Raw genomic sequence first — 555,000 nt, 5'->3', positions numbered from 1 at the left:
TAGATTAAAATTTTTGTTTTTTACTGGCAACATTTTGTTCAAAGTTCAATGAACATTAAACATTTACAAGTCTTTGTCTTTACAGAGTAAAACTAAAATAACAGCATCAGGCAAGGCATTTTGGGAAACAAAATTTGAAGCAAAAAAAACAGTAAAAGGTTGATGATGATTTCTGGTTCCCGGAATGCTTTGCGTGAGGCTGTTGTTGTATGGCTTTGTTCTGTAAAGATAAAGACTTGTTAATATTTAAAATTTATTTAACTTTGAACAAATTCTTGCCAGTAAATAACATAAATTTAAATATACGGTAAATTACCGGCAACCCAGCTGCAATAACATTGTAATTTCTACAGAATTTCTTTGTAGGATAAAGCGTAAAAACATTTTGCAAAGTATAAAGGCACTATAAAATATGTGACCTTGGACCACAAAACCAGTTATAAGGGTTAATTTCTTACATTTAGATTTATACATAATTTGAAAGCTAAATAAATAGGCATATACAATATTTGATAAACAGTATTTGGCAAAGATGCATCTCTTTGAAAATCTGGAATCTGAGTGTGCAAAAAATATAAATTATGAGAAGATCACGTTAAACTTGTCTTAATGAAGTTCTTAGTCAATGCATCTACTCACAAAGTTTTTGATAAATTTACAGTAGTATATGAAGAGTTTGGTTCCAAAACGCAATAAATCCATTTTGACAAATTTCGGTAAAAACGTATTTTCTATACCAAGAAAGTGACAAGATGAAAACCACTATTTTCTGTTACAAACTTTCACATGGCATCTTTGGGTTATAATAACATAATATCAAATAATCAAATCCATAACTTGATATTCAAAGATTTATTGTAAAAAAGTTTTTTTTTTCAAAATTCTATAAATCTATTGAATCAGTATAAATGTGCATTCATCTTTGCCTTTTAATAATCATTTAGTTGACTAGTGGTATACACTGATTAAAAAAACATTAATGGCATTAATCAAAACACTTACTTTGTCATATTAAGAACCCTGTTATTGCTGCGGTTATACTTGAGGTTGTCGCATTTTTCACAACGATCAGCTGTAAAATGTTTTGGTCCTGCTTGATTTTCGTTGACTTTGAGTAAAATAATGTAAAGTTTTTCATAAGATCTCCTGGGGTCAATGCGTTAGCATGACAGAGACTTGATGCTGTCGGCCCGGGCAAACAAGCACCTGTCTCCCGAGTGTCTCTTGCGTAAATTATTAGATGTTGATGGCTTACGTTTCTTTCCCGTCACAGAAAAACACAGGTTGTTTTTGTTTGTTTGTTGATGAGAAAAACTAGGACTCTGTGTACTCAAAGCGCCGCCATTGTTTGTTTACATTGCGTGGAATGGTGCGCTTTGATTTTATTAAGCGGATTTATTGCATTCTGTAGAAAAGGAGGAGTGGCATTTAATGCGTTTTGGGAAAAAAGGGAGAAAAGATGACAGAATATCATGGCGGATATTGGATTTTGCGTAAAATTAAGAATTTACTTTTAAATACCGACCTGATAATACTGATTTTGGCAGTAACTCATTTATTTTAAAAAATGGCGTTTATTGCGTTTTGGAACAAAACTCTTCATATGTTCAAGAAATCTTCACAGGATTTTTACACAATATCTTAGTGATTTTTGGCATAAAATTCAATAAATTTGACCCACACAATGTAATGTTGGGTATTGCTACAAATATACCCATGCGACTTAAAGGTCCCATTGCATGAAAGTTTGACTTTATTCCATCTTTAAGTGCAATAATTGGGTCCCCAGTGCTCCTATCAACCTAGAAAATTTGATAAAGAACAACCCAGTAACTTAGTTTCTCTGCAAGCATGTAAAAAATAGGTCATTGAAATTTGACTCATCTTATGATTTCATAAGGGGATCTTATTATAATAATACCGCCCCTTAATCTGCACTATCCAACCACGGCACTGCCATTTAGTGCAGAGAGAGAAAATAATTGACAGCAAAATTGTGTTTCAATTTCAACAAACCACCATCATTGTGACCAGTGTTTGCATTTTTATCAGCTCAATTGCATTTAACTCTTTCCCCGCCATTGATGAGTTATTTATAATTTATAAACGTATAAAACCCAGAAGTTAGGGCAATCAGCTGTATGTCCGTCTAAGTTTTGAGGATCGTTCTGCATCTGATCTCTATCAAAAGGCATTTACAAAAATGGAATTATCTTAGCTTTTTGCTCAAAATTTGGTGTTTTTGAAGAAACCTACCAATATTTTATATAATTATATTTTAATTTTTTTAGGTAAATGCCAGCATGTCCCTGGTGCTGTTGACAGATCTTATCGTAGATTGAACCTGGGACATTCCATTCAAGTAATAGAATGAGAGTATTAGGAAGTTTCAGGTAACCTCACCTGTGTGACTACATCCAGCCCCAGTCCTCTGCTATCCACCACCACTGAGGTGAGGATGGTCTGAAACACCAGAGCGCAGAATGTATTTGCTCCGAACACCAGAGCATAACGCTCCATGTTTAATCCAGCTGCTACCTGAAACCTTTAAAAAAAAACAAAATTAAGGTTACACATTGACTACTGTTTTATGCATTTGGCAGGCAGACATTTTTTTCCAAAGCGGCTTTCAGTGTGTACAATTTCATACATTTATCAGTATGTGTGTTTCTTAGAAGCAAACTCATGACCTTTGCATTGCTAACGCAACACTCTACCAAGTGAGTCTGAGCAACAGGATATCAAATATGATGAATTTAAATGCTTGTATATATGTCCTTTATATAATACCTTATGTCATCTACATTCACTCTTAAAAATATAGGTGCTACACGATGCCATAGAATAACCATTTTGACTGAACTATCATAAAATCTGACTTTTTCCATGTTTAAGTGCTATAATTGGGTCCCCAGTGCTTCTATCAACCTAGAAAATGTGAAAAAGACCAACCCAATAACTTAGTTTTGGTAAACCATTATTTGCAAGCATGTGAAAAAATAGGTCATTGAAATTTGGCTCCCCTTGTGATGTCAGAAGGGGATAATACCGCCCCTTAATCTGCACTATCCAACCACGACACTGCCATTAAGTGTAGACATCCGCTCATTTGCATTTATAAGGACACCTAAAACGGCACATTTTTGTTCACACCTACAAAGTGGCAATTTTAACATGCTATAATAAATTATCTATATGGTATTTTAAGCTAAAACTTCACATACGTACTCTGGAGACACCAAAGATTTATTTGACAACTTAAAAAAGTCTTGTAAAATCTCACCTGTAAGAGTGTCTGAGGTTTCGATATGATTTTTTTTGCTTTGTCAACTTGCAACTTTTAACTTAGTGAACCAGGAATTAAACTGTCAGCATGACACAGGTTTAAACTTTATCATTCCACCAATTAAGTTAAAACAAGTGATTAGATTAGATAATGTACACTTTTGTGAGGTATTATCATGTAGTGGGTACATTTGCAGCAGCCGGCAGGCTATAACAAAATAAACTTATAGAGATTAAGGCATTGGAATAGGTTAAAGGCTTACATGGCTATTGTGATGAGTAGCATGTAGAGGCTCTTAAAGATGACATAACCACAATAACACACCCAGATGTTGGCACTGAAGACCATAGCGAAGAGAGCACCGCTTTCCAGGGCTGAGAGAGCACCCAAAGACATCTCTCCCCAGCGAGACCAGTCCGCTGATGAGAAACCTATACCGTATGCAGCCGCGGCCCCTATGGTGTGCATCAGCATTTAAACAAAAATTACAGCATTTCAGCATTTTCAAATGGTTAAGAAATCCAGGAAGTCATGTTCTGTTTACACACAAAAGTATACACTGTTATATTTTTTACACTGTATGTCAAAATATATACCCCAGCCTTCACTAGGGCAGTTCCCTTTAAAAAGGCCTTATAATGTACCATTAGGTACAGATACGTATACATTTAGGACCAGGTACTAACTCTTTAGACTCAAAGCTGTACTTTTTGAAAGGGTACAGCCCCAGTGACAGTAGGGTACATATTTTGCCCTTTATTTTCGGGCAGTGTAGTCACAAACGTATTAACTTACCAAATAGGTTTGAGATTGCTTCCACTCCTCCATTGTACACAGTGAAGTTATTAGATGGCTCCACATGCTCCCACAGGGCTTGGACGTAGTTCACAGTCTGGTTGTATCCGCAGGTGGACAGCGCCCACCACGCCGACCAGTAAAGCAATGTACGAGACGAGTAGCACTGCCGAAAATCCCTCCATAACCGGAGCAGAACATCACCACAGCCCCCTTATCAGAGTTATCAGACCAAAAATAATTACAATGCACTTACATTTAATTTGTATGAAATAGTTTGTTGTATTTATATATCGAGAGTTTGGTTCCAAAACACAATACATTTAAAAAAAAAAATTAAAACCCAAATCAGTATTGTTTCTGGTCAGTAGTATTAAAAAGTAAATTCTTCATTTTACGCAAAATCCAAATCCGCCGTGATATTCTGTCATCTTTTTTCCCAAAACGCAATAAACGCCAGTCTTTCTTGTATGCAGAATGCATTAAATCCGTTTAACCAATCACAGCTCACCATTCCACGCATTTTAAACAATAACGCTGGCGCTTTAAATACACATAGAATCCTAGTTTTCCTCATCTACTTTGTACGTCGTCATCAACAAACAAACAAAAACAAAATAATACTTTTGATGGCATTGATAAGCCTGTGGTGGTTTTCTGTGGCGGAGAAGAAACGTAAGCCATCAAAATCTAATAATTTACGCGAGAGGCAGATCGTCAAAAAAGCGACGACGTCCTAAGGATGACAGCAACAATGGCAGTGTTCTTAATATGACAAAGTAAGTGTTTTGATTAATGCCATTAATGTTTCTTTTTTTAATCAATGGATACCACTAGTCAACTAAATTAATATAACAAGATCAGAAGGAGTGCGTGATGTGCTGTTCTGTCATAATAGTAAATTATCTCAGCTTCATCGTGGATAGTGATGAGTTCCCTGATTTTTACTTTCTCTTCATGAATGTTTATCTCCATTTTAATCCCTGTGTCAAAGAGCAGAACCATAACTTCTTGTTGCAATGACACGCACGTCCTCACAACAGCACGCCCCTTACGGCATTGTTTCTGCCTCTTGTTCACACAGAATGCTTTCCATCAATGTTAAAGCAATGTTACTAGGTCCTCTTTATGGGAGCGATCTCAGAACATTTACGGGACGTGTTTGTGTTCACACAAAAGCCTCCCCACCAATTTTACGAAAATTTTAAGAAGGAGAGATATCTTCCCCAGAAGTCCTACCTGTCTTTGCACTTTTTGTACTGTTGCTATCACTGGAACCTTCCACTTCTTTCTGACGTTTCTCAGATTCATTCATCTCTACATCATCTAGATGATTTTCAGAACTGGACTCGCCACTGCTTTGAGAAACGTCCTTTGTCAAAGACCCTTCTTCTATGACCGCATCTGCATCCTCGTCCCCAACATTGCCCTCGTGTACATCTTCATCCTCTCCACTAGATCTCCTCCTTTGATGGAAGAACATACTTGTCTTGGGCATTGGGAGGAGAACCGAGGTGATCCATCCGATGCCGGTTAGCACCAGTGTGAACACGAGGATGTTTTTGTAGGAGAGTAGTTCTAAAGATACCAGCACCTGACCCAGCACCGAGCCCACGGTGTAGCCCAGAAGTTGGGCTGTCCGGCTGTATGAGGTGGCTTTAAGATAGTGCTTCAACTCCACCATACTGTAGATGTATGAGAAGTAAGCCACGTCGCACGCCGTCACCACACTATACATGAACTGCATAGCCTGCATTTCTAGCACGCCATTTACCCACAGTAACATCGCAGTGGTGACAAAGAGGGCCGAGCACTGGAAGACCACCACAGGCTTGTAACTAAGCCAATCGGTGAGGAGAAAAACAGGAACCAGCACTCCCAGGTAAGAATACGTCCACACTGGGAAAATCTGATTGGCCACCTTGGGAAAGGAAAAGTATGGATTGACAATTTCTACTACTTTAACTACGGCAGCAAACACAATTTACTGCACAAATCCAAACCACAAATCAGCACATTTGCATTTAACAGACTTTTATCCAAAAAAAAAATTTTTTAAATGCAAGGTTACTTTCAACTCAGCGTTGGGTCAAAAAGTGAGAAATCTATGGCGAGCATTTATTCAGGTTATAGCTGTATTTGAACAAAAATTAAGAGAGATAGCAGCTTTTTGGTGAGTGGGCGTGGTTTCACCTCCAACTGCAGACACACCCCCACCACTTGAGAGCAAAGAATCCTGCCTAATTTTCCAAAATTTTAATAACTTATTTTAAATTTGTTTTGGTGGTTAATGAGTCAATATCACTGTCAATATAAATTGACTTTTGCTGTCCTCATCAGAATCACTCAGTCATCATGAATATTTATTCCAAAATAATACAATTCTGAGGTTTTATTATAAATGGCCAAACATTTACACACAAGTTTAATGATCAGTCTCTTGAAATATGTTTTTCCCATTTTATACCATTTTCTTTGATTGGATATATGCGATTTTGGCACGTCCTAGACACTGCTCAGCTAACTTTAGTGAGTATAAAAAGTGAATAAATGACATAAAATTCAAAAACTTAGATTTTTCTTAATGTCCTCAACAAGTTATTTGAAAAAAAAACCAAGTCATTTTTATAATTTATATTCAATTTTCATAATAATGTTAAGCATTTTGCACGTGTCCCTGAAATTGCTGTCCACCCTGTCATTTTGGGGTAAATGCCCCTTTAAGAAACCAACTGATGTAGTCAGTGACATCCCGTCCCCCATTTGGTCTTTATTCAGTGGAGGTTAAAATATGTAATGCACACACAGTAAGTATCTACACTTATTTTTCCTTATTTTCATCATATTGTGTTTATAGTTGCATGTTGTCGAGCTTAAAATGTCCACCCTGTCATTGTAAAATATTAATTAACATAAAACTTTGCCAAAAAATCTAAATATGCACAGTGCACAGTCAGCTTCAACAGTGAACCACTTAGCTAACTGCAGCTATGTCATCTGTTCATTCAATTCTAAATTTAGCTTAAAATGTCCACCCTGTCATGAAAATTTACATTGAATTTGCATGACAGGGTGGACATATTTTATAGGTTTGTTTGTATGTCTGCTTGCAAGGTGTTTAAAGATTCATGTAATTGCACAATTTCACTGTACCTGCTCCATAGTTAAGTTCTTGTCTGGTCCAGTTAAATACGGGATGAGGAACGGTTCTAAGGGCTTTACTGTGCTGAAGAACCCATAGATGCAGAGCAGAGAGGTAGGATACCTCCAATCCTTCATTAACTGCTTCAAAGTCTTCATCTTGAACGGGATGAGCTGACGCGTGTGTCCTTGAAATGTAGGAAACAATAATTCAACCATACACTTAACATTTAATGAAGAAGCATTGGACATGTTTGCAACAGAAAAATAACAATAAAAATAATTTTAATTGCACAATTTTTACCTGTTCTGGTGTGTGGTGTTTATATGGAGGTAGTGCACCTTTCTTTGAGTTAACCAACTTTGTTACTGTGGGTGAGAATGGTTATTTGTGTATCTGTATGTACTGTCAATGAGCAACTAGTTCAAAGTTCTGTTTCTGATTTCCTCTTTATCCTAAGCATTATCAAACATCTCTATGCCAAGCCCATAATGGCTTTTTACGATATAAACAGTAATTTAAAAATATCTCTACATTAATGTATTAAATGATTTATTGTTTAGCTATATTGGCTTTTGTTTACAATTATCAGTGTTCATCAACTTTCACCTGAATTTCAATAAAGGGTATGCAACGACGTCACTTTTCCACGTGACGACGCCGGACGTAGCTCGCCTTGTTGAGTGGCAAAACATTCAACAAAATGGCTGGTTTTCATAGTGGCTGCTGCAAAAACGTAAAACTGACTATTATTAGCTTAAATTATATTTAGTTGGCCTTAATAGTGAACCTAACAACTTGCCAAACAACCAGTAGTCTGTGGACATTGGCATATGGTCAGACATTGCTTTTCCTGACACGTTTGTCTTGCCTAACTATTAAACCATCCCATCTTTGTAGAACACAACGCTCATCATAATGGATGTTTTAATGTAGGCTCACTGACAAAACTTTGCAATTACAGAGAATAAGAGTATTCATTGGTGTATTTTTATATGATTTTTATCCCAAAATCTTACATACCTGACATATGGATACTGCTACTGATTACTTCGCATTTCAGTGTTTTTTTGCAGTCTGGAAAAAGACCGCTCCAAATTGTGTTGAATGTGTTAGCACAGTCGATCACACAACTACTTTTCCCATTTTAGACGCGTTTTCCCCTCTATGCTAATGCTGTCGCTCAGACTTTTTGCCACTCAGTGGGCGTAACCGGAGTCACGTTCGCCGACGGTGACGTCACGTGCACCGCAAAAAAAGGAGAAGTAAATCAGTAGCAGTAGCCATATGTCAGGTATGTACATTTTTGTGATAAAAATCCTATAAAAATACACCAATGAATACTCTTATGCGTGATTGCAAAGTTTCGTCAGTGAGCATTTCGCTTACGTCTCTGCAAGTCGGGCTTTTATTTTGAATTTTCAAGTACTTCATGCGCTTAGGGACTTTTATTTTGAATGCCAGTTCTTTCTTATAGTTCCTGTTTCGAACGAGCTTCTCGTGACGGGATATAGACGGTGGGCCGAGGGGAGATTTCGTGTTATCAGACGATCTCTTGTGATGGATAACCCAGTTTTTTTTATGTAACCGCTACGCTTTTCAACAAAGCAAATAAAAATTGTTGCCACTTACACACCTTGCACATTACTATAATATCGGTAACTTTCTCCAGGTTATTTTCCCGGCGAATAGAGTAAGCAGCTACGTTTGGGGTCCGAAGTTCATGACGTATTTGTTGCCTTCATCCAATAGCATGCGTGGAAAAGTGATGACGCGTGTCAACAAACTGGCGAGTTTCGCTGGAAAGATTTAACTTGATAACTAATTTTAGCCACTAATGCAGTTTTAATATTCAGTTTGACACAAAATGTGAATGTAGAGGTAACGTTGCCCATTCTTACTGTTTTTATTTTATGTAACCATCTTTGTCATGTCCTGTCATTTTTTTGTTATCTTTAATAAATACACCGTTCTGATATCTGTTATCGCTTGGAAACACAACGTCATAAAGCAAGACAGACAATTATTTTCCCTGCTTTATCATGTTTACTGGAAAGAAATGTCAAAAAATGAAGTGCTGCATGCACGTATTTGAGGATAGTGGACCCACCATTCCCTTCACAGGCACAAGCTGGCAGAAATTGATTTAATCAGTGTTGCTGTGGAAAAACCTTGAATGCAGAGAAAGCAGTACACAAGAATAATACAGGCATATAAGTTACAAAGCCAGGAACCGACAAACAAGTTAGTCACACTAGCTAACACTAGCTACCACAGGCAGTGCTACAGCCATTTCACAAATATCACAAAGATAAAAAGTGCACAAAGGAGAAGAGAGGAAGTTTTTATTGAAGAAACTCCAAAGGAAGGTTGGTAGTATATTGTATAGACATGCAGTGAAGAAAGTAGCATGGTTTACAGCAGTATAAATTAAATATGCAATGTTTAAGCAGTAGCCTTTAAATAGCAGAGCAAAAATGCATCAAAGACAAATGGTTTAAGATTATTATAACAGTTACATGTACAGTGTATATACATACACATGTGCAGTGTAGTAAAAGTATAAGAGTAGTACAAATGTAGATGCAGTGTATTAACAGTAATATAATAAAAACAACCTACAAAATTTTCCTTTTCAATTATGGCATGATTGGCATCGTTATTATCAACAAAACCAGACACCTGGGGTCTCATTTATAAATCCTTACTAAAAGTCTACGTATGCACAAAAGCCAAAAATGGCATATGGCAAAAAATATTAAGACAAAACAAAGCACTGTTCCCTTTATAAATCACAGATCACCTGCAATTGTTCATACATTAATCATTCTCAGGTCCCACCCTGCAAGCCCATTCTCCCATTAAGTTCGGTTTTGTATAGATCACAACCTTTGTGTGGGAACTGGCGTATGCACAAAACGGGGCTGGAAATGTGCGTACACCAGTTCCCACACAAAGGTTGTGTTCTATAAAAGAAAAAACTTAATGAGAGATGGGCTTGCAGGGTGGGACCTGAGGATGATTCATGTATGAACACTTGCAGGTGATCTGTGATTTATAAAGGGAACAGTGCTTTGTTTTATAGGTCTTAATATTTTTTTGGTGTATGCCATTTTTGGCTTTTGTGTGTACGTAGACTTTTAGTAAGGATCCTACGCACAGTTTTATAAATGAGACCCCTAAACGATGTGAAATTGGTTTATTACCCATCTTAAGGGAACAGGTGGAAACAATATATGTAGCATGAGTTTTTTCACTGCTGAAAGTTACAAATAATTTTTCTTCAATCAGTGATGTGCAGAACCTAAACCTATTGTTTTGCACATTTTTAGTGGTAGAGGCAGAGGATGGCGATGCAACACCAGTAAAAACACAGGCTCTGAGGTCTTAAGCCCATGGTCTTTACACATCCAAGCAGGCCCCACACCTTGCATTATCTGCAAACATAAGAAGTATAAGGTTCAGAAAAACAGCAGTAAAGGGGTTAAAATAAAATTAACAGTATAAAACAAGGTATCACTTCACCTGCCCTTACAAAAATTAACCATTGTTTTTCTACAGTTAAAAAAAATGGTTACTGTAGTAAAACCATGGTAATCACAAAATAACTATTGTTTTGACAACTATGGTTTTATAGTTAAATCGTGGTTAGTGTAGTAAAACCATAGTTTTGCTGATAGTAATCAATACAACAAAATACATTGGTTACTTCACTTTTACCACAATAAAACCCTGGTTAATTTTCGTAAGGGTGCTATCGAGATTATACCCGGTACCTCACCACACAAAAACACAAGAACATTAACACACATATGCAAATGGGTAACGTTACAAGCACTTCGGCAAAACAGTCATTGAGGAGAGGCTGTTAACAACGTGAACTTTGACTGTCAAAGCTAAATGTACTTTTAAAAAAAACTGTGGAAGAAACAGAGGGAGTAAACATTGCAGCTTATAAAAACTATAATACTGTGAAAAGCATAAAATATATCGTAATGTACATTTTCGCTGCTCTAACGTTAGTTGTCTACACACCCCAGCAGCTGTCGAAGTGTGGCTTGCCCACCGGTCATTTTCAAGCGCAGTGGGCGCAAACTTTATGAAATATTACTAGAACATTCGACTGGGGTGTGTCTCTCTTAAACGGAGATGTAAGAGAAATGAAGACGACACATATACATATTTTGTGTATGATCGATCGGCGGTAAAAGTGAATCTGCACGGAACATCGTTGTTGTACGGAACGGTTAACGTTAGTCTACGCCTACGTAAAACAACACTAACGAGACGCATACATACGTTTGAACAAACCAATGTACACAACAAACATTTTAAATAGATATCAATTAAATCAAATGAATACTTACAATCACACAAAGAATGTCCTTGGCGATGGTCAATTCCGCTGCAGCTCGTGTCTGAATCCGTGTAACAGCTGTTCTACTAACCCACGTCTGATTGGTTAATAATAATCCTTTGTCAGTATCTTGCCGCTCTATTGGTTCGACTGATATAGTAGGCAACCGCGTTTGCCTGCATATTTACGGGGACATTTTATCATTTCGGGGGAAAATGTGCAATAAATGCGAGTGGCAACACTTTTCATATCGTTGAGAATAAAACAACCGTCCAAACTTTACAAATTCAGGTTGTCCCTCCATGGGGATCATCCATTTCGAAAAGTAAAGCAGATACGGAGCCTCGGCCCACCGTCTAATAGGAGTGCAGAGTTGATTGGCGGTGGCAACACTGGACTGTGACTGGAGAACTGATGGCAGGAAATGACGGTAGCTCAGGTAGTGATCCGGAAATGGAAGATGAATCGTGTGGCGGGAGTGTAGGGAGTGAATGGTGGAAAATTGTGAATCGGAAAAGGAAGAAAACAAATAGTCGAGGATCAATGACGGATAGTGGAAAGGAGGATAACGGGAGTAAGGAAAACATAGAAGAATATAAAGTGATGATGAAATTTGCAGAATCAGGTATGACAATTAACCCAATTAAACTAACAAAATCTCTTAATAAAGCGTTAGGAGTGATTAATGGTGCAAAAACATTAAGAGATGGTAATTTGATTATTATGTGTAAGGATGGAAACCAACAAAAGAAGGCTCTAAGTATAACCTCGATGCTTGGACACTTGGTGTCTTGCACATTGATGAAGACCAAAACTTGGGTTAGGGGAGTGATTACTGGAATTCCTACTGATGTAAATGCTGATCAAATTAAAAGTTGCATCAAAGAGGGAAAGGTAGTTGGAGCCAAACGGCTTCAATTCGTGAAAAATAAAGAAAGGATGGATAGTTTATCAGTAATGCTTCAGTTTGATGAGGAAAAAATGCCAGAAAGGGTAAAAATAGGATATGTAAGTTATCCGGTAAGACCATACGTGCCCCCTCCGCTTAGATGCTTCAAGTGCCAGAAGTATGGACATGTAAGTGCAGTTTGTAGAGGAAATCAACGTTGTGCGAGATGTGGGGGTGACCATGAATATGGTAAATGTGGCGAAGGTGTTAAGGCAAAATGCTGCAATTGCGGAGGTGAGCATAGTGCTGGATTTGGGGGATGTGTTGTTCACAAACAGGCTGTGAAAATTCAGAATGTGCGAATATCTGAGGGGTTAACATACGCTGAAGCAGCACAAAAAACAAAGCAAAAGGAGCAGTCACCGAGAGAGGTAAAAGCACAAGAACGGACTGGAAATTCTCTCGCGCAAAGTAAGGCAAATGAGGATAGGTTGGTGTTTGGGAAATTGGAATTTGTCTCATTTATGGCTGAAGTGATAAATTGTTCTGCTCAAACAGAAAGCAGAACGGAGAGAATTAAAATCATAATAAGGGCAGCAGAGAGATACTTGGAAGTAGCAGGAGTTACATTGGAAATAATAAATGAGATGCTTAAGACTCAAATAAGTTCTCAAACAGCATGTGGAAGTACATAACAATTGTTATGGTTTTAACGATTCTTCAATGGAATGCCAGAAGTATTATTGCTAATGGACCAGAATTTAAAAAATTTATAGATCAATTGGATGAGAAACCAAATATAATTTGTTTACAAGAAACATGGTTAAAACCTCATCTTAATTTTGTTCTGCAAGGCTATAATATTGTAAGGAAAGACAGGAAGGCAGGTAATGGAGGTGGAGTGGCAACTTTTATAAAAAATGAATTGGAATTTAGAGTTATTAATGAAACAGTAGATTTTGAATTGGTAGTCATAGAAATATTTGCTGAGAAACATAACATTAGAATAATAAATTATTATAATCCTTGTGATAAATTAAGTAAAGATTTAGAAAAGGTTGTAGGGTCAGGGAATCATAAAATAATTTGGTGTGGAGATTTTAATGCACACAGCACTTTATGGGGAAATAGTAAAGATAATCATAATGGGGAGGTTCTTGAAGAAATAATAGATAGTAATGGGTTAGTATGTCTTAATGATGGGAGGAATACAAGAATAGATTTGGTACATGGTAGTGGGTCAGCTATAGATTTGACATTGGTTTCAGAAGGAATAGCTAGTAAATGTGTATGGGATGTTTGGGAAGATAATAGTATGGGTAGTGATCATTATTTTATTGTATGTAAGGTAGGGATGAGTGTAATAGAGCATAGTGTGAGTTTTGTTCCTAGATGGAGATTCAGTAAAGCAAATTGGGAAGCATATAAATATTTAAGTGAAGTAGAATTATCAACATTAGAAATAGATAAGATGGAAGACATAGATGAATGTAATGAAGAAGTGTGTAGAGTATTGTTTGATGTAACTTATAATATTATAGGGAAAAAGGGAAAATGTAAGAAAAGGAAGGCTGTCCCTTGGTGGACAGATCAGTGTAGTAATGCTATTCATAATAGGAATAAAGCTTTTAGGAAAATTAAAAAGTCTAAATTATTTGAAGATTTTATTAAATATAAGAAAGCACAAGCTGAAGTAAGGAGAATAGTACGTGGAGCTAAAAAGAAGTATTGGAGAGATTGGTGTACAACTATAGGAGAGGATATTGATGTAAGTGAAGTATGGGGATCAATTAGGAAAATGGGAGGAATTTATAGAAGTCTAAAGTTACCTGTTTTAAAAAATGAGGAAGGGAAAATAGCTGTGACAGATGATGAAAAAGCTGAAATGTTGGCTGAAGTTTTTGTTAAAGTCCATAGTGATGATAATGTATCAGAGGATATCAAAAAGTGTAGAAATCAAAAAATAAATAAATATCCTGATTTAATGATTAAGAGATGTCCTTCTGATGAAGCGTTGGATGTAGATTTTACTATGTATGAACTAAAGATGGCACTAGGGGGAGTTAAACATTCATCGCCTGGAAAAGATGATATATGTTATGTTATGATTCAACATCTATCAGATAGATCTTTAAAGACTATTCTTAATCTTTTTAATAAGATATGGAATGCAGGAAAGATTCCTTCCTCTTGGAAGCATGGAATAGTTGTACCTGTTGGCAAACCTGGAAAGGATAAATCTAATCCTATTAATTATAGGCCAATTGCTTTAACCTCTAATTTATGCAAGTTGAGGAAAAAATGATTATACGTAGGCTAAATTATATATTGGAAACAAGAGGTCTGTTATCACCATATCAGAGTGGATTTAGGGCAGGACGGAATACTATGGACGCTGTTTTGAGTTTAGAAGCAGATGTTAGGAAAGCTCAGGCAAATAAAGAAGTTTTGATAGGGGTTTTATTTGATATTGAGAAAGCATATGATATGCTTTGGAAAGAAGGACTTTTAATTAAACTTAAATGCATGGGAATTGGAGGAAAGATGTACAATTGGATTATGGATTTCCTTCTAGAAAGAACTATACAAGTTAGGATAGGGGTAGAGTATTCAGCGACTTATAGGATTGAAGTAGTATATATGGGGGACATATATTCACATAAAAATGATTGATGGTGCCCTTTGACCTTAGGGGAGGGGCTGACCTTTTGACCTTAGGGGAGGGGCTAACCTTTTGACCTGTGAGGGAGGGGTGACCTTTTGACCTGTGAGGGAGGGGGTGACCTTTTGACCTGCGAGGGAGGGGTGACCTTTGACCGGACCACCCACGTCGTGAACCTTTGACCTCCGGGGAGGGGCTAACCTTTGACCGGACCTCCCACGTCGTGAACCTTTGACCGGGACAACCCACGTCGTGAACTTTTGAACCGACCGCCCACGCTGCGCTGAACTTTTGAACCGACCGCCCACGCTGCGCTGAACTTTTAACCGGACCGCCCACGTAGCATTGAACTTTTAACCGGACCGCCCACGTAGCGTTGAACTTTTAACCGGACCGCCCACGTCGCGTTGACATGTTTACGTCCGGGGTTATCTCCGGGCGTGTTAAATCATGTCCTCCTACGATAAAACAATAAAAACAGTGTTTGCACGGGTGGTCTTCATTGGAGCGCATTCCATGCTCCCATCATATTTTATATAAGGTGGGGCATAATATGTATAATAAAAGCCAGGGAAATCAGAGTTACGACAATCACAAACATGTATAGGCCATGCAGCTCGCACGGTACTCCAGTGAGTGAATGGTGAAATAGCATGGAGCATCTGGCTATGGCGACGAAAAAATTTAACTTTTAACATGCATTGAAATTTTAACATGCACTTTAGAATGCGTGACATCGTTATAATCTGCCATGCTGGCATTGAAATATTGTGAAATCCTCTCATTGATTAGTTTCATTAAACACAATTTTTTATATGAAATGATCAAAGAAATTAAATGTTCTTTCTTTTCTTTAAAAAGCCATACCAGTTTCTTATGCTATATTCATGGTGAGAATAAGCTGTAATTATATAAAGTAAGATTAGAAAAGATGTTTAAAATGAACTTTCTCTAATAATCTTAGCACTATGTATGGATACGTCTGATTAAAAAACATGTTCAAAAGTATCAACATAATAAAAAAGGTTTCTCACAGCGGCAGATGAAATACAATCTAAAAGAATAAAGAACTATGAATTCTGTCAAGATGAACATTTTGTAGGATTTTCTCTAGAGAGTAAAAATGGATGTGTAATTTTTAAATGTCCTATTCTGCATTTTGTATAAATGACCTGATTTTCAAAACAGAAGTTATGTTTTTTCAAATAAACTGTTCAATACAAAGATATGGTCTTCTGCCACTTACACAGATCGTAGTCCTTGAAGTTGCATTCCTGAGAGATGCTTCCACTCCGAAGCGTAAATCGTTTTGGCAGTGCCGGTGTGAGGACCGAGATATTTTGTTTTTTAACTCGTAAAGCATGTCCAGTCCTCCTGTGATAGCAGGACAGTGTTTATACAAGGGGGCCTGCATTGGTGCAGCTTGCGTTGCTTTCATCATACTAATAAGTACAGCATAAGTAAAGACAAAAAGACACATATTACAAAACATTACCTGTCTAAAAACTGAGACTTTTAACTTTAGGTTATCAGTATACTAGGTTTAGTACAGTTTTCAGACTCCCAGAAAGAACCCATCAACCCAAAGAACAAAGCACCTATCAATTACATTTATTTTAATCTCAAAAACTCAAGTTTTCGTCTAGTATTTATTATTGCACCTGAAATACAAGTACCTGAGACATGCTCGCACTCCCCAGCCAAAACACCAAAACCTCCAGTGCCTTTGTATTCAATACAATATTCAACAATACTTGACAAACCACTCCATACAAGACAATCAAACTATATACATTCAATGAACACAACACACAAAGTCCAACTTCATCACATGCTTTGGTGCACTCGTTTCTCTGTCTCTGTTGTTCTCGGTTGTCGGTTGTCGGCTATGTGGACTGTGTTTTTTTATAAAGTGTATTAAACTCACACTACTCTTTACCCAGAATAACACGTACTTCTTCCGTGGTGACAAAGCGAGGTCCATGGTTTCTTCGATTTCTTCAGTTTTGAGTAAACTTTTTATTGTAAAATTACCGATTAGTGTTCGAACATCATCCGCTGACTTTCAAACCTCCTACAGAGTAACAACTTTCGACTCCCAAGTACCCTAATAGAAATATATTGACATGAAAAGTGAGATATTTGTCAAATGTGAATGAGTTTAAGACTTTTTCAATCCTGTAACTTTTATAGTTTTAAATAAAGATGCCTTTATTAATGACCTTGTTTTTGTTTAATTTCTATAGGGTCTGTATCATTCATCAAGCTCGTTATTCCAAAGATACTACAAACTATTCAGTGTATTCAGTAGGTTGCTTCAGAGGCATAATGTATTGAGAGAACTACGTACAAAAATCCTACAACCATTAACCAACACCGTTGTTAAAGGATTTTTTTCTCTAGAAACTAATAAAGTAAAGTACAGATACCAAAACCCGGTACTCACAGTAAGTACAGTACTCAAGTTAATGTGCAGCTTACCTCTAAAAATGGCACTAAAACAACTCCACAACATAGTGAAGTATATTTTAGATATACTTACTAAATCTGTTATCGTGAAACAGTGGAGATGTCAAAAAGTAGCTTATAAATTCTTATGACAATGTAAAATGTGTAAAATCAGTACCAAGTGAAAAAACATTACAACGTGTACCGAGTAATCTTTCAACATTAAGTGCAGTGCATGCTAAGTGTAATGGTATCAATGCGCTTAAAAATAAGACTAAACCAGACAGTGTTTGTTAAGTTGGCTAAAAAATTGTGATGCAAACATAGTGAAATGTAATTTTGAATTTGTTTGAAAATGTATCATGTGACATCAGTACCATGTGCTTAAACACTTTACAGCATCTTCAGTATATTGTGGTGAGGATGGTTTTGTATGAATTTTTTGGGCATTTGCAGTGCGGTGCTGTGGATTGGATGCTTGGTGTCGCTTCAGACAGAAGGGGGGCTTTTGTCATGTATGGGTGTTTGGGGATTGGAGTGAACAGTTGTGCCAAAATACTTCGACAACCACCGGACAGATAAAACATCATATCATTATCATATGACAAAACTATAAGTGACGATTGTGCTGGTTGAACATTGTTAGTTTTCTTGCTGCTGTTTTTGCCATTTGGGCTTGTCTGTGCATCATTTTTCAGTTAAACGACATCAGTATGGTGTGAGGTGTTGAAGGACTCTTGTTTGGCTTATAAACCTTCAGGATTGTGGCATGATAACAGTTTACCCCTGTTAAACCACCACTCACTCCTGTAGATCATTAAAAGTAAAATGTATCATAATTCCATGTAAATGTGAGTTTCTGAAACTTTCTGTAAAAATGAATGGTGTAAACTAAAAAAGATGGCATACAGTATAGCAAATAACGGATAAGTAATAAATACATTGATGGCATTAAGACAAAGAAGGTTTCAAAGGTTTATAAAATCTGAGAAAACCCAAGGACAATGACCTTATTTATCTTTAGAAGATATACAGAAGAAATTTAACATGAACAGATCAAAACTATGAAAACAAAAGATTGTCTAAATAAAAACAACAAAGACATAGGTTTGTTGAAAGTGTTCAGATGAATAATGTTCCTGGTTTGTTTGCAAGTAAAAATGTAAACTTTCGGAAACTAAAAAACTAGCAACGTTTTGATGATTCACTGTTGCTTTCTGTGAATCATGTCAAAAATCAAAGTGCTTAACCACACTTGTTTGCAAACGTTGGTATTCCTGTTTGCCATTGTTAAGATACACTTAGGTGTAGTGTGTTGTCTGTAAATATAAGCAACCTTTGAGAAAAACACAGTCTAGAAATGTAAAGTCTAACTGAATGGTAGTGTTGCAACTACGCATGTTTTACGAATGGTAAATAAATGATGGTATATTGTAATGTGCTTAAAATGGTCCTGATAAGTATTGAAATTCTTGAGTAAAAATGTTGGCATGATTCAGTTATTAAAGGACACGTTTCATAGAGTTATACAGGTTATGCAAAGTAACTGACGTGTCTATGTAAAAATCACTAAGTTACAAAATCACCAAATTTGTATCAGGTCATGCATACGGATTTAGCTTTTCATACTGATGCAAGTCACTTTTATTTTTACATAACATAATAAGTGTCACACTTTGTATGAACAAGATGTTTACAAGTCCAAATGACCGAATGTAGTGGTAACATTTCACACAAACGTTTATCACGAACTTTCTAAGAGCTGAAACCAGAACTTATCAAATAAGCAGGCTATAGATGGAAAGAAGGTGAAGAAAAATAAAAAGACCATGTTCAAATGTTTAAAGGTAGGTCGTGAAAAAAAAGTGAATGTGTTTTCAGGTGTACGAGGTGTCCCAGGAACTCGCATTGTTTTCAATCATCACCAAAGGTTATGATGTTGTCTAGATACAATAGAAAGTGTATGCATGTGCCAGGACCCTTGTCGATCATAAAGTCAGCAGCAACTTCAACAATTTCACGCACATTGGTTTGGTCCTTCTTTGTCGCTACGGCAACACATACATCTATTACATATGCAGACATGTGGAGGATGTTAGCAATTTCAAACTCCTCATCACCAAATTCGTACAAAGCATCTGGAGCTTTTTTGATGAACACATTGATCGGTTCATCGGCGTTGGCAGACACTTGAACCTTCTTGTCGGGGGACTTGTCCAGACTTTTCACGACATCTGTTTTTTTCTTGAGGTTGGTTGCACGCTCAACATCAGTTTCGCAGTAATTTTGCGGCAAGCACACATCAGCATTTGTCGATATTACCGCATAAAAAAGATTAACAAGCTCACTCCTGCAGTGTTCTGAAAGCATTTCTTTAAAAACTGGAGGACCGCACACGTACGGCATCTTGCGTTTGTGCTCACGCTCAAGTGACATTTGTTCTCTCCTTTCAAGAATCCGCAGCGTCGTAGACAACTTTACACAATGTACGTCCACAAGTCTCTCCCTGATTTTGTTAAGCTTCCGGTCGTGCTTGCACCGTCCTCAAAAATAGCGTCTGCAACTCCTTGAATCCTGCACAGTTGAGCTATGCCGTGTTAAAAGCTTTGCTTTAAACAATTTACTGGAAAATTCCTGAAAGTAGCCTTCAAATTTGCCGCTAAATGAACATGCCAGAGCGTCGTATCTGAGGTGTGAGAGCTCTAAGTTTCAGGCTCTGATTTGAAACCTAAAAATCCTGATCCGTCCCCTCTAAACACAGCAATTCACACGCCCCTCATCACATAGTCATTGGTGTGAGTTATGAAGCTATAGAATATTAAAGTGTCAGTGGGAAAGGTCTTTCCCGGTATTTTCTATATCATCCTCTCTGCTCTATGCACCCGTAGGAAAAGGAATTCTTGCTTCTTATGTGGAGCGCTTAAATTTTTCTTAACTTGTAAAACAGGTGAAATAAAATCAGTTTCATAATGTACACAGCTAATATGAGGGTTTTTAGTTTCAGTCCTAATAGTTATCTTTAAGCTGTTATTTTTTTATAAATGAATAAGATCTTACACTTTACATTAAATTGTGTCAACAACAACAAATAAAATGGTAAATAATATGTTTCACTATGTACTCTCTCTCCCAGTGCGATGGCTTAGATCGTAATGCATCTTGGAAACAGTAGCCAGTTAAAGGTGGTGTGTGTAGAATTTAGCGGTATCTAGTGGTGAGATTGTGAATTGCTACAGACAACTCACTCTTCAATTTTAAAACTCATATGGTAGCTGTCGCACGACAAACATGTCATCGTCTGAGACAACGTAGGGAAGAAACGTGCTGTTTAGACCAGTTTGTACGTTTAGGGCTACTGTAGAGATATGACGGTGACTTCCGTATAAGGGGACCCGCGGTGTATGGAGATGAAAATGGGTCAATCTTAGGTAATAGAAACAATTCAGTTCATTATGTTAGGTCCTTATACACCACTGATAATATAGTTATGTATATTATTTAGCATTTTTGTCTTTTTTAAAAGTAGCACAATGCACCTTTAACATACACAGCGTTCGATTCGCCTTGTGAAGATGACTACATTACCCATAATGCCCCTAGTGCACTAAAGGACACGATTGTCACAATAATCAAACTGCCGGTGTAACATGATGGACTACGTGAGATCTTTGTTTTGCCTTGTGGAGCTGTATATAAAAAAAACGAGGTATTTTTAATCTGAACTAACACGTAGATTTCACTCGTTGTTCTACAACACTCGATTTACCAGATGGTTTGTTACTGTTTTCTGTGATGACATTTTTGTTTTTATGGGGTAAGTGCTATTATATTCTCTGTCATTTAAAGGTAAACATAATGGTAAGCATGCCGGGTTTACAGTGAGCCAAGCAACATGTATAGGTAAGGGTTAAAAATCAACTAGATGTTGGAATCTTTAAAAAGTAAATTAATGCTCAGCCCCCCAAAAAGCTGACTGAAGTTCAGATGTTTTGAGTACAACACAATAAATCAACATTATTTGGAAATGATAGCAAAGTGAATCTTTATAGTATATACTGATTTATTATTCTTGTATTGTGGTGTAATGGAGCCAACGTCACTTTGGGAGTATGCCTGGATGGTTTTGTGCGGGTGTTTCGTATGTGGGGATCGTCAGTTGACCTGTGTCTTTGGTCTTGCTATTTTGTTTGACTATTTTACAATAAAAAGTTTACTTAAAATTGAAGAAATTGAAGAAATCATGGACCTCGCTTTGTCACCACGGAAGAAGTACGTGTTATTCTGGGTAAAGAGTAGTGTGAGTTTAATACACTTTATAAAAAAACACAGTATACATAGCCGACAACTGATAACTGAGAACAACAGAGACAGAGAAATGAGTGCATCGGAGCATGTGATGAAGTTGGACTTTGTGTGTTGTGTTCATTGAATGTATGTGGTTTGATTGTCTTGTATGGAGTGATTTGTCAAATATTATTAGATATTGTGTTGAATACAGGAGCACTGGAGGTTTTGGTGTTTTGGCTGGGGAGTGCGAGCGTGTCTCGGGTGCTTGTATTTCGGGTGCAGTGATGGATACTGGACGAAAACTTGAGTTTTTGAGATTGGGATAGGTGTAGTTGATGGGTGCTTTATTCTTTGGGTTGATGGGTTCTTTCTGAAAGTCTGAAAACTATACTAAACCTAATATACTAATAACCTAAAGTTAAAAGTCTCAGTTTTTAGACAGGTAATGTTTTGTAATATGTGTCTTTTTGTCTTTACTTATGCTGTACTTATTAGTATGATGAAAGCAACGCAAGCTGCATTAATGCAGGCCCCCTTGTATAAACACTGTCCTGCTATCACAGGAGGACTGGACATGCTTTACGAGTTAAAAAACAAAATATCTCGGTCCTCACACCGGCACTGCCAAAACGATTTACGCTTCGGAGTGGAAGCATCTCTCAGGAATGCAACTTCAAGGACTACGATCTGTGTAAGTGGCAGAAGACCATATCTTTGTATTGAACAGTTTATTTGAAAAAACATAACTTCTGTTTTGAAAATCAGGTCATTTATACAAAATGCAGAATAGGACATTTAAAAATTACACATCCATTTTTACTCTCTAGAGAAAATCCTACAAAATGTTCATCTTGACAGAATTCATAGTTCTTTATTCTTTTAGATTGTATTTCATCTGCCGCTGTGAGAAACCTTTTTTATTATGTTGATACTTTTGAACATGTTTTTTAATCAGACGTATCCATACATAGTGCTAAGATTATTAGAGAAAGTTCATTTTAAACATCTTTTCTAATCTTACTTTATATAATTACAGCTTATTCTCACCATGAATATAGCATAAGAAACTGGTATGGCTTTTTAAAGAAAAGAAAGAACATTTAATTTCTTTGATCATTTCATATAAAAAATTGTGTTTAATGAAACTAATCAATGAGAGGATTTCACAATATTTCAATGCCAGCATGGCAGATTATAACGATGTCACGCATTCTAAAGTGCATGTTAAAATTTCAATGCATGTTAAAAGTTAAATTTTTTCGTCGCCATAGCTAGATGCTCCATGCTATTTCACCATTCACTCACTGGAGTACCGTGCGAGCTGCATGGCCTATACATGTTTGTGATTGTCGTAACTGTGATTTCCCTGGCTTTTATTAGACATATCGGGCCCCACCTTATATAAATTATGATGGGAGCATGGAATGTGTTTTAATGAAGACCACTTGTGTAAACACTGTTTTTATTGTTTTATCGTAGGAGGACATGATTTAACATCCCGCAGAGATAACCCCGGTCGTAAACATGTCAACGTGACATGGGCGTACCGGTTAAAAGTTCAACGCTACGTGGGCGGTCCGGTTAAAAGTTCAATGCTACGTGGGCGGTCCGGTTAAAAGTTCAGCGCAGCGTGGGCGGTCGGTTCAAAAGTTCAGCGCAGCGTGGGCGGTCGGTTCAAAAGTTCACGACGTGGGAGGTTCGGTTCAAAAGTTCACGACGTGGGAGGTCGGTTCAAAAGTTCACGACGTGGGAGGTCCGGTCAAAGGTTAGACCCTCCCCGGAGGTCAAAGGTTCACGACGTGGGAGGTCCGGTCAAAGGTCACCCCTCCCTCGCAGGTCAAAAGGTCAGCCCCTCCCTCGCAGGTCAAAAGGTCACCCCTCCCTCACAGGTCAAAAGGTTAGCCCCTCCCCTAAGGTCAAAAGGTCAGCCCCTCCCCTAAGGTCAAAGGGCACCATCAATCATTTTTATGTGAATATATGTCCCCCATATATACTACTGATTGATAATGGAACTCCGCAAGGGAGTGTATGTAGCCCAGTATTTTTTAATATAATGATTAATGATATTTTTAGTAACATTGGGAATGACATTGGAAGGGCATTATTTGCAGATGATGGGGCAATATGGAAAAGAGGGCGTAATATTGCATGTGTGTCCCAAAAGTTACAAAAATCTGTAGATAAAGTGGAGATATGGGCAAATAATTGGAGTTTTCGATTGTCTGTGGCTAAAACTCAGGTTATATGTTTTACTAAAGGGAAGAAAGTACCTGAAGTTAGATTAAAGTTGTATAATCAGGAGCTGGAGCAAGTCCCGGTGGTTAAATATCTTGGTGTATGGATGGATTCTAGATTGACATTTGCAACTCATGCTAAAAAGGTGATTAATAAATGTAAAACAGGAGTAAATATTTTAAGATGTTTATCTGGAATAGAATGGGGAGCTTGTAGGTTGTCTTTGAAAAGAATATATTGTACTTTGATAAGACCTAGGTTAGATTACGGAAGTATTGTATTTGGATTTGCATCTGAAACTACTATGAAAAAGATTGAAACAATACAAAATCAAGCTTTAAGAATATGTTGTGGGGCGTTTAAAACATCTCCCATTTCAGCTTTACAGGTAGAGGTAGGGGAAGCTCCTTTACACCTTCGTAGGTATAAATTGAGAATGAACTATTGGGTTAATTTAAGAGGACATAAAGGGGGTAAATGTAGAGTGTTGGGAGCATGGAAATAAAAACATTAAAAGTTTTGGATGGACTGCTAATGGGGAAGCAGAAGTAGTGGGTATTGCTGACTGTAATGTTACTCCAACTGTGATCGTATCTAGAATCCCACCTTGGTTTTTTCCTATGCCAATTGTAGATTTTCAAATTCATACAAAAATGAAAAAGGAGGAAGATACCCCTAAGAACATAATTGCACAACAATATGTAGAGCAGAATTATTCTTCATGGCTACATATATACACTGATGGTTCGAAAGACCCTATCTCTGGTAGAACTGCTGCTGCAGTATATATCCCGGAGTTTAAAACTAGTATTAAAAAAAGAATATCAGATCATGTATCTGTGTACGCAACAGAATTAATTGCTATGGTGCTAGCCCTTCAGTGGGTAGAGGATGTAAAACCAAGCCTAGTAACAATTTGTTCTGATTCTTATGCAGCATTAATGAGTCTTACTAGTGGACTAAAATCATCAAGGCAAGACATTATATTTGAGATACTTGCTAGTTTGTTAAGAGTTAGTAATGTAAGTTTGATAACATTTTTGTGGGTTCCTGCTCATGTGGGAGTGGAGGGGAATGAAGTGGTTGATAAACTAGCTAAGGAAGCTCTGAAACATTCAGAAATAGATGTCCAAATTACTCTGAGCAAAAATGAAGTTAAAGGGAAAATTAAAGAATTCATAAAAAACAAATGGCAAGAGGCATGGAATTGTGACAGCAAGGGTAGGTTTATGTATAACATTCAACAGAAAGTAGGAAATGGAAGATATGTTGTCAGGAACAGAAAAGAAGATACAGCAATTTCTCGAATCCGGATGGGTCATACTAGATTGAATCATTCTTTGTTTAAAATAGGAAAACATGAATCAGGGCAATGCCGGGTACGGCACGGGACCCAGGTTTTTTGGTAGCCCGTGAAAGGAACAGTGGCACGCTCCTTCCCTCCGTAGTGCTAGGGTCTTCTCCTTGGGCAAGAGAGAACAACCCTTTAGCCCCCCTTACTAGGGTTACAGTTATTTTTAATTACAATTATATTCTTGTGTGCAATTACATCATCACGCTGAAAGAATTTGGAAATAAACACATCATAAATATCCCAAATGGGACAACTCGTTTGCCGTGAGTTGCGACCCGTGTCGGGGGAGGAAGAGATCCTGGTCCCTGAGAAATGTGGTTTACTGAGGTTTCCATTATTTCAACACGGTACTTTGGCTCCTACTTCACCTAGACGGGAGGTTGGAATGGCTCGATCCAATCAATCGGCTGGTCAAGACATGCCCTGGGAAATATATATATATATATATTTATTTTTTTTCCATATATCCCCAGAAGGCGTTGGCTTAGGGTCAATCAAGCGATTTGAGCAAATGATAGCTTACTTTGCTTGAGTATACCATTTTTATATCCCTGATGCATAATCTGCTGGAGATCCGCGGCAATGTGCATCCCTTTTTTTTGGGCTCCAAGGTGGGTGGGGAGTAGAGATGATGAAAGTTAAACATTTAAATATGGCTACAAAACACAACTCAAAAAAACGTTTTTTGGAACCTGATATGGATACCAGTGTAGCAAACAGAGGTTTTACTTTGTCGAGTAATGATGATTGGCCAAAGTTTATTACTATTGAATCTGTCTCTTCAGATCTCCCAATCACCAAGCTATCCCCTTTTGCCATACAAAAGGGTATTGCAGGAATAGCAGGAACCGTTAAAGAAGTGAAAAAATTACGTTCGGGACAAATTCTTGTTGAATGCTGTAAAAAGGCAAATGCTGAAAACCTGTTACATGCTAATATGCTGGCAGGAGTTCAGATAAAGGCATCACCTCACCCAACTTTGAACTATAGTAAAGGGATAATTCGTACTAGAGAACTGGATGATGTAGATGAAGAAGAAATAACAGATGAACTTAAAACTCAAGGAGTAACAAATGTGAAACGAATAATAATCAAAAGAGAAGAAAGAATAATTAAAACTAATACATACATCATCACTTTTATTAAACCACTCCTTCCAGAAAGAATTCAGATTGGGTATCTGAGTGTTCCGGTAGACCTATATATACCTAATCCTCTGAGATGTTTCAATTGTCAAAAGTATGGACATGGATTTAATAGTTGCAAAAACAGACATATCTGTTGTAACTGTGGAGAAGAAGGCCATGACAAGGGGAGTTGTGAGAAACCAACAAAATGTTGTAACTGCTCAGGTGATCATTCGGCTGCATCAAAACAGTGTCCCATGTGGATCAAAGAAAAGGAAATACAAAAAATCAAATGTACAAAGAAGATCAGTTATATTGAAGCAAAGAAACAAGTGACTACGATACCTATTTTTTCTCTGAATAAAACCTTTGCTTCTGCTGCAAGTAAATCTGTGAGGTCAGTAGATTGCCAGACAGACATCACATGGATGTACAAAGATAAACCTCATGACACGAACCTCAATCAAATTTCAGAAACTGGAAATCAGAGGACAAGTAAAAGCAACAAGAAATCAAACTCTCAATCTAAAGCATCTCAAGAAGAAACATCAAAGACAAGACAAATAAAAGATGTGGAAATGAAAGAGAGTGAACATTATAGTAGAAGCCCATCTCCAAAAGGAAGAGTTAAGACAAATGTTCCTGTTCTTCCTAACAGGTAATGAAAGAATCTGTCATCCAATGGAATTGTCGTGGTATCAGAGCAAATTTCACAGAATTACAGCGTTTAACTACAACTTTTGACCCCCTTGCAATATGCCTTCAGGAAATACAACTCTCAACTGATTGTAAATTTTCTTTTAAAAATTTTACAATATTTGCCACCTTTGGTCCCAGTGACAAACGAGCTTCTGGTGGTACAGCAATATTAGTAAGAAATAATGTAATCCATAGTCCCATCAGTATTAATAGTAGATTACAAGTGACAGCAGTACGACTAACTCTGCATAAAACCATTACAATATGCTCCATTTATATTCCTCCAGACTTAAATTTGACACACACAGACCTAGATGATCTTGTAAATCAACTTCCATCTCCTTTTATTCTCATGGGAGATTTTAATAGTCATAACATACTGTGGGGCAGTGATCATTGTAATACAAAAGGAAAGAAGATTGAAGACTTTATTAATAATAATACCTTATGTCTTTTAAATAATGGGTCAAATACTTATTTACATCCTGGGCATGGAACTTACTCTGCAATCGATCTTACAATATGCCAACCAGAAGTTTTTTTAGATTTATCATGGAAAGTATTGGATGACCTTTGCGGAAGTGACCATTTTCCAATAATAGTTACTATTAAAGGAAAAGAAGAAGCAGCAAAAACACAAAGATGGAAAATCAAAAAAGCTAACTGGTATCAATTTCAAACTCTATGTTATGGGAGATTTGCAAATTTTGTGGAGGACAGCCCAGACGCCTTGGAAAATTTTACAGAAACGCTCATGTCTATTGCAAATGATACAGTCCCAAAAACATCATTAAACAAAAAATCTAAACAACTTCCATGGTTTAATGATAAATGTAAAGAGGTTATCAAAGAAAGGAAAAAGGTTGAAAGATTTTTCTATAAACATCCATCAACTGAAAATCTTATTGAACTCAAGATTGCTAGAGCAAAAGCAAGAAGAACCATCAATGAAGTTAAGAAGGAAAGCTGGAGAAGTTTTGTTGCCAGTATATCACCTAGTACTCCATCAACCAAAATCTGGAATCTGATACGGAAAATGAAGGGTGAAACCATTGGTTCGCAAATACAACACATCAGGCAACATGACTTACTCTTGACTTCAAAACAAGATATTGCAAACATTCTAGCAAGAACTTTTGAAAAGAATTCATCTTTTGACAACTGTTCTCCTGCTTTTAGAACATTTCAAATTCAAGAAGAGAAAGAGAAAATACATTTTTGTTCAAATAATTTAGAGCCATACAATCAGGTTTTTTCCATGGAAGAACTACAACGAGCAATTAGGAAATCCCATGATACAGCGGTTGGACCAGATAAAGTTCATTACCAATTTATAAAGAACTTGCCTCACCTCTTTATGAAGAAGCTTCTGGGAGCTTTTAACTCTATTTGGATATCAGGAAATATCCCATCTTCTTGGCTTGAAGCGGAAATTATTCCTATCCCAAAACCAGGAAAAGATCATAGTGATCCTATAAATTATAGACCTATAGCTTTAACCAGTTGTTTATGTAAAACTATGGAGAGGATGGTAAATGATCGTCTAGTCTGGTTTCTGGAATCTAAACAACTTATAAGTAAGGCTCAATGTGGTTTTAGAAAAGGTCGAAGCACAACTGATCACCTTGTCAGTCTTGAAAGCTACATCCGTGATGCTTTTATTAAAAAAGAACATGCTGTAGCTGTTTTTTTTGACTTGGAAAAAGCCTATGATACCACCTGGAAGCATGGAATCTTAAAGGATTTGTATCGACTAAATTTTAGAGGACGTCTGCCAATCTTTATTGGAAGATTTCTTTCGAATAGAATTTTTAGAGTTAAGGTAGACAATACTGTGTCCGACCCGCATAAACAAGAGCTTGGAGTACCTCAAGGAAGTATTCTATCAGTAACTCTTTTTAGTATTAAAATTGACAGTATTGCTCAAGTTATTGGTTCTGATGTTCTGTGTAGTTTATATGTAGATGATATCTGCATTTGTTATAAGAGCAAGCATATTAACATTATTGAACGAAAAATCCAACTAAAAATAAATAAAATGCTCTCATGGTCAGTACGAAATGGTTTTAAATTCTCACAAACAAAAACTGTCTGTATGCATTTTTGTCAACTTCGTTCATTACACAATGAACCAGAATTATTTTTGGATGGAACCCCCATTAAAGTCGAAAAGGAGACTAAATTCCTCGGCATAATTTTTGACAATAAGCTGTCCTTTATTCCACATATTAAAATGCTTAAAAAGAAGTGTTCTAAAGACATGAACATTTTAAAGGTTTTGTCCACAACTAAATGGGGAGCAGAGATGACATCACTTATGAACTTGTATAGAACACTGATCCGATCAAAGTTGGACTATGGAAGTATTGTTTATGGTTCTGCCAGGAAATCCTACATACAATCCTTGGATACTATACATCATCAAGGCATACGACTAGCTTTGGGAGCTTATAGAACATCACCAATTCAAAGTCTGTATGTAGAAGCTAATGAACCTTCCTTGGAAAACAGACGATTAAAGTTGGCCTTACAATATGCAATTAAATTAAAAACAAATAAAGGAAACCCAGCACATCCAGCAGTTTTTTCAACCCAGTATTCAATAATGTATGAAAGAAAACCAAATCATATTCGTCCATTTGGTCTACGAATAAAACCTCATCTGGAAAATCTCAAATTAGATTTAAACATCCTGGAACAAACCCATTTTTGCAAAATTCCTCCTTGGGATATCAGAAAACCCTTTATTCTGTGGGATTTATCAAAGAATCAAAAATCTGAAACACACCCAAATGATTATCAGCTAAAATTTTTAGAAATAAGAGCTATTTATCCCCAGTATACTCCAATATACACAGATGGATCCAAATCTGGAAACCAGGTAGCGGCAGCTTTTGCTACGAATGAAGTACATCAAGGAATACGTATTCCAGATCAAAGTTCAATCTTCACAGCAGAAGCAAATGCTTTATTGTTGGCATTAAAATTTATTGAAACATCTTCACAGAAGAAATTCTTAATAGTGACTGACTCAAAATCATGCCTGGATTCACTGGAAAATATGAAAACTGATCATCCAACAATAGTCAAGATCTTTATTAAATTATCAATGCTGAAATCAAAGGCTTTTAACATCTACTTTTGCTAGGTACCTGGACACTCAGGAATTGCTGGAAATGAGAAAGCGGACAATGCAGCAAAAGAAGCACTATCCACAGAATCAATAAAGTGTTCTATACCTTTTACAGATTTAAAACAAATGATAAATGAATACATCAGAAATAAATGGCAATCAGAATGGGATCAATGTCTAAATAATAAGTTGCATGAAATAAATCCTGATGTGAGGAAAAAACATAATTCCTGTTTTGAAGAACGATGGAATCAAGTTATATATACAAGATGTAGAATAGGACATTCAAGAATCACACACCAATTTTTACTCTCAGGAGAAAACCATCCAAAATGTTCATCTTGTCAAAATCCATTGTCCATTAAACACATCCTTTTAGACTGTATTACTTTTACCCCTGTGAGAAATCGTTTTTACTCTGTTGATAGTTTTGAAAAGGTTTTTAATCAAGTGAGCCCAAGCATGGTTTTAAGATTTTTAGAGGAAATAAATTTGAAACATCTTTTTTAATCTAACTTTGATTTAATTATACTGTATTCTCGCCATGAATATAGCCTTTGAAGCTGGTATGGCGTTAAAAAAGAAAGAAAGAAAGAAAAGAATCAGGGCAATGTAATTATTGTATTCAGCCAGAAACCATAGAACATGTATTAATAAAGTGTAAGAAATATGAGAATGAAAGGTTAAAACTCATCAATGAAGTTAAAAATATGGGTGTTGAAGCATTCAGTTTGATAAATATATTGAAAGAACAAGAAAAGCAAAGTATTATATATGGTTCTATAATAAAATATATTAAAGAAATAGGAGTATTTGATAGAATTTAATTTTTTTTTTTTTTTTTTTCTTATACTTTTATGCGAATGTCATATGCTTACCAGTGTTTCACACTCCAGTCCAGTTGGTGGCGGTAAATGCACCATAAGTTGGTTGGCCATCCGCCATAAAAAGTCAATAGAAGAAGAAGCTTCTCGTGACAAATCTTATGACATTTGCGCTGTGGATACAAACACCAGCAGGTAAGAAAAATGACATATTATTAAATGTAACGTTATGTGTGTACTGTTTAAGGCCATTTTTTACTATGTAAGTTACATTACAAAGTACTACGGGATACCATATTTATACCATGGTGCATAAATATATGGTATCTTTCGTTTTACCATGGTACCCTGATGAAAATACAATACAAATAGCATATAGCAATAAAAATTCTGATGGTTTCTAATGCAACTACCATTAAAATCATTACAAAATTACAAACGCAGTGTGTGTTATGGCCATGGGTCTTCTTATTCCAGTAGGATTTCCCATTTTATGGTGTTTTATTTGTTCCCATACAGTAGAGAACCACAGAGACTATTAAAGTTTTCATTAAAACCAAAATGGGATAATCAATTCCAATTATTACCAGTGCTGAGCAAAGATTAATCGCGAATAATCGCATACAAAATAAAAGTTCATTTTTGCATAATATATGTTTGTGTGTAATTATTATGTATATTTTAACACACACACATACATGTATACATTTACAGAATTTATATATATAGATGGGTGATTCTCACGAAAACTTGGTTTTGAAAATGTCAAGCATGAAAATGTAAAAATTGCTTAAATTTACTTTTTTTCCCACCAGACATTGAAAAACAAAGTCTGGAGTAAATGGGAACATTAATTTAAAAACTTTTACTTATCATTTAACACTTTTTGTAACATAATTTAAAAAAATAGTCCTAAAAAAATCTCATTACCGCAACAGTCAGAAAATATCAACACTGACATATTTTCAAAATGACATGACAAACCTGAAAGAACATAATTTGGAGATTCTGCACATGCATTTAAAATCAAAGTATTATGCTTCTATTAATTAAATTAACATTTAATAAGCATCTGTTGCGGTAATGATAATCAAAATGTCGTGTAAGCATTCTGACAAGACAATATTTCAAATTAACTGTAAAAAATGATCTTACCTGGTAGCCATCTTGAAGTAACTGGTCCATGTGCTTGGTCACTCAAAATCAAACTTTATTAAAATTCTGTATGTGTGCTTAAACTGTTCTCAAAAAGTGTTGCGGAGGATGAGAACATCAGGAATGGACACATCATTTTCCTAATTTTTCTTCATTATTATTATACATGAATATTCAGTAAATATTCTTTCTGTCATCTAAAGTAGTCTAGCAAAACATCCATTTATTTTTTTTCTTAATATTTTTGTGTTCATTTGATTAAATTACAACATAACGCATGTTCCAACACAGCCGGACACATTGCGATAATGAGAATTTCAGCAGAAAATGAGATAAAATTTACAATTATAAATTCTTATGTTGAAATCATATATTGTGCAAGGTAGAACACAGTATTGTGTTAATTCTGATGCTTTTTAATCTTACTATATTACACATTTTAAAGCTAAAATCATTAGTGCCGTGGTGTTTCAATGGTTTCGTGAGAATCACCCATATATATATATATATATATATATATATACACATAATAATTACACACAGAGCACATTTGTATATTATGTTACAAATCACTTTTATTTTGTATGCGATTAATCTTTGCCCAGCACTAAAATGTATCTAATGCTTGCTATTGTTTTTTCAGCAGGGTATTACCACAGCACTCTTTCAAATGGTTTTAAAAGAATCATCTCATCTTCTTTCAGGTGTCCAATCATGGCAAGCAACAAATTCCAGATCGTAGTACAAGGCGAAGCGTCCGAAACGGATTCGGAGGATGAACTCAACATCACATCCGCTCCTCCATCATCGCTATCCTCCGGGATAAAGGTGGCTGGAGAAGCTTCAGAAACCGACAGCGAGGATGAAGAGGAGAAATCTCATCATCTGGCCTCTGAAACCCAACAGCAGATGCTCCGCAAAGATCTTCCACCCCTCATAGTGATCAGAAACACACCTGCACCTGCCTCCGGACAGGACGATAGATTATCCTTATATAAACCAGACTCAGATCGGTTTAACACGCTGCTGCAGCAGAAGCTACAGGAGAGCAATGCTCGACTGTGTACGGATGTCAGTCAAAGTCTGAGGCAGGTGTATCAGAGCGCTGCCAGAGACATACGACAGGCCACGACTCATCTGAACAGTTCACAGACAGGCATCATTAACGCCTCCCACAGCATTAGACTCATATTAGAAGATCTGAAGTCAGTATCTGAGAAGATGGACATCATTACGAGCTATCATTTGCTGCCGGACATCACCATGCCAGACGCCATATCTGGACAAACTTAAAGCACTTAATATTACAAATATTAGGTTTGTTTGTATAATGCATTTAATATAAGTGACCAAATAGCATTTTTAGGACTAAATAAAGTGTGAAATTACTTGTTAAAGGTCCCGTTCGTATTCCTGTGGGCGGAGTTTAGTCAAAAAACGTCATTAAAGCAGGAAGTAGAGTGCTGTAGTCCAAACCGGACGTTTGATGTAGGCTTTAAAAGGCGAATTCTGTTAAAGAAAATATATCGCCTGGCAGTGAACTTTGACCTTTATCATTTTACAGGTATTATTTATGCTATTATAACAACATTACACACTAACTAGGGTTTAAATAATGGGATCAGAAAGAATGTGACTTTTAATCAAAGATCACCCACATTAGTTTGTTTAAAAACTTTATTGAAATACAGTTCTGTGTAGGGACACTGGAGATGCAATGCCAGATGAATCCAAAGAAAATAAATGCATCATAGTCACCTGCACAACTTTCACAAGCATCAAATGCATCAGACACCAATATATGGCAACTTGTTTTGAAATGTCAATTTCATTTTAGAGGCACTTCAATGACACTAAACATGTATAAGGCAACACTTTGTATCTTCTATAGAGCTTATCTTTACACCATTTATTTATTGTCAGACAACCTTAACAGATTTTAAAAGGAAACCAATGCTGCACCTTGATTACATATGTGCAAATATGTATGATTCCTAAAGTGACATAAACAAACAGAAAAATGTTTTGATGGAACGCAATGATCGCATCAAAAGTAGTTAGTAGTACAATGAACTCTGACATGCCTGCGTATGCCGTTTTCTTTCACGGAGGCACACGCGCATGGAGATATGGGTAACGGATGTGCAAATACTTTGTCCTATACATACAGAAGTAAGATATGCTACATGTTGAACCTCACGCGCACACACTCGAACAAAGAAAATTAAAGTCGCAAGGTGCACTGCAAAAAAATGAGTAGTATTTTTATTGTATTTTTGTCTTGTTTTCAGTAAAAATATCAAAAAATTCTTAAATTAAGATGCTTTTTCTTGATGAGCAAATCGACACAAAATAAATTTAAGAATTTTTAGATATTTTTACTGAGAATTTTACTTAGAATTTTTTTCTTGAAAATCATTTTTTGAAAATCATTTTTTGCAGTGTGTAATTAGTATTGAAAGTCCTAAAAACAAAATTCTTAAAAGTTTGCAACGTATAAAGTAAAACAAATGTTGCTATCTAAAGTATAACACTGAGAATGATAGAAACTATTAAAGGACTGATAGTGCACTGTTAATGCTACAAAAGCTTTAGGTTTAAGGTAAACAACTAAACAAACTAAATTGATCTGAAAAAAACCAATACATTCAATAAAAACAAGTGAACAAAGTACATTAAAGAATGTAAAAAGGCACCAAGCTTAAAAAAAAGAAAAGTCTTATCATCTAAAGCAGTTTACTCCACACCGGAGTCTCACATTCAGTTGTTAACATTTCTGGTGATTTACTAAAAAGAAAACAGTATATCGAAAACTTATTTTCTCAGATGTGCAAAAAAAAGGTTTCTTTAAGAAGGATGTACACACAATCCTCCAGGTTTTTAGCTTACAGTATAAATGAGTTTTCAATGAGAAAATATTGCACGTTAAAATGTGATTTGTCAAGTCATGATGTCATACGCTGTTCAGGGGTCAAGTCTTAATCAGCCGAGTCTATTTTTATGTTGGGATTTGTATGACTCATCCCATTTAAATCCTCCCACAATCTTGTTTTATGTGAATCGTCGCCATCGTCTTAGGTGGCTTTCCGAATCAAAATTATTCAGTCTGATTGGTTGAGTCACAAGGACGATTTATCCTACAATAATCTGAAAGCCCCTATTGGGTGAATTTGGATTAAATGAGTCATGGGTATAACGTCAGATTTGTCAAGTCATATAATGGGTTATAGCTCTCAAAGCATACAGCAATTCTGCTTGCATTCGGGCCTCCATCAGAAGCAAATTCACGTGAACCTGGATGAGTAGAAGAAAAAGATCATATTTAGATATGTTAATATAAAAATATTTTATGCACCTCTACGTATGAATAAGTAAAATACGATCTGACTAATATATATAATACTGTTATATAACACGACTAACCTTCTCTGAATGTCTAAACTGGTGCCAGTAGCTTTCGTACATGCGACGTGTGGTTCTCTCTGGGTAACAAGTCACTGTTTTAATGTAAACCTTCAGACTTCGTTCCAACAGCTGATTTACTTCCCCGTAGTCATAGTCATCATACCTGCAAACACACAATAAGAAACATGGTAAAGCTGTTAAAAGCTGGACTTGGTACTCAGAAGAAAATTACTACTGGATGTCAAAGCATGCATTTGTACACTAGGGTGTGCTATAGGCATGCAGAGTCTATGTTTAACTAAGTGCCGTATTTCTTTTGCTAGCAATACTGTGCGCAGTATGCAGTTTATAAATGCATAGAAATGGCCTATTATTGTAAATGAGAAGGTCAGATGCAAAAGCCACTAAACACCAATGATGATATCAATACTTTCGCTTCAAATCAGCTTAATCATAATGATCAGTGATACAAATTATGCAGTGTTTGAATATATCAAAGATTATGGGGGTCCCCTAGCTAAGCCCCCCCTTGGCCATGGCCCCATGTCATTATAGGGTCACCATGACTTCACAAACTAGGATGCTGTAATCATAGAAATCTCAAATTACTCCTAACTCAAAACCTTCTCATTTTTTAACCATCAAATTAATGTGTAATGATAGTTTAAAATGACATTTTTTAAAGCCCCTAACCCAATCCTAAATCTAACAATCTGTCAATTCCTCCAGAAATCAGCTTGTGGGCACTTAAGAGTTCACATTTTTTTTTTAGACAGAAATCTTTTGAATTAGTTTATTGCGAAATTGGGACAAATAATGTCCAATATCTCTGTGTGGCAGTGCAGCACGAGAATATTAAATTCATGTAGTATTTTAATTTTTAATTAAAACAAGGGGACCTCCTAATTTATATTTTTGTGCTTTATAGGGGGTCCCTTAATACTTAGAAATGGTTTGCCCCCCTCAATTAGAAATTATGTCAGATAAACTACAACCGATCACCTTTCACAAAAAAATTTAAGTTTTGCAAGTAGCGCTTGGCGTACCCACACACGTACCTAATTCCATACATACAGTGGACGTAGTTGAACAGCGCCCTACGCAGCATACTAGTGTCCACCCCTTCGTGACTGGCCATGTTGTAGTAGGTCAGGTCACACGCGGTTCTGAACTTATCGTCCAACAGGTGACCAATGTCAGAGTACAACCTGTTCACCAGAGAGAAACCATGATCCTCCCATGAGTAGTCCTATTGATAAGAAAACAAAGACCAGGGATGTTCTGTCAATCATTTCTTCTTTATCCATTCCTGATGGGGTCATTTAAAGGTTGGTGTATAGATGATAATACGGCGTGTGTACTACAAAAAATAACTTTCTTGCTCAGTATTTTTGTCTTGTTTTCAGTACAAATATCTAAAGATTCTTAAATCAAGATGTATTTTCTTGATGAGCAATATGACCTAAGAAAATAAGTCTAGTTTTTAGACCAAAAATATACAATTTAAGTAAATTTGTGCTTAAAACAAGCACACAAAAAAATCTAATGGGGTGAGAAAAAAAATCTACAATTTTTCTTGAATTAAGTGATTAAGAAAAAAGTTGAAGATTTTTAAAGATTTTTTTGTTTTAAGCACAAATTTACTTAAATGTTATGTTTTTTGTCTAAAAAACTAGATTTATTTTCTTAGGTCATTTTGCTCATTAAGAAAATGCATCTTAATTTAGGATTTTTTAGATAGTTGTACTGAAAACAAGACAAAAATAATAAGTAAGAAAGTCATTTTTGTTGCAGTGTGTACTTTTAAGGGAGTGTCAATCGTAGTCCTGTGCTTTAAAGGTGGGTGGGTTGTCTTCTGCATGTCGTGCAAAGTCCTGGTATCCAAACGACGAGTCGTCCACAAACCGAGCCACTGGAGAGGGAGGCACAACCTCCTCGTCGAACTCTGAATATGCAAATTGTAAAGTTGTAATGCATGGATTTTCAAGTGTTTTAAAGTAACAGTTTACCCCCCAAAAAATAACATTTTTACACCATTAACATACCCACATGCCATTTAAAAATTTTTGTAACAAATTGTTTCTATAGAATACAGGTTTTCTTAGGTTATAAACTGAACTTAAACTATACTATTTTTTTTGCAATATTCTATTTTCACTTTATATATCTCGTAAGGAAAAACTAAATGAGAATTTTATTGTTCCAAGGTACATATAAAAATCTTACATCTTCAAATATGAATGTAAATGTTTTTATTTTGTACTTAACAGAATAAAATAATTATATAGGTTTAAAGGGATAGTCTACCCTTTTGCCATATTAAACTATGTTATTACCTCAACTTAGACGAATCAATACATATCCATCCTTCTTCAATGCGTGCACTGTGCAGCGCGTCGTGAGTGTGTTGGCATTTGGCCTGGACCCATTCATTCCTATGATACCAAACAGGGAAGCCACCAAACACTTCTGTGTTTTCCCTATTTAAAGACTGTTACATGAGGAGTTATACCAGTAAGTATGGTGCCACGAAATAAAACTTTTTTTGGTACCATAGGAATGAATGGGGCTAGGCTAAATGCTACACTGAACAAAATGATTCATTGAATTTAATTAATTTTTTTAAGGTAAGTGGTTGCAATCAATTCATTTAAGCTACATTTAAACAAAAAAGATTAGTAACGTAAAATAAAATATAAAATTTTTGTTTAAATGTAGCTTAGATATCAAACATTGAAATTGATTGCAACCACTTACCTTAAAAAAATTGATTAAATTCAATGAATCCTTTTTTTCAGTGTAACACATTCACAACGCGCTGTACAGTGCACGCATTGAAAAAAGATAGGTATGTATTAATTCGTCTAGGTTGAGGTAATAACATTTGTTTAATATGGCAAAAGGGTAGACTATTCCTTTAAAACAACATGAGGGTACGTAAATGACATAAATAGCATAGTAAAATAATAGAATTGAACATTTTGGGTGAAATTTCCCTTTAATTTTTCTTTATTACCAAATTACACAATCAAAGGGGAAGTGAAAGAGGAAAATAGGGCAAAAACAGAAACAAATAGAGGAAAGAGAAATAAAAACAAATAGAAACAGACCGATATTACATTCTTAGTGAAGTGTCTAAAACTGTTTTAGTGTTAATATATGAATTAGGGCTGTCAATAGATTAAAAAAATTAATCTAGATTAATCGCATGATTTCATGAGTTAACTGCGATTAATCGCAAATTAATCGCACATTTTTATCCATTCTAAATTTACCCTAATTTAACACTTTTCAGGTTTTTAATATTCTAATCATATATACATATATAGATGCTTTATGCAAATGTATGTTAACAACAGCCTGTTTACATTTTAACAGAATCACCAGCCATTATTTTGTATATGAATTTTCCTTTCAGAAGATTTTTCTTTCTCCATTTTTGTTTGCTGCTGCATCATTTGTGACCTGTGCTGGCAAGTTGAGTCGGAATTAGCAAATTTTAAAAAAATAGTGGTTCATATTTTGACATTCTCTATTTAAACATAGAACAATGCATGATTTGTTGAAATATAACAAAATATGACAGAACTACACCTGTTTAAAGTTGAAAGAGTCAAATTACCACAAACATTTCCACATCCATACATTATATTACCACATCAATACCTTAAAATCACTGGTAAAACTAATAGATTTAGCACACACAAAGCAAAAACATCATCAATGTATGTTCAACTTTTTTTCCTTTTGTTTGATTGACATTGACTGCTTAAAATCTAAGTGATCTAATATAATGTTACACATCAGATAGTTTTACCCAACAGTTAACCAAACATTTACTTAAAACATAACAGATTATAGAGCCTACCTGCGTGAATTCTTATCAAAACAGATATTTGTAAAACTGTAATTTTGTGTAGATGTCTATATATCCGGGTCGCGCACTCGCGCGTCTGTGTGCACGCGCTTCAGATATCAGTCAGTCAGCGTGAGGGGATCGCTTTTGAGTCTTGTCGCTCTTATTAACTCTTTAACATTAATCAGGTACCGAACTTTATCTCTCTTAATGACTCTTTTAACATCAAGCAAGTCCTGCAGTCTATTTTCTAAGTCATGCATAAAAGCGAAACCAAAATGAATTGAGACGCATCTTTGTATTAGATTAAGCATTAGGAGGACGGTAACGTTACACCTCTCAGACGTATAAATAAAGATCATATCAGATGTCCAACGAGCATTTAGAGCATTGGATTTGGTAGACAATTTGCTTAATGTTCTTATTTCTATGAAAACCTTTTACTCATTTAGAGAGAGTCACATTTGTCTGCGTCTCTGTTCATTCAACTATGGGCTGGACCAAGGGTCACACAGAAATTGCGCGTTGCGTTAATCTCCGTTAATAAAATTAGTGGCGTTAAAATGAATTTGCGTTAACGCGTTATTAACGCGTTAATTTTGACAGCCCTAATATGAATACATGATTCAATTATGCATATATACTCTACCTATATAGACTCATAAAACTCCTAGATAATATAAAATACGTGTCCCTGCCTGTGAAATCCAGTCTTGAATTTCAATCTTTGAGATGACCATACTCAGTCAGTATTAAATATATCAAGGTTATAGTTTTCACAGAATGTTCATTACATCATATAGGATGATTTTATGTAGAAAATATTAAATGACAAAAAAAATTACATTAGCTGGGTTTTTTACAGACTGGGTGACATAAACTCTTTAAGTTTACTTTTAATTTGTGCACAGAAACAAACAAAATTATTAACAAAACTATTCACTTAAAAATAATATATAAATAATAAATTAAATATAGTTGTTATTTTCATTTCTAATTATGAATAGCTGTATATCAACATAACAGAAGTCTATCATATGTTTAGACAGTGTGTTGTAATACCTGCAGACACAACCAGAAGACTCTCCTTCTTTTCTTTTTCGAAGCGTGTGAACATCTCCTCTTCTGACGCATCATCATCTTCTCTCTCCTCCTGCAGTCGCTTCATTCTCTCCATCAGAGCTTCTAATTCACTCTGAGACACACAACAACAGCACATGTGTCGTATGCAAGCGCAGCTCATAAAAACGACAAACTATTGAAACTTCGTGAGCTCATCTTACCCCAGCGTTACGCTGAGAGTTTTTGTTGGCCTGGTTGCTGTTTGATAGGTGGCAGGTGCACAGACTCGCCATAGCCGGGGGGCAAAGGTCATTCGAAACCCCGCTGACCTCTGTGACCTCAGGGTCAGGGTTGACACCGCTACCAAATACAAAACTGGACAAGGCATGAAAGTGAGCCAGGAGGACGACCGCATGAACCAGCTCGGCCAAAGACCAGCTGTGTTCCCCCGTCTTCACCAGAGCCTGCGAGAAGAGAAAATTGTAATTTACAACGTTAAATATAATTTGATCCATTATAATAAACACAAATTGAAATATTTTGAAAAATGTTAATAATCAAACAAATCTGGGGCACCATTCACTTCCATACATAGTATTATTTTGTCCCACTATGGAAGTCAATGGTGCCCCAGATCTGCTTGGTTACAAACATTCAGAGCAAAGAAATGTATACATAATATAGATTTGGAACAACTTGAGGTCAAATTAGGTCATTCGGTGAACTATCCCTTCAAGTGTACACCACACTAAACAGCCTGTACATGTCACCTGTATATGTTGCTTGGTAATAAGCCACGGTCTGTGCGCAAGGATTTTGTTGATCTCATTGAGGTTGCGAAGTCGCTGCGGGCAGAACTCTAAACCTCTCAGCCAATCAGAACACCCGCCTATCTGCTCGAACTCTTGCACGTGCTGACACACCAGTGCCGAACATTGATGTCGTGCCGCGGCCTGGAAACAGAACAAAGTTGCTCATAAAACTATTCAAGTTGAACTAAAAAGTAGTTTGCGTGTCTATGTACCATTATAGCGATGTAATGTCTGTAGTGTAGTGGTAGGGGGCCGTCCATCCTCAGGAGGTAATAGTGACACCGCAGGAAGGCTTGCAGGTAATGTGGGTGGAGCCCCATCACCTGTGTCAGGTTATCGACACGCCCATTATACTCTTCATCTAAATACATCGCTGAGGGGTCACTCAGGGGCGCAGCTCCTATGATCTGAAGGGTCAGAGAAGGGCACAATTTGTCCATTTTGGTAATGCTTTGTTAACCAAACAGACAATATTGCAGTGCTCAATAGTGCTTTTACTATGGCAGTACCATGGTACACTGAAGTATCATATGATGATGCTACTTTGATATATTCATCTGAATGATTAAATAAATTAATTCATATTTACAAGATACTCTAAAGAATATAAATGGCAATTCCTTTGTATATTTTGGTACATTGGTGTAAAATTAAATAAAGTGTCTACTCTGGCCAGGGTCGAAGTTATAGAAAGAACAACTATGACACATTTTGGAAGAAGGATCAAATGTGCTTTTCTTAACAACACTGCCAAGAAAGATTTGAACTCTGATTCAGGTTCATCTTAATTCAGCAAAGTAAGGACAGATGCCGTAATTCAATTTACAATCCAAATACACTTTCTTAGATCTCTCAGCATGCTTAACACAGATTTAGTGAAATTCATCTCCTGAACTGACTGAACTTAAAACAAATTGGAAATGAACACCAGCTCACCCAAGAAAGAAAACCTGATAGTACTGGGTGAAGTGGGATTGAGTAAATGTGTGGGAAAGTATAGAAAGAGTACATTATAAAATACTTAAAGGAAAGTTTTTCAATAATTTACTATGTTCTTACCTCAACTTAGACTAATTAAGTATGGTGACACAAAATAAAACTTTTGTTTGGAGCCATAGAAATGAATGGGGCTCGGCTAAATGCTAACACATTCAAGAAGTGCTGTACAAAGATTAAAAGTGCACCCATTGAAAAAAGATAGGTATGTATTAATTAATTTAAGTTGAGGTAAAAACATAGTAAAATATTAAAAAACGGTGGTGTTTTCCTTTAAGTAATACCATGATATAACAGTCCAAAAATAAACAACCATTGCATTATTGTGCAATATTGAAAAACCAAGTTACTGCCGTTTTGTTACCTCATTTTCTGGAATAAATGAACTTGGTCCTGTTGATATACGTCTTGACATCTTCATTCCTTTTTCCTAATAAACAAACAAAACAAAAAACATTTGATAAATGATATTTAAGTTAGATTTTTAGGTTACATTAAAGCAATGTTTGAAAGTTTTGCACTTTTTAATGCATTAGCCAATGCAAACTAACAATGAACAATACATCTACAGCATTTATTCATGTTAATTTCATCATTTACTAATACATTTTTAGGCCTAGTCCACACGTACACGAGTGTTTTTGTAAACAGAGTTTTCCCCTCCTCCGTTAAAAAATAAATCTCTGCATCTACACGAACACGCAAAAACCTTGCGCTGTCAATAGCATGCCAAACCAATAGATGGCGATATATTTATAATGTTGGCAAATCAGAAGCCATTGCAGAGTTTCCCGCTCAGCACGTCACAGGCCAAAAACTCACAAAAACGCTGCAACCGGAGTTTCTAAAAATCTTCACCATGGCAGGAGTTTTCATAAAAGTTTGGTTTTGGTCACCTGATACTGTGTTTGCATGTGGACGAACGGCCAAACTGCATAGACAGAGGTATATTTTAAAAATATTTGTGTACGTGTGGACAGGGCCTTAAAATCAAAAGTTTTAACTGTTGACATTAGTTAAAGGGACACTCCAGCAAAATATCAAAATGACCCAAGATACACATGTCCATCATCTTTCAGATAAACACATTTGGAGTAATTTGAGTAACTGTCCTTGCTTTTCCAAGCTTTAAAATAGGAGAAAACAGGGAACAACTTCCGACTTCATACCCCCAAAAAAGTGCATTCATCCTTCACAGAGGTAATCCACATGGCTCCAAGGGGTTAATAAAGGTCTTCTGCTGCGGGTAATTGAAGCGATTTTATAAAAATATATCCATATTTCAAACTTTTTTTAACTGTAACAAACTAGATTCGGGTAACAATGCCATCTTGGACATGCAATTCACGAGAGAGTTTTAGCGTAGTGAGCGTTGATTCCCATAGGTACGTTGGGCAGTGACTCCCGTGAATTGCGTCGTAACTGGAAGCTAGTTCTTTTTTGGGGTTTAAAGCGACACTCCACTTTTTTTGAAAATATGCTAATTTTCCAGCTCCCCTAGAATTAAACATTTGATTTTTACCGTTTTGGAAAAATAACCAAACAGTTTCAATATTTTTCCTATTCAAAACTTGACTCTTCTGTAGTTACATCGTGTACTAAGAGCAACAGAATATGGCTAGGAACTATACTTTCATTCTGATGTAATAATCAATGACTTTGTTGCTGAAACATGGCTGCAGGAGGCGCAACGACATTACGCAGCAGATGAAAATAGTCCCCTTGGTTACTTTTAATAGCAGGGGACTATTTTCGGGCACTACTTAAAGCAACACTAAAGAGTTTTTTTTTTCTTAAAATAGCGTTTCCAAAAAAGTTTCAGTCATTCATTAAAGAAGTTTCCAACCGTCGGGTCGCGGTCCTGTAGTTCGAGTGAAAACTACAAAAACTTGCTTTATGGCAGGCCTACAATCTAATCAGAGCCAGCTTTGCTGCAGTAGGCTAAATTATTTACAACAGTGGTAATGGACAATTCCGCTTCCAACCTGTAGGGGAAGCAAAGAGCAAAAACTCTTTAGTGTTGCTTTAATATAATTGCGTCTCCTGCAGCCATGTTACGACAGCAAAGTCCTTGATAATTATGCCAGAATGAGAGTATAGTTCCTAGCCATATCTGCCTAGAAAATCACAACTTTTAATGTTCTGTCGGTCTTAGTACACAATGAAACTACAGAAGAGTCAAGTTTTAAATAGGAAAAATATTGAAACTCTTTGGTTATTTTTGAGCGCGATGCTAATGGTCTAATCAGATTCAATGGGTTATGCTAAGCTATGATAAAATTGGTAGACCTGGAGATCAGCTGAATGGATTCCAAGATGGTGAAAATCTAGAAAAGCTGGAAAGTGAGCCTATTTTCAAAAAAAGTGGAGTGTCCCTTTAAAGTCAGAAGTTGTTCACTGATACCTGTTTTCTAACACTACAAAGCTTGGACGAGCAAGGACATTCACTAAAATAACTCCAAATGTGTTTGTCTAAAAATGATGGACGTGTATCTTGGGTAGTTTGAGGGTAAGTAAATCATGGGGTCATTTTGATATTTGGCTGGAGTATGCCTTCAATGCACAAGACAGACATGAACAACTGTATTGGCATTAACAAACATTAACAAAGGTTTATAAATGCTAAAAACTATATTGCTCACTGTTAGTTCACGTTAGCTAATCCATTTACTAGTATTAACAAATACAACAGTATTGTATGTTTTTATAGGACATATATAATTGTAGTGTTGAAGCTTATTTTGAAAAACCCTCCCAGGCTTTTGTTCCAGCTACAGTGAAAGTTGAGGAGTTCCACGAAAACTATGTTTACATTTCTCTCTCTCTCTCTCTCTCTCTCTCTCTCTCTCTCTCTCTCTCTCTGTGTGTCTGCTAGATTGGCTATAATGCTGTAAGGGTGTCATTTGAAAGGGTCACTTTAGTTCAGTGCTCTGGACACACCAAATCTCTTTCCCTGTCACTTTTGACCTCACTTATTGCTTCATGTCTTTTTCCTTTCTTCTCTCCAGCGTCCTGTTTTTTTCAGGATACAACCCCCTCCCAGACCCCACTACCACAAATACACACATGGTGTTGTGTTTGCGGTCGAAAATGTTTTGCCTTAACTCTGTGTGCAAGACAGAAACCTGAAGTGTTTATAAAACATTAACCAAGAAATAAGAAAGGTCTGCACACAAAACACACAAGCATTTTAACAAAGCGAAGAATATATTTAATTGTTTTGAAAAGCTGCTCTTTATCTCTATGTTAAGTTTGTTTTGAAAATGTGATTGTGAAGTGTTGGTTATTAGTTAACTAGCTTCTAGTCTGAGAGGTATTTACCTAAAGACTTGTTAGACAGTAGGACCTACACTAGGACCAAATGTAGCTTATGAAATAAAAAAGCGAAAGGAAAGATTGTGCAACATGAAGACAAGGAGAGTTTTGTTTTTCATTATAACAGAGAGGGGCTTGTTGGAGTTTTACATACACTGGTTTCTTGAAAAAGACAAGGAGTTGCCTATAAAGTGTAAATAGACTGCATAAAGAAATGTGAACAGACAGCAGGGAAGTCAAACAAAAAAGATAAAAGAGAGTTCTCTATTAACCAGCTCCACTGAAACACATTTACAGTGTGTACACTGGCCCAAAAATGTATTTAGATAGTCAAACCTTATTGAAAAATGTCACGTTCTTGAGCCAGTTTTAACAAGCTGATTTTATGGTCATTTTTAGTGAATGTATGACATCAGGATCTCTGAAGTTCACACAGACGTCTTATAGAATAACTAATGTTGTAGTTTAAAACATTTACTATGGCCATAAGGTATTTTAATGTAGTTTACTGTGTGCACAATATGCAGTATGCATGAAATGTAATAATTAATAAACACAACATCCTCTATTTATAGACTCCTCCCATCTGTGGGTCAGGTGACCCTGAGATTGAAGCTCAGCTGGTTATTACTTGGCACGAAACAGACGTACAGAGGACAGTATTTCCAAAACTTTATACAATTGTGTATCCTCCAAATAATAAACATCCTCTCTCTGAAAACACACACACACATACTGTATCAGTCACACAATGTATACACCATATGCTTAAAGGGATAGTTCACCCAAAAATGAAAATAATGTCATTAATGACTCACCCTCATGTCGTTCCGAACTCGTATGACCTTCGTTCATCTTCAGAACACAGTTTAAGATGTTTTATATTTAGTCTGAGAGCTTGTTGACCCTTTATTAAAAATCTACATACGGTTTACTGTCTACGTCCAGAAAGGTCATAAAAACATCATTTAAGTAGTCCATGTGACATCAGTGGGTCAGTTAGAATGTGTTGAAGCATCGAAAATACATTTTGGTCCAACAATAACAAAAATTACGACTTTATTCAGCATTGTCTTCACTTCCGCGTCTGTTGTAAAGTGCACTAAAGTCACGTGACTGCAGTGACACGGATGACGTATGACGCAGCTGACGTGTTATCTGGTGCGCCCCAGCTGTTTTTTTTTTTTTTAGGAAGACGCACGCTGTATGTTAAAAAAAAACTTTCCAAACATGTCTGAGGATAACGTGTCATCCGTGTCACTGCAGTCACGTGACTTTAGTCTCACGCATGCACTTCACAACAGACGGAAGAGAAGACAATGCTTTTTTTTGTTATTTTTGGACCAAAATGTATTTTCGATGCTTTAACACATTCTAACAGACCCACTGATGTCACATGGACTACTTAAATTATGTTTTTATTACCTTTTTGGACATGGACAGTATACCGTATGTAGATTTTCAATGAAGGATAAAAAAGCTCTCGGACAAGCTCTCGGACTAAATATAAAACATCTTAAACTGTATTCTTTAGATGAACGGAGGTCTTAAGATCATTAATGACATTATTTTCATTCTTGGGTGAACTATCCCTTTAAAGGAATATTCCATTTTCTTAAAAGAAAAATCCAGATAATTTACTCACCACCATGTCATCCAAAATGTTGATGTCTTTCTTTGTTCAGTCCAGAAGAAATTATGTTTTTTGAAGAAAACATTGCAGAATTTTTCAAATTTTAATGGACTTTAATAGAACCCAACATTTAATACTTAACACTTAACAGTTTTTTTCAACGGAGTTTCAAAGGACTATAAACAATCCCAAACGAGGCATAAGGATCTTATCTAGCAAAACGATTGTCATTTTTGACAAGAAAAATAAAAAACATATACTTTTAAACCACAACTTTTCGTCAAGGTCCGGTCCAGCGCGACCTAACGTAAATGCGTAGTGACGTAGGGAGGTCACGTGTTACATATATAGAACGCACATTTGCGTAATAAACCAAATTAATTAGTATCAGTTGACATACAACAACGTAGGAACGGTCCTCTTTCAAGACGCTTGTAAACACTGGGGCGGAGTTTCGCGTTCGTCCTCTGTGACCTCTTGACGTCATGACGTATTGCGGTGACGTAGTGGGGTCAGCTGGCGCATCACGACCGGATCTACATGACGAGAAGTTGTGCTTTAAAAGTGTATATTTGTTTTTTTTATTGTCGGAAATGACGGTCGTTTCGCTGGATGGGACCCTTGTGCCTCGTTTGGGATTGTTTGTAGTCCTTTGAGACTCCGTTGAAAAAATCTGTTATGTGTTGAGTTGGGTGTTGGGTGTTGGTGTCTATTAAAGTCCATTAAAATGAGAAAAATTCTGCAATGTTTCTTCAAAAAACATAATTTCTTCTCGACTGAACAAAGAAAGACATCAACATTTTGGATGACATGATGGTGAGTAAATTATCTGGATTTTTCTTTTAAGAAAATGGACTAATCCTTTAATATAGCATATTGTCCAATATTATGTGTGTATTAGTATTAAAACTAGGGATGCACCGATAGGATTTTTTTGGGCCGATACCGATACCGATTTAAACAGACAACTTCTGGCCGATACCGATGCCGATACCGATATTAAACAGTTTACAACACTATACAGTTGTTCTATTAGCTAGTTTATTTCTGCATCAAATTATTTTTACTGAACATGGATAGTATCTAATTAACATTCAACTGACCAACATAATAAGAGGCACAAATTAAGCTAAAACAAATATAATAAGACAACATGACAACCTTCAAAGGTGGTTTTTGCTATTCAGCATTTCTTTTATTAACAACATTAACAATTTATTTTTACATACAATGGATTTCTTTAATAAACATAAAATAATGCCAGTGCTATTTCTTTAAACAGAGTATAAATATTGCTACTTCAAAAAAAGTTAGACTTCTTGCCCCACTAAAGTGCAGTCTGTTTCTTTTATTGTCCAAGACATTTGAGCCAGCTCAACAAAGGTTTTCTGTCTGTGCTTAAGTATAGTGCACACTAGGGCTGGACCAGAATGTTCGAATATTCGTTCCGTTGGTTGACATTTGATTTTCAGTTTTGAGATTCGAATATATATATATTTTACAGCGTTAATGCAGAGCTTTTGCCAAGCAGGAAGTGCGCTTCACGCTCCAGCTCTATAGGTGGCGCAGAGAGATCAACATCCATAGCCAACAGCCATCAAACGCAGCCAGTAGAAGAAGAGATCGCCTCAAACGGAAAGCGGTCTTCCTGCTTTGGCATTCACGCTAATAGTGTTGTAAATAACGTTCAGTTTCTTGCAAAAACGGATTGATTTGCTTCACAAGACGTCAATATGTCACACGGAGTTATGGGGGATTACTTTTGTATTAGATATACATGTTTAAAGTGGCGGATCGGTTGACTTGCATGACGGAGCACTGGGGTTTCTGCAAAATATCTTCTTTATTGGTTTACTGATGAAAAAACATATTGGATGGTGTAAGTGTTAGTAAATAAACTTGATTTTGAAAGTATGCTACCGTTTTATTACAGTTTGTTGAACTTCATTAATTCGTTCATTTATTTACGTTGTTTTATTTAAATGGCCTAAGTTACCCTTTACGTAATAAATAATTACTATGCTTCTAATTTCTGATACGGGAGTGTTTGTTTGTTAGAAAAATGTTAGGCTACCTTATTAAAAGTATTGCTGGTGTTTTGTTTCACTAATGCTGTTCTCGCAGCACGCGTGACAGGCACGCCGCTACATACACACACAGATTCCTGCCTTTATTAAAGAGAAAAATATGTATGTTCAGCTCCTCCTTCCGAAGCTTTGAATATTTGATTTGATTTCTACTAGAGCTTCGAAGCTCAAATGGTATTCGGAACAGTCCTAGTGCACACCCAAACATTAAATCATTTTAATTGAACAACAGACATGCAAGTCATTGCCTTTATGCGGTTAATTAATAAACAATCGGTATCGGCCTTTCTCGTGCTATTGCCGATATGCCGATGGTTTCAAATTCATCAAAAATCGGCCGATAAATATCGGCGGCCGATGCATCGGTGCATCACTAATTAAAACCATTTACCTTTGTACAAAATAACACTTTATATCCAAAGATCTGTGAATAAAGGCTCATTTATTAATGAAAAGGGTGTGCATGAACTTGCAATGTTTGTTTGTATTGGAGTTCGAGTCAGTTTCACACCAAGTCTGCATTCATTTCCAGCAAGTGCTAGAAATCAACTTTCACAATGGTTCATACTCAGTCATGTCTTTCACTCTAAAATGCAGAGTTGTTTTAACTATTGGTTGGGTAAAATTATATTTTAATCAACCATTGGTTTATTTAAACCCAACATTTGGCTTTGTCCACATTTTACTCAACCATAGGTATGAAAAACCCAACATTTGTATTACAGCATGATTTGCCATAAGAGAATCCTTAAAATAGGTGCTTGTAGAAATGTCAAGTGAGGTGGGGATTGTGGGATTTCCAGTTTGGAAACCACTGGACTAGAGAATATGTGAAACTAATTGAAATCCTTTTAGTTTGTTCTTTGTGGTTGAAGTGTGTAACATCTGTTTACATTTGCGCTGAGGCTTTACTGATTGGCTCATCCCGTCTGTTTGACACACATGGAAACATTGACACAGCACTATGACCTGCTCCTGCAAAACGCATCGCTGCCTCCAACCAATCAAAGCAGACTATAATATCAGCACTGATAATACTTAGGACTGTCATACTGTGGTACCATGGTAACGATTCTGTTGTTATGACACCAGCATGAGTGTCCATTGATAGAGGAAGGGGTCTTCCTCAAACAGCGTGGGACAGATAATATGTACACATACAAATTCACAAAACAGTATAGGCACACGGTCTTCATATGAAGCTTAAAGGGGCGATGAATCAGCTGTTTTTATGGTTTTATACTGCTGTCTTGAGGTCTACGTATGACGTTCGCTGGTTTTTACATTCGATCCGATAGTCTTGAAAATAACTTAGGGTGCTTTCACATATACACTGTTTAGGTCGGCCCAAATGATGTGTCGCTCCGAGTACGGTTCGTTTGGGTCAGTGTGAACACAACAGCCGCACTAAACGGCTGCGAACTCTGTGGCAAACCACCTGTGTTGTGAACACTGCTGGACCTCGGGCTGAACCAAATACAGGAAGTTCTCCACATGTTTGAGCCACTGGGCTTCCGTCGTGACGTGAGCCGGGTGTTATATTGTGGGTTAACAACAAACAAGTCAATCCTGGACCACGGTGCGCACCAACATATGTGAAAACACCCTTATTGTACTAAAACGATACTTAAAGGGAAACACCACCGTTTTTCTTTATTTTACTATGTTCTTACCTCAGCTTAGATGAATTAATACATCCCTATCTTTTTTCAATGCATGCATCTTGACTCTTTGTACAGCGCTTCTTGAATGTTTTAGCATTTAGCCCAGCACCACTCATTCCCATGGCTCCACACAAAAGTTTGATTTTGTGCCACCATGCTTACTCGTGTAATTACTCATGTAACAGTCTTTAAATAGGGAAACATGGAAGTGTTTGGTGGCTTCTAAATTCATCCCTGTTTGGAACCGGAATGAATGGGGCTAGGCTAAATGCTAACACATTCATAATGCACTGTACAAATATTAAAAGTGCATGTCGTTTTATGTATTGGTTTCTCAATTTTTCATTTTTTTTACCATTGTTGCTTGGTTTAAAAAAGTAGACAAAAATTGAGAAACCAACATATTAAATGACATCCTATAATCCAAATTCCAAATCTAACCCGAACCGAGAATGGTTTAAAAATAGAAAAAATATACCAATACACAAAATGACATGAAAAGATACATGGTGTTAAGTGAACGGGAAAGATTGGCATATCATATGCATGCAAAATTGGACTTTGGTTTATGTATTGCATGACTTTTCCACCTTAGTGTTACCTTAGAGCACTTAATAAAAAGTATATTAAATACCAGTAATAATTAAATCCTATTTTATGTATTTTTTTACCTGGGTTGACAAAACACACCAACTTACTATAAGTTTTAATTAGTTTAAATCTATGATATTTAACTCTACTTCCTAAATAAAGCCAATAAATGATGACAAAGAAAATACTAAAATGAAAACAATTAAAAATGTTATGCAAGAGGTGAATAAAATTAAAATATTTAAGAGTTTTGTTGTGGTACATTTTTTAAATAATGCTTATTTTCTGTAATATCAATAACTGTGGTAAATATTTGCACTATTTGGTGACAAATATTACCATGTAAACTAGTGCTGTGTTCAAAATATTGATACGACGATACATCGTCATGGACGCCTGACGATGCGCACATCGATACAGCACCTTCCGTATCGATTCGGATGCACTTTTGAAAGTAACGTGATGAATCGCTGTTGATCCGTTCCGTGATCCATATGGAAAAGAAGCATGTGTCCCGCGGAGTTTGTAGAGTTAAAGGTATATTATTACGTAGTGCACGTTACTTGTAATGCGTTATCCCCCAACACTGGATATAAAATAATTAAATGAGAGACAAATATAATGCCTAGAGTAAGAAACTATCTTTGTAAAACTGCTTTAAAAAAAAAAAAGTACTAACTCTGAGATTTTAAGTTTTTCTATGAGTTACCCCAAAAGCTAATAAATGAATGGCAAAAACACAATTGTTACAACACTGATTATTCAATGTACAATAAACGGATAATTATAATAATAATAATGTTACTAAATTCTGAACAAAAGTGTCATTCAAAATAGTCTTGCATCGTGATGCGCATTGTATCGGGGCCCTTGTATCGGGATACGTATCGTATCGGGAAATTGTTGGCGATACACAGTCCTAATGTAAACATGTTACAAGGGCAATGTATAGTCCACTTTACTATGAAAATACTATTATACCTGTATTACTGTGATTAGATATTTGCATTAAAGGGATAGTTCACCCAAAAATTAAAATTCTGTCATCATTTACTCAGCCTCATGTTGTTACAAACTTGTATAAATTTTATTGTATTGATGAACACAAAGGAAGATATTTTAAAGAAATGTTTGTAACCAAACCATTCGTGGACCCCATTTACTTCCACAGTATTCTTTTTTTCTAATATACAGTAGAAGTGAATAGGGTCCACGATCGATTTGGTTACAGACATTCCTCAAAATATCTTCCTTTGTGTTCATCAAAACAATGAAATTTAAACAGGTTTGTAACAACATGAGATTGAGTAAATGATGACAGAATTTGCATTTTTGTGTGAACTATCCCTTTAATTTTCTCATGAGAAGACAATAGGAGTTATACCACAGCAAAAAAAAAACTTCAAAAAGCCATTCCTTGATCTTTTTAAGTCTTAATCATTAAACATGATCAAACAGGCCCTGGATTAGAGTGAAAGTGTCTGAACCGAGTAATGGTACTTGACATGTGGGGTTTAAAGTATTAAAGGGTGTTATTGTTTCAGTTTTATGCTTTTACTCAGTAAAGCTTTTCATCCAAAATGGGAGTCAAGGAATCCAATCTGTTTCTTTTCCTGGCCGGCTGCCTTCAGCTGGGGAGATGAGGCATGTGCTTGTGTGTGTTTTAAAGAGAACATTTAGGGATGTCCTTTATGTTCTAGGTAAAAGTATGAAGATCCCTGTCGCTATGACAGCTTAGGTGGATGTAGAACAAATGCACAAATGCACACACACACACACACACACACACACACACACACACACACACACACACACACACACACACACACACACACACACACACACACACACACACACACACACACACAGAACTTATGTAAGCAACCTACTGTGTGCTCAGTTTATAATAAATCAGCCTGTTTCCTTTGGCCAATAAGTTTAGAAATGGAATGAGTCACAGAGAAAATAGTTCAAGCATGCAGGGGAAATAGAAAAGAAATGAGAATAAAGTAAAATTGAAGGAAGCATGACCTCTTGTTATAATGTAAAATCCTGTCACTAGACAACTATTGAGCCTTCATTCAGATTATTTTGAGGATAAGTGGTTGGTTTTGATTTCAAGTTAAGTGGGAGTGTTAATGAGAGACATTGACAAACAGGATCAATGTTTATTAAAGGCTGATTAGGCTAAAAGAATTACTGTAAAATATTTTTTGAACAGTCTTCCTATTCATGTTCGACTGATCATCAGAGCACCTGTTGCTTATCCACAAACTAGTTTTTTAACATTCTCTGTAGAAAATGTGAATGATGCTTGTCTCTGCAGTACTTGGCATTACTATTTTAAGAAGCTCTGGGTGGTTGCTAGGGCATTGCTGAGTGGTTGTTAGGGTGTTGTTCTCACATTAAAGGGGCCATGGCATGAAAATCTGACTTTTTCCATGTTTAAGTGCTATGATTGGGTCCCCAGTGCTTCTATGAACCTAGATAATGTGAAAAAGATCAACCCAGTAACTTAGTTTTGGTAAACCATTCTCTACAAGCACATGAAAAAAATAGGTTGTTGAAATTATGATGTCATAAGGAGCTCTTATTATAATAATACCACCCTTTAATCTGCACTATCCAACCACAGCACTGCCATTTAGTGCAGAGAAAAGCACAATTGAGTTTTAATTGCAACAAACCACCATCTATGTGATCAGTGTTTGAATTTCATCAGCTCATTTGCATTTTAAAGGACACACCCAAAACGGCACATTTTTGCACACACCTACAAAGTGGCAATTTTAACATGCTATAATAAATTATTTATATGATATTTTGAGCTAAAACTTTACATATGTGCTCTGGGGACACCAAAGATTTATTTGACATCTTTAAAAAGTCTTGTGGCCCCTTTAACATCAATTTCTCCTGTCATCAACTGTCCTTCAATTTATATGGGATTTGTCCTTAAAAAGTCTCTATTGTTTTAGAAAACATTTCATACATGGGTACAAACTTAAAGCCATAATATCTGTCTATTTGTGCTACTATATACAATACTAAAAGACACTTTGTTAAAATAATCTGTTGCAGTTTTTTACAGACGCTAGGACACATTTCTCAATACTTAGGTCACTTTTGCAAAACTCTTCACACAGTTCTCCTAACCAACTTTTAGCTTGGCAAAGCAGTTCATTTCACATTCAAAATGCACTACAACTACCAAAACCCTATTCAGGTCTCAAATCAACTCATTCTTTCAGAACACTAGCAAAGGTTGACAGCCGACAAACACACTTTGTCACCCACAAAACAATGACCTAAAAAACACTAACCATTCCCTCCAGAAAAACACGATTGTGCGATCACGCGATATATTGCATAATCAGCCAAAGTCTGCATATTTATGCGGGGCTGCATTTTTCCAAATACGACGCACTTTCGCCGCATTAATTACATATTTCCGCGCACAAAATATTGCTTGCATGATTTCATCATCTCCGCATTTTCGTAGCAAAAAGTCACATATATATTAGCAGAAAGTTGAAAAATGTTGCATTTACTTCCCAAAAGCGCGCCCTGTCCTCTATTGCCATGGGAACGTTATGAAGTGACGTGATTATGTGACGTGAACATCATTGCAGCTTTTGCAAGTTTCCGCAGTTTTTGCAAGTTCCGCAATTTTCGCAAATTCTCGCAATTCCATCGCATAAATTGCATAAATATCCCGCATATTCCATCGCATTTTTTAAGAAAACGTGCCGAAAAATCAAGGATTTTTGCCAGCAACAATCACAAAAAAACTGCGTTTTTCTGCAAGGACTGACTAACAACATGTAGCGCTATACAATGTTTTCTTGCATCTCTGTTTATAATTCACTGCAATATACTGGAATGAATCAGACATGATGCAGAATTCGTCAATATTTTGTCGTTTATTTATTTTTACTTTTTTGCATTGCATAATTCCAAAATACCATAATTTGTATACACACCATCCACTGATACAGATAGATACAATAGTAATATTAATCTACTCGGCTGTGGCTGGTCCAATTATCCAATAGTTTTTATAGCATTTTATTTTAAAATCTAAAATATATTTCAATAAAATATTACTGTAGAAATGTAGCAAATTGCTGTTTTATTCAGTTTTGTATTATGTTCTTGTTTTGAACATAAGTTTAACAGTTTGGAAAACAGTATGTAAGCATGTGCAAAAACAAAGAGTTTTGCCAGTTGTTGTGTCTGAGAGAGAAAATAATTTATGAAATTTGAGAGATGTAGTCATTGAATGCATTTTGTGCCAAAGCAATGATAATTGATCCTCAGTTTAGCCCACATAGACTTCTGTTGTGCTCACTGTGTGAAGTGACCTAAGTATTGAGAAATGTGTCCTAGCGTCTGTAAAATCGGTAAATCAATAAATATTACACACAAATAAAATGTGACATAATTTTTGAAGAAATCTTATTAAGTTTTAATGAAATTATAGAAATCATTGCAAATTATTGTGTGTCAAGTGGCAGGAAAAAACTAAAAGCAAACATATGTTTTATCCACAATGTACTATCATTACATATACATCTGACCCACATATCATGCTAAGTAAGTATATTTTATAGTTTAAGTATTTTACTCATCTTCTGCCATCATAGCATTTTTATATCCTATGGGATATCTTCCTATGGTGATCGCTTCGATTGTGTAAGAGTCTAAGGTCTCTGAATGACGGCATTAACACATAAAAGATTATGCAACGCTGGCACAATGCAATTCAGCTTGAACGGTTCACTATTATGGCACTATGACATTAAGTCTTTAGATTATCTGTAATTCTCATTTAGGCTTTCTGCCCGAACATGAATACCAAAAATCAAGGGAGTGATGCTGTCCCGACAGGTCACAATAAGTGTGGTAATAGGGCAGTGCGATTCATTGGTCGATTATGTCACGCCAGCACACGGAGCAGCTGGAGGAACAGGAAGTGTGTTGGTTGCTGAATCAGCAAAACTTGTCCGATTATAAAGAGCTTCTGTGTATCTCTCTCTCTCTCTGTGTGACTGTCTAACAAAAGAAACAGCAAAACACTAAAGAACTGAAGCGAGTCACAGTATTGATCCTGTAATTCCTGTTCAAATTCCACAGAAGAATTATGGTTGCTTTTTTCAGAGTTATAGATGGAAGTAAACAAGTGAAGAAGACCAATAAAGGTGGAGACAGACAATGTAACTAAAAAAATGAAAGAATGAATTAAGAATTAATTTGACAAAAATGTAGCACATTATGTTTGGCAAATAAATTGTTATTAAAAAAAATATGATTACTTTTAATAAATAGCTTGTTAAATAATAGACAGACAGACAGACGGCCATGCAAATAGACAGATATGATAAGAAACAGACAGACAGACGCAGACAGACAGATATACACAAACATACAGGTAGGTAGATAGATATAAACAGACAGACAGGTAGGTAGATAAAGATAAACAGACAGACAAATAAACAGATAAGTAGGTAGATAGATATAGACAGACAGACAGACAGGTAGATAGATAGATAGACAGACAGACAGATATAGACAGACAGACAGACAGACAGACAGACAGGAAGGTAGATAGATATAGATAGATAGCCAGACAGACAGACAGACAGACAGACAGACAGACAGACAGACAGGTAGATAAATATAGACAGACAGGAAGGTAGATAGATAGATAGATATAGACAGATAGATATAGACAGAAAGACAGACAGATAGGTAGGTAGGTAGATAGATATAAACAGACAGCCATACTGAAAGACAGGTAGGTAGATAGACATAGACACTATATATAGACAAACAGAAAGACAGGTAGGTAGACAAACATAAACACACAGACAGACAGACAAACAAACAGGTTTGTAGATAGATATAGACAGACAAACAGATAGATAGATAGATAGATAGATAAAGACAGACAGACATATAATTGAAAGACAGACAGATAGGTAGATAGATAGATATAGACAAACAAACACAAAAGACAGGTATGTAGATAAACATAGACAGACAGACAGACAAACAGGTAGGTAGGTAGATAAATATAAACAGACAGAAAGACAGGTAGGTAGATAAACATAAACAGACAGACAGACAGACAAACAGGTAGGTGGAAAGATACAGACAGACAGACAGACAGACAGACAGACAGATACAGACAGAAATACAGGTAGGTAGATAAACATAGACAGACAGACAAACAAACAGGTAGATAGATATAGACAGACAAACAGGTAGATAGATATAGACAGACAGACAGACATATAATTGAAAGACAGACAGACAGAACGACAGACAGACAGACAGACAGACATATAATAGACAGAAAGACAGACAGACAAGAAGATAGATAGATATAGACAGACAGAGAGACATATTGACAGAAAGGCAAACAATAGGTAGGTAGATAGATAGACAGACAGACAGACAGACAGAAAGACAGACAGACAGGTAGGTAGATATGGACAGACAGATAATAGACAGACAGACAGACAGGTAGGTAGACAGATATAGACATACAGACAGACAGACAGACAGACAGACAGATAATAGACAGACAGATATAGAAAGACAGACAGACAGACAGACAGACAGACAGAGACAGAGTAGATAAATGGTTTTGTAAAAAAATGAGTGACAGACAGACAGGTAGGAAGAAAGATATTAACAGATAGGCAGACAGGTAGGTAGATAAATATAGACAGACAGATATAGACAGAAAGACAGATAGACATGTATGTGTAGATAGATATAGACAGAAAAACAGAAAGAGAGTAGATAAATGGTTTTGTAAAGAACTTTGTAACAGACAGACAAGTAGGCAGATAGGTATAGACAGACAAACAGAAAGACAGATATATACAGACAGAGTAGATGATTTTGTAAAGAACTTAGTAAAAGGTTTTGGAAAGCGTTCCCTAATGGCAATAAGCTAAACAAACCCTTTGGTTCCACTTTTATATAATTATGCTCTAATTTGGCTGTACTTTTTAAAGCATGTTTCATTCTGCAGGTCAAGGCCTGAGGAAACAGAGATAGATTTGGAACCCCTCCCGGCGAGGGTAACCGCCAGTTGAAAAGAGATAGCTACATGTCACATGACAGATATCACAACCCAAGCAACAGGTCAAAAGCATGTACATAACAAGTTACCAAAAGTGTCTTTCCCACAAATTGACCAAACCTCACATAACACACTTCGCTCAAAATACACAAACACTGTCATGTATACTCAATATAGGTTTGCATACAACCACAACCCACAATATTTACCAGTGTGGTCACAGACAGGATGATGAACCAACAGCTCTCAAACATTCAACCAGCACTTCAATCTGATAAACGGCAGGTCATGTCTCTGTAGTAAAGTCCAGTTTGACTTTAGACAAGAACTTTGGCAGGGTGTATAGGAGACAAAGATGAGCAGAGCAGAAGTAGGTCACATGTGTTAAATGTGACTCATGATAGCTAAAAATAACAGTTCGCAACCAAAGAAAAGAGACAAGACAGCAAGAAAGATAAGGTGAGAATTTCAAATGAGTGGTTTAGAAAGAGATGCAATCAAATGTGATTACAGCTTGAACTTTTTAAACTCACCCTGGCCTTTATACTTTTATGATCTCATTATAACACTATTTAAACTTGCTAGATGAGCGTCTCTCCCTTACAAAAAACACCATTGTTTTACTTTAGTACCCATGTTTTTTTATTTCTTATTTTACCTGTGGTACAACCATTTCACAAGGGCTGGATCATAAGTGATATAAGAAATATGTAATACTACACTGAAAAATGAAAAACATAAAAAAACTAGCGTTTAAACATTACTTTAACCCATTAAGCAATTTAACTTCTTTTTAAGTCAGAGCAAATCATCACTATTCAAAATTAAGAATAATAAGTTAAAATCATCTGTAAGGCCAGTTTGATTTTACTTTAAAATTAGGCAGCAAAAACGTACAGTGTATAATATAAAATATATTATAAAACCAGTGCCGTATTTATTTAGTATTATCACCATCATAATCATGATTATTTATTCTTTTGAAACACATAAGCTATTGTAAATATGTAAATGCAATTATCTTTATTGATATGGGTATAATACTAATTCATCCATGGCATCATATCCATTGCAATATTCATTCATTCAGTATTTATTTATGCAAACTTTAGGCTGCTGTAAATGCATTGATACAAGCTAGTTTAAATACACAAACACATAAAGACAGAGAACCACTGTACCTTCTCCCTTATCATGTTCCGACAGTGGTTGCAGATGTCCGCTGTTCCGTTCATTTTGCGCACTTAAACCCGGTGAAGAGATGAGTCCCGGTGTCAATGATGGTATACAGGCCTGGGCATGTCCACTGCCAACTCCTCTAAACACCTGAATGAGGTCTCCTCCGTGTACCTCCGTGCCTCCCTTCTCAATCTGCAAAGCTGCCCAACTTCAGCATAAACGTGCGCAACACGCCCCCTCAGCTGGCCTCTTTCTTTTTTACTGCTGTCCGAATCGCGAACTAAAGGCTTGTTCGAACGATTCAATTGAGCCGGTTCTCTAGGCGTTTGTGAATTACTCGGCTGCAAGAAATGACTCGGTGAAATTGTAACGCGCGCGCTGCACAGCCTGCATCGTCTATTGTGAGTGACGAGTTTGAAATAACGGAAAGAAATTTTCAGCGATAACGATTGAATGAACCGTCCGAACGAACCGATTCGTTCATTTGAATCGGATTTAAGCCACTCCCCTTTAACGCTTTTCTCCCTTGTCCAGGCATGTTCCTTTCAAGATTTTAAGAAACTGTAAAAGGATTTAATTTTGCATACAGTTATTGTGTGTTAAATCCACTTAGTAGGAAGTCAAAATAACCTCAGGTCAATTCAATTATGTAAATTGTATTTATATTTGGCAGCCACTTGAAATACAGTGCATTGTAACGTTATATATTATTCTATTTTTTTCCGATTTTCCCCTCGAATCGATCCCGTGATCTTTGCGTTGCTAACGCAATTGAACTACATAAGTATTAAAACAGCATAGTGTATCAAAATAGTATTATATTTAATCGTATGTATTATTTTTATTTTGATGAAAAAGTTGTTCTTCTGCATTTACAGTATCGTCTTGGAAAAGAAAGCAAATTATGTGGGCGCTCGAACATGTCAAGACAAACATTGTCCAGAGAGCAAAAGAGAAAACAAAGCTCAACAACTGAAAAAGAGCTTGAGCTCTGAATAGAGCTGGGAATTGCTGACAGTGCAGACTGACCATCAGACATGTGGACGGGTGCCAGACCCCGCAGGATTTTCACCCATGGGATCATGGAGGCGGTCCACGGGGTACCGTGCTACTAAAAACATTCTTCTGATCTCAGACTGATGTCGAAGAGTTCAGATGAAATGAATGCCGCCCAACATAAACTTGTTCACGCTGTGACACAATGTTATTAAATTGCACAAATATCTTTGAGGTTTTTGCCTAAGGTCCTTGTAAGTTGAAGAATTTCGTCGTTTTGTGTCTTAAGCATTTTTGAAGCTTGAGAGACCGAGCATACATAGTCAGCGAATTCAGTGGTGATCCTTCAACCCTAAACCCATAAGCCAAGTAAATCCACACGGCTCGTTTTTGAAAAAAAAAAACACACTGACAAATTTTCTTTTTTCTTCCCTGTCACCGGAGTTCAATTTCACCCGGCAACAACATGATGTCATCAGAAGAGTGTAAAAGTAGCCAATGGGAGCGCTGACTGATCAGCCGCGAGGTCAAAAAATGCTGTTTCCTAGCAAATGCTAAAATGGTGCTGGTGTGAACTTCCTGAGAAAATCTTTTATGTAACACACTTAGGGAATTATGTCGGTGAATTTTACACACATTTTACAACCTCAACACACAGCTTCTTGACAGATCTCCCTTCTGTATTAATTCCCAAATCTGGGATATGCAGACCTGTTGCTTAGAACAAATGTTTGCATACAAAAAAAGTTTAATACTCTTTGTTTGACCCACACACACACACACAAGCATTTCTCATATAATTTCTTCCTTTATGCATTTCTTTGAGATAAGTAGTTAGGGCATTTGTTCAGTCATAAGTGACTTATGCAAAATTAGAAGATTATATCATTAAAATAAACATCATGATTATTATGATGATATAATGACAGATTTTAGTCACATGAAAAAATATAGGTTGATATTCTGTAAAAATAAACATCATTAAATCTTTGCACAGTAAATAAATGTTGCACTCATTTTTTGCACATTGCAATAAAATAAATTCTCATTTATTTTGTGTGCATGTATGTGGTACTTAGTTTAAACGGGATATAATCCTAAAAACAGGACTGCCACCCATTTCCTCCTATTCTGTGAAGGACTCTTTAGGAAGCCAACATTGTGTATTTTTGTGTGTTCTAGCAAAGGCTGTTTTGCTGCCAAATGACATGCAATGATTCTCACTTCGGATTAAATTCATCTTCAAGCACAGCTTCATCAAGTTATGAATGTATGTGAGAGACACTCTTTTGCTATTATATTTGCCACTGAAATTATTAGTTATTCATCAGATTCATCTGACTCAGTGTCTGTTTTATCAGTTGAAAGATCTAATGTACCTTCCTATAGTACTGTATGTAATCTATAGATCATTAGACAGTGGTTAAGCCTGTCAAACCAGCATTTCATCTTATATAGATGCAGGTTCGTATACAACCTAAAGATTGATTGATTGAAACGGTTAAATGCTAATTTAATCAAATTAAACACCTACCAAATAAAACGGTTTGTGTAACTAGTGTGCCTTTTTAGTAATCTTTGATGTATTGATGAATGTTACTGGGCATCAATCACCATTTCTGATTGCCTGTTAAGAATTAGCAAAACATTTAAAGCGTGCATTCACTTCCCTAATTTTTTGTAATGTTAAAGGTCACTTGTGATAACACTTCCAAACACATTGATCCTAGAGTCTGTCCTAAATTCCATGTATAGGGCTGCACTGTATGAGATCTTTCCAGCGTAGGATACAAGTACGCGTAATGTTTACTGTGCAGATCCTAATCCTAATGCTTAGAGTAAATAATTTACATAATTTATCATTTGAATGCTTTAAACATGTCATGGGATTAGGAATAATGTGAATGATGCAATTGGGTAAGGAATTTAAAAACAAGCAGGGAAAAACACATTTCAGACTGGAGAAAACTTCCTGGAAATCTGGTTTCCATGAACCATATAGAAATGGAGGGGGGCTGGAGGTGAGACAGAGTTTTGTGGTCACTGAATATAACCAAGGGCAGTAAATTGTTCCAGCATAAACCACTAGTACATAAACTTTGGTATGCAAATATCATAAAATAGCAAATGTATGACTATATTAAGAGAACAAGCAATAGAGAAGAGAGAAAGAGGGTTTGAATGTTCCTATCTAGGAAAACAGGCAAGAATGTTTAAGTCCCTGCATGTGATTTTAGATTAGGAAAAAGACTTTGCAAACCTCCACTTGTGTTTTTTCCCCCTCAAACTATCCTGCAATTCACTCAGATATGTGTGAGAGATAGAGGGGGGTAAATGGGCTTGTGCTGGGGTATAGAAGTAAACAGAGGAACTGAGCATGTGCATGTGGAGGTATGTATGTATGTTTGTTTGTGTGTGTGTGTGTGTGTGTGTGTGTGTGTGTGTGTGTGTGTGTGTGTGTGTGTGTGTGTGTGTGTGTGTGTGTGTGTGTGTGTGTGTGTGTGTGTGTGTGTGTACAGCAGTATAGAGGCCAACATATAGCCTCAGACTGTGTATTTTCAGTTGGTTTTCTGAAGCTGAGTTGTTTGGATAAGTGGGGGAAAGTTCACATCTTAAAGACTCCTTTCAGTGCCATCATGCACTGCCGGAAAACCAAAACATGGTGGTTATACATTTGAATATACTTTTTTGTATTAATGTTTAAATATGTTGGACATTATTATGGGCTTTATACTTTTTCCCATGATAATTAAAGACTTAAATTCAGTCATAGCTGTCTTGATATTACTGCAATCTGCCTGCTGGTGACCTCTGGTGGGGAAATTCTGCTGGAAACCAAGTCACTCAAATACAATCTAGTAACTGGGAGATACAGTGTTCAGTTTTGTATTCAATGCCCTCTGCTGGCCTACCATTGGTCCTAATGAATAATTTTAAGGGTTTTTGTGAATTCTTACATTTACATTCTTATGACATGCACTGTGTAGTCCTGTGTTTTTTATGCACAAAGTAGAAATCCCACAATAGATTTTGTTCTTTAGTGTGTGTGAGCCTCAACATATTTAATCCGACTGTCTTTAAATTGCTTTGGAAAAAATGTCATAACACTCTAAAAATGGCTGGGTTATTTTTGACCCATAATGGGTAAATATTGGACAGAACACATGCTGGGTTAAAAATTAGCCTGTGCTGGGTTAAAATGACCCAATGTTGGGTTGTTGTTATGCAATCATGGGGTATAATAACCCAGCAGTTGCTGTAGTCCAGGGTATACGCAGGTATATGGCGTATACCCTACTTAGCCCCTAAGCTCTGGAATGATTTACCAAATAATGTTCGAGTATCAGACACAGTCGATCAATTAAAATCTACACTTAAGACATTCTTCTTTAACAAAGCATTCACATAAAATGTCAAGTAAATGTACTTATTCCGCAATAGTTAGTTCATCTACATCAGTGGTTCCCAAACTGGGGTGCGTGCACCCCTAGTGGTGCGCAGACTGACCACCGGGGGTGCGCGAGAGAATGTTTGTAATGGCGGGGGGAAAGATTGGCTCTTTATTATTTTTACTTATTTAACTGTGGTAAACTTCACATGGGAAAGTTTTATTAAGAAATAAAATTTCACATTACAAGCTATAAATTACTTCTGATTTAATTTCATTTTACAAGCACATCTGTGTCACAATAGCCCCGCCCTCTTCATATTAGGCGCTAACTGATAATTAATTCATTTATTTTTTCACTTACTACATTCATCAAAATGGACACCTGGTTAAAAACGGGCACTTTACAGAAATCAAGGGACAGGAATGAGCCATCTACATCGGCCTCTTCCAACCACGGTGCTGAATATATAGAAAAACCCGATCAAAGACACTCGGATGATAATGAACGGAGTGAAGAGGCGGGAACAGAAAAACCTAACAGAGATGTACTGGTCAAGAGAACAAAGCACTCACATAAATCATCTGGGTAATATACTTATGCCGCAGTAGTTAGCCTGTCTGGAACCGAGCTGACTTAAACCACAATACTGTATGACATTTGCATTACATGTGAACAGCCCCTACGCTAATAGGATTCTGTTTCTCTCTCCCTGTCTCGTCTTCGACCCCGAGGACAACGAGACAAACAGACCCAGTTCCTGCTGCTGTGAAGGTTATCACACCACTGATCTACTGACCGTCCTTCAACGAGATGCCCAGCCGATGCCTGTGACCACCGGCGGAACCAGTTTAATTCGCTTACCCGTTAACATACCCCGATAGTATCTCTCTCAGGGGTTTTTCTCCTCCTAGGAGTTTTCCCCCTGGACTAGCGAGGAGGGTTTTTCTCCTATTTTTTTCAATCCCTGGAGAGTCTGCCACCTTTGGCTTAACTAACTACTTTACTGTATACGTTACATCATTACTACGCTCGCTTTTCTATGCTTTTCCTACATCTATGAATGTAAAGGTGCTTTGAAAAAATTACCAATTGTGAAAAGCGCTATATAAATAAAATTGAATTGAATTGAATCCCCACTTCTTTTTTCAGTCAGATTTGCGAATACGCACTTCTAAACGAGGCTGAATCTAGCTTCTTATTCGCTGCTTCTTATTGACGCTTTTCGTTCCACCTTAAAAGACGCGAAGCTTCCGTGTTAGCCTTTCTTTTTCACGCACAGCTTAGGGACCGTACGCGCATTATCTCTTATTCGTGCTGTTTTTGAGTGATTATGTTTATTTTGTTACTGTGAGAGTAATATACATTTGAAAATAAAACATTGATTTAGTGCAGGGTATATGCAGGTATACGGCATATTTCCACTTCTCTTGTAGCTTATCCAATCACATGATGTGAATAAACGCAAATATACCCTAAAACACTCAGTAAAATAAGTTACTTATGTGAAAAGGAGGACCGAGGAACCGGATTCCTTTGAAATATGATTCGCCTAAACGCCATTGGGCTAGCTGCGGTCAACCTGACAATGCCAAACGCAATTGGATTGGAGAACTGTCAATCACTACTTACCTGGTTCACTGCCTGCCATCATTAAAGGACAAGTTCAGTATTTTACACTTAAAGCCCTGTTTTCAGATTGTTTATGAAATAGAATGGTTTTGACTGAAATTTCGACATATGCGGCTGCCCCGAGAATTTTCGTGTGTTTGTGTTTCACCTCCCACCTCCGGGTGTACAGGTGCACTGGAACAACTCTTCCTAAAATGCATTAAACTTTCATTTACAAAGACGTGAAACTCACCGAGTGGTCAGGGGTGTTCATTGATATGCGTTATTCTCGGGGCAGCCGTATATGTCGAAATTTCAATCAAAACCGTTCTATTTCACCATAAATAATCTGAAAACAGGGCTTTAAGTGTATATAGCGAACTTGTCCTTTAATAGGAAACATGAAGCTAACAACATTTTTTTCAGATTTACAAACAGCATCGCAATGCTACATTCACGTTTTAGCTAGCAGTTCAATCTAATGATAGTAATCAACATCAGTGTTGTTAGCCAGCAGCTCAGCTAACGATCGCCAAGCGCCCTCGTCCGCTCCATCCGCCTCCCACACCCCAAGTCAGAGAGGATGCCTACAGAAATGCAGCCTGTCCCGCTACAGTTTCCAATGAAGACGTCAACCAAAGTGAGCAATTTTAAAAACAGGAACTTGTAAATTATGTTAATAACTTATCGCAGGGCTCGAAATTACAATTTGCCCGGCCATCGCTGTATGTCAAAACTGCACTGACAATGAATCTGTTTAAAATCATTAAATCAGTTATTTGTTATGTCATATTTAGATAAGTGTTGCACTACCCAACTAGAGTCCTTGACATTAGGTGGAAGGTTCCTTGACAAAAATATATAAGCATCAATTTAGAAACCCTGCATTGGGTTAATCGTGTCATGTTGTAAAGTGTACAGATTAAATACTGTTATTTTTATGAAAATATTGAGGCTTTAAGCTACTTACAGTGCATAGCTATACAGTATTGTAAAGTTTGCTTCCCTCATCTTTCATGTTTTAGGGATATAGTATTAATATATATATTTTATGAATGTATTAGGCCTACCTGTAATATTTGCAAAATGTCCCCCTAAATAATGTTGGCATACTCTGGCCTACACTAACTGTTGCAAAACAGGTGTTCCAAAAGATAGTTTACAAGGGAAACTACTAGACCAGATATGTGCAAGGTGAGAGAATAGTTGTCTAATTTTGATGTGTGAACAAACTAAAAAAGTATACTCACAATTCATAATAAGTTGTCTATTCCTATAGTCTGTGAGCCAGTAGACCCATTTTCTGTAAAATCTGCACCTCTTTGTGGCTTTTATTTCATAATGATCCTTATCCTAAGAAGTCAAGCATCAAAAATTAAGTGACAATGTGAAAATACTACTAGCCCATTTTATGGTGATCTACTTGCAAGCCTCTTTACATGCTGTTTATAACAAAAGGTGTTTATCTATTGCTGGAACGCATTAGAAAAATTGAGGGCAAAATTAAGAGTATACCCCCTTCTCCAGGCACCACTACACCACTGGTTAAAATAATTTTTAACCCAACACGTGTTCTGTCCAATATTTATGGGTCAAAAATAACCCAGACATTTTTAGAGTGAAGGGTGGTTTCCCGGACAAGGATTAGCTTAAAGGGACATTCCTCTTTTTTAAAAATTACTAATTTTCCAGCTCCCCTCGAGTTAAACATTTGATTTACCGTTTTGGAATCCATTCAGCTGATCTCCGGGTCTGCTATCACTTTTAGCATAGCTTAGCACAATCCATTGAATCTGATTAGACCATTAGCATTGCGCAAAAAATAATCAAAGAATTTGGATATTTTTCCTATTTAAAACGTGACTCTTCTGTAGTTACATCGTGTGCTAAGACCGACAGAAAATGAAAGGTTGTGATTTTCTAGGCAGATATATGGCTAGGAACTATACTCTCGCTCTGGTGTAATAATCAAGGAACTTTGCAGCTGTAACATGGCTGCAGGAGGCGCAATGATATTACGCAGCAGCCGAAAATAATCCCCTTAACTTTCAATGGCAGGGGACTATTTTCGGGCAGTGCGTAATATCCCTTTGCCTGCTGCACCCAGTTGTTTTCAGTTTGGACAGCTCTTACATTTATTTTAGTCTAGGACTAGTCTAATCCCTGTAAACCGCCCCAGAATGTTTTTCTTTTTGCTCACTGTATGTTGTAGTTACTTTCACAGAGAGTTTCACCACCAGTTCATTTTGAGGCCTTTAAAGCCAGAACAGTTACTTAAACCTGCAGCTCAGCACATCAAAAAAAAAAAACTGTGACAAACAGATTTCCTTATACACAGTCACAGAGCATTGGTGTACCTGATCTTAAAGTATTTTATTTGTTACATACATATAGTAAACTGCCTATCTGCATATATCCATTACAACAGTATGATAAAAGACAATACAAGTAAATAGTTTGAGTTAACCAAGTAATATATTGTTATTTGTATGTATACAATTAGTAAACACATTTTTAATGTATCATTAAATAGTAAAATAGGAAGGTAGTGAAAGGTTTTATGAACAGAGAACACCACCAGTATAACAGTATAATTTTCATAATTTTTTTAGAAAAATTTGATTTTTTGCAAAACCAAAACTCTTGCTCTTGGAATTCAGACCAGTCACCAGTGTGTCTTTATTTCTGAAAAACATTAAAGCCACGTACAGCTTAACTGCTTTGTCTGAAAGCTGTACATTTGAAACTTTGTAAATTTTTAAAGCCCTTCTCATATTATTGCCTCATTTTTGTAAGTTGCTTTGAACAAATTTAAAGCACTGTTTGCCGTTTTCTTACTAAAAGACTTACCAATCCATAATCTAAAACCTAAAAGAATGAATAAAAGTACTACTAAGCTATAAATATATTGATGTGACATATAAATTAAGAATATTGACGTTACATATACATATCATAAACAATAATTAAAACTTGATTTAATTTTCCATAAGTCTCTTAATTCCATTTTATAAACATGTGTAAATTACTGCAATTTAGCCATTAGTTAAAAAAATCATGTTGATGTTGAGTGTGGTGAAAATTCCCTCTAAATTCCCCTTTAATATATTTTGGTGGACCAACATATCAAGTTGGACAGCATCACACCCACTAATATTAATAATGATGTGCGATTAATTTGATTAAAGTGTTTAAATTTAAAGCATAAATAAAATAAGTTAATTAAAATGTAATAAAATACAGAGTATAACATAATTCAAACTGAGCATTTACATTGGGGGGGGGGGCTTTAGCTGCTTCATTGGCTTATTTATATTTAAAAGTATTTATCCAAACTTTCAAGAGCATCTTGTTTTGTGATTTGTCTCCATTGATATGGAATCCTACCAGAACCCCGGAATGTTTTTCTGTAGTGTCTTTCCAGACATTTCTGGAATCTGCACACAAACCACTTCCAGTAGGGCAGCTCAGAGAAGTCAGGGGTGATGCTCCACTCTGCATACTTGCCTCCCGCTGTTCTGTATTCTCTACAGAGAACTTCGTCATCTGAGTCATCTGAGTCGTATAAGTTGTATGAGTTGTATGAGTTATTTGGAACAAAACTTCTATCACTTGCTACTGAAGATGTGCAGATATCGATAGATAGGTTTCGTGTTCCTCTGTAAAACCAATCAATCAGTCCATTAACACGATGGAAAGGAACACTGTGGTCTCCATCATGGTTTTCTATAGTGTTAGTGCAGATGGCTCCACAGAATGGACACTGAACCCAACAGCACTGACAGAAGTGATCAATCAGAATCTCATCTGGTCTGTCCTTACAGTCCAGATATACTGGAAATGTTGTTGTGTTGCATTTACTGCTAATGTCAAACATTATAGAGGGTAGTTCTTCTCTTATTACATCTTCTAGTAGTTCGAAATCATCAACATCATCATGACTCACTCCACTGAAGTCCTTCACAGAGAATATCAAATCATCTGACAGCTTCTGTGTGAAGAACGTCAACCACAAATCAACATCTCCATTGTTCACTTGAACATGCTCAGTAGATTCATGTGCTGCTGCCATGATCTTCTTCTGCAGGGATTCAATGTTCTCTTTCATCTTGGGCTGAACACTGAAACTGAAGTAATCACTGATGTACTGACTGACTTCACCTCTAATAAAACACTTGAAGTGATTTCTGGGATCATTCATATATTTTAGGTATTTACGAAATGTTTCCTCTAGTGCCAATTCCTTTAGGATGTGCTTCTCCAGATTTGTTCTGTTTCCATTAAGTGATGGACAGTTTGATCGCATTTCATCAGCTAAATCTCTAGCAGTGTGTTTGTAGACATTCTGTTTCATCGGTTCTCTTAGCTTCTGACAGATGATCTCTCCAAAAATAGCGGCTGATGTTGCTCCTTGACAGTATTTTTGGAAAATACTGTAATATTCTTCTCTCTTCTTCTCAACGTACAATACAGGATCATTGGCTTCTCTGAACATCTTGTGTTGTTCAGTTAATTTCTTGTTTGCATACTCAAATAAATAAAATACCAAATCCACAAAGAATTTATCGTTGAACACATACTTCACTAGGCCTTCCTCGTATTGTGTTATTCTTGCTTTGATGTAATCTATAACTTGTTGAATGTAGCTGATGTTGTAGCCCAGCTTTGACACATTAAATGACATGATCATCTTATCTGTTTGCTCAGAAATATCGTTTATTAGGTTTGTTATTTGGGTTTCATCCTCCTCAGACAAAGTGAGACCAATTGTCTCTTGGACTGCTCTGACGGCATTTTTTAGACGTCCTGTAATTCCACTGGATTTTTTAAACCGAACATAAGGTGCAGAACTCGGCTCCAAGAAAATATCTGTGATGTCCTTCCAGGTGTTTATATGAGCAATTTTATAGGTGCCACTGAGGAGCTTTTTCACATCTCTCAGTATGTTAATGTCTTTAATTGGAGGACTGTCTGTGGTAATCTTTTTAACAGATTTTCCCCAGAACAGATCAAACTCTTTCTTAAGAGTTTCTTCATCATTCGTTTTGTCTTTGTGTTTTAAAGCCAGTTCTTTGCTCTTTTCTAAAAGTGTATTTTCATAATGTGTCCTTTGAGCGTCAATCCTTTTCTTCAGGTCACGTTGCTGAATAATCTCATTTAATTTCCTTTTTGTTTTTCTCGTAATGCCCTCCCGAAGCTCTTTGACTTTTATTTCAAAAGACTCCTTCCACTGAATCAGTATGAGTTTATCCGTGTCGTTCTCAAAGAAATCCGACATAGATTTTTTCACCTCTTCACTTTTTCCTTTTAGTTCTCTTTTGAAATCGTCTTCCTTAATCTCATCAGTTGCTCCATTTTCTATTTGGTTATGCAGTTTGTTTTCAATTTCCAGCACAGCATTGCGAAGAGTCCAGGTCCACTTGCTGTATTCTGTCTCCAGTCTCCTGTATGCTGCAATTTCTAAAGAATTTCTGAAGCTAAATACAAATTGCTCACTGAGTAAAGCCTCCCACAGATCTTGAATACGATCTTTCAGTTGACTCAACATTATGCCACCTGATTTTGAGGCTTGTGTAAGTATGGCTTCCTTTAGTTCTTGAACATTCTCACAGTAGTTTGGGTTTGGTGGTGCCATGGGTGGGCTGCCCTCCCAGAGCTGAGCAAAATACTTCACATCAGTACGTACATCAAATGCAATGACATCACTGAAACATTCTGCATCACAGGCTTCATCTTTAGCAGCGAGTTTCGCCATCTCATCCAGTGTCTCCTGCAGGCGTCTCCTTCCCTCCATGTTTTTCTCTCCAGCTATGACGTCTGAAACGTTCTGATGCACAAACATACAGCTGGGATTCAATCTGACCTTCTTCATCCTCAGAAAGGCTTGAACAACAATCTGAAGAATGTCCTGCATTTCAGAGGGGTTTTCCCCAAAGATGTTAATCAAAGTCAGATTACCAAGACCCACAACAAATGTGGCCAATTCATTGTCATGATGTCTTGTAGACCTTCCAGTGAGTTCTAAAGCCCGAAGACCCTCAGTATCAACAACCAGAATATAATCAATCTTCAGCTGTTCCTTCATCTCCTCTGATACTCTGACCAGCTGCATAAAAGCTCCTCTGGTGCACCTGCCAGCACTGACTGCAAACTGAAGTCCAAACATGGCATTGAGCATGGTGGATTTCCCAGAGCTCTGAATCCCTAAAACGGACATCACAAAGACTCTCTGGTCTTCCAGTTTGTGGATGAGTTCACCTAGAACAGCAGTAACCCAGATCAGAGGAACATGAGCAGCATCTCCATCCATCAGCTCCAGTGGAAATCCAGAAATCATCATCTCAGCTGCAAAACTCGGGAGAGAAGACAAATCAAACTCCAGACCTGCTTTGACTGTCTTCACAGATGAACATGATTCATAGATCTGACCGATCTCTCTGAAGATGTGCTCCAAGCCAAATGTTGCAGCTTGAAGTTCTTCAGAAATTTTCTCAAGCTCAGTTTGTACTTCATTGACATTATCAGGTTTTTCGTTGGTCTCTTTGAGCTTTAAGACCATTGACCACTTTTCATCATATTTGTGATGTAGTTTAGAAAGATCTTCTGAGGTATACTGATCCAGGAGGATTCTGAGCCATTTGAGAAAAAACATCCTAAATGCAGAATCGGAGTTCATTTGTTTTATAAAGAACTTTATAAACTCACTCATATTAGATTCATGTTGCTCTTCACGAATCTTCATCATTTCTGTCTTTTTAGTGCTTATGTCTATTTCTAGTTCCTCCCCTTGAGGTTGATGAAGTTCTTTGTTCTTCTGACACCACAGATGCCACAGTTTTCCCTGACAGGGCAGAAATGATTCTTTGATTTCTGTCAGATCTTTATTCTCCAGTAAACTTATCATCTGCTGTGCTGCTTCTTTTCCTATCCTGCAGTCTTCGTCATCTTCCTCATCTACTCTGATGTCTGAGCATTTGGAGAAATCTTCAAGTCTGAACAAGGAAGCTGATTCTGAAGATGACAGACAACTGCTTATTGCTCTTCTGAGTTCTACGGATACATCCGACTGGTTTCTGTTTTTCAAACCAATTTTATATATTCCTTTCTTCTGCTTTGCAGCAGATTCATCATCAGTTAGAAGACAAATAAGTGGCTTTTTGTCTTTGTACAGCTCTTGTATCTTTATTGCGTTTTTGTCATTCTTGTAAAGTTGTGGTAAAATAACAACATTGACTGAAGACATTTTAGTCAGGATCTGCAGCTGTTTCTCATTGGTTCCTGCATCACCATGCAGATTACAGAAGTCTGTGGTTCCTGCCTTTAGGGTAAAGTTTGTCAAATAGCTGCTTTATTTTTTTAGTCTTTTCCTGTTGTTGTTGATCTGGTTGAGATGTTGTTCCTTTAAAATCCATGTTTGCTCCCTGTTAAGTAAACAATACAATTGTGAGATCCTACACAGGATTTTTAAAGAGTCACAACAGGATTATGTTAAAACAACAACAGGATTATGTTAAAACACTTTCGGGCGGTTTCCTGGACAGGGATTATACTAGTCCTAGACTAAAATAAAGTAATGTTTTTAGTAAGGCATGTTTGTTAAAACTAGTTATATTTCCTAATTAAACCAAGGCCTAGTCCTGGCTTAAGCTAATCCCTGTCCGGGAAACCACCCCATTAAATATTATAACAGATAAAGGTAAAGCATTCAATTCACTTGGTCACTGCTTTACACTTGACACACTGGTCCCACATTAAAGATATACCTAAAAGAAAAAGACAGCAGCTCTTTGTATACATGCACAGTTCTTGTCTCTTTTCAAAGCAATTAAAAATGCATTATTAAAAAGCCAGAAAAACTCTTATTAGTACAGAAACAGACTTAAATAGTATTTAAATAGTAAAAAGTGATTTTATTTGCTATTTAACACATTATGTGTCATTTTTATTGTCATTTTGTGGTAATGTTGTGTTCAAACAAACAAAAGAGACAACACAAGTTGTGTTAAAAGTGACACAAAATGTGTTGTCGTCTTTTAACGATAGGGTATATCGCAGCCACCACACTTGGCAGAAGTTACGTCCTGCTCTTTATGTTGATGTCACTCCCCTCAGATGCCTTCATCCGAGGGCAAAGCTGCATGATTCAGACCTGTTAACTTCACTGCATTTTTAAGTGGGCACCACACCTCACCGGTGTTTCGTCAACTAGCCCACGACACCTCCATGGGGCTTGACAGCAGAACCAGCGTCCTGGAACTGCTACCTCGGGCATTAAGGACTTCACCACTCAGCTTTGCCCCTCATCTCCTCTGCCAGCCTGGTTTAGCCACTGCTTGCTTCTCTTTAACCACAATCATCTGGATGCTGTCTCTGCCTGCTTTGATAAATTATTCATCAGATTCTTGCGGGTTGCTCCCTAACCCCTAGCATCCCCAATGTTCTCCAAAGTGACTGTCCTGGGAACCCCCTGCAACCCACCTCCACTGGTAGTTTGCAGGCTCTCCAACCCTTCTGAAGCTCTCAGAGATGAGGGACTGGTACTTCCCTAGCTTGCGTTCATGTGCCTTCTCGATCCTCCCCTCCCAGGGTACCGTCAGCTCTATTAGGGCCACCTGCTTTGTTGCTTGAGCCCCTTCACAAGATGGCTGCCACACCCGAGCCCCTTCACATGATGGCTGCCATACTCAAGCCCCTTCACAAGATGGCTGCCATACCTGAGCCCCTTCACAAGACGGCTAACACACCAGAGCCACTTCACAAGAAAACTGCCACACCCAAGCAACTTCACAAGATGGCTCCCACGACACCCGAGCCACTTCACAAGATGGCTGCCTCACCCACCTCACCAGTTCATGCTAGGACCCAACGGTTGATGTCTAGTGTAGCAGATATTCCATTAGTGTCAGTATGGACAGCTGGTGTTCCTACTCCTGTTCCTAGAATGGCCATTCCAGAAACAATTACACTAGCTAGACCAGGACGAGGTTCCAGGTTGCCTTCTCTAATGGCGCTTTTCCATTGCATAGTACCCCACGGTTTGGTTTAGTTTGGGTCGGGTCAGCTTACTTTTGGGAGCTTTTCCATGAGGTGCAGTACGTGGTACCCAATACTTTTTTTCGTACCACCTCGGTTGGGGTTCCAAGCGACCCGAGCTGATACCAAACGTGACGTGAAAACACTGTAGATCACTGATTGGTCTGAAAGAAACGTCACTAACAGCGTCATCTTGTAAATTAGCTTTACCTGTGCTAGGTTAGCTTGCGCTGTCTTGAGCAAACATGTAGTCATCTGTGCTCTGCTATAAGTTCCCAAACTCCCTTTTAGCAATGAAAAACATCCACATGTTGAGAATCAGGGACACCTTAACAGTTTTTTCCAGACTTGCTGTTTGTGGCGGAACATTCGTGACGAGCACGTCAGCATTATATGCTTAAATGCACCTTCAGTGAGGCTCAGCGGAGCGCCGTCGGCTGACGCCGCGGGTGTTTGAACAGAAACTGTCATGTGATACAGAGGTAGTGATAAACACGATGTGCAAACATCTATTTGTTGTGGACAATTTTAATTTTGTGGCGGACTGAGAAATAAATAAATGTATGGGAATGTACAATGACGCTCTCCTCTCACTTGTATGATGTTACAGCTGTAGGCAGCGCAACTATAACGACACACCTAAAATCCCTCCCAATGCGATGGAAAAGCTAACCACGCCAAAGTGAGGTCAGCTGACCCGACCCAAACTAAACCGTGGGGTACTATGCAATGGAAAAGCGCCGTAAGAAGTTTTCCAGGATGGCCACCGCCATGCCTGCACCTGTTTTCGAAATAGCCCCCATCATACCCGCACCTGTTCTTAGGAGGGCCATCATCATGCCTGTACTTGTTTTCAAAAGAGCCATCGTCAGGTCTACACCAGTTTTCAGGATGGCTGCTGCCATACCTGCACCTGTTCTCCAGATGGCCGTTCCCATACCTGCACCTATTCCCCATAAAGCTGTTGCCATGGCTGCACCTGTTCTCAGGATGGCATCGGAGGTATGTCCTTTGAACTCTGTGTTATCTGTATTTGCCATGCCTCTGTGGTGTGTGTGGTCTGCTCTCTGCTCTTTTGTTCCACAAGAGGTCTCTCAAACCCATGAACCTGGCTAGAGCGCTAAGATACGCTAATCTTGCCCTTTTGGATGTACTGAGAAGCAGACTAAAAACTAGAGGTGATCGAGCCTTCAGTGTAGCTGCTCCTAACTTGTGGAACAACTTGCCAGTCCATATCAGAACTTGCAAAACTCTGGAATCCTTTAAATCATTGTTTAAAACTCATTACTTTTCTTTGGCATTTTCTTCGAGTTAGGCTTGTTAATTTTCTGGTAATTTTATCCCGTTTTATGTTTATTGTGTATGTTTTATTGTTGTAAATGTATGAGTAGTAATTTGTTGTTTTTTAAACCTGTGAAGCACCTTGTCAACCATGGTTGTTTTAAGTGTGCTATATAACTAAACTAAACTAAACTAAACTAAACTAAACTAAACTAAACTAAACTAAACTAAACTAAACTAAACTAAACTAAACTAAACTAAACTAAACTTGATTCTCCTGCAATTGCTGTCACGGCAGAAAGGTCTGGACCTGAGTCTCCTGCACTTCCTGTTTTGACTGAAAGGTCAGCTAACAAAATTGCTCCTAAGCTCCATAGACTCTCTGCCCTTGCCAAAATGGCCGTTCCTGAGCCACCTAGACTCTGTGTCCCCCCCAAAATGGCTGACCCTAAGCTCCCTGAACTCTCTGCCTGGCCCAAGATGGCCAGTCCCGAACACTATGAACTTTCTGCCCTGTCCAAAATGGCCGCCCCTGAGCTCCCTGAACTCTCTGCCTGGTCCAAGATGGCCGATTTTGAACTCTCTGCCCTGTCTAACTTGGTCCAGAGGGCCTTTTCTCCTCTCTCCCTCTGCCTAGGTTTCTGTTGCCACGGGTACCACCGTGGGTCCACCCTGGCCTCCCGCTCTGCCAGCTCCACCCTGTCCTCCCGCTCTGCCGGCTCCGCCCTGGCTTCCACATCCTTGGCCACTACACGGTTCTGGCCCACCTGCCCTCCCCCAGATCCACCTCCGTTCTTCCACCCACCTGAACTCTGGTCTCATGGAGTGTCTGGAAGCCACTCCTTTGGGGGGGTACTGTCAAAGTTAGTAAACTGTGTTCTGTGTGTGGTGTTTAGTGTCTTCACCTGGGAGTAGCTAATTTACTCTGATTAGCTCTCGCAGCTGTAGACCATTTAGTAATCATCACCACCTGTATTTAACAGCCTGTCTCTCAATGTGTCTTTGTCAGATCCTGTCCACAGTGTTCCTTTTTGCTCCTTGGATCTCTACCATCCAGTTGTTCTGTTCCTGTTTGTGGATTATGTGTCTCTTTCTCTGCCTGGTCCCCATCTTTCTCTGGACTCTTCACTCATTTATACCACCCAATAAACATTGTTAACCCATTTGCTTCCTCTCAATTATTCAATAACAGATAGGTTGAGCATCTCCTTCACACTTGCTTTGTCATTTAGATCAGCTCTGTACCACTTCCCTAAGCTCTTTACCGGCTTCTCTGTGACTGCTGGGATGTTATCTTCACCAATCTTAAACCAGAAGCGGTCCTGTACACGGCTCAGCATAAGGACCAAGCTTCACGATTTCAAGGGTTTGAACTCCATCTTAGCTGCTGTGGTGAGCTTTACCAATTCTTCTAAGATCCATCTGCCCTCCGGGACTGATCTTGCTGTCATTGTCAAGTCATCCATAAATGCCCTGACTGGGACGTGTTGGACTCCACTCCACAGCACAGCTCCCCATCTGTTGCTTCACTGACTTGACGAGGAGGTTCATCGCAGCTGTGAACAAGATCCAAGAGATGGTACATCCAGCACGATTCCGACCTCCAATCTCTTCAAGTTGGTGGTGAAGTCACCAGAGGTGAAGTGCATCTTGAAGTGCCGAAGTAGTTCCAGGGGAGCAGCTGTACCTTCTGGGGGACATAATGGCTTTAAGTGTCTGTGCGTGACCAACTTGTGCAGCACTGTGCCATAAGCATTTGTTAGGTCGAGCCACAGGACTGCTAGATCTCCCTGGTTCCTCTTAGCATCCTCGATGATTTTGGAGATGACACTGTTGTGCTCGATTCAACCAGGGACTCCTGGTACTCCACCTTTCTGTATAGAGGTGTCAATATACTTGTTGTTAATCAAGAACTGAGTCAGCCTCTTCGCCAAGATTCCGAAGAACACCTTCCCCTCCACATTCAACAATAAAATTGTGTGGAAGTCTTTCAAGCTGGAAGAGTCATCCTGCTTGTGGATGAAGCAACTCTCAGCAATAAGAAAACTGTTGGGTGAATGGTTCTTCTTCCACACTAACTTAAAGCCGCTCTATGCATTTACGACGTTTTTGTCAAACAGCGACCCCTAGAGTCGCTGGAAAATACTTGCAACTGTCGTAATTTCCCACTCTAGTACTCCGAAGATAATAACTAGGTAATGTTTCACAATTTCATACAAATATTAGGCTACTGCATAGTCTACTAAACTACAGATGATGGTAATAGGATAATAAGAAGTTTATTCCAAGTGTAGAGTGCATATAATAATAAAGTACCGCATTTGCTAGCTTATAACGTTTTAACATGATTGCAGCTAAATCACAAGTAAACATTACAAAATGCCATGACAAAGTTAATTGTGTACGTTGCATTATTTCATAACGTTGTTCGTAGGGATGCTCCGATCAGGATTTTTGCAGCCGATACCGATCACCGATTTGTAATCTTCGTGATCGGCCGATATCGATGCGATACCGATTTTTTTAAAGCTGATATGCAAGCTCTTTGATGACTGTAACTGTTACAATCTTTCTAAATAAAATAATACCACGGATGTTGCCTTTGTTATATTACTTGCAGTAATTAGGTATATTATTGTTTTAATAGAGACTCAAATAAATAAGCACAACAAATATTTATTCTGCAAAGAGAAATTTAATATGGCTTTAAAAAGGCTTATGTCTCCTAAAAGTACTGAAAATAAAACACTTCATAGACTTTACTGTATTAATTAAATATTCACGCATTCGTATGAAGTATAAAAATTCTTTAGTCAAGAGCAGAGAGTGATTTTATTGAGAGATGAATTAGGTTACTGTAGCTTTAAGACGTGAGAGAGAGAGAGAGAGAGATTGAGAGATTGCTCTGTTCACGTGCACTGATGACAGGCTGCTGTGTGTGTGGGCGGCGGCTGAACGCAGACAAGCAGCTGTGAGGAAAATAAAAGTTTAAACGCTCAAAACTTTAAGACGCATGCAAAATAAAACTTTTGGCATGAGGATGCAATTGTCCGTGATAGATATGTGTTGTATACGCTGTTTGATGGGGATGTGAAGACGCCTCGCGCTGTTTACCGGAGCGCGTCCTCCGGTAAATACGCATATCTCTGTAAAGGCAAAGAGAGACATACAAATCTGCACGCTGCACATGAGCAACAGGTTGTAAAAATGCTCGCGCTACGTAAAAAATGTCTTTTATTGCCGCCGCATTTAGGATCCTTTTGATGACAAAAGTAAACAGAAAGATCGGTTTATGAGATCTGCAGATTTAGCGAGCACCGATCGAGTCATTTAATGCCATTATCGGCCGATACCGATCGGCGGCCGATCGATCGGAGCATCCCTAGTTGTTCGTTATAATGTCACTATACATGATTATTGCTATTTATCATAATAGTTTGCAAATTGTGCATGTTTACACTATTTACAACCTCTAGGCTTATTTATGTACTGATAATTATGTGAGATATTGACAACTGTTGTCATGATAATCGCATGACATACTACAAGCAAACGCAACAACATACAACATAGACCGCAAACAAGTTTACAAATGAGAGATTTACTCACTAAGTTAGTCCATCAACAAGATCGCCAGATCAGCATCCCATCCAGTGCTCTCTTTTACCTCACGCCAACGAGTAAAAGCCTGACCGAGTGGAACTCTTGTCTGGTTCCTAATGCGGTCAGATTCACTTTTCCTTTTCCTACTCTCTTCCGAACGTGCTTTCTTAACTTTTAAATCGTTTAGCCTCACGTCTCAAATTCACGCGTGCAGTTGTTGTTATAGGCTTGATCGACTTCATGCAGCGCTGCAAGATCCGACAGCCAGATGACGTCAAAGTACCGTCTCGGATCATTCTCGTGGTACTTTGACGTCATCCGGCGGTCGGTTCTTGCAGCGCCACACGAAGTCGAACAAGCCTAACGTGTGTGACCATAGATATATGATGTCTATGTGTGTGACGTTGTTGCCGTAAAGCAAGTCGTGATTCTCGCGAGATTTGTCAGGGGCGGTTCTCTCAAGATTGTGAGACGGAAGTGAGACTACATTAACCACAATGCAACGCGTTCATTGAGAAAACTCTTGCTGCGTCCGAAAACTCAAGGCAGTGACTCGTTGCCTCGCTGCCTCATGAGGAAATGACTTCGGAGGCATGAAGGTAGCTCAGAGAAAGACTTTCGGACACACTTCTAAGGCAGCGTGTTTGAAATTTAAACAGAGAGCGCCTTTGTGATAACTAATCACATATTTGAAAACTACAATACTAATTTCTCGCTAGAAATGCAATTAAAAGGTGTAAAAAGTTAAAATATACCTTTATTTACACTAAATTGGTGGTCCAGTCGCGTCCTTGGCCGCCATTTTATTTTTTCGAACTCGATCGGACTCGACCAATCACATTCTTAATGTACGTCCACGCATAGGTATCTCAGGAGACAGGAAGTAAACCAAACATTGAATTCGGACATGCCTTGATGCCTTGCTGCCTTGGAAAGCTGCCTCAGAGTTTTCGGACGCAGCCTCTGATAAGGGGAAAGGAAGCCTGTGACGACACAATCGTACTAAACCTCGACAGGTGTGTGCATAAGAGTTTGGTGAGGAGTTTATGAATGAAACAGCGTGAAGGGTGAACCAAAGAAAGTTTTTTACGACGTTACAGAAGTTACAGATATATGTAAAGGCTTCGAGGACATTCAGAACAGGATCCCGCTGGCTGCACTGCTAAGAGTTTTGGAACACGCTTGTTTATCACACAGCAGTGTTTAGCGGTGCTGAAAAAGCTGACGTGATTATTGCCGCGATGCTGCAGAAAAGAAAGCAGACCAACAGATTGCGGTGGTACTGAGATGTGCATGCACACACGCGAACACAAACACTGATGTTACTCTATGATCCCTATGAACAATTAATTGTGCAAACAGTCTAAAAAGGAACTCTTTAATATGCTTTATTTCATGAGATGTTGAGATATTGTGTGTTATTATGTGATATAGGAATTATGATATTTGTTTTGATAGTATGACTAAAATGAAAATATTTGATTTATATATATTTGGTATCTGAAAATATTTTGAATGTTTTTGTTCGTGAGATTATTATGATTTCATTTGTGGTGTATTTGGAATGAACTTATGTTTACTTTTGATTGAAGAGCAGAATTTGAAAACTGCCACTAGCACTAGAGGTCCAAGTCGAAATGACTAGTTGAATAAAAGACTCTGGACTACTGAATGACAATTCTGTGCGGTTTAATTTAAAAACACTAAGCAGTAACGTCACAATTGCATTGGTAGTTTTGCTAGCGGCGTCCTCCCCGAGCTTCAACAGGAGGATGATTCGCCCTACTATGACTTTGTTTACCACTGAAATAACTTTGAAGCTGTTATATTAAGGTAAAATAACTGTATAGTGTGTCTTTAAGTAGCCTTTCAAAGAGGTCTCCTCAGTCCCTCGCAGTTCTTGTAATCTCTGTATGGAATTCCATTTGGCCCTGGTGCAGATCTTCGCCGGGCCTTTCAGGATGAAGTCATTGACTTCCTGCCATCTGAGCTCTCTGTCATTGAAGTAGATAGTCTGCACTTTTGGGCTGCCCAGCTTTCCTTCTAGGTCAAGTTCTTACTCTCGCCTTGGGTCACTGTGCATTTTTTTGGAGGTGCTCTTTTACCTCCTCCTTCATGGCCTTTAGCACTCCTGATCTTTTAACTCCAAGGAACTCTCACAAGTACTTCAAAAGGTTTTTTGTTAACTTGACGCTCTGTTTTCCCCTTCTCCTTCTATACCTTCGGTGGCACTCCGCTTGGCGCAAGGTTTTTATGCACTTCCTCACGTTATCTCGCATCTCTTCAAGGGCAGATTTTTCCTCTTCAGAAGCCTACTGAAAAGCCACCCTCTGTCTTCTCAAGTCACCTCTGAGTTTTGTGATTTCCCTTGAGCGCCTGTTCTCTCCAGCATGCTGCGGGCATTTGGTCTGCCTCTGCTCCATCCCAAAGCACTCTACTCCCATGTTCCAGATCATAGTGGACATTGCCTTCATCTTCCTGCCAATGTCACCAGCGAGGACAGACTTCAGGATTGGTTTATTTCCCTGTCAAAAGACTCCCATTCTTTCATTGTTGCTGCTGTTGGCCACCACACTAGCTTTCTCTTTTCCTCTCCCTCAATGGCCCGAACTTGCTGACCTATTTCCTGGCTGGCTTGCTTCCCTTGATATAGCTGGTCATCTGATACATTGTTGATACTTGAGGGAATATTGACAAACCATGGTATCCACAATCTCCAGGCACACAACAAAGGAATGCCTGGAGATTATGGGTACAATGGTCAGACACCTGTCCCTGCCTCTCCTCTGACTCAGGTTGCCCTGTGTGTTGCACACTACTGTGTCATAAACAGTCCACCCTACTCCTAATCTTCAAACCCCTCTCACCTTTACAGACCTTTCCACACCTACAGACTCTAGTTATTCCGTTATTCTGAACAGTTGTCCTTTGGTCATCATCCGTGGTCATAACAGTTATCTGTCCTGTAGGTCACTCATCTTCCTCCGCTCTTGCACGACCTTGGGGCTATCTTACAATAAACTTTTCCATCAGCCAATCAGATCGCCTTATGCAAATAACCTAGGGAGAGCCAGCCAATTACGTTTATGGAAGAACGGAGCATGTGTAGCGGCCACTGTGATTGGCTGTTGGCCACACTTCAGACAAGCCTTCCGTTAAGCTTTATAACGCTTACGCCCCGTGTGAATGCGCCGTCAGGGCACTCATCTCCGCTGCCATCGGCAACAGTATGGAGAGGTGCGGGTGCAGCAGCCTGTTCACTGCGTGGCGTTGCTGGGTCTTCCTCCTCTTCAGATGTTTCATTTTGATTTTTAGTTGGAAAAAAAACATTGTACGCTTTTGCAAACTTTCAGTATTTGATTTCTTTTATTTTATTTCGTTTTTGAGCACCGCTTGGATACGAACGCTTCATGATTGATTTTTTCTATAATTAAACCATTAAATGAGATACTCACTTGTGGCCACTAGGGGGCCCCCAAAGCTTGAGAGGCCCCACGCAATTGCGTGGTTTGCGTGGTGGGTAAACACGCCACTGATTATGACTTGCTTATCCGCAATGACATTTACGTTAGATGTCGTAATAAAGGAAACACGTTGAAACGATTTTGTGAACTAGACAAAAAGATCCTGCCGTTTCTCCAAAATTCAAAGCAGCCAAAGCTCAAATATTATGCGAGACATCGTTCTCACACAAGAATGCAATTAAAACGAGTAACAGTAAGTCGCCCATGGCTCACAGCCCAGCACCTGCACCGCTGTATGCATATCATGCTGACAAACATACACTTGCTTTCACTGCTCTTGCGAAATCTAAAAACATATTCTGTCTTATTAGAAGGTAGCCTAATGTTTGCCAGTTATTAAGATGGTTGCAGTTTAAATAGGGCTACTGAAATAATTAGCTTTGACAAAAAACAGCATAAAACAATGTTATGTTCCATATTATAAACTTTTTTTTATGTGCACTGAAGTAAGTAAATGAGTTAAATTCTCAATGAGTGTGATATGGCTCTTATTTACCTAGAATAAAGCTTACTTGTGCATCTTACAATGCACTTATGTTGTTGAATGCAGTTTCAAAATACATGTTTGTAGAAAAAGCCTAATGTACAATGCACTGATTTAGTTTTTATGCAGTTTCAAAGTATAACATTAGTATGTTTAAATGTAGGAAAATTTAGTCATCATCACTGTTATATCTCCGGCCCCTCATTTGAGATGCTTTTCATAAACTGGCCCCCATGACAAACTAATTGAATAGCCCTGCACTAGACTGACTACTCCCACTCTTGTTGCCAATCACCTGCTGCCAGCAGAGCAAGGTTTTTTAGTTTTTTGTTGATAACAACCAACAGTAGCTGTGGCCTTTGTTTGTATGCTTACCAACATCTTCAGTTTGCGTAGCAATAGTAATGGCTTTTGTCACGACATCAGTCTCCAACAACAAACATTCTAGACTGGTTTTCTCCACTAATTGGTCACATACAGTATTAGATGTGAACTTGCATGTGCATTCAGCAACAACATTCCTTGATGAAATACTAATTATTTTATTATTTTATTATTAAGCCTCAATCACCCCCTCAGTTGTTTGTCCTTGATTTTTATAAAGTGTAGAATAATCTCTGACTTTCTGTCTCCAGGCAATAAAGAGTGGAACTGGACATTAGCAACAAGTAATTTTCAAACATTTACATTTTAAAACTATTTTCAATGTTGAAGAATTCTCATTCTTAAGTTTATCAATTTGTCAAGTTTTAGTCTATATAAGCATAATGAGTCAGATGTTCCTCCTGAGTATTTAACAGCAGAACAAACAAACAGTCTCACATGGTAACCCGTGCACACAATAACTAATTTTACACCACCAGTATGTTTGTCCAGTTTTCAGTAGAAATGTCTAAAAATTCAGAGCCTAAAAAAATCTGTAGTTTTTAATAAACATTAACAATTGATGTTTGTTTCTTCTTCATTAGTGATTTTGTGTATATTTGTTTACAAAGCTAGATAATGTGTAAATAGTGTCAGTGCCATTGTTTACTTGATTTATGTATTTATTTGGATTAATAATAAGTAGTGTTTAATAGAATCTGTAATCACAACTTTCAATTGACAATATAATAAATTAATAAATGCAATAGAGTCAAACCTGAGAGTGACTCTGGATTCCAAACTTAAGGTCCTTTGCTTGTTTTTTTATTTATTTTTTCAGAAGGTAAACGTAGTCGCTTCTCTGTATTCTGTATGGTCTGCTACTGCATGTGGTTTCTCTCAAATTCGTAGCTCTGTCAATAAAAAAGAATCTGTTGTTGATAGCCTTATAACAAAGGCCGTTCCCAGGAAGTCACCTGACATTTAGGAAACTGAAACTGGAGTCTGAAGTTGATTTTTGTGTTTAATTTCTGCAGAATGAAATGCACGGTCTGTGTCACGTTTCCACTTTACTTTCCAGAACTTCGAGACTTCATTCCCCATAATTCCCCAACAAACTCCCAAACTGTCTGATCAGCATCCCTCAGAAAAAAAGAACCTCTTCGCGAAATAATGTGTTGAATTCTCACTATAAAAAATCTTTATTATTTTAATTCTCCTTCTTCCTGCAAGTATGGTTTCTAGTTATTGCTGAAACTTTAAAAAAGCGTCTTGTATTAGTCCCTCAATGAATTGCTTCATTGTTTTCCTCACTTTTGTAAGTCTCTTTAGAAAAAGAGTCGGCTAATGCGTAAATGTAAATGGAATATGCAAAACGTTTTGCCTCACCTGCTGAGATTTGCTTTCTCCTTAGAGTGAATTTAAATCAAAGGACTGCTGCACCTCACCTTAAATGTCGTCAAGATTTACCACGCGCAACCCAAAGAAAATGTTGTGTTAAAACTTTTAATTAACACAGCCTATGTTTTTTTCTTTTGGGGAATCTTATTACAATCCTACATTGTATCACTCATCATTTTGTATGCTTTTTTCCCACAGTATACAGAAACAGTTTTCAGAATTTTTCCACACAAAAATGCTCTAAGGTCTGTTAATGCTGCTGCAGAAATTGATGTTGTTTCCCCCCATTTGCTTGACCGCTCAAATTTCTTTGGGTGAGTAAAAAATCTATTATTAGATACCAAACACTAAATAAAAGGGCAGTTTACTTAGGCTCGGGAAAAGGTTGGCTATAAATGCCCTGTTAGGCTACAAGTCAAATAAATTGTACAAACGTATATGGGCATGTATGAAACTGTATATTGTTCTATGACCCAACCTTTTTTTCACTAGATCCGCACTAAACAGCATAATTGCCATTTTGAATTTTGTGTTTCTTCTAGGGGTGTGATTTCAACAAACTTGGGCAACGTTTTGCTTAGAGACATTATTTTGAATGATGTTACCATAGCAAACTGTAACAATAAAGGGAAACATATGAAGTGTTTTAAATGTGTGATTTATGTGATTTATATCAATCTGTATGTTTTGTCAAGGGGCTGATTAGGCTATTTAAGTTACTTTTAAACAGTCCAATGATTTGTCTACTTACTTAAATACACCGTGTATGTTTTCTGAGAGCCACCATGGCATCATGCTTGAGCCCAGCAAAGCTTGGAGCCAGATTTAATTGTAGCGCTCCCCTTACGAAACAAAAATATATAGCAGTATATTGGAAAATATCATGTAATATATTAGGCAACATATTCCCATATATGGGATTTAACATTTATATTTTTCCAATATATTGAAATATATGCATAAAACATACATGTATAGATGATACAAAATATATTGCAATCAAGAACAAAAAGGGCACTATATTTTTTACATGTAATAGTTTGTCTTTATGCTGTGATATATTGCAATATATGCATAGACCATACATGTATAGATGATACAAAATATATTGCATTCAAGAACAAAAAGGGCACTATATTTTTTACATGTAATAGTTTGTCCTTATATGCTTAAATATATTGCAATATGCATAGACCATATATATATATATATATATATATATATATATATATATATATATATATATATATATATATATATATATATATATATATATATATATATATATATATATATATATATATATATATATATAGGAGGCTGATAGATAGGTCCTGACCTATGATCCTGACCCACACTCCTAATCAGTAGGTGGCGGTAATGCCCCTAAAAGTTGTTTGCTAACTGCCAGTAAAACTCAAGAAGAAGAAGAAGGCTGATGTCAGCAGGCTCCAAGGAAAGTTTTAAAAGGTACATAGTTTTCAGAGGTGGTGCTTTCCAGTTTTTATTGCATCTCTGAGAGATTTTTGTGAACAAGAGGGGCAGCAGGAGGAGGGAGAGAGTAATCCTTGTTGTTCTGCTCCACAGATGCCGTTTTAAAACGGCCAAGGAAGCTGATGTCAGAAAACCCATAAACAGTAGAATCTGCGAGCTAAGACACCAGGTGAAGAGCAAAAGCATGGTTATATAAGTTGTTTAAGTCAGTGAAGAACCAAGATGGACTCCTAACCAGGATAACGGACTGTTCTTTTGGCAATTTATTTATTCGCTTTTCCACGGTTCCCAAAGTTTCTTGAAAGTTTGTTTATTATTTATTTGTTCATTATTGTCTGTGCATTTTGTTTATAGATATTGTCTTTATATTGTATACAGGCACTGCTGAAAGTTTGAAATGGACATTGGTAATTTAAGTTGCGTTTTATATTTTGTATATTTTTTGTTTAATGGCACTCTTTTAAAATGTAGTTTATGTAAATGCAATGCAACACATTTATGTAATGTAATGTAAAGCCAACCACATTTCCTTTGACTGACCATATGCAAAAACCTCTTGTGGTTTTAATAGGCCTATATAACTCTGCCTGATTAAAAGAAAATAAAGGTGGCTTTTGATAAGATTACCCATCAGTGTTAATATGTGGTGTAAATGTTTGTATATTGCAGGTTGCATATTTAAGTATTGATATATTTTAGATGTTTCATGTACATATACTGTATCCCCATATATGTTCATACATTGTATGTGCATGTTCTCATATATGTACACATATTGTGCATACATTTACAATATATATGTACATATATTTCCATCTAATTTTACATATATGTAAAATGTATTCCACAACATATCGAACACATATCTACATATATTTCATGTATATTTTCCATATAGTTGTACATATATTTGAAATATATTCTACCATATAGTAAGCATACATGTGACACTATATCTGTACATATATTGTTAATACATGCTCCCATATATGCACATATATTTCACATATTTCCCATCTAATTTTACATATATGTAAAATGTATTCCACAATATATCAAACACATATCTACAAATATTCCATGTATATTTCCATCTAATTTTACATATATTTGAAATATATTCTACCATATAGTAAACATATATGTGACACTATATCTGTACATATATTGTTAATACATGTTCACATATATGCACATATATTTAACATATTTCCCATCTAATTTTACATATATTTAAAATGTATTACACAATATATCAAACACATATCCACATATATTTCATGTATATTTCCGTATAATTTACATATATTTAAAATATATTCTACCATATAGTAAACATACCTGTGACACTATATCTACACATATATTGTTAATACATTTTCACATATAAATCGAAATACAATATTGCGGATATTTTATAAATATAATATTGCATATATTTTTAAATATATAAACACATATATTATATTCATGTACAATATATTGAAAGCGGCAATAATTTGTATATTTTGCAATATATTACACATATAGAATATATGTACCATCAATATATTATTTCATGTATTGCCAATATATAATATATTGGAAAATGGAAAGTAAAATAATATATTGCAATATATTGTAATATATTTCAAGTAATATATTGGTAAATATATTTTCCTTTCGTAAGGGTCCAGCAGATGAATAAACAAGTTTATAAAAAATTTCTTTTGTACACACTTTGGTCTGTCTCATTAAAACAGTAAAGAGTTACACAGAACTCGTATTCAGTGTTAAGGCTACAGTTTACATATTCATATTCTTCTTTCCTTTCTGTATGATTCTTGTCTCTGTTTGATATCTTATTGGTCTCTCTCTCTCTCTCTCTCTCTCTCTCTCTCTCTCTCTCTCTCTCTGTATATATTAGTGTTCAGTGGCAGAGTGAGTGTAGAGGTAAATCTTTCTGGCTTTGTAGTTGACTTCCTCATTATTCAGTGATACATTTTATTTTTTATTATTATTTTAACTAATATACTTTGCTTGCCACTTGTTACTTGATTTTTTTTATTTTTACACAATGAAGCTCAGCAGAAGAGAGGTTCCTGTTTACGTGAGTAGTACTTTTCTGTATTTTTGAATTTCATATTTCAATGGCCAAATTGCAAAAAAATGTGTTTACAATTACATAATTATATTTATGTATGCACTGTATGTGTGTGTTTGGGGGGGTCACCACATGTAGGGTTTAGGTTCATCTGAATGTATTATATTTACTGTATAAAAACAAAAGTGCATAATGTGTTGTCCATTCTTTATTAAAAATCACTAAACTTTAAAAAAACAAAGTTGTCAAAACATTTCGGTGTTTAAGTGTTTTTACAACTTAAGATGGTGTTTGGAAGAACACAGAAACATTTTGACAACTTTGTTTATAGTCTAGTGATTTTTAATAAAGAGTTGAACTGGACAATACATTATGCACTTTTATTTTTATACAGTAAATATAATAAATTATTTTTAATAAATAATAAATGTAATACATTTTACTACATGGATGTTTTACACATAATAAAGCTAAATAGACATTTGGTGTCATTTATCATGTAAATTAATAGTTACCTGTGTGTGTTTTAGGGCCAAGCAAAAGTTTTTGCTCTGATCTCCTCCGTTAAAGAGGAACAGATATTTGTGGTTCTAGAAGGATCCACTTTACTACATGTTTTACAAACTAGAGTTCACTCCATGCTGTACTTCATCGCCCCAGGTAAAATTACATTAAACATAACTTAAGATACTTTAACATACTGCAAATATTTCAATGCCATGCCAGTTCATTGTTTAGTTTAAAATATCTTTTAATGTGTGGTGAAACATCAGTGCTTCATGTATATTCTGGTCTGTTCAGGTCATAACCAATCAGAGACGGTGTGTGTCCGAGCATATACATATACTAATGGTGAGGTAACGTGTGTGGGCATGACTTATCTAACATACGTTGAGGACGATGCCCAGGAGTTGGCCGAATACCTGGTAACCCATAGCAACTGCCTCAGCACCACTGAACACAGAGATTTAATTGGTCAATACGGTTTGAATGACAGCACTGCCCGGATAAAGATGGATGAAAGAGTTACTCTCGCGCTAGCCAATCTACACACCCCGCATAACCTCCTCGGCCAATCTTCACAAGGTGTGCTGATAAGCAATTTTCATTTGCTAGATTTTTTTAAAATAATTTTCAAATTTAGGGGCTATAATATTTATAATAGCTATATAAAAACATGTCTATGGTAAAACTCTATTTCGATAAGTGAAGTATCGTAGTGTACAAAAAATATATACTAAAAGGTTCTTTGTGGAACCAAAAATGATTCTTATAGCATCACTGCAAAAAAAACATTTTTACCAGCTTTATTTGTCAAAGTGTACATGAAAATGACTGTCATTTATTTGTTGTACAGTGTGTACATGTGTGCATGTTTGAAGTGGTGCACCTGTTTCCGTGTGTTGTGTGAATGTGTGTGTATAATCTGATTTCACTGCTTCTGCTTCACATCCAAATGACACAAATGTCCGGAGATGAGCAGTGGAATTATAAATACTGACTTGTAATTGGATCAGAGGTCACCGTGGTGACCACAAATGAGGATGTCCAAAAAACAGCATTCTATGGTTAATAAAGAGATTTCAAAGAGTGTCAAATAAGTTGCGAGACAAAGGAAAATAAATATTTATGTGATATGCATATATTTTTTGTGTATGTGTGCAGAATCTCTATTGCATGTGTGTGTACGGCTGGGTTTCTTGAACGTCTCCGAGTTTCTTCTCTGTCAGCCTGGTGCCCTGATGGCTATCTGTTCGACCAATGAGGATGGAGACACACCCCTACAGCTGGCCAAACAGTCCAATCAGCACGCTCTAATTAAACTTTTCCAGCAGTAATGCTTCCTTTCATTCCTTGTTAATCTATTCAATTTTATTGATCTATTCAATTTTAAATATTCGTAATGAACATAACAGGATTTAAAAATGGAATACAATAATTGTTTGTGCTATATATTTGAAGGTAATTGAATAATTTTATTTCATGAGCGACGCAGATTTCTGCATACTAGTTTTACGCATTAACAGTTCCTAGGGTGCCCTTGGTTGTTTTCTACTACTTCAATAAGAAAACCCACCACAGCTAATTATGATATTCTGATAACCTCGTTCTATCCATTACTGTAAGTCTATTGTATTTCTTATAATTTTTCATATTTTGATTAGCCCTCCAAATCCACTAGCCACACCCCTGGCCGGTGTATCTCAGGTGTGGGTGGGGAGATCCCACCTCCTCAGGTTTAGCCACGCCTTTGGGATGCTATGTCTTTCTGTGTGTGTATCGGAGGACACGGTCAAAACCCTACAGTCATCCATATTGCTCTTTCGAGGGTGTTTAAGAGACTCTGCACTTCTTAACAAGGTCAGACATCACACAGCTTTCGGCAGTCAACCTTGAAATTAAATGAACCAGCACATGGAAAAGAATGAGTGATGTATTGTGTTTGCTTTGAAGACGAAGCCATATTTGATTTTGTATGTGTTTGTATTGCACCAGATCAAAGGACTGAATGGGAAAACAGAGCGAAGACCTGAAAGAAACACAACGGTTTCATTTACAGGTTATTTTATACTTTGATTATATCAATTGCATCCAAAAAGCTGTTTGGATGTATGTTGTTCAAACATATGAAAATAAATTTATAAAAGTGCTGTCAGCTTCATACAGTTGTCTTTCTATTTTACACACACACCTTAAGAAGGAGCATCATCATACTCTCTGCCTCACAATGTAAGATAGCCGGATTTTATAGACTATAGATTATAATGCGTTTCACATATTATCTTTAAATTAAACTTCTTCACTATTTATTCTATTCACTTTTTTACAGGTGTGGATTAACAGTTTGTCTCTGGACGAAGAAGAGGAACTTTTATCTTCTGATGACTCAGGTATGGCTTTTCACGAAAACCTAGGGTATGTCATACAGTGATGTGAAAGGCGTTGGCTCCTTCCTGATTTTTTTTGCATGTTTGTCACACTTTAATGTGTGTTAATAATGTGTGTCAGAACCCAATGTTTTGATGTCAAAACACAACGCCAGGCTAACGTCAGAACCCAACGCTGGCCTGACGTCAAAACCCACCGTCAGCCTAACGTCAGAACCCAACGTCGACCTGATGTCAAAACACAACGCCAGGCTAACGTCAGAACCCAACGCTGGCCTGACGTCAAAACCCACCGTCAGCCTAACGTCAGAACCCAACGTCGACCTGATGTCAAAACCCAACGTCAGGCTAATATCAGAACCCAACGTCGGCCTAACGTCAAAACCCAACGTCAGCCCTAATGTCAGAACCCAACGTCAGCCTGACGTCAAAACCCAACATCAGGCTAACGTCAGAACCCAAAGTCGGCCTGATGTCAAAACCCAATGTCAGCCTAATGTCGAAATCCAACATCCTTCTGACGTCAGAACCCAACGCCGACCTGACTTCAAAACCCAAAGGCGGCTTGACGTCAAAACCCACCGTCAGCCTAACGTCAGAATCCAACGTCGACCTGACGTCAAAACCCAACGTCAGGCTAATATCAGAACCCAGCGTCGGCCTAACGTCAAAACCCAACGTCAGCCCTAATGTCAGAACCCAACGTCGACCTGATGTCAAAACCCAACGTCAGGCTAATATCAGAACCCAACGTTGGCCTAACGTCAAAACCCAACGTCAGCCCTAATGTCAGAACCCAACCTCAGCCTGACGTCAAAACCCAACATCAGGCTAACGTCAGAACCCAAAGTCGGCCTGTAGGCAAAACCCAATGTCGGCCTAATGTCAAAACCCAACGTCAGCCTGACGTCAGAACCTAATGTCAGGTTAACATCAGAACCCAACGTCGGCCTGAAGGGAAAACCCAATGTCGGCCTAACGTCAAAACCCAACGTCAGCCCTAACGTCAGAACCAAACGTCAGCCTGACGTCAAAACCAAACATCAGGCTAACGTCAAAACCCAACGTCAGCCTAATGTCGAAATCCAACATTCTTCTGACTTCAGAACCCAACGTCCTTCTGACGTCAGAACCCAATGCCGGCCTCAAAACCCAACGTCGGCCTAACGTCAGAACCCAACGTCGACCTGACGTCAAAACCCAACGTCAGGCTAATATCAGAACCCAACGTCGGCCTGTAGGCAAAACCCAATGTCGGCCTAATGTCAAAACCCAACGTCAGCCTGACGTCAGAACCTAATGTCAGGTTAACATCAGAACCCAACGTCGGCCTGAAGGCAAAACCCAATGTCGGCCTAACGTCAAAACCCAATGTCAGCCCTAACGTCAAAACCAAACATCAGGCTAACGTCAAAACCCAACGTCAGCCTAATGTCGAAATCCAACATTCTTCTGACGTCAGAACCCAACGTCCTTCTGACGTCAGAACCCAATGCCGGCCTCAAAACCCAACGTCGGCCTGACGTCAAAATCCAACATCCTTCTGACGTCAGAACCCAATGCTGACCTGACTTCAAAACCCAACGCCGGCCTGACTTCAAAACCCAATATCATCCTTCTGACGTCAGGCCAGCGTTGGGTTTTGAAGTCAGGTCAGCATCCTTTTGACGTCAGAACACAACGTCTGTCTGACGTTAGAACCCAACCTCAGCCGGACATTAAAACCCAACGTCGACCTAACGTCAGAACCCAATGTCCTTTTACATCAGAACCCAACATCCTTTTGACGTCAGAACCCAAGGTCGGCCTAACGTCAGAACCCAACGTCGGCCTAACGTCAGAAAATGTCCTTTTGAAGTCAGATACCAACATCCTTTTGACGTCAGAACCCAACGTCGGCCTAACGTCAGAACCCAACGTCCTTTTGATGTCAGAACCCAACATCCTTTTGACATCAGAACCCAACGTCGGCCTAACGTCAGAACCCAACAATCTTTTCACGTCAGAACCCAACGTCACCCTAACGTCAGAACCCAACATCCTTTTGGTAAAAAAGAGCAAAAACGTTGAAGAGCGGGCAAGCATGCCTACACAAAAAGCCCACATTAGAGGTGATGGCCTCACAAATATTCTTATTAGCGTATTACATATTGTATAGGATAACTCGGATTTAGGATTTTCCCACCTTAACTCGGAAATATTTGTCTGGAACCCAGCATTACTGGTTAACAACGTTGGGTAAAGTAGAGAGTTTGTAATAACGCGTTACTCACAGAAACAGATGTAGCCTAATGTCTTCCGAAGTTTTTAGGTCCCGTCTGTCAGTTGACGCTCATGTCAAATGTGTGACCTACATTTTGATTAAAACACAAAAGCCTTTTTAAGAATAGAGAGAGAGATCATGACTTTCCTTTCTGTGTCACTTTGAGCAAATTTAATAATCAGGTTTGTGTTGATTATTATCTTGATACTCCGTCATTGTATTTTTGTAGATGAACCCACAACTTGTTCCGATTCAACAAGCAGTTCCCCCATTGGCTCCAGCGTTACCATAACAACCAGCATTAACACCCTGCAGTCTGCAGATGATCAGGTGAATTACAGGTTAAATCTTGATTTAGGAAATGATTTTGTGAAAAAGCAGTATCTTGAATTGTTGTATCCTCAGAGTTCTTCAGATTCAGAAACAGATTCAGAGTCCGATGCATCTGATCCAGACTCACCAACTCCTGACAGATCACCAGCCTACAGCCCTAAAGACGGTGTGTGTTTGAATGTGGTTTATATTCTGTGCATGTCAATGTGTTTAATTTAAATTGTCAAAAAAAAATTAACATTTATTTTATACATATTGTTAAATGTTTTTAGAGCCATTTACCTCGAATGATGAAGAAACATTCGAAGAAAAGGAACGGTATTGTCCACTTCTCCTTCTCATAACTGACTGTGTATAAAGGTCCTTAAAGCTAAAGTGTGTTTGTTTCAGACTATTCAACTTTGAGTTGAGTTTGTTTCCAAAATATTGCTTTATTAGTTTAAACGTCCCAACAGAGCAACATTGACACTGTATGCTATGAGTTTTGGGGCAGGACTATCTGTTTTCCAACCAATGGCATATGAGAAGTTTTTTAAGGAAAACTGTTTGAGCTTTAAATACTGTATGCTTTCCTGTGTCAAAAATTAATAAATATAATCTCATGCCCAGAATGCAGTGCAGTAAGTCAGAGGAGGAAGAAGAGGAGGAGGAGGAGAGAGGTAAATGTATCCCTCCGACCAAGAGCGAGACAGACAAATATAAAGTGAGACGAACCCTTAGCTTTCTCAGAAGCCGTATGGTCAACACCAAAATAAAACGCAAGGTAAGACCTGCACATTAAACTTATATTACACCGTACTGGCACAGTACAATAATGCTCCTAAATCTGAAAACGTAATGAATCTGCATCTCTCTCAAAAACATAAACACAAGAAGCATCCATCCTTAATATGTGCCTGTGTTCAGGTCAGTGCTGTTGGTTCAGGTCTGCATCAGCTTTGTTCACCACAGCAGTCTGTTAATGCAGCATGTGAAATGTGTGAGCGAGATGACAATGACAAACTCCAGCAGTGCATATGTAAATATGCGTTTCTTTAATAGATAATGTCTTTAATGCAAACACATTTAATTTACTAAGATGATTAACTTCCTGACATCTTTTCCTGTTTAGATTGCTTCATGATTGTGCATAAGACCTGCAGTGATTCTTCCCCATTGTGTTTAAAGGTATGTGTGTGTACATACTTCATGTGAGCATACAAGAGTCCATGAAACTATGATATGTGATTTATTTCCATTACCCAGAATGCTGCATCACTGAAAACCACGGACTTGTCAGTGCTACAGTGTGAGTGAGCCAATCACGTTCCTTTAACCTGATAATCTAACCAATTAAGTTTTCAAATGCTAATGTTGCGTTAACTTACTCATCCAGACTCATCCAGTCACAGTTCTCCATCTCTGTTCCTGGCCAATGACAACATCATGACACGCAGGTCTGTATAATTTTATTTAGAGGTGCAATGTGGGACTTTTAGAAATGCAATATAATATACATAACTGTATTATTAGTAGTGCATACAGACCTTAAATATTAACTGTATTGTTTTTATTACCTTAGAATGAGCCATTTTTATCTACATACACAGCGGGTCTCTTTACACGGAAGTCAACATTTTGCACTGCCATGTTTCTACAGTAGCCTTAAAGGAATAGACTACTCATTTTCAATATTAAAATATGCTATTACCTTAACTAAGAATTGTTGATACATCCCTCTATCATCTGTGTGCGTGCACGTAAGCGCTGGAGCGCGCTGCGACGCTTCGATAGCATTTAGCTTAGCCCCATTCATTCAATTGTACCATTTAGAGATACAGTTAGAAGTGACGAAACACATCAACGTTTTTCCTATTTAAGACGAGTAGTTATACGAGCAAGTTTGGTGGTACAAAATAAAACGTAGCGCTTTTCTAAGCGGATTTAAAAGAGGAACTATATTGTATGGCGTAATAGCACTTTTGGGAGTACTTCGACTCGGCGCAGTAACACCCTCCCTCTCCCATTATGAGAGTGAGAAGTGGAGCGGACTTTTCAGGCGAGTCCAAGTACTCCCAAAAGTGCTATTACGCCATACAATATAGTTCCTCTTTTAAATCCGCTTAGAAAAGCGCTACGTTTTATTTTGTACCACCAAACTTGCTCGTATAACTACTCGTCTTAAATAGGAAAAACATTGATGTGTTCGGTCACTTCTAACTTTATCTCTGATTGGTACCATTGAATGAATGGGGCTAAGCTAAATGCTATCGAAGCGTCGCAGCGCGCTCTAGCGCTTACGTGCACGCACACAGATGACAGAGGGATGTATCAACAATTCTTAGTTAAGGTAATAACATATTTTAATATTGAAAATGAGTAGACTATTCCTTTAAATGTTTGTCCTGTGGCGGCTACCGTAGCTTCACTATGCGTTTCGAAAAGGAGGGGTGAGCTGTGGACTGAGCCGTTGGTTGCATTTCACACTATCACCACCAATGGCGCTAAAAGTCCCACATTGTACCTTTAAATGAATTTTATATAATGGATTTGTTTGTTTATTTGATTGTGTCACACAAGTAATGACATTGTAAGTTATTTGATCTGTTTCCTTGTAGAAGGAAGCGGAGTAACAGTGAGGGGTGTGGCCATGATGTAACTTTACGGAAAAGTTTGTCTTTGATTGATTATTCCTCTGGAAGAAGCGCCATCCCCAGTGAGTTTACTTTGACATAACTTTCTTACCTTAATGTTATCCCGAACGTATATGACTAAAGTTAATTCTGAAGAATGGCTTATTTTTAAAATTATTTAAAGGTCCCATTCTTTCTGTGTTTTTGAAGCTTTGTTTGTGTTTACAGTGTGTTATATAACGTGTTCATGTTTCACGTGTAAAAAAAAAGTGGTATTTTTCACACAATTTACTTATCTGTATAGCACTGTTTTCACTGTCCTCAAAACGGGCTGATGTCTTCCTCGTTCTATAAAGTCCCTCCTTCAGAAATAAGTAACGAGTTCTGATTGTATAGTTTGTTTAGTGTGTCGTGATTCAATAGCAGCTTAGCTTGCTGTTAGCTTAGCTTGCCGTTAGCTTAGCTGGCGACTGATGTATTCCTGTGGGCGGAGTTTAGTCAAAAAACTGTTCTACTAATGTCATTAAAGCAGGAAGTAGAGGGCTGTAGTCCAAACCGGCCGTTCCTTTTTAGGCAATGTGTGCACTTAATTTTTGTACAGCATGTCGTGAATGTGTTAGCATTTAGCCTAGCCCTATTCATTCCTTAGGATGGATCCAAACAGGGATGAATTTGGAAGCCACCAACCACTTCCATGTTTTCCCTATTTGAAGACTGTAACATGAGTAGTTACACAATAAAGTATGGTGGCACAAAAAAAAAACCGTAAAAAAAGAGAACTATATTGTATGGCGGAAGAGCACTTAGTTTGCAGCACTTCGACTTTAGGCACAGTAATATTGACAGAAGTTTGAGCGAGAGGGAGTGATGATGTTACTGTGTACCAAGGTCGAAGTGCTTAAAAATCGCCACATTTTATTTTGTGCCACCATACTTACTCGTGTATCTACTCATGTAACAGTCTTTAAATAGTGAAAACATGGAAGTGTTTGGTGGCTTCTAAATTCATTCCTGTTTGGATCCTAAGGAATGAATGGGGCTAGGCTAAATGCTAACACATTCACGACGCGCTGTACAAAGATTAAGTGTATGCATTGAAAATAGATAGGTATGTATTAATATGTCTAAGTTGAAGTAAGAACATAGTAAATTATTGGAAAACGGTGATGTTTTCCTTTAAGAGGTTGTTTCCCAGACAGGGCTTATCCTAGTCCCAAACTGAAATGCATGTTAGTGCTGCCTTAATTTCAAAACACCTTGTACTGACGTATCTTAACATATATCAGTGCTATTGTTTTTCTTTCTAGATGCACACCAGTATTGTTGTTTGTAAGGTTTGTTTGTAAAAACTACTTAAATTTCCTAATATAACCAAGGCCTAGTCCTAGATTAATTCAAGCCCTGTCCCAGAAACCGCCCATTAGAATACATTTAATCCTCTCTTTGCCAGATTCTCACATATCATTTGACTACACTGCTGAGTCTTGGAGTGCTGCGGTGGATGTTGAATTCAGTATGACACTGGACAAAGAGGTGATCAAGAGACAGGAAATCATCTATGGTGAGTAATCATGGCTGTAGGAACAGAGATTTTTGATTATAGAAACAAAAACAAATACTAAGAAGTGAACTCATTCTTTATGTATTTGATTGGTTAGTGGTGTGTCGTTGCAGAACTGATGCAGACCGAGTTTCACCACGTCCAGACTCTGTCTGTCATGGCTGATGTTTTAAGGCGGGGTTTATCAGAAGAAGTGCAGCTGGAACAGGACGTGATTGGCCAGATATTCCCCCGACTTGATGAGCTCATGGCTCATCATAGAAACTTTCTTCTTGCTATGAAGACAAGACAGTGGGCTTCCGTTCAGCCAGGAAGACAAAGGAATTACATTATCCAACGCATCGGAGACATTCTGCTGCAGCAGGCAAACAAATGATTAATCAATATTAGGGGTGTCCTCGACTAAGGATTTACATATTCGAATCAGAATTGTCGAATCTTTCCATAGTCGACCGATAGTCGAATCATTCAGTGTTTTTATTTAATTTGGAGATTAAGCGCGTCAAAGCAGTAATGACCCAAAAAAAACGACAAATGAGAAATGACAAAGAATTTGTGAATGTTACTGCAAATGATAAAAACTGAGCTTTATACACAATTCATTAAATGTTAATTTATAACAAGAAAAACACTGAAATTATTGATTTTACAGACACTACGCGTTATTATTTAACACAGAAATACCTGCTTGCTTGCTTTGACTTTGATCAACTCTGTATTCATTTTAGATACAAAAAGACCTGATGATGATGATTTATTTCAGGAATCTCTTTGCTATCATTTGAAATTGAACCCCGACCATAATATTAAATCACAAGAAAGACAGTCGTGTCAGGCATAAATATACGTCCGGACCAAAATGTAAAGAAACGGCTTACCTGTTTTGTAGTTTAATTTTTGTTAAGATAACCACTATGTTTTAAATACATTCGTTTTTTAATGTTTAGTTTGATGAACTCCTAAATATGAGACGCAGAGCACCTAGTGTGTTTGCCTAAATTGCATTCGCAAGCATGGCCAGCACGCAATAGCGTAACATTGATACAACGAAAAGCAATCCAACATGTACAGACTTAAATTAGATCAGAATTTACGTTTATAATAAATAAATTTTTTTAAATAAAATAAGGTCAGAAGTAACAAAGTGCAGAACAAATGTGCAAAATGCCTCAAGTGCACGAAAACAAAACACAAGGCAAATAGATAAATCAGATAACCCAGAGTGATTTATAAATAGAATAGAATAAAATAAAGAAATTATTAAAAGAACAAAAGTATAGCCAGAATTGCCAGCTTTGTCTTTTAAATGTAGAAACAAAGAGGCAATGGTTTATTAACATAGGAACCTCTTATGGACGTGTAGCCCGGTCACAGGGGTTGTTGGATTTATTAATGCGTTTAAAAAATATTTATTGAAAGCTGCTACTTCACATATTATTTGCAGAATTATAATAATATACTGTATATTAATATAGTGGGAGAAAGCTGTTATATGTGAAATCAGATAATGTGTGCACCCATATACGGCCAAAATTGAAGGATCCTCATTTCATAACACATCTGCGACGATTCGACTGTGAGATTGGTAGTCGAATCAGGCTTCTCCTATCGATGCATCGAATCTTCGACTATTCGGGGTCACCCCTAATCAATATTAACCTATTATCACATAGACATGCACTATATTGGGTGGTGCAAGTTAAGCGATTATAACTCTATTTAATGTAATGTGTGCGTGTGTGTGTGTGTGTGTAGTTCACAGCTCAACATGGCTCTCAGATGATAGAGTTGTATAGTGATTTCTGCAGTCAGCATCCAGAAGCACTAAAGATTTATAAACAACTGCTTCAGAGTAACAGGAAACTTCAGTTGTTCCTCAGAGTAAGTTGATTTATACATTGTTTCACAATCTTAGAGTAATATGTCTCATTTTTCAGTTCTTTTATCACTTCTCAAATATGGTTAGGTTTCTTCAAAAATATAAAATTTTAAAGGGGCAATGAACCTGTTGATTTTATTGTTTTATGCTGTCGTCTGAGATCTAATTACTTGGTTTTTACATTTAAAAATATCAAAAGCAATAAGTAATAGGCTATTTTGTAACATGGATTCGTGGCTCTCTGGAGAAATGGTTTGTATGAAGGGGTGGACCCCATTGAAGACCTGGACGTAAACGTCCACTGCTATGATTGGACAGCTTCATTCCCCGTCGTTACGGGAAATGTTTTAAAAACATTCATGTGTAAAAATAGCAGCCAAACACATATGTGTGAGCCACATAACAATCTGGGTGCTAGAGATAATACACATAAATGACAATACGTATAGTAAAGTAGAAACAAAACTTGACGTGACTAAATTACCGTATACAACACAGTAAGCGCGCATCAGAATCTAAATTGCGGCTGGTAAGTCCTTATCAATAACTTTGTATATTTCTATCGTTATATTACAGTCATATTGATACGTCTTGCACCTTTATTAATTGTTTAATGTTTTAGTAAAACTTTCAAATTTACGTGTTAAGAAACTGATGTTACAAAAGGATATATCAAGTGATCTCTTCTAACAAAGCAATAGTGAAACGCAGTAGCTTAAATAAAGTAAAATGTTTTACTTACTGTGTATACTGCTGTGTAATTTTTGTCAGATCCAATATTAGTGTTGCTTTTAATCACAGTCTCTGCAAATCCAGCATCGACTTGTGGCTTCTTTACAAATGAATCTGAGGTACACAAAGTAAACAAACACTCCCCACGCAAGCTGGAACTTCTTCTAAAACAACCTTTAACCACGCATTCCTAATGTTATGTTCTGAACCTCCGAGTTAAGGTTATACAGCGGCTGCGTTCTTCCTATAGACGGTTCTTCCACAATCGAACACTCCGTTTTCATGGGTACTCATAACAGATCACCACGTCAAAATAAAAGTCTCTTAGGAAAAATGTAATTAAAAGTCATTTTGGTTACATTTGGCCATCTTTAAAGACATGTTTACTTATTGTTGAGACACTGCATGGTTTGCTTTGCCCCTGGCCCACATGTCACGCAAAGCTGTGGGCGGGGCTACAGCACATTCCTGAATCGACTGTTTTAATGGCTTGGTGCCAAAAACTGTTATATTTCAGTAAAGAGGACGTTTTCAGTTCTCAGGCTTACAGGATGTTCATTTAAGTATGATGACCTCTTATATAACAAGAATATCAATTCATTTTTTGATTCACTGCCCCTTTAAACAAAAAGCTGAGATAATTGCATTTTTGTAAAGGACTTTTGTTAGAAATCAGATTCAGAACAATGATCAAAACATACACAGAGTTTTTACTGTTTTTGAATGTTTTATAAGTTGGGTAAGAACACCACCTAGTGGCTAAAAGCAGAAATATGGATTGCCGTAAAAACTCGTCATTGGCAGGTTAGTGAATATGAGCTAACATACTTAACAATAAATTCAAATATGGCGGCACGTCGATAACTTTGAATCTCATACACCTCTTGGATGGCATGAGGTTGAGTAAATTAGAGAATGTTCATGCTTGGGTGAACTAGCCCTTTAAACACTATAATAGACAGACATATTGACATTTTGATAATAACAAAAAACGACTGATGATGACAATAAAATTTGTAACCTCTACAGCAGCAGAGTACAAACTCTGTCATCAAACGACGTGAAATCCCGGAATTCCTATTGCTGGTCACACAGAGGATCACAAAGTACCCCGTTCTGCTGGAGAGATTACTTCAACACACAGAGGGCAAATACAAACATTACAAACAGATGACAAATTATTATCCGAAATAAAATTCAGACAGATCTTTGACTAAAACTGTAATGTACTTTCGATCCTCTAGATGGCAGCGCTGACAGGTACGATATTGCAGTGGCACTAGAGGCCCTGCGTGGGGTGATAGATGAGGTGGAGCGGCGTGTCGGTGAGCACGAGCGTTCCAAAAAACTACAGGACATCATCAGTCGCCTAGACAGTAAGAGCTGCACTCGTATGAAGAACGGAGAGCTCTTCACCAAACAAGACCTGCAGAAAATGCAACACAGTCTCACGCATTTATCATCGCTTGCATGCAGGACGACCTCTGGCAGACTGAAAGGTGTGTGGGGTCAGAGGTCATATCAAATCCTTTCTATTAGTACATCATTACATTACAGTGTCTCTTTCTCTCTTTTCCAGATGTTATTGGCCTGCTCCTCACTGATGTTCTGGCTTTCCTTCAGGAGAAAGAACAGAAGTTTGTCTTTGCCGCATTGGTATGGATCAAACACACTGTGTTTTTCTGTTTCTGGGCAGTTGATGACCTGGAATGAAAATGTGATTTATATAAAACATTAAACAGAAAATGATGTGCCTACAGGAGCAGAAACCCTCTGTGATGCCGTTACAGAGGCTGATAGTGCGAGAGATAGCCAATCAGGAGAGAGGATTGTTTTTGATCAGTAGTGAGTGCTCTGCAGGGCCAGAGATGTACGAGATACACACCCAGACCCGTGAGGAGCGAAACACCTGGATGGCTCTGCTGAGACAGGCGGCTGAGAGGTGAGTTTATCTGCTTATGCTGAGAGAGGAAGTAAGGAAAAATAAATTATTTATTATAAATGACATTATTGAAATGCAGTGGTTCATTTGTTTCAGCCTTCATGATGATCAAATCAAGAAGACTGAGATCAAGGTCAAGAAAGTACAGAAATTACAAGGTACAGGTCTATCCATTTCCATAAGTAGAATTACAGATGAGTCATACGTTGATGTCTGTCTTTGTTCAGTCGAGAAGAAATTATGTTTTTTGAAGAAAACATTGCAGAAATTTTCTAATTTTAATGGACTTTAATAGAGCCCAACATTTAATACTTAACTCAACACTTAACAGTTTTTTTCAACAGAGTTTCAAAGGACTATAAACAATCCCAAACGAGGCATAAGGGTCTTATCTAGCGAAACGATTGTCATTTTTGACAAGAAAAATAACAAATATACACTTTTAAAGCACAACTTCTCGTCGTGTAGATCCGGTTGTGATGCGCCAGCTGACCCCATTACGTCACCGCAATACGTCATGACATCAAGAGGTCACAGAGGATGAACGCGAAACTCCGCCCCAGTGTTTACAAGGGTGTTGAAAGAGGACCGTTCCTACGTTGTTGTATGTCAACTGATACTAATTAATGTCTTTGTGTCAGTTTATTGTTTAAAATGGTCCACAAAAGTGCGTTTTATATATGTAACACGTGACCTCCCTACGTCACTACGCATTTACGTTAGGTCACGCTGGACCGGACCTTGACGAAAAATTGTGCTTTAAAAGTATATATTTTTTATTTTTATTGTCAAAAATGACAATCGTTTCGCTAGATAAGACCCTTATGCCTCGTTTGGGATTGTTTATAGTCCTTTGAAACTCCGTTGAAAAAAACTGTTAAGTGTTGAGTTAAGTATTAAATGTTGGGTTCTATTAAAGTCCATTAAAATTAAAATAATTCTGCAATGTTTTCTTCAAAAAACATAATTTCTTCTGGACTGAACAAAGAAAGACATCAACATTTTGGATGACATGGTGGTGAGTAAATTATCTGGATTTTTCTTTTAAGAAAATGGAATATTCCTTTAAAAAATCTACAGAGCTATAAAAGAGCACCATCTGGGCTGGTCCATCTTCCCATCATTTATAACACCATCTGTCCATAATCAATCTATACAGCCATCCATCTATCCACAGGGTTCCCAATTTCTGGAATATCATGGAATTTTTGAAATGCCTATTCCAAAAAGTCTTTTATATTTTATATAAGTAATTAAATATCGGGGATTTTGTTTGTCACTTTAAATTTTAGTTTGTGTCTATCAAAATGTAATTTGCTTGTTAAGTTGTGACGTAAGGAATGCCATTTCCTGGTCCAAGCCTGATTCCAAGTGAGAATACAATCTAAACAGACATTTATTGACATTGTTTCTTCATTTAACGCATTTAAAGGAAAAAAACAGAGTTTTTTAATATTTTACTATGTTCTTACCTCAACAAGATAAATTAATACATACATATATTTTTTCAATGCGTGCGCTTAATCTTTGTACACTGCGTTGTGAATGTGTTAGCATTTAGCCTAGCCCCATTCATTCCTTAGGATCCAAACAGGGATGAATTTAGAAGCAACCAAACCATGTTTTCTCTATTTAAAGACTGTTACATGAAGTTACACGAGTAAGTATGGTGACACAATTTTTTTTAAGCGGATAAAAAAAGGAAAACTATATTGTATGGTGGAAAAGCACTTAGTTTGCAGCACTTCGACCTTGGCCCACATACAATATAGTTTTCATTTTTTATCCGCTTAATCGCCACGTTTTATTTTGTGCCACCATACTTACTCGTGTAACTACTCATGTAACAGTCTTTAAATAGGGAAAACATGGAAGAGGTGGCTTCTAAATTCATCTCTGTTTGGATCCTAAGGAATGAATGGGGCTAGGCTAACACACAAGTTGAGGTAAAAACATAGTAAAATATTTAAAAATGATGTTTTCCTTTAAACAAAAAATGTATAAACTCACGCTGTACACTTCATTATCAGGCTCATGGCTTATCAGACATAGGTCATGAACAGTCATAAAAAAGTCTGGGAATTTGACATTTGGAACCTTGTATCCATTATCTAGCCATATAACCGTCTATCCATGCATTTGTTTACCAGCAAGCAATGTGTGTTGGGTTGTGTGTGTTTGTGTAGACGCTCTGTTCTCTCTGGATCTGCAGCTGTGTTCTGTTATTGAGGAGAAGTTGAGGATCTGTAGAGGAACCAGTAGATGGACTTTGGATACCTGTCATCTGCTTGTTCAGCCCCACCCAGAAAACAGCCCTCAGGGTATCGCACTGCTGTCTGATGCACAAAAAGAGGGTAATATATCCGTCTCTTTCTCTAGAAATAGATAGACACAGTCACCAAATACAGAATTTTACAAAACTCTCTCCCCTGCGCATTACCAGTGGTAAAGCTGGCCATTACTTTATTGTCTTGGCTTTTCCCCTTCATCTGGTCATCAAGTAACCACGACAGCTATGGCCAGGACAAAGTGATCAGTAAGTAGTCACAATAGCAACTCAGTTTACTTTTTTGTGTTCTCAATACAAAATAAGTAAGAACCACAAAATATGTCTTACCTCACCCAGGAAACAACCCAAGTATCCCTATTAAGGCCAGCAGATGTGCTCTGGTAGGAGCAGGGGTGGGACCTCTTGCAATATCTACAATAAGCCCCGCCCACCAGACTTATGTAAAGGTAAATCAAATTCCCGAAACATTGTATGTACTGTACATTGTGCTATGTAATAACATTATTATTTACCAATCTAGGTAGCAGAGAGTGTTCAAAACTTAATCCACATACTGTATAGTCTGCAGGTGGGAATCTTTATTTTTCAGTTTGTTAATAAAAACTAAATATGTGTGTTTTCGAAATGTATAAACTATTATTATTTTTTGAAGGCTGCTATAATAATTCAAGACAGCTGCTTTGAAGTTCAAAAACTTCTCCTTTTGGAGGGAGACGCTCTACCTACAAGTCCCATTAGTGATCATGAGGTTAAAAAGGTGAGTGTGGATTTTTCTGTTAGCACTTAAAAAACTTGATATAGCCTGAAAGACACATTGGTGACTTTATATTTAGAGAAGAGACATGAATGCCACCACAATATTAAAGGGATAGTTCGCCCAAAATGGAAAATTCTGTCATCATTTACTCACCCTCATGTTGTTACAAACCTATATAAATTACTTTGTTGTGATGAACAAAAAGGAAGATATTTTGAGAAATGTTTGTGGAGAAACTAAACTGTTCGTGAACCCCATTCACTTCCACAGTGGGAACAAAGAATATTATGGAAGTAAATGGGGTCCATGAATTGTTTTATTACAAACATTTCTCAAAATATCTTCCTTTGTGTTCATCAGAAAAATGAAATTTATGCAGGTTTGTAACATCATGAGAGTGAGTATCCCTTTAAGCTCTTCCCATTAAAGTCGCCATGAAATGGGAGTAGCCATCCCGGACCCCACCCAGGTGCCATAGCTCATGACCGGAAGTAAAGAGAGATCGTTTTGAGGAGGGGGGAGATTTGCACGTTTGATTACAGATTATGAGGGCACATGAATTTTTTAAAAATAATAACGCTCACAGATAAATAGTTTGTAATAAATACCACAATTTTGCCCCCCAAAAAAGTTTTAAATTTCAATTTCATTGTGACTTTAAGCTCTGCAACTTATTGGTGTTGGTCAAAATAAATTGTAAATGAGACTGTTGATCTGAAATTTTAGGATGCATTTAGTGTATATTTTTGATGAAGAATAGCATTTTCAGAAAATATTTAAAGGGACACTCCACTTTTTTTGAAAATATGCTCATTTTCCAGCTTCCCTAGAGTTAAACATTTGATTTTTACCGTTTTGGAATCCATTCAGTTGATCTCGGGGTCTGGTGCGTAGTGATATTACGCAGTGCCCAAAAATAGTCCCCTGCTATTGAAAGTAACCAAGGACTATTTTCGGCCAGTGCGTAATATCACTACGCCTACTGCAGCCATGTTACAGCAGCAAAGTCCATGATTATTACGCCATTTTGAGATTATAGTTCCTATCCATATCTGCCAAGAAAATCGCAACTTTTAATTTTTTGTTGGTCTTAGTACACGATGTAACTACAGAAGAGTCAAGTTTTAAATAAGAAAAATATAGAAACTCTTTCGTTATTTCTTAGTGCAATGCTAATGGTCTAATCAAATTCAATGGATTGTGCTAAGCTATGCTGAAAGTGCTGGCACATGACCTGGAGATCGGCTGAATGGATTCCAAAACGGTAAGAATCAAATGTTTAACTCTAGGGGAGTTGGGAAATGAGCAAATTTTGTAGTAACACAACAATTAAATAAAGCCGTGCTTTAAAAATCTGGGTTCTTTTAGGATATGAAAGAGAAATAAATGTAAACTTTATAATAACCTCTAAGGAAGAACTTGACATAAAAACATGCACTTTTCAAAGTTAAACTATTCATATTATTTTAAAGTTACACCTCCAAGATTATACAATCTGCATCTCATATAACCCAGACAGCTGATGACTGTTGCATTTGCATTGTCTGCAGAGTTTGGATGAAGGTGGTGCAGTCATTGAAACCCTGGGCGTGCGACAGAAAGAACTGGAGCGGCGAGAGAGAGAGCACACTGAACTCACGGACAGACTATTGAAAGAGCAAGAGCGGTTCGAGGAGGAGTCTAAGGAGTTTGAGGAGATGCTCAAGCAACTGAGAAAGGAGGAGAAGATGGTGGAGGAGGAGAGGAGAAGATTAGGGGAAGAGGGGAAGAGACTGACGAAAGACAGAAAGCGTCTGGAGATGCAGCTGAGACTCATTCAACACGACTCAAATAGTCGGCAGAGAAATCGGAAGTTTGTTACGTCCCTGGAGAAATGATGTGTGATTATGGGTCTGCAGTAATGTTGTTTATTATATGTTTTCTTGTATTAAGACAAAACCCAGATCAACAACATAATATTCGTTAAGACCTAGACCCTTAAAGGGTTGGTCCATTTTCTTGGAGGAGGGGTCCAGATGGTTTGCTCACCACCATGTCATCCGGGGTGTTGATGTCTTTCTTTGTTCGGTCGAGGGGAAATTGTGTTTTTTGGGGAAAACATTGCAGGATTTTTCTCATTTTAATGTACCTCAACAGAGCCCAACATCTCATACCTAACTCAACACTTAACAGTTTTATTCAACGGAGCTTCAAATGACCATAAACAATACCAAACGAGGCATACGGGTCTTATCTAGCAAAAAGATTGTCATTTTTGACAATAAAAATAACAAATATACACTTTTAAAGCACAACTTCTTGTCATGTAGATCCGGAAGTGATGCGCCAGCTGACCCCACGCAATACGTCATGACGTCAAGAGGTCACAGAGTACGAACGCGAAACTCCACCCCAGTGTTTACAAGTGTCTTGGAAGAGGACCGTTCCAACGTTTTTTTATTTCAACTGATACTAATTAATGTCTTTGTGTCAGTTTATTGTTTAAAATGGTCCGCAAATGTGCGTTTTATATATGTAACTCGTGACCTCCCTACGTCACTACGCATTTACGTTAGGTCGCGCTGGACCGGACCTAGACGAAAAGTTGTGGTTTAAAAGTACATATTTCTTATTTTTCTTATCAAAAATGACAATCGTTTTGCTAGATGGGACCCTTGTTCCTCGTTTGGGATCGTTTGTGGTCCTTTGAAAAAAACTGTTAAGTGTTGAGTTGAGTATTGAATGTTGGGCTCTATTAAAGTCCATTAAAATAAGAAAAATCCTGCAATGTTTTCCTCAAAAAAACATAATTTCTTCTCGACTGAACAAAGAAAGACATCAACATTTTGGATGGCATAGTGGTGAGTGGGTTGTCTGGATTTTTCTTTTAGGAAAATGGACTAATCCTTTAACCCAGAAAATATTTGTTGTTTTAACCCATTATTGAGTAAAATATAAAGCATTTGGGGTTAAAACAACCCAGCATCGGATAAATACAACCCAACGGCATCCCTTTTAGACCCAACACTGGGTTGAAAATAACAAGTAGACATTGTAGAGACATTTTGCATGTCAATGGGTCCTAAAGGCCCTTTCGCACCTAAAAAAATAAATTAAAATCGAATTCTCTTTTTTGAAAACACAATATGTGCTCATAGAAAATACTTTACTAGTGTTATTCTGTTTGTTGACAAACCTTTAATGTATCACACGTCACACAGTGCATAAGTACTCACTAAAATGCAATTATCAAATGGCAATCTTCACACAATGATTTTCAAAACACCACATGGTAACTTTGTAGAGTATTCAGAAAGACCCAAATTTCCACCTTTGAGAAGCATTATGTTATCTTAATTGCTGTGGATGGAGTTTTAACTGGTTGCAGGCCGGACAGATGGAGGACGTGGAAGTCTACGACGCAGCCTGGCGATGGCAGAGTCTACACTGACTGCAGCACGCTTTCCATATCTGTCATCTTCAAGCAGCCGGTGAACAAACTGGAGCTCTGCCATCTCTTTACCTGAAGATTTCAGATGTTTCTGAAGCAAAGAACTTCCCTGAGGAAACAAAAGAAATATGCGTCAATCCTACACCTGGTGTATTTAATTGAAATTCTGTATCCTTATAATCGTTATCTAAACGCATGACGTTATTGTAATGTTTGATTAATCACAATTAAATAATTCATAGCACATCATTCACTATTTTTTAATGTTGTTTATCATTATATGATGTCAAATATGTGACCCTGGACCACAAAACCACATAAGTTTAATTTTTTGATATTGAGATTCAGTGTTGGGGGTAATGCATTGCAAGTAACTTGCATTACGTAATAACGCACCAGAGCGATGTTTGTGGTATAAGAGAAATAATTGACTCTGGTCCTTTGAATTATAAGAAAATAATTCACAACCGTGGTGTTGGGTCTGCATTTTTTTCGAATAATTCAATGGCCTGTCGTCAATTATTCTTTACATATTACCGTAGAATTATACACTCTATGCGTCGCGGCTGAGCGGGAACAGTTTAAGTCAGATACAGAGATGGCAGGGCAGAGCTTAAAATTTTTTTGTGATGGAAATATGCAGTTTCTGAATGCAGAATTTCTCTGTCATAAAAAAACCTGCAAATCCTGAAAGAAATCAAGCCTCAGCCAAGTAAGAAAAAGTAACGCAAAAGTAATGTAAGCAATTACTTTCCATGAGAAGTAAACGCAATTAGTTACTTTTTTTGGGAAGTAACTTAATATTGTAATGCATTACTTTTAAAAGTAACTTTCCCCAACACTGTTGAGATGTATACATCATTGTTTGTTAGGATAGGACAATATTTGAAAAAAAATCTGAAATCTAAGGGTGCAAATAAATTGTAATATTGAGAAAATCACCTTAAAGGAATATTCCATTTTCTTAAAAGAAAAATCCAGATAATTTACTCACCACCATGTCATCCAAAATGTTGATGTCTTTCTTTGTTCAGTCCAGAAAAAATTATGTTTTTTGAGGAAAACATTGCAGGATTTTTCTAATTTTAATGGACTTTAATAGACACCAACAATTAATACTTAACTCAACACTTAACAGTTTTTTTCAACGGAGTTTCAAAGGACTATAAACAATCCCAAATGAGGCATAAGGGTCTTGTCTGGCGAAACGATTGTCATTTTTGACAGGAAAAGTAGGGAATATGTACTTTTGGACCACAACTTTTCGTCTAGGTCCGGTCCAGCGCGACCTAACGTAAATGCGTAGTGACGTAGGGAGGTCACGTGTTACATATATAAAACGCACATTTGTGGACCATTGTAAACAATAAACTGACACAAAGACATTAATTAGTATCAGTTGACATACAACAACGTAGGAATGGTCCTCTTTCAAGACACTTGTAAACACTGGGGCGGAGTTTCGCGTTCGTCCTCTGTGACCTCTTGACGTCATGACGTATTGCGTGGGGTCAGCTGGCGCATCACGACCGGATCTACATGACGAGAGGTTGTGGTTCAAAAGTGCATACTTGTCATTTTTGTCGTCAAAAATGACAATCGTTTTGCTAGACAAGACCCTTATGCCTGGTTTGGGATTGTTTATAGTCCTTTGAAACTCCGTGGAAAAAAAAGTTAAGTATTAAATGTTGGGCTCTAAATCCTGCAATGTTTTCCTCAAAAAACATAATTTCTTCTCGACTGAACTACGCTATTGCTACAAATACAGCACTGCTTTAAGTGGGCCGGAACGCCCCGGTACTCAGTACCGCCACTTCTAAAAATAGCTCTTGAGCGTACCACCACCTCTACGTGCGCCCAGAACGTGCTTTTAGCGTACCGGAACGCTCACCTGTTTAAAAATCAGAGGTTTAATTTAATCATTTGGCTGCGCTGCCGCTTTTCAGAGCGCCCTTAATGTACGCTTCCTAATTCGTTCCACCGAGAGCAGAGACTACATTACCCATATACACCCTTGCGTTTACAAGTTAAAAGCGCATGCGTCCTTCAGTCAGTGTCAACGTGCTCTGGAGAGGTGTGTGTTTGTGTGTGAAACGCGCAACCATAGCTGCTCGGTTAAAATGAAAATACAATGAACACGTAATATGCCCTCCTTGTTTTAGACTCTGAGTAGTAAAAGAACGCCGTCAGAATCAGACACTCGCTGACATCCCACCAAGCCAGAATGATAGCTGCAGGTCAGACGCAAGTGTATGTACGTGATAATCTCCGCTGTCGCGGCTGTCAGTTTGGTTCCCCTCGACGCAACTTCGGATTTCCTGAGGGGATGTGCAGAAAACATTCTTGAAATTGTAATATACATTTAGTTTAATTGCTAAACTAAAAGTAAATGAAATTTCAATGAATTTGAACGACGTGCACAGTAGTTTTACCACCCGCAAAATGGAAAACAATGGGACAAAATAAATGACTTTAATTAGAGTTTCAAATGGCCAGTATTTTGTTATTCTTGACCCCATAGACATGGTCTTGGTGTCATTTTAAAGTTTTTTTTTCAAGCTTTTTCTATCTGAACCACTAGTTTTAGCATTTAACCATGCTGAACATTTTACTCACATATCTACCTTTTGCACATTTTATTTATGTTCAAAAACTCTTTCTACAGTAGCTCTTTCTAATGGTATTTTTTCAAAATCCTTTTGCACATTTTATTTATGTTCAGTAGCTATTTCTAGCTCAAGCAAATCCTCAAATTTATAAAAGGATTAATTATTTTTTACAAGGTCGTCTGTTGACTGCTAAATATAAAACCCCTTCAATATAGGAGTCGAGTCAGCAAAAAAAAAAAAAAAAAAAATAGAGTACCGGCACCTCTTTTGGGCCACTAAAAGCACTGAAATACAGCCATGCTTCTTATGACTGGTTTTGTGGTCTAGAGTCACATAAGAATATTGAATAAAAATAACCAGCCAAAAGTTAGGAAGTTACAGAGTATGATTGATAAATTGGATAAATATTATAAATGTCTAGGATTGAAACCCCAGATGTATAAACCTGTGTGAGCAGATCAGACTCTGGTAGTCCAGCACTTGAATGCCGCCCATAGACCCGAGTCATTGGCCTGCTCAACCTTTCACGACAAAACAGATCAGCACTGCAAACTGGGCCCTGCAAAATATGCAAGAATAATAGAGATTAAGTTCAACTTATTAGATAAAAAAGTTTCCTTATGCACTTGAGGGTAACAAATTTGCTGATGACACTATGAATTAAACATACCATTGCTTTGCCAAGACTGTAGCCAGCACACTCCATCTGTCTCTGTTTGCGGTAAATGGCTTGTCTTGTGGCAGCCGAGCTTAGTGTGAGATGTTGCTGATGATAAGACACATAGTACAAGGTCATAACCAAGCCAAATGAGCATGGATAAAAATGAATGTCACATTCAACACTTTAAATACTGTATGAATAATAATAATTATTATTTGTGTTTGCGAAACATTTCAGAATATGAGGATTTCTGGCCAATATTTATTTATACACTATATTTTCTAATTTTTATCTTTAATCACCTCCAGGTTGATAGTTTCACCAATTTTCTTCATCAGAGCATCACTGGCAGATTGGTGAAGAGCTGTTTGCTTACTACAGACACGAGTCATGAGTTGTGTAATGTTGTCTCTGAGCTGCTGAGATTCAAGCAGTATTGTTGAGGAACAATCCAACGCCTCTTTACACTCTTTGGAGAAAGAAGGAGAGGAATTACTTTTAAAGGTGCCAAAGAATGTATTGATACAATATGTTACATTGTTGTGACTTTATTACGCGCAAAAATTGTCTCCAGAGTAAAATGGTCTATTATTACCTTATTTGAATGGGTCACGAATAATAACATGGAGCTCTGCTCTAATTGCCTGTTTTTCAGAACGGCTCGTTTCAGTAGCTCTGTGTGTGTGCAAACAGACCTTATGTTTGAGCCTGTATCAGACGAAGATACAGATTTTAAGGAATAATCAATTGTTTGGAGATTGTTAATGGACGTTTCTGAGGGGTATGTTTGTTGTTTTTCAGTATGGACCTGCAAAGCATAACTGTAACGTCAATAGTAGAACTTCCGCCTAAATGCTAGCATACCATTAACTAGCATATAGCGCTAACTCTTTTGTTTTTTAGCATTGTTACAACATTGTAATCAATTTAAAGGGATACTTCAGCGATGTATCTTGGTTTGGTGTGTTTGAGTGCTTTCGATGGAAAAAGGTAGTATTTATAGTAATCTATCAACTAACTCGTCACAGAGACTCACGTTAACCGGTGTCATTTCAATTTTTTGCTAGTTGCTAGCCTAGTTGAATGTCCCTCCCTCTTGCCATCTCGAACCAGTAGACATGGCCTCGTAGAGCAGCGAAGCAGTGCATTCTGGGATTTGGTGAAAACACATTTTCTGGCTTTTCTCGGCCTAGAAGGCACCAATTTCTAAAAAACCTTTACATTTCTACTACATAGGTGACCCTATTTAATAATATATTTATATTTAAAGGAATATTCCATTTTCTTAAAAGAAAAATCCAGATAATTTACTCACCACCATGTCATCCAAAATGTTGATGTCTTTCTTTGTTCAGTCGAGAAGAAATTATGTTTTTTTGAGGAAAACATTCCAGGATTTTTCTCATTTTAATGGACTTTAATAGAGCCCAACATTTAATACTTAACTCAACACTTAACAGTTTTTTTCAACGGAGTTTCAAAGGTCTATAAACGATCCCAAACGAGGCATAAGGGTCTTGTCTGGCGAGACGATTGTCATTTTTGACAGGAAAAGTGAAAAGTATGCTATTTTTGAACCACAACGTTTCGTCTAGGTCCGGTCCAGCGCGACCTAATGTAAATGCGTAGTGACGTAGGGAGGTCACGTGTTACATATATAAAACGCACATTTGCAGGCCATTGTAAACAATAAACTGACACAAAGACATTAATTAGTATCATTTGACACACAACAACGTAGGAACGGTCCTCTTTCAACAATTTGTAAACACCAGGGCGGAGTTTCGTGTTCGTCCTCTGTGACCTCTTGACGTCATGACATATTGCGTGGGGTCACGCTGGCGCATCACGACCGGATCTAGATGAGAAGTTGTTCTTGTCAAAAAAAGACATTCGTTTCGCTCGATAAGACCCTAATGCCTCGTTTGGGATCGTTTATAGTCCTTTGAAACTCCGTTGAAAAAAACTGACAAGCGCCGAGCCAAGTATCAAATGTTGGGCTCCATCAAAGTCCATCAAAATGACAAAAATCCTGCAATGTTTTCCCCAAAAAACACAATTTCCTCTCGACTGAACAAAGAAAGACATCAACACCCCGGACGACATGGTGGTGAGTAAATTACCTGGATTTTTCTTTTAAGAAAATGGAATATTCCTTTAAATTGGATAAGAAATTATTGGGTGTACATCTCGACTGTAACGTCACAGTCGGTGTTATGTTGAGATTGGCCTGTTTTCCAGCAGTCTTTTGCATGCACAAAGTTTACATAAGAAGGAGGAAACAAACGTGTTTGAGGTTCACAAATGTCATTACCATGTACAGAACTCTTATTATTCATCTATGCCTAGGTAAATACAGTTTTACATTATACGGCACCTTTAAAAGTGGTTCATGTTTGATCACAAAATCATAGTGTTTTGCTTTAATTTGGTGACAGAAGGACCAAGGGGGAGATAGTTTAATACTGCAGGCGTACCTGGAGTAAATGGTCCGGAAGGGTTCGGTTTCTGAGAGAGGGGAGAGGTGTGGGTGATCACACCCGCTGACAGTGAGCCGTGCTGGGGGAGCAGCTCTGTTACTCTGGACCTTTCAAAGGAGCAATCCAACAGCTGCCTACTGCACTCAGCCAATGCCTCAAAGCATAAACGCAATACATTTCATGGAGTTTCATAAATAATGCATTACAGCTGAAAATCACAAGAAAAACCAACAGTATGTTGTTGTACCTGTTGTTGAGTCATAGTCTTTCTCAACATCGTCTCCAGTTCTTGTTTTAATCCATTTAATTCCCTCCGTTCACACTGCAGAAGATCATCTGCCACATCCCGTATCTTGATGATAAAATTAACCAAATTAATACAAGACGTTTCATGACATTCGTCTTACATGCAACATCTCTACCATTTTTCATTCCTTGTATATAGGTCATAAACAACTCTAAGGGGCAGTTTCCCGGACACGGCTTAAGTCTAGTCCTAGACAAAAATGCATGTTTGTGCTGCCCTAATTTGAAAACATCCTGCACTGACATAATTTAACATATATCAGTGCCATTGTTTTATATACCTGAGGCCTAGCCTGGATTAATCTAAACCCTGTCCCTTAAACTGCCCCCCTCTACACATGTACATATACATGGGCAGTCATTACAGGTCATTTATTTACATACCGTCTCTGCGGTGGCTGGTCGAAACATCCTGCCATCTGAACTTTGCTGGTTGACCAGTAAAGCTTTCCTCAGACTACGCAGTAACTTCTCCAGTCGTTCCCTTTGATGCTCCATCTTGGTGCCCTCCTGGGTCACCCTGGCCGCTTGTTTGCGCAGGCGAGCCTCCACCTCTCTCACAACCCGCATATAATCACCCGCCATGCCCATGCTGACCACTGTGCTCTGCTCACGCAAGGCCGGTGGGGGAAAGGGACCGCTGATCATCCCAGATGTGAACTATATAAAGAAAATTCAAGATTCCAGGGAAAGTTTCTCTTGGAGCAACCTGCTGGTGAAGTGAATCGTCATCTGCTTGTTTTTTTTCTATTCTGTGTATACAACTGTATGAATATAAATATGTATTTAAATAATTGCTTTCTCATTGGCCAATAAAATAAGCCGATATCTAATGCGGCAATTTTGATGGAAACAGGCACAAATAAAATTTATATAAATGCATTTGGCAGATACTTTAAATAAAGTGACTCAGTGAGTGTCTCCCATGAATCCCATTACTTTGGTAACCACTTGAACAGCACAAATAGGCTACACTACAATATTAATCTTGTTGATTGGCTTTGTTCCTGTAACTCAGTTAGTAGAGCATTGTGTTAGCAATGCAAAGGTCATGGGTTCGATACCCAGGCAACACTTATAGATAAAAACTGTATTGTATTAAATGCACTGTAAGTTACTTTGGATAAAAGAGTCTACCAAATGCATACAGTAAAGCCATTCTGGTTAACTTTTTACCATATTTCCAGTGCATTTAGGACCAAATTGATCTTTATTTTCCACTGCACTCTCATCGTCCTCCTTTCCAACGCTTTTGTATCCGTTTAACTGTGTAGGTCTATAGGATGAAGTCCCAAGACTGTGCCTGACTGTTCGTGTAGAGGTATCGAGTTGACCAACGTAAGTTTTGCGCACCAGATCCTCCGCGCGCACGATTGATCGGACCGTCGCGTCTCTCCAGCCTTTAGATCCGATCACTACAGCAGGAGGAGCGGACTGGACCGGCCGCCTCGTTACCATCATCTCCAGGTCCAAGAGCCTCGCCTTCAGTGGAGAAATGTGACGAACTGAAGTGTTTGGGTTTAAAAGTGTTTCGTTGTCACCAACGCAACTGTTCCTCGCGAGACCGGAGACGCGGACCGCGCTCTGATTGGGTAACGTGATACGCGCTAATTGATGAGCGTCAGTGGAGGCCCTTTATTCAGAAGCTTTCATACTGCAACCAGATCAGAGGATATCTAGTTACGGGACAAGAACAGATCAAATGCTTTGTGCAAGGATCCGATTCTCTCGGATTTTGCTTTGTGGGTGTAGAAAGAAAACATGAATCTGTTGTCTTTTTAAAAATAAATAAAAATTGCGATTTGATCCAAAATCCAAAGTGCCGTAAAGGAATTTGTGTTTCCTAGGAATCAAAATCACAACCTTTATTATGCTAACAAGTTAACGATCACTTTAGGTAGGCTGAATCCTTACTAGTACAGTCCTTCTGACAGGTCAAGTTAGTCCTCCACAACTTTAAACGAATATGAGACGGTCTACATAAGTGTCCATGGCAACGTAACGGTTCCCGCCCCCGTGATTTTGTCAAAAAAATTTGAAGTGAGAAGCTGAAGATAATGCAATGTAGCCTATCACCACAAAAAATATTACAACTTTCTATTAATTTAGTTTTGTTAATGAGAATCATCAACCGTTTGTGGTATCCCAGTTCAGTTTAACATTGTGATGAATTTACAAATAAATAAATAAATGAAGGAAAACATAAATGCTTTAAATTCATACTGCATTTGGGAGAACTCTGTGCCCACTAGTTTTCTACCAATGTTTAGCTTATATTTTAGAATAAAATTAGGTGACGAAAGTGCCAATTTGATTTTCGCGATGTTTTAAATGTGTGCATGGTCACTAGTAGGCACCAAGGATACGGACTACCGGCACATCCGGGAACTTGACTGTAAATTTCGTCACCGCCCCTTTTCGGGGGTTAAAAAAGCAGCGCCTCCATTGGCTTCCATTCAAAGTAGCGTAACAAAGCAACGTTTTTACACAGCCGGCGGGCGTGAATAACTTGTGAGATCACTCAGATTAAACATGTCGAGTGTTTGTCTGTCCATCCTGCCTGCCGTGGAGCGCGGGGGATGCATTGACACATTTGATTTGGTCAATATGGAAACATGTCCCTTTCATTCTCACAGCGTCAAATTTGTGTAACAACGCCATCCAGTGATTGCTGGAAATATCGCTAAGCCAGTTAGTTGTATGGCTGGACGGAAAAGTGCACTCATTACTCTAAATATAAAGACATAATAAATAAATACGAAGTAACTTTCAAATACGAAGTAAAATCATTCACTTGCTTCCCTGTTGACTTGATGAGGTACGTGTTTAATGTCCGGGTAAGACACCTCTGGCCAATAGGGAGCGTTGTTACACAAATTTGATGCTGGGAGAATGAAAGAGACATGTTTTTATATTGACCCAATTAAATGTGTTAATGTATCTTTCGCGCTCTATGGCCGGCAGGGTGGACAGATAATTATTCAACGTGTTTAATCTGAGTGATTTCATAAGTTATTTACGCCTGCCGGCTGTGTACGAACGTTGCTTTGTTCCGCCACTTTGAATGGAAGTCAATGGAACGTCTAGTGCGATTTCCCCCAAAAGTGGGCGTGAACCTGTTCAGAGACATTCTATGACGTTGCGCCGGTTGTGCGTATACAGTTTATGCATCCTTCAAAAGTGACCGCATGAAGGGCACGAAACAGAGGCTGCCTTCGAAGCATCCTTTGTTTGACGATGCGTTATGACGTGGCAGCAGAGATATGCAGCCTTCCTAGGACGCATCATCGCGTTTGAGAACACCCAATATCTTTTTTTTATTAATTAGTAAGTGTCAGCATTAAGTAATGCAGTTGAATATTTGTGTCCCTGGACCACAAAACCAGTCGTAAGGGTCATTTTTTTAATGAAAGGTGGATAAATAAGTTTCCATTGATAATTTCAAATTTCGTTGACCTTGACCGAGATCCAACTATTTGAAAATATGGAATCTGAGGGTGAAAAAAATTGTCCTTTAAAGTTGTCCAAATGAAGTCAGCAACTGCATCCACTCACTAAAATAAAGTTTTTATATTTATGGTACGAAATTTACAAAATATATTCATTAAACATAATCTTAACACAAAATCCTATGATTTATGCCATAAAAAAATCTATAATTTTGACCCATACAAAGTATTTTTGGCTTTTGCCATAAATATACTCTTTCCTAGGAAAATTTGTAATGTGTTGTAAATGTTCACTTAATATGTAGTACAATTTTAAGTATTTTCCCTTTGTGCTTGCTTTCCTTAATTCCTCCTGATTACATATAATTTTTATATATGAAGTTGTAATGAACATATATAACAACATATATGATCAAATATTAAAATGTCATACAATTATGTAAAAGCATAATACATACAATGCAACATATATCCATATATGGACATGTATTCTACATCCATAGACATGTCATATATAAATGTATTTGGAAAAATATTTGCTACATAAATGAAACTGGACATTTTTGTAATATTTTGAAATATATGTACAAGTATCTGGCATATATTTTGTATATCTGTAAAGTCCATACATAGACATATATACTGTATGTGTTTAACATATATTGCCATATATCAGATTTCCGTATGGGCTGGTTTTAAGGAATTTTTAAGGAATGTGAACAGTTTTATAGAAAGCTAAATTTGCGTCTTATCGTAGCTCGGCTGGTGGAGCATTGCACAGGAATACTAGATAAAATACTAACACACGTACTGATCAAATGTATTAGGCTACTTCACACACACACACACACACGCGCGCACGCGCACACACGCAACTATAACTCAGAACCAAATGTATAAATGTAAATTTGCTCTGCAGTAAATACCAGCAAACTTTAATAATGATCACAGCATTCATTCATTCATTTAGATATCTGAGGTTTTTATTGTCAGTTATACCCTTGAGTTCTTAAGAAAGAACCTTTTAATATTTCCAAATAAAAGAAAACCTCAAACGAAACTTTGAGAACCACAACCAGCACAATATTTGAGGCATCATTTAACAGAATACTTCCAGAACGGAAATATGATATACCAAATGTTGTGGGAAAAATTCCAACATACCCAAATAAAACAAGAGATTAAAACATACAAATAACAATCGACATACAGTAAGTAAATACCCATCTTTTCTCAAAGAAAAGGCAAATGTCCAACATCAACATTTATAAATGGAGGAAAAAATAAGATCATATAGGAAAGAATGCAATAGACAATCAATAGGTGAACAGCAGCATTTAACATGTTTAGCCACCATAACCAGTAAAACATTTAAACTATTTAAATATTTAATATTAATTCAAGGCAGTAGGGAATGTTATGAAAAAAAGATTTGTCTAGGCGTGTGCAGATGTGTACATTTTGGCATCATCCTTAAAAAGTGCAAGGGGGAATCAGAACAGATTTATGGCTACGTTCAAGTGTAATGGTCATGAACTTAAATAATATTTCATCACATACCCTAATAGCAGAAACATACATGACACTACTGGAATGACATTTGCATACAAAAAAAAACAACCTGTACTACAGACCAACATAAAACCCTGCAGAAGTGCAATGCAGTCCTTCACTTGAGCATCATTATTTTTCTTCAAAAATTGCGAGCTAGACTGGAGATTTTAATTTATTTAACAGTCTTATTATTATTATTTGTACAGTAAAGATTGCACTGCTGTTACCAATAAATTATGCAAATCAAAGCTTGACAGTCAATCAACATATTCAACGTGTATTTATTAAATGTGTCTGTGTCTTTCAAAATAGTGACACAAACACACTCACAGTGTATGTTTGACGTCCATCTTTGGTCTAAGCCTGTTTGAGATGTTTTGCTGAAGCTCTGTAAGCACACCGTCCCGCTCCTCTAACTCCAGAAGAACTTGCTTTGGAGGACAAACAGGAAAGTTCAGTATCAGTAAGACCATGCAGTGGTGATCACAGCAGATAAGTTCAGTTATTAAAGGAAAATTCCACTTTTTTTGAAAACATGCTAATATTCCAGCTCCCCTAGAGTTAAACATTTGATTCTTACCATTTTGGAATCCATTCAGTTGATATCCGGGTCTGGACGCTAGCACTTTTAGCATAGCTTAGCATAATCCATTGAATCTGATTAGACCACCAGCATCACGCTAAAAATAACCAAAGAGTTTTGACATTCTTCCTACTCAAAACTTGACTCTTCTGTAGTTACATCGTTCACCAACACTGACGGAAAATTAAAAGTTGGTATTTTTTAGGCCGATATGGCTAGTAACTATACTCTCATTCTGGCGTAATAATCAAGGACTTTGCTGATGTAACATGGCTGCAGCAGGCGTATTGATATTACGCACTGCCCGAAAATAGTCCCCTGCTATTGAAAGTTACTAAGGGGACTATTTTCAGGCAGTGCGTAATATCAATACCTGTGTAATATCTCAACTTTGAATTTTCCATCAGTCCTAGTACACAATGCAACTACATAAGAGTCAAGTTCTAAACAGGAAAAATACGAAGCTCTTTGGTTATTTTTGAGCGCGATGCCAATGGTCCAATCAGACTCAATGGATTATGCTAAGCTATGCTAAAAGTGCTAGCGCCAGACCCGGAGATCGGCTGAATGGATTCCAAAACGGTAAGAATCAAATGCTCAACTCTAGAGTAGCTGGAAAAATTAGCATATTTAAAAAAAAAAGTGGAGTGTCCCTTTAACTAGTAGTGCACAAATATAAAAAACATAATTGTCAGGTATTTGATATTGTAACACTTAAATATTAATTATAAAATTACATTGATGCCCTTTCATTTAATCAGCAATCTCTAATTACAACCAGAAGCTCTTTATGGTCTGAAAAAACTTTTTAGCTGCCTAAAGTTTGCACTACTTACCTCAATGAGTTTATCCCTCTTCTGAAGATTCTCTATTAGTTTTCCTTCTCTCTCCTTATTTTCCTTCTTCTGGATTAGTTCAGCCTCCTTCTTCTCTTTGGTTTTGTCTCTCAGTTCCTTGAGGACGTTCTTGAGTTGCTCTGACAGTTCAGTGATGGCTTGTTTGTGACTTTCTCTTTGGTCCTAAAATAAAGGTGGACAATGAAAAAAAATGAGGAGCTCAGATGCAAAAGCTGCTAAACATGAGAATAAAAATAACCAAATGCTCTCGTCACATATTATACGTTTATCAAATATTATCACATCAAATCCGCTTAATCTCGGCCACAGCCTATTCAGAAATACCGCTTTGTTGGTAAAATCTATTAAAAATCTAATAAAAAAAGCTCATTTATATTTTTAGAGGGTTTTGCATCTGAGCTCTTTGAATCTTTGGGTCTTGGATGGTTTTATGAAGCTGTGGTTGTTTAATGTTAGTTATAACAAGATTATACAATTTCTACAATTTAAGACTTTTTAATAGTAAGTAAGTGCAGTCTGAAATTACCTGTATGAATGTTTCAGAGTCCTTCAAGGCTGTCATAAGTCTTGAGATCTCCTGCCTCAAGGTGGCGCCAAGCTCTTCTCTATCTCTGAAGCTGGCTTGCAGGAGAGATTCCTTTTCTTGCAGTTGATTTACCAATCCACCATCAGCCCCGCCTCCTTCTAATCCCCGACCAATCAGGGAGTCTGAGAGTGCCTAAGGGAAAAATTCATTAATTGTTAACTACCTAAAATTACACATTAACTAAAATCTGACATGGGAAAGATAATGCCACGTCTACCTGCACATCCCTGCGTGAACTCTCCAGCGCCCCCTTAAGTTGGGAGATAAACGCTTCGTTGTCTTGCACAAGTGCAGTCAGGGCTGAATCTCTCTCTTTCCACACCTCCCACTCCTTCATCATTTCCTGTTGGGTTCGATCTCGCTCTGTCAGCTCTACACGCAGGTGCTGTGTGGAGGCAAGATTTTCACAGATGGCAGGGTGAATCATTTTTTCCATTAAGAAACGTTAAGGCTCTTTATATATATTTTTTGGAATACAACCAATTGAAACTAAACAGCACACACACACACACAAAAGATCTGTCCGCTTTTATTGTAAGCTTTTGGACCGATCAAAAATGTTTTTAAATTATAAAACAAAGCTAAAAAAAAAAACTGAATATATGCAACAAAGTCTCATTTATATTCTTAAAAACATGCAGTCACTGCATGCAGCAGTCACTAACCAAGCGTTTATGTAAACCATGTGTGGGTACTGTTGCATAAGAACACTGTTTGCTTGACTCACATTAATAACATCCTGGTTACACTGGAGCACTGTGTTAAGTGTGATCAGGTCTCGGTCTCTCTCTCTCCCAGCGTCTCGGAGAGCTTGTAGTTGTTTTTCCAGCGCTTTCTCTTTCTCCTTCGCCTCGGACAGCTGGGCCTCCAGTACAGACTTATTAACATAGTAGTACAGAAACAAACGCGCAATCATTTGCATGTGCACATGACAACAAAACATTGCCGTACAACAGCAATGTGCATTTATGGACAACCAAACAAAAATGAGAAAAAGTGAAAGTTGGATCTACTTAAAAAATTACTTCAGTTGGCTACACTTAAAACAATTACGTTTTTACAACTTATTTTTTTACTTAAAGTGAGAAAACTTAAGTTGGAACAAGTTAAATTTTTTTAGCCAATTAACCAACTGAATTAATTTAAGTTAATCCAACTTTCACTAGTGTCTAAATATAGGGGGAAAAGTCCCCCAATAGCCCCCGGTTTCACAGACAAGGCTTAAAGGAATATTCCATTTTCTTAAAAGAAAAATCCAGATAATCCACTCACCACCATGTCATCCAAAACGTTGATGTCTTTCTTTGTTCAGTCGAAAAGAAATTATGTTTTTTGAAGAAAATATTGCAGAATTTTTCTAATTTTAATGGACTTTAATAGAACCCAACATTCAATACCCAACTCAACACCCAACAGTTCCCTTCAACGGAGCTTCAAAGGACTACAAACGATCCCAAACGAGGCACAAGGGTCCCATCCAGCAAAACGACCGTCATTTTTGACAAGAAAAACAAAAAATATCCATTTCAAACCACAACTTCTCGTCCAGATGCAGTAGTGATGTGCCAGCGTGACCCCACGCAATACGTCATGACGTCAAGAGGTCACAGAGGACGAACGCGAAACTCCGCCCCAGTGTTCACAAGCGTCCCGAAAGGGGACCGTTCCTATGTTGCTGTATGTCAACTGATACCAATTAATGTCTTTGTGTCAGTTTATTGTTTACAATGGTCCGCAAATGTGCGTTTTATTATGTAACACGTGACCTCCCTACGTCACTACGCATTTACGTTAGGTTGCGCTGGACCGGACCTAGACGAAAAGTTGTGGTTCAAGAGCGTATTTCTATTTTTCTTGTCAAAAATGACAATCGTTTCACTAGACAAGACCCTTATGCCTCGCCTGGGATTGTTTACAGTCCCTTGAAACTCCGTTGAAAAAACTGTTAAGTGTTGAGTTAAGTACCAAATGTTGGGCTCCACCAAAGTCCATTAAAATGAGAAAAATCCTGCAATGCTTTCCCCAAAAAACACAACTTCCTCTCGACTGAACAAAGAAAGACATCAACACCCTGGATGACATGGTGGTGAGCAAACCATCTGGACTTCCCTCCCAAGAAAATGGAATATTCCTTTAAGGTTAATCCTATACTAAAACACGTGTTTAAGCTCTCTCAACTGAAAATAACTTGCACTGACAGATGTTAAAATATGATTTGTCTCAAGATACATACCATTAACGTTTTTTCTAAGGCATGTTTTATTGAAGATGCTTAATAATCTTAATTTAACTAAGGCCTAATCCTGGCTTTGGCTAAGCCTCGTTTTGAAACCAGGCCTTAAAGTCGTCGCAGTAAGATGTAAGATTATTGTCCATGTGCTTTGTTTAAACAGACCCTCACCTCATTCTCGTTTTGTTTATCATTGACGGTATTGGTCAGTTTTGTAATGAGTTTGCCCATCTCGTTGGACTCCACCCCATGCTCAACACACAGCCTCTGGATCAAAGTCACACATTCCTGAGGAGGGGATCCAACAGTTTATCAGCAACACATCTGTGACCTGCACACAAGCTGTTCTTCCTGTATCTGAAGAGTTTGGTTCCAAAACGCAATAAATCCATTTTGACTAATTTGGGTAATAATGTGTTTTCTATACCAAGAAAGTGACAAGATGAAAACCACTATTTTCTGCTACAAACTTTCACATTAGGTTATAATAACATTAAAAATTCAAATCCATTATTTGATTTTCAAAGATTTATTATAAAAACTGATTATTTTCCTTAAAATGCGATAAATCTATTAAATCAATATATTAATGTGCATTCATCTTTGCCATGTTATATTCATTTAGTTGTCTAGTTGTATACACTGATTAAAAAAATAAACATTAATGACATTAATGAAAATTACTTTGTCATATTAAGAACACTGTCATTGCTGCTGTCATCCTTGGGAGGTCGTGGCTGAAATTTTTGTGACAGCGATCAGCTGTAAAACGTTTTGGTCCTGCTGGATTTTCATTGACTTCGAGTAAAATAATGGAAAGCATTTCATAAGATCGCCTGGGGTCAATGTGTTAGCATGACAGAAGCTTGATGCTGTCGTGTGAGAACAAACAACAGCCGGCATCTTCCCCGCCACAGAAAACCACCACAGGTTTATCAATGCAATTAAAGTATTATTTTGTTTTTGTTTGTTTGTTGATCACAAAGTACATAGTAGTTGAATAAAACTAGTATTCCGTGTGTATTCAATGCGCCGCCATTGTTGTTTACAATGCGTGGAATGGTGCTCTGTGGTTTGTTGAGTGGATTTACTGCATTCTGCAGAAAAGGAGGACTGGCATATCGCGTTTTGGGAAAAAAAGGAGAATGAGATGACAGAATAACACGGCGGATATCGGATTTTGCGTAAAATTTTTAATACTGATCTGATACAATACTGATTTTGGTGGTAACTATTTTTTTAAAAAACACATTTATCGCGTTTTGGAACCAAACTCTTCATCTACAACCGAGCATTTCAGTGTAACCTTGAAGTTTAATGATGAATTAATAAGGAGTAATGCACTTTATCATAAACCAATTGATGTTATGACTGAACAGCTCTACTGGGGTTTATGAACACTCACCTGGATTACGTTCTCTCTGCTGTGCAGTGATTGGCTAAGATTGTCGATCAGGTCATTTTTGTTCGTGGTCTTTAGATTGGCCTGCATGCGAAAGAACAGTCACATATCAGTTTTCTTCTCACAAATGGATACCATTCACAGAATCCTATTTACGCCTGAGGGACAGTTCATTGTGTCATTGAGACTGCATTCCTCATCACAGAGTTACTTGTCAATAGCTTCATTTCATGATATACCAGTGCTGCATGTTAAACAAATGTCTATTTTTTATTACAATATTTTCCTAGAGGTCGTATTTTAGGTCCGAATTATTATTTTAGATATGTTTAAGACAAATATTGAAATCAAACTTTGATGCTCAATACTTATAAAATTTTATAAACAGGGTTACATATTATTGCCTCCTTAGGATGAATTGCTTAATTTATTAAAGTCATGTTGGATAAAAAGGAGTGCTTATTGTAAATTTGTGTGCAAAGCCTGCAATAAATGGCACAAGCTTTAAATAGTTTTTCCTCATCTTTATCTTTAGTTTATATGGTGCTCAAAAACGATAATATCTATTTCGGTAAAGATATAGTATCTGATTCTGCACCTTAGTGTGACTGGGTGCGTCAAGTATGTCAACACCAATTATGTATTGTTGACATTCACAGTAAATGTGGACGGCCATATTTTAATGCTTCAAATAAACAAAATCATCTTAATAAACGGCTTCAAATAAAGGTCTTTTTTGGACTAAGTCGTATTGTGTTTTAAAGTTTGCAATGATCTCGTATTTAAATTATTGGAATAGTACAAAACTTTCAGGTAATATAAAAAGAGAAAAACATTTGATTTCATGCAACCACTAATGTGATTCTCGCGAAGTTAGACTTACGAGGTGTTACGAAACATGTTGATAATAAAAGTAAATGCTATCAAAATAAGAAGCATACAGTTACAAACATCTCTTCATGTACTATTTTGCACATGATTTCAAATGACATCATAAAAAACTATTTTGTTGTTTTTTCCACATTTAAGGGGAAATTTTTCATTACCGCAACGTGTCCATGACTAGATTTGGGTTCTTTGACATGGAAATATTTATAATTTAAAAATCTAAAAAAAAAAAAAAAGCTTCAATGCATGTTATACTATAAACATTTATAGTAAAGAAACATGTGGTATTTGGTGATCATTGGTAAATGTAGTGATAATGATAAGGAATATAAATGTGTCCAAGACCAATTTTCTCATCCTCCGCAACAATTTTCAATCATTGTTTAAGGCCTCAACTAACTTTTTTTTTTAATTCTTGGAAGGGACATAATTAACTGTGACACTAAATATGGCTACCAGGTAAGCAGTTCTTATTTCTTCTCTCCAGATAAAAGTTAAAATTTTGTTTGTCATAGTACCTAGACAACTTTTTAGTTCTCATTACCGAAACATGAGTTTGTAAATGTATATATTTAATGTAATATCATGTTGCGGTAATGATCATTTTTGATAATGATCATTTAAAAAAATTTGAATAATTCTATAGGAAATATTTTTAAATCCTCTAAAAATAATGATTAAAGTAAGTTCATAAGAAGAAATCTTATATGTGCAAAAAATTGGCTTCAAGGGCTTTTTAAAAACTCTAATGCTGGACACCTTCTAAGTCTGGATTTCCTAAGAATCAACCTAATGAATTTGAGAGTGCAAATATATTTAAATAGATGTAAGATCAAACTACATAGGCACATTTAAATGTAAATGTTATAAGAATATAAATGACAGGTACGCCCAAAGCCCAAGGCAAACTCCTCCTGTCTGGGAAGATTCCTGGACGAGGTGTGTGAGCGTATACATGAATTTAAAGCTTTTAAAAAATTCACACACCCTCTGTAATAAGCCTTGCTTAATGTATTATTTGAGTCAACAAAAAGATTAACAAAAGGTGCGTCTTAAATACACCATGTTACTTCTAAAAACAACAACATCATCTTATTCTACACCCAATTTGTTCGCTATATTTCTATATTTACATCGACCCCATGTCACCTGTGAAAGAGTCTTGGGTTGATTGACAGGAACGCTTGTTACTGGTTTGTCCGCGTTCTTGAGCTGCGCCTCCAGAGTTCTGATGCGAGACTGAGCCTGAACCAGCTGCTCACGCAACTGCTTCACAGCCAGGTGAACCCTACCTGCAGACACCTGCAGAAAGCAAAAATAATTATGCAGGGAAGCCTATGAGGGAAAAGTATGATTTTATCAACAAATATATTAGCCTTACCTCTCTTTGCAATGGCAGAAACTCGTCTCTTAGTTCGGTCAGCACATCCTCGCTCTCATCTTCATACTCAATCTCCATCCCGTTATCCTGCTCTCCAAAATTCAGTATCCTGACTAACCCCGCTTTCTCTCCCACTTTGTCTTTCCCATTCTGCATTTCCCCTCTGTCCAACACAGGAATGCGACTTCCAGCTGGTGAGCTCACTGGCCTCCCTTCAATTCCTCTTAATTCTTTAAAAATGGAGTCCAGGATGACCGTCTGATCTGGCCAATCAAACGGATCGTTGCCATCCAAAGAGTCAGTTGAATGGACAGAGGCAGTACGGGATCGGGATTGTAAAGAATGACAGGAACCAGACCGTGAGGTGGGGCTCGAACTGTCAGACGGCACTTTCGACCAATTAAGAGGCATACTGCGGGATTTATCTCGAGAGAGACCCAACGAGGCAAAGGCTTGCTCTGGCAGATTACGGGGAATGCCGCAAACCGATTCGTAATCCGAGTCGGACACTCTCAGAGAGTCGCAACACTCGCATTGCTTGTCCTTATGGCACCGTTTTCCCGTTCTCTTATAGTGGGAACATGACTGGGCTTTCTCTGCCCACCACTCATACTCAGAGAGAGCCATATTATCCCGCAGCATTTCTCGATATCCATCCCCTGCTGAATAATCCCTGAGTTGTCTTCCCGGTTCCCCTTCCTCCTCACTGGAGCTTCCCATACCCCTGGAATTAGGAAAGTGCCAATGGAAAAACAAGCTTCGGACCCATCGCCTGATTTTATCCCTTTCCTGAGTAAGCCTCTGGAGTCTCTCATTTGACAGAGCTCGGACTCGTGCGATGACGGTGTCGAACTTAAAAACTCGCTCCAACACAGACACACACTTGCCACATATAAACTCCCCCTCTCCGTCCCCACGTGGTACAGGCTGCTCCAATATGTGAGTCAGCACACAGAGCAGGTCTATTCCTTTCGTAGGGGTGAGCACAGATTGAGATTTGGAAAGTGACCGAGAGGAACCCAGAGAAAATGTGCTGCCTAGAAAGAAAAATGCAGAAAGATTATCAGTAAGACAACAGAAATTATTTCACAGGTTTAATCTCTTTCATCTACATGATTGGCATTTTTGCACATAAATGTATTGCAGAGTTAACATCTAAATATAAGAATGTAATATTCCTTTTATAATAATCTTTTGTGTAATACTGTAAATTTTAAATGCAAATCCTTTTGTTAAAAGTTTACAGAAGTACATACATAAATAACTACAGTATATAACATTAAACAATATACAGCTGTTCTTCCACATGTGTGCTTTAAAGGATTAGTCCATTTTCTTAAAAAAAATCCAGATAATTTACTCACCACCATGTCATCCAAAAAGTTGATGCCTTTCTTTGTTCAGTCGAGAAGAAATTATGTTTTTTGAGGAAAACATTCCAGGACTTTTCTCATTTTAATGGACTTTAATGGACCCCAACACTTAACAGTTTTAATGCAGTTTAAAATTGCAGTTTTAAAGGACTCTAAATGCTTTCAAACGAGGCATAAGGGTCTAATCTAGTGAAACGATTGTCATTTCTGGCAAGAAAAATAAAAAAAAAATGCACTTTTAATCCACAACTTCTCTTCTTCATCTGGCCCTGTGACGCGCCAGCACGACCTCACGTAATTGTGTAATGACGTCGAAAGGTCACGTGTTACATATATAAAAATGCACATTTGCAGACCATTTTAGACAATAAACTGACAAAAAGACATTAATTAGTATCATTCGACATACAACAACGTCGGAACGGTCCTCTTCCTCCACACCGTAAACACTGGGGCATAGTTTCGCATATGTCATCCGTGATCTCTTGACGTGATGACGTATTACGTAAGGTCACGCTGGCATGTCACAGGACCGAAGGAAGACGAAAAGTTGTGGTTTAAAAGTGCATATTTATTATTTTTCCTGCCAAAACTGACAATCGTTTCGCTAGATAAGACCCTTATGCCTCGTTTGAGATCGTTTAGATTCCTTTGAAACTGCAATTTGAAACTGCATTAAAACTGTTAAGTGTTGGGGTCCATTAAGGTCCATTAAAATGAGAAAAATCCTGGAATGCTTTCCTAAAAAAACATAATTTCTTCTCGAACAAAGAAAGACATCAACATTTTGGATGACATGGTGGTGAGTAAATTATCTAGATTTTATTTTTAAGAAAATTGACTAATCCTTTAATGTAGGGCTGTCAAAAGACTAATCGCATATAAAACAAAAGTTTGTGTTTGCATAATATATTTGTGTGTGCATTGTAATTATTATGTGTATATTTAAATACACACCTACATGTATAAATGTAAGAAAAAATTATGTATGTATTATATGCAGTTATTTATAAATAATATAACATATATCAAAATCTAAATATACACACACACACACACACACACACACGAAAATGTTTCTTAAATACATAAATATATGCATGTGTGTGTGTTTTTATATACAAAATAATTACACACAATAGTAGTATTGAACACACACGCACACACAAACACACACATATTATACAAAATAAAAGTTTGTTTTTGTATACGATTAATCTTTTGACACCCCCACTTTAATGAATTGGAACACAGTTTAAAATGTGTTCAAATTGCAACCCAAAGACCATGGATCCCAGGGGAGCACACATACTGATAAAATGTATAGATTAAATGCACTTTTATCCAAAGTCGCTTAGATAAAAGCATCAGCCAAATGCATAGGATCAACTATTCTGTACTTGTTCATACCCCATGGGCTGCTCTGCACAGATCTGGGCAGGCTTCCCGTCTTGGAAAAGTCTGTTGGGGTTTGAGGCTGTGCCCCTTTTCGGTTCTGAGCCGCGTACAACCATCGCCGCTGGTTACCCTGCAGGTCACCTCCACAGATGCGGCAGGCATCACCTCTTTTACCTCTGGAACTCATTATACACACAGCAGATACCCTGTAATAATAATACAAAGAACAATTAAGAGATTGTTAAAAAATACATATACAAATGTTTAAAGATCCTATGCATAGATTAAACATTTTCCCAAACCATAATGGCTCATGTAAGCTGTTAATGACAGCACTACCTACTTTAGTTTTAAATGCAGTGGTCTTGCAATGAAAGCACACCCGTGTTAATCTATCAGGAGTTGTTTTGTATGGCAGTGTACTCTTGTCCACTGGCTGGGTGGATCCACTGGATGACAGCTCGATTTCCCTTACTGACAGTCTCACTGTTTACACAGCTAAACCACCCATTGGATACGTCGATCAAAACACACAAACAGACAGACACAGAGACATTTAGGAACTCGATTAAATATTTGCCCCCCAAAAAATATTATTTGCCATGTCTGCCAGCATGATTTATTCAAATACTTTTGAACGCTTCACATTAAAAAGAAAAAATAGTATGCGAGCATTATGCGTACACGACGCAAACACTCACATTTTATATTAAATGACACACACTTTAATAAAAAATAAAAGTAGACAAAGTATATTGAATAAAACCACGTGAACGTTTACAGCCAATAAGGAGACGTGTAACAAAAAATAAATTAAAGAAGCTTCGCGACGCGCTGGCAGGGATCCGCACGCGGTGAGTAATCTCTCGACAACTCTCGGTTAGGCTCTTCTTGTCCTCAAACTACTTAAACTTTGATATGAAAACACGCTGATATAAATCAACGAATCTGACTTTTGATTATCGTAGTGTCAGAATGACCCTGCAGAGGACATAAACATGACATGACAGACCAAACAAATGCCGAACACAGGCGACGATCGACCTGACAAACTTTTAAAAGCGATAAAACGCTATTATAACCACAAACATACAGATAAACGCGCTTACCGAGCCTCCGGAAGAGTATTAGAAACTCTCGAGCACGTCTCTCCCGTCCGTGCCTGAGAAGAAGCCACCTCGCGCCGGTCTACCTTGCTGACGTCATAATAAGTACCTGTTTAGCACGCAGCTGCGTGGCGCGTCCAGCTGTTTGCCGTGCGCATGCACAGTAGGCGTTCACTGCACACAAGTATGTACATTATATAAAAGACCGGGGATAGTTGTCTTGTCAAAAGGAGCTTTTCAGGTTTTTTATTATATATTTTTTTAAATAGTCAAAAACAAAAAACACGCTATTGAGCATTTCCAAATGTATGTTTTATTAATAGATTATTAAATATCCAGGCTGGTATGATCTATAATTAGTATGCTGCTTTAATTATAGTATAACGTTGGACTGGATAGTGGCAGCCTGGCAGGACAAAATAATCTGCTTGTATATAATATTAAAATAGCACAAGCTCTTACACAACAATATCTCAAATCATTCATAGCATATGTAGTTAATAAATTATTACATTATCTTTGCAAAAGTAACGTCGTCATAACACACATTGATTAATAACAGTAAACATATTCCACACAAGCAAAACTGATTTGGGCAGACTGAAAATAATGCATAGTTTGTATCTTTGTCTTTAGTTTCTTGTTCTGTCTTTGGATTAGGTGAGCCACTTGTCTATGCAGGACTGGTAGACTGTGAGGTTTGAATGCCAGGATGTATGCCGCACATTAGGGACGACACACTTGACCACGGCTCCTTTTGTGTCCAGTGTTTTCAGACCAAAAGTATCTCTTAGATAATACTAAAGAGAGAAAGGACAAATGATTAAAAGAACACTATGCCAGACAACTATCAAACTAAGTATAAAGTGCCTAAAATGTGTCTTAACTCTTTAAAATGTAAATGTAATGCATCCACTCACCTCCTGCTTTTCCATCTCAACTACAGTTTCATTACTGTCATAGAATCCAAAAATACTGTGGTGAAATAAAAATATAAACAGTTTTATTCAGGAATTTAAAAAATGACAAACATACCCTAACATAGCACCATATAATCCTCTAAGACGGCCTTTGTAGTGAAGTTCAAATGTCACACTAAATATTTCTCACATTAATTCTAGTCTGGTGCTTTCCACATAGATTAACCCTTCACACAACCCTCATCTGCAGTACAGGCTCATAAATGCAACTCTAATAAATTTGATATTTTTTTAGTATGCCTGGCCTACTTTTAGGCCAGCATATGCATGCTTTATTTAGTTGGATTACTCATTGTCCATCGAAATATGTGATAAAACATTAGCAGTAACCTTGATTGCCATGGTGTAATAACACCATCATCTTGTCCACCAATCAGGACCAGAGTACGTATGCGCAGGAAGCTGTCTCGCCACGCTGCAGAAGAGAAACAACAAGACTCGAGGCCACAGAATCGAAAGTACATGGACAAACAGATACTGTAATCTGAGTACTATATAAACAAGTACATATTGTATTATTTAGATTAACTTGTGAATAACTATGATTGTTATAATGACAACATAGTAAATGATAAGAGCTTCTATATGTAAATAATAGGACTAGAAAAAAGACAAGAATACAGATATTTTAAATTTTTTGTATGTACTGTATGTATTTTACAGGTGCAACTGTTGGCTTTAGAAAAGCTCTTCACAAACCTATGGGTGACGTCATGGACCCTACGTCCATATTGTTTTTAAGTCTCTAGGTTGTCTCAGACAATGACACATTTGTCCTGTGGTGCTACCGTATGCGTTTTAAAATTGAGGGGTGGGCTGTTGGTTGCATTTCGCAATCTCACCACTAGTATGTAAAATGTACACACCATCTTTAAAGCGTAACTAAACCCCTGGTCAGAGCCTGACTCCACCCACTGGCAATATTTGAAAAATGCAAGAAAAGTGGGCAGATCCCAACGGAGATAGAGGGGACGAACTAAGCTCGTACCAAGCATGTGGTGAGATCGTAACAAGGACGTGGTGAGCTTGAACCTGCTTACGTCACGAGTTTTAGGTAAATCCAATTCCATTTTATTGAACATTTTTTCCAAAATACAAAATTAATCCTAAATTACATGATAGGTTGGCATGCTCTATTTCACCATTCAGTGGGGCAAGATAGTTGCTCCTCTGTAGATATCTCTCTCTTTGGTGTGGGTCTACATAGAGAGAAACAAACGGTAGTGTTGAAAATAAAATAAATGCAAATCAATACAATAATTCTAATAAGAAGTGACAGATCTCCTTACCATTCCAGTAGTTGCAGACAGATATTTTTTGCCCCAATGTAGTATAACAAAAAAGGTACAGCTTTGACTTAATATAGTTAGGGAAAAAATACCTCAGATAAGACGAATCTGTAAAAACATGGAAAATATCTGTGCCACGTCCGTTTTATTTAGAGAAAAGAGATATTATGGTTTGTATTGTGGGAAGCATATTACAAACCTCCATACTGGCCAGCTAGTGGTGAAGACAGGAATATCAGAGAGTGAACATTGTGCATTGGAAGAGTTGCAAGAACTCCACGACATATCAAACCACCTGTGCATGTAGTAAAGAATGTAAATTATGTTAAAAAAAAATTATAATAAAAGAAAATACAATAACAAATTTCCCCCCTAGTCCAGTTTTAGATATGCACAGTCCAATCTTTACATTAGACATCTCTTTGATTTTCTAAACATTCAGAGTATGTACCTAATTGGTGTATAACTAAATATTTAAGTTATTTTGCAGCTGTAGGATGGGAAAACAAAGTGTAAAGTACAGGGATTGGTAAACTTGAATGACCTTGCGAGAAGCAGATGAGGTGGACACCATCCTCAGCGTTTTGCATGACGGATGTGATGGCATCTCTGAAGTCTTCCACCTGCTGCCAAAGTGGTTTAAAACTGGCAACGTAGTCATATAGGGCAAATGTGGTCACGTTGGTACCTGGATGAGACTAAGACATAAAAAGCGAGTTTCATTTCAGTTTTGTGAGTTTCATTCAAGATAGAAAAGAGAAGTAGCCTAATTGTCAAGGTATCAAATTATAAATTGAAACTGTGCCAGTATTATTTGGTTGTTCAAAACCCTAAATTCTGTTGGGTTAAAACAATAAAAATATATATTAGTTAAATATTTTGTTTTTATTTACCTATGCATGTGCACACATTACATTTACATATGCCTATATTATATGTAAAATATAAAAAAACAGTTTTGGCACTACAAACTATTCAACTGTTATAAGAAAGTACCTGATTGATAAAGTTCTCCAAAACCTCGAACTGTTTCGGTCCATCTAAAATCCCGTGAACAATAACGACCGGTCTGTATCCCACAACCGAGGACAGAAATAATGCGGTCCATATTAAAACACATGGGCAACCACTCATAGAAAACCCCATAGAGTCACATCAACTGTTACAACTTTTAAAAAAGAAGTTTAATTCAAAAAAGTTTTTTATTTAAATATATTTAGTCTAATGGCGCAACAAACAGCTATTAAAAATGCGACTATGTGAAATTGGGTTTTATAGATGTGCTTGTTCCGCATCTGTAGTTGCTCCGCATCTGTCATGGCTGTGGTGATGCTTATTTATATAGACCGCTTCCTCTATCAGAGAAAACACCACCTGATGTGGCTTTATCGGAAGAAAAAACAAGAAAACCAGAACAATGTCGTTTATTTGCAATAATTACAAAACGTTACTTTTGTTCCAGTAATAACTATATCGAACAATAGTAAATATCGATTTATTTATTAGCGTGTCTATTACAAATATAGTCAACATTTTTATTGCATCATATACATTAAACGACACTCGCCTCTATTTTAGACAAATATTACCAAGTATAGGCATGTAAGCATTATTCTAAACTAACTATAATATCAAGTGCATGCGATATAGATGTGTATATAAAGTTAAGTGTGTACATAAATACAATAAAACTCTTTTTGGTTAATTCTTATTTTATAGTTTATGAATATTCCACATTGTTTGTAATATTTTATTCATTTCTAAATTTCTACCTGAACAAAAATTCTTCAAAAGCGGAATCAGCGGATTTTCTTTATTATAAGTTTAGGGGCTTTTATTTTGACAGAGCGCTTTGAGAACGACTTGACCCCGGATGTAAAGTAATGTTTTTGTAGGTTCAAGCGCGTGGACCGTGGGGTTTGTGGACGAACTACTAACGTAAGTAAACTATTGTATTATTATTATTTTATATTATATGTTAGCACAGTTCTGCTTGTGCACTCGTGTAGTTATATTCAAGATGTTTTGTAATCTTAAATTTTACTCGTTTTTTAAGCTATACATTTTTATTTAAAAGAAGATTCGCTGGTTAGTTTTCTCACCTAACGTTACAGTTGTTTTAATTTTCTCAGAGATTTGTGTACATATGTTTGTGTTACTGTTAACTTACCTACTAAACACTCGTCTCTAGCGAGTCGTTTGTAAATGTTTTAATAAATGATGATTTATATATGCCTTTTATTATGATAAAGAGTCTGTTGATGTTGTCTTGGATAGCACTAGATTGTTGTGTTTTTGTGTGTTTCTATACAGTCACGATGGCCAATCTTGAACAGTGGGTTAGTGACCAGCTTCATGACATCCTTGGTTTGAGTGACCGGTATGTCGCCCAGTTCATGATCGGTCTGGTGAAGAAGTCCTCTGGACCTCAGGACTTCGTGACTCGGCTTCAGCAAACTGGAACCATTGACATTGATCAAAGAATCACAGCGTTTGCACATGAGTTGTACAACAAGGTATGTTTTTGTGATCTCAAGACAGTACTTTAATTTTAACAAACTACAAAAGCAGTTTGTCCTGCTTTGACTGCTGATGATGTATGTAGATGGTAAAACGTGATCTCTATTTCAGGCTCCCAAAAAACATGTGGTGGAGAACCCGTCCCGAGCCATAGAACGACATGTCATGGAAATGGAGAGAAAGAACAAAACCTACACGCTTCTGGATGACAGTGATAGTGATGGAGAGACCACTCTCAGAGAACAAGGAAAAGAGAAGAAAAGCAAAGACCGAGACAAAGGAAAAAAGAGGAAAAATATCAGACAGAAACAAGAGGAAAGTCCATCGTCCGACGAGGAGGACACAAAGAAGAGGTGAGTTGTTGAAAATTGAAAAAGTAAAAATTTCTCCTTAATAAACTAATATTTATTTTGTTTATGCGCTATAATTTAGGAGTCATAAAATCTGAATGAATTATGCATTTATCAAGTAACATTCGGTTCCTGTAGCTTAATGGTAGAGCATTGCATTAGCAGTGCAAAAGGCTGTGGGTTTGATCCCAGGAAACACACATACTGATAAAATGTATAGCTTGTAATTGGATAAAAATGCTGCCAAATGCATAAAATGCACAGGTTGGTGCATGAGAACAGATGTGTGTTCACTAATCTTCAAATAAGGTTTTATCATTTTGCTGTAGTTCTCAATAGAAGCTTGTGTTTTTGCTTGATCTGTTTCAGTTCTAAGGATGTTGATGAGCCGAAAAAAGTTGCTAAAGAAGAGGAGGAAGAATGGGAACGAGAGGAAAGAGAGAGAATCCAGGACCTGGAGGAGAGGGACGCCTTTGCTGAGCGAGTCAAACTGAAAGACAAAGACAAGACCAGACACATACTTGAAAGAAATGACAAAAAGGTAAAATGTCAAAGCTTCTGATACCAAAATATTTGTTGCTTCCTATTTCCAATTCTTTATTATGACCTTCCTCAGTATTTTCTCATAGAAAATGTAATTTATGACATTCTGTGTTGCTTTTATCTCTACATCAGGCGTATGAGGAAGCTCAGAAAAGACTAAAGTTGGATGAAGAAGATCGAAGAAAGATGGTGAGAAAGCATTTGAGTATGATTAAACACAAGTCATTCTGGATAATTTAGGTACGGACAGTTATGTGAATTTGGGTTACTGAAGACACTGCGTATCCTCTAATGTCCATAAAACTCTGTGGTTTCAGCTTCCAGAATTAAGGAAACAGTCACGTCGGCAGTACCTGACCAAAAGAGAACAGGAGAAGCTTGAAGACCTGGAAGAAGAGATTAAGGATGAGGAATATCTCTTTTCCACTGAGAACCTCACCGAAGCTGAGAAGAAAGATCTGGATTATAAAAGGAAGATCCGGGACCTGGCCCGAGATTATAAGAAAGCGGGAGTGAAAGAGAAAGAGGAAAGAAAAAATCGATACTACATGCCTGAAGAAAAACGAAGCAAGGTGGGTCTTAAAGATATGTTCCTGGTTATGCGATACATTTACTTTTACATTTAGTTTTGGAATATAAAAATCAGTGATTATGGGTGGCATGACCTAAAACTTGGAACCAAAACAACTTCTTCTATTTCTGTTCTTTTGCTTTCCCATCTTATGTCAACTCTGTTCCTTTCAGACTATTCCACAAAAAGACATGGACCTGGAGTTTGAGGAGACACCCAGAGAGGGAGGCGGGGAACAAGGCCGGTGGGAGGAGGCGAGAGTGGCCACTGCCACCCTGCAGTTCGGGGCCAGAGAAGAGAGGGAACGCCGGATAAAGGAGGAAAAAGAAAAGTACCAGCTCATTCTAGAGGAGGAGGAGATGATCAACTTTGTCAGCGCTGCTATTACCATGAAGGGAACGTTATCAGAGAAGGTTGGCATCACTGTAAAATCAAATACAGTATATGTTGGCAATGTTTTCATATCTCATTAATACAAACTTGATATTTGTGTTCCTGAACTGTAGGAAAGTGAACCTGAGTTATCACAAGCTGAAAAACAGCAGCTATCCATCCAGGAGGTCAGGCGCAGTCTGCCCATCTTTCCTTACAGAGAAGATCTTCTCGCTGCCATCAGGGACCACCAGATCTTGGTGATAGAGGGCGAGACCGGATCCGGCAAGACCACCCAGATACCTCAGTATCTTTTGGAAGACGTATGTGCCCCATTAAAAAAAAAGTAGATTAGATTAGCTTTATTTAATTAATTAGCTTTACTGAGATCCAAGAGAAGTCAGTTTTAGCCTAGTTGTGACATACTTTATATGTAAGCATCAATAACGTAAAAGAGGTGCATAATGAGGCCTGAAAAAGTTACATGTTGTGTCTTTATCAGGGTTACTCTGAAGGAGGAATGAAGATCGGTTGCACTCAGCCTCGACGAGTGGCGGCCATGTCCGTAGCAGCCAGAGTTGCACAGGAAATGGCTGTCAAACTGGGAAATGAGGTCAGAATTAATCTGCAGTTAAAGGAAAACACCACCGTTTTTCAATATTTTACTATGTTCTTACCTCAACTTAGATGAATTAATACATACCTACCTTTTTAATGCGTGCACTTTTAATCTTTGTACAGTGCTTCGTGAATGTGTTAGCATTTAGCCTAGCCCCATTCATTCCTATGGCTCCAAACAAAAGTTTTATTTTGTGCCATCATACTTACTCGTGTAACTACTCATGTAACAGTCTTTAAATAGGGAAACATGGAAGTGTTTGGTGGCTTCTAAATTCATCTCTGTTTGGATCCTAAGGAATGAATGGGGCTACGCTAAATGCTAACACATTCACAATGCGCTGTACAAAGATTAAGTGCACGCATTGAAAAAAGATGGGTATGTATTAATTCATCTAAGTTGAGGTAAGAACATAGTAAAATATTGAAAAACAGTGATGTTTTTCTTTAAATGTGTAATTCAGGTCTGTGAATGTGTGATCAACATCCACGGTCTGTTGCGTGTGATCCAGATCCAGACCTGCGGCCTGTTGCACGTATGTTGTTGATCATAATCAGCTGTTTTTATATCTTCTGTGTCTAGGTGGGCTACAGCATCCGTTTTGAGGACTGTACGTCAGAACGCACAATCCTAAAATACATGACAGATGGCATGTTGCTCAGAGAGTTTCTTACTGAGCCTGATCTTGCCAGTTACAGGTATTGCAAAAAACCTTCCCGAGCTGCATGTTTTCCATCATTGTCTGCTTCTCTCCTCTGATTGGCTGCCTCTCTATCCTTCTTTCTTTCAGTGTGGTCATCATCGATGAAGCTCACGAGCGAACGTTGCACACAGACATCCTCTTCGGTCTGATCAAAGATATTGCCCGCTTCCGTCCCAACCTGAAAGTCCTGGTAGCCAGCGCAACCCTGGACACCGAACGTTTTTCCTGCTTTTTTGATGACGCACCTGTATTCAGGATTCCAGGACGTAGATTTCCCGTGGACATCTTCTACACAAAGGTCAAGACATTTGCTGTATCTTATGGTGCTTTTCCATTGCATAGTACCCCACGGTTTGGTTTGGGTCAGGTCGGGTCACCTTGCTTTGGCTTGGTTAGCTTTTCCATTGAGTTTAGTAACACTTCGGAGTGGGAGGGATTAAATGCGCGTCGTTATATTTGTGCTGCTTACTGCTGTGACATCATAGAAGTGAGAGCGTTGATGTATATTCCAATACATTTATTTATTTCTCAGTCCGCCACAAAATTAAAATTGACCACTACAAAAATAGATGTTTGCAAATCGCGTTTATCACTACCTCTGTCTCCAATGACAGTTTCTGTACAAACACATGTGGCGTCAGTCGACGCGCTCATTTAAGTTTAATTTAAGCATATATGTGGACGTGCGTGTCGCGAATGTGCCGCCACAAACTGCAAGTCTTGAAAAAAACTGGTATGATGTTCCTGATTCTCAACCTGTGGATGTTTTTCGCTAAAAGGCAGTTTTAGGGGAACTTACAGCATAGCACAGATGACAACAGGTTTATTCGAGACAGCGCAAGCTAGCACGAAGGTAATGTTAATCTTTAACATTATACACTGTAAAAAATACTTTGCTGCCTTAAAATTTTATCGGGTACTACGTACTGCACCCAATGGAAAAGCCCAGACAATTAAGCTGACCCGACCAAAACCAAACCGTGGGGTACTATGCAATGAAAAAGCACCAATACTCTCACAGTATAGTTATCTCAGTCGCAGCTGATTAGAAGGATTTGATGTCGTTTTATTTTGTTATGTCGGTGTGAAGTAGTAGTTTTATTGTTGTATTTGCTGTTGTATTTAAACCAATTCTGAGCCTTAATATGAAACACATATATTCAAATTTTGTCTTCAGGCTCCAGAAGCGGATTACCTGGAAGCGTGTGTCGTGTCTGTACTGCAGATCCATGTCACCCAACCGCCTGGAGATGTGTTGGTGTTCCTCACAGGGCAGGTCAGTTCATAATTCATTCGGTTCTTCGTTCATATATTTACTTTGTAGACAACATGAATTGTAATCAGATTGGCTTTGTGTCTGAGGTTAAAAAAGATGGATCATTTGTCATTGTAAGTGAGATAATCAAATATTTACACGTGACTATGCAGTGTGCATGACACATAATGTAAAGGAGTATTAGTGTAGGTGAAATGTTTATATTGATAATAGCAATATCTGTTAAACTGATGCTCAAACAAGATGAAAACTGTAACGCTTGAAATCATTGAAGTTCCAGGGTTAAGATCCCAAAACAAATACAGTTTAACTGTTTGTTTTTTACTTGCTTGGCAATTATAAGTATGTAACATAAGCTTAATGAGTGGATTAAATGTTTAGTCAATTGTGTTAATTTCTGGAAAATAATGAATTGTAGACATTATATTTATACTTGTACTATTAATGTACCGTTCTCATGTGTTGTAGGAGGAGATTGAGGCGTGCTGTGAGCTTTTACAGGAGAGATGTAGGAGATTGGGTTCGAAGATATCTGAGCTTCTTGTTCTGCCCATCTATGCCAACCTCCCCTCCGACATGCAGGCCAAGATCTTCAATCCCACCCCGCCTGGAGCACGCAAAGTAAGCGCCATAACCCCTGCATGCCACTAGGGGGAACAGGTCTGTTAGAAGTTCGGGGAGGCGTTATAAAAAACTATGCTGAAATATTTAGGAGTGTGTGTTTTCTTTTGAAACATTTTTATCAGATATCCCTAAATGTAAAGTGACAGATTTCTTTTTGGTCCGCAGGTTGTGGTGGCCACAAATATCGCAGAGACTTCCCTCACCATTGATGGTATTATTTATGTGATTGATCCAGGCTTCTGCAAACAGAAAAGTTACAACGCTCGAACCGGGATGGAGTCTCTTATTGTGACTCCTTGTTCCAAAGTAAGAGAGAGAAGTGTTCAAAGAAATGTTTGTGACCCAGTCTTTGAAAATCCAACTAAAGTCATATTTTTGTGAATTTTTTTAGTCATCCTAGATAATGTAAAGAACATTGTGTGAAAATATAATTTTGATACCTTTTAATATTGACCGAGGAAGGTCATACACTGCAAAAGATGATTTTCAAGAAAACATTTTCTTAGTATATTTGTCTTGTTTTCAGTAAAAATATCAAAAAATTCTTAAATTAAGTCTAGTTTTAAGACCAAAAACATCAAATTTAAGTGATTTTGTGCATAAAACAAGCACAAAAAATCTGCCAAAGGTGTAAGCAAATTTTTCTTGAATTCAGTATTTAAGAAATATGTTCAAGATTTTTGCTTACCCCATTGGCAGACCTTGTTTTATGCACTTAAATTTGATATTTTTGGACTAAAAACTAGACTTATTTTCTTGGATCGTTTTGCTCATCAAGAAAAAGCATCTTAATTTATGAATTTTTAGATATTTTTACTGAAAAACTTCTTGAAGGTATTCTTTCTTACTTAGTGTTTTTGTTTTCAGTAGAAATATCTAAAAATTCATAAATCAAGATGCTTTTTCTTGATTAGCAAAATGTCCTAAGAAAATAAGTCTAGTTTTTAGACAAAAAATATACAATTTAAGTGAATGTGCGCTGTAAACAAGCAAAATTATCTGTCAATGGGGTGAGAAAAAAATCTAAAAATAAGTTTTCTTTTTTCTTAAACACTTAATTTAAGCAAAAATTTCTCACCCCATTGGCAGATAATTTTACTTGTATATTTTTTGTCTAAAAACTAGACTTATTTTCTTAGGTCATTTTGCTCATCAAGAAATTACATCTTAATTTAAGAATTTTTTGATATTTCTACTGAAAACATGAGAAGATTTTTTTGCACTGCATCAAAGATTTAAACTAAAGTGAAATTTATTTTTGATGCTCCAAATCTCATCATTAGATTATAAGACTTTAGCCTGGATTTCAAAGAAAGTGTCTCATTTATTTCCAAATGTCTAGTGATTAAAATTAGTTTTGTATTTTAACAACCCTACAATGTTATTTACGTTTTAACCTATATGTGAAATACTACAAGCGTACATGCAAACTCATTCAAGACTGTTAAAGGTTATATCCCAGGGTGCATCTAATAGTTGCTATTTTTTATGTAGAAAATAAAATATAAGGTCATTTTATTTGTATAACATTTTAGATCGCTTTACAATTCCCATGGTACTTTCATTTATGCTATTTCATAGTAATTGTGACTTCATTGTTAAGAAAGTAAGAATAAAAGGTACAGTAGGTGTGTCCAACTTTTGACAGGTAGTGTAAATACAGAGACAACAGAATCATGTGTACCTTGTCATTCCATTCATAGCTGTGAAAAGTTTGCACCATTTCCTTTAGAATCCAAAGAATTCAGGTTAAGGGTGAAACTATTAATGCATTAAACAATACTTATATTTTGACTCTGTAAATAATAATAATAATATATTTTAATATCACATAGGCCTCTGCCAATCAGAGAGCAGGTCGTGCAGGAAGAGTGGCTGCTGGGAAGTGTTTTCGACTGTACACAGCGTGGGCTTTTAAACACGAGATGGAGGAGACCACGGTCCCAGAGATCCAAAGGACAAATCTGGGCAATGTGGTTTTGTTGCTCAAGAGTCTTGGTGAGAATGAGAGTCAGGACTGCAATGGCCGGTTGTAAATTGGTTGAATGTGCAATGGGCACACAAAGTATGTAAACACGCACAAAATTCTCATTTATGGAAAGAGTGTAATTGCACGAGATTCAGAATGGCCACAAGTTTTTTTTTATTACAATAGCACACACTTCAAGCATGTCTTCAAAACAATATACATCCTGTATAAAATTAAAACTAAGTATACACTTATTTAAAGGGATAGTTTACCCAAAAATTATATTTTTGTCATTACAAACATGTATACATTATTGTTCTGGCGACCACAAAGAAAGATATTTTGAGGAATGTTTAAGTCCAAATTGTTCATGAGCCCCATTCACTTCCATAGTATTCTATTTTCCTACTATGGAAGTCAATGAGGTTCATGATCAGTTTGGTTTCAAACATTCCTCAAAATATCCTCCTTTGTGGTCATCAAAACAAAGAAATGTATACATGTTTGTAACAACACGAGGATGAGTAAATGATGACAGAATTTTCATTTTTGGGTGAACTATCCCTTTAAGGTATTGGTTGATGAACATAAAGTACCACAAGACACCAAATACCTTTCTTCATACATGCATTAAAATGACATTCTTGGTTAAAAGCATGTCCAAAAAATATCTGTGAAAAGTGAGTTTAAAAATGTTACAAAAAATTATTTTAATACTAAACTTTAGGTGGCTTATACATTTAAATGTACCTGAACAAATGTTTATGTTATATTTAGTTTCTTTTTGTACATTTGCAAAGTTGTTTGGCATGCATATGGTCACACAAGCATTAAGCTGTTTGTTAGATGCAAAAGTATCTGTAGTACAACAAAACTTAATTTGACAGCGGTTTTGGGGCGTGGCAGCCCTGAGAGAATGTATGAGGTCAATGCATGCGTACAAAGACCTAATGTTGTTCTGTTCCTGTAATGAGATTCATATCTAACGTGCGTTTCCCAATGTGTGCCGCAGGCATAAATGACCTTATTCACTTTGATTTCATGGATCCTCCTCCTCATGAGACTCTGGTCTTGGCTCTGGAGCAGCTTTACGCTTTGGGGGCCCTCAACCATCTTGGCGAGCTCACTAAGGTGTGAAAAACTAGAAATTTAAGCACCTTGACAATACGCAAGAAATATAATTATGTTGCACTAGTGTATATTAGTTTACTGAACCCTCAATAGTTGTTGTGTACTTAAAGAATAAAAAAAAACTCATTTTCCGGCTCCCCTAGAGTTAAACATGTGATTTTTACCGTTTTAGAATCCATTCAGCTGATCTTCGGGTCTGGCGGTATCACTTTTAGCATAGCTTAGCATGATCCATTGAACCTGATTAGACCATTAGCATCGCGCTAAAAAATAACCAAAGAGTTTCGATATTTTTCCTAATTAAAACTTGACTCTTCTGTAGTTACATCGTGTACTGAGACTGACGGAAAATTAAAAGTTGCGATTTTCTAGGCCGATATGGTTAGGAATATACTCTAATAATCAAGGACTTTGCTGCCGTAACATGACTGCAGCAGGCGTAGGAATATTACGCACTGGCCGAAAATAGTCCCCTGCCATTGAAAGTTACTACGGGGACTATTTTCGGGCAGTGCGTATTATCATTGAGCCTCCTGCAGTCCTGTTACAGCTGCAAAGTCCTTGATTTTTTTTGCCAGAATGAGAGTATAGTTCCTAGCCATATCTGCCTAAAAAAAATATCACAATGAATTTTCTGTCGGTCTTGGCACACAATGTAACTACAGAAGAGTCAAGTTTTAAATAGGAAAAATGTCCAAACTCTTTGGTTATTTTTGAGCGCGATGCTAATGGTCTAATCAGATTCAATGGATTATGCTAAGCTATGATAAAAGTAGTACCGCCAGACCCGGAGATCAGCTGAATGGATTGCAAAGCGGTAAAAATTAAATGTTTAACTCTAGGGAAGCTGGAAAATGAGTATAGTTTTTCAAAAAACTTGAACGTCCCTTTAAAATAGCTTTCACAAGCTTAAAGCAACTTTCACTTTGAAAAATGGTCTTGGACAGGTTTTATTAAGAGTTGCAAACACTAATATTTACGACTCTCAATCTTATACTTTCTTTTGCGGTGTAGCTTGGCCGAAGAATGGCTGAACTTCCTGCAGACCCTATGCTGAGTAAAATGATTCTTGCCTCTGAACAGTGAGTACCAATGCCAAAATGTAACCCTATCCTTCACATTCATCATTTCTTATTGCTAATTATTATTTCCTTATTACCTTTCACCTAGATTCATAGCTGTGATGTTTACACGTTTTGTCTTATGAAGAAATACTTAACTCCGTCATCATTTACATACCCATGTGTTGTTCCAAACCTGTACCACAAAAACAACAACATATGGTTTAAAATTTTATTTTGTAAGAGGGTGATTCTCACGAAATGTCAAGCATGAAAATTTAAAAATTGCTTAAATTTACTTTTTTTCCCACCAGACATTGAAAAACAAAGTCTGGAGTAAATGGGAACATTCATTTAAAAACTTTTACTTATCATTTAACACTTTTTGTAACATAATTTAAAAAATTAGTCCTAAAAAATCTCATTACCGCAACACTCAGAAAACATCAACACTGACATGTTTTCAAAATGACATGACAAACCTGAAAGAACATAATTTGGAGATTCTGCACATGCATTTAAAATCAAAGTATTATGCTTCTACTAATTAAATTAACATTTCATAAGCATCTGTTGCGGTAATGATAATCAAAATGTCGTGTAAGCATTCTGACAAGACAATATTTCAAATTAACTGTAAAAAAATGATCTTACCTGGTTGCCATCTTGAAGTAACTGGTCCATGTGCTTGGTCACTCAAAATCAAACTTTATTAAAATTCTGTATGTGTGCTTAAACTGTTCTCAAAAAGTGTTGCGGAGGATGAGAACATCAGGCATGGACACATCATTTTCCTAATTTTTCTTCATTATTATTATACATGATGAATATTCAGTAAATATTTTTTTCTGTCATCTAAAGTAGTCTAGCAAAACATCCATTTATTTTTTTTCTTAATATTTTTGTGTTAATTTGATTAAATTACAACATAACGCATGTTCAAACACAGTCAGACACATTGCGGTAATGAGAATTTTAGCAGAAAATGAGATAAAATTTACAATTATAAATTCTTATGTTGAAATCACACATTGTGCAAGGTAGAACACAGTATTGTGCTAATTCTGATGCTTTTTAATGTTACTATATTACACGTTTTAAAGCTAAAATCATTAGTGCCGTGGTGTTTCAATGGTTTCGTGAGAATCACCCAAGAACTGTTCCTGTCTTGCCTTCAGGTATAAATGTTCTGAGGAGGTGCTGACTATCGCGGCCATGCTGTCCGTCAACAACTCCATCTTCTACCGCCCCAAAGACAAAGTGGTTCATGCTGACAACGCCCGGATGAACTTTGTGGTACCGGGAGGGGATCACATGGTGCTGCTCAATGTATACACTCAGGTGTGTGTGTATATACAATCAAACATTGCTTGAAGGGCCAGTCAAGTCCAAATACCACTGTTACATACACAAAGGAAATTTGCAGTTAATGAGAAATTTTGTTATTGACAAAATACTTGACTTCCTTAGAGGAGAATTGTAGCAGTTTAAATGCAGGTTCCTCAGGCTTGTGCAAGTGTTCATGTTTAGATGATGTAGAGAGAAATAATAGCTTCGGAGAAAGCTCATGATTTAGGAGAGCATTGTATTATGTCAGAATTAATTGACGATGGGCCGTTGAATTATTTAAAGAGCACCTATTGTCTGATTCATGTTTTTAAATTTCCTTTGTTGTGTAGGTGTGTATTAGTACATATTAATGATATGCAGAAGTTACTCACCCCAAGTAAACGATGACGCGAGTTATCTTCTATAACGTAAATCTCTTTTCTTGGACTACAACAAACACACGGATTGTAGGCAACAGTTTACTTCCTGGGATTGGGAAGATGTAGACAAGACCGACATTATCATAATTCCTCCCGCTTCTGACTCAAAGCCTGTAAGTTAACTTCTGTTAGCAACCAAATCTTTCAAACATGGTAAGGAGCGTCACATTTCAGGCCAATCACAACGTACATATTAGCTGGCCAATCAGGGACACACATCCATGCGTTACAGCAAGAGAGTGAAATCTGGAGCTACAAAAATGTGCGGTATGTGAAAAATAATGTGTTTTTAACCATAAACCACGCAAACACATCATACCAAATACACAAAATAACAATGTTTTTAGCAATGAAATAGGTGCTCTTTAAAAATAATGCACAGCCAATGTTATTATGCACAATGCTCAAAACATTACTAAAACATGGCTCTGATGGTTATTTTAAGACATTTGACAGGTCAGGTGTGCGTTTATCGAAAAATAATGCATACCCGTGTAACATTTCTCAATCAATCAGAATAAAGCATTCAACAGCCCCGTCGTATAATGGATATTAATGTACGATTAATGAGAATGTTTGTTAAAGGTGCAATGTGTTACTTTTAGAATGATCTTTAAAAAGAATTTCAATATAATATACATAACTATATTATCAGTGGTGTATAAAGACTTTACAAAATGAACTGTTACGTGTTTATTACCTTAGAATGGGGCGTTTTTTTTCTACGTTCACTGCGGGTCCCCATACATGGAAGTTGCCATTTTATGCCGCCATGTTTCTACAGTAGCCATAAACAGACAAACTGCGCGTTTTGTCACCACTATACTTTGTCGTAGACAACAACATGTTTGTCCTGTGGTGGCTACCGTAGCTAACGGGAACGGTGGACTGAGCTGTTGGTTGCAATTCACAATCTCACTGCTAGATGCCTTTAAAGGTGCAGTGTGTAAATTCTAGCAGCATCTAGTGGTGAGGTTGCGAATTGCAACCAATGGCTCAGTCCACTGCTCACCCCTTGCTTTTGAAATGCATAGAGCAGCTACGTAGCCGCCACCGGAAAAACATGTCATCGTCGGAGACAACTTAGTAAAAAAGTTTGTCCGTTAAGGGCTTCTGTAGAAACATGGCGTCACAAAATGGCGACTTCCACGTAAGGGGACCCTCGGTGTATGTAGATAAAACGTCTCATTCTAAGGTAATAAAAACATAACGGTTCATTATAAAAAGGTCTTTATACACCCCTGATAATATAGTATTCGATATTATTTTTCATTTCTTTCAAGAGATCCTTCGAAAAATTACACACTGCACCTTTAAGGCACAATACAGCATCACCTGCTGTTGACACAGGCATATTTATTCAAAGTCACACTTCAGATTTTTAATCCTTAAAAGGTTTTTGTTTTCTTTTCCCGCCCTTGCTTAAAAACAGTCCAAACTACTGTTACTAGTTCAGACCTGTCTATAAAAAAAACAAAATGACTGTAATGCAAAAAAAACATTGGCCTACTTTTCGGTTTTAGAAACTGAATCAAGACATCGGAATGTGTGTCAACCAAAACATCAACAGTGTTATGACTATGTAATGAATTCTTGGGATTAATACAAGTCAATCTTTATCGACAGCATTTGTGGCGTAATCGTTTCTTGTTCTTGGTTCGAAAATTGCGAATGACAGTTTTCAGCAGAATTAATTTTACACATTTTTATCAAGCCACAAAAAATTATTCGTAATCTTTGTTGTTGTTTTTTTTTGCAGTGGGTGGAGAGCGGTTACTCAACTCAGTGGTGCTTCGAGAACTTCATTCAGTTTCGCTCGATGAAAAGAGCTCGGGACGTCCGTGAACAGATGGAGGGATTGATGGACAGGATTGAGGTGGAACTGTGCAGCGCCAACGGCGACAGCATGCCAATCCGCAAGGTCATACTGCATTCACCAGTTTTTGCATTTCGTATTTCAGTGGAACTTGCTTCTTTGCATCAGCTCTGTCACTAGAGCGAATGAGGTTTAGGAGCCATTTCATTGGCTGAAAGAACTTTTTGGACACACCAAAACTTTTTTGTCCCTGTGTAGTCGATAATTTTATCCCTTAAAGGTGCAGTGTGTAAATTTTAGCGGCATCTAGTGGTGAGGTTGCAAAGTGCAACCAACAGCTCAGTTCACAGCTCACCCCTCGCTTTTGAAACGCATAGAGAAGTTACGTTAGCCGACACAGGACAAACATGTCATTGTTGAAGACAACTTAATAAAAAAGTTTGTCCATTAAAGGAATAGTCTACTCATTTTTAATATTAAAATATGTTATTACTTTAACTAAGAACTGTCGATACATCCCTCTATCATCTGTGTGCGTGCACGTAAGCACTGGAGCGCGCTGTGACGCTTCGGTGGCATTTGGCTTGGCCCCGTTCATTCAGTGGTGCCATTTAGAGATAAAGTTGGAAGTGACCAAACACATCAACGTTTTTTCCTATTTAAGACGAGTAGTTATAAGGGCAAGTTTGGTGGTACAAAATAAAACGTAGCGCTTTTCTAAGCGGATTTAAAAGAGGAACTATATTTTATGGCGTAATAGCACTTTTGGGAGTGCTTCGACTCGGCGCAGTAACACCCTCCCTCTCCCATTATGAGAGGGAGAAGGGGAGCGGACTTTTCAGGCGAGTCGAAGTGCTCCCAAAAGTGCTATTACGCCATAAAATATAGTTCCTCTTTTAAATCCGCTTAGAAAAGCGCTACGTTTTATTTTGTACCACCAAACTTGCTCGTATAACTACTCGTCTTAAATAGGAAAAAACGTTGATGTGTTTGGTCACTTCTGGCTTTGTCTCTGGGTGGTGCCATTGAATGAATGGGGCTGGGATAGATGCTGTCGGGGCGTCGCGGCGCGCTCCAGTGCTTGCGTGCGCGCGCGCGGATGGTGGAGGGATGTGTCGACAGTTCTTGGTTGGGGTAGTGACATATTTTGATGTTGAAAATGAGTAGACTATTCCTTTTAAGAGCTTCTGTAGAAACATGGCAGCACAAAATGGCGTCTTCCATGTAACGGGACCCACAGTGTATGTAGATAAAAAGGTCTCATTCTAAGGTAATAAAAACATAACGGTTCATTATGAAAGATCTTTATACACCCCTGATAAAATAGTTTTATGTATTATTTTGCATTTCTGTCAAGAGATCCTTCTAAAAAAAAAGGGACACTCCACTTTTTTTAAAAATAGGATCATTTTCCAGCTCCTCTAGAGTTAAACATTTGCATATTTACTTTCAATAGCAGGGGACTATTTTTGGGCACTGTGTAATATCATTGTGCCTGCCGCAGCCATGGTTTTATATAGGAAAAATATGGAAACTCTTTGGTCTTTTTTTGAGTGCGATGCTAATGGTGTAATCAGATTCAATGAATTATGTTAAGCTATGCTAAAAAGGGCTAGTTTGTATGCTAACTGCTCATCTTAACATACTGCTTGTCTCATAGTCACTTACCCTACATGTAGTCTCAGCTCTTAAGACAACAGTGTGCCGTGCTTGTCATGCTGGTAGTTCCTGTTTTGTGAGAAAACACAGTCAGTGTGAATCATCTGATTGTTAGGTAATTCTGACCAGCAAGCATTACCATAGACAGGCCAATGCTTGAATGTTTATGTCATTTCATTTACTACATTTTACAGATGTTTTGCTAGATTGGAATCTGTTTGCATTCTGGAATTGAGGTTAAAGGAATACTCCACTTTCATAAAAATCCCAATAATTTACTCACCCCCATTATTTCTTCAGTCGAAAAGAAATTTGGATTGCCTTGTATCATTGCATTTGGTTTTGAATTTGAGTTTGACCTACGATTTCTTCTTGCAGGCAGTGACGGCTGGATATTTTTACCACACGGCCCGTTTAAGTAAAGGGGGTTACAAAACAGTCAAGCATCAGCAGACGGTGTACGTTCATCCCAACAGCTCGCTGTTTGAGGAGCAGCCACGCTGGTTGATCTACCATGAGCTGGTCTTCACCACTAAAGAGTTCATGAGACAGGTCTGGAGTTCATCTACATATTTCTCATAGTGTTTCTTTCACTTTAAATAATATACTAGATAAATGTACTAAAGCTGTCACTGTGGTGCTTTTTTTTTTAAAAAAGTAAAGAGTCGTTGTAAATACCACAAAAGGTACATAATGGTATCAAATGTACACATTATCTATACCCAAATGGTACATATTAAGAGCTTTTTAAAGGATACTGTCCCATTGACAGCTTTTGTACCTTCTTTTTGAGAGCATATGGACCAAAATATTAGATACAGTGAGGAAAATAAGTATGTGAACACCATGCTATTTTGCAAGTTCTCTCACTTAGAAATCATGGAGGGGTCTGAAATTGTCATCGTAGGTGCATGTCCATTGTGACAGACATAATTTAAAAAAAAAATAATCTAGAAATCACCTGATTTTTTAACTTTTTATTTTTAACTATGTAGTTCTGGGCTGATTTCTCAGCTTTCTTAGGATCAGTGAGACCTTTCATGGAGTCCCAGTCCGAGGTTGATTGACAGTCATGTTTAGCTTCTTCCATTTTCTAATGATTGCTCCAACAGTTGACCTTTTTTCACCAAGCTGCTTGGCAATTTCCCCGTAGCTTTTTCCAGCCTTGTGGAGGTGTACAATTTTGTCTCTAGTGTCTTTGGACAGCTCTTTGGTCTTGGCCGTGTTAGTAGTTGGATTCTTACTGATTGTATGGGGTGGACAGGTGTCTTTATGCAGCTTACGACCTCAAACAGATGCATCTAATTTAGGATAATAAATGGATTGGAGGTGGACATTTTAAAGGCAGATTAAGAGGTCTTTGAGGGTCAGAATTCTAGCTGATAGACTGGTGTTCAAATACTTATTTGCAGTTGTATCATACAAATAAATAGTTAAAAAATCATACATTGTGATTTCTGGATTTTTTTTTTTTAATTATGTCTGTCACAGTGGACATGCACCTATGATGACAATTACAGACCCCTCCATGATTTCTAAGTGGGAGAACTTGCAAAATCGCAGGGTGTTCAAATACTTATTTTCCTCACTGTATGTGGTAGGATCTTTTTACTTGGGTATGCCACCACCCAAAATTTCCTAGCAAACACCTGAAACGCTCTAGAATAAAGAGCTAACAGCAACTTTCTCTTGGTTTCAGGTGATAGAAATCGACAGCGGCTGGTTGCTCGAAGTGGCTCCTCATTATTATAAGAATAAAGAATTGGAGGACAGCAGCACTAAGAAGATGCCACGCAAGCAAGGTAAAGCCCGTGAAGAACTGGGCTGACCCCGAGATGGCAAAACTTGAGAGACTTTACCTCGCGCTATCAGGTCGAGGTCACCGATTCGATACGGAGACGGACCAGACCGCCAGTATGAGAAACTCTGACAGTGTTTCTTAGAAATATGTCACATGTTTTGGAATATTACAGCGTTTTGTTTGGAAATTTGTTGAGTTTCATGTAAATAATTTTTACAGTTTATCTGTTCTTTTCGTTTTTCGCCAATGGTTTTTATGTGGGTCGAAGGAGGAAATATATTTTTGAATACAAGCAGACACTTCTTTTTATTGTTTTTGTACACTGAAAGGATCCTAAAATTCATTTAAATATCATTAGATGATCAGTGATAAGATTAAAGGTCATAAAAGCAAAAAGACAAGCACATTTTATTAAACAGACACAGGAGATTATTTTATTGTATTCAAAAGAAAATGTATTGCATAAGAATATTGACCTTACCTGACATTTTTTACCTAAAATTGTTAAACCTAAAAGAATACTGAAAATGTTTAGGATAGATAGCCAGGAAAAATGTGCATACTCCAAAATAGGGACTTTTTTGGATAAATAACGAGATTAAAGGAATAGTCTACTCATTTTCAATATTAAAATATGTTATTACCTTAACTAAGAATTGTTGATACATCCCTCTATCATCTGTGTGCGTGCACGTAAGCGCTGGAGCGCGCTGCGACGCTTCGATAGCATTTAGCTTAGCCCCATTCATTCAATGGTACCATTTAGAGATAAAGTTAGAAGTGACCAAACACATCAACGTTTTTCCTATTTAAGACGAGTAGTTATACGAGCAAGTTTGGTGGTACAAAATAAAACGTAGCGCTTTTCTAAGCGGATTTAAAAGAGGAACTATATTTTATGGCGTAATAGCACTTTTGGGAGTACTTCGACTCGCCTGAAAAGTCCGCTCCCCTTCTCACTCTCATAATGGGAGAGGGAGAGTGTTACTGCGCCGAGTCGAAGTACTCCCAAAAGTGCTATTACGCCATACAATATAGTTCCTCTTTTAAATCCGCTTAGAAAAGCGCTACGTTTTATTTTGTACCACCAAACTTGCTCGTATAACTACTCGTCTTAAATAGGAAAAACGTTGATGTGTTTGGTCACTTCTAACTTTATCTCTAAATGGAACCATTGAATGAATGGGGCTAAGCTAAATGCTATCAAAGCGTCGCAGCGCGCTCCAGCGCTTACGTGCACGCACACAGATGATAGAGGGATGTATCAACAATTCTTAGTTAAGGTAATAACATATTTTAATATTGAAAATGAGTAGACTATTCCTTTAAAGGCAATGTTTGAGCACAGATATAAATACTACACCGGTTGCTATAAAAACGAAACTAATATGACAACCAAGCCCTGGAATTTATAAAATGTAGAGTATTTCAGAATATTTGAATACATATGGTGTATTTTATTTATGAGATTTATTTATTAAATGTTTGCAAAACTATAATTCCGAAACGTAGAAAGTTTTAGTGTCATGGTTAATATATACCTACATTTCAATAATCGTTAGTTTCCAGTGGGTTGTAATTTTCCCCTAAAGCTAATTTTGTTACGGCAGTAAAAGGAAAGAGAGCTGTTAGTTAATGAGTAGCTAAACTATTTGTTTTGAACTGCCATCCCATTCATCAGAAAACCATCTGAATCACTGCCTTTATTGTTTTATACAGTTATGATCCTTGTGTGCCTTATTTTGGTTACGAACACCATTTAAATTTCCTGTAGACTCTCCCATAAGTGTCCTTGAGCTTATCTATACTGTAAAACTGTTAAACTGAAAATGTTTGTCTGAGGCTGTGTACTTGACTTTTACCGGTTCTCAGTAATGGGTGTAACTGAAATGGCGAGCTTGTTACCTAGTATGTGATGTCCATGTGTACCTTTGACCATTATTAGGCTAAATCAAAAAGTTTTGTTTACCTAAACATCCTTCAACAAATCCACAGGTTGCAAAAGTTTTTATCTGCTATATACATGTAAACATTACACTTACTAGGAGCGGTTTCCTGGACCGGGCTTAACCTAGTCCCAGACTAAAATGCATGGTTGAGCTGCCTTAACATTTATCCGTGCTGTTGTTTTGTGTCAAGATGCACACAAGTATTGTTTTTTGTAAGGTGTGTTTGTAAAAACTACTTAAATGTTGTAATATAACTAAGTTGTAGTACTGGATTAATTTAAACCATGTACGGGAAACTGCCCCGTGGAGTGTCATGGTTGGGGAGTCATGATCTCAAGGGCACAATAGTAATGATTCTTGTATTGGGTCTGAGGAAGTTTGAACCAGAAACTTTCAGGTTACCAGTCCAGATCTTTAACCATTACAGTGTCCTTCTATGTATATCTGTACTCTATGAGGCGGTTTCCCGGACAGGGTCTATGTCAGGGGTCTCCAACTTTTTTTGTGAGCAAGGGCTACCACAATGGATAAAACAATCTGGAGGGTTTAATATAGTCTACTCAAAACTTTTTTTGTTTTACTTTTTATTTTATTTTACTTGTTGATATGTTTTATATTTGTTTATAATGTTACCTTAAGCCATGCTAATATAAAATATATGTAATAAATTAAAATTGAGACTATTAATAGAATGTGCTTTGGCGGGCACCATGTTGGAGACCACTGGACTAGATTAATCCAGGACTAGGCATCTGTTGGATCGGACCATACCGCTTTTCCATTTTTCCTGCTTCTAACACATCAACTTTGAAGACGTGTAAGAGCAACTTTGACAAGGGCCAAATTGTGATTGCTAGACCAGTGTTTCCCAATCATGGTCCTTGAGTACCCCCTTCCAGAAAGCTATAGATGCCTCCTTATCTAACACACTTGATTTTACTCAACAGCTTGTTAGGGAGACATTTTATTCATTCTGAAAGGAGACTATAGGTGCTTGAGGACCAGGATTGGGAAACACTGGGTTAGACAATTGGGTCAGAGCATTTCCCAAACTGATGTTTTTTTTTTGTTTTCCCGAACTGCAGTGGTCAGTACCTATTTAAAAGTAGTCCAAGGATGGAAAAGTGGTGAACCGGCGACAGGGTCATGAGGTGGCCAAGACTCATTGATGTAAGTGGGGAGCGAAGGCAGGCCCGTGTGGTCCAATCCAACAGAAGAGCTACTGTTGGCTAAAAAAGTGAATGCTGGTTCTGATAGAAAGGTCTAGTGAAGTCCATGCCTTAACCGTCAGGGCTGTTTTGGTGGCAAAACACAATATTAGGCAGGTGGTCATAATGTTAAGGCTGATTGGTGTATATACGTCTACGCTTCCATGTAGTCTAAAAACTAAGTAAACTGATCCCCAAAAATGTGTATAGATGCCTTTAAGCAAGAGGGTGATTCTTGCGAAATTAGACTTATGAGGTGCCATGAAACATTTTGATAAAAAAAGTAAATGCAAAGTAAGGGTATCAAAATAAGAAACATACAGTTACAAACATCTCTTCATGTACTATTTTCCACATGATTTCAAATGACATCATACAAACCAATTTTGTTGTTTTTTCCACATTTAAGGGGGGAAATTTTCATTACCGCAATGTGTCCATGACTGGATTTGGGTTCTTTGACATGGAAATATTTATAATTAAAAAATCTAAAAAAATTAAAAGCTTCAGTGCATGTTATACTATAAATATTTACAGTAAAGAAACGTGGTATTTAGTGATCATTGGTAAATGTAGAGACAATAATAAGGAATATAAATGTGTCCAAGACCAATTTTCTCATCCTCCGCAACAATTTTCAATCATTGTTTAAGCCCTCAATGAACAAACATTTTCAAAAAAAAATATTGTCGGAAGGGACATAATTGACTGTGACACTCAAGATGGCTACCAGGTAAGCAGTTCTTATTTTTTCTCTCCAGATAAAAGTTGAATTTTTGTTTGTCATAGTACCTAGACAACTTTTTAGTTCTCATTACCGAAACATGAGTTTGTAAATGCATTTATTTAATGTCATATCATGTTGCGGTAATGATAATTTTTGATAATGATAGTCTAAAAAAATTTAAATAATTCTATAGGAAATATGTTTTAAATCCTCTAAAAATAATGGTTATAGTAAGTTCAGATCTTAATCTTATGTGTGCAAAAAAAATGGCTTCAAGGGTTTTTTTAAATTTCTGATGCTGGACACGGATTTTGTGAGAATGGACACTGGATTTCGTGAGAATCACCCATCTGTACACCCATTTGTATTTGATTGACACCATTTCTTAATTAACTATTAAAGGTCTCAAAATACAGGAATGATGGGTATGCACATGATTAAGTGTAATGCTTTGTCATTATCCTGTGTTTGTGTATTTTCATCTGGACACTACATTTATCAGTGACTTCCTGGGATGTTAAAGTTCTTCCTCATGCTCTTCCATATATTTGTAATGTGTTTCCTGGTAACCCCCCCCCCCACAAATCTAGATTTGAAATGACTGATCTGCAGTCATATTTGCATATATTGTGATAAAGTATGCGACTCTGTATGGTATACAGACATGAATTGATACTGATATGATATTATTTCAAATCATAGGGCTTGTTGCAAAGAGGGGTGCTGTAACATGGTGCAATAATGGTGAATATAATTTTACAGATTTACACTGAAGGAGGTGATCTGCCAAATCCAGAACCACTTTGGTGAGTGGATTCCTTAGATTTGAATTTTTAAAGACATTTGGGGTAAGATTTTCTTTGAAGAAGCTGCCCGAGGAATAATTCTTGGTCTTTAAGAGAATAAAAGGCCAAGTAATGGATTCAAAGTCAGTTGAGACCTTGAAACAACAATATTAATAATACACATGCATGTTTTGCTGATGCAGGTTCAGTCTCTACATTGCAGCATGTTCATACTGATGCAGTTTTAAATAGCACCTGGACGAGTTCAGCAGGTATGACAAGGTAAATGGAGAGGGAGGGACGGAGAGAGACAAACACACAGAAGAGGCGGAGAAAAATTGTTCACGTCAAAAGCAACTGACAGATCTGATAAGGTATTCATGTTGACAGAAAGATCAGGCACTCACACCTGAAATGTACACCTAGTGGAATATGTGCGTCTGGAGCCAAACAAGCTTGGGGAGCACCTGAACATTGGGGTTCTTCAGCTTATAGGTAGTTACAAACTTTGACTTTTTTATTTTTAACCTTTCAAAATGTTTTTTGCTCTTTAAATGCGTAAAACATATGCAGAATAATAATTTGTGTTTTATGTTGGGCAATGTTAGGTTGCCTGAGTAATCTCATTTGTTGGTTTGTAACAGGTACCCTTAACTGACTCGATCGGGTTTAGGCTTAGACAATGCGCGTGTGGCTTCCTTAAAAAAAACTTTTATAGTGCAAAATGTAAACATAACATGAAAAAGCACACGATGAAAAACCCCAATAAATATAGTTAAAGCACTTAAAATAATTTGGTGAGGATTTTAATAAATGCAGATTGCTTAACACTCGATTTTCTAAGATTGTTTTTATTAACACGCCAAGTTAATGTTTGCTATTGTTTGCATTCCTATTTTATGCTAAATCATACAGTTCAAACTTAACTATAATCTGACAAAACAAAGGTGGAATCGCACACATACTCTTACAAGCTTGATATTCTGGTTTGCATTCCTGTGCAGTCAATCTTTTCACTTAAGGTCAAGCATTGAAGTAAAGTTAATCAAGTGTGGTAAGTTAGCTGAGTCTGATGGTGTAAATTCAGAATGCAGTCATACAACAAGAACTACATTGTAAAAAAATCTTAAAGCACTTACATTTTTAAGTTTAATCAACTTAAATAGTGTTGAATAAAGAATAGAATAGAATGAAGTTAATAAAAAATATCATATTATCAATAATAAATTAGCTTAAGTTATTTCAACTTTACTTTTATAATCTAAATTAAAATTAATTGTAAATTCAAGTTGATTAAACTTAAAAATTAAACTAATTGTGAATTTAAGTTGATTAAGCTTATAAATGAAATTAATTGTAAATTCAAGTTAATTAAACTTAGAAATGAAATTAATTGTAAATTCAAGTTGATTAAACTTAAAAATTAAATTAATTGTAAATTCAAGTTGATTAAACTTATAAATTAAATTAATTGTAAATTCAAGTTGATTACACTTAAAAATGAAATTAATTGTAAATTCATGCCGATTAAACTTAAATATTAAATTAATTGTAAATTCAAGTTGATTAAACTTAAAAATGTTAGTGTGAATTTTTATACGTTAAAAATTGTGCATACTTAATGTGACTCATAATCATAAGGGAACCACTTTAAGTGCTATAGAGCACTTATGTAGAACCATATGGTGCTACTTAGAGCCATACGTGGTGCTAACTTCATGCTATAGCACCACTTATGGTTCTACAAACACTGTAAAAAGTGAAAAGTTGGATTAACGTAACACCTTTTTAGGTGTTACAAATGTAAGTAAAGTTGATCTAACTTTTCAATTTTTACAGTTTATAAGTGCTAGACAGCACTTAAAGTGGTTCCCCTATAGTCTATAAAGGGGACATATCATGAAAATCTGACTTTTTCCATGTTTAAGTGCTACAATTAGGTCCCAAGTACTTCTATCAACCTAGAAAATGTGATAAAGATCAACCCCATAACTTAGTTTTGGTAAACCATTTTCTGCAAGCATTTCATGTGAATAAATAGATAACTGAAATGTGGCTCCCCCTGTGATGTCAGAAGGGGATAATACCACCCTTTAATCTGCACTATCCAACCACTGGACTGCCATTTAGTGCAGAGAGAAAGAAAATAATTGACAGCACAATTGAGTTTCAATTTCAACAAACCACCATCATTGTGATCAGTGTTTGCATTTCGTCAGCTCATTTGCATTTAAAAGGACACACTAAGAATGGCACATTTTTGCTCACACCTACAAATTGGCAATTTTAACATGTTATAATACATTTTCTATATGGTATTTTGAGCTAAACCTTCACATACGTACTCTGGGGACACCAAAGATTTATTTTTATCTTAAAAACCCCTTTTGAAATGTCCCCTTTAAAGTGTAAGTGACTTCCATAACATTTTTAGATGAAGTCATTTTAAAGAAGTATCTTAATGTATTTAATATGTTAATGTATTAAGTTTTTGTAAAGGCAACTATATCTGTCTTCGTCACACATGGCTGCTAATGGTTCAGCCCAGATTACAATCTTCACCACTGAGTTACAGGGTTGCACACATTGGTGACCTGGACTTATGAAAATGAGATTGATTCACTTATACAACTTCCACAACATACTACTGATGATGTCTTTGTAAAAGGTCAAACAATATGTTTTGTCAAAAAATTTCTTCATCCTCCATACCCTGTCAGATAAAATGGTCCTAAGCTGTCACTGGGACAGTATCCCTTTAAAAGGTCCAGCTATGCATACATTTGGTACCAATATGTATCTTAATATGCACTCTTTAGGTATCACTGTGTACCTCTTAGACTAGATTTAAGGTACTAGATGCAAAGGTGTACTTTTTGAAATGGCACCACCCCAGTTACATCTACAGATCATTTTTAACAATTATTTGGTCGAATTCAACATCTACTAGTTGAGTAACAGGATGACTTGTAGAAATAAACTTAACCCAATAAACCCTAAGATTATATTCATTCCACAGGCTTTGTGAAATCTTGTAAACACAGTGACTGTGAGCTTGTTGTGAATATCATTGTGTTATCTCTGCTGATAGCGTATCATTTCATCTCCCTTCACAGGCTTGCCAAATCAGCTGCCATCCACCACACTTTCCATTCCTCTGGATCAGCTCCCTTAGATCCTCAGGTCCATCATGAGTGACGATAAAGAGGGACAAGGTGAGGACAGAGGTGCCAAAAAAGAACCAAAGCTTGACAGCAAGGGCAGCTTCAACTTAAAGGACAGCTTCAACTTGAAAGCCAGCAAGTTTCTTAGAAGAAGTCGAAGTAACGACTCGGAAAACCACTACCGCGAGAGCCGCCGAGGAAGAGAACAGGACAGGAAAGAGGACATTAAGAGACCACGGGGTCGCAGCGAGGAGAGGAGAAGGCCAGAACCAAATAACCCCGAGAAGGAGCAAGCTACGGATGACCTGGAGGACCTCGAGTGCATCGTGTGCTTCTGCAGCTTCGACAATGTCTTCAAAGCCCCCAAGTTGCTTTCCTGCGGTCACACGTTCTGTCTGGAATGCCTCGCGCGTATCAACGTGAATTCGGCCGAGCTCAAGACGCTGACGTGTCCCATTTGCAGAGAGCCGACGGAAATCCGCCACGGCCGAGATCTGCCACATCTGGGTAATAATGAGGACATCTTCCGCAAGCTTCCCCCCGACATGCAGAGGGTGCTGTCCGTACGCTTCAAAAGAAGTAAGGGCAAACTAGTCCTCAAAAAAAATTCCTCAGGCCCCATCAAGACCACTTTGAATATACCAGTGTTTAAAAAGAAAGAAGAGCAGGTACCCATTGAAGCCATGGAGGAAGGGCTCGGCTCAGCGACTATGATCAATGTAGGGAGACCTCCTAGCAGGATGAGAAGTCATATGAGAAGGTTTCTCTATTCCAACCAGTGCTACTACACAACAGTGGCGGGCATTATAGCGGTCACTGTAGCTCTTATGCTAGTCGGGATCTTTACCTTTGTGATTATGCCCCATGTGAGACCAAATCCCCCTAGCAACTACACCCCAAGCCCTTGATGGATGAGAAATGACACAATGGTTGAAGATTAAAAACAAAGCAAGTTGGATTCTTGGTGGAGCCCAGTCCATTACACACAATGCTGTATGGAGTACATTGTTGCTTTTATGTTTGCGTATATGTGAAACGTTACACAATAGACATGAACTGGATAAACACAAAAATGTCTCTGTGAACAAGAGGTGACAATGACGTCTTTCCTGTCGATGACGTTTGGTGTTTATTGAACTGTGAATTCATTTAATTATTGGTTAAACAATTTTTTTTTCTGAAAGGGCTGGATCTGGTTAGAAAAAAATATGTACAATATCACATGAAGAAAATGCTATTGATCTCCATTCAAAGTATACATCGGAAAATAAATGTAAGCTTATAAATGTTTCCTATTACTAATTGTCTTTACTTATGCTGCATAACGTAAATATTATATTATTTTGCACAAATGGGGAGAGGACAAAAATAATTAAACTTGTTTGCCTTCATTCTCCAAGTGAGTAACCTTAACCTTCCCTGAGACTCAAACCTATGACCTTGAAATTGCCTAATAGCCATGTGCTGTCAGTTGAGCTGCCATATGGGTTCCTCAAAGTCATGTCATGCTCTTATGGAAAAACTTTTAAAATTGAAACATACATTGTTTTCAGTAGCGTACGTGAAGGGCTGTTTTGAGTTATGCTGGTCACGCAGGTTAATGCATCAAGGAAAAACTGACATCATGTTAGGATATATTCAATGTACACAGAAGCTCATTGTGTCAGCATTGCAAAAGGTCATTAGTTCGAACCCAGAGGACAAATGTTGACTATTTGTAATGCACTGTATGTTGGTTTGGATAAATGTGTGTGTGCCAAATGTGTAAATGTAAATGACAGTGCAATATTATTACATACACCGTAGCTTTCTAAAATACTTGATTGTAATTTGGCAATAGTTCAAAAGTTTTTGAATTAGGACAAATAAACTGTTAAATGAGAACTGATTTCATGTCACTTTTATAAATTTCTGGTCTCTGAAACCTTTTTTTTTATGTATTATTGATTTAATTTAATAGGCTGTGTGTCATGCCGCATTACCAGGTGTGCATTTTTTCTCTCTCGAATAATTCAACATTGCAATATGGAACGAGAGGTGTCAACTACCTCACATTTTACATTACATCATTTACTTACCCTCATGTATGAGATATGAGCTACGTTAATCTGTTGAACAGAACAACAGACCATTTTTTATAAATGATGGTATATGCACAAAGTTGATGGTATCCATTGGCTTAAAATAGTAGGTTGAATTGACTTGCACCAAAACATTAACTCAGGTGCCCTCCAGTGTACAATCTCTGAAAAGACATTTTGGTGATTCTCACGAAATCTTAGAAGGTGTTCAGTATCAGATTTTTTTAAAAAGTCCTTGAAGCCAATTTTTTTGCACATATAAGATTAAGGTCTGAACTTACTATAACCATTATTTTTAGAGGATTTAAAAATATTTCCCATAGAATTATTTACATTTTTAGATTATCATTATCAAAAATTATCATTACCGCAACATGATATTACATTAAATATGTGCATTTACAAACTCATGTTGCGGTAATGAGAACTAAAAAGTTGTCTAGGTACTATGACAAACAAAATTTCAACTTTTATCTGGAGATATTTTTAGAGAATTAAAAAAATATTTCCTATAGAATTATTTACATTTTTAAGATTATCATTATCAAAAATTATCATTACCGCAACATGATATTACATTAAATAAAGGCATTTACAAACGAATGTTTCGGTAATGAGAACTGAAAAGTTGTCTAGGTACTATGACAAACAAAATTTCAACTTTTATCTGGAGAGAAAAAATAAGAACTGCTTACCTGGTAGCCATCTTGAGTGTCACAGTCATTTATGTACCTTCCAACAAATATTTTTTGAAAATGTTAGTTCCTTGAGGGCTTAAACAATGATTGAAAATTGTTGCAGAGGATGAGAAAATTGGTCTTGGACACATTTATATTCCTTATTATTGTCTCTACACTTACCAATGATCACCAAATACCACATGTTTCTTTACTGTAAATGTTTATTGTATAACATGCACTGAAGCTTTTTTTTTATAAATATTTCCACGTCAAAGAACCAAAATCCAGTCATGGGCACGTTGCGGTAATGAAAATGTTCCCTTTAAATGTGGAAAAAACAACAAAATTGGTTTGTATGATGTTATTTAAAAATCATGTGCAAAATAGTACGTGAAGAGATGATTGTAACTGTATGCTTTTATTTTGATACTACTTTGCATTTACTTTTTTATCAAAATGTTTCATGACACTTCATAAGTCTAATTTCGCGAGAATCACCCATTTACAAATTATAAAAGCGCAATGCACATTTTATTGTTTTCAACACATATCAGTATGAATCATCTATTTAAACGATTAATTTTTATCTAGTGTGTTTTGGGTCTTATTCAAGTAAGATTTAATGGTGTTTTAATACCTAACATCCCACCAATAGAACCCAACATATTACTATTAAAACCCACATTACAGTTTCCATTTAAACTGATTCAATTTGCAATAAAGCTATTTAAATGTTTTGTCATGGTTTTAGTTTTTTTTTATTTCAGCAGGATTTTTATTACAACACACTATTTATACAACACAGTTATCTATTCTGTATATCTGCTAGAGTAGCCTATATTTTTAATGTGGGTGAGTGCCTTCTTTAAATGGTATGTACACGAGCCTCTCATGTGAAGTGCACGAGCGCACAACACCCCTCAAATACTCCGATCACCGTGGGTCGAATCCGAGCCTTTTGGAACTTCATGGGTCTCTTGGACCCCCCACTTAACCTGACCAATATATAGATCTCGTTAAGTCTTGGGAGCTGCAGTTGATTGAGTCCCGATGGCTTCAACACCGTCCGCCTCAGCCCTCTCCGCGGTTCTCCGGTGTCAGGGCAACATACTCGCCCGAAAGGGGGCGAACCAGAAGCGGCCTGCTGCATCGGTCTACGGGCTCGGGATGAAATCTTCAAACCGATCGTTATTTCGTGCTCTCTTGGGTTTTATATTTAACAGGGAGATTGACGAGATTCAAGGAGTCTGGTCTGTTTCGACGCAATTTAAAAGACGATCTGCTGTAAGAAACACTGAGGATCATCTGGTCAAAAACTCAACTGTCAAGAACTGTCGTAAAATGAAACCGAAGACGGATTATTACAGTTTTGCGTATAATTCTGAGCGATTTAGTATTTCATCCAAAAACAGCACGGTTCTTCGAGTGGGTAACTTGTATGTGGGGAAAGCAACGTCGGAATATCCAAGGACTTTTTGCATTTGTATAGTTTGTGCTCACGGTAAGAGCACATTAAACCAACATGAAGTGGATTCGTTATTTCCGATTGTTTTACTGTCGATATTAAAGAAGAGACTGACGTATTTAACAGCTGCAGTGTCTGGCATTATGCGGACTAAACTGGGAATAGACAGGACCAACCAGATTTATCCGGATGTAAGTTGTAACTGTTACCGTTGTTAAAGAGCTTACGTCAAGACTTTAAACATTAACATTTTAAAGTAAAAGTAAGCCATTTGCCAGTGTTTCGTGGGTTAACACGCGCTATTCAGTTTGTTAAGAAATATTTGCGTAATTTTATTTAGTAGAGATTAGTTCATTTTCCAAAATTATATATCAAAATGTAATGTTCACTTGTTCGTTTTATACACATCATTACATTTGAACAATGTTACTCATACAGAAAAAATATTGCAAAAGAGTTATTGCAAAATATGCCTAGTTATATAGCATTTATACTATTTGGTAGGGCACACGTCACTGACCCTGTTGCATAAACATTTATCTGTATTATTCTTACATTTTGTGCTTTCAGGTCAGTTTTAACTTAATCAATTTCTTTCAAGATATCCCTAATCCATACTAACAGATAGATGGGACCCTGTCTGTGAATCTCATAATCTAATTATGAGATTAGGAGCATTAAAGTTTGATTTCACTCAATCTTTGACATGACCTTACTCTGCACTCAATATTACAGATGTCAAGGTTCTTAAAGGAAAACACCACCGTTTTTCGGTATTTTACAATGTTCTTACCTCGGTTTGGACGGATTGATACATGCCTATCTTTTTTCGGTGCGTGCAGTTGATCTTTGTGCGGCGCGTTGGTGAGTGTGTTGGCATTTGGCCTGGCCCCATTCATCCCTTGGGAGCCAGGCAGGGATGAATTTGGAGGCTAACAAAAACGCCTCCATGTTTTCCCTATTTAAGGACTGTTACATGAGAAGTTACACAAGTATACGAAAATCGAGAGAGGACATGCACTATTATTATTTTTGCTTGCTTGTTTTCTCGCGATCTCGAGATAACAAAAGTTGTATTCTCATGATCATGACTTAATTTCTCGCTATCTCGAGATAACAAAAGTTGTTTTCTCGCGATCACAATTTAATTTTCTCATGATCTCGAGAGAACAAAAGTTGTTTTCTCGTTATTCTGACATGATAATCCAAATGTCATAATGTAATTTCCTGTCCATAATATTTAGTGTATTTTGAAGTGGACTGCTCATGCATAAGTTGGGGTCTTCGCTGTTACCACACGTGTAGCTAATGTGTAGCCGATAGGCTTAATAAATAAATAAAGTTGGTTCATGTTCGTGAATTTAGGGACCATCTCTAAAGTAATACTGTACACGTTTTTATCTTCAAAAGTATTTAACAGTTTATTTAAATAAATATCAAAAATCTAAAAACTGTGCATTATAGCTGATGACCACATAAACACGTTGGTTTTGTGACTGTTTGTTGACTTTCAGTCATTCCTTTTAAGTGCTGTTAAAGGCGCTCTAAGCGAATCTGTGTGACGTCACGTTTTGTTGATGTTTGAACATTTTTCAAACAAACGGAGCGTAGCTAACTCCTCCCCCTTACGTGCTTTCATGAACGTGCCCAACCCCCACCCCCAAATCCTTCTCGTCGTTTATTGGCTGGAACACTTTGTTATCATTTCTGGTGGTAGGTTTGGCCACTTTGTATTTATTGCAGTTTGTGGAGCCTAGGCCGTCTACAGAGATCGTGTTTTTTACAGTTTGATCAGCGGACAGGCAGCAAGCAGATAGTGAGGAGATGATTGCTGTATGTAACAAAAAATGTTTTATGGTCTAAAACGCGTGAATTCGCTTAGAGCACCTTTAAAAGTAGAAACGTGTAAAATTTTAAATATTGACAAATCTGATTCAAGTAAAATTTGTTCATCCATTCTAATTTAGAAAATAATATGCTTTTGCTGTTTACAAACAAAATAACACGTTCTATCAAGTACACGTGAACTTTCGACATCACGAGAAATTAAGTCGTGATCACGAGAAAACAAGCAAGCAAAAATGGTGATGGTGCATGTCCTCTCTCGACTTCCGTACGAGTAGGTATTGTGGCACAAAATAAAATGTGTTTTTTTTATGCAGATATAAAATGAGAACTATATTATGGCAGAAGAGCACGTAGTTTCATCATCAGTAACATCATCACTCCTGACTACTCACCCCTCAAACTTCGTCAATATTACTGCTTAAAAAATCACTTTTTTTTACATTTTATTTTGTGCCACCATACTTATTTGTGTAATACTCATGTAACGGTCTTTGAATGGGGAAGACATGGAAATGTTTTGTGGCTTCTAAATTCATCCCTGTTTGGATCCTAAGGAATGAATTTGGCTAGGCTAAATGCTAACACAGTCACAATGCGCTGTACAAAGATTAAGTGCACGCATTGAAAGAGGATGGGTATGTATTCATTCGTCTGGGTTGAGGTAAGAACATGGTAAAATGTTTGAAAACTGTGATGTTTTCCTTTAAAGATATCAGAAGAATATTATATTTTAAAAGACAGCACATACTGCCTATATATACAAATCACTGTTGCTGTTTTCAAAATGCGTATACCCTGTTAATAACATTGACATTAATCATTTATTATCTTTATGTAGTGCAATAAGCGGAGTGGAGGTTTCGAATATACCACTGAAGATCATACGGAGGCTGAATCTCAGACTCTGCAGGGAGAAGCGTCTGAAACTGAGAAATGAATCTTCTGCAGATTCTTTGGATGACATGCACTTCACAAATGCACCTCCAGACTTCCTAAAAACAGATAGCTAGATTTATTTTGATTGGCTTATATGTTGATGTTTGTAATGCCAGTGTAGCCGCACAATATGTCCTGGCTTGTGCTGTGTGTTGTAGCCAACTGTATGACTGAGCTCTGTGGATGTATGGTAGAGCTTTTATATGCTTAGTGTACTGTATTGTTGTATTTGCCTTAGGAATAATATTATATGTAAATATATTAAGAAATATATTATTTCAAAGTACATATGCAAAACGCTGACCTTATACTGTAATCAGGTAACCAACATGTATTTAACAGAATAAAAGGGTCATACAAGTTAAAAGTGCCTGACTTTATGCATAGTTTTCAAAAAGCTGTACATTGGCAATAAAATATCATCCTCACACACAGCATAGAGTCAGGTTATATAAATGAATTTTTCCTATTGACATTTCCAAGACTTTTAACTATAATATTAGTCAGATATTATGACTGTGGGAACCCTAGATACCATCATTCGTTACCCAAATACTGTAAGCTCACTTTTCAAATTATGTCTATAAGGATATTTTTTTGCAAGAATGTGTGTTGAAATAAGATCCCAAAAGATCCGTGATGCCAAACATCTACGTTTTTTAACTTAGTACAGTCGAAAACCTACATACAGCTACTTAAAAGTAAAGCAGATGTTCTCATGCGAGACTTGAGGGGGCGGAGCTTTCTAAACATGACGCCACGCCACCCGGAAGTCAAGCGCTGTTACATTCTTGAGCGAAGCTTGGACGGTACGCTCGAGAGTCAGGAAGTTTGTAGCTCTTAAAATTATAGGTTATTTAACGTCTAGACCATTTCAGATCCAAATAAAGGACCTGGGATATTTGAAACGGTGCAGAATTCTTAAAGCTACCGAAGTATGAGTATAAGTGAGTGAGAAGTAGAGAAATGAGTGAAGAAGACGTTCAACATGCCAGCATATGAGCGCGTGTTGACTCATGTAAGTCAGATATGTTGTCGTGTTTCATCATAGTCGTGCTGGTTTCGTGGAAATAAGTAAACTGGTTTTTCAGCTTTTGGGCTATTGGTGGTGGAGGGGAGGCTGAATGGGCTACAGGTGAGAATATCGATCGGTCGTGAGTCGTGACTAGTCATTGCATTTCCACGAGTTATAATAAAACAAGGGGCACTTTTTTGCCTGAACAACATATTCATATTGTTATGTTAAGAGTTAAGACATTTATCACATTACATCGATCTAATGACTGATGTTTAAATTCATGTGTATTTAAGATTAATTTAAACGTTGTTTGTTTTAAAGAAAAACTTTAAAGTTAATAAAGTAGTTAAGGTTAGATAAACATTATGCAAACAGCAACGTAGGAAACACACTGTGGTTAGGTAACTTACAGAGACTTCTAGTTGTAACAAATGTATACAAATGTAAATGCCAAATTAACTGAAAGCAAAATGAAATATTACAAAATAAAATTGTGAACGTGATTTCTATTTAAAAGTTGTATACCAGTATACTTTACTATACACAATATGTTTTACTAATACTTGCATTGTATAACGTTACATGATATACTTTACTAATCCTTTTCAACTCTTTTAATTGTAAAGCTTGGTTGTCAAACAAAATGGACCTTAACTTTTAAACACGAAAACTGTAGGTTAAAATTTAATTGAAAAGTGATTTCTGGATGTAATTTGTTATAAAGACTACATGTATAGTAAGTATTCAGAATGGGGATGCATATCAATTAATCGCGATTGATCTGTGGCAGAATAAAAGTTTTTGTTTACATCATATATGTGTGTGAACTGTGTATAATAATTATGTATATATACATATGCACACATGCATGTATAATTTTAATAAAAAAATATATTTATATATTAAGTATTTATATTTATATATATAATATAAATTATACATAAATATACAAATGTATATACACATGTAAACATTGCTTAAATATATACATGCATGTGTGTGCATTTAACTGTGCAGAGTTGGTGTGCACGGTGCGCGCACATGTGTGATGTGGACAGAGACTTTTGTTCTGCTGTGGATTGATCGCGATTAATTGATATGCATCCCTAATTCAGAATTTGACATTTTTTAAAAATAATTTACAATAAAGACAGTGGCAACAACATAAACAAATGGCTTTTGTGGCCCAAGAATCAATAACAACTAAGTCCCTCTAAAGTAGGTTATTTCTGATAACAAGCATAATAAATAACTAGTAAATTACCTAATTTATTATAAATAATTTACCGATCAGAAGCCCCATTGACTTCCATAGTCCTAGACTAAAATAAATGTAAGAGTTGTCCAAACTGAAAACAACTTGCACTGACTTATCTTAAAATACACCAGTGCCCTTTGTTTTGCCTCAAAATGCACACAAGTAATGTTTTTAGTAAGGCATGTTTGTTCAAACTAGTTATATTTCCTAATTAAACTATAATTAAACTAATATTCCCTGTCCGGGAAACCACCCCAAAGTCAACTAAACCAATGCATGGATTATCTTACTAACATCAGTGATTTTCAATACTTTAATAATAATAAAATGCCATAATACTCTTATAAATGTTATGTGACTTTATTCTTTGCTTAATATCCTTTGATCTTGTTTATTTTACAGGACCTGCCGATGGTCACCCTGGCACTTTGGACTACAATTCAAATATCATAAACCTAAAACCTGGAACATGTTTTATTTTCACCTACCGTCTCTTTAATGTAAAGTTTTATTTACTTATTAGATAACAATCATGCAAAGCATGTGATTTTTTTTCGATATCCACAAAACTAGTTCTTCATGTTCTCAATGCCCTGTCTGTATTATCATCCACTTCTGCTTTCCTGAATCCCCTGTATCATTGCACCTCAGGTCAATGGCCATGCTCCGCAAGAGAAGTTCCTTCATCATTTGCGGTGGTTTTATATTCGTAGCTTGGAATGTCATTCTTATCTACGTCCTTATGGGTCGTCCGCTCGGTCAGCTTGACAGCAAGGCTGAACCTGGTAAAGCAGGTGACCAAGGACAAGGCGAAATAGGAAATATTATCAATGAGGTGATGCGTGTAGCTAATGAGTTTGAGACTGAACTTAAATCGCAGAAGAAAATCTTAATGCAGATCAAGAGCCATAGGTCAGTTTGGGAAAACAACAAGGACAATGAACCTGCCGCTGAGAAAAAATCAATAGCAGAACCTGCAGCACCCGTGGTCATCCCGATTTTAGTCATTGCCTGTGATCGTGTGACAGTAAAACGCTGCCTTGATAAACTCATTGAGCAACGCCCATCCGCCGAGCTTCACCCGATCATAGTGAGCCAGGACTGCGGGCATGCGGAAACAGCCAATGTGATCGCCTCGTACGGCAGTCAACTGACCCACATTAAACAGCCCGATCTTTCAGAAATCGCCGTACCTGCGCAACATAAGAAGTTCCAGGGCTACTACAAAATCTCAAGACATTACCGTTGGGCACTGAATCAAGTTTTCAACACGTTCTCCTACACGTCTGTTGTCATCGTGGAGGATGACATAGAGGTAGCTGTAATGCAAATTTTGTTTCTTCTATTAATTTGGGAGTGCTGTTTCTTTAAAAACATACTTGCATTGCTTTTTAAAGGTGAAACTTAAAATGTGCTTGATTTTCTGTTTTATCAGGTGGCTCCTGATTTCTTTGAGTACTTCAGGGCACTTCATCCAATCTTAAAATCGGACCCAACTTTGTGGTGCGTATCTGCCTGGAATGACAATGGCAGGGATGGGTATGTTGATCCCGGTAAAGCAAGCTTGTTGTACAGGACAGATTTTTTCCCAGGCCTGGGCTGGATGCTCACAAAGGACCTCTGGATGGAGCTCGAGCCAAAATGGCCAGCCTCATTTTGGGATGACTGGATGCGTCACCCCGATCAACGCAAAGACAGGTCCTGCATTAGACCAGAAATATCCAGAACTATAACGTTCGGCCGCAAGGGTGTGAGTTTGGGTCAGTTTTTCGACAAGTACCTCCGCTTTATTAAGCTCAATACCGAATTTGTGCCTTTTACAACACTAGACCTGTCCTATTTGGATAAAGAGACATATGATAAGACCTTTGATAAGGAAGTATACAGTGCTGAAGTGGTGACTATGGAGGATCTGAAGGGTGGTAAACTGTCTGGACCTGGACCTTTCAGACTGCAGTATTCCAGTGCTGACAGTTTTAAAACATTGGCCCGTAATCTCGGCATTATGGATGACCTAAAGTCAGGAGTCCCTCGAGCAGGGTACAGAGGTGTAGTTAGTTTCCTTTCACGTGGAAAGAGGGTCTATTTGGCACCACCTGCTGGTTGGAGTCAGTATGATCCAAGCTGGAGTTGAAGTGGGGTGTGCCTTCCTCACAAAACATCTTTTTTTTTAAAGGTGCAAAGCACATTAAAGTTATATTTGGTGCACTTGTATGTTACAGCCTTTCTTTAAGAGTTACTATGGTTCATTTTACAACTGTGAAATTACTGCATACTGTTGTAAATGTCTTAAAATGTCATTGTCCAGTGCTAATATGATACCAAAGATAAAAGATTTATCTCTCAGACTTTCTATCTCAGGTTTCATTATTTCTTTATATAAAAATTCTAATAGAACTGACATCTTAAACTGAAAATATAAACAAATCTTACACTGACCAAGTACAGCCTGTCCAGGAACATTAAATGAAAGTAAATTATATGTTAAGAAAGTAACACTTATTTTTTCAAACTGTAAATACTTCTCCAAGTGCCTTTAAATGTAAGATTTTTTGTTGTCCTTATTAAATTGTGTGTATGGTGAATAGCTTTGTGATTTGAAATATTTGAATTTTTCTGAGAGGAAATAAAATCTTTGTTAAACTTAACAATACGTCTCTTTCTCTTTCTAGAAACATAAACACGGTATTTACATTTAGTATCATGTTTGCATTTTTATATCATATTTTTATTTATTTAGCAGACGTACAAATGAGGAAGGAAATCGTTTATAAAAAGCAGCCAACGATATGCTAACTAAGCATTTCTCCTACGCTCTGTACGCAAATGCGTACATATTTGCATATTACATAACGTCAAGCTACAGTAGCTCAGACGGTTCAAAAAGCTCTCGTATCGCGTTTTCTATTTACCTCACGCAAGCATTTCGAATGAGTATTGAATGGCGAATGGAGAGCGACTGGGATAAACATGGGCAAATCTATGAACTGTTTGCGACTAAATGATAAATAGTTTAACATGAAGTCTTATTTAACAATTATTTACTATTCGGTGAATTGATAAGCTCATAATTCAGTTTTATAGTCAAGTCATTTACTTAGCAAGCTAACTCTCGTGGGCACCAATGAGGCGAAACGCGCTTAAAAAGACGCAAGTGTTCCGTTATTCGGTTTAGTTTGGGAACTGTCCGTTTATCGTTTCGTTTATCTCCGGCTATTTATCTTGAATATCAAAAGAGGCCTGTGAATGGATCCAACGCGTTTGCCTGAAAGTCTTGCGGGATCTGGAGGACATTTAGCGGAGGAGAAGACAGTAGATGATCGTGTAGCGGTGACTGATAATGGCCGAGAAGCTGATGGGGAATCGGAAAAAACTGAAGAAACTGAATTGGAGAACAAAAACTTAAACTGTCACGAGGAAAGAAGGGTCAATGGAGAACTGACTGAAGAGGAATTAGATCCCAGAATTCAGGTTATCTGACAGGCATCACAGTTTATCATTTGCATATTAAATTATTAAAATAGTTAAAATATAAATCTGATCAGTTCAAAGGGTTATATTTTACTAAGCACTTTTCGTCCTAAATCAGACAACTAGTTTGTACTGTAATAAAGTTAATCAACAGTAAACTGATGTTAAATGTAAGGCAGCAATATAAATGCAAGTAAATATATAAATACTCATCTTTAGGATTTCCTTAGATTACTGCTCTGCACATTCTTACCATTCTTACAAGTTTGATATACAATATATACACATTCACAACATAGTAACCCTTAGGCAACTCCCACCCTCCTGTTTTTTGGATCTAGGAGGAACTTGAGCATCTAAATGAGGCCAGTGTTGAGATCAATAAGCTGGAACTGGAGCTGCAAGTAAGTGAAATTACAAAATGGAAAGCAATGTGATGGCAGGAGGCTATGTCATGACTGAGTTCCCTGCATGATAGAAAAAAGAAAGACATGATTTGTCATCTTTAAAGGGACACTCCACTTTTTAAAAGAAATAGGCTAATTTTCCAGCTCCACTAGAGTTAAATATTTCGATTTTTACAGTTTTGGAATCCATTCAGCTGATCTCCGGGTCTGGCGGTACCACTCTTAGCATAGCTTAGCATAATCCATTGATTCTGATTGGACCATTAGCATCACGTTAAAAAAAACAAAGAGTTTGGATATTTTTCCTATTTACAATTTGACTCTTCTATAGTTACATCGTGTACTAAGACCGACGGAAAATTAAAAGTTGCGATTTTCTAGTCAGATATGACTAGGAACTATACTTTCATTCCAGCGTAATAATCTAGGAATTTGCTAATGTACCATCACTGCAGGAGGCGCAATGATATTATGCAGTGCCCAAAAATAGTCCCCTGCTGTTGAAAGTTACCAAGGGGGCTATTTTCCGATGCTGCGTAATGATAAAAAAACTATAAAAATAAAATGTTTAACTAGAGGAGCTGGAAAATGTGCCTATTTTCCAAAAAAGTGGAGTGTCCCTTTAATGATAATTTTTGTTATTAAGCTGTCACGAAGCTACATGTGTTTGTTGTTGTTGGTTAGGAGGTCCGATCCAGCCACAGAAGGATAATGAATGAATCTGTGCTTAAAATCAAAGCGAAGAGTTCTGAACTAGGGTCCTGTATCGAGAAGGCCCGGCCTTACTATGAAGCACGGAAAAAAGCAAAAGAGGTAGGGAAGCAACCATCATCTGTCACAATGACATCTCTCTGTTGATGTCATTGTTAGTGATAATTCTTTTTGCATCTTAACCTCCAAAGACCTCATTTATAAAGCGTGCGTACGCACAAAACACGCAAAGGTTGTGATCTATAAAAAAACCTAATTTGACTGGAGAGTGGGGTTGCAGGGTGGGACCTGAGGATGATTCATGTACGCACACTTGCAGGTGACCTGTAATTTATATAAGTTTTATAAGTCTTAAAGCTCCCGTTCTGTCAGTGATTTTGAAGCTTTGATTGTGTTTATAGTGGGCAATATAACATGTGTTCATGTTTCACGTGTAAAAAAAGCGGTATTTTTCACACAATTTACTTATCTGTATAGCGCTGTTTTCACTGTCCTCAAAACAGGCTGATGTCTTCCTTGTTATGTTAGGTCCCTCCTTTAGAAATATGTTACGAGATCTGATTGTGTAGTTTGTTTAGTGTGCTGTGATTCGATAGCAGCTTAGCTTAGCAGAGCCGTTTGAGCCAAAGCTGGTGACTGACGTATTCATGTGGGAGGAGTTTAGTCAACAAACTGTTTTACTGACGTCATTAAAGCAGGAAATAGAGGGCTGTAGTCCAAACCGGCCGTTCGTTGTAGGCTTTTAAAGAGGAATTCTATTGAAGAAAATATATTGCCTGGCAGTGAACTTTGAGCTTTATCATTTTACAGGTATTATTTATGCTATTATAGCAACATTACACACTAACTAGGGTTTAAAAAATGGTATCAGGAAGAACGTGACCTTTAATGTTTTTTTGGCATGTGCCATTTTTGGCTTTTGTGCGTACATAGACTTTTAGTAAGAATCCTATGCACAGTTTTATAAATGAGACCCCTGGTGTGTCCACATACGTGGACATCACCATTTTTGTTGTTTGTATCATAAAACTTAATTCTGTCTATCTGGAACCTGTTGTACACAAACGTGGACAATTACACTGCTTCATGTTCAATGAAAAATATTTGGTTATTTTATTTATTGGTTCTTCCTAACCCCAAAATAGCTGGAAGAAATCTGAAAAAAGACAAACCAAAGCTCGGGTCTTAGGAGGTTAACTTGTATCAAGTGTAAAATCTTATTAGGTCTCATTACGTACGTTTTTCGTATTCATACACACATTTGAACTTCTTACGAAAACTTTTCACCTAATTCACAAAGGTGCGTCAAACATGAATTTGTTCCTCTGCTAGTTCTTACATTTGTGAATTTGGAGTGTTCTTGCACAAGGTTGGCAATTTGCATAATACACGCCCAGAGCAGTTTTAGAGCAGTTTGACACTGAAGCAAAATAGCTAGAAAAGAAATCCATGGTCATGTATTTATAATCAATAAAGTTCTGTTTTGCTTCGAATTTTGGATTTGAGAGGTTTGGCTGTCGGTGGAGGATGCCAGATGTCTTGTGTATTCACGGGTATTGGTTAAAAGAATTACATGAGATGCAATAACGAAGACTTAATATGACTTCACCGGAGACACGCATCGGTATAGAAAATAAAACTGACAGGAGTCATAGATTGAGTTATTGACGTTTGGACTTTTCATTACATTACGTTTAGTTTACATTACCATTACCTTTCTTTAAAAAATTCAGATAATTTACTCACCCCCATGTCATCCAAAATGTTGATATCTTTTTTTTTTGTTCAGTTGAAAATAATTTTTTTTTTTTTAAATAAAACATTCGAGAATTTTTCTCAATTTAATAGAATTTATTGAACTTTAATAGTTTACAGTTTAAAATCGCAGTTTCAATGCAGCTTCAAAGGGCTCTAAACGATCTCAAACCAGTCATAAGGGTCTTATCTAGCAAAATGATTGTAATTTTTTTGCCAATAAAAATAAAAATATGCACTTTTAAACCACAACTTCTTGTCTTGCACCAGCCGTGTGATGTGCCAGTGGGGCCTAACGTAATGCGTAAGCATGTCAAAAGGTCACGCGTGATGTATGCGAATATATTATTATTATTATTATTATTATATACATATTATAATATAAAATATTATAATATATATATAAACATTATTATATGCATTACATTATAATTAGCCTAGTATTTAATTAATAGCATATGTGATTATTGCGTACTTGTGGTATTATTTGTTCTTGAATTTTTTTCATATATTTAGAAGAAATTTGGTTCAAAAGTTTATGTTGAATCATGATTTGTTTGTAAAAGCATTGCACACAAATTTGTGAGTATGCATGCTTAGTGAATGAGATCCAGTGTCTTTACAACCTTCATCTTTTTAATTATTGTGTCTCTTAAAGGAATATTCCATTTTCTTAAAAGAAAAATCCAGATAATTTACTCACCACCATGTCATCCAAAATGTTGATTTCTTTCTTTGTTCAGTTGAGAAGAAATAGTTTTTTTGAGGAAAACATTGCAGGATTTTTCTCATTTTAATGGACTATAATAGACACCAACAATTAATACTTAACTCAACACTTAACAGTTTTTTTCAACGGAGTTTCAAAGGACTCTGAACAATCTCAAACGAGGCATAAGGGTCTTATCTAGCAAAACGATTGTCATTTTTGACAAGAAAAATAACAAATATACACTTTTAAACCACAACTTCTCGTCTAGATCCGGTCCAGCGCGACCTAACGTAAATGCGTAGTGACGTAGGGAGGTCACGTGTTACATATATAAAACGCACATTTGCGGACCATTGTAAACAATAAACTGACACAAAGACATTAATTAGTATCGGTTGACATACAACAACGTAGGAACGGCCCTTTTTCTCAAGACTTGTAAAGACTGGAGCGGAGTTTCGCGTTCGTCCTCTGTGACCTCTTGACGTCATGACGTATTGCGTCGGGTCACGCTAGCGCATCACGACCGGATCTAGACGAGAAGTTGTAGTTTAAAAGTGTATATTTGTTATTTTTATTGTCAAATAATGCCTCGTTTGGGATTGTTTATAGTCCTTATACGTGTTGAGTTAAGTGTTAATTGTTGGTGTCTATTAAAGTCCATTAAAATGAGAAAAATCCTGCAATGTTTTCCTCAAAAAACATAATTTCTTCTCGACTGAACAAAGAAAGACATCAACATTTTGGATGACATGGTGGTGAGTAAATTATCTGGATTTTTCTTTTAAGAAAATGGACTAATCCTTTAAGTAAAGCGTTTTTTGTTTCATTGATTCAAAGCAGCTTTACAAAAAGACAAAAAAAAAATGAAAATCTTGGAAATGATTAAATGTAAAGTAATGTGTATATATAATAGAATATATGGTATTATTGCCAATTTTCTTGTCCTTATAAATAGATTATAATCTAATAAAACAGATGTCATATTTTTGTCAAATTAAGTGCACCAAACACCTACTAAACTAAAACAGTATCTTGTGATTGGATGTAATCCTTTCAGGCCCAGCAGGAGACCCAAAAAGCCGCGCTCAGATTTGAGAGAGCCGTCTCTTTGCATGTGGCTGCTCGGGATATGGTCCACGTGGCTGAACAGGGCCTCACCACTGTTAAAACACTGGATCCAGCCTGGCAAGAGATGCTGAATAATGCCACATCAAAGGTATTTCACCTTCTTTGAGCTCTCTGGTACGTAATGGTACTCTACTGAGCATTGCATTACACCCCTTTCACACAGCAAAAAATGTCTCTATAACCACGAATACCTAGGTTTAGGTGTCCAAGATTAATATTCAACTTTTATGGCGTCTAGGTGAACGAGGCAGAGGACGAGCGTGTTAAAAGCGAACGCGAGCACATGCGGGTCACTCAGCTGTGTCAGGAGGCAGAGGCTCATGTGCAGGAGCTGCAGAAGTCACTCAAGAGAACCATTGCGAAGTCCAAGCCTTATTTTGAGCTCAAGAACCAGTTTGACGAAATGCTGGAGGTTGGTTTTATTTGAGATTTTGTTACAATAGTGTGGAAAAAAGATTGATGTAAAGAGGCCAACTCTAAATAAACTTTTTTTTACTCATTTGCACATTATTCCAAACCTCTGTGATGTTTTTACTTTTGTGGAAGGCAAAAGGACATTTTCAGATGCTGTCAAGTAATATTGGCAAGGTTGATTATCATTCTAGGGTTTTATTTAGGGCTTGATGGCCATAGTTACAATAAACCCTCATATAAGGCTGCATCCACAGAAATAAACATCATATTGGTTTAGAATAAAAAAAAAATGTGACAACCAAATAAGGTTTAAAGGACAACAATCAATATTTTACTATGTTCTTACCTCGGCTTGGATGTATTAATACATGCCTATCTTTATTCGATGCGTGCACTTTTGGTCTTTGTGCGGCGCGTCATGAATGTGTTGGCATTTAGCCTAGCCCCATTCATTCCTTAGGATCCAAACAGAGATGAATTTAGAAGCCACCAAACACTTCCATGTTCCATGTAGTTAAACGAGTAAGTATGGTGGCACAAAATAAAACTTTTGTTTGGAGCCATAGGAATGAATGGGGCTAGGCTAAATGCTAACACATTCATGACGCACTGTAGAAAGATTAAAAGTGCACGCATTGATAAAAGATAGGTATGTATTAATTCATCTAGGTTGGGGTGGGAACATAGTCAAATATTGAAAAAGGTGATGTTTTCCTTTTATAACCCAAAAACTGCCTTTAGTTGCTATTTAGTTGCTATTTTTGCAGGAGCACAAGTCAAAGATTTTAGAGCTAGAGGAACAGATTTCCAAAGCCAAGATAAACTATTCCAACACCTTGCGGCACCTGGAAAAAATAAGCGAGGAGATTCATGCCCAGAGGGTGCAGGACCAACCAAAGGATGAACCAATCAAAGCATGCGGTGGGCGGAGTCCTCCTGTAGGGGCAGAGACAATAAACAGCACAGGTACTGAAGGCGGAGCCTGTGGAGACCACCCCAGTCCAAATGATTTGCTGGATGGGAAAGAAGGCGTGGCTAATGCTGTGGAATGGGTGGAGACACATAATACCTCCAGGTGGGGAGACATGGGAAGAGCTGAGGTACAGAGATCTGGTTCGGACTCTCTTTCCATCGTCAGCTTGCAGACCGTCAACTCGGATCTTGAAAAGTGCGACTCGGTTGAACACGTGGGTCAACTTAGCAGTGATGTTAGTTATTCAGGTGAAGAGGGTGAAAGAGACGGGTTGGAGAGAGGTGAGGGGCGGGCGAGACACAAAAGCGTCGACATTTCAGAGGAGTTTCTCAAGCAACACAACAGAAGCGTCAGTTTGTGAGCGTACATCAGTAATGTTTTATTGTTTATGTAGATGAAGACCTTTGTTTTCTAACTTGATTTGCAAGTTGTGTTATTTATTATTTGACATTTTGTATAAATACTTGAAAAGGAGAAAGACCAAATACAATGAAAGAGTTTTTATATTATAAAATATAGTTTGTGCCTTTGAGCATCTTAAGTGGTAAATAATAAATGATGGTGTTTTTAGTTAATAAAAGCACTATTAATGCTTTTATTAGCTTTATCAAAAACGTTACACATAAGATACCATTTTAATCCTAAAAAGCACCAAGCGATTTCCTATGCAAATGTGTAAAATACTCTTATGAAGTCTTAAAGGGACACTCCACTTTTTTTGAAAGTGGGCTCGTTTTCCAGCTCCCCTGGAGTTGAACATTTGATTTTTGCAGTTTTGGAATCCATTTGGCTGATCTCTGGGTCTGGCGCTGCCACTTTTGGCATGGCTTGGCGTGGTCCATTGAATCTGATTGGACCATTGGCATCGTGCTCAAAAATAACCAAAGAGTTATTTTTCTTATTTAAAACTTGACTCTTCTGTAGTTACATCGTGTCCGACAGAAGACCGACAGAAAATTAAAAGTTGTGATTTTCTATGCAGATATGGCTAGGAACTATACTCTCATTCTGGCGTAATAATCAAGAACTTTGCTGCCATAACATGGCTGAAACAGGCGCAATGATATTACGCAGCAGCCGAAAATAGTCCCCTGCTATTGAAAGTTACCAAGGTGACTATTTACCATCGCTCTTAGTACACAATGTAACTACAGAAGAGTCACGTTTTAAATAGGAAAAATATCGAAAATCTTTTTCATTTTTGAGCACGATGCTGGTGGTCTGGTCGGATTTAGTGGATTGTGCTGAGCTGTGCTGGAAGTGGTACCGCCGGACCCGGAGATCGGCTGGATGGATTCCGGAACGGAAGGACTGGAATGTTTGGCTCTAGAGGAGCTGGAAAATGGGCATATTTAAAAAGAAAAGTGGAGTGTCCCTTTAATAACTGACATTAATATAACTGAAAACATTTTCATTTAGAAAAGATGGTACTGCCTGCACGTGAACTATTGTTAACGTACTTGTACGTTTTTATTCTAATGAACATTGCCTCATATTTTTTTTATTTCAATTTCAAATGACATTCCTATATTGGTCTTATGCTTTGGCTGCACATTTTATCCCAACTGACACACACTAACATATTTTTGTGTAGTGTACTTCGCTAAGCATGCATCAGATGTGCTTTATGTTTATAGTGTGGTCTTGACTTTTCGATCAAGAGGTTTTATGAGAACCGTTATGCTGATTTTGTGCAATCAGAAAGATGAAGTGCTGAATATTTTTTATTTTTGATGCAGGTTTTGAAATACACCTGCCATGGCTGTGTACGACAATCACTTTTCTATTTTTCAGAATTGAATGTTCGTTGTAAGTATCAAGCGATTCAAGTATGATATGAAACTTTCCCCCCATTATCTCATGTTTTTTATGTGTGCTTTATATTGTTGACTCTCTGTGGGAGCATCAGATGTGTTTTATTATTGTTCTGTATGATGATGTGCACACCAGTGACGTTTGACTGAACAATAAATTCATATCATCTTAAAAAATGTTGGCATTCTGTAATTTTACACCAATTTGGGACATGTCATTACTGAGATATTGGTCAGAATGATACATGTTCACATTGTGAAAATAAAGTTTGAAAATAAAGAAATGAAAATCTTAAAATAAATGTGATGGTCAGGGGTTTATTTTTTTTATTTCACCTTTGTATCTATACACCATAAGAAATATCTATATTTTGCCATATTAATATGAAAGCTTAAAGGGATAGTTCAGCCAAAAATGAAAATTCTGTCATCATTTACTCTCATGTTGTTACAAACCCGCATAAATGTTTTTGTTCTGATGAACACAAAGGAAGATATTTTGAGAAATGTTTCTAACCAAACTGTTCTTGATTCACTTCCATAGTAGGAATAAAGAATACTATTGAAGTAAATGGGGTCCACGAACGGTTTGGTTACAAACACTTTTCATTTTTGTGTGAACTATCCCTTTAAAGAGATAAAATTCTTAAAATTCTGTCATTATTTACTAAACCTCAAGTTGTCCCAAACTTTTATTTGTTCTGTTTAATGCAAAGGATGATATTTTAAGAATGTTGCAGATCTGGGGCATCATTGACACCAAGTGAATGGTGCCCCAGATTTGTTAGGTTGTTAACAAGGATAGTTCACTCAAAAATGAAAGTTCTGTCATCATTTCTCACTCTCATGTTGTTACAAATCCGAATACATTTATTTTTGTTCTGATGAACACAATGGAAGATATTTTGAGAAATGTTTGTAACCAAACTGTTCGTGGACCCCATTCACTTCCATAGTAGGAAAAAGAATACTATTGAAGTAAACGGGGTCCACGAACGGTTTGGTTACAAACACTTTTCATTTTTGGGTGAACTATCCCTTTAAAGAGATAAAATTCTTAAATTTCTGTCATTATTTACTAAACCTCAAGTTGTCCCAAACTTTTATTTGTTCTGTTTAATGCAAAGGATGATATTTTAAGAATGTTGCAGATCTGGGGCATCATTGACACCAAGTGAATGGTGCCCCAGATTTGTTAGGTTGTTAACAAGGATAGTTCACTCAAAAATGAAAGTTCTGTCATCATTTCTCACTCTCATGTTGTTACAAATCCGAATACATTTATTTTTGTTCTGATGAACACAATGGAAGATATTTTGAGAAATGTTTGTAACCAAACTGTTCGTGGACCCCATTCACTTCCATAGTAGGAAAAAGAATACTATTGAAGTAAACGGGGTCCACGAACGGTTTGGTTACAAACACTTTTCATTTTTGGGTGAACTATCCCTTTAAAGAGATAAAATTCTTAAATTTCTGTCATTATTTACTAAACCTCAAGTTGTCCCAAACTTTCATTTTTCCTGTTTAATGCAAAGGAAGATATTTGAAGAATGTTGCAGATCTGGGGCACCATTGACTTCCATGGTAAAAACATAACACTAAGTGAATTGTGCCCCAGATCTGTTTGGTTGTTAAAGGGATATTTCACCCAAAAATGAAAATTCTGTCATTGTTTTCTTACTCTCATGTTGTTACAAACCCGCATAATTTTTTTTTGTTCTGATGAACACAAAGGAAGATATTTTGAGAAATGTTTCTAACCAAACCGTTCGTGGACCCCATTCACTTCCATAGTAGGAAAAAAGAATACTATTGAAGTAAATGGGGTCCACGAACGGTTTGGTTACAAACCCTTTTCATTTTTGTGTGAACTATCCCTTTAAAAAGATACAATTTTTAAAATGCTGTCATTATTTAGTAAACCTCAAGTTGTCCCAAACTTTCATTTTTCCTGTTTAATGCAAAGGAAGATATTTGAAGAATGTTTCAGATCTGGGGCACCATTGACTTCCATGATTTAAAAAAAACATAACACCAAGTGAATTGTGCCCCAGATCTGTTTGGTTGTTAAAAAGGATAGTTCACCCAAAAATGAAAATTCTGTCATCGTTTTCTCACTCTCATGTTGTTACAAACTCACATACGTTTTTTTGTTCTGATAAACACAATGGAAGATATTTTGAGAAATGTTTGTAACCAAACTGTTCGTGGACCCCATTCACTTTCATAGTAGGAAAAAAGAATGTAATTTAAGTAAATGGGGTCCACGAATGGTTTGGTTACAAACACTTTTCATTTTTGGGTACTATCCCTTTAAAGAGATAAAATTCTATCATACTTCAAGAATGTTTGTATCTATGCAGATCTGAGGCACCATTGACTTCCATGGTAAAAAACATAACACTAAGTGAATGGTGCCCCAGATCTGTTTGGTTGTTAAAGGGGTAGTTCACCCAAAAATAAAAATTCTGTCATCATGTTCTCATCTTCATGTTGTTCTAATCCTGTATGCATTTCTTTTTTCTGATGAACACAAAAGAAGATATTTTGATAAATGTTGGTAAGCACACAGCTGATTGTAACCATTGACTTCCATAGTAGGAAAACAATTATTATGGAAGTATTGTGATAAATGATGAAGATATTTAGATAAATGATGGTAAGTTGATGGTACCCATATTTGTTTTTTCAAAATATTTTCATTTGTGTTCATCTAAACAAAGAAACTTGTACAGGTTTGGAACAATTTGAGAGCAAGTAAATGACAGAATTTTCATTTTCGGTCAACTATCCCTTTAAGGTGAGGCAGCATGGCCCCAGACCTGCTGTTCTTAAATGTTATCCTATCCAGACATGTAAATGTTACTTGTTTATTCCTGTAAATATACTGCCATTATAGATCTGCAAGGGCAGGTAAGGCAAGCTCTTCTCTGATAGGAAAGTTATTTATGCATATAACTGAACGGAGACACATTGACTGTAATTTATTCTCCCTGAAGTCATCTCTGCATTTTTTTTCTGACGTCTTTCACCACCCTGTCAGATTTTGTACACCGTCTGCTACCTTGCTGAGCTATTTGAGTGCCAAAATAGAAAAATAAATACAAAATGAGAAACTGATGGAAGTATTTCTCCTAGGATATTTGCAATATTATTTTCCTTGTTCTGTGTTTCCTGAGTCCATCAAAGTAAAGTTGCTTTCCAGTTTGTTCAGCCATGAGGTGGCACAAACATCACACGAACATCAGATATTTTTATTGGGAAATCAGTTAATATCTGTACGGTGGTAATACAGAATCTACGATTTTATAGCAAGTAAAAAATAACCTGGCAGAACAGACCAATAACTGAGGGTGCATGGTTTTGTCTCTTATTAATTATTAAATGTAAAGTATAAATAGACGACTGTGCCCATAAGGAATTATATATGAATTTTGAGGGCAGGACAACCCTCAGGTAAGACCTTGACATTTATTTGTATGTATGGACATACAATATGTGAATATACGTCTTGTTTGTAAACACTGTGTTTAAAATGTTACATAAAAGTGGAAACACTTTACAATAGGGTTTCATTAGCTAACATAAATCAACATTAATCCTTGTTACTAGTTAATACCACTTGTTCATATATTATATTGTAGCTTATTTAACAGATTTTAAACGTATTAGTAAATGTTCAAATTAAAGGAAATCCTGTAGTTAACTATTAATACTAATTAAAAAGTTAACAAATTAAACCTTATTGCAAAGCAACCTTTATTATTACTTAAAAAAGAAGACAAATACGACAAATTAAGAAATTTAATGTGTATTAATTTTGTTGAAAACAGTGTCTCGTGATGTAAAGATAACACGACGTATAGGCTGCTTCCCTCCGTGACGTCACAAGTAAGTGAGACTGAGGAAGGAGTGGAAAAAAGAAAAACGAGGAAGGAAGGAGAAATGATGCGCGCCGTCGAGCTCGTGCAGATCATGTATCTCTATGTAGCCTGCCTGTGATTTACACCTGCGATGATCTAACGCAAAGCAATACTAGTACATCTCTAAAAGCCATAAACTCAGGATATGTGATGCACAACCAAACCGCGAGCGAGCTTATATTTGCGGATATTGCACTTAAACAGTCATTGATCGGATCTCGTGTTTGTTTTCTTCGGCTCGGTACTGCTGGAGGTCGCACCGGGCCTTTCAGGGTTGTGAGTACATCACTTTTTAACCGATGCACGCGCTTCATTTGCATTTGCATCGTTTCGATGTTGTAGCTTAAAGCTGTTTGTGTTTGCGATGCTCGACCATGCATACTTCCTGTATATATATCACATTTAACAATATTATCGTGAAATATGTACTCCAAACTTCGTTAGCTCTGTCGCGGTAGATGTTAAACACTTCGCGTCCTGTTTGGTGACGACACACGAAGCCATATTTAAATAGAAACTTCATGAAAGCAGAGAGTTGTTGTTTTTAGCTAAATAAACGTTTTGTAATATTTAATATTGTGTAAAATTTAAACAATAAAGCATTAAATAGAAGTTTCGGGGGCCATATTAACATCTCAACATCCTTGTCCATGGTGCTGAAATGGTTCCCTAACGGGACCGTAACCTCTTAACAAACAAGTCGACCGTTAGAGCACCACACTCGCGCGCAGCTGCCACACTCTTCCAAAGTCTTAATATAATATAATTTGTGTTTTATTTAATAAAAAATAGCAGTAAAATAGTTAAGAAAATGTGTTCAGTGCAATGCAAACTAATCATTGTTAGTGCATGGTTTTCATGCGTGTTTTGGATTACTGTAATCTCTGTTTTGCAGCTGTGCTGTACAAATTTAATGAGGTGGAGCACAGTAGAGACCTGTTTAAAGTTTAACTGATCCCTCTGATCCACACCTCACTGAATCATCTCTCGATACCCAACTGTGAAGATCCCAAAGCTCTCCATCCATCTTGCCATCTCTCTCTCTCTCTCTCTCTCTATCTCTCTCTCTCTCTCTCTCTCTCTGTGTGTGTGTGTGTATAAAAGATGCATGTTTGATAGACCTTTGTGCCGTGTTTGTATTGCATGCTCTTGTTTGACCCTCCCTGGATTTGATTTTCCGCTTTGTGACTGGTTGAGGAAAAGCTCATGAAATCTTTACATACTGCCTCCATGTTCTGTGACTCCTCCACAACTGCGTGTGCTATAATTACAGTAGAAAGTAGGTTATTATTATATGTTTAACACATGAATCTCTCTCTCTTTCTCTTTCTCTCTTTCGTTCAGATGCAGTAATGGAACAGCTATTATTTCTTGTAATTTTGTACTTGCTTCCTACTCTCATCTCTTCCATACATAATTCAACGACCGGAGGTAATGTGTGTGTGTTTTTGTGTGGGCAGTTTCTGGGTTTATGTGTGTTGGGTATAACACTACAGATGGGAGTTTTATAGTGTCCTTATCTCTAATGTCTAAAGTGGTGCACTTCAATTTCTTTGTGAGGGCTAAATGTTTCAGTACTGTGAACTGAGTTTCATGGATGTCAAACTCTCCTCTGCCCTCATTCCTCGTGGGATCATGTTTCTGCCGGAAATTGGACTGTGAAGCCACTTTTTCCTTTCATTGAAATAAATCAAGATAAAGCTATTTAGTGTAATGTATTTTTATATGACTATGACTCAGATTGCTCATCTTGCGGTTTAATTAAAATCGTTATCTCATGGCATAACACGGTTAACACTATTTTGGCAAAACAAAGTGGATATTTATCAACATAACCTGTCATTTTTGCGTAGTGTGTGCATGTATAATTAAATATTTCAACTTTTCTTCTGATTTTCATTCTCTTTTTTAGGATGTGCAATAATTCGTCCCCCCAGAGATGGAGGGATTCGCTACCGAGGACTGACTCAGGAACAGGTGAAGGTTTACACTAGCACATTAAAGGGACACTCCACTTTTTTTGAAAATAGGCTCATTTTCCAGCTCCCCTAGTTTTAAACATTTGATTTTTACAGTTTTGGAATCCATTCAGTTGATCTCCGGGTCTGTCGGTACCACTTTTAGCATAATCCATTGAATCTGATTAGACCATTAGCATCTCACTCAAAAATAAATAAAAGAGTTTTAGCATTTTTCCCAATTAAAACTTGACTCTTCTGTAGTTACATCGTGTACTAAGGCCGACGAAAAATTAAAAGTTGCAATTTATGACTAGGAACTTTACTCTCATTCTTGCGTAATAATCAAGGACTTTGCTGCCGTAACATGGCTGCAGGAGGCGCAATGATATTACGCAGTACCCCGAAAATAGTCCCCTGCTTGAAAGTTACCAAGGGGGACTATTTTCAGGCGCTGGGTAATATCATTGCGCCTTACTACACGGTGTTACTACAGAAGAGTCCAGTTTTAAATAGGAAAAATATTTTGAGTGCAATGCTAATGGTCTAATCAGATTACATGGATTGTGCTAAAATATGCTAAAAGTGGTAGCGCCAGACCCGGAGATCAGCTGAATGAATTCCAAAACGGTAAAATTCAAATGTTTAACTCCAGGTGAGCTGGAAAATGAGCATATTTTCAAAAAAGTGGAGTGTCCTTTTAAATTGACAGTTGTAAACATTAGTGTCTGTTTTGATGGGATGACTGTCTCTTAATAAAAAATTTATTAAAAAGTCCTGTATTCACTCTCTCTGTAGATCCGCAATGTGCAGATTTTGCCTGTAGACTATGAAATCGAATACATCTGTCGAGGAAGCAGAATCATTGTAGGGCCCAAGGTTCGAAAATGCCTTCCCAATGGTGCTTGGACTGACATGAACCAGCTCAGCAGATGCTGTAAGTCACTTATGATAACCCAATGATATTGATTTATATTTGTGTATATTAGAAGGTTTTCTGGAATAACAAACATTTAAATGAAATGTTCATTTATGTATTTAAATGGTAGCCATGTAATGGGTGGAAAATGTGATAGATTAAATTGACTGTAGATTATCCATACATTACATATGTAATGCATATACAGGCTATAGACGACCTAATTATACATATGAAACAAAGGCAAAGAACCTATACTATATATGTGACCCTGCCTGTGAAAACCCACCTGAAGTAATTTTTTCATGATTGACTGTTTTCTCCATAAAATCATCCATTATAATGTAAAGAACATCCTGTGAAAATACAACCTTGATATCACTAAATAAGGTCAAAAGTGTGTAAGAAATGTTAGGATGTGTTAAAAGTGTGTTGTTGATATTCTCAGTGTTGGTTTGCCCTCGTTCGTGGATGTCTCTGGAGAATGGAAGGGTGACACTGCAGCCCCCTGGACCGCCAGTAGAGGGCACAGTTCTGCATTACACCTGCCATGCTGGCTTCTTTATGGAGGGTTTTAACATTTCTCACTGTACCAAACTGGGCAAATGGGACTCACCCAAACCAATGTGTGTGTGTAAGTATCTTTACAGTTTTATAGTTTGCAAACTCACAGTTGTAATTTTTCCTTATTTTTAACAAAATGTGTTCTGTCTTTTCCCATTAGATGACAGGAACTATACAGGTAAGACACATAATTATCTCAATGTGTTTATTTTAATTTCTCATATCTTACTTTGGAGATGAGATGATCTTTTCAAAATACAGAATTTATTTTGAAACCGGTTAATGAACATTTTAATGTTACACTGTAAAAAGTGAAAAGTTGGATCAAAATTACTTCAATTGGTAACACCTAAAACGTTTTTTCAACTTACATTTTTAAAAATGTTTTTAGATGTTACCAAATTGATCCAACTTCTCACTTTTTAGAGTGTATTAATGCTGGGTTGTTTTATAAGGGACGAACCCAGCTGTTGGTTAAATTAACCCAGAAAATGTTCATATTTAACCCAATAATGGGTTAAAATAACCCAGCATTTTTTGGCTACAAAAACCCAGCATAGGTTAAATCACAACCAAGTTGCTGGGTTTGTCCCTTTTTGACCCTTTTAAAAATATTTTTTTAGAATGTAGTTTGTTAGTTAATAAATGTAAAACCTTAAATAAATACATATAAACATAAATATGATAGTTAAAAAATAACGATTTTAATTTCTGGCAACTGGACGATAATATGTAAGAATTCTGGCTAAATGTCATTATTTTTTCAACCACAAGGGGGCTGTATTTTGCCATAAGTCATGTGAAAGCTATTTCTTTTTTAAAGCCATAGTTCACCCAAAAATGAAAATATCTTCATCATTTTCTCACTCTAAACCTGTTTGAGTTTCTTTAATCTGTTGAACACAGAGGAAGATATTTTGATAAATGATGATAATCACACAATAGACAGTACCCATTGATCTGAATATAGTATTTGTTTTCAGTGGTGGCCTGTGACTTTTTCGAGGGCACTCATAAAAACATGGTTTTAGCCCGTCATGTGTGTGGCTCACGTGAGCGTCTCTTTTATCATAAACCCTTTTAACTCTTGTGCAGCAGGCACATATTTTGACATGACGCATGATGCACATGGTTCACATAATGTACCGAACACATATTTTGACATGATGCATGATGCACATGGTTCACATGACGCACCAAATGCATATTTTGACATGATGCATGATTCGCATGGTTCACGTGATGCACCGAATGCATATTTTGACATGACGCATGATACGCATGGTTCACATGACGTACCGAACACATATTTTGACATAATGCATAATGCACATGGTTCACATGACGCACCAAACGCATATTTTGACATGACGCACATGGTTCACATGACGCACCAAACACATATTTTGACATGATGGGCATAGTTCACATGACGCACCAAACACATATTTTGACATGATGCATGATGCACATGGTTCACATGACGCACCAAACATATTTTGACATGACGCATCATAAGCATGTTTAACATGACACACCAAAGTCATATTTTGACATGACGCATGATATGCATGGTTCACATGACGCACCAAACATATTTTGACATGACGCATCATATGCATGGTTCACATGGCGCACCAAAGGCATATTTTGACATGACGCATGATATGCATGGTTCACATGACACACCAAACGCATATTTTGACATGACGCATGATACGCATGGTTAACATTACGCACCAAACGCATATTTTGACATGACGCATGATATGCATGGTTCACATGACACACCAAACGCATATTTTGACATGACGCATGATACGCATGGTTCACATGACGCACCAAACACATATTTTGACATGACACATTATGCACATGGTTCACATGTCTTACCAAACGCATATTTTGATATGACGCAGGATACACATGGTTCACATGACGCACCAAACGCATATTTTGACATGGCGCATGATACGCATGGTTCACATGACGCACCAAACGCATATTTTGACATGGCGCATGATACGCATGGTTCACATGACGCACCAAACATATTTTGACATGACACATAATGCGCATGGTTCACATGTCTTACCAAACGCATATTTTGACATGACGCATGATACGCATGGTTACCATGACGCACCAAACGCATATTTTGACATGACGCATGATATGCATGGCTCACATGACACACCAAACACATATTTTGACATGACACATTATGCACATGGTTCACATGGCGCACCAAAGGCATATTTTGATATGACACATGATACACATGGTTCACATGACGCACCAAACGCATATTTTGACATGACGCATGATACGCATGGTTAACATTACGCACCAAACGCATATTTTGAGATGACGCATGATATGCATAGTTCACATGACACACCAAACGCATATTTTGACATGACGCATGATACGCATGGTTACATGACGCACCAAACGCATATTTTGACATGACGCATGATATGCATGGTTCACATGTCTTACCAAAAGCATATTTTGACATGACGCATGATACGCATGGTTACATGACGCACCAAACACATATTTTGACATGACACATTATTCACATGGTTCACATGTCTTACCAAACGCATATTTTGATATGACGCAGGATACACATGGTTCACATGTCTTACCAAACGCATATTTTTACATGACGCATGATACGCATGGTTCACATGACGCACCAAACGCATATTTTGACATGATGCATGATATGCATGGTTCACATGACACACCAAACGCATATTTTGACATGACGCATGATGCACATGGTTCACATGACGCACCAAACACATATTTTGACATGACGAGCCACACACATGACACCCCGAACACATATTTTGACATGACGCGCATGGTTCACATGACGCACCGAACACATACTTTGACATGATGCATGATGCACATGGTTCACATGATGCACCAAACACATATTTTGACATGACGCGCATGGTTCACATGACGCACCGAACACATATTTTGACATGACGCGCATGGTTCACATGACGCACCGAACACATATTTTGACATGACACGCATGGTTCACATGACGCACTGAACACATATTTTGACATGATGCATGATGCGCATGGTTAACATGACGCACCAAACACATATTTTGACTTTACACATGATGGACATGGTTACATCATGCACCAAACACATATTTTGACATGACGCGCATGGTTAACATGACGCACCGAACACATATTTTGACATGACGCATGATGCACATGGTTACATGATGCACCAAACACATATATTGACATGACGAGCCACACACATGACACTCCGAACACATACTTTGAATTCGCGCCCACCAAGGAGAATAAGTCGCTGGCTGCCACTGTTTTTCCTACTATTGAAGTCAATGGGTACTGATTTGTGCTTACCAGAATAAGACTTTTCTTAATTTTTTTATAGCTGTCAATGGAATGTATTATTCCACATCTTTTCCAAACTAATTCATAGATTTTTACCAACATCACAATTTTTGGTTAAAATTTAATTGACTGTAATTTTTAGTGCTTCTACCATCTGCTTTTACATTTTAAAATATGCAATGTATAGTATCTCAATTATGAGGTTAAAAAGCTTGCATAACAGCTATTAAAGATACGTGCTTATAGTGCTCTTTAGTGGTATACCCTGTCTGACTGCGTGACATGTCAACTTCCCAACAAGTATTTCATGTCAGCTACTCCACTACAGAATCTTACAATTATTCATCAGACTGAGAGTCTCCCTAAACACTAAACATCTGCAGCCCTGACTGCATCAACCTCCAGCATCCCTCTTTCCAATTGCTCTTCTACCCTCTGTGTCTCTTTTCGTTTCCCCCCATTTCTTATTTAGACTATCAGTTTCTCTCTCTCTCTCTCTCTCTCTCTGTTAACTCTCAGTGAGAGCTCACCGCCTACTTAGTGCACTCTCAGCAGGCTGAAGATTAACACTCGGCCAAAGTGTGTAGCTGTGTCTATTTCTGCCCAATGTGTGTGTATGTGTGTGTGCATGAATGTAGTAGGTTGTGTTTGTATCTCTTCACAGTGCGTGTCCATGCATGTCTGCATATATTCACGCATGCGTATGTAACATGGTGATTGCATTCCTCTTCATATGCTTGTTTAAGGATAATTCAGCATAAAGGTCACCTTTTGGCATGCCAACGCTCTATAAAATCCTCTAATATGTTTACATACGATTCAGTTCATCTGCTAGCACTGAACCAGTATACGAAATTACTCTTTATTTGGATATATGTAATTGTCACATAAACATAGAGGTAATGATGTGGTCTCACAGGAGGAACTTCTGGCCTTTCTTTTATTAAATAACAGGTAAAGATCAGGACTGAATAATTAATGACTGACATATGGTGAGGGCAGATTCAAAGAGAGCTCCAAATGTCACAGAAGTATCTTGGGTCCTGGGTTCTGGGAGTCTCAAGTCATTAGTTTCAGCATTACTCTGCTGTTTTACTCTAATGAGAGTGAATGAGAGAAGAGAGAGATGCTGAGAGTTGTGTGTGCATGTGTTGTGTCCATAGACTTAAAAATGATCTTTGCTGCTTGTACAATTCACTTAAAATGAGCTATAATGCATCACGTTTTTTAAAATGTTTTGATAAAGGTTTATTTTTTTATTTTGTGCAATTCACTTTTGTTTATAAACGGACTTTATTCATTTGTGTTTGAACTACCTGAATAGTTTTCATTTGGATTACCTGAAACCTGGTATTGAATAGGGAAAGTATTAAAATTAAGTGACATTTTAAGTGGGTGTGATTTTTTTTTAGCAAGAAGGATACAGAGGTGTCTTGTTAGTGTTTAATAATGTGTTGGGATGTAGAGTTATTCAGAGTTTTGAGGGTTACCAAGTCAAATATATGAGAAACTCGGATGCAAAAGCTGCTAAACTCTACCGCCGTCAAAAATTAGATATTGACTGAATGCTCTCTCGACACGTATTATATGTTCCATAAATACTTTCGCTTCAAATCTGCTTAATCCAGACCTCAGGCCATCCAGAAATACCGCTTTGTTGGCAGAATTCATTAAAAGTCTGATAAAAAATGTTTAATTTACCAGAAAACATGTCAGATGCACTTTTCAGAGAGTTTTGAATCTGAGCTTTATATTTATTCGAAATATATGTTGTAGGAAATTCCCTAAAACACTGTTAAATCACCTAACCGCTGGATTTAAATATGGGATGCCCAAAATCGTTCCTAAAACAACATGACTTTACGGCAAGTCGTGTTATAGTCACGAAAAATTTTATACATTTGTTTGTGTCCATGGCACGAAATGCAGCTTTTTTTCATGCCTTGAGCACGAATGTCTTTTTCGTGTCAATAGTTTCACCTGAGGTTGGGGTTAACAATACATAAAATGACACAAAAAAGAAAGCCGTGTCACGGACACAAAAAACTATTTATAGAAATTTGTGTGAGTGACACGAAAAAGACATTCGTGCTTAAGGCACGAACCAAAGCTGAAAACAAAGTTTCTAGTATGGAAAACTGGGGTCACGCAAAGTGTTTGTCGGATGTTGCTGCCGAGGGTGGGCGGGAAGCAGCTCATCAAAATAATATTTGATTTCAACAATTTGTGCTTTTCAGTAGAGAGAAAGGTCAAGCGGTGACACTGCTTTTTGTAGTGGTCATAACACTCCACGTGATACGAATTCGCTGAAATATCGTCGTACGAGCTTACACTGAAAAAAAGAGATTTGTTCAATTTACCGATTTTTTTTTTAAGGTAAGTGGTTGCAAACAATTTATTTATTAAACAAAAGTTTTTTGTTTTGGTTTTCCAATTTTTTTGTTTAAATGTAGCTTAAATAAATTGATTGTGACCACTTACCTTAAGTAAATTGTAAATTGAATTAATAATTTTTTTATTGTACGTTTCCGGTCTGACGCATTCTCATGTGTGAGAATGGAATGAAAAGTATAGTGTAAGCGCAGGTTTTAGCACCAAAGCTTTAAACATGGCTGAAAACGGCAGACACCGTTGCCTGCGGCAACAAAGTACTTGATTATTACGCCGGAATAAGAGTATAGTTCCTAGCCACATCGGCCTAGAAAATCACAACTTTTAATTTTCTGTTGTTCTTAGTACACGATGTAACTACAGAGGAGTCAAGTTTTAAATAGGGAAAATATCGAAACTCTTCGAATATTTTTGAACGCAATGCTAATGGTCTAATCAGATTCAATGGATTGTGCTAAGCTATGCTAAAAGTGGTAGCGCCAGACCCAGAGATCTGCTGAATTGTTTCAAAAACTGAAAAAATCAAATGTTTAACTCTAGGGGAGCTGGAAAACATATGTATATATATAAATATATGTTTTCCAGCTCCCCTAGAGTTAAACATTTGATTTTTACAGTTTTTGAAACAATTCAGCAGATCTCTGGGTCTGGCGCTATATATATATATATATATATATATATATATATATATATATATATATATATATATATATATATATATATATATATATATATATATATATATATATATATATATATATATATATGTTAAAATGGAGAGTCCCTTTAACTCAGTGTTTCAGTGATTTCTTGAGTATTTAAGTCAAGTGTAAATTGTGGCACTCCGTTCCCCCTTTGACATTCCATCCCCGGACTTCGTCCCCCCGCATCCCCTGCTTATACCTTAAACCCGCCCCCTAACCCAATCATCCACCCTCCTGCTCTATATACACGCGCATCTCGCAGCATCTCTTCAGTTTACCGCTTCAGTTCTGCTGCTGTCTGCTCGGATCTCTGCGTAGGCTACTGCATTTGGTGGTCACTTTCTCCTCTCCTCCCGCCGGATTAAAGGATTATTCTTTCTCCCAATATTCTGATCAGATGCCGAAACAACATGTTAGACAGCTTTAATCATGTTTTCCTGAACGGCGCAGTATAGGCTAAATAAAGCAACGACAGAGGAGGAGATTTGTTGAGCGCGTTTTGACCGATAATGTCGAGTAACACCACCGGGTTTTCTGCGACATGGGCATAGCTGTACTACAAACCCACCGTCGGTGGTTCTGAACGAGATATTTTTCCCAACATATAAACGTAATATCTATGTAAAGCTTTTGCTCTGACATTTATGTTTTTAGGACTGTGGACTGGATTGGTGTCGTTTGGAGTCAAAACTGCTTCTGAGAGAGTCTAAAGATTGTTAAGGATTCTAAAAAGTCCAACGATTCTAAAGATTCCAAAGACTCATTAAAACGATTCCTTAAAAATATATTATTTTTAAAAACTATAAAGAAATCAAGTTAGCTTAAAAATTAATATTTAAAAAAATCAAAGGATTCTTACAAATTTAAAAAGAAAAGCATTTAAAGATAATTACGCATTTTGAAGAGTCTGATGATTTAAAATCTTACGATTCTACAAATTCTATAAGATTACTATAAATCCCTATTTTAAAACGAACAAAAAAAAAAAACACTAAAAGATTTTAAAGCAACCTTAAGAGTCTAAGGTTTCTAAAAAATCTGAAGATCTTAAAGAGTAGACGAACTTAAAAAAACGCGCATATGGAGTTCAGTGTCCTAAATGTACACAAGACGCAATGAAAGACATGGATGTATGCCGCTGTCAAAGTGTTATATTGTTAAACTATCCTCTCGTGTTTGGTAAAATAATCAAGCATATCAATCGTGCAGATCGTGATTAAACAGCATATAGTTTTATATTGCGATAAGGGAACAACACGCGCACCTATCATACGCGAAAACGGTCGCTGTTTGGCGTGCCATATTTGCTTCCTTTAGTTAAATCTGGGCTCATCGCACATGTTGACACTTTCAGCTTCGTACAAAGTCGCACAGTTTAGGGTCAAACCGTATTAAACGCAAATTTGATACTCATGTCACCCATGGGAATGATCAGGACCTTGGACAGAGTTTGGAGAGGATTGCTTGTCTTTTACGCACTGCTTACATTTCTCTCCTGGCCGTGTGCGATCGCAGGCAAGAAGAAGCTGTACATCGGAGCTCTCTTTCCCATGAGTGGAGGATGGCCGGGTGGGCAAGCGTGTCTCCCCTCAGCCCAGATGGCGTTGGAACACGTGAACAACCGGAGCGACATTCTGCCGGACTACGAGCTGGAGCTCATATATTACGACAGTATGGTGAGCACTTGGTATTGCATGTTATGCTCAGTCTTTTGTTACTTTATTTTAAAAAAAAATTAGGTCATTTTGTCAGCACTGGACAGCACCCTTAAAAATATTTTAGTAGCCTACAATGAAATAACATCCAAAGTTTTTTGCTGGAAGTCTACTACTTATTTTTATGTCATCATTAGATACATGTTATATTCCTCTGTTATTTTATATCTCATCCTAAGTAATGGCTATGCACTATGGCAGCAATAGTCTTTTTTTTTTTTACAGAAAATAAAGAAATACACTATAGCATGGGTTTTCGACAGGGGGTCCACGGACCTTTGTGGGATTTTTTTGGAAAAATAAAATTAGGCATCAAACAAAAATGCATAAATAGACATTAATTAAGCCATTGATCAATGCATGTTTTATTATCTTAAAATCATAACCACCAAGTATGGCTCCTCTATCCATTAAGGGGTCCTTGGTCTGACAAAGGTTCAAACCTCTGCACTGCAGTTTATTGGTTACTTTTTACAATAATGTTGTATTGTTAACATTAGTAAATGCATTTACCAACAATGAACAATTAAGTTTATCATAATTTATTAATCTTTGTTAATGTTAGTTAATGCCAATACAATTGCTCATCAACTGTTCATTGTGCATTAACAACCAGATTTTAAAAATGGATTAATATAACATAAAGTTATGTTATTAAATGCTGTGAAGTATTCTTCATTGTTAGTTCATTTTAGCTAATGCATTAACTAATATTAAAGGAAAACACCACCGTTTTTCAATATTTTACTTTGGTCTTACCTCAACTTAGATGAATTTATACATACATTTCTTTTTTTAATGCGTGCACTTTTAATCTTTGTACAGCGCATCGTAAATGTGTTAGCATTTAGCCTAGCCCCATTCATTCCTATGGCTCCAAACAAAAGTTTCGTTTTGTGCCACCATACTAACTCGTGTGACTACTCATGTGGCAGTCTTTAAATAGGGAAAACATGGAAGTGTTTGGTGGCTTCTAAATTTATCCCTGTTTGGATCCTATGGAATGAATGGGGCTATGCTAAATGCTAACACATTCACGACGCGCTGTACAAAGATTAAGTGCATGCATTAAAAAAAGATAGGTATATATTAATTCATCTAAGTTGAGGTAAGAACATAGAAAAAATATTGAAAAATTGTGGTGTTTTCCTTTAACAAATACAAACAACCTTACTTGAGGACATGCCATTGTCCCACTTTCCATTATTTTATTAATCTCAAGTTATTTTATGTTCAAGGACTACCAGAAGTCAATTTGAGTTTATCAGCATTTAGCGGCTGTTTCATGAATGTTGTGTAAGTGATTGTATCTCAAGCTTTAGGAGTTGGCATTAAGTTGACATTGCAGTTGTTGGTACATTAATATTTCACCATGCATTGCATTTGGCTGTTATCAACTGACTGTAAGGCTTCAGCTGCATCACGTAATTGGCTTTCTAAAAATCCAGAAATGTATGCGTATTTATGCGTTTAACATTTATGAATTTTTGTATTAGTTTTTAAAATTAGCTTTAAAAATTAAAATGAATTAACTGTAATTTGCACCTCTAAAGAGGAAATTTCTCCAAAACCTTATTTACTCCAAAAGTTGTTTGGCCCGATAACATATAATTTTCATCAGTGCTGTTACACCATTAAATATTTTATATCTTCACAAATGTCAGAGGTGGTTAAATCCCTCTATACATTTATTTGAGTATAACATAAATTGAGTATTTAGCACTTTCCAAAGTTCATAGTGTCCCGGTTCAGTTCCTTAATGTTTTGTGACAGGTGTGGGCACCTCATACAGTTGAGGAAACAGTTAAAAATTGCTCAAACTGGACAGAAATGTGTTGTATCATAGTTGGGATTGGTGAACCGCACTCTGCTTTGCAATCGCACCCGGTATAGAGGAAGAATCGGAGAGGAAGGTTGGCATGGCAACAGCCACCAGTGAAACCACAGTTCAAACAAACTTGCATCCCTGTAGATCTTTTAAAGATAAGGAGGTGCTTTTGCAGATTCTTGCATGAGAGAAAAGGAGTGGAGAGAAAATAATATAGAGGAACTGTCTGGCCACTTAGTCAGAGCAATATTTAGACATACAACCTGTATTACATGATAATAATTTGCAGTTAGATCATTAATCTGCATTTTGTGATTCCATATTTCTACTGTATATATGAAAAAAATGATTCATTGAACTTAATAATTTTTATTAAGGTAAGTGGTTGCAATCAATTTATTTAAGCTACATTTAAACAAAAGTTTTAGATTTTATTTTACGTTACTAATCTTTTTTGTTTAAATGTAGCTTAAATTAATGGATGCAACCACTTACCTTAAAAAAATTGATTAAATTCAATGAATCATTTTTCAGTGTATTGTATAGGATTTCTGACAGCTAGTATGAGCATAAATTATTAGTTTATATTGTAACTAAACATTTTTTTTTCTTTTCAAGCTTAGACCTATAAAGAAATTAAATAGCTTTTTGTTAAAAAAAATAGTAAAAAGAATTTGTGTTATTTTTTTAACCCAGTGTTGGGTCAAAAACAGACGAACCCAAGCTGTTGGGTTGTACTTTTACGTATTTTGTGTTCATTTAAGCTAACGGCTGGGTTTGTCTCTTTTTGACCCATGCAAACCTGGCTTGAAAATAACCTACTATTTTGTGCAGTGGGGTATGAAATTTATTTTATTCAGGATATGAAGAGTTACGATGCAAAACCCTCTAAGTGTGTCAGCCCTATTTTCTTGTAAATCATCATTTTTATCAGGCTCTTATGTTTAGGTTGAGTAATTTCACTTTAATGGCAATGAAGTCAGTAATTGAAATGCTTTATTTTCACAAATGCCACTTTAGTCATTTCATTGGTATCTTTCGCTGCAAAACCCTTTAAATACACGCAAGCTTTTTTTGGCAAAAATGTCCACTTCTAAAAAAGTCCTTGTCATTTCTGAATAAGGCGGCTAGCGGTGACTTTTACATTTGAGCTCTTCATATATTCGTTAAAAACAAGGCTTATTGTATTCCACAAATGCTTCTAAAATAATTCACAGTCGGATGAAAATATCTAATATCTAGAAATGTCATCCTATCACCTTTGATGTTATCTCTTAATTGTAATAATTTTAATGAAAATTTGAGCCATATTGCAAGTGCAAACCGCAATATTGTAGAGGTCCAGTGTCGACAGTGTACGTATGTCATGTGTTAGCGTATCGTGAAGACAGAAGAAGTGTGAAGTATTAAGCATCATTGACATTTAAGCTGGCAGATATTTTCAGCGTTTCTTCTCAATCGGGGAGTACTTCATACCTGGATGAGATTTTAATCAAAATGCTTCTGGTGTCAGAAATGTAATTACAGAGAGAGAAAATCAAATTGGATGTGGGTTTTGCATTTAATTACTGTTCAAAGAACCTCAGGCATGTTGGGGAATTTTATTAATCTCTCTCAAACAACCAATTATCACGCAGAGCAATGTTTTCGCAAAAATAAATATGAAAGTGACCCCCCAAATTCCCAATTTAGTTTGACTTTTAATAAATATTTATTTCATAAATGAGGGTTATTATAAACCATGCCATATTCTGTCTGCAGAGCAAATATAAATTTTTATCAAATTTTGTCAGATGCCTTGTATTTCAAAAGTTTCTCTTTTGGGAAATAAGTTTGTTTGCATGTTATTTAAAAAAAGTAATTGAGGTACTAAATTACAAACTACATTTTGTGTTGTCAGAGAAACTGGTCTATTTTAATTAAAGAAAACATATATCAACTATATTTTCCTCATTTTTATTACATTAAAAGTCATGAAACATTCAATGTTTAATTTATTTGAATTATTCTTGATATATACTTAATTAATCAAAAACTGTGTAGGGGGGCACAACAACCTGTTTGGGGGGGCACGGCCCGCGAATGCCCCCCCTTGACGCCGGCCCTGAAAGTAGCTCAAGTTTTCTTTCCATGAAAATTAACTAAGTAACGCTATTAGTTACTTTTTTAGGGAGTAACTTAATATTGTAATGCTTTACTTTTAAAAGTAACTTTCCCCAACACTTGCTTATCAAAACTTAAAGGCCACATATTATGCCCATATTTACAATATGTAATATATGTGTCTGTGAAGTCTCAGCATGTCCAAAGTGACCCTATTTGGGTGGGAGCAAAAACGCACTGTTTTGTGTGTGTATACCTTGCAATGCAAATGAGCTATTGCTCTTCTCTCCCTTACTAAAAGAGATGCTTTGGTTAAAATAGATATGATTTCGCAAAAAAGTACAGAAAAAATAGCAGACAAAGTCCAAATCACTCAAGGCAGAAACTATGGTAATACAAGACTGTCAGTATGGTAATACAAGACAAATAAGTAAATAAGTAAGTAAATAAATATATATATATATATATATATATATATATATATATATATATATATATATATATATATATATATATATATATATATATATATATATATATATATATATATTTATTTATTATTTATTTACTTATTTTTCTTTCTAACCAATATGTATCTTTAAGGTACTAATATGCATTCTTTAGATGCAAATGTGTACTTTTTTTGAAAGTGTAAAGCCCCAATGACAGCTATAGGGACCTTTTTAACTATTTTTTCTGACAGTGTACAACCACAAACTGACGCATGTGCGATATTGTGAGCGAACTATAATACAAGTGAGTTACTTTTTCTAAACTCAATTCCGATCGCTGTTTAAGCTATCACAAGCTCACCAGCAAGAACAGACAAAGCTTGCCATAACTTGTAGTCCAGCTTTTGTGTTTATGTGTGTTAGCGCAGATATTTACAAGGACCCCCTTTGCACAGATACGCTCAACCTCTCCAGACTGTTGCCATGGTTATATCAAAGCTCACCCTGCAAACTTTGATCAATTATTAACCGTGATAGAGCAGGACAGAGATAGAGAGAGAGAGGAGAGAGAGAGATTGATGTCCTGATGATACACTTGTGCTTTCCACGTTTTAATTGGCATCTGTTGTATCCAGATTGTAACGAGACGGATTTCCATATCCAAACGCATGCTTTATTCATCCTCGTCAGGGTTTTGGAGACACGCGGCTCCGAAATAACAAACCAACATTTGTAAGTTAATAAAAGGCAGAACGGCGGATAACAGCTCATTCACAGTCTGAGTCATGGGAAGGCTTGTACGTGTTTTGCTTTGCTGGAATTAGACATTTAGTATTTGAGCATCTATAGTAAACAAAGTCATTTTGAGCTACAAAGTGCTCTGGCAGGCAACACACGCAATTATTGTCATCTTGTGCTCACTTTTCATAAATCTCATTTTATGACTTTTTCACAAATGTCGCATACGGTGCAAAAAACTAAAGTTTATGTAAATTTCGTTTATTACAGATTACGGCCTGTTTATAAAACTCCATTTGCTTCCGCATTTAACATCATGCTAAAACAGACTTTGAAGTTTATGTGCATTTTTTTATTGTTAATGGCAGCAGTTTGCGTTTCGACTGTTACTGAATTTGCATAATTGCTTTTATGAATATGGTGCTAAAACTGTGCAGACAGCTCATGCAAATATTCAGTTTGTTCTTAGTGAATTCTTCCCTTCAGTATTCAACACTGTCAACATTAAGAAACACACCTCCGTCATTACCTAAGATGTATATTTCATATAGCATTTATAGCCGTTTACCCTCCGAAATAACAAGCAATTGTCATGTGAGAGAAGGCGGTTGTGTGCTTGCACTCAATATTCAAGTCCTGAAACCTGCATAACCTTCAGCCCTGGGGACTTGAAAAACACAGATGCTTTCCTCACGTCAAATATCTTCAGTTGCTTTAGATGGCGGCTGCACCGAGCTCGTGTTCAGAATAAAACATCTTAACACGGTCTCACACCCATGGCGTCAACACTTGACGACACCCGACCACGCGTCAACACGTTGACGCGGAGGGTATACCTTTCGCGTCATTTTTTGACGAACTGGGGACTTCAATACTATTAGGTACGCGAAATTAAACAGTTGTCGCCTGGCATTGGGGTTAGGGAAAGGTTTGGGTAGGGATGTCATTATGTAAATCTACATCTCGACTCCCCAGAGATGTCGAGGAAAGCTAGAAAACCCACATGTGGCTCTTTTAAAAGTTTAGAGATTGATGTGATGGGTATAATCTGACACATTTTATGTGGATTAGTTAGGGGTGTATGCTAATTCAAGCATCACTTTTATTGTTATCATATTCAAGGTTAAATATATGAACGAATTGCTAAGCCTAAGTAACACATACAACTGTGCTGTGGCTGACAAAAATCATAGATTATGTTAGAGGAGGTAGTTGAGATGTATCTAGAGCCCAAAATTTCATGGTAATTTGGGAAAAGGGATGATTCATTGCACTTCTAGAAAAAAGGTACAAAAGCTGTCACTGGAATGGTTCACTTTGAAAAGGACTATTATGTACCATTTAGGTACACAGATGTATACATTTGGTACCGATTGAGGTGCCAATATGCACTCTTTAGGTACAAAGGTGTACTGTTTGAAAGGGTACCGCCCCAGTGGCAGCGTTTGTATCTTTTTTCTGAGAGGATCCTGTTTACAAATGTGTCACATTTACCTGTGCTGTTTACACATTTGCAACGAAAATTTAACATCTAATGAAAAATACAGTTTTATGGCTGGAAAGAAAATTAATAGATCGACAATTTTCCTCAATCAGTGAATTTAATTATAAAAGTAATAGGAAGTAATAGGAAAAACAGTAAAAAGGTCCTATTTTATAATAGCAAAATATATTTGGAGTAAAATTAATGCAAACATAGTTTTATGACTGGTAAGAAATATTTGTAGATGGTCACTTTACCTCTGTCAGCATAATTGCTTATAAACGTAATAGGAAAAAATAAATAAGAAAAGCAGTAATCAATACATTTTTTTAAAGTTATATATATTTTGGCCATTTTTGCCTTTATTTGACAGTGATTAAAGGTGCAGTGTGTAATTTTTATAACAATCTCTTGACAGAAATGCAAAATAATAAACAAAACCACATTATCAGGGGTGTGTAAAGACTTTTTATAATGAACCCATATCAGGGGCGGAGTGGGACTAAAAAATCTACCGGGAAATTTCGTATACCACCGGCCCTCCGTGGTAAAAAAAAATGTCTCGTAGCCTATTTGTAGTAAAACTAGGGTAATACAAATCGTAATCAATTTGCCAAAAAAAAACAAAAATTTTCATAATATTAATAAAATCATTAAATCATGGCTAATTTTCCTAAATGAGTAACTATACAAAATGATACCTGGTTGAAAGACGGAGATGCGCACCAGCTATTACATAACAGAGCGAGACCAGAGATGAATGTGCTCATAAACGGAGTAATATGGAATAATTTGTGCATCTTTGAATAACTGTAAGAATATTTCCTTTAAATATAATTTTGTCATATAAAGTTTTGAGAGATAATAAGGTTTTTTCCACTGTTATTGCTTATTTGTTTTAACGTGTTTGGCGCATTACCTCAGAGTTTATTTCAGTAATATTGCTTTTTTCCGCTAATAATAATACAATTTACATGCTAATCCTGCTTCCTTGTCTTTTTATTCATTTCATTATGCTGTAATGTTAATTTATATGTGGATATTAAATGGCATATGAGACGTTCATTGCCGTTATATTATCTCGTCTAATATTCAAATCATATCCGGAATAATGTGTGCATCTTTGAATAACTGTAAGAATACAGTTCATTTGAAAATAATTTTTGTCAAAGTTTTGAGAAATAATAATGTTGTGAGGATATTTATATATTTCAGTTGAATACTCTCGTCTATTAATATGGAAATCTAATAGAAATCTAATAGTAGGAAATATAAATGTGATACTGCAAAGTTACCCTTCTAAATTTTATTTATGATATAGCCATATAGAGATAAACCTTTGCAAATGTGCTGATTTTATCAATTCAAGTACTGACCACCAGGCTAGAGATTTTAAACATCCTTAATCCACACTTTCTATCAAATAGTCTCCGCTTAATGGATCAATCCGACCTCAAATAAACAGGTATTCGGCGACGCGGCTTTTCACATCAAAGGCCGACAGGCTATGCAATTTGGAGAGGGGCCGTTCAATAATCCCCCTATATTTTTTTAAAATCCTAAAAATGGTTGGACCTGGCGAACAGGTTGAGCATTTTAAATAGCCTACTGTATTGAGCAAAGAGGCTGCACAGTTTGACCGCACATCAGGCCGCCAGACGAGGTTGCTAAATAACTTGCAATGTATAACTATTAACCATTATCAGACCGGCCCTCGCAGCCTCAAAACACTACCGGCCCACCGGGAAATGTCCCGACTCTCCCGATGGCCACTCCGCTACTGACCCATATGTTTTTATTACCTTAGAATGAGACATTTTTATCTACATACACCGAGGGTCCCCTTACATGGAAGTCGCCATTTTGTGCCGCCATGTTTCTACAGAATCCCTTAACGCAGGGCTCAAAATTAACTTTTTTATTTGGTAGCACTGGTGCTCCCAACTTTAAAGAGTTAGGAGCACCAGCAAAAATTTAGGCGCATCCATCCAACAATTAAAAAGTACCACAACTACAATGTAAATGTTAATAGATTTATTTTATTAAAAATAAAACACCACCACCGGGCTTTACACATCCTATGGCCAGCATTTAAAAGTTGGTCTTCTATTTTATTTTATTTTATTTTTTGCTGCATAAATTCCTAAATTAATACCCAAATGCTGTTGAAATAGTATAGCAGCAATAATAATTTAACAATTACAGGTAACATGATTAAGATTACATAGAAAATCTAGCAAACACGTAAAACACTGATTAATTGTGTGACATTACAAAAGTGACCCTAATATAGAAGGCTAATATATATTGGTATTGATAATGCATTACCAGGATGCTTTTTCTACTAAATAGGCAATGTTTAAAAAAAAAAAAAACATACCATCAGCATTGTCGTATTCCACAGCAACATGGACCACAAGGATGTTTGTCGGATGTCCATTCACCAGAGCATGCGCACATACACCATTAAACACACTGACAGACAGGTCGGTGTCTCCATCAATAATAAACACATTTGTCATCACACGTCTTGTGTTTTTGGCACTTTCGCCATGTTTAAGCAAGGTACGTCTGGCGCTTAAAATGTTTTGATTCCGCCATTAACGCCGTTTTACAGGATTTACAGTAAACACAGTAAGTTACATTTCCATAGCGGAGACACTCGAAATCTTTAAGCCACTCTCTCTGAAAGGTTTAACGTCAACTCGTATTTTCCAGTGGTGGAGTTACATTTGAATCCCGATCGTCGTCAAAAAATACAGTAATAACCTTGGCTGTACAGTAATCGGCTCGCTCTCGTCATGCTCGCGACGCGTTCGTCTTTTCACATTTCCGCGCTTCACTGAAACAAGGAATGACTGACGCTCATATTAGCCAATCTGCGGTCTTCATTAAACGCAAGAACTTAATGGTGAAATTTGATTGGTTATGTATCGTTGGAGAGAACACTGAACCTGGGACAGGGCCAGCACGCAGGATCACAATCAACTCGCGTCACAACAAAATGGGCAGTCACACAAATGCTCCCAAATATATTTAAGGTCGCACAGATTAAATTTCGGTCGCATATGCGACCAAAATGGTCGCAATTTCGAGCCCTGCCTTAACTGACAAACTTTTTTTACGAAGCTGTCTCCGAAGATGACATATTTGTCTGGTGGCGGCTAACGTAGCTTCTCTATGCGTTTTAAAAGCGAGAGGTGAGCAGTTAACTGAGCCATTGGTTGCAATTCGCAACCTCACCACTAGATGCCACTAGAATTTACACACTGCACCTTTACGGAGAGGACAGGAAAGTACAGGGTGGAGAGAAGGTTATGGGATCGACAAATGACCGAATCGAACTCGGGTCGCCAAAAGTGCAAAAGCATTACATGTCTACACCATCGGCTCCGACAAATAATACAAATAAAAAATATATTTTAAAGGAAAACACCATCGTTTTTCAATATTTTACTATGTTCTAACCTCAACTTAGACAAATTCATACATACCTATGTTTTTTAATGCATACGCTTTTTAACTCTTTCCCCGCCATTGCCGAGTTATCTCGTCAATCTGCAATACCGCTATTATCCACCAGATGGCGGTATTCCACAACTTATAAAACCCGGAAGTATTGCCCTAGGGCAAACAGCTGTATGTCCGTGTATGTTTTAAAGATCGCTCTGCATCTGATCTCCATCAAAAGTCCTTAACAAAAATGGAATTATCTCAGCTTTTTGCTCAAAATTTTGTGTTTTTGATGAAACCTACACATATTTGAGAGGTGATAAAAACAGAACACATGAAGGTAGGATGAAACTGATTTTTGAAAGCAGAGAGTCTGTTCTTTTAATTCTTATATTGTATGTTTATATTAGGGCTGTCAAAATTAACGCGTTAATAACGCGTTAACGCAAATTCATTTTAACGCCACTAATTTTATTAACGGAGATTAACGCAACGCGCAATTTCTGTTTGACCCTTGGTCCAGCCCATAGTTGAATGAACAGAGACGCAGACAAATGTGACTCTCTCTAAATGAGTAAAAGGTTTTCATAGAAATAAGAACATTAAGCAAATCGTCTACCAAATCCAATGCTCTAAATGCTCGTTGGACATCTGATATGATCTTTATTTATACGTCTGAGAGGTGTAATGTTCCCGTCCTCCTAATACTTAATCTAATACAAAAATGCGTCTCAATCACTGATCTATATAAATGACTGGATTGCGCATGACGTCACACTTGTGAAGCCACCGCGCCGCCATGTTGGTATACCCAAACGTTCTATTAAATCAATGGACGTTATCAGATTTTAATGATAAAACATCACTTTACTCGTCTTCGTTTTTATATGTGAAGTTACCCTGTACATTATTATAACACAAACGTCCAAAGCATGTAAATAGTTATTTACTGAAAGTTGTACATTTTGCGTTTTAAACAGTTATTATACATTCATCTTTATTACAGTATCAGATCAGCAGACAGACCGCAGCATATTTAGTATTAATGACAATAAACGTGCTCATTCTGAAATCTAAATAAATAATCATGCTTTGTACCGTATGTGCATGCAATAATTTGCTAGTTTTGTAATTATGTTATCTAAACTTACAAGTTACCTAAACTTATTTAGAGAAATAACGCCGACCGTCACAGTGTAGCTGGATGTCAAACAAAACTTTATTTATACCCGTGTCATTAACAAATGCAACAGACACACTCACCTTAACGGTTTTTTATAAATCCATTATCCTGCCCGATTAAAACATAAACATTGCAAATAACAGCAGAATTAACAAATAATTAACGTACACATATCCTAAAAATTAACCTTATGTAACTGATACGCTGTAAAGGGGGTAAATTTTGATCATGAGTTTGAATGGAAGTCAATGACGCTCTCTGCAGGTTGGGTATACCAAGATGGCGGCTCGAACTCTGCGCTGGCTTCACCTCACGCAGTTACGTCAAGCGTTCTATGCGCAATCCAGTCATTTATACACTCTAAAAAAACAAACGGTTCTATATAGCACCAAAACTGTTGCTTTCAATCGTAACGATAGAAGAACCATTTAGTGCCATATAGCACCGGTGAAGAACCAGTGAAGCACCAGTGAAGAACCAGTGAAGCACCAGTGAAGCACCAGTGTAGAACCATAAAGGGGCCATATAGCACCACATATGGTTCTACATAGCACTATGTGGTTCTGCACGGGTGCTTCGCTGGTGCTTCGCTGGTTCTTCGCTGGTGCTGTGTGGCACTAAGGATGGTTCTTCTGTCGTTGCGATCCGGAGCGGCAGTTTTGGTGCTATGTGGAACCTTTTTTTTTTTAGAGTGTATAGATCAGTGGTCTCAATTCATTTTGGTTTCGCTTTTATGCATGACTTAGAAAATAGACTGCAGGACTTGCTTGATGTTAAAAGAGTCATTAAGAGAGATAAAGTTCGGTACCTGATTAATGTTAAAGAGTTATTAAGAGGGACAAGACTCAAAAGCGATCCCTCACGCTGACTGACTGATATCTGAAGCGCGTGCACACAGACGCGCGAGTGCGCGACCCGGATATATAGACATCTACACAAAATTACAGTTTTACAAATATCTGTTTTGATAAGAATTCACGCAGGTAGGCTCTATAATCTGTTATGTTTTAAGTAAATGTTTGGTTAACTGTTGGGTAAAACTATCTGATGTTTAACATTATATTAGATCACTTAGATTTTAAGCAGTCTGTCTCAATGTCAATCAAACAAAAGGAAAAAAAGTTGAACATACATTGATGATGTTTTTGCTTTGTGTGTGCTAAATCTATTAGTTTTACCAGTGATTTTAAGGTATTGATGTGGTAATGTTTGTGGTAATTTGACTCTTTCAACTTCAAACACGTGTAGTTCTGTCATATTTTGTTATATTTCAACAAATCATGCATTGTTCTATGTTTTAATAGAGAATGTCAAAATATGAACAACTATTTTTTTAAAATTTGCTAATTCCGACTCAACTTGCCAGCACAGGTCACAAATGATGCAGCAGCAAACAAAAATGGAGAAAGAAAAATCTTCTGAAAGGAAAATTCATATACAAAACAATGGCTGGTGATTCTGTTAAAATGTAAACAGGCTGTTGTTAACATACATTTAAAGCATCTATATATGTATATATGATTAGAATATTAAAAACCTGAAAAGTGTTAAATTAGGGTACATTTAGAATGGATAAAAATGTGCGATTAATTTGCGATTAATCGCAGTTAACTCATGAAATCATGCGATTAATCTAGATTAATTTTTTTAATCTATTGACAGCCCTAGTTTATATATTTAAAAAGGAGCATTTTCTGAAAGGCATTAAACTTTTGTGAAAATCGTGAAAAATGCTAGCGGCGAAAAAGTTAAGTATGAATAAATAGCCAATATTTCAGTAATTTTAATGCTAATAACCAACCAGTTAATAGTGAGAATTGGAAACGAGAGTGTTACCATTATTCTAATTAACTCACCAAAGTATTTAAAAAGACAGTGAGTAAGGTATTAAGTGTTTTATTAATCAAAATCAATGTCTTTATTCATAAATACTGTATGTCCTCGTTGGTGTCAAATGACCTCTGCCAGTGATCTGACTTTTCTTTGTAAGCTTAGAATTTCTCTTTATTTACATCGAACGGGTAAGTCCAAGGAGGTGTCCATGTCATTCCGCCGTATTGATAAACTATAATAGCAGAGAGGGGACAAAAAGCGCTAGCCTACCAACGCGTTTTCATTCAGAACACGTGAACCAGCTGAAACGGACAAGGAGATCAGTGATTACATAACGGTTACTGTAGTTGCAACAAAAGCGAGGTGCTAGAGAGCACTATTCGTTTGAATGCAAAATACAATTTCACCACTAGATGGGGGTAAATCCTACTTTTAGTCTCTTTAAAGTGAGAAGGATACATTAAAACATGCATTTTAACATTAAACTTTTCATTTTGATGTTAAATCCACAACTGTATTATATATAATTGATCTACAGTCCATACACAGTAATTAGTTCAATTACATCAGAAGTAACTGTAATTAAATTACTGGAAAATAAGACTAATCTCTTACTTTACTTTTTGAAGTAATTAAAGGGACACGGGTGAAATGCTCCTTTAAATTACAGTAAATATTTACTTAATAACTAGTTACACCCAACACTGGATTTTAAGTTTATTTAAAAAAGTTTAAATGAAAAGCACAGTTTCATTCTTAATAAGAAATATGCACAGTATAAATGACCAATTTTCCTCATTCACCTCACTGATTACATTTGGATCTTGTATGTAGGGTTGCAGTTCTGCCTGTGTGCAGTTTAGGTGTCAAGCTCTTGAACACATTTTTCTTCCGTGGTGTCCAGAATAGGCTTACATAATGAATCCAGCACCATCTCATTTAATTCTAACTTCATCGAAAGTTAAAGGGTTTAAGATTTTCCCTGTAATTAAATGTTACCAAGAGCACCATTACAGTACAATACATCTGCTAACACCCACCCTCTCATTTGTGAATCACTTCCTGTTGTTTGTGCTGCAACGTTAGAAGTCTACAGCTTGTGCACCCTACGGTATTTGGAGCATTTATCTGGGGCATCAGATGACATGTTACTTTTCCATTGATCATTTAAAGATTGAGTGCCATTTGTTTATCATACATAATAGTCTGTGTTTTGTATTCTCTCTTGGTTTCAGTGTGACCCAGGGGAAGCCACTAAATTTCTGTATGACCTGCTGTACACCGAGCCGATAAAGATCGTTCTGATGCCGGGCTGCAGCTCCGTCTCCACGCTGGTGGCCGAGGCAGCACGCATGTGGAACCTCATCGTGGTGTGTGTCCCTTTAAAACTCGATAATCATAAGAGTTTACTTTTCATACAATAGGATTCAGCTCATTGTATATGTTTTTTCATGGTGGGGTTAAAACATCTCTTGACAGATGTTAGTTTATTAGATGGCCTTTCAATCTACCAATTTAGATGTTTTCATTCACATAAGCAAACATTTACAGGTTTAGGGCGTGTGCACACCAAAGCGTTTAAAGGGGACATTTCACAAGACTTTCTTAAGATGTCAAATAAATCTTTGGTGTCTCCAGAGTACACATGTAAAGTTTTAGCTCAAAATACCATATTAATAATTTATTATAACGTTAAAATTGCCACTTTGTAGGTGTGAGCAAAAATGTGCATTTTTTTTGGGTGTGTCCTTTAAAATCCAAATGAGCTGATCGCTGCACTAAATGGGAATGCCGTGGTTGGATAGTGCAGATTAAGGGGCGGTATTTTCCCCTTCTGACATCACAGAGGGAGCCAAATTTCAATGAGCTATTTTTTCACATGCTTGCAAAGAATGGATTACCAAAACTAAGTTACTCTTTTTTCCATTTTCTAGGTTGATAGAAGCACTAGGGACCCAATTAAAACACTTAAACATGGAAAAAGTCAGATCTTCATTATATGTCCCCTTTAAACATGGCTGAAAACGGCAGGTGAACACCGACTGTAGGCGCTTGCCAGCTTTTGTAGTCACTTGCCAGCTACGATACTTCTGCTTTGTTTATCAGTCGTCGGTTGATTGTTTGTCCCGCCCCTACTCCACTGTGATTGGACGGCTGAGTGAGACATTGATGAGCTGTGTGTTTTACCCAAAGTTGAACATTTTTCAAGTCTTTGCGCTCAGCATAAACAAAACCCACCAGCTGCTGGCAATTTTTATAAGCACGGCGCTTCCATTGGAAGTAATTGAAAACATACGACAGCGTAAACGCTTTGGTGTGCACACTACCTTACTGATTTAGTTTTTCGATCAAGTTACAAATAATTTAGATATTTGTTGATCTTATTTACTTTGTAAAATCAGTTAATTGAGCATGCACTGAAGAAAGAAAAAAAACAGGCAACTTAAAGAGAATGTGTAAAAAAAGAGAAGAAATACTCTCAGTAACTTGGAAAAGTAATTACTGTAAGTTTTTGCTAGTGCTCCATTTCCATCCACTGAGGTTTGAAAGAATTATAAATGTACTGTTCTCAACCCTGACTGTGTTCAGATGAGATAAATTTACTTTCTTGTCCAAAAGATAAGTCGGAGAATTCACTGCATGCAATTTAGTAAAGTTGGAAAAGTGAGTTTAGTTTTAATGAAGCACCTCTCCAAGGACATTTCTTACGATACAGTGATTTTTTTTTTTCGAGAACTGCATTACTGTTGGCAAACTTTAAACCAGAATTCATCTCACAAGAATTCATGCGTATTTTATGAGATGGCTAATTCGTATTAATTCGTACGAAGTGTATCGTACCAAAACGTACGATTATCATAAAAATACTAGTGCCGGGCAAAGATTAATCGCGATTAATCGCATACAAAATAAAAGTGATTTTTTTTTGCATAATATATGTGTGTGTGTACAGTATGTAATTATTATGTATATTTAATCACACACACATACATATATTCATTTCAGAAATTTTTTATTTATATATTATTTTTTATTTATTTATATATCATATAGAATATATAAAAATATAAATAAATATATATACACATGTAAATGTTTCTTAAATACATAGATGAATGTGTGTGTATTTATATACATAATAATTACACACAGCACACACTCATATATTATGCAAAAAATATTTTTGCTAAAATCACTTTTATTTTGTATGCGATTAATTGCGATTAATCTTTGCCCAGCACTAAAAAACACACAAACAAAACCTCACCCCTAACCCCAACATAATTGGGGCAAACAAAAATTGTAAAAAAAAAAAAATGCATGAATGTGGTCAAACAAGTTAAGTAAGGAATAATTGACAACGGGCCGTTGAATTATTTGAAAAAAATGCACACCCAAGGTGGTAATGCGGTATGACACGAAGCGGATGTGCAATATTTTCAAATAATTCAAAGGACCGGAGTCAATTATTCCCACAAACATTGCTCTGGTGCCTATTGTTAAAGGATAATTCCGGTATTTAACACTTTGAGTCTCATTTCTGGTTTGTTTTGGATGAACTACAGTGATGGACACTGAAATTTTGACAATGGGTCGTGTCTTGACCATGCACAAACATGTCATTAAAACAACACTTAACGTTCATTTTCAAAACTGTGGTACTCACCGAGTGGTTCGTGGTGTTCGTTGATGATTAAAAACAAGTTGTGTAGCGAAATACAGTTTCTGTCGTGTTTTATTTGGCATTTTGTAAAATTCCATTGACTTCTCTTGGAAGACTCATTGCTCGCTGATATATCACTCCGCAGCCGGGAAATGGAAAAGGGGTCTGTTTACATGTGGTTGTAGTTTTTTCGCTCGGTTTCTCTCAAAATAAATTTTTCCCATATTTGATGGCTCAGTGACCAGCCTTAGGTTTGAAGTTGAGCTCGATTTTGAATGTCTATACGTTAGACACCGAGTTCGGTTCAGCGTCCTTGTACGGCAAAGTGGTTGTCGCCATCAAGTGGTCGGGAGTGTGCTAACGCTTCAGACTCAAATATAGAGCGGAAGTATATACGCGGTTGTGAGGTATCTGAACAAATAGTTCCACTATAGCAAATAACACGGATTGAAATCATACATTGCGCCAATATATTTGTTTTTAATCATCAACGAACACCACGAACTACTCGGTGAGTAGCACAGTTTTGAAAATGAACGTTAAGTGTTGTTTTAATGACATGTTTGTGCATGGTCATTGACTTCCATTCTGAAGCAGTCAAGAGATGCTTCTAAACGAGTCAAAAAGTTAAGACACGACCCATTGTCAAAACCTCTGCGTCCAACACTGCAGCTCATCCAAAACAAACCAGAAATGAGACTCAAAGTGTTAAATACCGGAATTATCCTTTAAGACATTTAAAAGGTTAGGTGTGCGATTATCAAAAATAATGCATACCCATGGAACATTTCTCAACCAATCAAAATACAGCATTCAACAGACCCGTGGTATAATACGAATTATACCACGGGCCTGTTGAATGCTTTATTCTGATTGGCTGAGAAATGTTCCATGGTTGTTGATTATTTTTCTGTAAACCGCACACCTAACCTTTTAAATGTCTTGACAATAGGCACCAGAGCAATGTTTGTGGTAACCGTGCCACATTGTGCCACATTATCACTTTGGGTGTGCATTATTTTCTTATAATTCAATGGCTCGTCTTAAATTATTCCTTACCTTGTAAAATACATTTGAATTGCCATGAGAAAAGACTGTAGCATAAATTGGTTTTCATTCCCTTGCCTTCCTAAGTTTTGACAGGTCAGCGTTGGATAAAATAACAGATTGACTCATTTATTTAGGTTTGCACAAAGCTCTGTCTTCAATGGCTTGACATTTACCCCTCTTCCAGTTTATGATTCGCAATTTTGCTTTGCTTTGTGTTTTGTTCTTTTCAAAAATATCAAAAAGGTCAGCCATACAGTACAGCTGAATAAATCTTTTCAATACTCTCTTGCTCACCAGCTCTCGTACGGCTCAAGTTCTCCGGCTTTATCTAACCGTCAGCGCTTCCCCACTTTCTTCCGTACCCACCCGTCAGCAACTTTGCACAATCCCACGCGTGTTCAGCTCTTCCAGAAGTGGAAATGGACTAAGATCGCCACCATCCAGCAAACCACTGAAGTTTTTACCTCGGTCAGTCCTGCATGCACAGCTACTGTATCATTTTCATTGGGCTATATTTGTTACCAGCTCTCAAGATTGTGCATTTCTGCACTAACACCTTCTAGCCAAAACCAATAGTCATACTTTGTAAAAAGTATACTTGTATTTTGAGAATAATTCACAATGTAACAGACTTTGCAAAGAGGTTATTGATAAAATACAGTCGTTATTTAACGCCAAAATGATGATGTTAGTAAATCTGGCCCGAAGTGTGTGTGTGTGTGTGTGTGTGTGTGTGTGGCAAATGTATGCACCCTACACAAGGGGGGCCGCATGCTGAAAAGTTTAGGAACCACTGCTTTAAACGAAGTAACTGTTCAGATAAGCGGTGAAGTGTTATCAAGCGTAGTGGCCCTTTAAGAGCAAGATAAATGCCTCGGAGTAAATGGAAAAAAGATTGTGGTAGATTATACTCCCTTTAGTGATAAAGGACCTAAAGTCATTTTTCTTCACGTTGGGTGCAAGGAATATTGATCAAGTCATAAATCTCTCATGAATTGACTCAGTATTGAGCTACAAGGCTAATGATCTCCCCTTCATCTCCTCACCAGCTCATCTCTTTTTTCATTTACTCTCCCTCCAGCTCTGTTAACACATCCTGTGTTCACCGTCTTCCCATATCATCTATTGACATTGATAGTCCCCATACTGTATCTCCATCTGCACTGATATTGCCTTTATTTACAAACCTTTCCTTCTTTCGTCTATTTGGTGTGCACTGTGACCGTTCCTCTCATGACCCCCGTTTGTTCTGCTCTACTTTTCATTCGTTCTTTTATCCCCTTATGTGCCCACTTCCCATCCCTCTCCACAAACATCCCTCCTGTCTCGCCACTCCAGCCGTTTCACTGTTCTCTGTCTCTCTCCACAGACGTTGGACGATTTGGAAGAGCGAGTAAAGGAGGCCGGCATTGAGATAAGCGTCAGGCAGAGCTTCCTCACTGATCCCGCAGTGGCTGTCAAAAACTTAAAGGTGCTTTGATGAAAAATTCACCAACAGCCTCTCTGCTCGACGCGTGTCGGGTAGCTCGCTAGCTAGCAGAGCACATGAAAATCTTATGTGAAATAAATCAACACTCTGAAGTTTTGGTCCCTGTCGTCAGATCGAGTGACGGTTCGCATGCTGTCACGATTGCTACTGACAGCTATTGTTGTGTAGTTAGACAGCATTTTATATTGTTATATTATATTGAATCTTGATCTGATTAAAGGAAAACACCACCGTTTTTCAATATTTTACTATGTTCTTACCTCAACTTAGACAAATTAATACATACCTATCTTTTTTCAATGTGTGCACTTATAGGGCCCTATCTTGCACCCAGCGCAATTGACTTTGTCAGTGACGCATGTATCATTCGTATTTTGCACCGGCGCACAGCGGGAGGCGTGTTCCAGCGCAAACCATCCTGATGCTATTTTGCAGTTTCCAAAAACAATTGCGCCACTGACCAGAAAAAAACTAGTCTAAAGTCAGTGGCGCGTTGTTCATTATTTTAAGGGCGCATGCTTGACCATAATGTATAGCGTGCACAACGCGCACACACTTTGCTTATCTAATCTACACAGATGCAACAGTTATTTTTGCAAATCATAAATTGTTACAATAAAAAATATTAACACATGAGATAAGGGAAATCAAAGTGGTGAGCATTGTGGTGATAGCTTTTATTTATTGTGTGGCTGCATTAAAAAATTATCATGCAAATAACGATTAAAATATTTTCATAAGTTGTTGTGTGGCTGTATTACGTTTATTTTATGTAAATAATAATTAAAATGTTTTCATAAGAAACCTTAATGTATGTGAACTTGATTTGTAAGTGTACTTTGGGGTTGGACTGCTTGCGTTTCTTAGGTGCCGATTTCAAAGCCTCCAAACCCTTTCAGCGGTGAGGGTGGGCCCAAACCACACCTATGAATAATGAACCTACTTCAGAACAACCACTTATAGATTTGCGCCTGGCGCAAGAGTTATTTCTCCCGCCGGGAAAATCTTTCGTAAAAGTAAATCCCCCAAGATCCGCCCACAGAGTCAGATGCGCTTTGCGCTTGACACTTGCGTTTCAGATCGTTAAAATAGGGCCCATAATCTTTGTACAGCACGTTGTGAATGTGTTAGCATTTAGCGTAGCCCTATTCATTCCTATGGCTGCAAACAGGGATGAATTTAGAAGCCACCAAACAGTTTCATGTTTTCCCTATTTAAAGACAGTTACATGAGTAGTTACACGAGTTAGTATGGTGGCACAAATTAAAACTTTTGTTTGGAGCCATAAGAATGAATGGGGCTAGGCTAAATGCTAACACATTCAAGAAGCACTGTACAAAGATTAAAAGTGCACGCATTGAAAAAAGATAGGTATGTATGAATAATTCATCTAAGCTGAGGTAAGAACATAGTAAAATATTGAAAAACGGTGATGTTTTCCTTTAAGAAGCATAAACTTTGTGGCGTTATTTATTATATAACATCGAAACCAACCTAATAGCAATATTGTCTCCATTGTTGCTAACTACCATGTTTAAACAAAAAGAAGCAAAAGCTGGTTATTTAGCATAAACATACATATCACACCTTATTTTTGCACTCTGTCTAGTGTCGGCACTTTACTGTTATTTTTTTTACCAAAAAGGTTGTTCAAAATATTGCTATAAGTGTTTCTTAGCCACAAAATATAAATGCGAATTGTCATAACCAATAATAGCGTAGGTGCCTTGGTGCGAGACTGATTGTTTATGTAGTGGCAGATGTAGGATAGTTTGTTTGAAACAGGTTATTTTAGCAATTTATATATTTTTAACTATTTTCTCTTTCACATCTCCAGCGTCAAGATGCAAGAATCATAGTCGGCCTCTTTTACGAGACTGAAGCCAGAAAAGTTTTTTGCGAGGCAAGTATGACTCCTCCTCTTGTTTCTTTAACCGAGTCATCAATGTATTTTAAATAGCACCTATTGTCCGATTAATGTTTTTAAATTCCCTTTAGTGTGTAAGTGTGTATTACTACATTTTAGTGATATGCAAAATGTTAAACCCCAAAGTAAAGATGACGCAAGTTATCGTCTTTAACGTAAAAAAAAAAATCTTGGATGACAACAAACACACGGATTGTAGGCAACAGTTTACTTCCTGGGATTGGTGATGTAGTAAAGACCGACATTATCATAATTCCCCTGCTTGGACTGACAGCAATTTAACTCCTGTCAGCATTGTTTTTTGAGCGAATCTTTTAAACATGGTAAGGAGCGTCACATTTCTGGCTGACGTCAGAGGTATCAGGCCAATCACAATGGACACAGAACTTTTCAAATCCGGGCATATCAGGAAGAGAGTGAAATCTGGAGCTACAAAAATTTACTGTATGTGGAAAATAATGTGTTTTTAACCATAAACGACGCGAACACATTGTATTATACCAAACACACAAAATAACGTTGTTTTTTAGCACTGAAATAGGTGCTCTTTAAATCATTTCAGCGTGATGATATTAGTCTTTTGGTTATTTAGAAGATTTTAACTTTATAACATACCTAAAAACATGGTGTTAACTTTGGCAGGTCTTCAAAGAGAAACTGTACGGTAAGAAGTACGTGTGGTTCCTCATCGGCTGGTACGCAGACAACTGGTTTAAGATCAAAGATCCGGCCATCAACTGCACTGTGGAGAACATGACAGAAGCAGTGGAAGGACACGTCACCACTGAAATCGTGATGCTGAACCCAGAGACCGTCCGTGGTGCTTCCAACCTGGTGAGTGAGACATAATAAACCAGAGAAAACCTAATGAATACAGCCAATATGTGTGGACTGTTCTTGGACTGTCATTAAAGAACCACAGATATATGGGAATAAACATGCTTTTCTTGGAGTGAATTTTGCTTTATTGCGATTAGAAGCTGCAACAGAGGATTTGAGAGAGTGAGAAAAGAGGTGCTGTAATAATTTAAAATACAAGTCAAGCATAAAAACATATTTTAGTGGACCCCAAAAACAAAATCAAGACTTTCATGTTTACCTAGCAAAAGCTGCAAAACTTAAAGTTCCAGTATGGGTTTTTAAGCAAATTGCAACCAACCTCAATTTTGAAATGCAATGAAAAGCTACGGTGGCCGCTACAGGACGAACAGGTTGTTGTCTAAGACAACATAGGGTCGAAATGAGCTTTGTGGAACAGTTCGTTTAAGGCTACTGTAGAAACAAGATGGCGACTTCATATAAGGAGACCTGCGGTTTATGTTAATAAAAACGGTTCATTCTAACTACTTCTACACCGCCATTGGCGAAAGCGTCAAAAAACGCTCTGGCTGCTTTGCCAACGATGCTACAGAAAAAGAGTAGCGGACGCCATGACGCATGAATGCATTCTCTGGAGTTCGTTTCCACCTTCCGATTGGTTGCCACCGAACCGCGTCATAGCTCATTACCATAAAGTTGAGTTGATTTCAACTTTTCTCAATGCTCATACTGTCCAAGACATGCCATGACGCTGGCTCTCATTGAAAATAAAAGACTTCCGGCCACTTTGACGGTCTTGCCAGTGGCGCTGTGAACGCACAGTAAGGCAATAGAAACAATACAGTTAACTATGTAAGGTCTTTACACACCACTGATAATATAGTTATGTATATTAGTATTTATTTCTGTCAAGAGATGCTTCTAAAAGTTACACAATGCACCTTTAACATGTTTGGATAAAAATTACGAAAGTCAGTAAGCACAAACAATCAATGCTTTCTTTACCTCACCCCAATTCATATCTGTAGGTTTATAATATTGATTTGCTTAGGTTGAGATTTTGTGGGAAATGTCAGTTTATTCAATACACATAAATACGAGTATGTAAAGCAATATGCAAGTTTATGTTTTAAACATAGATGGCAAAAGAGAGGCAAAAGTTACGGACTACAGCTTTGAAGTAAATAATTTGAGATTTTTTTCGACCATTGTCATGAATGGAGTGTGTCATGCACTCTCAGATAAAATGGTTAAAAAAATAAAAATTATGCAAGTTAACTTAAATTAACTTGTCTGGATCAACTTGTGTATTGATTAACCGGTTTTCACCATGTATATAGCCATAGATGCTGGAATGGCGTAAAGAATAAATTAATAAAGACATCTCTAGTACTAGTAGTTCATATTAATACCTCAAAGGTACATATTGGTACCAAATGTATACATATCTGTACCTGAATGGTACATTTAAGGAGCTTTTAGAGGTTACTGCCCCATAATTTTTTTTAGATATTTTCTAACAGCGTGTCATTAAAATCATACACAGACCTCGCAGGAGTTCCTGGCACAGCTGATGTCACGTCTGGGTGGGAAAAACCCAGAAGAAACGGGCGGTTTTCAGGAAGCTCCTCTGGCTTATGATGCTGTTTGGGCCCTCGCACTGGCCCTCAATAAAACTGTGGCCCCCTTGAGGGCCAAAGGCTGGGGACTGGAAGACTTCAACTACAACAACAAAGAAATCACCGCTGAGATTTACCGAGCACTCAACACCAGCTCCTTTGAAGGAGTGTCTGTGAGTTAAATAACTTTTTAAGAAACAAAGAAAATAGCTGTCATGAGACAAAGAGCTTGAAGAGATAAATGCTTTTTTAAAATGGCTTTTTATCTTTTAACTCCTAAAGACACGCATCATTTTCAGATTTTTATTATCCAAGCAATAATTATGAAATGGTTTTTACAATTTATAAAATTTTGATTTTGAATAGATGTTTTTATCCTACATTGACGTCTTTCTTCTCTTTGTGTCTTGTAGGGTCATGTTGTGTTTGATGCTCAGGGATCTCGTATGGCCTGGACTCTAATAGAGCAACTGCAAGGTACTTCTGATGTTGAAAAGTCCTTTGCTTGTAATAAATAAACAATCAAATTAGGGATGCACCGAATCCAGATTTTTTAGGTTCGGCCGAATCCACTGTTTAAGATTCGGCCGAATCCGAAACCGATACCGAATCCTACTTGCATCCTTATTCCATTAACACAGTAAAACACATTAATGAATTATACAACGTCCACAGCAGTGTATTTTTCATTTTATTTAAATTTAACTGTACATTATGCCAGGATGACAAGTTGGAAAACTATTTTGACAATTACCATGGTAAGCCTATGCATAATGAAAGCGATGCGTTGTGACACGCTCGTTTTTCCAATAAGCAAGCATCTCCGCACTGAAAACTATATTTAACTTTGAGTGAGAAGCTCCGCTCGTCAATGTCAGTTTTCACACGGCCGTCCAATTACAATGGAGGAGGGGCGGGACATTACCACAGCAACCAACCGGCTCACAGCTGAAGCATCACAGCTACCAAGCGCTCGGCTGAAAAACAGCTGGCATTTGGCGTCCTCAAGGCGTTTTCAGCCGCGTTTAAAAGTTTTGGTGTGTCTAGCCCCTAAGGCTCACCGAAAGAAAAGCTCATCTCCACGTCAGCACCCGATGTGTGTAATCAACGGCCGCGTGACGTCGACCAGCGTAGCGCAAGCCTAGGGTTCGGTTCGGTGGAAAAAAAATCTAGGATTCGGCCGAACCCGAACCCCGTCAAAAAGCCCAGTATTCGGCCGAATCCGAATCCTGGATTCGGTGCATCCCTAAATCAAATAGAAAAAGGCAAAACTGATGTACAAGATTTAGTTTTAGCTTTGGTTTGTTTGTGTTATGAAAAACAGTGTAGCGACTACACTTATTGTTTGCTCATTGACAAAATATTAAAGCACTATTAGTTGCTTTGGATAAAAGCATCTGCTAAATAAATAAATGTACATATAAAGTACTGTGCAACAATTGTACAGTATTTGTTTTTGTTTTTTTGCAATGGTATAGTGACCACTGACCATATAAAATTATTTATATAAGCTTTCATACATTTTTACAGACTTTCTTCAAATAAATCAAGCCCACCTTGGTTTTGCCAGCGTACCAAGTTGAGCTAAGAGCAACTTTTTACATTCATTTTCAGGTGGGAGCTACAAGAAGATTGGATACTACGACAGCACAAAAGGCAACCTGTCCTGGTACTCGAACGACAAATGGATCGGTAAGAGAAACCCGCCCGTCTCCGCTCAGCCAGACACCGCTGTTAATTTTTTTGCTGCCACGCTCAGTCCATTGAGATTGAGGCTTGTATTGATTTCTGTTAGCTTGACAAAGCCTCGTCCAGCTCGCAAACAATCCCCGTCCTTTCTGCCAGCGGAGGCCATACAGGCCCAGGGGAGCAGGGCAGTGCTGTTTGTTGTTGCATTGACCTTTGTGAAATTCAAGCGAATTTCTAGATTGACAAAATGGTATTGATGAAAGCTGTGGAAGGCGCAGCCGAAATCAAATAAAAAAAGGGTAATGATGCTTTCAGAGAAATAAAGAAAGCACAACATATTAGTATGACATTGAAAGAAGTCATTGTGGAAAGGCCACAAATATCAGATTTTTGGATTTGATTTGTTTAGTCGTTTGTACCTTAAACTATAAAGAACCACAAAATCTAATCTGTGCTGCTGTATGGGAAATTGGATTTTGGACATATGCTTTGTCTTAATCCATATTTTGTCTTTGAAGCCGAAGTAACATTATCTAAGCATTCTTTAAACAAGATAAAATTATGCAAGAATATATAATGACTTAGTTAACTCATTCACCGCCATTGACGAGTTATCTTTGCATAAAAAAATGTGTTTCTGATGAGTTTTTATGGTTATCTGTAATACCATAGATGGATCTTTCCCAATTTATAATTTTTTTTAACAAAAAACCCTTAAGAGTTCCTAGGGACATTTTGTGCCATTTTGATTTTGATTTTTAAACCATCTTGACTGTGATGATTGAATATTGCCCAAACTTGCCAAAGGTTAATCATTTTTGATACATTTTAGAATTTTGGTTTCAGTTTTTTAAATTAGCTTAAAATGGCTAAGCTACGCAAAAACCGACTAATGTGTTCCTAAGGACAAAAAATGCCCCATTGAAAACCATTATAACTACAATTTTTGACCCCCCATTTATCTTAATATAAACTAATACATATCTTAATGTCAATATATAATTTTGAACTACTGGCCTTGACGTTTTAATTTTTATACTTGTCCACCAGGTGGCGCTACTTTTTACCATTTCATGCATTCATCAAAATGTCACAATTTTTGCTGTTTTCTGCGGACCGCATAGCTGCTGAAAAGATAAACCTTTAATGTTGAAAATTGGTGTGTGTGTAAAAAAAGTTTGTCTGCGTGGTAAGGGGGTGGGGGTGATGTCGGGGTGGGGTCGGTGTTGAGTGGGGCGGGAGGGCATATTCAACATATCTAAATTCTTCTCTCTTTGAAGGGCACATTCTGCGTTATAAACTAATTCAGTAAGAAAAACGATGAGAGGCCACAACCGAAACAAAATCAATGTTCATTTTGTTTCTCGCTCATGTTGTTTATGCAAGTACACTGCTATAAGTATGAAGAGTATAGCAGAAGTAGTGAAAATGGCATGGCATTACAGCACACATAAAGCTCCTGAAACAATCATGCACTTTAAGAGCGAGGATGGCTCCTCATCTTTCTCCGAGTATTCTGGGTCTGTTCTTTCATTTGATATATTTGTATGTTTATATAGTTTTAGAAGAAAATTCTCCTGGAAGGCATTTTGTGAAACTTTTGTGAAAATCACAAAAAATTCAGGCGGGCAACTTTTCAAAAAAGGCTGGCGGGGAAGGAGTTAATACAATGTGCCGAATGCACTTCGCCAGGGTTTGTACATGAACTTGAAAGATTCATACCTGACGATCTTGCTTTATATGTTTTATGGGCAATTTCAGTGCAGGAAGTACAGTGGAAGTCCTTATATGGGCACTTTAACCAGAATAGCGCACACACACATTAACCAAGAGCTGACACGAAATCAACGTCACCAGAGAAGTGTTTGTTAGGGAAATGTAAGCTTTTTTAGCTTCCCAATGAACCCAGCATTGTGGAAACAATATAGTTTGTTTATCCAGGGTAGCAGGGGATTTTGTTGACGCTGGATTTTGTTGAAATAGGGCGGTCCCAACTGGGTCATGAGTCGCAAGCGGTACGTAAAACTGCATCATATGTTTTTTTGGCAATCGGCGTGTGAGTGCATATAATGTAAACGACACGAACATGTAAAGAATCATAAGTTATCCAGAGATAGTGGGATAATGTTTTGTATGTGTTGCTTGCTCATGACTCGCTCCGCCTGCGGTACGCCTCGAGGGGGTCGAGTTTATTCTTAAAGAATCAGTATAGCTCATCTGTCTTTTATGAATCTAATAAAAATAACAGGGTTCCCACGGGTCCTTGAAATCCTTGAAAGTTAGTGAATCTGGGGGGGCCCTGGGAAGTTTTTGAAAATATACATACATAGATAAAGGTCATTGAAAGTGCTTGAATCTATTTTATGCAAGAAGTTTTCTGGGAAAAATCCATATTATTCCCTGTGTAGTGTAGGATAATATCATAAAAATTCTAGACTTTTTAAGCACACATGCTCAACTGTTCACTTTAAATGCTTATATCTTCTGTATGCGAATACCAAAATGCTTTTTTGCATAGTTGTGTTTGACACATGAAAATGTCTCAGATTACGCATGTAACTGTTGTTCCCTGAGAAGGGAATGAGACGCTGCGTCTCGTCTCCCTTGCCATACTTCCTGCGTCCCTGTAACCACGTCTTTCGCAATATTTTAGATAGCGATATACTTCCTGGCTCTCGCGTCACCCTGTCTTTGTCGTTAAGCCTTTACCATTGGTTGAATTTGATATACACATTCAGAGGCACTCACCCCTGGAGGTGTCCACAAAGTGTCACCGCAGTGATGCAGCGCGAGTTCCCTCGAAAGGGAACTGTAACAATGTATCTTAAAAGGTAACCTTGCTCTCACTTGAAATGTGTCCCCACATTTAGTCCTTGAATTTGAGGGTATTGGATTTGGAAAGTCCTTGAAAGTTTCTTGAATTTAAAGTTAACTAAGGTGTGGGAACCCTGCGACTCTGTATGAAGGATGTAATAGTACTCTATAGCTACTCAAAATTAACATGAGATAAGCAGAAACATTGTGTGTTATCTGAGCTCTAAACTTGGGTCACTTGTGAGTACATAAAACCCAAATGTATCAGCCGCGTGCATCACAGCGCCCCCTAATCTGAAATGACTTTCTGCCTGGAAATGAGAATAAATACCAAAACCTGTATTTTCTGACCCTATGCATACAGAATGGATTTTTTGCAAGGCTTGCTTTGTGCTTAGTTTTTGATTTAGGCTTTAATCAATCATTCATGCTGTGATCATATTGAGTGGATTCCAGCACCGCAACGGTTACAAAACATGACTACCCTAAATTATACGAATAATGCAGCACTACAACTTTTATTTTGAATGGCTGCAAGGTGAAGATCAATGCTGCAAACTTTCTCACAGACAAAATGTGGTAAATAACTAAAGATTGTGAATGCCAGTAACATGATTGAACAGTGTAATTTCCTGTCTTTGTCGGGGTGATAGAAGTGTCTCAAATACCTTCATATATTCATGTTTTTCAAAGTTTTTGATTACAAAGTGCTCTAAACAGATGCAAGTCTTAAATAAAATGTCCATCATATCTTTCTAGGTCCCATTTTGTGGGTTGTTTGGTTGGATACTTGGCATGCAACAGATGCTTTTTGCAAAAGTGTGTACGATAATTGCTTTGAACCGTTCACTGGAACAACCTGCTTTACTTGCATTGCTGAGGGCCATGATGGTGATGGAGCGGGATTGTAGGGTAATCTAAATTTCTGTAAAATCCAGAGCTAGTTCAGCTTGAGATGAGACGAACAGCTTTTGCAGTAGTGTGTGGTCGACTGAAATGAGGAGAAACTTTGTTCCAACTTAAATTTATGTTCCAGTTCGGTTTGATGTCTACACAGTTTTAGATCAAAGTCAAATGGTACTGTACATACAGTATGTAAACTATCAAGAGGCAAAGCATGTTATAAAATGCACTGTGGTCACTTTGGATAAAATGTAAATTAACCTACACAATATACACTCACCGGCCACTTTATTAGGTACACCTTATTACTACCGGGTTAGACCCCATTTTGCCTTCAGAACTGCCTTAATCCTTCGTGGCATTGATTCAACAAGGTACTGGAAACATTCCTCAGAGATTTTGGTCCATATTCACATGATAGCATCACACAGTTGCTATAGATATGTAGGCTGCACATCCATGAAGCGAATCTCTGGTTCCACCACATCCCAAAGGTGCTTTTTGGGTTGAGATCTGGTGACTGTGGAGGCCATTTGAGTACAGCAAACTCATTGCCATGTTAAGGAAACCAGTCTGAGATGATTACCATCTCTATCCTGCTGGAAGTAGCCATCAGAAGATGGGTACACTGTCGTCGTAAAGGGATGGACTTGGTCAGAAACAATGCTCAGGTAGGCTGTGGCGTTGACACAATGCTCAATTGATGCCCAAAGTGTGCCAAGAAAACATCCCCCACACAAAAACACCACCACCAGCAGCTTGAACCATTGATACAAGGCAGGATGGATCCATCCTTTCATGTTGTTGACACCAAATTCTGACCCTACCATCCGAATGTCGCAGCAGAAATCGAGACTCGTCAGACCAGGCAACGTTTTTCCAATCTTCTATTGTCAAATTTTGGTGAGCTTGTGCGAACTGTAGCCTTATTTTCCTATTCTTTGCTGTCAGGAATGACACCCAGTGTGGTCTTCTGCTGCTGTAGCCCATCTGCCTCAAGGTTCGACGTGTTGTGTGTTCAGAGATGCTCTTCTGCGTACCTCGGTTGTAACGAGTGGTTATTTGAGTTACTGTTGCCTTTCTATCAGCTCGAGGCAGTCTGGCCATTCTCCTCTGACCTCTGGCATCAACAAGGCATTTGTGCCCACAGAACTGCCACTGACTGGATATTTTCTCTGTTTCGGACCATTCTCTGTGAACCCTAGAGATGGTTGTGCGTGAAAATCCTACTAGATCAGCAGTTTCTGAAATACTCAGACCAGCCCGTCTGGCACCAACAACCATGCCATATTCAAAGTCACTTAATTTGATTAGTTTGAACTGCAGCAGATCGCCTTGACCATGTCTACATGCCTAAATGCGTTGAGTTGCTGCCATGTGATTGGCTGATTAGAAATTTGCGTTAACGTGCAGTTGGAATGGTGTACCTAATAAAGTGGTCGGTGAGTGTATATTAATGAATAACATTTAAATATGTGACCCTGGACCACAAAACCAGTCATGTAGCAACAGCCAACAATACATTGTATGGGTCAGAATTATTGATTTTTTTATGCCAAAAATCATTAAAATATTAAGTAAAGCTCATATATTTATCTTTAGTAATATGTGTTGCTAAGGACTTCATTTGGACAATTTAAAGGCAATTTTCTCAATATTTTAATTTTTTTACATCCAGATTCCATTTTTTCAAATAGTGGAATCTCGACCAAATACAGTGTCGTATCCTAACAAACCATACATAAATATAAAAAGCTTATTTATTCAGTGATGTATACATCTCAATTGACCCTTATGACTGGTTTTGTGCTCCAGGGTCACATATGTGTTGTTTATAAGCGTTTAATATCATAGCCACGATGCACTGTTTGTGCCTTAGACACGAGTTCAAGCCTAGACTGTCTTTTCTTATTACCTTGCAATTTACTGTTTAATAAAGTCTTATAGTCTATTAAAAAGACCCTTACGGTTTATTTACATTTCACACAGCAGTATCCAAATCCCTTTTACCCCCTGTGTGAAGCTCTCATCCCTTTTCCCAGCCAATCACGGCTATTTTCAGAACGACTGAATTTTGACCTATTTAGTCACTGCTTCCTCTCCTGCCTTCTGCGTTGGGCTGGTGACATTGCTTGCCGTTTTTTGCCCTTGATGATAATAGCAGAAGCAGATGCGCTTTTTAAATAACCCAAAAGCTCTTTGGGGACACATGGGTTCTTGGTGAAGAGACTGTATTTGAATACTGCAGAGTAAGCAGCGAGATATAGATTTAGAATAGTTTTATTAAAATGAAAACGTGGCCTTTAAAGAAAATAAGGTTATACGATCAGGTCGTAGCTCTTGTTCTTGCCCTTGGTTTTCACTCATCTCTTGGTAGCTCTTAACAACCACTTTCTCCTCCAAAAATGCAGTGGAAACTGTTGTTAAGCCAGGTCTCCATGGCAACACCCTGTCCTGATTCTTAGATCAAGGACGAAGGAAGGTTTACTATGAGAATGTATCTACTCACAGGACAGATCTCTCTCTCTCTCTCTTTCCAACATCATGTGTTATCCCTGAACTGTCAGTGTTTTGACATTCTGAAAGATATCAACAAACACATTGTGCCACTTTGACAAACCCAAGGGCCGGCTTATTCTTACCGTCAGATATCTGTCCTATATAAGGACATGTCTTTTTCTTTTAACTAGTACTTAGATTACTAACATTAGATAGCCGTCTACTTCAAAAAGCTTCATTTGCACTAAACAGCTTTCATACTTGCTGTTATTGTTTGCCCAGGAGTTTCATTTTTAGTGAAATCATACAGCAATAAACAGCCCACAATGTTCACTGAGAGGTGTTTATCCATTTCAGTCGCAGGTCTTGCAAGAGAGTACACATTACACATTGTAGAAGTACACATTAAATGAAGAATTTCCATTATTTTCTCTATAATCATGTTATTAAGGGAGAAATGGTGTTGTCTGTGTATTTATGCAATAACTTAGGCAGCAACATAATCTTTCAGTCCGTGCACGCTTCTTTCTGTAACACTTTGATCCTCTAACGTGTAAACCGAAAAACATATTTACAAGTCATTTTTTTAGCCTCTTCCAAATGTCTGTTTTTTTATTTACTTGTGTACAGGTTGTGTCTCCACCCATCCACTGTTATTGTCATCCATACATCCATTCAACAAATGACACGCCATGGATAATATACTTACTGTTATTGTCATCCATTCCTCCACTGTTATTGTCATTTATCCTTCCGTCTATGACATGACATGAATAATATACTTACCATTATTGGTCTCCACCCATCCACTGTTATTGTCATCCATCCATCCATCCATATGTCCATCCATGACATGACATGAATACTTACTGTTATTGGTCTCCACCCATCCACTGTTATTGTCATCCATCCATCCATCTGTCCATCCATGACATGACGTGAATACTTACTGTTATTGTCTCCACCCATCCACTGTTATTGTCATCCATTCACCAACAAATGACACGACATGGATAATATACTTACTGTTTATTGGTCTCCAGCCATCCACTGTTATTGTCATTTATCCTGCTATCCATGACATGACATGAATAATATACTTACCGTTATTGGTCTCCACCCATCCACTGTTATTGTCATCCATCCGTCCATCCATATGTCCATCCATGACATGACGTGAATACTTACTGTTATTGGTCTCCACCCATCCACTGTCATTTTGAACCATCCATCTATCCATCCACTGTTATTGTCATCCATCCATCCATCCATCCATCCATCTATCCATCCACTGTTATTGTCATCCATCCATCCATCCATTCATCAACCCATGACATGACATGAATAATATACTTACCGTTATTGGTCTCCACCCATTCACTGTTATTGTCATCCATCCATCTGTCCATCCATGACATGACGTGAATACTTACTGTTATTGGTCTCCACCCATCCACTGTTATTGTCATCCATCCATCTGTCCATCCATGACATGACGTGAATACTTACTGTTATTGGTCTCCACCCATCCACTGTTATTGTCAACCATCCATCTATCCATCCACTGTTATTGTTATCCATCCATCCACTGTTATTGTCATCCATCCATCCATTCATCAACCCATGACTTGACATGAATAATATACTTACCGTTATTGGTCTCCACCCATCCACTGTTATTGTCATCCATCCATCTGTCCATCCATGACATGACGTGAATACTTACTGTTATTAGTCTCCACCCATCCACTGTTATTGTCAACCATCCATCTATCCATCCACTGTTATTGTCATCCATCCATCCATCCATCCATCTATTCATCAACCCATGACATGACATGAATAATATACTTACCGTTATTGGTCTCCACCCATACACTGTTATTGTCATCCATTCAACAAATGACACGCCATGGATAATATACTTACTGTTATTGTCATCCATTCATCCACTGTTATTGTCAACCATCCATCTATCCATCCACTGTTATTGTCATCCATCCATCCATCCATCCATTCATCAACCCATGACATGACATGAATAATATACTTACTGTTATTGGTCTCCACCCTTACACTGTTATTGTCATCCATCCATCTGTCCATCCATGACATGACATGAATAATATACTTACTGTTATTGGTCTCCACCCATACACTGTTATTGTCATCCATCCATCCATTGTTATTGTCAACCATCCATCTATCCATCCACTGTTATTGTCATCCATCCATCCATCCATCCATTCATCAACCCATGACATGACATGAATAATATACTTACCGTTATTGGTCTCCACCCATACACTGTTATTGTCATCCATTCAACAAATGACACGCCATGGATAATATACTTACTGTTATTGTCATCCATTCATCCACTGTTATTGTCAACCATCCATCTATCCATCCACTGTTATTGTCATCCATCCATCCATCCATCCATCCATCCATTCATCAACCCATGACATGACATGAATAATATACTTACTGTTATTGGTCTCCACCCATACACTGTTATTGTCATCCATCCATTGTTATTGTCATCCATTCATCAACAAATGACACAGCATGGATAATATACTTACTTTTATAGTCATCCATTCATCCTGTTATTGTCATCTATCTATCCATCCATCCATCCATGACATGAATAATATACTTACTGTTTATTGGTCTCCACCCATCCACTGTTATTGTCATCCATCCATCTGTCCATCCATGACATGACGTGAATACTTACTGTTATTGTCATCCATTCATCCACTGTTATTGTCAACCATCCATCTATCCATCCACTGTTATTGTCATCCATCCATCCATCCATCCATCCATTCATCAACCCATGACATGACATGAATAATATACTTACCGTTATTGGTCTCCACCCATACACTGTTATTGTCATCCATTCAACAAATGACACGCCATGGATAATATACTTACTGTTATTGGTCTCCACCCATACACTGTTATTGTCATCCATCCATCCATCCATTGTTATTGTCATCCATTCATCAACAAATGACACGGCATGGATAATATACTTACTGTTATAGTCATCCATTCATCCTGTTATTGTCATCTATCTATCCATCCATCCATCCATGACATGAATAATATACTTACTGTTTATTGGTCTCCACCCATCCACTGTTATTGTCATCCATCCATCTGTCCATCCATGACATGACGTGAATACTTACTGTTATTGTCATCCATTCATCCACTGTTATTGTCAACCATCCATCTATCCATCCACTGTTATTGTCATCCATCCATCCATCCATCCATCCATTCATCAACCCATGACATGACATGAATAATATACTTACCGTTATTGGTCTCCACCCATACACTGTTATTGTCATCCATTCAACAAATGACACGCCATGGATAATATACTTACTGTTATTGTCATCCATTCATCCACTGTTATTGTCAACCATCCATCTATCCATCCACTGTTATTGTCATCCATCCATCCATCCATCCATCCATCCATCCATTCATCAACCCATGACATGACATGAATAATATACTTACTGTTATTGGTCTCCACCCATACACTGTTATTGTCATCCATCCATCCATCCATTGTTATTGTCATCCATTCATCAACAAATGACACGGCATGGATAATATACTTACTGTTATAGTCATCCATTCATCCTGTTATTGTCATCTATCTATCCATCCATCTATCCATGACATGAATAATATACTTACTGTTTATTGGTCTCCACCCATCCACTGTTATTGTCATCCATCCATCTGTCCATCCATGACATGACGTGAATACTTACTGTTATTAGTCTCCACCCATCCACTGTTATTGTCAACCATCCATCTATCCATCCACTGTTATTGTCATCCATCCATCCACTGTTATTGTCATCCATCCATCCATCTATTCATCAACCCATGACATGACATGAATAATATACTTACCGTTATTGGTCTCCACCCATACACTGTTATTGTCATCCATTCATCCATTTAACAAATGAAACGCCACGGATAATATACTTACTGTTATTGTCATCCATTCATCCACTGTTATTGTCAACCATCCATCTATCCATCCACTGTTATTGTCATCCATCCATCCATCCATCCATCCATCCATTCATCAACCCATGACATGACATGAATAATATACTTACTGTTATTGGTCTCCACCCTTACACTGTTATTGTCATCCATCCATCCATCCATTGTTATTGTCATCCATTCATCAACAAATGACACGGCATGGATAATATACTTACTGTTATAGTCATCCATTCATCCTGTTATTGTCATCTATCTATCCATCCATCCATCCATCCATGACATGAATAATATACTTACTGTTTATTGGTCTCCACACATCCACTGTTATTGTCATCCATCCATCCACTGTTATTGTCATCCATCTATCCATCTGTCCATCCATGACATTATGTAAATAATATACTTACTGTTATTGGTCTCCATTCATCCACTGTTATTGTCATTCATCCATCTATTCCTCAACCCATGACATGACATGAATAATATACTTACTGTTATTGTCATCTATCAATCCACTGTGATTGTCATCCATCCAGTGTTATTGTCATCCATCCATTTATCCATCCACTGTTATTGTCATCCATCCATCTATCCATGACATGAATAATATACTTACCGTTATTGTCATCCATCCATCCATCCATCTGTCCATCCATGACATGACATTAATAATATACTTACTGTTATTGTCATCCATCCATCTGTCCATCCATGACATGACATTAATAATATACTTACTGTTATTTTCATCCATTCATCCACTGTTTGTCATCCATCCATCCATCCATCCATCCATGACATGAATAATATACTTACTGTTATTGTCATCCATCCATCTGTCCATCCATGACATGACATGAATAATATACTTACTGTTATTGTCATCCATCCATCCATCTGTCCATCCATGACATGACATTAATAATATACTTACTGTTATTTTCATCCATTCATCCACTGTTTGTCATCCATCCATCCATGACATGAATAATATACTTACTGTTATTGTCATCCATCCATCTGTCCATCCATGACATGACATAAATAATATACTTACTGTGATTTTCATCCATTCATCCACTGTTTGTTATCCATCCATCCATCCATGACATGAATAATATACTTACTGTTATTGTCATCCATCCATCTGTCCATCCATGACATGACATGAATAATATACTTACTATTATTGGTCTCCACCCATCCACTGTTTGTCATCCATCCATCCATCCACTGTTATGGTCATCCATCCATCACATGACATGACATGACTAATAAACTTTCTGTCATCCATCCCACTGTAAGTGTCATCCATCCATCCATCCATCCATGACATGACATAACTAATAAACTTTCTGTTATTGTCATCCATTAATCCACAATTTATTGTCATCCATTAATCCACAATTTATTGTCATCCATTAATCCACAATTTATTGTCATCCATTAATCCACAATTTATTGTCATCCATTAATCCACAATTTATTGTCATCCATTAATCCACAATTTATTGTCATCCATTAATCCACAATTTATTGTCATCCATTAATCCACAATTTATTGTCATCCATTAATCCACAATTTATTGTCATCCATCCATCCATCCATCCATCCATGACATGACATGACATGAATAATATACTTTCTGTTATATGTCATCCATCCATCCACTGTTATTTTCATCCATTCATCCATCCATCTGTACATCAATGACATTACATAAATAATATACTTACCATTGTCATCTATCCTTTCATCCATCAGCCTCCCAAATTATGTCATCATTTTAAATCTCCCACATACTATTTTGTGATTTTCCCATCGTTGAGATAAAAACTAAACCTTTAAAGTCATGAATAATACTATACGTACTGTTATATCCCTCAATGTTCCTACACTGTTACTGCCATACTGTGGTGGTTGCACGCCTGAACCGAAGTGAACTTCCGGTCTGTATTTATTTATCGGTCTGGCTAGTGGCTAAACTGATATCTAAAACAAATACCTTGTCGAAAATTAAATGTTTTGGCTTGCTAAAGACGAGGAGAGACGACGAGCATGGATCACAGCTGTGGGGAGAGGTCTGGCAGCCAGGAAAGCATCCAAGGACCTGTAGCTTACATTGTATACATTCATTTTACACAGTAACGTTAGCTCAGTGTACTAGTTGATACGCGTTAGATATGAACAAAGGTAATTTACTCATTTCTTTCCTTTGTTATCAAAAATAAAATACTGTATAAGGACTCTGTTGTTCTTGATTCTATGTGGAAGGGCAGCAGAAGTATCTGTTTGTTTATGTTATTGCTGCTGAAACTGTCTATAATTACCGTTTTTGCCATCAATCCTTCCATCTATCATCTGCCTCCCAGATGTCATTTTAAATCCACGACATACCATTTTGTAATTTTTCAAAGTTTGAGATAAAAACTAAAGCTTTGAAGTTTCTATGACATGAATAATATACTGTTATTGTCATCAGTTGAGTTTCATCAGTGAATGTACAGGCTCACATCTGTGGCTAATCGTAAAGCTCCGTAGATCTCCATGAAATTGAAACACCTGTCAGTCACAAAGTTTTATAAATCCCCTTCCCTCTCGCATATTCTCTTATTAAACATTTTAGGCCAGTTTGATTACACTGTCAGCTACCAAAACCAGTGTAGCCGAATATAACACGATTTACAATGTTTAAATCCAATCCGATCTGATCCAATGCTGAATTACACATTTCCCCTAAAATAGCAAATGCAATTCCATCTGAGGCAGAAAATCTTACCCTGCACTTTCAGGTCATGCAACAAAATTTCCCCTAGTAGCGTTAGTTAACAAAAAATTGTCGAAACTGTCAAAAACGTCCATTAGCATTCCATCCTTTCCATGTGTTTCTGAAGTCTGACAGCACAGAAGTAGCTAATGATTCCCAAACTAAGCTGGAATGCCTCTCCTCTGCTCTTCAAAACTGTCAGCTTGACAAAGTTTTTTACAGTGAAGTCAGTTTGAGATTTTTCTCCTGCTTGCGCTCATGTGTCTGATATCACTGTTCTGTGATCTTTCTCCTCGGGTTACTGGGTCTTTACTTGGGCTGTCTTTCAGGTCTGTGGATGGTTTTGACAGATTTCTCTCTTCTCAACAGGTGACAGGCCTCCAGCAGACCAGACCAAGGTGAAAGAGGAGTTTCGTTACCTTTCCCAGAAGCTCTTTGTCTCTGTATCTGTGTTTGCCGGGCTGGGAATCCTTTTCGGGATAGTTTGCCTCTCTTTTAACATATACAACAGTAGTGTAAGGTTGGTATCCTGTGAAGTGTTGGGTAACAGTATAGAATCTTACAATGAAATTAATTTCATGATAATTTTATAATTGATAAATCAGTTTTCCAGACAGGGCTTAAAGGAATAGTCTACTCATTTTCAATATTAAAATATGTTGTTACCTTAAAGCAACACCAAAGAGTTTTTTTTACCTTAAAATAACGTTTCCAAAAAAGTTTCAGTGGTTCATCCACTCAAAACAGGGTGAACGGCACTTTCACATTCGCTTTGCAGTCCTCTATCGGCCAAAACCGCACTAAAGAAGTTTCCAACCGTCGGGTAGTGGTCCTGTAGTTCGAGTGAAAACTACAAAAACTTGCTTTACGGCAGACCTACAATCCAATCAGAGCCAGCTATGCTGCAGTATTTACGACAGTGGTAATGAACAATTACGCTTCTAACCTGTAGGGGGAGCAAAGAGCCAGAGTTCTTTAGTGTTGCTTTAACTAAGAGTCGTTGATGCATCCCTCTGTCGTCTGTGTGCGTGCACGTGGGCGCTGGAGCGCGCTGCGACGCTTCGGTGGCGTTTGGCTTGGCCCCATTCATTCGATGGTACCATTCGGAGATGGAGTTGGAGGTGACCAAACACATCAACGTTTTTCCTATTTAAGACGAGTAGTTATACGAGCAAGTTTGGTGGTACAAAATAAAAAATGGCGCTTTTCTAAGCGGATTTAAAAGAGGAACTATATTTTATGGCGTAATAGCACTTATGGGAGTACTTTGACTCGGCGCAGTAACACCCTCCCTCTCCCATTATGAGAGGGAGAAGGGGAGCGGACTTTTCAGGCGAGTCGAAGTACTCACAAAAGTGCTATTACGCCATACAATATAGTTCATCTTTTAAATCCACTTAGAAAAGCGCTACATTTTATTTTGTACCACCAAACTTGTCGTATAACTACTCGTCTTAAATAGGAAAAACGTTGATGTGTTTGGTCACTTCTAACTTTATCTCTAAATGGTACCATTGAATGAATGGGGCTAAGCTAAATGCTATCGAAGCGTCGCAGCGCGCTCCAGCGCTTACGTGCACGCACACAGATGATAGAGGGATGTAGCAACAATTCTTAGTTAAGGTAATAACATATTTTAATATTGAAAATGAGTAGACTATTCCTTTAAGTCTTTAAGTTTTAAAATGTATCAGAGCCATTGCTTTGTCTCAATATATGCACCAGTATTGTTTTTTGTAAGGTATGTTTGTAAAAACAACTTAAATGTAAAGGGACGCAGAAAGATGTTTTAGGTTGGTGCGTGCTTTGTGTATGGCTGTTATTAGGGGTGCTGCAGCACCACTACTTCTCGCACCCCTGTAAGTGTCCTAATATACCTAAAAAAAAAAATGGTCAAAACATGGTCCCAAGATGTCCCTTTGATAAAGGTCCTACTAATATATACAGGTGCTGGTCATATAATTACAATATCATCAAAAAGTTGATTTATTTCACTAATTCCATTCAAAAAGTGAAACTTGTATATTATATTCATTCATTACACGCATACTGATATATTTCAAATGTTTATTTTGTTAATTTTAATGATTATAACTGACAACTAAGGAAAATCACAAATTCAGTATCTCAGAAAATTAGAATATTGTGAAAAGGTTCAATATTAAAGACACCTGAGCCACACTCTAATCAGATAATTAACTCAAAACACCTGCAAAGGCCTTTAAGTGGTCTCTTAGTCTAACTCTGTAGGCTACACAATCATGGGGAAGATTGCTGACTTGACAGTTGTCCAAAAGACGACCATTGACACCTTACACTAGGAGGGCAAGACACAAAAGGTCATTGCAAAAGAGGCTGGCTGTTCACAGAGCTCTGTGTCCAAGCACATTAATAGAAAGGCGAAGGGAAGGAAAAGATGTGGTAGAAAAAAGTGTACAAGCAAGCGGGATAACAGCACCAATTTTGGGGGAGATTCACAAAAAGTGGACTGCAGCTGGAGCCAGTGCGTCAAGAACCACTACGCACAGATGTATGCAAGACCTGGATTTCAGCTGTCGCACAAGCCACTCTTGAACACAGACAGCGTCAGAAGACAAAAAGGACTATACCGCTGCTGAGTGGTCCAAAGTTATGTTCTCTGAGTAAAGTTAATTTTGCATTTCCTTTGGAAATCAGCATCCCAGAATCTCGAGGAAGAGAGGAGAGGCACACAATCTACGTTGCTTGAAGTCCAGTGTAAAGTTTCCAGTCAGTGATGGTTTTGGGTGCCATGTCATCTGCTGGTGTTTGTCCACTGTGTTTTCTGAGGTCCAAGGTCAACGTAGCCGTATACCAGGACGTTTTAGAGCACTTTATGCTTCCTGCTGCTGACCAACTTTATGGAGATGCAGATTTCATCTTCCAACAGGACTCGGCACCTGCACACAGTGCCAAAGCAACCAGTACCTGGTTTAAGGACCATTGTATCCCTGTTCTTAATTGGCCAGCAAACTTGCATGACCTTAAGTCTATAAAAAACTATGGGGCATTGTTAAGAGTAGATGCGATATGCCAGACCCAACAATGTAAAAGAGCTGAAGGCCACTATCAGAGCAACATATGGGCTCTTATAACACCTGAGCAGTGCCACAGACTGATCGACTCCATGCCACGCCGCATTGCTGCAGTAATTCAGGCAAAAGGAGCCCCAATTAAGTATTGAGTGTTGAACATGCTCATACTTTTCATGTTCATACATTTCAATTGGCCAAGATTTCTAAAAATCCTTTCTTTGTATCGGTCTTAAGTAAAATTCAAATTTTCTGAGATACTGAATTTGATCTGGTCAAAGATCAGGGTTCATAAAGTCTGCTTTTCATCCTTTACAAGTTCTGAAAGTTTGAATATGTTTTTGTACTACATCAAACTTTTTTATTTCAGAAAATAAAAGAAGGTTTGCTTTTTGTTCCTTTTACATGCTCCCATGCCAGTAACAAAACAATCTTTCAGCCAGCAGAACACCTTTCAGATTGCACCTTTGGAAATAAAGTAATAATCTGCACAATGAATTCAAGTCTGTCCTAACTTCACTTACAGATACATCCAGAACTCCCAACCCTATCTAAACAACATGACTGCAGTGGGCTGCGTTCTAGCGTTAGCTGCCGTTTTTCCCCTGGGCATCGATGGCTTGCACATTAATAGATCACAATTCCCTGTTGTGTGCCAGGTATGTGCATTGTTTTTCTAGCTGTTTATTGCTGTTTTCTCTCATTGGACCTTTGAGCCTTGACCATTGGGCACAGTGATGATTTGTTGTTATCCTTACAAAAGCACGCTTGCTTTGTATCAAAGCTTTTCGGTCAACTCTCTATCTCACTTATTTTCTGTCTCTCAGTTTCGCCTGTGGCTACTAGGGCTCGGCTTCAGTTTAGCCTATGGCAGCATGTTCACTAAGATCTGGTGGGTCCACACTGTCTTCACCAAGAAAGAGGAGAAAAAAGAGAAAAGGAAGGTAAGTAAAGTCAATTGCATCTTTTCGTTAACAGGGACTTTAGGTACAACTATCTGTTCCCCATCCAGTGACAGAAGGTGTGATTGTTCGAAAAACATTTGGAAAACAATCACTTTTTCATTTCTCTTTGGTGATGCCAATATTGCAGAAACTACAAAAGTGATGACAGAGCCATACTCACTACGCAGAACTTTAAAGTTTCTCAGCGATCTCTCAGATCATCTACATAACTTTGCAGAATCGGCACATCGATAAAAAGAGCAGAGCTCTCGTGCCGTGCAATCGCCTTATCTTCTGCATATTAAAGAATCCCACACCGCTGACTCTACAACATTAAATGAAGTATCCCAGCATGATATAGAGGACAATCTTATATTACGGACCCAACCTCGCCATCCCTCTCTCTCTCTCTCTCTCATATACACTTGCAGATGTTTTTCATAACTATTCATTTCACTGCTACACAACACAAACCCACACTGACACAGTACGAGTGCTCTATTAGCATCTCGACACATGTTCGGTCTGATCTCATGTCCTGAAGCTAAAAAACCCCTAAGACCTCATCAAACGACGACCAGATTAAGCCAACTATGGAAAATCTATGAATATGTATGAGCATTAAACGTCTTTCTTGAAATCCGACCTTCAGGGGGCTTTATTATTCAAGCACACTCTTCACAAGGAATCAGGGTGACTTTCAACTCTCCCAAAGTCCATAATGGGGCAATTTGCCTAAGTGGTTCGACATCACTCATCTAAAGTTTTGTGCTCAGGCAGAATGTGATAGAAACAGGGCTCTCGGGTCATTTCATGGCTTTGCGGTGAATGAGGGAGAGAAGAAAGTGTGCTGTAAAGCTCCGTTCTGCAGGGAGCCCGTGGCCACGGATTAATGGACGACTGGGAAATTAAAATAACTTAGCATTTGTAACACGCGTTTGCTGATGATTGGCATTCTGCTTTTCTATTACCCAACATGCAATGGGGTATAGACAACTGTTTCGGTGTCAGAGAAAATCAATTTTTCCTTGACAGAACTATAAACCTATTATAAAAAAGGTTTGCCTAGTCTAAAAATGGGTGGGTTATTTTTAACCCATGCTGGGTACACTGCAAAAAATAATTTCTTACTTATTTTTTTTGTCTTGTTTTCAGTACAAATATCTAAAAATTCTTCAATTATGATGCATTTCTTGATAAGCAAAATGGCCTAAGATGATAAGACAATTTAAATGAAGACTATTTAAATGAATTTGTATTTAAAACAAGCAAAAAAAAATCTGTCAATGGAATAAAAAAATCTTGATTTTTTTCTTAAACACTTAATTAGAGAAAATTTCAGTTTACCCCATTGGCAAAATTCAAATCTTTATTTGACGCATAAGCCAAACAACTGAAAGTATCTTGCACATCAAAAAATTACGTGAAAGGGGCGCTCGAGCATTTGTGAGAACAAGCAACAGCCGGCATTTTCAAAAAAGTAAAAGTACACAAAAAAACTACTCAATTACAGTAACGTGAGTAAATGTAATTCGTTACTTTCCACCTCTGGTGGAATGATGCGCTGTGACTGGTTAAGCGGAAAAGAGAAAAGATGACAGAATAGCACGGCAGATATCGGATTTTGCGCAAAATGAATAATTGACTTTTTTAATACTGACCTGATACGTACTGATTTTGGCAGTAACTAAATTTTTCAAAATGGTGTTTATCAAGTTTGGGAACCAAACTCTTCATTTAAACATAAATGGGATTTAGATCCTGCATCTGGAATGAGCGTTTTTAATTCATATGAGTTTATAAGAAAAATCTGATGCGAATTTAACAAGATTTATAAAAATCATGTGTCAGTAGTCTATTCCACTGCCTACGCGGCCCACCAGATGGTGCTCCGGAGACCATGGTGTTGACTGATGAATTACATATGTATATTAAAGTACATATTAAAAACTACTTATTTTTATATAAACAACATTAAAAACTTCATTTTCACCCAATTTTGAGATTTGGAGTATTCAAGTTTAATTTCATTCATTGATGTCAAGCTGACATGACCTTATTCTGTCAATATTAGAGATATCAAGGTTGTATTTTCATAATTGTTCTTTACATTATCAATAACTCACAAAAAAAATGATTTAAATGACTTATTTTCAAGACATGACTGTGCATCATTGACTTATGATTATCTTGCTATTCTTTGCAGCACTTGGAACCTTGGAAGCTGTATGCAACCGTTGCAGTTCTGCTCGCTATTGACGTCCTCTCTCTGCTTATCTGGCAGATCGTGGACCCGTTACACATCACTGTGGAGGTCTGGCGACCCAAGTCTATATATTTGTTGTTGGTATTACAGTGAGTTTATGATGTGGCTCCTTTGAGATGCTTTCAAAGAGCTTTTCTGCAGAGCAAGCTCATGAAAATAGGTGTTAATGGTGAAGGATTGTAGTGCTGTGCACCACTGCATTGACCTGAATCTCTGTCCTTTAAAGCTCTCCCGCTTTCTTTCTCTCTCATTCTTTCTCTCTAAGCAGAAGTTCACTAAAGAAATTCCTAAAGAAGATCGAGATGTTTTGATTCAGCCTCTTCTTGAGCATTGCAGTTCAGAAAAGATGAACACATGGCTTGGTATTTATCCAGTACTTGCTCTTCTGTCTCTTTTCTACTCCGGTTTTTCTGTACTCAGATATTTTTTAGTGGCATTCACATCACTCTTAGCATTGTTTATGGTTAAGGACTGTAATAAATGACTAAACAGTAGATATAAACAAGGCATTACAGCTCTATTAGTATGTATGGGGAAAAGTGCAATGCTCATAATGGCTCCCAGTAAAAAGAGCCATTATTAAAGGGACACTTCACTTTTTTTGAAAATATGCTCATTTTCCAGCTCCCCTAGTTGGACATTTGATTCTTGCAGTTTTGGAATCCATTCAGCTGATCTCCGGGTCTGGCGGTACCACTTTTAGCATAGCTTAGCATAACCCATTGAATCTGATTAGACCATTAGCATCGCGCTAAAAATAACCAAAGAGTTTGGATATTTTTCCTATTTAAAACTTGACTCTTCTGTAGTTACATCGTGTACTAAGAGCGACGGGAAATCTTTTTCTCACACTCTATAACCTAAAAGCTTTGTTTTGCTTGTTGTGTCGCATCTGAAAAAGTAGTAAAAACCATGAAATGGAGTTTAAATTATATGGACGCTAAATGAGGCAAGTGAAATGGATTTGAGGCAGCAGCAGCATGGAAGTCAAGGCTGTAGCTAAAACACAGAATGGAGTAATTTAGTGAAATGGATTTGACTGACAGTGTTCTGACAAGTAAACAGACATGTGCGCTAAATGAGAGAAAAAGTGAGTGGATCCAATAAAAAGTGGGTTCCGGCGCCCATGCTTTTTGCTTTGACTTTATATCAGAGCACTGCTGTGTAAAATTAAGTTTTGTGCGTCAGAGCACTCGTCTGGATCTCATAGACTGACTCTCGCAAACTGTACAGAATAATGACATTACAGAAAAAAATACTTTCCTGAATCCAATAAAGATTAAAGGCGGGGTGCATGATCTCTGAAAGCCAATGTTGATATTTGAAATCACCTACATTCTCAGAAATAAACGTACAAAAGTTGTCACTGGGACGGTACCCTTTCAAAAAGGTACACCTTTGTACTCAAAGAGTGCATATTAGTAAATTAAATGTACATATTGGCAGTTCAAAGATACATGTTTGTACATAAATGGTACATATTAGGACCTTTTTAAAGAGTAGGCTACTGCGGCTGCCCCAGTGACAGCTTTGTACCTTTATTTTTGTCGTGAACGCGATTTTCTTGGTTTTCTTTTGGTTTGTTTCAACAGTCAGACATGTATTTAGCATTTAGTCCAGGAAAAAATAAAAGTTTTGATTTTATGAAAATTTACTTTTTCTAACTGTAATGCATAGTGTTAGTAGCCCTAACCATACACAGCACAAAAGTCCGGCATCGTCCATGAATTCGAAGTACAGGCGGAGATAGCAGCTTTACCTAGATACTTCCTATGACAAGACCCCTGTTCTAACATGGCAGCGGTTTTGACGCATGCTCAGACCCCTAAGGCGACATCTAGTGTATATATCTATGGTGTAAACCATAGACTGTAAAAATGATGGAGGGTGTGAACTTCCGCCCAAATGCTCGAGCGCCCAATTCGACCACGCCAATCATAACGACACGCCCCGTGCATCAAATGACTAGCTAGAATTAAACTTATCACAAAAATGAACAATTGAACACATATCAGCGTGATAACAACTATCTTAAAAGAACAAAACCATCTTTTGGAAATTTTTATTAAAAGTGTAAATATTTTTTTATTTAGAGCAGGCCATTCGTTTGAATGGAGAGGGTGGGGTTTATGACTTGTACTGCAGCCAGCCAATAGGGGGCGATCAAAGAGCCAGAGGCTTCACTTTTCAAGTCATATGAGACACACCCGGTGTAAACAAACACGTCCTTACCCCAATAGAATCTGGACCTTCTTTTGATTGACCCGCCCGACACATACGCAACCCAGGCAACGATGTCGGATAGTAGACACGCACCTTACTGCTGATTGGCTACAAGTGTGTTTTGGTACTAGGCCCGACTCCCTTTTCCATAGCGTTTTTCAAAAACCATGCACCCCGCCTTTAAACTGTTACATTAATTATTATTTCTTCCCTTTTATTTAATTTCTCTATATAACTTTTTTAATTGCAGAGATATTTGCGAGTTAACATCTGAATTAACTGTTATGGTCAAAGTGTGAACGCCATCTATATGTTTAATTTCATATTTCACGTTTGTATTTAATTTGATGAGATTGTCAAATGTTTTTATCTGTGGTTCCTACCTCACTGATTTCTCACTTTTTAAAAGCATTGCGATTCAGTTTAAATGAGTCATTATAAAGAACTGAATCATTAAAATGAATTGTCTGATTTTACGAATCAGACATTACTTTTGACTTTAATGTGTATCTTTATAGCAGGAATTTCATTGGTCTTACACAAAATGTTATATCTTTATATAAAGGTCTAAAGATTTAAAAGTATTCTCTATAAATAATGGCTGCTCTCCTCAGGTGTGGTGTATGGATACAAAGGTCTACTATTGCTGCTGGGAATCTTTCTGGCCTATGAGACCAAGTCCATCTCAACGGAGAAGATAAATGACCACAGAGCAGTTGGCATGGCCATCTACAATGTAGCTGTAAGTCTATTTTCTGGCTCTTTCTTTATTCACTACATACAGTATGGGGCCGTTTCGTAGATGGGGCTTAAGCCTAGTCCCTAGCTTGGGAGCAGTGTTGGGGGTAACGCATAACAAGTAAGGTGCATTACGTAATAATACTACTTTTCTGAATTAATGAGTAAAGTAACGCATTACTTTTTAAACGTACACATAAATATTTGAGTTACTTTTTTAAAAAAGTAATGCAAGTTACTTTTTAAAGAAAGTAATGCAATACTTTTTTAGTTTAATTAATTAGATAAAAAAAATATGTACTGAATTAAACTAAACGTAGTCACATTATGCACTCTATGCGTACACGCCTGTGTGGAAACAGTTTGAGTCAGAAACTGAGATGGCAGGCCAGAGCTTGACAGTTTTGTTATGAAATATCCAATTTCTGAATGCAGAAATTTTCAGTCATAAAAAACACCTGAAAGGCCTGAAAGAGATCAAGCCTCAGCCAAGAAAAAGTAACTAAAAAGTAACGTAAGCATTACTTTCCATGAAAAGTAACTAACACAATTAGTTACTTTTTTGGGAGTAACTTAATATTGTAATGGATTACTTTTAAAAGTTACTTTCCCCAACACTGCTTGGAAGGTTGCGCTCCGTGATGACAAGGATAACGGAATGCGTGATCGGATTTTATTTCTTCATCTGAACCTCGCGTCAATCATGTCATTTTTACTGGTGGTAAAAATGTAAGTAAAAGGGTGCATTCACACCAACTGCAGTAGAGACGGCAAAAATACGCTATTTGTGTGTAGTTGAACATTTAAGTTTACTCGCTTCATTCACGCGAAATTCTAGTCATTTGAGACATTCAGTTGGAACTTCGCGTCATGGGAGGGGCTTCTCCGACTCTGCTGAGACTCCGCTTGCTTTCTGTAATCACGTCACTACTACAGCAAGGTCCTGAGAAATCCGCCGAAGTTCAGATTTTTCAACTTGCGCGTTTCCAGAGGCAATGCTCAAATCGCACCATTTGCACCGCGCCTACCACGCGTACCGCGCCGCAGGATGCCTAATCGCGTCTTTGCATTGACGTAACATGTAAATCACTTGCGCTTGCCACCTCTGGTGAACCCTGCATAATACTTCATAAATGTATTCTGAAATGTAATTTGTTAGTTTAGTGCAGTGTTTCCCAATCCTGTTCCTCGAGTACCCCCTTCCAGAAAGTTTTATATGTCTCCTCATTTAAAAACCTGATTCAACTAATCAGTCTCCTTCCAGAATGGATAGCATGTCTCCCTAACAAGCTGTTGAGTAAAATCAAGTGTGTAAGATAAGGAGACATCTATAACTTTCTGGAACAGGGGTACTCAAGGACCAGGATTGGGAAACACTGGTTTAGTGCAAGGCGTTAGTTATTTAAGATAAGGTTAAGAAAAAAATTACTTACTTTTTAAAATAATAAAAAAACACTGCTTATATATTTTCAAGTATTTTACATTAAATAATAGAATTTAAACAGTACATTTACAGAAATGTACTTTTTTGAACGTTAAAATAGCTCTGCGGCCCTCCGATGAAATGTCAATCTCAGAAATGGCCCCAAGCCAGGTTGAGACCCCTGATTTGGGGGACCAAAACATTCAGGGCTATACAATAGGAGGACACTTGGGCTGTTTCTGTTTTTGGGGGGGAGCATGTCCCCCCCATTGTTTATTGTGGTTACTGAAGAGTCGAGCTGTTGCATTTTGAATGGTTTGAAATATAAAAACAGCAAAAGATTGTTGTACTAGTCCAATCTAACAATCTAATGACAAGGGCCTGGACAAAGAGTAACAGGAGTACAGCAAGTTAGGTAAGACCCAAGTTTATAGATACCCTTAAAGGGTCAAGAAATACTAAACAACATTTTCTGAGATGTTAACAGGGATGGTTGTGTTGTACATCATAGAAGACAATGTTAGCATCTGATCATTTTAAAATGAAGTAGGTAAAGTTGAGGTTTTTGCTCTATTTTTGTATTCCAGGTTTACAAGTGACGTGAAGATGTACTGCAGTACATATTATTTTATACAGAAGATGTTTCGCTTAATTATTCATAATAGCAGCGCTCGTGTATGTACCGTACAGGCCAGCGGGGAGTTTGGGGCTCGGGGCAATTGCACTTGGATTCAGTTCTGTAGCAAGGCCGGGTCTACGGCGGGTGGGGGCCCCCCCAGAATTTCCCTCTGATTTTTCTTCTGCCCCCTCAAAAATGTCCAGCCAACCATCAAAACGAAGTGTCTCTTTACACAAATGGCGTGTCTATTTTTATCACAAAAAACATGTTGCCTCTGCCGTTTTTGTTTCTTTTTTGAATGTGGTGTCGATTGCGCTCGGTTTGTGAAGCTCTGAATCGCTCAGCTGCTTGCAAACGGTTTGATTCCGCCGTTGACTCCAAGTGCTTTGCTGGAGGATTTGCATAATTGCAGCCATTTGCTAAAACTCAGACAAAAACATCTTAATGAGGAAACAAGAAACACTTCAGAGAAAATGTGAACACAATTTCTGCTTTTCTTTGGCCCTGCAGCTATTTTAAATAACATTAGAGGAATCCCAGCACAGCAGCATGTGCTGTTTTGTGTCATCATAAAATCCACTGTTATTCAACAAAAACAAACACGTCGCGCTAAACCACAAATGTGATCTAATTAAATACAGTAGCTCAATAAAATTTCCACATTAATTTTTATAGCTGAATTTTTGGTTTGTTTTTCATTTCTTCTTAAGAAATTTTTTGAGAAAACAAAGTAATAAATTACTCCAGAGGGGTCTCCAGAGGGCTAATAATAAAAAATCTCTAAAAGCATAAGCATGTTTTTACTGTGTATAAAGATTATATGAGTCAGAGGTAATTCCAAGCTAACAATTTTGCTCACTGAATATTCTAGGAATGTTATTTTGTGTTCTCAAAATGTTAATTACAGATAAAACCTATAAATAACCAACAGGAAAAGTTTTCTGTATAAATTATTTTCAGGTTATTAACAAACTTCCCCGCGTATTTTATTGGTTGCAAAAAAATCCTATCCTAGAATGGTATTTGATTCCAAAAAAAAAACAAAAAAACTAAGAACTGTAAAATTAAAATCTGTATGTTCTATCGGTTAGTGTGACTAAACATTAGAGAACAGCCCAGAATCCATCAAATAGTGCTGTTAAAGGTATAGCGAAAGATTTTCTTTTTCCGGGTGGATCATCTAGATTATTGGTCATCCCAGATGTCAATCATTCTGATGATATGTTGACGTATAACCGGCGTACGTGCTTGTCCCAAGGTTCGCTTTCTGCAAATGCGCACTTTTAGGTGTGGTGGGCTAACCACACCGGTTTTAACCATTCATTGAAGGCCGCGTTCTCACTGTGTTTTTTTCTAAATGTCTGAGGGTCGCAAAAGAAAAAGTGTTTACGAATTGTATGACAAGAAGAGAAAGGACTATGAAGAAAGAAACAAGATCAGAGTGTTTATGGGACACTATTTCACACGCTGGCGTAAGCTAACCGTGCATTCACACCACCACCGGCGAGAGCGTCAATAAAAGCTCTGGCTGCCCTACTATCAATGCTAAAGAAAAGGTGTAATGGACGCTCTGACGCTCGAATGCATTCTCTGGAATCCTCTCAAGCGGAGGTTTCCGCCTTCTGATTGGTTGCCGCCGAACGTTTCCGCCTTCCGACTGGTTGCTGCCAAACCGCATCATAGCTTATTACCATAAAGTTGAGCTGATTTCAACTCTCCTCGACGCTACACCATACATGACTATAGATATGTACACTAGATGTCGCCTTGGCTACGGCAGTTCATTGGACCGAATGTGTCAAACAGAGCCGCCATCTTGAAACAGGGGAATCCCGCATCAGCGTCATTGTAGGCAATGGTGTAACGGAAATAAAATCACCATAAATCGTCAGGAATGGGATTTTCTTCGTTTTCTTTTGGTTCGTTTCAACCGTCAGACATGTATTTTGCATTGGGTCAAGAAAAAAATTTAAGTTTTAAAATTTTGAAAATCTACTTTTTCTAACCATAATGCATAGTGCTAGTAGGCCTAAAATCCATACGCAGCACAAAAGTCCGGCATCGTCCATGAATTCGAAGTACAGGCGGACATAGCGGCTTTACCTAGATACTTCCTATGACAAGACCCCTGTTCTAAGATGGCGGCGGTTTTGACGCATGCTCAGAACCCCAAGGCGACATCTAGTGTATATATCTATGGTACATGACGCGCCGCTGCTCGACGGGGCTCGCTGCCGGCTCTCATTGAAAATGAATGACTTCCGGCTACTTTTGCCACGCGAAGTTTCTACTCGAAAGGTAAAGTTTGTCATGCTATTTGGAGAAATCCATTTAAAATCACTGCTAGTAAAAGTTGATGTAAGCTATGATTAGCGATGCTAGCCCTGGCACAAGTCACGAACTGCACAGACACGGTAAACATGCTTTAAAGCAACACTATGTAGTTTTTTTACCTTTAAATAATGTCTCTAAAATTATTTCAGTGATAGAACATCTTTTAACTGGACAAATTGTATTGTTGCTGCAACCTGAGCAGCCTCCTAGCTGCTACAAGCACACTCTGAAAGTGGCGGTGGAGGGTAGAGAACACTGCCCCGCCCCTCCCCCTGCCTGCAGAAGAGTGTCTGATACCAGGCACTGTTGAGCTTTTCAACCACATGGGGGAGCTGTAAGTCATTTTTACATGGAAACTACATAGTGTTGCTTTAAGGTCAATGAGAAAATGAGTTCATCAGGACTATACACGTTGTTTTGACTCAAGGCAGTTATGACGGTACTGTTATTGCTCTCTGACATCTCTTTCTTTGTAAGATCATCTTAGGCAGTTCACCTAATGAAAGATATGACTTCTACTTTGTCTCATAAGATCTTAATCTCTGTGCTTTCCACTGGAAGTATTTAGCCAGAATGACCTCTTTAGTTTTCATCTTTCTCAATTGCTCTCTTCACTTTTCTTTCAAAAACGTCTCTATCATTTCTCATTTGTTTCTGACCTCTTATATTCATTGTTGTTTTTGCTCTGACGTGTATTTTTATAAAAGGTAATTCCTGCCCTCTAGTGGTGATGTCTGTCTAGTACACTAAACAGGGGAAGATGTGCTTTCTGAAACCAAAGGCATTCTTTGCCACCTTACTTTAATGTAACACCTCTCTCTCTCTCTCTCTCTCTCTCTCTCTCTCTCTCTCTCTCTCTCTCTCTCTCTCTCTCTCTCTCTCTCTCTCTCTCTCTCTCTCTCTCTCTCTCTCTCTCTCTCTCTCTCTCTCTCTCTCTCTCTCTCTCTCTCTCTCTCTCTCTAGGTGTTGTGTATGATTACAGCCCCAGTGACCATGATCCTCTCCTCCCAGCAAGATGCTTCCTTTGCATTTGCGTCACTGGCCATCATTTTCTCTGTTTACATCACTCTCGTAGTTCTCTTCGTGCCTAAGGTCTGTGCACCCAAAAAAGCTTTTTATCACTTCCACATTCATGCTGGTATTGGGTCTTAATGAAGTTACTAGTTTCGGTTCTTTCCCTTGAACCAGTTTTCATTTTTTGCGAGAGTACATAAGTTAAGTTTCAGTCTGGATAAGGAGTATAGGTTTTGTTTCATGAGACGAGTTCAATGACCTTAATTTCACAAACCTAAATTTATTTATTGCCATAATTAATTGATATTATCTAATTCCCATACACTGACTACATTATACATTATTTTTACATGACTTCAATCTAATTAAATACAGTAAGTAGCTCAATAAAATTTCCACATTAATTTTTATAGCTCAGAATTTTTTTTTTTTCATTTCTCCTAAAGAATTTAAAAACAAAAAACAAAGTAATAAATGACTACTAATACAGTAATAAATAATAAAAAATCTCTAAAAGCATAAGCATGTTTTTACTAAACATTACATTTATAAACTACGAAATTTTCTATGTAGTTTTGTGCTAGTTTCATGTTTCTCGATCCTGGTATTGACTTGAACTGCAGTTACAAAGAAATACATGTTGAAATGACTTTCGATGTCATAAACATTCAGTATTGAACAGTCAACAAAATCTCATATCCTTAAATAATTTTACCATAAATTCGTGTTTCATTTCCATTTCTGATGTTTTCTAAGTACAGAAAAAATGTACAAAAGATGTCACTGGGGCCCTGTCCAAAACTACACCATTGTACCTAAAGGGTGTCTATTGATACCTCAAAGGCACATATATTGGGACCTCAAAAGAACATAATAGTACCTCAGATGTCAAATTGATTTAGGGAAATAACAGAATTTTAAATGTGATCCTGTTGTATTCCACTCAGATGAAAAAAATCATCTATTGCATTTAGTAAAATTTAAATGTAGGGCAACCCTTAAAGCGTAACTAAACCCCTGGTCAGAGCCTGACTCCACCCACTGGCAATATTTGAAAAATAAAGGAAAAGTGGGCAGATCCCAACGGAGATAGAGGGGACGAACTAAGCTCGTACCAAGTGTGTGGTGATATCGTAACAAGGGCGTGGTGAGCTTGAACCTGCTTACGTCACAAGGTATTTTTTGGACCCAACATCCAATAGGAAAATTCAACTGCAGTAGCCACCGTTCAACCTGAAGAGGGCAGCACTGAGACGTTTTTACACCATATATTAACTTTATATCCAAATGTCAAAAAACGTACTGAAATCAATGTACAGCACTAATAAAGCCCCATTCTTACAGACCATTAACTAAAAAAAGTTGGTTTAGGGTTTAGTTACTCTTTAAAGGGGTAGTTCACCCAAAAATGAAAATTCTGTCATCATTTACTCACTCTCATGTTGTTACAAACCTGTATACATCTTTTCGCTCTGATAAACATGAAGGAAGAACCAAACCGTGCGTGGACCCTATTCACTTCCATAAAAAAAATAATATGGAAGTAAATGGGGTCCACGAACAGTCCGGTTACAGACATTTCTCAAAATATCTTTCCTTGTGTACATCAGAACAAAGAAATGTATACAGGTTTGTAACAACATGAGAGTGAGTAAATGATGACAGAATTTTCATTTTTGGGTGAACTATACCTTTAAATATGATGTGGAAGAAATGCCAAAAATGGCATCATACTAAATACCTTTAAGATGAGCATGTTCATTATCCAGTTCTCGCTATTTTATTAACAAACTTGGAGCTTTTAGTTCTCTCAGCTTGAAATATTAAGTTGGTCGTACTAATGATGTTAAAATGTCACTTTGATGTCTTAAATAGTTTCTTCAACAAAACGCAAGTTGGATTGTTTTACAGTGCAATACAAGAGTGATTTTGGAAATGTTTCACATGGTCTTTTCCTTCAATCAAAGATACGTCGTTTGATAACCCGTGGCGAGTGGCAGTCAGAACAGCAGGACACACTTAAAACTGGCTCATCCACCAACAACAACGAAGATGAGAAATCACGGCAACTGGAACGCGAGAACAGGGAACTCCAGAAGATCATACAAGAGGCACGTGCCACTTCTTTCTTTTTCCATATGTCACTTTCTTCCTTTGCCTGTCTGTTCACTATTTTTATATAATGAAGTAGTTCACCCATACATAAAATTGTGTTAAGCAAAACAGAACTAACAAAAAATAGATCACTTAAGCTCTATATGAAAAACCCAAAGTTTTAAAGATATGAATGACAGCACAAAATTTGATTAAAGTAAATGAATTTGTACTCATTCATTCAATTATTTTCATACAGAAGGAAGAAAGAGTGACAGAACTTCGGCATCAACTTGCGGAACGTCAAGCGTTGCGTTCCCGTAGACGGCCGTCAGTCCAGAATCAAAACCAAAATCACAGCGTTCCGCTTGCTCAGACGAATCTACCCAGCTACTCCCCTGCTATAGACAAACAGTCTCTTCCTCCATCCTTTTCCAATTCCTCAAACCTCTACCAGGGCGAAGGCAAACTGAGCCGAAACAACTGCCACAACAGTAGGTTGCCCCTGCTATACAAATGATTCATGCCTCCAGACTGGATGAATCAAAATGAAAGAAAATGGCATCTGTTAACCTTTAGACAAAGAACTCTTTATTGGTTCACCTTTTGGCTTCCTGACATTCCTGATGTTGATTTTTTTGTTAATTTTTGATTAACCTTCCTACATAAATTCTGTTACACAGTCAATAAGTTACCAAGTGTGGTGCTTATACGTGAATTAAATATAGACATTAACTTATAGGTATTTAATTAAAGTGATAGAATTTTCATTTTTGGGTGAACTGTCATCATTTGCTCATCCTCATGTTGTTCTGGACCTGTATGAATTTCTTTTTTCTGATGAACAAAAAAGAAGATAGTTTGAGAAATGATGGTAAACACACAGCATATAGTGTACCATTGCCTTCCATAGTAGGAAAATTTTTTTGGAAGTATTGTGATAAATGATGAAGAAAATATTCATTTTATTTCTCAAAATATCTTCTTTTGTGTTCATCAGAGAACGGAGATTCATGCAGGTTTGGAGCGGCATGAGGATGAGTAAAATGATGACAAAATTTTCATTTTTGGGTGAACTATCCCTTTAAAGCTGCAATCCGTAAAAGTATGCATCTCTATCGCCATCTCTGTTTGAAATATGAAACTGCAGGTTACTTTATGTAAACGAAATAAAGAAATTGCCTGCAAAATCTGACCCATCAACTCTATTTCTAAATCAGTACAAGCCTACTTTTGTAAAAACATGTACTTGCTCAATAATTGATTTTTGCTTATTAACCAAAAAAGTTACAGATTGCAGCTTTAAAGGAATAGTCTACTCATTTTCAATGTTGAAATGTGTTGTTGCCTTGACTGGGAGTTGTTGATACATCCCTCTATCATCTGTGTGTGTGCACGTAAGCGCTGGAGCGCGCTGCGACGCTTCGATAGCATTTAGCTTAGCCCCATTCATTCAATGCTACCATTTAGAGATGGGGTTGGAAGTGACCAAACACACCAACGTTTTTCCTATTTAAGACGAGTAGTTACACGAGCAAGTTTGGTGGTACAAAACAAAACGCAGCGCTTTTCTGGGCGGATTTGGGGGAGGAACTGTATTTTGTGGCGTGGTGGCACTTTTGGGAGTACTTCGACTCGGCGCAGTAACACCCTCCCTCTCCCATTATGAGAGGGAGAAGGGGAGCGGACTTTTCAGGCGAGTCGAAGTGCTCCCAAAAGTGCTGTTGCGCCATAGAATGTGGTTCCTCTTTTGGATCCGCTTGGAAAGGTGCTGTGTTTTGTTTTGTGCCGCCAGGCTTGCTCGTGTAGCTGCTCGTCTTAAATAGGTTTGGTCACTTCTGGCTTTGTCTCTGGATGGTGGCATTGAATGAATGGGGCTAAGCTAAATGCTATCGAAGCGTCGCAGCGCGCTCCAGCGCTTGCGTGCACACACACAGATGGTGGAGGGATCTGTCAACGGTTCTTGGTTGAGGTAATAACATATTTTGGTGTTGAAAATGAGTAGACTATTCCTTTAACCAATGATGTCAGAAACCAGAGTCACTTAGTTTCTTGTAGGTTGGATGGTGCTAATGTAAAGAATTCGAGCTGTTGTCTGTGAGAGGGTCTGAAGCGACTTATATCTGGTTTGTTTTCTGCAAATTAATTTGCCCTTGGGTGTAACACAGTTGGACCGTATAAATCCTTTTTTTATAAAAGTGTCACCAGAACAAGAGTGTTATAAAGGATTATCTGGGTGCTGGAACCAGATCTGGTCAAAAGTGTCTTTGAATTATTTTGGTGAGTGTCAGTGAAAGAGGGCGTTTGAAGACTCGCTTCACTTAACATTTGAAAAGATTGGCTGAGTGTCACTTTAATGAGACAGACCTGGCATTGGGCGCCAGAGGATATCAGATGCTCCCTCTCATCCAGTTCACAATAGAAAGCTTTTTGCTAAAGCTGTGATTTAAGGTTTCTGACCTGAGTCTGGTCGATAGTCTATTTTCCTGATATTCTTTTTCAACTCAAAACCTTATAGATTTAATGGATTTGCTGTTCCAGTCTTACACTTACAATTTTCTAAGTGGAATGATCTAAAATGATGTTTTTTGACCTGGACAAGTTTTGATTTGTTTTTCCTAACATTACCAATGACTTTATGTTTGTCAGCTGTGACAGTCGTGATTTGTTTGTCTATCACAGTTCACATGGAAAAGATCTTTTCCGACCAGATTTGTCGCATGCATCAGCAAACCTGAAACTGGTGCAGCTAAAGCGGTTTCATTTAAAAAAAAAATGCTATACGAGAACTCCATATAGACCTACAGTATGTTTGGTTTCATTCAATTCAAGTTTACTTGTGTAGCGCTTTTCACGGTTTACACTGTCGCTGTCACTGTTGTTGAGTTTTAAGAAATGTCTATTTGAAATCAATACTTTAAGTCCAATATATTTGTATTATTTCATATTTTTAATTTTTACCAGTTACAGATTGTTTAAAAAACATTTTGTGCCTCTAACACACAGTCATTCAGATTTATACTTCTTTTACTTTTAATAATTCATGGTTTTCGAGGATGGCATCTCAAGCAACCTGCCCGTGTTGGCATTTACCAAAAAATCCTCAATTCTGCCTAGTAACACAGATTAATTTGAGCCGTAATATTGGCTTTTATTGACATGGCCTTTAAAGTCAACAAAAAGTATAGTAAGTGCTTTCTTTTCTTCTCTCTTTGAAACGTTAAAAAGCCTGTTTGTTTTTTATTTTAAATGCATGATTATATGCTTAATTGCATTTTAGCATCGTTTTTCTTTACTTTGTCTGCCACCCCGACATTTGCGATCAGAACAGACAGCAGACGACTTTCTGCACCAAATCTGCACCAAAGTCAGCGGCTGTGGTGGAGGTCTGGTGCGGATCCGGCCCAAAGTCATATGTTGTCTGCGAGATGCACTTAGTTGTTCATATATGCATTGTATAATTACTATAAGAGGTAAACTGAAGTACTTAATGGATTATACACTCTTTTGTACATTTAACTTTAAGGCCATTTGGGGGCATTTAAACTGATTAAATCTATGCCTGTAAACTTTCCCAATAATTTTTAAAAAGGTTATCAAAAAGTTTTTACAAATCAGGACAAATCAGAAGTCACAATTGCAAAATGTATGATTCACCTAAATGTTTGACTTTCCCTTGTATTTTTGCAGTTGCAAGTTGAGTCAATGTTTAGAATTTTGTACTTGTGGACAATCTCTATGTATATTTACATTATTGCAATATTAAAACGATTAATAATATCTTCTTTATTTCATATGGTAAGACAATCACATAATATTTTAATGTTTACACAATAATACAATATTTGCAGTTTGTTGCATGTTTCATTGTTGTATATGTATCATTAAAAGTGTATAAACTATCAAATAACAAGCAATGATCTATTTGACGAGCTGGATAGCTAAGCGTAAAAGGATAAAGCACATTGTTTTCCCTCTAGTAATGTAGCTCAGGGTGTGTGATTATATATTGTAACACTTGACACACTATAAAGACACAATCTGTAATTACTGAAACAGTGCCTTTTGAATTCATCGGAGTGAATCTGTCTTTGCAGAGATCTAAGTTGGTAGGTTGTTATTATTCTAAGGTTTAAAAGGCCTACGGTTGCAGCAATTACGGATTGCCCTTTCAAATGTACTGTTTTTGTCAAGTGTGTGCACTATACCACATTAAAATTTGTAAAACTTCCAGATATCTGTAAGTCGTGTAATAAGGTCCCTTGTAATTTTTGAAAGGACACGAATTTATTATGTATGTTAAGCTTTAGAAAGTTTATCTAAATATGCAAACGTTCTGGATGTCAGCATTCAATAAACTTATTATTTTGGAGAGTATGGTCTGGATTGTTCACACACATAATCTTTGTGTTTGGAATAACCTTTTTTTTATATATTAACAGTTAAGAAAAAATGAAGAGTTTGGTGCCTAAATGAGATAACTTATTATTGGGAATTCCAATTAGTATCAATCAAACTGCAGTTGTTGTTTTTTTATTTAAGCCTTTATAACTAAAAAATACAGCTAAATGTCACAATAAAACACAATAAAAGCATGATAACATAATAATAAACAAAACTTTTTTACACAGAGTTATCTCGTTTTGGAACCAAACTCTACATTGTCATAAACGTTCCCACAGTTAGCAAATTTTTCGGTAACTTTCCCCAGAACGGCACCTTTAAATGATTTTAAACCTGAAAGTGTAGCTATTTCATTGCTAAAAACGTTATTTTGTGTATTTGGTATAATACAATGTGTTTGTTTGGTTTATGGTTAAAAAACACATTATTTTCCACATACCGTAAATTTTTGTAGCTCCAGATTTGTTCCTGAAACGCACGGATTTAAAAAGCGGTGTATCCCTGATTGGCCAGCTAATCTGTCAATTGGGATTGGCCTGAATACCTCTGACGTCAGCCAGAAATGTGAAGCTCCTTACCATGTTTGAAAGATTCGCTCACAATGCAATGCTAACAGGAGTTAACTTACAGGCTGAGTCCGGAATTATGACAATGTTGTCTTTTCTACATCACCAATCCCAGGAAGTAAACTGTTGCTTACAATCCGTGTGTTTGTTGTTGTCCAAGAAAAGAGATTTACGTTGGAGACAATATCTCGCGCATCGTTTACTTTGGGGTATGTACCTTTTGCATATTGTTAATGTACTATTACATACACACCAAAGGAAATGTAAAAAAAAAAACGTGAATTGGACTTGGTGCTCTTTAAAGAATGAGTTACAAATAAAGTTTGGGGACATCAGCCGAAAAAGAAAATGGATTCAGAGGCAAAGAAAGGTATTACGTTTTTAAATAAATAAAGATACTTTATCTCATAATAATGTGCACGAATCATCATATAATCCATGGTAGGATAGAACCACATGAACGTTTTAACATTTAACCTAAATAACGTTTCAGTGATCACAAAAGTGGGAAAAGAAACAAAAAGACAGAATATTTAAAAACGTTGCGTTTCTCTGAGGTAAAGTTAACTAACTTATATCAACAGCTTGAGTGCATTGCACGACATAAACTCTCTCATTATTAGTCGCTTATTACGTATTTAGATTCACTTTAAAGGTTTCTTAGACAAGGCTTAGCTAAAGCCATGACTAGGCCTTAGGTAACAGTTAAATTAAGGTGTTTACGCATCTTTTGTATAACGTTACGTGCCTTGAAAAAAATACATTACTGGTGTTTGTGTATCTTGAGACAATGGTACTGGTATAAGATCTGCAGGTTATTTCAGTTGAGACAGACCAGCATGTTGTAATCTAGGACTTACCTTAAGCGTTGTCTGTGAAATAGGGGTAAAAAGTCTGGTTTTGACTTCGAACGTTTCTCAAACGGAGGACTGCGTACAGTGCGTTGGTCGCATGCATGCAACTTACGTCATCAAGCCTGCTTTATTTAAGTTAACTGAGCATTACATTCGCAAGTCATAAACATGTAACAACAATTTAAGATTAACTAAATATAAAAGTAAACTTTATAATTGTATATAATATTCTGAAATACGATGCTACAAATGCGACCTCCGAAGTATGCAGATTTCCGTTTGAGAAACGGCCTTCATGTGGCGCTGCGCAGGCCGCTCGGCACATGACATCAAAGTACCGCAGCTTTCGAATCGATCTCGCGGTTTTTGTTGTCATACGCCGATCAATCTGCGCAACGTCACATGAAGCAAGTGCAACCAGAAGAGTTGTGCAATCCTGTATCTTTTGTGTTAGGATTTTTTGTTTTATGTACACTTGGGAGAAAGCAGTGGGTGTTTGTGAGGGAGTGGAGCGCACCGTGGCATTTTGATAAATTTAGGGAAGTGGACACATTAGGTGGATACAGAACTAAGGTCACATGCTGGAAGGCAAAATTCCCCATTGTGTTCATGTGACCATCACATGAAGTTCCTTCTTTTTGAGTGGACCTGAATAGTTCACAGCGGTTAGGAATTAGTAGCCTTTGTTATAATGCATGTAGTTTATTGAGGATCTTTACTGTCAGCATTTCAACACAGAGGAGTGTCAAAAACTCTTTCAGATAAAAAACAATACATTCATTTTTAAAAAATCACAGTATAAACATTTATTAATAAATAGTTAAATAAGACAATGAAAAAATTAAATACACTTAAACGATATAAATAAATCTAAACACTACAACAACATAGTTCTATGAACATTTACATTCCTTTCACTATTTCTACAACGAAATAAGATAATACATATATTAGCTTAAACTTTTAAATTAAACATTTAACCTTCATGTAGTGTCTGTTTAAAGTACTTAGTACTCAATGCACTTACTGCATCTATCGCGTTTTAGAACTAAAACTTTAAATGAAAATGCAATAAGGATACTTATAATAATAATAATAATAATAACAAATGCCCTGAGAACATGCGTTCAACATTTAAATACAAATGTCTTGTACCGTTGCCTGTTTTTAAAACAGATCATGCAACTAATATACTAATTCAGCTCACAATGCAAACACTCCAAAGAATGTTTTAGCATAATCTTGCTCAACGTCAGCTACATTGGTGGTTCTGGTTGATAGCCTATCACCTTCCAAAAGCTTAAACACTGCGCCGATATAGACCGGTCTGTACATGGTCTTCCCATCCTCTCCTGATTTGCATATAGAGTGAGCCGAATTCTGAAGGGGCATTTCTTGACCCATCGCATCTGAATAACGCATGATAGTATGGCTCAGGTACTCCTGGTTCACGCTTTCATCATCTTCATCCAGGCTACACTTTACAGCGTAGGACACCTGGCTGTACACGAAATAAAGGCCATCAGCCGGGATGTGAATCTCGTTGTTGGTTAGCTTAAGGCCGCCCTGCTCGAAGGACTGATCTACGTCGGTGACCCATTTTATTTCTTGTTTGGCACTGTCACCCCGCTCACCTGAGAAGAGAGAGGATAAATGTTTTAGATGGTGATCATATATGCACTTTAGGATTGTCTATATATGCCCAAAGCTTTCTAGCATCCCTCATATGAGGTCTGAATATGTGTGATATGCAGCCTAAAGATGTAAGATTTTGGTTTATCATCAAGTTATTTATGTTTGAAGATCTAGTTATTCTAATTGTTTGTTGGAGCTAATGCAAATAAGGACACTTTGTATTATTGGCTTTGAATTACTAATCTTGGAAAAACAAGAGAGCTAATGTTTAATGAAACATTAGTGTCTCTGTGCCGACAAACATCTATTTCTGTCTACATTTCCTTTATCAAGCTATAGGAGTTTTTACGATCTGATAAAATCTTCCACTCTAAAAACACTAAACTCAGTCTGCTGATAACCTATGACGTATTGTGAGATTGGTGCACACAAAAAAGTCCAAGACACAATTTGAGATGAACTCACCATGTAAATGAATGGCAGCCTTTGTGCGCTCTGCAATTTGCTGTAGGATGACTTCATGCTCTGTTGAAAAGAGGATGAGATCAGTTTCATATGTTGCCAGACATTCAACATCTAACATAAGAAAGTCCTTTGACGACAAATCATCATTATAGTCAACATTTTATCAGATCAGGTCATACTCCGAATCTGATCTATTAGACTATATCCTTTTACTTTTTGTGCCTTTGTATGGCAAAGTCGATTTACTGCGAAACTAAAATCATTGTATTCAATTATAAAAAACGTAATGGACAGCTAAGAACATAATTTACCTGATGGTGGTGTGCTGATGTGTTTCTCAGACAAGATCGAAATATCTCCTTTCTCCTGTTTTTGTAAAAGACAAGACAATATTATTAATAACTTGTCGAGCACCAATCTTCAATAGCCTCCAACATTGAAATTTTCGCTCTTACCACGAAATGCCAGGCGATGAAGACCGAAGCCACGGCACAGAGGCAGACGAAAACGATCGCACCCAACGTCTTCCATATCCAGCTTCGCGAAGACTTGACCGGTACGGGTACCACGGTTCTCTGATAGACACCATCCATACCTGCCTCTAGATCTACTACTGTTGTTTGATACTTCATGCTGTCACTTGTCTGAGATGTGTTCCTTTTAGTGTGAGTTTGTAAAATGAAGTACTACTTGGTTTACAGTTTTTATAGGGTCAAAAATGGGGAACTCCAGTGATGTAGCTAGTCTGAGGAACAGAGGTTGGTTTGAAAAGGGAAAGAACACCTACAAACTGCAAGTTTCCACCCACACTTGCACATACATACACACACACACACACACACACACACACACACACACACACACACACACACACACACACACACACACACACACACACACACCAACCCACTGATGTGCTATCACATAACTCTGCATACTAACTTTGAAGAGATGTACCTATTACTATTAAATTAAACATATTGAGTTATGCTTTTTATTGATTTATTGATAATGACTTTTATTGATAAAGTTAACATTATTGCATTCAATCATACTCAACAGGTTATTAGATAACGTCCCGTAAATTCTAATAATGTATATAGAAATGTCGATATGTTTATTTTCATACACATATGCATATTTAAATGTATGTACCAAGAAAACGTGTCAGTAATCTTAATATACTATTCGATTAGTAAACAAGAAATGTCATAATCGCTCAAGGTTTGGCTCTCATATGACTTCACAATACAGCCTGATAAACCGGCTAAGTGGTTAATAATGTGCCACAGATACTTTCAGTTTCGGCCTGCTACTGATGATGTAATACCAGCCCATTCCACTGCTAGTATAGACACAGCTGACATACTTCCTTTTGGGACATTCCAACCTTTGAAATTCTTTCTGGCTTTACCATTGTTTTCGTTTTCCCTCTCGTTTTCATATACTCTCTTTCATTATCTCACTCACTTTCTCCGTTAAAGAAATATTATTATGTATTTGTTCCTGTGTTAGCTCAGAAGGTCATGGGTTCGAACCCAGGGAAGACACAAACTGATCAAATTACCTTGTAATGCAGTTGCTTTGGATAAAAGCGTCTGTCAAATATGTAAATGTAGCTTATATTTTAATCTCTAATCACTGTTAGAAAAAGCGGTCACTGGGGTGCTACCCTTTCAATAAGTACACCTTTGTACCTCAATGGTGAATTTTAGTACCCTTAGATGTACATATATGTATCTACACATTAGGACCTTTTAAAGGGTGCTGTCCCAGTAAGTACTTTTGTACCTTTTTCGGATGTGACATTCGTAAATAATTAGGGAAGAAATTAGAAAAAAAAGGAAGTGAGGCTTCGATTTTAAATTGCATTTTAAATCTGTATTATAAATCATACACGATTAAAAGACACGGACTTTAAACTAAAACAAGGCAAAATTTTATATAATTGAAATAAACACTTTGTTAGCACTGTTGACTTTGCTCTCTTATCTCTCGAGTTATTTCTGCAAAAACAACATGTAATTTTAGCTAAAAGTTGGCTACTCATATCGAATCTATACTTAACCTAGATGGTGAAATGACGGCTGGTTGTTGGGTTGACACTCTTTGCGCAACTATAGCATATATGTTGTTTCCTTCCCCCTAACCATTAATAAAGGAAATGCATGACACCACAAAAGCCCTTCCGGACTCGCTTCTCACACTACTACTAAAAAAGGCCTATTATTAACTAATCCCCATCTTACTCACGGCATCCTGTTTGTTTGTCCCAAATATGAATCATGAGTTTAAGTAACGTTTGCAGCTGTGCTTTAAAAGATCTCTAGGTAGTAGAAATACAGGATATTAATGTTGTGGGAGGGCTACACTTATGATTGCACCATCTGGCTTTTTACAGTATATTACAGTATCTGTTGCTTCATTCTGTTGTTGCCTAATTAAGGAAAGGCAATGGAAACTGTTTCTTAATTATGATTTCATTTGCCAGCCTGGAGGCTGAGCTGGGCATTGTTTTTGGCATCTGACGTAATAATGCAGCCGGTGTACAAGAGGTGATATTTACAGTATCAGGTCCTGTAATTGTGGGTCTACGTGACATTTAAGTGCTTTGTGTGTAGGTGTTAAAAAGTTGTCCACCAACCAAAATACCACATTGCTATAGGATCCACATTCACTGCTTAAAAAAAATGACGACACTGCAAAACCACTATGTTTATACTTGGGTATTATAAGTCAACTATGTTCTAAGAAATCAGTTTGGGTCATTTCATTGTAAAAATATGTCATTACTAATCATTGTGCCGTTTTAAACCCATATGACTTATTTTCTTTTATGGTACACGGTCAGAAAAAAGGTCAAACAGTGGTCCCATACTGTCATTGGGGCAGTACTCTTTGGTGCCAATATGTACCTCTGGGGTACTAATATAAACCCTTAGAGGCAAAGGTGTACCTTTTGAAAGGGACCACACCTATGGCAATTGAAAGTGTAACATAAAAGGACACGTTTTAGGGAGAACTTTCAAGCTTGTTCTCAAAAAGTGGAAGTGATTGGAGACAGACTGTGTTATATATATTTTTTAAAAATGAAGGAGGCGATTTCCCGGACAAAGTGTAGTTCCTGACTAATATGCATGTTTGAGCTGTCTTAAGTGAAAACAGTTTGCACTGACATATCTTTACATATATCAGTTCCATTGTATTGTCTCAATATGCTTTTAGTATGGTTGTAAAACTACTTAAAGGGACACTCAACTTAAAAAAAAAATATATATATATATATATATTCATTTTCCAGCTCCCCTATAGTTAAACATTTGATTTTTACTGTTTTGAAATCTATTCAGTCGATCTCTGGGTCTGGCGGTACCACTTTTAGCATAGCTTAGCACAATCCATTGAATCTGATTAGACCATTAGCATCGCGCTAAAAATAACCAAAGAGTTTTGATAATTTAAAACTTAACTCTTCTGTAGTTACATCGTATACTAAGACCGACAGAAAATTAAAAGATGCGATTTTCTAGATCGATATGGCTAGGACAATACTCTCATTCTGGTGTAATAATCAAGGACTTTGCTGATGCAACATGGCTGCAGCAGGAATAGTGATATTACGCACTGCCCGAAAATAGTTGCTTTGGTAACTTTTAATGGCAGGGGACTATTTTCGGGCAGTGCGTAATATATCACTATTCCTGCTGCAGCCATGTTACATCATTAAAGTCCTTGATTATTACGCCAGAATGAGAAGTCCTATATCGGCCTAGAAAATTGCAACTTTTAATTTCCGTCGGTCTTAGTACACGATATAACTACAGAAGAGTCACGTTTTAAATAAGAAAAATATGGAAACTCTTTGGTAATTTTTTTGCGTAATGCTAATGGTCTAATCAGATTCAATAGATATGCTAAGCTACGCTAAAAGTAGTAGCGCCAGACCCGGAGATCAGCTGAATGGATTACAAAACGGTAAAAATAAAATGTTTAACTCTGGGGGAGCTGGAAAATGGGCATATTTTAGAAAAAGTGGAATGTCCCTTTAAATGTCCTAATATAACTAAGGCCTAATCCTGGATAAATCTAAACCATGTCTGGGAAACCACATTGAAATTAGCTAATTAAATAATTATTTGGATTTTTACCCCTTCTAAAAGTGTACATACACACATGAGCCATGAGATTGTTGAGCCGTGTCTTAAATGTAAGGCTTTGCAATAATTTCGGGGTTTTTAATACACCACAATTGTACGAGATCAAAATTTGTTTTGCGTTTGCTTTTGAGCAATTATGATGAAAAAACCCAACCACATTTAAAGAGTATTTTCTGGAAAAAAAGTAATATCTGCAGTGTAATCTTGGTTTTGGCAGGTGCTCTCTGTAGTAAACTTTAGAAAGCATATCAAAGTGCACCTGCAGCATAAGACCAAAGGGTACAGCTATGAGAGGGGGAATTGTGGGAAACCACCCTTCATTTTAATGTGGTTATGCTGCCATATGTCTTGGTTGGTAATTTGGTAAGGATTCCTGCCATGCTTACCATACCGTAGTTGGAACCCCTTTCTCCATTTTTACTTTCGAGCTTCCCCATAATGCTCCACGGAGGAAGGGATATGTGACGCAGAGGATGGTTTCGCAGCTTCTCTATTTCTGGTGTAGCACCTTTACCACAAGGAAGAAAAAAGTGTTTCTCTCTATTTGTCAAACTTAGGTGCTAAGAGGAGTTTCTAAACCATATAACAACCCAGTCCAGTTTGAGGGATGGCCTTGTGGTCGGCGTGGGTTGTCTAACATGATGTACTGTCAGGTTTTGGTGACATGGCTTTAAGGCCGACTGGGGTCACCCCTATGTCTATTTAAGACATAGTAAAATGTCCCAAAAAGAAATCTCCGTTGTGCCTTATGTAAACCTGACATGCCAACTTGTTTGTGCTGTCATGTGACACATATCAAAGCACATGATAGTCATGCTAATTTTACCAAAAGGAATTTTTTTAGCAAAAATAAAAAAACTCACGTGTTATCCACTCAGTGCAATTGTGTGTATGGTCATTTTTATCTCTACAGTTTCATATCTTAGGCTCTACATGTGACAAAGTATCACAACATCGTGAGCATTTTATATTGAGCAACTGCTATGCAACAATTTAATAACTGTGGTGTTTGTATGATAGAAAGCAGTTACAGGTTTTTTACACAGTGCATGCAACCCAGTATCACAAAATTACGTACCTATAGTCACGTAAATTTGTGAGTTTTTTCCGTGACACTGACACGTTTTTCCGCCTTTTTGCGTGAACATGTCACATATTTCTGTTTACGTGTCACTGTCACGTATTTGTTACTCAACTGTTTTGTCCGTTATTGCTTCAGTTTAGGGTTAGATTTACATAAAATGACATCCTTACCACAACCCAACTCTAGCCCTAATGCCAGGCGACAATGGTTTAAAAATCATAAAATATAAAAAAGAAATCATGAAATAAAGGTTGAAACCACATTCTAATGCAAACACCAAATCTAACCCTAAACCGAAGCGTCAGTGGTTTGAAAATACAGTTGAGTAACAAATACGTGACAGTGACACGTAAACAGAAACACGTGGCATGTTCATGGAAAAAAGGCGGAAAATGTGTCAGTGTCACGGAAAACACGCACAAAATTACGTGACTGTAGGTACATAATTTTGTGATACAGGGTTGGCAAAATCTCAATGGTCTGCACCAAAAAAGTGCAACTATTTTATGCAATTAATAATTATAATTAATGCACTTATAAATATGTGACCCTGCCTGTTCAAATCCAGCTAAAGTCATTTTTTGTGATTTACATAAAATCATCCTAAATAATGTAAAGAACATTCTGTAAAATAACCTTGATATCTTTGATATTGACTGAGTAAGACCAAAGATTGAAATCAATGTAAAATAATTGAAATCAAACTCCTAATATTGATAATCAGTCAAAGTAACCAAAAAGATACTTGGGTACCGTAACTAAGTACATTTACTCAAATACTTTCAGAGTTGAGTTGTTTGATCTCTATCAGGATTATATCAAATAACGCTTGAATAATGGTGAAAACCATCCTAACCAGATGGCTGGTGTAGTTGAGTGTATTTGCAAGATTAGATTAGATTCAAATGAATTTCTATTGTATGCATTTAGCAGCTAACCAGAAGAGCAAATAGCAATCTTTGTAAGTGAATATAAATATATGTATACACAGTATACAATAAAGATCTTTATGGAGTGCAATTATGTATAGGGAACAGAGACTAATGCAAATACTGTATCTGTGAGTACAAGATGCAATGACGTAGTGTACTGTAAACAGACCAACTCAATGCAGATTTCTATGGTGCGAATAAAGCAATGAGCAGGCCAGCTCAATGCAAATGTCTAAGAATGCAGTGCAAGTAACGTGCAAAATGAAAAAGTATATACACAAGAAGGCTACATACACAATATGGCCGGTGACCATATAGTGCAAACGGCAATAGAATGTGCAAAATATTAGCTAGGTGTAATTAATGTAAATGTGCAGCATGGAGAGACAGATACATTATAGGTGCATGACCTGCATGCATTAAGAGTGTTGTCTTTTTACAGATAGAGTTAATGTTGCTCTGCATATGTGCAAAAAACCACAAGCTAACAGGAAATGGCTGACTGTGCACAAACACACATTTACAAATAAAGGTTCAGTTGCTTTGCATATTGCCACAGTATTATGCTGACAAAAAGTTCTTCCATTCTTAAATGTTAAAGTAAGTTTTGATTCAGATAAAGGTACAGCTGGTTGAACTTTCTGCTTATGTACAGTTGACTTTTACATCGCCAAAGTTGAATTTTATGTCAGAATCTTGTTTTTAGTACATGCTGTTAAATGCATGCCATTACTTTTAATACAAAACACAAGAAGTAAAAGCACTTGCAGACAACATATGTTTGCATGCATACACAAATATTTTACAATCAACTTGGATTTACAAGTAATTTGAACTATATTGACTAGTGATGAGTTGTTGTACCTCATAAAATAAAGTTTACTAAAGCAAATTCAACTAGATTTTTTTAAGCAACGGCAACTCTTGTCAAGTTGAAATGAGCCTAGTTGATTAAACTTAAAAATGTAAGTGCAAAAACATTTTTTATCACTTGCCATGTTTTTAAACAAGAAGCTAATCGTGACAGCATTCAAAGGTCAATTCCGGCTTTCAAAAGATTTCATTTAAATCTAAACAGATCGCAGATATAAAAGCGTTAGATGGAAAACGTTTGCAATCTGATTTGGTGCTTTTAATGGAAAGGGCAATTGGGGAATTTTCCTACCGTTTATTAGGTTGCGTGTGGTGTGTAAAAGGCTACGGCAACGTGGAAAAGACACCAAAAAAGTGAAGTGTTATAAAACAGGGACATGAGAGAAATGCTTTGCTTGTCTGATTTCAGGGATGCCTTTTTGGGAGGTCAGTCTATAATGAAAGAAGAACAGAAAAACCTTATGTTTGCTGGAAAATGTCACCATTTGCTTCCCCTAAATAATTACACATTCGTTGTTATAAATATAAAGGTAGTACATGTAAAAGTAATTGTACTGGGCCTGGCTTTATTTTTTTTAAAGCAGTACATAGTATTTGGCAGTATATAAATTGTACCGTTTTTTTTCTTTATAATTTAACAAAGTGAAGTACCAAAAGCTTCACTTTCTTGGCTCTTTGCAAATAATTATTTAAATAATAATTAGCTCTTAGCTGAAGTTTGTCAACCATAATATGAAATAAACAGCCGAATGTGATTTTACTGTAGGCAGAGGAGTAACCTAAAAAAAGAGGATTTATAGATTTGGGGAATTCAGAATTGTGACTCATAGAACATGAAATTATCTGTCATTGCCTTATGCGGTTAACAGCTTTCAGTGGATGTAGGCTGTTGGAAATAAATCCGACTTAGCGAGGTACAGTACCCCATCAACACTGTCAAATGTCAACACTGTTTCAGGACACTAACCAAACGCAGACTGTACTAAATATTGACTCTGACATATCGTTCAGTACCTTCCTGACCTTAGATTGAATTCACGCAGAGACGGCAAAGAGAGGGAGGATGCCTCCATATGGTTTTGGTCAGCATTTTCATAACGTGTTTGTTACGCAATCCTACAAACTTGGCAAACCGTCTGTAACTGTGGTTTTAGTGGGTTTGTACTTGAGTATTTTTCTAAGGTCAGTAGAAAGGCCACATTGCCACAACTGGTATTCTCGTGTTGACTGGCTCCATCATGTGGCAACATAAAGTAAGTGGGAAAGAAGGTAATTTGTTTACCTTTATTTGTAACCCAGCTAGTTATTCTTCACATAGCAAATGTAGTTGTTACAAATAGTAGTATATTTATTTTGAGTTCACATTACAGTTAGTAATAATCAAAAATGATCAGAAAATGGTTCCTATATGTCACTGGGGTGGTACCAGTGGCGCCCAATGACTTTTTTTCTGAGGGCGCATGATGTGAAATTCGTCACAACATGTATGTAGCCCGTTTGGTTTGTAATTTCAAAATATGTGTTCTTTGCGTTGCGTGATGCTATGTGCATCACGTGTCTTGTCAAAATAAGTGCCTGCTGCAGACGCGTCTAAAGGGTTTATGATAAAAGAGACGCTCGCGTTTGCCAGATACTCGCATAATCTCATGCGTAATCAGAGTTTACTGTTAAGGGAGTGTCTTGTGTGTATTTTATGTGTTTTGACGCGTGTGCAGCAGGCACTTATTTTGAGAAAACACGTAATGCACATGGTTCAAATCAGAGTTGTATAGTACTTAAGTATTTTTCTTTCTACATAAAAGTAAATTTTCAATTATTCGTATTTTATTAGTGTTTTTCTTTGGAAAACAAACATTCCAAAACATATTATCATAATTTTTACTCCACTACATTTCATTATTTCAAGTTTTTGGTTTATATTTAATATTTAAGTACATTAAACATCTAGTAATTTTTTGTACTTTTACTTAAGTAAAATGTTTTTCGTACTTACTCAAGAAAGTAAAAGTACACATTTTTTATGTAATTAGGCATTAAATCAATTTTAATATGCAATATATAATGAATACACAGTATGATTTTATGCTTTAGAATGTAGTGAACATTTTTTAGTAAAGAAACGTAATTTTTTTCCCAAGACAAACACTCTGATAAAGCATAGATCCTTGAAAAGTGTAACTAAAATACTTAAGTATTATACACCTCTGGTTCAAATGACGCAACAAACACATATTTTGAAAACACATGCAACACACATGACACTTATTTTGAATTTGCGCCCCCTCCAATGAGCAGTCATGAGCCGCCACTGGGTGGTACCCTTTTAAAATGGTACACACTTGCAGCTAAAGGGTTTATATTATAACCCCGAGGTACATATTGATACCAGATGTACACATATCTGTACCTAAATGGTACATCTTTGGACCTTTTTAAAGGGTACTTTTTTCACATTGTTTCTGACAGTGCAGTTTGTTCAAGTTGACATAATTACAGTAATGATTTTTTTAAATTTATTTTCAACAAAAGTAATAATTCCACAAGAACATCATTTATTTCAAAGATATTTATTTCACAACACAATGAAATGGTGGACAATCTTTAATTCTACTTTAAATGCTAAATAAAACATCTTTTAAATAAAACACACAAATTACAATTTGCAATAATGTTTTTAAAGACACAATATTTTAATATAAAAATTCAAACAATATCATAGCAGTTACTCTAAATACTTTATATAAAATATATTTAAAATACACTTAACAAATTCAACATAAAAAACAAAAGTTTATTCCTTTAGAACCCGAAATGGGCTTGAGAACTTACCATACAATCAATACAAATGTTTTTACCTATTGTAGCACTAATCCCGCAAGTGTGCACAAGTGCAGAATATGAGAACAGTGCATTTACTTTTTTATTTATAAATACAGACTTTACTTCGACAGACACTTATCCTTCAAACGAATCATTTGATTTAAAAAAGGCCTTTTTAGTCTTAACCTCCCTGAGAAAAATGTTAAGGATTTCTCCCCAAATTATAATTGGTTAGAAAGTAAGGTGATTTCCCAATAGGTATGGCATTCATCTGTTGTTAGTTCCATGGAATGTGATTGTACGTCCAGACGGATGCTGTCGCCATTCGTCAGATGGACCATTCTGATCAATGAGAGAGATCCTTCTTCATAGCGTTTGACCTCACTCAGCTTTTTCTCCGTTTTTCCGTGCACTTGGTTTCGGAGCAAAATAGCACTTAGCGGTTTTCTGTTTTCTGGATTTTGTGTATAGGATTTTGTGAAGAGGAACTGGGCATTGATGAAGTAGAGGCCACTTATTGTTATTTCAACAGAGATGTTTTTCTTCAGAGCAATGGAGCTGTTCTCACATGGAAAACCGCACATCCAGTATTTGTGGTCATCAGCTGTTGAATTTGGAGAAAAGATTAAAAATATTAAGTTAAAAAACTTTATTTGTTGGCCCATTCAAAAACTTGATGACAGTAGGTGGTATGTGATAAATATATTATGCAAAACATATACTCAAAGAAAAGTCCCAACAGTGGCAGCCGGTGACTTTTTTTGTAGGGCCCACAATGCAAAATTTGTATGTAGCCTGTCATGTGTGTGGTTCGTAATTTCAAAATATGTGTCCGGCGCGTCGAGTGAACCTATGTGGATTACGTGTCTTGTCAAAATAAGTGCCTGCTGCAGACGCATCTAAAGAGTTTATGATAAAAGAGACGCTCGCGTTTGCCAAATACTCGCATAATCTCATGCGTAATCAGAGTTTACTGTTAAGGGAGTGTCTTGCATGTATTTTGTGAACATGAGCATGTCTTTTATCATAAACGGTTTTGACGCGTGTGCAGCAGGCACTTATTTAGAAAAAAACATGTGATGCACATGGTTCACACGATGCAGCAAACACATATTTTGAAAACACGATCAACACACATGACACTCCAAACACTTATTTTGAATTTTGCGTCACTAGCCGCCAAAGGGTCCCAAGCTGTCACTGGGGCATTTACCTTTAAAAAGGTGTGTACCAGGATGTGTACCAATATGCACATTTGAGGTGTTAAAATGAACTCTAGATGCAAAGGTGTGACAGGGTACTGCCCCATTGACAGCTAGGGCCCATTATTTTTTTAACAGTGTAAGATCCATGAAAGCCGTTAGCTTATGTTGTTACTGCTGAAACTGTCTATACTACAACATGAATTTTTAACCTTTTAAAATATGGCCAAGATAAAGATCATTCAGTTTAGGAAATAACGCAGTTTTAAAATCGTAAAGGAAACTGTGACCCTTCCTGTGAAAACCCAGCTAGTCTTACCATCCTACATAATGTAAAGAACAATCTGTAAAATATAGCATTGATATCTTTAACACTGACTGAGTCATAGTTTGAAATCAAACGTTGATGCCCTTAATCTAATATATAGAGACTTAATGAGACTTTAGCCTGGATTTAACAGACAGGGTCACGCATGTTCCATATTTTTACCCTCGTACTATCATTGTTCCGTTTGTGGGGGCTCGAGCTGCCTTTCATCCCACATGTATCTTGCATGAAACACAGGAGGTGAAGTGAGGTCAGGGAAGGAGAGTCTTTTAAAGGAACATTTCCACCTCCTTCCTCGCGCACAGCGCAGCGCAGACTTAAAGACACATACACACACACGTTGGTTATATTTCCACTGATTCACAACACCTCCGCAGTAAACATTTCGCACTGCGGTCACTGTATCTGGTTCATCTCAAAAGTGAGTGGAGGCGAAAAACCTCCACAGACATACGAAGTAGATGACAGCGCTACGATAAAAAATGGTACAGTTTCCTACTTTGATGGAGTAAAGGTGAGACAGCATATAAACTTAAGTAACCTGATTAAAACAACTGTAGTCATTAAAACGGGTGTCAGTTTGAACCTTTGTAGTTATAGTGTTCCATAAAATGCATACAGCTAACCTAATCGAAATTTTGAAAGTACAAATAATCATGCATGTCTGCTGCATTTTGTTGTTTTTTCCTCTGCTTATAACTGTGAAATGTATTGACATTTTTTATTTAGACTCAAGCATTGTGGGTCATTTGTTGGATGTTGTAACTAATAGATCACAAAAAGTACATTTTAATGGTGTGTTGTCCAATTAATTGCTGCCTTCTACTGGTACCCCACAGGGTTGTGTCCTGTGCCCTCTTTCGTTTTCATAATATACTAATGATTGTCAGACTGGCTTTGAGTGGAGCCGAATTATTAAATTTGCAGAGGAGTCTGTGATTGTCTGTCTTCTCACTAAGTCAGGTGAGAGTAATGGTCTAGTGGATACTTTTATTCAGTGGTGTGATGATGACTCATTTTTAAATAGGAATGCTCCTGAAACAACTCTGCAACCGTGTTGCCTGCTGCTGTCATTAAGGGACAAAATGTAGAAATAGTTAAGCAGTATAAATATTTAGAGACTGTATTTGATGATAAACTAAAATTCAAGGAAAACACTGCCATTATGGGAACTTTATTTAGCGTACTGTATGTATTTTCAGAGGAAATTTAGAAGTATTAATATGGATGTTTCTTGTATAAAAATGTTTTATAATTGCTGCCGCCTTCTGGTACCCCACAGGGTTGTGTTCTGGGCCCTCTTTTGTTTTCATAATATACTAACGATTGTCGGAATGGCTTCGAGGAAAGACAAATTATTACATTTGCATACTTTATGTATTTTTAGGGGAAACTTAGGACTTTTAATATGGATATTTCTTTAATAAGAATTGCATTTTTTTAGGTTTTTCCATTATATTTTGTATGGCAACCTCAATGTGAAGAATGGGAGCAGGCTGTGCAGTACAGTTACAATGTGCAGCAAGTTGGGACTAACTTAAGCACTATTAAAAAATCTATACATTAAAGATGACTAGGTAAGACCAGTAATCTGTTCGAATGTCACCCATCTATTGTGTACTGAATTTCAACTGCGTCCCTCAGGTCATTGTGTAAATCAAATAGATACAAAAATTATTTTATGCTAGTGCAATTATGTTTTTAAATGACTTATTATAGATGTGTGTTATTATCATGTTGCTGTTTGGGTATGTATACGGCTGTTTACACAAAGAATTGCCTTTAAGCACCATAAAGTTGAGCAATAAATACTATAAAAAATTATTTAGTCTTATAGTTACTGTATAAACAAAAGGTTCTTTCATTTCAAAGTCACTTTGGAAAAAAGCGTTTGCTGAATGAACACATGTAAATAAAGCTTTAAAAGTACAGTAAGATGTGAACCGTATACATCAGCGACACACTATATAGTAACTGTGGGAAAGGTTTTATGATATTAAAATCACCTTTAGGCCAAAATAAATTCAAAGAAACACATGTCCAACTTCCTCAATATAACAGAAAAGCAAAGACGAAATAATGAGACAACCAAAAGTCCCTTTTGTATTGTTTCTGTGAGATGCACTATGGAAAGTGAGAAAGGGAACGTTTTAGGAGGTAGGGTGCATGGATGGTTTAGGGTTTTGCTTACCCTTAATAAGACGAATATAGTCTTTGAACAACGGCGGGGAACCTAAAAGCAAAAGTGAAACCTTAATATTTTCTCTTGACACATTCAAAGTTGTTGTTTAAAGGGCACAATGACGTGCCAACTTCCCAAAATAAAGATGCTGGCTTATGTCAGTAAATAAATTAAACTTGGACATTATCCATTTAATTCAATGTATAAGTTGAAGTAGTATGGACAGAAATGATGCGTTATATTAAATTCAAAGTCAAAGATTCTCTATTAGTAGTGCATTTACTTACCCTTCAGGCTGGCGCTGTAAGACATGCTGTTTACTGTAAAAGATATGTAATTGTTAGTTTCCTTAAATTATTCGGCATAATTTTACATTAAACTGTACTACTGTTGATTGAAAGAGATGAAAGCAAACCTGATTGATTGGGTTCTTTACCTGTTGTGTTTGTATTTGGCTAATAAAAAACAATAAAGCAAGTTCATTAGTTTATACCTTTACATATCAAATCAATAATCCACAAAGACAAATCAAATAAAAGGCTAATATGCAATTAGTCCTTAAAAAAAGTATCCTCTGAATATCGTAGTTTGAAATATGCAATGCCAATTTTATGTTATAATGTCACATGACCACATGCCGATCTACCTGTTCTTTGATAGCAAGAAATACTGTCATCATCAGAAGACCTGCGGACATCAGGCAGCACCAGCCAATCAGAAGCTGGAACCTGGGGTTATTCGAGCCGGTCATCTTCGTGACTGGCACAAACCAAAAAAATGGTATAAGTGAAACGAAAGATGTATATTTACAGAACGATGTAGGACAAAGCCTCCAGATAGCCTAGTGACCTAAATGCATGGACTATATTACCATACAAGCCTTAGAAAGCAAAACATCAATGAAATGACACCACAAGATACAGTACAGTATATTCCCAAACCTGTTTCAACAACTTTACATTCCTCTAATCCAAAGCTACTTTAATGTATACATCATGCATGCGTGATTGTGGAACATCATGTATATATGGCTAAAAAAAGCACCTCCCTCTCTTCTAAGATAGGTGATTTCCCATGTTGCCCACAAAGATACCCAGGCTTTAAACACACAGGTAAGTAAAAAACAAACTATTGAGGTCTACAGTTCTTTGAAATTAGACGTTTTATGTAATACAATAAAGTAACTGTATTCCAAAAGGAGTGTAGCATTGCATTAGCAATACACACACTGTTATAAATGCATAAATGTAGGCCTATAATTTAGTGTCACATTAAGCAAAACTTATTAGTTCTTAAAAAAAAAAAAATGCATTACATCACACAGATGCCTGTTTTAAGCAGAACCTCGTGTGAATTTCCTAAAGGTGTTCCAAAAATAGCCCATTGTCACCTAACAGTCACTTCTGTACAAGATCTGTAAGCGCATGGCTTTAGATGAAACTGATTAACTCATTATATGTCGTTTCTCTTTGAAGCTTTTTGTTGACTAATGTGTTCAGTAATGTAAAAAGTTCAGGAATGGGGTGGAGAGGTGTAAAACTTAAGGAATTGTTTTTTTAGGAAGTCCCACTGAACAATGTCTATAATGGTTATGGCTTATTAAACTCATAAAGGATAAGCATCTTCCTTCCTGTGTACTCCAATTGCAGAACCATATGTTTGTAACTGCAGACCCCAATTTGCAAAATAAAAAAATAAAAAATTATATATATATATATATATATATATATATATATATATATATATATATGTGTGTGTGTGTGTGTGTGTGTGTGTGTGTGTGTATATATATGTATATATATATATATATATATATGTATATGTGTGTATATATATGTATATATATATATATATATGTATATATGTATGTATACTTTATATATTACAATATAAAGTAATCAGAACAAGAGTCAAAAAAGCCATTGGTTGAGATTGAGAAAGCTAGACTTACCTTAGTGTGTGCTGTAGTGTGAAGTGCGACTAAGTGACTGAATAAACGACAACAGTAGACATGGTCTGTCCCACAGGGTTTCCCCTTTTCTTGCTCACATTTTATAGCACTGGACATTTTCACTAACTGTGTGTTTCTCTCACTCTCACTCAGTCTCTCTCTCTCTCTCTCTCTCTCTCTCTCTCTATCTCTAACTCTGTGTGTGCTTTTCACTGCCTTCTCTGTTTCTCGCTGTGGTCGTGATCGTGGTTGGAAACATAAGAGAAGGTAAATGGTCAGAAAATCATTGAACATTAGACAGAAATGAGGTATGAAGGGGGCAAACGCGATAGGAATTTCTCAGTGGTCCTTTTCAGGGGCTTTACTATGAAAATAAATAGCACGATGAAGCATCTCTAAACCAAATTATGGAATATGCAAACTCTCGCTTTCACACATCTAAGATAGGAGATCAGTGGTATGATCTTTAATCAAAATGAAATGAGTTTTCAATTAAACAATAGGTGACACTGTCTATAAAATCCAGGCTATGCGTCTATAATCTAATGATATTAGGAGCATCGTAGCCATGAAAATTAAGAATATTTTGTATAATAATGAAATTAAATCGATTTCACTCTTTGTTATGGCGTTTCTCAGTCAATACTAAAGATATGAAGGTTACAAATAAAAGACCAGTTTTGTGTATGTGTGTGTTGATTGTGGGGTGGATATGGTTGCATGTTTACGCTGATAAGTGTCATGTTTTTTCACCTAGATCCACTGCATTTCTTCTTATGGATGTGTTTCACTTGGGACAGTCCCAATTCAATAGCATGTACTTTCCTATGAAGCCATTCACACCACATACTCCTACACAACAACCCACACAAAGACAAACATATGCATGTGCTGTCCCGTGAACCTTCTTTAGAGTGATTTTGACTGATGATCTTAACAAACCCTTCCTGCATCGACAGCCAGACTTTATTCCAAGGACATGTGCAGGTATCACCTGAGCTCACCTCTACGCTATTAAGAATAAAGGTGCTTCACGATGCCATTGAAGAACCATTTAAAACTGAATGGTTCCATAAAGAACCTTTAGCAAACGAAGAACCTTTCTGTTTCACAAATGTACTTTGGATTACTGAAAGGTATAAAACAAATGGTTCTTATAGACGGTTTCAGCGGTAACAACATAAACAAATGGCTGTCATGGAACAAATGTAACTTCCGATAAACTCTACAACGAATCAATAACATCAAAGTCCTTTTAGATTAGTTTGTTTCTGATAACAAGCTAAATAAACAACAAGTTCATATTTCATAGCTAAAGCGTTTAAAAAACGACACTAAGCTAACGTTAAATGTGTACTATAATGTATACAATGTTATCTACAGGTCAGCTGCCAAACCTTACATAGTGGTGATTTATGATCTCCCCTTGTCTTTTGGAAACCAAAACATTTGTTATATTCAACAAGGTATTTGTTCCAGATTAGCCACTGCCGCCCCATATAGGCCCTGTCCCAAATGGCACACTCCAGACTTGTGGTCCTCCTCAGAGTCCACACTTTGATGACATCACGTAGTCCAGACTTTAGGGACCCTTGATGCGAGTCCATGTGGGTGCACCGGAGTTGTATTTTGGGACAGACTTGAGCATCACGCCGGAAATAGGTAGAGAAGTTGCCCGTCAGTGTGAACTCCTCCCTTCCGTCGCCTGATTGGTCTGATTGCCCTTTCGCAAGGACTTCTGGGTTGGCAAAGTGCTTGAAACCTGCTGCAGTGCGGGCTTCGCTGAAGACCGCATCAAGGGGGCAAAGGAGGCGCTGATGAGCACACTTCAAAGCGTAAAAATGACAGATGGGACACCCTACGTACTCGTAGACTAAGCGAGAACGCGCAATTTAAGGTCACAAGACCGAAAGTCCACATGAAGTGCGCCATTTGGGACAGGGCCTTCATAGACATCCATTCTACACCTAACCCTCCCTGTATTACGAATATGGATAGATATTTTTGAAAGGGTCGCACAATTAAGACCAACTATAATTATTGCTAATTATTTTCCCTGATATTGTATTTACAGTTATCATTTTCATGGTATACTTGATGCTTAGTTAACAACTAATGCCACCGTGTAAAAAATGTTTTCAAATCTTTCAGTTACAAGGAGTTGTTGACATGTTTGAAAAAGTTTTTGTTTTAGGCAACAAATCAGTTTTTAAGATAATATAAGGTTGGATTTGGTTACTTACACACTCAACTTTATAAAACACTTTTTGTCCAATGAAAACATCAAAACTGACAGTGAGAGAAAAAAAGCACAGATTGCTCGGCCCTGTGTAATTGTGTAAAGTAGGTGTGTTACTATTAACCCCATGTTAGTTTGTGCCCTACTCACCTTTTGTGGTATACTATGTATCTTTGAGATACTAATATGTACCCTTTAGGTACAAAGGTGAAGTTTTTTAAATTGTGTGGTACCCCAGTGACAGCTTTTGCTACGAAAGGTTATTCACAGCAATGCCAGAGGAGAAAGATTTTTGGTTCCCCAAGAAACCATTTAGTGGAATTTTCTTAAAAGAACCATTACTTCCTTAGCTTTTTGTAAAGAACTTTTTTACTACAAAGAACCTTCGTATGTTAAATGGACACTCCACTATTTTTTGAAAATATGCTCATTTTCCAGCTCCCCTAGAGTGAAACATTTGATTTTTACCATTTTTGGTACCGATCTCTGGGTCTGACGGCACCACTTTTAGCATAGCTTAGCATAATCCATTCAATCTGATTAGACCATTAGCATTGCGCTCAAAAATAACCAAAGAGTTTCGATATTTTTAAATGTATTTTTTTAAAACTTGACTCTTCTGTAGTTCTGTAATGTTATTACGCAGCGCCCGAAAATAGTCCCCTTGGTTACTTTCAATAGCAGGGGACTATTTTCGGGCTCTGCGTAATATCATTGCGCCTGCTGCAGCCATGTTACGGCAGCAAAGTCCTTGAGTATTACGCCGGAATGATACACGCTAAAAAATATTGGGTTGTTTTTAACCCGGGACTGGGTAACTATAGGACAGAACACATTTCTGGGTTGGGGTGGCCCAAGTGGTGGGTTGTTTTGGCCCAACTGCTGGGTTGTTTCAACATGGTTGATTAACAATAACTCAGCAATTGGGTTAAAACAACCCATTATTTGGGTCAATTTAACCCAGAAATGTGTTCTGTCCTATAGTTACCCAGCCCTGGGTTAAATATTTTTTATTGAGTGTATAGTTCCTAGCCACATCGGCCTAGAAAATTGTATCTCGGTCTTACCCCTTCCCCTTACCTCTACCCCTTAGTTTTGCAAGTTCACTTGAGAGTAAGGGCTATCCCAATTGGGCCTTACCCTCACGTGAACATGCAAAACTAAGGTGTAGGGGTAAGACAGAGAGATGGGATTTGGCTTTAGTACACAATGTGACTACAGAAGAGTCAAGTTTTAAAGGGATAGTTCGGCCAAAAATGATATTAAACCCATGATTTACTCACGCCCAAGCTGTCCGAGATGCATATGTCCATCGTTTTTCAGACATACACATTTTCAGTTATTTTAGGAAATGTTTTACATCTTTCAGTTAATTAAATGTGAAGTTACGGGGTCCACGTTATGAAGATTACCCTCAGAAGTACTTTGTTTATCATCGTGAAGCCGTTTGGATTTATTTTGTAAAGGATGGATGCACATTTTTTGGACTTGAAGGTCGTGGACCCCATAACTTCACATTTGATTAACTGAAAGATCTAAAAAAATTTCTAAAATAACTGAAAATGTCATCGTCTGAAAAATTATGGACATGTGCATATCAGACAGCTTCGGGGTGAGAAAATCGTGGGCTTAATATCATCCTTGGCCGAACTATCCCTTTTTAAATAAAAAAATATCGAAACTATTTCCTTGTTTTTTTGAGTGTGATGCTAATGGTCTGGTCAGATTCGGTGGATTGTGCTGAACTGTGCTGGGGGTGGTGCTGCCAGACCCAGAGATCAGCTGAATGGATTCCAAGATGGTAAAAATCAAATGTTTAACCCTATAGGGCAGCTGGAAAATGATCATATTTTCAAAAAAAGCGGAGTATCCCTTTAAAGTTGCCATGAAACGGAAGTAGCAATTGCCTTATTTTCCACGTGGTGACGTATATCCGAGTGAAACCGGCTTCTGAAATTGATTTGAATTTGTCCATCGAGATCTGATTGGATCATTTGAAGTTGGGTCATGTTGTTAATTGCAGTGATATTAGACCCCGCTCACCTGCCATACCATATTCCATACCGGAAGTAAAGAGAGATCGTTTTGAGGAGGGGAGGAGATTTGCGATTTAATGAATATGTAAAAAATACCATAATATTCCAAAACAAAGTACAGTTTTTCATTTTATTTTCATGGTGACCTTAAAGGGTATTTATGAAACCATAAATGGTTCTTCTTTGGCATCATAAGTGTACTTTTGGAAAATTGTGTCTTTTGTCTTACTACTTTTAGAAAGTTTTCTAATTTTAAACAACACCCTTAGTGGTAAAACCCTGTAATGCAGAGTCTCTTTTGATGTATTATTGAAAAATTTTGAAATAAGCGTTTTGGTTTCTATAAGACAGCACACAGATTGGTTTCTATAAGACAGCACAAAGATTGCTTTCTGAGGAACTAAACTATAAAAGGGTTTTAACCAGTGTACTCTTACATTTCTTTCCCTTCCATTTTTTTTCTACCACAACCACAAAAGCAATAAAACGCTGGTATTCACTTTCTGATTATGTTTCTGATCAGCAAAATGTGAGTGTTTGGACAGAATGCGACTGTATGATGCCTAAAGCATAAAGTGTACATTAGTTCAACACATTCATTTTATTGGGAGTTAGTACTGGGAAAACAGAATATTCTCTGTCATATTCTGAGCACATATATAAATATTATTATGAATAAATGACAGATATTAAAATAACTCAGACCGTTTGGTCAGTTTGATGAAGGTGAGACCCTCATTCAGATAAGATGTAATCTCTACGAACATTCAATCAGGTGTTTGTTGGTGATGTGGTTTGGAGATAAGAATAGGTCAGTACCAGTTTGTAGGTGGAGGCTTCTCAATGGGGAAACTCTCAGATTTAGTTTTTGGTACTTTTTCAAGTCAGTTGCACTGTTGCAAGTCTCTCTGTTTTCATTTGTAGGGGAGGGGGAATAGGATTGCAGTGTACAGTATGTAAATGTGTGTGTTCAGAACAAGTTATGGAGTCTGAAAGGGAGCACGATGAAAGGATGGAGCGATTGAGTTTGGATAGGAACATCTGGGGCATATTCTGATCACCGTTCCATCTGGTAAAGGGAAACTGGTAACAGGCACATCTGGTAGAAACACATCAGATTGGAACAAAGATAAGACACCAAATCCAAATGGACCAAATTTTGGTGTTTATTATTACCTTTTACTGCTACAAATCACTTAATCACATAAATGAAGCTTTTAAAGTGTATTTAGACTAAGGGATTTTAATGGATGCAAAAAAGGCAAGCTTCATATAAAATAGGTTAAAAGCAAAGTAAAAAGTTTTTATCAGTTGAAATAAAAATCCGTTATAGGTGTATTTCCACTTCTGTATTTTAGTTTCTTCAGGTTTACAAAAAAATGAAAAGTTTTATGAGTTTTGTGCATTAGAGTAAGCCTGTATTATTCTTTAAGCTGTTCAGACAGTTTTGCAAATAATTGATTAATATTGACAGTTCTTAAGTGTCTATTTAGTGACACATTTTAACTGTACAATTCAGTATTGGATGAAATCAAAAATCTTTTTTTGATTATATTGTTCTTGCTAACACAAGACTTTGAACTTCTCCAGCACTTCATCTGGTGACTGGTGTGATGTCATTGTGAGCTGCAATTTTACCACTTTATTAAAGGCGGGGTATCTGGTTTTAAAAAATGCTAACAGTAGCCTACTAGCAATGAAATCACGATCGCACCCTCCATTCAAATCGCCATCCAAAGCCACACCTCCTCCAAAACACATGAACAGGCACAGACCATACATACGTCCACCATTTTCTCATTCACCAGTGAGAAAACTTTGCAGTACAAAGTGAATAACATTACCAAAATAACCAACATAAACAACTGTTTTAAATCAGAATTAGTTAAAGCACACTTTCAGTTGTGTAGACGTAGTAGTAAATCATGACGCTAATTCATAAAGGAACACAAACTTCATAAGTAACACAATGTTTCATCAAAGTAGAATATTTAAATCCATCTACATACAATCATATTGTGTAACACTGTAATAAATACTTTGCTGCCTTAATGTTTTTTGTTAAACAAACTCAGATTTACAAGTTATGTCAACAGAGATGAGTTGTCACAACTTATAAAATATAGTTGAGAAAAGTCAACTTAATTGTAAAAGTTATAACAACTCACCTGTAGTTATAACAACTCAACTCTAGTCAAGATTATAGTAAGTTGAAATGACTTGTAAATCCAAGTTGATTTAACAAAAAAATTTAAGGCAGCAAAGTTATTTTTACAGTGCACCTTACTAAAAGAAACACAACCCTTTCAGACACTTTGCCTCCCACAGTTGTTTGCATCTTGTGGAAAAGCAGTAAAGTTATTGATGTTGATCTGGGTTTTTGCTCTTTTCTGGTCCAGACGGTTTTTGTCGTTGTTGTTTCATAAAATGTCATTTTGTCGCTCCTGTGCAGGTTGTCAATTCAGCAGGAAAGTTTGCCAATCTCTCTCTGTTTAAAGATGGGAAGTGAGTGCACGTGAACGCGCTGATGACGTATGGTGTCTGTGTGAACAGGTTGCGCAGTGGCATGTGCAAAACACGTTCACAGATGAGGGGCAAAAATTGCACGCGTCCATTTATTGTGTTCGGTCCGATTTCAATGATTTGTTGAACATTTTTGTCCTACGCCTTTCAAAGATGACATACATACATTAAAACAACTTAACATAGTGATTGCTATCAGGATGTGAGGAGACTTTTAACCAGTATAACTAAAAATGTTTCTGGATCAAATCAGAAAATGAGCTATTTTGGATGAGGTAAAACATACAGATAAATCGAATCTCAGTAAATGCTGATGTGACCAGACAAGTTTTGATGTCCCTCAAACGAGGCCTGAGAAAGAGGAGGGCCGTGCTAACATAAATCAGTAAATATAATGTTAAAGAATCAACCTAATATTCCTTATATTATTTTTACTAATTCAAGTAAGAATCAAGTATGCAAAAAAAGGAAGTTGCATTTGCAGAGATACAAAGAGAGAGTGAGAGAGAGAGAGTGAGAGAGAGAGTGAGCGAGAGAGAATAAGTGAAAGGACTATACAGGATGAAATACAGAAAACTGACTCATAGATGAAAACATGTACAAGAACATGACTCAAACAGCTTAGTATAAAAGTTTCTAAATATAGCTACATTAAACAGAGATGCTAAAAAGTAAATGCAAAGTAGTCAAGAGGATTATTCATCTGATCATCACATTATTACCTGTAGTTGTTCTTGCTAAACACTCATAACCAAAAAAAAACCCATTAAACAAACTTATTTAAATTACAGTAGAGGGCAGTGGGCACTTCCACTGTCTCACATCACAAATAGACCTTTCTGTTCAGTGTTTGTATACGCTCATGTTTTTTAATGCATTAAGAAAATGCTTTTATTTAAGGCGACTTGCTGATCATTCAATGCATACATTTTATATGTGTGTTCACCATGCCATGGACTGGCCATCTGTCTTATGTTCTACTTCAAACCTGCAAGTTTGGAGAATGGATGGATGTAATTACAAGCATTACAACAACTAAATGTTAGCCGCCTATCCATTTTCCAGAAAATGTGAGCATACACTGAAATGTAGTTGTTTTTTCTGTTAATATGCCATTGCATTACCTTGCAAAACGTCTTGCTCAAAGCAGACACTAGCTTATTTGGGTATGCTGCTTATTAACACCCCTGCACTGTTCCATCTCTCGTTCCCAGCGTGGCCCACCTTCTTTCATCTCTTTCCGTTTTCCATTGCCCCCTCACTGTACGTGATCAATATTTAATATGCTGCATCACTGTTTTATTCTTCCTTTGTATAGCAATTTAGTATTTTATTTATCATAAGCTATAACGGGCAACAAAGTACCATGCACTATATTAGTTAATGTGAGTTAACAAATATTCAAAACTCAGCAGATATTTCTTATGGCCATACAAGTTGTCATGTGTTGTCGAATAGGTGATTAACATTGATGTTAGTGTTAAGATTGCAATGCACGCCATTTATTATCGTATATAGTATAGAAAAATAAATCAGGGTTCCCACACCTTAGTTAACTTCAAATTCAAGGAACTTTCAAGGACTTTCCAGGTCCAATACCCTCAAATTCAAGGACTAAATGTCACATTTCAAGTGAGAGCAAGGTTACATCGTTACAGTTCCCTTTTGAGGGAACTCGCGCTGCGTCACTGCAGTAAACTTTGGGGACGCCTCCAGGGGTAAGTGCATCTGAATGTGTATATCAAATTGAACCAATGGTAAAGGCTTAACGACAAAGACAGGGTCACGCGGGAGTCATGAAGTATATCGCTATCTGAAATGGTGCCAAAGATGGCGTTACAGGGACGCAGGAAGTATGGCAAGGGAGACGCAGCACCTCGTTCCCTTCTCAGGGAACAAGAGTTACATACGTAACCGAGATGTTTTCATGTGTCAAACACAACTATGCAAAAAAGCATTTTGGTATGAATCAACATTCGCATACAGAACACTGTTTAAAACGAACAGTTTAGCATGTGTGCTTAAAAAGTCTAGAATTTTTATGATATTATCCTACACTGCACAATGAATAATATGGATTTTTTTACAGAAAACTTCTTGCATAAAATAGATTCAAGCACTTTCAATGACCTGCATCTATGTATGTATATTTTCAAAAACTTCACAAGGCCTTGAATCTTCCCCCCCAGATTCATAAACTTTCAAGGATTTCAAGGACCCGTGGGAACCCTGGTTAATGTATTGACAGTGAAGCAAATGATGCATGACTCAGACGTGCCAACCTGAAATAAATAAATAACAGAAATGGAAAGTGTGGTCTTCCCTGTTCCACAATCCAGTGATGAAAAAGGAAAGCATGCCCGCCATTACGGTACATTCTATATGGCACACATGTACACAAGTTTAACTTTACTGAAAATTAAAATTTACATATGACATATACGAATGTCATTGCATTGTGTGTGCATGCATGTGTCTGCTGAATTTGCATTTGGTCATGGCTCTCTTCATGCAAAGAGGGATAAAATGTCAGCAGGCCTTAAAAAATTGGTAGTAGTGTGACCTCTCTTGGCATTAAACACGTCTTGAGCTTTTTTGAGGAGACTGAAGTCCTGAAATCTTTTGATTACATTTAGAAATTAGGATTTAATTTCATTAAGGTTTCAGAGATCCTGCAGTTGCCTGATATCGCTCAAGTGGAAGGGGAGTTTACTCTAAATACTTGACACTTCAGCTTATTATACTGTTTTTAATATCACATACAAATTTCCTGTATTTTCTGGTTGTATTATATAAAAAGATACCGAGAAATAATTATATATGATCACTATAACATTGCAAAAACAACAAATCTAATGATAGAATTGTGGCCTAAGATTCTTGCACAGTACCTACTATGTTTGTGTGAACTATATTAAGTTGTGTAAATATATATTTTTTTTTACTTTATCACTACCCATTATCACTTTCAGCGTTTGGTAAATTAACAAATTACAGGTCAAAAAAATATTTATAATTTCTAACCTTCCGTGATAATGGTGCTGTGACGTCATGGCTCACTTCCTCAAGCCTGTCGCGCGACACCGGCTAGGCTAGCATGATAGCGCGATGTGTTTAGCTTTACAACATTAATAATGTTTTAACGAAGCACTAATCGGTGCAACCAACAAACACAACGTATTACCACTCTTGAAGGGAAGCTATACAGTTCAGTGTAAATTCAAAACAACGAATTTCAAGCAAGAATAACCGTATCATAAGGCAGGAAATACAGCATCGAGACAACATGCTAAACAGTTCTCGAGTGCACTTTAGTTTGTCAAATAATTAATAATGAACGGATGAATTGTAGTCCTCACCCTGCCAGCATGTACAAGTTAGTTATATATGTTTATTGTATCACTTCACCATATTATATACGGCTGTTAACGCGTCAGTTTATGGATGGTTTAGCTGCTAAGACTGGCAGGCTATCAGTTGTGTAGCAGCAGGTGTTTTGAACATTGTTGGATTTCTCTTATTTATAGCGTATTGTCTTATAAATGTATATTTCTACTGTGTGTTTCATGTATAGTAAATAAATGTCTGGAAAGGGTGGGGTGTGCTTATAGTTTGGTATAAATTTTGGCCTGTGTACAACGTAAAAATTTTTCCTTGAGTTTGACATTGTTATTACTGTGAATGATATGTCATTATAGCCTTGTTTTTACCATAATCCAGGCAGTATGGCAGAGCAAGTAAGCAATAATATAGAGGTGACTGTGAAAACCCTGGACTCTCAGAGCAGGACTTACACAGTGCAAGCACAGGTAAGCTGGATTTTTTTTACTGCTGAGAAAACAAAGTCTAATTTTTACTTTCACTTGTCATTTATGGTGATGATTTCATTGTGTTTTCCAGTTTGAAACAAGGTGAAGCACAATTAGTCACGTGGCCGTAGATGTAGACAATAGCTGTAGTAGTAGCAATATGTTTGCCACTAGAATTTTTGCTGAATGACATCTTACTTTGTTGTTGTGTTGTGTAGATGACGGTCAAACAGTTCAAGGAGCACATATCACCCTCCGTTGGAATTCCTGTTGAGAAACAAAGACTTATTTACCAGGGCAGAGTGCTTCAAGATGAGAAAACCCTAACAGAGTACAGTGAGTTGATTTGCATAAGCTGGTCTGTTTCCATATCCGACTTGTTTTACAAGCGATTAGGAACAAGTCAACTTATGGGATCTTTTTGGGTGTAGTCTTCTTGGCACCTCTTGAATATGATTAAAAACAATTCACTTGAGAGACAACTTGAGGAAAAATAGACAAGGTAGAAGGTTCCCAAATCTGTTTATTGACTTTCCTGAGCCCAACTCGGCACATGATTTACACTCCACTTTTTTTTTTAAATAGGCTCATTTTCCAGTTCCTCTAGAGTTAAACATTTGTTTTTACCATTTTGGAATCCATTCAGCTGATCTCTGGGTCTGGCGGTACCACTTTTAGCATAGCTTAGCATAATTAATTGAATCTGATTAGACCATTAGCATCACGTAGGGCTGGACAATATGGCCATTTTTTTTTATTGACAGTATACTTCTAAATTTTGGACGATATGGTATAAATCCGATATCGGTATGAATGTTAAAAAAAGGGATGACTTCAAAGAATACCCGAAACGAATGTTTGTACATACAAACTTCTAAACAAATGAATTTACCAAGTCTATGAAGCCTCCTCCTATAAAACTATATAATATTTTCAAAAATAAAAGCTCTAGCATCACGCTCAAAATTTGACCAAAGATATTTTTCCTATTTAAAACTCGACTCTTCTGTAGTTACATCTTGTACTAAGACCAACAGAAACTGAAAAGTTGTGATTTTCTAGGCAGATATGGCTAAGAACTATACTCTCATTCTGGCATAACAATCAAGGACTTTGCTGATGTAACATGACTGCAGAGGCGCAATGATATTATGCAGTACCCGAAAATAGTCCCCTGCTATTGAAAGTTACCAAGGGGAATATTTTCAGTGCACGATGTAACTAAAAAAGTGTCAAGTTTTAAATAGGAAAAATATCGAAACTCTAGTCATTTTTAAGCGCGATGCTAATGGTCTAATCAGATTCAATGGATTATGCTAAGCTATGCTAAAAGTGGTACCGCCAGACCCAGAGATAGGCTGAAAGGATACCAAAACGGTAAAAATCAAATGTTAAACTCTAAGGGAGCTGGAACATGAGCCTATTATCAAAAAAAGTGGAGTGTCCCTTTAACTTTGGCCTCTATTTCGCCATCTCTGATTAAAATATAAAATTGCAGATATTTGCAGAGTAATGTTATGTGCTTGCAATGTGCTTCGTCTCGCTACTCTGCGTGGATGAATCTGATGTCTATGATCACCGCATCAGAGCAGATCTGTCATTATACATCCACATGACAGATGTACATCCTAGTACATCTGAAAACGACCAACCTAAACCCATATTAGTTATCTATTTTCACCCATTCACCCGGCCTATATGACTTCAAGCCTGTGGGAAATTCTAAACTGAATTAATACAGTAAATCTGCTGCGCTTGTTTGGACTAAATGATAACGCAAGTGTTTCAACAGATGCCTTACCATTTTAGAGGAAGCTGTTTCTGCTCCAGTATTTAATGTTGAAATTTAATGTGTTTTATCACAAGCTCGCTGTTTTAACAGATGATTCCCTAAATTTAATAAACGGACATATTTACATGAGGTTCCCCATGATCGTCATTTGAAATTTTACAGATTAAACACTGCCATCTAGATGACACGTTTAAATTCTAAGCAATTGTTTTCTAAACAAGCCACCCACTCCCACCCGGAGCACATGTGATGAAGCGCCTCCACTTCTTTGTTTATAAACGTGATGTCATCACGCAAAGACGAATGCCGTTTCTCAAACTTTTCCTGGGAAAACCGACAACAGCTCAAATTATAATTCGTTATTATAAGTTTACCATTGTGAATTGGGGCAAGGATTTTTTTTCTAAATATTTAATAACTATTTTTTTTATTTGTTATGAATTGCAGCATTAAAGTTTTCAATTTTGTGCTGTCCTCTCTCATTCTATCTAGATGTGGATGGAAAGGTTATTCACCTGGTGGAGCGAGCCCCACCCCAGACCAACCAGCAGGGTGGATCAAGTGGTGTACCCGGTTCCTCTGGTGGGACACAGGGAGGAAATCAAAACCCCAACTCTACCGATGGTTCTCAGGGGACCCCCCTCGGACCCACGCATGACCGCAATGCTAACAGCTATGTTATGCTGGGTACTTTTAATGTCCCGGTTAACATTATGGATCCTCAGCAAATTCAGGTTGATATTTTGATTTGGGTGTTTTTAAAACGGATAGAATTGTTGGATACATTTGGAAATTAGATTTTATATACCTGCTATGGTCTCCCTTTCCTTAGATGTCCATTCAACAGATGATGTCTGGCTTGGGGGATAATGCGAGGAACCCACGAGTCAGCACAAGCACTGGGGTGAGTTGCAGTGGGATTTAAAACTCTTGACCTTGAGTTTCGGGAGGGACAAGTTGGTTTTTAAATGATAGCAGATATAAAGAAATATGCAGATCAACTCTGGCATCCCCCGAATCACCTATTAAAGGGAACACAAAGATATTTTAAGGAACGTTTGTAACCAAACCGACCAAAATATGGAATAATACTACTATGGAAGTTAATGGTGCATCTGATCAGTTTGGCTACAAACATTCCTCCAAATATTAGGCTTTAGACAATATATGAGTAAATCATGAGAGAAAAATTATTTTTGGGTGACCTATTCCTTAAAAAACGAATCATCCACCTACCACCCACCCAAACCCATGATTTTTCCTCAAATTTAGACATCCACATGCAACCCTCACCTAATAGTAACATTAGATTTCCTGTGACTCACATTACATTTATTGTGATTCAGTGGTGTCAAGTCCAGGTTATGGTTGGTTTCCGCTTTTGTGTCTTGTGTTTGACAAAGTATCTTGTACTTGAAGCCTCTAGCATGTCACTTTGTATCAAGCCACACCGTGGGCATACATTATAATGCAATGCTTATAAAAAATATTCATTACGTCATTTATGAACATAATTTGTGAATCCTGTCAGAATGATTCCTATCGACAGTGATCGTAAAACACTTTAAAACATATTTACATTTAAGAGATTCTTTTATTGCTTAGAGATTGATGATAGTTACAGTGAGGAAAATAAGTATTTGAACACCCTGCTATTTTGCAAGTTCTCCCACTTAAAAATCATGGAGGGTCTCAAATTGTCATCATAGGTGCATGTCCACTGTGAGAGACATAATCTAAAAAAATCCAGAAATCACAATGTATGATTTTTTAACTATTTATTTGATACAGCTGCAAATAAGTATTTTGAACACCCGAGAAAGTCAATGTTAATATTTGGTACAGTAGCCTTTGTTTGCAATTGAAGAGGTCAAACGTTTCCTGTAGTTTTTCAATAGGTTTGCACACACTGCAGGAGGGATTTTGGCCCACTCCTCCTCACAGATCTTCTCTAGATCAGTCAGGTTTCTGGCCTGTCGCTGAGAAACACGGGGTTTGAGCTCCCTCCAAAGATTTTCTATTGGGTTTAGGTCTGGAGACTGGTTAGGCCACCCCAGAACGTTGATATGCTTCTTACAGAGCCACTCCTTGGTTATCCTGGCTGTGTGCTTCGGGTCATTGTCATGTTGGAAGACCCAGCCTCCACCCATCTTCAATGCTTTAACTGAGGGAAGGAGGTTGTTCCCCAAAATCTCGCAATACATGGCCCCGGTCATCCTCTCCTTAATACAGTGCAGTCGCCCTCTCCCATGTGCAGAAAAACACCCCCAAAGCATGATGCTACCACCCCCATGCTTCACAGTAGGGATGGTGTTCTTGGGATGGTACTCATCATTCTTCCTCCAAACACGTTTAGTGGAGTTATGACCAAAAAGTTCTATTTTGGTCTCATCTGACCACATGACTTTCTCCCCTGACTCCTCTGGTACATCCAAATGGTCATTGGCAAACTTAAGACGGGCCTGGACATGTGCTGGTTTAAGCAGGGGAACCTTCTGTGCCATGCATGATTTCAAACCATGACGTCTTAATCTATTACCAACAGTAACCTTGAAAACGGTGGTCCCAGCTCTTTACAGGTCATTGACCAGCTCCTTCCGTGTAGTTCTAGGGTGATTTCTCACCTTTCTTAGGATCATTGAGACCCCACGAGGTGAGATCTTGCATGGAGCCCCAGTCCGAAGGAGATTGAGAAGTCATGTTTAGCTTCTTCCATTTTCTAATGATTGCTCCAACAGTGGACCTTTTTTCACCAAGCTGCTTGGCAATTTCCCCGTAGTCATTTCCAGCCCTGTGAGGTGTACAATTTTGTGTCTTTGGACAGCTCTTTGGTCTTGGCCATGTTAGTAGTTGGATTCTTACTGATTGTATGGGCTGGACAGGTGTCTTTATGCACCTTACGACCTCAAACAGGTGCATCTAATTTAGGATAACGAATGGAGTGGAGGTGGACATTTTAAAGGCAGACTTAACAGGTCTTTGAGGGTCAGAATTCTAGCTGAAAGACAGGTGTTCAAATACTTATTTGCAGCTGTATCATACAAATAAATAGTAAAAATATCATACATTGTGATTTCTGGATTTTTTTAGATTATGTCTCTGACAGTGGACATGCACCTACAATGACAATTTCAGACTCCTCAATGATTTCTAAGTGGGAGAACTTGCAAAATAGCAGGGTGTTCAAATACTTATTTTCCTCACTGTACCTCATTAACTGTTTTCCCGTTATTGACCAGATATCTCGTAATTTAAGAGAAAACATTTGCATAAAAATGTGTTACTGATGAGGTTTTAGGGGTATCTGTAATACCGTTATTATCCACTAGATGGCTAGATTCCCTAATTTAAAAAAAACTGAAGCAAAAATAATTTATTAATTTTACAATGCGTTTATGTTTTGATAATTGTTCTGAATCTGATCTCTAACAAAATTCCTTTACAAAAATGCAATTATTTCAGCTTTTTTGTAAAAAAAAACTTTTTTGAAGAAAAATACTTATATTTAAGAGTTTATAAGCAGAGAAAAATTTTAAATAAGATGAAAAGGTTTTTCCCATTTTGTTAGATTTTTTGTTTGAATTTTTGTTTGAAAGCAGTGTCTGTTCTTTCATTTGATATTTGTATGTTTATATATTTTTATATATCTTTGTTTATATACCACGCAGTACGCGCATTTACTCGTGCTCCCTGTGAGTTCAAAAAATTTAATTTTGACGGGTGAATGTCTCGAATTACTAGAATTTCACGCGCGAATGAAGCGCGTAAACTCAAACTGTTCAAGCGTCCAACTACGCGCGAATAGCGTGTTTTTGCCGTCTCTTCCGCATGTGGTGTGAACGCAGAGTTATAAATGAAATCGCTGTTAACAGTAATCAGGCTTTAGAAGTGTTAAATGTTTGGGGGTCTTTTTGTTCATCCCCTGTTGTTTCTTTTTCCAGACGAATGGCTCTGTGAATGTTCAGATCAATATGGACCAATCAATGCAGAGTGAACCCAGACTGCGTCTGCTTCTGGCTGAAAACTTGCTGAGGGACACTAATGCTGTGATACAGACACTTGAGGTAAGAGACAGCAACTTACACATATCTTGCTATTATAAGTTTTAAAATTTAGTGACAAATATTACAGAGTTACATTTGTATGAATGTATGCTTCACGCTAGATGACCCAAAAAAATGTCAGAAGTTAAATGCCCTGCAGTAACACACTATTTCTTCTGGGAAATTATACAATTATTTAAAAAAAATTCCCTGTAAGCCGTTCTGTATTATAATTATTTGCGGTTACTGTTCTTATAAAATATTGTTTTTTGTTTTTGCAGAATAGTCACATAGCTAATTGACATGGTATTAAAAAGGAATAGATGTACGTGCGAAAGGCACATTGTTTGACTTCCTCTTCCCTTTTGATATTTTGTACTCTCTTCTTTTGTTCTCACTCACGCTGTACCTTCTGAATCTATAGGGTCACCCTGCAGATAGCTCCTCTTCCCAGGATGACTCTGCACCTCCACCCACCTCCTCTACTTCCACTCCCTCTCCTTCTTCACAGCCCATGGATACGTCTCCCCCCGCTACCAGTACCCCACCATCCTCCTCCTCCTCCACCCAGACTGATGGTGCTCCACCTCCTCAAGCAGGCCTCAGGTAGGACTCGGTTTCTGTCATAACCACAATGGTGTTTTTGGGTTAATGCGTGGTTATTTACACAATGAATCATAACTGAGGTGAGGCTTTATTAGATACTTCTGTCTAGGGATGCACCGATACCGCTTTTTCCATTAATGATCATATAGCAGAATTCTGGTTATTCGCTGATACCAAAACGATACTAATAACAGTTTGCTCAGACACATATACACACAAACAATCAACATAATTTTAAAGGGATAGTTTACTTTAAAACGAAAATTCTGTCATCATTTACTCATCGTCATGTATTTCTAAACCTGTATAAATTATTTTTTCTGATGAACACAAAAGAAGATTTTTTGAGAAATGATGGTAAACACACAGCAGATAGTGACCACTGACTTCCATAGTAGGAAAAAATAATTTGGAAGTATTGTGATAAATGATGAAGAACATATTTTGATAAATGAAATGATGGTAAGCACACAGTTGACGGTACCCATTAAATTCCATCATATTTTTTATTCCTACTATGAAAGTCAATGGTCACTATCTGCTGTGTGTTTACCATCATTTCTCAAGATATCTTCTTTGTGTTCATCAGAAAAAAGAACAACATGAGGATGAGTGGATGATAACAGAATTTTCATTTTAAAGACGCTCTATGCATTTTCGGCGTTTTTGTCAAACAGCGACCCCTAGAGTCGCTGGAGAATACTTGCAACTGTCTTAATTTCCCACTCTAGTACACCTCCGAAGATAATGACCAGGTAATGTTTCACAATTTCATACAAATATTAGGCTACTGCATAGTCTACTAAACTACAGATGATGGTAATAGGATAATAAGAAGTTTATTCCAAGTGTAGAGTGCATATAATAATAAAGTAGCCTACCGCGTTTGCTGGCTTATAACGTTTTTACATGATTGCAGCTAAATCACAAGTAAACAGTCTATATTCTATGTCTACTGTATCATTTCATTTGTGTTCTTTTATTGTAATGTAAACATTGCAAAATGCCATGACAAAGTTAATTGTGTACGTTGCATTATTTCATAACATTGTTCGTTATAATGTCACTATACATGATTATTGCTATTTATTATAATAGTTTGCAAATTGTGCATGTTTACACTATTTACAACCTCTAGGCTTATTTATGTCCTGATAATTATGTGAGAGATTGACAACTGTTGTCATGATAATCGCATGACATACTACAAGCAAGCGCAACAACATACAACATAGACCGCAAACAAGTTTACAAATAAGAGATTTACTTACTAGTCCATCAACAAGATCGCCAGATCAGCATCCCATCCAGTGCTGTCTTTTAGCTCACGCCAACGAGTAAGTGGGACTCTTGTCCGGTTCCTAACGCGGTCAGATTCTCTTTTCCTTTTCCTACTCTCTTCCGAACGCGCTTTCTTAAATTTTAAATTGTTAAGCCTCACGTCTCAAATTTGAGCGTGCAAGTTGTTGTTATAGGCTTGATCGACTTCATGCGGCGCTGCAAGAACCGACAGCAGGATGACGTCAAAGTGCCGTCTTGGATCATTCTCCCGGTACTTTGACGTCATCCGGCTGTCGGTTCTTGCAGTGCCACACGAAGTCGAACAAGCCTAACGTATGTGACGTTTTTGTCAGGGGCGGTTCTCTCAAGCTTACATTGGTGGTTTTGCTAGCGGCGTCCTCCCCGAGCTTCAACAGGAGGATGATTCGCCCTACTATGACTTTGTTTACCACTGAAATAACTGTGAAGCTGTTATATTAAGGTTAAATAACTGCATAGTGTGTCTTTAAGCTATTACGTAGGACGTTCTTGCTCGTGACCCGGTGGTTGGGGACCGCTGGTCTAAAGCAAGTAATTTATTGTCATATATAATCAGTGACATAAAATGGTCTTAAAAAGGACAAATAACCGACTTATGAAAAGTAGCTATTGTGACAGGTCTACTTGCGCACATCCCGGGCGCAGAATAATGCACTTGAAGCATCTTCTCACAGGAATCCTCGCTCCGCAATGAAACGTTCATAACTATTAAAACATTAAGGGCCCTATTTTATCGATCTAAGCGCATTGTCTAAAGCGCACAGCGCAACGTCAAAATGGGCGTGTCCGAATCCACTTTTGCTAATTTAACGACGGGAAAAATGGTTTGTTTGCCGAGCGCATGGTCGAAAAGGGTTGGTCCTATTGTAATGGGAGTATTTTGGGCGTAACGTGCAGTAAACCAATGAGAGTCACAGCTCTCATCCCCTTTAAAAGCAAGTTGCGCTGGCGCTATGTCTAATCCCTATTTAGATGACGAACTTTGTAAACTGAAAAACTAAGCGGAGGAAGAAGATCCCCAGTTTAAGATTAATGTTAAATAATTGTGTTGTTTTTCACTTGTATTGAAATTATTTTTTTATTAAAACCTTTAAAACCCGTTTTCTTTTAGTCATGGAAGTAAAAAAGCAGGCTTGTAATTGCTTTAAATGTATGGCTATCCAATATCATAAAAAAATAATTTACAAGTATGTAAGATAAGGTTTGTACTCTAAAAATACTTTTTTTGTAACAAACAGAAGATAAAGATTTACAAACGGCTCTCCTCACGTTTCAGCACTTTGGACAGCGGTTTTTTTTAGCAAAGAGTTTTTTTTAAGCATTAATTAAAAATGTTTCTCATATCCGCAGGTACAGAGTCAATACAATAAATCCGTGAGGTAGCATTAAAAAAAACATTTAAAAACAGATGCATTTGTTTAAATCAAAGCATTTATTTACTTACCAGGCTGCAGGTGAAGCAGCTCTTTGCGCCTTCTAACGTCTCATAATTAGTCCTCATTTATGTCCAAGAGACTCAATAATAATCTTTTACATTCAATCCTTTAATCTTTTATATTTAAAAGCATTTTTGTGCTGCTGCGCATTCATGTACTTTGTGATAAGCAAACCCGCGTTGTCCTCCCGTTCATAGGCGCATATTTCTAATGCGCTCTTTAAATAACATAAAACACATTGCGCCATTGACTTTAGAGCAGGTTTTTGTTGGTCAATGGCGTAGTCTATTTTAGTTGCCTCAAAATAGCAACGCGCCAACAATGCGCCTGAACACACCTCGTTTTCAGACCAGAACGCCCATGGGCGCAAAAGGGGGCGCAAATGCATTTGCTATTTAAACAACGCGGCGCTAAACGTGAAAATAAGGGTGGAAACTAGCGAAAGACACTTGCGTCGCGCATTGCGCTGCATTGCGCCGGGTGTAAGATAGAGCCCTAAGGGGTGCTTTCCCGGACAGGGATTAACTTAAGCCAGGACTAGGCCTTAGTTTAATTAGAAAATACACTAGTTTTAACAAACATGCCTTACTAAAAACATTACTTGTGTGCATTTTGAGGCAAAACAAAGGGCACTGATGTATTTTAAGATGTGCAAGTTGTTTTCAGTTTGGACAGCTCTTACATTTATTTTAGTCTAGGACTAGTCTAATCCCTGTCTGCGAAACCGCCCCAAAGAGATTATCTACTTCTCCAGTGCTTTAGCCCAGTAGCGAGTACCACATGAACTATATGCGTTTGTTCTTAACATAAAGCCATCAAGTTTATTAAGACTATATTAGGAATATATTGCATAATAATGTTTATGGTGCTTGTATAATAGCTTGACAGTAACAAAATGGGTAAAGCACAGTATCGGGTTTGGATCGGTCCCTTTAGTCTGATACCGATCCAGCAAAAAGGTCCAGATTGGCGCATCCCTACTTCTGTTTTAGCCTAATATGCAGAAGAAGCTAGAAGTACCTTATTTTTGGTATTATTTTGTACATGCACAATATGGGCCGAATTGATAACTTTTTGGAAAACTGTTCTGTTTAATGGTGCAGAATTCACCTCCGTCCCTTAAGTTATTTGTGTAAAAACAAAGGTTTTTGGACTTTTTACTTATGAATTGTTTTGTGGTCTATTCGTGTTTATGATTGTCATAGAAAATACTTTTCATTGAAATGCTGGTTTAATGTGTATTTTCTTAAATAATGACCTTGTATCATTTGGATGCCCAGTTGAATTATTGGTGGAATACCTTATGAAAGAGCGCATTTATTGGCACAAAGTTTGTGTGTATTTCTTGTAGAATGACTAAGAAATTGATACAGAAACTAAAGAAAACCGAGTTTCAGTTTTTGGGTTTCATATCACCTGATAGCTTTCTTCTTTTGTCTTTTTCTTTAGTTTTATTTAGAATTTTTATTGTAATGAAATTTGTGGGAAGGCTAAAGAGACATTAAAACAAAACGCCTACAATGGGGAGAAAATGAAATGTTTAAACTAGGATACAGAGTTTCAATAGTAATGGAGTGGGCATACAAAGACATTGTTGATATTTTCTGTCAGGTTAGGAAATGTAGGGGTTTCTCCCGTTTAACCTCGCTGTGTTAGGAAACCAACATCTTTTTGATGCTGCGGTATTAAAAGGTCTAGCCACCTGTGAAAAAGAAACATTTTCTTGTGCAAATTCATGCAAAATGCAGTAAACTGCATTGTATTGTATATTATTAACACAAATTCCTATTTTGTTCGGTTATATTTTTTGGTATCATTTTTTTTATATATTACCCTTAACCCTATGCATTTTTGTTTTCTTACTTGTTAAATAATGATTGTATTGTAGTTCAATTGATAAAGCATTGTGTTGGCGGCACCTTAAAAGGTCATGGATTCGATTCTCAGGAAACACATATACTGATAAAAATGTATAGATTGAATCCACTGTAAATTACTTTGGATAATAGCATCTGCCAAATACGTAAATGTGCGTTGATCAGGTCTTTCCTTTTATCAAAAACCTGAGAAGTTTATGTGGATGCCAAGACTCCAAATACTGTAGATGATGAGTCACATTTTTCAGTTTCATGTGCAGATAATCTGTACACACACCAACCGTAGGTGTTTAACTATAATAATGCGTTTTTTTAAAGCCACTAAAAAGTTAAGCTCCCACATCTCTTGTATACTACTCATAAGTTAAAAGTCATCTTAACCACCATTCTCACCACTAGTATTTCCTCATTCAGTTTTAAACAAGGATTTTAAGTGTAAACAGCCCTGTGTGTTTAAACTTTTTTTCCTAACCCCCATTTTTAGCTCTAACCATGAAAATAACATCCCCACACTAAATGTTTGCAGAGGGCTGTCAAATGATTCATCGCGATTAGTTGTTTACAAAATAAACTTTTGTGTGTGTATATGTGTGTGTGTACTGTGTGTAATTATTATAATGTATATATAAATACGCACACATCAATGTATATATTTAAGAAAAAATTACGTGTAAATATATATTTTAGTGCTGAGCAAAGATTATTCGCGATTAATCGCATACAAAATAAAAGTGATTTTTTGCATAATATATGAGTGTGTGCTGTGTGTAATTAATATGTATATATAAATACACACACATTCATTTATATATTTAAGAAACAATTACGTGTAAATATATATTTTAGTGCTGGGCAAAGATTATTCGCGATTAATCACATACAAAATAAAAGTGATTTTTTGCATAATATATGAGTGTGTGCTGTGTGTAATTAATATGTATATATAAATACACACACATTCATGTATATATTTAAGAAACAATTACGTGTAAATATATATTTTAGTGCTGGGCAAAGATTATTCACGATTAATCGCATACAAAAGTGATTTTTTTTGCATAATGAGTGTGTGCTGTGTGTAATTATTATGTATATATAAGTACACACACATTTATGTATGTATTTAAGAAACATTTACGTGTGTTTGTGTGTGTGTGTGTGTGTGTGTGTGTATATATTTATTTATATTTTTATATATTCTATATGATATATAATTTTTTTAAATTATATATAAACTGAAAATTTTCTTAATGTATATATTATTTATATATACATACTAATTACACACAGTCAAACACATACATTATGCAAATGCAAACTTTTATTTTGTATGCGATTAATCGCGATTAATCGTTTGACAACTGTAGCTCCTAAGCTATTTATCCTACGGGCATGATTGTGATATATTCTGAAAGATAATTCCTTAAGAATTAGAAGACAAGCTGGACCATATCGCATTCATATCGCAGGTGATACCTCCGCAATAATTAATGCGAAATTGAACAGGGAACAACAGCTTTGTGTAGTAAATGCTGCTCCATGTGAAAGCAGGTGATGGCGATTTACTACCAATCAAGGAACCGGCTTTACTGACGAATCACATGCGATTTATCGTGCAGCCCTAATCTAAACCCTTGAAACTTTGTAATGATATATGGCATGACAAGTTTAATACCCTACTTTATCAATATAGTACATTGTAAATGTAATACTTTGTAAACAAAAATGCGTCAGGACCGATCGATCACAGGCCTTGTTTGCTTTAACCTCTTAAGCGTCGTCCTATCCTTTAGAGTGGGGGGGTGAAAAGTTGAAGTGCATCTTCAAATGAATATAACTCTGGCACTTTTTGGTCTAGAAGCCTAATCTTGGTCTTGTTTTAAAGAAGACAATTGAAGGTTTTTGACTGAAGTGTAACCAGGTGAAAATATTTAACAGAAAAATTGTTATAGCAGTTTACATTTATTTTAATAAATAAAAATAATCCAATAACATATTAATTTTATTAAAAAAATTATAAAAAGGTAAATTTTTAAAAAAAGTAATAATGTAAACATGAAGCCAGATGTCTCAAGCAGTTGTGATCCAAATTTCAAGTTAAAATCACAAAAAATGAGGTTTGTGTTACAGTTTTAGTGGTTTTACCAACAACGGCCAGTAGGTGTCAACGGTTTGCTGCATACTCTTGTCATAAATGAATCAATTACTTTCACAGCATTATTATTACTGCTAAAACATTTTGAAATATGAAAACTACATTCTAAGAGCTTTCCAATGATATATAGTTTGTCAACATTTTTGAAGATTTATAATAGGATATAGGCATTATGAATAAATAATAATAATATGCATTCCTATGGGAGGGGGGGCATGTAACAAAAAACTGTCACTAAATTATTTCTATCATCAGATGACTTTGACATATGAAAACTACATTCTGAGAGCTTTCCAGTGATATATAGTTTATCAAGATTTTTGGGGTTTAGGGTGGGGGTTTAGTGTTAAAAAAATGTAAAAACATATTGGGCCTACATGTGGGCCAGTGACCTTTTTGAAACTGACTTTCACTATGTCATTTTTTTCTCAAAATGGTAAAGATATATGATAACTACACTCTTAGAGCTTTCCAATGATATATAGTTTGTCAAAATTGTTTAGGTTTGGAATAGGGTATTAGTGCTATACATATGTAAAAACAAACTGGGTCCACCTGTGGCCCGGTGACATTTTAGAATCTGACTCTTACTCTGTTATAATTTCTCCAAAATGGTGATAAAATATGAAAACTACACTCTTAGAGCTTTCCAATGATATATAGTTTGTCAAGATATTTTAGGTTTAGATAGGGTTTTTGTGTTACCAATATATAATAACAACATGGGCCCACCTGTGAACCTGTGGCATTTTAGAAAATGGCTCTCACTATGTAATGTCTTTCCCAAAATTCTGATGAGAAATGGAAACTACACCCTTAGAGCTTTCAAACGATATATAGTTTGTCAGGATTGGATAAGAATTCACATGGAAACACTGAAGTAAACGTAGGCGCCCCACTGGCGAGACAGTGACATTTATCAGGATATAAATGTTTTGAGGCGCACTCTCTTCATAAATGAATCAATTACTCTCCCTACATAATTTATTTTATAAAACGCTGCTGAAATATGTATTCTAGAGGCTTAGACCTTTCCAACAATATATAGTTTGTAGTGATAGATTAACATTTACCTCAACAATATTGAAGTAAACTTAGGTGTCCCGTATACGGGACGGTGACGCTTAACAGATTGCTTTAACAGGTTAACCTGGCAGACTTTATTGTGTTTGTTTGTCAAAAGTTGTTATAAACTGTGAGTTATCTCGAAACCAAACATTACATGCATGTGCCCACATGTTTACATGTGCGTCACAAAATGTGTTTTTAAAGAAGGTTTTTGCTATTAACATGGTTTTGTACTGTTGCTGTTTTATCTGATACTTTATTCCCATTAGTCACCCAAGCCCATCTGAGATGCTGGAGATGCTGACAGAGCTCAGGAGGGTGGAGGAGAGACTTCAGCCATTTATTCAGAGAGCTCACCTCATTCTAGAGGCCGCCACAACTGCGGATTACAACAACAACGTAAGCATCTTGCTTATCACAACAGTCGCTGGACTAATTAGGCCTCAGTTACTGTGAATTTTGTTATCACATTAGCTGCATTTCCATCGAAACTTGAAGCGCATCCTTTTAAAATTCCGAAAAAGAAAAACACAAATGCAATTTAGGTGCGTTTCCATCAAGTTGTTTCGAGTCAAAAACCTCCTTAACCGATCGCGGGCCCCATTCACTTCCATAGTATTCTTTTTTTCTTATTATCGAAGTGTTTGGGGCTCACAATGACAGAATTTTCATTTTTGGGTGAACTATCCCTTTAAGTCTGAAAAACACAAATAGTAGCATAAACTATAATTATTATATTATCTTATTTGCATTGTCTTTTTTCTAACAACACCCAGGAGAGGGATGAAGACCAGCGTATTCTCAATCTTGTTGGGGAAGCCCTTCGTCTCCTTGGAAATGCCCTTGTTGCCCTGAGCGACTTGCGTTGTAATCTGCTGAGCAGCCCTCCACGACACCTGCACGTTATTCGGCCCATGTCCCACTACACATCCTCCGTCTTGACTCCGCCGGGTGTGCATCACATTCCCATGCAGGTGAGGACGTGGTCAGAGAAACTCGTGTGACATGAAAAACTGAAAGTGAAAGATTGATGTTTTTTCTTTCCCTTCAGGTGTCATTTAGTCCACATATGAGTGTTGAGGTGTTTTTGTACCTGTGGGTTTTCCAGTGTTTTAGGAAGTGTGATAATTCGTCATTCATAAGTCATGTAAAATTTGGTTGTTTTGTGATAGCCTCTATAACCGAATAAGTTTTAACATTTAAATTGACATTTAATTGCATACAGTTGAATCTCGGAACTACAGTGACTATGTCGGCCAATGGCAGACCGGCTGAGGGCCAACCTCAATCCACCGGCCAATCAGATCAGCAAGGCCAGACACCTACCAGTCAGCCTAGTTCAGCCAATCAGCAGAGTGGGCAGCCAGGGCCCAGAGTAATCCGAATCAGTCATCAAACCATGGAGCCTGTGGTGATGATGCAAATGAACATCGATGGTGGGTTTCGTTTGTAAGTTTATAGGATGGAGTGATAAATAAATTTGTTATATCGATTTACATATATGTCTTTAATATATGTTTCAGACTCTGGAAACACTGCTCAGGCCAATGGTCAAAATCTTGCTGGCCCTGGACAACCTGGTTAGTCTTCAGATAGATCATCTTACCTTTGTCTTATAGGGAATTAGGGCTGGGGGGTATGCACCTTTTAGGGATGGGACGGTATGAAAATTTCATATTATGATTATAGTGACTAAAGTTATCACGGTTATCAATATTATCATGGTTTTGTTAAAATGAGATGGAAATCTTCAATACACACACTGAAAACATTTTGTTTGAAAAATCACAATTTAATATTTTATGTCCCTGAAATTATTTCTGTGGTAAAAAAATAAATCTGTCTAATAAGTTTACCGTGAATGAATACAATACATTATCTCTTAAATGCCTTCTTGTGCAAAAAACTGTTGCATGTGCGCACCTGCGTCAAACTGATTCTGGCTCGACAGGATTTACAGCTAGTTTTCAAAATCATGGTAATCAAACACGGTTATAATGAAATTAAATTTTAAACGATAATAGTAACCGATAGGACATTTTGTCGTGGTTAATACCGTTACTCTGAAATAAAATGTCAGTCGTAAGAGATTTTTCTGTAATGTGTATACCGCATAAATAAGTGGGCGTGGCTAACTCTGCACTAGCTTAATAAGTGGGCTTGGCTAACAGAGTGTGATGGAGAAACGTTAAATAATCCACACATGACAAATGACCGAGTATTTTCTCTAATTTCATAATAAGCGCTAGTGAATCCACCGCTGTATCTATTAAAGGAACACACCACCATTTTCAATATTTTTCTATGTTCTTACCTCAACTTAGACAAATGAATACATACCTATCTTTTTCGGTGCGTGCACTTTATCTTTGTGCAGCGCGTCATGGATGTGTTAGCATGTGGGCTGGCCCCATTCGTTCCTTGGGATCCAAACAGGGATGAATTTGGAAGCCACCAAACACTTTCATGTTTTCCCTATTTAAAGGCTGTTACATGAATAGTTACACGAGTAAGTATGGTGTTACATAATAAAACGTGCTGATTTTTTAATAAAAAATTAGAATTATATTGTATGGTGGAAGAGCAGTTTGTAGCACTTCGACATTGGCGCGCAGTAACAACATCACTCCTTCACTGCAAAAAATGACTTTCTTAGTATTTCTGTCTTGTTTTCATTAAAATATCTAAAAATATCTTAAATGAAGATGTATTTTCTTAATGAGCAAAATGACCCCAAAAAAGTATAGTTTTCAGACAAACAATTAAGTGAATTTGTGATTAAAACAAGCAAAAATAACTGCCAATGGGGTGAGAACATTTTACTTGAATTAAGTGTTTAAGAAAAAAGAAATCTTATTTCACAATTTTTTTTCTCACCCCATTGGCAGATAATTTTTCTTGTTTTGGGGACAGTTTCACTTAAATTGTATATTATTTGTCTTAAAACTAGACCTATTTACCTAGGTCATTTTGCTCATCAAGAAAAAGCATCTCAATTTAAGAATATTTAGATATTTCTACTGAAAACAACACAAAAATATTAAGTGAAAAGTCATTTTTTGCAGTGTTACTACTCCCCCTCTCGCTCAAACTGTCAATATTACTGCACCCAAGGTCGAAGTGCTGCAAACTAAGTGCTCTTCCGCCATACATTATAGTTCTCATTTTTTATCCGTTTAAAAAATGATCATGTTTTAGTTTGTATCACCATACTTACTTGTAACAGTCTTTAAATAGAGAAAACATGGAAGTGTTTGGTGGCTTCTAAATTCATCCCTGTTTGGATCCTAAGGAATGAATGGGGCTAGGCTAAATGCTAACACATTCACAACGCGCTGTACAAAGATGAAGTGCATGTATTGAATAAAACATAGGTGTTTATTAATTTGTCTAAGTTGGGGTAAGAACATAGTAAAATATTGAAAAATGGTGGTGTTTTCCTTTAAAAATACTGTATACACGCCGTATACAATATATACTATATCTTTAATAGCCTAGAAAGAAAAATCTGATTTAAAAACAAGATTCTGTCTATTAAGATTTAATGTGCTGTTATCTTCTGGGCATTTTCACTTTAACACTGACTTTAACTTGCCCATATTTTAAAACTGTGATGGGCATTTAGTTAAATGCCAAGTAGTGCATTTTGTTGGTATTTTTATTATTGTAGATACATGTGACTTTGCATGTTGCAGGTGCTCCCCCTACTGTTCAGATTCCTGGTCTACCTCCCGAGTTCATGCAAGCCATTGTGCACCAAGTCACTCAGCAAGCCATGGCCATGGCAAACGCTGCCTCTACAGGCCAGCCTGCACAACAGACCAGCACACCCTCAGCAAACATCGGCACCGGCTCCACTCCACCACCCCCCATGTCTCCGTACCCCCCTCAGGCCAGAGTGGTTTTTACCAGACCCTCTTTTACTCACAGGATGGCCAGCCCTGCTTTTACCACAAGGGGGGCCACTATTAACCTCAGAGCAGCTGTTCCACCAATGATGGGCCAACAGCCCGGACAGGTAAATTACAGCCTAATTAAACTATGAGAATATAAAAGTGTAAATTCCAGATTAACCAGTAAAGGGAATTTAACAAAGTTTTTGACACATGATAAAGCTCATAGAGAATTATCCAGTTACTCATCGAAAATGTACCATTAAAATTGATCGTATACAGAAAGCATTCAATATGTGCGAAAGACTGAAGTTAAAAACAATTTGTTGATATTGACAAGTAACTACTGAGGATTGCGTTTCAGTGTTATTAATGTTAACATTTTTATTTTCCACTCAGATGCCACAGGCTGGACAGATGCCTCCGAATGCTCTTAATCAAATGATTGGGGGACTAGTTGGGCAGCTTCTCACTGGTGCCGCTGGGCAGATGGGTACATTTCCATAATTAGTATTTGTTTATGTACAAATATATCTGATATGGAAATATGTCATAATTTTCCTTTACATCCACAGGCGGTCAAACCACCACATCATCTTCATACACTTTCGCCTCCTCCACTGTCTCCTCTTCTTCCTCTTCCTCCTCTACAAGCACTCCGACCACCACCAGCTCCAGTGGATCCGGACCCACACCGTCGAGCAATACCAGCACTCCACAGCCTGGATCTGCACCCAACCCTCCTCAGGAAACACCCCCAGGAGGAAACCTAGAGCAATTATTGGGGTCTCTTCTGGGCGGCGCTGTTGCAGCAGGCGGCCAGAACCCTTCAATAACAGTCACAATGCCCGGCATCCCTACGTTCATTCAGGGGGTCACAGACTTCATACAGGTGAACAGCCTTTTGGCTTGGTAGATATATATTTAATGCGAAAGTGAAATTAGTTAATAATTTATATCATCAGGTGTTTTGGACTTCCCGAATGTGTAAGATGGTTTTATGCATGTCAATTTTATGTGTGTCATCAGGCTTCCCAGCCACTTTTCTCTCAGCCGCCCTCGGGACAGCCTCCCGCCCCGTCCCCCACCGCTCCTCCGAATACGGGCCCTGCTCCTGGTGCCACCCCCGCCGCTGCTGCTGCAGAGGGCCTCAACCCTGAGCTCTTCACAGGGATAGTGCAGGGCGTCCTGTCCACCATGATGGGCTCTCTGGGCACCCCTCAAAACGAAACCGAGAGCATCGCTCAGTTCATCCAGAGGCTTTCCCAGACCAGTAACATCTTCACCCCTGGATCTGGAGATGCAATTGGTGAGCTTACCTATTGTAAAAAAAATATATATTTTTATTAAAAATTATTTAAAAATTATTACTATCAGCTGAATTTACGTTACGTTTATGCATTTGGATATAAGTTTTATATGCATGTGTACCTTCTGGTAATCGAATCCACAGTCTTTGCACTGTTAACCATTTGCATTAACTAATTAAGTAACATTTTAAAACATTCTTATTTAGAAGTCTCCCCCTTCCTTTGTGCTTTCCAAGTGGCCACATTTATCTGCATGTGGAAAGAGAGACAATCTCCTGTGTATCTAAAGCTAAACTGGAGTTTGTGTGTGTGTTAAGGTTTCTTTGGTGATCTTTTGGCTTTGGTGTGTCAGAACTTCTCCATGGTAGATATGGTGTTGTTGCTTCATGGGCAGCATCAGCCATTGAGTCGTATCCAACCCCAGCTCGCCCAGTTTTTCATCGAGCATTTCCTGCAAGGCCGTGAGCCTACCGAGGCCAACATCACGGTAAGTCCTACTTTTGATGTATTTGTTGGAAAAAATTGGACTAAATTAAACAGGATATTTTGTGGTAATTTTTTAGGTGTTGTCCTTTGGCCCACAATAGTTTTTTGCTGCTCACCTGTACACGTTGGCTAGATTTACACTGCAGATCTTGTTGCCCAATTCCAATTTGTTGCATATATCTGATATTTTAGACAACCCGCTTACATCATCTTTTAAAAGCCACTCGTATCTGATGTTTGTATTTACACTAAACACTTGGCAAAACAATTCAAGGTAGACATACGGACCTGGATTAGAAACCACAGAGCACATAAAATGTTGTGATTATCAATGAACATATACATGATTATAGAGCTTTATTTCTGTAACAAGACATAAAACTTCAACATTACAGCACTAAGCGGAGTCGTTGTCCTCCATTATGCTGCTAATGCTGGGTGCACATCAAAAGATAATGGGGCCGATTTGCCCCCCTTCTGACAATCCTAGCTTTGTCCCGATTATCTTGATGGTTCTACAGATTGTTTTATGAGATTTTCCCTTGGTGTGAAGTGTGTCCAAACAAATATTAAACATGTTTACGATCAGAAACCCTGATGTGTGGGGGACCCCCGAGGACAAATGCACGCACGCTCTCGAGATTATAACGTTAAACGAAACAATATCCAATCAGAAAGCGAGATGATCGAAAATGGAAGCAGTCATGGTGCAGCACAAAGTGAATTTGATGCAAAGTGAACTTGTACAGACCATATTCCCGCTGTCTCCATGACTTCACCCGAATACTTTTCTTTTTTCCCCTTGAATTTCTGTGAAAATCATTCCAAACACTATCATTGAAATTTCTTCCTGCATATCGTCCATCATGCTTATTCTGAAGTCTCGCGAGATTTTACGAGATTTCCTTTCTTCACAGTCGAGACTCTGGTTGAAAATCTGTTTGTGTGTGGTGTGCTGTCTTTGACACATCATGGCACACCACACACTATATGAGCAAAACGGTTAAATCTAGGAGTTTTTATCCTCATGTTTGTGTTTGTGATTTATCACATTTTAAAAATGTAAAAAAAATCTTTTGGTGTGTACCCAGCATAAGAAGAGTCATATGATCGTGGGTGGTGTGTACCTGAGTTGACGTAATTTGCCAGCGTCACATTTGTAATGACGCACGACACGCTTTGATCTGATTTATTTTCACATATAAATGAAGCCTGAAATCAGAATATCATTTTTTTTCCTGCTTACACGTCTATGGGTCATATCCGATCTGTGCCACTTGAGAGAAAAAAATCGGAATCGAGTCACTTCAAACCAGCGGCCTTAGTTTTTTGCTCTCCTTGGTTTGATTCTTGATTTCTCCTTATCTTTTTGTCTCTTGCTTATTTTTTAATAGGCAGCTGCTGATGAATTAATCGCCGAACTGGAGGAATACATAACAGAAAGTTTTGTAAGAACTCGTCTGTCATGTTTAAGTCGCCTTTACATACTGCTGATCGATGCAATACTGCTTCATGCACTGAAAGTTGACATTTGATGTACTTTCTCTCAAAATCTTCCAGTCGACGGTGACGGTCCGTGATGGAGTTGACATCACCCAGACAAACCGTTTCTTTCTCAGACAGCAGCTCACAGGCATCGCCACCCACATCCTGAACTCTACAGGTATGTTTAGATTAGACGCATCATAAAGATGACATCAGACCTATTGAAATTTTATGGTTACTACATATTCAGTCTACCAAACACCTTATCATCATTCAGTTTGGCTTTAAGGTCATGTTTTAATTTAAAAATCATCTAATATTGTCTAATGTTTTCTCTAGATCAGACGTTTGGTCCTCGACTCCTACAGCTGTGTAATCGTGCTCTCTTTGAATGTCTGGCACTTAACCTCTACTGCCTTAATGGAGAACAAAGTGCACTTACTGCCGTCATCAACCACCGCATCGTAAGTACCCAGAACCTGTTACACCCCTTCATCTTTGTTATTCCTGTCTGCGACCTACGACTTTATCTCTGTAATTTCCATGTTGGTGGGGGTATCAGTTTACAGTATTAAAAAAATATCTTGAATGAGCATCTACTGGTACTATTAGTAAAGTAGGCTACTAGTATTTCTTTTCATTTATACAGACACTTATCCATAGCGGCTTACAGCACATTCAAGCACATTTTATCAGTATGTGCTTTCCCTGGAAATCGAAAAAGTAATAAAGTGATAGTTGAGCTTTGTGAAAGTAAAGACTTGCATTTAGGGAATTATTCATTGGACTGTTTTAAACTAATCCCATTCATTTGTGACTACAAGCCAATAAAGCAATATAATTTATAACATGTGACACTGCCTGTTTTTTTAGTGCTGGGCCTAGATTAATCTAGATTAATCTCATACAAAATAAAAGTATTTTTTTGCATAATTAAGTTTGTGCTTTGTGTAATTCATGTATGTATGTATTTATATATTTATATTACATATAAATAAAAAAAGATATATAAATAAAACATTTCTTAAGTGTGTGTGTGTGTGTGTGTGTGTGTGTGTGTATGTATATGTGTGTGTTTAAATATACATAATATTTACACGCAGCACAAACTCATATATTATACAAAAAATTACTTTTATTTTGTATAAGATTAATCTAGATTAAAGGTGCAGTGTGTAAATTTTTGCAACATCTAGTGGTGAGGTTGGGGATTGCAACCAACGACTCAGTCCACTGCTCACCCCTCGCTTTTGAAACACATGGGTGATTCTCACGAAAACTTGGTTTTAAAAATGTCAAGCATGAAAATGTAAAAATTGCTTAAATTTTCCTTTTTTTCCCACCAGACATTGAAAAACAAAGTCTGGAGTACATGGGAACATTCATTTAAAAACTTTTACTTATCATTTAACACTTTTTGTAACATAATTAAAAACATTAGTCCTAAAAAATCTCATTACCGCAACAGTCAGAAAACATCAACACTGACATGTTTTCAAAATGACATGACAAACCTGAAAGAACATAATTTGGAGATTCTGCACATGCATTTAAAATCAAAGTATTATGCTTCTATTAATTAAAATAACATTTAATAAGCATCTGTTGCGGTAATGATAATCAAAATGTCGTGTAAGCATTCTGACAAGACAATATTTCAAATTAACTGTAAAAAAATGATCTTACCTGGTAGCCATCTTGAAGTAACTGGTCCATGTGCTTGGTCACTCAAAATCAAACTTTATTAAAATTCTGTATGTGTGCTTAAACTGTTCTCAAAAAGTGTTGCGGAGGATGAGAACATCAGGCATGGACACATCATTTTCCTAATTTTTCTTCATTATTATTATACATGAATATGCAGTAAATATTTTTTCTGTCATCTAAAGTAGTCTAGCAAAACATCCATTTTTTTTATATATTTTTGTGTTCATTTGATTAAATTACAACATAACGCATGTTCAAACACAGCCGGACACATTGCGGTAATGAGAATTTCAGCAGAAAATTTGATAAAATGTCCAATTATAAATTCTTATGTTGAAATCACACATTGTGCAAGGTAGAACACAGTATTGTGTTAATTCTGATGCTTTTTAATGTTATTATATTACACATTTTAAAGCTAAAATCATTAGTGCCGTGGTGTTTCAATGGTTTCGTGAGAATCACCCGCAAAGAGAAGCTACTTTAGCCCCCACCGGACAAACATGTTCTCGATTGAGACAACTTAGCACAAAATGATGACTTTCATTTAAGGGGACCCTCAGTATATGTAGAAACATCTCATTCTAAGGTAATAAAAACATAACGGTTTATTATGAAAGATCTTTATACACCCCTAATCATATAGTTTTGTTTAATATTTTGCATTTATGTCAAGAGATCCTTCTAAAAATTACACACTGCACCTTTAATATATGCCCAGCACTAGTTTTTTTTTTTTACATAAAAGCATCCTAAACAATGTTATGAACATTTTGTAAAAATATAACCTTGATATCTTTAATATTTACTGAATATTTTTAAAGACTTTACCCTTGTTTTCATAGGCAGGGTTTATAAATTTGTATTATAAGCAATATTTAAAGGGATAGTTCACCCAAAAATGTAATCTCTCTCATGTTGTTACAAACCTGTATACATTTCTTTTCTGTGATAAACACAAAGGAAGATATTTTGAAAAATGTTTGTTACCAAACAGTTCATGAGCCCCATTCACTGCCAAAGTATTATTTTTTACTATGGAAGTGAATGGGGCTTTTGACCGGTTTGGTTACAAACATTCCTGCAAATATCTTAATTTGTGTTCATCAGAACAAAGAAATGTATACAGGTTTAAAATAACATGAGAGGGAGTAAATTATGACATAATTTTTATTTTTGGGTGAACTATCCCTTTTCAGTTTGTAGTATAATTTCTTTTGCTATGAATCTTTAGGGTTAGACATGCATGTATGTACCAGAGTCTGTGTATGAGAAGTGCATTTTGTACTTTTTGAGTTTTTTATCCATCAAATGTTTCCCTAATGTTGGTTTACGTGCCTCACTAGCGCACAATGTCAGCAGAGGTCAACCCCAGTTTGGTAAACTGGTTAACTGGTATGATGACCATGAGGCTGCAAGTGATACTGGAGCACATTCCCATTACAGAGGAACAGATCACCCATTACATAGTCCACACACAGGTTCTGTTTATCACTTAAACATTACAATAATAAAACTATACATAAATAAATAAAATCTGACTAATATAGCAGATTGGCTAATGCTGCTGGTTTAAAATATATTATTTTAAAGGGTGAAGAGATGACGGAAAGGCCCATACAGGATTCAGAGCCTCAGAATGTGGAGGTAAATAAAGATCACAGGTTTAAGTGTGGCATACGATCTTATCTATTACTCTGTACTTCATGTAATTTATATCTGTATCATCGATGTGTGGAGATGGGGGACAGCCTTTCTCCAACACCTGCTACTACAGCAGAGGAAGTTCTGGCCACCTCTCATGAAGCAGGAGCGGTAGGAGGTCCAGCAAGGGAAGAAGGAGCCGTTGGAGGGGAGGAGCCAGGGAGGGATGCTGAAGCCTGGGCAGCTACGTTACCTCCCGTGAGTTTTTTTATTTGAGTTCTGTATTATTTAAGCAGATGAAATGTCTAACCAATGATTTCTGCCGACTCATTCTTATGACTTTTTTATATGAAAGTTTCCATTGTGGTGTGGATTTGTGTAAATGTAAACCAGCATCATTGACAAAATGAACGCATCCCTTCCGTTATCTGATTTTTAAGTGGAGCGTGTGAACGTAGATGTTGTTTTGAGCGTGGGTTGTTTTGCAAGATGTCTGACTGTGGTGTTTGCAGGAGTGGGTTCCCATTATCAGACATGATCAGATCAGTCAGAGGAAGATGAAAGCCCAACCTCCTCTCTCAGACGCATATCTGCACGGGATGCCCGCAAAACGCAGAAAGGTTAGTTACAGGTATTCATTTTTGGTTTGATAAATGGCATCAAAAGAGAAACGAGATTAAAGCAGATATAAACGTGATGGGCAATGATTAATCGCAAACAAAATAAAAGTATGTTTTTGCATAATATCTGTGTTGTTGTTATTATGTGTATTTAATAAATTTCAAAAATGTTTTATTTATATCAATTTTGTTAATTTAAATATAATATAGAATATATAAAAATATAAATAAAACATGTTATGCATACGTGTGTGTGTGTATATATATATGTTGCTAGGGCTGTGTATCATTTAAGATGTTTCAAATCGATTCGCTTTCGATTCATACGCTATCAAATTGATTCCGATTCTCGAGTCTATTTTATACTTTACTTTTAAAGGGCCATTTCATCGATAGGAACATTAATCTTTGTTGAAAGTGGGTCATATTTATAGTCGAAATGTAACATAAATTTAGAATTTTGTGCCTATTTGACCGAGAAAAGACAGAACGTGACTTTAGAGCACATTTGTATGAAAAACTACAACTCCCACTATGCACCACAATGCACAGCTCTGCAAGCCACTCCCATTAATCGGAACACGGCTCAGATATGATATTGTGTACATAAATGCCACGTTAGTAAAACAACAAAAAAATGGCCACCACTGTGTCTGACAGACACCAATCATGATTTACTTTTAAACGTGATGTTACATTGTGTTACACACAATAACACTCTGGTCTGGTGTGTAGCAAAGTCTTATTAAAACAGTAACGTGCGGTTTCAGATCCGCAGTACAAATGTCTTTTCAAGTAGTTAAAAAAGGGTATGCATATTAAATGTTTATTTAGTTTTACCAATTTTCTTGTTGTCTCTTGTTTATTGTAATTACATCTGTGTAATAGCAGCCTCATTGCTTTCACATAGACATATAAAACACCGCTCAGATATGCTATTGTGTTTATAAATGCCACCTTAGTATAACAAAGAAAATAGAAACACTCACTTTAGTCAGACGTCCGTTTATCCCTGCATCCTCCACACAAACGCGTCCCCTGCACAATATCTCCACAGACGCGCTGCCTCAGCTCTTGGAGCTTGTGCTCGTAAGCCGAGACATGTCTGTGAAATAAACATGTCCAAACACGCGCAAAGTTGCTCTTTTGCCTGGAAACATTCACCAAACAAACGTCCATATCCTTATCTGATGCAGAAATGTTATAAAGAAGGCACACAGCGAGAGTAGAGGCACTATCAGTCCAGGCTTCTCTACGCAGCAGAGGCTGATGGTTGCGGCGTCTTCCCCGGGCTCCTCTACTCAGCCGAAGCCCAGGCTCCGGCCTACTCCTCGTGCTTCTGTTCCTCCATCTGCCTGAGCGCTTTGCTGTATTGTGGCTCATAAAGGTGCAATGAACAGCAGATTAGAGCATCACGCTTGCGAAATCACCCTCTTCTATATCATATTGATTAACTTCCGCTGTTATTGTAACATGAAGTCTGGCTCGCTCCACAACTTCTGTTTAGCTTAGCTTAGCATAAAGATGGCGGCTGATCGTTTTTTTTCGTCTGTTTCGTATATTTTCGTAAGTCCCACCCACTGATCTGTACACTGGTCTGTAGCGTGAGTGGGTCCTACCCATAGCCCCCACCTTGGAAAAATGAGGAATGAGTGGCTGTAGTCTTTCAAACTCAACAGAGATACAGGAGTTCCTTCTTTCAGTGACGCAAAATGACGATTTTTACATCATTGAAAGAAGAAAGTGCCTCACTGAAATTAGTATTTCTCCTGAGGGAATGATGCACGACCATTTAAAAACATGACGGGGGTTCTAACGATACAAAGCTTAATGCAAATGGGTGAAGTTTCCCTTTAAGCACTGAATGAATAAAGGAATAACAGGCTCGCCTCTCGCTCCTTGGTAACATTGCACAAGGCAAAAAAGAGGGTGACATTTAGTGGAGAAGACTAGTAATTAGATTACTGTTAATCTTACGTTCAATGTTTGCGGAAATAAATATGAAAAAAATTAATTTGTGGCTTTTGAGAATCGATTTTGAATTGACCACGTAAGAAAAACACACGATTAATTGAAAAATAAAAATGTTTTGCCCAGCCCTAATAATTACACACAGCACCCCCTCATATATTATGCAAAAACTCACTTTAATTTTGTATACGATTAATCATTGCCCAACACCACATCACTCTTTTCAGCCGAGCAAAGTTGGTTATTAACAGATGCTAATAAACTAAAATAGCTCTTGAGCTCAAACCATCTGTTTTTCTTTTTGGTCACAAACATGTGAAGTCCAAATTTTGTAAACTTTTGTATTGCAACATTTCTCTTATCGAGCGACATTGATCAGCAACATATTTCTTGTTGTGTGTCTTGCAGATGGTAAAAAGTGATGGGCCGAGACTGTCTCTCTCTGACGCAGTAAGCCAAGCTGCCAAGTCAGCCGGTGTAACGCCCACAACAGCCCCCAATGCCCTACAAGAAGATTTAGAAAAACCAGAGCTTCAAGAAGCATATGGCGAACAGGTACTGTATGGTGAAATTTAAAGGGATAGTTCACCCAAAAATGAAAACACTCATGTTGTTACAAACCTGTAGAAATGTCTTTGTTCTGACAAACACAAAGGCAGATATTTTGAGAAATGTTTGTAACCAAACCAATCAGAGGTCCCGTTGATTTTAACAGTTTTGGTCCTACAGTGTGGTCAGGACAGCACATCATACACCATCAGTTGTTAAATGACCACAAACACGACATAACGGTTCCCAGGATTTCTGATCGGAGTGCTTCCCACATCCTTCGCTCTTAAAAACACACGTCAGAAGCACTCAGAACGCAAACTGATAAGAAATCCTGTTTTGTGGGGGAAAACACGAGGACAAACAGGCATGTTTTAGTTTAAACTAAACAATACACAATCTTTTCCCTAAAGAGGTTGTTCACTTCAAACATAATCGTGTTTGTTTACGTACATTTTTGCCGTTGCACATTTTGACATTACATGTGTATGTGACCGTTCAAGTGCAGTTAGCCTGAAAGAATAAAAAAGTTCAGTCCTCACACACTCACATGACAGGCGGCATGCGCACATGTTTGCTAACACCGAGATGATATGATAGTGGACAGTTGACTTTTGAGTCCCAACTACTTAATAAGGACTACAAGGCTTCTTGGTTAGGCTATCAATGGATATGGAGTTCATACTCTGTGCTTAGCAGTCACAGTAAATGCATATTTGTCACTTTTTTTTGTTGAGTGGCATCATTTCAACACGCTTTTAAAGGGAAACCAGGCAAGTCTGCGTAATATTTCTCTACGAGCTCCCCCTAGTGTCTGAAAGTAAATGCTTTCTGTTGTCCCTCCCCCCTCAGAACCAAGTTTATCAGCTTATTTCCAATCCAGTTAGGTTACCCTTCCGTCAAGGGTTTTCGATGCTTCTTCACCGGCTCTGCCAGTTGCAACAATCGCTAGCCGTGTTTAGCTCGCCTGCCTCTGTCTTGTTTGCTGTAAAGTGATACTGCTTCTCGCGATATCTGAGACTTTGCGAGACTGAAGGACACTGGGTCGGATACAGCGAAGTTGCAAGTGGGGTATTCTTCCTACAGACGGTAGGGGCGGGCGAGAGAGACTTCATTAGTTTGGTAATGAGTCATTAAACCATATACCGACTTACGAAGATGATTTATTAAAATAAAAGTGCTGCCTTGTGTCCCTTTAAAATGTTTGTCTTCGGTAACGCTATGAAATGATAAATACACATACTAACTGAAACAAATGGCACGCTTCATGCCTTGTAACTTTCGTATATGCTATTGTACTGTAAGTAAACAAATGTAGTGCCTTGATAAATATTTGTCTGCTTCCGGCTTGTAAGCGTCATTCTTTGAAATAGGCCTTTGGTGAAAATACTGTAGTACCTAAAATATTATAAAAATGTGTCTAGATTTTGAATTCTAATTCATAAAATTTCTCTTTTGTTCCTATTATATAGAGAAATGTATAAAAGCTTTGACTGGAATTAGTTTGTTTTTTAGGTTGTATAAATGAAGAGTTTAGTTGCAAAACGAGATAAATCCATTTTTTTAACATTTTTGTCAAAACATGTTTATTATTATGTTATCATGTTATTATTTTGTTTTATGGTGCTACTTAGCTGTATTTTGTAAGTTATGAAGGTTTAAATCAAAGCAAACCAACTGCAGTAGCATTGAAATTAATTGGAATGCACAACAAAAAAAACGAGATTTCTGAACAATTAAAAAAACGGAGTTATCTCGTTTTGCAACGAAACTCTTCAAATGTCAGTGGAATTCACAAAAAATATAACGGCAAAAATGTGAATGAGACTATCTTTTTTTTTTTATCAGCTAAAGAATGACATCAAGAAGAGAGTCAAGGAAGACCCTGACTACAGTTCTAGGCGGTTTCCCAACACACATCAAGTCTTTTCTCCGGACTCATAACTTTTCTACCTACCAGCTTTCATCACCTCAGCTCTATAGCTAATATAGGGTGTGTTTTATTTGTCGAATCTACACACAAGTCAGCAGATGGTTTCGCTTCCCCACAAAAGGTCTTTATAGAAACCTTTTAATCAAACAATTTTTTGCTTGTTGATCCCTATCTTTGTATTGATAAGCGGATTGTTTTGTGTGGATGATGCACGGCTGACGGTGGAGCATGATGCCCGTACCCACCAAACAGCTGGTCAAATTGAGGCACATGGTCATTATGTTAGCACCAGTTGCGTGCATGCTCCACCACACACTTCCTGTTTTTATTTGTTTCGATGAGAACAGTATTGTAATTGAATACAGTGAAGTGATCAGAGAGGAAATAGAAAGGGCAGAAATAATATTACAATGAAGAATGATGCTGTTATTTAAAAGTTATGTTTTGCTTTGCTTTTCATCTGTCCCATCATGCCTCTGCTATATCTTTGCTTATGGTTTATTGCAAAAAAAGATCAGTGTAATATGGAACATTGAATGTAAAATACCTGAAATTAAACAACTTGAGTTGTTTACCGCACGTGTTTTATTTGGTCTTTTGTGAGTAAAATCATAATTCTGTTTGTATAGTGGGGCTGTATGTTATTTTAAGCAAAATTTTAAAATCACTATAAATTAATCATTTTAAAGATATGTGGAAAGACTGGAATCTCATTTAATAACAATTCCATAAATTACGTCATTTCAATTGTCTTGAAGAATGAAGATTAACATCCCTGGCACGCAAGTTATGTACAGATCTTCTGGGAATCAGTGATGTTCTGGGATTAATTGTGTCACGTTTACGTAGGTTGTGTGACACTGTTGCCAGCTTCCCTTTATGTAACTCCGCTTCTGTTTTGTTGACCAAAGTGGATGTGAGACATATTTGTCATGTATTTGTCATATAACATATTCGAGAGGTATTTGTCAAGAACACACACCTCTGCATTCAACTCATCCCAGTCAGTAGGACTTTTCACACCTGAGCTTGTAATGTGAGCGGCTTAGACTTTCCTCACACTACACAAAAATTCTGGGTTGTTTTCAGCCCAACGTTGGGTCAAAAAGGGTCACAACCTAACACTTTTTGGCTTTGGCTCAGTCACTCAAAAAATATTTAAGTTAATTTAATCATTTTTTTATACAACACACATCTCTGAAATGAACACTCAACCTTTGTTTGTAGGACCTACCATTATCGTACAATTACATCGATAGTCAAAGGAGTGCAAACTTTACTACTTAACCAATTTTGTTTAAACCCAAATAATTCAATAAAACACTTTATATGCTAAAGGTGGATATTATTCATCTGCCTATAATAGATAGATTTCCACATATTCATCCATTTATGATCCTTTATCTAACCATCAATGCATATAAATAGATTTTCTTTTAAAGGGCTGCACGATTAAGACAAAAAAAATCATAATTGCCCAGATATTGTGTTTGATTTAATAGTATTTACATTGTTTTCATTTCATTATCATTGTATACTTGAGGCTAAATTGTAACACTATGTTACAACAAACCCCACTGTGTAAAAATGTTTTTAATCAAAATGGTGTTATGTTTTAGGTGTTATGTTTTAGGTAAGAAGGTTGGATTTGGTGACTTACATAAGATGAAGAAATAAAGAGTTTGCCTCCAAAATGTGATAAACGGCATTTTAACAAAAAATAGTTTTCGCCAAAATCAGTATTGTATCAGGTCAGTATTAAAAAGTCAATTCTTCTTTTTATGCAAAATCCGAAGTCCACCATGTTATTCTGTCATCTTTCTCCCTTTTTCCCAAACCGCGACAATGTCAGTCCTCCTTCTCTGCAGAATGCAATAAATCCACTCAACCAATCACAGCGCACCATTCCATGCATTGTAAATATTAATAATGGCGGCGCTTTGCACACATAATTCTAGTTTTCGTCATCTACTTTGTTTTTCGTGATCAACAAACAAACAAAAACAAAATAATACTTTTGATGGCACTGATAAACCTGTGGTGGTTTTCTGTGGCTTGGAAGAAACGTAAGCCAAAAAAATTCTAATAATTTACGTGAGAGGCACTCGGCAGATGGATAAATGCCGTCTGTTGCTTGTTCTCACACTGCTGCATTAAGCTTGTGCATTGCTAACACATTGACCCAAGAGGATCTTATGAAAAACTTTCCATTATTTTACGCGCAGTCAACGAATATCGAGCAGGACCAAAACATTTTACAGCTGATCGCTGTCAAAAAAGTTCAGCGATGACGACATCTTAAGGATGACAGCAGCAATGACAGTGTTCTTAATATGACAAAGTGCTTTGATTAATGCCATTAATGTTTATTTTTTTTTAAATCAGTGTATACCACTAGTCAACTAAATGAATATAACATGGCAAAGATGAATGCACATTTAAATATTGATTCAATAGATTTATAGCATTTTGAAAAAAAAACAATCAGTTTTTGCTTAAAAAATAATCAGTTTTTATAATACATTTTTAAAAATCAAATTATGGATATATATTTTTAATGTTGTTATTATAACCTAAAGATGCTATATAAAAGTTTGTAACACAAAATAGTGGTTTTCATCTTGTCACTTTCTTGGTATAGAAAACCCAAATTTACTCAAAATTGATTTGTTGCGATTTGAACCAAACTTTTCAGATTTACCTTCATGCCTCCAAAACACTCTTTGTTCAATATCTTAACCAAAACTTTTCACAATTTCACAGGAAATCATCTTCTGACAGTAAGAGGAAATATAGCTGCAAGCAGCTATTGCCGGGGTCAAGCCAAAAAGGACACAGGAGAAAGTAAAGTTGAGTTCAGTTGAGCAGTTTAAAGAACCTAGGAAAATCTCTTGATTTCAGACAAAATATTATAACAGTTATCAGCAAAAAAACTGTGTTCTCATTGACAACTAGAACACTGAAGAAAATCTCGTTTCGGTGTGAAGTTATAACCAATTGTGTGTAAAAAAACACAAAATTTTAAGGTAATTTTTTGTTTTTCGCAAATTAGCGCCAATAGAGGTTTTTCTTCAGAAGGTAATGCAATGTTCTTCCTATGGCGTTTTTCGAGGCGATTGGAATAACGCTCACGGAGATATTCGTTTTTTAAGCGCTATTTTGCTGCGCAGGGCTAACCGTAAGGCAAAACCTGGCATGTTTAGTATCGTTGGACTCGGCAACAGTTCAGGACATCAAAGTAACAAGTCCCACTAAAATATGTCGACCGCAGCAAAAATGATAGGCATGTAAACATTTGTCTGACCACTAGGTGGCGTTGTGATGAAACTGTGCATGCACCCTCAGGTCCTGACTGCCATCACAAGTATCAAGTCTCGTGTCAACAGGCTTAAGTTTGGCAAAGATACAGCCTCAAATCCGTTTTTTAGCGCTCTACGTAAAATTTGTTGACACGGTTTACGGAAACGGATTGACGAATCGACATGAATTCCATAACTTTTTGCCTTGAGGGTCTATAGATGGTACATACCGATTTTCTTGACAATCGGGCAAAAGCTCTAGGACGAGTTTGCAAAAATAGGTTTTACGAATAATTCAAAATGGCAGAAAAATGTTCATGACGGAAAATGACAAAAAAAAGAAAAAGATTGCTCGGCCCTGTTTAAATATGTAAAGTAGCCGTGGTTAAAAAATAGCCTAGCGTTAGTTTGTGCCCCGCTCACCACTACTTATTTTTTACTATTTAATTTTTGTTCACAAGTCACAGAAAAAATATTAAGGGGTGGTTTACCGGACAGGAATTTGACCAGTTCTAGACTAAAATAAATGTAAGAGCTGGCATACACTGAAAAAAATGATTCATTGAATTTAATCAATTTTTTTAAGGTAAGTGGTTGCAATCAATTTATTTAAGCTACATTTAAACAAAAGTTTTATATTTTATTTTACTTTACTAATCTTTTTTGTTTAAATGTAGCTTAAATAAATTGATTGCAACCACTTACCTTAAAAAAAATTATTAAATTCAATACATCAGTGTCCTTTGTTTTGCATCAAAATGCACACAAGTAATGTTTTCAGTAAGGCATGTTTTTTAAAACTAGTCATATTTCCTAATTAAACTATAAACTCCGGTCTTAAGCTAATCCCTGTCTGGGAAACCGCCCCCATGAAATGAAAACCAGTGGAAGTGTGACGAGACAGATCTCAGCACTGAGTGAGTGTTTTCCATACCCTGGCACGCAAGAAAATTTACAGTATCTCATGCTTCTTCTAAGAATCTGTGATGTGTTTAGATTATTGCGTCATACTTAAGAAAGTTGCATTCCTCTCGTGAGAGTGTCCCCAGCTTCCCTTAATGTAAAGCAGCTTCTGTTTTGTTGTCTACCAAAGTGAAAATTTTCACACACTCGAAATGTTACCTCTGCATTTAACCCATCGTCGTAAGTCGTGAACACACACACCCGGAGCAGTCGCAACCTGCTGCAGCCATGATGAGACTCGAACCGGCAACTCTCTGGTTACAAGTTGAGATTGCATTTTATATCAAATATAATATGGAGAAAATGTCTGTCGAGCTGTAAGCAAGTTTAAATAGAAGCACCTGACAAATGCATAAATGTGAATGTAAAGTATGCCATGCAAAGAAATTGAACATGACCTTTTACATTTGAATTCAACATTGTACTATGAGTTGCAAATACACTACCTAGAATATTTGTCGTATAATCTAGAAAGGTTCAATCTTTTCACTCTGGTATTCCTGCTGTGAGGCACAGACACGAGATCTTCAAGCTTCAGTGAAGTTATATAGTCAGTGCTCAGGATACATTAAGAAGAATGTCAGGTTCGCAATCCAGTCCTACGTGGCACCCCTCCCAGGATGTTTTGGATGTCTCCCTGTGTGAAGCCCCTGATTTAACTCAACAGTTTGTTAGTGTGTAAATCTTAAACATTTTGGGAGAAAGCTGATGGGCTGAATCCGGTGTTTCACATAAGGAGAGATCTAAATCATACGGGAAGGGGGGCCCAAGTAGGACTGGATTGGGAAACAAGACAATGGTTTGCCCAACATAGATGGTATATCTGGCAAAAATGTATGTCTCCGGACATACTGTAGTTAAGAAGAAAGGAGGGGTGAAGTGGAATGAACAATGCATACAACCAGGGTATGAGATCAGAGATCCACAATTGATTGGTTAACCCTATTTTAAGGAAGGAAAACGCTCTTACTAAGCAAAAAAGTGCTCTTATTACCCAGAGGGAGTCTGTTGTTTTGCTACTTACAGCACATCACATCTCCAGGTGATTGCCTTCAAAAGAATCTGTCTCACCATCACTGGTATGTAAATAAGTTTTGAAACAACTATATATATTATTATTTATCAAATGTGTTTTAGATAAAAAAAACACTTGAGTGTTGAGTCACAGGCCATTTCATGCATATTAGGTTGGAATATAAGTATTTTATTATTAATATATTATAATAATATGTTTTATATATGTTGGGTCAAACATAATCATTTTCTGGGTTAATTTAACCCAATGATTGGGCTCATCCCTTTTTGACGCAATACTGGGTTGAAAATAATTGTACTTTGTGCTAATTGTACAATGTTGCTTTGAGGCAATAAACCTTTAATTTTTAAATATAACAAAAATGTTTATGGATACTGTTTTAGTGTCAAATTCTAAGCAGGAAAACATCACAAATAACCTTTTCCTCATTGATATCATAATGCTTACCACTAAAAAAATAACTTTAACAATTTAATTGTAATCGTTGTAACAATTTGCACAAACTTATTTTAAGTAAAATTTCTTCTTTAATTTCAAGTAACTTATCTACCAAAATAAAATCTACTTTATAATACTTGAAACATTTGTTAAATAATGAAGTAAATGTCACTTAATTTTTTTTTATTTTAACCGTTTAGGTAAATTCTACTACCTTTTTTAATACTGAAGCATTGCTGTCCTAAAAATGTTAATTAAATCTTATTTCCTGTTGTGTCTTTAACATGGTTGTATGGACTTACTTTTAAATTTTTAAATGGCACAAAATTCATGACTGAATTAAATAAACTTGATTTAATTTTTATAATTATAATTTACAACAAAACAACATTAATAATATAAGAGCTTAAACCTTTATGACATTTTATTATTATTTTTAAGTACGTTAAGTTTTATCAGTTCTTATTTAGTGAAAAAGCTTAAGTAATCATAATATTTACACAAGTGATTATCGGTATTCCTTACAACATGTCTTGAAGTTAAAGTTTTTTGATTAAAATTTACTTAGTTTTTTAGGACTATGTGCATTTAAACAGTTAAATAATCCAAGAAAATATTTAATAAGACTTACTATTCCCACACAGTTCATTTTGTACACTGAAAAAAATGATTCATTCAATTTACTCAATTTTTTTAAGGTAAGTGGTTGCAATCAATTTATTTAAGCTACATTTATACAAAAAAGATTAGTAAAGTAAAATAAAAAATAAAAAACTTTTGTTTAAATGTAGCTTAAATAAATTGATTGCAACCACTTACCTTAAAAAAATTGAGTAAATTGAATGAATCATTTTTTTTCAGTGTACCTGAATTAATTGTGTATTTATTTATCATTTTACTTAGGAAAATCTAGTTCTCAATATATAATAATATTACTATGTAGAAATGTAGGGTCAATCTAATATATTCTACTAAAACAAAAAGTTCCCTTTTTTTTTAGAGAGGGCTAGGTTAAAACATTACACAAGAGTCAACATAATTTCTTCTAATTTCATCATCTGTTGTGTGAAACTATAATTTGTAATAGTGATGACATTGCATGCTAGAACCAGTGCTGAAAAGAAGAAACATGCAGTATAAATTTGCACATGCACCCAACCTTAAAGCAGGTATTTACATTGAGAGGAGGAGCCAATCTGTTCTTTAGCAGAAAAGCTGCACAATCATGTGAGCTTAAATGTGATGACTACTGTTGTTGATGCAATGTTTTTTTGAATCTGCTATGAGGTGATAGAAAGTAAATGTGTTTTTTTGTTAATCCTCCAGCCAGGTAAAGCATCTCTGATATTTCAAGTGTGACAAGATCCATTAAAGTCTCAGTAAGTGTAACAATTTTTTATTGTTTTTAATTGACCTCTAGGCTGTTTGGATGGCTAGTTAAGATCTTTTAAATGCACAATTGCTTGCTGGGATAACTATTTATGAGCCTCACTCTAAAAGTTTATTTCAATTTCACAGCTGAAGGAAAAGAAGATTCCAGGATGACTCAAAGTGATGGAAGTCAGAAAATACTAACTGTTCTTTCATGGAACGTAAAAGGATTTAATCGGAAAAGGTCCAAGGTCCTTCATCAATTGAGTCTCTTAAATGCAGATGTGGTGTTTCTCCAAGAGACTCATGTGGGTCCAGATACAATCTATTCAACAGGAAGCATCAAGATCGAATCTTTACAAGGAGATTATGCCATGGCGGTATTCACTGTATTCAAAGGAAGGGCACGTGGAGTGGCTGTGCTCTTTAAGAAGAACCTTGACTTAGGCGGTTTCACAGTTGATGGTGATAGCAAAGGAAGATACATTATAATCTCATGTCAGATTTCAGGGCATGATTTTGTGTTTATTAATGTGTATAACTCCAATGATGAAAAATTGACGTTTACTGAATTCATGTCTTTGTCTACCCAAATCCCACCATCGGCTTTTCTCATAATTGGTGGAGATTTTAACACCGTAATGGATTCTGATCTCGACAAAACATCAAATTTAAGAAACCGAAGTCACAGAAAGTCGTACGATGCTCTTGGGAAGTTTTTGGAAACTTTCAACTTGGTCGATGTCTGGAGGTGCGTTTACCCTGAGGTTAAAAAATTTTCATTTTTTGATGTGAAAGGACAGTCTAGACTGGACTATCTATTTTTACAAAGTCATAAATTAGCAAGTGTTACTGCATGTAGCATTCATGAAAGACCACAGTATTTAGATAAAGAACATTACATCTCTGATCACGCACCAATATCAATTCAGATTCAAACAAATGGTCCAAAATGGCAGCTGGATGCTCTATTCCTCAAAGATAAGACATGCATGGAAAGACTCTCGTGTATAATTAAGTCAATTTCAGCATTAAACACTAAAAGAAAAGGCGATCTTTGGCCAGGAGTGAAGATCAGGCTTTTATGCGAGGCATCAGCATTGCAAAAAGAAAAATCTGGATATTCAGAAAGGATGCAAACCTCTGAACTTCTTCATGAGATGGAATATATGGAGCAGGAAGGTACGGTAGATGTAGGTCTAGATTGTCTGAACTCATTTGCATGTATGAAAATCACTGATATAACATCATCTTTACTTTTCCAGAGTTTGAAGTATCTGAACTATACACTGAGGCACATCATACACCAAATCTTCAGAACTTCCTGAATCATTTACACCAGACTGAGAGATTTGAGGACAGAAAATCAACACTCAGTACTGTTCTTACTGAACCTCTTTCAAGGAAAGAGATTCTGGCTGTTATACTCTCACTTCCTGACTGTCAAACTCCAGATGGACTAACAGTGTATTTCTACCAGCACTATGCAAGTATAATCATTGACCTTCTACAAGCTTTTTTCAACGAAATCCTTGACCTCAAGCCGAATAAATGCACAGTTTATGACGAATCACTGAGCCAAAACATTTATGATCATATATACAGCCATAATATTCAGTATCACTGCAGTCCAGTTACAGTGATGGATGTTGATTATAAGATTTTGGCCACAGTTTTGGCAAAGAGGTTGAGTAGTGTTATTGAACACATTTTAAATCCAGGTGAAGGTAAACCCCACATTTCTGTTCAAGACTGCACTTGTGCCCCTAATGCAGCTGATAAAAATCAGATGCTGATTGTTTCATTACGAGTAGATGCAAGTTCACTTAAATGGTCTCATTTGTTTAAAAGCTTAAGGTTTGTGAACCTACCTGAAAGATTTATATCAGTATTGATGCTGTTATTGACTGAAAGAGATGCAAATATGCAGCACACCAAAACAATTTCACCGCATTCTCAATTGCAAGGTTTGAACATGGGATGTCCACTGACTCCTTTACTAATAAGCATTTGTCTTCTCCCTCTAATTCACTCTGTTAACCTTGAGATAAGGCATTTGGGACCCGAAATTCAAGGAGGGAACCTACACTCAATAATTGACAAAGACAAAGCCGTCATTTTTCTTTCCAACACCAATGAAGCATTAGAGAGTTTTGAACAGATGCTGCAAGATTTTACAGAGACATCAGGATTTATTATAGATGAAAGACAATCTGAGGTGTTCACAGCAGACCCCTCTAGATTCAGTTTTGGCAAAGTCTGACCTATATTGCTTAAGAGGATGGGCAATAGATTTGGTGGACTTGAGACATTTTAGCCTTGTGCAGTAGACCTTTGTTCTGCTAGGTGTTGTTTACAGACCTATTTGCTAAAAGCAAAGAATCTGATAATTTAAAAATCTTTTTATTCTATTTATGTTTTAATTTATTATTTATGTTTTCAATAAATATATTTAATTTTTTGCATGAAAATGTCAAATGTTTAAATTTGTCTTTTGTGGTGCTTGAGGCAACAAACTTTAAGTTTTTAAATAATTTTATATTTGTAGTGTAGTGGCGTATAACCCAAGTTGCTCATTGTTGGTTTCATGTCGATCTATGAACCCATCAGGGCATGTTCCCAAGGTGTATGAGTTAGTGGTTGCTCATTGGTTGGTTTCATGTAAATCTGCGAACCAATCAGAGCATGTTTCACAAGGCATAAGAATCGTAGTGGTGTAGCGCTCGTGTTTTCACGATTGTATTATTATATTAGGTGTGTGGTGACTCCCCGACCTCTGCAGGCGATCTACCTCTTTGATGTGACTTTGTATTTTTGTTTTGCTTTGTTTACATTTTTTTCAACAATACTACTGTTATTTTTCTATTTGTATAGTGTATATTAAAATAAAGAAGCTATATTTTTTGGTAAATTATTGTTTGTGTCTTCCTCACCCCATCCTTGACCATTGGACCTGTGTGCCTTAAGATTTCCCGGTTGGCGTAGTCAGGACCTTAGTATTTTCTTCCCAGTCTCCTGAGGATGCGTATAAATAGCACGAAGTGTAAAAATCATGCAATACATATGATACGCCAGTCCTTCCCATTCACTTAAACGCTGCATCTTTTTTTGTTGTTTTATTTATTGGTTTCTCAATTTTTTTCTGTTTTTTAAACCATTTTCGCTTGGGTTTAGGGTTAGATTTTAGATTTGCTTAATGAGGTTATTTAATATACAGGTTTCTCCATGTTTTTGTCCATATTTAAGCCATGGTCGCTTGGAGTTGGGGTTAGAGTTGGGGTTTGGGTTAGGATGTAATTTTTATATAACAAAAAGTTGTTCTAACCCTAAACCCAAGCGAAAATGGTAAGAAAATAGCAAAAAAATTGAGAAACCAATAAATAAAACGACAAAAAAAGATGCACCGTTTAAGTGAATAGGAAGGACTTGCGTATCATATGCACGCCAAAGTGGAATTTGGCATATGTATTGCACGAGTTTTAAACTTTGTGCTATTTATACGCATCTTCAGGAGACTGGGCTCGTCTTTTTTGATATTTGTAATTCCATATGCATTGAAATATTGTAATTCAATTTGTAATTCCATATTTTTATTATTAGTTTTGTTATAGTGTCCAACTATAGGTAGGAACAACATTGGAAATTATTTTTCCCCTCATTAATATCATGGGGCAGTTTCCCAGACAGGGTTTAGATTAATCCAGGACTAGGCCTTAAAGGACAAGTTCAGTATTTTACACTTAAAGCCCTGTTTTCAGATTGTTTATGATGAAATAGAACAGTTTTGACTGAAATTTGGACACATGATGCTGGCCCGAGAATTTTCGGGTGTTTGTTCTATCACCTCCCACCTCTACAATGGCTGTATAGGTGCACTGGAACAATCCTTCCTAAAATGCATTAAACTTTCGTTTAAAAAGACGTGAAACTCATCGAGTGGTCAGGGGTGTTCACTGATATGCTCACACAAAAATCGCCGCAAAATATGCCCTCCAACAGCTGTTTTACCATTCGTTGTAAAATTGGGGACCTATTTTTCCAAACGTCTCACACCCGTACATTCTTCAGTTGAGAGCTTGAATAATAGACACTCCAGCCCAGTTGGTAGCAATAAACCGCCTTTGCCAATTGCAAGAATACAAAATTCCCGGCCAGAGTAATACTGTACCTCACAGCACATCTAATACAAGTCAATGGAGTTGGACAAAAACTACGATAAAACCTGTTGGAAAGCATCTTTTGCAGCGATTTTTGTGTGAGCATATCAGTGAACACCCCTGACCACTCGATGAGTTTCACGTCTTTGTAAATGAAAGTTTAATGCATTTTTGGAAGGATTGTTTCAGTGCACCTATACAGCCATTGTAGGTGGGAGGTGATAGAACAAACACCCGAAAATTCTCGGGACAGCATCATATGTGCAAATTTCAGTCAAAACCGTTCTATTTCATCATAAACAATCTGAAAACAGGGTTTTAAGTGTAAAATACCGAACTTGTCCTTTAAATATATTAGGACATTTAAGTAGTTTTTAAACAAACATACCTTACAAAAAACACTACTGGTGTGCATCTTGGGACAAAACAATGACAATGTTTTAGCAATATCGCTTGAGTAGGAGTGTGATATAGCTCTATATTATCAAGGCTGCGATTAGGCCAGAGGCACGAGGCCGCAGGGCTGAAAAGGAGGAACATAGAAATGTGCACATGCTCCCAGCCTTAAGGCAGGTATTTACATTGAGAGGAGGAGCATATCTACCTGTTCTTTAGCAGAAAAGCTGCCCAGTCATGTGAGGTTAAAAGTGATGACTATCATTGATGTAATGCTTATTTGCATCTGCTTTGAGGTGGTAGGAAGTGTCTTTATTGTTGATATATCCTCCAGCCAGCTGAAGCATCTCTATGAAGTATCCAGTAAGTGTTACAATTTAAAAAAATATTTAATCTGTAATTTATTGAGTGTCTCAAAACTTTAATTTAATTTATAAGAAGTTTGTTATTGTATGCGTCAATGTGAAAAACATTTAAAATGATGAAACTTGTAACTTGATATGTGGCTATCCGGATCCAGTTCTTCAGGTTCTGCAATTCACTGAATCATTGTTTACCTACAGTGGACTTCTAGGCTGTATTTGAATGGCTATTTGAGATCTTTTAAATGCACAATTGCTTGCTGGGATGACTATTTTTGAGCCTCACTCTAAAAGCTTATTTAAATTTCACAGCTAAGGGAAGAGATGATTTCAAGATGACTGAAAGTGATGAAAGTCAGAAAATACTAACTGTTCTTTCATGGAACGTAAAAGGATTTAATCGGAAAAGGTCCAAGGTCCTTCATCAATTGAGTCTCCTAAATGCAGATGTGGTGTTTCTCCAAGAGACTCATGTGGGTCCAGATACAATCTATTCAACAGGAAGCATCAAGATTGAATCTTTACAAGGAGATTATGCCATGGCGGCATTCACTGTATTCAAAGGAAGGGCACGTGGAGTGGCCGTGCTCTTTAAGAAGAACCTTGACCTAGGCGGTTTCACAGTTGATGGTGATAGCAAAGGAAGATACATCATAATCTCATGTCAGATTTGGGGGAATGATTTTGTGTTTATTAATGTTTATAACTCTAATGAGGAAAAAATTAAGTATACCGAGTTCACCTATTTGTCTACCCAAATCCCACCATCGGCTTTTCTCATAATTGGCGGGGATTTTAACACCGTAATGGATTCTGATCTCGACAGAACGTCCAATATAAGAAACCGAAGTCACAGAAAGTCGTTTGATGCTCTTGGGAAGTTTTTGGAAACTTTCAACTTGGTCGATGTCTGGAGGTGCGTTTACCCTGAGGTTAAAAGATTTACGTTTTTTGATGTGAAAGGACAATCTAGACTGGACTATCTATTTTTACAAAGTCATAAATTAGGAAATGTTACTGCATGTAGCATTCATGAAAGACCACAGTATTTAGATAAAGAACATTACATCTCTGATCACGCACCAATATCAATTCAGATTCAAACAAATGGTCCAAAATGGCAGCTGGATACTCTATTCCTCAAAGATAAGACATGCATGGAAAGACTCTCGTGTATAATTAAGTCAATTTCAGGAATAAACACCAAAAGAAAAGGTGATCTATGGCCAGGAGTGAAGATCAGGCTTTTATGCGAGGCATCAGCATTGCAAAAAGAAAGATCAAGATATTCAGAGAGGATGCAAACCTCTGATTTTCTTAATGAGATGGAATATATGGAGCAGGAAGGTACGGTAGATGAAGTTCTAGATTGTCTAAACTCATTTGCATGTATGAAAATCACTGATATGACATCATAATTACTTTTTCAGGATTTGAAGTTTCTGAACCACACACTGAAGCTCATCATACACCAAATCTTCAGAACTTCCTGGATCATTTACACCAGACTGAGAGATTTGAGGACAGAAAATCAACACTCAGTACTGTTCTTACTGAACCTCTTTCAAGGAAAGAGATTCTGGTTGTTATACTCTCACTTCCTGACTGTCTAACTCCAGATGGACTAACAGTGTATTTCTACAAGCACTATGCAAGTATAATCGTTGACCTTCTGCAAGCTTTTTTCAACAAAATCCTTGACCTTAAGCCGAATAAATGCACAGTTCATGATGAATCAATAAGCCAAAACATTTGTGATCATACGTACAGCAATAATATTCAGTATCACTGCAGACCAGTTACAGTGATGGATGTTGATTATAAGATTTTGGCCACAGTTTTGGCAGAGAGGTTAAGTGGTGTTATTGAACACATTTTAAATCCAGGTGAAGGTAAACCCCACATTTCTGTTCAGGAATGCATTAGTGCTATTCAAAGAGAAGCAGCTGATAAAATTCAGATGCTGATTGTTTCATTAAGAGTAGATGCAGGCTCGCTCAAATGGTCTTATTTGTTTTATAGCTTAAGGTTTGTGAAACTACCTGAAACATTTATATCAGCACTGAAGCTGTTGTTGACACAAAGAGATGCAAATATGCAGCACACCAAAACAAGCTCAGTGCATTCTCAGTTGCAAGGTTTAAACATGGGATGTCCACTGACTCCTTTACTAATAAGCATTTGTCTTCTCCCTCTAATTCACTCCGTTAACTGTGAGAAAAGGCACTTTGGACCCGAAATTCAAGGAGGAAATCCACAGTCAATAATTGAAAAAGACAAAGCCATTATTTTTCTTTCCAACACCAATGAAGCATTAGATAGTTTTGAAAAGATGCTGCAAGATTTTACAGAAACATCAGGATTTATAATAGATGAAAGACAATCTGAGGTGTTCACAGCAGACCCCTCTAAATTCAGTTTAGGCAAAGACTGACATATATTGCTTAAGGGCACGCTCACACTATCCAAACCAAACAGCACCAGGCACATTTGAATCCCCAAAACCTGGTTTGTTTGACTAGTGTGATTGCTCTGTACCGTGCCTGGGTGCGGTTTGGTTAATTGTGTCCTGGCCGGCCCAAGAGTCCACTTGGGCTCAGGCGCAGAACACGCAATGTGATCACAAATTGTGCCAACTGTTCAAAAGGAGAGACGTCAATTGCGCGACCACATCACCTTCATCTGCCTTCGTTAAAACTTTTTGATGTGCGCACCAGGGTTTGGTGAATGTCTCAGCCACACATGCGACAGATCAACTAAGCAAGTTGATAGGCATGTGAGAGGGCTGTGTGTCATCATGCACCAAACGACTTAGAATAAAAAACATAGACTTAACATTACGATGGGCTCCAGTGTTAAGAGAGCGTTTTACTTCCTGTTTTCTTCAAAACAATCGCATCCTAACGAAAACGTGCCCGAGCTCAAAGTACAGTGTGAGTGCGTGCTTCTAGGGGAGTAGAGAGGGGGAAAATTGCGCATGATTTAGGTATAATATGAGTGCGCCCTAAAAGAATGGCCAATGGATTTGGGGAACTCAATACATTTCAGCTTTGTGCAGTAGATGTTTGGTTTGTTCTGCTAGATGTTGTTTACAGACCCATCTGCTAAAAGCAAAGAATCTGATTATTCAAAAATGTTTTATTTTTGCATACCCTCAAGATTATTTTTTAAGAAAAATCTTTATTGTTAATATTACGTATTAATACGTTTCAGAATAATATATGTTTTTTGTACTATTTTGTATACATTTATGTAAAAAATACTTTAATGTGAATTTTTTTATTTCATGTTTTGCAAAGATAATAACAGCAGTTTAAACTTTAAACCAGAAGGGGCCGCACAAGAAACTAAAGCTTAGAGTGCAAGTGAACACAGTTGTTTTGTAGTCACATAACCAGCAGAAGGCAGCACAAGTAAATGAATGATAAACCAGTTGAGCAGCCTGGTTGTGTTGCTGCACCTTTGGGTGACGTGGAAGACAAATAAGTGACGTAACAGTTCCTGCTCATATCCTGCTTCAATAGATAATGAAGTGGTTGGGTGTACAGTTGTTTGCAAAGTTGCAGTGACCAAACTTCTTTCTTTACTCATACAAAATATCATTTAAAAAGCAGAGGTAATTGACACATACACTTTGTCTTTGAAAATATATATGAATGCAAAAGGGAAAGTATTTGATGTCAAATAAATGCACCCGGATTTTGTCGAGCATCTCTCTGATTCCTGTATCTGTATGCAAGCCAGACTCCCAAAATCTGAAAAGGGAAACAATAATTTTTTAATTCAGAATTTGGGACAAAATGTATAAATATCAAGGTAATTCTGTCAGCGCATCATGGGCATCATTGTTTTGTGCAACTTTGTTACTTTTGTTTATATGTCACTAAATAAGTAAAATATACTCATTCTGACTCATTGTGTAAAAATGAAATTGACAAAAACACTTTTTAAGAAACAAAGGACATCTTAGTACAATAGAAAAGCAATGCCCACCTCGGTAAAACTGAAAAACAGGCTGATTCCTCCAACAAAACGCAAAGCATCATCCGCATATGCTTGGATTATCACTGAACATGGCTCACATGTTAGCTCTTTGAAACAGGCCTGAGGTCAGATATAAATATAGAATTGAGAACAATATACACTGTATATCTTCATACAAAAAATATATATTTCAAAATATACAAAATGGCCAAAAATATGTGTGCTGAAATATATATTAAAATATGTTTACTATGAGTGTTTACCTTTTTTGGCCATTTTTTATTTTGAAGTCTATTTCAAAAATACATATATTTTAAAGTAATTATTTTCACGTGGCATTGGAAGAAAAACTTTGTATAAAACATAACATAATAATTTCAAATTAAATATATTTTCAACTGCAAAAATATACTCTTAGAATGAATGTGTTAAAAACAACACATTAGTGTTGATTCTGAGACAACACACTAAACGCGTTGTCCCAGAATCCACACATCTCTGTGTTATTATTGAAACAACACATTTTGTGTTGCTTTTAACACAACTTGTGTTTTATTTTAACACAAAATCAACACAAAATAACACATAATGTGTTAAAATTTCACATAATGGTTTAAAAGCTTAATGCACAAAGATTAACACATGCTTTTAAATTAACACATTTTTTAAATATATATATATATATATATATATATATATATATATATATATATATATATATATATATATATATATATATATATATATATATATATATATATATATATTTTATACATCCACTTTATACATTTTATAAACATTTTCATATTTTGGCCTGGAAAATTTATTTTTGCTGTATGGGTTGTAAAATTAGAAATTAATTTGTTGCCACTGAAATACATTTTGAAATATATGTTAATATTTGAAGGTTAAAATTAATATGAATTAATTATATGAAATTATATGTTTAATTAAGCTTTACAAAATGTATTTAGCATATATTTAAAAAAATATTTTTGGCTGGAGAAATTAATTTTTGCCGTATGGAAAATTTAACTGATTACAGCCTTATAACCAAAGATTTGAAATGTAAGTTTAATATGGGTAAACCAAAAAGTAGTCAACCCTATGTTTACAATACACTCACTGTATGACTTCATCTCCAGTCACGCTATTTGTTTAAGAGGTGTGAGAAGTCTTTCCAGTACCGTTTTAGAGTTATAGTGTTATTCAGTTGAATTAGGGCCTACAGTTTATGACCAAACAATGTCAGAATAATGGTTCTTACTGCTTCACACATCGTCCCATTTACGTTAACTTGATAGAAGTCACAGCAATCCAGTGAATATTCCAAATCCCTCTGCATGGATTCAGATTTATTCCATCCTATCTCCAGTAGAAGGTTCTGCAGGACAAAGCATTTGAATTTGAAACCACTTTTCTTGAGGAATGAGGAAACTTGTCGAATAAAGTCATACAAATAAGATTGTAATTACAGTACCTGTTGTTCTTTACTGATTGCCAAGCAGGCCAGTGATACTGAAAACTGCACAATGAATACCAAGAGAAGTATAATCATGTACTAAAGAGCTGTTAAGGTCCTTAATTTCTATCCAAAGCTGCAGATTATAAATTAAAGGATTTGATAAATGAATAAAAAACATAGTGTTAGTGCATTTATTCCAGTCTCTTATTTGTATATTATTTCTGAGAACTGTGCATGGGCAGTGAAATGTTCACACACACACACACACACAAAAAATGAGTAAGATATAATATAAAAAACAAAAACTTGAATTTATGATGTCTCTGGTTTTGAAGGATACAAAGAACAGGAGAACTTGATGATGCTTCAGAGCTCCACACAAACCCACAATGGCCACAATAAAGAGAAAGAATCCAACTGCAATGACAGCGACCATCACTTTAAAGCTAGAGACCAGACCGAACCATTTGCCCCATGCTGCCACGCCAATCATGAAAAGACTTAGCAACTAAGAGCAAGAAAACAGATCAAGATTAACCAACTTTAATGGTTAACAAGTGTTTGATGTAAATCCTTACAAAAGGCTTGACAAATTTAGAAATAAAACTCATTCATAATATAATTTCACTACAAATGAAATTAATACAATTGGTAAGTACTTTAATGACAAACATATTTGAGTATTAATAAAATATGCAAAATATTATCTACATAAAATAAATTCATCATAAATAAATTCTTATAGACTCACCACATAAATTATGTTCAAGACACAGAGGGCAGTTCTGGAACAAGCGAACCCACCACATGCCATGTTGAATTCTTAGTGTACAATCAAATCATAGTCTGCCTATATCTGTCTAAGTCTGCTTCAAGACAAGGAGAAAACTGTATGTGGAGGCTGTCTAAGATTTGCTCAGGTAGGCAACTTTAACGCTATTGGTCCATTCTTCACCTTTATGCAAATAAGCAAAGTCTTGACAATAAGGGCTTGCCTTGTATGTGTACAGTTAGGCCATATTAACCTTTTAATATAAAGTATTAAAGCTTTGTATTTGTCATGTCCAGCATTATTATTCTGCAGTATTTTAGACTGTAGTAATTTTAAATAAACTAGAAATATAATACATTTGGTAATTAATTGTAATAATTTTATAGGGTCATTTGTAAGTATTTGGACCACTATCTAGTTAGGATACGATTTTTTCCCACGCAATTGTACTTTTAAATTAAATGAATGAGACGCATTTACGCTAAAGTGACTCTTATTTTGAAAAATGAAACTTCTAGACTTCATGATAAGAGTAAAACGAGGGTTGCAGGGGTACACTAACGCATTTTAAATTTGTTAAACTTTTTATGAATAGAAAAGAGGCAGTTTTCACAACAATTAGTAATTAGACATTTTATTTGTGATATGTAGGTAAAATATTTTAACTATATGACTGCAAGTTTATTACAGTTCCGGACACTGATGTAACGATGGACCACCTTGCGTTTTAGAGCAGTTGGTTCAGTCCACTTACCCTGAAGAGTCCGTTAACCTGTCCGTCAGTCATTCAGTGATCAATCGGTAGCGAACTCTGCACAACAGAGCTGAAATATTAATCAGATTCTTATAATTTATTATTTGTTAAGACGAAAAGCTTCGTAATGTCTGTACCAAAGAAAGGAGATTTAACTGACACAGAGAAAGAGCTGCTTCTGGTTATTGCTGCAGGTGATAATAGCACGATGCTAACTGGCTAACTACATGATTAACAGATTAACACGCGATTCATATTTAAAGTGTGAATATATATAAATATATATATATTTAAAGATACTGCTTTATGTTTATAAGTTTATGTATACTGTATATACAGCTGTTTGTGACAGATAATGCGTGTTCTAATCATATTTTAATGATGGGTTAATTCTCATCTGCATTATCTAGTTATATATATTTAAATATACGTTATGTTTGCAAAATGTAAATATTAGTGATTAGTGAAAATACTAACTGTTCAGTTTAAAAATGCTGGTACTGTCTGATGCTATATGGTTGGATGTTTGTAGGTAACGTGCAGGAAGCTTCCAGGTTACTGGGATCTAAAGATGTAAGGGTTAACTGTCTGGATGAGGTAAGAATACGACTAAGTACTTGTCATTTGCTTTTGGGAATAAAACAGTGATGAGGCAGTCTCTTGGGCACTTTCTTGTCAGTGGTGGTACTTTCGCCAGTTTTGGGGTAACATTGTATTTGCCTCTGTATTAGACCCTGCCTGTAGTGTTGTAGTTTTACTGGTAAAGGGTTATATGGTGCACTAGTGACCTGTCAAATCAGATGTTAGAGACACTTGTAGACCTCCAAAGCAGCTGTCTGGGATTACACTGATCGGTCCATCTTTACGTGTGTTTTATCTTTTAAACCAATTCATTGCATTGTGGCTTGAACAATTGAATTACTTTGATTTAGCAGCAGTTCTGCAGTTAAATTTTTCTCCATATTTAAAACAACAAGTGGATCGTTATATAAAATGTTTTTATAGTTGCATGTTTTTTAGAGTCTATCAGTCCTCTGTCTAACCAATATCTGCATACTGTATGTGAAAATATTATCAAAAGTGTTGTGATTCTTCCCATTTGTTTTCCAGTATGGCATGACGCCTCTCATGCACGCTGCATATAAAGGGAAGGCAGATATGTGCAAACTGCTGCTTCAACACGGGGCAGACGTCAACTGCAACGAACATGAACACGGCTACACGGCGCTCATGTTTGCGGGGCTCTCAGGTTGGAATCAACCCATCTAAAAATACATTTATGTGACCTGGTACAGGTTTTGAGATAACAGTGGGTAATGGCTTTTCACTGTGCTCTGTTTGTTTTGGTTTCACGTCTATAATAAAACAATGCTATGAGCCAGATCCACTTAAAATGTTGTTTTGTTGTATAGGGAAGACAGACATTACCTGGATGATGTTGGATGCTGGAGCGGAGACAGATGCGATTAATTCGGTTGGCAGAACAGCTGCACAAATGGCGGCATTTGTTGGTATGTAGAAGCAGAGGAGAACATCACTGATTGTCACATGAACAACATTTATATATCTGTTCTGGTGAGCATGTTAAGAGGTACTGAAGGTAGCAGGGGAGAGCGGGGCACAACCTAACGTTTTTTGTTTTTTCCTCAATCATTCAAAAAATATTTGAGTTTGATTAATTATATTTTTACACAAGCAACACACACATCTCTGCTACAAATACTTACCATTCTTGAACAATTACACCAAACAAGACAGAAGTGGAAATGTTACCCCATAGGTGGGGTTAATTTGAACAGGCAGGGGGTTAGTTGTAACTAGTGATGCACCGATTTATCGGCCGATTTTTTATGAATTTGAAACCATCGGCATATCGTCAATAGCACGAGAAAGGCCGATACCGATTGTTTATTAATTAACTGCATAAAGAAATCAATTATATGTAAAAAAAAATGAGTTAATGTTGTTTATTAAATAAATGCTGAATAGCAAAAACCACCTTTGAAGGTTGTCATGCTGTCTTATTATATTTGTTTTAGCTTAATTTGTGCCTCTCTTATTATGTTGGTCAGTTGAATGTTAATTAGATCCAATCCATGTTTAGTAAAAATAATTTTATGCAGAAATAAACTAGCTAATAGACCAACTGTATAGTATTGTATACAAGTGTTTAATATCGGTATCGGCCAGAAGTTGTCTGTTTAAATCGGCATCGGTTATTGGCCCAAACAAATCCTATCGGTGCATCCCTTACACTTGCTAAAAATTAAGTTTGCAGGCAAATATTTAAATACTATTTTGTCTAAATATTGAAGTGGATATTGTTTATATATCTGTCTATAATAGACTGGTATCTGCACTATTCATCCCTCATCTAACCATAGTTCAATTATAAATGGACTCAAATGTTGAAATATGTGAGAAAAAGCAGCACAATTATGAATTTTCAAAATCAAATTCTGAGATAATGAAAATCAAAGTCTAATTTTAGCCATTCATTTCATTATGATTTTAATCTTTGACGTGATCAATAATAATCAATATTAAAGATATGAACAAAAATACATTTTGACACACAATTTTTGATAAGACAGGCACATTTACTTTGTTGGCAGACAGCATTTATTTGTGTGTAGCCTATTTAAAACAACGACAAGAATTACTCTAACATTAGCTGTTTTTATATCGTTAGTGCTGAGGGGTTAATTAGTTACGACTAACCACGCTGGGTGAAAATATTTTCAAATCTCCCAAAAAAGTTGCTAAGAGCTGCAGACATATTGCAAAATGATGCTATGTTTTAGTCAATAAGACACTGATTAAGATGACATAACATTGGATTTGGTATCTTACACACCCAACTCTGAAACCGAAAAAAAAAACCATATGATGAAAAAATGTACTTGCAAGACACCAAAACACTCGTATATCAATAACTCAATGGAAAAACATCATACCTTTCCATAAATGTGCCGGAGACCGTCTTTTGGCAGCGTGAAAAAAACTAAACGCTCAACCCTTTGCAACAATGTAAAGTGTCTGTGTTACAATTAACTCTGTGTTAGTTTGTTCCCCGTGCACTCCTATTCCTGGATTTAGAGAGGAAAAGTTAACACACTTCTTAAATGTGTATAAATTTACAGTAAATAAGATGAATGGCTGATTTTGTTTCAGGGCAGCATGACTGTGTGACTGTCATTAATAACTTCTTTTCACGGGCGAGGTTGGACTACTACACAAAAGCCCAGGGGCTGGAAAAAGAACCGAAACTCCCTCCAAAACTCTCTGGACCGCTGCACAAAATTATCATGAGTACCAACCTCAACCCTGTAAAGGTATTTTAAGGCTTTTTGGTCATTTATAAAGGTTATCCTGTCTGTGCCATTACTGATAAAAACAACGTGAAACAAACTAATATAAACCAAAAATTAAACTAAAGTGGTACAACTCAATATTTCTTTGGCTGCAGATAGTAATGCTGGTGCAGGAAAACCCTCTGCTGATGGATGTGGAGGCGCTGGAGAAGTGTCGCAAGGTCAGTCAGCATTTGAATAGATTGAGGTGGAGGGACTACCTTCAAATGTATACATTTTGAAGACGTATGCATCTTTATGTTATTTTACATTACGAGTATTGAATCCATCAATAATGTTGAATTAGCGAAATAAATCGACTTTTTGATATTCTAATTATATAATAGGGATGCACCGAATATTCGACCACCAAAAATTTTCGGCCGAAAGACTTTTAAAGCAATGAAAAATAACGCAACGTTTTTATGTTGCGATGTTTGGGATTCACCCTCGGTCTCTGTGTGCGCGCGTTTAAGTGCCCTCAATAGTGCACACACGAGTGAGACGCAAACAAACGATCGTAAAATCTTTCTGTTATTGACAAGGCACATATAAACAAAATTATCTCCAAAGTATTCTTTTTCTAATAAAAACATTTGTTTATGTCTTAAGTGTATGTATAGATTACAGTCAGATACCAGTCTCTGCTTATTTAAAGAGACAGTAACCTCAATTAACCTACTAAAGTCTGCGTCATTAATGTTAATCAAACAACCCAAGACAAAGAAAAAAAATCACTTCTGTAGCTCTAAAAATAATAATATATTTAATTTATACAATAAAGACAGTGTTATGACTCATTTAATTTGATTTCTGTACCTTATGCTAATGTTAGCCCTTATTAATGTGCAACTTTGTTCTTTTTTATAAATGTTTGCAATTTCTTAGAAATTCTTAGATTTTCCCCACCCCCTTTTTGCTGATCTGAAAAATAATCCGATCTGTGCCTCCAAAGCTATAATGTGATCTAAACCGTGAGTTTTGTGATCCGTCACACACCCCTAGTAAAGTTAGTACACAGTGATAGGCATAAATGCATTTGTACTAATAATTGGCATAATAATTTATTTCGGTGTTTCTGTTTTGGTTTTTCGGCCTTGGTTTCCTCTTTTTTTGGTTTTCGGTTTCGGCCAAGAATTTTCATTTCGGTGCATCCCTATTATATAACCAGCACCTGTATACCAAGCCCTCATGTACTTTTAGGTTTTGGAGCTGATCTGTGAGAAGTGTGTCAAGCAGCAGGAAATGAACGAGGTGTTGGCCATGAAGATGCACTACCTCAGTTGTGTGCTCCAGAAATGCGGCTCTTTTCTCAAAGATCGTCAAGACAAACTTGATAGCCTCATTAAGAGGTAGAGAGATACAACCAAACCCTTAAATGTACCCTTAAATTGTTGTACCTGTAGTGAATAACTCAAGTTGAATCAATTTGGTTATAAAGTAACCCAACGTGTGTTATACGTCGATTTCTTTGTGGTTCGTTTCTCAGTCTTCTGAAAGGTCGAGACGGTGACGGATTCCCGGTATTCCAGGAGAAGTTCATTCGGGAATGCATCAGAAAATTCCCGTACTGTGATGCCACACTATTGCAACAGCTTGTGCGGAGTATAGCTCCTGTGGAGATTGTGAGTAAACTTTACTGTGACCCCAGATTGCTTATCTGGGAGCATAATGAAATGATTATTTGGGGTATGCAATGTGGAAGTCTCACCAGTTCTCTTCCAACAACAGGGGAATGACCCTACAGCTCTGTCAGTGCTCACCCAGGCCATCACAGGGCAGGTGGGCTTTATGGATGCAGACTTTTGCACCTCCTGTGGCGAGAAGGGAGCGGAAAAGCGATGCTCCATTTGCAAAATGGTATATGCTGCAGTATTTATTAAATGTATTCTTAAAGGCGGGGTGCATGATCTTTTAAAGCAAATGTTGACAAACACGCCTCTACCCCAAAAGAATCTGGACCTTCTTTTTATAGACCCGCCCCACACATAAGTAGGGTTGGGTACCGAAACGCGGTGCCATTATGGCACAGAAGCCTATATGGGCGGTACCTACCGGACCGAATCAGAACACAGATTTCGGTGCCTAATTTCGGTGCCTCTTAATGCATGAACGGTTGGCTGAAGTATTTTGCTCTCTGTAGCGCAAAAAGCATAATCACACAAGCACAGCACAATCGCTAGTTAAATTATACTGTACTCATATGGTGTAAATTATTTCCTCACTTACAAAATTCACGTGAATGTGAAAGTCGGAAAGATTTGATAATACAGAGGATTCAAGTTTGATTTCTTCGCTTAACTTAGGTGAGTTTGTTCATATTTTACATTATTGTAGTTTTATATTGATAAAAAAATGGAAACCAATCATTTGTTTTGAAAAATCTAAGGATCTTAGATTTATTTATGTTATAGGGCGGGTAAAATGTTTACCGTCTATTCGTTTTTGTTAAACGTTAAGCGAGTCATTTTACATTTTTATTGTTGTTCTGTTTTAATAAAAAAATAATAATGAACAAATAAGCATTCGTATAGTAATGAAAATTATGTCAATTAAATCTTTCATTTATTTGTGTTTTAACGCAGATACCATCCGTCAAATTCGTTTTATTAATAAACAAGCAATATAAGCAAGTTTGTCATTGGAGCTACTATTTTATTGGAGTTGAGTTTTTTGTTAAGATCAATAATGAACAAACATTTAAAAAATTAATTGTATTAATAAATGGAAATATTAAATAATCTAATGTTAAAGATTAAATAGGCAACTTTTAAACTTCTTTGCCAAATATATTTTCATTTAAAATATGCGCTGTGTTTAAGTTTAAAATGTGAAAAAATCCTCATCTGCACATCCCTAATAATACAAATCGAACAAATTTTGTAAGAATATATGTCCAGTTTATTTTTATATTCTGACTTAAAAGAACAATTTGGAAAATGAGATCCTCAGAGGAGCGCGTGAATGCCGCAATTGATCTGACGGCAGCTTATTTTATATTTTATATGGTTTATAAAAAAGGGAATATCCCGCACACTATTAACTTGCAAAAAGCATAATTTTGCAAGTTAATAGTGTGCGGGATATTCCCTTTTTTTTATAAATGTTTGGTGGAGTTCATTGTCTCTTCATCCAACGCACCTAACCGGAACTAACAGGTGTGCGACATTGTTCTTCTATTAAATATTTTATATGGTAACATTTCTTCAGAGAATTTGCTAAAGCGTATTACCTCACTAATGTTTTTATTAGTACTTCAGCTGATATTGTCCTGAGATGGGCCGCGGCAGTCACGAGTGTCAAGTTCATCGGAGACAAGCAGAAAGCGTCAAAACGTGAATGGTTTTACAAGCCGATAAGAAAATATTTTGGGTGAATTCCAAATGCCGTTTTGCGCCATTGAAGGGCACTTCATGTCAGTCCCGATGTCAGTTAGTAGACACGCCCCTTATTGCTGATTGGGTACAAGTGTGTTTTGGTACTCAGCCCGACTCCCTTTTCCAAAGTGTTTTTCAAAAGCACCCCGCCTTTAAGTTAATGAAATATATGCTTTTTTTCTGGAGGGGGCCAGGTTCCTGAATTGCATTTTTAATCGGGTAACCAATCGTCCACTCTTTTGTTTATTTTTAGGTCATCTACTGTAACCAAGCTTGCCAGAAGCTGCACTGGTTCGCGCATAAAAAGATCTGTAAGATGTTACAGGAACAGAGAGAGAAACACGAAGCTGACTCGGCCTCTCGACTACAGAAATCACCCAAAGGTTTGCAAATCAAATTTACCTTAATTAATTTGTTTATCAATAAGACTTAACAAAGCTTTTTGGACATTGCCATATGTTACGACATGTACCAATGTAATACATTAGTAGAGTAGAGGATAATGTGTAAAATAAATGGCACCATATTAGAGCCCGACCGATATGCATTTTTTGGGGCCGATGCCGATACAGATATTAGAGAGTAAAAAAAGACCGATAACGATATATCGGCCGATATTCATTATGTGCATATTATAGTACAGTACACATATACTACAGTATATTATACTACTACAGTACTGTACATAGAATACACTATATACATTAACAGAATATACTATATATAAATACTTTTTGCAATGATCACTCTATGATCACACCACAAATGTGGTGATCAAACACTTAAAATGACGTGACAAAGATATGTAATATAGGCAGGTGTGTTTTACAAGTTAACAATAAACTTTATTATCCAAAATGATTCTGATATAAGTGCACAAAACAGTAAATTTGACTTATTATAAATAACTTTAAAACACAAACAAAACAAAATACATATAACTTAAACCATTGTCAGTTTTAACGAGAATAATGTTATATTGGGCTTATTTAAAAAAATGGAAACTTATAAAGTCATTGTTTATTAGCTTTAGAGTAAGTGATGGACTTCACAAATTAATTAAAAACTTACCGTTAAGACGACAATGCTTGACTTACTGACAACATACTGATGTAGGCTAATGTTTAATGTACTGCACAACTTTTTTATAACACGAACCCAGAGTGTTCTGCCGGGACTTTAAACTTTTATAAAACTAAAGCGTCTGCTCTCCGCCTCTTTTATTTAAGAAAGGGTGTAAAGTTGCGCGAGCTTATTTAATCAATTGCTTTGAAATGAGCATGTAACAGCACAAGCAGCTGTACTCCCACAGACTGCGCATCAGTTTAAGCGCGTCCTTTCTCCGCCTCGCGTCATTTCTTCCGCTTGCGTTTGAAACAACTCGCAAGTGGACAAAAAAGACTGATTAAAACCACCAAATGTAAACAGGAATGTGTCTCTCTCGTCCACTTATAATCCAATCGACCAAAGCGCGTCTTAATACCAGGTGTAAAATTTATTGAAGAAACCGCTTGACTGCCGCGGCCGCCAACTGAACTGAGAGACTGACTGAAGTGAAGGGGGTGGGGGATTGGCTGATGTCACTACAGTGAGTGACCTGAGTCGCCATTAGCAACCAGTATGGCGCACTCTGCTGGACAAACAAGTACTTACATCTTTCAAAAGCATTTAATGTGCTCTGTAAGGAACGTTCATATCGGCTTCATATCTGCGGCTTATACGCCGATACAGATATATCTGCGACATGCTCATATCGGCCGATAAAATCGGCAAAACGATAAATCGGTCGGGCTCTACACCATATTGATTTGGGTCTATCATGAAGGGTTTTATATTATTTCACATATAACACGACTGCTAGCATAATTGTGTGCAAGGTGAAGCAATGGAGGGATAACGTAATTTTTCTCTTCTAAAGCCGAGGGGAAGCCTTTGGAGGAGACTATGGAAGATCTCTCCATCAGTCAGAATGAGACCAACAGCCCTTCGGAAAACCAGACCGAGGACGTTAACTCGGATACAGTCTCTCTTAATGTAGCCTGAGCGATGAAGATTTTGACCTGTAGACATGGTTTCAAACCAGCCACTGTCTTCATCGTCATCATCAGAGATCTATCTAAGCCAAAGGAGAGCACATCCATGATGTGTGTAGCTCAGAGGTACCGAGAACCTTCTTCATGGAAGATGTTTTCCTGAAGCACAGAACATGGGATGAGCCACAAAAAGATTTGGCACACAAATGCACAAGATGAAGGGATCATGAGAGACAAAATGACATTTTACGTTTAAATTGAAAATATTTGTATTTATGTGAGTTAGTATACAAGACATTGACGCATATGCCTTAATTTTCAGTCTTCAACTGCTGTTATCCATTTTCTGATAAACATATGCCAGATTTCTTACAGCTGTTACAAAAATGCCTAATTTAAACACACTCGGTAGTCTCGAGAATGTTTATTGACATCCAAATGACGGCGTGAGAGGCGTCTGCTGTTTTTCAACTCGCTGGCCTTGTCAAATTAGCGGTTAGACAAAGGTGTCCGTTGTGCACGCAAGAGTGATGGTGAAACCGACCGCGGGGTTCTGGATCTCGTCTGAGTTTGACAGTTAGTATGTCAGCTGCCGGTTCGATCGAGGCTTTACTTGGTTCCACTGTGCCATTTTGGTTCCACTCCAATCTATAATCCTGACCTGTACGATGGACTTTTGAGTCGGTGTGATCGTTGATGGCTTTTCTGTGCTATCAGAAGAGCAACTAAAGAAAAAAAACACAGATGCCTGTTATTAAAAATATAACAATTGACTCAAAATCCAAACATCCATGTAGCGCTAACGTTGTACACCTGTTCCTTGCACCATGTTGACCTGCAATAATAAAATAATAATAATCCGTTAAACTTCACATTCTGTGATTCTACAAATGCTGGAATTGAATTATTAGAAACTAGTTGTTTATTAGTTTAAAGAGGTACTTTGTATTACTTGCTGGTTTCTTGACGTTATTGTTTCTGCTTCCTGCAGGGGGCGGTAGTGCTCGCCTGCCAAAGGCAATTGAATCCAGCACCCTCCGTCTTTCTGTGCTAAATATCTTAAATGCCTCCTTTCTCTCCTCCAGCTTCACCTCTGCCAAAATTAGTTTAAAAGCCATGTAATGTCAATTTGCAGATTTCTTTTTTTTTACATTTAAGAACAAAATATAGACTTTTATGGATGCCAACCTTTTCTGTCTAACAACTGCACAGATGGTAAATGATAGAGCACATATTGGCGATATTCAGGATATTGTGTGAAGGGGTTCAGATATAAAGCTGAAACAGAAGGTGAATAATTAAATTATGTCTATAATGATGCATCATATTTGTTTGTCAAGCAATACTCTCAGATAACCTATTGCATTTTTCAAACCTTGATTGAAAGTCTGTTTTAAAACTAAAAACAATTATGAAATGTCAGCAAAGAGTATGTGACCCTGTCTGTCAAATCCAGGCTGAAGTCCTAAAATCTAATGAGATTTTGAGCATCAAAGTTTGATTTCAATCTTTGTTCATATTAAAGATATCAAGATAATGTATTCACAGAATTTTCTTTACATTAGGGTGATTTTATGTAGAAAACAGGGTCACATACAGGTATTTGTTTTTCCTTTCATTTAGAAATATTCAGGATACTTATAATCTGGATTTGTGTATAGGTTTCTGTATGGCATGGTCATATGAAATACTCACAGAGAGTATGAAGGTCCTGCATGTTCTTTAGCTCTTCGACAGTCTCGTCCAAACACTTTATCTGATTATTGTGGAGGAGCAAGACACGCAGACAGGTCAGGTGTCTAAGCGCTCCTTCGTGTGCATGTTTATTGCATACAAAAAGACAAAAAATACACTTAAAATAAATATAAAACAACTATCAGATAGGAAAAAATACATGGGCATGTTTGGGGGTTGGGTTTGTGAATATCAAAGAAAAGCTATGGCAGGGTTACCTGATATAGAGATGATATCATTGTTTTGCAGATAGAGTTCAGTCAGGCAACAGTTAAATGAATATCTGCAGATGTCTCTGATCTGAAAAGTTATGTAGATGGTATTTATGCATTGGAATTTGAAAGATTTGCTCACATTAGTTATCTAATGATTATAATGTTGATGCAAAATGCTTTAATACGATTTATTTTAGTTTTGCCATGAATTGGATTATTTTATGTATTGACCAAGTAAAACTAACCTTGTTATTGTTAAGCCACACACATCTCAGCATTGAGAACTTTGATAAATCAGGTACAAAACTGAGCCCTCTATAATGAGAAAAGAAAGGAAAATTGTAAGTGTGTATATCCTTAACATAATATTGTTTGCAAACATTTTATTAACAAAGCACATAATTGTATTTTTTTTTACATTAGCCAGGGGATATAAAATAAATAAATAAAAGAAACATAAAAACATGGAAATGCTTACATACATTAATACATAAATACATCACCTTCTGGTAAGATGAAGTTGGCACACATCGATGTCACGCTTAATCATAAACGGTTGCTGTGGGAAAAACAACAAAAATGTGATGTTAAATGAACAAAGGAAGGCTAGATTAAGTCTGCATAACTAGACAGCAAACTACATTTTACTTTATTGCCAATCACAACGTAGTCAACAAGACATGCAGTAACAACTGACATTTACACTTACAATACTGCACAAGGCTAGTAACAATTTTACTATTTTATTAAAACAACTATTTGTTTACAAATTATTTAACACAAATATAATAAAACAAGTATAAAAATATCACACAAATAACAAAAAAACGTCTACAGAAAGCAAACAACCTCTCCGCGCAACTCCATGTCTGATGACGCTCACCGGTCGCTAAGAGACGCACTTTACACTTGTTTGATTGATGGCCAATCACAGTGAAGCAGATCATCTGAGCGCGTGATGGACGGGGAGACGCAAACCGTCTAATCTAATCTAACATCTAATCTGAAACAGGAATTAAACCTAACAATAATCCACAATTCAACTGACTTTCATGATTATTTGTTATGCTTAATGTCCATCAGGTGGCAGAGTTTTTCTTATAAATGTAACAGGAAAAATAGTTTGCAGGAAAAGTTGTTGTCGTTGATTTGTTGTCAGCTTGCTTTATAAATCTATGAGACGCGCAGGAGTTAAGTCGAGTGGATTCATTGTGACGGATACCCGCGATTAATCTGCAGTTAATCTGTTTGAATGTCCTATTATATAGAGCCTTGCTTTTAATCAACCCTATCATCAATCAATCAACAAACCAATCAAATCAGTTAAAATAATAACAATTTACCCACAGATAATTAATTATTTGCTACCCATAAATCTAATGAGTTTGCCAGACACATTAAGAGTTCCAACCTTTTTTGTAAACATTTAAAAAAGCCCAAAACTTTAAAAAACTATTATTTATTACTTTTTAATTAGATTTGAATTATGTTTTAAAGAATTATGAATAAATATCATTTCATTTTATCATCAAAAACGATTAACTGTAATTTTTACACTAATTATTAGCTTACATTGTCTTTAACAAGTTTACTTATATAAAGTAAGTATATTGACTAAACAAATATCTCTTATGTGAACCAGGGAATCCAGTAGTAAACCATTCACGTCTCTCCAGATGCAGGACCAAATGGATTTAGTTGAGAAACGGGGCTTGTTTAAAAATTCCGCTCACCTGAGTCGTTGCCAAAACTGGAGGCGGGAGCATGTACTATATATAACCCAAGACGTGATAGTGACCGAAGTATTCATTCAAGACTCTTCACTTCTGCTTGCACCCGGCTGTGGTTTAGCCTATTTTACATCACCATGTACATTAACGCACCCGAGTCGTGTAATTTAATGTTTTTATTTTGCTTTTTAATAAGGAGTGGTCTGACTTTAAAGAATGATGCTACGGAGATATTTTACTCTCATGTTGTCAGTCCGCCTGAGGATGCTCAGAACGCGTCTCTGAATCGCGCGCGCACCGGCGGCAGAGGTCTCACAGCGCACGAGAGAGGCGGTGAGTTCATCATTCATTGCGATTCATTTGATTATTTTGCAGCCAAGGATGCATTTACAAATGATTTTGACCTTTTTAAACAGTTGTGATCTGATTTAGAAAAACAATGAGTTTGCATTCCATGAAAACTAAATCTTTTCATTGTATGACATTCCAGTAATTCTCCAAACATTGTAAACTGCTTGTTTTTTACGTTTAGTTTATTTTTTTGTTTAATTAGATGACCCCTAAACACAGAAATTATTAACTTTTTTAGCACATTAATGCATTTGGCAGAGACTTTAATCCAAAGCCACTTACAATGCATTTGAACTGTACATATTATGTGCATGTATTCCCTAGGATCGAACCCGTGAGCTTTGCGTTGCTAGCACCGTGGGGGTTAAATTACCCATGTTTGACCGAACCATGTTTTGAGACGACCCCGCATTTTGGGTTGAGAGAACCCAGCATAGTTTAAATTAAATCCACTGGTTGTGTCCATTTATTACCCAACCATAAATTAAAACAACCCAATATTTTTAGACTACAAGTTAGCTGAAGGAACACAAGATGCCTTAATCCTTGCACACACAGGAACACAAGTTAGCCATGCATTTGAGATTGCATAATACTCTAGGAAATGATATGGATTAGATACAATGTTGACTCACAACCGCACCGAGCAGAAAAGATAAAAGGAAGAGGAGCACAATGCCTGCTGAGGGAATCCTGTCAGATTTGGAGAATGCAGGGGGAGCTAAGTTATTCCGGAAGCCTGTAGTAGGAGCCCTGTTTGTTTTGAACTGCCGTAACTTGAAGTGGGAAGGAAGAAAATGGCCCTCCACTCCCCATTCATCACGTCCTGTCATAGAAAGGGGGGCACATTGTAACTGAGGTGTGTTGCTGCATACTGCTGAATGGGTCTTGGCTTGAGTTACGCTGACAAGAGACATCGCTTCGAGGCAAAACAATACTGACAGTATAGCCAGCAGCATCAGCTAAATCCAACAATAAAAGCCTCTGAGTCGTCATTCATCTGTACACTAAACCATTTCCTCTCAGAGAAGGGCAGGTGTAGGTGGGGTCCTGAAATAAAGCAAACAAAGTGCCTCCTACACAAGTGTTTCCCAAGCTTTTTTTTGTTTTAGGAACCCCCACCAGTAAAGCCAATGCATGAGCACTCAACCTGAAACGTGCTCTTTTTAATACATAAGGGTTTTGTTTAAAAGAAACAGAAAGTTTCACATGCACACACACGTTTTTTGTTACACATGAAAACAAACAGATTTTTTAGTTATTTTTTACATTTGTTTTTCAGAACGAGTCCCAGTTGGCTGCAGAGAGCTGCGATCAACAAAGTACATTTCAGATGGCCAGTGCACCAGCATAAACCCGGTCAAGGAGCTGGTGTGCACAGGACAATGTCTTCCTGCCCAGATGCTGCCCAACTGGATCGGTGGATACGGCAGAAAGGTCTGGAATCGCAGAAACAGTCCGGACTGGCGCTGCGTGAACGACAAGACCAGGACTCAGCGGATTCAGCTCCAGTGCCAGGATGGGACCACCAGAACCTACAAGATCACAGTGGTGACCTCTTGCAAATGCAAAAGATACTCACGGCAGCACAACGAATCAGGAAACAAGTCTGAGGGATATACTCCGATAAACAGCCAGATGAAAAACCCTAAAGCCAAAAGAGGAACAAGAATAGGAAGCTAGACTGGCTTGAGTTACATTGACACTAGATTTGAAACAAATGTATATGAGCTTGTGATGTCAGCTCACAGGAGGAACTGGGGGCAATAAGAGGCTCTTTGGGTTTCGTTCGAGAGCAAGTGCAAGTCTTTGACTTCACCACGAAACTACAAGTGCACTGCAGACATTGGAAAAATGAGTAAAGACTAAATCTCATCACCAACAAAATTATATCAACACGCAGTCTACAGTATAAGCGACCATGTGCCATAATATTGTCAAAGAGACTGACACATTTCATTACAAAACAAAACTGAACAAAAAGCAAGCTTGTGATTTTAATTGTTTTATCACATTATTGCCGGTGTGATATACAGTGGATTTTAAATCACTTGCTAATGTATGTATATATGTGCCAATGATATATATAGATATGTGCAGTTCTCAACCCTGAAACTGAATATTTGTACATATATTTACATGCTTGTGTACGTACTTGTTTTGCAGGAACTGTATGTGTTACAAATGTTATATTTTGATGTATAAGTTGATGTAATATATATTTTCCATGACTCTGACTTCTAGTTGCAAGCAAGCATATTCAGACAATATATTGCACTATAGTGACAATGTTCATATTGGTTGTTATGATGTAAAAACATTAAAAAGTAAAGATTTTAAATGCCTCAGTATTGTTATTGATATCTGGATTAAGTGATAACCTGTCTGTGAACTCTAACCAGTTATAATACATGCAGTAACAATATAGCCAATTGTATATACACATTTTGACCATATAACAAAATGCAACCTAAAATGATATTTTTAATTTTATTATAAATGTCTCTCTCTCTCTCGCTATATATATATATATATATTTGATTTGTTTTGATTTTAGCCTTCATAACAAAAAAAAATACAGCAAAGTAGCACAATAAAAACACGATAACTAAAACGGATTATCTCGATTTGGAACCAAACTATTTATATATATATTGATTTAAATAATTTTAAAATAATTAAAACTAGGACATTCATACTTAATGCAATAATTCGCAGTTCTTGATTTAAAAAAAAACCGATATGAAATCTATCAAACTTGTAGACTCATCGTCATTGGCTGAATACAGTGTCGGTTTACAATGCCAGTGTAGTAACGGCAAAGCTGCAGGAATTTTGCGCGAAACGATCATTAAACCGCGCTAACACACGAGGATGTCAAAGCATATCGCCGGTTAACAGTTTTTTCCCGCGATGAGCGAGGTCGGTGCATGTGTGAGGAAGTTAAAAACGTTGGAAAATGCAGGAAGAGAGCGCTTCTCCCAGCGCCAGGCCTTTTGATCCCGGCTGTCCGCTTACACGGGACACCGAGCAGGGCGAAGACAGAGCCGGTAGAGCTGCGGTGGATTTCCCGGTAGCCGTGGTTTTGCCAGCCGGAGGCTGCGGTGAGAGAATGGGGCTGCCCACACCAAAACAATTCTGCCCGATTCTCAACAGACCTCTGATCAGCTACACCATTCAAGCCTTTGAGAGGTGAGACAGCCCAGCTCACTAAACCCATTTTTATTGTAATACCTGTAATTACGTGATAAATGACAAGCAAAATAGCCCAGTAATAGATCGTTGCGCTTGTCACAGAGATGTGCATTAGTATGGAAAGATGACTTCTTTTCTCCCCAGTCCAAGATCGCCTACTGCATGTAACGTTAGACCTTTGCATTTCTCTTAAGAACATCTGCAGATGCTGCAAAAACTTGGACGGGGCTAAAAGCACCTGACATATTTAATAAATTGCTTTGAATAGCATAGTTATATTATTTTTCACGGATTAAAGCAACAACAAGTTAAAGCTGCTGTAAGTATATTTTTAAGAATATTTTATACCTGGCAGATATCACAGCTGCGAGCTCACACGTGTTTCTGTGACTGTCGGCACTGTTAGCCAATCAGAAAACTTGGAGGCGGGTCTCTGCCTGTAGCGCGAATTTGGGGCGGGGCTATTTGTTTCCAAATACAGCTTTGTTTTTTTATTGTATTTATTTTTAATTGGATATGCATATCAATTTTCACACACAAAAGTTTAGTTTATTTATTTGTGTAAAGCGTCAATGTAAAGCGGCTGGATATTTTGTGGAATATTTTCTACCTGACAGAATTGACTGCTGCGGGGCTATTTGTTTCCAAATACAGCTTTATGGTTTTTATTTTATTTATTTTAATTGGATATTCATATCAATTTTCATGTACAAAATTTTAGTTTATTTATTTATTTATAGCACATTTTAAATGACAGGTGTTGAAGCCAAAGTGCTCAATGTAAAGCGGTTGTATTTTTTGTGGAATATTTGAAGTGTTTCGTTGCACAACGAGATAACCACCGTTTTTTTTTAATTTTTCAGAAATTTCGTTTTTTGGTTGTGCATTCCAATTAATTTCAATTCAACTGCAGTTGATTTGTTTTGATTTAAACCTTCATAACTTAAAAAATACAGCTAAGTAGCACCATAAAACAAAATAATAACACGATAACATAATAATAAACATGTTTTGACAAAAATGTAAAAAAAATTGATTTATCTTGTTTTGCAACGAAACTCTTCATTTTCTACCCGACAGAAATGACTGCTGAGGCGCACAGGCGGCACTGTTAGCCAATTAGAAAGCAGCGGTTCTCTGTCTGTATAGCGTGAACCATAGACCTTATATACGTAGATGCCTCATGACATGCTGTAACATAATGCAGCGTCACCGCCATATTGGTTGGGTCTCCTTACTCTTCGCTAGCACCAGAGTCATTCGGAGTCAATGAAGAGCAAGCAACTATGCCCATATTTTGTGCATTTACGATTGCAATAATTGCCGCAGTATTGATACCAGATCGCATGGGATTACTTTTCACAAGTAAGATTGTAGAATAATTGTGGTTATTTTACCATTTATAATATTATGTCATCGTAACTAATGTTAATTACGTGTAACAAAAACGAGTGAAAATCAGGTAAAAATTCTGGCAGTTATGATTATTGTAGTTGGGGATACACCTTCCTCAGTAGAAATAAATGCAAGGGCCACATTGGGTTTACACAAGTTGCCTTCCACGATCTTGAGTACCTACCAAGTACCAGTAGGCTACTGACAAGTATTGGCTAGTTTGCTACGATTTATGGATTTCTTATCTTTTACTGTCTGTGATTTTTACGGATAAGGGAAATGGCTAAGAAAAACAACATTTCGCACCTCAACTGTCCTAAAGAGAAACGCTACTTTAAAAAAAATATCTTGGTTAGGGTGTGATGCCTACTCGATCCCTGATGCGTTCTTCCAGTCGGTGTCCGTTGCTACCAAACTACCACTATTTTTACAACACTAAGAAGGCATGACACAACATGAAACTACTCGAAGTATCACCTGGATCTCTACAAATGAACGCGAGCATTGAGAACATTGTTTGTGTACCAAATTTACTAAAAAGAAAGGTTTTGAACAACTGACTTTCGCTGTTTGGTGTCCGCTCGCCGTCTTTACCAGACATAAAGAATGGATTTTCGAATGCGAATGAATGAATCTCATATGAGGCTCCTTTTTCATCTAGAAGGTCAATATTGTTTTTCACTTGCGACAAAACTTTAAAAAATTATCCATGCATTTAATTGGAACTATGCTTTAGGGGCTATCCATCTTTACTCAACTCCCTCCATACGTTGCATTCGGAGATTGATACATCTTGACTGAACACGAACAATGTTCTCAATGCTCGAGTTCATGTGTAGAGACACAGGTCATACTTTGAGCAAAGTATCATGTTGTGTCGAGCCTTTTTAGTTTTGTAAAAATAGCAATTTTGATGCTCACAACATATTGAAGGCATTGCTTCTAGTTCTTTTGCGACCACTTCAGGTACTCAAAATGGCGGAAGACAAGTTTGAGATGTGAGTGACGTCAGCTGATCTGCATGAATAGGCAGCATCAGTCTATGAGGCGTCTACGTATATAATGTCTATGGCGTGAACAGTAATATGGTTTATGCGCAACTTACTTCCGCATTCCTGTTAAACATAGTAGATGGCTTCTGGTTCTGTATGCTCTACGCTGATATGGTGTCGTTTTTATACATGAAACCTTCAGGAGCTACCAAAGACGAGAATAATCAATGTCCAGTTTAATACATTTTAAAAGTATAAGTAAATGTACTAACTTTTTTATACTTTATAGGCATTTTCTTTTCACATACATTAAGATATTAGTTTAAAAAAGTACATAACACAAATAACAATACTACGAATAACAATAACAAGCTACGATAGCACATACCGGCAACCGGAAGTGATCCACCCAGTTTTCCGGTTTGGTCATGAGACATTCATTTAAACTGCATTACTATCCTCATATTTGGCTTTTCGGTTTAAATTAAAGTTTAACCTGTTAAACTCATATTATGTAGTAATGTGTCTTATTGAGAAGAGGTGTTCTCTTACTGTTTTTTTGCCTTGTGGGCAATTCAATAGGTAAAACTGTCCATAATATGTTTGTATCATAATATCCAAAGACTTGGGTTGGGCGTTCTCCAAAGTGTTTAATACAGCTGGTTCCATCCAGAAATAATTTACAGCAGTTTAAAATGCTATAAAAATAAATGCCCAGCACCTGGATAATATGGATAAAATTTGTTCATTCAATTCACCTGTCATAATGAAGATGGTGGTGATTTATTTAATAGCTGGTAAACAATTATAATCTGTTTTTCTTTTCTTGACAGATTATCATGGATTGGGACTATTGTTGTTGTGGTTGCGAAGGAGAACCAGGACTTGATGCTAAATATTGTTCAAACATTCAATCACACAAAGGTAAAAGTGGTGAACGGGGGAACCACCAGGCACAGGTCTATCTTCAATGGACTTCAAGTCCTCAGCAACAATACAGATGATGCATTGACTACTAAACCAAAAGTGGTCATCATCCATGATGCTGTACGGCCCTTTGTGGAAGAAAGTCTTCTGTTGAAAATTACACTAGCTGCTAAAGAAGAAGGGGTTTGTGTACTTTTTTTTTCTAGATTTTGCTTATTACATTTAAGCAATTATATATCTCTATCTGTCTTAAGGGCCCTATCTACATAGCATCTCAGAAAAATTGTTCTTGATAAATATTAGTGTCTGGTTTATGTCTAGACAAGGAGGTTTGAAGAAGAAAATTAAAAACCCTGCTATCATATGAATAAAAAAATAAAAATGATTGATTTAGATGAGCAGTTGTAGGCCATAAAATTTAATTTACACTTTTATCCTTTAACCTGAAACAACCTTTTTCCATAATAATTTACCCTACATTTTTATCATAAAGTATACAGCAGTTAAGATATAGCCTAATTGAAATATACTTAAAGCTGCTTTTAGTGTCTGTCATAGAGAACGATTTATTTTGAAACACTCCCTGAAATGTTGTGGTGATAAATGTTAAAACTGTCTGAACCGTAATCTGCTGTTCCACGGTCCACATATCTGTTATATTTATGGGGTATGTAAAAGTACGATCATCTAAAGCACACGTGTAGAGTTCCTGTAGCTCAACTTGTAAAGCAAAAAGCTAACAACACCAAGGTCATGGGTTCAAATCCCTAATACCACATGTACCGTATATTTATATATTTCAAGATAAAAGCAGCGTCCCGTGAGTCACTTTAGATAAAAACAGCTGCCAAATGCATTAATATGTTACTAATAAGCTGTCAATCAGAAAACTTCACTACGTTGCTGGGATTGATTTGTTGTCTGTTTTTTTTCCTTAAAGGATTAGTCCATTTTCTTAAAAGAAAAATCCAAATAATTTACTCACCACCATGTCATCCATAATGTTGGTGTCTTTCTTTGTTCAGTCGAGAAGAAGTTGTGTTTTTTGAGGAAAACATTGCAGGATTTTTCTCATTTTAATGGACTTTAATAGAGCCCAACATTTAATACTTAACACTTTTTTCAAGTTTTTTTCAACTGAGTTTCAAAGGACTATAAACGACCCCAAACGAGGCATAAGGGTCCCATCTAGCAAAACGATTGTCATTTTTGGCAGGAAAAGTGAAAAATATGCTCTTTAAACCACAACTTTTCGTCTAGGTCTGGTCCAGCGTGACCTAACGTTAATGCGTAGTGACGTAGGGAGGTCACGTGTTACATATATAAAACGCACATTTGCGGACCATTGTAAACAATAAACTGACACAAAGACATTAATTAGTATCAGTTGACATACAACAACGTAGGAACGGTCCTCTTTAAACACATTTGTGAACACTGGGGCGGAGTTTCGCGTTCGTCCTCTGTGACCTCTTGACGTCATGACATATTGGGTGGGGTCACGCTGGCGCATCACGACCGGATTTAGATGAGAAGTTGTGGTTTGAAAGTGGATATTTTTGTTTTTCTTGTCAAAGGTGACGGTCGTTTTGCTGGATAAGACCTCGTTTTGGGATCGTTTGTAGTCATTTGAAACTCCGTTGAAAAAAACTGTTAAGTGTTGAGTATTAAATGTTGGGCTCAATTAAAGTCCATTAAAATGAGAAAAATCCTGAAATGTTTTCCTCAAAAAACATAATTTCTTCTCGACTGAACAAAGAAAGACATCAACATTTTGGATGACATGGTGGTGAGTAAATTATCTGGATTTTTCTTTTAAGAAAATGGAATATTTCTTTAAAGGGCACCTATTTCATTGCTAAAAAACAACGTTATTTTGTGTATTTGGTATAATACAATGTGTTCGCGTGGTTTATGATAAAAAAGTTATTTTTCACATACCGTACATTTTTGTAGCTCCACATATACTGTGTTCCTGAAACACACTGCTTTTGTACAAAGCTCATCGATCTGAAAAAATGCTGTGTCCCTGGTTGGCCAGCAAATCTGTACGTTGTGATTGTTCTAAATACCTCTGACGTCAGCTGGAAATGTGACGCTCCTTACCATGTTTGAAAGATTCGCTCACAATGCAATGCTAGCAGGAAATTAACTAGGCTGAGTCCGAACAGGAGGAATTATGATAATGTCGGTCTTGTCCACGTCAACAAGCCCAGAAATTAAACTGTTGTGTGTCTTGTAGTACAAGAAAAGAGATTTACGTTGGAGACAATAACTCGCGTCCTCGTTTACTTTGGTGTTTGTACCTTTTGCATATCATTAACATGTACTAATACACACTTACACACCAAAGGAAATGTAAAATCGTGAATCGGACGATAGGTGCTCTTTAAAGGAATGACAAGCATGTTGTTGAGATGTGAGTTAGGATCTGTTTGCCTGTTTCTATGCATCTTTGCATAGTTGCAGCTCTACTTTGTTTTTATTGTAGCATGTATAACATGTTTATTTAATGACTGAATAATAAAATGTGACGCGAAATAAGAAACCTTTACCTGCCGTCTTTCCAATGTGCATCAAAATACAAATTTGTTACAATGTTTTTACAATGTTCATCATTTACAAACAAAAAAACAAAGTCGACATCTCTCAATGCTATTTCTCAAAAACATGTTTCTGCAAGCCAGATATTAATTAATGGCCAAATTCAATTAATGAATAAGCAGATTATACAGAGCATGTTTTTAAAACTATATTTTTTCCACATTTAGGCTTCAGGAGCAATACGTCCTTTGGTGTCTACGGTTATAGCTACGACCTTGGAGGGCTACCTGGACCACTCTTTGGAGAGAGCAAAATACCGAGCCAGCGAAATGCCTCAAGGATTTCTTTATGACATCATTTTCCAGGCCTACCAGCGGGTATGAGCAACCCAGACACCTATAGTGTTTAGCGCCAACCTCAAATTTCAGTGTGCAAAGTCGAATCCTATTACAAGAAGTTTGACTGTCCTCTCTCACCGCAAAGCTTAAACTCCTTGAGGTCTCCTTGGTGGCTTTGATGGTAGTTTTGGGAATGTCAAGATTTATGTCTTTACATAAATAATTACAAAAAACTCTTGGAGTTCAAACCTTGGAGCCGTTCGGGTCTTTTGTTCGTCGTCCTTGAGATCTGCATAAACCTGCAGGTTCTTCTGCTCCGGCGGCTCCGGAGTTTTGTTATTATTCCCGTGACATTGCATTGTATGACAAAATAATAAATCAGCGTTATTTGGTCTGGACTGGGTTATATAGAAAGCCCAGTTTTATTAGCTCTCATGGTTGATTCAAACAATGCCTGCCCAAAAATGGTGTTTGTTGTTTTTGATAAAAGTTTCTCATACTGTAGTGCTTGAGGTTTTTAAACTTTCAAAAAATATAGTGAATGTATATAATATTATATATATAACATAACAACTTAGTATTGTATACCGTGGGACGTTCGTCTATGTGTGTGAGTCCCGAAGTTTACGGCAACCTAAAGCATTGAATAATATTTTTTTGTTCAGTTTTATAATTTATCGTCACACTTATTGCTTTAAAACTTTGTAACCTTTGGATTTAAGTAACTATTTAGTCAAAGATAGATGTGTTAAAAGAAACATTAGGAGTTATAGTCCTGCTGATAGAGCCGTATTTTGGATATTGAATTCTTTTGCTCCCGGAGAACTTTGATTTCACAGTTTTGCTGTTTTTGGCTGTGATATTGAACATTAGCGTCAGTTTTCCATGTCAGTTCACAGCTGCCCATCCTCAATTAATTGTAAATAAAGATAAGACCTTGACATGAAGAAAGTACTGTAGATGACAAGTCTGAATAATGGGTAATATCAAGCCCACCGGGGTGTTATCTGACACCCCAACTTCTTCTGGGGCTTTTCTTCTCCAAGCCCAACAGTGAAATGTCTGCAAAGATTTATATAGCGCTCTTTGCTTCTAAAACCCAATATTCTATGGAGCTCTTCCATTGCATGACATGAGGTAGTCCATACTTCTTTTTTATGAAGTATTCAAACACGTTTGACGCTTTTACAAAGGGGTCATTTCAGGTGGGTGTTTTTGAGTAAGTGAGCATTTCATAGGCCGCTTTTCGAACGTAGCCAAAGGCCATGTGTCAAAAACCTCTATGTGGTAGCCTTCAAATGACTGATGCCATTTTAGCATGGTATCCATTGAGTCTGAGAGCGCTAGTGCTAGTGCTAGTACAAAGAGACATCCAACCCCACGAGGGACCGGCTGTACGTTGATGCAAAGTTAAAAAGTGCCAAAGGTTAAATGATTGCAGGACCCAGTGATTTTTTTCCCCCTTTAATTTGCCTTAAAATCACAGGGCTTTGTAAGTGAAGCTGTCTTCTTTACCTGGGATGAAATATTGCTGTAGTTACTGCCCTCTTTCCTTATGTCTCAGGTGGCATGATTTAAACAGTGTAATCCACCCGATTTCTTAAAAAACTCCAGAATAAGGAGCATTTTCACATTTTTTTCCAGAAATCTCATTCCGAGATCATGCATATTTCTAATTGAAGCCATTTATCTCTAATGCATGTGCACATTTATTTTTATCATCAGTGATGACTTTGTATCTATTGCAATTGGTGTTTACCACACTTTAGGGTTTGCTTCATTTTCTTCTGGTTTATCATTTGCAGTGCAGTGAATATGATTTTGACTTTGGCACAGAGTGCCTGCACTTGGCCCTGCAGTACTGTGGAACAAATGCAAAACTTATAGAGGGACCACCAGCTCTGTGGAAAGTAAGAGAGAAAACATTTTGCTTTTTATGATTTATGTCATATACATTATAGATCAAGTCTGAGACCACATTACATTTCTGGGACTTTAAAGCTTGAAACAAAGTATTCTAAACAAATTTAAATGATATGTGATAGTATAGCATATACAGTGAGGAGTATTTGAACACCCTGCTATTTTGCAAGTTCTCCAGCTTAGAAATCATGGAGGGGTCTGAATTTGTCATTGTAGGTGCATGTCCAATGTGAGAGACAGAAATCCAGAAATTTATTTGTATGATCCAGCTGCAAATAAGCATTTGAACACCTGTCTATCAGCTAGAATTCTGACCCTCAAAGACCTGTTAGTCTGCCTTTAAAATGTCCACCTCCACTCCATTTATTATCCCAAATCAGATGCAACTGTATGAGGTTGTTAGCTGCATAAAAACACCTGTCCACACCATACAATCAGTAAAAATCCAACTACTAACATGGCCAAGAACAAAGAGCTGTCCAAAGACACTAGAGACAAAATCGAACACCTTCACAAGGCTGGAAAGGGCTACGGGGAAATTGCCAAGCAGCTTGTTGAAAAAAGGTCCACTGTTGGAGCAATCATTAGTAGATGGAAGAAGCTAAACATGACTGTCAATCTCCACCGGACAGGGCTCCATGCAAGATCTCACCTCATGGGGTTGCAATGATCCTAAGAAAGGTGAGAAATCAGTCCAGAACTACATGGGAGGAGCTGGTCAATGACCTGAAAAGAGCTGGGACCACCGTTTACAAGGTTACTGTTGGTAATACACTAAGATGTCATGGTTTGAAATCATGCATGGCACGGAAGGTACCCCTGCTTAAACCAGCACATGTCCAGGCCCGTCTTAAGTTTACCAGCGACCATTTGGATGATCCAGAGAAGTAATTGGAGAAAGTCATGTGGTCAGATGAGACCAAAATAGAACTTTTTGGTCATAATTCCACTAAACGTGTTTGGAGGAAGAATAATGAGGAGTACCATGCCAAGAACACCATCTCTACTGTGAAGCATGGGGGTGGTAGCATCATGCTTTGGGGGTGTTTTTCTGCACTGTATTAAGGAGAGGATGACCGGGGCCATGTATTGCGAAATTTTGGGGAACAACCTCCTTCCCTCAGTTAGAGCATTGAAGAAGGGTCTCTCACAGTGGACATGCACCTACGATGACAATTTCAGACCCTCCATGATTTTTAAGTGGGAGAACTTGCAAAATAGCAGGGTGTTCAAATACTTATTTTCCTCACTGTAGATGCTGATAATATAGTTTATAGTAAATAATATAATACAGCGGCCAATTTTCCGCTTATGTCGTGTACACATTACATCACATCTGCACAGATCCACAATCTTAACCACAAAATCGAATACACAATCACAATTTGTCATGTTATTTTTGCTAGGCACAAACTGTTATTTATGTATTTTATCCATTTATGTGATAGGTTTAGTTGCTAAATGTGCATATTTTTCTTTATAGGTTACATACAAAAGAGATCTAGCAGCTGCGGAGGCCATTATTAAAGGTATTTATGTAGTTTTGTATTAAAGAAATTAAATGTGACATTTATATAATGGGAATTAGAATTTTCCATTCCCTGCTGTTTTTGTGCACTTAATAATACGTTGGGCAACTGGGTAAGATCAGGCGTACTTTTTATAAAATCTGTTAAAAGTGTGCATGGAGTGAACAGGTGCTCTTGTTTCCTCACCTGCATATGGCAGTTCAATTATGTGTTTGCATATTTATATGATTTTGGAAATTATGGAAAGTCTTCGTGCATTAAAATTATGGCCCTGGCTGTCTATTCAAGCATTGCATTAAGCTACTATTTGAATGGAATAAAACAACAAATTGCCTAAAAATGTCCATTTTTGAAGTACTAGCTGTTCTTATTCCTCAACGAGGTCTGTCTTTGTAATACACAATCCCTGTGGTATTATTTATACTTTTTTAGAGTTACTTAGAGTTTCCTATTCCACAATAGCTTAACCTCTGGTGAAAGGTACTGTAGTGAAAGAGCGGTTTATCCTTGAGTTTAAATGCATGGGTTATTTCTAAGACCTATGATTAACTTTGATCTCTTTCAATATCTCATAAGCTTATGAACATCCTGTATACCTAAGGTGAAATGCCTTTTATTGTACAGGTGCTTTACTTCATTTCCTCATTAGATTAAAGGGATAGTTCACCCAAAAATGAACATTCTTTTCATCATTTACTCATCCTCGTGCATGAGTGTCTTTTTTTGTTGAAAACAAAAGGAGATATCTTGATAAATGATGGTAACCACACAGTTGACAGTACCCATTGACATCCATAATAAGAAAAAAATACTATAGATGTGGGTACCATCAACTGTGTGCTTAACATCATTTATCAAAATATCTTCTTTTCAGTACTTCAAAAAAAAAAATTCTACCAGCATGCTAGTATGTATTAATATAGTCTAACTGAACTATAAATAATGCTATCTATAAGTGTTTTATTTATAGCTTCAAACTAAGCTAAGATAAAAAACACATTTTAGGAAGGAAAACAAAGTGAAGAGACATCTGTGATTATCTGTTTCAAGCCCTTTTTCGTCTCCCATGCAGAAACTCTTGCGACGTCTGCGTGTGTCATCACAGAAGCTGCAGCAGAAGCGGTTGAGCTGGCAGGAGCACTCCAGAAAAATCTGGCAACCCAGAGCATGGTATAATAAACATTCGAAAATCGCATACACCTGTACTGTGACAGTAGGTACTGAATTAGATAAAGTACCTACTCATCGACCGTTAAAACAGTAGGTACTTTATAGACGGTTTCAGCGGAACAACATAAACAAGCGGCTGTCGTGGTCCGCACGTAACTTCCAGTAAACTCCGGTAAGAATAAATAACAACAAAGTTTTTTAAATGTAGTTTATTTATATAACAAGCAAAAAAACAACACATAGATTACCTAGGAAACCAAAACATTTGTTATTTTCGACGAGGCATTTGTTCAAGAGATCAGTTTAGCAACTAGTCAGACCATTAAAAAAACGAAACCGGAAGTAAAGTTCGGATCCAAACGTGTATTGCATCAGCGCACATGCGTCCGATGAAACGGTCTATAGTATAAATATGGATAGTAAGAATGAATTCGGAATTACTTCATCCGCCATGTTGTCATCATAGCAACAAGTTAGTTGTTAACTGTAATGACGTTAAACTAGCGCAATTTAACCACAAGGGACAGCTGTTTAATATATGAAGAGTTTGGTAACTAAAAAAATGAGTTACTGTGACTGTGTTTTTCTGTGGCGGGGAAGAAACGTAAGCCATCAAATTCAAATAATTTACGCGGGAGGCACTCGGGAGACGGAAAAATGTTGGCTGTTGCTTGTTCTCCCGACAGCATCACGCTTCTTTCATGCTAACACATTGACCCCAGGGGATCTAATGAAAAACTTTCCATTATTTTATTCAAAGTCAACAAAAACCGAGCAGGACCAAAACATTTTACACCTGTTCAAAAAAGTTCAGCGACAACGTCCCAAAGATGACAACTGCAATGAGTAAGTGTTTTGATTAATGCCATTAATCTTTATTTTTTTAGTCAGTGTATACCACTAGTCAACTAAATGAATATAAAATGGCAAAGATGAATGCACATTTATATATCGATTCAATAGATTTATAGCATTTTAAAAAAAAATCATGGATTTATTGCATTTTGTGGAAAAAATTATCAGTTTTTATAATAAATCTTTGAAAATCAAATTATGAATTGATTTTTTTATGTTATTATAACCTAAAGATGCTATGTGAAAGTTTGTAGCAGAAAATAGTGGTTTTCATCTTGTCACTTTCTTGGTATAGAAAACACATTTTTACCCAAATTAGTCAAAATGGATTTATTGCGTTGCCGCTTTTGGACATTATTGAATAAAATGCCTCATCTTCTTCTTCATTGGATAACTCCTTTCCCTGGGGGCTCAAGGTATAGTAAAGTGTCCATCGAATAAACACTTAGGGATCTTGCCGGAAAGTTCATCCGGGTACGTATCGCCTGTTTTTGGAATACTATAAATTCAGGCACTACTCGCCACGCCTGTTGCTTTTCGTCTACTATATAATATGGAAGAAGACCGTTTTGGACGCAGCCATGGTTTATGGTTCATACTCTGATTGTGGACAGGTTAATCTGTTTAAACTAAACCTATCATGCAAAGGAAGGCACATTGCACACTTTCTTACTTGGTATATTTGTCTTGTTTTCAGTAGAAATATCTAAAAATTCTTAAATCAAGATGTATTTTCTTGATGAGCAAAATGACCTAAGAAAATAATACTAGTTTTTAGACAAAAATATACAATTTAAGTGAATTTGTGCTTAAAACAAGCAAAAATATCTGCCAATAGGGTGAGAAAATTTTACTTGAATTAAGTGTTTAAGAAAAAAGAAATCTTATTTCACAATTTTTGTTCTTATCCCATTGGCAGATAATTTTGCTTATTTTAAGGACAATTTCACTTAAATTGTATATTATTTGTCGTAAAACTAGACTTATTTACTTCGGTCATTTTGCTCATCAAGAAAAAGCATCTTAATTTAAGAATTTTTAGATATTTCTACTGAAAACAAGACAAAAATACTAAGGGAGAAAGTCATTTTTTGCATTGCATTGGTTATCTCTATCTCAAAAGTTATTTCTCTATGAACTCCTCCAATCTTCACTTCCTCAACCTGAGGTTCTACCACCCCCCCTACCGAGCTTTCACTTGCCCGACAAGTTCATGAGGTGTCAGAGATGTTTGATATCTAGCCAGTCCTTACTCTTTGTAATGGATTAGGTGTTCTGTACAAGTGTGACCACCTTTCCATTTATTCTACTTTATTTTTGGAGCACATCCAACTGCATGAGTCACGTCTTTACCTTGTAGCTGTCGCTGTAGGACACTTCAGTGGATCCATCTTCAAGTGCGCTCACAAAAAAGTGAAAATATGACATTTTTATTTTGGCTCTGTGCCACGGAAACCCATCTTCTGGGTTGTTCCAGGTTCTTCATCAAGCAGTGTCAAGCAAACATCCTTGTTAATGTTGCAGGAGACCACGCAGCGTCCATCTCCACCTGATTGGTTCCAGACATCCGCTCCCCCGGGTTCTGGTCGGGGTCAGTTCTCCCGGCTTGTTCCTGCGACTCGACATGCTTCTTTTTCAGAGCTCCAGGGAGATGAAAGAAAAGGTGGAGATTACAGATTTGTCCCAGTGCCATTTGTAAATCTAATCCTCATTACGTATCTCCGTTTCAAGCAGTGTGGAACTGAAATTAAGTTTTTTTAGAGGAGTACAGGTGGTACGTTTGACTTGGGTACATATTTTGGCCAACAGTGAAAGATGAGATGATCCTTTTGAGCAAGATGTAATTCTTACACCAGCGTAGACTACAGATAAGAGAATATGGAGTTCTCTTGGAATAAACCATAATTTTCGGCTCATCTTTGGCAATAACATTCTCTCCAACTAAAAAAGTTTGAATCTATGTACCATAAGGTGTGGATCTCAAACGTGGGCTTTATATGACATTAAGCCCATGACTGAGTGATCTTCACATTCCCCAGCTGTGGGAAACCGAGATAATTTAGAGCCGAGAGCACGAATGTGGTGTGTATATAAGATTAAGCAATGTAAGTAAATCTTGCATAAAATATTTCTAGATTTCCATTGTAAATCTATCTGTGACTATAAAATTCCACTGGTTAAATGTAATCCTGGTAGGTTAGCATTTCAGTGACCCTGCCCAACGTCTGACTGTAATGTATTCCTACGTCAACTTCGGATTAAACCCGGACAGGAAACTTCTAGATCGTTGGCCTGAGATTTTGTGACGCGTAACTGCGGTTTGAAGTGAACTCATTGCCAAAGCGATTTTCATTCGTTGAATTATTTATAAACACTTAATCGCCATCAGACAGGTCATTTGTTTGTATAGTAAATGTATGGCAAATTGCTAAAACGTTGGCGGCATCCGTTCGTTCTAATGAGGGCAAACTGTGTGGCTTCTTGGACTGATTTCTTTTTGTTTTGGTCATTATGGAGTTTAAAAGTCCTCATTCTCAGCTACCGTTGAAATAACCTGTAAACAGCGTCTCATGTGGCAGGCCGACCTGGTTCAGATGTCGAAATTAATCTCGCAAATCCACAGCTCAGCGCAAACTGGTTTTCGCCTAAAGCCGCACTTGGTTGTCTTTCAAGAGTAAATAAGTCCTTACATGTGCTTCCAATAACCATTTCATATTTCCAAGTTTTTCGTCAAAGTGGAGTGCCAAACACTTTTGTTTATTTCTGTTTATTTTATCTCTGTACGAAACCAGACGCGCTTGCAAGTTCAAACGTATTTACATTTATGTCGAAAGTCCAGATATGATTTCTTTCACTGAGCATCTGAGCATTGTTTTCTTTTCATAAAAAGCTCTCAGTAAAGAATATTTATGGTTTAATCATTTTCAGATATTACTGTGCTTGTTTTATTAAATTTGTACTTTTTTCTGCTTTTATCAGATGGTGACGGACATCATTACATGTACAAAGGAAAGTAATACAGACTTCCTGTCAAAAACCTCAAACTTTATTCAGATAACGGTACATTACATCAGACAAATCCGGAAATAATACTATAATTAAAGTTGTAACGTAATGCCAAAGACAATTAGTTAAAATAATAAATGGTTTTATTGTTAAATGGGTCAGTGACAAAAACAGTTTGGCAAAATGAGAAAACTTGCACAGTGTATTTATGTTAATTTTATGCAATAAAAATTACATTTGCACCATTTTTATGAAAGTGGAATGAATGGACCTGAAAATGTCAAATGGTGTAACCGCAAATTGTGTCAAACAATGAGAAATATTAAATATTTTATAAACCTTAATGGTATTGTAAGCGTAATCATCAAAAGAAAAAAATCTATTTAAAATATCATTTTATTAGTTATTTCTAAATGTAAATTTAATGCGTTTTTGTAATATTTATCCTGACATACCGGTAAGCTGAAAACAGCTCTGTTTTCTAAATAATCTTTGACAAATGATGTAAATATGTATGTAAAAACATATTACACTAAATAAGATGATTAAATTTTTTTCCAAATTTTTTATGAATATATCTATATTTAAAAAAAAAATACTAGTTACACCAGTTGACACAGACCGGTAACACCACACTGACATTTTTGCAATTATCCCCCAAATATTCTTTTAAAATGCAATAAAATCAGAAATGTTTAGACTTGGTCCTCAAAAAAGAGAATGTATGCAAGTACATCTGCAAATTTATTTAGAAATTTTAACCCTTTTACATTTATCCATAAGGACTAGGGATGCATACCGATTAATCGTGATTAATCTATGGCAGAATAAGTTTTTGTTTACATCATATATGTGTGTGAACTGTGTATAATAATTATGTATATATAAATATGCACACATGCAGGTATAAAAAAAATATATATATATATTTATTTATTTATTTAACGTATACATAAATATAAATATAAATACACATGTAAACATTTCTTAAATATATACATGCATGTGGGTGCATTTATTTATACAAAGTTATTATACACAGTTCACACACACACACACATATATATATGATGTAAACACAAACTTTTACTCTGCTATAGATTAATCATGATTGATCTGTATGCATCCCTAATACACACACAAAATAATTAACGTCACATCATTGACCCAAATACTAATAATTAGCTTGGCATTGCTATTACAGCTGTACATGTCTCAGTATATCTATGTTTAGTCACTGTGGCATTTTAACAAATGATTTTGGTGTAAAATGTATTAATATTATTTGCTTTTATTTAAGGTGAATGGATTAAACACATCAGGGCTTCTAGAAATGGTTAAACATTTCGAGGATACGGGCCACGCTTGTTTATATCCAGTAGTTGTTGTTTGGGTAAGTTTTTCTGTACAGTGACCATACATGGACCATAGTGCTAAAACGTCAATCTCTCTTTTTGGTTATTTTCAAACATCTTTTACATGCTTTCATAAGCTTGGTGTTTTCTCTCTGCTGTGTTAACAGATGTGCAGTGTGTTTTAGTGTTTTGTAACGGGATATAACCATTTATTGTTTGATTTATCTGATTTCAGAGAACCTATAATCTTCGGTCTAGTTGGTGTATAATAATTCAAACAGTGTAAGATGTGTTCATGGCTAATCTGTTATTTTTTGTGTAATGGTAGTAATTTCGGATATTGATTACAGAAGATAGCTTGAGCAATCGCCGTAAGACCAAAATATTATCTTGTCCAATCCAAACACTTCTGCAGTTCAAATTCACAGGGGTCAACGTGAATTTAAAAGAGAACAATGTTAAAAAAGTTATTTTTTCAGCTTTGTGCCGCACATCTGCCTAATGGGACTTTTGGGGGTGGGAAAAAGACAAGATGTGTAGTTCCCTGAAGTCTTTTGCAGTTTGCATAAGCCCTATTCCTACGGGATTAGTATTACCTGGTGACCTCTAGTCATTTGTAATAATTGCTGAGGTGGTCGTGCAAATCGGCCAATTTGTAAAGTAAAAATTCCCTGCAAATGACCTACCATATTTTGCCCAACACAGAGGTGCTGTGCGAATCGGCATCCGTAATTTGGCCAGGATTTGGCGGGGTCGTGTATAATTTTTCAAGGTTTTTATTACCCGTTCTCCTTTTTATCTTTTTCTTTTTGTTTTTCACTGTTTGTGCACCTCTCGCACAGACATTATGGGCCCTATTTTAACGATCTAAGCGCATTGTCTAAAGCGCACAGCGCAACATCTAAATGGGCGTGTCCGAATCCACTTTTGCTAATTTAATGACGGGAAAAATGGTTTGTGCGCCGAGCGCATGGTCGAAAAGGGTTGGTCCTATTTTTTCAATGATTAATTGGAGTATTTTAGGCGTAACGTGCAATAAACCAATGAGAGTCTTAGCTCTCATCCCCTTTAAAAGCAAGTTGCGCTGGCGCTATGTCTAATCCCTATTTAGATGACGGACTTTGAAAACTGAAAAACTAAGCGGAGGAAGAAGAAGATCCCCAGTTTAAGATTAATGTTAAATAATTGTGTTGTTTTACACTTGTATTGAAATTGTTATTTTTTCATTAAAACCTTTAAAACCCGTTTTCATTTAGTCATGGAAGTAAAAAAATCAGGCTTTTAATTGCTTTAATTAAAAGAACGCCCATGGGCGCAAAAGGGGGCGCAAATGCATTTGCTATTTAAACAACGCGGCGCTAAACGTGAAAATTATAATTGCGCAGGGTGGAAACTAGCAAAAGACACTTGCGTCGCGCATTGCGTTGCATTGTGCCGGGTGTAAGATAGAGCCCTATGGCTTTCCTTTGGTAGATATGTCTGTTTTTAAATGTTTAATCAGTCTCTCCTCATTCATGTTTCATGATTAATATTCAAAATGCACTGAACTTTTATTTAATAAGATCTATAGGCGTAGCTGTCAGCCGTGACATCACAGAACAGTTTTTAAAATAGTATCCAATGTTGCTCGGCGCGGCATCTCTAAATTAACATGGTAAAGGTACCTTTTATTTTGTGTAGTTAGGACACGTTGTTACGCAAAGCCGTGTCATCATATGCAGGAGACAATTCAGTAAATTTAAGTAAAATCACAGGCGTCACTTATCCTGTGCGAATGCACCACACGAAATTCAAATGTGTGGAGTGTGATTTCTAAAACACATGAGGTCCCCAAATAATACTAATCTGGTGTGAATTGGGCTTTTCTTACCTTGAATAGCGTGAATTTTTTTATGTTTTGAAAGCAAACATCTCTGTTCCTGCATTTCTGGATCCAGTGCTAGCACACTGTGGGAATCCAGTCTTCTCAGTATGTCTCTCATATGTTCAATATGTTCATGCAGTACATTGGGTCTCTCCAAAGGCCTGTAGGATAACCTCTGCTCTTCATCATTATACTTTCACTTATGATTTGGATTTCACAGATGTGATTGTAGAGTTTTGAGAATATGTGATTTGTCAGTAAAACCTCAAGATGTTTGATTTAAGGTTCATTTTATCAAGCACTGTTGAGAGGCTTTCTTGAGTGTTAACACATTACATTCGATTTCCTGTTGGCCTGTCATGGTTATCTTGGTGTGTAAAGGTTCCCTGAAATAATACTTGCAAAGGTGCAATTACCTAAAACTTGAACTAGAGTTAGAAATGTGTTTTTCTTTAAGCATTTTCCAAAATAAGCAAAGCTTGTTAGTTTTTGGTGCATTTGCATGCAGGCCACAAATGGCGAGGTAAGGGAATGGAAAAAGAATTGCACTAATAGTACGGATGGGTGAACCCCTGATGGAAATGTTTTGTTAAGAGCTGGTTCTTGCTGTTTGCGTGGGAGCCCAAATTGTCCAAACACACTGAAACTGGTGTTTGTATATTAAAAAACGAGTATAAACATGGTTATTTTAGCACCAAACAAATTAAGAAGAGGTGGTCTGGTCCACAGGTACATTATAGATGATTTGGTCACACTTTATTATATAAGCCGGGAGTATAGTTTAGTCATGATTCTGCCATCTTATCTTTGTTTAATCTAGTCTTGTGGCAGTATCATGACAGGCCCATGTTTTGTGTGGGATCTCGTGGTCTCGGTATTGGTTTTACTAGACAACGTGTTTCCGGTGTCTTGTCACTTTTACCACGCTCCTCATTGTTTAAACAATGTCACCTGTTGTCTTCATTAGTTCTCCCCTATTTAAGGTCCTTGTGTTTGTTACTCTGTGCTTGTTCATTGTTGTTCCATGCCTCGTTTCATCCGTGTAAGTACTTTGTCAGTTTAGTCTAGTTTATCCAGTGTATCAGTGTTACCCAGTTTAGTGTCATCTTTCATATTCTGTTATCCTGTTTATGTTATTTTGCCCCCCTCGTGGGTTGTTGATTTCTGTTTGTGTCACAATAAATTCCCATTTTTGTACACCCGTGTCTTGCACTTGGGTTCTCTCTTACGTTTTGTGTCAATAGTCTGTTTTTTATGTGTACGTGACTGAACCCACACGGTCGAATGTACAGTCTTGTAAAGCAAAGTTTATTTGACTCGTGTATGTGTACACAGACTTTCGACGCCTGCGCATTGCGACAAAATGCCATGCATCTCATGGGCTACATACTACATTCTCCTATATGCGCATGAGCAACCTACACGTGCAAAGCACACACAGGTTACAAAAATCCTATTCTGATGACGACATTTCCGTCATGTGCACTGTGTGCAGACTCTCGTGTATGTGTAAAAACAGGACTATACTTCTAGCTTCATAGTGTAATTATACATTTAATTACTGAGTAATAATGATTAACAACATGTAATGCTATAGGGTTCGGGTTAGGATTAGGGTTTGGTTTAGGGTTAGTTGTAGGTAATTATGCATAATTTACTGTTATTACTTTAGTATTTACATCATAGACTGTAACAAAAATAGACGTATTGTCTGTGACGTCATCCGTAGGTTTGTGAAAAGCTTTTTCGAAGCAAATAGTTGCGGATTTAAAATGGGTAAAGTGGCAGGACGTGGGTGAAGCAGAGGTGTCTGGTTGTTGAAACCACACCCGCGTAGCTTGACGGTAGTCAAAGCAGTGGTAGTTCACCCGTCACTCAATTGGCCACGCCCTTAATTATGCAAAACTATTTTTTGAAAAAAGCTCATTTTCCAGCTCCCCTAGAGTTAACGTTTGATTTTTACCTTTTGCAATCCATTTAGCCGATCTCTGGGTCTTGCGCTACCACTTTTAGCATAGCTTAGCACAATCCATTGAATCTGATTGGACCATTAGCATCGCGCTCAAAAATGACCAAAGAGTTTCGATATTTTTCCTATTTAAAACTTGACTCTTCTAGTGTGTACATTGTGTACTAAGACCGACGGAAAATTAAAAGTTGTGATTTTCTAGGCCGATATGGCAAGGAACTATACTCTCATTCAGGCGTAATTTCCTTGGTTACTTTCAATAGCAGGGGACTATTATCGGGCACTGCGTAATATCATGAGAGTATACTTCCTAGCAATATCAGCCTAGAAAATCGCAACTTTTTATTTTCCATTCGTCTTAGTACACGATGTAACTTCGGAAGATTTAAGTTTTAAATTGGAAAATAACAAAACTCTGGTTATTTTTGAGTGCGATGCTAATGGTTTTATCGGATTAAATAGATTATGCTAAGCTATGCTAAAAGTGGTACCGCCAAACCCGGAGATCGACTGAATGGATTCCAAAACGGTAAAATCAAATGTTTAACTCTAGAAGAGCTGAAAAATAAACTTATTTTTAAAAAAGTGGAGTGTTCCAGCCCATAAACATATTAATTTCTACTGTGTAAAGGTTGCCATTTTTTACATGGGGATCTATGGGATTGACTCCCTTATGGAGCCAGCCTCTAGCGGCCAGTCTATGAATTGCATCACTTCCGTTTTGGCTTCACGATAGGGATCGAAAGGTTGCCCCTTGATTTATGTGTGACATGTGTAACAAAGACACCATAAAATGTGTAACCATTAATTTCAACAATGGGGCCAGTTCAAGTTTTATTGATTTCAATGTTTCAATTGGAGTCACTTTCGGAGAAAAATTTTGCTTTTTGTCTCTTTTCTGTTAACAGGTTCAGCTGAACGTGACAAAGCGGTCCTTTGATACTCAAAAGACTGATGAGTTAACATCCTTTAGACGTCTGGCCTCTGAAATCAAACAAGGAAATGTTCTGCTCTACGGAATTCACATTGATCACACCGAGGTAATTGTCTCTAATTGTCCTCGTGTGCTAAAGAAACATTTCACCCAACAATGCAAATTGTGTCATCATTCATTCACCCTCTTGGCTTTCCTTTTCCAGTGGAACACTAAAGAAAATGTTGACTCTTACAGTGAAAGCAAACAGTGACTAGGTGTGACTTTCAAGCTCTAAAAGGAATAAAAAGCAGTTTAAAAGTAGACCAAAGGATGTGTTTTTTATGTTCCAGCCATTCCTTTCTAAAGGAATTTACATTTATATTTATTCATTTGGCAGGCGCTTTTATCCAAACCGACTTAAAAAAAAATTATCAGCATGTGTGTTCCTTGGGTGCGAACCCCATGACCTTTTGCGCTGCTAACGCAATGCTCTAAAACTGAGCTATACAGGAGCACAGGAAAATTTAGTAGTTTACAAATCTCATTGGTGTTCATGTATATTCAGTTATCCCACATGAAGACATCAGTGATGATGAATGTTTTTGGATGTCACTTGACTGATTTGTTCCACTGAAAAACTAAAGTCAGGCAATTTTGGAACAACATGAGGGAAAGACTGTAAAAAGTGAAAGTTGGATTAACTTAAAGGAATAGTCTACTCATTTTCAATATTAAAATATGTTATTACCTTAACTAAGAATTGTTGATACATCGCTCTATCATCTGCGTGCGTGCACGTAAGCGCTGGAGCGCGCTGCGACGCTTCGATAGCATTTAGCTTAGCCCCATTCATTCAATGGTACCATTTAGAGATAAAGTTAGAAGTGACCAAACACATCACATTTTTCCTATTTAAGACGAGTAGTTATACGAGCAAGTTTGGTGGTACAAAATAAAACGTAGCGCTTTTCTAAGCGGATTTAAAAGAGGAACTATATTTTATGGCGTAATAGCACTTTTGTGAGTACTTTGACTCGCCTGAAAAGTCCGCTCGCCTTCTCACTCTCATAATGGGAGAGGGAGGGTGTTACTGCGCCGAGTCGAAGTACTCCCATAAGTGCTATTACGCCATAAAATATAGTTCCTCTTTTAAATCCGCTTAGAAAAGCGCTACGTTTTATTTTGTACCACCAAACTTGCTCGTATAACTACTCGTCTTAAATAGGAAAAACGTTGATGTGTTTGGTCACTTCTAACTTTATCTCTAAATGGTACCATTGAATGAATGGGGCTAAGCTAAATGCTATCGAAGTGTCGCAGCGCGCTCCAGCGCTTACGTGCACGCACACAGATGATAGAGGGATGTATCAACAATTCTTAGTTAAGGTAATAACATATTTTAATATTGAAAATGAGTAGACTATTCCTTTAAGCTGCTAATAAATTGCATTTGCCAACTTAAATTTTCTTACTTTAAGTGGAATATTGATAAAGCACACATACTTTTTTTCACTCTTTACAGTGTAGTGATTACATTTTAATTTTTGGGTGAACTGTCCCTTTAAGAAAAAAGCCTAAAGCATAGCTACATAGATTATTAGGATGACTTGCGAGGAGGTATGACAAAGGGAACTTCTTTTTCCCTGCATGGTCATTGGGTCTTAAACCATTTGTTTCTTATATAGGAAAAATTCAACATCTCCACTATACATCTGTCTTTTTGACCTTGCACTAATGTACGTCTTAATGATCTGTCTGTAGTGCCCGTCTGTATGAAAGATCCAGTTGTGTGTCATGCAGAGCGATGTGCAAATTTGAGTTGGTTTGGGAACAACGATTGTACGTGTTTGTCGTGATAAAGTGCTTGTTTTTACGAGATAGTGAAAGTACAGATAAAGACCGTTCATAAATCACTCTCATAGGTTCGGTAATAATGAGGATAATTTCTCCCACATGTGCTTATTCATGCCTTGCAAAACGAGTGCCAGAACTCGCTATGTGAATTCAGACCTAATCCACCTTCATTCGTGATATAAGGTTTGTATTTTAGAGGTCATGCCTCTCAATTGGCTGTATTATCCTGATCGATGTTAAAATTAAGCGCATGTCGGCGAAAGCTTCAGATGTTTTCTCCTGCTAGTCACGTTAGAGGGTTTTTGGATGAACTAGCATTAAATACATTGTATGCTTTCCATTGCTTAATACTAGATGAATAAGCTATTTCTGATTTATTCATATGGTCAAATAACCGCAGAATTTCAATACAGTACAGACAAAGCAAATAAAGACATCATCGAACTGAAAATGTAATTGTTTCAAAATATATGAAGAGTTTGGTTCCAAAACGCTTTACACGCCATTTCAAAAAAAATTAGTTACCACCAAAATCAGTATTGTATCAGGTCAGTATTAAAAAGTAAATTCTTAATTTTTCACAAAATCTGATATCCGCTGTTTAATTCTGTCATCTTTTCTCCCTTTTAAAACTTAATGTAATTAATTAGAGGCTTTGTAATTAATTAATCGAAATTAATCACATATAAATATTTGACCTGAGAACATTGAGAAGTTATTTTTCACATGGATTTTTAGTATACCATGAATAATGACTGAATACTGAATACAAAATATTTATTTTTGTTCAACTAAGTCGTTGTACTCTGAGTCGGGCTAACGTCCACGCTAGCTGCTATATGTTTTGCATTGAGATGATACTTGAGGCTCGATGTGCTGCGGTGATATGTGAATTCCTTGTTGCATAGCTTACACACAACCATGCTTGTATCGACGCTTTCATCCGTTCGTTTTTTATAAAAAAATTTCCCATCCACGGGGCCAACCAAAGCGATCTCATCAGCTTCTTCGTTAATGTTTACTGTGGTTTGTTGTTGTCTGAAGTCATGAACACTAGTTGGTGCTCCAGTATAATCGGTCTGCCGAAACTCATCCAATGAGAAATGTTCCGCGGTGCAAAAATAAGTGCGATTAAAATGCTTTAAAAATGTTTAACACATAATTTTTTTGTGTAATTAATTCATCTTAATTAACGCGTTAAAGTCCCGGCCCTAGTTTTAATTAATGCCATTAATGTTTATTTTTTAATCAGTGTATACCACTAGTTAACTAAATGAATATAACATGGCAAAGATGATTGCACATTTAAATATTGATTCAATAGATTTATAGCATTTTGAAAAAAAAACTTTATTGCATTTTGTGGAAAAAATAATCAGTTTTTATAATAAATCTGTTAAAATCAAATTATGGATGTTAATTTTTTATGTTATTATATATTATATATCATCTTGTCGCTTTCCTGGTATAGAAAACAAATTTTTACCCAAATTAGTCAAAATGGATTTATTGCGTTTTGGAACCAAACTCTTCATATATTCTCTTAAAAAGAGATTGAAATTATATACTGTAACTTTAAAGAGCAACTATGGTCCGATTCACGATTTCCTTTGGTGTGTAAGTGTGTATTAGTACATGTTAACGATATGCAAAAGGTACAAACCCCAAGGTAAACGATGACGCGAGTTATCGTCTCCAATGTTAATCTCTTTCAAACTTGGTAAGAGCGTCACATTTCCGGCTGACGGTATTCAGACCAATCACAACGTACAGATTAGCTGGCCAATCAGGGACACAGAGCTTTTCAGATCGATGAGTTTTGTACAAAATCAATGCGTTTGAGGAAGGCAGGATATCTGTAGCTACAAAAATGTACTGTATGTGGAAAAAAAGTTTTTTTTTTAACCATAAACCACGCAAACACATTGTATTATACGAAATACACAAAATAACGTAATTTTTTAGAAATGAAATAGGTGCACTTTAAACTTAAAAATCCAAAAGGGGGCGTGTCTTAAAGGTACAGCCACGAGAAGTGATGATCTAATTCGTGAAAAACTACAATATGATTGACAAGACAAAATTTACACGATAAGTGAAAACCTGAACCGAAAAAACAATTAAAAAAAAATATACCGTCATAAATGTGCATTACTTCCATCTGCTGTAAAAATGATTCCGGTAAGGGAAGCCGGAGATGACATTTGAGAAATGACGCTTGCAGTCTTTCAAGAGGAATGTTTGATTGGAATCTTAAGGTTTGTTTTTCCTCGCCAGATGTTTGTGCATGTGGAACACCCCGCTCGTGTAAAGGGTTTATTGTTTTAAAAGCCTTGGCATTTGATAAGAATCGGTAAACATCGTCTCATAAATACTCGTTGAGTCTTATTAAGAACATCTTGTCTGTTCTTTCTCGTCTTTGCTTTTGCTTAGTTACGCTTCGATTGCCGTTTGCCTTCCCTGTGTTGTCCAGCGTGGTCAGTGCGCGAGATAACTTTCCATTGCCTAGAGCTGTTTAAAGTGCCCCGACTATTTTGTTGACAGATTCCTTTAAGAAAATTTCGACAGGATCTTTCAACAGGTTTCAATAAAGCTGACACAGAAACTTCCATGTTACAGACCTCCAAGATGCTCGCCTAGTCCACGTAAATGGCGAAGAGATGAGCATGTGTGATGTAAACTTGTAAGCAATGAATGGCCCCATTTGAAAAATAACTTCATTCAGTGTCTCCACATGTTTTAAATATGCTGAATATACAATTAAATCCTTATTAATGCCTGCGGGCAGCAACACAGAAGCTTCGTAACGTAAGTAAGAAAACGTTTAAAACTACTTTACTATAAAAAGCCTTTATTTTAGATCTATACGGGTTATAAAGGCTGTATAGAAAGATAGACAGATGGATAGATAGGTTTTTCAAACACATCTTTTCAGTGTGTCAGTAAGGTGATCTGACGGTGTGATAAAGGTCATTTGTGGCCCTATCAATGGCTGGCCAATGAGTGACAGCAGATGTCACAGGATCCGGCCTGCATACGGGCCTTGTGGCCTGTCAGCTGCTGAAAAAGCTTGTCACAATGATATATAGCCGCTCTAATCCCCTCTGTGAGAGCCGTGCAGTTTACCCAGCCCTCGCTTCCTGTTTCTCAAAGCATCCAGCCGAGGAATCCTGAACCTGAGAGGAGATTAGCTGATCCTTAAAAGAAAAGGATAGGGAGAGACTACACAGATACATTCTCTTACCTGCTAAGATCCACATCTGAAACAAGATACGTGGATAGACAAATATTTCTGCCCGACTTGGTGCATCTTCAAATATTATGCTTTTTGCATTTAACAGTGCTGGTTTATTAAAAAGATGAATGTAAATATCGCCTGTACTAGAAAGACACAAATGCCTTTTATTCATCTGCGTTTGAAGATGTGAATGTGTTCGGTCATATTCTCCACTTAGTGTTGGATTTGTGTTCCAGTAGTCATTGCTCATTTTCATAATGTTTTTTTTTCTTCGCGTGCTATGTTTGATGTTTTTCTCATCATTTTTTCGCTGGCACAAACACACTGTTGGAGGAAATCTCAACAAAGCCTCTGTGTTTTTCTTAGTCCAGGTCTGAAGGATTACTGCTGACAGCTCCAGGGCAGAGCATGTCTGCTATGATATTTAACTAAGGTGTTAAACTAAAAGATCTGGAGCATTGCAGCACATGCTGGTAGCTCTTTTTATCATCGTGCATTTTCAACCTTTCTAAAATGATCTACATTTTTTTGGTGTTTATTTGTTGATCGCATAAGTGATGATTTTTTTAAACAGACTTTATGATACCTTAAAGCCCCACTAACCTTAAAAAATGCACTTTTCAATGTGTTTCTAGCAGAAAATGTCTTGTTGTTACACAAATCCATCTATTCTTCTTTGTGTGATCTCCTTTAAACCGCAACAGTCACACAAAACAGACTGTTTGGATCCCTTAGCAATGTGATGTCACATTGATTAAGCCCCACCCATAACCGTTCACAGACTCTGCCTCATGAACGCGTATTTCACACTTCTGCCAGAAACGCATGTTTTAATGTAGTCCAAAGCACATGTGTAAGTGCTGTACCCCCTACTTTGCATACGGGGAGAAGAACAGAAGCTTTCTTTGCATTTAAAGAGACACACACAAAAACAGCACGTTTTTCATTGCAGCCACAAATGGCCATGTTCAACATCGTATAATGAAATATTTGTGGTGTGTTTTGAGCTGAAACTTTACAGAGACATTCTGGGGATACCAGAGACTATTTTAATAGTGCTGAAAACGCTTAGGTTAGGGGCCCTTTAAGTGCTCAATAAATTATGATAGAGTTTGCTTTTACTGTTTGCATGCATCCTGCCTGATATTATAGGAAATTCGTAATTATTTTAAGAGGTTCATAAACCTCACTTTGGTCCCAGAAAATACCTGTAAAATTGCCAGACAGACTTCTGTGTGAACGCAAACATGAACATGTCCCGTAAATGTTCTGGGATCGCTCCCGGAAAGAGGACCTAGTAACATTCCCGGAAAACCCTCTGTGTGATCAAGACGCAGAAACAATGCCGTAAGGGGTGTGCTGTAGTGAGGACGCGCGTGTCATTGCAATAATGAAGTTATGGTTAAAGGATTAGTAAATTTTCTTAAAAAAATCCAAACTCACCACCATGTCATCCAAAATGTTGATGTCTTTCTTTGTTCAGTCGAGAAGAAATTATGGTTTTTGAGGAAAACATTCAATTTTTCTCATTTTAATGGACTTTAATGGACCCCAAAACTTAACAGTTTTAATGCAGTTTAAAATTGCAGTTTCAAAGGACTCTAAACGATCCCAAACGAGGCATAAGGGTCTTATCTAGCGAAACGATTGTCATTTTTGGCAAGAAAAATAAAAAATATGCACTTTAAATCCACAACTTAATTGCGTAATGACATGGAAAGGTCAATTGTTACATATATGAAACAACCATTTTAAACAATAAACTGACACAAAGACATTAATTAGTATCAGTTGACATACAACAACATCGGAATGGTCCTCTTTCTTAACACTTGTAAACACTGGGGCGGAGTTTCACATACGTCATCCATGACCTCTTGATGTGATGACGTATTACGCGAGGTCGCGCTGGCTCGTCACACAGCCAGAGGAAGAAGAGAAGTTGTGATTTAAAATTGCATATTTCTTGCCAAAAATGACAATCGTTTCGCTAGACAAGACCCTTATGCCTCTTTTGAAATCATTTAGAGTCCTTTGAAACTGCAATTTTAAACTGCATTAAAACTAATAAGTTTTGGGGTCCATTAAAATGAGAAAAATCCTGGAATGTTTAAAAAAAAATTATTTATTCTCGACTGAACAAAGAAAGACATCAACATTTTGGATGACATGGTGGTGAGTAAATTATCAGGATTTTTTTTTTTTAAATTGACTAATCCTTTGAGTCCACATTAGGGATGGGCATGATTAATCGACAATCGATAATTGATCGTTAAGTATTTAGTCGATTACGTTTATTTGTTATTGATTAATCGAATACTTTTTTTATCTAATGCATGTTGCGTTGCCTAGCGTAGCGTGTGTCTTGAAGCAATTAAATGAATTTCACTGTGTGGCAGCAATTCAACATTTTACCACCAGGGTGCAATATACACCATACTCCGTTATCTGTGACCTTCCGTTTTGATTTCAAAAAAAGAATCATGAAGAGGTCATGATTTTTTGGAACAAATGAGGTCTCTTTTTAAGAATGCGGCTCGCAGCTGCAGGTTCCACTGCTTTAGAGCATCGCATATTCAAGTGCATATATGTTCCGTTTGTCTTATCTTTATCTTGTAATAAAGGTCTCATGGAGGAAAACATGCTGTATTTTTGTATTCAACATTTTTGAATTATAAAAGTTAAATAATTATTTTTTATTATAAAAATATTAATGATTAATCGATAGTCGATCGTTAATTCTCCCGACAATCGACTAAAAAAATTTAACCGAATGCCCATCCCTAGTCCACATGACTGGGGTGAAAGCAACTTGTACAAAAATGTATGAATGAGATCATACACAATCATATGAATTAGACACTTTTTTAAATAGTTACAAATAGCCATAAGATGTGTCAGGATTGATCCACTTTATCGAATTGTGGTATGTAAAGAGATGGTAATGTTATATACACTGTCAGAAATAAATGGTCAAAAAATGGTCCCTAGCTGTCACTGAGGCAGTACCCTTTCAAAAATGTCATATTTGTACCTCAGTGACAGCCTGGGACCATTTTTAAAAGTATTTTATGGAATTATAAATACTACATTGACTCTATTTTAAATCTAGTTTCTATTCATACCCCCTCAAAAAAAAAAACTGAAACAAATGAATGCAGGCAGGCTTAAACATGAGCTGCACAGGAAGAAATTAGCCCACTGAATCTGTTTACAAAGTTTTGATTTGGCAGATTACATGAGCCATTGATATCTCCCCCCCACACTTTGCTCATACATACTCATGCAGAGTCAACATTCCAAGCAAAAAATGTCCGAATACAAATGAGTTCATCCTGTTGAAGAGACTGATCCCTTAGCAGGGACGGCCGGACTGGTTTGTAAACATTTAATCAGTAAAAGACCACAGTGGCGTGTTTTGCCCCATGCAGCCTGTCTACCGCTCAACACTTGTTTTAGATTTAAGTCGACCACCCACCGTCAGATATTGAATATCCACTTCGCTGTAATCTTGTTTTGAGCTCAGAGTATTTCGGGGTTTAGCATGAGCTTTGTTAGATGGCTTGTTTGAAGCGGTTCCCCTCTGCGAAACTTCTCGTACGTGAATCTTCTTCTTGGTGGTGGTTTATCAGGTCAAGCCGATAATGAACACTTTTCTTTTATATGGGTCAAAACAATGCTCGTTTAAAATCACATGCCAACCTTTCAGTTGAATACGAAAACTTAACCTTGCCCTTATTACATTAGGAGAAAGAAACCATAGAGATATTTATGATGGCAAATGCTTCATCGCTGGGAAAAGCACCAAATTTAAATGTCATTAGTCTATGTTACCAATTCAATTGCTTGGTTATTTTTTCTCATTTGACAATAATGTTAGTTGTGAATCGGCAAAAATTAAATAAACTTTAAAGCTAGAAATATAGTCCCGTTTTTATGCATACGCAAGGGTACGTGTACAGTGAGCATGACACAAATTTCATAATCAGCTCTCGAGCATGCGTCGAACATCTGTATACACATACAAGTAAAAAAACCTATGCTTTGCAAAGCTGTGCATTCGACCGTGCACGTATGTCCGTGTAAACATAAAAAACAGACTATACAAAACATGCCCCAGGACAAAAAAGCTATGCTATTCGAAAAGGTCCTAATATGTACTATTTAACTACAGATATGTATACAGTTGGTACCAAAATGTAGTATAAACTCTTTAGGTGAAACGGTGTACTGTTTACAATTTTCTGACAATTTTTTTCTGACAGTGTATCAATAGGCCAAGACCAGTATTGTGTTTTGACCCATTTACACACAGAATATATATTTAATTTTTCCCATTACACATTAATTTATTATATATAAAAAAAAGTTTATACAGTAAGTTGGAAACAAAGTAATCTGACCTTTTTTCTCAGAATATCGGACCTCGTTTTATCAGATTTATAAAAAACAGATCAACTTTACAGATTCTTTCCAAATAAACCTGACCCCCTTGAGGCGTACCGTGGGCGGGACACAATAGCCTCTTTCACACAGTAATTCTGGTAAATTACCATGAATGTACCAGAATTAATTTACCAGTAAATACAAAAATGCGCTGTTCACACACGCAGTGGCGTTCCGTTATTTTACCAGTAAGACATCATTCACACATCAGTATCAAAATACCGGTAAATTCGTTGAGAAAGCGGAAGTACCTGTAGCACGCGGCGAGCTCAGTGTTGTATTTGTAAACAATCCACGTTGTTCATAACCACGGTCCGTATTTTATTGTTTTCACGTCTGTGGTAAACAGTCGCGAAGTTGCTCATGACCAAACAACATTGAATGAGACGACGTCAAACCGAAAATGCTTTTTTAACAACACTACTGTTTGCACTTTAGGCTTCACAGAGGGCGTGCTAAGGATGTCGGCAATTCGGCGGTAAGCTGTTTTAAACAACTTTGGTGAAGAAATGTGGACGTAAACTTCAGGTGTGCTCAACTTTCAAGCAGCATATGTGTTTGGAAACGTCAGTAAACAGTGCGGGGGTAAACGCGTCATCTGTATTAAAACGCTACGATTGGCCCGAAGCTGTCAGCACGGTCTGACGTCGTCCGTTCTAAATGCCGGTAATCCTATAATTTTCGTTCACACACAGCGCTTACCGGTAAATTACTGGTAATCTTACAACCTGTCTTACTGGTAAATTGGGAGCACTGATTTACCGGAAAGGTTCTGTTCACACATGACATGTTAACGGCAATTTACCAGTAAATTACCAGTAAAGACTGTATGTGTGAAAGGGACTATTATCTCTGGATTTACTACATGTTCGTGTCATTTACAGTACATTATATGGACTTATGTGCCGATTGGCAACAAAACACAGACATGTGATGCTGTTTTACTTACCGCCTACAACTCATGACCCGGTTGGGACCGCCCATTTGAACAAAATACAGCTTTAAAGACATGCATACACGCATAACTCCGCTGCATTGTTTCCATAATGCTGGATTCTTTGGGAAACTAAACAAGTTTAAATTTCCCTCACAAACAACAACACACTTCTTTGGTGACGTTGATTTCGTGTGAGCTTTTGGTTGATGTGTTTGTGCGCTATTCCGGTTACAACCTATTCTCCAACCCATACGATTGCTTTGATCGTTTTTCCATTTCACCAAATACAAACAATAGATGCATTTACTAAATTAGTACCTCTACCGGCAACAGGTGAAACTTAATATATTAGGGTATAAAATAATATTTTGGGGTATCATTTTGCTATGATGACATGTACTGGGATAAGATTTTTAATTTGAACAGCCAGGATTAATTGTATTTTATTACACATTACACTATTCGGGCATTTAGGGCAAATAGCGTACCCATTTATTTATTATAATATGAACACAGCATACAAAACAGTCACAACTTTTTAAAAATGTACTTAAAATATTCCAAGTGTACCGAAGTCGATTTATTTGACAAAAAGATGCAATCCACTGTAAATAACAGATTGAAGAAGAAGTGATGATACGTCATCTATGATTGTGAAAAGGGCATTGGCTTTCGTGTGTCTAGTGACCGATTGCATCATTACGTTAGCTAAGAATGTGAAGCGCTATTGGCTCTCGTGACTACGTCATGCTGGTTTATATTTGAATGAGATCTGACTATATGTTCTTTATATAAAGTAATCATATGGCTTCAGTTTGCAAGGTTTGCAACGCGAATGGTTTGTAATACTTTTATACTGTTTTATGCAATAAATACCTGTGACTGTACTTTTACTTGCGTGTTGTGTTTTATATGCTTGAGAAGTGGTTGGGTTTAGGGTAAGGGTGAGGGTGGGGTTAGACGCTCTAAAATATCTTTAAAACCATTAATGTTTATGAAACCGTTTCTACATTTAAAATTTATAAAATTAAATGCGTCTAATCTGATGTATAAGACCAAGATCTTTAAACGTAACAACAGTTAGTATAAGCTACTGCCACTAAAGGACACTAATCCGTCACTTTACGTCGTAATAAGGTGCTTGCACAAACAACCTATGAGGTCGTTATTTTTGGAGGACAGTCTCTGTATGGGTTAAAGTGCCCATATAAGGACTTCCACTTTACTTCCTGCACTGAAATTGCTCATAAAAGAAATAAAGCAAGATTGTTACATATGTACGGAGCCCCTAAGGAGACATGGAGCAAAAATGAAATAAAGTTGGCGCGTGCGCACGTGAAACTATTGCGTGCTCACGTGATTCTACCACGTGCGCACGTAAAACTACCGCGTTGAGTTTTGCGTGCTCACGTGAAACTTTTATCGTGCTCACGTGAAACTTTTTACGTGCTCACGTGAAACTTTTAACGTGCTCACGTGAAACTACCACGTGCACACGTGAAACTACCGCGTTTAGTTTCGCGTGCTCACGTGAAACTTTTAACGTGCGCACGTGAAACTAAACTTTAGATTTTTTTTACTCCAATGTCACCTTAGGGGCTCAGTACATATGAATCTTTCATGTTCAAAAAAAAAAAAAAAACTTTCCGAATCTCAAAACTTGTACAAACCCTGGCGAAGTGCATTTGGCACATAAATACTCTGCACACGTCCTACTGCTTTTTAGATTTTTACATGGTTTAACACCTCATGTCTTTAGAATACATGTCTATAAATCTGCTGTTTCTGTGGGTTGCTCATTAATAAGAAAAAATAGGACACACACACACACACACACACACACACACACACACACACACACACACACACACACACACACACACACACACACACACACACACACACACACACACACACATATTCTGTTTTAAAATAATATCCATGTCTGTATCTGTTTTAAAATACCTCATTCAATGTCTGGCATTAAATAAATAATCCAGCTATTCAGAATGAATAAATATGAACAGGGCACGACTTGTGTTGATTCTTGTAATGTGGGCTAAGGGGTGTTTATGTTGTAACTGTATAAACAAGGTAACAATCCAGCATTACAAGGTGGTTTGTTTCCCTTTTGGCATTTATATTCAATTTGAACCCTTTCACACTCTCACCTTTACTCATTTACAAGTAGCGGGTGTTTAGTCTGTAATAATTCTTGTTTGGACAGTCTTTTGTTTGGTGAAGAGGTGAAATATTGACGCTTATTCCTAATGCGTCGCGTCGAGGTGCGGGCGCTTGCCGATTGCCGAGCGCGGAGACGGAACGCGGGGAAGTCGAATTTGAAATGTTGACGCCTTTTTGACATTTAAAGAAATAACATACATGACCCACGTTGATCCCCCACTAGACGTTTCATTGTATGTCACAGGTATAATGAGGGGAACTCAAGGGGCTGTGCGGTTAAAACGGATGTTTGGTTTCTGCATGTGGGCCTTGAGGGATAGTGACAGTTTGCACCGTTTTCAACAAATCTGCCAGTGTATGGCAGCATTGTCTATTATTGTTTAGGAACATATCTGTCGCCAGGTCAAGTACGAACACACATATCGCTCCGACTAGCTTGTTGAAATGGCACAAGCATGGAAACAAAACCTTCCTGTACTTTCTTCACCTCGTTCTTATGAATGTTACGCCTGAGGCTTTTTTACGAAGAAAGAGGAAGAGACCGATCCAGAAATGTAGTTCACCTAGAAACCCTGTTTAAGACTGGGCTATACGAAACTATAGATGCCATTCTCCCCGTAACCGCACGGCGGAAACGCTCTTTGATTTTTCTTTCATACGTTGATTTTCTTTCAATGTACCTTGACTTGTTTTACTTGTGCAGTTCCTGAATCAACACTGGAAAACGTTGCGCTTCAATAGGAATGTGAATGTGCTGTCCAGTTTAAGATACATGCACAAAAGAGAAGAGATAATGACGCTTCCAGCTAAAAGATCTTTTTTAAATTGAATGGGAGGCACGGGTCGTTCTAAGGACACGTTTTGAAGGCACAAACCCAAAAAGTATTTTAAGGTATTTGTTCTGGTGGTACATTAAAAAAACAGTGGGAATTATCTATCACCTCCAGCGTATGCCGTTCTGCTCACATCCGATTTCGGGAACAGCACTCTGTGGATGTTTGCCAAACGATGTTGCAACTTCAATAAAGAATTCAATTCATGTCAAAGGTGCTCATATTTTTGGTTATTTTAGTCTTTTGTGCTCCCGCAAAGCTTATTGGTAGAGCATTGCGGAAAAGCATAGGTTCAAACACAGGGAACACACAAGATGAAGAAATGTATACTGTACCTTGATAGTGCCTGCCAAACGCATACATGTTAATGCTTTTTTAAAGTAGTTATAGGCTGCTTGTTTGTAGCCAACTGACTTATTTATTTATTCTTTTTTTATTAATTTTATTAATAAAACATTATTATTAATTTTCTCTTATTCATTTTATAAATTAAATATTAAAACTTTTTGCGGGGCACAAACTAATGCAGGGTTAATTGTAACATGGCTACTTTACATATTTCTACAGGGCTGAGCAATCTGTGCTTTTGGTCTTTTTCTCTTACTGTCAGAAAGTCTCCTGTGAATTTGTGAAAAGTTTTAATGTGTTTTGGTTAGGATATTGAACAAAGAGTGTTTTGGAGGCATTAAAAGTAAATTTCTTCATCTTGTGTTTTTTTTTTTTCGATTACTGAGTAGGGTGTGTAAATCACCAAATCCAACCTTGTATTATTTTAATCACTGTCTTTTTACCTAAAACATAACAGCTTTTTGAACCATGTCAGCACTCCTAGTAACTAATAGCTGGGATTGAAAACATTTTTACACAGTTAGTTATCACAATAACTAAATAGTAAATACTATTAATCAAAAATTATAACTGTTAATGCAATATCGGCAAAAAAACTCACAATTAAAATTTTTTTGTCTTTCAAGAAAATCTATTTATATGCATTGATGCATAATACAAGGATTGGTAGATGAAGGATCATGGATGAATGAATGTGTGGATATCTATCTATTATAGGCAGGTATATAAACAATATCCACCTTTAGTAGACAGAATTGTATTGAATTATTTGTGTTTCAACAAAATTTTCTAGTAATTGTTACAACAAACCCTCTGTTTGTTACAATTAGGGTTGGGCAAAAGAATAGATTTTTCGATTAATCGTTTTATTTTATGTGGTCGATTCGGAATCGATTCTCAGAGAGCAGAATCGATTTTTTTCCATATTCTTTTCTGCAAACATTGAACATAAGATTAACGTTAATCAAATTACTAGTCTTCTTCGCTAGATGTCACCCTCTTTTTTGCCTTGCGCGATGTTACCAAGGAGCCTATCGTTCTTTCATTCAGTGCTTAAAATGGCGGTTTTAGGCATTGATACCACCTTCACATAAAAAGTAAGAGGTATGGAAGCATTTTAGATTTCGCAAGCAAAACGACAACGATAGTGTTGTAGCTTTTAATTTCTTTTTATTAATTACCCACTTGTAAACTTATGTTCACTGTTATTTTTTATTAATAAAGTATTTGTATTAAATAGGGCCGGGACTCGATTAAAAAAATTAATCTAATTAATTAGAGGCTTTGTAATTAATTAATCTAAATTAATCGCATTTTAATCGCATATAAATATTTGACCTGAGAACATTAAGAAGTAATTTTTTACATGGATTTTAGTATACACTCTTAGAAAGGATGTGTTAATTTTATACACATCATTGTGCTGTAAAACATTATGTGTAATTTTAACACATCATGAGTCATTTTGTCTTGATTTTGTGTTCAAGTATAAAACATGTTGTGTTAAAAGTAACACAAAATGTGTTGTCTCAATAATAACACAGAGATGGGTGGATTCCAGGACGACGCAGTTAGTGTGTTGTCCCAGAATCAACACTAATGTGTTGTTTTTAAAACATTCGTTCTTAGAGTGTACCATGAATAATGACTGAATACATAAGCTTAAGCAACAAAATATTGTTTATTGAGCCCTATTCGGACAGGATTAGTTTTACAGGGGTAGATGGCGTAATGTAATTTTACCACAGGACGTCGGTAATATTAATGGTCAAATCGGACGGGATTAGAAATCTCTGTAAAACATTCAGAAGTGGGAGGGGTAACTCGTTGGCGCAGCGCGTCACCTCTCGTCTTCACGTGCACGTTACCTTGCTTCCAGATATCAGATGTGCAAACAACATGACACAGACAAGGAAAACGCGAAACACTGTGTTTAATTTCAGTTTGGGGAGAACGTCAGTTTCATAAACAGTTCCATGCCTCTGAGAAGTAAATGTGACTTTTTTTTAAAGTTTGTGTCGTGTTTTATTCAGAAACTGACTTGTAACTGACTTGTTTCTACGTCTAGAACGCAAGTAAATGCTTCTTTAAGCGCTTTTATATTTAAAAGAAACCCGCAAATTAAAAGGAAATGACGCGATTTACGTGTATATTTACAGCTGGTCTATTCGCACTGGATTTGTATTACCTGAGGTAATTTCTCCGGACCTTTTTACAGAAGGTAAAAGATGCCGTAATCTTTACAGACATTGTCCGTAATGATTGCTGACATGGAGCATTCGGACTGGACTAAAATCACCGAGAAGCTCTGATAAAAACTTGCTTTACCCCACATCCCTATGTAAAACTAATCCCGTGCGAATAAGTCGTTGTGCCCGGAGTCGGGCTAATGTCCACGCTAGCTGCTGTATGTTTTGCATTGAGATGCTCGATGTGCTGCGGTGATATGTGAATTCCTTGTTGCATAGCTTACACACAACCATGCTTTTATCGACGCTTACATCCGTTCGTTTTTTATAAAAAAAAAAATCCCATCCACGGGGCCAACCAAAGCGATCTCATCAGCCTCTTGGTTCATGTTCACTGTGGTTTGTTGTGAAGTCATGAACGCTAGTTGGTGCTCCAGTATAATCGGTCCGCCGAAACTCATGAGAAATGTTCCGCGGTGCAAAAATAAGTGCGATTAAAATGCGTTAAAAATGTTTAACGCGTTATTTTTGTGTAATTAATTAATCTTAATTAACGCGTTAAAGTCCCGGCCCTAGTATTAAATCTATATTCATTGACTTGAATCGAGAATCGAGTATAAAAACCAACCCGAGAACCGGAATCGAAAATTGAATCGAGAATCGAAATCGAATCGATTTTATAGCTTATGAATCGAAATTGAATCGATCTGGAACATCTGAATCGATACCCAGCCCTAGTTACAATGAACCCCACCTATGGGGTAAGTAGTAACGTTTGCACTCCTGTCACTTAAGAGGGAGAGCGGGGGCGAAAGTACCATTTTTAAGAAAAACGTAATTTTAAAGATAATGTTATAGACAAAGATATATTTTTGCTTTGGTCAATAACTCACAAGTGTGGTCGATCAATATCAGGTGGAATTTTGTAAAAAATGTAAAACAACTTTAGTATAATTTCACTTAAAATATAAGCAGTGAATTGCAATCTTACATACTGTTCCTTTAAATCTTCTAATCTTATAATTAGCCAGGTGTTCACAGGCAGGGCCATAAATGTCAACATGAATGAAACCGAATGAAAATTATGTGAGACCGAATGAAAAACAAACTTGCCTGTAATGATGACATTTGGAGCATCAAAGTTTGATTTTACAATCAGAATGTTCTTTACATTATGTGGTAACACTTTATTATAATGTTCATTAATTAACATTAATTAACTACATTAGTAAACATGAACTAATGATGAACTGCACTTGTGCAGCATTTATTAATCTTTATTAATGTTAATTTCAACAATTACTAATACTTTATTAAAATTTGGTTAATGTTAGTTAATGCACCGTGAACTAACATGATCAAACAATGAACAGCTTTATTTCTATTAACTAACATTAACAAAGATGAATAAATACTGTAACAAATGTATTGCTCATGGTTTGTTCATGTTAGTTAATACATCAACTAATGTTAAATCATGAACATTATAATAAAGTGTTACCCATTATGTTTTGTAGGATGATTTTATGTTTTCGTAGGCAGGATCACATTTCGTGTAATGAAACGTTGCCGAGTTTGTCAGTTTAGCCCCCTAATATTTAGTTTTTGTCATTAGATAAATAAGAATTGGAATTTTGTCCCATAACTTTCTTGGTTTATCCCATATATCCCTCTTGACGTACATTTAGCATAAAAAACGACCCCTTGGATACAGTTACAGTTGAAGCAGGCGAGCCACAGAGTTCAGCTCCATATCAAATCTCTTAAGGATGACAGTAACTTGGGCTCAATATCTCTCTCAAGCTCTTTGCCTCCGGCCACTGTCCCTTGACTGGCAGTCTGGGGAGACATTCAGAAACTGGCGCTATTATAATTTTCTTAAAGGAATGCATATAGTCAGAGTAAGAAATGTAATACCGTGTTTTTAAAGGAGCTCAGCATTGGTATTGCACACTAAGAATTGAATGCGGAGTGCTCAGTATTTAATAAATATTGCCATTTACTAAGTTAATAGCTTTTGGTCCTTTCACAGTGTGCTGCTCCCTTGTGGTAGACTCGTGCATTAGCATGCAATTCAATTTTTCACTTTGGTGGAAAGTATCAGCAGTAAAAGTCTACTGGTTGTCATTTGAATTGAAAATAGGGCCTTTAAATCCATTGCAAAAAGGTCATTATGACCCAGACCCTGGCAGTTTTATGGAGGAATGTGTTGCTTGGAAAAATCTGAAGTGTGCAAATTGTCATTGTTAGCTTCCTAATTGCTATGGCCCTGTCTTTAAGGGCCCACCGGTGTAAGGTGCGTCGCCAAATGCTGATGGAAAGATGAATTGCAGCAGTGAAGTGAAGGGCTCATTGTGTGGTCTCTAGCTGTTTTATGACATTATGGGTCAGATTGGGTTTATGATAGGTTAAAAGTGGTCTATATATTTTAACTAATGACTGAATGATATCAGAATATGTAATACTTGAATTACTGCTCCAATAAAAAGCAGCAACAACAAGTTCATGCTGTTGTTTTTGAACCAATTTGGTGTTATTGGTTCCTGGTTAGAGCTGATTTAGTTTCAGTTTGAATCTGACATGATTTTGGTGAAAACGTCTATAAAAGGCATTTTGAAGCATCCCAGTGTGCTAGATGACATTGCCTGAGGCTCAGAAATGGATGAAAGCTTGTCAGGAGCCTATTTTCGTGAAACTTAAGGCGGTATGGAGAACTGAAAAAAATGTGCACTTAATTTTTTAGGTTTAATCAACTATAAAAGTCATTTCAACTATCTTGAAAAGTGATGCGTTCAGTCATCTGAAGTCAAGTCATGTTTTAGTCACGCAATATTTGATTAATTTTTTCGTGTTCAGTCAACACGAATTTCTTTAAATAGCTTTCGTGTTCGTGGCACGACTTTGATTTTTGTGTCATTTTATGTATTGTTTTCTCATTGTTTTTTCCTATTTTTTTTACCATTGTCGCTTGGGGTTGGGGTTAGAATGACTTTTTGTTACATATCAGACATCCTAACCCAAACCCCGACTCTAACCCCAACCGAAAATATTTAAAAAATCGGAAGAAAAACATGTAGAAACCAATACATAAAATTACATCCTAACCCAAACCCCAAATCTAACCCCAAGCGACAATGATTTAAAAATAGGAAAAACAATGAGGAAAACAATACATAAAAAGACACGAAAAAGAGTCGTGCCATGGACACGAAAAACTATTTATAGAAATTTGTGTTGACTGAGACGAAAAAGACACTCGTGCAAGAAATTTTACGTCATGTTATTAGGGTTGGGGAGCACGATTAGTCAAGCGACCAATCAAAATTTGACCTTGCCTCACAAGACCGTCCTTAACCAAAATATTGCAATTTATTTTTTTTAAATAGCACATTTTCATTTTATCATTAAAATCCCATTTAACATTAAAGGCGGGGTGCGTGATTTTTGAAAAACACTTTGGAAAAGGGAGTCGGGCAGACTACCAAAGCATACTTGTAGCCAATCAGCAGTAAGGGGCGTGTCTACTAACCGACATCGTTGCCTGTGTTGCGTATGTGTAGGACGGGTCTATCAAAAGAAGGTTCAGATGCGTGTTTGTTTAGGTGATTTCAAATGTATACATTGGCTTTTAGAAATTATACACCCCACCTTTAATGGTGATCGAATGCTGTGTTCAGACCAGCCGCAGTAGAGGCGCCAAGCGTGAGTGATTTAAATTTTAAGTCAATGTGAAGACGCTTAACGCGCGTATGGAGGTCTCGCGGTGCGAATGAGGCGTTTAGCGCGGCGCAGTAAATGCGATTCTGCATTTTTTACAATGTAGTTCTGCTATTTTCAGGATAAAATAAGTTTACATAATTTGAAGAGTTGTTTTCTACTTATGGTACCTTCATTTGAAGGAAAAATGAAAAAAGGTATTTTACAAAACAATCTGATCTGATCCGTATTTTCAAAGTTTTCCCCCTTTTCTATTTTAAAGGGCCAAGCCACTCATTGTAGGATTACTCTCAGTGACCTTCTCTCTGATTTATGTATTGGATCTATTGTATTTCATTGTCTTTAAATCAGAATTGAGACAGCAATAAAGTGGATATCAGTCAGGTTCTTACAACACTATAAGTGAACCCAAGCTGTTTTTATAATTTATTTAAAGAGATTTTGTTCTCTTGGATTAAGAAGAAATACTTTGTATTGTTCAATTAGTAAAGTAATAAACAACATCTCGGTCTCATCTACCTCCTTTAAAAGAAGTAAACTGGCCTGTGTCCCTGGTTAATGTTTTATCCATCACATAAAAGCTTGGAAAATCCCCACAGTCACAAAAGACGAGCTATTCCATCTGACTTCACTGAGACTTAAAGAAATCAAAATTCCAAGTGTTGAATTTCCTGTTCCATGCGTGCTTTAAGTGTTGGCTATGACAATGAGGCAGAATAGAGCTCATTACTAAACTTTCTGCTGTCAAAAATGGAAAAGTGATGTAATATTGTGAAAAACCGAACTCATTAAAGCTTGCTTTTTACCGTTTCTCTTCAAACGTAATCATTGCGGATTCATATCTATGGTGAGCGTTGTAAATCTTTTAATGTGGAGACTTTCATGTCCTTTTAGGAAAATCGTATTTTTCGCAATCTAAGTATGCGTCAGATTTTGATTCGGTCACCAATTTCCAGGTCATCGCCAGGATTAAATATCACATCGTCTGATCTTTGCCTTTAAATAAATCAGGATGACTTTTCCATTTTGTGATGATTTTTCGCATTTTCCATAATTTGATTTTCTGTGTGTCACAAGGTAAATTTCTGTTTTTATAGATACACACTATATCTTTTATGAGGTGAGGATTTATACAATTAATCATTTTTAACTGCTTTATTGCATTGTGCCATCTCAAGCTTAGGTCAAACATTGAAATCCCTTTGTTTTCTACAGCTTTTTAAGTTATGACACTATGAGGTGCTTTATAGAGAAAAAGGATTTAAAGGATTAGTTCATTTTCTTGAAAAAAATCCAGATAATTTACTCACCACCATGCCATCCAAAATGTTGATGTCTTTCTTTGTTCAGTCGAGAAGAAATTATGTTTTTTGAGGAAAACATTCCAGGATTTTTCTAATTTTAATGGACTTTAATGGACCCCAACACTTAACAGTTTTAATGCAGTTTAAAATTGCAGTTTCAAAGGACTCTAAACGATCTCAAACGAGGCATAAGGGACTTATCTAGCGAAACGATTGTCGTATTTTGAAAAAAAATTTAAGTTTTCATCTTCCGCCGGCTGTGACGAGCCAGCGCGACCTCACGTATTTGCGTGGAAAGGTCACGTGTTACATATATGAAACGCACATTTGGGGACCATTTTAAACAATAAACTGACACAAAGACATTAATTAGTATCATTCGACATAAAACAACGTCGGAACGGTCCTCTTTCTCCACACTTGTAAACACTGGAGCGTAGTTTCGATACGTTAACCGTGACCTCTTGACGTGATGACGTATTACGTGAGGTCGCGCTGGCACATCACAGGACCAGAGATAGACGAGAAGTTGTTGTTAAAAGTGCATATTTACATTTTTCTTGCCAAAAATGACAATCGTTTCGCTAGATAAGACCCTTATGCCTCATTTGGGATCTTTAAGAGTCCTTTGAAACTGCAACTTTAAACTGCATTAAAACTGTTAAGTGTTGGGGTCCATTAAAGTCCATTTAAATGAGAAAAATCCTGAAATGTTTTCCTCAAAATACATAATTTCCTCTCAACTGAACAAAGAAAGACATCAACAGTTTGGATGACATGCTGGTGAGTAAATTATCTGGATTTTTTTTAAGAAAATTGACTAAATCATTTAACAGCATAATTTGGTTAATGCAACTAAACATTATATTCATGCAAACTACAGGTTTGATGCGTAGACTGGTAATTAATTATGCCAACTTCATTATATATACCAATAAAGCTAGTTTTGCATGAAACTAATAATTCATACCAGCAGCCAGATTTGAATGTAAACAGATTGAAGTTTTCTTCTTTCTTCTTGTATGGTTTTGATCACCAGAACGCACCCATGAGTAAGATGTTAAACGTTCATTCGCTGTGTCGAGCAGAAGAGTATGATTATCTTGTTTTTCCCCCCATGTGTCACTGTGATTTTTCAATATGTTGTGGTGGCTTGAAACGACAAGCTTGAATAAGTCCCAGCCAGGAAATAAGCTGTTGATCCACTGCTTTCTTATTACATGTGATTCATATTTCTCTAGCTTACGACTCATTGGAAACATGGCAGTGTGAGGTTCATGCGGACTTAAAACTTTGATCCTCCTTGGTGATCTTCTGTTATAAAAGAGAAACGCTTTTATTATTTTTACCAGTAGGGCTGTCATGTCACACCAATAACAAAACAGGCCACATGAGTAGGGTTGTCATTGGCTGTGGCCGAGTAGGCATCATTTTCATCTTTCTTCATTTGTAAATATTCCAAAAACATTGTCCTATTTTCCATTGTGGGTGGCAGTCAAGTTGAGCCCATTTGTTCTTCATTTTCTGACCAAACAAATTCACGAATGCCATTCTTCATTGTTACAGTCCTCATTACGCCGTGTTGTCCGTTGATTTACTGATAAAGGAATTTGTGCCATAAACTTTCCTGCTAAATTAGAATTTTTGTGCGAAATCAGCCGCAGGGTTGGATGATTTCGGAGGTGAAAGAGGTTATAGTCATTTCCTTCGACCACTTACAGATGTTTTGGCTCCTCACGCGGAGTTTTGTACACATAATTAAGAGAACAGTAACTGCATTAGTAAGGAAGCGCAAGGAATCTTCTTTCATTTACTTCTTTCATTTACATTTGTTTATTTCCTCTGACGCCAAATGAAGATTAAAAACAGCAACACACTTTGTAAGACTGCAGAAAAATCCACAGCACTTGAAATATTGTCATTCATTATGATTTTGGTTTTTCCACAAATTGAATTCACTAGATTTCAGTTTATTTAATCTACCAGCTTTCAAATGGAATCGTCAGGAAATTTCTGTGGAAAATGTGTGTCAGGACACAAGTTTGGGAGCATTTTTCCCACAGATTTGAGGGATTTGAATCATGTGAGAGTGGATGAGAAGAGCTCCAATGAGATCAAAGAGAAAGAGTGACATATTTATGTAAGGAATAATTGACGACGGGCCATTGAATTATAAGAAAATAATGCACACCAAGGTGGTAATGCAGGTGTGCATTATTTTCAAATAATTCAAAGGACCGGAGTCAATTATTCCGCTTATACCACGGTTACCACAGACATTGCTCTGGTGCCTATTTTTAAGACATTTGAAAAGATAGGTGTGCGGTTTACAGAAAAATAATCAACACCCATAGAACATTTCTCAACCAATCAGAATGCAGCATTCAACAGACCCGTGGTATAATTATTAATAATTATTAAGTATGCCTTAAGGCAGGGGTTTTCAAACTGGGGTCCGGGGTCCCCAGAAAATGTCATATTTTAAAATAATCAAAGTATCAGTTATTTACATTTGGATGCTGTTTTTTAAATATCACAATTAATATTTATCTAACACAGTTTACATGTTTCCTTGTGCAAAACCTACATAATATATTTATAAGGACATTTCGGGGGCCTGATATCATAATGTACCGAGCCCCTAAGGCAGGGTTCCTCAAATCTTACCATGGAGGGCTAGAGCACTGCGGAGTTTAGCTCCAACCCTGATCAAACACACCTAAGCAAGCTAATCAAGCATTAGCACCAGCATTAGCATCAGCTAAACCAACACCAAACCAGCATTAGCACCAGCATCCCATGCTGGTCATACTAGCAAGACCAGCATATGTTTTGTTTTGGTGCTGGTATGCTGGTGACCACCAGCTAAACCAGCATCAAACCGGCATAATTCCCATGCTGGTCCATGCTGGTTTGATGCTGTTTTTTCAGCAGGGGTGCTCCGGCCCTTCAGGGTAAGATTTGGGGAACCCTGTCCTAAGGTGACATTGGAGTAAAAAAATCAAAAGTTTAGTTTTTATGTGCTCACGTGAAACTTTCATGTGCAGAATTTTTTTTTAAAGTTTAGTTTTGCATGCGCACGTGAATCTATCGTGTGCGCACGTGAAAGCGAAAGTTTCACGTGCCCACGCGATAGTTTCAAACATTATTATGGAGCCCCTAAGGGGTCATGGAGCAAAAATTAAATAAAGTTTACTTTCGCGTGTGCATGTGAAAGTAAACTTTATTTAATTTTTGCTCCATGTCCCCTTAGGGGCTCCGTAATAATGTTTAAAAAAAGGTAAAAAAAACCCTGCTTTAAAGGTGCAGTGTGTAAATTTTATCGGCATTAAGTGGTGAGGTTGCGAATTGCAACAAATGTCTCAGTCCACCGCTCACCACTCACTTTTGAAACTCATAGAGAATCTACGGTAGCCGCCAACGGAAAAACATTTAATTGACGGAGACAACTTAGTAAAATAAGTTTGTCCGTTAAGGTCTTCCTTAGTTACATGGCGGCACAAAATGGCGACTTCCACGTAAGGGCACCCTCTGTGCATGTAGATAAAAATGTCTCATTCTAAGGTAATAAAAACATAACGGTTCATCATAAAAAAGGTCTTTATACACCCCTGATAATATAGTTTTTTATATTATTTTGCATTTCTGTCAAGAGATCCTTCTAAAAATTACACACTGCAGCTTTAAGGTAACATAAAAAAATGTACTCTCCCTGTAGGCAATAATTTATCAGTTAAAACTCATCTTTGAGCATCATAATATTATATTCAAATTTTTCTTGTGACAGTAATGTCTTCACGTTTAAAACAGTTTGAATGTGCACCCTTGCCTCATTTCGTATACGTGGATCTATAAATATGTGAATATATTATTGATGTGTATTGATGTTGTTGTTTAAACTCTTAATATACTGTCAGAGAGTCACGTTTGGCACGCGGCTAATGCATGCTGCACTTACGGTTTTGCTATGACCCAGTTAGCTTACATAAATGCATAAATGTCATTTTTATTGCTTGGATTAATGATGAATGAAGTGTATTGATGTCGATAATGTCTTCTCAGTAAATCATGTTAGCACTAGGTCAATACATGTTGCATTATTGTTGGTCTGTGCTAGAGCCCGACCGATATATCGGCAAAACCGTTTATGATAAAAGAGACGCTCATGTTCACAAAATACATGCAAGACACTCCCTTAACTGTAAACTCTGATTCTGCATGAGATTATGCGAGTATCTGGCAAACGCGAGCGTCTCTTTTATCATAAACCCTTTAGACGCGTCTGCAGCAGGCACTTATTTTGACAAGACACGTGACGCACACTGTTAATATTAAAATGCCACTGTGGCAGAAGATTAAGAAAGCAGTCAAATGTAGGTCCAACTTCAACAGATTTCTGCAGTTTACGTTGTCATTTTTATCATTTTAAAGCACTTTATAAATGGTAACACACTATTCCTAGGAAAAATGAGTAGACCAGGAAAGTCACTTTTAGTTGTGTTGCAATTAATCACTGATATAAAGCACATACAGCTCAGTCAGTGACATCACACCATACAGATCAGACATCATCCAACATCTTAGACAAAAGACATAAAAAACAATCCTGAAACCTTTTGACCACAATGTAACGGGTGATATTTTATTTTCTCGGCACGCCAAATTTCGTAGCCTGTGAACTGTCAAAACCGTTTCTTCTGCTGATGTTAAGTACTGCTCGTGTGCTTTTATAGTTTTTGGAACTGGAAAATGTTCACAAGCACAAATGCATCTGTTTATTTTTTTATCAGCATGTCTTTGTGTGAGTGTATTTATTTATATGTATATTTGTTCGTGCAGGTGTCAGAGCAGTGGGAGAGGTCTGTGGCGAGACTCGCTGACATCACGGGTGCTCTCATCAGAGATAGAAACCCTGCTCTGATTGGCCAGCTGCTTCATGCTTGAAACTGCGGTACGACTGGACGGTGCTGTACAAAGAGAAACAGCAGTTTTGAATCCCAAAGAGACAGGTCAATGAAACATTTTAGCAAAGCATTTCAATGCAAAATAAATTACAGACAACCACCGTCTGTATGGTCAGACAGTCAGTTATTTTGTGCTTGTTTTGTAATAAAAGGTAAGTTTACCCAATGATAAAAATGTAATCATCCTCAGGCCGTCCAAGATGTAGGTGACATTGTTTTTTCAGCAGAACAGTATTGTGGTGTTTCAATATTCATACAGTATAATGCAAGTAGGTGCCTTGTCTTTGAAGGTCTAAAATGGACACAAAAGTACACAAATACGTTTAAAAAGAGTGTTTAAAGTTTCAAAGCTGTGTGACCCTTTCTGTGAAATCCAGGCTAAAGTCTCATGATGTCATTTTGAGATTCGAAGCATCAAAGTTTGCATTTTAATCATTGTCATATTACTCAGTCAATAATAAAGATATCAAGGTTATATTTTCACAAAATGTTCTTTACATTATTTTGGATGATGATGAAAAAAATGACTTTAGCTGAGTCACAGGCAAGGTAAACATTTTTCATGCAAAATTTGCCTTCTCAGACAAGCACACCACATTCTCTTTCAGAAACCATAAACATCATAGTTTAAAATAAGAAAAATGTATGTATTTATTATTGTTAATATTATGGTATCAGGTATAATAAAAAAACGAGTGCCTTTTGACATCACATATCAACATTTTAAGGAGGCAATTGTTTATTAAAATGCTGATTTATTTTATGGACAGTATCTGCGTTTATAATATTCATCATACACTGATTTTTTTTCTTTATTTCTGTAAAAACAATATTTTAATATTTTAACCTTGCGGTACATGGTCTCACATGGAGTTTTTTTATGAAATGCTGCCATCTTGTGGAGGGGCAGGGCTTAACATAAAGGACTGCCCGGTGGCCAGTGTGAGAGACACTATTGCTGGATCCCAAACCGCCTACTTCCATACTATATAGTACGTAAAAAGCGCTACTTTACGTACTATATAGTATGGAAGTAGGCGGTTTGGGATCCAGCATATATATTTTCTGCCTGTGGTCATTTGTCTGTATGTTATCATCAAGACACATTTTGAAGGGATGGTTCGCCCAGGGATGGGGGTTCTGTCGTCATTTGCTCACTCTCATGTTGTTGCGGACCTGTGTACGTGTCTTTGTTCTGATGAGCACGAGGGAAAATGTTTTGAGGAATGTTTGTAACCAAACCATTAACTATAGTATTTTTTTTCTTACTATGGAAGTGAATGGGGTCCACAATCGGTTTGGTTTCAAACATTCCTTAAAGTGTCTTTCTTCGTGTTCATCGGAGCAGGGAAGTGTGTGCAGGTTTGTGGCAACATAAGAGTGGGTAAGTGGTGACAGAGTTTTCATTTTTGGGTGAACTATCCCTTTAAAGCGTTGCAAACATTAAGTTCTCAGCAATGTCTTGAGGTTTTTTCTACCTTATTGGTTGTTGTGGACACTGTTGCATGTTATGTCAGCTGGTAGAGCAGAGAGACATTAAGACAGAGACGTCCTCTAAGTACAAGGCCAAACTAAAACTAATTTTTTAACATCTTGGAAGCAGACATTAACTTGTGTAAAAACACGACAAAAGAAATGATGCAATGTTTTGCAGTTTGCCATCAGTTTTCAGGTAAAGCAGACAAGTCGGGAGCCTTTTTCATTGGAACAAGCAACTACAGTAAACACGTGCATGGTGTCTAAAAGGGTTGCCGATAACCCTTCATCTGGTCCACTGAACTCTGGGACCCTGTACCGGGTCCAGAATTATTGATTATGACTTAATATAAAATTCCTTTAATTTATAATGGTCTGTCATGGACCCAGTACCACATATGAGATACTGTTTGAAAGCTTAGACTCTCTACTTTCTTCAGATATGCATCACTTTGACATATCTTTTACTGTAAGAAAGTTATTTACACTTAATTTACACTATCACCCCCCCACAATTTTCTATATGATTTAATATTCACATATTTCATATTTTTCAAGTATGACAGACATGGGCAAGTCTTATATCAAATGAAAGCTTTTATTCTCAGGAAGAAGGCTACATCATTATTTCTGTTATATTATCATTACAAATCCAACAACCGTTGAATGAATAATGAGGTAAAAAATCGTCTTTTGTAAACATATGGGAAACTTGTGTGTGAACTGCCTCAAATGCTACACCATCTTTTCTCTTAGGTCCTAATCTAAACAATGAGTCAATTCACAGCATTTTCTTAGGTTGTGTGCATGAATAATCCCTTGCTATTTATTAAATGTGCAAAACAAAAAAATTATATTTATATGAAAAATGTATTTTCACACCCTTCAGTAAAAAGAAAATAACTTTTGAATGCAACATGCTAAAGAGATCATTCTTTTTTTTGGGTGTTTACTGTCTGCTACTGCTAACAACCAGAACTGTCTGTAGTCTGCTAGAGCACCCACAACCAGAGTTATACACTATCAAAAACAAATGATTACAACACAAAAAAAGAAAATTTGGTGTTTCATCATATGAAAAACAACATAAATAACAATATTTGTCACAAACAGCAGCTTTTTATGTAACTTCAAAGGGTTTTCTGCAAAATGATATAAAGAAATTGCATTTATTCCACTGTATGTGGTTATGGGAGCACTTCAAATATGTTTAGGCTGAAATTAAATACAAAAAGGTTATTATTCCTCCCATCAGTTGGAGTAAAATAACTTTTGCATTTATTATGATAAAGAAAAAATTCCTTTTTCCTCTGTAAGCTGGCAATTGCTGGAATCAAACAAAACTGTCTGCAGGTTTCGTTACCACTCAGGGCCAGAGTTATACACTTTTAAATAAAAACTTTAGAAAAAAAACATCAAAAAGCGCCTATTTATTTTTGTGTTTATTAGAGGACTGACAACACATACAACCATGTTTAGCACTTTCAACAGTGTTTTATGAAATTTCAAAGTGTTTCCTGTAAAATGATACCAAACTTTTGTATGTGCACCTCTGCATGTGAGTATGGGAAGCTTTTGAAATAACACTGTTTTAATATTGGTTAATTATTTTCCTTACAACAAGATGTCTTCAATATGAGTTCTCCGTTTCTGTGCACAGTTAATCCTAAAATATACCCGAGAACTATTGTAAATTATTATTTACAGTAGTTAATTGTAAATATTAATAATTATTGTAAAATTTCAGAATTAGAGTTTACATTTAAAATTGCCAATTGCCTTAACAAATGATGAACAAAATGTATACACTGTAAAAAGTTTCTGTAGAAATTACAGTATTTGTGGGTATTACTGGCAACTAGCTGCCAGTAACTTACTGTAGATTTTACATTTATGTTATTTACTCACAACAGTTTGTTCAAAGTTAAATGGACATGAAACATTTTCAGTCTTTATCTTTTACAGTAAGTTACTGGCAACCAGCTACATAATTACAGCTAATTTTTTACAGTGTATGTATACAATTATATTTGACTTTTGAATTATTATTTTAAATATGTGACACTGAAATCTTTTTTTGGTGGGGCCAGTGAAAATAAGTGAAAACCTGAACCAAATATAAAAAAAATATTTGCGTTGAGCCCTGAGGGGTATGATGCTTTAGTTGCACTACAGTTTTCATCTGTAGTGGTTGAATTGTATTATAACTACTGTTAGTCCTTATAGTAAGATCCTTCATTTCACAATAGATTGAGTTTTGTGTAATTGTTTAACCTACATTCTAAATCCATTTATATTTCTAACTTTGAGTTAATTTGTAGGTACAGAACAGATCGTCCTTTTTAAAGTACTTTTTTATGCTAAATTGACTAAATCTATGTAGTCACTATATAGTAAATGACCAAAATTCATGAAAGCTGATTGTATGCATTTCCCCTATAATACTTTACTGTTAACATAACGTTTGTTATTTTAGATGTAGTTAATTTTACTTTTGTCTTTTAATCTGACCCTGAAAACCCTTTGCTGTAAGAAGATCACCAGGTTGCCCGCACAGAGTCTGTTGGTTGCCCGCCAAAGCACATTCTATTAATAGCCACAATTTTAATATTTATTTATTACATATTTTTATATAAGCTTGGCTTCTTTTATGCATGTTAACATTTAAAAAATGATAAAACATATTAACAAAAAACAAAAACAAACAAAAAAAAACAAGTAAAAGAAAATAGTTTTAAATAGACTATATCAAAAAGTAGCCCTCCAGATTGTTTCATCCATTGTGGTAGCCCATGTTGCAATAAGCACTTTATTCAATTAAATACCAATGTATTGACAGTCATGCAACATATATATTAGTATATTATTACATTCAAAGACATATGTCTGTTATGTTTGCATTGTCATATTCTTGACCTATAATAAGAACATATACTGCAATTTACAAATTAACTAGAGCAAATAATACATTTACAGCTTAAAAAGAGCCGCCTTACCAATATTTTTATTTTCGAACTAAATTTAGAGGCTCATTTGCCTTCACGGGATAACAAAAGGTCATGTGACGTGTAAGCAGCACATTTTTTGCAGGACTGGATGGATAGCAGCTAGCCACTGATTGCATACATTGGTTGTGCAATTGTTATTGTGATGCATCATGGGATTGAATATGTGCACTGGATAATGTCCTGTATAGTTCAAGACACTTTTAAAATAGATGTGAACTCAAATATTACATTGGGGGCTATTTCAGAACAGCATTTGACTTTTCTAACACACATGTATTGATTTTGAAGTAGGCATATTAAAACACATGGGCTTGATCTTGTCATTTTTGTTGGTTCTTTTTCTTTTTCTATGTAATTTGTTGCACATTTCAATTCATTTGAAAGTGAGAGTGCTGATTTCCAGCCTTCAGCGGGAAACCGAGAGGGGAGGGGAGATTGTCTCTGCGTGAAGCTGCCGGTTATGACTGAGATGGATTAACCTCTCAGATGTTAAGCAACATTTCACGGATGTCTCTGGAAAGACTTAAGGTGGAACGTCGGTGATGTTGGATGTGGTTTACGTACTCTGCTGTGTAGAATATGATTAAATGGACAAGGGGGAACTGATCAGATCGATATCATTACTAAGGCCACGACTGCAAGCGAGAAATGCGAGTGGATATAGTATCGTTTCCAATTTTATGAAAACTATACTGTTGAAGATTTAAATGATGTCAGAGAATGTCACCGTCAAATATTACATTTGTTCAAGTTTGGAGTTTATCTCTGTGTAGTCTTCATCATTTATACAAACTCCAAATTATGCTTTTTGAAGCTGGAATATAATTGGATTTAGTTTTAGACAAAGTTCATTTGCTCCTTCAGCTCTGAGAGTTCGTGTGAAATGTTCTGAGAAAACCACTAACCAAAAACATCTGCGAAATGGTCGAGTAAGTGCTCGCCATATTTATGCATGAGAGAGGATCATTTCATTTTCCTTTGGCAGAACTGCAGCATGTAAAATGCATGCAGCCGTATAGATGAAGCTTTAAGTTCTGCTCCATCCATGTGATTCAGTCATGATTTTTTACTTTTTTTTTTGTTACAGAAGAACCTCAGAGGATGACAGCAGGAGACAAATACCTTCCTTATGTTTTCAGGACCTGCTTATACATTTGCATTAGGAATTGAAACACACATGTTGTATTGTATGTTTAACACTCACAGTCTTAAAGCATTGGAGGTTTAGTGATAAATGAACTGATGTATTTTATTGATCCCAAAGGGCAAATCAGGTGTACAACTATATACAATTTATAATATAAGATGAGTTATTCATTTATTCCCAGGAGTTTAATGCTGTGTTTGCACTGAAAATGATATAAAAATGTACTCAAGAACACATTGCTGGGTTAAAAATGACCCAATTCTTGGTTGTTTTAACCCAATTGCTGGGTTATTACAACCCATGGTTGGGTAACAACAACCCAGCATTGGGTAATTTTGTAACCAGACTGATCTCACGGCAAGTTGTGTTATATTCACAAAATAATTGATTAATTTATTTGTGTCCATGGCACGAAATTCAGCTTTTTTCGTGCCTTGAGCACGAATGCCTTTTTTGTGTTAGTCGCACGGATTTCTATAGATGGTTTTTCATGTCGGTGGCACAGCTTTCTTTTTTGTGTCAGTGTATTGTTTTTTCTCATAGTTTTTTTCTATTTTCTTACCATTGTCGCTTGGGGTTGGGGTTAGAATCACTTTCGGTTACATATTTAGACATCCTAACCCAAACCCCAAATATAACCCCAACCCCAGGGGAGAATAGTGGATAAAATGAGAAAACAATACATAAAATGACACGAAGAAAGTTGTGCCACAGACATGATAAACTATTTTTATAAATTTGTGCTGAATGACACGAAATATACATTCATGGTCAAGGCACGAAAAAAGCTGTATGTGCCATGGACACGAATAAATTAATCAAATTTTTCGTGACTATGACACGAATTTCCGTGAGATCATGTTTTTAACACAGACATGTTTTGCATTATGTTAACTTTATACTTTTGTGAACTTTTTGCTTTGATTTTATTTAATTTATTGGAGAATAGAAAGAGACATAAAAGTGGATGGAGTGCCAGAATTGAACCGTATGAGTAACGTATGAGAAGTTCAGGTGCAAAACCCTCTAAGTGCATCTGACATTTTTTAATTAGCATTTTTATCACGCTCTTATATTTAGGTTCAGTAATTTCACTTTAAAGGTGCAGTGTGTAATATTTAGAAGGATCTCTTTACAGAAATGCAAAATAATATACAAAACTATATTATCAGGGGTGTATAAAGACCTTTTTATAATGAACCGTTGTGTGTTTATTGCCTTAGAATGAGACGTTTTATCTACATACACAGAGAGTCCCCTTACATGGAAGCCGCCATTTTGTGCAGCCATGTTTCTACAGAAGCCCTTAACAGACCAACTTTTTAATAAGTTGTCTCCAACGATGACATGTTTGTCCAGTGGGGGCTACCGTAGCTTCTCTATGTGTTTCAAAAGCGAGAGGTGAGCAGTGGACTGAGCCGTTGGTTGCAATTCACAACCTCACCACGAGATTCCGCTAAAATGTACACACTGCACCTTTAAAGATACAATTTATAGAATCCGCCACTATAGGACACACAATCAAAACAATAAAAAATGACTTAGGTTAATGATTCTCTGAAGCAGCATGAAATGATTTGTTGTCTTTAACCAGGTTCTACATCAGTTAAAGGATTAGTCAATTTTCTTAAAAAAAATCCAAATAATTTACTCACCACCATGTCATCCAAAATGTTGATGTCTTTCTTTGTTCAGTCGAGAAGAAATTATGTTTTTGTGGAAAACATTAAAGTATTTTTCTAATTTTAATAGACTTTAATGGACCCCAACACTTAACAGTTTAATGTAGTTTAGAATTGCAGTTTCAAAGGACTCTAAATGATCCCAAATGAGGCATAAGGGCCTTATCTAGAGAAACGATTGTCATTTTTGGCAAGAAAAATCAAAAACATGCACTTCTAAACCACAACTTCTCGTCTTCACCAGCGCAACCTCATGCAACACGCCATCACGTTAAGAGGTCACGGATGATGTATGCGAAACTACGCCCCAGTGTTTACAAATTTGTTGAAAGAGGACCATTCCGACGTTGTTGTATGTGGAATGATACTAATTAATGTCCTTGTGTCAGTTTATTGTTTAAAATGGTCCGCAAATGTGCATTTCATATATGTAACACGTGACCTTTCGACGTCATTACACAATTACATGAGGTCGCGCTGGCGCGTCACACAGCTGGAGGAAGAAGAGAAGTTGTGGTTTAAGAGTGCATATTTTTTATTTTTCTTGCCAAAAATGACAATAGTTTCGCTAGATAAGACCCTTATGCCTCGTTTGAGATCGTTTAGAGTCATTTGAAACTGCAATTTTAAACTGCATTAAAACTGTTGAGTGTTGGGGTCCATTGAAGTCCATTAAAATGAGAAAAACCCTGGAATGTTTTCCCCAAAAAACAACCTCTTCTCAACTGGACAAAGAAAGACATCAACACCCTGGATGACATGGGGGTGAGCAAACCATCCGGATGTTTTCCAAAGAAAATGGACAAATCCTTTAAGGCGGTAACGTGGATATTAATATAATTGACAGGCGACTGCACTGCCCTGTGTTACTGTTTAGAATGGCAATTTTCTCTTAATTTACAAGTAGTTGAACACAAAAATATATAACACTGGCCTAGAAGTTATTGGATATTTTACTGCAAATATCTTACAAATTGTACCTTTAATGTCAATAAAAGGTTAATAGTCTTTAATTAAAATGTTTTTTCACAGATGCCACAAAACCCTTTAAGTGCAAAACCTCGAATTAAAAAAAAGTAAATTACCTTGGACAAGACATTGCAAATAATACAAGGGAAGAATGTAAAAATGAAGAAAAAAAACTTGAACCACACATTAGGGGGCGCTGTGATCCAAGAACTCTCAAAAGACCCGCTGTCGTTCATCCAATTCATCTTATGAGAACTTTGCTGAAAACATCGATGATTCTGCCAACAAAACGGTATTTCTGAATGTCGTGAGGCAGGGATTAAGCAGATTTGAAGTGAAGGTATTTAATGAACGTATAATATGTGCTGACAGAGCATTCGATTAATATCATTATCTCATTTTTGACGGAAGTGGCATTTAGCGCCTTTTGCATCTGAGCTCCTCATATTTTAACAAATGCTAGGGTGATACTTTTACTGTACGCAATGATGACGTGGCAACGTATGCGCGCACATTTTGGCAACTGAAGTATGGCAAGAATCAGCAGTGAAGCAACACAGACAGAGAAAGTTATTTTAAAAAGTTGACTTTATCACTTTTTAACACATTTACCAGATCCGTGTACTATAGTGGAGTGGATAGAAGACGTTAGCAGATGGCCAAATATAAAGTTGCCAGATACACGTATATAGTATATTATATTAGTGCAAACAAACGCAACAACCAGACATTTTGATGCTGGAAAACCGTTTTAATAAACTTTCTGAGTTGCTTACACGTTAGAATCACTGGGGGAACAACACCACTTGCCGAAATGCGCGCGCAGACTATTTGATCACGTGGGCTGTAAAAGGGTCTAAAAAAGCATGAAGGATAGAGGTGAGCAGATTTTTAAAGCAACACTATGTATTTTCCATGTAAAAATGACTTACAGCTCCCCCATGTGGTTGAAAAGCGCAACAGTGCCTGGTATCAGACACTCTTCTGCAGGCAGGAGGAGGGGCGGGGCTGTGTGCTCTACCCTCCACCGACACTTTCAGAGTGTGCTTGTAGCAGCTAGGAGGCTGCTCAGTTTGCAGCAACAGTACAATTTGTCCAGTTAAAAGTTGTTCTATCACTGAAATAATTTTAGAGACATTATTTAAAGGTAAAAAAACTACATAGTGTTGCTTTAAGAGATGTTTTTTCTAAACCTGCCACATCCATTACGGCTGTGTCTGATTGGCTCATACTGTGTTGCAGAAATGATTAATGATCATACACATTACTCAAAATCACCACATCTGCCATGGGAAACCAAAAAGACCGTCACAGTTTTTTTCTGCATAATCTCACATGCCCCAACCCTTGTACGGTAGATTTGTGGATTTGTTTTTGCCTTGTTTTATATTTCACTCTGGTTTGTTTCCCAAACCTGTTTCATATCCAGATAAAAGCTTTCATCAAAATGAAAAGTTAGGTTTCATCTGATTTCACACAAAACATCATGTTTACTGGTGGCTTTCTTATATAAACTTTTGTGCTATAAAAAACTTTTAAAGGCGCCAAAGAATGCACATGTTAAATTGTTCCCTGATATCTACATAGAAGGTATGTGGCTTTATTAAGTGCAAAGATTATCCAGAGATGCTTTTACATGTACACAATATGTCATTACCATGTACAGAACTATTATTATTCATCTATGCCCAGGTAAATACAGTTTTACATTTTACAGCACCTTTGAGATACTCCGTTCTACAACATACAGAATGCAAAATAACAAAAACTATAATATCAAGTGTCACAAAAATGATTACAGATTAAAGCATGTAATAAAATATATGATTGTTTTTCTTGGAAAATCTTCTCTCATCTTATCTTGACACTATACTCTTTTCCCAGATTTAGGGTCTGATCCTTAACCAGTACCGTAGAAATGAAGCTGACAGCAGCTTGATGATCCTAACATACTTTTTCTAATTGGCTTCTCTTGCCTGAACCTGCCAGTGACGTTGGTCTGCACGTTCCATATACAGTAGAACCGCCATTTTAGTGTTTGGTTTTCGGTGGGCCGTAAATCCTGCCGAGGGTTTGTGACTTCACAGAGTTCGTTTCGTCGGCGTGCTATTGGCCATAACAGAATCCTATCTGACATCCATATAAGTCATTTCCTCTAATATTACAGCTCTGTCTTGAGCGGAGCCTGACGAAATTGGCAGCGTTGGGTAATTATAGGGCAGGATGGAGCCCCATGGGTTCACAGGCTGCGGTGAAGCATGGAAACGCTCGCCCCAAAAACTGTGCGCCGCGGGCTGCCCTGTGGTAATGTCTGAGAGGTTAAGTCTTCCGCACGAGAAAAACAGTACTTTTTTCGAGGGGTCATCCAGATCTCATGCTTTGATAACGTATTAAGGATGACCAACCCTTTTCTGTATTCTTTAAGACCTGCTGGGAAAAAAAAGAGAAGATGTAGTAGTAAGAAAATAATACAAAAATATAGTAAAGGAGAGGTCATGTCAGGAGTGATTTATGTCTTGCTTTTAAGAAACGAAAATAAATCTAAACTCACGGACTGTAAAACATAACGCAGGCTCCGCCTCTTTTCCTTCCTCAACCTCAGAAGCTTGCATTCCCTCTCCGCAATGTCAAAGCCAATAATTTTGGTTTTCATCTTTTAGGGTTTTATCTAAGCTGGAGAGGATGTTGTTTTCTTTAGCTTAAAGTTATTCTAGTGGACTTGCGCTTTGTGTTTTGGAGATGTTATTTTAAGTGGGCAGTAGTCAGGAGAACCTGGTGCACATATGGGAGAAGCAGGTTCGAATTTGGTCTAGAACTTAATCCCATTCCTGTTTAAATAATAAAGGTGCTTTATGATGCCATAGAGCAGGGGTGTCCAATCCTACTTCTGGAGGGCCGGTGTCTGCACAGTTTTGCTCCAACCCTAATCAAACACCTGATCCTTAATCAAGGCATATTAGAAACTTTCAGGCAGTTGTGTTAAGGGAAGTTTCAGCTAAACTCTGCAGGACACCGGCCCTCCAGGACTGAGTTTGGACACCCCTGCCATAGAGAAAAGAATTTTGGTTAAATGGTTCCATAAAAAAAATTAATATCTGAAATCTAGGGCTGTGTATTCCCAACAATTTCCCAATACGATATATATCCTGATACAAGGCCACGATACGATGCACATCACGATACGAGACAATTTTGAAATACATTTTTGTTCAGAATTTTGCAACATTATTACTATTATGTTTATTGTACATTGAATAATCATTCATTTGGGAGAAATTGTAGAAAGAAATAAAATCTTTAATAAAGCAGCGCACGATTCAGTGATTTTAAATCAGACTGATCTCACGGAAAGTTGTGTTATAGTCAGGCCAAATTTTATTAATTTATTTGTGTCCATGGCACGAAATGCAGCTTTTTTGTGCCTTGAGCATGAATGTCTTTTTCGTGACACTCACACAAATTTCTATAAATAGTGTCTCATGTTCATATCATGACTTTGTTTTTCGTGTATTGTTTTCAATTTTTTTCCTATTTTCTTACCATTGTCGCTTGGGGTTGGGGTTAGAATCACTTTCTGTTACATTTTTAAACATCCAAACCCCAACACTAACCCCAACTCCAGGTGACAATAGTTTTAAAAGTGGAAGAAAAACATGTAGAAACCAATAAATAAAATTACATTCTTACCCGAAACCCCAAATCTAAGCGACAATGATTTAAAAATAGGGAAAAAACAATGAGAAAACAATAAAAAAATTAATAAAATTTTATGTGACTATAACACAACTTTCCGGGAGATCATGCTGTTTTAAATGTGTGCAATAGTTTTATTATTCTATAGCTTTATTTATTTATCAGTCTTTTTTGTGCAACGCTACTTAATTTTCATGACTCGCCCTTTGCAGCAGTTTAGGTTAAGATATCTGCGCTTTCATACTGAACTCGTCGTATTGATATTTTAAACACAGCTCTACTGAAAACCTTTCTGTTTTAAAGCAGATTATTTGTAGTGAGAAAATGATCTTTAGATTATAAAAAGGAAGAAAGAAATGTTTCTTATAAGAACCTTTGACTGAATGGTACTTTGGGAAACCAAAAATGGTTCCTCTATGGCATTGAAGAACCCAGCTGTGAAGAACCTTTTGTAGCACCTTTAACCTCCTAAGACCCGAGCTTTGGTTTTTCAGATTTCTTCCAGCTATTTTGGGGTTAGGAAGAACCAATAAATATAATAACCAAATATTTTTCTTTGATCATGAAGCAGTGTAAATGTCCATGTTTGTGTACAACAGATTCCAGTTACACAGAATTTTTAGTATTATGTGTGAGGAACTGGAACGGAGGACAAGAGAACCCAAGCGCAGACGATATCGGGGAGGGAACATAGAACATTTATTTAATAAGACATGAAAACAAAAAGCCCGCGTGGGGGCAACACAACATTAAACATGAATTTACAACACTGACGTAACATGATGAAAACAAAAAACTGAATGAACATGAAAGACTGCAAAACATGACATGTATCAGCACAATGATCCAGCACAAGACAAGAGACAAGAGGAGATTAAATAGGGCAACTAAACAAGGGCAACACAGGTGCGAGGGATAACTGATAATGAATAATTAACAGGGAGAAAAAGAGGGGCGGGGACTAGAGACGAGACACCAGAGGCACATGCCACAAGGCATGCGCCTCCACAAAAAACAAGAGACTGTCAGAACCCTGCCATCACAATAAAACATAAATATAAAACCAGACTCTCGTGGCAGAGTCCTGACATTATGGTGCAAACATGTGATGTTCACGTATGTGGACACACCTGGTCTTAGGAGGTTAAAGTCACAATAAAAAAGAAAATATATATAATATATAAAATGTCTTATTTCCCGTATCATTACGTATATCTGGGTGAAAGGGCTTCTTAACTCATTCACCACCAGCCTTTTTGAGAAAAGTTGCTCACCTGCATTTTTGTGATTTTAACAAAAGTTTCACAAAATTCCTTGCAGGAAAAATTATCTTCTATAAATATATAAACATACAAATTATATCAAATTAAAGATCACACCCTCTGCTTTCAAACAAACAATAAACAAACAAACAAACAAACAAACAAAATGGGGAAAAAACTTTCATTATAAATTTACTTTTTCCACTTAATTTAACCACTGAAATATAGACATTTCTCAACATTTTGAGCAAAAAGCTTAAAAAATTGCGTTTTTGTTAAGGAATTTATGTTAGAGATCAGACTCAGAATGACTATCAAACATAAAGGCAGTTAAAATAAATCATTAAATCTTTTTAACTTCCGTTTTTGATAAATTGGATAAAAGCGGTATTACACTTTCACTTTGAAATTCGTCCAGAAAGGCATATTTATTAGTTAAATATTAACTCATAATTGACGAGATAACTTGTCAATGGCGGTGAATGAGTTAAATGAGACAAAAGGTAGAGCGCGACTTAAATTCGTTGATCGAGAATTGATTGGATCGTTGGAAGTTGGATCATGTTGCTATTTGCTAATCGCTGCCCCCACGTCATTCATCGTGACTGAAAGTAAAGAGAAATCGTTTTGATGAGGGGAGGAGGTTTACGTTTTTGATTCATATTTAATTGCTAAAAAACAATGTTATTTTGTGTACTTGGTATAATACAATGTGTTTGCGTGGTTTATGGTTAAAAACATATTATTTCCCACATACCGTATATTTGTGTAGCTCCTGATATTCCCGTCTTCCTGAAATGCACTGATTTTGTTCAAAACTCATCGATCAGAAAAGCGCTGTGTCCATGATTGACCAGCTAATCTGTACGTTGTGATTGGCCTGAATACATTGACGCTTCTTACCATGTTTGAAAGATTCGCTCATATGCAATGCTAACAGGAGTTAACTTACAGGCTCAGAGTCTGAAGCGGGAGGAATTATGATAATGTCGGTCTTGTCTACATCACCAATCCCAGGAAGCAAACTGTTGCCTACAATCTGTGTGTTTGTTGTAGTCCAAGTAAATAGATTTACGTTGGAGATGATAAATCGCGTCATCATTTACTTTGGGGTTTGTACCTTTTGCAGATAGTTAACATGAACTAATACACACTTACACACCAAAGGGAATTTAAAATAAATCGTAAATCGGACAATAGGTGCTCTTTAAAGATAATGAGGGCACTTGAATTAAAAAAATAATAATAGTGAAGCTCAGTCATTTGTAAAAAAAATTACAATTTCAATTTCAGGTTATTTACAGTATATTTTTTTTGTAGTTTCCTGAATGCCCTATGTTTTAGCTGGAAAGCATTCTTGTGGGTTGATCAGTGCTAAACTATAGCTCGCTCTGTGATAAGCGCATTTCATCTTGAGTAATCAAAAAGAAGTTCCGTCTGCGAAAAGATAAACACACAGGAAAAATGTGATACACCCCATTTGGTGAGAAACAGCTCACAGTGGGGCGTTTGATCAACGTTATTTACACAATTGGCCACAAGTGTGTGAGGAGCATCGTGTGCTTCAGAGGTTTTCATGTCTTGGCAGTCTTTAATACACACACGCTCAGAGACACATCCATTACCTGCTTCTGCGTGTCTTTATAGAGAGTGTTTATTTATGGAGATGGAAGGATAATGATGTCTTGATTATATAGCAACAGGATTTGACGTCGTCTTTGTGTGTTCTGATGGATGTGAAAGTGTGAGAGTGAATGTTACAGTAAATCATTCAACCGCTTCCTTCGTGACACTCGCAGTTGTGTTTGTTTTCTCTCAGGAACAGAACATCAGATTTGGGTGACAGAATCTAAAAAAAATAATCATGGGTGGTATACTTTGAGGAAAGAGACTTTTGTGTCTAGAAGGACTTTTATTAACTTAAGTTTAAAGCAGGCTAGACTTGTGCCTACAATGGTAGCGTGGCTTTAACTTTACATTGGATGGCCTTCCAGCCGTATCTTTATAGATTTTACTCACTTCTGGGTGAGCGTTTTAATGCACCCCTCATGATCTGCACCATTTCCAACTCATGCATGCATTGTTAAGTCCATTTCCTACAATATGTTGTGGATTGCGGATTTTTAGAGCTTGGAGGAAAAAAAGGACTAACACATGCTTTGCAAATGTCTCTTCAAATTTCCAAACTCCAGTCAAAGAGGGAAATCTTGTTTCATTGTTAATAATGCAGTTGTAGCAAAGAACTTTGACATCCCTTTGAGATCACCCTACGTTTTAGTTTAACTTTCTGAATGTACTGTTAAAATGTCTCAAATATTCCACAATATCTCAGTTTCTCTCTCATCAGCCAGACAGATGTTGGTTCATACTGGTTTCTTTCTCTTGCTATGTCCGTAACAAATCTCTTGAGAAGGTCTGGATGAGGGCTGGACCTGGATCTGTCTCATCCGTTTAAACCTTACGCTCTATTCTTTAGCACTGATTACGTAAGTCTCATATGCTCAGAATGAAACTCATCTGAGAGACTCTTCATGTGCAAATACTTAAAGCAAGCAATGATGTGATCAAAGTTTGCTATACTGTAACAGTTATCTTCATTGGTTCTGGTGCTAACTAATCCCTGTGTCTTTAAAGTCTAAATTGAGCTCATTATTAAAACACTGTAAAATCGTTTACTGAATCATTTAGTGTGTTAGGTAAACTGGAGAATCAATTTAACGTTTCAGTAACTGGATCTACTGTTTTGTTGTTAAGATCCAAATCAAATGGTTTGATCATTTACAAATCAGACACTGACAACTTTAATAGTGCTTTAAAAGAAGGTATTTTTTTAAATAATGTGTGAGAATTGCAAAAATGCACAGATAAGGTCTAGATCTAGAAAGATAGTCTAGATCAGTCCAGTCAAGTGTACTATTCTAGTCTAGTCTAGTCTAGTCTAGTCTACTCTACTCTACTCTACTCTACAACTACTCTTCACTATTCTAGTCTAGTCTAGTATACTGTACACTATTTTACTCTTCACTGCTCTAGTCTAGTCTGGTCCAATTTAGTGTACTTCAGTCCAGTCTAGTGTTCCATTTTATTCTATACTTGTCTAGTCTACACTATTGTACTATTAACTGCTCTTTTCTAGTCTACTCTAGTCTTTTGTAGTCTAGTCTAGTCTAGACCAGTCTAGCCTTCTGTTCTATTTTATTCTAGTCTAGTCTAGTCTAGTATACTGTACACTACTCTACTCTACTATACTCTACTCTACTCTACTCTACTCTACTTTTCACTATCTAGTCTAGTCTAGTCTAGTCTAGTCTAGTCTAGTCTAGTCTAGTCTAGTCTAGTCTAGTCTAGTATACTGCTCTAGTCTAGTCCAGTCCAGTCTAGAGTACTAGTCTAGTCTACTGTATGCTACTCTACTCTACTCTACTTCTAGACTAGTCAAGGCTTGTATACTGTACTCTACTCTACTCTACTATACTCTTCACTATTCTAGTCTAGTGTAGTCTAGTATACTGTATGCTATTCTACTCTTCACTGCTGTAGTCTAGTTCAGTCCAGTCTAGTGTACTATTCTAGTTTAGTCTAGTCTACTGTATGCTACTCTACTGTACTCTACTCTACTTCTAGTCTAGTCAAGGCTTGTATACTGTACTCTACTCTACTCTACTCTACTCTACTCTACTATACTCTTCACTATTCTAGTCTAGTCTAGTCTAGTATACTGTATGCTATAAAGTCTAGTCCAGTCCAGTCTAGTGTACTATTTTATTCTGTACTTGTCTAGTCTACACTATTGTACTATTAACTGCTCTTTTCTAGTCTACTCTAGTCTTTTGTAGTCTAGTCTAGTCTAGACCAGTCTAGCCTTCTATTCTATTTTATTCTAGTCTAGTCTAGTCTAGTCTAGTCTAGTCTAGTCTAGTATACTGTACTCTACTCTACTCTACTCCACTCTACTCTTCACTATTCTAGTCTAATCTAGTCTAGTCTAGTATAATGTACGCTATTCTACTCTTCACTGCTCTAGTCTAGTCCAGTCCAGTCTAGTGTACTATTCTAGTGTAGTCTAGTCTACTGTATGTTACTCTACTCTATGCTATTCTATACTAGTCTAGTCTAGTCTAGTATACTATACGCTAATCTACTCTACTCTCTTCCTCTCTACTCTACTCTTTCCTAGTCTAGTCTAGTCTAGTCTAGTATACTGTACGCTATTCTACTCTTCACTGCTAAAGTCTAGTCCAGTCCAGTCTAGTGTACTATTTTATTCTATACTTGTCTAGTCTACACTATTGTACTATTAACTGCTCTTTTCTAGTGTACTCTAGTCTTTTGTAGTCTAGTCTAGTCTAGACCAGTCTAGCCTTCTATTCTATTTTATTCTAGTCTAGTCTAGTCTAGTCTAGTATACTGTACTCTACTCTACTCTACTCCACTCCACTCTACTCTTCACTATTCTAGTCTAATCTAGTCTAGTCTAGTATAATGTACGCTATTCTACTCTTCACTGCTCTAGTCTAGTCCAGTCCAGTCTAGTGTACTATTCTAGTGTAGTCTAGTCTACTGTATGTTACTCTACTCTATGCTATTCTATACTAGTCTAGTCTAGTCTAGTCTAGTCTAGTATACTATACGCTAATCTACTCTACTCTCTTCCTCTCTACTCTACTCTTTTCTAGTCTAGTCTAGTCTAGTATACTGTACGTTCGCTATTCTACTCTTCACTGCTAAAGTCTAGTCCAGTCCAGTCTAGTGTACTATTCTATTTTATTCTATACTAGTCTAGTCTAGGCTACTGTATGCTACTCTACTCTATTCTTCACTATTCTAGTATAGTCTAGTTTTCTCTCCTCCTGCTTCTCTCATCTACTCTAAGGGGCGTTTTTTAAGATAGGGGCTGTTTCCCGGACAGGGCTGATTTTAGTCCCAGAATAAAATGCATGTCTGAGCTGCTTTAATTTAAAAAACACCTTGTCCTGACTTTATTTTAACATATATCTGTGACATCGTTTTTTTAAGATGCACACTAGTAATGTTTTTTGTGAAGTTTGTTTGTAAAAACTTCTGAAATGACCTAATAAGGCCTACAGTAGTCCTGGAATAACCTAAACCTAGTCCGGGAAACCGCCTCTTGGGGGCAGTTTCCTGGACAGGGATTATCTTAAACCAGGACTAGGCCTTACTTATATTAGGTAATTTCAGAAGTTTTTACTAATTTTATTAGGAAATATAACTAGTTTTAACAAACGTGCCTTACTAAAAACATTACTTGTGTGCATTTTGAGGCAAAACAAAGGGCACTGATGTATTTTAAGATATGTCAGTGCAAGTTGTTTTTTGTTTGGAAAGCTCTTACATTTATTTTAGTTAAGGACTAGTCTAATCCCTGTCCGGGAAACTGCCCCATAAGGTTTATATTAAACCAGGACTAGGCCTTAGTTATATAAGGACATTAAAGTAATTCATATAAACATTCATTACAAAAAACAATACTGGATCTTAAGACAAAACAATGCCACTGGCATATGTTATACAGTATGTCAGAACAAGGTGTTTTTAAATTAAGGCAGCTCAAATATGCATTTTACTCTGGGACCTGGATAAGCCTAGGAAACCGCCCCTAAAGGTTAGGAATGTTATGCAGGTCCACAAACACTAATGCACTTTCTTGCAAAACGAATCTCAAGGTGACCCAAGCTCAGCTCTTTAAATGATCTGGCAGATAGGGTCGGGACTTTCAAGTGAATGCCGAAGCTTTTCAATATCCTTCTATTGTCCTGGGTCTGCGTCATGTCTCCTGCATGAGGATGAAGATGCGTTAGAGATGGAGCTGGCTACCAAACCAGGTTCTTAATTAGAGACTGGTGGGATTGTCCCACAGTAAAATGGGGAAATGCTCCACTTCCCACTCTCAGGAAAGTAAGGCCAAAATAATACAGCAACAGCTCCCTTGAGATCGCATTCGTGTATGTGTGTGGGTTTGTGTGCGTGTGTGTCTTTGACCCCAGTGAGTAAAAAATATGCCGGGGTCACTGAGTTCTGTTGGGCTGGATTAAAATATGACTGACAGCATAAAAAGGTAAAACCAGCCATTTTAGCTTGGCTCTCGTCTCACGGGTGATTGCATGTCTGTTTAATGGAAATTATGTTTGCCAGTCCAAAGAGGCATTTCATGCAACTATAGTCACTGCTTTAGACAAGCATAATTATGTTGTCAATATAGATCATAGGATCTTTTTGATATTGCTTTCTTTTTCTCTTTTTACGGTTTAAAGCCCCAAACCATTGCTGATAAAAATAGAAATTTGCAAATGAAGTCATATGATATGTATAATATTAAACAATTTACATTTTTAAATTCCATATATTGGGGATCAGCTATAGCTGTCTATTAAAATCTAATTTGCCTATTTGCTTTTTATTATTTTTCAATCAAATGTTTATTTTTTTGGCATAACAATTTAAATGATTAATTTAGTGCTGGGCAAAGATTAATCGCGATTAATCGCATACAAAATAAAAGTTTTTTTTGCATAATATTAATAAATTGTTTTCAGTTTGGACAGCTGTTACATTTATTTTAGTCTAGGACTAGTCTAATCCCTGTCCGGGAAACCGCCCCATAGGGTTTGGATTAAACTAGGCATCAGTTATATAAGGACATTTAAGTAGTTCATATAAACATTCCTTACGAAAAAACAATACTGGTGTGCACCTTGAGATAAAACAATAAAATCTAATCATTTGCCTATTTGCTTTTTATTATTTTTCAATCAAATGTTTATTTTTTGGCATAACAATTTAAATGATTAATTTAGTGCTGGGCAAAAATTAATCGCGATTAATCGCATACAATTTTTTTTTTTTGCATAATATATGAGTGTGCGCTGTGTGTAATTATTATGTATATATAAATACACACACATTCATGTATGTATTTAAGAAACATTTACATGTGTATATATATTTATTTATTTATATTGTAATATATTCTATATATTAAATATTAACAATAAAAATGAATATATAAGTAAAAATGTTCTGAAATGTATGTATGTGTGTGTGTGTGTGTGTGTGTGTGTGTGTGTGTGTGTGTGTGTGTGTGTGTGTGTGTGTGTGTGTGTGTGTGTGTGTGTGTGTGTGTTTAAATATACATAATAATTACACACAGACACATATATTAGGCAAAAATGCACTTTTATTTTGTATGTGATTAATCGCGATTAATCTTTGCCCGACACTGAATTAATATGAATTTCAGAATTTCTTCTATATTTTTTGTGTTTCTCCGACATCTCTGACAGCATGGACTTGAGGTGGTACCGTCAAAACCCGTTCACCACTTTAATCCCAGCATGCTTTGAGTCATTTGAAAAGCGAAGCTTGGAAGGAAGAAAATCTGACCTATTTTAAATAATGGGTCATCATCCTAAATGTACTTGCATTCATTAATATTTTGTTTTTATTGTACAGCATATATTTTCTGTGATTTTTATTTTTTTAAACCCCTAAACCTGTTTATTTTGCAGGTTTATGTCCTTCTGAAACAAATTATGTCCTTCTTCTTGCCATATTAGCATTCATCTGTGTAGACTGGCATTCACACCAGTATCATGCACCAGTAGAGGTCAGTAAATCATTTATACTGTACATTTAACACTCTCTACATCACTCCTGATTTATTAATATTGTTTAACAAAAAACCTATGACAAAGTGTAAGTTATTGTCCATCGCATTTAGGTTTTTCTTAAGAAGTTTACCCCCACACATTGAGAATCCATTAGGTTGCTTTAGGACAAAATCTCCCAAGTATTAAACAGATGGAGCCTACAGCATGCTGGGATTAGGCCTTCAGCAGCAAGAGCGAGAAGGAAACATTAGATCATAAAATGTTGACTTCAACTTTTGAAAAAAAGGATTTATTAAAACAATATGGTGTACAAAAGTGAGACTTTTAGTGAGACAGTTGGCTGTTACAGTATTTAAACTGTACTTTGTGGCCAGAATAGCATGCGGGCACGATTACACTAATTGGCCTACGTGACAAACGGCAGAAGGAGACGACCTCTACAGTCAAAAACATTTAGGAGTTATATGAGATATAAATTGTGCCACCAATGCAAAGATTAGTATGACTACATTAACCGCATTCATTCAGTGGAGGGAAACAGGATGGAGGCGTGAACTGTAAACCACACCTTCAAAAAAGAGCGCTTGTTGTATAATGCTACAGTAAAGGCGTGTAATCCGTCACGGCTGCTGGGTTTTGTTTTCTGTATAAATCTGTCTTTAAACTCATTCATGATTTACTTCTAATAATGCTCAAAATTTAATATATATAACTGTGACCCATTCTGTGAAAGCCTGACTAATTTCACTCATTTTTTTGTGATTTGGTTTACATTCTGTGAAAATATAACCTTGCTATCTTTATTATTGTCTGAGTAAGGCAAAAGATTGAAATCAATGTGAAATAAATGATTGAAATTTAAACTGTGTTGCCCCTGTGACTTTAGCCAGGATTTCACAGACAGGGTAACAATTTTGATCAATTTAAATTGAATTCAGATTTTGTTTAAATGAAAATTAAATCCAGTTCAAATACTGTGCCAAAGTCTTAGGCCACCCTGCCAGAATTAGATTGGTTGTTTTTGCAATGTTATAGTGATAATATTTAATTGTTTCTCAGTCCCTTTAATAGAATACATCCAGAAAATACAGGAAATGTGTATATAATAATAATACCTTACATTTATATAGCGCTTTTCTTAGTACTCAAAGCGCTTTACATATGAATGGGGGAATCTCCTCAACCACCAGTATAGTATTAAAAACTGTATAAAATGTAAACTAATGTGTCAAGTTTTTAGGGTAAACTCCCCTTACACTTGAGCAATAGCAGGAAACTGCAGGATCTCTTAAACCTAAATAAAATTAAATCCTAATTTCAAATTTTAAAGAAATTTGTCTTTTTTCTTCATTCTGCTCAAAAACGCTTAAGATGTGTTTAGTGCCAAGGTCACACTAAACACCAATGATGCCTAAAGAAGACATTTAGTCCTGAAAATTAAATTATTATTTTTTTTTGTACATATTTCCTGTATTTTCTGTTTATATCTTAATAAAATAGATTGAAAAATAAATATGGATGGACATTAAAACTTCTAAAACAACAAGTGTGGTGGTGGTGGCCTAAGACTTTCGCACTGTATGTATAAGGTTGTTCAAGATGAGCTTATTTAAATTATAGTGAAATGCTAAAAAATGTATGTGCAATTAAAAGCCTGACAAATCTTTTTTAGTATTGCATTGAGAAAGCATAGCTTTGCAGCTTGAACTATGATTGGACTGAATAATTGCCTAAAGAGGAAATGTTCATGATTTTTACAATACATCACAGTTCAGAGCTCAGTATTACTTTGGACTACAGAAGTACTTACTTTGCTGGTCACTTTGGATAAAAGCATCTGCTAAATGAATCAATATAAATGTAAATGTGACACAAAACCAGTCATAAGTAGCACAGGTATATTTGAAGAGTTTGGTTCCAAAACGCAATAAACGCCATTTTTGAAAAAAATGAGTTACTGCCAGAATCAGTATTATATCAGGTCAGTATTAAAAAGTAAATTCTTAATTTTACATAAAATCCAATATCCGCCGTGTTATTCTGTCATCTTTTCTCCCTTTTTTCCCAAAATGCAATAAACGCCACTCCCCCTTTTCTACAGAATGCCATAAATCCACTCCACAGATTTCAGCGCATCATTCCACGCAATGTGAGTACACGGAATCCTAGTTTTCCACATCTACAATGTACTTCGTGATCACCAAACAAACAAAAACAAAATAATACTTTAATAGCATTGATAAACCTGTGGTGGTTTTCTGTGACGGGAAAGAAACGTAAGCCGTCAACATCTAATAATTTACGCAAAAGGCACTCGGGAGACGGGTGCTTGTCTGCCCGGGCTGACAGCATCAAGCTTCTGTCATTATAACACATTGACCCCAGGGGATCTTATGAAAAACTTTCCATAATTTTACTCAAAGTCAACGAAAATCGGTCAGGACCAAAACATTTTACAAATGATCGCTGTGAAAAACGTTAAGCGACGACGTCAAGTATAACCGCAGCAATGACATTGTTCTTAATATGACAAAGTAAGTGTTTTGATTAATGACATTATTGTTTATATTTTTAATTAGTGTGTACAACTAGTCAACTAAATGAATATAACATGGCAAAGATGAATGCACATTTATATAGGTTATTGATGCAATAGATTTAGAGCATTTTGAATAAAAACTTGTCATGGATTTATTGCATTTTGTTGAAAAAATTATCAGTTTTTATAATAAGTCTTTGAAAATCAAGTTATGAATTTGAATTTTTTATGTTTTTATAACATAAAGATGCTATGTGAAAGTTTGTAACAGAAAATTGTGGTTTTCATCTTGTCACTTTCTTGGTATAGAAAACACGTTTTTAACAAAATTTGTCAAAATGGAATTATTGCGTTTTGGAACCAAAACTCTTCATTTGTAGCAATAGCCAAAAATACACTGTGTTGGTCATAAATCATTAGAGTATTAAGTAAAGATCACGTTCAATTAAGATTTTTTGTACATTTCCTTCCGTAAATATAGTAAAAATGTAATATGTGTCGCTAGGGACTTCATTTGGACATTTTAAAAGGCGATTTTCTCAACATTTTGATTTTTTGCACCCTCAGAGATTCCAGATTTTCAAATAGATGTATCTCGACCAAATATTTTTCTATGCTAACAAACTATACGGCAATGAAAAAGCTTATTTATTCATATGGCGTATTGTATCTCAATTTCAAAGAAATTGTCGTACACACCCTGTAGTACCATAACACTATATAGGGAACTTAATCAGTCCTTTGTGGTATTTTGCCTACAAGGACTAAAGTGTTTACTTTGTGTTGTTAGAGTTCTTGTTAGATATTATGTACTGTTATTAAATCGCCAAAAATCTTGTTCTGTGGTTTATACAGTTTGCCAGTGTTTATTAAATATTTATGTAATTTAATTTTATTGAAATGACATGCTGTTTTCCATACACAGATTAGTGTCAAAAGACCAGATGTCATTCTTCTAATGCTAAAATAAACATACATTTTGCCGTTTAAATCAATAATCAATAGGTTATGCAATGAATAGTTAATATTTAATATTAGTTAATAGTTAATATAATAAAATAAAATCAGAGCTTTCAAATTTTTGATGTGTTACAAGTAACAACAACTGTAATGATCAATAAATAAGGTTATTTAACTGCACAAAGCTTAATACCTTTATATGATCGCAAATTTACTTTTATTATCAAACAGGAAATTATGTCTACTGTGAATATTTTCAACAATTTTCAGAGCAATCCTTATACAAATCCGATTCGTTTCAGGTCTTACAAACAGAATGCTTGATGTGCGTTTAATAAGAAACATCTCTTCCAAGTCTGTTTTTAATTCCATTTATCCATAAGTCTGTGTTTGCAAAGGCATTGCAGATATAACAGAGTGACACTTGACAGATACACACCAATAAACAGCAAATATCATAATCCTATCAGAAAATTCAATTTTTTTTATTTTAAAAAAAATTCTCCAGTAGTTCGGCAAGCATTAGATAGTGTGCAACACTTACTATACTGTAAGTCTAAGCATATGATGTTATTACTGATAATATTTTATCATTTTTAATTACCTGTAAATAATACATAAATAATTTTAATCATTGTGTTGTTGTTGTTTTAGTAAGAGAACTATACTGTATTTATAACTTTTTATTAGAATATACAATATTATATTTTAAATAAAGTAATTTTATCATATCTCAGTTCACATAGATTTTGTACAGTATCAAGCACTGGACATTTTTCCATCCATCCATTTTTCCATCCATCCATCAAATTCAAAAACTAGCAATTGAAATATTCTCCAGTGTTTTCTTCGTCTCGTCTGTCTCTTTTAATTTTCTCATATTTGTCTTCCTGTTGTCCACTCAAGAATCAACAATCCCCATATCAGTCTTTATCAAAGTTCACTTTCAGCATTGTGTAAGATCCAGTCAGGCACGAGTGCCACAAACAAGACATCTCTGTGCCCGAGAGGATGTGACTGATAGAGAAAGAGAGAAACCACAAAAATAACAGCATCTTTGCACCCTGACCATGCTATTAATAAGCAAGATAAACAGGGAATTTAGGGTACTCACCCGAGATGTCGGCCGTGTCACACTAATTTCTGATAGAAGAGAATGATCGTCTCTCGTCGTCTCTCTCTCTCTGTCTTAATAAAGCCCGGACTCCAGACTCTTTTTCCCCATCTGTTAAAGCCATTTCCCCCTACAAGGCATCTGATTTCTTCTTTTATCCATAAGCAGAGAAAGGCCCTGCTCTCTCTGTTGCCATCATCATATTTGTCTGTTTGGGTGATAGTGAATGATGGAGTTTAAGCGTAGGACGCAATGAGTCTCAGTTACTCCTGTTAGATCAATAATACAATGTTTCTTCCATATGGAATCTTTTGTTCATTTTTATTTCAGTGGGAAGTTGTTGTACTTATAATTCATTGCAAATATATTCAGAATAAATTTAAGTTAGTTATTATACTTTAAAACAGCTTTCAAACTATACTGTTCTGTACAAGAAAAAAATGGCACTATACATAAATTGAAAAATAATGTGTTTTATTAAAAAATCTTCTAATATGTAGAAAATTTTATGTGACTATAGGGCGGTTTCCCAGACAGGGCTTATCCTAGTCCCAGACTAAAATGCATGTTTGAGCTGCTTTAATTTTAAAACACCTTGCACTGACATATTTTAACATATATCAGTACCATTGTTTTGTCTTAAGATGCACACCAGTATAGTTTTTTGTAAGATTTGTTTGTAAAAACTACATAAATGTCCTAAAATAACTAAAAACAAACGGTGCTAAATAGCACTAAAAGTGGTTCACTGGCTTGTATTCATAGGGGAACCATTTTAAGTGTCATACAGCACCTATGTAGTACCTGTGTAGTACCTCTCTAGAACCACATTGTGCTATATAGAACCATATCTGGTGCTATATTGGTGATATATCACACCGTATGGTTCTTCATAGGTGCTCTATAGGTGTTATATAGCACGAAAAATGGTTCCTCTATGATTATGAGCTTTTAGTGCTATTTAGCACCAAAATTTTTAGAATGTAGTCCTGGATTAATCTAAACCCTTCCCGGTAAACTGACCCTATGTTATCTTCTATTAAAATGTTTGATGTTCATGGATACTGACAAAATAAAATATTACATGCAAGACCAAGAATGAAATAAGAAAAGAAAGAAAGAAAGAAAGAAAGAAAGAAAGAAAATTCCTTCGTTTATTAAATAATTTACAGCATCCCTATTTGCCTCACTGAAAAAAATTATTCATTGAATTCAATCAATTCTTTCAAGGCAAGTGGTTGCAACCAATCCATTTAAGCTACATTTAAACAAAAGTTTTATATTTTATTTTACTCTACTAATCTTTTTTGTTTAAATGTAGCCTAAATAAATCTATGGCAACCACCCACCTCAAAAAATTGATTAAATTAATTGAATAATTTTTTTTCAGTCTATGCCCTATAATAGTATGCACTGTTTTTATTAGGGGAAATAAAGGTATACATGATAGTGCATAGCAAAGAGTGTGCAAGTGTTGAGACATAGCATATATAAAATTTTTATTGTTAATTGCATCAAAAATCAACTGTTTCTTGCATTTCAACATTTCTTTGTTCATTATTTGATGTTTTCTTCATTGCTTAATTCAATAATTCAGTGATGCATCACTTATTTGATTTAAAGGGGACATTTCACAAGACTTTTTTAAGTTTTCAAATAAATCTTTAGTGTCCCCAGAGTACATATGTGAAGTTCTAGCTCAAAATACCATAGAGATAATTTATTATAACATATTAAAATGTGTAGGTGTGAGCAAAAAATGTGCCGTTTTTGGGTGTGTTCTTTTAACTGCAAATGAGCTGATCTCTACTTAATGGCAGTGCTGTGGTTGGATAGTGCAGATTAAGGGGCGGTATTATCCCTTTCTGACATCAAAAGGGGAGCCAAAATTCAATGATCTATTTCAAATGCTTGCAGAGAATGGTTTATCAAAAAAATGTTACTGGGTTGATCTTTTTCACATTTTATATGTTGATAGAAGCACTGGAGACCCAATTATAGCACTTAAACATGGAAAAAGTCAGATTTTCAGATTTAATAATTCACTCCTCCCTCTCGTGGTGAGGTAGACCCCACCCCATTTCTACCCCCTTAAAACTTCCCCTGGTTTTGAGTGCCCTCAACAGTTAAGTCCCCTCAACAAGAGAGTGGGGGTTCACATCTTTCCCTATGAAATGGGACACCACTATATGTAAAGTAGTGTAGCGAACGTGCTCACCTACATCACGCGCAGCGTGATTATTATTAATATGATTGAACTCTCGATTAGCCCGGGTTATACGTGTTCATGTGAACACAGGAACACACATCCTGAATATTAACAAAAAATTCCCAGATCAGATGTATATATGATGGACAGACTCTCTCGAAGCAGTCGGGTGACGTCGTCAGATAGCTTCGTGAAATATTTTCTAACTTTAGTGTTTAAAACTTCACAAACACAAAAGTCGTGTTCAAACTAACATATTTCAACAATTTTAACATGCTTACTTGTGAAAATATAGTTGTTCTTTTCCAGCGCCGTCCGCCATCTTGGTCAAAAAGTTTGTCCAGCTCGAAAAGTTTGTCCAGCCCCTTCCCCTACAAAATGTAGGGGAAGGGTAGGTATTGGGACAAGCTCTTAATATCGACCATTAGGGGATCTGCACTTTGAATTTTCACCAGAAGCATGTCGACTATCCGGGTACTTTAAGAATATTTTGGGACATAATAAATCTTATTTCGAATACTATTTAGAACAGATTGTAAGTCATTTGGGACGCAGGAATTGTGTGGCACAGTAGCAGTCAGGTCAGTAAACCCAACAACTCAACCCAATAATAAATGAATATGAATAATGATGATCTTTATAAAGTATAGTGAAATACACACAGTGTGCACAATGGACAAAACACACAATAGTCACAGTATTTACAGTTGTGTATATTGTACACTAAAGGTACCATGTGTATGTAATACAATTGTATATTAATGTTTACATTTTACAGCTATTTTTATTACATAGATTAAAAGATAAAGTGATGTGCTCTTTTGTAGACCGACTATATTTCAAGGTGGCTTCTTATTCTTGTAATGGGCCCTAAATCATCTTTAAACAAGTGGAGTGATCAGTAATCCATTAACACTTGAAACACTTTTACCCCATGACCTTGTCTACAAAACCATTTTAAGACCAAACAAAAAACTAAAATTAAAACACAAAGCAAAATAACAAAAGAAGCGAAGTTAGTAAGATGTTGAGGGGTCAAAATTAAAAAATAACATTGGCTATTATTTTTTTTAACATGGTTATTTAATGATTTCCATTTATTAAACTGTACAGCTGGACTCACTAGATTCTGCATGCGCACAGTTGTGGCGGGGATCTGTAATCCAGCCTCCCCTCTCATATTACGCCCCTATTTATAACATCTCCCACCCCTCATTGCTCCACAGACTCCCCTCTACAGTCCCAGCCCATCGCCCCAAAATCCCTGCCGCTGTTAGGAAGCACCTTCCCTCTCAGCTGGGCCACAGTCTACGCTGGACTGTCAACTGAGACTGTAAGGTTTACTCTCTCTGTCTGTGCGCTCGTGGGATTATCACACACACATTTGTGTACATGCACACAAACTATTTTCCTTTTGCACAGCTTTTTTTTAAGAGAAGACGTGAAGTGAGAAGACATTTTATGGAACTTGTTTTCAATTATTTGGAAATTTCTTTGCCGTTGTGGTTTTCGTTTCACCTCGCGCTGGTTTCTCGCATGTGATGGATCACACTTTGTTCGGCTGCCTGCGCAGCCCTCACGCCCCTCCGCAGGCCCTGCACCCCGCGTTCGCTCTTCACGGGCGCTCCGAGCACCATTCCACCTATCCTGACATCTCCAGCAACTCTTCCTGCATTGTGAGCGGCTACCCAGGTGAGGAAGGGGGACTTTTCGGGTCACACGGGCACCAGCGGGGGCCACCCATCTCTCAACAACACCATCATCTCACCCAGCCACAACAGACAGGCTGGCACATACATCAGACGCCCAATGCATCACCAGCCGGCAGCCGCCTGGGACTGGGCATGTCGGCCCCTGATTCGGACATGGGGCCCGGGGGCCCGAGCCTCTGTGCCAGCACGCCGAGCCTTGGCGGAGGGGTGCCCTCAGGGGCCTCCTGCGGTCCCGGTGGGGATTTTGGACGTCATACGATGTCCCCGGCTGAGGCGGAGAAAAGAAGTAGTAAGCGAAGAAGCGACAGCTCTGGTAAGTGTTTTTATTTGATGTCAACTGGTGTTTAAATTCATTATTTATTAACACTGCAATTTGATGTTCGTAGAAATGCTTATGATTTTAAAGTTTGTAATTCAGAAATATTATTAATAATGATTTGCAAACCATTTAAACAGTGCAATACTTTTTATTCTTCCACCATTACGAAACGTGAAGCTGTTTTTTGCATGCAAGTTTTTAGGTTTTGGCCAACACGCACAGAAACAATTATTTTAGTTATGAGGTCGGATTGTAATGTCTTTTATGTGGGTATTTAACTGCACTTCTTATTTAGCCTAAACCGTATGCTTCATCTTACATTTTTGTCTAGTAGGAAAAGGCTTGTGGTTTAAAAAAGTAAAGCGGTGGCGTGAGAATTGTTTTTGAATCTGTCATTAGTGCATTAGTTATAATGAAAATGGGTTAACTGAGGTAAATTTACTAAATTTAGCATTGAACAGATGTTTAATGGCAATAAAAATCACCCAAATCTTTTAGTTTTTCTTTGCAATAATTTTTACTACTGTCAAGAATTAATTGAACACTGCATAAAATGGATCATTTTTATGATCGTATTACTTCTAAGGAAATTTTAACTACATTTTGCGCTTTAAAACAAAGTCTGAGTCCACAAAGCTTTGGTTAAATGCATATGATTTATCATCATTTGTGCCAATATTTAAAACAAAATACTAAAATCCTACTAAACTAGTAAACTAAATACAAAAATCTATGATATGTCTGTCTGTCTTGTGATCATCAAAAATCAAGTTGAGTGCTTTGAATATTTGCTTGTCTTTAAAACAATGTCTTAAAATGTTTCTATTAAAAATAAAATGAACAGAAGCTTTCATAAATAAAAAACAATTGGCAATAATAATGTTGTTCATAAATTCATCTTCCTACATTTACAGAACAGCAACTGAGTATTTATTTGTTATAATGTCAGTGAAACTGCAAAATGAAAAACTTTGTCTCATTTTTTGGCATATGCGATCAAACATTTAAATGTGCACATAAGTAAATTCATATGTGGACCTACACACAAATCTGTCAGATGCAGTGCTTGGATATGACGCATTACAATGCATGTTGACAGTGCAATTTATATAATACTCTTGCACTGTGTGTGTGCGTGCGTGCATGTGTGTGTGTGTGTTTGTTACATTTTTCCAAAAATGTATTTGATCAGCTTTGTGTGCAAGTTAAAAATGTTATGATAAAGAATTTAAAAAATGACATTTTCTGCCTGTATTTGGTGCATTTAAACTGTTAAGCGTTACATCATATTTTTATAATAACGTATAAAAAGCTTTCTGTAGAATTTTGGGTATGTAAGATAAAGCATGTATGATGCTTTATGTTTTTATAATTCAAATGCGCATTTATCATTGCAATAAGGAATGATTAAGATGTCAACAGATTTTTAACCTACTTGATTTATTTAAAGCATGTGCACACTTGAATACACTAGTGATTCCCACTTGTGGGAATAAAACAACACATGCCTTGTTTGGACTGAAGACAACAGCCTAGCATGTATTTTTTTACTGTGAGCTTAAATAATATTCTTTTTTTTGTTTCACCAATAAATCACAACCGCATTGTGTGTGTTATATGCTAAAGTAGATGTGTGAATTTTCATTGTAAGCGTAAGCCGAGGCCTTTCCACTGCTTTTTCCAGTACTTCGCTTTATAAAAGAGAGATAAAAAAGTTAAGGCGCAGGCCTAATTTCTGCGGTGTAACCACCATGCCGAGAAGTCGGGAAAAAGTTGACTTAACTCATAACAGCTCTGTTCTCAAAAAGCCGCTCGTGTTGGTTTTTCTCACTCCGCAATGGCTGTGTTCAGCCCACAATAAACGTGCTTTCTGAATATGTTTTAATCAGACGCACGTTCAGCCAGACGTTTTACAGCTATGCTACATCTGGGAACTTACTGAAATGGCAAAAGGGGACACCGTTGATGGCCTGCTTGTATCAATGAGATATAAAATGGTTCAAAACTTTGTTTTAAATTTTAAACATTAAATAGAAAATACATATAAATTATTAATTTTTTTAATATTTGCTTATGACATCATTAGCTGGAGCTGGCCAAGACTTCAAACGTTTCAAGATCCATGTTGTCCCAGCATGATATGATTTAAGAATCAATTTCATAGATTTACAAGTTACCTCCTTGAAATTGGCAAAGTTGTAAATATTCCTTGTTCATTTTTACGTCATAATTTTTTTTACCTTGTGCCATGTGCAACCGAGGAAATTGAAATCTGTAAACGATACTATTTAATACAGTCCGGCATGTGTTTATAGCCATCAGCGATTTGACACTTCATCTGAACCTCCATTAATGAGAGTTGCACACAGTTAAAACTTTTTAAAAACTATTATTATCTTTTAAGTAATGGCTCTGATCTTAAATGGCAGAGTCGGTATGTTTAATATTGGAAATGAGGAAATCGAAGCTGGGTTTCAGATTGCTAGTTGGTTTAGCACTTACTACACCTACATGTAAATGATCCCAAAAGCGTTTTTTGGTCCCACGTGTCTGGGGAAAGTCAGGGACAGTCTTGAATAATGTGCATTTTTCTTTCCTTTTTTAAAAACAAAAACAACTTCTTTCCTGACGTGTCAAAACAACAGAAGCAAATGTGTCGCCCGTAAAATCTGACATTTCCTCACTGACCTTTGTGCTTCCTATTCAAGATTTGACTAGTAACTGAGCTCTAATCCAGCTGTTACAGTAAGGTAAAGGAATAGTCCATTTTCTTTAAAAAAAATCCAGATAATTTACTCACCACCATGTCATCCAAAATGTTGAATTTGTGGTTTAAAAGTGCATATTTTTTATTTTTCTTGTCAAAAATGACAATTGTTTCGCTAGATAAGACCCTTATGCCTCGTTTGGGATCGTTTAGTCCTTTAAAACTCTGTTGAAAAAAACTGTTAAGTGTTGAGTTAAGTATTAAATGTTGGGCTCTATTAAAGTCCATTAGAGTGGGAGAAATCCTGCAATGTTTTCCTCAGAAAGCATAGTTTCTTCTGGACTGAACAGGGAAAGACATCGGCATTTTGGATGACATGGTGGTGAGTAAATTATCTGGATTTTTCTTTTAAGAAAATGGAATATTCCTTTAACACTTAAAGGGGCCATGGCATGAAAACTAACTGTATTTGTATATATGCTTATATATTCACGTTCTGTTTTACACAAAAAAAAAACTTGTAAGGAAAGTAATTTAGTGTAATTGATGGAGATACACTTCTCTGAAAATAACTGTGAGCTTGCAGACGCTTGTAAAATTTTAAGGTTAAAAAAACTAATAAAATATATTTTTAAACATTTTGTTCCATATTAAAACTATTATAGCCTATTCAAATAACAGTAAATGAAAATTAACTCTTTGGAGAGTGCTGTACTCACTGTAGCAACATGGATGACAAAAATAAGTGCTGTATCGTAAAATACTGTATTGTTGGAAGTGTTCCTATTCGCCACCATACTTTTTTTATTGAAGACATCAATTTGAATACACTTTCAAAGTGCAAATGTGCTGTGAAATGTTACGTGCTTTAAAAAGCTTTACTATGTTTGTTTGGAAATGTTTTCTTTCATTCTGTGTCTTTTCAGAGTCCCAAGATGGGAATTACAAATCGGACGTGAGCAACAAGCCAAGGAAGGAGCGGACAGCGTTTACCAAAGAACAGATTCGAGAACTGGAGGCCGAGTTCGCCCATCACAACTATTTGACGAGACTGAGGCGCTATGAAATCGCTGTGAACCTGGATCTCACGGAAAGGCAGGTGAGACGATGACCACAACCTCGTACCTGTTCATCAATCATTTGCTCCGAAGGTATTTATTCGGCCTCAGTGCATTTCTATCCAGCTGCGGCTCTGGAGTATGACTATTGTATTCCAGATGTTTCTACGAGCTCTCTCTTTTTGGCTGGGGAGAGGCAGAGGAAGTTTGGTCCGCTAAGGCGCTTCCCACTCCGTCTTACAAATTGGTCTGTGCGTGGGAAGGCACTTCCTACAGACATATGTGAATTAGCACACGCCGTTTATTTGGAGCAGAAGAAATATGGGACGGTGTACGCTCACTGTTTGGTGTTTTAATGAGCGACTATGTAATCTTATTCAATGTTTGAAGTATATTGACTGCTAAAAACATAAATGGTTTGCTCTGTTTGAAATGATGTCATCGTCAGGTGATTCAAGACTTACCCAAAGCATCATTTATATAAGCTCTCGGCACTATTCAATGAGTTGGTAGGACGTCCAAATTTTTCTTAACAACTTTCCTCAGGCTTAGTTTGCCCAGTATCACTCAATACAGTGCCATCTGTGGTCTTAAATTATATTCTGTTCTCGTGGGATGCATTCCCCAGGCTTAGAATTAAAAACCATGCCACACGACAAGTAAGCCAATCCTTCTCTAGCAATGCGATCTGTGTGTGAACCTGCTGGGGAGATCTGGACTTGCGTGAAGGCTGTTACTCGTGATTTTATGACTTGGCCACCTACATTGTGCACACTAGTCACGTAACAGTACGAGTCATTGTACAATCTTATCGAATGAGTTTGTTTGAATATATGGGTTGATATTTGGTAACCCTAATTTTAATAGTCCACTTTAGACGTTTTACAATTAGTAATTTTGCATCTTCTTGTCAACGGCCCAAGTATAAGTAGACTGTCTGCTTAATATATACCAGGCCTGGATTGGCTAATCGGGAGCACCGGTTTGTTTTTTGCCTCGAGGGCTGGTGTTGTCATGCCTAGGCAAAAAGTACCTTACGTTATCTGGCAATATACACAATTTAAGTAAGAAAAATAATCAATATCAATTGTTTCTCATTCATACTTGATAAATCTTGCTTGCTTTTTCAACCCAACAGGTAATCTCAAAACCCACCATTTTTTTAAAAGAGAAATATAGGGGAAAGCACGGGCACATTTGTTCCCTTTTAGTAGTTTTTGATTTAATTTAATAATATCTTTGTGTAATGTATGGGTGGGCTGCACAATTGTATATATATATATATATGTGTGTGTGTATATACATGTATTATTTATTTTTATATATTTTATATTATAAATTTAAATAAAAAGTATACCTAAATAAAAAAAAATTTAATTCATACATGTATGTGTGTATTTATATATATATATATATATACACAGTACACACACATATTATGCAAACACCAACTTTTATTTTGTATGTGTATATATGTATATATAAATATTTATATATATATATAAAAATACAATGAATTTGCAAGGCTACAGAGAACAGTGCACTATTGCAAAATTATATACTGAGGATTTAATTATATTATTAAAATATAGTGAGTCATGAACTAAAGTGGGCCGGTCTAAGCAGGGCCGGAGTAGGAATAATTTTCAGCCCTGGAGTTTCCGGCCCACTTTAGTTCATGACTGACTATGTTAAAATAATATAATTAAATCCTCAGTAGCCTACATAAGTCTGCAATAGTGCACTTTTCTCTGCAGCCTTGCAATTCATTGTATTTTAGATAATTTCCAAATCAATGCAAATACAGTAGCCTAAACAATTATGATTTTTGCTATAATCTTGCAGCCCTATCATAAGGCATTTTAATATTATTCAATTAAACATATTTAAAAAATGATAAAAGCGAACAAATGTGTTTGTGTTTTCCCTATATTACCGGTATATTTAACAAAAAAAGGGTGGGTCTTGAGGATACCTGTTATCTGTTACCTTCGACCTGGTGGCATGACAACTCTGGCCCTTGTGGCCAAATAAAAGCAGACTGGCCCACCGGGATTTCTCCCAGTCCTTCCTATGGCCAATCTGGGCCTGGGTCTAAGTCATGAAACTCCAAGGCTAAAAATGAATCCCACTGCGGCTCTGATATCTACTAACACTTTATTGTGATGATCCCCGAACCGACATTTAACTGACTTTAAATAACTACATGTCAACTAATTCTGCCCTAACCCTACACCATCAGAAATATATATATATATATATATATATATATATATATATATATATATATATATATGGCCCTAGCTGTCAATGGGGCAGTAACCTTTAAAAAGGTCCAAACATGTACCATTTAGTTACATATATGTATACATTTGGTACCAACTAATACGGTGTGCTTTTTAAAAGGTCTTAGCAAGTGCTAATACTCTGTATAACAATGGTATTTCTCAGCAAACTTTTTTTTTTTAATATGTTTTATGTGTTTTGACTTTCCGATCCAGTAATAGGATTCCCTTTAACTTGTGAGCTAACACGTAGGTTGCATGCTCATTTGCACGCTAAGATGAAAACTGCAGACGTTGCAGATATATTTTGGGGATGGCAGTCTTACAGTGCTGACAGTTATGAATAAGTGGCAAATTGAATAACAGTGTTTAACCATGAAACAGATCTTACGATTAACTACCAACGTCCTAATATTATTTTTTAAGAGCGCCTGAAATGTAAACAGAACAAATTGTTGTACACTGTCAGAAATATACAAGCTGTCACTGGGACCGTACCCTTATACCCTTAAAGGGATAGTTCACCCAAAAATGAAAATTCTGTCATCATTTTCTCACGCTCATGATGTTACAAACCTTTATACATTTATTTTGTCAGATGAACACAAAAGAAGTTATTTTGATAAATGATGGTAAGCACACAGCTGATTGTTACCATTGACTTTCATAGTAGGAAAAACAAATGCAATGGAATTCAATAGGTACCGTCAACTGTGTGCTTACCATCATTTATCAAAATATCTTATTTTGTGTTCATCAGAATAAAAGAAACTCTTACAGGTTTAGAACAACATGAGGATGAGAAAATAATTAAAGAATTTTCACTTTTGGGTGAACTATCCCTTTAAGATCCTAATATGTACCATTTAGGTACAGATATGTGCCTTTGAGCTACCGATACGTACCTTTGGAAGTACCAATTAATATGCACCCTTTTGGTACAAATGTGTGACAGCTTTTGTACCTTTTATTTCTCAGTGTAGCCTACATGCAGTGTCCATCATTTAAACAAAAATGTACCTTTGATCAAACGCCGCAAGAAACAAGTATTACCATGTAAGATGATACCCTTTAAAGAAACACGCCAACTTTTGGGGATTTTTAGCTTATTCACCGTATCCCCAGAGTTAGATAAGTTCATACATACCTTTTTCATCTCCGTGCATCCCGTGACTCTGTCTAGCGCACCCACCGCTAGCCTAGCTTAGCACAAAGACTGGAAGTAAATGGCTCCAGCTAGCAAACTGCTTTGTCTCATATAACCTTGTTATTTGTACACACTGTGACTATACAAACAACAACATATAAATAGGAAAATGTTTGCGTTATTTTGTCACTTATTCGGAGCAGTATGCTAGCTGGAGCCATTTACTTCCAGTCTTTGTGCTAAGCTAGGCTAGCGGTGGGTGCATCAGAGTCATGGGATGCATGGAGATGAAAAGGGTATGTGTGAACTCTGGGGGATACGGTGAATAAACTGAAGTGCCAAAAAGTTGGCGTGTTCCTTTAAATTACATTATTTTTACTTATTCTAGCAAAATTGCTTTAAAAAAACCTGGTGTTTTGCAAGTCTGACTGTGTTTGAATTATTTTGGCTTGTGCTGTAAGCTTTCTTTATGTGGTCCTCATCTACAACATTATACCCAGCCAGAAATAAATTGTATGATGGCCTGGTACCCCAACCTTACTTGCGCTGCAGCGACCATTTAAGAAACAGCTAAGTCATCGTTCTGGGAAACGTAAAAACTGGCTCCGACTGAACTCGCAAGGAAAACATTTGATGCCACAGAACAGTTGGGGCCGGTTTGTCAGCCCGTTATCGCTGATTTAGATACAGCCGCTAAATATGAACTATTGGAAGCCCTCATTTCCCAAAGTTCTTACAGAGAAACATAACTCCAAACCGTGGACCATGCCTTAGAATAGCAGAACGGATATGTGATCATATGGGCCATTTGCACCTGATAGAGGCATATTGGCTTACTGGAGTTTGGTGAGTCATGGCTCGCTCGCCAACCCTGCCAACAACCACAGTAAACAGATCATGTCATCCAGCGCACATACAAACTCGTTTGCTCTTTTACTGCATGCATAACTCATGTCTTTCTTTTCCGCTAGGTGAAAGTGTGGTTCCAGAACAGACGAATGAAGTGGAAGCGTGTGAAAGGAGGCCAGCAGGGGGCGGTAGCGAGAGAAAAAGAGCTCGTGAACGTTAAAAAGGGGACGTTGCTGCCTTCGGAGTTTTCAAGCATTACTGGACTACACCATACATCGGACTCCCTTATCAATGATGATAGCCACGACAGCGACCAGAGCTCTGAAAACGCTCACTTATGATACATAGAGATACGGTTTGACGTGTGATGCTGTTCTGGAGTCAGACGTAGTTAGGGATTATGTCCTTTATTTAACCAGGAGAAAAAATGTTGATGGAGTGCACAGCACATGGCGATTTGGTGGCGACGAGCCACATTCCCTTCAGGACGGGTCCTATGAGTGACATTGAGTGACAGTGGTCAAAAAAACCTGTACAAATGTACACAGGACTGATGCATGTGTGTTTGGATGATTTGTGATACTTCATCTTGAACATTCACCATAAGACAGAGTGCAAAAATGTTTACACAAATTCTGAAAAATGTTTAATATAGCTGCAATGAAGGCGCTGTAAGTATTGTTAGCCATTTTAAAATCAGACTTGGATTTATCAGAATAAAACAGCTTTTTCAAAGAGGTATGGATATGTTCTGCATTATTTTACATTTTTTTCTATCAATATAAAAGCAAGAAGAGCTTACAGCACCTTTAAAAAGCCCTCCCACTGCTCTTTTACTTGAAAGGTGGACTCTGAATATAGCATTGGTCAAATCTAAACACATTCCATTTTGATCTTGAATTGGATAAAACAAAGCTGTATGCTTTAGTTTGCACTGTGCCTTTATTGATTTCTACTGTATGTATCATTTTTGTATATTTTTTATGTGATCAAAACGATCAATCAAATAATGCAGAAGAGTCAAAGACATTGCAGCTATATGCAGTAAATATCAGTATGTATGTGTTCAAAAGACGAATGTTTCATATACACACAATACCACATGCTTCAACAATAAACCTTTCTTATTTTGCTTGGTATAATTTACTTACAATAGATGATTTCATGGGATGAATGAAGGATTATTTCAGAAAACTGTCTATTGATTATTAAATGCATAATGTATCTGCTTATTAAACATCTGTATTTCCCCTAGCTGTTAAATATAAAATTTCACATTTTAAGATTTTAACTCTTTAAAAAAATCTTAGATGATTGTATTAATCCTGTTGGATAATTCCTAACCTTCTCTTCGAGCATGTGACTTTGATCTAAACTGATTTAAAGGGGACATATCATGAAAATCTGACCTTTTCGATGTTTAGGTGCAATAATTGGGTCCCCAGTGCTTAAAAGTGAAAAAGAACAACCCAGTAACTTAGTTTTGGTAAACCATTCTTTGCAAGCATATGAAAAATTAGGTCATTGAAATTTGGCTCCCCTTGTGATGTCATAAGGGAATTTTATTATAATAATTCCGCCCCTTAATCTGCACTACTCTACCACGGCACTGCCATTTAGTGCAGAGAGAGAGAGAGAGAAAGAGAGAGAGAAATAATTGACAGCACAATTGAGTTCCAAATTTTTAACAAACCACCAACATGGCGATCAGTGTTTGCATTTTATCAGCTCATTTGCATTTAAAAGGACACACCCCAAAACAGCACATTTTTGCTCACACCTACAAAGTGGCAATTTTAACATGCTATAATAACATATATATATATATGGTATTTTGAGCTAAAACTGCACATATGTACTCTGAGGACAACAAAGATTTATTTTACATCTTAATAAAATCTTGTGAAATGTCTCCTTTAAATGAAGTGCCCAAGCTGATGGCAATACTCAAAGGAGAAAAATCAAAAGTAGACACATGTAATAAGGCAAGCTTTACATTTTGGGCCTACATAAATTGGATCTTTTTCACTAAAATGCTCTATTGAGCTGTCCGTTTAATTTCTCAAGCACATCTCAACCTTAAAATGAATGTTCCTATAGGGAAATTCAGCTAAGGTCTGCGTCTCATCACCTTGATGATGAGGCAAAAATATGCCAAAGCTCGGAGAGGAGTTTACATGAATAAGTCATTAAGTGAGGAGAACGGTGTTGAATATGCTAAATTCGGCTTTTCCTTCAGGCGGGGTCAGGACTTCTGCCTTATGTCTGAGAGGTAAAGCAATGAACAGATCATATTGGATTACAGAATCACGTCTGTAATATTGTTATGGCCCATTCTTGCTGTGGCTCCGGAGTGAGCGTGCATTCTAATTCACAATGAAAGCTAAGAGGATCAAAACACATGTGCCCACTACCAATGACTTTGAGGGTTATGCCAAAACAATCAATTGTAGCTTAAACTCGTTTTGATTGAAGAAACCACAAAAATATATGTTGTTGAAATGTTTTCGTGTCACCAAGGAGATTAATGGAATAGAGAGGTGATATTTTTAGGGTCACTTCACAAAAAAAAAAAACTTTTACTCTTAAGGTGTACATCCCTGCTGAAAAAAAAACACAATAAAACCATTACAGAAAATTCTTATGTTTTATTGGTTTTATTGGGAATTTTATTGGTTCTAATGGAGTATGACCCAAAACACATTACAGTGTATTGGTTTGAATGGTAAAAGCTAATGGTTCCTATTGGTATTTTAATGGAAACCATTAGAATTTTCTGTAATGGTTTTATTGTTTTTTTTCCAGCAGGGATTTGAATGTTTGAAATTGTTTTTGTTGACAAATATAATTGTGCCAACATATTTATTAAAAATCTAATATTTTATTTTTTAAATGGTTTTGAAATGGATACAATCATGAAGAAAAATAGCCAATAAATATGAACACCTCATAAGCGTGATACAAAAAAAATGACAGGGATCTGTGTTCATCAAAATATATCAAAAATATTAAAAAACACGAAACAATATTACTGCTTTTTATCATATTGTGGCAGATTTATAAAAGCAGTAAGAAATCTATCTCTAAATAACTAAACAAACTAATCAATAACAGATTAAAGCCGCGATTATATAGCGCTGTCATGTGTCACGTGACCGCCATCCATCTTCCGCGGCGTTGTGATCAGAAGTTCAAGGTCCAAGCGGCTTTGGTTGTTAAAGTCCAGCAGAAAAAAACTACATCAGTTTTATCAGACGGTGAGAGTGATCTGACAGTGATCTATAGCTTCCGTCTTGCCAGCTTCACAAACACAATGGCGCAAGTGGAAGTAAACAATGTAACTGTTTCTCAGGGGTTTCGTATGATGTTCAGTCTGATTACGCCAAATGAATCGTCATTCGCGACTCTAGAAGAAGTGCCCACATACGTCGACCAGGTGAGTGTGACGTCACATGCATCGCCGCGCGCCACAGCCTATGTTGAATATGAAATAACTCTAACGAGAGAAAGAGAGAGAGAGAAAGCGTGAAAGAAAGCGAAAGAGAAAGAGTGAGTTTCTGCCATTTGACCAAAAAAAGTCCTCGTTTCCCTGTTTTCTACGTTCTTAATCCACTTTCTGTCGAGTGTAGCAAACTATTTAAAATATCGTTAAACGCGGTAGTTATCGTCCCAGTATTCATTATGAACTGTACTCTTTTTAAGTTCAGTAGCCTACGTGCTGTATTGCATATAAAAGTATAGAAGTAAACATACCATCATAAAAATTAAAAATCATTCATACAGTCAGTACACTGTCCAAGACATTTGTAATTCTGGCATTGAGAGGGTTAATATTGCTCTACCAAACACTTTAAACCATTTTGTAATGGAAACCCCACCTATGTTTTCTAAAACTTAGGGATTTTATGGATTTAAGTGATGCTGTAAATGCAAATTGCACCTTTAGGAGTGTCATTTATTCATTTTCATCAATGTGCACAAAACAGTAAACATCATTTGTGCACCAAAAGAGAAAACAACTCCACCACCTGTTCAGGTTTTAAGCCTTATGGTGGGTTGCTAGCTCCTCCTTGGGTTTTATCAGACCCATATGTGTGTTTTTGGTTTGTCTGCGTGCGCTCAAATCAACACATGTTTGTTATTTGAGGTAAAACGCTCAGATTTTAACAGGCCTCCATAAACACATGAATAGAGAAATTGCAATTAACCACACAGCAGGAATCCTAATTGTTGTAAGTCTGTCACAAACGCACACTTGTTAAACCGCCTCCCTCACCATTCCTACAAAACTTCATTTGAAGTTTCATTTTCTTCGTGTGTGTGGGTGAGACAATAGATTTTTGATGCATGAGTCTATCCTTAAAACATTTTACACATTTTCTCCCATCAATTCAAAGTAATATTATTTATTTAATATAATTTTCTTAGATTACATTCTCTAAGATCTGAGTGTTTGCCAATTAATTTTTTGTATTGCTATTTGCTATGAGAAAAAGGCTGAGCTTGGAACATTGTCATTAACTTTAAATAAAATGAATGGGTTAGTAGTGTGTAACCATTTACACAAAATAAGTTTACTATATTTGCATTGTTAACAGTATAACAGTGAAGTATCTAGAGACTGACCAATAAGGCAAGAAAAAAAACTAACATCTGTTTCACAAATGTCTCTTTTTTTCCCGGTGAGATCTAAGTGCACAATACAGCTTTATACAACTATTAAGAGTCCCTTGACAGATTTTACAAGCCCAAAATATGTTACTGTGTGCCTGTGGCTATGGTTGTTATTGGTTTTGTTTAAAATATATAAAAAAAGCATATAGAAAACTTACTAGTCGGCAAATCAGATTTACAAACCTAAAATTGTATTTCCACCTAGTTGCTATCTCATTCGTTGCAGTACAACAATAGTAAGATTAAAATCTGAATATGTTTCATATACTGTAGATAAAAAGTCTTGTAAATGGCTAGGTTAAACAAGCACTAACGGCTCACAGTTAGCTACAGTCGGCAACCAGATGTGACCAGGTTAGGGGTTCCCAAGTGGTCTGTTCGCATATACACACATACACTTCTCGCTTCACCTGTAGATCTTTAATGTTATGCTTTGCCCTCCACACAGTTCAGTGTGTATGTGTGTGCGTGTTCGCATGTGAGAAAATTAGTCTCAAGTTTCAGACTGTAAAGAATGACCTATAAGACCTGCTCGGTCTTTTGTTATTTTAAATCCTGAAACCTCCTTAAGATCCAAAATCTAATAGTATAGTGCCTTACATAATGCATAACAGAATTACTCAAATGTCTTTGGCAGAAAGACTATTTCTGGTGCTTTGCAAAATATTTTGAGAGGTTATGAATATTTTATAGGCTACTACACCAATGCATTTGTTGCTTTCAGGGTTGAACAGAAAAATAAAATGATTCTTGGAAAGAAACAGTTTAATCTGTTGACAGTGGCCCAGTATGTTCAATTTTTACACTTAGTTTGACATGCATTTCTGGGTTCTTTCAGGAACTCCTAAAGAAATAGGAACTCTTGCAGACACAATATTGCCATAACAATTATTTTGTCACATGAATAGTACACATAAGTGTTTTCTGCTGGTAGTATTCACTGCTAGTTTTATACTGTCTGTCTGTGCTAGGCCACACCGTATTTCGTTGGTTTGATGCTGGTGGAGCTGGTGTTGGGATGGTTAAAGGCGGACCACCCTAACATCAAGATCAATGACTTCATTACGTCTCTGCTTGCTGGGATGATGTCACGTCTCCCTCAGTGAGTCAATAAAATGTTCATTATCTAAAACACTGATTTACCTTTCATACAGATAGTAAAATGGTTGTACTATTTGTTGGGCAAACTTGTATTTATTTTATTTAACCCCCCCCCCCCCTTTATGGTAACACTTTACTTGAAGGGGTGTGCATAAGGCTGACATGACACCTTAATAATCATGACATGACGCGTGTCATGAACATAAAGGAGATTTTATGCACATTTATGACAACTGTCATTAAGTGTCATTTTTCAAATATGTCATTTTTTAAGCAAAGATGACATTGTTTGAAATATCTATGTTATGACAACTTGACATAAACCAACTCATCATAACTTGTCATAAATCTGTCATAAACATGACATAAGAATAATTATCAAGCTTAAGAAACTACCTAGCTTTATGGGTTAACATTACATTAAACAGTCATTTAAATGTCCTTAAGTGTTAATACTCTGTCAAATAGTTTGATAACAGCATCATGAATATTTTTCTTGACCTCAACTACAGTGGCACAAATATATTATATTTAACTTTGCAACAGAGGTTTCTAAAATTTTCTGACATAGACAATTAATTAATTTAATATAATTAACAGTTTTTGCAGCAATATGGACCCAACACTGCATGGCTTGACCAAATATTGTACTGTTTTCATTTCATTTTAGGTGAATCGGTCTGTAATATAATTTTATCAATTTTAATTAGTATTATTATTATTATTATTGAATGTTTGTTTTTTTCTCTCTAAAACCTGAAGGAAACTTAAATATTCATGACACTCTTATAAAATTTGACAGAGTATCAATACTTAATGACATTTTACTGACAAATTATATTTGTACCACGTTATTTGAGGTCAAGAAAAAATATTAATGATGCTGTTATAAAACTATTTGACAGAGTATTAACACCTAATGACATTTTAGTGGTCAGAATAAAAAACATCTGAAACAATCTTTGCATTAACTCTTTCACCGCCAGCGTTTTTAAAAAAAGTTGCCAGCCAGAGCCAGCGTTTTTCATGATTTTCACAAATGTTTAATGCCTTCCAGAAAATGTTCTTCTTCAAATATATAAACATACAATATACCAAATGAAAGAACAGACCCTCTGCTTTCAAACAAAAAAACCCATCCTACCTTCAGTAGTTCTTTTGTAATCAGCTTTTGAATATGGGTAGTGTTAGGGTGTACCGGCGGTGAAGGTGTAAAGTCAATGACAAAAGAAGAGTATATCCAATCCAGGTGTTTATTTTCGTGCAAAAATCGTGGTTCCCAAGCAAATTGAAAAACATAAACTGACAAAACTAAGCAAACCAATAAAGAAATAAAAATAAAAATATATATATTTATGTATACGTATACAGTACGTGTGTATTTTGACTATGCCCGTATCTAGGCCCAGAAACACAGTACTTCCATATGCAACAAAAAAAACCCTGCACAAAATGGCTACCAGAGGCCTTTTATAGAGTTAGGCTCCTCCCACTTCTGGAACATACCATGTGGTATTTTATAAAACAGCATATAACTACACAAATACACAAAATAAACAGTATTAACATGTAGCAAATGCGCCAAACTATTGCTCAGAAAGTAAATTGCAACATTGCAAACAGAAAACCATGGGAAATCCTAGTTTTCCAAATTCCCCCCTGTGATGTCACTAAAAATGGTAGTGCCCTTCCTACTGGGCAAATGTAAGCCTTTAAAAATGGCAGCTTTAGCTGCACATGGGTTTGGCCATTGAAAAGTCACAAACAATGTAAGTACAACAGCGTTCTAAATGTATAGGTGCAGTTGTTACATGGGGAAATAAACTGTTGTTTGTAAGTTTGGTGAGTTTTCTTTGTGGTTTGCAACTTATAACAAAACATTGAAACAAGGCAAAGGGCTACAAGGCATATGACTCTACATTAACAAAAGTAAACACAGTTAACAATCTATCATATCTGATGTTATTTTGCCGGCATCTAGATTGTGTGTGTATAATGATGGAAATTGTTCATGTGAGTGCATGCATTTCAGCAGTCCTTTTAAAATATAAGTTATAGGTCACAGTTAATCTGTGACATTTCTCCCTCCCTCTCCTGACACCTCTTGAGGTGTTCTGGAGAGAAAATCAGCAGTGCAGTTCTGTGTTCCAGCCCTGTACAGCACATCAAAATCAAATGGCTGAATAGCTAGGAACCACCTAGTTATCCGGGCATTAGTGTCTCTCATTTTGCCCAACCAGGCCAGTGCACGATGGTCAGTCTCCAGCCGAAACTTACGTCCCAACAAATAGTAACGCAGAGAGTCCAATGCCCATTTAACTGCAAGGCATTCCTTTTCCACTGTTGAATACTTTGTCTCCCGGGAAAGAAGCTTCCTGCTTATATAGGCAATTGGGCGTAATTGTCCTTGTTCACCCTGTAACAATACAGCTCCCAGGCCATGCTCTGAAGCATCAGTCTGCACAGTGAACATTTGGTCAAAGTTAGGACTTTGAAGCACTGGTTCCTTACATAACGAGTCCTTTAAATCCTGAAAAGCCATTTCACATTCCATAGTCCAATTCACCTTGTTTGGTTGGCACTTTTTGGTAAGGTTAGTCAGGGCATTCGCCCGGGCTGAAAAGTTTGGTACAAACCGTCTGTACCAGCCAACAAGTCCTAAGAAGGACCGAACCTGCTTTTTGGTTACAGGCCTCTCAGCATTCTTAATGGCTTCAATTTTACCGACTTGTGGTCGGACTACCCCATGTCCCAGTACATATCCCAGGTATTGGGTCTCAGCCTTAGCCAGAGCACACTTATCTGGGCGAATGGTCAACCCAGCAGTCTTTATCCTTCTCAACACCTCTTGGAGATGTCTTAGGTGTTCCTCCCAGCTCTGACTAAAAATGATGATATCGTCCAGGTAGGCTGCAGCAAACATTTCCGTCCCTTGGAGAATCTGGTCCATCATTCTCTGAAATGTTGCTGGAGCCCCATGAAGTCCAAATGGAAGAACCCTGAACTGGAAGTGTCCAAATGGGGTCTTAAATGCTGTAAGCTCCTTGCATTCTGGCTTCAAAGGAACTTGCCAATACCCCTTGCAGAGATCGAGAGTGCTGAGGTATTTTGCTTGACCAAGTCTTTCAACCAGGTCATCAACTCTTGGCATGGGGTAAGGGTCAAACTTACTGACACTATTCAATTTACGGAAGTCCAGGCAGAACCGGAGAGTGCCATCCTTCTTGGGTACTAGCACTATGGGGCTGCTCCACTCGCTGGTGGACGGTTCTATTACCCCCAATCTCGTCATCATCTCTAGCTCCTCTTTCATCACTGGTAGCAGTCTTTCAGGCACACGATAAACAGGCTGTCGGATGGGTTTAGGATCGTTTAGGATGATGGAATGATAGATCAGTTCTGTCCTACCTGGTGACTCCATGAAAAGTTGGTCAGGTAAGCATTGCACCAGCTGTTGTTTCTGTTTCTCTGGCAAGTGATCAAGATTCAATTTGCTCTTTCCTGGGTGTCCAGGAATGTATTGTTCTTCAACCTCTTCCTCCTCTTCTACTGCTCTCACAAACATAGCATTGTCAGTCACTAGGCCTGGTGTGCCTTCGGTCATATCTGTTGATGGTGTACGGGACTGCCATTTCTTGAGCATGTTGATATGGAAGACCTGCAGAGGCTGGCTCCTTGAAGGAATTTCAATTTCATAGGTCACAGGACCCACTTTCCGCTTAACTTCATAGGGACCTTGCCACTTCGCTAACAACTTGTTTTCTGACGTTGGCAACAGCAAGAGGACTTTGTCACCAGGCTGCAAACTGCGTGTTCGAGCTGCCTTGTCATACCACTCTTTCTGCTGGGCTTGGGACTGAATCAAGTTCTTTTGAGCTTGAGCAGTGGTCTTTTGGAGCTGTTCCCTCATTTTGAGGATATAAGTAAGGATGTTCTGCTTATTGGACTTATGTGTGCCCTCCCAGCTCTCTTTCAGTACATCCAAGGGTCCTCTAACAGGGTAGGCATAAAGGAGCTCAAAGGGGGAAAATCCTGTTGAGGCCTGAGGTACTTCCCGATAGGCAAAAAGAAGGAAAGGCAGCCATTTGTCCCAGTCTTTGCCTGTTTCAGAGACAAACTTTTTGAGCATGGATTTTAGGGTTTGATTAAAACGTTCGACCAACCCATCAGTCTGAGGGTGATAGGGGGTGGTTCGCACTCTCTTAATCCCTAACAATTTATATACCTGGTGTAGGGTATGGCTCATGAAGTTAGGGCCTTGGTCTGTGAGGACCTCTCGGGGTATTCCTACTTGTGAAAAGAATCTCAAAAGGGCTGTGGATATCTGTTTGGCAGTGACCTCTTTAAGTGGATAAGCCTCAGGGTACCGTGTGGCATAGTCACAAATTACTAAAATGAATCGGTTTCCTGCCTGACTTCTTTCCAGTGGGCCAACAATATCCACTCCTATCCTTTCAAATGGAGAGTCAACAACAGGCAATGGTATGAGTGGGGCATAAGCAGGGGTACGACCAACAGCAAGCTGACACTCAGGGCATGTCTTACAGTACTCCTTAACCTCGCTGTACATTCTGGGCCAATAAAACCTCTTGGCAATCCGCATTAAGGTTTTCATAAAACCCAAGTGACCTGCCCAAGGGATAGAGTGTCCTAGATCTAATATCTCCCTTCTCTGTGTTTTTGGTACTACCAACTGCATGCCGTCCTCCTTACTTTCTCTGTACAAAAGTCCATTGCTCACTACAAATCTCTCACCCAACATAGCATTCACCCCTTCCTTTTCTGTTACCTGCTTAAAACAGTCAGCTAAGGTGGGATCTTCATTCTGGAGCTGAGCTAGATTATTTGGGATGACAATGTCTGTGTCACTTAATTCAGGTTCATCCGCCTCTACCTCAGCTTGCTCTGCATTCTCCATCAAATTTTCCACACACTCCCTACGTAGCTTTAGCCTATCCTCCTCTGTAGATTTTGGCTCTGTGACAATATCCTCAGAATAAAAAGGCATTGATTTCAGTCCCTCATCAGTGTCTTGGGATGGTGGGTTTTGTACTTGCTGCTTAGACTGAGCTCTTGTCACAGCTCTACACCATGCAGTCTCCTGCACCAAATCAACCAATACTGGTAGATCTGTGCCTAGCAAAATGGGGTATGGCAAACTCTGAGCTATTCCAACCTTCATGAGATAAGGCTGATTATGCACCTCAATGTAAACCTCAGCTGTTGGCAAGTTATTACTATCCCCATGAACGCAACAAACAGTCACAGTTTCCTCTTGTGTCCAGCTATCTCTGGGTACATATTTGGCCTCTACCAATGAGTGGGCACAACCTGTGTCAACCAAGGCTGGAAGTGGTTTTCCATTCAACAAGACAGTGACAATGGGCTCGAAGTCCTGCTTAGGGGTTGTATGCTGTACTAGCTGTGGGACATAACAGAGACTAGCTGTCTTAGGCTTTTTTAAGGGGCAATGCGGCCTAGTATGCCCTAGCTCACCACAATTATAACACACAACTTCATTCTTGTCTGTTGTTTGAGGTAGGGGAACAGGTGTTGGGGGTTTAACGTATGTGGATTTTATAATCTTAGATTTGCTTTGAGAGTTTGAAAACCCCCCCAATCCCTCAGACTTACCCTTAGTGGCCGGCAGGCTGCCAGAATAGTTAAAGTTTCCTGGACCCCTCCTTGCTGCGATATAGACTTCCACCAGGTTAGCAGCCTCCAGAGCAGTGGTTGGATTCCGTTCCTTGACCCAAGTTCTCACCTCTGGATGTAAGACCCGCAGGTACTGTTCAAGCACAATAGCCTCCATAATGTTGTCCTTGCTGCATTTGTTGAGCTGGACCCACTTGCAGAACAAATCCTTTAGGCGAGTATAGAGTTCTTGTGGTGACTCATTCATAGGGGTATTTAGGGAACGAAACCTCAGGCGATAGGTCTCAGTACTGATCTCATACTTTTTCAGTATGGCTTGCTTCAGCTGGTCATAATCCTGTGTCTGAGAAGGGTCCATGGCCACAAAAGCACTCCTGGCCTTGCCTGTAAGCAGGGGTATAAGACGTATAGCCCAGTCTCCTCTTGGCCACTGGTAAACTTCAGCCAGTCTTTCAAAAGTGGTCAAAAAGTGCTCTATGTCATCTGTGTCCTCGAGCCTAGCCAATCTTAGCTCCTGGGCTTTCACCCTGGTTGACGTTCCATCACTATCTGTACCTGAAACTCTGCTACGCTCCATATCCAGCTGCATCTGATTAACTTGATGGCTGAGGACTTTGTAGTGTTGCTCTCGTCTAGTGGTTTCCCGCTCCTGCCGTTCGTCTCGTTCTCGCTGATACCGCATGAAGGACTCAAACATTTGTGCAAGAGCCGTAATTGCAGCATCCCCTCCAGTTGACGAAACCTCAGCAGGTTGCACTCTGGCCTCCGGGGCACCTCCTATGGCACCCTGGGCCACATCCTGAGCTGTGCCTTCCTCAGGCTGACTCCTTAGTTTGGGAGGCATATTAGGAGGAAGGGAATCTCCCCATACGTCACTTGACCGGTACTGATCCCACTTCTGACACCACTTGTTAGGGTGTACCGGCGGTGAAGGTGTAAAGTCAATGACAATAGAAGAGTATATCCAATTCAGGTGTTTATTTTCGTGCAAAAATCGTGGTTCCCAAGCAAATTGAAAAACATAAACTGACAAAACTAAGCAAACCAATAAAGAAATAAAAATAAAAATATATATATTTATGTATACGTATACAGTACGTGTGTATTTTGACTATGCCCGTATCTAGGCCCAGAAACACAGTACTTCCATATGCAACAAAAAAAACCTGCACAAAATGGCTACCAGAGGCCTTTTATAGAGTTAGGCTCCTCCCACTTCTGGAACATACCATGTGGTATTTTATAAAACAGCATATAACTACACAAATACACAAAATAAACAGTATTAACATGTAGCAAATGCGCCAAACTATTGCTCAGAAAGTAAATTGCAACATTGCAAACAGAAAACCATGGGAAATCCTAGTTTTCCAAATTCCCCCCTGTGATGTCACTAAAAATGGTAGTGCCCTTCCTACTGGGCAAATGTAAGCCTTTAAAAATGGCAGCTTTAGCTGCACATGGGTTTGGCCATTGAAAAGTCACAAACAATGTAAGTACAACAGCGTTCTAAATGTATAGGTGCAGTTGTTACATGGGGAAATAAACTGTTGTTTGTAAGTTTGGTGGGTTTTCTTTGTGGTTTGCAACTTATAACAAAACATTGAAACAAGGCAAAGGGCTACAAGGCATATGACTCTACATTAACAAAAGTAAACACAGTTAACAATCTATCATATCTGATGTTATTTTGCCGGCATCTAGATTGTGTGTGTATAATGATGGAAATTGTCCATGTGAGTGCATGCATTTCAGCAGTCCTTTTAAAATATAAGTCATAGGTCACAGTTAATCTGTGACAGGTAGGTTTCTGCAAAAACACCACATTTTGAGCAAAAAAGCAGAGATAATTCCATTTTTGTGACGGACTTTTCATAGAGATCCCATTCAGAGCGATCTTTAAAACAGACACGGACATGCAGCAGCTTGCCATAGGGCAGTGTTCTTCACTCCCAGCCCTGGAGAGCCGGTGTCCTGCAGAGTTTAGCTCCAACCTTAATCAAACACACCTGAGCAAGCTAATCAATGTCTTCATGATCACTAAGATCACAGGTGTGTTTGATTAAGGTTGGAGCTAAACTCTGCAGGACACCGGCTCTCCAGGATTGGGAGTGAAGAACACTGCCATAGGGCAATACTTCCGGTTTTAAAAAGTTGCGGAAGGGCGCCACCTAGTGGAAAATAGCGGTATTGCGGGAAGACGGAAATACTCGTCATTGGCGGGGAAGCGTTTTCTCTTAATTGACGAGATATCTCGTCAATGGCGGAGAAAGAGTTAAAGGCGGAGTGCACAATGTTTGAAAGCCAATGTTAATATTTGAAATCACCTAAACAAACACGCCCCTACCCCAATAGAATCTGGACCTTCTTTTAAAAGACCCGCCCCACACATATGCAACCCGGCAAGGATGTCGGTTAGTAGCTCCTTACTGCTGATTGGCTATAAGTGTGTTTTGGTAGTCGGTCCGTCTCCTTTTCCAAAGCGTTTTTCAAACATTGTGCACTCCGCCTTTAAGAATGACTTAATTAAACAAATGACACTTAATAACAGTTGTCATAAATGTGTATAAAATCTCCTTCATGTTCATGACACGTGTCGTGTAATGATTATGAAGGTGTCATTTCAGTCTTATGAACACCCCTTCAAATAAAGTTTTACATATTTTATTTTATTTTATTTTATTTTATTTTATTTTATTTTATTTTATTTTATTTTATTTTATTTTATTTTATTTTATTTTATTTTAAATAGGTAAAAATACTTAATTCCATCTATATGTAAAACTGTAAAGCATTAGAGTTTTTTTGGTCATGTTAGACAGCAAGAATTACAACACTTTACCAACTGATTTTTGTTCATTGGAAATCAAATGTGACCCTGCCTAATTTAAGTGATTTTTTTTACATAAATAATTTTACATAATGAAAATATAATCTTGATATCATTTATATTCACTGAGTAAGGTCATGTCAAAGATTGAAATGAAAGTAAAATCAATGATGTTTCTAATCTCATAATTACTGTAGATTATGAAACTTTAGCCTGGATATTACAGACAGGGTCACAAATAATCTAAATGATATCTGAATTATTCAGAGCAAAATCAATGTTATTTATTTGGTATGGCATATGATTTATTTATCTGCTGGTTACCTCACTGTTTATTAGTAAATTAATCCAACTTTTAATCATTTTTCCAGGCTTATAGTAAGAAGTCTGGAGCTGTCCGCTTATATCTATGTCTGGAGTAACTTCCATTTATTGGAGCTTCCCTGGGATTCAGCTTGGACGTGGTGGCTTGCGTTTTTTGGTGTGGACATGGGATACTACTGGTTTCATCGGTTCGCCCATGGTATGTGTAAATTCTGCCAAACGCTCTGTTATTGTATCCGTTCGATTGTTTTAAAGTAGCCCACTCAATGTTAAAACACAGCGTTGTAACATTTCCAACTAAATGGGTTGTGCAGCTTTCGTCTTGTGGATTTTAAAATGTGCAGGAATCACGTATCCGGCTGCTTATTTCCATTAAATTGACTTATATGATTCTGTCAATGATCCAGATGTGGAAAAAACGCTTTCTTATCATGCAGCATGCAACTAAAATATCAATCTGTCATGATGTAGGAAATTGCAAAAGACGCATATGTTTGTGTAGCATGTGAGTTCAGGCAGAGAGTTGTAAGACATGCGTCCAAACAGATGATAACACTGTCCCAGCTGTAATTTTGAGTGCTGTTTTTCTTTCTTTAATCGCGTCGCAGAGCGCCATGCGGCCAGTAAACATACTTTCTTACCATAGATTGTAAATCTACTTCTCAACGGTTCTCTCCATTCATATGTTGTATTTTATGCTTGTTGGAAGCAGATCTCCAGGAAACTGGAGAATAAGAAAGCATAACTTTTTCAAACTTTATTCTTGCTGTTTTGATTTACCAAAACGCTACGTTATAGTCCTTGGTTAAATCAGACACATATATTGTATAACATTTAAGATAACATGTTGTCTGAATTGCTCATTGCACAATACCGTGCCCCCTGTACCTTTCTGTTATACAAGTAAATAAGCACACTGTGTCATAGGTCAGGGTGTGGACTTTCAGTTTCTGTGGAGTAAAACCGTACCGGGTAAAATCAGGGTACTGGCCATTGCTGCTGAAATATGCTTACCATATGCTACACCAATTCCATCCATTTGAGATTTAATGTTGATACGATGGCGGGCCGTTTTTTAAATTACGTCTCTCCGGGCTTCACTTGGACCCCTAAAAAAGTGATGAGGTGCTTGTGGCTGTCATGTTATGTTTTCCATTGTCCAGAGATCTTGCTCTGAACATCTGAAATGTCATTTATGTCAGAAGTATCCTGTGTCCAATTTGTTCTTTTTGAACTCAGAGGAAATTATTTGTCTAGTTTTCTGTTCCATCTTCATGCAGGATTCTTTTTTTTGCTAACACAGGCTATATAATTCATCTCTAAAGGCAAAAAAGGTCCTTATTTTCCCTAAAGAGTGAAAAACAATATACTAGCTGCTATATTTTTGAAGCGAAAAAATCAGGAATGCCAACAAAGTATACATCTATAGCAGTGGTGTAGTCTAGATTTTTGTAGTGAGTATACTGTGATTTTTCCCTCTCACCCTTATGCTCACTCGTCCCAGCGTGACACCCCATAAGCACCACCACACCTACAGATGCATACAGTATGGATCTTCACGTAATCGAGAGCATTCTGAAAGTGTACTCATAAACACATAAACTGAATGTGTTATCAACATGTCAGTTTATTATAAGAAAAAAAGACTTTAACAGTCAATGGGTTTACAGCTGGGGAAACTGGATGGATTTTTAGACTGGTTTAGTGTTAATCAACATCTAACTCAGGGCCAAAAGTTACTCAACTGTTAATTAAAATTAAATAAACTGTTTACAATCTTCAATCCGTGGCTAACACATGCATTGAAGGAGAAAAAATATCCACTCTTTCAATAGCTATTATCTGACAACTATTGATAACATTACCATGTGTAATTTAATGGTGTAAATGTTTTTAATTAATACACATTTAAGATGACCATGAATTAACTCTAATTTGCATACTCATTGAAATGAAAGCTTATTTTATGCATATAATACAAGCAGTGTCTAAAAATGAAAATAGGCTTTTACTTAATTATTATTACAAGACCATCATGTAGCCTAATATTAGACACCCAAACCAAAGTGAAGAAAATGATCTTTAATTTGCAAGTCTGAACTGAACATCAACGCAGACTTGATTTTCCTCACAAAAGTTTAAGATCATATACATCTTGAACGTGGATATATAATTAACACAGAGAAGGAAAGTTTAACACTATGCACAAGCAAACATGCTGAAAGCTAAAACCATCAGGATATAATTACGGGCTTATTTTATTGCATTTGGAGCCTTACCTCCAGATAAAGTAATAAACTGGACTGATGTTTTACATGTTGTTTACTCACATGTGCGTTGTTAACTCTCCGGATTTTATATTGCAGCACTCGTTCACTTCACATGGTTTGTTTACACTGTCGCGTGAGCAGCTACACTGCAGGTTCGACTTCATTTGGCGCTAAGCAGACCCTTTGGTGATGTCAAAGTACCGCGAGAGCGATTCAAAGCAGATTTCTCCATGTGATAAATGTAATCGCTCTCGCGGTACTTTGCTATCACTCGCCTGTGGGTTCTTCTGGTGCCACACCAGTCTGCTCCCCAGTCACTTTCGCGCCGCAATGGTAATTTTATTTCATACGCGAATCGGATCGCGCAGTTCGGCAGGAATTCAAACACACCAAATATAAAGCCTTATATATATATATATATATATATATATATATATATATATATATATATATATATATATATATATATATATATATATATATATATATATATATATATATATATGCAGTTCAACCCGCTAAAATAGCAAGTGTAGCATGCTACTGGTCAGTGCTTTACATCTGAATTATGACTAAAAGTTTGAATGCTGTTACGCATCCTCAAGCTATTTTTAGTGGGTATACGGAAATCCTTGACAATTTCTAGTGGGTATACGGCGTATACCTGCGTATCACGTAGACTACACCACTGATCTATAGGTCATTTTTGCTGATCTATACTAGTTTAGAAAACCTATGTGTTGTCACGTCATACATAATATTTAGGTAAAAATTTAGGTTAACAAGAGTTAAATCGCATGTCAAAACTGTTACATTTGTCATTGGTGGGTTAAAGTAAAACACTACAGTTTTTCAATACTTTACTATGTTTTTACCTCAACTTAAGACTAATTAATACATACCTATCTTTTTTCAATGCATGCACTTAATCCTTGTCCAAACAGAGATGAATGTAGAAGCCACCAAACACTTCCATGTTTGTACCATGTGGAGTTTTTTTGTGATTGTTGCGGGCAAAAATCCTCGATTTTGCGGCACGTTTTCTAAAAAAATGCGATGGAATATGCGGGATATTTATGCAATTTATGCGATGGAATTGCGGGAATTTGCAAAAACTGCGGAAATTGCAAAAACTGCGGAAACTTGCAAAAGCTGCAATGATTTTCACGTCACATAATCACGTCACTTCATAACGTTCCCATGGCAACAGAGGACACGGCTGCTCTTGTGTGAAGTAAATGCAACATTTTTCAACTTTCTGCTAATATATATGTGACTATTTGCTACGAAAATGCAGGGATTATGAAATCATGCAAGCCCCGCATATTTTGTGCGTGGAAATCTGTAATTAATGCGCCGAAAGTGCGTCGTATTTGGAAAAAATGCGGCCCCGCATAAATATGCGGACTTTGGCTGATTATGCAATAAATCTGTCAGGAAATGTCAATAAAGTTCAGGAATCAGAGTCTCAAATGCGGGATCAAAAAGTTTATTAAATGAAAATAACACTGATACTGTAGGGATACGCTTGAAGACGAAGCACCCGACTGATTTCAGATAGACAGAAAATATAAATCCACACTAGTCCACAATCCACAGGGGAAAGAGTCTCTCACACTGCACCGCCGAAGAAGTCCAATAGTGACGAGGAGGTCCACCCACTTCCGATGACGTCACACATTAGGAAGCCGAAGACAGCTGGTATACGCTTGAAGACGAAGCAACCAACTGCGCGAAAACTCAGGAAACTAGACAGTAATCCACTGACAAAACACACAGGATCGAGAATCCTGGACAGAGACAAGAGTCCGGATGTCGGCGATTGAACCTGGGGCGAGAGCAGAGATGGTGAGATAAATTACAGCGGACGGCTCTACCTGGACAGGGAGCGAGACAGTAACCAACCGAGAACAATGAGCGCGTGACAAAGGACAAAACGCAAGACTATAAAAAGACCAAAAGGAATAGGACACGTCTGGGAAACAATCAGAGAAACGAATGGGAGGAGCAAGTGCACACGTGAGGAACCAACACCAAAGGTAAACAAACAGACACACATACACTGCCGATCACCCAGGTGCCATGACAGTACCCCCCCCCCCAGGGCCGGCACCGGACGGACCTGGAGGAGGCTCACCTCGTCGCCGACGGAAATCCTCGATCAGACCAGGATCCAGCACATCCCGAGCCGGAACCCAACACCTCTCCTCCGGACCGTAGCCCTCCCAGTCCACTAAATACTGAAAACCTCTGCCCCTGCGACGAACATCTAGTAATCTCCTAACCGTATAGGCAGGAGCACCATCCACTAGACGGGGGGCGGGAGGGTTGGGGGCAGAGACAGGGGAAAAATTACTGGCAAAAATCACAGGTTTAACCTTGGATACATGAAAAACAGGGTGAACCCGACCAAGAGTAAGTGGTAACTTGAGCTTCACTGCTACCGGACTAATGACCTTAACAATACTGTATGGCCCAATGAAACGCGGAGCCAGCTTTCGAGAAGGCTCACGGAGAGGCAAATCTTTGGTAGAAAGCCATACCTTTTGTCCACACACATAACGAGGTGGAGGTCGTCGGTGGCGGTCAGCCGCAACTTTGGTCCGTCTGGAGGATTGTAATAAAAGGTCTTTAGCTCTTTTCCACGTGCGTTTGCACCTGCGGACAAAAGCTAATGCAGACGGAACCGCTGCATCGGGTTCCTGTGATGGGAAAAGGGGAGGTTGATAACCGATAGATAGTTCAAACGGTGACATACTAGTAGAAGCGACAGGAAGAGAATTATGTGAGTACTCAACCCACGGGAGCTGTTGGCACCAAGAATTCGGATATTGTGACGACAGACAGCGAAGCGTTTGACCGAGATCCTGATTAGCCCGTTCACATTGCCCATTGGTCTGTGGATGATAACCAGAAGACAAGCTGGCAGTAGCGCCGATCTGTCTACAAAACTCCTGCCAAAACCGGGAAATAAACTGAGGACCCCTATCTGAAACCACATCAGTCGGAAGACCATGTAAACGAAAAACGTGGTTGATCAGAACCTGAGCCATCTCCTTGGCAGAAGGAAGTTTAGGTAAGGGAATAAAATGAACCGCTTTGGAGAAACGATCCACCACAGTCAAAACGACAGTGTTACCATCAGATGCCGGTAAGCCGGTGACAAAATCAAGGGCTATATGTGACCAGGGGCGGGAAGGGATGGGCAAAGAATTGAGCAGACCAGCGGGAGACTGATTAGATGCTTTGCTACGAGCACACGTAGAACAGGCTAATACAAACTGTCTGATGTCTGTAGCCATAGAAGGCCACCAAAAACGTTGGCGGACGGCAGCCAACGTTCTCCGAATACCTGGATGGCCGACAAATCTGGATTCATGGCCCCACCGGATGACATCGGAACGTAAATACTCAGGAACCCACAGACACCCCGCTGGACACCCATCCGGCCTTTCCTCCTCTCGTCCGGCCTCTCTCACCCGCTGCTCGATACCTCAAATGAGGGCACCGACCACCCTGCCCTTAGGAAGAATGGTTTCGGTCCGCTCAGACTCGGAATGACCGAACAGACGGGAGAGAGCATCAGGTTTAGTATTCTTGGAGCCAGGCCGGTACGAGAGGGTGAAATTAAAACGGTCAAAGAAAAGTGCCCAACGAGCCTGCCTAGATGTTAACCTTCTGGCCGAACGGATATATTCTAAGTTCTTATGATCCGTCCAGACCAGAAAGGGCTCCGAGGTTCCCTCCAACCAGTGACGCCACTCACCCAGCGCGAGTCTAACCGCCAGCAGCTCCCTATTACCTATGTCATAATTTCGTTCCGCTGGGTTTAACCGGTGAGAGAAAAAAGCACACGGATGTACTTTCCCGTCAATGGACGACCGCTGTGATAAAACGGCACCTACCCCGACATCAGAAGCATCTACCTCCACTATAAATTGTTTACCCGGGTCAGGAATAGAGAGGACCGGAGCAGAAATGAAACAGGACTTTAATTCATCAAAGGACTCCTGAGCCTCCTTATTCCAGCGGAAACACACTTTAGAGGAGGTGAGAGCAGTGAGAGGTTTAGCGATCTGACCAAAGTTTCTGATGAAACGCCGGTAAAAATTGGCGAACCCCAGAAAACGCTGAAGCTCTTTACGAGTGTCGGGCACTGGCCATTCGGTGACCGCTTTAACTTTAGCGGGATCGGGGCGAATCTCTCCCTCAGCAATAACGAAACCCAGAAACGAGACTGACACCCTGTGGAACTCGCACTTCTCCGCCTTAACAAAAAGTTGGTTCTCTAAAAGCCGTTGTAAAACCTGGCGAACATGCTGAGTGTGTATCTGCATGGAGGGAGAAAAGATGAGAATGTCATCAAGATACACAAAGACAAAATTATTAATCATGTCTCCCAGCACTTCATTTACCATAGTTTGGAAAACAGCCGGTGCGTTACAAAGACCAAATGGTAAAACGCAGTATTCCCAGTGTCCTGATGGTGTATTGAAAGCTGTCTTCCACTCATCGCCCTCCTTAATACGTACCAAATGATAAGCATTACGCAAATCTAATTTGGTAAACACGCGTGCTCCCTGAAGTAATTCAAAAGCTGATGACATTAAAGGCAAGGGGTACTTGTTCTTAACAGTAATGTCATTAAGCCCTCTATAATCAATGCACGGGCGAAGAGAACCGTCTTTCTTTTTAACAAAGAAAAATCCAGCACCGGCTGGAGACGAGGAGCGGCGAATGAGACCGGCATTAAGCGCTTCATTAATGTACTTATCCATAGCCTCTCTTTCAGGTTTAGAAAGGGAAAAAACACGACCCTTAGGCGGAAAAGTACCTGGGAGGAGATCGATAGAACAATCGTACGACCGGTGAGGAGGTAAAGAGGTGGCCCGAGCCTTGCTGAACACCTGGTGCAGATCTGAATACTCCGCCGGGACCCCCGAGAGATCGGCAGCAGGAATCTGAAAAGTAGAACAAACAGAAGCAGAAGGAGCAGGACCCAGACACGAAACATGACACGAAGACTTCCAAGACAAGACAATATTGTTCTGCCAATCAACGTGAGGATTATGTTTAGTTAACCAGTCATGCCCCAAAATAATGGGAGAATTACATGACTGTAATAGATAGAATTCAATGTCCTCACGATGATTGCCAGAAACATACAGACCTACAGGGGGAGTGCGATGGGTGATTACTGCCATATGCTGACCCTTTAACGTCCAGGCAGAGAGAGAAGAGGTTAAAGGGATAGCAGGAATACCCCAAGATTCAGCCAACCTGGCATCCAAGAAACTTGCCTCCGCACCAGAATCCAGCAATGCCTGTGAATTAAAATCAGAGTGGTTATATTTCAAAATTACAGGCAATAAGGTGCGGTTTACGGGAGAATCAAAGGATGAAACGCCCACCGATACTCCCGGGTTTATCGGCGGGCACCCCCTTTTACTGGACACGCAGCGACTAAATGCCCCGCCTTACCGCAGTAGAGGCACAATCCATTATTCAAGCGACGTTGTCGTTCGCTGCCGGTAAGGCGGAGCCTACCCAATTGCATGGGTTCCTCAAGCTCAGACGGTGAAACAGGTGTAACAGGTGAAACCGAAGACTCAGATGCCACAGTAAAGCGACGAAATGACTGGCGAAGGTCTCGTTGACGCTGACGAGTCTCTATGCGTAATGCCATGTCAATCGCAGCCTCCAATGATGTAGGTGGGTCCCGTGCAGCGACTTCATCCTGGATGTGCGGGTTGAGACCCTCAAGGAACTGAGCCTGGAGAGCAGCATCATTCCATCCACAAGTGACAGCCAAGGTCTTAAAGGTGATAGCGTAGTCAGTGACGGAAGAATCTCGTTGTAATAATCGCACTAATTCAGCTGCTGCCATGTCACCTTGTAGAGATCGATCGAAAAGTCTCAGCATTTCGTCCTTGAGGGCCTCGAACGAAGCCGTGCACGGGGCCTGGACCTCCCAAACAGCCATTCCCCAGTCTCTCGCCCTCCCCGTGAGCAGCGTGAGAACAAACGCCACTCTGGAAACAGACGCTGCAAACCTCCGGGGCTGGAGAGCGAAGACCAGGGAGCACTGCTGAAGGAAGGCCCGGCAGGTGTTAGGGTCGCCGTCATACATAGGCGGTGTGGCCGCGTGTGGCTCGCGATCTGTGCTGGATGGTGTAACAGCGGGAACGGGAAGATGAGATTCTCCGACCGGTGGGCTGATCTGATCTAAACGGTTGGTTAGCTCCGTGAGCCGATCGGAGAGAAGGCGGAAATCTCTGGAGGCTGCATTCAGGAGAGAGGAATGCCGATCGATGACTGCCCCCTGCTGGTTAAGTGCGGTCTGTACAGGGTCCAAAGCCTCCGCGCCCGCAGACTCCATATCTGACGCGCTCATTTGTCAGGAAATGTCAATAAAGTTCAGGAATCAGAGTCTCAAATGCGGGATCAAAAAGTTTATTAAATGAAAATAACACTGATACTGTAGGGATACGCTTGAAGACGAAGCACCCGACTGATTTCAGATAGACAGAAAATATAAATCCACACTAGTCCACAATCCACAGGGGAAAGAGTCTCTCACACTGCACCGCCGAAGAAGTCCAATAGTGACGAGGAGGTCCACCCACTTCCGATGACGTCACACATTAGGAAGCCGAAGACAGCTGGTATACGCTTGAAGACGAAGCAACCAACTGCGCGAAAACTCAGGAAACTAGACAGTAATCCACTGACAAAACACACAGGATCGAGAATCCTGGACAGAGACAAGAGTCCGGATGTCGGCGATTGAACCTGGGGCGAGAGCAGAGATGGTGAGATAAATTACAGCGGACGGCTCTACCTGGACAGGGAGCGAGACAGTAACCAACCGAGAACAATGAGCGCGTGACAAAGGACAAAACGCAAGACTATAAAAAGACCAAAAGGAATAGGACACGTCTGGGAAACAATCAGAGAAACGAATGGGAGGAGCAAGTGCACACGTGAGGAACCAACACCAAAGGTAAACAAACAGACACACATACACTGCCGATCACCCAGGTGCCATGACAAAATCGTGCGATCGCACAATCGCGTTTTTCTGGAGGGACTGATGAGTAGTTACACGAGTAAGTATGGTGGCACAAAATAAAATGTGCGATTTTTAAGCGGATAAAAATGAGAACTATGGCGAAAGGGCACTTAGTTTGCAGCACTTCAACCTCGGTGCAGTAATATTGACGGAAGTTTGAGCGAAAGGGGGAGAAGTCAGGAGTGATGATGTTACTGCGCACTGAGATGGAAGTGCTGCAAACTAAGTGTAATCTTTGTACAGCGCGTTGTGAATGTGTTAGCATTAAGCCTGGCCCCATTCATTCTTTAAGATCCAAACAGAGATGAATATAAAAGCCACCAAACACTTCCATGTTTTCCCTTTTTAAAGACTGTTACCTGAGTAGTTACACAAGTAATATGGCGATTTATTAAGTGGATAAAAAGTTTAAGCGAGAGGGGGAGGAGTCAGGAGTGATGATGTTACTGCGCGCCATGGTCGGCTTCTAAATTGATCCCTGTTTGGAGCCATAGGAATGAACGGGGCAAGGCTAAATGCTAACACATTCACAAAGCGCTAAACAAAGATTAAGTGCACGCATTGAAAAAAGAAATTGAGGTAGGAACATAGTAAAATATTGAAAAACGGTGGTGTTTTCCTTTAAAAAAGGAATGAACGGGGCAAGGCTAAATGCTAACACATTCACAAAGCGCTAAACAAAGATTAAGTGCACGCATTAAAAAAAGAAATTGAGGTAAGAACTAGTGCTGGGCGATAATTCGATAACGATAATTTTACCGATATAAACTTTTTCGATAAAACGATAAGGGCCGTTCGATAAGTGATCGATAATGTTTACGCACTGTGCGTAATGTTGCGCGAGCACTTCCGGATGCGGCACGCGCTCTTGGTTTACAATCACAGTGACAGTTAGACTTGAAGGAGTGGAAGATGAGGCAAGTTATTCATTTATTAGTAACAGAGACCTATGATTTTCGCGATGCGGATAACGCGGACGGAATCACGGAATCCAAATGCGCAGAAACATTTTCTTGTGTGTAATGTTGGACGCGCAAACAGGGTTCGTCAAACACAGCAGACACAATAGGTGCAGTTTACTGTTCTTTCATTCAGCGTCCGCCTTGCGCACGCACACGTCCGCACAGCTTTAAAAGTATATTTACAGGACATTCACAAATTCAGGAAACTGAGGAAAAACAGCAGATCCACCACTGCAGTGAATATAGTGTTTGGGTATGTGCGCTCCCACAGCAAAGTGACACCCTTGACATCCATTTATCAGCGTGTATAGCTCGTATATGTATAACACACGCGTGATCACTGAACTAAGTTTTCTTTCTTGTTTAAGTGAACATAAACAGCTGTTACTCAGTATATTGAAACTTAAAGCAGTCTGTCTTGGGTTTAAAATGACAGTGGTCTGCTGCTTTTGTGTCAGAAATGTGTTGATTTCATAACAAATAGATTTACATTTAATACAGATGCATTAAAACAAGATTTTAGTATTTGTATTTGTCATGTTCTGAATAAAAAGTAGTTTAAAACCATTATTAACTGTCTGGTTTTTACAATTTTCATTCAGGAGCAAAAATCTGCCTTTAAATTTGACAGGAGTAAAGATTTGTTATTTATCATGATAATTATCGATATCGACTGATATGGAAAACATTTTCTCGATAATTTTTTGGGTCATATCGCCCAGCCCTAGTAAGAACATAGTAAAATATTGAAAAACGGTGGTGTTTTCCTTTAAAAAAATAGATTTTCCCTTTTTATTGGCCATGAAACTAAAATGTGAAGAATAAATGTGAATTTATTTACAAAGTGTGACAGATATTATACTTTAATATTATGGATGGTTTAATGACCTAAATCAATGCACCAGCACCAGCATTGATCTAATGATTTATTATCTAAATACAATTTTCATTAATTCAAAGCAGAAAAGCTTTGTAGTTCTATTCTTTTGGGGCTTATAACCAATAAATCTTTATTTTAAAATGAAAAAATATTTTCAGGGCATAACAACTGAAATAAAACCACCATAAATATACTGACCCTAATTAGTGCCATTGTAAAATGTTTTGATCATTTTTATGAATTTCGTTTTTTCTTCTTTAAAAAAGAAAAACTCTTGACCTTACACTCTCAGAAAAAAAGTACAAAATTTGTACCTTTTTGTAACTAGGACGGTACCTTTTAAAAAGGTCCTTATAGTAAAGATATACCTTAGAGCAGGCCTGTGCACAATTCAGAATTTCAGAATTGACCTCGATTCAATTCATGAATTGGAATTTGAATTGAATTGACTCCGCCCTACAGGAAGTTGAATTGGAATTGGAATTGGAATGAGAGGAAGTGGAATTAAATTCATGGCAATTCAAAGCAATTCCACAGTCACACAACAGAAAGAATCTCACATAAATGCAGTGTTAGGAAAGTTACTTTAAAAAACTGTTTGGCAACCATTTTAAATTCTTGGTTAAAGTAAAGAATTCTGGGAAATGAAGTCCATCGTGTTCCACAAAATTACAATTACAAAAAAAATCAAACTTAATTATTTGTTATGTGACTAGAATTTTTTAACATTAATTTCTAGAGGAAAACATTTCCTGGTAATGTATTCTGTACAAGTAGTTCAAACTAATATAATTTATAGAATATGTAATGCAATCATATCTGACATATACTGAAAGCTTAATTTTTAACACTTCACTTACTGTATAATATGTATATGAATTTCTTTGAATTTCTATTGAATTGCAATTCTGCTTCCTTTAATTCAAATTCGAATTGTAATTCTAGATCCTGTTTTTGACATCAATTCAAATTCAATTCAAATTCAAGAATTGAATTGGAATTTAGGAGTCATTCTCAATTCAATTCAGAATTGTGCACAAGCCTGCCTTAGAGGTACCAATATGTACCTTTTAGGTAGAAAACTGTACTTTTTGAAAAGGTACCGCCTAAGTGACAACTTTTGTACCTCCATGTACCTTTTTTCTGAGAGTGTTTGATCGTGCTACAAAAATCTGTTGACTATTGTAGTGTATGCAGCAAAGTTCTTAAACAATTTACTGCAGCTATCCTAAATGATTGAATCAAATATTAATTTTAAGTGCTGTCTGTAAAGTAAGTGTTTTCACTGTCTGATCTGATGTAGCCTAATATTGTTAAAATTTCATATCCGCATAAATCAAAGCCTGTGTTCGGCTTTGGTAGCTTTTAATGTTGCCCAGGCGTCTGCTTCTGCATGAACTATTTGCATGCATCCAGTCAGCCCTTTACTGTCATTCCCTGTCGCATTTTTTCCACATGTAGCCTTATTTTCCAGTTGCCTGTGACTCTCGATGGTGATTGGCCTTTCCATGTCTTCCTCTATAGCGATGCCACACTCCGCTACAGAGAGGCTGGCTTTCCGACCGCACGCTCGGTTTTGGCAACGTCGGCCAGACAAGCTTTATGGTTTAGCCTGGACTAGGCTAATGGCCTTCTGGATCCTTTTACGCATCAAGATTTTTTGTATCCGTTGTCAGAGAAGTGTATTAAAATAGCTGCGGTCCCTAATGTGCAATGTAGGGAGTGTAGCACTGTCTGCAAGATGTGCTTGTGCATTAGATTGAATAGAAAGCCATTTGGTTATACGGCTGATATTTCGATTTTCTTGATTTAGAACTCATTGCTGTACGGTCATGGTCAGATTTCAATGAGATTTGTTTGCTTTGTTTAATTTTACTAAGTAAACAGAATCAAAGGGAACCACACGCACTGGCGTTGTTTGTGGAGTCGGTAACAGAAAGATCAGATGTGGCCGAGTCGTTGACAGCGGTGGTAGATCTGTTTGCTTTCTCTCCCTGCAAGACAAACAGTGACTCTGGTGCCCATATGCTGCTATTTCCAAAAAGCTTCACCAAAACCTCAACTCAGCCCTCCATTTAAAAAACTCTTAAGCAAACTGGTGGACATCTGACATTGTGGTGCTGCATTAGGCCTTTATCAAGTTTTTCTTATAAAATATGATTAATATATAGTAGATTTACTATACAGTTTCAAAAGTCAAGGGATACATCTAAGATTCAAAATCTAATTTAATTTAGATTGGGATACTAAATATTAGAAATGCGGACATGACTGTAATTAGATAAATAAATAAGAAATATTTACAATAATTTTTTATTGCATTGTTTTGCACAAACGTGTGCATTTCATGCCAGCTTGAGTTTATGCTGACATGAGTTATATTTTCCCATTTTCATAAATACTTTGACTCAAAAAAAAAAAAAAAAAAAAAATTGGTACACTTCAAAAAATGACTTTCTTACTTATTATATTTGTCTTGTTTTTAGTAAAAATATCTAAAAATTCTTACATTATTTTCTTGATTAGCAAATGACCTAAGAAAATAAGTCTAGTTTTTAGACAGAAAATATAAAATTTAAGCAAATTTGTGCTTAAAACAAGCAAATATATATATGAAGAGTTTGGTTCCAAAACGCAATAAATCCATTTTGACAAATTTTGGTAAAAACGTGTTTTCTATACCAAGAAAGTGACAAGATGAAAACAACTATTTTCTGTTACAAACTTTCCCACAGCATCTTTAGGTTATAAAAACATAAAAAATTCAAATCCATAAGTTGATTTTCAAAGATTTATTATAAAAACGGATTATTTCTTCCACAAAATGCAATAAATCCATGACAAGTTTTTATTCAAAATGCTATAAATCTATTGAATCAATAGCCTATATAAATGTGCATTCATCTTTGCCATGTTATATTCATTTAGTTGACTAGTTGTACACACTAATTAAAAATATAAACATTAATGTTATTAATCAAAACACTTACTTTGTCATATTAAGATCACTGTCATAATGCGGTTACTTGACGCTTAACGTCTTTCACAGAGATCAGCTGTAAAATGTTTTTGGGCCTGCTCGATTTTCGTTGACTTTGAGTAAAATTATGTACAGTTTTTCATAAGATCCTCTGGGGTCAATGTGTTAGCATGAGAAGCTTGATGCTGTCGGGAGAACAAGCACCCGTCTCCCGAGTGCCTCTCAGGGAAATTGTTAGATGCTGATGGCTTACGTTTCTTTCCCATCACAGAAAACCATCACAGGTTTAGCGATGCAATTAAAGTATTATTTTGTTTTGTTTGTTGATCACGTAGTACAAAGTAGATGAGGAAAACCAGGACTCCGTGTACTACGCGCGTCCGCCATTGCTTGTTTACATTGCGTGAACGGTGGGCTGTAATATCAGAAATGGAGTTATTGCGTTCTGTAAAAAAGTGGGAGTGGCGTTTGTCGCATTTTGGGAAAAAAGGGAGAAAAGATGACAGAATAACACGGCGGATATTGGATTTTGCGTAAAATTAAGAATTTACTTTTAACTACTGACCTGATATAATACTGATTTTGGCAGTAACTCATTTTTTTCAAAAATGGCGTTTATTGCGTTTTGGAACCAAACTCTTCATATATATATATATATATATATATATATATATATATATATATATATATATATATATATATATATATATATATATATATATAAATCGGCCAATGGAATAAGAAACATTCTCTTGAATTAAGTTTTTATGAAAAAAAACTTGTTTAAAAAAATGTACTTATTCCATTGGCAGATTTTGTTTTGCTTGTTTAACTCTTTCAACGCCAACGTTTTTTAAAAAAGTTGCCAGCCAGCGCCAGCGTTTTTCATGATTTTCACAAAAGTGTAATGCCTTCCAGAAAATGTTCTATAATAATTCAATTTTTGTGACGGACTTTTCATAGAGATCCTATTCAGAGCGATCTTTAAAACAGACACGGACATGCAGCAGCTTGCCATAGGGCAATACTTCCTGGTTTCAAAAGTTGCGGAAGGTAGATAATAGCGGTATTGCGGAAAGACGGAAATACTCGTCATTGGCGGGGAAGCGTTTTCTCTTGATTGACGAGATATCTTGTCAATGGCGGCGAAAGAGTTAAGCACTAATTTACTTAGTTTATATTTTTGTCTCAAAACTAGACTTATCTTCCTAGGTCATTTTGCTCATCAATTTGTAGATATTTTTAAATATCTACAAATTGATAAGAAAGTCAGAAAGTAATTTTTTGCAGTGCAGTGATTGGATCAATAATGTGGTAATGCTCAGGAATAATACTCAAAAGCTAATGACGTCATTACTAAAAACTACTGATGTTGATGCATTATCTGCAGCCAATGAAAACTCAGAATAATCATACATAAATGACTTGGCTTCAACTTACTTTTTCAAACCGGAAGAACAAAATGGTCTAAAAAAGCACAAAAACAACAATTTTTTTCCCCCATACAATTTATGATAGCTGGTACTGATTTAAGAGATGTTCAACAGGAAAATATCTATTAACATTTCAAAAAAATGTGTCGCTGACAATCATGACACTTTAAGGCACGTTGGACATACCAAATACAAAAAATGTTTTATGTAAAGTTTTATGTAAATAGTAAAAGTATAATTATCAAACCATTCTGTTAGGTAACAGTTTAGTACGACAGTCCCTTTTATTAAAAGTATAGCGAAATTGGAGAAATGTAAGTTGATGTAAGCTATGATTAGCGATGCTAGCCCTGGCAGAAGTCACGAACCGCACAGACACGGTAAACATGCCGACAGCAACTTGTAAACAGAGCAAAGAGAATAACTAGGCTCCTGCATGCTCTCTCTCTCTCTCTCTCTCTCTCTCTCTCTCTCTCTCTCTCTCTCTCTGTCTCTCTCTCTCTCTCTCTCTCTCGTGCACACGTTTAACAGGCGTTCCCTCTCGGGAGGAGGTAGAGTGTTGCGCGTGAAACACAAAAAAGTTTGATTATTTTATCGATTAATGAAACAAAAAAGTGAAATACATTTATACAAAAACTTTTTTAAATATATTTTTTAAAAGTAAATTTTTGGTTTTCAGCCAAGTGCATCCCGAGTTTTCGGTTGCATCACTAATGAAAATATTTTCTCAGTGTTCCCTTTTGAAATCCACTGTACAGTATATGTATCTGTAAATACAACTTTTTCTTAGCTCTGGTGATTAGTTTGGCTTAGGATTGCATCCTGTTACTCATGAGAAGTATGGCATCGGTAGATTAATTGCATGTCCTGAAGGTCTTTGGAACAGACAAACTACTTGTACGCCCAGTGTTTGTAGGGCAACAAGCAAGTCCCCAATTCCCTCTCCTCTTACGTCACATACAAGTATTTATTGGAAAAATTTGGTTGGTTGGTCAAATGAGAATGTTGGGTTTCTAATATAAATTCAACCTGCATTTCATTACCTGGCGAGAGCCCATTTTGTATGCATACTGTAAGTGGACTGAGAGAGGTTATGGATATAGAAAGGTTATGGAAATAGGATAGAGGCTTTACCCAGTAGCAATATTTCGCACTTTCGCACGCGCATTTATGTATGGAACCTCTCAATGTCATCCGCTCCGGATGCGATGGTGGCATGCGCTTAGCATTTACACAGACAGCGGCAGTCGTCAAGACAAACGTTTCGCGTCAACACCGCTACAGGCCGTCCCAAAGGAGCCCTGGTACTGGATGTTATTGTTTTGAAAAGGAATCCTCTTGGTGGAGAGCGGCGGGGGTTAACCCCAGGCCACGGGGGCTTCATAAATCTTCCCTGCCTCTGGAAGTCCCCGACCGTGCAGGTTGGAGGGCGTACAAAAGAATCAAGCCGGTCAGGATGTGGGGCCCGAGCTCGGCACGAGCGCCCCTGGGACCCTGCAATAATATCAACAATGTCCAGCGAATCAGCCACTTGTGTCTGTAGGCGTGCGTGTTTGTAAGTGTTGGACGAGGCCAGACCGAGCCAGTCTGTGTCTTGCTGTGTCGAACATTTTACAGTTTCTGAGACCTTTCTAGCATTACAGTAACACTGAAGATCTAGAGATGTTTGTTGACTTCACACGTACCCTCCAAACTCATGAACATGATGTGCATGATGTGTGCCACCCCTTTAAAAACGTTTTCACCAGGAGTTTTAGGTTGTAAGTGAAGACATTGTGAAGTATTGTGATGACAGGTTTGGGTTTGGTTGCCTCAGCTTACTGTTTGTATTGGCATATCTTGTGAGCTGACAGCTTGTCCACTCGGCCCAGCCATTCACAGTTCAATGATAAACTGAGTGACATGGCACGCAGTCTCTCGCCACGCTGTGGCTCAATGGCTCATTGAGATCTATGCCACCGTGTGAGATTGGATCCGAGGGCGGCACTCGAATTGGGTTTCTGGGCCTCTGTGTCAAAATATTTACATGTTAGAAAAAAAGGAAAAAATATTTATTCCAATGCATGTGATGAAAATAACATTTTAACATCCATCGTTCTTGGCTTTTTTAGATTCAGTTTACTGTATTCAGTCCCTCCAGAAAAACGTGATTATGCAATCGCATGATTCAATGCATAATCAACCAAAGTTCGCATATTTATGCAGGGGCCGCATTTTTTTCGCATATGTGGGCTTACATGATTTCATAATCCCCACATTTAGGTAGCAAAAAGTCACATGAAAAATGTTGCATTTACTTCACACAAGCGCAGCCATGTCCCCTGTTGCTATGGGAACGTTATGAAGTGACGCAATTACGCAACGTGAACATCATTGAAAAGCTGCAAACCCCAACCGCAGTTTTTGTACGTTCCCACAATTTTTGCAAGTTCCCGCAATTTCATAGCATAAAATTGCATAAATATGGGAATATATATATATTCCACCGCATTTTTTAAGAAAACGTGCCGCAGAATCAAGGATTTTTGCCCAGAATAAATATAAGAAAAAAATAAAGAATATATCAGAATAAAACTTTTTTTTGGAAGGACTGTGTATTGTGCAAATTTATAGTACATTACAGCACATTAAAAATACATTAGATTGTATTTTGGTCTATATGTTTTATTGTGTCTGGGTTTTGATCTAAATAAAATAACCTGTGCTGTATTGTTAAAAATTAGTTTTAAAAATTAGTTTAAAAAAATTGTTAGTCAAAATATTTATTTTTTGGAATGTTAGAACTTATTTGCTCAATATGAGCGTAATAGTGTGAAAAAGGTGTTTCTTTTTTGTTTAAACGCAGGGTTTAAGTAAGGAATAATTGACAACGGGCCGTTGAATTATAAGAAAATAATGCACACCCAAGGTGGTAATGTGGCATGACGCGGGTGTGCATTATTTTCAAATAATTCAAAGTAAATTATTCCGGTTATATCACGGTTACCACAAAGATTACTCTGGTGCCTATTTTTAGGACATTTGACAAGTTAAGGGCTCGGTATAGTTGTGCGTAGGTCCTACGGCGTAGCCGCGATGGCGTAGGTTCCGCGTCGGTTTTCATTTACTTTTGTGTCGTCGTACGCGTCGACGTGCAAACACAGTAGGCAGTAGCAGCGCGACCGTCAAAGAAGAAGAAGCTTGACAAGTTAACCCACAAACGAAGAAGAAAAAGCAACTTGTTGTGTATGATTTGAGAGGACCAGCAATGATGGAAGTAAATAAACAGTCAGTGACGTTTGTTGAAGTTTGAGTTAAATCACTCCTCAACTTGGCTCATCTTTGTTTTGACCGTTGCAAACCGTTGCATCGTTTTTTTTTTACCTGACGGGAAGGGTTCTGGTGGACCAATCACAGCACTTGTGGTCTGCGTAGAACTAAAGCGCTGTTCAAAATTTTTAGAGGTGCACGTCAGGCTACGCAGAGCTACGCACAGGCTACGGATAACCTAACGCATAGAGCTTACGCACTACTATAAATCGGGCTTTAGGTGTGCGGTTATCGAAAAAGAATGCATACTCGTGAAACATTTCTCAACCAATCAGAATGAAGAATTTAACAGACCAATGGTATAAAGCTATTTAATGCTTAACATTTTTGGATTCCTGATGCTCAACATACACAAAGTGTCAAAAAAGCAGTTGAACATATGGTGGAGTATTTCAGTGCCGAATGCACTTCGCGAGGGTTCGTACAAGTTTCGGAAGGTTGTTTCGTTAAAATAAGTGCCTGCTGCACATGCGCCTAAAGGGTTTATGTTTTAAGTGATGCTTGTGTTTGCCAGATACTCACTTCAGAGTTTACTGTAAAGGGAGTGTCTTGCGAGCATTTTGTGAATGTGAGTTAGCCTGACGTTGTCATACTCAATTCTAGTCAGAATTTGCATCTGATACCGCTCCATTGAGCTATAATTATGAGGCGTGTCTCAACCGAAAAATGCCTCTGCACTCAATTGGATAGACCTACAACCAATCAGAGCATAGGAGTGTGTGACGTATGTTGAAATTACGTCTTTTGCAGCCTGACCGAACTGCTAGTTATTTTGCTACAATGACACTAACATCATTGTGATTATACTGAGTCTTAGAGAACGTACATCAACACCTACTATGTTTACAACATTTTGTTTATATCACAACATTAAGTATTTACTAAGTCATACAGTAAGACTATCTCTTACCATTTGTATGTTAGGTGAACTTCATCCACGACAATACCCATTACGTTGGGTTGAAAATATTGGAGCCTAGCATGTCCATCCACTTATTCAGCAGCCACGATTCCGGGCTTCCGAAAAGAAGCTGGCAACGACCGCTAATTATATCCATCTCGTCATGCACGGCGAGTTGCATCGCCATGATACCAATTTCAGTTGCGACCAACTTTTGCCGAATCTCGTAGGAAGGACGGCAAAAACATCAACAAATGCCTTGATTGCGTTTCTCTGTTCCTCTTTTAAAATCAATGCTCTGTCGATATCTTTTAGAACAGACTCAATGTCAGAATCCACACATCTGAATTCTACAGCTGCAGCCATTTCGTTGTAAATAGATTCAACACACGCGCTCTTTGGTGACGTGGTTCATTACGTTACTGTTGATCATCTGTCCATCATCGTATAAAGCCCACCCTGACAATTTGATTGGTTCGACCAGCTTTGGGTCTAGCATAGTAGCTCCTCAACGGATCTTCCCGTTCTCAAAATGTTGTGGGTGGGGCTAAGATCGGCTGGCACCCAGGCTAAATGTGAGTGTCTCTTTTATCATAAATCCTTTTGGATGCGTGTGCAGCAGGCATTTTGACATGACGCATGATGCACATGGTTCACATGACTCAACAAACACATATTTTGTAATGACGAGCAACACGACACTCAAATACTTTTTTTTTGAATTGGCGCCTCGGAAGAGAAGTCCCCGGCCGGCACTGCTCAAGATTAAAATGAGCAAAAACACTGTGTGACCTTTAACACTTCACACTTCAGCCCTCTCACCCAGTTCATATCTATAGTTAGAGATGTAACCTACTGTATTTGTATGCGAGTCACTTCTGTTCTTGTACTTTGTGTCTAAACCAGAGTTTAAAGATAAGCACTTTGTGAAGCACATCTGACAGATGAACCTTAAGATGTGTTCATTTTATTGTAATTGCGTAAATATTAATGAAAGAGAATAACTTATGGTAATTTCATGACGTTAATTCTCACGTGAAAGAAATAATTGAGAGATATTAAATAGATCTCATCTGTGATTGTTCTTTCTTATGGGTTGAAGAGAGCTCTGGCAGGAAAGACATGAACAATTAACCACACAATGTAAAAGGAGAAAGCTGCATTATCAGACCCGCGGTTGTTGTTTACCCGAACGGGACATTTTAAAACCGTTAACCGGACGCGTTGCTTAACGTATAACGGTAATATTAGTTTACCAAAGTCAGTATAAACCTAATTAATAAATCATCCTATGTGTATGCAAGCCTACAAGCACGCGCGGTGCGTTAAATTACACGCTAGTGTTTTCCTTTTATAAAACTATTATGAAGAAATGCTTAACGTAGCCTAATGTATACGTCAATGATATGAAAAGATCAGATTTAGTATATAACGTTACCTGAGAGAATAATTTATTAATAAAAAGCATATTTAACAAAGTACCCTAAATTAAATTTTGCTGGGAGGAAAACTCTTAATGTGTAAGTTACGTTGTGTTTATATTCTCATCCGCTTGGCTTTACCTGTTACATAAATTATACGTTATTAATAAAGTGTATAACTAAATTTTATCTTTCAAATTCGTTAAACTACGTTAAGCATTTTAGAAAGTCCCATGTGAACATAATAAGAGTTTGTTTAACAGTTTTACAAACGACTTCAACGTATGAGCGTATGTTGTGTGTATGTTGTGGCCAATCGGAAAAACATTATATTTTAAATGTGAATATGTTTAAACATAAAGGCTGAAACCTAATTAGCATAAAAACAAGTTTAAAAATGGGGTTTTGTGTTGTATTAAATTGCTTTTGAGGCCAATGTAGCTGTACAGTAAATATTCAGCCTCGATTAGAAAACTATGTCCCACTGTCATAACACACAGACCTGTGGCCATGGTGCAGTGATTCGAGTACAGTACATCTACTCTGGTTATCATTTCAAAACAGTATTTACTGAAAAATATGAGTGTTTAGCATCATGTATTAAATGTGTTAAATATGTCCTTTTTTCCCTGCATTTATTCTGCTGTCTAATTTCTTTGGGAGGATAAATTAAGGAGGATGTAACAAAATACACTGCAAGAACTGGAATGAGAGACAAGTGAGGATGAAGAGGACAACAGAATATCCATCCTTTCTTCACCACCTCACAGAGTTTGAGTGAAACAACTTGTATTAGTTGAGATACTTCTCAATAAGATACAGTATGTGCTGCATATATGGGTTAGTTAGGTCTCCCTAATTAACTAACAGCTGTAACAAACAGTACTGTAAAAAACTGTGGTTCAAAATAATTATGACCATCTTTCTTTTGCTTACAGGACTCACAGGATTATTTTATAACAAGTCTGATTATCTTATACCAGAAGTTTGGTATTTTTTTGAAGCTACTGTATTGTTTCTTTTGACAATTCATTTTGATGTGCATTCAGAACTGTAAGTTGGTAAGTACATTTACTGTATTTACTGTAAGTAAGGCTAAAGAGTATATCTCCTCTAGTTCTAATTTCTAATTCTAAGTTCTAACAACGTTCCCAAAGGTCCCAATAATGTTAAGCCAACATAAAAGTGTCCAGTTTTTAAATTGTTTAGGAATGTTTCTTGATTGTGCGAATGTTAGAGGAATGTTACATTTTATTTTCAGACAATGTCATGTTTAAATGTACTCACAATGTTATAAAACACATGTTTTGTATATTTTATGAATGTTTATATGCAATATTTTAACATATCATTAAGAAATAATGTTTTACAACAGTTTGTAAATAATAGAATGTAATGTAGTGTTTTTATCATTACAAGCAAAAACATTCATAACGTTATTGGGAACTTTCAAGGAACGTTCTTAGAACTTTTCTCTGTGGTTGAGCATTGTGTTAGCATCATAAAACGCCATGGGTTCAAACAAGGGAATGCACATGCTGAAAAAAAATGTATACTTTGCATTGCACTGTATGTTATTTGAATTTTTCTGTAAATGTGAAGATAAATGTAAAGACAGACAGTCATTGTTTCATTTTAAAACAGTTCTATTTTAAGAGAACTTAACTAGACTAAATAAAAGGGTCACAAAAATTTTAATTTTGCTATTATGATGCTGATTTTGTGGTGTTATGGGTTTTCTGGTTACAGTGGTAGTGGATCATGATCACCTCTCTAGCTTCAAAAGTAGGATGCAAAATGTATAACACCAAATCATTATAGCATAACTCCATGTAACTTGACATAATTTAAAGTCGTCTAAAGGCAGACATGATTGCGTGTGAAGTCATATGCCAAAGACTCCAAATACTGCATCTACACATTCTTCCTGATGTGTATATTTTGTTGGTATATCCTGGTTGTTGCAGACCTGACAGTAAACTTGACTGTGAGCATCCTATCCATCAGGTATAGCTGTTTACTTGCATTACTTATTTAGAGAAATGACGGGTCAAAATTGATTATATGGATTATATTTTCATCACCCCTTTTTGTATGTCTTTGGGACACTTGAAATATATAGCACGTATAATGTGGAGCCATTTTATAATGCGGTCACAGACTACTCCCATTGTAACTGGAAAACCAAAGAAAATCATTGTTTAAATTATAAAATTATAATTTTTGGATTAACTAAACCTGTAATCAGTGTTATACGTATGTATGTTTATAATTTGTGTTATTTTAAATGTATTACTGCAAATGATTTGAAATGTGTATGTTTTAAATGTAATTTCACACAACTTCTTAAAGTATTTTTATTGTTTTAAATAAAGGCTTCAATATTTAAAATTGTCTCTTTGAATTAAATGTTAGCAGTATCTGTAGGTTAAAATGTAAAAAATTTATTTTATCTAAAAATTATAGCTAATTTAAATATAATAAAAATGAATGTATAAAAAAAGAATAGCAGTATAGTATACAGTAGTATACTGTAAATCTGGGTTTTTTACGGTAGCACACTGTATTACATATTTACAGTAGCATTTAAATACTGTAAAATGGAAATACAGTTTAGAACTGTAAATCTTATTTACAGTAGCCTACTGGCAACAGTGTTGCCAGTAGGTTACTGTAAAAATCCTTGAAAATGTCTAACAGTGTGAGCATTACATTCGCAAGTCATAAGCATACTGCAACAATTTACGATTAACCAAGTATAATAGTCAACTTTGTAATTGTTAATATTGTGAAATAAGACAGTCTTGATGACGTATACAGCTTAGAAATACGACATCTGGAGGCTGCAACCTTCAGATTGAGACATGGCTTCTGCCACGACGAGTTCCTCATCAGAAAGTTGTAACATGACTGCGTTTCTCCCTGTTGTCTCAAAATGTTGATCATTTAGCGTTTTAAATGTTTAGTTTTTAGTTTAGTTTTAAGGTTGGCCAGTTCCTTTCCTTTGCGACAGTGCTGCGGCGCTTTTGAGCTCTAGGGGCGCTAGAAGTGAAAAATACATGTCTAGCACCCCTTAGTGGCCAAAAAGTTTCATGGTGTCCCTTTAAGTGATTGACCAATCAGTATGCAGAATTCCAGTTATTGAATATGGTGCGTTATAGAAAATCTGTGCCTATGAAAAGATAAAGATAATTGTTATCACAAAACAACCACTTCTGTATATCTTCCTATGATCTCTTACTAAGGCCTCAGTCTGAGACCTAAGTTTTTCTCTTTCCAATTATAGTACTTGCTTTTCCTAAAACCAAATGCTGCTTATCTCTGTATTCTTGAGAAAGAGCCTCCAGGTCTGAGCAGACCATGGTCTTCAGGCATGATGGGAAAGTCTTTTCTGTGGCATTGGTTCTCATCATTAAAGTTCTTCCCATCTGAATACTGCCTGCCAAACTATGCGGCATCCAGCCGAGCCCGGCGCACGAGGACACGGATTGCAATGAGGCCTGGCTGTACATACTTCCTACTGGTGACACCTAACATCAATCTTACACCGCTCTGCCCTGGGAGGTGAAACTGTTGGCTTGCACACTCTCAGACAATGACTAGGATCACTGCGGGTGTGTTTGGTAACAAAACCTCTGAATTTATCTCTCGAAGATGATGTAGAAAACGGTTTGCAGTTTTGTAGTAATAATAGCTCTTGCAAAAGCATGCTTGAAGTTTAAGGTTTTGAATTGGTGTGTATAATTTTATGATGTTAGAATACTATATAAATAAGCCATTTGTAGAAACTGTAAACATTATGTCAGTATCAAATCATTGCTCTGTTTAAGCGTCTGACACAACAACGTTGGCTCAACCAATAGCGTGAGTTTGGGATCTGTTTTCTAACCAATGGCAAACATGAACGTCTCTTCTTGGGCCTGTTATCCTGATTAAGTGGTTTGGTTGATGGTGTTTTCTCAATGGAGAACTCCAGGCTGGTGATTCTAAGATCTCAGCAGAGAGCCATTGGCCGAGAGAGAGAGGTTCTGTTCTTACGGTCTCAGCATGACGTGTTTGTTCAGCTGGATCACAGCATTTTACCTGGAACCTCACCAGCTCTCAGATTTGATGGACCTCACACTTAAACAAGGAGTAAAATTATAAAGAGATTTGTATTTTAGGCAACAACAAGGGTTACATTTGCAAATGAGGTTGCAAGTGGCTTAGGCTTTAAAGAGCACCAATGGTCCGATTCACGATTTTACATTTCCTTTGGTGTGTAAGTGAGTATTAGTACATGATAACGATATGCAAAGGGTACAAAGCCCAAAGTAAACGATGGCGCTATATCATTTCAAACGTAAATCTCTTTTCTTGGACTACAACAATCCGTGTGTTTCCTGGGATTGGTGATGTAGACAAGACCGACATTATCATAACTCTTCCTGCTTTGGACTCAGCCTGTAAGTTAACTCCTGTTAGCATTGCATTGTGAGCGAACCTTTCAAACATGGTAAGGAGCGTCACATTTCCGGCTGACGTCAGAGGTATTCAAGCCAATCACAACGTACAGTTTAGCTGGCCAATCAGGGACACAGAGCTTTTTAAATCAGTGCGTTTCAGGAAGAGAGTGAAATCTGGAGCTTAAAAAATGTACAGTATGTGGAAAATAATGTGTTTTTTAACCATAAACAACGCAAACACATTGTATTATACCAAATACACAAAATAATGTTTTTTAGCAATAAAATAGGTGCTCTTTAAGGCACTATAGCGCACACTCTCTGAAAAAAGGTACAAGAATGTATAAAAGTTGTCACTGGGGCAGTAACTTTTCAAAAATCAAAAGTAAACAAAAAAAGCGTGTAAACTCAAAATGTTCAAGCATCCAACTACAAGCGAATCATTCATGCTTTTGAACGCACAGTAATACAGTTTTTTGCAAAATGTAAACATTAAAACTTCCAACTGTGTCTTTTTTGCTTTGTGTTTCAGAGTTAAACTTCTTGTGGGCCGCTCATCAGGTGCACCATAGCTCTGAATACTACAATCTGTCTACAGCACTACGCCAGTCTGTCACCCAGCAGTTCGCTTCATGGGTAAGAGCTCCAATATTGAGATCACCCAACACATCCCTTGAAATGTTAAACAGGAAATGAAATATTGTGTGGCCAAAGAAACATCTTCATACTGCATGATATGCCACATCATAATGCATATAATCACTGTACTGTTAACATCCAGCCAGTTTGGCAGAAAACTGTACATTATAGATTACTGTATGTAATGGATATCATTTAGTTTTAGTTGTGTAAGGTTGATTATATGATCTTTTTATTTTTTTAGGTGTTTTACCTTCCATTGGCGCTGGTGGTCCCTCCATCTATATTTGCTGTGCACATACAATTTAACCTTCTCTATCAGTTCTGGATCCATACCGAGGTATGACATCAGATCTATTTTATATTTCAGTGGAGTGCTTTTGTTTTCCCTAAAATGTGGTTTCTAATGTCCCGACCTTTAAGAGGCACGTTACGAAATAAATTGAAAACGTTCTTGATCTTGACTGTTGATCTTGAAGAGTAAAGAGTTTGTTTCGGTCTGTCACATAGGATCTTAAAACTTTAATTAGACATATTTAAAACTGAGCTTTTCCAAAGGATTTTTTATTGCTTGGAGTTTGCTCTTTCATTGCTCAGGAGACGTAATGTATTTCTCGTGCTTGTTTCTTTAAAAGTGGCATAGGAAGATAAATAGACACATATAAATAAATGTTTTAGAATTTGATGAGAAATATATTTAGATATATTTATATTTATTTATTTATTTATTTATTTTTCAGTAGAAAATCTCTACTTGTCTACAGTAGATTGAGATATTTATCTTTCCTATAGGTTTGTAAGTTATGTTTTTAAGCTTTTGGCCTTTATGTAGACAGCACAGTAAAGAGTAGACAGGAAAGTGTTGGATAGAGATGGGGGAGTAGGATCGGCAAAAGACTGGAACCGAATTTGGGTTGCCATGAGCACACTGGTGCTATATGCGCATGGCCTCTGCCCTTAAAGGATTAGTCTATTTTCTTTAAAAAAATCCAGACAATTTACTCACCAACATGTCATCCAAAATGTTGATGTGTGTCTTTGTTCAGTCGAGAAGAAATTATGTTTTTTGAGGGAAACATTCCAGGATTTTTCTCAATTAAATGGACTTTAATGGACCCCAACACTTAACAGTTTTAATGCAGTTTAAAATAGCAGTTTCAAAGGCATCTAAACGATACCAAACGAGACATAAGGGTCTTATCTAGCAAAACGATTGTCATTTTTGACAAGAAAAATAAAAATATGCACTTTTTAACCACAACTTCTCGTCTTCCTCGGGTCGTGTGATGCGCCAGCGTGACCTCACGTAATTGCGTAATGCTGTGGAAATGTCACGTGTTACATATATGAAACGCACATTTGCGGACCATTTTAAAGAATAAACTGAACAGTCCTCTTTCTCCACACTTGTAAACACTGGGGCGTAGTTTCGCATACGTCATCCGTGACCTCTTGACGTGATGACGTATTACGTGAGGTCACGCTGGCGCGTCACACGACCGGAAGAAGACGAGAAGTTTTGGTTTAAAAGTGCATCTTTTTTATTTTTCTTGCCAAAAATGACAATCGTTTCGCTAGATAAGACTCTCGTTTAGAGTCCTTGTAAACTGCAATTTTAAACTGCATTAAAACTGTTAAGTGTTGGGGTCCATTAAAGTCCATTAAAATGAGAAAAATCCTGGAATGTTTTACTCAAAAAACATAACTTCTCTACTGAAGAAAGAAAGACATCAACATTTTGGAATGACATGGTGGTGAGTAAATTATTAGGATTTTTTTTAAGAAAAAGGACTAATCCTTTAACACAATTTGCGAGCATCCATTCAGGTTTTAGCTGTATTTGAAAGTTGAGAGAGACAGCAGCTTTTTCACAAGTGGGCACGGTTTCAGCGCTAACAGCGGGCACGCCCCAATGCTTAAGGGTCAAAAATGCCGCCTCTTATTCCAAGATTTTGATAACTTATTTTACTGTATTTTCTTGCCGTTTTTTCCATACTTCAAATTTAATTAGGTGGTTAATAACACATTTTTCTGTGGTGTGACAAACTCACATTTAATATCTGACTTTATAGGGACTTTAATATCTCAAGTAATGAGTCTTTATGAAATATTTTAAACAGAAGCAACTTTACTTTTACTATGTAAGTGGGCTATATTATCAACTCTACATATGGGGAAATGGCTTTGAATCATTTCCATCTTGTAGGGCTCTATTAGTGAAAACCGTCTACACGTCTCCAATTTTCTGAAGGGTATAATTTATGCTCTTTTATGGACTTTTTTTGATGTCACGTAATTTATTGGCGTCAAATTCCCAGTCCTGATCCAACATCAGAACACAAGTCGAGTTGTAAGGGAGCTCCTTTCATTCAAGATAAAATTCAGCTGTTGCCAAACCTCTCATTACATGAAAATAATGGCCCGTTCAAATGTGGTGGTCACTTTCGCCGTTCCCATTTTGCAGATGTCAAGAATCAAACGCTCAAGTAAGAATCCTGATGGTTAGTCCCAGCACCTGTGCGATATATACCTCACATCTAAAACTAAAAAAGATGTTTATCCTAAGAAAATAGTGCTTGGAAAGCTCCTGTGCATTTAATTGACCAAAAAGCCTGCGTGATGAGGAGCAAACGTACAGTAGTTATGGGTGTGGGATTATCAGACTTGCTGGCTTCTTCATAGTTTTTTCTGTGTGACTCCCGCTCCATGTTTGCATTGCTCCAATCTATAAATATTGTTCTTTCTTCTATTTGGAAATTTGGCCTCTTGCTTTTTCCGTAGTTAGCGGAGTTTCAACCAAGCTCATCACATAAGAAAACACCACGTATTAATGATGTCTCCGAATACATTTGCAAACATGTGAACCGTTCAAGGTTCCATCATCCCTAAAGAGAACATTTCTAAGACACAATAGGCCAAGATAAAGACAAGGTACTCAATGGGGAAAATTAATCATGTACTGGATGCAAGACTAATATTACGATTTGGTCTGCCTGTCTGTATGAAAAATGTGACGGGCGGACAATGGGCTAACCCGTGTCCATTTGTCTTCTGTTGTGTTTTGCATGTGTTTTACATGCGTAAGAATGGATCATTTTCCATTGACTTTCTTTTAAATGGAAGGAAATGGTTATCAGCAGGGTTAATGTGATGATATGATATTAACTGTCCTTGTAAGATGATTATCTCTGACCCTGTTCAACTGCATGTTTACATTATTAGCTGGTCAAAGATCTCGGGCCTCTGGAGTGGATTTTAAATACTCCCAGCCACCACAGAGTTCACCATGGTAAGCAGTATTACCCTTTGACAGCACAGTTAGTTTTTCCCACAATGCACTGGTGTTTTTTTGTAGTTTATGATTGTGAGCCATATCAGACATGTACTTTGTCACGGAGATGATGTTGTACAAGCATTGAAACTTTCTTTTGACCCGACACTGTTACTGATACTGTTACTACACTCTTTAGTTACAGAAAGGCAATGTATGCATATTTATTGCATTGCTATTATGGCATACAGCAGATAAGAGTTGCTGACAATTAGCGTAAATGCATGCAAAGGGGTAAAAGGCTGTTTAAAGTGCATACGTTCAATCAAAGACATGCAGATCATGCAGCAGAATTCAACCAATCCTTGCACTAAAACTGAAGTGTGTGACTATGCAAGTTAGTTTAAAGCTGCAGTCGCAACTTTTTGGGTGAAAATAAACAAAGTTATTGAGCAAGATCAAGTACATACTATAAACAATAATTATTTGTAATCTGAGCTGTTTGATTAGTTTTTGCAAAGTTTTTGTTAATATAAGTACATACTTTATCTCCTGCTATTTTATGTTTTGAACAGAGATGGCGATAGAGAGGCAAAAGTCACAAACTTCAGCTTTAAAGTGACATTTCACTTTAAAAAAAAAAAAAATACTAATTTTCCAGTTCCCCCAGGGCAGTGCTTCTCAAATAGTGGGGTGGGACCCCCAGGGGGGGCTCGAAGCGACACCAGGGGGGGCGCGTGAGACCCAGGGAAAATACTTTTTCAGATAGTGATTTTTTTGCACCGTCACTTAAAGACATTACACCCCAAACACTACGTAATAATGCCGCTTGAGTTTTTTATTATTATTTATTGATAATATTTAATTTAATTTTTCAGTATTAAATGGTCAAAAAATATACTGTAAAAAAGGATTGATTTATTTTATTTCAAGCAAATTGATGCATTTTTAGTCTTTTCTGTTACAGACTAAAAAAACAATGTTAATAGGTGTTCTTTGTTGTAAGTTGATTGATATTTCTTTTTTTGTGTTTTCTTTAATGTTAATAAGGATACAATGTTTTGCAGATGTGTAATTTTATAGACAAATTAAACTATTTACAGTCGCAGCGGAGATTTGGGGGGGCGCGAAATGTTTACTTCTTCCTAGGGGGGGGGGGGGGGTTGACAGAAAATTATTGAGAAGCACTGCCCTAGAGTTACACATTTGATTTTTACTGTTTTGGAATCCATTCAGCTGATCTCCGGGTCTGGCGCTACCACTTTTAGCATAGCTTAGCATAATCCATTGAATCTGATTAGACCATTAGACCAAGAGTTTTGATATTTTTCATATTTAAAACTTGACTCTTCGGTAGTTACATCGTGTACTAAGAACAACGAAAAATTTAAAGTTGTGATTTTCTAGGCCGATGTGGCTAGGAATGTACTCTCATTCTGACGTAATAATCAAGGAATTTGCAGCCGAAAATAGTCCCCTTATAGTAACTTTCAATGGCAGGGGACTATTTTTGGGCAGTGCGTAATATCACTGCGCCTGCTGCAGCCATGTTACATCAGCAAATTCCTTGATTATTAGGCCAGAATGAGAGTAAAGTTCCTAGCCATATCTGCCTAGAAAATTCCAACTTTTGTCAGTTTTTTGTTGGTCTAAGTACACAATGTAACTGCAGAAGAGTCACGTTTTAAATAGGAAAAATATCAAAACTCTTTGGTCATTTTTGAGTGCAATGCTAATGGTCTAATCAGATGGATTATGCTAAGCTATGCTAAAAGTGGTAGCGCCAGACCCGGAGATCGGCTGGATGGATTCCAAAATGGTAAAAAGTAAATGTTTAACTCTAGGGGAGCTGGAAAATGAGTATATTTAAAAAAAGTGGAATGTCACTTTAAATTTATTTCATTAAATCCTCTCTGCATTGATTTACATTATGATATTGATTACATTATGTAATTGATCATTAACACTAACATGTGAAAATCCATCTGCAGGACGAAACCGATACTGTATTGATAAGAATTATGCGGGAATATTGATCATATGGGACAGGATGTTTGGTAAGTTCTGTGTGTTGTGTACACTATGCGGTTGATGACATTTTTGTCTGTTTTTACGAAATAGGCTAACATTAAATATATTTAAATAATGATGTGTATAATCTCTGCTCCTTTTCTATCATAGGTACATTTACTCCAGAAAGTGATAAAGTTATCTATGGTCTCACACACCCAATCAACACGTTTGACATCTGGTCTGTTGAGGTTGGTACACCATATGCAGATACAGGTGGAACAATTCTGGATTATACTTATGAGATTCATTAAAGGTGCAGTGTGTAATTTTTAGAAGGATCTCTTGACAGAAATGCAAAATAATATACAAAACTATATTATCAGGGGTGTAAAAAGACCTTTTATAATAAACCGTTATGTGTTTATTACCTTAGAACTGCACTGACCTTTTTATCTACATACACCAAGGGTCCCCTCACATGGAAGTCGCCATTTTGTACTGCCATTTTTCTACAGAAGCCTTTAACTGACACTTTTGTTTACTAAATTGTCTCCAACGATGGCATGTTTGTATGGTGGTGGCTACAATAGCTTCTCTATGTATTTCAAAAGCGAGGGGTGAGCAGTGGATTAAGCCATTGGTTGCGATTTGCAACCTCACCAATAGATGCCTCTAAAATTTACACACTGCACCTTTAAAATAATAAAATACTACTGATACTACTATACGGATACTACTACTGTAATTATGGTCAGTATCAGTGTTGCCAGATTTGATGGCAAATTTCACCCATTTGGGCGGTTTTGAGTTTGATATGGGGTAGAATTTGGTTTGGGTGGGTGGGCAAAATTTCAGATGGTTTGGGATCAGTTTGGTGGTTTTACCTTTAAAATAGGGCTGTCAAAAGATTAATTGCGATTAATCACATACAAAATAAAAGTTTTTTGCATACTTTATGTGTGCACTGTGTGTAATTATTTTATAAATAAAAATATACCTAAATAACATATTTTATTTTGTATGTGATTTATCGCGATTAATCTTTTGACAGCCCTACTTTAAACATATATATTTATATTTTATAAGCTAACTGGTTAACAAAGCCCAAGTGTGCATGTACTCCATATAATCAATCATTATGCGGTAATTAAACACACATGCCCACTGTAGAGTCGACTAGTGTTTATGGCGATGGTAAGTGCGCTTTTATCCAATCAAGCATGCAGAATAAAAAATATGCAGAAGTTAGGCAAAATAAAATAAAAGCACAGAGATTAATGGGCAAGTGATCCGTAGTATATAATATAAATATTATATGAAAATATTTTTATTTTACACATTGTATATTTATATAATAATCTTCAAAAATTCAAGCAACACTGTAAAAGTGCATAGTGTGGATAATATAGACGGTTTCATCGGACGCACGTGATACACGTCTGGATCCGAACTTTTCTTCCGGTTTCGTTTTTTTAATGGTCTGACTAGTTGCTAAACTGATCTCTTGAACAAATTCCTAGTCGAAAATAACAAATGTTTTGGTTTCCTAGGTAATCTGTGTGTTGTTTTTTTGCTTGTTATATAAATAAACTACATTTAAAGTACTTTGTTGTTATTTATTATTAGCGGAGTTTACCGGAAGTTACGTGCGGACAGCGACAGCCACTTGTTTATGTTGTTAAAACCGTCTATAACTTTGTATGTGCGAAGAAGAGCATACAGTAGATGCATGCTGTCCAAAGCAATGTTATGTTTTCGGATTTGACTGCTGCTGGTGTTGGTCACTATAGTATGGTTTAGTTATTGTGGCAGTTAAAATACTAAGCTAAATATTGATCAAACATTTTCAGCGGTTTGTTTGTGTTTTGGTGTATTTTGGCTGGAAAGCATCAGCTGTATCTGGCAACACTAATTTTGGTAACGCTTAAAATTTCCGATTTGTATTAAAAGTAAATTGAAGCTTTAGGAATTACTTAAAGGAAAAACTACTTTTTTAAGAATTACAGCTCTATTCCATATATGACAGTACATAGTGACCACAGTCTATGCTTCAAAACCACTGTTATAAAGTAAGTGAATAAGACACGTGTGCTTTCTTTCAAGTCTTCTAAGGTTTAAGTAAATTACAGACTTTGTATTTTTGAGTGGACTGTTTCTTTAAATGTCCCGGTTCAGGAATAATATTTTCCTGGGGCTGTTCCGGGGATAGCCCCTCTTTACTATGGAGTTACTGTGACATACATGGGGTTACAAGTCACTCCACACATTCTGTAAACAAATTATTCATTGTACATAAACAAATGGTTAAGATTAATTTGCCCCCTTCATTCTATCAAGAGCTTTGACTGCTAAAAATATCAACACGAGCAGATGAATTGGGCTTCACGTAATGTGTTCAAGCGTTTTGGACCGGCCTAATTTTAGAGATGTAAATATCTTGCCAGGGTCAATGTGAGCCGGGCCTCTCCTTACATTACTGGGCTAGTGGAAAAACCATGCTGTAACCATAACATTATTACTGCACTTTAAACAACCGGCTCAAGGGAAGTGAAAGAGTCCAGCAAAACCAAATGGAAGTTGTGTTTGATTATTTTTCTCTGTGCTTTCCTATAGTGACCCAGAGTAGGAGCTATCTAATGCGTGTGACAGAAAGCATGTAGACACAAGGACCACATGACAAAATGAACAATGTTTATGTTATGAAAATCGTGATTTCATAATTATTTTAAGGGCAAATTTACTGAAAATATAATATGAATCTATAGGATAATATTTCACATCCAATTTAAGTGAACAGTAACACAGCATCAAAGAGTTGAGTTAGTAATGGGTGTATGGAGCGTGTCATGTGTCATTAATGCACTCATTTCTCTTTTTCCTCTGAAGTTTCTTTATTACCCGTACCTGTGGCAGAGGTTCTGGGAAGCTGATGGAATTTCAAACAAGCTGTCCGTCATTTTTAAAGGCCCAGGCTGGACTCCAGGAAAACCGAGACTGGGAGACATTGCGGATATTCCCGAGGTGGGAACGTTTTTTTTTTTTTTTCATTTTAGGCAACGATATCAAGATGTTTCTTAGTCTGATAAAACGGGTGACAAAAGTGTTCAGTGTGATATTCAGAATTGACAATGTCTTAAATCAAACCCAATTCAGGAGGCAGAAGAATTTTAATTGAAAGAAATACATATAACTGCTTTAAGAAGGGGTGCTCCGATAAATGCCGATATACACTAATAATATGTGTCCGATAACTATTCTAAATCGCACAGCCGATATTATTCACAGCTATTTCATGTACTACGGCTTTTGATCAGTATGTCCTTATCGATCTGAAATCACTGTTAGTTTGAGGTGTTTAAAACATGCCTTTGAAAAAGCAACACTTGTCAAACACAATCATTATACATATTCCTTATTATCAGGAAAATACCTGAAAAGGTTTGAAGAACAGCAATATAAATATATCCTTAAGCCATTTCCTGGACCTGCGTGTGTATGATTTTTCGAGTTTCTGCACGAGACTGCCCTCTGACTTTTGGATGTAGCGGCATTTCAAAGTAATTCATTGAGAAGCATGAATAAAGGAATATTCCATTTTCTTAAAAGAAAAATCCAGATAATTTACTCACCACCATGTCATCCAAAATGTTGATGTCTTTCTTTGTTCAGTCGAGAAGAAATTATGTTTTTTGAGGAAAACATTGCAGGATTTTTCTCATTTTAATGGACTTTAATAGACACCAACAATCAACACTCAACTCAACACGCAACAGTTTTTTTCAACGGTGTTTCAAAGGACTATAAACAATCCCAAACGAGGCATAAGGGTCTTATCTAGCAAAACGATTGTCATTTTTGACAAGAAAAACAACAAATATACACCCCCAAAGCACAACTCCTCGTCTAGATCCAGTCGTGATGCGCCAGCGCGACCCCACGCAATACGCCATGACGTCAAGAGGTCACAGAAGACGAACGCGAAACTCCGCCCCAGTGTTTACAAGTGTGTTGAAAGAAGACCGTTCCTACGTTGTTGTACAGTATATCAACTGATACTAATTAATGTCTTTGTGTCAGTTTATTGTTTACAATGGTCCGCAAATGTGCGTTTTATATATGTAACACGTGACCTCCCTACGTCACTACGCATTTACGTTAGGTCGCGCTGGACCGGATCTAGACGAGAAGTTGTGCTTTAAAAGTGTATATTTGTATACTGTAAGCATTGAAGCAATAGCCATATTTTCCTTCCATTATCCTTAAAGAAATTGACTATAGCTCATATATGGGCTGGACGATATGGCAATAATTTATAGTGCCCATATACTGCTAAATTTTGGTTGGTACAGTATAAATCTGATAGCGGAATGAATGTTAAAAAAGCCTTGTGATAAACTGCAAAGAATGCCCACAATGAATGTCTGTACTTACAAACATCTGAACAAATGTACTTACAAACATTTGGAAAGTCTATAAAGCCTCCTCCTATAAAACAATATAATAATAAAAAAAATTGTATAAATAAATGAATGTTCATCTTTAACTCTTTCCCCATCATTGACGAGTTATCTCGTCAATTAAGAGAAAAAATTTGCATGGAAAAAAACGTGTTACTGATGAGTTTTTATGTTAATATGTAATACCGTGTTTATCCACTGAAAAATTATTTACTAATTTTAAACTCTGTGTATGTTTTGATAATCGTTCTGAATCTGATCTCTAACAAAATTCCTTTACAAAAATGCAATAATTTTTAGCTTTTTCATAAAAATTGTATTTTTCAAAGAAAAATACCTATATTTAAGAGTTTATAAGCAGAGAAAACAATATAGATAGGATTAAACATCCCCCCCCCCATTTTGTTTGTTTATTTAAAAGCAGAGGGTCTTTCTTTCATTTGATATATTTGTATGTTTATATATTTTTAGAAGAAAATGTTCCTAGAAGGCATTTTGTGAACTTTTGTGAAAAACACAAAAAATGCTAGCGGACAACTTTAAAAAAACGGCTGGCGGGGAATGAGTTTAGTCTCCATACAAAATTAAATGTAAACTCACTGACAAATAAACATAAAGACTTTAAAACAGTCAGTGATAAATGCTGTAATGCAGGGGTCTCAAACTAATGGATTTCTTTAGTCAAAGTATTGATGATCAGTTAGCTATTAATGTGTGGGAAAAATATTAATAAATAGCTTAAGTGAAAGTGACCCTAAAACTTTTGAATGGTAGTAGGCTATATAATGTTACAATGTTACCGTAGCACGCTTTGGAAGGAAGAAGCACCTTGACCCGCATTTAACGCGTGTTTTTAGATGTGACATGTAAACGGCCACGGGACACTGTAATGTATATCGAATCACCATATCACAGTTATTGAAAAAAACTATAAAATATAGCAAAATATATTGATATCGAATTATTGTCCAGCCCGAGCTCAGACTATTGATTATAACAAGCATTTCAAGTCTCTGTATGATTACGCACTGTAGTTTTTTCGTAGATTTTCAAAGTGAGTTATCTCTACCTGTTTGTTTGGCCAGTGGCAGCAAGGGGATGATTTGGGAAACGGTTATTATTTCTAAAATTCACAAATACTTTATACATCATCTTAAATTGGGAACTTACTTGTCAGAAATCAACTTTCTGGTCATTTACTACCTGCAGCTTTTGAAGCATGAAAATAAAATTTCCCAAATGACTCACTGAGTTCTCATATAAAAACAGACTCACGTTTCAGACAGTCTTTACAAGTGTGTGCTGATGCCAAATTGGTCTTAACAGCCTTTTGCGGACCAAAGAACAATAGTCTTATTTTCACTCGCAAGCTTTCTTTGGGCCGGATCAAACAGTCGGCCTGCAACAAGGTGGTTTTGATGTCTTCTCATCATGAGAACGGCGGTTTGCTTTGAAAATGTCTGACTGTGCCACATAACAGTTTCACACACTCTCTCTCTCTTTCCTTTCTCAGTTTCAGTCACAATATTACAATTAAAGCCACCTCAAAGTGAGCCCTGGTGATCCTAAGCATGTGGAGAGTGTAGGAATTTGACAGAAATATCTTGAAAGGACCATGGTGATGAAGACTAGGGTGTGCCTGTTGTTTCTCCTGTGGAGAAGCGGGCGTGAGGGAGGCAGGCCGGGTTGGATGTGTTGATTTCTGAGGGAAAGCAGAACGCCGTGTTGGTGGAGCCACCAGAGTTTCTGGTGTGAGGAAAACCCACACATGACTGGAGCTAAAACTCAGGAATGCTTAAAAAATCAATGCTGGTCAAATTCTTAATGAATCATGTATGAAAAAACTGTGATGTATGGAGAAATGTTATGTTAGGTCGCAATCCAAAGAGTGATGCAGTTGTCTAATGTACTGTGGTTTTAGGTTGAATTATTGTATAGCTCATATATATATATATGTGTGTGTGTGTGTGTGTGTGTGTACCTGGTAATTATCACGTTGTGAGGACCAATTGTCCCCACAATGATAGGAATACCAGTGTTTTTGTGACCTTGTGGGGACATTTTGATGTCCCCATGAGGAAACAAGCTTATAAATCAAACAAAATGATGTTTCTTGAAAATGTGAAGTATCAGAAAGTTTTCTGTGATGGTTGGGGTTAGGGAATGGGGTAGGTAAGGGGAATAGAATATACAGTTTGTACGGTATAAAATGCATTATGTCTATGGACTGTCCCCACAAAACATGAAAACCAGAATACGTGTGTGTGTGTGGGTGTGTGTGTGTGTGTGTGTGTGTGTGTGTACAGTACTGTGCAAAAGTCTCGGACCACCAAGCCACAATTAGATTTGTTTTTTTTGCAATGTTATAGTGATCATATATAATTGCTTCTTAGTTTCTTTAATAGAATACATCCAGAAGATACAGGAAATGTATTGAGCAGTAGCAGGAAACTGCAGGATCTCTTATTGTGGGTTCACACCAGACGCATTTAAGGCGTTAAATAGGCGTCTACCGCGCGTAGTTGGACGCTTGAACATTTTGAGTGTACTCGCTTCATTCGTGCGTTAAAGCCGCATGTGAATTTTAGTCATCGAGACACTCACGCAGAAATTTGCGTTATGGGAGAGGGTTCTGTGACTCCGCTCACTTCCTGTAATTACATCACTACTAGAGCAAGCCAAAGTTTAGATTTTTCAACTCGCGCGTTTCCCGCAGCAAAGCTCAATTTGCGTCATTCGCATGAACTAGACATGTGGGATTTAACTTCTTGTCATGCACATTTTTCGCTCGAGTTGAATATTTCCACTTGGGCGAAGACGCATTTGAGGCGAATAGCGCTTGTTTTCGCAGCAAACGTGCTGCCCATATCGCGTCATTCGCATCGGCCCACGTGAGGACACGTCTGATCGCGTCTTTGCATTGACTTTCTACTCGCGCAAATCATTGGACTCCCATCTGGTGTGAACCCACAGTAATGCTACGTACACACCAAACGCGGGGCATCGCGTTACTCACTCTAGATTACTCACAGGATTTAACTTCGTGTCATGCAAATTTTTCGCTCAAGTTGAATATTTTCAACTTGGCGAAGACGCGCTTGAGGCAAAAAGCGTGTGTTTTCCCGGGGCAAACGCGCTGCCAATATCTCGTCATTTGCATCGCTTCACCTGAGGACACGTCTGATCGCGTCTTTGCATTGACTTTCTACTCGCGCAAATAATTGGACTCGCGTCTGGTGTGAACCCACAGTAATGCTGTGTACACACCAAACGTGGGGCATCGCGTTACTCGCTCTAGATTACTCGCGGGATTTAACTTCATGTCATGCAAATTTTCTGCTCGAGTCGAATATTTTCAACTTGGCGAAGATGCATTTGAGGCGAATAGCATGTGTTTTCACAGCAAACGCGCCGCCCATATCGCATCATTCGCATTGCCGCACGCGAGGGCACATCTGATCGTGTCTTTGCATTGACTTTCTACTCGCGCAAATCGTTGAACTCGCGTCTGGTGTGAACCCACAGTAATGCTACATACAAACCAAACACAGGGCATCACGTTACTCGCTTTAGATTACTCGCGGGATTTAACTTCGTGTCATGCACATTTTTTGCTCGAGTTGAATATTTCCACTTGGGCGAAGACGCGTTTGAGGCGAATAGCGCTTGTTTTCGCGGCAAACACGTGCCCATATCGCGTCATTCGCATCGGCCCACGTGAGGACGCGTCTGATCGTGTCTTTGCATTGACTTTCTACTCGCGCAAATCGTTGAACTCGCGTCTGGTGTGAACCCACAGTAATGCTACGTACACAACAAACATGGGGCATCGCGTTACTCGCTCTAGATTACTCGCGGGATTTAACTTCGTGTCATGCGAATTTTTCGCTCAAGTTGAATAGTTTCAACTTGGTGAAGACGCGTTTGAGGCGTGTGTTTTCGCAGCAAACGCGCCGCCCATATCGCATCATTCGCATCGCCCCACGCGAGGACGCATCTGATCGCATCTGATTGCATCTTTGCATTAACTTTCCACTCGCGCAAATTGTTGAACTCGCATCTGGTGTGAACCCACAGTAATGCTACGTACACACCAAACGCGGGGCATCGCGTTACTCGCTCTAGATCACTCACGGGATTTAACTTTGTGCCATGCAAATTTTTCGCTCGAGTTGTATATTTTCAACTGACGCGTTTGAGGTGAATAGCGCGTGTTTTTGCAGCAAACGTGCCGCCCATATCGCGTAATTTGCATCACCCCACGCGAGGACGCATCTGATCGCGTCTGATTGCATCTTTGCATTAACTTTCTACTCTCGCAAATTGTTGAACACGCATCTGGTGTGAACCCACAGAAATGCTACGTACACACCAAACGCGGGGCATCGCGTTACTCGCTCTAGATTATTTGCGGGATTTTTCAACTTGGGTGAAGACGCGTTTGAGGTGAATAGCACTTGTTTTCGCAGTAAACGTGCAGCCCATATCACGTCATTCGCATCGCCCCACGCGAGGACACGTCTGATTGCGTCTTTGCATTGACTTTCTACTCGCGCAAATTGTTGAACTCGCGTCTGGTTTGAACCCACAGTAATGCCGCCGCGCTAAATGCCTCATTCGCGTCACGAGACCTCCAGACGCATGTCAACGCGTCTTTACATTGACTTAACATTGAAATCACTCGTGCTTGACGCCTCTACCATGGCTGGTGTGAACACAGCATTAAACCTAAATAAAATTAAATCCTAATTTTAAAGAAATAGTCTTTTTACTTCATTCTGCTCAAAAACGCTCAAGATGTGTTTAATGCCAAGAGAGGTCACACTAAACACAGACGATGCCTAAAGAAGACATTTAGTCCTGAAAATTAAAAAATTTTTTTTTTTTACATATTTCCTGTATTTTCTGTTTGTATCTTAATAAAATAAATTGAAAAGTAAATATAGATGGACATTAAAACTTCTAAAACAGCAGGTCTGGTGGTGGTGGTGGCTTGAGACTTTTGCACAGTACTGTATATGTACTTTATTACATAATAACAAATTAGATTTTATTCTGATATTATTCATGGTTACTATGTTGTTGAGTTATGCCACTCAGGTTAATGCATTCACTTACAATAATCTGAAGAAAATTCTTGTCCATGTAGATAAAGTCATTTTTACTTTGCTATATATTGGTGTCCGAGTCTTCTGTGGTAAAAGCGATGTTATCTATTTTTTTTACATAATACATTGGCCTAACATCTTTGTCTAAAAATGAAAAATGTGCTTTTTTCCAAACAGATTACAGGAGAAGAAAAGCCCTATGCTCCCGAATGGTCCCCTGTGTTGCAAGCCTACGTATTCCTACACTTCTTACTTCTGCTGGGTGTCTATGACAACTTGTTAACAGAACAAGCGGTGGGTAACTTAAATCCACATTAGATTTTCTTTGTAGTCTTCCAGAAGTGTGTACCACTGAAACACCAAGGCCATCATCTGTACCTCATCTTTCATTGTCATCTACGGCGTCTTTAATTTGGCGTATGGTTAATGCTACTATCAACCTCAGTCCCTCTTTCATTAACTTAAACGTTTCTCTAATAATAAGGCCTTGGGCTTGTTGAACACAGACAGGCTACTTTTAAGTAAACTTTGTCTATTATTTTTCATCTCCCCCCTTTATGTTCTGTTACCCTTGTCCGTTGTCCTTGGAAGTCTACGTTCCCCAGGCATACTTTTGGTTAGCCGAAATGTGCCGCCCCACCCTGCCTCCCCAATGAAATGCAACGGTCTGTTTTCTCATGGTTTCTACCTCTGCGGTTCTCCCTTAGTTGTGGCTTTCGGAGAAGTGTCCCCTGGATATCTCTCCTAAGCTACGCCGGCCAATAAAACAACTGTATACAACCAATACAAATCCTTAGAGAGGCAAGCTGACCAATTTCTCAGCCCCTTTTGCATCCAAGAAAAATATCAAATCTCTTGTGGGCTTGGCAATAAATAACGTACAAATTGTTTGTATTTGCATCTTCTTCTACTAACAAGTTTAGCTGCTGTCCAGTCTACTGTAGCAAAAATGCTAATTGTTTCTCCTGCCCTCTTGCTCTGTTTTTATTGAAACTGGATATGAAAAGGCTTAAAAAATTAACAAATCAAAACAGACTTTTTCCTCCTTTTTTTAATTGTGAAAAATGAGCTAGCTCTTTAGGGCTGAGGTCTGGGATCTGGATCCTGTCTGGTGTCACACAGGGAAAAGTTGGTAATTATTCGCCGGTGTCATATTAGAAAGTTATGAGGTCACTTACTTGACTTGAACACTGCTCAGTAATGTGGGTTAGCAAGGCCAAATAAACTTCATTAACACCGTTCCATATGTTAAGGTTTAAATTATGAACAGATTATGATTATATTTTGCTCAGTGTAAATCTGGCCATAGAGGTGTGAACATTCAGACTGCTGTTAATGTTTGCCTTCTGGATGTAATTTTACTGTCCTGCTGCTTACATTTGTTAGATTCATTTTATTCAGAGATCATATTTAATTTATAAAACAAAAAGAGTATTACTGTGATGTCACGACTGTATACCGTTTATTTGTCCTGTAGATACTCTCTGAGATGGCTGTAATCCTGATGACCGTTTATGTATTACTTTCCCTGACATCCCTTGGGTTCATTATGGACCAGAGGTATGTCTCATCTATCCATTGTATGTCTATAGTAAATAGGGCTGCACAATTAATCGAAAGATTAATCGGGATTACAGTAACGGGTGAGACAATTACATAATCGCCAAAAATCGTGCCATTTCTGTGTGTTTGGGCACCAATTACAGTGGTAAATCAGATCAAAACTTCAATGTAAAAATATATTAATCGTCAATAACAATCGCAATTACAATTTCAAGGTGAATCATCGAAAGTTATGGTTTTCGTCAAAATCGTGCAGCCCTAATAGTAAACATGCATGTCATCATTTATTTTCAGTTAGTAATGTGTCTCATGTCTTGCAGGGCTGATTCTGCCGGGTGGGAAATGCTGAGATGTTTTCTTTTAATGGCACTTTATCGGTTTGGTTACATTAGGACTCTGGACGTCTTGGCTTTTGTAACTGAGGTATGATTGATTGACGGTTACACTACATTAGCATATACTGTAATACAGTGAGGAAAATAAGTATTTGAACACCCTGCTATTTTGCAAGTTCTCCCACTTAGAAATCATGAAGGTTTCTGAAATTGTCATTGTAGGTGCATGTCCACTGTGAGAGACATAATCTTAAAAAAAATCCAGAAATCACAACGTATGATTTTTTTGACTATGTATTTGTGTGATACAGCTGCAAATGGGTATTTGAACACCGGTCTATCAGCTAGAATTCTGATCTTCAAAGATCTGTTAGTCTGTCTTTAAAATGTCCACCTCAACTCCATTTATTATCCTAAATTGTTTGAGGTCGTTAGCTGCATAAAGACACCTGTCCACCCCATACAATCAGTAAGAATCCAACTACTAACATGGCCAAGACCAAAGAGCTGTCCAAAGACACTATAGAGACAAAATTGTACACCTCCACAGGGCTGGAAATGGCTACGTGGAAATTGCCAAGCAGCTTGGTGAAAAAGGTCAACTGTTGGAGCAATCATTAGAAAATGGAAGAAGCTAAACATGACTGTCAATCTCCCGCGGACTGGGCTCCATGCAAGATCTCACCTCGTGGGGTCTCAATGACCGTAAGAAAGGTGAGAAATCAGCCCAGAACTACACAGGAGAAGCTGGTCAATGAGCTGAAAAGAGCTGGGACCACCGTTTCCAAGGTTACTGTTGGTAATACACTAAGATGTCATGGTTTGAAATCATGCATGGCACGGAATGTTCCCCTGCTTAAACCAGCACATGTCCAGGCCCGTCTTAAGTTTGCCAATGACCATTTGAATGATCCAGAGGAGTCATGGGAGAAAGTCATGTGGTCAGATGAGACCAAAATAGAATGTTTTGGTCATAATTCCACTAAATGTGTTTGGAGGAAGAAGAATGATGAGTGCCATCCCAAAAACACCATCCCTATTGTAAAGCATCGGGGTGGTAGCATCATGCTTTGGGGGTGTTTTTCTGCACATGGGACAGGGTGACTGCACTTTATTAAGGAGAGGATGACCGGGGCCATGTATTATGAGATTTTGGGGAACAACCTCCTTCCCTCAGACAGAGCATTGAAGATTGGTCGAGGCTGGGTATTCCAACATTACAATGACCCGAAACACACAGCCAGGATAACCAAGGAGTGGCTCTGTAAGAAGCATATCAAGGTTCTGGCGTGGCCTAGCCAGTCTCCAGACCAAACCCAATAAAGAATCTTTGGAGGGAGCTCAAACTCCATGTTTCTCAGCAACAGGCCAGAAACCTGACTGATCTAGAGAAGATCTGTGTGGAGGAGTGGGTCAAAATCCCTCCTGCAGTGTGTGCAAACCTGGTGAAAAACTGCAGGAAACGTTTGACCTCTTTAATTGCAAACAAAGGCTACTGTACCAAATATTAACTTTGATTTTCTCAGGTGTTCAAATACTTATTTGCAGCTGTATCATACAAATAAATAGTTAAAAAAATCATACATTGTGAATACTTATTTTCCTCACTGTATATATAGCTGGGAATCACATTAAATTATTGCATGAATTATGCACAGCTCTTTCATGTATTACGGCTCTTTGATCACGTTTAAGTCCTTATCAATCTAAAATCACTATGAGTTTGAGTCGTTTATAACATGCTTTTGAAAAAGCAACCCTCGTCAAACATAATTATTATAAATATTCTTTATTATCATGAAAATACCTAAAAAGGTTTAATGAACAGCAATATAAATATGCTTACAGGCATATTTTGTGGATCTGCATGTGTAAATGGTACTTTTTCTGTGGCGCATATGAGTTTCTGCACGAGAGCGCCCTCTGGGTTTTGGATGTAGCGGCATTTCACCGTAATTCATTAAGAAGCATTACAAGCAGAATTGCATGATTTATCGTCCCAGCCCTTGTAATCTATAAATACAGTATATGAAGAGCTCATATGCTCCTAAATGCCACCTTTATCAAAAATTTGATAATTAAGTTGACCGAATGCTCTCTGCACGTATTATACGTTCATCATATACTTTTGCTTTAAACCCTGCTTAATCCTGGACTCAGGCAGTTCAGAAATAGTTTGTTGGAAAATCTATAAAACACATGACAAATGTTTAGCAAAGTCCACTAAGTGCACAAAGAAAAATAATTGGATGTACATTGGTGCAAATACAAGTTGGTGCAAAAGGTTTTTAACTCGATTAAAGGAGGTTTACGAAAATACATGTACCGAAGTGAAATTTGTGAAAATGAAGCATTTCAATTTCTGACTAATAACCGTTTCATTGCCATTAAAGTGAAATAACTGAACCTGAGTCTGTATGAAAATGCTTATTTACAAGAAAATATGTCAGACACACTTACTGTGCGTTCACACCAGACGCGGTAGAGGCGGCAAAAACTCGCTATTCGCGCGTAGTTGGACGCTTGAACATTCACGCGTGAAATCCGTGCATGAAATTCTAGTCATTCGAGACATTCACGTGGAAATTCACGTCATGGGAGGGGCTTCTGTATCTCCGCTCGCTTATATAATCACGTCACTACTAGAGCAAGCTCCTGATTGGTTAACCACGCCGCAGGATGCCTACTTGCGTCTTTACATTGACTTAACATGTAAATCACGCGTGCTTGCTGCCTCTTCTGCGTCTGGTGCGAACGCACAATTAGAGGGTTTTGCATCTGAGCTCTTCATATACTGTAGTGTAAACCCTAAAAAAATCCCATAGTTAGGTAATATATTAACCTATACTAGGTTGTTTCAACCCAAATGCTGGACTGTTTTGAAACAGGTCTTGAACCTATGACCTTAGCATAGTGTCACTCTCTACAGTACCTATGAGTAACAGGTAGGTTAACAGTTTAAAGTTTAAGAGTTGATCAGGATGCAGGTGGGCTTATTTTACCTGGCTGTGTACATCTGCTTACTGCACGTCCTGTTATATATGCAGGTGAATGTGGAAATGTTCTTGTTAACTCGATTCTGAATATGTGTGTGTTGTTTAATAATGTGTGTGTGTGTGTGTTTCGGATCTGGCACAAAGTTCTGCTGCACGCCTCAGTGATGTATGAGTCCAGATGCATGGCTCAATTGACCATAAAATTGCTATGTGTGTGTTTCTGACGCTGGCAGCGTGGTCGTGCATCTCAGGTGACCTTTCATTAGCGCGCCACCTCTCTCTTCAGTTCCCTCCATCTCTTCCCCACGTCCGAGCATTACGTGAAGGCAACAGTTCTGGAATTAATTAAGCTCGTCTGCGGCTCGCAGTGGAAGTCTGATTAGATTTACACACGAGTGCCGAATTGTTTCTTTTACTGTATGAGTATGGCTCTGTAAAGTAAGGTGTTAAAATGCCTTTAACTCCGAGCTATACAAAAGTATAAAATAACATTTTAGGAAACGTTCCCGACTTGAAATGTAAATCTGTCCATGTATACTGTAACTCTAGATTCGACCTGACCGGTTATGCCAGCATATAAATATTTTATTTGCTCAGAATGAATCAATTATATGTTGGCTAGTGTTAACAAGATTATATTTACATGTATGCATTTGTGTGCTTCGTGGGATTCGAACCCCTAGCACCACCAATCCATGATCATAACAAACTGGAAAGGAAATTTACTTAAAGGCGAAGTGTTTAATTGGTTTACTTCTTAACTATGTTTTCCTGTCCCAGTATAATGTGCAGAATCAACTATAAGTAAACCATTCGTAAGTTGATTACCTTAAGTGGAATAAACACTGGCTCTGTCAAAACATCGCTTTGTTTGTTTAAGCGTCCCGCACGCAGCTGTACAGTGGTTTGTGGTGGGGCAAGTGGCAGAAGTGTTCGTATGTGATTATATGCATTACATGAAGGGTTCAGCTATCCAGGACTGGATGGTGGTCTTCATGTCTGATTGTGATTAGGAATCTTCTCTCCAGATGGCCGTTGGGTTTGAGACGTGATCAGATACCTGTGTGAGCACACTTATGCTGCATGCACACCGCCAGCAAATAGCAACAGCGGAGCAGCACAATTTCATTAATTTCAATGAAAGCTTGCCGACTTCCGTCTACACGTGTGACAGTGACCGTTAGCAACAGGAAATGGCGTGACAAAGTTCAATTTCATGCAAATGATGATCGACTTTCAGGCAAAATTTACTGTGAGAACGGTTACTTATTGGTTCATATCATATGGTTACTAGGACAACCAGAATTAGGAACACCTCCTAAGACCTCACTGAAAGAGAGGGGGCGACACATAGCGACAAAGTCGCTATTATATATATGAATATTCCACATTCATAAAAAATCCAAATAATTTACGATGTTGATGTCTTTCTTTGTTCAGTCGAGAAGAAATTACGTTTTTTTAAGGAAAATATTCCAGGATTTTTCTCTATATAGTGGACTTTAGTGGACCATAACAGTTTACAGTTTCAATGCAGTTAAATTAGTTTTAATGCAGCTTCAAAGGGCTTTAAACGATCCCAAACGAGGCATAAGGGTCACATTTCGCGTCTTTTGTGCGCTTATTTAAAATGTAGGCGTGTGGTGTGTGCTTATAATGGAAGCGACGCGCTTGTTTTTTTCCAGGCGCTTACGCACCGCATCGAGTTAAATTTTTTTTTAACTTTTCAAAATGCCGCAAGCGCACCGCAGGTCATGTGACAAGAACCAACATTTTCTGTCTTCATTTTCACGAAAAAAAAAGTATTTAAAACACATTATTTTCCACATACCGTACATTTTTGTAGCTTCAGATATACTGATTTCCTCAAACGCATTGATTTTGTACAAAACTCATCGTTTTGAAAAGCGCTGTGTCTCTGATTGGCCAGCTAATTTGTACGTTGTGATTGGCCTGAATCATCAGTCGGAAATGTGATGCTCCTTACCATGTTTAAAAGCTTCGGTCACAATGCAACGCTAACAGGAGTTAACTTGCAGGCTGTGAGTCTGAAGCGGGAGGAATTATGATAATGTCGGTCTTGTCTACATCATCAATCCTATCATAAACTGTTGCCTACAATCCGTATGTTTGTTGTAGTCCAAGAAAAAAGATTTACGCTTGAGACGATAACTTGCGTCATTGTTTACTTTGGGGTTTGCACTTTTTGCATATCATTCACATGTACTAATACACACTTACACACCAAAGGAAATGTAAAATCGTGAATCAAACCATAGGAACTCTTTAACCTGTTAGCCCTCATTCCATTTTCCGAACCCCCCCACAAAAACTGTCATAGCCAAACTAAAATAGATACAGTTTATGAAGTCTTTGCACTAAAAGCATAAGTTTGGTCTCATTTGAAAGCAGACACTTGGAAGTTTATTAAGAGGTGAACATTAGTTACTGTCATAATGAAAAAAGTTGTTATAGAGAGCTTAAATTATACTTTTTTATAAACTCCACCAAACATGTATGAAATATTGTTATGAAAATCTAAATGAAATTGGCCTTGGAGCAATCTAGAAATGCTCTGCAGTTAAAGCCACAGGTCTGACCATGTTCTGTTTTAAATCTGAAGATGATACCTCTAAAACTCTGTATTTTATGAAATGTTTTTTAGACACATATCATGTAAATTTATTTAGAGAAAACAGCAAAAATGCTAAGCTAATGTTTGTTTATTTATATCTCACAACATCCTTTCAGTTTATTGTCCTATTGCTCCGTGTTTTAAACAGACTCATTAAATAAGCATCCGGATGAGTCATTAACAACTTTTAATCCGGGATATGGCTGTCTAAATGTTTATTTTATTATTATTATTATTAATAATTGCTCATAATTTCTATTTAGTGTTTTATTTCCTCCTTTTGTCTCAATTCACTTTCTTTTTATTAAAGTCCTTTCTTACAAAAAGAAACTTACCTTAAAGAAGCTTTACCAGTCAAAATTATTCCTAGAAACACATATCTCATATCTCCAGACAGCAGATGTTTACAGAACAGCTAGTACGTTAGCTTAGCATACCATCAAAACACTACAAATAAAAGCATTTATAATAAAACTCACATTATAACATCAAAAGTCGAGTGCTTAAACAATCATGCGTGATCTGATGTGGCTTTGGATCATAAAATAAGACCGAAAATAAACAATTTTATGTTATTTATGCTGTTAGCTTAGCATAGCATTATAATATACAGTACTGTTATGAAAATAACAGACATAGCGTTAAAAATACAGACAAACCATATATAATCTTAATCGTGTTTATTGTCACCATGGTTTTAAAACATCAAAACATCTTTATTTGCATGTTATTATAAAAACAGCGATCGCTCGTTGCAGGTCACTGTTCAAGTTCACGTCTGACTGACAGCTGCTGCTGAGCTGAGCTATGACGTCTTATTCTTTCTATGAAAGATTATGAAACAGTTTCAGACTTTAGCGCCCTCCGGCTTCACGTATGAATGAAACAAACTTAGTGTGAATGCTTACAGGACTCCAGCTTGCTCATATCGCCATGTTTTGAATAAAAATGGGTGAAATATTACCCCCACTGCAGAAATTTGAAGTAAACATATAAAATTGAAGTAATATTTCTCCAAATATGCATACTTTAAATTAAAAGCCCCGATAGATGTTGTTTTATCGAGTGCTTTCATGACGATCACGGAGGAGTATTTTTATCAATGAGTGCGGCTGATGGGGTATATTTCAAATTAAAGGTATGTACCGTTTTTCATTTTCATAACGCCTGACAAAAATGAAGAAATTACTGTTACTAGGATTCTCAGATTAAAATAAAGGTCAAAAACTAAATCTTAAATCAAAACACTTTTTAATGATGTATAGTTGTTTAATGTAAGTACATTTAAACTAACAGTAATTTAAATTATGTAAATAAATAGCTCTTCAGTACATCCACGCCCTCGCGCAGGTTATCAGGTTTTAAGCAAGGGTGTAATGTTACATTTAAAGGTGCAGTGTGTAAATTTTAGCGGCATCTAGTGGTGAGGTTGTGAATTGTAACCAACGGCTCAGTCCAATGCTCACCCCTCGCTTTGAAACAAATAGAGAAGCTACTGTAGCCACCACCAGACAAACATGTCATCGTCGGAGACAACTTAGTAAAAAAAAATTGTCCGTTAAGGGCTTCTGTAGAAAAATGGTGGCACAAAATGGCGACTTCCATGTAAGGGTACCCTCGGTGTATGTAGATAAAAAGGTCTCGTTCTAAGGTAATAAACACATAACGGTTCATCATAAAAAGGTCTTTATACACCCCTGATAATATAGTTTTATATATTATTTTCCATTTCTGTCAAGAGATCCTTCTAAAAAATTACACACTGCACCTTTAAGTATTTAAATAGCCATAATGATGCTCAAGGATGAGTTTTAAGTGATAAAATTATTAACTACAGGGGGACTTTAAAGATTGTAAGTTTAAGATGTTACACAAAGTAATTCAAAACTACATTTTTTGTGATGATCAACAGCATTCCACAGTTTTTGCGGTTAAACCCTGAACCTTCAAACTAGTGTATTTGCAGTAATGCCAATAAAAGCCTTCAGAGACAATATCAGTAGCTAAAATTGACTCTGTCGGTTGCACACCCATCCAAGCTTTCAGGTTGCCAGTGATATTCCAGCGTTCCTCCCCATGTTCTTTCCATTCTCTGTTTTCCACCCATCAAAGCTAATATTTGGCCACCTCATTTCTCAAGGGCGAAACAAATATTATACTGTTACAAAGTCCTGGCCCACTTCTGGAAGGAAAAGGTTAAGATAATATTATCAAGATCAGCTTTAGTCAGCAACGTCGCTGGTTTATCTTTCCACAGCACCTGACAACCACCAGCGTGCTGCAAGAGAGGAAGTTTGCCGTCTGAATTAGTCTGATAAGCAGATTATTAGCGACTAGTTCAGAGGATTGGAAACATTTGTTTTATATAGCCCTCAGGTGTCAGGGAATTTGGAGTGATAAAGAGATTTGGATGATTAGGGATTCAGGAAAATAGATGTGTGATAGTAAATTGTTGGGCGATGGAGAGAGAATGGAATCAGAACTCTGTATGTGTTTTCCACTCCAACAAGCATTTTGAGACATTTAAAACATTCCTGGCACCGTAACTCAGAATTATCCAGTTAAAGGATTACCGCTTAAAATATGATACAGGAACATTTATGATCAATATTATCACCTACATAATCAAAAAGAAAACACGTGTGCCTGTGCTCTTGATTGGTATCCTTGCAAGGTTATATGTTCTGGCACTTTCCATGGCTTTAGGTTGCTTAACTGGTAGCTTGTAACTATGGTGAATTGAACATTCCTTACAACCCCCGGGAGCCCAATCCATCTTCGCCCGTCTCAGAAATCTCATTGAACTGATTTACAGAAAGTCCAGCGAGAGTCTCACACGGCCCTTCACTCCTGCATCAAAGCACTCACGTCTGGACTGAACCACAGCTTTAGTTCACAGGACCGGTTGCTGTGTGGCTGCCAACGCAGCAGGGGGTTTCAGTAATGGGTCACCACTGCCACCCTGGCTCACACACGAGTGCTTTTACATATTAAGTTAAACTTTTGTGAGATTTTAGGCGTAGTCACATCACACCTTTGAGCTCTTAATATGGTATACTGTATAAATGAGACTGTCCCCCAAAAATAACGACCTCATAGGTCGTTTGTGCAAGCACCTTATTACGACGTAAAGTGACGTATTAAGGGATTAGTGTGTAGCGGCAGTAGCTTATACAAGCTGTTGTTACATTTTAAGGTTTTTGCCCTATCAGATTAGACACATTTTATTTTATGAATTTGTAAATGTAGTAACAGTTTCATAAACATTTATGGTTTTAAAGATATTTAAAGGTATTTATTGCATAAAACAGTATAATAGTATTACAAACCATTCGTGTTGCAAACCTTGCGAACTGAAGCCATACGATTACTTTATATGAAGAACTTTGTGATCAAAACGCAAGGTCAGATCTCATTCAAACATAAACCAGCATGACGTAGTCAGTCACAAGAGCCAATAGCGCTTCACATTCATTAACGTAATGATGCAATCGGTCACGAGACACACGAGAGCCAATGCCTTTCACAATCTTAGATGACGTATCATCGCTTCTTCTGGAGGGCGGCAGTTTTTGAAGTCAGTCATAGGTGTCAATTACACTGGGGACATGTCCCGACCACTTTTTGAAATGGCTGATTTTGTCCCCACCACTTTTTGAAAGCAATTGGTTAAAATATTCTGAAAAATTAAGCGATACCTGTGGTTTTGTGGTCCAGGGTCACATATGTTGCATTGTTTGCTTATGGTGTGTATTGTTTTAAATATGTAATGAATTTCATTGTAGTCATTGTCTTAACGATGCTGCTGTTTTCTACAGTATGGTGCTTTGGCACTGTTCGGTTGAGCTGGTGTTGCAGGGACTGTTATGGTGCATTCCCACCAGCCGCGGTAGAGGCGGCAAAAACGCGCTATTCACGCGTAGTTGGACGCTTGAACATTTGAGTTCACTCGCTTCATTCGCGCGTGAATTCTAGTCATTTGAGAGATTCACGCGGAAATTTATGTCATGGGAGGGGCTTCTGCTACTCCGCTGAGACTTCGCGCTGCGCTCGCTCCTGTAATCACGTCACTACTTCAGCAAGGTCCTGATTGGTTAACGCAGCGTGGAATTCCGTTGAAGTTCAGATTTTTCAGCACGCGCATTTTCCGCGTCAACGCTCAACTCGCCGCACTCACCGCGCCGCAGGATGCCTAATCACTTCTTTGCATTGACTTAACATTTAAATCACTCGCGCTTGCCGCGTCTATCGCGTCTCATGTGAACCCTGCATTACATGTGCAGTCGACATTGTTGAGGGTTTTATGCAGAGTATTTTCGTGTTGTTGTCTGGCCTACGCTATGTCCATTTTTGATGCGCCGTTATTCAATATTTTTCCCATCTTGCTATAATGTTTTTTCATCTGATCTTTTGTCCCCACCACTTTCCAACACAAACTGACTCCCCTGGAATCAGTGTATGTCCAGATCTGATATTTACAGCGGATTGTCAACACTTTTGGATCTTTTCTTTAAATAAATTGATCGTTTGACCTCGGTACACTTGGAATATTTTAAGTCAATTTTTAAAAAGTTGTGACTGTTTTGTATGCCGTGTTTATATCATATAATAAATAAATGGGTACGTTATTTGCCCTAAATGCCTTAATAGTGTAATGTGTAATAAAATACAATTAATCCTGGTGGTTTAAATTGAAAATCTTATCCTAGTACATGTCATCATAGCAAAAATATATATCACAAAATATTATTTTATACCCTAATATATTAAGTTTCACCTGTTGCCGGTAGAGGTGCTAATTTAGTAAATGCATCTATTTGTCGTATTTGGTGAAATGGATGAACGACCAAAGCAGTCATATGGGTTGGAGAATAGGTTGTTTTTCTTTCAATTATTTCTATTTTGTCCTTTTAAGTGTTTGTGAAAATTCTCATTTTGGGCTCTCAATCTCAATCTTACTCTTTTTAACAACAGTACATGTGAAACTTTAAACCACACTTGTTTCACTTCTGTTTTGTACAGCAGTTTCATGCCCACACACTTTTCTCTATTTTAACTACAGTTTATTCTGCATGTTTTCCCAAAGGAAATATGTTTTGCTCAGTGGTTGTTGTTTCCTAAGCTCGAGGGGCCTCAGTAGTTTTTCAGCCATTGCCATTCAATGATCAGCTTCATCTCAGAAGTTTCAGCCAGAATCCATTAGTTGAAATAAAAAAAATAACAAAAGTGTAAGACTGCACGACTCAGATCATTTGGTTATGGATATTAAATAAATATTACATTTCATACTAAGATTTCTGATTTTGCAGACTTGATTTTATTCCCAGTTTTAAAAATCCTCTCAGGAGAATAATCTGAGAATTAGGAGATTTATGCAAAAATCTCCATTACCTCTCCATTTAACTCAATTCTCTGGTCAATTAAGAGAAAGCATTTGCATGAAAAAAAAAACGTGTTCCTGATGAGTTTTATGGTGATCTGTAATTCTGTGATTATCCACTAGATGGCCCAATTTTATAAAAATGTATTTTAAAAAATATTAAAGCAACACTATGTAGTTTTTTACCTTTAAATAATGTCTCTAAAATTATTTTAGTGATAGAACAACTTTTAACTGAACAAATTGTACTGTTGCTGCAACCTGAGCAGCCTCCTAGCTGCTACAAGCACACTCTGAAAGTGGTGGTGGAGGGTAGGAAACACAGCCCTGCCCCTCCCCCTGGCTGCAGAAGAGTGTCTGATACCAGGCACTGTTGCGCTTTTCAACCACATGGGGGAGCTGTAAGTCATTTTTACATGGAAACTACATAGTGCTGCTTTAACAAACTGAAGCAAAAAAATATATTAATTTTACACTCTGTGTATGTTTTGATAATCGTTCTGAATCTGTTCATTAACAAAATTCCTTCACAAAAATGCAATTATTTCAGCTTTTTTCTAAAAAAATATTTTTGAAGAAAAATACCCATATTTAAGAGTTTATAAGCAGAGAAAAAAAATAGGATGAAAGTATTGTTTGTTTATTGTTTGTTTGAAAGCAGAGGGTCTTTTCTTTCATTTGAAATATTTGTACTTGTGAAAATCACAAAAAATGGTGGCAGGCAACTTTAAAAAAAAAAGGCTGGCGGGGAATTAGTTAACCTCTATGCTGTTGTTTATATGATGTTATTTGTTGGGCTGTATGCATAAAGAACCTTCAACATTCACAGAACCTGTTGCGCAAAAGCTTTTTTGAATAGTCTACAGACAATTAAAATAAAAAAAGGTTCTTTAAAACCTTTAGTTAAAGGTGCAGTGTGTACATTTTAGTGGCATCTAGTGGTGAGGTTGCGAATTGCAACCAATGGCTTGGTTAACTGCTCACCCATCGCATTTAAAATGCATAGAGAAGCTACGGTAGCCAACACCAGACAAACATGCAATCTTCGGAGACAGCTTCGTAAAAAAGTTTGTCATAAACTGTTGCCTACAATCCGTGTGTTTGTTGTAGTCCAAGAAAAGAGATTTACGCTGGAGACGAGTCATCGTTTACTTTGGGGTTTGCACTTTTTGCATATCATTCACATGTACTAATACACACTTACACAAAGGAAATGTAAAATCGTGAATCGAACCATAGGAACTCTTTAAGCAAGGGTGTAATGTTACATTTAAAGGTGCAGTGTGTAAATTTTAGCGGCATCTAGTGGTGAGGTTGTGAATTGCAACCAACGGCTCAGTCCAATGCTCACCCCTCGCTTTGAAACAAATAGAGAAGCTACTGTAGCCACCACTAGACAAATATGTCATCGTCGGAGACAACTTAATAAAAAAAATGTCCGTTAAGGGCTTCTGTAGAAACATGGCGGCACAAAATGGTGACCTTCATGTTAGGGGACCCTCAGTGTGTAGATAAAAATGTCTCATTCTAAGATAATAAAAACATAACGGTTCATTATAAAAGGTTTTTATACACCCTTGATAATATAGTTTTGTATATTATTTTGCATTTCTGTCAAGAGATCCTTCAAAAAATGACATACTGCACCTTTAAAAGGTTCTTTGGGGAACCAAAAATGGTTCTTCTAAATGGCATTGCTGCAAGGAACCCTTTCAGAACCTTTCTTTTCAATAGTATATGTTACTGTAACATCTGAATGAGGATGAACTGCATGCATTAAAAACATTGCGCTTGCATTTCATCGAGATCAAGAGGATTTTTGGTAGCTGAGGTTTGATGGCTGGAATCAGGTAGTTTAAGGTCAGGAAGCACTGGGACATTCCTCTGCCTCCATCTTTCTGTCTTTCAGTGTCTCTCTCTCTCTCTCATCTCTCTGAGGGAAACAGCTGTGCTGCTCCTGAGGAAACTCTTGTTATTACTCATCAGAGAGGTAGTTCGGATAGATAGAATATGATTTTGGACACAGTTTAGAGCTCGGATGCAGTTTATGGTCCAGAACGCAAGGAAGAAGGGGCGGTTACTGTTACAGTTTTTTGGAAGAATGTCACTTTTGGCCTGAGTCCACAATGACTTCTGTGAACCCTGCGATATTTTCCAAATGCATTAAGGGAGATTCTTTGGCCACATCCTTTGACTTTTTGGCTTTAATTATTTGTTGTTTGTTGTTTTTATTTAGTATCTTGTTCTGGTTTGACATTTAGGTCAAACACGCTATTTATTTTCAGATAATATTTTGATAAAATATATTTTATAGATTTTTATAAAATATTATATTCAGATAATATACTGTATTATTATTGTGTTAAAATCCTAACAAAATGTTGTCTAGTGTTTTATATGCATTTTTAATAGATTTACATTTACGTTTTCACATAGATTATTGCACTGATTCATGATTTCCAAATGCACAGGATAAATAATAATAATAAAAGTTAATGCCTATTTTTTGGGCTTTTTCTATCTTCGTTAAACTTTACATGAGTGAACCAAGGTTCATAAACTTGCAGTTGCCAAATAAAATGAACTCATTTTCTATTTTATTTATTTTTTGCAGGCTTTTGTCTTGATCTCTGCAGTGTACTGGACTATACAGTGTGTGAACCAGCAAACTAACAAGGTGAAGAAACAAAACTAGAGAAACTGACATCAACAAACATTTTTCTTAACTTTTAGAAAAAGCTCATATTTGCTATACTATATACTAGCCTACTATATTACCCATGCTCTACTGTACTACACTAATTGTTGAAAGCTAAGCTGTCAGTAAGCAACATGGATAAGCTTAAATACAGAAGGTACCTGGTTTATATCAAGATTGAATAGCATTTGAACATTTAAAAGTTTCAATGTATACAGAAAGTACCTGACCAGACCTATAACTAAACAATGGAGGACCGACATGTTTTTACGTTAATGTGATTTATTTTTTAATTAATTTATCATCTTTTATAGATCTTAATGTTATTAAAATTATACTTTTGATTTATTTTTAACAACTTGTAATAGTATATAATAAACCTAATATACCTCATAATAAAGATCTGCTCACTGTGGTCTGATTGACTGTAGTTCTACAAATAACCACTAGGAGGTGATAGCACTATTTCTCAAATCAAATTACTTTCAGCAGAATACATACTGTATGGGTACTGGCCTCTACCCATCCAGTACTCATCATATACAGTATACATAATATACTGTATACATAAATAATTTGAATATTGGAACCCAAAGCACTAACAACATGTATCCATGTAAATGTTAAATGTATGAAGAAAAGCTGTGTAAATGATACTATATATTTAGCATAAAATTTCCCTGGCATAAAACGTACCCTCAGAAAAAAGGTACAAGAAGGTACAAAAGTTTTCACTGGGGCGGTACCTAAAAGGTGCATATTGGTACCTCAAAGGTAGCCCACACATTGGTAGAGGTACATACTGGTTCCTCAAAAGTACATATCTGTACCAAAATGGTACATATTAGGACCTTTTAAAAGGTACCGTCCCAGTGACAAGATTTGAACCTTTTTTCAGAGAGTGTAGCTTGTTTTACATTAAAAGTCGCTTTCTAACATGATGTGTTTTGTTGCTGTAATTAAATGAGGCGTTATAGTGAAAATGGTTTATGACCAATTTGGAGGTCTGGACCAGTAGACCGCTGGAGGTGTGTCTGAGTTTGCAATGTTACTCAACCGTTATTATTATTCCCTTTATTTAACCAGATAAAACTTTCTGAGATTAAAATCTCTTCTACAGAAGTGGCCAAGATGAGCAACACAGTGTTAAAAAAAACACATCAGACACAACATAAACACATCATTGATACAGATTAAAAACATTTACAAATTGTTTCTTCCTTTAACAGCTCAATATTAAAAGATTTTAAAATATTCATCGACACTAGGTCACTAGCTAATTTCAAGGTATTCAAAGTTCCAATCACTGGGTGCCGCGTACCAAAATGCTTGTTTTCCAAATTCAGTTCATATAGATGGTACTGAAATGATGTACCATTCTTGTGAACGCAAAGAATAAGCTCCAGAAGATTTAAGTTGAGTAAGAGAGCAGAGATATTGAGTCAACTGTCCCAAGATAGATTTATAAATAAGTTATTTCTTATTAAAGATAACTGCAGTTCAGCAACAATAATGTAAAGCTGCTGTTCATCACAGTGCACCTGTTTGACACTGTGACTGTACATTATTTTCAACATTTACTAGTGCTCTGTGTAAGCTGAATGGTTGCTGTAAGTGTATAATTAAAATGTTGCACTTCCTCTCAAAGTTATTCTAACATTGTCCTAAAATAAAAAAAAATATCTTTCGGAATCATTATTTTTAACTTAAAACTAAAAATTTGCCAAAAAGTACATTATGAACAGTTAGGGATTATAAACATAATCAAAGTATCTTTAAGTAAAATATTTGCAATTTGTTTGGGCAGCTAATTCAGCAGTCCTATCTACTCAATGGTTAAAGGGGGGGTTCAATGGTATTTAATGGATTCTAACTTATTAACACAGTTATAGAGTTGTTTCCTCATGCTAAACGTAAGTGTCAAAAAAGCAGTTGGGCGTGTTACAGAGTATTTCTGTGCCGAATGCACTTCACCAGGGTTCGTACAAGTTTCGGAAAGTTTTTTTCGATTACAGGTCCAACTGACGTTTCAGGGGTTTTCTATACGTATCAATTCTTTATATGGGCACATTCCCCGGAAAACCCCGCCCACCTGTCAATCAGCGGGAGACGCCAGAACTTGCAAACATCTTATCACGCCACTCAGCTTTGTTTAATTTCAAAACTCAACAATGGCACGAATGAAGAAGTGTGTTTTTGGATGTAAGGTGAAGACATCCAGCCTTATGGAAACAATGGATATAGTTTATTATCCGGGGTAGCTGCAGAGTTTTGCGTGTGTGTTTGATGCGCTGGATTTTCCCAACCGGGTCATGACGAGTTGCACGCGGTAAGTAAGACTTCTGTCTTATGTTGGAAATAGGTGCGTGCATATTATATAAATGACACAAACATGTAGTGAATCATAAGTAATAAGTGTTGTATAGTGTTGCATGACTCATACTCGCTCCTCCCGCGGTATAACTCCTACTTTTTCATTTTTTCGTACGTTATCGGAAAGATTCGGTAAAGCTAATCTTTCTTTTATAAATCTGATTAAACTAAAGACTCTTCGGAAATATAAAAGATGTCATACTACTCTATAGGTACTCCAGATTAACATCAAAAAATGCATTAACAGCGTTTGTTACATGAGCTTTAAGACATGGGTAACATATTTTCAATATTAACGCATTCTAGTGGACTTCACCCTATTCAATTCATAGTAATACTGCACCATCTTGTTAATATCTACAGTCTTCGGTTTAATACACCATTAGATAACAGTACTAACCATAAGAGTGCTAACCATCAGATCGGCACAAATAAACTATGAATTGCACTGGTAACAATATTCAATTATGTCAAATGTTTAATGTGGTAAAAATAACAGGCTTGTTCCACACACACAGCATTCATGAAAATGACAGATGGGTCCAGTTAGGCTTACAAATGTTGTTTTCTGCTGCCAGAAAAGACCCAAATGACTCATGTTCAGATTATAGCATTGCACCAACTGGCAGCCCTTTAAAGGAATCGGGTCTCCTTCCCTGGATGAAACTCGGCTACGGGATGTTGACCACGGCAAAATATACAGGTATTAAGGGATTTGTGGCCTCATTTAGCCTTGTTACAAGATTGTTTGTCAAATTGTGTGTTGTTTATGTTAAGTGGTCCAGCTTTGCTATCTTCTAAGCTTCTAAACAGCCGTTTATTTAAAGGGACAGTTCATCCAAAGTTGTTCAATTTCACAAAACTTTTGTGGTGCTTTTGCATCATCTTTATAAGCACGGTGATTTCCAGACACTGCATTGGCCTTAAAGCAGCGTTTCTCAAAGTGTGGGGCGTGCCCCACTGGCGGGGATAGGAACATTACAAGTCAGGCGTGACAAAACGGAGGAAATTTGGTAATTTTTGTGCCCCATCTCTATTAATTTATTTATTTATTGACCATACACTCAAAACAACACATTCAATTAAACAACATCAGACTGTGAAAAAAATGGCATAGCCTTCGAGAATGAATTTACAGAGGAATGTTAATTAAAGTGGAACAAAAACTTTATAGGTTGTAGCGGGTATTAAGGTTAACAATGGATACATTTGTGACAAAGAATAAAAACTGTAGATTCAGCACCAAGAAAGAAAACCCAGATAGACAGTTGACCTATCCAAATAGCCGGCTGAAAAGAAAGTATAATGACTTTTGTCAGAGGAAAAATGCAAACATAGTTGTTATTTACTTTTAAACCAAGTCTTATTTTGTGCTAAGTGACAAACATTGCACATTTATTTTCTATATTGAAAGTGTTTAATGGGATAGTTCACACAAAATGAAAATTCTGGGATCATTTACTCACTCTCATGTTGTTACCTTTAATGCTATTATGTTTTAAAATATGATGTGATCAAATCGGTTTCAGCGGTTAAACTTAAAGCCTTGAATACCATTTTGTTGGGGACAGGTGGGGCTCAGAACCCTTCCCTACCTCCAAAATGGGGAATGGCAGAACATTTTTGAGAAACACTGCCTTAAAGCATCACAAATTTAACATATAATTAAGTTTCATTTATAGTTAACTACAATTAATAGGTTATGACAGAGTCCCAGTCAGGAGACTGGGAAAGATGCAGAAGACATGAAGACATGTCAGTCATTTCACACCTCATAAATTCTCGTTCTGCTCATGGGACGTAAACAAAACAGATGGACCAGCTGTCCGATGTCGAGCATATGATGGAGGAAAAACTGAATTCATAAGGAAACCAAACTGTGTTTTTATGTTAGACATACTGTACACTGTAAAAAATCATTGTTACTCTTAAATGTTTAAGTTTAAATAACTTTTTTGACTAGTTAGAAGTTAAAGCTTAAGCCCATAACTAGTCAGGAAATTCCATAAAAATTACAGTGTTACCATGGGTTCACACCAGCCGCGTTTGAGGCGTCAAAATCACGTCTACCGCACCTAGTTTGCTGCTTGAACAGTTTACGTTTACTCGCTTCATTCATGCGTGAAATTCTAGTCATTGAGACATTCATGCGGAAATTCGCATCATGGGAGGGGCTTCTGCGACTCCGCTCACTTCCTGTAATCACGTCACTACTAGAGCAAGCTTCTGATTGGTTAACACGGCACGTTTTTCTGTCAAAGTTCAAATTTTTCAATTCGCGAGTTTGCAGGCGAACGTTCAATTCGTGCCATGAGGCGGAATCGCGTCTTTTGCACCACGCTAAATGCCTTATTGATGCCGCGAGACCTCTAGACATGCCTCAACGTGTCTTTACATTGACTTAAAGGACAAGTTCGGTATTTTACACTTAAAGCCCTGTTTTCAGATTGTTTATGATGAAATAGAACGGTTTTGACTGAAATGCGGCTGCCCCGAGAATTTTCAGGTGTTTGTTGTTTCACCTCCCACCTCTACAATGGGTGTATAGGTGCACTGGAACAATCCTTCCTAAAATGCATTAAACTTTCGTTTACAAAGACGTGAAACTCACCGAGTGGTCAGGGGTGTTCACTGATATGCTCACACAAAAATCACTGCAAAAGCAACCTGGTCTCATGGGAAATACGTACCTCTGTACACTTTTTTGCAGGACCACAAATATGTACTAACAGGTACGTATTGCTAAAGTTTTGAAAAATAAACGTCCACTGGGGTCGCTAAAGAGAAGAACTCCATGTGACATAATTAGGAGTTGCATTACATTACATCGCGAGATTTAACAACGCATGTTGGTAAGTTAAGTCTCTTTAATTTGATATAAAGTTTATTACTCTATATAAATCAGGTTAAACGTGTTCAATTCAATCGCTGTTTTATATCTGTCAGTTCTGCTTAGGTTTATTGTATCTCAAAATGATTTTAAATCAGCAAATCGTAACTAAAGCGATTAAATGCCATCTTCAGCTTTTACGTGACGTGCAGATTCGACCAGTTTATAATAGTCATATTAGGATAAAGGTAACGCGATACGCGTCGAGTTTACCATGCTTTACCACGGTAACAGTATATTTCGGCTACTGCGTGCTAAAATCCGATTCGCGTCGAATTTACCATGCTTTACCACGGTAACAGTTTCGGCTACTGCGTGCTAAAATCCGATTCGCGTCGAATTTACCATGCTTTACCACGGTAACAGTATATTTCGGCTACTGCGTGCTAAAATCCGATTCGCGTCGAATTTACCATGCTTTACCACGGTAACAGTTTCGGCTACTGCGTGCTAAAATCCGATTCGCGTCGAATTTACCATGCTTTACCACGGTAGCAGTGTATACTCTCACCTCGGGCCCCCCCCTCCCGGAATGTTTTGGATGTCTTCATATATAACACCTCCCTTACGAAAACTAACCATGGTTTTATTGTGGTAAAAGTGTAGTAACCATGTTTTTTTGTGTATTGATTACTATGAGCAAAACCATGGTTTTACTACAATAAGCATGGTTAAACTATGGTTTTTGAAAACCATGGTAACTACAAAACAACCATGGTTTTGACAAACACCTGATTCCACTCATCAGTCTTGTTTCAGAATGTTTAAAACGTTCCTTAATTAACACACTAACAAGCTAATGAACTGAATCAGCCCTTACAAAATTTAACCATGGTTTTATTCCAATTAAAAAAAAAACATGGTTACTGTAACTACAATAAGCATGGTTAAACTATGGTTTTTGAAAACCATAGTTAAACCATGGTTATTGTAGTTACTGCAGTAACCATGTTGTTTTTTTTTTTTTCTTTTGTAGTAAAAACCATGGTTAAATTTTGTAAGGGCTGATTCAGTTCATTAGCTTGTTAGTGTGTTAATTAAGGAACGTTTTAAACATTCTGGAACAAGACTAATGAGTGGAATCAGGTGTTTCATATAAGGAGACATTTAAAACATTTTGGGAGGGGGACCTTGAGGACTGAAGTTGGGAACCACTGACCTAAAGGATTATTAGGAACACCTGTTCAATTTCTCATTTATGCAGTTATCTAATCAACCAATCACATGGCAGTTGCTTCAATGCATTTAGGGGTGTGGTCCTGGTCAAGACAATCTCCTGAACTCCAAACTGAATGTCAGAATGGGAAAGAAAGGTATGGCGTTTGATCGGACCCAGCACGCGCGGAGGCCACGCGCGAGTGAGAGATGCGAGCACGCGGACACTATTCGAGCGCTAAAAAGCAGAACACAATTGTGTAAAGCATCCTTGCGAGAGCGCACCTCCGCTCAGCACGCACAAATGCAGTCACGCGAGCAAGGGCTTGGATGAGCTTTTGCGCGACTCTGGCTCTCTCTGTGCTCTCGCAGCTGTACCGCACGCGCTCGCTCGATCAATATGACTTTTGGGTCTTTGGGGGCGGGACATTGACTGGTGTCTTCGTGCCTGTGATTGGTTGGTTGATTTAATCAGTGATTCGTTCTCAGATCTTCTGTTCTCGATTCGTATCCGGTCAATCTAGGTAGAGAAGACACGTTTTAATAGGACCATTATGTCGGAGCACGTCCTTTTAAAACATTGTCTTGTTTGATCCATGAAATAGGCTGCAAACCAAACAATAATGCCAATTTTATTATATATTTTGTTTACTGTTTATCATCCTGCAATATATACTATAGGCTACATATTGACATTGTCAGGTTACAGAGTTGGTTCAGACTTAGCATTAGCAAACTTTAGTATAGTCCTGTACAATATAATATATATATATATATATATATATATATATATATATATATATATATATATATATATATATATATATATATATATATATATATATATATACTCTGTTGTTGTATTTGAGTTTCATTTCATTTGCCATAATATGGTTGTTAAATTATCTACATATTAAACAACAAACAAAATACATACCTTAAAAAGGGGCATATTGTTTTATGTTTGCATGGTTTAAACAAGACTAATGTTTTAACATAGATTACCTACTCTGACATAATGATCATATTAAAACATGTTTTCTCTACCTAGATTGACTGGAGATGGATTGTGGACCAAGAGATCATGCATGTCACTAATCAAATCAAACAACCAATCACAGATGCAGAGACATCAGTCAATGTCCCGCCCCCAAAGTCGCAAAAGTAATCGCGAGCGAGCGCGTGTGGTGCAGCTGTGAGACCATAGAGAGAGTCGAGCAAGTGCTCATCCAAACCCTTGCTCACGTGACTGCATTTGTGCGCGCTGAGCGGAGGGGCGCTCTCGCGAGGATGCTTTTTCCGCGTGCGAATAGTTTTCTGCGCCATGTATCTCTCCCTCGCGCGTGGTTTTTGTGCGTGCGACTTTTGGGTCTGATTAAACGCCATAGAAAGGTTTTAAGGATTTAAGCAATTTTGAGTGTGGTATGGACTGATTCAACCTGACAGAAGAGCAACTGTGACTGAAATAACCACTCGTTACAACCGAGGTATGCCGCAAAGCATTTGTGAAGCCACAACATGCACAACCTCGAGGTGGATGAGCTACAACAGCAGTAGACCCCACCGGGTACTACTTATCTCCACTACAAATAGGAAAAAGAGGCTACAATTTGCATGAGCTCACCAAAATTGTTGAAAAATGTTGCCTGGTCTGATGAGTCTCTGTTGAGACATTCAGATGGTAGAGTCAGAATTTGGCATAAACAGAATGAGAACATGGATTCATCATGCCTTGTTACCACTGTGCAGGCTGGTCGTGTAATGGTGTGGGGGATGTTTTTTGGCACACTTTAGGCCCCTTAGTGCCAATTGGGCATCGTTTAAATGCCACGGCCTACCTGAGCATCGTTTCTGACCATGTCCGTCCCTTTATGACCACCATGTACTCATCCTCTGATGGCTACTTCCAGCAGGATAATGCACCATGTCACAAAGCTTGAATCATTTCAAATTGTTTTCTTGAACATGACAATGAGTTCACTGTACTAAAATGGCCCCCACAGTCACCACATCTCAACCCAATAGAGCATCTTTGGGATGTGGTGGATGGGAGCCTCGTGCCCTGGATGTGCATCCCACAAATCTCCATCAACTGCAGGATGCTATCCTATCAATATGGGCCAACATTTCTAAAGAATGCTTTCAGCACCTTGTTGAATCAATGCCACATAGTATTAAGGCAGTTCTGAAGGCGAAAGAGGGTCAAACACAGTATTACTATGGTGTTCCTAATAATCCTTTAGGTGATTGTATTAAGTGCGTTGTTTGTAGCTCTAGCATGATAAGCGTTGCATTTACCATGCTTTTACCACAGTAACTATAGATCTACTGTGTTATTTGTAGTTAAAACAATACGCATTGAAGTTACCATGCTTTTTAAGATAAAGCATGTATGTTGCATTGTTGCTTTGTTTTAATGCCATCAAAACTTGAATTTCTTACACTCTGCGGCTCCAGAGTGCGAGTGAAATGATTATAATAGCATCAGGCAGAGGAAGCAACCGACAAACAGGTTAACCTCAAAATCATCATTAAATAATTTTCCGACTTCTAACAAATTTCAACCCTGGACAGCATTAATTTAAATATTCATACATTTGTGCAAAATATACTTTGATCATTCACTTGTATGTATCATACATAAATGCATTTATATAACATTTTAAGAAAGTTTTAAACTGTACAGATTATGACAAATCACATTTGTTTTTTAAGATGGAAAAGAGAGAAGACAAACTTCACCGAAAGATTTTGGAGGAAAAGGCCAAATTCGTTGTGACTATAGATGAGTACAACAGGGCAGCACCTGAAAAACTGCTGTCAGCTGATACAATTCTGGCATCTGGGAGTTACGCATGGCCATGGGTATGGAATGAGCATGGTATGTCTTGTTACTCATTCCAATTTAAATATATTTAGTATAATGTGTATTTATGTTTTTACTTTCATGCTGTAGGACGGTCGTCACCAATCCTGGTCATGGGGGGTCTCTGCAGATTTTAAATGAAACCTCTGCTAATTAGCCATGACTGCTGCTTCCTACTGGTAAAGTGTATGGTTCTCTAAATTCTGCAGAGCATGGATTACAATTATATATTAATTACTAAATATTTGTTGTTCTTGTTTGATAGTTACCGACCAGGACTGTGGGCTTTCTGACAGTGGAGTTCTAGGACTTCACTTCCTGCTAAAGAAAAGACAATACTACATCATCTCCTCTGTTTGCCAGTTGTACTGTACTGTGCTTGACAACTTTTCTGAGCTGTTTGGGAACATAAAAGATGATGATTACTTTAGGGAAATTCACATGGATGAGGAGGATATCCACTATTGTGGTGGTGGTGGTGATGATGATGATGAGGATGAGTATGAAAAGTCATTGTTTCCTCAGTCAGTATAAAGTGTACACTCAAGTCAGATTTTAAAGACAAGGTCAAGGTTAAACCAGGATTATGCCTTAGCTAAAATTGGACATTTACACTACTTTTAAAAATGTGACTTACAAATAAACTTACTGATGTGCATCTTGAGACAAAATTATGGCACTGATATATTTAAAGATATGTCAGTAAAAGTTGTTTTTTTTGTTAAGACAGCTCAAATATACATTTTAGTTTGGGACTAGGCTTAGGCCTTGTGATCGATTGAAGTTGCAATTCACTAGTGTAGTGGATGAAAACTTGTTTAGAATGATAAAGTTGTCTCCCAATAGTTAAATAGTTCATCTTATTTCCCCACGTCCCAAGTTACCTTATGTCATCTATGTGATTATATCTGTATTTTATCTTGTGTATATTACTGAAACTACCAGTTGACCTTTTTGTCTTTAATATTAAGCATCACATATATAGACTCCACCACATAAATATAGACTGTCTTTTTTAGTTTCAGTTAATTAAACAAGACTGTATGCTGTGATGTTTATCTTAGTAATGTTTTACATTGTTTACATTTACATTACAAAGGTGTTGTGAAAATATGTAATTTTATATTGTTTGTCCAATCATTTTTATATTAGATATTGTAATACGTTGCTGATATTATTAGTGTTATTATTACTGATGTAACATTTATGACTTTTTGGACAGTGTTGTAAAATGCCTTCATTGTTATTCATAAAGTGACAAATAAAATTGACCAAATTCACGTGAAAACAACTTCCCTGTTTTTTATCATAAATTGTACTATTATGATATGTATATTTAATGCTACAAACTTCATTGCTCTAGAATAAAAATCTGTAATTAAAGTATTTGCACAGGCTCATTTCTTTGATTGACATGTAGTCAACGCTTTATGACTAAATGTTTGATAGCCTAAAAGGATAATGGTTATGATAGCAGTCTACAGTAGCCTATGTGCCAGGCAAACCAAACAAATCGATCTACCATCGAAAATGTTAGTATTATATTTATTAAAAAATATCAATATTAAACAGAACATATAGACACGTGTCAATTCAGCAGAATAAAATTAAAAGATCCTTTCGAAAACTTATGGACAGGAGGTCTTTGGTCAGCTAAGTTGTTATGGTGTTCTTTCGCTGCGCAGACCAATTACAATATGACATCAAAGTGCCGCGAGATCGGACTGCTCTTCGTGTTTTCGAGTCCCTCCCGCGATACTTTGATGTCATACGACAATTGGATTTTCGCAGCGCCACATGAATCATCTTTTAACCCATATAAAAAAGTATTCCATGTCGCAAATGATGTTTTGGTGCTACTGTTACACTTGAAATGCTATCAGCTAACAATAACGCGTTTCTTAGCTGAGAAAACTTTTCCTTTACTTGTATTTCAACCCTAAGCATAACCATTTCAATGAACTACAAACCCTGCTGAAAAAAACAACATCAAACCAGCATGCGGACCAGCATGGGAATACTGGTCTATGCTGGTTTAGCTGGTGGTCACCAGCATACCAGCACCAAAACACAACATATGCTGGTCTTGTTGGTATGGGATGTTGGTGCTATTGCTGGTTTGGTGCTGGTTTAGCTGGTGCTAATGCTGGTTTGGGGCTAGTTTAGCTGGTGTTCACTAGCAAACCAGCACCAAACCACAACATATGCTGGTCTTGCTGGTATGCTGTTTTTTCAGCAGAGAATGTCAGCACCATGTTTCCCCATTGTCAGCAATAATATGATGGAGACTTATGGATAATGTAGTTTAACACATTTAGGGATTAAAATTAAATAAATATTACCTTTAATCACTAAATGATTATCCAAATATGTTCATTATGCAAACTTCTGTATATGTCATCTTTGAGGGGCAGCGGGCAGGTTAAAATCTGGTATGGTTAACATGTCTTAAAATGCCTGTATACTACCTTTTCATGTATGTCTGAAAAGTGTGTCCAACGTTATTAAGTAAACACAGCATAAGTAGTTTTCACTTTGATGCACTAATTAGACATTGATTTACAGACTTTTGAAATAGGCTTTTGTCCTCTTACAGAGGTTTTAGGCCTACTGGGCACTTGGGTGTGAAAGGGCAGTAAAACATACACAGATGTATTTGCATAATAAAAGACAACAAACTCTGCTGCGTCACATTTATAACTGTTTTCTTTTTTCTTCTGTTTTATGCACTCAGAAATATGGTACAAAAACTTTCACTGGGACAGAACTCCTTCAAAACAGGTGTTGGCAAGGTCGGTATTGCCGATGTCCTGCAGATTTTAGCTCTAACCCTGATAAAACATTGCCTACAAGTAGTTTAAGATGACTCTTTAGACCTTGATAAGTTGTTCATGTGTGCTTAGAGCTGGAGTTAAACTCTGCAGGATATCAGCACTCCAGACTGATGTTGCCTACCCGTTTTAAAAAGGTCCCAGGGGTGGGCATTCCTGGTCCTGCAAAGTGTAGCTCCAACCCTAATTAACCACACCTGAAAAATCTAATCAAAGACTGCAGTATGAATATGAAATGTCATTCAGGTGTGTCTGATTAAGGTTGAAGCTAAACTTGGAGGACAGTGGCCCTCCAAAACCAATGCACACAGATTTATCCACATTTGGTACCAATATTTACCCATATGCACTCCTTAGGTACTCCGTGTAGTTTCTGAAAGGGCACCACCCCAGTGTCAGCTTTTGTGACTTTATTCTTCTGAGAGTATTCCTACATTAAGATCACATTAGGTTTTATATGGTGTTTTGTAAATTTATATGATGTATTTGTCAGTAATTTTGAAATAAACAGTATGGCTAGGCCACAGATTTTTGTTTATATATTTTATATATATATATTTTTTACAAAATGGCAACGAGAAAATTGTAAATACTTAAGCAATTCATTGTCATAACAGGATAAGAAGTCAGGTCACCCTTATTTTTATACTAAATATTGTTTTAAAGTAGTTACAAAGTAGCAATCAATGAGGTAAAGATCAATAACAAAACAATTTCTATTGTCAAGAAGATATAGTGTGAATTTAGCTGAAGCAATTTAAAAGTTAACTCAGTTCAATTAAATAGCCATGTAATGTTTATCAATCATGAAACATTTTAATCAGCTAAAAGCAACTCTAAAAAGACAATGGTGTTATTATCACCTCAGTTCCAGCTTTACTATTACATGACAGTGTCTGTGCTGTCATACCAGCAAATAACTTAATACCAAGTGTCTTAAGAAGACACCCCCCCATAAAAACAACAACAACAGCAATGCCCATTTAAAATAGGTTTCATCATTTATTTTATTAGCATGATCTGTAGAACAAAATCAAGAGTACAGAGATGACGGTAAATAAAGACAACCATGTAAACATTCAGTAGACATGTAAAACTTCATTGTTTACCAGGCCACTCAATATAACAACAAGGTTCAGAGTTCATGTAGGTAGTATGTAGCACATTATTGTCTTAAATATTCATTTCTAGGAGAAGGAAATTTGTATTTCCTTTTTATCCAAATCAATTATGAAATAAAAATCACAAGAACTTATTTATAAAATGTTGTATATAAACATCTTTAATACATAGTATTCACCACACATTAGTGTAACAACAACATGTGTAGATGTGTTGACAACAAAACTGTTTTTTTTCCTGATTTTAATATCTAAATATCAATACATTTTGACAACAACAGACCTTCAAGAATAAGACAAACTAAAGTGTTAAACAAAATGTATAGAATAACTTTCTATGATGACAAATACTGTATTGATATGTATAATGGCATGTTTTTAAACAGACACATACTACTGTACAGCATCCTCAGACACCCAGGAACTTCTTGCCACTATAAAGGAAAAAAAAACAATTTAGTTGTACACAGTGTTGTTTAAAAAACAGAGTGCCGCAGGGGTGACCTACTTTTGTAGGCTAACCCGGAAGTTAGCAGTACAATGTTTCCCTTTCTAAAAAGCCCATTCATTATCCCATAGACTTTTGATTCAAATATGAATAGGCTTTTTATTGAGGGAACCAGTGTCCCGCTAATTTCTGGGTTAGGCTACAAAATAAGCCATACCTGCAGCACACTATTAAAAAGATTCTGTCATCACTCGCTCTCATGTTGTTACAAACCTGTTTAAACTTCTTTGTTCCGATGAACACAAAGAAAGATATTTTGAGAAATGTTTGTAACCAAACCATTCATGGACATTTACTTTCATGGTATTCTTTTGTCCTACCATGGAAGTGAATGGGGTCCATGAACGTTTAAGGGCGCACTCACACTATCCAAACCAAACTGCGCTCGGGCGCGTTTGACCCCCAAAGCCTGGTTTGTTTGAAAAGTGTGATTGCTCTGTTCCGCGCCCGGGCACGGATTGGTTAATCGCGCCACGGCCGGGTTGCAGAGGTGGGCCAGAGCCCGGTTCACTTGGGCTCAGGCGCGGAAGGCTGTGGTGTGAGCGCATTCGCGCCTTAACGCGATTCAAAAGGTGAAGACGTCAGCTGCGCGACCACTCACCTTCATCTGCCGCCGTAAAAACCTTTTGATGCGCACAGCGGGGTTACGTCAATGTCCGAGCTGCGCACGTGACAGATCAACTAAGGAATATGATGACATGTGAGAAGGCTGTCTGTAATCGCGCACCAAACGACTCCGAATAAAAAACACAGACTTATTATTATGGTGGGTTCCAGTGTTAAGGGAGAGCTTTACTTCCTGCTTTTTTCAAAACAATCGCATTTTAATGACGAAAGCGCGCCCGGACTCGGATCGACAAAAAGTACAGTGTGAGCGCGTGCACCTGGGGGAGTAGGGAGGGGTGACAATCGCGCTGGGGCATGGTTTGGTTTGGTTTGGATAATGTGAGTGCGCCCTAAATAACCAATAACCAGTAAACTCGAGTGGATTTAATTTAGCAACTATCAATATTAAAATAAAAGTAATTTACCACAGCTGTGGTCTCTGGCCGCAGTTGCGGGGTTGCTGACAGTAGTCGCAGGGCCTCTGATGGTAGTGGTGGACTCTCTGGCCACAGTTGCGGAAACGCTGACTGTAGTGACAGGGTGGTTGATTGTAGTGGTGGGGCCTATGACGGTAATGGAAGGGTCTCTGGCCACAGTGGTGGGGTCGCTGACTGGAGAGGCGGGGTCTTCGGCTGCAGCGGTGGGGTCTCTGACCATAGTGGTGGGGCAACTGACTCTAGAGGGGCAACCTGTAGAAAATTGCAGAGAACCATTAGACATATCAATTAAAAAAATAGTGTATAATGAAAAAGTCAAATTAGTGTTACATTGAGTTATGACGCCCACATTGCCATGAGTTAAACCATATAATTAATAAACAATTACTAAAACATCATACAACCAACATTTTCTGGAGGGTCAAGGGCAAACATGTAGGTAAACAAGTTAATAGGTGGTCAAATGTATAAATACATTGGCCAACCTCCAAAAACAGCCTCATATAGTCGCATGATAGGTATTAAAAGATGGCTCTGAATACGTTTTTTACCTTAAATTTTGGTAGAGTGGTGCAGGATTCTCTGCAAAGTTATAAATAACATTGGTAAGACACCAAGTATTTCCAACTTGTGGAGCTGGGAAGAGAAAACAAAATAGACTAAACCAGAGTATCCAGTCAAACAAACATAATAAGAAAACAAATATAAGTATGTAGTGCAAATATGAGTATCTATTTATTAATATTGAAATAAATGAAACTTACCAGCAAGTCTATAGAATTAATCATTTTGCAGAAATTGCCATCTTTTTTATTTGGTTGCCCACTGTCCATCAAATGACTGATATGGAGTAACTGCAAGACAAAAACAATGATTGGACATGAAAGGTATTAAAAGATAGGTAAGTGTTGTGATAGCGCTGCTTTTATTACAAATTAAAAGGCTAAACTACAGTGACTGTGTTTAAACCATGGCAATGGTTTGTGTTACTGTGCTTTAACTGAATACAACACATTAGTACAGTTACTGTGCTAAAAGCATATATGCAATGCTTACTGTACCATATACCACAGTAGACCTACCATTGTAAGGTTTGTGTTTACTAAAAAAAGGGTTTGGTACTATGCATTAAGCACATGTACCACAACAGAAATAACTTTACTATGGTAGCAGCACGATACAGGTTGTGTTTTCTAGGCTTTAACTAAAAATAACACACTAAATCTACAGTTACTGTGGTAAACGCATGGTAAATGCAATGCTTATCAGGCTTTAACTTCAAACATCGCAGTAAATACACCCACCTAAAGGATTAGGAACACCATACTTATACTGTGTTTGACCCTCTTTTGCCTTCAGAACTGCCTTAATACTACGTGGCATTGATTCAACAAGGTGCTGAAAGCATTCTTTAAAAATGTTAACCCATATTGATAGGATAGCATCTTGCAGTTGATGGAGATTTGTGGGATGCACATCCAGGGCACGAAGCTCCCGTTCCACCACATCCCAAAGATGCTCTATTGGGTTGAGATCTGGTTACTGTGGGGGCCATTTTAGTACAGTGAACTCATTGTCATGTTCAAGAAACCAATTTGAAATGATTTAAGCTTTGTGACATGGTGCATTATCCTGCTGGAAGTAGCCATCAGAGGATGAGTACATGGTGGTCATAAAGGGATGGACATGGTCAGAAACAATGCTCAGGTAGGCAGTGGCATTTAAACGATGTCCAATTGTCACTAGGGTCAAAGGAAACATCCCCCACACCATTACACGACCAGCCTGCACAGTGGTAACAAGGCATAATGTATTCATGTTCTCATTCTTTTTAAGCCAAATTCTGACTCAACCATCTGAATGTCTCAACAGAGACTCATCAGACCAGGCAACATTTTTCAACAATTTTGGTGAGCTCTTGCAAATTGTAGCCTCTTTTTCCTATTTGTAGTGGAGATAAGTAGTACCCGGTGGGGTCTACTGCTGTTGTAGCCCATCCACCTCGAGGGTGTGCGTGTTGTGGCTTCTCAAATGCTTTGCGGCATACCTCGGTTGTAACGAGTGGTTATTTCAGTCACAGTTGCTCTTCTGTCAGGTTGAATCAGTCCATACCACACTCAAAATTGCTTAAATCCTTAAAACCTTTCTATGGCGTTTAATCAGACCCAAAAGTCGCACGCACAAAAACCACGCGCGAGGGAGAGACACATGGCGCAGAAAACTATTCGCACGCGGAAAAAGCATCCTCGCGAGAGCGCCCCTCCGCCCAGCGCGCACAAATGCAGCCACGCGAGCAAGGGCCCGGACGAGCACCTGCTCGACTCTCTCCATGGTCTCACAGCTGCACCACACGCGCTCGCTCGCGATTACTTTTGCGACTTTGGGGGCGGGACATTGACTGATGTCTCTGCATCTGTGATTGGTTGTTTGATTTGATTAGTGACATGCATGATCTCTTGGTCCATAATCCATCTCCAGTCAATCTAGGTAGAGAAAACATGTTTTAATATGATCATTATGTCAGAGTAGGTAATCTATGTTAAAACATTAGTCTTGTTTAAACCATGCAAACATAAAACAATATGCCCCTTTTTAAGGTATGTATTTTGTTTGTTGTTTAATATGTAGATAATTTAACAACCATATTATGGCAAATGAAATGAAACTCAAATACAACAACAGAGTATATATATATATATATATATATATATATATATATATATATATATATATATATATATATATATATATATATATATATATATATATATATATATATATATATATATATATATATATATATATATATATATATATATATATATTATATTGTACAGGACTATACTAAAGTTTGCTAATGCTAAGTCTGAACCAACTCTGTAACCTGACAATGTCAATATGTAGCCTATAGTATATATTGCAGGATGATAAACAGTAAACAAAATATATAATAAAATTGGCATTATTGTTTGGTTTGCAGCCTATTGCATGGATCAAACAAGACAATGTTTTAAAAGGACGTGCTCCGACATAATGGTCCTATTAAAACGTGTCTTCTCTACCTAGATTGACTGGATACGAATTGAGAACAGAAGATCTGAGAACGAATCACTGATCAAATCAACCAACCAATCACAGGCACGAAGACACCAGTCAATGTCCCGCCCCCAAAGACCCAAAAGTCATATTGATCGAGCGAGCGTGTGTGGTACAGCCGCGAGAGCACAGAGAGAGCCAGAGTCGTGCAAAAGCTCATCCAAGCCCTTGCTCGCGTGACTGCATTTGTGCGTGCTGAGCGGAGGTGCGCTCTCGCAAGGATGCTTTACACAATTGTGTTCTGCTTTTTAGCGCTCGAATAGTGTTCGCGTGCTCGTATCTCTCACTCGCGCGTGGTTTTTGTGTGTGCTGGGTCTGATTAAACGCCATACCTTTCTTTCCCATTCTGACATTCAGTTTGGAGTTCAGGAGATTGTCTTGACCAGGACCACACCCCTAAATGCATTGAAGCAACTGCCATGTGATTGGTTGATTAGATAACTGCATAAATGAGAAATTGAACAGGTGTTCCTAATAATCCTTTAGCTCAGTGGTTCCCAACTTCAGTCCTCAAGGTCCCCCTCCCAAAATGTTTTAAATGTCTCCTTATATGAAACACCTGATTCCACTCATTAGTCTTGTTCCAGAATGTTTAAAACGTTCCTTAATTAACACACTAACAAGCTAATGAACTGAATCAGCCCTTACAAAATTTAACCATGGTTTTTACTACAAAAGAAAAAAAAAAACCAACATGGTTACTGCAGTAACTACAATAACCATGGTTTAACTATGGTTTTCAAAAACCATAGTTTAACCATGCTTATTGTAGTTACAGTAACCATGTTTTTTTTTTTAATTGGAATAAAACCATGGTTAAATTTTGTAAGGGCTGATTCAGTTCATTAGCTTGTTAGTGTGTTAATTAAGGAACGTTTTAAACATTCTGGAACAAGACTGATGAGTGGAATCAGGTGTTTGTCAAAACCATGGTTGTTTTGTAGTTACCATGGTTTTCAAAAACCATAGTTTAACCATGCTTATTGTAGTAAAACCATGGTTTTGCTCATAGTAATCAATACACAAAAAAACATGGTTACTACACTTTTACCACAATAAAACCATGGTTAGTTTTCGCAAGGGAGGTGTTATACATGAAGACATCCAAAACATTCCGGGAGGGGGGGCCCTGAGATGAGAGTATACACTGTTACCGTGGTAAAGCATGGTAAATTCGACGCGAATCGGATTTTAGCACGCAGTAGCCGAAATATACTGTTACCGTGGTAAAGCATGGTAAATTCGACGCGAATCGGATTTTAGCACGCAGTAGCCGAAACTGTTACCGTGGTAAAGCATGGTAAATTCGACGCGAATCGGGTTTAAGCACGCAGTAGCCGAAATATACTGTTACCGTGGTAAAGCATGGTAAATTCGACGCGAATCGGATTTTAGCACGCAGTAGCCGAAACTGTTACCGTGGTAAAGCATGGTAAATTCGACGCGAATCGGATTTTAGCACGCAGTAGCCGAAATATACTGTTACCGTGGTAAAGCATGGTAAACTCGACGCGTATCGCGTTACCTTTATCCTAATATGACTATTATAAACTGGTCGAATCTGCATCACGTCACGTAAAAGCTGAAGATGGCATTTAATCGCTTTAGTTACGATTTGCTGATTTAAAATCATTTTGAGATACAAGAAACCTAAGCAGAACTGACAGATATAAAACAGCGATTGAATTGAACACGTTTAACCTGATTTATATAGAGTAATAAACTTTATATCAAATTAAAGAGACTTAACTTACCAACATGCGTTGTTAAATCTCGCGATGTAATGTAATGCAACTCCTAATTATGTCACATGGAGTTCTTCTCTTTAGCGACCCCAGTGGACGTTTATTTTTCAAAACTGTAGCAATACGTACCTGTTAGTACATATTTGTGGTCCTGCAAAAAAGTGTACAGAGGTACGTATTTCCCATGAGACCAGGTTGGGTGTTTTAGCATTCATTGTTAACTTGTGGACCTATTTTTCCAAAGCCGTATATTCTTCCGCTGAGGGCTTGAATAATAGACACTCCAGCCCAGTTGGTGGCGATAATCCGCCTTTGCCAATTGCAAGAATACAAACAAGGTTCCCGGCGCGAAGTAATACCTTACCTCACAGCACATCTAATACAAGTCAAAGGATTTGGACAAAACTACGATAAAACCTGTTGGAAAGCATCTCTCGCAGCGATTTCCGTGCGAGCACACCAGTGAACACCCCTGACCACCCGGTGAGTTTCACGTCTTTGTAAACGAAAGTTTAATGCATTTTAGGAAGGATTTTTCCTGTGCACCTACAGCCATTATAGAGGTGGGAGGTGATAGAACAAACACCCGAAAATTCTCGGGCCAGCATCATATGTCCAAATTTCAGTCAAAACCGTTCTATTTCATCATAAACAATCTGAAAACAGGGCTTTAAGTGTAAAATACCAAACTTGTCCTTTAACATTGATATCACTCACACTTGACGCCTCTACCACGGCTAGTCTGAACGTAGCATTACTTGCAGCTAGTTGCCAGTAACTTACTGTAGATTTAAATTTATGTTATTTACTGGCAGCCGTTTTTTTCAAAGTTAAATACATATTAAATAGTCTTTACAATATAAAAAGTCTTTATCTTTACAGAATAAAATACATTAACAGCCTCATGCAAAGCATTCTGGGAACCAGATATAATTATCAACCTTTTACTGTTTTTTGCTTCAGATTTTGTTGTTTTGCTTGGTGCTGTTATTTTAGTTTAACTCTCTGTAAAGACAAAGACTTGTTAATGTTTAATGTTTATTTAATTTTGAACAAACTCTTGCCCAGTAAATAACATGCATTTAAATCTACAGTAAGTTACTGGCAACTCAGCTGCAATAACACTGTAATTTCTACTGAATTTTTTTTACAGTAGTTAACACATCGTAGTTAAAGGGGACATTTCACAAAAGTTTTAGCTCAAAATACCATATAGATAATTTATTATAACACGTTCAAATTGCCACTTTGTAGGTGTGAGCAAAAATGTGCGATTTTTTTGATGTGTCCTTTAAAATGCAAATGAGCTGATCTCTGGACTAAATGGCAGTGCTGTAGTTAGATTAGTTTTGATTAGATTAAGGGGCAGTATTATCCCCTTCTGACATCACAGGGGGAGCCAAATTTCAATGACCTATTTTTTCCACATGCTTGCAGAGAATGGTTTACCAAAACTAAGTTACATGGTTTATCTTTTTCACATTTTCTAGGTTGATACAAGCACTGGGGACCCAATTATAGCACTTAAACATGGAAAAATTCAGATTTTCATGATATGTCCCCTTTAAGGTTTACAATTTTAAAATTTAGAAACTTCTGAACTTTTCAACACAATCTCAAAATCAAGACAAATACATAGTATTTTGTATTGAGTCATAAAATCTCTGCCTGTCAAAACAGATCTGCACTGGATGAGAGATATGAAGAAGTGAAGAGGGAAATGAAGAAAGGAAGGGGAAGTGTGTGTAATGCCTGAAGAAGTATAATAACTAATCAATGCTGCACAGTGGATCACACACCACAATGTCTCCGAGTCTCCAGCTCATTTACGAGCTTGGACGTGTCCTTTTCAACTTTGGATATTGATGAGATGGTCTTTTCATTTGACTCTATGTGCACGGAAACTCTCGACCAAATAGCACCATTTATTCGAAAGAATTCCAACCAAAAGAGAGAGCCATGGTGCAATGATACTACCCGTGCTCTCAGAAGGGATTGTCGACGTGCGGAGAGAAAATGGAAAAAAGACAATCTGACTGTGTCCTTGGGAATTTTAAGAGAGAGTCTGTCTGACTACCAGGACGCTGTTAGAGCCGCAAAATCTCTGTATATATCAAATCTGATACAGAATAATAGCCACAAACCTTATATACTTTTTAATGTTTTAAATAGGTTAATTAATCCTCCAGATCAGGCTGGTATTGTCCCTTGCGCTCTTTTGTGTGACAGATTTTGTAAATTTTTCATTGATAAAGTGTCCAATATCCGAACTGCAACCCATCATGTTGTGCCTGATCCAAGCATTATATCACTATGTAATCTTTGAAGATTTTGTACCAGTATCTATTACCGATTTATCCAAGACGGTTCAAGGTTTAAGATATTCCGTTTGCTCTTTGGATAGTCTTCCAGCTAAACTATTTAAAGATGTTTTTGAGACAATTCGGCCTTTTGTTTTAAGTCTGATAAATATGTCCCTATCAGCCGGATATGTTCCAATGGCTTTTAAAAAGGCCATTGTACAACCCTTACTGAAGAAACACAACTTAGACCCCTCCGTTTTGTCTAATTATAGGCCTGTTTCTAAGCTCCCTTTTCTATCCAAAGTTTTAGAAAAAGTGGTATATGCCCAACTACAATCACACCTAAGTTTAAACAAAATCTGTGACAAATTCCAGTCTGGTTTTAAATCCGGCCACAGTACTGAAACGAGTAGGGGGAGGCTGCAGACATGGAGCCGGTAGATCTACGCCCCTGACAGTTTTACGCCCCTGTTGTTCCTCGTGCGTCCAGCAGGGGGAGGCTGTATATTAGTATATGAGCCTAGTCATATATCAAAACAGCAGACCGTATGATAGCAGCAGACCTTCTTGAAGCGATACGAATTAAGGTATGTTAAAAAATCTGATAATGTTATTGTTGTTGATTGTATTATAATGATACATTTATTATTTATAAATGATTGATGCGATATACTGCCATTAATTATAAGTAACCATTATTTCTAACACTATTCAACCTTTGCTTTATTTATTTTTTTATTAGTGAGCGAGAGCACTTTGATAGCAGGATAAAAACAAAACAAAAAGAAGAGTGGCAAACCATAGGAGAGTCATCTACAGGAGTCATTAAGAAATAACCAAGTCATGGTATTAATTAAAAATTTTGTGAACCACAATATTGTCTCTTTCTTTTAAATGATCCTTGGAATTTTAGAAAAGTTACATTGTGTTTGTCTTCATAAAATGCTATGTAGGACATGTTTTGTAGCTGTATGACGACCTATTGTGAATTGTACAGCATTTAGGATCCATATAATTACACAGTACTTTATGTCTAATGGCCTAAATATGGTTAAAATCTAAATGTAACTTAATATAAAATCACAACATCATATCAGCCAGTCTCTTGTATATAAAAACAGTTTATAAATAAATATAATCCTGAACGCACGAGGAGCAACAGGGACGCAAAACTGCCAGGGGCGTAAAACTGCCAGGGGCGTTGATCTACCGGCTCCAGGTCTGCAGCCTCCCCATATAGACTGAAACTGCACTTTTAAAAGTTTTTAATGATCTTCTGCTAATTTCGGATGCTGGTAGATCTGCTGTACTGGTACTTTTAGATTTGACTGCAGCGTTTGATACTGTTGACCACAAGATTCTATTGTCCAGACTTGAGTCTTGTGTTGGCATTAAAGGTACTGTTTTGAATTGGTTTCGGTCATATCTGTCAGAGAGGTCTTTTACAGTGAACCTTGGACCTTTCAATTCAAAAAGCGCCCCAATTACTAGCGGGGTCCCTCAAGGATCAATTTTGGGCCCAGTTTTATTTTCATTGTATATGTTACCTTTGGGATCTATTTTCCAAAAATACAACATTTCTTATCATTGTTTTGCGGATGACGTCCAAATTTACTTACCGTTGAACACTAAAACCAACTCAGTCGAAGTAATGAGAAATTGTTTGGGTGAAGTAAAGGATTGGATGTCACTGAACTTTCTGAATTTAAACAATGACAAAACTGAAGTTATAATTTTTGGAGATGCAGATATCTCAGGCTTGGATGCTTTTGGCCCAACATTTTCAGACTGCTGTTCTTATTTAAAAAGCCTTGGCGTTTTAATTGATAGCACTTTTAAACTTGACAGGCAAATTAGTTCTGTGGTAAAATCAAGCTTTTTTCAACTTAGACTTCTTAGGAAGGTCAAACCCTATCTGCCACATAGCCAACTGGAAAAAGTTGTGCATGCTCTGATTACAGATCGTCTAGACCATGGGTCTTCAACCGGGGGTCCGCGGCCCCCAGGGGGTCCGTGACGGAACTGCCAAATGATGTTTAACGACAAGCAATTTTTTGCTTAAAACATAAAATATATGTACAAAATGTTACATGTCCCCTTTAAGTTGTGCACGTGCGTGGCCGCATAGGTTTGAAGGCGCGCGTTCAGTTTAGACAGCGGACCAAAATAAAATATAGATTATAAATGTCCACTCAGGAAGCAGCAATAGCGACAGAAAAGTCATCATAAAACAGGTAAATCTTATGTGTGTCTTTCTTTCAGAATGTCATTTTTAGAATCAGTGCGACATGTTGTTTCATCTATATTTCTGAACTTGGACGGCTGTTTCACGCGGTTCAGTTTTAAAGCGCTAATTCAACAGGCAAATGACACCACACCGCGTCGGCATTTTAAACTGTGACAAAACTATCGCTCGCATTTAAAAACGAATGAAACGCGCGCCGTCATGGTTCTTTGTGCAAGATTCATAGTCAGGTTGAAGTCCGCCTCTTAAAAAGTTGCCCCAAAGAGATGCGCGCGGACTCAATGCATGTTGTTCTCCTGAGTCTGTTATGAAGCTATGCAGAAAATAAACCTGCGTTACTCAAACTCGTGACAATGATGATACACGAGAAAAGCAACAGACCTCTGAATTATAAAGTAGCACAACCTCTATCCCCACCAGAATAGACAGTCTTTGTGCCATTCACCATGATCAGTCCTCTTTATAAACTGAAAGCCCTTGTCCAATTCACAGTAAAATGAAAATATATTACACTGCAAATACCTTTAAATAATATTATATTATTATTATTATTATATTAATATAAAAACTAAATCTACTTTAACAAAAAAAATTATGCATGTTAATATAGTATGGCTGTGTGACAATATGGTTTGTTTCTATTTATAAAATAGTTTCAGTCCTTGATTCTGATTGGTCATCAGTTGTACTTTACTTCACTTTGCGTTGTGCCTAATACGAAAAGGCAGCCTCTCGTACCTTACTGCTTACTTAAATATCTCTGTTTTACACATTTAGTATTAGGGGGTCCCTGCTCCATGCCTCTCTCATCTAAGGGGTCCCCGACCCAAAAAACGTTGAAGACCTCTGGTCTAGACTATTGCAATTCATTATACTATGGTCTTGATCAGGGCTCGATCCGCCGTTTACAATTAGTCCAAAATGCAGCGGCACGTCTTTTGACAGGTAAAAAGCGAAATGAACACATAACCCCTATATTGTCGACTCTACATTGGTTGCCTGTTGTTTTTAGAATCCATTTTAAGATTTTATTGTTTGTTTATAAATCTTTAAACGGATTGGCACCTTTATATTTATCTGACATGCTTACTTTGCATACTCCAAGTAGGACTCTGAGGTCTACTGGCCAGCTGTCTTTAGACTGTCCAAGGTCCAGACGAAAAACAAGAGGAGACAGAGCTTTCTCAATAGCAGGTCCAACACTTTGGAATTCGCTCCCTCCTTATATTAGAGCAGCTACCTCTGTGGAATGTTTTAAATCATTGTTAAAAACCCACTTGTTTGCATTGGCTTTCGAATCATGACTGAGCAGTGACATTTTTTTTTTTTTTTGGTTTTTTAATATTGTTGGAATATTTGTATCTTGTGCTTTTACTGTATTTTATACTTGTACAGCACTTTGGGGCAGTGGTGTCTGCTTGTAAATGTGCTTTAGAAATAAACTTTGACCTTGACCTTGATACACTGTAGGAACAAATACAGCAGATATCTTGCTCTGCGGAGAGGAGGATGCTAGCATGTGACCTTCCTTGAAGACTAAACTGCACTGGGAAAGTCAAGTCTGGTCGATTGCAGCTGAAATAAATTCAAGAAGCATCAGGTGAGTGGGAATCTGGTTTATGCATGTGTGTATGAAAGGGAAAGATATGATATTCAACCCTGTACTGTACAACATGACATCACCTGTCCATTGATTCAGATATGTTTATTGATGGGTGCATAAACCCAGTTGAATTTGATTTGTTATATTTCAAGTACAGGCACTGGAAAATTATAGCCAGCATAATGTTTGGCTAATCTTATCTGGATCTAAAGAAGTTTTAGCCACTAGCACATCAGAGCAAGCCAACTGAATCCGGTTTAAGATTTTTTTCCATTCCATTAAAATTGAATGGTGAGCCATATATGGATAGTTTATTCCTACTATAAGCTGTGAGTATAAAAGCTCATTTATCATTTGGGTTTCAGGTCAAGATGAAGCCAAGACCATTCATTTTTTCTACCCTGAGGCAACACTTTGAGGAGTTTGTTTTGAGTTCACAACCGTTCACTTGGCGAGCGATTTCATTCATAAATATAGATGATCTTTTTGCCAAAGACACTTGCCTCGGGCACTGCTTCCTGTTCGTGTCGTAGAGCCCAAGAAGAAATTCAAAGATGTGACAGGTTGACGTTTTCCTAACGCAAACTTTAACTACTTAACTACTAAGAAAAACAAAAGAGCCTCTCATTCCCCAAATACAGAATAGTGTTGAGTAACAATCAACGACAGGGTTTACACATATGTGACGTACAATTTTACAAAAGAATAATAATAAAAAATAAGACCAGTCTTTGGTGTGTAGAAACAATATCTTTAATATCATACACTGTTGTGTTTGTTTTGTAAAACTTTTTAGGTTTTTGTCAAGAGCTATAGTGGATGTGCTGCTTAGAATTAAAAGTAGGCGGGCACATACAATGATTGACAGATCACATTCTCTCCACAGTGCTGAGCTGATGGGTCTAATGAAGAAGAGTGGGTCACTTTGAGTCCAAAGAAATCCTCTATATTTCAAGACACAATGTAAGGCTTTTGAAATCTGTTCAATATCTTCTAATGTCAAAAACATGTCAACAATAAGATGTGTTTCTTAAAGGGATAGTTCATTTTAAAATGAAAATTCTGTCATTATTTACTCATCCTCATGTTGTTTTAAACCTGTATGGATTTCTTTTTTCTAATAAACACAAAAGAAGATATTTTGAGAAATGATGGTAAACACATAGCAGATAGTGACCATTGACTTCCATAGTAAGAATAAAAAAATATGATGGAATTTAATGGGTACTGTCAACTGTGCGCTTACAGTACCATCATTTATCAAAATATTTTCTTCATCATATATCACAACACTTTCAAAATATTTTTTTCCTACTATGGAAGTCAATGGTCATTATCGGCTGTGTGTTTACCATCATTTCTCAAAATATCTTCTTTTGTGTTCATCAGAAAAAAGAAATTCATACAGGTTTAGAAGAACATGAAGATGAGTAAATGATGACAGAATTTTCATTTTAAAGCGAACTATCCCTTTAAGGATGTCTGCTGTGGAAATCAAATCATGCAGTTGAAGGTACCAAAAGAAGAAGAAAAAAAAACAAGGATACTTTCTAACTCAAGCTTTCAGTTCATCATTCAGGTGTGGATCTTAGATATTATATTAAAATAGTTAAAATTGTGTGAAAGGTTTTACACACTGAAAAAAATGGACTTGGTGGGTCTTTGAATTTAAATAAAATAAACATGTATATGCAAAACAAAATATTTATATTCCTTGTGTAAACATAATTTAAGTGATTAGGATGAAAATGTTTTGTTTGAATGTAAAATGAACACATTATTCTCACATTGATTAAAATTGATTGAATTGAATAGTTAAAGCAATAAAATTAAGTTTGCACACAAACGGCACCTCCTGAGCAGCAGGGGCAGTATAGCTCAATGAGAAGGACGTCAACTGCCATAAAAGAAGAATAAACAACGTTTGTTTTGGGCGCCAAAATGAAGACTCAGCAGCAGTCAGTCAGAAGAACTCTCTCAGACGGACACCACGTTATTAAAGTAAGTTCTATTATTTATTTATGTTCACTTTATACGTGATATATCTTCACTAGATCAGGGCTCTCAAGTCTCACGCATTCACCGTGAGACTCACGCATTTCAGTAAGTTCACACGCTCACACGCCACACCTTGTATTTCTCACGCTGAAAAAATAAGAAAACTTTTCCCACTTTATACAATTAATGAACGAGGCACAGGAGAGAAGTTCTCTGCCGAGTGCATATCTGTCGAGCCGCGGACACGGTCACACTAGACATCCTGATATAATTGTCACCTACCAGCCAATCAGAAATCAGAATTTGTTGTTTCTGGGTAAATTTCGTGATCCTGCTGCAAGCACATTCGTTACTAGGCAACATAGATTCTCACGTCACACAGACGAAGTGGCAGTTGGAAGAGAAGAATCCGATGAAAGCGGTAGGTAACGCATTCTTTTTTATAGCAATTTGATTTTACGATTCTTGGATGACATCACAAAAATGTGATCAAAGATAATAAAAACTGTTGTTGGGAAATATAGCCGAGGTAAATTATTATTGATTAAAAAAATCGAACTGCTTTGCAATCAGAATTAGCTTTAACTTTAGGAAAGTACTAAACACTAGAGGCTACCTGAAACAATCCCAGGTGAAAAATGTTATAGGAAATACTATAGTGTTTTTGAACCATACTAATAGTATAGTAAATTTTAGTATATTATAGTATTTACAACACTTTGTTAATGATTGCTACAGCATACTCTGTATTAACTATAGTGAACTGATAAACTGTAATAAATACTCTAACGTTAGTATTCTTTAGTTTATACTACAGTAATCTGTAGTGTATATTCTAGTATATTATACCCTATAGTTGTAGACAATGTAGTACAGTATTGGATAAAGTAATACGTTTATATTACTATAGTTGTTATGTTATCACAGCAACTATAGAATTACCACAACAAATTAATTCAAGTACATTACTATAGTATGGGTCAAAAACACTATAGTATTTACTATAAATTACTATAGTATTTTTTTCACCTGGGAATGGAAAGGACAAGATATTTCATTTTCATTTATTTCATTATTTTCAAATTATACTTTATTCATACTCTTTTTAGCTATTCAGCTATACTCTGGCTTTTATTTTAGTAATGTTTATATCCTGCCAATGTATACATTAATCATTGCATTTATCTGTTTAAAAGATGTCACACAAACACACCTTGTATTGTAAGTATGCTCAGGGCAAGTTCTGCAATGTTGCTGTTCAGTTGGCTCATTTGGGGCAATTTTTTATATATTTGTATTTTTGAAATAAAACAATGCATTTAATTTCTATGACTTTGTCTTTAATTAGATTTCCCAACTGTTATAATTTCTATTTGTGCTAATCAATTATAAACAATATATTAAATTTAACTGCTACCAAAAACCTGAGAGAATTGGTTGGGGCCGAGGGGTCGCTGCTGCAAATATTTAAGTGGCTCCTCCCCTAACAGATGAAATCTCACTCCAAACTTTTGATAAAACTTGAGAGCCCTGCTAGATAGACAGTTTTTTTTACAATATGTAGTCATTGCAATGACTTGTAGTAAAAATTAGTTTGGAGGAGTTTGGTGGAGTAAGTTAACATTACAGTCAGTCAGTCAGCAAGTAAGTGTAAGGCTCATAAAGAAAAACAGCGTTTTAAAAATGTCAGCTGTATAAAGGTTATTTCACGTTTGGTAGTTTTATCCGAGTTGAAAACTGTCAGCTTTGAGTTGACTTTTGAGGCACTTTTTACTCAGCTGTTCTATGGAAACGGTTCAGGACAAATAAAACGCTAACCAAACGTTATTCTGTCCAGAGTAACGTACGTTAACGTTATCCATGTAAGTAATTTACCAGATGATATCAATTGACTACAGTAATAATGACATTGGGTATTAAACAAACTGTCTGCTTAATTAATCAGATTATCAGACCCGCGTCAGTTATTCATGACTTCGCAACGCCACGAGCAACATTTGATTTTATTAGAAAAAGCTTTTTGAAATGTCTCGCGTGACGTCTGGTATATTAACTGAAAAAAAAATCGCTTTGAAGTGGCCACACCTTGAGCTGACGTTTTCAGAAGAGAACCTTGTTGTTTTAAGATCAAATTTTGTCCAACATTGCGTCCTATGACAGATATAATACTTATTTCATTATTGCTCTGTGTATGTGTGACCTTCATCATTTGATGTTATGTTTGATTTCACCTCTGAATATTTCCTCTTATAGGTCCATCATCCTTGCACACACTCAAAAGCATTGGTAAGTCATTCCTATCACTGTTTTACTGCTGTTAGGAGCTAAATCTTATTTTTGTAACTAATATACATGTATTATTCTTTGACTCGCAGTACTCAAATATACAATGGTTGGTTAATCTGTTTTCAGATAAATGCTGAATTTAAAAGAATCACTACTGTCTTATGTTCCTGTGTCACCTGGACCTCCAATCCAAAATGAAACTCTTCTATCAGAAAGGAGGACAGCTAGCAAAAAGACTTCAAACAATTAATGATCAAATGACAGAAGTAAGTAATATAGATTCATAGACATAAAAATGTGTAAACCTTGTTGGAAGTACAGAACGTTTAGTATGTTTTAGTTACATCTTTTGGCACAAGGGTCATTAAAACACCTGGGAAGATTTAAAGGGGTAGTTCACCCAAAAAAAATTCTCATCACTTACTCCCTATCATGTTGTTACAAAACTGTATAAATGTCTTTGTTCTGATGAACACTAAGGAAGATATTTTGAGGAGTGTTTGTACCCAAACCAATCATAAGCCCCATTCACTTCCATAGTGGGGAAATATAATACTATGGAAGTGAATGGGGCTCATGAACAGTTTGGTTGCAAACATTCCTCAAAATAAATATCTTCCTTCGTGTTCATCAGAACAAAGACATTTATACAGATTTGTAACAACATGAGAGTGAGAAAATGAGAGAATTCACTTTTGCTGTGATTGTCAGGTATGGTAGCACACACTTGTGGCCTCTTTATTTAACTCATCCCAGTGTAGTGAACACACACACACACACACACACACACACACACACACACCTGGAGCAGTGGACAGTGCAGCTGCCTTGCTTTGTAACCCATATATTTGTTACCAATTGTAACATGCTGTGGCAATGCACATGGGTCTGTATACTTACATTTATATTTGTTTGCATTGTACTAATTTCCAATGACACTTTTATTGTAACAGTAACCTTTTTTCTGTTGGTTTAACTACATTTGTTTGTTTTGTACAGGGCATGGATGAAGTCAGCATCAGTGAGGTCATTTGAAGACACCAATGTTGGGATTTGTGCTCTCAAACAACATGCTTCTTGTGATGAAGAAGAGGATCTTTGTATAGTCCTGGAAGGCATGAAGGTGTTGCAACATCATGTTTAAGCTGATGTATGCCTTAAACCTGAGCTATCCTGATCTCCGCTTTATTTTTGAGGAAATCCAAACTGCATTGAGCGTAACTTTAACGAACAGTTTCTTTCAGTGAAAGGATCAGAAAGACTGTGCTGCTCATTTGGACTTTTTTATCTGTTTTAAGTGTTTTCTCTTATTAATACATTAACAGTTTGCTGCTCAGAGTCGATTTTTGTAATGGTTTTTTTATTTTTTTTTTTTTGAATTTTTGATTAACAGTTTATACAAATGCTGTAGCTCTGACTTTCTGAAGGAGTGATATTTTCCAGTTTGTAAATCCATTTTATAAATAATAGTACTTACTGTTTTGCATGTCTTTTTGGAATGCAGTGTTTGTGCTTTAGCACTTCTAAATCTACTGTGATAGTAACAATTTTAAACATTTGGGTCAGTTTCACAGATGGGTCTTTTCCTAGTCCCAGACTTTTGCAATGCCATATATCAGTGCCATTGTTTTGTCTAAAGATGTACTCCAGTGTTGTTTTTGTAAGGTAGGTTTGTTTGTAAACTTTTTGTAAAAATATCCTAATATAACGAGGGCCTAGTCATGGATTAATCTACAACCTGTCTGGGAAATTGCCCCTTTGTATGTACTGCATGTGCTGATTGTTGTAATAGTTATTGACTGTTATTGAATTAACGTGTAGTGATTTAAATGAATTGATGATCTGAAAGCAGTGGTTTGCCTCAATATCACCAAACATTTGTTCAAAACGCTTTGCTTTTTATGCCAATGCAAATTTATTTTGTATTTAAAATAAATAAATAACATTTGGATAATTATGGGTGATTATTCTGGTGCCAGAGACATAATGAAATTGCTTTAGAGTTACATAATCCCATAATATAAGCATTAAAAAAGCATGTTGGAATTACAGATGAAAATCTAGTCCCCTTACATAATAAAATTACTTAAACATTACAAAATAAATGTGTTATAGTAAAGAGAAATAGCACTTTGAGTCAACATATTTCTATTAGACTACTTAAAGTAATTAAAATGTTTTGGTCTGACACATAAAAATTAATTTGAGAAAATTATTTTGGTTTTAAACAATCGGATCATGTGGGACCGATGTACACATTAAAATTACGTAAATTGAAAGGATTTTTTTTTTCAGTGCAGAGCTAAATTTTCCCATGAATCTTACACTGTAAAAAATAATATGCCCCATCTACTCAATAAAATTGTGGCAACAGATTACAAGCAATATCATTAATTACATTCAACAAATCAAAATTGATTTAGATTTACTCTATAACTCCTTAATATTTACATATTCAAAAAGCCAAACTGCAATTTGCAATTAAAAGTTTTATTAAAATTTAAACAAAAATATTGTGTATACTAGACAAAGATCTAGCACTATACAATAAAAAATATTATGCCATATCTACTCAATAAAAGTGTGGCAACAGATTACAAGCAATATCATTAATTAAATTCCACAAATAAAAATTGTGTTAGAATCACTCCATAACCTCTTTAATAGTAACCCATTCAAAAAGGTAATCTGCAATTTGCAATTAGAAATTAATTTAAATTTAAACAAAATATTGGGTATACAGGACAAAGACCTAGCACTATACAATAAATACTATTCAATTATACTATTTTAATTTAACATCATCCATTAATATTTTTATTAGTAATGAGTATTATATCTGATTTCAGAATGACAGACAAAGATGAATCAATTCTTATTTTATTGCAGTCAAAAGAACAGGAAAGCATCTCATTTTAATGATGTATTTGTAACAGTGTACACTTCAAAAAGTATTTTACAGTCTTTAAAGAAAACTGTCCACATTTCCCGTCCACAAGGTTCCATGTTTGTGTTCTGTTACATTGATTCACACCCAGAAAATCAGACAGCAGTTTAGACTTACTGTACTGTAATCAGTTCATAAACTTTGAAGAATCCAGCTCCAAGAAAAGTTTCTGAAACACCTGAAAAGATGCCTGGGATACTGGAGATTCAAGCCAATGAGGATAAAGCATGCCCCGTGAACACCTTTAAGGCCTCAATAACAATTCCAGCATCCCTTGGGCTGCCACTCCTAGAAGATCCATTCTTTACAATTACAGCCATCACAAGCTGCTCAAGTCCCTCCTCTTCATCTTTATCCTGCAACATTAAACAGCAAATATGTCTTAAAACCTTTATAAATGTATACAGCTTGAATATTGAAATAATCCACACATTAAACTTGTATATTAAAATGTTTTAAAGAAAACTGGAAGATATGTGCAATGGAGTTCATCTGAGTTTGTGGCTTATTAGGTATGTTTGAAATGTGCAATAATATTGAAAACTGATAAAAAAAAATTCTCATTGGAATTACAAATAATATCAAAAAATGTTTGAAAAGATATATAATCTATATTTATAATTAGGGCAAATCTTTTCCCTACATTTTTTTCTGTCACACGACAGTCACATATTTATTTGTTAGCCATGTTACTCACATGTGTATATACACACACACACATACACTATATACACAATATAATATGTACAATATATTCATTTAATAATATTCCTCACCTTTTGTTGTGAATAAAGTTCTCCCTCAGCAATGTTTCACGTTGCCTGCAGGAAGCTGCAGTACGTTACAGGCCTTCATGAACACACAATTTAGATAATAGGTCGCGAAATTAATAATAATAATAAAATGTTCAATTTACATTATGTAGAAAGCTTAAACATTTTAAAAAGACAACTTATACATTTAATATCTTACTCACCCTTTGTGGAATTAAATGAATAATGTTATATTTCCCCTCAGTAATGATACTGTACTCGCGGGAAAATTCAACACAGGGCGTCGCAATTGAGCACACAATTAATTTACAGCGAAGAATAGTTTTATATTACCAATTTATTCGAATACTTGGATATAGTTAACACAAAACTAAATAAACCGAAAAAGACCGCAGTAAAGTCACATTTATTTTTATAACACGAACCAAGCGAGCGAGCGAGCAGAATTTGTCATAATAGATACATACATGATACATATCTATGAGAGTTAGTGATAAGAGAACCCACCCATTCAGAGGAACAGTATGATTGGTCAGTTTTTCTGTCACTCAAAATGAGTTGCATCTGGACCACCAATCGCAGCATGCGAATCGACGAATGCATCCTAGATATGCGACCTCCTGGGTCCTAAAGCTGAAGTTACGTACAAACCCAGTTCATATTAATCCTTATTGTAATTAATATTTACAAATTACAAACAAATTATACAAAGAAACCCTGCTTATAGACTTATAAGACTAAAGATTGCCCGTTAAATTTACCCGAAATGAATTTTATCCACAGTTTAAACACTACATTGACGTCACAGCCAGCGGAGATTTTCAGAGACTGGCCGAGGTGAGGCGACGTTGACCGGTATATTTACGCGCGGAGCGCCGGCTGATTATCTGGAGCTCCCATCGCCACAAAACTCGAAGGAAATGTTTAAATAGGCGATATCTTTATGAACCTACTGCAGATTCTTGTTTAAAAAACATACATTCTCGACTGAAATGCTTTCAAAACTTTGAATGTTGGCACAATAACAGAAATATTTCCTAAATCCGTCTGCTCAGCGCTCACGACCTGCAATACAACCCGGAGTGGTTTTTGATTTAAAACAGCTGATTAATATTACGTTGGATTTATTCAGTATTCGCTACATGCGCAGATACACAATAAGAATAGCTAAATCCTTCACAAAAACAATAAGTTGTTTTTATTCCAGTCATTTTTAAAGAATTTTAACACAAAAAAATAACAAACTACATGAAATTAATTTTATTAAATAAAGTTTACATATTCAATTTCATAAAATCTACAAGCCTGCAGAATGACTTTTTACAGTGTATGCCCCATTCATTATAGTTGAAGGGGTCTTTGCTGGAGAAATTTTGGGATGTTGACAGACAGGGCCGCCTTAACCTAATGTGAGGCCCTGGGGCTGAGAGATTTTGTAGGCCCCCCATACCCTCGATTTATAGTCTTATTATTTTTTTTAAAGTGTAATATTTAGGTAATCTCAATAACAAAATGCATTAGTTTCTTTCGAGACATACAACAGTGAGTTTTCCCTCTTTGACCCAGAAAACACCATAATATCATTATTAACATATCACTGAGCCTACTTGAGCATAAACACAAGACACTTTATTTAACAACCATACACAGCAACTTGTGGTGATAATAAAACCAAAATGTGTGAAAGTATATATGTTTATAAGCTTTATGTTTATATAGTTTTTGGAATATACAAATTTGCAGAAAATTCATTGCCACTCACTAACCAAATGCTCAGCACAGTTTTAAAAATATAATAAGTTAAAGTTAGTTTTAAAGTGAAAATGCATTAATGATAACAAAAGATAAGTCTTTATAGACAAAATCTTATTTTTTTAAACAGTTATTTAGTTTTTAGAATATTGAAGATATAGACTGCATTGTATTTAGTATTTATGCATACATAAGCATGTAAAACGAACAAGCATGAAAATGCACAAAACAGACAGGGAACATACCTGCATATATCTTTAGATAAGGAGATTATAAATATGAATGGTGCTATCAGGGGATGATCATGCAGTCTGTTTTGAGATGATCTTGTCTCTCTTTACTTTCTAAGACTTGCACCTTTACCGTTGCGTCTCTTTGTTGTTTTTCTAATCTAAACCAACAGATGTGTGTACTGTGAGCTAACGTCGCGTCAAACTACATCGCTCCAGCTGCGCACGTGTCACTGATATTAACGCGAGTAAACTTAAACTTTATAACAACTAACAGCATTATGTGGGGGAACTCTTTTCTCTATTTGGCGGCAGTTTCTTGCGCACGGTTGGAAAGACTTCTGCATGCCAGAGACTCGAGCACAGAGAGAGAGAGAGAGCGCGCGCGCGCGAAAAAGAGAGAGAGCGAGCACGCGCGCGAAAGAGAGAGACCTGCACCTCACTGGTCTAACATGTGCAGGAATCCCAAGTTGACAACGGGCACTTAATATATTACGCGGAATAGAGAAATCTGACTGTTACTACTGACATTTTATTTCACGGTAAGTTACCACGGACCAATCAGCAGACATGTAACGTGCAGAGTGATTGGCAGAAAACCTGACAAGTTACAAAACAAAATGACATTTTCAGCTCATCATGAACGCGAACATTGGAGGCCCCTGAACTTCGGAGGCCCCTGGGCTTGAGCCCAGGTAAGCCCGTGCATTAAGGCGGCCTTGTTGACAGAACTTCTCAGCGAACTCATTCTTCCAGAAAGTTTTTAGAAAGAGCTTAAAGCCCTTCCTGCAAAATAATTTTTTTACTTAATCCTTATATTGAGCTAATAACAGCAAAATACTGGTGTAGAACTGTAAAATGACAACCTGATTGAAGATTTCCGGCTTTTACAGTTTGCAACATAAAACCACCTTCAGATATTAAACAATCACAGGAACCAAAATGCTTTTATTATCCAATAATATATCATCATGTGCAATAATGTCCCTTATTTCAGCTGAAATGATATACAGTAATAATGATCATCATTATAAAGTTCAGCGTGGTCATTCACTAGTGGGCTTTTCTATGATTTCCTTCAGCTGAACTGGAAACCTGACCGGTGACCATGCAGACACAACGAAGAGTAGTACTGTAAAATAAAATGACAGCATTTGCATATATATATATATTTTTTTTTTATATAATCTTTTTCAAGGACGGTCTTTTTAAACTTTTTAAAAGCAGACCGCTTCAGATGGATTATTTTATATAATCACTTCATCCAAATTGTCATATTGTGTGCTAGCGAATCAGAATGAGAGATGAGCTGATCTAGAACAGGAAACAGCAGCTATGAAGACATAAATTATTCAGATTATTCAATTAATGCAATCTCTGATCCCAGCAAATGTAATGAACAATCCTCTGGCTGTCCGTTGACTTGTTACTACATGGGTGTGATTTTCACAAATCTGTATTTAGGTCTTTATTGTTACTGCGTTTTAACACGTGATTCTGATCAATCCTAAATTTCAGATGTCCTAATGACAAACATTTGTTACATGTTAGGTTAAAGCAGATAAATGTTTAAAATAATAATAAAAAATGTTTTATTGGTTATATTGATATATCCACCGCCATATATCAGATGACAAACTGTCTACATTGGCATGGTTTGATGGAAAATATACAGTAGTTTCTTACTAATAGAGATTGCAGGTGAAATCTTAGTCAGACCGACAGCCATGTTACCTCTCAAAGGATTCAAAGGTGATTATGGATGGATTATGTATTTAGGGGAATTAATAACTGCCAGTCAATTTCTTTTCCTCCTAATAGACTGGTACCAATTGTATTAGATTAAAGTCTTAAATTTAAGCTCCAGGAAATGACATTTCCTTAAGCGATACAGTACTCATGACACATGAACAAATCAAATGGTGTTTAATGGTTCAATTTTCATTACAGGAACTGGCAGTCTGTCAGGGTTAACATGTCTCAGTGAGCATATTCACTGGGTAGAGATGCTCAGTTGTTAAAAGTCACACCACAAAATAAACCGTCAAGTAAATCAAATAAGTTGTAAAATAGGCAGCATTCTCTGCTCTCAAGTGGTAGTGGCGTGTCGGCCGTCGGCGCTGAAACCTCGCACACTCGCGCTACAACGATGGATGCTCGCGACAGGGTTGCCAGGTCCAAGAAAAATGTCCAACCCAGTGACAACTTAAAACCCGCCCAAAAGGAATGAAAACTAGCCCAATTTTTACATTTGTCCAATCACAGTTGAAAACTGCGGAATTACAACAAAAGGCTGTAAAATAAACTCTTACATTACTTTTAATGTACTTTCCAATTGAAAATTTTCTTAATGCACCTAAAGTGCTCTATTTTCATACACTATTCTGGTCTAAATATACAAAAAATATACTTTAGTACTTCTTAAGATTATCTTAAGAACATCTAAGTGTACCCAACCATGCCATTTTGAGACAGAATATGAACTCTGCCCTTTTAACATACTACCTCTGTATTTAATTTTTTTATTTAACTTGAAAAGATCATGCAAAGATGGGTTCACATGGTCTGTAAATATCCTCTCAGTATAGATGTAACTTCTTACGTTAGGTAATTTCTTGTTTCTGACGTGATATTAAGAGCAAAACGCCCCCCTCCACTCACTTTTCCACTGACTTCCTGTTTACTGATGTTGCAGCGGTCCTTGGGTTGACAGGTATTGCTTAGGGGATTAATGCACATTAGGAAAATAAAGAACGTTCATGATAAACATTTTCCCGGCCGCAGCACATTATAAAACTAGCCCAAAAAATGTTCGAAAAATACGAAATTTTTCCGCAACTGTATTTTCAAAATAGTCCAATTGTGCGGGAAAACCACAAACCTGGCAACACTGGCTCGCGATTGTGTTAGGGGAGGGGCCATGCGCGGAGGCTCAAGTGCGTCATTGAGCCACCGTTTTAACCCTTTTAAGACAGAGGTGTTCAGTACTACATAGTTTCCAAACTTTTTGGCGTGTTTCAGCAATACATTTCTGACATTTATAATGAGTTTAAAACACAATTATCAAGACTGAATTTACAGTAAATGAGTGACCGGATCTCATTGATTTCAATGCAAGCATGGCAACTTTCAATAAACGTTTCATTAAACATTGTTAAAGCTGCAGTCTACGATGTTGAAAATCGGTCTAGAAAGCCTGAGACGGTTAGAAAATTTTAAAAAACTCATCCCGCCGCCCTGTGCTACCTGATCCCTCCCACCGGGAAACCACCTGAACAACGTCACTCATTCAACGTCACTCATTGATCACTGGTAGTAAACATCAGAACAGAGATTTACCGAGCAGTAAACACATAAAGGCTTGAAGGAATGAACAATTACAATTATGATTGTAATTGACGTTATTTACTTTCACAACAACGTTTGGCATACGTTTCCCCTCATGAGCTTCAAGAAATGACTTTATAAATATAATTACTTTGACCCGTGATACGCGATGCTAAACGGCTAACATTCCAATGCCGACCGGCAGCATCAGCATGTAGTCAGATTGATAATATCATATTTATGTAACACCTCACACAATCTTTGTAAATATAATTATTTTGACCCGTGATACGCGATGATAAACGGCTAACATTCCGTAAAAAAGATATTTATGTAACACCTCACACAATAAAAGTATAAATAAGTGCGTACCTGTTCAACAAAAGTCTGCCGTGTCGGCGTCGGTTTTCAGCCCCAAATCTCCCTGAAGCTTCCTCCAAAGGTCAATGGCGGACCATATATTGATTCTACTTAGAGTCCGGCGGTTTTCACATTTTTTTAACCTCTGCTCTTTCTTCAACAGACTTTTTGAGATTTTCTTCCAACCTTTACTGTAGGGACAAGCAGGGGCTGCTTGCTGCTGTCGTTTAGTTTTTTTTCCATTAGTGAGATGTTGCTGCTTCGCTAGCTACCATACACTGACACAAATTTCATGTCGCTGGCAGGAGAGGGGCGGGGTGGTGTGCGATGGGGTGGAGACGCGAGCACGAGGTGGATTTTCAAATGTAGCAGGGATTGGATGAGAGCAGTTAACCAATGTAAGCTGTCCGGCCGGACAGTTTACATTGGTCAACTTATCTGCTACCATACACCCAATAGACTGAATGGATTTTTTAAAAAAAAAAATTCTCTTCATATTGTTAGGATGTTACTGTAGAACCATAACCAGCATCTAAACGAGGTTATTAATAATGAACAATCTTTGAAATCGTAGACCATAGCTTTAAGTTATCTCGTCGATTAAGAGAAAACGCTTCCCTGAGAATTTTTCCACCCCAATTCATATTTTCGCCATACACTAGGTGGCGATCTTACCCAACTTAAACACTGATGCATTCACTCAACACTAAAAACTCTGTGTAAGTTCTGAATCTGATCTCTAACAAAAGTCCTCTCGAAAATGGAATTATCTCAGCTTTTTGCTAAAAATTTTGACAGGTGATAAGAGAACAAATGAAGGTAGGATGATTTTTTTTGTTTGAAAGCGGAGGGTCTGTTCTTTCATTTGATTATTTTATGTTTATTTAAAGAAGAACATTTTTCTGGAAGGCATTGACGTAAAACTAAAACTGGGTTGCAACATAAAAAAAAAAACCGCTGATTGGGAAAGAGTTAAGCATACATGCTTCCAAGCATATTTGATCCACACTTCAACAGCACGATATAAATGTTTTCAATATTTTTGCTCCCTCGCCAGGTCTTTCGTCGTGTCTGATAGAGTAAATATTGGTGCAAAGCAGGGCGAAGGCGAACTAAAAAGACAAACCTTTTTTCTCCTGCAATCTTGAACGTAGAAACTCATCGTCAAAAATACGACATATGAATGAATGTGAGACTGTGCTGCCATCTACTGACAGTTTTGGCGTGCTTGTCTGTGTGTTACTTCTCTTGTATGATTTTCTTAATTCTTGCTAGTTGCTAAATGCTGTTAAACTCTACTGAATGTTAATAGCTCTGCATAAATCTGGATAACTCTGCATAAACTTTCCTGCAAAGTTTGCAATGGTCTTTCAACAATGCTTGTTAATAACAGTGGTTGTGTGGCAAAATATGCATAATAACCGTTTGGTAAAGGATTTAATATCGTAAGCTCAATTAAAGAGAGTCTTTGGTTGATTTTTATAATGTCCCAAAAAGAAACGGAATTGAACTCTCTTATTTTCATAAATGTCAACATGCATGCATATTTTTGAGTAAGAAGCAAGCATTCTACCTGACCACTAGATGGCGTCATATACTCACTTAACCAACCTTTATTATTTAATTGTCAGCTGCATAAACTTGCTGTTCGATGGTAAAAAAGATGCAGATTTGACTTTTTTTTCACTTTTTGATGACTTTTTTTAACATATTGCTTTTCTCACATTGATCTGTCTCAGCTATACAGTTTAAAAACATCAATTTTTTTGTGAATATTAACATTTTCATCATACTCTCTCTCTCTCTCTCTCTCTCTCTCTCTGTCTCCCAGAATGTAAAGGATGACAGGCAGTCTGTGTGGAGGCTGAAGCACTTTAGTAAACCTGTAACCTCTTTTCAACATAGGCTACTTTGGTCTATAAACCGCTAGACAGGTCTGTTTTGTCTTAAATAATATGTTTAATAAGTTCTTAGTATTATCTCTTTTTTTTGTGTGTGTGGGGGGGGGGTCATTTAAAGATAATTATTTATTACAAAATCATAAAGCTTTCCTTTTTTCCATATTATTTACTTCATTACTGGCAACAATTACACTATACTATCCTTTGTGAATGTCTGTTTTCTTATAATTTGTAAAATACACCATCACATGATAGTTGTGTGGATCATTCCTAACTCAAACCTAAGTGAAATCCAAGATAAACACAGAGGTGCGTCGAATTGTAGTGTTTAAAAACCAGCACGCTTGGATCACCGATGTTTCACGGAGCTTAAAACAAGTGCTTCATTTCAGCTAATGAAATTAAAAAGAAATTCTTTATGCATTGCTCATTACAGACTAACCTGGTTTAAAGAGAGGTCCAAATACACCAATGATGTGTTTTAATGTGATGTGCTATCTTTAACATTCAAATTTTTGGTTTGTCATAACTACAGTTCAATATATACAAATACTTTTTTATTCATATTTAATATTTAATGCAAGTATTTATATAGCAGTGGCTGTATGTGTATCATCAGCCTGTATGTAAATGATGTTGATTAATTATCTGATTTGTTGTAAAGTTGGGATTGTTTCCTTCATCCTGAAATTCATGCAGCTACACAACAAGGGCACTTCACACGTCAAACACGTATGTGACTGCGGCTCACTGAGAAATAACATACAGTACATCCTCCACGCACAATATATCCTGTTGTGCCACTAATATTTCATATTTTCTTTTATGTGTTATTGTTATAATTTGTATTTAAATAAAGATTTGCTCTTTTTGGCCCTTGCATGTGGCCTTTAATTATGCAAAGTTACAGAAACAAATGTATTTTTGTATTACGGAAAATGTCTGTAATTTATTGTGCCCGTTATTTTACTGTATTTTTCCATTACGGTAATTTTACAGTTTTTACGGATTTTTTTTACAGTGAGAGGCGGCCCACTTTAAGGAACAACTCTGACCAATCAGAAACATGGAAGAAAATACAAAGGATCAATTTAGTATGGATACAGGTAAATACCATACTTGTACAGTCAGATGTTACTAAGAAAGAGATGCAATGAATGTCTATTTTGAAAAAGCTGAAATATTAGCCATGTCTTTTTGGCCACGTCATAATCTTCCAATTATCGTCTGTGTTAATATGTCCAAACATTTACAAAATTAAATTGTGCAGTAATTGAATTGAATTTCCTTTATTTCAATGGTAAATTTGTATGTAAAAATCACACTTTTATGAAGCTAGTTAGCGTTCATAAATCACAAATTGGTTGGGGCAACTGTCTCCAATGACCGCCTATCTCGGCATAGTAATGACAGAACGCGAAAGACAGATCATGTCCTGGGTCATCCATCATGACTGGCGGCGGCTAACCAGTGTAATAATCAGGATTATTATTTATAATTAGAGGAAGTAATTGATCACTCCTCGTCGGACGGGTGGCTCATTAATTCACCTGGGCCTGCTGGGATTGTTTCGATGGGTCCTGTTTCAAGCGCTTCATCTGTGTCACCGTCCACCGGAATACAATTCTGGATTAGTCCGTGCATGTGTCGTTCACTTCAAAACCTCACGATAATCATACAGCAATTGTACCAGTCCAGAAAAGTGACTGGTTATTGATTCAAATCCTGTGTAGTGCGTCATATGACCACTTGTCCAACATTTAAATTACTCAAATGAATTTTAAACTTTTATGCAAATAATAAACTGCATATATATGATATAACCACAAATAGTTACATTTAGGGTCACGATTATGAAATTTGACTGATAAATATCACGATTATTTGCCTGTTTTAGGGCTTTGCTGGTTATGACGATTAATTGTCTGTTTTATTGCTTTGACATTTAATTCTCATACATTTTGTTTGTTAATGAAATAATTGTTCACACATTATTGTGATTATTTAAATTAAATCTTTTTACCTAGCAGTGAATATTAATACACATAACACTATTTTAATTAAATAATTAAAAGTAATTATTTAATGATAATAGTTCATACTGCTTATCAAAGTTTTGCAGCATTTCTTTGAATTCTGTTTTTCCACAGTATTGAATGGTTTTGCAATGTATCGCATTACACTGTCAGTTAAGGAACGCCATCTAATATTGTCTTGTTTATACAGGCGCTACAGCTCCCCCTTGTGTTTTTTAGAGAGACGTGCAATCATTGTGGTGATATGAAATCATCACAATGAGGTCAAAACAATCGCGATGAGATGATTATTTAATCATTGTGACAGCCCTAGTTACATTCATGCATTTAAGCCAAAGCAAGTGCATTCAATTTGAAAGAAATATCATATGGATTTAAGTCAGTATGTGTGGGGACCGAACCCATAACCTTTGTGCTGATAACACAGCGTACTACCTGTTGAGCTACAAAATACTATCGTCGGGTTTGTTGCTCAAAGACACACCACCAAGAATTTTCCACCATTCGTTCTCTCTTTTTATGTCCAGGATCTTTTGGAAGTTTTGGTACCTTGTACACCCTCCTCAGATCCAAAGCCTGGCCAAGAACGACCCCCATGCCCGGGTGAGTGACGTTTCTCCATTCTCGCAGATCTTATAGGAGGATTATGACCCTGCTGTTTATCTTGGAAGATGCTAAAGTGCTGTTGCGCCCCACTCACAGTTAAGACAAAGTTTTCAACCAGTGCTAAAGATATATTATACATTCAGACGCCGCTTCATATTAATGTGCACTAATTTATGCGAGAGAGCCTCTCTTTCTCTGTGTGTGCGAGCTGAGAGTGCAAACATTATTAAAGGGTTAGTTTCACCATCACAAACACACTGCAGAGAACAAAGGCAGTGTGTTAATGTATCCAGTGCTCACAGTCAGCTGGTAATAATAGAGACATGTTACTGTTAGAGCGTTGCCTCTCTCAGGGCCTCGTGTGATCACGCATACTGACAGCGGTGTCAATCAAACGCCCTGCGATCAGCCACTGAATATGTTATTAGTATGCCAGATACGAGGTCACATTCCAGTTAAGTGCGCGCCTTTCAGAGTTGTGATAATATTTGGTGCTTGTGTATTTTCAAAATGGAGCAATAAATGAAAAGAAAACACCGCTGTGGGATATCGCAATGGAGTTGTGCAGAAGTCTGCATGTGACTTTATCTTTCAATGTTTAGCTTATAGAGACCAGAGCTAGTTGTCACATTGTTTATTTTCAGGATTTTTTCTTAAAAAGTCATTTCTGTAAAGAAACACATGAGAAGTTTGGATACAAAGAATATACTAAACATTGAACACAAGTTGACAACATACACCCAATAGTGGCATAACATTATAGTTTTACATATATAGCTTTATATTTTACATTTATTCATTGAGCAGATGCCTAGGTAAACAAGGTGCATAAGAGGCAAAATACCAAGTATATGATCTTCAAGATGGACTAATGTAAGACAAAGATGTAACTTTTGAGTAACATTTGGAAATGTTAAATGTAAAAGAAAGTTTCTGAGTGATGTTCATCAGACATTATTGAATGATCTTGTCTGCCAGTTTAGCTTTTTAAAACTGTTGATTATGTCTGGGTCAGGTGTAGCCTATGTACAGTATTGATGTGTCTGTGCTTGCTGGAAAACATAGATTTTGATTTTCTGTATGCATTTACCTTCACAACATAGTGACTGGTTCTCCGTTCTTTCTATAGATCGACCGATATATCTGTTTTCCTGTATTTTCCTGCTATTAAGGCATTTGCCATTATTGGATATCGGTTTTGTAATATCGTATTGGCCATCTTGTGGCCGTTTTGAGAATTGCGTGCTGGACACCATTTTGCATTTTGGCTAATGTTGCATTCACACCAGCCGCGTTTAAGGCGTTAAATTCGCGTCTACTGTGTCTAGTTTGCCGCTTGAACATTTTGAGTTGACTTGCTTTATTCGCACATGAAAGCTGCGCGTAAAATTCTAGTCATCGAGACATTCACGCGGAAATTCGCATCATGGGAGGGCTTCCTGTAATCACGTCACTACTAGAGCAAGCTCCTGACTGGTTAATGCGGCGCGTTTTCCCACCAATGTTTAAAATTTCAACGTGGCAACGCTCAATTTGCACTATTCGCACAAACTAGACGCACAAATGAGGCGGAATCGCATCAACCGCGCAATGCTACACGCCTCATTCGCGCTGCGAGATCTCCAGACGCGCGTCAATGCGTCTTTACATTGACTTAACATTAAAATCACTCGCGCTTGTAGCTAACGACATAGCTTTACATGAATAAAACAGCAATGAATAAATGCTTGGTGGAATTAAAACACTGGATTAAATTAGTTTTTTTGTGATTTATGCTTATTAGTAGCCTCGTAAAATCACGTTCATATTGCTGTTCATTTACCAGGTTCAAGTCTGAAGCACAGCCACCACATGTTAACATTTACCAGATAAAATCTTTTTGCTAAAAACATTTAAATAAATGTCTGTGGATATTAATTCATTATTTATTTCCTCCGCGAGCTATCGCAGTTTTACGTCCCTCAAAGCAAAACAGAAAAGAGTCTTTTTTGCACCATTCTATCATGTAGGGTCCCTTCATTCAGTTAAAGTTTTATTATATGAATGAAAGAAGTCGCAATGAACATTGTCTTCTTTCTAAAAATGTCTGAGTTATTTTTGACCCACAATGGATAAATATCGGACCGAACACATGCTGGGCTAAAAATGAATCAATGCTGGGTTAAAAATTACCCAATGTTGGGTTGTTTTAATGCAACCATGGGTTATAATAACACAGCAGCTGGGTTAAAACAACCCAGCATTGGGTCAATTTTAACCCAGCGGTGTGTTATGTCTAATATTTACCAATTATGGGTCAAAAATAACACAGACATTTTAGTGTGTTGGTATTTCTGATTACATCTGAATGGATTTTTACAAGATTTGCATTTTCTATTTGAACAAAAAATTTGTTTTTGAAGGGGCAAATGCATGCAGGAAAAATTTAATGCATATAAATGTACTAAATACTTTTTTTATAAATAAATAAAAGTTATATGTAAATGTAAATTAAAATCGAGTTTGTAAAACTGCAATGTTTTAATAAGTAGGAATGTTTAGGTCACAGTTGTCTGCTTCTCTGATAAATTAAAATTCTTTATATAATAATTAATTATTAAAATAAAAATGTAAAACAGTTTAGAGATATAGAAATGGATGTCTATTAATTAACTTATATTTTAATAAATAAATTAATATACAGTGGAGAAATAGAATATATATATATTTTTAAATATGAAAATATATTTTTATATCATATTTTTAAAAAGTTTAATAATTCATTTTAGTGTTCATGGCATGTGGTGCTTGAATATATTTTAGACTTACAGGGTGATGTGAAAATAAAGACCCCAAATACCCAAAAATTCTGTTTTTTTTTTGTCACCAACTTAAGTGCATTACAGTGATTATTTCTTTATTTTGTCTTTTTTTGACCAATTCAACTCTTGCAATTAACAGCAAGTTGTGCATCAAGCCTTTACACTGATGCAGGGTTGTGAAAATACATTTACACATTTGGCAGACACTTTTATCTAAAGCAACGTATTGTACAG

General features: G+C 37.1%; 23 protein-coding genes and 4 long non-coding RNA genes across 51 annotated transcripts in view; 17 read left to right on the top strand and 10 right to left on the bottom strand.

The window, feature by feature from the left end:
* slc19a3a (solute carrier family 19 member 3a) overlaps window positions 1-8,433 on the bottom strand; it is an 8,819-nt gene extending 386 nt beyond the window's left edge. The window contains exons 1-7 of one of the 3 annotated variants that reach the window (XM_073862916.1): window positions 8,247-8,432; window positions 7,527-7,949; window positions 7,235-7,410; window positions 5,321-6,002; window positions 4,082-4,294; window positions 3,549-3,741; window positions 2,404-2,545 (exon numbers count right to left, since the gene is read on the bottom strand). In XM_073862916.1, coding sequence (XP_073719017.1) covers window positions 2,404-2,545; window positions 3,549-3,741; window positions 4,082-4,294; window positions 5,321-6,002; window positions 7,235-7,381 — 1,377 coding nt within the window. In that variant the 5' untranslated portion in view covers window positions 7,382-7,410; window positions 7,527-7,949; window positions 8,247-8,432. Of the gene's footprint in view, window positions 1-2,403; window positions 2,546-3,548; window positions 3,742-4,081; window positions 4,295-5,320; window positions 6,003-7,234; window positions 7,411-7,526; window positions 7,950-8,246 lie in introns of all 3 variants that reach the window. The other 2 variants (XM_055197053.2, XM_055197051.2) reach the window with 2 other exon arrangements.
* A 187-nt stretch (window positions 8,434-8,620) lies between these two features.
* bloc1s3 (biogenesis of lysosomal organelles complex-1, subunit 3) lies at window positions 8,621-33,784 on the top strand. Of its 2 annotated transcripts, XM_073862919.1 has the most exons (3): window positions 8,621-8,728; window positions 31,393-31,433; window positions 33,098-33,784. In XM_073862919.1, exons 1-3 carry the CDS (start codon window positions 8,681-8,683, stop codon window positions 33,684-33,686), a joined length of 678 nt encoding a protein of 225 aa, XP_073719020.1. In that variant the 5' UTR covers window positions 8,621-8,680; the 3' UTR covers window positions 33,687-33,784. The 2 variants fall into 2 exon arrangements, with proteins under 2 accessions (XP_073719020.1, XP_073719021.1); XM_073862920.1 differs by lacking the exon at window positions 8,621-8,728 and having other exon boundaries at window positions 31,381-31,433.
* A 272-nt stretch (window positions 33,785-34,056) lies between these two features.
* On the bottom strand, window positions 34,057-60,406 carry sesn3 (sestrin 3). 2 transcript variants are annotated; one of them, XM_073862917.1, is made up of 10 exons: window positions 60,092-60,406; window positions 42,889-42,954; window positions 41,741-41,935; window positions 41,487-41,669; window positions 40,938-41,180; window positions 40,717-40,849; window positions 37,627-37,743; window positions 36,857-37,049; window positions 35,817-35,961; window positions 34,057-35,687 (listed from the first exon to the last, which is right to left on the bottom strand). In XM_073862917.1, the coding sequence occupies exons 1-10, from the start codon at window positions 60,143-60,145 to the stop codon at window positions 35,601-35,603; spliced, it is 1,416 nt and encodes a 471-aa protein (XP_073719018.1). In that variant the 5' UTR covers window positions 60,146-60,406; the 3' UTR covers window positions 34,057-35,600. The 2 variants fall into 2 exon arrangements, with proteins under 2 accessions (XP_073719018.1, XP_073719019.1); XM_073862918.1 differs by lacking the exon at window positions 60,092-60,406 and adding an exon at window positions 59,120-59,189.
* Window positions 60,407-68,460: 8,054 nt separating this feature from the next.
* On the bottom strand, window positions 68,461-73,383 carry LOC129438331 (interferon-induced very large GTPase 1-like). Its single transcript, XM_073862774.1, has one exon. It carries the CDS (start codon window positions 73,326-73,328, stop codon window positions 69,402-69,404), a length of 3,927 nt encoding a protein of 1,308 aa, XP_073718875.1. The 5' UTR covers window positions 73,329-73,383; the 3' UTR covers window positions 68,461-69,401.
* Window positions 73,384-89,221: 15,838 nt separating this feature from the next.
* Window positions 89,222-108,726, top strand: LOC129438329 (rho guanine nucleotide exchange factor 28). 2 transcript variants are annotated; one of them, XM_055197044.2, is made up of 31 exons: window positions 89,222-89,357; window positions 89,882-90,011; window positions 90,153-90,437; window positions 91,017-91,185; window positions 91,517-91,712; window positions 91,848-91,911; window positions 92,053-92,081; window positions 92,182-92,242; window positions 94,732-94,832; window positions 94,908-95,001; window positions 95,108-95,153; window positions 95,445-95,598; window positions 95,742-95,853; window positions 95,947-96,002; window positions 96,081-96,123; window positions 96,211-96,271; window positions 97,433-97,530; window positions 98,898-99,008; window positions 99,122-99,372; window positions 100,764-100,889; window positions 102,649-102,766; window positions 102,864-103,118; window positions 103,199-103,275; window positions 103,380-103,561; window positions 103,658-103,719; window positions 105,748-105,915; window positions 106,005-106,097; window positions 106,188-106,297; window positions 106,372-106,419; window positions 106,504-106,608; window positions 108,159-108,726. In XM_055197044.2, the coding sequence occupies exons 1-31, from the start codon at window positions 89,325-89,327 to the stop codon at window positions 108,483-108,485; spliced, it is 3,765 nt and encodes a 1,254-aa protein (XP_055053019.2). In that variant the 5' UTR covers window positions 89,222-89,324; the 3' UTR covers window positions 108,486-108,726. The 2 variants fall into 2 exon arrangements, with proteins under 2 accessions (XP_055053019.2, XP_055053018.2); XM_055197043.2 differs by having other exon boundaries at window positions 92,050-92,081.
* A 1,036-nt stretch (window positions 108,727-109,762) lies between these two features.
* tektl1 (tektin like 1) lies at window positions 109,763-117,870 on the bottom strand. The gene is made up of 8 exons (XM_055197042.2): window positions 117,271-117,870; window positions 116,479-116,754; window positions 116,036-116,140; window positions 115,786-115,942; window positions 113,611-113,777; window positions 113,318-113,413; window positions 113,093-113,206; window positions 109,763-110,147 (listed from the first exon to the last, which is right to left on the bottom strand). The coding sequence occupies exons 1-8, from the start codon at window positions 117,553-117,555 to the stop codon at window positions 109,962-109,964; spliced, it is 1,386 nt and encodes a 461-aa protein (XP_055053017.2). The 5' UTR covers window positions 117,556-117,870; the 3' UTR covers window positions 109,763-109,961.
* A 2,634-nt stretch (window positions 117,871-120,504) lies between these two features.
* On the bottom strand, window positions 120,505-136,485 carry LOC129438327 (uncharacterized). Of its 3 annotated transcripts, XM_055197040.2 has the most exons (12): window positions 132,905-133,060; window positions 132,139-132,293; window positions 131,808-132,001; window positions 129,025-130,061; window positions 128,793-128,945; window positions 126,759-126,839; window positions 125,525-125,641; window positions 123,851-124,000; window positions 123,341-123,508; window positions 123,064-123,255; window positions 122,517-122,699; window positions 120,505-121,528 (listed from the first exon to the last, which is right to left on the bottom strand). In XM_055197040.2, exons 3-12 carry the CDS (start codon window positions 131,980-131,982, stop codon window positions 121,424-121,426), a joined length of 2,361 nt encoding a protein of 786 aa, XP_055053015.2. In that variant the 5' UTR covers window positions 131,983-132,001; window positions 132,139-132,293; window positions 132,905-133,060; the 3' UTR covers window positions 120,505-121,423. The 3 variants fall into 3 exon arrangements, 2 of the variants coding, with proteins under 2 accessions (XP_055053015.2, XP_055053014.2); XM_055197039.2 differs by lacking the exon at window positions 132,139-132,293 and having other exon boundaries at window positions 132,905-133,061; XR_008642511.2 differs by lacking the exons at window positions 120,505-121,528; window positions 122,517-122,699; window positions 123,064-123,255; ... (5 more) ...; window positions 129,025-130,061; window positions 131,808-132,001 and adding exons at window positions 133,822-133,876; window positions 134,212-134,296; window positions 134,997-135,080; ... (2 more) ...; window positions 135,715-135,868; window positions 136,167-136,485 and having other exon boundaries at window positions 132,208-132,293; window positions 132,905-133,701.
* Window positions 136,486-136,968: 483 nt separating this feature from the next.
* On the top strand, window positions 136,969-154,246 carry dhx16 (DEAH (Asp-Glu-Ala-His) box polypeptide 16). Of its 2 annotated transcripts, none has more exons than XM_055197038.2 (21): window positions 136,969-137,108; window positions 137,484-137,686; window positions 137,802-138,043; window positions 138,410-138,581; window positions 138,716-138,772; window positions 138,901-139,155; window positions 139,328-139,567; window positions 139,661-139,849; window positions 140,029-140,139; window positions 140,728-140,843; window positions 140,936-141,146; window positions 142,026-142,124; window positions 142,593-142,745; window positions 142,914-143,054; window positions 144,584-144,746; window positions 145,730-145,848; window positions 146,863-146,930; window positions 148,088-148,250; window positions 150,438-150,599; window positions 152,532-152,705; window positions 153,853-154,246. In XM_055197038.2, exons 2-21 carry the CDS (start codon window positions 137,489-137,491, stop codon window positions 153,979-153,981), a joined length of 3,162 nt encoding a protein of 1,053 aa, XP_055053013.1. In that variant the 5' UTR covers window positions 136,969-137,108; window positions 137,484-137,488; the 3' UTR covers window positions 153,982-154,246. The 2 variants fall into 2 exon arrangements, with proteins under 2 accessions (XP_055053013.1, XP_055053012.2); XM_055197037.2 differs by lacking the exon at window positions 136,969-137,108 and adding an exon at window positions 137,140-137,258.
* Window positions 154,247-158,961: 4,715 nt separating this feature from the next.
* On the top strand, window positions 158,962-163,680 carry rnf183 (ring finger protein 183). The gene is made up of 2 exons (XM_055197036.2): window positions 158,962-159,118; window positions 161,740-163,680. Exon 2 carries the CDS (start codon window positions 161,814-161,816, stop codon window positions 162,693-162,695), a length of 882 nt encoding a protein of 293 aa, XP_055053011.2. The 5' UTR covers window positions 158,962-159,118; window positions 161,740-161,813; the 3' UTR covers window positions 162,696-163,680.
* A 1,766-nt stretch (window positions 163,681-165,446) lies between these two features.
* Window positions 165,447-173,421, top strand: mgat1a (alpha-1,3-mannosyl-glycoprotein 2-beta-N-acetylglucosaminyltransferase a). Of its 6 annotated transcripts, XM_073863212.1 has the most exons (6): window positions 165,447-166,204; window positions 168,700-169,815; window positions 169,889-169,932; window positions 171,476-171,573; window positions 171,725-172,388; window positions 172,509-173,421. In XM_073863212.1, coding segments are annotated over exons 4-6 (1,365 nt in total). In that variant the 5' UTR covers window positions 165,447-166,204; window positions 168,700-169,815; window positions 169,889-169,932; window positions 171,476-171,571; the 3' UTR covers window positions 173,208-173,421. The 6 variants fall into 6 exon arrangements, with proteins under 6 accessions (XP_073719313.1, XP_055053007.2, XP_055053004.2 ...); XM_055197032.2 differs by lacking the exon at window positions 169,889-169,932 and having other exon boundaries at window positions 165,447-165,832; XM_055197029.2 differs by lacking the exon at window positions 169,889-169,932.
* Window positions 173,422-173,958: 537 nt separating this feature from the next.
* On the top strand, window positions 173,959-182,638 carry sh3bp5la (SH3-binding domain protein 5-like, a). The gene is made up of 6 exons (XM_055197035.2): window positions 173,959-174,544; window positions 174,886-174,948; window positions 175,636-175,764; window positions 179,190-179,348; window positions 179,499-179,672; window positions 180,442-182,638. Exons 1-6 carry the CDS (start codon window positions 174,320-174,322, stop codon window positions 181,006-181,008), a joined length of 1,317 nt encoding a protein of 438 aa, XP_055053010.1. The 5' UTR covers window positions 173,959-174,319; the 3' UTR covers window positions 181,009-182,638.
* A 3,738-nt stretch (window positions 182,639-186,376) lies between these two features.
* Window positions 186,377-254,514, top strand: gabbr1a (gamma-aminobutyric acid (GABA) B receptor, 1a). The gene is made up of 24 exons (XM_055197028.2): window positions 186,377-186,663; window positions 187,732-187,818; window positions 188,300-188,364; window positions 189,144-189,282; window positions 189,713-189,898; window positions 189,989-190,006; window positions 197,843-198,003; window positions 212,351-212,485; window positions 216,127-216,297; window positions 217,199-217,300; window positions 219,156-219,221; window positions 219,888-220,079; window positions 221,611-221,856; window positions 222,097-222,160; window positions 223,298-223,375; window positions 236,782-236,932; window positions 239,989-240,121; window positions 240,290-240,406; window positions 242,613-242,720; window positions 242,941-243,034; window positions 245,510-245,637; window positions 250,973-251,101; window positions 252,991-253,134; window positions 253,377-254,514. The coding sequence occupies exons 2-24, from the start codon at window positions 187,740-187,742 to the stop codon at window positions 253,635-253,637; spliced, it is 2,967 nt and encodes a 988-aa protein (XP_055053003.1). The 5' UTR covers window positions 186,377-186,663; window positions 187,732-187,739; the 3' UTR covers window positions 253,638-254,514.
* Window positions 254,515-259,629: 5,115 nt separating this feature from the next.
* On the bottom strand, window positions 259,630-261,769 carry tnfb (tumor necrosis factor b (TNF superfamily, member 2)). Its single transcript, XM_055195507.2, has 4 exons — window positions 261,497-261,769; window positions 261,353-261,407; window positions 261,042-261,101; window positions 259,630-260,575 (listed from the first exon to the last, which is right to left on the bottom strand). Exons 1-4 carry the CDS (start codon window positions 261,671-261,673, stop codon window positions 260,145-260,147), a joined length of 723 nt encoding a protein of 240 aa, XP_055051482.1. The 5' UTR covers window positions 261,674-261,769; the 3' UTR covers window positions 259,630-260,144.
* Window positions 261,770-270,694: 8,925 nt separating this feature from the next.
* lta (lymphotoxin alpha (TNF superfamily, member 1)) lies at window positions 270,695-278,877 on the bottom strand. 2 transcript variants are annotated; one of them, XM_055197027.2, is made up of 6 exons: window positions 276,571-278,877; window positions 275,266-275,378; window positions 275,035-275,074; window positions 274,907-274,939; window positions 274,629-274,670; window positions 270,695-271,511 (listed from the first exon to the last, which is right to left on the bottom strand). In XM_055197027.2, the coding sequence occupies exons 2-6, from the start codon at window positions 275,368-275,370 to the stop codon at window positions 271,129-271,131; spliced, it is 603 nt and encodes a 200-aa protein (XP_055053002.2). In that variant the 5' UTR covers window positions 275,371-275,378; window positions 276,571-278,877; the 3' UTR covers window positions 270,695-271,128. The 2 variants fall into 2 exon arrangements, with proteins under 2 accessions (XP_055053002.2, XP_055053001.2); XM_055197026.2 differs by lacking the exon at window positions 276,571-278,877 and having other exon boundaries at window positions 275,266-276,066.
* Window positions 278,878-286,416: 7,539 nt separating this feature from the next.
* On the top strand, window positions 286,417-317,651 carry bag6 (BCL2 associated athanogene 6). The gene is made up of 25 exons (XM_073863302.1): window positions 286,417-286,629; window positions 287,089-287,177; window positions 287,396-287,513; window positions 289,462-289,703; window positions 289,802-289,873; window positions 292,911-293,033; window positions 293,437-293,618; window positions 301,744-301,873; window positions 302,245-302,448; window positions 302,700-302,910; window positions 302,998-303,054; window positions 305,170-305,492; window positions 305,767-305,860; window positions 305,943-306,259; window positions 306,397-306,676; window positions 306,995-307,164; window positions 308,558-308,611; window positions 308,724-308,826; window positions 308,988-309,112; window positions 311,702-311,836; window positions 311,949-312,002; window positions 312,096-312,257; window positions 312,512-312,619; window positions 314,999-315,145; window positions 316,988-317,651. The coding sequence occupies exons 2-25, from the start codon at window positions 287,094-287,096 to the stop codon at window positions 317,081-317,083; spliced, it is 3,591 nt and encodes a 1,196-aa protein (XP_073719403.1). The 5' UTR covers window positions 286,417-286,629; window positions 287,089-287,093; the 3' UTR covers window positions 317,084-317,651.
* Window positions 299,916-301,737, bottom strand: LOC141361671 (uncharacterized). The gene is made up of 2 exons (XR_012367851.1): window positions 301,549-301,737; window positions 299,916-300,018 (listed from the first exon to the last, which is right to left on the bottom strand). It is a non-coding gene; the product is annotated as an uncharacterized lncRNA (long non-coding RNA).
* Window positions 317,652-328,825: 11,174 nt separating the features above from the next.
* Window positions 328,826-331,740, top strand: LOC141361607 (LINE-1 retrotransposable element ORF2 protein). Its single transcript, XM_073863158.1, has 3 exons — window positions 328,826-329,095; window positions 329,407-330,441; window positions 330,525-331,740. The coding sequence occupies exons 1-3, from the start codon at window positions 328,987-328,989 to the stop codon at window positions 331,526-331,528; spliced, it is 2,148 nt and encodes a 715-aa protein (XP_073719259.1). The 5' UTR covers window positions 328,826-328,986; the 3' UTR covers window positions 331,529-331,740.
* A 617-nt stretch (window positions 331,741-332,357) lies between these two features.
* Window positions 332,358-335,453, bottom strand: tspan13a (tetraspanin 13a). The gene is made up of 6 exons (XM_055197024.2): window positions 335,295-335,453; window positions 334,884-335,051; window positions 334,559-334,639; window positions 334,346-334,462; window positions 333,088-333,198; window positions 332,358-332,849 (listed from the first exon to the last, which is right to left on the bottom strand). The coding sequence occupies exons 1-6, from the start codon at window positions 335,355-335,357 to the stop codon at window positions 332,775-332,777; spliced, it is 615 nt and encodes a 204-aa protein (XP_055052999.1). The 5' UTR covers window positions 335,358-335,453; the 3' UTR covers window positions 332,358-332,774.
* Window positions 335,454-335,915: 462 nt separating this feature from the next.
* Window positions 335,916-345,704, top strand: ankmy2a (ankyrin repeat and MYND domain containing 2a). The gene is made up of 11 exons (XM_055197010.2): window positions 335,916-336,263; window positions 336,602-336,666; window positions 337,180-337,318; window positions 337,482-337,580; window positions 339,244-339,404; window positions 339,539-339,604; window positions 340,626-340,774; window positions 340,912-341,047; window positions 341,154-341,282; window positions 343,053-343,182; window positions 344,718-345,704. The coding sequence occupies exons 1-11, from the start codon at window positions 336,197-336,199 to the stop codon at window positions 344,840-344,842; spliced, it is 1,266 nt and encodes a 421-aa protein (XP_055052985.2). The 5' UTR covers window positions 335,916-336,196; the 3' UTR covers window positions 344,843-345,704.
* On the bottom strand, window positions 345,242-350,148 carry LOC129438312 (leucine-rich repeat-containing protein 72). 6 transcript variants are annotated; one of them, XM_055197014.2, is made up of 9 exons: window positions 349,498-350,148; window positions 347,285-347,340; window positions 347,027-347,096; window positions 346,785-346,866; window positions 346,528-346,641; window positions 346,021-346,110; window positions 345,775-345,925; window positions 345,637-345,667; window positions 345,242-345,557 (listed from the first exon to the last, which is right to left on the bottom strand). In XM_055197014.2, exons 1-9 carry the CDS (start codon window positions 349,819-349,821, stop codon window positions 345,546-345,548), a joined length of 930 nt encoding a protein of 309 aa, XP_055052989.2. In that variant the 5' UTR covers window positions 349,822-350,148; the 3' UTR covers window positions 345,242-345,545. The 6 variants fall into 6 exon arrangements, with proteins under 6 accessions (XP_055052989.2, XP_055052990.2, XP_055052986.2 ...); XM_055197015.2 differs by having other exon boundaries at window positions 345,646-345,667; XM_055197011.2 differs by having other exon boundaries at window positions 345,785-345,925.
* Window positions 348,593-351,210, top strand: sostdc1a (sclerostin domain containing 1a). The gene is made up of 2 exons (XM_055197022.2): window positions 348,593-348,844; window positions 350,145-351,210. The coding sequence occupies exons 1-2, from the start codon at window positions 348,649-348,651 to the stop codon at window positions 350,543-350,545; spliced, it is 597 nt and encodes a 198-aa protein (XP_055052997.2). The 5' UTR covers window positions 348,593-348,648; the 3' UTR covers window positions 350,546-351,210.
* Window positions 351,211-351,640: 430 nt separating this feature from the next.
* crppa (CDP-L-ribitol pyrophosphorylase A) lies at window positions 351,641-399,329 on the top strand. 3 transcript variants are annotated; one of them, XM_055197008.2, is made up of 10 exons: window positions 351,641-352,054; window positions 355,278-355,554; window positions 358,143-358,292; window positions 360,059-360,163; window positions 361,660-361,705; window positions 362,778-362,875; window positions 366,710-366,790; window positions 368,037-368,129; window positions 372,833-372,964; window positions 373,064-373,126. In XM_055197008.2, the coding sequence occupies exons 1-10, from the start codon at window positions 351,822-351,824 to the stop codon at window positions 373,109-373,111; spliced, it is 1,263 nt and encodes a 420-aa protein (XP_055052983.2). In that variant the 5' UTR covers window positions 351,641-351,821; the 3' UTR covers window positions 373,112-373,126. The 3 variants fall into 3 exon arrangements, with proteins under 3 accessions (XP_055052983.2, XP_055052984.2, XP_055052982.2); XM_055197007.2 differs by lacking the exon at window positions 373,064-373,126 and adding an exon at window positions 398,730-399,329 and having other exon boundaries at window positions 351,642-352,054; XM_055197009.2 differs by lacking the exons at window positions 366,710-366,790; window positions 368,037-368,129; window positions 373,064-373,126 and adding an exon at window positions 398,730-399,329.
* Window positions 399,330-407,361: 8,032 nt separating this feature from the next.
* meox2a (mesenchyme homeobox 2a) lies at window positions 407,362-437,749 on the top strand. Of its 3 annotated transcripts, XM_073863157.1 has the most exons (6): window positions 419,393-419,523; window positions 419,618-419,715; window positions 427,768-427,874; window positions 427,964-428,566; window positions 432,206-432,378; window positions 436,741-437,749. In XM_073863157.1, exons 4-6 carry the CDS (start codon window positions 428,083-428,085, stop codon window positions 436,957-436,959), a joined length of 876 nt encoding a protein of 291 aa, XP_073719258.1. In that variant the 5' UTR covers window positions 419,393-419,523; window positions 419,618-419,715; window positions 427,768-427,874; window positions 427,964-428,082; the 3' UTR covers window positions 436,960-437,749. The 3 variants fall into 3 exon arrangements, with proteins under 3 accessions (XP_073719257.1, XP_073719258.1, XP_055052995.1); XM_073863156.1 differs by lacking the exon at window positions 419,393-419,523 and adding an exon at window positions 407,362-407,476 and having other exon boundaries at window positions 427,768-428,566; XM_055197020.2 differs by having other exon boundaries at window positions 427,768-428,566.
* A 2,054-nt stretch (window positions 437,750-439,803) lies between these two features.
* Window positions 439,804-507,971, top strand: agmo (alkylglycerol monooxygenase). The gene is made up of 13 exons (XM_055197006.2): window positions 439,804-440,054; window positions 442,264-442,394; window positions 451,250-451,401; window positions 477,408-477,511; window positions 477,759-477,854; window positions 480,737-480,803; window positions 482,777-482,842; window positions 482,967-483,046; window positions 485,685-485,819; window positions 492,541-492,657; window positions 493,841-493,923; window positions 494,247-494,349; window positions 507,887-507,971. The coding sequence occupies exons 1-13, from the start codon at window positions 439,932-439,934 to the stop codon at window positions 507,965-507,967; spliced, it is 1,338 nt and encodes a 445-aa protein (XP_055052981.2). The 5' UTR covers window positions 439,804-439,931; the 3' UTR covers window positions 507,968-507,971.
* Window positions 507,972-513,007: 5,036 nt separating this feature from the next.
* LOC141361595 (uncharacterized) lies at window positions 513,008-518,545 on the top strand. 2 transcript variants are annotated; one of them, XR_012367738.1, is made up of 4 exons: window positions 513,008-513,195; window positions 517,104-517,269; window positions 517,345-517,433; window positions 517,520-518,545. It is a non-coding gene; the product is annotated as an uncharacterized lncRNA (long non-coding RNA). The 2 variants fall into 2 exon arrangements; XR_012367737.1 differs by having other exon boundaries at window positions 513,009-513,195; window positions 517,104-517,253.
* Window positions 518,546-535,387: 16,842 nt separating this feature from the next.
* On the top strand, window positions 535,388-538,228 carry LOC141361637 (uncharacterized). Its single transcript, XR_012367790.1, has 3 exons — window positions 535,388-535,750; window positions 538,001-538,033; window positions 538,160-538,228. It is a non-coding gene; the product is annotated as an uncharacterized lncRNA (long non-coding RNA).
* Window positions 538,229-549,532: 11,304 nt separating this feature from the next.
* The window catches only part of LOC141361697 (uncharacterized), a 12,628-nt gene continuing 7,160 nt past the window's right edge, over window positions 549,533-555,000 (top strand). The window contains exons 1-2 of the long non-coding RNA XR_012367869.1: window positions 549,533-550,429; window positions 551,887-551,962. This is a non-coding gene — a long non-coding RNA (uncharacterized lncRNA). The remainder of the gene's footprint in view (window positions 550,430-551,886; window positions 551,963-555,000) is intronic.

This window comes from Misgurnus anguillicaudatus, chromosome 24 (genome assembly GCF_027580225.2).
Source record: "Misgurnus anguillicaudatus chromosome 24, ASM2758022v2, whole genome shotgun sequence".
In the NCBI taxonomy this organism is placed as follows: domain Eukaryota; kingdom Metazoa; phylum Chordata; class Actinopteri; order Cypriniformes; family Cobitidae; genus Misgurnus; species Misgurnus anguillicaudatus.
This window is presented reverse-complemented; position numbering and strand designations above follow the sequence as displayed.

Excerpts from the sequence above, each read along its gene's own strand:
- ankmy2a (XM_055197010.2), top strand. The coding sequence starts at position 336,197 with ATGTCTGTACCAAAGAAAGGAGATTTAACTGACACAGAGAAAGAGCTG. Across the intron at positions 339,605-340,625 it reads CGCTGGAGAAGTGTCGCAAG|GTTTTGGAGCTGATCTGTGA; the intron begins GTCAGTCAGCAT and ends ATGTACTTTTAG. Across the intron at positions 341,048-341,153 it reads GTATAGCTCCTGTGGAGATT|GGGAATGACCCTACAGCTCT; the intron begins GTGAGTAAACTT and ends TTCCAACAACAG.
- crppa (XM_055197007.2), top strand. The coding sequence starts at position 351,822 with ATGCAGGAAGAGAGCGCTTCTCCCAGCGCCAGGCCTTTTGATCCCGGC. Across the intron at positions 358,293-360,058 it reads TTTTCCAGGCCTACCAGCGG|TGCAGTGAATATGATTTTGA; the intron begins GTATGAGCAACC and ends TATCATTTGCAG. Across the intron at positions 361,706-362,777 it reads TGCGGAGGCCATTATTAAAG|AAACTCTTGCGACGTCTGCG; the intron begins GTATTTATGTAG and ends TCTCCCATGCAG.
- sesn3 (XM_073862917.1), bottom strand. The coding sequence starts at position 60,145 with ATGAACGGAACAGCGGACATCTGCAACCACTGTCGGAACATGATAAGG. Across the intron at positions 41,181-41,486 it reads TTACCAAGCAACATATACAG|GCTCTGGTGAAGACGGGGGA; the intron begins GTGACATGTACA and ends CTCTTCTCGCAG. Across the intron at positions 35,688-35,816 it reads AGTTTAGACATTCAGAGAAG|GTTCACGTGAATTTGCTTCT; the intron begins GTTAGTCGTGTT and ends CTACTCATCCAG.
- sostdc1a (XM_055197022.2), top strand. The coding sequence starts at position 348,649 with ATGTACATTAACGCACCCGAGTCGTGTAATTTAATGTTTTTATTTTGC. Across the intron at positions 348,845-350,144 it reads CACAGCGCACGAGAGAGGCG|AACGAGTCCCAGTTGGCTGC; the intron begins GTGAGTTCATCA and ends TTTGTTTTTCAG.
- dhx16 (XM_055197038.2), top strand. The coding sequence starts at position 137,489 with ATGGCCAATCTTGAACAGTGGGTTAGTGACCAGCTTCATGACATCCTT. Across the intron at positions 143,055-144,583 it reads TTGTGACTCCTTGTTCCAAA|GCCTCTGCCAATCAGAGAGC; the intron begins GTAAGAGAGAGA and ends AATATCACATAG. Across the intron at positions 146,931-148,087 it reads ATGATTCTTGCCTCTGAACA|GTATAAATGTTCTGAGGAGG; the intron begins GTGAGTACCAAT and ends TCTTGCCTTCAG.
- LOC129438327 (XM_055197039.2), bottom strand. The coding sequence starts at position 131,982 with ATGAGTTCCAGAGGTAAAAGAGGTGATGCCTGCCGCATCTGTGGAGGT. Across the intron at positions 128,946-129,024 it reads TTCTGCCATTGCAAAGAGAG|GTGTCTGCAGGTAGGGTTCA; the intron begins GTAAGGCTAATA and ends TGCTTTCTGCAG. Across the intron at positions 123,256-123,340 it reads GTTCACGCAGGGATGTGCAG|GCACTCTCAGACTCCCTGAT; the intron begins GTAGACGTGGCA and ends TTTTTCCCTTAG.
- mgat1a (XM_055197032.2), top strand. Across the intron at positions 172,389-172,508 it reads TCGTGGAGGATGACATAGAG|GTGGCTCCTGATTTCTTTGA; the intron begins GTAGCTGTAATG and ends CTGTTTTATCAG.
- LOC129438312 (XM_055197011.2), bottom strand. The coding sequence starts at position 349,821 with ATGCTGCTGGCTATACTGTCAGTATTGTTTTGCCTCGAAGCGATGTCT. Across the intron at positions 346,111-346,527 it reads GCAGGACCTTCATACTCTCT|CTTTATATCTGAACCCCTTC; the intron begins GTGAGTATTTCA and ends CTTCTGTTTCAG. Across the intron at positions 345,926-346,020 it reads GCAGTTGTTAGACAGAAAAG|AGGTGAAGCTGGAGGAGAGA; the intron begins GTTGGCATCCAT and ends TAATTTTGGCAG.
- tektl1 (XM_055197042.2), bottom strand. The coding sequence starts at position 117,555 with ATGATGGTAACGAGGCGGCCGGTCCAGTCCGCTCCTCCTGCTGTAGTG. Across the intron at positions 113,414-113,610 it reads GTGAAACTATCAACCTGGAG|CAACATCTCACACTAAGCTC; the intron begins GTGATTAAAGAT and ends TCTTATCATCAG. Across the intron at positions 110,148-113,092 it reads AGTCTGATCTGCTCACACAG|GGAAGTTCTTTGCTTCAGAA; the intron begins GTTTATACATCT and ends TTGTTTCCTCAG.
- bag6 (XM_073863302.1), top strand. The coding sequence starts at position 287,094 with ATGGCAGAGCAAGTAAGCAATAATATAGAGGTGACTGTGAAAACCCTG. Across the intron at positions 287,514-289,461 it reads GAAAACCCTAACAGAGTACA|ATGTGGATGGAAAGGTTATT; the intron begins GTGAGTTGATTT and ends CATTCTATCTAG. Across the intron at positions 315,146-316,987 it reads AAGAAGCATATGGCGAACAG|CTAAAGAATGACATCAAGAA; the intron begins GTACTGTATGGT and ends TTTTTTTATCAG.
- LOC129438329 (XM_055197043.2), top strand. The coding sequence starts at position 89,325 with ATGAAGCTCAGCAGAAGAGAGGTTCCTGTTTAC. Across the intron at positions 103,119-103,198 it reads GACCTCTGGCAGACTGAAAG|ATGTTATTGGCCTGCTCCTC; the intron begins GTGTGTGGGGTC and ends TCTCTTTTCCAG. Across the intron at positions 103,720-105,747 it reads GAAAGTACAGAAATTACAAG|ACGCTCTGTTCTCTCTGGAT; the intron begins GTACAGGTCTAT and ends GTGTTTGTGTAG.
- LOC141361607 (XM_073863158.1), top strand. The coding sequence starts at position 328,987 with ATGACTATCATTGATGTAATGCTTATTTGCATCTGCTTTGAGGTGGTA. Across the intron at positions 329,096-329,406 it reads GCATCTCTATGAAGTATCCA|CTAAGGGAAGAGATGATTTC; the intron begins GTAAGTGTTACA and ends TAAATTTCACAG. Across the intron at positions 330,442-330,524 it reads GGAATATATGGAGCAGGAAG|GATTTGAAGTTTCTGAACCA; the intron begins GTACGGTAGATG and ends TTACTTTTTCAG.
- agmo (XM_055197006.2), top strand. The coding sequence starts at position 439,932 with ATGGCGCAAGTGGAAGTAAACAATGTAACTGTTTCTCAGGGGTTTCGT. Across the intron at positions 477,855-480,736 it reads AGTTCTGGATCCATACCGAG|CTGGTCAAAGATCTCGGGCC; the intron begins GTATGACATCAG and ends TTACATTATTAG. Across the intron at positions 494,350-507,886 it reads TCTTGGCTTTTGTAACTGAG|GCTTTTGTCTTGATCTCTGC; the intron begins GTATGATTGATT and ends TATTTTTTGCAG.
- tnfb (XM_055195507.2), bottom strand. The coding sequence starts at position 261,673 with ATGAAGTATCAAACAACAGTAGTAGATCTAGAGGCAGGTATGGATGGT. Across the intron at positions 261,408-261,496 it reads TCATCGCCTGGCATTTCGTG|GAGAAAGGAGATATTTCGAT; the intron begins GTAAGAGCGAAA and ends TTACAAAAACAG. Across the intron at positions 260,576-261,041 it reads GGCTGCCATTCATTTACATG|GTGAGCGGGGTGACAGTGCC; the intron begins GTGAGTTCATCT and ends CTCTCTTCTCAG.
- bloc1s3 (XM_073862919.1), top strand. The coding sequence starts at position 8,681 with ATGCCAGTTCTTTCTTATAGTTCCTGTTTCGAACGAGCTTCTCGTGAC. Across the intron at positions 8,729-31,392 it reads TCGAACGAGCTTCTCGTGAC|AAATCTTATGACATTTGCGC; the intron begins GGGATATAGACG and ends GCTTCTCGTGAC. Across the intron at positions 31,434-33,097 it reads GTGGATACAAACACCAGCAG|GTGTCCAATCATGGCAAGCA; the intron begins GTAAGAAAAATG and ends ATCTTCTTTCAG.
- tspan13a (XM_055197024.2), bottom strand. The coding sequence starts at position 335,357 with ATGGCATGTGGTGGGTTCGCTTGTTCCAGAACTGCCCTCTGTGTCTTG. Across the intron at positions 334,640-334,883 it reads ATCAAGTTCTCCTGTTCTTT|TACATGATTATACTTCTCTT; the intron begins GTATCCTTCAAA and ends ACAGCTCTTTAG. Across the intron at positions 333,199-334,345 it reads ATGGGACGATGTGTGAAGCA|GCCTGTTTCAAAGAGCTAAC; the intron begins GTAAGAACCATT and ends ATCTGACCTCAG.
- gabbr1a (XM_055197028.2), top strand. The coding sequence starts at position 187,740 with ATGGAACAGCTATTATTTCTTGTAATTTTGTACTTGCTTCCTACTCTC. Across the intron at positions 236,933-239,988 it reads ATATACAACAGTAGTGTAAG|ATACATCCAGAACTCCCAAC; the intron begins GTTGGTATCCTG and ends CTTCACTTACAG. Across the intron at positions 240,122-240,289 it reads AATTCCCTGTTGTGTGCCAG|TTTCGCCTGTGGCTACTAGG; the intron begins GTATGTGCATTG and ends TCTGTCTCTCAG.
- meox2a (XM_073863156.1), top strand. The coding sequence starts at position 428,083 with ATGGATCACACTTTGTTCGGCTGCCTGCGCAGCCCTCACGCCCCTCCG. Across the intron at positions 428,567-432,205 it reads GCGAAGAAGCGACAGCTCTG|AGTCCCAAGATGGGAATTAC; the intron begins GTAAGTGTTTTT and ends GTGTCTTTTCAG. Across the intron at positions 432,379-436,740 it reads TGGATCTCACGGAAAGGCAG|GTGAAAGTGTGGTTCCAGAA; the intron begins GTGAGACGATGA and ends CTTTTCCGCTAG.
- rnf183 (XM_055197036.2), top strand. The coding sequence starts at position 161,814 with ATGAGTGACGATAAAGAGGGACAAGGTGAGGACAGAGGTGCCAAAAAA.
- lta (XM_055197027.2), bottom strand. The coding sequence starts at position 275,370 with ATGACCGGCTCGAATAACCCCAGGTTCCAGCTTCTGATTGGCTGGTGC. Across the intron at positions 274,940-275,034 it reads TAAAGAACCCAATCAATCAG|TAAACAGCATGTCTTACAGC; the intron begins GTTTGCTTTCAT and ends TATCTTTTACAG. Across the intron at positions 271,512-274,628 it reads CTATATTCGTCTTATTAAGG|CTGATGACCACAAATACTGG; the intron begins GTAAGCAAAACC and ends CAAATTCAACAG.
- LOC129438331 (XM_073862774.1), bottom strand. The coding sequence starts at position 73,328 with ATGTCTTCAGTCAATGTTGTTATTTTACCACAACTTTACAAGAATGAC.
- sh3bp5la (XM_055197035.2), top strand. The coding sequence starts at position 174,320 with ATGGATCCAACGCGTTTGCCTGAAAGTCTTGCGGGATCTGGAGGACAT. Across the intron at positions 174,545-174,885 it reads AATTAGATCCCAGAATTCAG|GAGGAACTTGAGCATCTAAA; the intron begins GTTATCTGACAG and ends TTTTGGATCTAG. Across the intron at positions 175,765-179,189 it reads CACGGAAAAAAGCAAAAGAG|GCCCAGCAGGAGACCCAAAA; the intron begins GTAGGGAAGCAA and ends TAATCCTTTCAG.